The sequence below is a fragment of the Polistes dominula genome, unplaced genomic scaffold (genome assembly GCF_049000335.1).
Source record: "Polistes dominula isolate Pdom_NZ unplaced genomic scaffold, Pdom_raw_medaka contig_20, whole genome shotgun sequence".
NCBI lineage: Eukaryota > Metazoa > Arthropoda > Insecta > Hymenoptera > Vespidae > Polistes > Polistes dominula.
This window is the reverse complement of record NW_028301147.1, coordinates 3488156-4064382: the sequence shown is the minus strand read 5'-3', so window position 1 is coordinate 4064382 and position 576227 is coordinate 3488156. Positions and strand designations below refer to the sequence as shown.

At 29.5% G+C, this 576227-nt stretch overlaps 33 protein-coding genes and 1 non-coding gene across 60 annotated transcripts; 13 read left to right on the top strand and 21 right to left on the bottom strand.

Annotated features, from left to right (window-relative positions):
* Positions 1-32524: 32524 nt before the first annotated feature.
* On the bottom strand, positions 32525-92692 carry LOC107074061 (uncharacterized). The gene is made up of 2 exons (XM_015335082.2): positions 90659-92692; positions 32525-34635 (listed from the first exon to the last, which is right to left on the bottom strand). The coding sequence occupies exons 1-2, from the start codon at positions 91872-91874 to the stop codon at positions 34268-34270; spliced, it is 1584 nt and encodes a 527-aa protein (XP_015190568.1). The 5' UTR covers positions 91875-92692; the 3' UTR covers positions 32525-34267.
* Positions 92693-133158: 40466 nt separating this feature from the next.
* On the bottom strand, positions 133159-161477 carry LOC107074194 (C2 and C2B_Munc13-like domain-containing protein staccato). Of its 11 annotated transcripts, none has more exons than XM_089177074.1 (23): positions 154771-154898; positions 153796-154214; positions 151215-151396; positions 146772-147022; positions 142886-142971; positions 142603-142797; positions 142035-142406; positions 141718-141943; positions 141495-141643; positions 141301-141336; positions 140919-141009; positions 140648-140825; positions 140190-140387; positions 139820-140089; positions 139338-139511; positions 139064-139262; positions 138596-138822; positions 138310-138532; positions 137894-138014; positions 137567-137781; positions 135988-137256; positions 133941-134000; positions 133159-133477 (listed from the first exon to the last, which is right to left on the bottom strand). In XM_089177074.1, the coding sequence occupies exons 2-21, from the start codon at positions 153854-153856 to the stop codon at positions 137105-137107; spliced, it is 3606 nt and encodes a 1201-aa protein (XP_089033200.1). In that variant the 5' UTR covers positions 153857-154214; positions 154771-154898; the 3' UTR covers positions 133159-133477; positions 133941-134000; positions 135988-137104. The 11 variants fall into 11 exon arrangements, with proteins under 11 accessions (XP_089033200.1, XP_089033199.1, XP_089033201.1 ...); XM_089177073.1 differs by having other exon boundaries at positions 153796-154345; positions 154823-154891; XM_089177075.1 differs by having other exon boundaries at positions 154823-154891.
* A 2991-nt stretch (positions 161478-164468) lies between these two features.
* On the top strand, positions 164469-169292 carry Klp64D (kinesin-like protein 64D). The gene is made up of 9 exons (XM_015335388.2): positions 164469-164627; positions 164959-165377; positions 165434-165624; positions 165998-166137; positions 166199-166396; positions 166486-166874; positions 166940-167357; positions 167455-167580; positions 167662-169292. Exons 1-9 carry the CDS (start codon positions 164613-164615, stop codon positions 167797-167799), a joined length of 2034 nt encoding a protein of 677 aa, XP_015190874.1. The 5' UTR covers positions 164469-164612; the 3' UTR covers positions 167800-169292.
* LOC107074187 (lysosomal Pro-X carboxypeptidase) lies at positions 169152-172593 on the bottom strand. The gene is made up of 7 exons (XM_015335389.2): positions 171548-172593; positions 171225-171365; positions 170863-171143; positions 170369-170526; positions 170121-170293; positions 169662-170011; positions 169152-169593 (listed from the first exon to the last, which is right to left on the bottom strand). The coding sequence occupies exons 1-7, from the start codon at positions 171728-171730 to the stop codon at positions 169371-169373; spliced, it is 1509 nt and encodes a 502-aa protein (XP_015190875.1). The 5' UTR covers positions 171731-172593; the 3' UTR covers positions 169152-169370.
* Positions 172594-172745: 152 nt separating this feature from the next.
* Positions 172746-173268, bottom strand: LOC107074189 (histone H4). The gene has a single exon (XM_015335390.2). It carries the CDS (start codon positions 173188-173190, stop codon positions 172879-172881), a length of 312 nt encoding a protein of 103 aa, XP_015190876.1. The 5' UTR covers positions 173191-173268; the 3' UTR covers positions 172746-172878.
* A 1229-nt stretch (positions 173269-174497) lies between these two features.
* Positions 174498-176107, top strand: LOC107074143 (uncharacterized). 3 transcript variants are annotated; one of them, XM_015335282.2, is made up of 4 exons: positions 174498-174576; positions 174717-174968; positions 175141-175622; positions 175700-176107. In XM_015335282.2, the coding sequence occupies exons 3-4, from the start codon at positions 175190-175192 to the stop codon at positions 175945-175947; spliced, it is 681 nt and encodes a 226-aa protein (XP_015190768.2). In that variant the 5' UTR covers positions 174498-174576; positions 174717-174968; positions 175141-175189; the 3' UTR covers positions 175948-176107. The 3 variants fall into 3 exon arrangements, with proteins under 3 accessions (XP_015190768.2, XP_015190770.2, XP_089033312.1); XM_089177186.1 differs by having other exon boundaries at positions 174508-174526; XM_015335284.2 differs by having other exon boundaries at positions 174505-174962.
* On the top strand, positions 175938-177419 carry LOC149030918 (ciliary microtubule associated protein 1A). 2 transcript variants are annotated; one of them, XM_089177185.1, is made up of 5 exons: positions 175938-176017; positions 176303-176362; positions 176436-176648; positions 176760-176964; positions 177041-177419. In XM_089177185.1, the coding sequence occupies exons 2-5, from the start codon at positions 176317-176319 to the stop codon at positions 177297-177299; spliced, it is 723 nt and encodes a 240-aa protein (XP_089033311.1). In that variant the 5' UTR covers positions 175938-176017; positions 176303-176316; the 3' UTR covers positions 177300-177419. The 2 variants fall into 2 exon arrangements, with proteins under 2 accessions (XP_089033311.1, XP_089033310.1); XM_089177184.1 differs by having other exon boundaries at positions 175943-176017; positions 176300-176362.
* A 152-nt stretch (positions 177420-177571) lies between these two features.
* On the top strand, positions 177572-178556 carry LOC107074049 (ciliary microtubule associated protein 1A). The gene is given in 5 exon segments (XM_015335067.2): positions 177572-177720; positions 177799-177993; positions 178085-178238; positions 178308-178465; positions 178468-178556. Coding segments are annotated over 5 exon segments (687 nt in total). The 5' UTR covers positions 177572-177629.
* Positions 178557-178582: 26 nt separating this feature from the next.
* Positions 178583-181373, bottom strand: LOC107074142 (sodium channel protein Nach). The gene is made up of 9 exons (XM_089177183.1): positions 180543-181373; positions 180326-180468; positions 180113-180248; positions 179902-180024; positions 179671-179842; positions 179546-179599; positions 179277-179454; positions 179094-179200; positions 178583-178845 (listed from the first exon to the last, which is right to left on the bottom strand). Exons 1-9 carry the CDS (start codon positions 180549-180551, stop codon positions 178583-178585), a joined length of 1185 nt encoding a protein of 394 aa, XP_089033309.1. The 5' UTR covers positions 180552-181373.
* A 152-nt stretch (positions 181374-181525) lies between these two features.
* Trpm (transient receptor potential cation channel, subfamily M) lies at positions 181526-200505 on the bottom strand. 8 transcript variants are annotated; one of them, XM_015335285.2, is made up of 21 exons: positions 199436-200505; positions 198729-198900; positions 198097-198206; positions 197736-197818; positions 196546-196602; positions 195855-196041; positions 195562-195775; positions 195329-195488; positions 195118-195254; positions 194845-195001; positions 194614-194776; positions 194227-194535; positions 193600-194146; positions 193304-193515; positions 193050-193217; positions 191583-191642; positions 190206-190418; positions 189705-190053; positions 189440-189585; positions 188770-189360; positions 181526-188690 (listed from the first exon to the last, which is right to left on the bottom strand). In XM_015335285.2, exons 3-21 carry the CDS (start codon positions 198157-198159, stop codon positions 187521-187523), a joined length of 4986 nt encoding a protein of 1661 aa, XP_015190771.1. In that variant the 5' UTR covers positions 198160-198206; positions 198729-198900; positions 199436-200505; the 3' UTR covers positions 181526-187520. The 8 variants fall into 8 exon arrangements, with proteins under 8 accessions (XP_015190771.1, XP_089033300.1, XP_015190773.1 ...); XM_089177174.1 differs by having other exon boundaries at positions 199939-200505; XM_015335287.2 differs by having other exon boundaries at positions 200130-200505.
* Positions 200506-200649: 144 nt separating this feature from the next.
* Positions 200650-202345, bottom strand: PQBP1 (poly-glutamine tract binding protein 1). The gene is made up of 6 exons (XM_015335292.2): positions 202006-202345; positions 201761-201870; positions 201514-201689; positions 201240-201420; positions 200999-201162; positions 200650-200911 (listed from the first exon to the last, which is right to left on the bottom strand). Exons 1-6 carry the CDS (start codon positions 202073-202075, stop codon positions 200719-200721), a joined length of 894 nt encoding a protein of 297 aa, XP_015190778.1. The 5' UTR covers positions 202076-202345; the 3' UTR covers positions 200650-200718.
* Positions 202346-202410: 65 nt separating this feature from the next.
* mEFG1 (mitochondrial translation elongation factor G 1) lies at positions 202411-205567 on the top strand. Its single transcript, XM_015335367.2, has 9 exons — positions 202411-202603; positions 202683-202841; positions 202913-203411; positions 203477-203741; positions 203833-204004; positions 204086-204376; positions 204458-204661; positions 204767-205078; positions 205156-205567. The coding sequence occupies exons 1-9, from the start codon at positions 202529-202531 to the stop codon at positions 205417-205419; spliced, it is 2241 nt and encodes a 746-aa protein (XP_015190853.2). The 5' UTR covers positions 202411-202528; the 3' UTR covers positions 205420-205567.
* Positions 205568-205754: 187 nt separating this feature from the next.
* Positions 205755-274350, top strand: Lrch (Leucine-rich-repeats and calponin homology domain protein). Of its 3 annotated transcripts, XM_089177180.1 has the most exons (14): positions 205755-206249; positions 251993-252137; positions 252346-252578; positions 253077-253213; positions 253791-254006; positions 254547-254708; positions 255802-255923; positions 256708-256848; positions 257195-257595; positions 257893-258044; positions 258374-258511; positions 258605-258682; positions 260101-260266; positions 269605-274350. In XM_089177180.1, exons 1-14 carry the CDS (start codon positions 206063-206065, stop codon positions 269649-269651), a joined length of 2325 nt encoding a protein of 774 aa, XP_089033306.1. In that variant the 5' UTR covers positions 205755-206062; the 3' UTR covers positions 269652-274350. The 3 variants fall into 3 exon arrangements, with proteins under 3 accessions (XP_089033306.1, XP_015190855.1, XP_015190854.1); XM_015335369.2 differs by lacking the exon at positions 260101-260266; XM_015335368.2 differs by lacking the exon at positions 269605-274350 and having other exon boundaries at positions 260101-268604.
* Positions 274351-274808: 458 nt separating this feature from the next.
* On the top strand, positions 274809-410433 carry LOC107074051 (uncharacterized). 2 transcript variants are annotated; one of them, XM_089177181.1, is made up of 5 exons: positions 274809-276942; positions 278107-278576; positions 380181-380811; positions 400603-400648; positions 408288-410433. In XM_089177181.1, the coding sequence occupies exons 2-5, from the start codon at positions 278429-278431 to the stop codon at positions 408891-408893; spliced, it is 1431 nt and encodes a 476-aa protein (XP_089033307.1). In that variant the 5' UTR covers positions 274809-276942; positions 278107-278428; the 3' UTR covers positions 408894-410433. The 2 variants fall into 2 exon arrangements, with proteins under 2 accessions (XP_089033307.1, XP_089033308.1); XM_089177182.1 differs by lacking the exon at positions 274809-276942 and having other exon boundaries at positions 277470-278576.
* On the bottom strand, positions 351212-351290 carry TRNAL-UAG (transfer RNA leucine (anticodon UAG)). The gene has a single exon. It is a non-coding gene; the product is annotated as a tRNA-Leu (tRNA).
* A 29467-nt stretch (positions 410434-439900) lies between the features above and the next one.
* LOC107074119 (integrin beta pat-3) lies at positions 439901-445693 on the bottom strand. The gene is made up of 15 exons (XM_015335223.2): positions 445160-445693; positions 444645-444846; positions 444322-444550; positions 444147-444243; positions 443852-444022; positions 443662-443760; positions 443380-443556; positions 442716-442874; positions 442509-442643; positions 442122-442412; positions 441404-441637; positions 440694-440807; positions 440424-440613; positions 440207-440346; positions 439901-440109 (listed from the first exon to the last, which is right to left on the bottom strand). The coding sequence occupies exons 1-15, from the start codon at positions 445322-445324 to the stop codon at positions 440041-440043; spliced, it is 2472 nt and encodes an 823-aa protein (XP_015190709.2). The 5' UTR covers positions 445325-445693; the 3' UTR covers positions 439901-440040.
* A 1572-nt stretch (positions 445694-447265) lies between these two features.
* On the top strand, positions 447266-451500 carry LOC107074120 (uncharacterized). 2 transcript variants are annotated; one of them, XM_089177172.1, is made up of 3 exons: positions 447266-447387; positions 449698-449775; positions 450172-451500. In XM_089177172.1, the coding sequence occupies exons 2-3, from the start codon at positions 449725-449727 to the stop codon at positions 450319-450321; spliced, it is 201 nt and encodes a 66-aa protein (XP_089033298.1). In that variant the 5' UTR covers positions 447266-447387; positions 449698-449724; the 3' UTR covers positions 450322-451500. The 2 variants fall into 2 exon arrangements, with proteins under 2 accessions (XP_089033298.1, XP_089033299.1); XM_089177173.1 differs by lacking the exon at positions 447266-447387 and adding an exon at positions 447412-447571.
* Positions 451501-452513: 1013 nt separating this feature from the next.
* Positions 452514-483184, bottom strand: Smox (Smad on X). Of its 2 annotated transcripts, none has more exons than XM_015335226.2 (6): positions 482420-483184; positions 466941-467149; positions 465403-465719; positions 464261-464484; positions 463478-463791; positions 452514-463071 (listed from the first exon to the last, which is right to left on the bottom strand). In XM_015335226.2, the coding sequence occupies exons 1-6, from the start codon at positions 482620-482622 to the stop codon at positions 462803-462805; spliced, it is 1536 nt and encodes a 511-aa protein (XP_015190712.2). In that variant the 5' UTR covers positions 482623-483184; the 3' UTR covers positions 452514-462802. The 2 variants fall into 2 exon arrangements, with proteins under 2 accessions (XP_015190712.2, XP_015190713.2); XM_015335227.2 differs by having other exon boundaries at positions 465412-465719; positions 482420-483183.
* A 758-nt stretch (positions 483185-483942) lies between these two features.
* LOC107074121 (uncharacterized) lies at positions 483943-488962 on the top strand. Its single transcript, XM_015335225.2, has 7 exons — positions 483943-484247; positions 484345-484471; positions 484581-486467; positions 486592-486952; positions 487041-487330; positions 487411-487522; positions 487610-488962. Exons 1-7 carry the CDS (start codon positions 484235-484237, stop codon positions 487730-487732), a joined length of 2913 nt encoding a protein of 970 aa, XP_015190711.1. The 5' UTR covers positions 483943-484234; the 3' UTR covers positions 487733-488962.
* Positions 488963-489408: 446 nt separating this feature from the next.
* Trm7-32 (tRNA methyltransferase 7-32) lies at positions 489409-491621 on the top strand. Its single transcript, XM_015335077.2, has 5 exons — positions 489409-489680; positions 489765-489834; positions 489916-490118; positions 490203-490597; positions 490680-491621. Exons 1-5 carry the CDS (start codon positions 489560-489562, stop codon positions 491439-491441), a joined length of 1551 nt encoding a protein of 516 aa, XP_015190563.2. The 5' UTR covers positions 489409-489559; the 3' UTR covers positions 491442-491621.
* Positions 491622-491937: 316 nt separating this feature from the next.
* On the top strand, positions 491938-494575 carry LOC107074052 (uncharacterized). The gene is made up of 4 exons (XM_089177387.1): positions 491938-492074; positions 492161-492401; positions 492476-493771; positions 494005-494575. Exons 1-4 carry the CDS (start codon positions 492060-492062, stop codon positions 494424-494426), a joined length of 1974 nt encoding a protein of 657 aa, XP_089033513.1. The 5' UTR covers positions 491938-492059; the 3' UTR covers positions 494427-494575.
* A 171-nt stretch (positions 494576-494746) lies between these two features.
* LOC107074226 (putative U3 small nucleolar RNA-associated protein 11) lies at positions 494747-495909 on the top strand. Its single transcript, XM_015335481.2, has 2 exons — positions 494747-494883; positions 494956-495909. The coding sequence occupies exon 2, from the start codon at positions 494976-494978 to the stop codon at positions 495735-495737; it is 762 nt and encodes a 253-aa protein (XP_015190967.1). The 5' UTR covers positions 494747-494883; positions 494956-494975; the 3' UTR covers positions 495738-495909.
* Positions 495910-495974: 65 nt separating this feature from the next.
* On the bottom strand, positions 495975-496959 carry LOC107074227 (uncharacterized). The gene is made up of 4 exons (XM_015335482.2): positions 496811-496959; positions 496649-496735; positions 496486-496576; positions 495975-496419 (listed from the first exon to the last, which is right to left on the bottom strand). The coding sequence occupies exons 1-4, from the start codon at positions 496956-496958 to the stop codon at positions 495975-495977; spliced, it is 771 nt and encodes a 256-aa protein (XP_015190968.2). The 5' UTR covers position 496959.
* A 648-nt stretch (positions 496960-497607) lies between these two features.
* On the bottom strand, positions 497608-498599 carry LOC107074053 (uncharacterized). Its single transcript, XM_015335072.2, has 3 exons — positions 498224-498599; positions 497992-498140; positions 497608-497842 (listed from the first exon to the last, which is right to left on the bottom strand). The coding sequence occupies exons 1-3, from the start codon at positions 498594-498596 to the stop codon at positions 497627-497629; spliced, it is 738 nt and encodes a 245-aa protein (XP_015190558.2). The 5' UTR covers positions 498597-498599; the 3' UTR covers positions 497608-497626.
* A 605-nt stretch (positions 498600-499204) lies between these two features.
* Positions 499205-500400, bottom strand: LOC107074064 (uncharacterized). Its single transcript, XM_089177390.1, has 3 exons — positions 500130-500400; positions 499684-499971; positions 499205-499616 (listed from the first exon to the last, which is right to left on the bottom strand). The coding sequence occupies exons 1-3, from the start codon at positions 500209-500211 to the stop codon at positions 499255-499257; spliced, it is 732 nt and encodes a 243-aa protein (XP_089033516.1). The 5' UTR covers positions 500212-500400; the 3' UTR covers positions 499205-499254.
* Positions 500401-500578: 178 nt separating this feature from the next.
* LOC107074062 (uncharacterized) lies at positions 500579-507120 on the bottom strand. Of its 2 annotated transcripts, none has more exons than XM_015335086.2 (6): positions 507062-507120; positions 503713-503801; positions 503457-503636; positions 503274-503363; positions 502374-502542; positions 500579-502261 (listed from the first exon to the last, which is right to left on the bottom strand). In XM_015335086.2, exons 2-6 carry the CDS (start codon positions 503786-503788, stop codon positions 501091-501093), a joined length of 1686 nt encoding a protein of 561 aa, XP_015190572.1. In that variant the 5' UTR covers positions 503789-503801; positions 507062-507120; the 3' UTR covers positions 500579-501090. The 2 variants fall into 2 exon arrangements, with proteins under 2 accessions (XP_015190572.1, XP_015190569.1); XM_015335083.2 differs by lacking the exon at positions 507062-507120 and adding an exon at positions 504729-505436.
* A 914-nt stretch (positions 507121-508034) lies between these two features.
* LOC107074058 (uncharacterized) lies at positions 508035-511124 on the top strand. Its single transcript, XM_015335078.2, has 4 exons — positions 508035-508272; positions 508648-508875; positions 508958-509162; positions 509236-511124. Exons 1-4 carry the CDS (start codon positions 508203-508205, stop codon positions 509897-509899), a joined length of 1167 nt encoding a protein of 388 aa, XP_015190564.2. The 5' UTR covers positions 508035-508202; the 3' UTR covers positions 509900-511124.
* A 1770-nt stretch (positions 511125-512894) lies between these two features.
* On the bottom strand, positions 512895-545988 carry LOC107074197 (uncharacterized). Its single transcript, XM_015335420.2, is given in 8 exon segments — positions 512895-514785; positions 515013-515295; positions 515469-516388; positions 516669-516905; positions 538992-539790; positions 539792-540454; positions 543172-543479; positions 545643-545988. Coding segments are annotated over 6 exon segments (2997 nt in total). The 5' UTR covers positions 540359-540454; positions 543172-543479; positions 545643-545988; the 3' UTR covers positions 512895-514594.
* A 5536-nt stretch (positions 545989-551524) lies between these two features.
* On the bottom strand, positions 551525-555210 carry LOC107074054 (glutamate receptor 1). Its single transcript, XM_089177148.1, has 9 exons — positions 554775-555210; positions 554034-554382; positions 553790-553934; positions 553249-553575; positions 552914-553073; positions 552604-552812; positions 552425-552514; positions 552062-552222; positions 551525-551960 (listed from the first exon to the last, which is right to left on the bottom strand). Exons 1-9 carry the CDS (start codon positions 554932-554934, stop codon positions 551618-551620), a joined length of 1944 nt encoding a protein of 647 aa, XP_089033274.1. The 5' UTR covers positions 554935-555210; the 3' UTR covers positions 551525-551617.
* A 366-nt stretch (positions 555211-555576) lies between these two features.
* Positions 555577-560538, bottom strand: LOC149030916 (glutamate receptor U1-like). Its single transcript, XM_089177144.1, has 8 exons — positions 559714-560538; positions 558757-559244; positions 558159-558488; positions 557897-558059; positions 557574-557782; positions 557327-557416; positions 556927-557090; positions 555577-556785 (listed from the first exon to the last, which is right to left on the bottom strand). Exons 1-8 carry the CDS (start codon positions 559877-559879, stop codon positions 556518-556520), a joined length of 1878 nt encoding a protein of 625 aa, XP_089033270.1. The 5' UTR covers positions 559880-560538; the 3' UTR covers positions 555577-556517.
* A 756-nt stretch (positions 560539-561294) lies between these two features.
* LOC107074055 (glutamate receptor ionotropic, delta-1) lies at positions 561295-564475 on the bottom strand. Its single transcript, XM_015335074.2, has 8 exons — positions 564158-564475; positions 563425-563912; positions 562884-563213; positions 562620-562794; positions 562163-562371; positions 562011-562100; positions 561685-561851; positions 561295-561592 (listed from the first exon to the last, which is right to left on the bottom strand). The coding sequence occupies exons 1-8, from the start codon at positions 564471-564473 to the stop codon at positions 561295-561297; spliced, it is 2073 nt and encodes a 690-aa protein (XP_015190560.2). The 5' UTR covers positions 564474-564475.
* A 599-nt stretch (positions 564476-565074) lies between these two features.
* On the bottom strand, positions 565075-569067 carry LOC107074235 (putative glutamate receptor). The gene is made up of 8 exons (XM_089177389.1): positions 567994-569067; positions 567267-567757; positions 566662-566991; positions 566406-566571; positions 566116-566324; positions 565747-565836; positions 565467-565630; positions 565075-565399 (listed from the first exon to the last, which is right to left on the bottom strand). The coding sequence occupies exons 1-8, from the start codon at positions 568163-568165 to the stop codon at positions 565075-565077; spliced, it is 1947 nt and encodes a 648-aa protein (XP_089033515.1). The 5' UTR covers positions 568166-569067.
* A 23-nt stretch (positions 569068-569090) lies between these two features.
* Positions 569091-572645, bottom strand: LOC107074236 (putative glutamate receptor). Its single transcript, XM_015335488.2, has 8 exons — positions 572057-572645; positions 571496-571983; positions 570638-570967; positions 570393-570558; positions 570087-570295; positions 569763-569852; positions 569521-569684; positions 569091-569452 (listed from the first exon to the last, which is right to left on the bottom strand). Exons 1-8 carry the CDS (start codon positions 572226-572228, stop codon positions 569218-569220), a joined length of 1854 nt encoding a protein of 617 aa, XP_015190974.2. The 5' UTR covers positions 572229-572645; the 3' UTR covers positions 569091-569217.
* A 539-nt stretch (positions 572646-573184) lies between these two features.
* LOC149030915 (putative glutamate receptor) lies at positions 573185-575924 on the bottom strand. The gene is made up of 7 exons (XM_089177143.1): positions 575433-575924; positions 574766-575089; positions 574518-574683; positions 574217-574425; positions 574016-574105; positions 573573-573736; positions 573185-573503 (listed from the first exon to the last, which is right to left on the bottom strand). The coding sequence occupies exons 1-7, from the start codon at positions 575907-575909 to the stop codon at positions 573185-573187; spliced, it is 1749 nt and encodes a 582-aa protein (XP_089033269.1). The 5' UTR covers positions 575910-575924.
* Between the last annotated feature and the right edge of the window lie 303 nt (positions 575925-576227).

Sequence of the window (576227 nt, the reverse complement as noted above, 5' to 3'; positions counted from 1 at the left end):
AAAAAACTGGTTTAACGAAATCATGGAGTAGAATGTTCGATCGACGAAATATTTATTTACTATCTTTCCATCTTTCTCGAACTTAAATCAACCATCCTCTTTACCTCGAAGATCGTGTGTTCCTACGTGTAATTAAATATTCTGTAGGATTATTAAATTTCTCGTTGATTGTACCAAAGATGGCGTATGTGCAATATCGTTTAAGAAAAGGAACAAAAAGATACCTGTGCAAAAGTCGATTATATTTTGTTGCCTAAGAATTATTACCAATTATCATTATTATTAATTATTATTATTATTATTATTATTATTATTATTATTATTATTATTATTATTATTATTATTATTATTATTATTATTTTGTATCCGTACACAAGGGATCGATGTTAACCTCGTTTCTCTGTAAATGTCAGGGCAATTCGAGATGTATTAAAAAGAAAATACAAGGCCACGCATTAAAAATGAAGATAATGATAGACAAAAAAAGAACAAAAAGATTTTCTTCTTTTTCTTATAACCCTTCACCTGAAATTCGAACAACAATAACAGAAAAAGAAACTTTGGACCAAAAGAAAACATCTGTATAATGATCTCTGAAGTAGGGTTGCTCGTAAAAACTATGCCGTTTAACGATCCTCTTATTTTTTTTCCCTATATATATATTTTTTTTTCTCGTGTTACCATACTCATTATAATTTTTTCGTTAAATTGACCATAAGGAGAGCAAGTGGAAAAATTCGCTTAAGGATTAGTTTAAATAGTTAAATATTAAGGAGAGAAGGAGCCACCACGAGGGCCTTTTCCCATAAGAGTTTTAATAGTCAGTAGTCGCCCCCCCGTTTTCTCTGGGTGGGCTGAACAGACATCTGATATGTTTATTCAGACGCGGCCGACCGGCAGAGTTAACAGAGTTAACTCTCGTTCCAACGGAAGAAAAAAAGGGACGACTCTAGTTCTGACACTCATCTGTTATAAACAAAAGAGTTACATTACCATCGCCGAAAGGAAGTTCACGTGCGTCTTATTCGTTATTGGCTTTCATGGAGAGAAAGAAGAAACAGAAAGAAAGAAAGAAAGAAAGAAAGCAAGAGTGAGATAGAGATAGAGAAAGTTCCTTTGACATTTCAGTAGCTTCTGATCTTATAGGGACACGTATAAAAACCTTATAACATGTGATTTTCCAAACTATCATTTAATTAGATTTAACAGATAACGAATTAATTATCAGGATAATTTTCTACATGTTTTGAAACTTTGATAAAATATTATTTTTTATTTATTCTTCTATTTCTTTCGTGTAATATACAATTGTTTTTATGTTAAGTTCATAACTTTTCAACTTATCTCCATATAGTTTTTTTTTTTTTTTAACAATTTTATTATAAACGTATTAAAGATCTTTTTTCTCTGTTTTGTATAAATATAAATTCTCTATAAAATAATAATTATTTATTTATTAAAAATATAAACATTTTTTGAGATATTTCTTCAGCTTTGGATCTCGAAGAAAAAAATGATTTTGATGTAAGCAATTAAAATTTGTTTAGTAAGTAACGAATTAATTAGAAACTTCCTTTAGAAATTTTTACTACAAATAAGATCAAATAAGGATCTACATATATGAAAAAGTGTTTTTTTTTTTATTACGAAATACCTTTTTTCCCTTTTTTTCATAACGATATTATAGCACATCATTTAATGACTTTCAAATTTTCTCCTCCACTTTGTGAATTCAACAAAGTACTTCAAACATACGATACTTCATTACGTCTCATTTGTAGTTTCTTATAAAAAAAAAAAAATGATAGGATAATAATCGTTAATATGTGAATGTATTTAGGTACGTAAGTGTAAATAATACATTGATTCGCACACATTCACGCATAAATGCGTAACATAAATGCATACGTAAATGCATATATATATATATATATACATACATACATGAAGAGTACATATGTGAAATCAATTAGGAGCATCCTTCGTTCCGCTCGCTTCTTGAATGGAAAGGATCATCTTGAAAAGCGTTACAGAATAAAGAGAGATAGAAAAAAGGAAAGAGAAAGAGAAAGAGAAAGAGAAAGAGAAAGAGAAAGAGAAAGAGAGAGAGAGAAAGATAGAGGTGGGAGTTTTATAGTTGCTTCTGCAGTCCATTACCGTTTCGTTTAGATCGCTCGTCTAAACATTCCACAGCCGTAATGCCGTTCCGCTCGGGCAGACCTTGTACCAGCTTATAGAGTATCGCCATTAGTATACTAGCTAGTAGCCTTAATGACTTGCGGTTTCGTTGCGAGAAATTTACATTTTATATCTTCGTTTCTAAAGGAACCGTCTTGATACGCTTTTGCGGAAGATCGTTTCTATTAAATCGTTTTCATTATATTCGTTCTTATTATTATTCTGGTATCATTGTATTTGTACACGTAATTTTATTATTATTTGAATAATAATTCTAATTCAATTCTAATTAAGAAAAAAAGAAAAATAAAAAGAAGTTCAAAATCTTCATTGAAAAACAATTAAGCAAAATTTCAAATTATAATTGAAATAATAATAAAATAAATTTAGATATACATATAATTAGGGAAAATAGGATAAAAATTAAATATAAAAAGATGAAAATTAATTTGGTTCGCGGTTTGTTGCAAGCAGAAAAAAAAATAAATTTGCCCGAAAAATCTTTTAACAATACAAAACAAAAAGATGAGACATAAAAAAAAATTTTTTAAATCTCAAATTACAATTGAAATAATAATATAATAAAATAATATAATATATATATACTCTTTGGGAAAATAGGATCAAAATTAAGTAAAACAAGATAAAAATTAATTTGGCTCGCTATCGGTTGCAAGCAAAAAAAAAATAAGTTTATCAAAAATCTTTTAATAATACAAAACAAAACAAAAAAATGAGACATACAAAAAAAAAATATAAAAAAGAAAAATACACTGGAATCAGTTTGAAACTCAAAAGTAATTATTCGCATTGTAATTTTCGAGGAAAAGTGTCATTACACGCGCTCGAAATTTTCTACGAAACGTTCGCAGATCGAAAGAGAAGAGAGAAATAGAAAGAGAGTAGAGGTGAAGCTGGTTTTAACGACACTAAAGTTTCTCTCTCTCTCTTTCTCTTTCTCTTTCTCTTTCTCTATTTCTTTCTCATACCCTCTCTCCCGAAACAAGAAAGGAGCGATTTGTCGCTCAATCAAGCGACAGAAGCTAATTTTCATTAGCTGTTAATAGTGCTGTAGCAAAGTCTCCAACCCCCCCCCCCCTTACCATCCTCCCTTACCCTTCACCCTTCTCTTTTTCTTTCTCTCTCTCATCTCTTTCTGTCCGATCTCCGACCCTTCATCGACGTTCCTGTTATAGTCTTTCCTTTTTCCCCTATCCACTCTCTTTGTCCATCTCCACCTTTTCTATCGTTCTTTTTCAAAAATAAAAAAAGAGAGAACATTTTTTTTTCTGTCAGGTGAGCAAAATTTTTATATTTTTCAAAAATTCGTGCAATTTTTTCCCTGTTCAATTTCATAAACGAACAATTGTTTTCTTCCAACAAATTTCAAAAATAACAACAATCGATATAATTGAAATTTGATCAAAGTGATTGAGATTGAAAGAGAATTAGGCGATCAGATTTTTTTCGAAGGAGAAATTTTGATTTCTTTTGATGAAACAAAAAAAAGGAAGATTCGAATTGTCAGTGGACACAAGCCCGGGACGATTTCTTCGGTTAGTGGTCACGCGGGAGCTATTATCAATTTCACACGAACCATTTCAGGTCCGAATAAAAATTCACATTTCTCTCTCTCTCTCTCTCTCTCTCTCTCTCTCTCTTTCATTCTTTTATTATTTTATCTTTTTTTATTTATTTTTTTTTTTTATTTCAAAGCGTATTCGTTCCGTCTTTTACAATGGCGTTAACCTAGCGATGCGCTCGCGAAAAAAATTTAAAAGTCTAATAGGTGCTGCGCGCCGACTCTTCGTTCATCCAAATTTTTCTTCCTTTTCTCCCTTTATTTTTTTTTTTATATTACAATATATATATTTTTTAGTTTAATAAAAATTGAAAGAAATGAGATGTACAGGTGAAAAATAATGTCTACACAAGATATGAAATAAAACATGAAAAAATATGTATGTTAAAAAAATGAATCAATTATATTATATATTTGCGTATGAAAATTATGATTTATGGCGTTTTACATGTGTTCGTTTATAAATAAAATACTAAAATTAAAAGTAATTTTTTGATACTGTTTCTTTCGATTTAAGAGATTTGTCTAATTGTAATACAAGATTTATTCATACCTAATCGATCCACAGGAAGCTCGTTAACACTTGTTTGAAGAAGGACATTTAAACGGTACACAATTGGGATCTAAGAGAAGTTTAAAGAGAAGTTAGAATGTTTTTGGTGAACACAGAAAGTCCCCTTTAACCTCTTCAATAGTCCGCGTGACACTCGGCTTCTTCCTTGGTTTCCTTGGTAACCGGGCCAATTGAAACGCGTGTCAGAAGTTAAAGGGCGGACACGTAAGAGAGATAGGATAAAAAAGGAAAGAGAAAGAAAAGGAAGGAATAAAAGAGAGAAAGAGAGAGATAGGCACAAGTGTCGGAAGAAAATCTCCAACTTTGCTATCAGTGATTTCCTTTTTATATCTTTTCAAGTAGACCGAAGATGAAAAGGCAAAGACCCTAAAAGATTGATTTTTATTTATGTATGATAATAAGAATTGTAATACTGGGTGGTCCGTAAGTTAAATTATTCATTTAACATAATAGCAATTTACTAATGTAGTAAGTGTTTGAACTAAGGTTGCAGTTAATGATCAATATTGCTAGTTATCAAAAAACTCTTATTAAATTATCTGAAGAAAAAAAGGAAAGAAATTTTGTACATAAATATTATAACAATAATAATAATAATATAATTATAAATTTTTACAGATGAAAATAATAGAAATATATCGAATGACGTAAAGAAAAAATTAGAAAAGATAATGGAAGGAGGAAACATTTTGTTTTGTGAAAAATAAAGAACAGGAGATAGAAAAATAGAATTGCCAAAAATGGCGTCGACGATTTTTCTCTTCTTTTAGTAAAAGAGAATAAAAATAAAAGGAACATAGTCGAGTGAGCGTAGCTCATCAAACGAGTAACGATGCTTATCTTCTCTTTATCGAGAAGACCAACCAGGACGATAGTTGAAGATGGTAAGAAAAGGGAATAGAGGAAGAGTAGAGAAGTTGTGTCAGACGAACACAACTACCAAGGAAATCGTTTTCTCCGCTTTTCCGGCATTTCAAAGAAGCAATTTAGCGATTTTTCGTGGCGGCGAAGCGCCGCTGAGGAAAATTGGCGTACCCAACGGCCAATCAACAGCGTTTCATGCAACCTCGTCGCGGTTCCACAGAGTTGGAAAAATTTTCCGATGAAAGAATTTTCCTTACACCATCCACCCACCCCCCTTTCCTTCTCCAAAGCACACCACATCTATCTGAACGATTTTTTCCACCACGAATATTCATTTATTTATCATAACTTCTTATGTGAGATTGCATCCTTTGCTTTCAACATTTGAAAATAAATATTGTATTATTTGTCAGAATCATAAATTAGATGTTATAACAATTAGATCAAGTATTGAAGACAATTATATTTAGTCAAAAAGATAGTTGAAAGAAGTCCTAATATTTTGCACAGAATTACCAATCCATAAAACAACGCTTAAATTATACTAATACTAGTCATAATTCTATTTAAAATTCATAAATTAAATGAAAGTAGCAAGTAATATTAATTATGGCTATTCGTTGAAAAATATATTGCCAGAAAAAACGTGTAATTGATTTTTTTTGTTTTTTTTTTTTTAAATATCAGAAGATACAACTTAAAGATCGTTGTTACTTTCAATCAACTCTCGTCAGCTACTCGACTAAAACAAAAAAAGAAATTATTTTGGCAATAGAAAGCGGCCGTTTAGGTTGATATCCTATAAATAGGTTTCGAATTACTCTAGGGTAGAGAGCCACCTCGTCATGACTGGGTAGATCAACCCGCGTCGTCGTCAGTGTTTTAGTCGTCCATATTGGAAAAATAAACGAGATCTTTTGGTGTGTAAGAAACAGATGACTCGTATGGTTGTGTGCGGACACAGTGCCAACCCGAGCTCGTTCTAATCGTCCTCGGAGTGACAGCCGCCTATGGCCGATTGTTTTTCAGTTTACCTTAACGTTTCGCTTTCGTTTTCGATATTCTACGGTCGTTGAACGAGCTTCTTTTCTTTTTCTTTTTTTTTCCTCCTCTTCCTCCATTTTCTCCCATCATCCTCCTCTTACCCCCCACTCAACCCCGTTCAAACTCATTCCCATCTTCTACCCTACAAGTTACTGTTGTGTCGTCCTTTATATCGCTGCCTGTGGTTACTGCGAGAGTTATATCGGGCACCAGTACACGAGAGAAGAACTATTTGATTTTATGAGAGATCTCGCGAACGATTTAAAACCTCACCACGACAGATGCTTGCTACTAACGTGCGGCTTCTGGCCCGAGCAAAAAATATCAAGAAGAAGAAGAAGAAGAAGATGAAGAAGATGAAGAGAAGAAGAAAGGGCAGAGACGAAGAAGAAAAAGCATGCCGACTACGAACGAATCTTTTTGTCATCGTTCTGTAGTGACGAACGAAATTAGATGAGACAAGATGCGAGACACTCGCTGACAGCCAACTTCATTATTTTGCGAGCGCGTGCTCTTTCTTACAACGACCATGGTTTTTCTTTTCTTTTTTTTTATTTGCTGAAGTAAATAAAGGACGAGCAATTTTGTTGTTGTTTTTTTTTCTTTTTTTTTTTTAAATGATTACAAAAAACGCGAATATGATCATTTAAAAAAATTTATTCACCCTTATCGGACGTCTGACACGTCTTCAATGACAACGGTATTATAGCATTTTTCTCGTCTGTCACATAAAAATGACAATCGACATATGTATATTGTTTTTAAACCAAAATCAGCTACAGCCTAATGAGAATTGCATTAAAAAAGGTGGCGACCGATAAGGATTCATATAACAGTGAATTTTATTAGGAGTGTTTTTTTATCTTTAAATATTTTAGGGAATGCAATAATTTATTGCTTTATCTGTCGTTTTGTTAAGATAATAAATTTTAATACAGAAAAAATATATCTATGGAACAATAAATTTATACTATTTCTTATAAGATAAGATTATTGAAAGATAATGAAAATAGAGTTATAATTCAATTTAGTTTTATTGTGTCGGTAATATATCGATTGATAGTTATTGGCAGATTCTGAAATGACCAACTGCTGTTAAGTCTAAACAATTCCTACATTACCAGATGCAGGTATGTTACCGACAAAGATAAAAAATTCGCTCAGTCGGTAACAACTATGAAACTGACAATGAAAGAAGAATGAAAACTACGATGAAAATATTGCAGATGGTGATGTAGCCCTAAAATTCTGGCATCTGCGATTTAGAGAGAACGTCCCTTTCGTCTCCGATGGTAGAACGAATCGTAATGGCCCATAAATCCTCATCTTTTTTTTTCCTTTCTTTAGGCACCAACGCTTTTTATTATTTTCGGCCAAGCGAGTGTGAATAATCGAATAATTACCTTTCCAAGTCGTAATTAGGCCACCGCGGGAGAACTTTTTCCCAGAGCCATCGTTTCAAACTCGAAAGTCTCCCATTCGACTGACATGATGTGTTCTCCGCTATAATATAATAAATACACTGTCTTTCTGCTAATACCTCCATTCATGCTACTCAAAACAGACGACTCTATTATAAGAATTTCAAAAGATAGAAAGTGAGAGAGAGAATGGTAGAAAAATAGAAATGTGTTACGTATTTATAACAAATATTCATTCGAAAATGTTTGATCTTGATAGAAGAACTACTGTTAGACACGCGAAAAACCAATTCCATAGAAAAGAATTGTTTAGGAACACGCTCGAGTTTAAAATGGCCCTACGGAATACCAAGATATCCATACTTTTATTATCTATCATCATCAAAACTATTCAACCAATTCAAATACCATTTCACAAATACACGAGTATATCAAACCTATTTTCTTTTTTCTTTAAAAAATGACACGTTTGATGATGACGCGATCCTATTTACAAATTGTAATACCAGGTGTCGAAAGAGAGAGATGATGGAAATAGATGAACGAATTTTTGTTCTAACGAGTTCCTAGCATTCATAGATAATCTTAAGTGATAGATCTAACCAACACCACAATCACTACACTCTCTTTTAGATGTAACAAAGATCTCGATCTTCCTTCATATTCTTTTTCTTCCCATTCCTCAATCCCCTTCTCCCGACTCACCAACCCTACAAGTTTCCATAAGATTTTTTTTTCTTCCTAGACACAAAAATTTATCGAAAAGACTGCGTTGTCGCGCGCGAACTGCTAATTTTCCTAATAGATTAAGTATCGGAGGAGCTTGTCATTTGGATGGCACGCTAAGTGAGCCGCGCGTTCACCATTGTTTCACAAACAAAAGACGGTCGCTTTGCCAGTCATGGCGGCGCTCTTTGAACGCCCCTTGGCCAATCGGCGCTCGCCTTTAGAAGCGCCAAGTACAAAAGAAACCGGCCGGAGATGATTGAGATTTTCTCTCTCTCTCTCTCTTTCTCTCTTTTCATATATACTCGTTCTCTTCACTACCTCTTCAACGATTTATATATATATATATACCTATTACGTGCTGTTATACAAAGAAGCAGCTACAACGTGCTCGAAACTAACATTAGAGAGAAAATGTTAGTGCAAGAGGTGACGAGGTTTGAACAAAGATGGACGCACGTTTCAATCGATTCCAAGAATAAAGTAAAAACTTCGATCGATTTGCAACAAAGTACGAGGACGTTTCGCCTTTAAATTAGTTAGGTGACTATACACATTGTTATACTAATTTTAATATTCTAAGAAGGTTGTTAACCTTTGTTCTTATAATGATTTGGTTGAAGTACAATTTAAAATTATTATTACATTCATTTCATCCTCGTAATTGAATTTTTTATATAAATGAATATGAAACAATAGCGTTACGTTAAATTTATTTTCCTTTGTTGTTGATAAATTAAAAACATGTTACTGAGAGGATAGTTGATCATATTTGAAAGAGGGTTGTCGTAAGTTGAATCACTGATAATTGGGTGATCGTTGGCAATAATCGGTCGTAGTCAATCCCTAGAGGAGCGAATGAAAATCAATCGACGAAGGAATTGATGTTGGACGAGAAAAGAAGCTCGCCACGGTGGTAAAAGGGAACACGTCCTCGAAAAAAGGGGGGAACCACGGCAAAAAGATTCTTCGGATTCGAGCCGCCGCGAAATCGCTGCTTTTGTGACGGTGTAATAGAATTTTTCGGTAGGTAAAAATCTTCCTGAAAGAAAGAAAGAAATCAAAGGAATAATAAAACCAAAAGGGAAAATAATAAAAGAGGAAGAAAAAGGATGTATGGATGGATAGATGGATAGATGGACGGATGGATGGATGGTTCGCTCGCTCGCTTGGTCGGCGGGAAAATTTTTTCAAAAATCAGTTGACAGTCTATGAGAACGTTTCAGCAAAGTCATTGGCGGCTCCTTTGCTGCTCAAACTTTTTTGCCCGGGCTAACATCGATTTTTGAAGAGCTCTTGGGATCGCTAATTGATTAATCATGATCCTCCGGAGTTACCTGAGCCCCGCCACGCTCTTATCCACCCTTCTCCACCTTCTTCTTCTTCTTCTTCTTCTTCATCTCATCCTCTTCTTACTCCCTCATGCTCTCTCTCTCTCTCTCTTTCATCTTCTTTCTTTTACTTCTTTTCTTTTTCTCGTTTATCATCCTTTCTTTTTCATTATTCGTCGTCTTTCTATCACACTGTCCTTTGATGGAAATCGAAGGACGATCTGGAAAAAAAGAAAAACGAACACTACGTGACCATCTTGCTCAAAGGATATAGTTTTCGTGTTGAAGATAAATTTTAGTAAATAATTTATTTCTTTTTTTATAATAATAATAAATCTTTTTGAATGTAGCAAAAAATATGAAACAAATGTAAATTATTAGGTCAATTTAATTGAACATCTCTAATTGCTGATATATATTTAAATATTATTTTGTGTTGACGGATAAGGGTAGACATTTTTATTGTCAAATTTTGTTGAAAACAATTTTAATGTATTCGTATTACACGTAAAAATGTAGGTGTGCAATGTTTGTTTGAAGTAATATAAAAATTGGGGACGTGAACGTAAAAGATAAATCCGGATCCGGATCTTCTTGTTTGCCGATCGTTTCGAAAGATTTCTCTTACTAATATATCCATCGCTTTTAGCTCAGATCCATCGCGTTGGTAATAGGTAAGGTAACAGAGTTTTAAGAGTTAATTAAATCAAAGGCTGCCGACCAGGCATCGCAATAAAAAGTAAGAATGCGTCTGTTACGAGCTATGCATTATAGGACTCTCGCAGAGGTAATAAAAGGAAAACTTTAAAGGTAAAAGATAAGCCGATCCTACTGACCCATCGTTTCATCCATCTTCCAAACCTTCAATAAAAAAAAAAAAAAAAGAAAAGAAAGAAAAAAAAGGAAAAAAGAAAATAGAAGAAAAATACATAAACGGAGATTTCTTTTTATTCTGATTAGAATTGGTAGTATCACAAAATCCACTTTAACGAGTAAATCTATAAAAGTTTACTATATAAGAGAAAATATAACTATTGATCTATAACAAATAAAATTATTGTCTTATTTAATTGACGGTATCACAAATTTATTAAATAACGTGGTGATCAATTTTTTATATTCGATTTTTTACTTGAACAGTAAACGAAATTTATTATTAAATATATAAGAATATTAAACTGACCGGAAAAATATCATAGATCTTTAGTCTATTATGGTATCACGAAACCTACTGCGACAAATAAACCTATACGAATTATTACAAAAGTGACCGTCGAACTACGTGGGTGGGTTGAAAAAAATTGATCCTCTAACACGGAAAGAAATTTTATTCGAATTAAAAAATTTTCAATCCATTCTCATATTAATTATCATATTTATTATCATTAAATATACAGTAGTACAACAAATGTCATGAAATTCATTTTCAAAAGAAATAAGTATAAAAGTGACTATAGAAAAATGACTCTATCATTACAAAAAATGACAAGAAAAAATTAACTTATCATCCAATTAAATTGATATCTCTCCTTATATCAATAAAAAGAAAAATTAATATGCAAAAAAAGAAACAACATCCAATCTTGTTTCAACTCGACTTCCTATAATAATTCGCTGACATTTTTTCGAGAAAATACGAGATACTCATCGAAAATCATGTTTTTTGTTCTCTTAAGTGTAAAACCAACGAGGTTTAATTTTTCAAAAACGTTAATTAAGAAAATAATACGCGTAGATAGGAACTCGTTGCGTAAGTTCAGGATTATATGCACGGGGTTAAATAAACGATGAATTAAATATAACCAGCAGGCTATCGGTCGTGTTCTCTGTGAGATGTTGAGAGGAGTGGAGAAGAAGAAGGAAAAGGAGGAGGAGGAGGAGGAGAAGAGGAGGTTCAGGGGGTGGTTGGTGGAAGGCGGGAGAGACGGCAGCGGAGCAGCTGCGGAATGAGTGTGCACATTTCGAGGAAGCGTACAAGGTAAAGTCAATTTTTCACTACGTCAGACACGAATTCTGATTGATCGATAAATTGATTGTATCACGGTGCATCCCCTCTTACCCCTTTTCGAAAGATCCTCCTGTAATCGGTACTCGCTTTCTCTCTCTTTTTCTCTCTCTTGTTCTCTCTCAACTCCTGTCACATAATCGTGCTTCCGTGTATTTGCCTTTTAACAAAGGAGACACAAAACTATTCGATTACTCGCTTGTCGTTAAAAACATACACCTAAAAGCGATATAACGATCATCACTTATCTTATTTTATATATTTTTTCTTATATGTATATATTTTGTCGTATTATATTTATATATCCAAGAAAAAAAAGATATATATATTTTTTATTATGTATCCTAACGCAAATATCGCATAGTTTACTTAACAAATAAAATAATTCAAAATAGCAAGGACAACATAGATGAATTGAAAAGCTAAAAGTCTTGAAGACTAATAAAAAAAAAAAAAAACACTAAATAAATATAATAAAATTTGGATCGATACAAAAGAAACTGTTAGTGATCAGGTGAGAAACTTTTTCGAACAGCCCATTTCATTTTTTTTTTCGTTTACTAATCAAACAATTTTCGATTGAAACGAGCTTGTATTGTCTGTTTGTTTGTTTGTTAAATAAATATGAATACTTTTTTTTCTAAAATGTTTCTATTTGAATAACGTTTCTAATTCTATTCTATCTATATCGTCGATAATAATTGTTCCCTTTTCGAATAGAAGGATGAAAATAAAGAAAGAAGAATTTATAAAAAAGAAAAAGAAAAAAGCGGCTAATAAAAGTTTTACAGATCGCATTAGAAGCAATAAACTTTATGATTATTCTAATGAAACGCTTTTAAACTCATCGGGGAGTTGTGTTCGAATGGTCAACGAAAGGCTCATGTAGAAATCCGTCCCTGATGCTGCTAATCTTTCGAATCCTAATAGAGATTCTCAACCCTCTTTCAACAAAGATAACATCCTTCGCGAGCATCCTTGTCAGTCTTTCTATGTTTCTTTTCTTCTTCCATTATGCCGACACTCGAGTAAGTAACCAACCAACCAACTAACCACCATTGTATTCTTTTTATACGTTTGATCTACTATTCTTTCAAAGACTTAAAAATTTATTTAAAAAAAACAAAAAACAAATTGGAATAAATTAATATGTTAATGATACGATTGATGTTATATAATTGAAATATATTTATCTACATTTTTTTAATGATTATTATTTGATTTATTTATTTGTAAACATGCAATTTTAACTGATACGAATTAAATATTTATTTGTATTTTTTTTTTTAAATATATTTAGTCAGTATATTATAAAATTAACTTTAAATTATAATTAATTAGTTTCTATAATATAAAAACGTATTATATATTAATGTTATATATATACCTAATATATTAATATTATATAACAATATATATATATATATATAAATGTTAATATTTTAGTATATGAGCACCGATCAAAATTATTTACAAATATTAAAATCATTATATTTAAACAAAACAAAACGAAATAACAAATCCTCAAAATTTGTAGAAAAATTAAAAATATATGAACATATAATCCTAATATTTTTTAAGCTAATATTTTAGAAGATAAGAAAATTCGTCGTAATCGTGTCAAAATATTAAGTTAAACGTAGAGTAATAAGAGCTTTTAGAATAGGGTTTGATTTTAAGGAGGGTGCTGTTGCCTTTTCCCTATGATGCCTTTTGAAGAGCGATGCGTGCTCGCGCGCGCGCGCTAGTAGGCTTACGACTCAGAGTCGTGGACGCGGACTAATGATCGAAGAAAGGAGCCGCCTAAACGACCCGTGTCCTCGGCTGTTAGGACTCTCGTTGGAGCAGAGAGCAGCTCCGATTCGTCGGATTCTCCGACATCCAAACGAGACCAACAAACACCCCCATCTCTTTCTCCAGTCTAGCCCTCCTTCCACCTAGCCTTCACCCCTTTTTCTCTTCTTGCACGTTTTCGTCGTCTTTGAAAGACTCCCGCGTCGCGAACCGTGGGAGACTAAAAATCTGCTTTGCTACGAGTCCAATATGATTATGATTATGATGGATCGTACTACGTCCGATTGTTTTCACCAAAATATTCACTCTTACAACCGTCCACACATACAAAAATTAAATTATTTAAAAAAACAGGAAGAACGAGTTTCAATAAAACAAAAAATACAAATATATATATAAAATAGAATTTATAATTGTGTTGATATACATAATTATTACTATGATATAACATATAAGTCACCAAATAAGAGAACAAACTTAATTATATAATATTATAATTATAAAAATATGTATAATTGTATAATATTAACAAAAATTTATTCGACGCTGTTAACTAGTCACAGTAATCATCACACATATTCTAAATGTATGTTATGTATGTATGTAAATAAGTACAACGTTATGATTCTTCGAATACTTCATTTAAAGTATAGTTATCGATTATCGTTGATATGAATTATTCCTATCAATACTTCGATTACGATCCAGACACACTTGAGGAACATGGCATTCATGTAATAATTTATTCGATTGTTATGAAAGAAAGAAAGAAAAAAAAATAAAGAAAGAAAGAAAGAGAAGACACATATATCGGACGATTAACCAAATGAGACAGGGGTCCGTCGTATCGAACACTATCTATCCCACCACGAGAAACATGGATGAGCAATCTTGCTTGTCTTGTTCGTCTCTCACTCTTTTACTACCCTTCTCACCCTTCCCACCACTCTTACTCTTTCTCTCTCACTTTCATCGTCCTTAAGTCGCAACACGATGCACATATAGCGTGTCCTTGTTCCACGATCCTTCCGTCCCTCTCTTTCACCCCTTTTTCCTACCGCCTCATTCTATTTCTCTCTCTCTTTTTCTCCTCGTCATTAGCACCCCTCTCTTATTCCATTCTTTCGCACCCTCACTCCCCTCTCCAGTATCTCACTCTATCTCATTCTTTCATACACGTACACGTGATCGTCCATCTCTCTCTTACTCGCTCAAGTTCGACTACACGGCGCGTATAATTTTCATATAACTCTGTCTCTCTCTCTCTCTTTCTCTCTTTCGATCTTTCGTGCCGCCTCGGAGAGAACCTGCCACGTTTCTCTCTCTCTCTCTCTCTCTCTCTCTCTTTCGTGCTCGTTCACTCATTCGTTCACTCACTCACTCACTCACTCACTCGTTCTCACTCGCTCACACTAATGGCGGCTTGGATGAAGGAGAGCGGCGCCCTTTGAAGTCCAGTTGGGAGCCAATTACACGAGTCACACAGGGCCGCACGTACCACGGCACGAACACACCGCTTACACTATACCGAAAATATTATTGCTCTCTCTCTCTCTCTCTTTTTCTCTTTCCTTTTCTCTCGTTTCTCTAATTCTTTTTCTCTCTCCTTGCGTTTATAGATCGATTAAAAGACAGAATTATGATCGCGTACTCCACGAAATCAAAAACGCATGTATGTCTTTTACCTATCAATGAGTGCAAATCCGTTGTGGCGTAGTTGCTTTTCTGACGATTCTCCTGCTGCACCTAGCGGTTGAAGGATTAAGCGCTCGAATTAATTAACGATCGCGAAACGACCTACTAGAATAGGGTTTTAGGTGGTGGTTATTGGTGGGTGGCAGGAGGAAGGGTGATTGAGATTGGGGTGGAGTAGTGGTAGGATAGTTTGAAAAGAAAACGACCAGCAACACGGAAGCACTTAATATAATCTGAATGAATCCTTATAGAAAATTTTTGTTTATTTTCTATCAGAATTATTGGATATTTTATGAATATCGTTTTACGCTTTTTTTTTTTAAACATTTTCCTATTTATCTAACACGAATAAATGGATAGGTTTAATGTTGAAATTGGTATCTTGTTTTTCTGTTTTTGATAAAATTCAATTTTTTGTATAGCAAATGTCTATTGTGAGACATTTTATTTAATAATTTTGTATAAAAGTCCTTCTCTAAATTGTGTAATCACAATTTCATTAACTTAAAAGATGTAAACAATTTATTAGAGACTGGCTAGGATGGATTTTATTATACAAATTTCTCTTTTTTTTCTAGTTGATCCATCATCGTCTGTAACTTCGAACATTATTTTATCCGATACAACGAAGATACGAAAAATTTCGAAAACAGAAAACAAATTAAAACGTTAGTAGAATTCTCGTCATAGTAAATCCTTCTTTAAATAATGATAAGCGGGAAAAAAACTCGCGAATGTAACCGATTCGATCTTGTAACAGTTTAATTATACGAATTACAAGTTGTAAATATTTTATTGGACGAAAAATTACCGCTACATCGAAAAGACGAGAGGAAATATCATCGAGACTAATTGGAACACCGTGCACGAATTAGCTCTCGAGTGTAACGAGAGAAAGAAACGAAGAATGAGGACAGGAGGATTGAGAAGAGGTATGATCCAAGGGGAGGAGGGAGAGGGACAGAGAAAAGAGAGAAATTTTCGTCTCTGTTTAAAAATTCTAATTATCTCGTAACAGTTTAATCGAGTTTATTTTAAAAGATACACATAAAACTGTTATATCGTCTTTTATAAAATCGTACATTACGATTACACATATCACACATATTACACATACACGTCGGTAGAATTCGAAAATCGGTTAAAAAAGGAATATCTGTCTCTTCCTCTCTTACCCCCTTCTCTTCGATTTCCCCCACACCCTACCGTTCGTTTCGATCGTAATTTATCTCGTAATATGCCCCGAGAACCTTTTTTTCCTCATTTCGAAGTTATATTTTTATGTTTTCTTCGAGAGAGTCGTATTTTTCAACTATTTATAATTTCGAAGGCGGTACACACTAACCATAAGAGAGAAAAAGAGAGAGAGAGAGAGAGAGAGAGAGAGAGAATATTCTGGTTTTTTTCACCGTTTCGTTTAAGAATGACTTCCGAATTACGCGTTCTCGAATATTATTGCATACGTTTGTGTATTTGCTCACACAAACAAAAAGAGAACTTCACTGTACGTGTATAATAATCGCTTATGGAATGTGCGCACCGTTGATTAAACCACTACATACATACATAAACAGATACATGTATATGTATATACACATGGATGATAAAGTATAAAAAGAAATTCCACGAAGTTAAATAAATTTTTCTAACTTGTTATATAGAAGCGCTTGAATACTTAGAAAGCGAGTCGAATTGCGGTAATAAGCTGATACTTTCCGACGACTATCGTAATTCGTTGACGGATACGTTAGACGTTTTCTTTCCCCACCTCCTTCTCCTCCTCATTCTTTTTCTTCTTCTTACTATTTCTTCAACGAAGATGACGACAAACCATCCGTAGTAGCAATAATATCCTATTAGTCAGTGCTTTTTTTTTAAACAAAAGTTATCTCACTTCTTATCAAGCTTTTTAATCAAAGACAATTTATGTTCAAATATCAATTGAAATGAAATTTAAAGTAGCTTTTTCTGTGTCACAAATTGTTATAAAAAAATAAATTAAACAAAATTTATATTATTATTTTATATTTTTTTTTTTTAGATATAATCAAACTTAAAGTCAAACAAACATAATACAATAATACAAATAATAAAATAATAAAATAGTTGAGACATCACTATGATTGAATTAAAGTTTATTGTGATACTCAAAATTTCTTATTCGTTTTGGAAACATTAAAAATATCGTAAAAAAAGAAAAGTGTCAGAATGTCGTTCCAGTACGTTACACCATAAAAAGAAGCACTCCTGTTAATAATATTTTACGTATACCATAAGGTGTTATCGTTTCTAATGCCTGATCGAAGAGTCGGTGCTTGGTACGGTCTTTCATACGGAAACTCTTCCCTCGTGTTCCCGCTTTTGTACGCATGCGGTAACTGCAAGGAGAAAGGGAAAGAGAGGAAGAATTGGAAAGACAGAAGGAAAGGATTTACATGAGAAAGATAAAGAGAGAAAGCATGTAACAGAATTCAATGTCAGTCATAAAGTTGCTAAAGTTCGCGTGTCTAAAGTTCAGCCTTTTGTTAAGAACAAAATCGAATACAAGATTGGATTAAAAGACAGGACTTTGTTCATCCTTCACGAACAAGAACCCTACTTATACTTCTAACGATTAACTTATGCTTAATCAAGCTATTTAATAATGATACGTTATTTTAATCCTTGATAGGGGATTACAGGTTGAGATCGTTCCTAGACACATTCCGACAAACAAATATTTTATTTTTATTTTTTTTTTGTTTAAATTCCAACACGTTCATGAATATATACGCGTACGTAATATTTGTATTTGTATACTTATTACGTGTATTTATATGTGAAGTTTTTATTTTTTAAGAAGAAGTAATGTTTGATCATAAAACCTTTGCCTTTCTCCAACTCGAACTTAGACCCTTCCCATGATTATTTTGAATTAATTGGATATATTATAATAAATCTACGATAAGTTTTGTGTACGTGTTGCATGTGTTGGAATTGTTTTTTTTTTTTTGAAGTTTCATTTATTTCTAGAATTTTCCCAACGCCATACACTGTAAGGTTGTTGCAAATAAGAGAAGAAATCGTACGAGCTTCCGTAGTTACACGGTAGGCTCTAATTTTGAGTTATGCTTATTCCTAGAAGAAACTTTTACGAGTAGTATGCCATAGAATTCTTTAGTACGAATTATATACCGACTTTAGGAAAATTTTTAGGATTTTATTTTGCTCAGAAATTATAAATGATTAACAAAAATTTTCTTCAATTTCTTCTTATCATTTCGAACATATCAACTTTTTCCTTGCTAATAAAAACAATTTTATTACATAACTAAAATAATATGAAATTTTAATTCCAATAAATGTACTCATCTTTGTGAAACAATATTAAAAAAAAAGAAATCACAAATTAGATACGGTGTTGTTGCAAAAAAAAAAAAAAAAATATATATATATATATATATATATATATATATATATATATATATATGCATTGGAACCTCTCTGATCTGAATTTTCATCTCAACCATATAAAGGTGGCCATATTCTTGCGCATATATCCACCTACACGAATAAAGAAGATGCGATGATACGATAGAAGGACACGATAAAATATATATTCGGCGTGTCCAAGATATACACGTGGACACCTACGGAAGAGACACCAAAGAAAGAATAAGAAGAGGTAGAAGTTTAAAAAAAAACGTCAAGAGAAAGATAAAAAACGAGAAGAAAAAAAAAGAAAAAAGACAGAAAGAGAGTGGGTGTGACCAGTATTTCCTTGAACAGCATCGAGTTCGATATCGAAGCTCCATTGTCTCATACCTTCTAAAAGATATACGAGGTAAATGTTCTCTCTCTCACTCTCTCACTATCTCACACTCTCTTTCTCACTCGTTCACTAACTCTTACTCGTACGCACAAATTTTACTCTACTTCCTTTTTTACTTCATTCTCCATCCCACCCCTTTCGACGTTATTTCACTCTCCATCCCTCCACCCTGATACAACCCTCCCTCTCACCCCTGCCCTGCTCGTTTCTCTCTACTTGCACTTTCCATCTATATTTCTTTCTCTCTTTCTCTACAGCTATCATCCCAGGTCGGGTCTAAGCCCCTCTCCTTGTGGGTCTTATGGTGCCGAGCAAGGACCACCCACCCAACCTATACTTAGCGAGGTGTCGGCAAATTGAGCTATAGATGCCGAGGGTAATGCAACGGATGGCCGCGGGAGGTGCCAGCCGGATAGGAACACTGAACGAGAAAGAAAGAAAGAGAGAGAGAGAGAGAGAGTTGGATAGAATTTTACAATATTCTCAATATGCTTGGTATACTTAAACGTGGTGGTAAAATTAAAAAAATAGTTGTCGGAAGAATGTTGTTATTGTTGTTGTTCGATACCATTAAAACTCAACAAAAGTCAATTAGCCTTTTCTCCGGAGGTCCTTAAGAAACAAACGGCTAAGTTTCCAGTTCGCTGTTACTAATAATTTTCTTCTACTATCCACCACCTGGACCACCCCTTCTTCTTACTCCCACCCTGTTAAATATAATAATATTGTACCTACCTAATAGTTTCGAGATCTTCTTTCCTGTATTTTTTTTTTAAGGATAGTCCTCCTGCCACCTTTCGATATAGTCTTGAAAGAAAATAATAAAAAAGAGAATAAGAATGTTTAGCTTTTTTAAAAGTGTTCCCAAAAAAAGGAATTTGCTCCCGCCTTTTGTTTTTTGTTCAGGACCAGGAAAATAATTAACGTTTCAAAATAAAAAAGATGAAACTCTCGGAAGCTTGGACAATGATCATCATTCGTTGCCCTTTCGGTATACCCTGATTTTTTACGTGAATTCTTTCTTTCCTTTTCTTTTCCTTTTGAAGAAAGAGGAAACGAATGTTTTCTTTTCTTTTCTTCTTCTTCTTCCTTCAAGACTTGTCGTCTTCATCGAAAGGCCGACTCGTAAGAGAAAGAAAGGTGGGGATTCGCCTTACGATTACGGTGAGGATAATGTTGTGGTTGAGAAGACCGCAATACTTTTCCGGCATCGGCTACGACTGGTCGTCATCAATGTTTGTATGATAATGGCGAAGGTGTGGAGAAACGGAGACATTCTGCTCTTCAGAGAAGAAGAAGAACCAGAAGAAGAACAACAACAAGAAAAACAAGAAGAAGAAGAAGAAGAAATGAAAGAAAAGAGAAAGAGAAAAAGAAAGAGAAAGATAGAAAGAGGAACGAAGTAACTTACGAAGGAAGGAATAGAAAAAGAAAGAGAGTAAAAGAGAGAGAGAGAGAAAGAGAGAGAGAGAGAGAGGAAGAAGAGCGGTCCTTTTGATGGGGGAGGGCCTTTGTCGGTTCTCGCGGCGCTTTGCGATTTGCAACTAAAATCATTGCTTCTCTCTCTTTATTTCTCTTCTCTCTCTCTCTCTTTCTTTTTCTCTCTCTCTCTGTACTCTTTATGATTCTCTGCGAATTTATTAGCGTAGTAGAACCGAGGATGATTCGATTGAACCCTAACATTTATTCTTCGTATATTCGACAGAATTTTTTACGAGAATTTTAATATTTACTTTTGACTATTTTTTTGTTTTGTTTTATTTTAAATAACGAGAGTATCAAATAATATATTTATCAATTATTCTTCCGTCGTGTTTATTTTATATTTATTTATATAATATTTTTATTTATGATCAATATTTTGTTATAAGAAAAGAAGAAGATAAATGATTTTTATGAATATGAGTATTTTATTTAATATAAATTAATAATTTTGTTCTCAATATTTTAAATATTATGGTTAGGATCTTTAAAAAGTGTTAGAGTTGCATCACAGTTGAAAGAAGGTTTAATATCAATAAAAATATTTTTTAATTAAAAGTAGTGTTATTTATTTATATGATACCAAATAAAAATTAAGAAAAATATTAGCCTCAATAATGAGAAGACTTTTTTTCTTTTTTAATTGCACATTAATAGAAATCTTTATGAAATTCGATTATCTTCGTCCAAACATTGTATAAAATTTGGAGAATTTAAAATGAAAAGAGTAAAATTAGACAAGATTGATCCTAAGAGAAGAAACACTGTTGAAGGAGTCACCAACAAAAACGATATACGATCGATCGGTAATGGCATGATCACGCTGAATTCGGATTCACGGTGCATTCCTAATTTCGTTGAGATTTATTTCTTGTTTAGTTCGCTGACTCAATGTCCACTTTTCTTAGAGATTTATTTTGTATCCTGATTAATTCAGCGTATCGATTCTCTATCCGTTAAATAACATAACAAATGAATTTTTGTCATTTTCTCTTTGTCATATTAATTCATTCATTAAATCATAATAACTATGAGAAATTATTGTTTTGTCGAATCATTTCATGTTATAATCAAAGATTATACCTGTAACTAATATAATATATTAAATTTTATTTAATTTTTATTTAAAAATAAATATTTAATAGCCAGGATAAACTGTGTCTTCATTTTTCTTGCATTAAATAAATTAAAAAATAATTGTATTGTATTTAAAAAGAAATTGTTTATTAAATATTAAAAGAAATAACTTTTTTTTTAAATAAAATAAAAGAAAGCCAATCGAAAAAAACGCGACGTTTTATTTCAGTATTTACACGTCGAGTCTTGATAATAATTAAATTCAAGGAAAAGGAAAAAAATGTCTATAACAACGTGGGTGTTCCAACTACGAGAATGTAATTACAGTCCTCGTGTTCGTATTATCTGTTCATCGCACGTTAACAGGAAGGGTAATTAGCATCGAATATCGCTCGTTATCATCCAGATCGAAAACGGTCCAGACGTTTCCTGTTTTGGTTATACCAACTACCTATCTAACCTATTATATTATCTGAAAACTGATATTGCAATTAACATTTTAACGCGTATGCTTTTCTAAACGCTACAAAACTGTTCCATCTACTAATCTAATGAGATCTAATAAAATACATAGATAAAAAAGTATAATAATAGTTGAAGCAATTAAAAAAGATAGATCTTACGAGCAAATCTAAAAGACCTTTTTAATCATTTTAACATTATCTCATTGATCTAACCAGCATGTCCATCTCTAATAGCGTAATTATAAATTTAATGATTATGTGCACACAATTATTATTATTATTACCGTAGATCTTTAATAATATTATATTGTACTTCGAAACACGTAAAGTGTTAAACGTTTCTAAAATTGTTTATCGGAAAAGAAACTTGAGAACAGAAATAAAATTCTTCTCTCTCTCTCCCTTTTTCCTATATTCACGAACTATGAATAGAAATGAAAGAAAAGATAATAGAAAAGAGGTATGAAGGGAAAGAGGAAAAAATGAGAAAAACTTTCTAATTAAGATCGATCGATTAAACCAGGTGCTTCCACGTGTTTCTCCCTCTCTCTCCCCACCCTCCTCACCCCTCCCCTCTCCCATTAAAAGGCTGAGTCGTCGTTGATCGATAGAGATACGAATTTTATCTTCAGAATGTTGCCGTCGGCATAAGGTACGTACTACTTGGTCCAATGTAGTAAAAATACAAAATAATAAAATAGAAAAGAAAAAAGAAAAAAGTACAAGAAAAACAAAAATAAGATGAGAAAGAGAGAGAGAGACAGAGAGAAACGTGAACGTAGATAGCCGAACCACATAGTCGGGAAATATAAGCGTGGAAATATGAATAATATAACTTGCGAAGGGAAAGAGGAAGATATGATGAAAAGAGAAAGAGAGATAGAGAGAGAGAAAGAGATAGAAGAATCGAACTGGTAAAGAAGGAGGTAGAGATGAAGAAGGAAAGTGGTAGAACTGTAGTATAAGAGAGAGAAGAATAGAAAGAGTAAGAAAGAGGAAGGTAGAAAGAGAATGAGAGGGAAAGAGAGAGAGGATGGTAGGCAGAGACTAAGAGAAGGAAGATCGGAGAATGAGCGCGGGTAGAGACCACCCCGTGGCTTGTCGGCTCGTTTGATCTTCTCCCACCGCAGCCACCCTTCTTGCTGCTCTCTCGCGCCTTCTCAGCATTTCTCTCTCTTTCTCTCTCTCTCTCTCTCTCTCTCTCACACATACACACTCTTTCTCTCTTTCCTCGTCCAATACGATTTGGACCTACCTGTCCTTCGTTTCTCTTTATCTTTCTTGATATTCTCTACTCTTTCCATCTTTTTCTTTCTTAGAGCCCAAGTACGGGCCCAGAGTCGTCCTATCTTTTTCTTATTTTCGTACTATCTTATATTTTCGTTCTCTCTTTTTCTTAAGTCTCTCACCTGCAGAGAGAAGAGGCGTCCGACACGTCAGAATCACACCTTCTACGACTACCCGCTCACTAATAATCCGAATCCCCATGCTTTGCTCTTTTCCTTGGGATCTATGGAATCCTTCAGCTAGACGGGGGGTACTCTTTTGTCTCTTTCAAAATGGACAATATCGTGAAATTCTACATCCATTTATTCCAATATCATTTTCTAATATATATATAGTTTTTTTCCACTTTTAATCATCTCTATGATTAATGATTTATATTTTTACTAATCATCGATTTAATTTAATACACATACTAGAAACATAAATATATATTGAAATAAAAATATGATTGTTAAAAATAACGTTAATATATTAATATTAAATATACTTATACCTTTATTTTAAAAGATTTATTTTCGGATTATGTTATACGTATATCAATGTTTAATATTGAAGAACGACCCTAGTAGTGCTAAAAGTCACGAAACGTGAAAGGAAAAAGGAGGGGGGACAGAAAATAGGATTTAATCGTCAAAGAATTTAAAGAATACAAAAAGTGAAATATCTTCTCAAAGGGAAATCCTAAACACGAATGAGCTATACACTCATACACAAATATCTATACCTATATCGTACCTTTACACATTCATACATACACATCCATACATACTCACGCCATAATACACGTGCATAGATAAACACGTATGAATACGCACACATGTATACATACATACATACGTGCATAATATACATTTATATGTATAGTCGTGTTCAGTGTGGTGTAGTCAGGCGTTATTCGAAGGCGCTACTTAATTATCCCGCGGTCTCTAATCTACCACAGCCGACACACACGCCACATGCAGCTAACTCTCGGGAACCCATAGTCGAACCTAAATCTCTCTTAAACGGCGCAAGGAGGACTATACCCAACTTTTCTCTCCCTCTTATTCTCTTTTATCTCCTTCCTTTCCTTCTCTATCGAAACGTTCGACTTGACGCATTCATTTCCTTGTTCCGTTAATCTTTCCTCTCTCCATGCTTAAATAAATTTCTTACCTAACGACGACGTTCCTGAGAATCTGCTTCTTGAAATTTTAAGTGAATCCTTTCGATCGTCTATCACGATATACTATGGTATTTTTTCTTTTTATTGGAGATCATAATTAAAGGAAAAATATAAGGTTCGAGATATGTTTGATGAATATTTTTAGATTTCTAATAAATTGTTAGTGACTGATTGAATAATCAGATGATTAACCCCTTTGACGTTAGAAATAAATTGGAATTTGATGTGTGGTTATGAGATATTATTTGATTTTAATAAATTGAACAGTTTTTCGTAAGCTCAAAAACAGACTGTGATATTTAAAGTGCTATTTAATAATTAATTAACATAATTGAATATAATAAATTAATTGATAAATGATGAGAACACATTCAAGTTTTCCAGATGTCATTGTATGCTATAGAATTAATGACTAAAATTTAATACATTTATATAAAATGTAAGCTTTTTTGTTTTTCTGGGTGGACCAACCCAAATTCGACAATAAAAGTCAACTAAAAATAAAACACGAAATAAAAGAAAAATTCTATCTGACCGGTAGCTGTGAAAAACGATCGAGTCAGCTGGTCACTGAATTTATAGGAGGGGGGAGCAATTCATCAAAGGCGCTTGGTCTCAAGGCAAAAAACAAGGGAACATGGATCGCAAGATCTTCCGGTGGTCGAAAATAAACAAGTAAGAACATCTATAAGAATCTGCTTCTTTTAAATCTTTATTTCTTTTTCAAAATATGTGGAATTTGTTTAAAGGTGAGAAAGAGCAGTCGTCGTTGTTGTCGTTAATAAATTTCACGAGAAAGTGGAATGCGAGAACGGGTGAAGCACCTTCTTGGCTTACGAAGAAGGGGAGCAACATCACACACACATACACATGCATATACACACGTGCGTGCGTATGTATACATTTACGAACAAGACTAAGGTATACCTCGATCACTACGAACTCATGGCAGACTAGTGATCTATAGTGATATCTTGGATGCGGCCCGGTACAACAGAACAGAACACAACACAACATAACCCAACCCAACACAACCGAGGTGAGAGCGAGAGTGTAGAGGATTCTGAGGTCTGTAATCAGGAGGCCGCGCCGCTGCTGGGGCCAGCCTCAGTCCTAGGCCTTCCTCGCTCGCCATTAACTTATCCGGTACCCGTTCCGTTCCGTCAACCTGACGTCATCGTGATTCGTGATCGTCTTTCTCGATACGCACGCGCTAGCTAGCCAGCTAGCTAGCCAGCTAGCTAACTCGTATGCTCACTCCATCTATTTCTTTTTTATCTATCTATCTTCATCTCTCTCACTCTTTTATTTTTTATTCTTTTATTTTTCTAATTTTACGCAAAGGATTCAAGTTGATCCGCTAAACGAGCTAGTGCTTAAACCTAACGCAATTTCTGATAGAGTACCTAGTATTAAAGAAAAAGACTTAACTTTCTTAAGGATGAAATTGATCCCTTACAAGATCGTTCGATAGGTCACAGAGCTCGTTGGTAGATATTCTTAGCAGAAAAATTCTTTTAAATTGGTAATGTTGATAGTAGTGGTTGTTGTTGTTGTTGTTATTGTTGTTAACTCGTGTTAGAATACTGACAAGTTGTCTAAGTAAAACTGGTCTAAAAGATGATTGATCGAGCTAACGGACATTAACGCTCTCGTTTCCACGAAAGTATTATATTAAAGAGTCCGTTCCTAGTCCCTCCTGGCCTTCAATCTCACCTCCCACCTAATCTTCTCCTTCTTCTTTATTTTTTTTCTTTTCTCTTATTCTATCCTTCTTTCGGATTCGTAATTTCGATCGTTCGGACCTCGTTAATATATCCGGAACGACCCTCTGTGCCGCATGTCGATCTTTCTCGTTCCAAGTTCGCCTTTTTTGAATTCCTGCGAACTGACGTTTCTTCGAGAACGAGAAAGAGAAAGAGAAAAGAGAGAAAGAGAGAAGTGTGTTCTCTACTACCTGCCGGGGTCTTTGATCTTCTCTCATTCGCCAACGAGCTCCATTTACACGGGAGGAGGATTTCTCTCTCTCTTTCTCTCTCTCTTTCACTCTTTTTTTCTTTCTCTTTCTCTACGTGTAGGAGACGAACAAAACTATCTGGTTCCGACTAACGAGAGTTTGCCAACTTTTGTATTGGCACGGTTGGGATGCGTTATATGGAACGTACTGTGGTGTCGGTGTTGCTACTCCTGCTCGGTGATTAATTTTCTTTTCGAGATTAAGATTGGACTGTCGATTCGCCATCTTTTCTAACTCATACCTGCCGCGCCCCCTTTTTTTCGAATAGTGCTATACCCTTTTGCTGCCTGTTGATGCTGTTAACGTTGCCTGTGATGTTGCTTCGTTCGTTAGTCCTTTGAAATTAGTCTCTAAGAATTTCGCGTTTATACATCTTTTCCATGAATGCTTTCTTTAAAAACATTTTATATCCTAGTACCACATTATAGTACCTAAGTAAGAAAATAAGAAAATATTACTTTAGCAGACTTTGTAATTCAGCATGCAGAAACACACATACATGCATTCATATGTGTATGATGCTGTTTCTCTGCAACACGATAATTTCTGTTCTTCAAGTACTCGTACTCGTTGAACGGGAGGAGAGCTATCCGACTTTCAAACCACACGTTACACGAATACATATTATACTTAACGAAGAAAATAAAATCACTAAAAATAAGACAAAAAATTGTCTTATTTTTTTACATCTTTTTCTTATCTTGTTAGCCGTTATTGTTTATTTCGTATAAAGATTTGTATTCTTATAAAAGAGATGACCTTGAAACGATGACTGATCAAGTACCTCCAAGTCGTCGTAGTCGTCGTTCTCGTTCGAAATGAAGAGACAAGCGAGGAAGAGTTTGAGAAAGAAAGAAAGAGCTGGAAAACGAGGGGAAGATCGTTCTTCGGTGGCGAATCGGTTTCGCTCGTCCACCTCCTCCTTTGAGTCTCGACGTTTTCGTTCTCGTCTCTTCTTCTTCTTCTTCGTCTTCTTCGTCTTCTTCGTTGTCCTCATCGTCTCCGGCGCGAATGGGACAGCTGATGGGCCGGTGTCCCCCAAGGCGATCGGCCGAGACCAATCAGCGTCCGCCCGTCCGTCCGCGCCCTAATGACACCTGGAGGCTAAAAAGCCATGATATTCAACAGCCGGACGCTAACGAACTCTCTTTCGTATTACAAGACTCGTACTCTTAACTCTCGAAAATCTTTCCGAAAAATTTCTTTTTTTTTCTTACCAACCTAGGTATCGAAAACAAAAATTACATTTTTTATTTTTATTTTGGAATTCGGTCGGTAAAGTAGTTACCATCTTCGTTATTTAAAAAAAGGAAATATTAAATATTAGAAGTAATAATTAATCAAATAGATATTTTTAAAATGCGTCTATACAGTTAACGGGAATCAATGGTTAATTTATATAATTAAGACGTAAGAAATAAATTTATGAACGATTTTATATACCTACAATCAAGATTAATTTCAATAATGACGTATCGTAGAAATTAAAGAAAAATAAATAAATTGCGAGTTGGCTTTGTCTCATTTTGACGTATTACGCAATACGTTGAAAATTGGACAACTCTCCTTTCTTCTTTGAAAATTGGACAGTTAACTTTGAAGTTACACCTGTCGAGTGAGAAGGATATAACGAGATGTAAGTAACGAAAACAGGTATCCCTTTTTTATTCTTCTACTTCTCTTTTTTTTTATTTTCTTTGGTTCGTTCGTTCGTAAAGATATCGTATAAAAGAAATGTATAAAATCACGAAAAGCAAGACAGAAAAAAAAACCAAAAAAAAAGAAAAAACGAAAGAAAGAAGAGAGGACTTTGAGAAGAAGTTGAGATACCAACCGTAAGGAACGAAAAATTTTATATTAACGAGGTTCGCGAGCTACCACTACAAACTTACCACTCCGGGGTGTCTAGATTCGCGTCTAATTACCACGGCACGTAGGTGCACGCGGAGAAAACTCGTTTCTCGCGTGCTAAAGCGGCTCACATCGAAATTATGGATCTGCGGGCTGGCAGTCGACCGGCTTGACTGACGCATGACTGGCTGCGGGTTAAGCGAGTCAACGAGTAAATGAGTCCGAATTACGTGGGCGTGTCAATGCCAGGAAAATGATCCCTGTGAGTCGTTATTGAACGTATCGTCCAAAGGAGATTATGCAAAATGTAGAGAACAAGAAAAAGAGAGAGATAGAAATAGAAAATTTCAAGCTCGCACGCGCGACTTCTGTTTTTTCGATTCCATTATAGAGATTTTCGAACACTAATTTCTATTTTGTTATCTAAAACTATCCTAATCGATTCAGGAAAAATGTACAAAAAATTTTCAAATATTTTATTTAAATTTTGTAGACTGATCGAAACTAATATGTTTTGTATGTGAAATAAATGTGAATTTTTAAAATAGACAAAATTGATGGGTACCATATTTTTTGTTCTTTTTTTCTTCTTCCAATTTAATCCGTTTTCATACATTGTAGAATTTTTGTTCAACGTTTGACGTAATGCTTATTTCGTTACATCTCGTTAACTTGTACGGGGGTCGACGAAAAGTTGTAATTTTCTTTGACGCGTATAGCTCGGAGGTATCTCATTTTTTTTAAGGAAGCGAATCTTCTTTCATTTTCTCATATTCTTTTTATCTCGTTTATATTTTTTTCGTTTTCATTTTTTATTCTCTCTCTTTCTCGCTCAGCACCGAGTTAAACCTCGTCAATTTTTCGAGACAAGAGGAACGTATTATTCTCGCGAAAAACTTTATACGTCCCTTACGGGGATTGTCCTCGTTGGTTACAATGTTGCAAATTTTTTTCTTCGTGAGATTCATCGACAGATCGATTCGAATTTTGAAATGCTCTACACACTTCATTTAAGCACTAAGCATCGTCTTTCAAACACGCAAAGAGGATCGTTTTTTTAATGTACAGACGTCCGTTGTTTTGCTCTTGGATCAGGATGCATCATCATCATCATCATCATCAACATCATCAACATCAACATCATTCGGGCTACTCTTTTTTGGCCTACGTTCTTGTCGTCGGTTAAAATGACTTTGTAAAAAATGAATGTTACCTTCGCCAAACGCATTAAAACAAAGCTGACAATGTAATTACGCATTCATTAAAAAAGCGAATCAACTAATAAACAAAATAACTAACTTTCGTTGTTTTATGATTAACACTGATCGTAACAATAATTCCCCCTTCACCCTTTCCAAAAAAAAAGAGAAACAGATGGTTGAGAATAAATAACAATATTTGTGAATATATTTAACGCATATTTATAATAAAATATCTTAATAATTGTATCACCAAAAAATTATTAATTATAATGAAAAAAAAATTTTAATATATTAACGATTTATTTAACAAAATGCAAATCAACAAAATTATGTAATTACACTAAAGAAAATATTCGCACATATGGCAAACAATTAATTTTATTAATTTTATGAATCACCGAGTCAAAAAATAACGTTTAAAGAAATTTTTTAAATTTACAAAAAAAAAAAAAAATAAATACAAAATAAAGAGAAGAAAGATGAAAGAAAGAAAAGGACAGGGTTTTGGTAATTTCCGACTTGACAAATGAATGACTTGGTCCTCGCGTGTCGTTTCTAATTAGCTCGAACAATAAGAAACCGTTTGAACGAAGGTAAGCAAGCAAGCAAGCAAAGGAAGCAAGTATAATATATAAGTAAGTAAGTAAGTAGAAGCTATAGCCAGTATGCCAAGGGGCCCGATCGAGTAAAAATATTAACAGGTCGTTCGATAGATCGTTATTAAACGATCGACCATCAAACTGGAACGAGACTTGAAGTGTGCTCGATAACAACGCAACCAAGCTTGATCGATCAGAAAGAAGCAAGGTAGAAAGAAAGAAAGAAAGTAAGAAAGGAATAAGGAAAGGAAGAAATGAAGGAAGAAAGAAAGCATGGAACGAGATCTTTCAAGTTAACCTTCCTTCCATCGTGGACAATGAATGAGCAAGAAAAAAGAATGTGTAAGAAGGAGACAGATATCAGAAGAGAGAGAAAGAGATAGGTTGGATCGGCAAGGTTCTCGGGAGTTACCAATGTATCTTCGATGTATCGAAGAAAATTACCGGTGCTCATCATCGCCATTATGAATTCTTTATTTGGACGTTGTGCCGCTCGAATTACAGGGCGGTTCGAGCTACCTTGCTTACCGCTTCATACGCTTCATACGACGAGACCCTTCTCGATAACAGCCCAAGCAATAAACTCTTTCTCTCTCTCTCTCTCTCTCTCTCTTTTGTTCCTCTACTTCTCTCTCATGTTCTTCTTTTTTTTCTTTCTTTCTTTCTTTCTTCTTCTGCATTCGATCGATCGATTTACCTTCCAAACTTGATACACATCTAGTCTTTTTAAAATTCTCGAACAAAAGATGAAAATTATCAGACTATATTATGATCGTTTATACTTACACGCAATTTCAAATTATAATATGTAAGTAGTTTTGATTTTGAAATGAATTAAAATCGTTCATTGATCAACTAGGTCGCTATTAAGTAAGAAAATATAGTTACTTATGTATGCTTAGTGTCGAGATAATAGCGAGAACTTAATGACAGACTCAGACTCATTAACGTTTGAAACGTTTTGATATATATATATATATATATATATATATATATATATATATTTATTTATTTATTTATTAAATAGGTTTAGTGTAATACGAGTAAGCTACGTTTTTTTTTATATACGTTTAGATAATATTCTTTGTTTCTTTATGTAAGAGGAAACGTATATGTAAGTTATACTTATATACCTATTACCTATATTTATATTCGTACTTAGTGTTATCTACTAGCGTGTATCTTGCATCATGATCGAGTATTTATGCATAGGCACAGAAAAAAATATTTATTTTAGTTGTAGTAACAAAAAAAAAATGATGATATCTACGTGTTACATTTTTTTTCGTGCAGCAACAAAAAAAATCTTTATTTCTAATCATTAATAATATTATTATTATTATTAATAATAATAATAATAATAATAATAATAATAATAATAATAATAATTCTGAAAATATATTATATTTCGCGTGAATTTGAATACGTTTTTGCGTAGTTTAAAGAGAAGAAATTTTCTCTTCTATCGAAATGGAATGGATGAATGTTCGGTTATGACGGATGCCAGACTTCGGACGAACCGATCCAACGTTGGTAAAGCGAAATGACTTCATCTTAATAAATTACGCCCGCGGGTAAACCTCGCGAACTGCCTTCAAAAAGATTCCGAGAAGGATGTTTAGGAGGTTCACGCTATTTTTGGAGAATAATTCCTTTTCATCTTTTGCCTTCTTTACTGGTACCCACCATGCAAAACCCAACCAACTTCCTTCCTTCCTTCCTTCCTTTTCTTTCTTACTTTACTTTACTTTACTTTACTTACTTACTTACTTACTTACTTCTTACGCTCGTGAAAATTTCTTCGGTCCACTGGAGTTGATTCTTTTTCTAATTAAATAGACATTTTATTTAATCGTACATTTATGTACTTTTTTTTTTTAATGTTAAAGAAAATAGATTTGTAATTTTAAAATTTGAAAAAAATTTACTAACAAAAATTTTGTAACTTTTTTAATCATTTTTGTCCCACCCTTTTATATTTGCATACATGTATTAATAAACATTGCATTTTAATAATTTAATTTAGTCTTAAGTTAATTAACAATATTCCCAGCTTTTTTTGTAACGATGTTTAAAAAATTACATTTAACAAAACATCTATTAAATCGTTTAAAAAATTTTAACCAAATTTGATAACTTTCCAACTTATCAGACATAGATATTTATTTGACGTATAATCGAGAGTCGAAGATAAAAAAATGTTCTATTTTTTTGTTAATATATAAATCCAGGTTTGAAATTATTATTTTTTTCTTTTAATTGATGTCTCCATTTATTTAGATTCTACTATACACTGTAATTAAGAACGTTAACTCGCGCGTATTATTGATTCATTTTATTTTATTTCTCTCTCTCTCTCTCTCTCTCTCTCTCTCTCTCCCTCTATCTTTCATTCTTTTCCTTTCTCTCTCTCTCTCTCTCTCTCTCGTTTTCATTTCCATTTTTATTTATTTTATTTCTCACTCATTCATTCGTCGTGCCATTAAAATTATTATTAAAATCACGAACGCTTTTTTTTTCCCCGATTGCAAACACGAAGTAACGCCTTTAACGATATCGTCAAGATTTGTTTTTTATTTTCCCCTAATTAAAAACAATAATTAGGTATATATTGCAGTGTCCCATCTATCTGTTTAATAGTTTCTTTTTTTCTTTTCTTTTTTATTCTAATCACGTACGATATTAACGAGTTTATTTCGTCTAATACGTAAAATCATTTGAGGAAACAATGTGTTGCTGTTTGAGTGTGTATTTTGTATAAGTATCTGTGTGTATTTGTGTGTAATTTTTCTTTCTCTCTCTCTTTTTTCGTCTCTACGTGTTTATTTATTATATAATATATTTATATGTATATATGTATATACCTATATATATATTTATATATTATATACAAAGTTTATATACAAGTTCGATGCAACTAAAAGTTGATCTAATTTATAATTTAGTTTTTCGATATTTAATAATAATAATAATAATTTATTATCGATGTGTCATTAAACGAATCATTCATTTCGGAGATTCTTTTTATATATTCTCTTTCTCACACACTCTCTCTCTCACTCTCTCTTGTAATAAATACAGTATTATACAATTCATGGTATCGATGCCGAGATATTTTTCATCGGATTGTCGTTTACGAGCACTGATCAGAATGAAAATCAAATTCCATACGGTGTATTTCATTCGTTCCACTTATACATGTGACGTTAACGTAATTACATTCGAGACTTTATTATTAATACTGAATTTCCCAAGTTTGTTTTAATATTTTTTCTAATATCTAATCTTTTTCTTTTTCTTCTTCCCTTTATTAGAACCTGTAGGTATTAAATATATTTACGAATGTATAGAGAATAAGATAATAACATTTCCAAAGTTTAACTAAATAATCACAAATTTGATACAAATAAATATGACAATTGTATACCTAATTAAATATACTTTAGAGTTTATTTTCTTATTTAGAGTCTTCGAATAATTGTAAATATCTATTCACGTGACCATACACTCATAATTCTAAATTAGGGCTTCTCAAAGTATAAATTACGACTTGGTATTATGGTGTTGTAGAAATTTAAACAAAACTCAACAAATCCTAGATAAAGTAAAATATCGAAAATTTATTAGAAACGAGTATAGCAATTCTATGCTTATAATATATCTGTGAATTTATGATATGGAAATAAATGATAGTATTAAGTTTATATTCAGGGTTAAGAAATACTTATGATATGATGATCACCAAGTGGAAAAGTTTGAGAAGCCCTTTTTTAAATAATCCTACTTCGACACATAATGACCATGATAAAAAGAAAAAAAAAAGGAAAAGAAAATATTAAAAAAGATTACTCGGGAAATCGATAATATAGTAATAATATCGAAGAAATTGTCTGTTATATTATATCGAAGTTCATTATAGTTTCTTTCACGTTCTCGAAATAATTTCGTTAAATGAACGATCATCCCACTCGTTGGTTTATATTCCCATACTATTTTTCTTCAGCGAAGAAATTAATGAAAAAATTCATTTTCCTATATTCGCGATGGTTTCTATGAAAAATAACGTATAGAGAAAAATGTTTTTTTATTTTTCTTCTTCTACGATTTTTCTTCCATCGAACTTGGTAGTGGTCGTTTCTTCAAGATTCCAAGATCTTGCACGTTCTCCAGAAAAGTTTTATGGTGTTGAGCAACCAAAAGTGGATTCACCGTTTGCACGTCCTTTTTCAATTCCTCCATGTCCCTTTTAAGCTTCGCCCTTCTGTTTTGGAACCACGTGATCACTTGGGCATTACTCAGACCCAATTTAAGTGCTATGTCGTCCCTATCAGCTGGACTCAAATATTTCTGATAAAGAAAACGTTTTTCTAACTCGTAGATTTGTTGATTCGTAAACGCTGTCCGACTTTTACGTTTTTTCTTCGGTTGCTGACGATTGTTGAACAAGTTTAAGTGATTCGCTTGTTCTGTAACAGAAAAGGAAAATAATAAATAATTAGGATTGAAATTTTGAACAAGATTAACAGTTTTCAAAGTATTTTTTTTTTTTTTAAATATATTTCTTTGAAAAATGTAATATAAAAATGTATGTTGAATTTATTCAAGTTATTTATTTAGTAAATATTTTTTACCGGAACGAATATTCTTTAATATTTTGTTTATCACAGTATTTTGTAAAAGAATTTATTTTGTTTAAAATACTGAACATAAATTTATAATTGATAGTAACTAGATAAATATCAAAAGTTATTTCTATTTTATAAAAATATGTAGGTGAGAGATTAGAGAAAATGATAGAATTACTAATTCTATTTCTATTTCTCTTGATCTGTTCCCTTTTAAAATTATTTTTAACCTACGAGTCACAAATCAGATGCATTTTCAAGACATGTCAAGCTACTTCTCCATAAAAATCGTATTACGCATTCGTTCCGGTGTTCTATCCTCTTGGAATTTGGTGAGTGAGATAGAGATAGGGGTGAACGAAAAGAACTTCGAAGAAGAAGGTGAAATTCTTTTTTTCTCATAGTTGTAGAATAGAAATTTTTTTCAATGTTTAAAAGATAATCTATTTGAAAAAAAAAACATAAACAAAAATACTCTGCGAGTACGTTATCAGCAAAATTGAATACATTATAGTGTACTTTCGTTCATTAGTTTCATTAGAAATTTATATAAATGATTTACGAGATCATTTTAAACAACTTTCATATGTTAAACCACGATATATCAGGAAACATTTCATTAATTAATTACAAAACATAATGTTTTTTATCAGAATACTTTTTATTGATCACAGCTATTAGTCAAAAAAACTCATAGTCAATTATTGTTTAGTTTTTATTATTTAAATAAGAAATAATTAACTTTATGGGTTATTATTCTGTAATGTTACTTTTAAACCTATTAGCACACACATCAAGTTCTGTAATTACTAAACGAAATGTTTCCGGATACGAGTTTCTATATGAAAGTTGTTCTTAAATATAAATGATATATCTTAATTAATTATAACTCAAAAAATTATCTTTTAATAAAGATTATATTATTTATCACAACTGTATTATATTCTGTAATCATAAATAAACGAAATATTTCCATAAAAGGAAATACCAATCTAAAAATTATTCATATAAACGATCTTTCTTTATCACTCGTTAAAATCTCTAATCAAATTAACTCAACCGTTCTCCACACGAATTATCTACAAAATTTCTCTTTATCATTCGTTCAAATTTCTCGGATCATAAATGACTATCAAAATTGTCTAAACAAAACGCAGAATAATTTTTCCTATAAATCACCGTAATAAATTATTTAACAAAGTTCGTATCATTTATCACTTTGATACAATGTTTTGTGCAATTACCATACCTAAATTGTTTCCGTGCATAAATACTTATACAAAAATTATTCATATAAATGTTTTCTCTCTTTCTCTCTCATAAAATTTTCTAACAAAACCATAGAATAATTATTTTCTTCGTTTACAACCATCACAAAAAAGAAATAACGTAACAGATAAAGTATTGTTCAATACAATAATTTGCAAATTATTCGATACTTGTTATAAATCAGATAAATATATAAATGAAACCTTAAGTTATATTAAAAAACTTAAAAAGAAAGTTTACTTTTTCGTTCAAAATGACAATGATATTTTCCTTGTCAAAGGATGATAACTCGAAACAAAAAATGGATGGATGTTAAACAAAAATGAAGAAAGGTGAACGTGCAACACGTCCGTATTCGCGAAAGGCGTTGTCCGTTAGGAGAAGTAATCGAAGCGAATGACGAAAAAGAGAGAAGAAACAGAGAAAGAGAAAGATAGTAAAAGGGCGGACGAACGCGATGAGTCGTGGACAAAGTAGCCGAGGAGTCGCTCCAGGATCAAAGGCCGCCGCCATCGGTCACACCTGCGCAACCAGACTCGTACAGTCCCTCGAAAAAATCATTTTGCTTGAATAAAGAGACTCCATCGATTTTCTCTCTCTCACTCACTCTCTCTCACTCTTTCACTCTGTGTTTTTATTTTTTTTTCTATTTATACGTTTTGTTTCATATTGGTAAAATGTTCACGTTGTTGGACCATGTTCAATGAAAATGACTACCATAATCTAGCTTTCTCGACTAGTGTAGAATGAATGTATCTTCTCTCAAAGGAAATTCTTCTCTCGTGTCAGCTACATTAGCCCGTAGGTTGTTGTTGTAGTAGTGGCTTGCGTATTGGAGATCTTTAACGATCTCTTCTCAATATTACATTCTTAATCCGGATAACTTTCCTCGAAGATTTGCGAAGAGATAAAATCTTTTTTATTTTGTTTTTTATAAGTATACGAGTTGAATAGAATAATTTTATGATAAACGTAATACGAGAGGTCAAGTATATAATTTATTTATTTTTTTCTTTATTTTTTTCTAAATGATATACTGCGTTTTATATATTACCGCTTTTCATTTGATTTTATGATAATTATAAATATAATTTATTTAAATTTTAAAGGAGTATATCAAATTTTTAGAAAAACCAATTATCTTTTAAATTATAGTATAAATAAATTGTTGATACTAAAATTTTTCTATATTTAGTAGTTAAAAAATATATAAGTGGAATAGATAAAATTTGATTATAAACGAATCATGACAAGTCAAATAATTAATTTTACAATTAATAATATTACTGCTTTCTTCTATTGATTTCACAAAAACTAATTAACAATTATTATTTCATTTATTATTTAAGTGTAAAAAATTAAAATTATAATAAAAATCAATTACTGTATAAATTAGTATTATTGTTGATTCATAATAAGGTATTAAAATATTTGAATATAATACTCGAATTCCTGTTATTTGTTTCAAGTACAATAATAAAGTATCTAATATCGACTGCCAATTTCGAACTTCAAATTTCAAAGTGGCCTCACGTGGCCTTTTCGAAAATTGTATTTCGACGAAATGAAAGGAAAAATACGATGAGGGAGGACCCCACTCGAAAGGATACTGTGACGAAGGAAGTCGATGGTGCACGGTGGTTTTCGCGCAGTTATAGCAACAGTCGAACCTTCCTTTCGACCGCAAAGACACGTAAAAAAATTTGAAAGCCGAGCGATCATTTGGTTTTTCTATTTTGTTTTGTTCATATTTTTGTTTTGTTACTTTTTTTTCTCTTTTAACGACACCAGACAGATACTGAAATTCCTCTATGTCTTCTCATTTGCCATATAACACGCGTTAACAAATTTAAAAATAGATTACTATTGCAATCCCTCATTTATACGACAATACAATTATTCATTTTTTATAATAATAATAATAATAATAATAATAATTGTAGAAAAATATATTTTACTTCAGTCACAATTAACGAATTAATTTGCCTTGATCGATAATATCGGAATTTGTAATAATTAATATATAAAATAATAAATAACATGGATATTATTTATTCCAAATTTGAAATATTTCTTATTTAAGTAAATAAAATTTAAACGTTACCTAATTTTTTGTTTCATTTCTTCATGAATTTTTAATATTTTAAATCTAAATACAAAAAAAACCGGTAATATATTTCTATTGCAAAAAAAACTTTCCGAATATTATTTATAGACCAATAATTCAATAAGATTATTAAATAAGATAAATATTATACAATAAATAAATTGAGAAACGATTGGACGGAAAAAGAAAAAAAAATACCGTAAATTAACTTAATTTTAAAGATGGTGCAAGAAAGAAAGAAAGGTGTGTATCACGGTAGCAGAGTGAGAAAAATATCGATAAGGATCGAAAAATATTCTCGTCCTTCGGCACCAGTAAAAATCAGCAGAAGGACGAAGTCGAAAATCGACGACGACGATGAAGAAGAAGAAGAAGAAGAAGAAGAAGAAGAAGAAGAAGAAGAAGAAGGAGTCGGCGAACGAACGGAAGAAGAACGGAGAACGGTTTTCGAGACGAGATATTAGTTTCTGCGGTCGACTCTCGGAGGAGATTTAATTCGTTTGATGTTCACGAATTCGCCGCTGCGGCTGTGTCCTTTCGCAACGCATCCTATCTCACTCTATTCCATCCTTTCAACTATGTCGTTCTAACTTCTAAACGATTCTAAGTTACAACAGTTCTATATTACGAAAATAAGATTCATACTTTTTTGTTTCTATTTATCTCTAGTAGATTGGAATTCATCGAATTTGAAAGTAAAAATAAAAAAAAAACAATAATCCTTTTAAATATGTATTTGTGTGTGTGTGTGTGTGTGTGTGTGTGTGTGTGTGTGTGTGTGTGTGTGTGAAAATTGAATTATAAATTTATAAAATACATACCAATCTTATTAAACACTTTCGTAAATTATATGCGTGTTAATAAAATGAGTATTGAAACGGAACTGAAACATTTCAATTACAAATGAATTTTATGTTGTGTTCGTTTATTCTTTACGACTTTTCAAAATTTATTGATTGTTTTTTCCCTAATTTATTTCATATATGTTAATTTATGTATGTATGTATGTACATTTACAGGATATATTTAGTGATAATATTGAAGGTATGCATGAGTATATGTGTATGATGTATATCTAAATATTATTAAGTGTGTGTGTGTGTGTGTGTGTGTGTGTGTTTAGTACGTGCAGGAGGTTAACGTATTATTAAACGTATGTGTTAATTTGATTTGTTAAAAAAGGTATTTAATTTATTAAATGATCACTTAGCTGTTCGTATTCGAAGACGATAAATTCTTTACGTGTTTATGAAGAAAGTTTATGTTTGTTCCAAACACTGATCGAGACTACGGATACACACACATGCATACAAAACATTAAATCATCGATTTTTTGAACAAATTTATTAATACGTTTCATATAAGTGTGAAAACAAATGGTTTTTGCTATTTTGTTAATGCTCAAAACTTTTCACCTCACCTTCATCATATGCAGTTTGATAATTTACAATTATACTCAACGTATATTTTTATAAAATAAATATATTATTTATATGTTTAACAAATGAATTTTAATTGATGATATATATTGCATTTTAATTTGTACATTTATCAATTTAAAAATACATATGAAATAATATTTATAAATCAACGTTTATTTTTCAAGCAATCAAATATTTTAATAACATTAGTTATACTTTTTCAGTTATTTTATATTTAATTTAATTTGATTATATGTTAACCCGTTAAATAAGTCAGCACGAACTTTTCAAACAACTCAAAACATATGAATGCCATTAATAATGATATAGTATAGATTAAAGTTTAGAAAGAACATATTATTAAATAATCTATTTGAAATAGAATTTAAATTACAACATAAGATAAACACCATAGACTAAATAACGCTCTTCTATTTCTCGATTTATTTTAATATTTTGACATAATTATCGACACATGAATACATTCGGTAGTGAAAACAATATTGTCAGCGACAGCCATCTTGGTTACGCTCGAACGAGACCCACTCGTCTAGAATATTGTCGACGGTTAAAAGCCGTGACACAACGTTTCCTTCTCTTGACGATAGCTCGGCCAGTTAATAGATTATTTGGTAACAATTTCTCGTTAGTCAAATTTAACGCTCCTCGATTTTCATCGTTTTGAACGTTCTTCTCAGCATTAGAATTTAGATAATTATTTTTCTAAGATAAAGTTACATTTATATCTAACTATCACGCTTAAACACTTGTATAATATTTTTTTTCTTTTTTATTGTTGCATTAGATAAACTGTTTATTTCATAGATTCAAGTATTTTTTTTTTTTGTATTAATTTCCTGCATTCCATTTTATTTTACTACACGCGATTTTAATGACCTCTCCCCCTCTTCTTCCAACAATCTCTTTTCTTCTTTAAACAACTAGTAGCTCGTTACTGCTAACAAATAACTATCTGCTTGGGTGTATAACGTGTAGAAAGTAATTGAAACGTTTGAAAGAAGCGTAATAACTACGCGGAATTATCTTTACCTACACGAGATAGTTCAAATGAAAGAAAAATAAAATAAGAGATAGACAGATAGATAGAAAATTATAATTATGTTGGTAATTTGAACAGTGGACTAAATGAAAAAATTGAAAAAATGAACTTAATGATTTATATGATATTAAAAATTATTTATCATTCAATAAATCACATGAAATAAATTTTTCTCATTATTTCACTTGTTAATTAGCCTACTGTTCTAATTTTTTTACCGGTGGAATAATTATAAAATTATATATAAATATAAATTTGTATAATTTTTGTAATATAAATAACTCAAAATTATACGTAACGTTTAGTTTAACAATAAACAACCAACGCGTGATTTTTGGAGCGAAACGAAAAAACTAGTCGACCACGTTGAATCTTCTTGTGACCACCGAACGAGAAAAAAGAAAATTGTACATTGGTTGACAAGCTACGAAAGTCGTTTTCTACAATATAAGAGTTCTTTGCCCGAAGCAAAAATCCTTCCGTTCGATGCTTCAATCGATTCACGATAGTTGTGGTTTTGTAGAAAAACGAAAGATATCGTAGCGTGACAACGTTTTACGAGCTGATCTTATACAAGGAGATACGTTTGTGAACAGTGTGTGAACGATCATTAACGAAACAATAAAAGATACTTTTGTTGAATATTATTCACGTTGAAATAAAACAATTGTTTATATATCAAAAGAAAATATTATTTTTTCATTAATATGTTTCATACGTTATCTTTGATGTAAAAATATCAAAATGTAAGGGGGATGTTTGTTTGAGTCAAATAAATTAATTATTATTAAATTTTCTGTATAAGAAAAAAGAAACAATAAATATAATTTTATCTTGAACAAAACGATCGTTGGAATAAAAGTAATACTGATTTATAAATAAACTAAACTACGCAAATCTTAGAATACTAACAAAAACGTTATAGCTAGGAAGTAAAATAGCGAGTATTATATCTCGTCGCTAATTATAATAACTACAGTAACCATACTACACACACTTAGTCGCTTAAAGTTTACTGTTAAACTACACAACATCTCGACCAAAGTGCAAAGTGTTCATTTGCATATACTCATAAACCCTCGTAAAAAGAACAAAAAAATCATTCTTACACAAGTAGATATTTTTCCTTAAAATATCATAGAGAAACATATGAAAAGAACATTTTCACAAAATTTAATATCTCATTCATAAAATTATTTCTCGATCGAACGAATCATCTCTTATAGAAAATAAAATAAAGTATAAGAAGAATAAGAATAAGAAAAAATAATAATAATAATAATAATAAGAAGAAGAAGAAGAAGAAGAAGAGTCCCGTGAAATCGCTCGTGGCACGCGTCACGTGGACTGAATGTTTCGCTAATAGGTCGTCTGCCTGAAGACGACTGTGAGGATATTCGAAGAAAATAGTAAGAAAGTGGAATACAGAGAAAGAGAAAGAGGGATATATATACATAAAATGGTGCAACGACACCACCACCACCATGGAGCAATTTGGAAGCGTCTTCCGTCGGTAGACGGTCATTTGTCTCCCAGCAGCAAGCAGCAAGCTAAGTTTCTCTCACTCTCTCTCTCTCTCTCTCTCATTCTATCTTTCTTCTCTTTCTAGTCATCCTCTCTTTTTCTCTCTTTCTCTTTCTATCTTTCTCATTCTCACAGTGAAACGTCAGGAAGATCCCTTTCGGCCGGCAAACCCTGAGGGGCTTTGCCCACATGTCAACGATATATTTTCTGCCGGCCCACAAATCGTTTAGCGGGTAATTTTGAAATTGGAACACTTATTTAGTCGTTTAGACGCCAAGGGCAGAACGACGGCAACAACCGCGGTCACGTTCGAGATTTATCGCTCGATTTTTCGCAGATTTCGCCCACGATTCTACCCTCGTCCTCTTCCTCCTCCTTCTCCTCCTTCTCCCTTTCCTTAATTTTTTATTTTTACCTTTTTTTTTCTTCGTATACTTCCTTCAGACTTAACCCCCCTTTCCTTCCACTCTACCTACCTACTTACTTACTTACTTACCCCCCCCCCTGGTCATCCTTTTTCAAGTTGAGACGGGTAAATGTAACTCGAAGACGTTTCTCGTGTCTTTCTAAAATTTCCTCATCTTTTTCCTTCTGTCCCCATCTTTTTTCTTTGCCACGTACGAAAAACACGAATGTTGCTTGAATTAATTTTAGTCGAACATTAAACACCAACAGATAAAAAAAGATGAGAAAGAGAGAGAAAGGGTTGGGTAGGTGGTTGGGGGAAGTTGATTCACAATTTTCACAAGATTAAAAAATGTTTTCTAATTAAAGTAGAGAACGTTGTTGTGCTAGTTCTTTTTCTTCTTCTTAATAACAAAAAGAAAAAAAATGGTTCATAATTGTTATTAAGTTTCTTTTTGTTTTTAAATTTGTAGTTTTTAATTAGTCTTGACCGCGTGGATTCAAGAAAAAATGAGAAATAGAAAGAACGATGGAAGGTGAGGAGGTTCCTTCACGATAATAGGAGGACACTGGAGTGAGAAAAATAAGAAGAAGGTATGGGGAAGGTTGAACTAGAGAAGAAGGTTGTTGTGAGGTGGAGCAGGAAATAAGCTCGGTCGCCATTTTGGGTAAGATTTGTCTTCATTAGGACTTCCTGCGGCGCCACCGACGTTCCACCTGGCGTTACAAGGTGTTGAACCACTCGAAGCAGTGATATTAGCGGCTGATGAAACGATATTGCGCCTGATGGGTGGTCTCTCTCCCTTTCTCGAGACGTCGTTGATGAAGACACGAGTGTTTGCACCATCTCTAAACTCTCTCTCTCTCTCTCTCTCTCTCTCTCCCTTTCCCTTCAACCCTCTCTCTTTCTTTCTTTTATTCATTCATTCTACTTCATTCGGTTTAACCTCGCAAATGTTGGTACATTTAAACGGCTATCTTATGTCAAAGGTAAAATTTTTCTTATCATTAAATAACTTCATCAAAATCAATTTGAAACTTTAATGACCTCAAAATGCTGTACGAGTTTGTAAAAGTCAATAGAAATAAAATGAAAAAACAAAATTATAGATTATATTTTGATTAGATCGATCAATGCGTCAAGATGTTAAATTAAATCGTGTGACTACGACTTAATAAAAAAAAAAGTTACAAATTTGTATGGATCAGATCAGTCGATAATGCATCATCGTGTAAAATGAAATCGTGACAAAAAGGAAAAAAAAGAAGTTGATAAAAATATTGCACAAATTTTTCAGATGTAATCACGAATGTAATGTGTAAAATTAAAGCCATAACTGATAAAAAGAAAAGAAATAAAGTATATTAAATTTGTTTGATCTAAAATATTTATCAGTAAAGAGATTGTTAAGAGTTAGTTGTAGAAAAAAAAAATATAAGGTATTCTTAGAATTTAGCGAGAACAACGTAACAGTGCGACGTAATGTCACGAACACGAAAACGTCTCTCTTTCTAACGTAGTCTCCTTGAAATAACAGCGGCTTCAAGGATCGTTTGAGCGCTACTCTCTGATCCTATTAGCTAAGAAAGAGAGAGAGAGAGAGAGAGAGAGAGAGAGAGAGAAAAGAAAAAAGATCTTTTACAAATTATTCAGTTTTTCTCGTGGTGCGACCCCTTTAGCGTTTCTCGCGTGTCTATTTCCGGCGCCTCTCGTCCTTTTTACGTATTTTTTTTCTCTCCCCCTCTCTCTTTTTCTTTTTTACTCTTTCTCGTTTTCTCTGTCATGGCTTTGAAATCGTCGAAAGACAGCCGCTCGATTCACGTGCCGCTGATTAGCGTAATTATGAGAGAAATTCCGTAGTCTTTCCCTCTTAGCCCTTTTTTCCCTTTCTTTCTTTCTTATTCCTCGTTTTCTTTACCTTACTGTTTCCTGTACGGCTAATTTTACATCGCGTTTTCGCCAAGCGATTATTTTCTCTTAGCAAGCAGATCATTTTAGTCCCCCCTTATGAAATCCGATTCTAACGAACTCTTACCAAGAGGAAAATAATTAACGAGCCAACGTGTGTTGATACCCAAGTTACTTGAAATGAAAACCTCTTTAGAAGCTTTCACGTTACTACATTACCCCTAACATTATGAGTCTAACGTCAAAATTTAGATTAATAATAAATAAAACAAAAAAAAAGACATTATTTTAAATAAATTGAGTGTTACTATTCGTTAAAAGGGTAATGTCAAGTTTATTTAAGTAGCATTATCGGTTCATAAAACACGCTTGTTCTCATTAATAATTCAATGCGAATAAACTAGTTTCTATGTGCAGATTATGTGTTGATTGTATCAAGTATGCAAGTATGTATGTATATGTATGTATAAAGTTGGTATTACAAGTATGAAAATTGAGTTACTTTAAAAAAGTTAAGAGAATTCATTGTTGAAAGTCTGTGTGGGGTATTAAATCGAAGTTAGTCGGTTAGGTGATAAAAAGAATAATGAGAGAAAGATACACACGTACACGTACACGTACACGTATATTCATTTTGTCATATATAAGTCGGGAACACAGAATAATCGAGGTTTCGCGCGGACAGGCTCATTTTCGCGAAGGTTACAACGTATTCTCGAGTGGACTTCCGGTAATTTTCTTTTATCGTTCCTATGAGAGATTCCCGCAGAGAGTTGCTTTTCGAAAATTGCAGCCTAACGCACGTGTCGACTCGAACCAAAAAGAAAAATCAGTCTATGCCTTCTTTGCAAGTTAAAGAACTTAGTATAATAATAATAAGAAGAAGAAGATGAAGAAGAATTTGAAAGATTTGACAAGTTTTGGAGTTCCTGAAACAAAGGACGGACGGTTACATTTTAGGAAAAAATCTACCTAATCTTTTTTCTCAAAGATTATAAATTATACTTTGTCTCATTACTGAGTTGTTGTAATAAAAATTATTGTTTATTATTCAAAAAAATAAAAATTCAACGTTGTTCAAACCATGTTTCCAAAATCATGATTTATCTTAATTATTGTATATATTTATTTAATTTATTGTATCATCGTTATTTTTCTTATTTTTAATTCTAATTTGGATATTCCTTAGGTTCGTGTAAATATAAGATTATACGCTTTTTAAAATTGTAATATCAACGATATAAAAAAGAATGTTCGAAAGAAAATCTAAATGAAGACGAATAAAATAGTTGAATTTTTTCGTGTTGAAATTGTCAAACGTTGAAATGTTTCCCGACGTTAGTTGGCAAAGAAAGAAGAAGATGCTAGAGCGTCTCGACGCAAAACATTACTGACAGGACGTCTTCTCTCAGTCATTAGTTACGGCGTCGTCACTTCTGCAATTAGAAGCCACACTAAGCATTTTTTATCTTCGTTTCTTTCACCACTTTCTTTCTTATTTCTTCCCTATGAATACGCTTTTACAAGAGTAGCTGTTTCTTCTTGGTCTTCGAGTCAAAACTCGTTCGTGTAAGTCAACGTTACTTTATTCCCAAGCGAGAAAACTAATCTTATGATTTTGTTTTACGTCTCTTTCATTCTTTTAAACAAGTTTAACGACTTTGCAATATTTAAGTATATACAATGTATCAAATGTAATATTACAAATAATCACATTTTTCTTATAATTAAATATATTCTTAATTGAAATTAAATAAATTATCAGCCACACATTGTAGTATTATAGTAATGATTTCCTAACGTTTGATATTTTCAGAACTTAGGATTATTATTATTATTGTTATTATACATTTATTTTTAATTGTTTACATTTTAGAATTATTTTATATAATTTCTTTTGTATTATGTTAAAGTTCAATTGAATTTAATTTGTATTTTAATTTAGGGGATAAATATGCAAACACACGTTTCAATACAATGATTTTCTACTAATATGTTACTTTTTTTAAAGAAAATGTATTCGGGTATTTTAATAAGAATTAATAATTAATTATTATTGTATATAAAAAAAATGCTTTCATCAGTTAATTAATCATAAAAGACACGTGGATATAGAATATTAAATCATAATAAGTTAAGAGTCACTCAAATGAACTGAATCTTTCCGCAGGCTCATTTACGTATTAGGAAACAAAGCTTTCTTCGAGAATAGTCTGCCCTTCCGGAAAAAAATCAACCACGAGTTTGTCCCTTGGGTGTAATATTCCTTTCTTACTTTTCTCGCACGTTTGGTTAGGTAACACGATGCTTCGAGGAAAATCATTTCTGTCATCGATTCTAACAGTTTGACCCTAGTCTCTTAAACTAATTCTGCCATTCTTTTAAACATGCTATAAATTATGTGAAATAAAATAACGTATGACGTGACAATAAGATCCCCTAAAAAAAAAAAAAATAAATTATTTCAAAAATAGAATTCTTTCTTCTTCCTTCTTCAAAATACAACGAGGAAAGTTTGACATTTTTTAAATAATCTTCTTTCTCATTTTTTTTTCTTTTTTTTTCGAAGAGGTACAAATTTCAGTAATGCGATACTTTTGAAAAAATCAGGTCAAGTATTTTAAAATTTAAAATATGTTTGTTATTTATTAGAAAAACTTATTATCTGTGACAAAAAAAAATGTGTGTTAAAATATAAAAATACGAACAACCATGAAATATCCACGCAAAACATTTAAGGATATTATTTTTTTTGTAATTTAATAACTTTTTTACTACATCACACAATTTGCAATCCAATAGACACAAACATTCTATTAAAAATATTAATAATTTTGTTGAAATACAAAAGTATGAAAGTATAATATTATTTTTATTTTAATTGAACCACATATATCCACGTGTTAATCATAAAATGTAAAGTTCAATGAGTAAAAATAGCAAAGAATGTATGAGAAAGGAATAAAGAAGGGTCGAAGAAGTCTAACGGAGGTGGGTTGAGGAAAAAAGGGGAAGGGGGAAGGGCGAAAAGTGGCGTCACGTGCATCGAAGGGCGGTGGCTATCGACTAGACAAATGATAGAGCGGCGTTTTGAAAGCGAACGAGAATGAGGAATTAGAAAGAGTGAGAAAGATAGATAGATAGATAGATAAAGATAGATAGATAGATAGATAGATAGAAACGAAGGAGCGTGTACGAGGAGTACCGAACGAAATAATTTCCTCCCTTCGTGATGTATTAATTACACGAAACAGTCGGCCCAGAAAATTGATACTCTCACCGTTTCCACTCTTTCTCTTCACTTTGGATCGAGCACCTGTCGCTCCCGGTTTGCCGCCTCTTGAAAACTCCCTTTTTTCCTCTTTCTCTCTCTCTATATATATCTCTTTCTATCTCTCTTTCTTATTCATACTTTTCGCTCTTTGGCTTCGAAGACATGAACTTCGGCCTTCTTCAATAACTTTCTTAATTTTTCTTTTTAACCTCTCCATCTTTCGTAAATGTCGATACGAAAGGTTGATCGTATAGAAAAGGTCGACAAACTATTGCTAAGAAATTTTATTACAAATATACGTAAATGATTTCAAACCTGTTTAGGGTGTTCATTATTTTACTTTTGATAAATACAAAATCTACTATTATTTGCCTCGATATACATTTTTTTTAATGTTATACATATTTCGAATATTAGGTTGTATCAAAAAGTTATTTATTTTTTATAAATGAGTTTCAAATGCACAATCGTTTATTAGGTATACGATTAATTTTGTTTTAATAACTTTCTCAATAAAAATTCAATAAAATAATATAAAACAACAAATATACTAGATACATATTATAATTAAAAATACATATTATATAATAATAAATAAAATACACCTTAGGGTATATGCTTTTTTATATTAAAATAAAGCAAAGATTTAAAGAAACTTAAAAATGTGTTTTAAGGTACTCATCAGCATTCCTCAAAAAGCAACTCTAATAAATATATTATACGACTATGTTGCAATTAAATATTCATTACAAAAAATTCATTAACAAAATATAATTACGATTTAGTATAATTGTATCATTTATCAAAATAATTCATTTATGAGACATAGATATGATTTACAGTAATTGTACGTTTATCAAAATCAAGATACAAGAAATATATATATATATATTTTCGTAGGAAGACAAATTTCACGCATAACTGAAAACACAGTGATAATCCGGAAAACATGGGAAACGTCATTAAATGGGGACCGTTTGTATCTGGTAGGGACAATTCCAAGCATTCCACGTTACGACGCTTTAATGGTTATCTCCTCGAGAACAGTCAGAAACGAGAAAAAGAAAGAGAACGAGAAAGAGAATGAATGAGACAGAAAGAGAGAGAGAGAGGGGGGTTGCGTATGGGGTAGAGAAGAAGGAAATAGAGAAAACAACGTAACGTTAAAGTAAATTCTATACTCGATCAGCGTGAAATAACCGCTCGAAATGGGAGGATTCGTATGGAACTTAATGCTCGGTAGCTAGTACCCTTTTTACTCACACACACAAACACATATGCTAAAACATACGTACGTATATCTAGTTGTTATGTACGTTAACGATAAGTATCTACATGAAATGTAGACACAGTAAATATATAGAAAACAGTAGAAAATAAGGAAAAAGCCACCCTCTTAGAACGATTTCACTCTTACGTGTCACTAATCGACATCGATGAACGATTCGAAAGCGTTGGGCGCTTCCCTGATATTCTCATTTTTGTCTTCTTTCTGTTCCTTTTTTTCTCTCTTTCTTTCTTTTTTTGTCCATGCAAATCGATTGGTAGTTCTTTATCGAAACGATTGAAAACACGGTTCTTATTATTCCATAGGAATATAGATATATTTAGAATCGAATCGATTACATCGTGAGCACGTTTGATTATTCTTTGAACATAATGCTAAGACCTTCAATAATTCATGTCTTTTTTTGCTCCTTTTACTTTTTTTATTTTTTACTTTTGTTTGCAGACAGACAGACAGACAAGGATTATTAATATAACTTATTCTATTATCGATAGGGAGAAAAAGTATGTTTTCTAAGTTAAAATATTTTATTTGTAAATCAATCGTGGAATTTTGGTTTTGATTATATTTTCTAAGATGAATCATATAAATTACAAATTTTTAATATTTATTTAATATTGATTATTACTTTGTTTTATTAATGATCAGTTCTATTTTTGCAATTGACGATGGTATGAAATATAATTTGGAATGAAAGAAATAATTGCATTAAGTGCTTGTGTTATCAACGTGAATATAATTTTTGTCTATTTTTTTTTTCTATTGTTTTCTTTTTCTTTAGCAAAAAAAAAATGAAAACAGAGAAGACGAAGGAGTGGTTTGGGGTTGGTGAAAGGAATCAGAAGATTTTATAGTAGCATGAAGTATCCGTCGGAGTATTGGTACGATGACGTTGTCGTCATTGTGAACGTGTTAACCTTTGACAGGAGGAGACAAGCGGCAATAAACGGGACGTTTCGCTTTTCATTTCATTCGATTCGATCGATCTTAACTCGATTTAATCCATTTTTCGAGTCGAGTAAACTTTGACGAATCAATGCTTCTTTGTAATATCCATTTAATAAAAAAAAAGAACAAGAAAAAGAAAAGAATTTAAAACAGAATTATATGGGAAGCCATGAAATGGATTTAATGCAATGTCTTTTCCTAAGAGTTGTTAACAAATTGGAAAATATAGAATACGTAAATTGATGTATAAAATGCGGATTTAAAGTTTTTACTTAACCTAGTTTATAGATTTGTATAATCTAGGTTGAAAGAAATTAACTTCAAAAAAAGTATTTAATTTTTAAAAGTAACCTAGAAACTTTTTACCCATTTTTTAAAATTTAAATTTGCTAATTATAAAATATTTCTAATATGTTGCCAATTAATTTATTCTTTTCAACTGTTTAAAAACAAAAAATTAATAAAACATTTATCAATAGAAATTATTTCGAAAATGTCAAATTTCTGATAGCAACCTTAAACGAAACATAAGGTGTATTAAAAGTTTCTTACTTACAGATTAGCCTAGTTTGTAGTTTTAATATAATCTCGATTTAAATAAATTCAAGTGAAAAGTATATTTAAACTTTGAAAAAGTCATCTAGAAACTTTTGCTACCCTCTAAAAACTTTTAACCAATATTTTCGTAAAACTGAAATCTCGCGAACACAATAATCTCATCTTAACTTTTAAATTTTCATATCAATAAAATTATTAAAAAAAAAAAGAAACACGTATCTTAATAAATATTTTCTAATAAAAATAACAAGGAAAAAGTAAAAAATTTGTAATAAAAATTTTGAAATGATATAACGTTAATCGATTTAATAGTAAATCGTCAAACTGTACAAATAAGTAGTAGTGAAACACATCATAGTCAACGATGATCTCGAAGATTGAACAAATTCTTGTCGGATGGTGGAGAAGACTCGTAATCACGTCGTCAAGCTGGTTTTTAAGTTCTTCTCTTTCCTTTTCTCCTTTCCTCTCCACTCCTCTCTTTTTCGTCTCTTCTTTCCTTCCGTTCTTCGGTTGTGTGCTCGCGCGCCAACTGCCCTGGTACTTACTTATAATACTTATCTCACATTTTTATTCTTTCTATCTCTTTCCTTCATTTCTCCATTTTATCGTATTACTGTTTTTATTATTTTTTTTTTTTATTTCAAAGAAGACCCGTTAAGTGGAAAAAGGGAAAACGATGGAAACAGGATGACAGCGCGCGAACCAGAAGCTAATGGGGCTAAGAAAGTATTCGAGCATCACGAAAGATCTTGAATGAAAAAAAAATTTTTCTTTTCTTTCACTTCACTCCTGTTAAAGATAAAAAGAAATAGAGAGAGAAAGAAAGAAACAATGAAAAAGAACGACCACCACCTCGCTACGGATTCTTAATTTCCTTTTCGATTGTTCCCGATCGTTCCCGAGCACACCTTTTGTTCCCTGCCGAACGTTTCGAGCCACCTTCGAATTAATTGCCTTCGCGAAAGGGAAGAAAGAAACAACTGGAAAACGAATAAAAAACATCAGTCAAGTTGAGGATGAAAGAAAAAGAAGAAAGAAAAGGATGTCCGAGACAACCGGAAGTTTTTTTGTCACATTTTTAAAAGACCCTGCTTTTATTCATTTTTATTTTCTGAATTCTAAATCGTTCGACAAATTTTTTTAAACTTGTGGTAACTACATAATTAAAGATTGCAATTTTTGTTCGAACGAGTATTTGCAATAAAAATTTTCACGAGCAAGACATAATACACACAACCCTAGTTAAATTACAAATATTATAACCGTCAATTTAAAATATAATTACAACATTAACTACATTCATTTTATAATTATATACTTTAAGAACATACTTATAAAACACCAATCACATAAATGAAAAAGAAAAAAAAAATATATATATATATATATATATATATAATGCATACACACATAGATATTTATATCTTATATAAAGATAAATAAGATTAAAATTTAATCGTAATGGTAGAAAAATGATTAGTTTCGTTATTAGATCCCCGTTAGAGTCGAGAAGGCTCGATAATGCAAGGCTCCGTTTCAAAGGATCTCAATTTGTCGTAAATCACTTACACGACGAGTCTCGGACACACATGACAAAACTGTCGAGCAAAATACGGATGGTCGTCTTTGCTGTTATGCTGCTACTACTCCTTCTTCTTCTTCTTCTTCTTCTTCTTCTTCTTCTTCTACTACTACTACCACTACTACTACTGCTGCTGCTGCTGTTGCTGTTTTTCTTCTTTTATTTCTTCTTTTTACCTCTTTCTTGCCCGTTTATTTTTGCCGGGTCTCCATCGGACGGTAGCTGCAGTCGGCGATGCACGACAAGCGGTGCAGTCTAATTAGCAACCGTCTAATGCCTTATCCTTCCATCCCTCTCCCTCACGATCCCTCCTACTTCTTCCCTCGCTCCTCTCCTTCTCCACCTCTCTCTCTCTCTTTCTTTCTCTCTCTGAACTCGCGTAAAGTTAAAGGAAGTCTAATCGTCGACGATAATGATACGACCTTCCCGATCTTCCACGTTGAGAACGGACAGGCACGATTAACGGCCGACGAATCACCGTTCTCTTGCTACTACGATCTCATCAACCATCAAATCCATCCTACCGTCATCCGGTTGAACTCGTAAAATCATTTTCACTAACTTATCTTCGAACTTTATTCGAGTTACGGAATAATGAAATTATATAAATGAGAAAAAAAAGACACATGATAAATTGTAATCCACAGTATTAGTTAAAAGTTTGAGTCCTTGTACACCCGTGTACCTGAATAATTGCCACTTGTGTTTCTCGAATGTTAAAAATATTTTTGTTATCTATATATATTTGGAAATATTTGTATAGTAAATTGATCTAATTATTATTTTATAAGGTTCTATAAGTTTCTTCTAGATCTTGAATAAGGAGTTTTACGTAAACGCGTAATTCGAGTAGAGTAAATTGATTATGAAAATTGAATCAATAGCGTATAATATTTTTTTCTATCGATACTAAGAAGCAATTACTTATTGTATTATAATAATTATAAAGAAACATTGATTCTCGTTAAGCCTATCGGTATTTTCCAATTGAAATAAGAAAAACATATAAATAATTGTTAATAGAGGATTCAGGGTGTCCGTTACGGATTATCTTAATTCCTCTGATTCATTATGAAAATAAAGGATTATGTGTTTCGGTTTTGCCGGTATATTCCGCCGGTCGCAGGATCCGTGCACGAGCGCGTTAAAGCGTTAAAGCAGGGCTCGGGATAAAGAAAAAAAAGAACAAGAGGGGGAACCTGGTCTTCGTTACAAAACACGGATACAAATTTCCTCGGCGATTTGGTAATCCGTCCGTGACAAAACGAAATCCAAAAGGCAGCTGTGCTAACAGGCATTAGTCAAAATCGACTGCAACTATAACTTCCTGAGATAAACGTAACACCTATCACATCGAAGACGATGACGATACTATTTTTCCGGAGTCTCTTATAATGCGATTCGATTAATCGTTTCGCTGAATAAAATAACAAAAAAATGGAATTCAAAATAAAAAACAAAAACATGAAAAAACAACAATACGAAATACTTAAATTTAATAAAACATAAGTATAATAAAAAAACGTTTATTAATAAAAGAAAATATTTCAAGGATAGAAAGAAGAAAAAAAAAAGATTATTAAATATCGAAAATGTTAAGAATAAAATTTTTTCTCACTCAATAATAATAAAATATAATCAAATTATCGATCAATATAAAAATTGCTTATTTATCCAAATTACGTAACAAATAAAACATCATTTCCATCATAAGGTTGCATCAAATAATTTAAATGATGATTAATAATTAAAATGTAGATAATTAAAGAAAAAGAAAGAGAGAGAGAGAGAATGGAAGAGTGTGAGAGATGGTAATTTTCGTTTGGTTAAACCTCGAGTAAATGTCGGTGTGGAGGAAGATTGAAGTGTAGAAAATGATTTATCCATCAAACGTCTGGATTGTCTCACGGTTATTCAACAAATGACGTCTCTAACGAGAAAGCGAAAATTTTCCTTAATCTTTATTTCACTTTTTCTTTCTACAAAATTTCTAACGTATTCGATTAGTTGTAAATACTAAAAATTTAAATTACGTTAGAGTTACGTATCGGCAGCATTAGGCGAGTGCGAAAGGTTCAATTTGAAAAGTTTTCTAATTTTTTTTATTTTTCTCTCTCTATCTTTTTCTTTGGAGACGTTTATCGACGTTAAACGTCGAGAATAACGACGACAAAACGATTATGACGAGGTGGAGGAGGAAAATGAAAAGGATGAGGACGAGGACGAGGATGAGGATGAGAAGGAAGATGAACTCACAACGTGGATCCTTTCGCGACGAATAAAGCGAGTCTCATCGAAACGCAATGTCCGCGTAATTGCGCGAAGAGCCGTTTCCGTGTAATTTAATGGGGAGAATGACTGGGATACATCGCACAAATTCCATCCCGCCATGTACGAAGAACGCGAGAGGGATCGACATTCCGCAACGTGTCACGTGGTATATCTACTATATAAATTAAGCGCTCGATAAAGTAGATACGCCACGTTGGACTCGTTCAAATAAATCAACAACCTTTCCTTTACTTCCATCCCCTCCCTTCCTTTCTTTTTGTTTGTTTTTCTTCTTTTTTTTTTTTTGTTTACAAGGATCCATTTTTTGGCATCAATTTTGATTACTTTTTTGACGATCTAAATAGATCACTGAAATTTATTCGACTTTGTATATTGTTTATATGAATAATCTCGTTATTTATTAAAATATATATTTGTAATATTAGTAAGTGATGTATATAGATTTATAAAAATATAATTGATATAGTATATATTTCATAATAAATTTTTAATAAGCAACTTTTTTGTTTCTATCGAATAAAATATAATTTAATTATATTTAAAATACTTGAATAATAATAGTTTCCAATTTACGTGATACATTGCATAGAATTTATCGATAATTTTTTGGCCGAGAGATTTGAATGCTTGGGTTTCAAGGATAAACACACAAAAAATAATGAAGTTTTGGTTGATGATATTTTTCATGTGATGTTATTAAGTTAATACGATTTGGTTGATGAACTTTGATGATAATGATATGTTAATAAATCTAACAATAAGAAATGAGAAACAAGATTACATCGATGTTTGCTTGCTTGCTTGGTTGCCTCGCCTATCTCACGGTTAGCTACTTTCTGTGCCCACGCACAGCAGAACTTGAAAGTAATATTAACAGTAGGATAAACGTACAGTTTAATATTCCGTTGGATGCAATAACGCATGTATATTCGCTTCTTACTTATTACGACAGAAATACGCAAGGATTAATTACCGTTAAGCTCGGCCACATCAATGCGATAAAAATCACGTTAAAATAAGTGTCGAAATACGTGCGTCGTAATTTAACGATCAACTCGATGCGATTTATTTTATATAAAAATGAATTAAGAAAAAAAGAAAAAATTATTAGAGAAGAGAAAATAAAAGATGGGAGATGGGTATTAATTTAGTTTCAGATTTATTACGCGTCTTGCACGCACGTCTATCGATCACGCTATATCTAATCGATTTCATCTCATTAGAAAATGCATTCTATCAAGAATAACATTCTAAGGTCAAAGAATTTTTAATATAATTTGTATCGATATTTTTGAAATTATTTTTATCACATGTATTTACGGTTCCGAATATTCGTCCGATTAAAATGCATTTTATTTGCAATAATTCTTAAATTAAAAAAAAAAATTAAAAATCAAACAAACAACCTTTTCCTTTATAATTTATTCTTGAAAACACATGATACGTTTGAAATGTGCGCATGTATGCGTTTGAGAGATTTATTTATAAAAAATGAAAAAATGAAGAAATAAGATGTTCATTTCATTCGATGATTTCCCGAGTATTCAAAGAAAAAAGGAAAAAAGTAGCTGCTAGTGATGCCATGGTGCGATCGTTATTGCTTCCCCCTTATTCGCCATTTCCCTTTATTGCACTTTAAGCTGTAAGTACGGTTAAGTACCGACGATGTATCACGCGGAAGGATCAAGAGTACGCGTTATGGATAAGCCATAGCATGGGGGTCACCACAGCGACGATTCCTTTGGTTCCTAGTGATCGTCCGAACACGATGCCTAGTGATGATTAGGTTAGTTGGTAGTAGTAGTAGTTATCGAACGGGGATAATCGGTTGGCCGCCATGGCATCGTTGAAAATTATTAACGTTCTGTTCCTACGATACGTCTTTTTACTAACTTTAATGAAAGAGAAAGAGAGAGAGAGAAAAAGGGTTGAACAAGATAGATATAGAAAAATTAATAAATAAAAACCCCTTACAAGTATAAATTTAACATTAAGATTATTCATCCTACTTCATAATTATCGAATATATGCTTTTATTGGTCATAAAATGGTACAAAAAAAAAAATAATAATTATCCCCTTGATAAAAGCTAAGCTTTTTCTTTTTCCTTTCTTTTTTTTTTTTTTTTTTAAATACGTAAACTTTGTGAAAATGAAACATCAATGATGCAAATGTATATGAGAAAAACGCATTAAGATCTAGAACTGATTCGTGTGCGTCAAACGTCACCACCTGTGCGTACCGTGGCTAAATAGATTTCCCTTTTACTTCCCTTTCCACTAGATTAAATCTCAATCCCTGTAATTCGTAGCACGACTAGGGTGTTAGATCATGAGGTAGCTAAGTTAGATGTGTATGAGTGAGGGTTCGAAAATGGGATGACATTATGTGGAACCTATTTTCATCTTGTAATTATAATCAAACATGTCAGTCAATGATTTAACAGAAATAAGACAATTATCTGTATTTTAATAACCAACATTTTCTGTCAAAATTGAATAATTAAAATTTTATTACGTTTATAATATTTTTACATATTTTGTACATTTAGAAACTATCTCTGTTAACTTATACGAGATTCGTGAAAAAATATTCTATCAGAAATACTTGAAAAATTAATTACAAAGTTGCCGAGAATATGTCAGCTTCTTTAAATGATTGAAAAATAATCGAAACAAGTTATCTTGGATAATATTTTATTTCGTGGAAATATTTCAAAAAAAAATTAAATAAAATAGTGAGGGGGTAAGTGTGAGAGGAGGTATGATAATCGTCCCGTTAACGTCAGTCTCTTGAAGATTTTTGAATCGCATGGTTTCTCTTTGATCCAAGTGCTGATCGTAATGTTACGTTTTCGCAAGACCATCAACATCGAACAGCAATACTTTTCAAGGTTGCGGTAACAAAAAGCGGATACTCTTATGAGAACACCTTTATCGCCTTCGGTGCAATATTTTCTTCTTTCTCTTTCTTCCTTTCTTTCTTTCTTTCATTCTTTCCCTCTTTCACGGATAATAACGGAGTAGATCTGGAAACGCAACGAGTTTAAGCTGTTTTATCCCGTGAGATTCTCGTCGAGTACTTAACGCGAGCCCGTTAGTACATAAGTAGCAGGTAATTGTACATGCGACGCGTAAGTAGCCAACGCTTAAATTGTTGTAAGTTCCTTTAAGATATCCTTAATAATGTGTATATGTGTGTGTGTATACGTATATCTATATATATGCGTATGAATTCACATTAAATGTTCAAATGAACGTTTACTTCCTGCGTTTATCGATTCATATTCTTGAAAATTACAATACGCTTTGTGTAATTTAGTATTAAATATCTAAAAATATGATTAATTAATATTATTATTATCATCATTATTATTCAAATAATTGAATTAAAATTGGAGATAATTTATATTATATATATATTTTTTCTGAATGTATTCATCGTTAAGACTTTTTAATGATATAAATTCATACTTGTGTATATATGATATTATCCGTTACTATTATAATAATTTAAGTATAAAAAAAGAGATGGATCATCTGTAACAACTTGTTTTAACTATGTGATAATTACTTGTATAAAATAATTATTAATAATAAACTCACACGTATACGTATCATTATCTGCATCAAATATATCTGATAAAGTGATCATAAAATACTACCCGACTTCATATTTTATTATCATACCTAACAATTATATTATATTCGATCATACAATTATTATAAAACCAAATTATTTGTTAAAAAATGTTTATCCTCATAAATAATATCATAAATATATACAATTACATTATTTTTCCAACCAACAATTTATTGTGAAAACGGATATACATAAATAGATCGATTGAGTTAAATTTATCGATAAATTAAAATGAAAAATATTTATATAAAATAAAAAAAAAAGGAAAAACATAAAAGACATTAAAAAAGAGTTGATCGATTTCATACATAATTCTCGTCACGTTACAAGCCGATATATCGAACATCAGCCGATGCACCACCACTTTACCCAACACTTTCCCAAAGATTCTACATAAACCGAGCCGAACCAAAATGAACTGTGTTGTGTTGTGTTGTGTTGTGTTCGTTCGTTCGTGTCGGTGGTAAGAGATGGCAAAAGATCGCACTTTATCGCTTGAGATCGTAGATCGTACGAAAAGAGAAGAGGCAGGTTGCAAGCGTTCAAGCAAGCAAGCAAGCAAGTGTTCGATCGAAACACGATTCGAATCTTAGCCCGAAGCTATTGCGGGGAGTTACGCGTTTCCGTCCGATTAAACTTCCAAAAGTGGCCGCCCATGTTGAAAAGGTTCGTTGGGAACGAAAGAAAAAAAAAAAGAAAAGGGAATAGCAAAATGAAACAGACAAAAAAAATAAGACAAAAATAGGAAAAAGAAGTTAATGGAAAAGCGCGTCACCCCCACTAATCATTCCCTCCCTCTCTCCCTATTCACCCCCTCCTTTGGCCCTTTTCTCTTTCTATTCTATATTAGCAGGTAGATAAACGCACGCGTACGTTTTCCTCTCGAATGGTCAAATGATATTTCATTTGAGTTCCGTTTGCATTACGAATTGCTTGACTAATCTGTCAATATTCTTCTTTTCTATGAGCATCTATGCTTGACGAATCATCTTTCTGTCCTAGAGTCATTTTTTGAGAGGAAAAAGGACATATATATATATATATATTTTTATTCTTGTGAATTTATATGTGTAAATTAGAAATATTAAATTATAGTAAATATGTGTGTTATTTATGTAAAAGACATATTATTGGTTTCAACATGCGGGTAGATGATATATAACTCTATTGTAATTATAGGTGATTTATTGTAATGATTTTAGATTTATGACATTACGCCGTAATGCTTATTTTTTTCTTTTAAATAACAAATATATGCGAGTACTATTTATGCATACACCATATCATAGATCTAAAATGTCATACAGATAGATGATAAATAAACATATAACAGTTATAGATAATTTATTGTAATTATCTATATGTCATTCGTATGTTATGTAATATAATTATTAAAATAATAATAATAGACAAAAAAAAACCTATACAAGTATTGAACTTAAATTAACAATTATTTTTAATGTTTAAAATTCGTTATATTTTTTTTTTTGTATTCCTTTCTTATTCTCTCTAAAGTTGATTCGTTTACGAGGGGTTTCGAATTCATTTGAAACACCATTGTGAACTACCACCACCAGTTCAGTTCTATGTTTCGTACAAAATCGTGTTAGTCGTGTATACCATCCAGCAGGTGCTTATTTCCGGACGAACGAACGCTTTGTCGAAAATCGTGGTGAACACACGGGGGCTGGACGAGACCGCGACCAATCGCCGTGTCTGGTGTTGTATATATATATATATATTCCCTCTCCCTTTTTTCTTTATCTTTTTCTTTCTCTTTCGTTCACTGATCCAACGATGTAGAAAAATAAAAAAAAAAAAAAATAAAAAAAACCGACAAGAGAAGGAAAAGAAAGTAAAAAAAAAAGTTGCTTTCATTTTCACCTTTTCGCCTGCATTCACGGCGCTTCCATGAAATGAAAATATTATCTCACGTACGGCCTCATCCTCGGCCTACAAATCTTTCTTCTTCTCTCAGCGGACGAATAAAGAGAAAGAGAGAGAGAGAGAGAGAGAGAGAGAGAGAGAGAGAGAGAAAGGGTGTGCAAACGACTTCATTCCTTTGGGCTTGCGAGGAATGTTAGTTGAAACGTTTGTTGGAGAACCTGCGAAACAACACACATACATACACACATACGTGTAACTACTACTTGGATAGAAACCTTACTTTTTTTTTACAAACATTTCTCTTTCAATCTTTTGTCATTGTAATTGAAGATAATAATTAATCAAAAACTTAAGAAATATTTTTCTATAATAAAAAAATATGATTAATAATTTATTTTGAAATTTTTCTCAAGAAATATCAAACCAAATTTGAGAGAATATATAATTGAAAGTAGATAATAAATTTGATATACGATGATTTTATCTATTACAATAATTATCAATTAAAATATTCATCATTGAATATTAATTTTGTAGTATGTATAATAAATTTTGAAAGATATAATAATCTTATTTATCAAATATCTATCAAAATTTTGTAATACGTAATAAATTTGTATAAGATTATCTGATCTTAAAATTATTGGATAAAAAGAAAAAGGAAGAATTCTTAATCGAGAAATTCATCATCATTTAAAAAAAAAAATAAAATGACCTAAATATGTTCAAGGATTTTATGCAAAATTAGTTTTCATTAAAATGTACAGTTTGAAAAATAAAAAAATTCGATTGAATCGAAAGACACGAGTAATTCTTGGATGTACGAATAAAGCACAGAAGCTTTTCTAAGATTCCACGAGAATGATACGAGAATTCTCATTTTGGACAGAACCAGAGACTTTCATTTCTTTTATTTATCCTCACCCACTCGTCCCCTTTTCTACGAGCAGTTGACAGAAACCGACATGTAAGTGTCCATAAAGCAGTACGGGTAATTAGGTAATGGCTTCTTCGTTGCTGGAACTTGGCCAACAACTCTAAGTAAAATACTAACGTTTTCTCCTTAACGATCCAACCGATGGTTGTATCGCATTCACCGATAAATGATTCGTTTATGTCCCCAACGTCCAACCAGAAATTACGATCTTTCTAATGATTTTTCTTACGTTCCAAGAAGACGAGATATTTCGTAGAAACGTGCCAACAAAATCTTACTTGTCTAAATCATCTCATAAACGACGCTCTTTCGAAATCCGAAAATGTTCTTCATACGTTTTATCACGTATCCATCTTGTTATTTTCGAAAGATGAATTACTATGTCTAAATATTTTCTATAATAATTATTAATGATTGATATTAGATTATTTACATCTTAATTATAACTAAATTATATTTAATTATTCAATGTTATATATGTTATTATTGGATTTATAAATGTATCATCAGCAAATAATTTATTTTTAAATATATTTAATTACACATTTCTTCGATTATCTTTTATAGATCGTTCTAACTCGTTAGGAAATATAGTACGAGAATTATAATTCTCACTATGAATAATCAAATCCATTACAAACCATTAGAATATTTAACAACAGACCGAAGAAGAAACCTTCGATATTTCTAATACATTCATTCATTGCATCTACACATTTTACATTCACCCATTTTGAAAAAAGAAATGATTTATTATTCTGAAGATTAATAACTAGATCATTTCTAACTCGTTGCAATAATAAGAAACATAGTTGGAGAGTTACAATTCTCACAAGATGAATAATCAAATCCATTACAAGCCATTAGAATATTTCACAAATGAACGGAGAAAGAAATAGTTCGATATTTCTAAATATATTTTAATTACGTTTCCGACTTGCTTCTAAACAACTTGCGTTGCATTTGAACATTTTGCATCCACCCATTTTGAAAATAGAAATGAGTTACTATTCTGAAGATTAATAACCAGATCTTTCTAACTCGTAGTAAGAGTTAGAAAGCCAAGTAAGAGAAAAACATAGAAAGAAAAAGAAAGAAAGAGAAAGAGAAAGAGAAAGAAGAGAATATAGCAAAAGGCACTCGCGTGGTTATCGTTTAAGAGTCAAGGTGCTTCATTTGCATCATTGACGACTAAATTGGACGCGTGAATGGAGCTCGCTCGCGGCGAACAGATTAACGGCCGACAGAAACGACTGCCTAAGGAAGGAAGAGAAGCCGAAAGAGAGGAATATATGAGATAAGTTCCTCAAACGTGCCGACCATATACGTAACACACAGCCTGTCTACCGGTTGATTCGAAGCAGAAGCCTCCTTCGCGAGATAGGACACTTCTGTTTATCATTTTGTAGTAAAAAAAGAAAAAGAAACAGAAAAAAAAGAACCTTCCTGCCTACACTCATCGTCTCATCTTCGCGATTAAAACTTTTCATAATATTTTCGTTCGAAATAACAACATGGCGTATCGATATACTCATTTTTTAAATAAATCTTTAATAATAGTTATGAGATTATTTTTTTTTTTTTAATTAGAACAATTATTTTCTGTTAATAAATTATAAACTCAATTATATTTGATGTGTCTAATATTTTTTGCAAATATATCGAATACGATTTATTAAAAAATTCTGTATAATTTTAATATAAGTAAAAAATTATTAAATAAAATAAGATATAAATCTGACAAATTAGAAATAAAAATTGTTTATAATATAGTCAAGGGGGAGGATAATAAATTTAGTGATTTTGAAAAGATCATTAGAGAGAAAAAAAAATCAATCTCTGACGAGAGATATTCCATCAACGTGTTTCACATTAGATTAGAGTCAATTTTCCGTGTTATTCGGCACCTACGCTGATTCTCATCCTCTCGTGTCCCCCTCCCCCTCCTCCCACTGTTTCTTCTTTCGGTCAACAACAGATTGCTGAATTAATCGGCCGTGAAGAGAGCAAATCGTTTCGCACGATTATCCTGCATCCACATTGTTTTCTACCCCCTAATGAAAGATCGTGAAAATCGCGATACCTTTATAGGGGGGGTTGTCTTTATATATATATATATATATATATATATATATATATATATATATATATATATATATATATATATTTAAACATGTGTATATATGCGTGTATGCGTTTATGCGTGTAAGTGTATAACGCTAATCGTCTCGCGTAGAAGTAAAGTAATCGATTCGCGACGCTCATAAGATTCACGAGAGCGTACGCGAATACTCGAAAGGGGGGCTGCAAGTTCGAAAAGGAGTCAACCGTTTTACGAACGAACGAACGAACGAAGAGGAAGAGAATAGACGAGAGACCTTGCCAAAGTGTTTTACGAGGGGTGCCGTTTAATTATTCCACGGGAATCCAGCAATTTTCCGTTTTATCGCTTTTCGTGCATTGACTCTTGATGCCGAAAAAGAGAAAGAAAAAAATTGGTTGGTTTTGTTCAAACAAGGGAGTAAATAAAAAGCTTCTTTCAATTCTTTCGTTATATCTTTTACAGATTTTTGATTGAATAATTTTTCTATAATAAATGACAATATTTTTATTTGATATTATTTATAAACGGTGTCATAATTTTTTATTCTTCTATTTATTTTAATTATTCTAAAGAAGAATTTCTTGTTGATGATGTTTAGTATCTTATAATAAAATATTTTGTTTGAATACAATTTCTTTGAATATATTTAATATTAATTATTTATATATATCGTATAAAAAATTCACATAGATTTTATAGAAAAAAATAAAATAAAATAAAACACTTTACATCAGCCATACTTGAAAGGCCGCCATACTCGAAGGTTATGCTTCCTGTCATGATCTATAACTAATCTAATCTTTTTCCCCTCTCTCTTTCCTTTAAACTTCCCCCATAGGAAGCAACGTGGTTTCGAAAAGTCATAGGAGACTTTTCTTAAAGTTTCACGACAATGGCGAGGAAGAAGAAACTCAGTCTGCGTAAAATAAATAGACCGATTTATAGTATCACGACGGTAAAAAGTTTCATGTTCGCCTAATAAAATTTCAGCTATTTTGCGACCGCATATTTCGACACGACATTCACTTTTCACGATCTCTCACACACAATTCGCTTTGAAATCGTTCCTAAAATATAAACAATAATTTCTGTTCATCATTATACATAAATAACAAAATATGTACCATGAATTAGCATAACAGCTAATTTATAAATAACAAAAATCGAATATAATTAATTCTACGATATAATATTAAACATTATGAAAATAAATGATGAAATCAATTTGTATTAATTTTCAAGTAAACGCTCGTCGATCCAATTTAAAGTTGAAAACGCGATTACTTTTAAACGAAACGTAGTTCTCGAGCCGAATCGAGAAAGAGAGAGAGAGAAAAACACTGGCTTGAAAAATACTACTCTCGAAAATTATAATAATCATCTTCTTGCAAGAAATAGGGAGGAAGGAGTAGAGTGGGATGAGGAGGGAAAAAAGGGGGTGGGAGGGGGGAAATCGTCGAAAAAGTGAGTGCTCGCAAGCCGGAGGCAACGATTATCCGTTCTCCTCGATATAATATTTCTTTTCTGGTAACGAGAATTCAACGAAATTACAATTAAGTTGCAAGAGTCTCGGTGCTACTGTTTTCGAGTTTTGAGTCTCGATCTTTAAAACACACTCGATGATCTCCTCCATCTCCCCCTTTTTCCCTACAATATACTCAAACCGATCGGCAAATACCAATGTACAAAGGTTGCACGCTATCCTTCTCACCATGGCGAAATATTACAGAACGAAAGATATTCTCCTCGCGAGACCTCTTTACGACTACTACACTTTTGCTCTTTCTTATTTTTCAGCTTGTAGTACTGTACGAGTGCGTGAAGGGACGATAATCGCGCGTAGTCACGATAACTCTCTACTTTACGATCCAAAAATGCTTTCTTTACTTGGAATTCAAATTGTTTAATTTAAAACTTAAATTAACTGGAGGAGAGGGGGGACAAAGTTATTTTATACAATTGCAAATAAACAAAATTTTTGACACAAATATCTAATATCAAATATATTGGTCTTTTTACTTTAACCATTTTAGGGGTATTTATTATATCTCTATAGACACAACAACAAATGGTTCCCCCTCTACCAAAATGACTTGCTTGACTTTAATGATCTGACGGAAACTAATAATAAAACGTAGCTAGATCGGTGTCACCAATATTTATATATAACAAAAATGTCATACTTTTTAAAAATATTATCTTTATAATTTGAAACCTCGTACATAGTTCAATTTAAAATATTAAACGTGACCCCCATAATGGTAAACGAGTTAGACTTGTCCACCATGAAAAGAAACGAAAAGGAATAAAAAAAAAAAAAACTAGCAAGAAAAGAATAGTCGAAGATAAATTTTTGTCATCAGCAAGTCCCGAGTTTTCCCGTTCGCGCAAGCTTCGCTCTTCCGTCCAATGACCGGACGAGATTCAACCCTCCTCCCTTGAACATAAACGTCCCATCCTCTCCCCTCTCCTATCTTGCAGTAGCTCGCAGCGCCATCGCTACGAAACCAAGTGCCTCTCACGTTGGGTGCGATCAACCATTTGTCAGCAGTCTCCTGGCTTTCCCATTTTCCGGCCGATTTCCCAACAACGACAGCGATATCCACTGTACCCCCTCCAACCCTCTCTTCTCCTAAGTCCTACCATATCTCACCAACATCAACACTACTGGCTTCCCAACGTTTCCTGGGCCTCCATTGGACGAGTAAATGTATGGGTGTATTTGTATAGGGTATCTCAATGTGTTCTCGTGTATTTGTATTGAATGTTTGATTGTGCTAGAGTGTGTATCTGTGGAGAGAGGGACGAATGACACTGCTATTATCTTCACCACGAACATCTTTTCAAAGAGGGGTGTAAAGTTGAAGGGAAAAGCTCATTTTCAGGTTAGCGTGGAGACGCTACTTCGTTTTCCACACCGGTGTAACTCCTCGTTGGGATTACATCGATATACGATATAAGAGATACCAACGATCGATGTTACTTCTAGTTCACGAATTTCTCTCGCTTACGATTTAATGTACCTAAAAATAAATTGAAAAGAAAAAAGACAGAGCAGTACGATGTTTTTTCTTTTCACAAATATTATTAACAATAAGTCAAATTTAAAGATAAAATTAATTATGTATTTATTATATGCAAAATTTAGATTAAATAAAATTAATTATATTATTGGGTGGTCCAAGAAGTTCGTACCTAAATTAGTTTTATTAAAAATTGAATTTTCTGCAGAAACTTAACATTTTAATAGTATTAGGTTTTACTATTCTAGTATAATATAATTTAATTAAATTTATCAAATATAATTACCTATTTATAAATTGACATAAACTTTCCAGATAAGACAATGTTATATTATTCTTAGTTTAATTAGGTATATCTGATTTCCGGTTTGTACAAATAATCATGATAAATGTGAGTACGAAGAGTTTTTTCATTTAATTTTCATTTTTTTTTTCAGTAAAAAAGATTGTTCAGTTTTGGTTTTGCTCATTTGTCTTCCTTATGCTCAAGCAGACGCTACCTACCAACCAACCAACCAGCAAACCAACCAACGAACCAACCAAACGACCGACGGCCTCGGACCACTTCGATAAATCAATAGAAACTTTTCTTCTCTCCTCCTGGAAGCTTCGACGAATTGTTAATGAACGGATCCTTCTTAACTTCACCGTCAACGGATGAACTGTTAAATTGCTCTTTCTTGTTACGCATGATAAACGGGAATTAAATAGATAATCAGTTTTTTTTCTTCTTCTTCTTCTACCATAGGTATTCGTTTTTCTTACGAGAATAAAATGAAAGTACTGTTTGAAAATAATTATAAAACTGAAAAATGATAATCCTCTTTCTTTATAAAAAAAAAAAAAAATTGAAAATAAATTTTGTCTTCATAATTGTAAGCAATTATCCACCTATCCCCCTGTTTCGATGCAAACTTTATTACTTTTTCTTTAAGAATTTAATCTTTCCTATAAATAACTTATAAATAACGATCATGCCGGATAATCAACAAAAAAAATTTGTTATTATATTTTTCTCATAAGAGATCTTACACCATTTATCTTTAATCGAACATCTGTATACCTGTTTTTATTATAACGAAACTCAATTTACTCAGTTATCTTATGAACATACACCTATTTCAAAAATATAAAACAAAAAATTCATAATTCATTATTTTGTTTGGACTTTCTTCTAGATTTATATGTTGCTCATCTTCTTTACATACGTTAAAATCTCTTTCACTGAACTCATTTTTCTTTAAAATACTTCGTATTTGAAAATACACAAAAATATAAGAAATTTTATAATTTTTGTATGCAATCTCTTATCAATCCAAATATTTTTTAACGAATTAATTTTCCTTAAAAAATGTAATATTTCTCAAAAATATATACGTGACATTACAGTATAAGAAATTACATTTCATTCGAAACTTCGTATTGATTGACATCTCATCATTTTTACGTAGAAAACTCTTTCACTTGAACACAATTACCCTTAAAAATACTTTTCACTGGAATGTTGAACCCCATCCAATCCCCCAAAATATATCCAACGCAATAATATAAAAGAAATCATATTATTTTATTCGAAAATTCGTATTGATCGAAACCTCATTATCCTTTTACGCAGAAATCTCTTTCAACGAACTCAATTTTCTTTTAAAAAATACTTTTTACATAAAGATCAAAAATAAAAATATATGTAATAATGATACATACTAAAAAGACCCCCCCCCTTTTATCGTTGATCTGTTTTATTTCCACATAAAATAATCGCAACACGTTATTCTTTTGAAAGAAAAATGATCACTAATGAGGTTCGCGTGTGCGCTTAAAGTCAAAAGTTGGATCCGCGAATCTCGGCTAAACAGAAAGTTGAACGATGATGTTAGCTCGCTTCCTGGAGAAGCGAAAGCAGGAAAGGCAAAATTTCTCTCTCTCTCTCTCTCTCTCTCTCTCTCTCTCTCCTTTTCTCCTTTCAACCCGTATCCGCTCTTTAAGGGGATGAAACGCGATATCCCAAACCCCATTCGATATCTCGTTATTATAATACGCCCGACAAGCTCAGCTCGTTAACCTCTCTTGCTACGTTCTACGCAGAACACTGTGGGGATACTTCGAACGTGTAACAATATACCCTATCGAAATGTTTACCTAACATTTTCTATCATAATCATTTGCAACGACCTAATTCCGTACTATAAACGTTAACTGGTTTGCTTAATACAAAATTTCTATTTGAAACTTCATAATAATTTAATAATACGTAGTAACTTTAAAGTAACACGTTTGATTGTATTCAACTTGTTTTTGTTAATTTTTCGTACATTTTATTACAAAAAAAAAAGTTAACTGTTACTTTAGTTTTTGTAGAAGTTGTAATTACTATGATATATTTTTGTAAATTAGGTCATAGAAGGTTTAATACAATTTTGTGATTTTTCTTTTCTTTTTAGAACTCAATTTTTAGGGACCACAAATTGTATACTTTTTATAATAAAACCTATCATATTAAAATATAGTTTTTTTTTTTCATTCATAAAAAGAACAATAATACAAATTAAAATCCCACGTAAATTCTTCAAATAAAGTATTTATCATTCAACCTTTAACAAGTACAATAAATCTAATATTAATCAAATCAATCATTAGGATAATAATTTAATGAACTATTGATACTTCTATTTTCTGATAATTAATTCACTAGTCGTACGAGTATAAAACGTAAAAAAAGAATGGAAGAAATAGAAAAAGTCAGTAATAGTGATCGATGTTCTATTGTGTATAGTCGATTGAGAAAACTAAAGATAAAAAAAGAAAAGGAGGAAGTAAAAAGATTAAACGACGATAGATAAAAAAGAAAAAGAATTAAGCTTGACTAACTTACTCGTGTGTATCGTTGAAGAAGAGAGAATAGGATACAATAAAAACCATGTGTGACATAGGTGTATAAATCTATGCTTGGCTTTTTTTTTTTTATTTATTTCAAGCATGGATAGCTTTAGACAGCGTTCTAGAGGACGAGGCTTTTACAAGAACAAAGAATATTTAGTGAGATACCAGCTGGTTAATAGCAATGCATATATATACTGCAAAAAGAGTTACATAGTACAACACACATGAATGCACACACGCATACACATTTACCGTCGCTAGAAACACAAACGTCATAACTATGAGAACTTAAGAATGTTAGAAATGCATAACTCGCATTGCTTAAACAACGTCAAACTAAACTAAGCTTTTAACCTCATATTTCTAATCCAAATTATTAATCATGCAAAATACTTTCTATCGAGATTTTGATATCAATGAATAATAAGATGAAATAATCTTATTCATGTTCAACAAATAATTAGATTCATTTTATTATTCTCATTTAAATAATACAATTGTTTTTTTTAATTCGACGTTATTAACAATCGGTGTTGAGAAGAAAAGAATAAAGATATTTATGAACCATAATAATATTAGACTTATCTAACAACAAAAAATCTAATTAATAATTTAATAATTAGATAGTTAGAAGTTTCCAATTATTCACATGTTAAATAATAATATAGCAAACCTCTAACAAGTTGTATAATTTTGTGTATAAATAATGACATATAACTAATTAGAATGTATATGTTTGATATAATGAAGTAAATGATAAATAATACATAAGATTTTCAAAAGTTTCAAGAAGAATATTTGTGAGCAATTTTTGCAAAGGAAGAAACAAAGAAAGAAAGAGAGAAATATTTAAAAGGAAGGAAAAATAAAAAAGAAGTTCAAACGTAGGAGGTAGATAGGTAGATGAAGGAGGTATGGGAAAAAGGTGTAACGAAAGGTGATAAAAAGATCGAGAGATTAAAAGGTAGGTACGCTTGGAAACGTGCGTGCATGTTGAATTAATACTGCTTGGTTCCTGACCAAGTATCTAATTGAAGGATGCGAAATGCGTAGGGCCTCTGTTCTAGACATAGATCTAGCGCAAACATGGCCGTTCCAAGGTCCTTCAAGCGTATCGAGCATCGGTATCATGTCTAATGCGCTAATGACTCTGCGATCGATCAAATACCTCTCTCTCCACCCTTTCAAACCCACACGGTTTCTCTATTTCTTCATTCTTTTCTTTTTTTCTTTTTATTACTTTCTTGCTAACACCCACGCTCGAATATCTTAATATTTTAATCATTTAAATTGTTCGAATTATTATTTTTTTTTTTATTTATATTTTGATTGGGTAAAAGTAAATGATATAAATAATAATTTGTTTATTCGAATAAATGATTTAGAATAATTTTTAATTTCCAATTGGTAGTTTTAATATTTAATATTTAATAATATTTACCAAGCTAAATGGAGGATATTTTTTTTTTAGTGGAATACAATACTAATATTTTATATATTAACACGTTCCGTGCCAAGCTCTTTTTACCTGACTTGTCATTCAGGCCATTTAAATTTGCTTTAACAAAATCAATCATTACATGTAATTATTAATTATTGTAAATATAACAATTAAACAAACTTATGTGCTTTATTTTATATTACTTTTGTAATATTTTAATAGGAATATTTTTTTATTGAATTAAATTTGTTATAAACATATGTTTTCAGTGCATTAAATAAATATGTCTAATGGTAAGTGTACCACCGGTAGTACACGTGGCACGGAAAGTGTTAAAAACCCAATACTAGAACAATTTCTATAGATAAATTGTAATAATAAATGTATTCTTTCATAGAAATAAACTAAGTATTTAAATTATTACTTTTTTTATCGTAAAAACTTTTTGCTCTACTCTGTAATAAAAAGTTTGACATTTTGAATTCATTTTTATTTATAACAAAAAACTAGTCCAATAATTTTTCTTGCTCACCACGTGTATTTAGTTCTTCAATCGATCAATGTATATAATTCGAAGATGATAAAGATTTTTTCTAAACAGATTACCAGGTATACGGTTCGTGACACGATGACAGCTTTTTAAATAGACGCTTAAGTGACTCGTATCTTTCCAAGGAAATCACGAACCTTAGATATAATGAAAGCCTTTTAATTGTGAAGTATTCCTATCTATCGCACGAACTATATTTTCTTCTACTTCTACTTCTTCTTCTACCTTTTTTGTTCTCTCTCTCTCTCTCTATATATATATATATCGTCAACTTCATATATTGGTTATACTTCATCTATAACGTGTTATATTCCTATTTATACACATTTATACACATGTTATATTTCTATTTATAATACAGTCTCTAACCCGCATAAAGTTACTAAAAAATTTGTCGTTTCTATCATAAATGTATTTCTATTGAATATAGGAATGTGTGTGTACGTGTTTGAACGTCAGTATAGTGTATGAATAATGTCACGAGCTATGTACACAGAAAAAGAGAAAGAAAGAAAGATGGAAAGAGCAAGAAAGAAAGAGAGAGAGAAGTTTGCATAGAAAAGTTAAGATAGTGAGATAATGAATAAGTAATGAGAATGACACCGTGTTCGTATTAAATGGCCAAAGAGAGAAAGAGAGAGAGAGAGAGAGAGAGAGAGAGAGAGATAAAGCTAGAAAAAAGTAGAAGGATAAAAAAAAATGAGGAGAAAATGATAGAAAAAGGAATGGAACTTTTTGGAACAGCTGTTTCGTTTACAGGAACGTTGTACACACGGATTATTTAACTTTAACCTCGCGGACGTCACTCAAAAGAGATAATGTGAATGTACCAGGAACATTTATAAACTTTTCAAGGGAAACACTTTTACAATTTATACTATTGCAACCATTTTACCGATTCACGCAATACCTAAGTAAGTATGTAACTACTTATTTGCTACTTTTTTCCTTTTGTTTTTTTTTTTTTTAAACGATCGACAAGCCGATTTCGTCCTAAACTTTTATAATATTTTCTCGCTTGCAAAGTATCGATTTTAAACTCTTAACGATTATGAACACGCAATCACGTTTTGTTGATGATTATTTCCTAAATGGATTTTCTTTTCTTTTTTTTTTTTTTTTTTGGTTAATATATTAAAACCTGATTTGTATAAAGCTTACCGATATTTGTTATTCAAAACTATTCTTAGAAAAATAAATATACGAGAAGGGATTGAAAAGTTTAGAGCTTCGATATAAAACATTATATTTTTTTTTTAAATAAAGGTAAGTATGACTGAAAAAAAATTGTTTCTATAACATGTTATGCTTTAAAAATGTTAAATTTAACAAAGTAAATTGTATTTATAAGCATTTTGATAAATTAAATGAAAACATAAATTCATATTAATTGAAAATTAATATTTGATTTAAATTGTGAAACTTTGATTTTGTGAAATTGATTTGAATATGTGAAACAAAAAAAAAAGAAAAAATAAATCCACGAACGAATATAATATTCAATCTATTCAACGTTCCCTGAATTTTGATTAGCAAAAAAGAAAAAAAAAGAATTCGATCTCCTAGATAAATTTTCTCTGTACACTTTTCCTACAAAGTCACGCAAAGATTAAAAGATTATTTTCATCGAGTATCATAACGAATGGTTTGATGAATGATTTTTTTAACCCCGCATGAGGTTATGTTACCTTCCAAACAACACAATACGATTACAATTAACACTCGTGCAAACTTAAACAACTTGGCTATTGAAAAAAAAAATAGAAAAGAAGAAGAAAAAAAAAGGTGAAGATTTCCGGAAGTCATAAGAAACGGAAGGTTGTTGAAAGTTACGTTTGTGCGCTCATGCGTACACGTAGAAAATCGTTAAGGAAGTTGGCTTTTTAGAAATGCTTGAGTTCCGATAAGCCAAAGCCGATGCGGTAGAGAAAACTATCAGAGCCCTATTTCCCTTCAATCTAAACGAGATAGAAAGAGAAAAAGAGAGAAAGAGAAAGGGAGAGAGAGAGAGAGAGAGAGAGAGAGAGAGAGGAACGAAAAGAAACGAAAGGTAGTTCGTGCTAGTCCTCGGTAGCTTTTATTTCACTTAGCGCCTTCCTCTCATGAAGAGAATAATTAGCATGTCAGTAAATCTTTCTGCAAGCTAAGAATGTATTGTATCTATGTGTATGAGTAAGAAAAGAGAGAGAGAGAGAGGGGAAGGGAGGAACAGAATGAAAGGCAAGGAGAACTTAGATGCCTATCCCTTCCGGAATCGATTTACATATGAAAAATGTAGAAAGTGTAATTTGTCAACGGCTGCTTTGAGTCAGACGAGAGTGAAAGTATAAAGAAAAAAAAAAAATAAACAAAGTAAAAATATCTCGAGCGTGAACAATTAAAATCGATTAGCGCGGAAAAATAATTCTCTTTATTCTTCAATGCTAACAATATAAATGATAATGATAAAAATAATAATAATAATAATTTATCAATCAATACGATACGTTTTTTTAGTCCTGCATCAAATTATCTAACTCTTTGTATAAATTTATAGAACAAAAAATAATTATCTATATTTAATGAGCATATTAAAAATTATATATGAAAATTTGTGTCATTAATTACGATACTAAACAAACTTTAAACAATTTATTTAAAAATGAAAAAAAACATTTCTATAATTTATATTATATATTAGAAATATGTACTATTATAATGTACATTATAAAATTAATTTTTTTACCATACAAACGATGTCTGTCAATACAAAAAAAAAAAAAAAAAAAAAAAAATAAGAAAAATCAGCAAAATATTTGGATAACAAATTTAACGAAAAATATCGGTAAAAGAAAACAAAAAAAATTCTAGACAACTAGAAAAGTATCGTAGATGGATTTATTAGTAAAGAACAAACTAGACACTAACGGAAGTATCGAATTCTAGAAAGACAATGGGGTGTAGGGGAAGGGAGTTTTGCTCAAAAGAATTCAAAGGTTGAGTCGAAAGTTGTTGGAGTTCCAATGCCGGTCCGATGGCCGTTCGATGGTTGTTGTTCGATGCACACGCGTTTAGCCGCGAGCCGTAAAACTCTTTATGGCTCTATTTCCTATCTCCTTTTCTCTTCGCTTTCTTTTCGTATCAACCTTGTCCTTTTCTTCTTCTTCTTCTCCTTCGTATGTTCGTTCTTGTCAATTTTTTTTTTATTTTCCCCTACTCCCCTGTTCTACTATTCTCTTCAAAGGTTTGTGCCTGTCCGACTGCTTTTGAACGTAGCCGCAACGTGCTACCACGTCTATCATCTTTTTGGATTCTTTTTTACCCCTTTTCCTCTTCTTTTTTTCTTTAAACCTATATCTTCTTTTTATTCCTTCTTCTTCTTCTTCTTCTTCTTCTACTTCTCTTGGTAGTAGTAGCTTGGCAGTACCGAAAAATACGTGACACGCGAAAATCAATTTAGTTGGGTGGTTGGTTGGTTGCGTCCTATGTGCTCTTTTGCTACCGACTATCACTCTCTCAAACCTCCTCCTACACTCGTAAAAGTCCATCCATTGGGTCCTTTAAAACTCTCTCGAAGAATCGAAAAGATGCCACAAGAAATTTTAAACTCTAAAGTATCTACTTAAGTATAAAAATAACGTTCCGAAGACACGACAGTATGTATATGCATATTATTTCAACATTTTCTATTTCATCCAAGTTATTTAATATTATTTATGAATCGTATTATTGAACAATTTTCTTTATGATATTCAAATAAAATAACCTGTACCTAACAAGAAAGACTGTCAAAGTATTAAAAACTTAGAACAATGCCATATATTTCATTTAATCATTTTTTTATAATAATTTCAGAACATGAAATAGTTTACTAGCTTACTAGTTACTAATTTACTAACATTTCATACAAGTTATCCCACACAACTACAAATTACAGGTAACCCCCGAAAGAAAACAATTACCTGTAATATCTTATACATTTAAGATTCAAAAAAAAAAACAATCCAACCATCCATTTTATTCCAAATATTTTTCTAAACAAACAGAAATATATTAAATCACATTCCTATTTCTTGTCTCCCCCTTCATTCAAAGTTCCCTAACTAAGAAAACAGGAGACCTTTTTACCAGACACTACACAAGTATCCAACATATGACGACGATGGGTGAAAATAAGAGAAGGGGGCTGGGCTGGTGGTGGTGTCGTCTGGAAGTACGACAATGATTGGACGACACTGTTACGAAGAATCCAGAGAGACAAACTGAGATGGATAGCATGCATAAATCTCGCTGAAGCCATGGTCCAATATAAATCGGATGCTGTGTTGGGGGTTTCGTCGTTGAGATAAGTTGTTCTCTCTTTTATTTCTTCTTGTTATTATTCTTCTTTTACTTGAAGACTCCTCGTCGATCTTGAGAAGGACTGAGCAAGTTGGGGTGAACAGGAAAGAAGAAAGAAGAGAAGAAAAGGAAAAGGAAGGAAAGGGAAGAGTGGGGTGGTCGAGAAGCAACATAAATACGACTTAGGTCTCCCCCAACCCCCACCCCCTGATATCTCCTACCAGCTAATTGAGAATTATTCCTCCTTCGGCCGTCGCTACTTTTTTCGATTCTCTTCGGGATTTCTTAACTCCTCCCCTCCACCCTTTCTTCCTCTTCTTATCCTTTTCCTTTTTCTTCTTTCTTCTTTTTCTTTTCGTTCTCCATCTTTTTCTCGCCTAATTCTCTACCGACTTACGACAAGGAGAAATCCAATCGCGGTGGGCGACGAGATTATTCCCTCGGATTTATTGATTGCAATCGGATATATATATATATATCTAGAAGCGTGAGAAAGCTCATATACTCGATAAAATGAGAGATAGAAAGAGAAAGAGAAAGTGACGATAGATAATTGAGACGAAGTAGTCGATTTATATCGAGATTTATGTTATCTCGTGGTATCGTTTATTGGAATTTAGTGATTTAAATTCATTTAAGAAAATTGAATCGATATTTGTTGTTATCATTATCCACTTTCTTTTCTTGTTCTTTTTCCTCTATCTTTATTTTATTTATCTCTACATTTATTGTATCTGTATAATTTAAAATTAAAAAATTGTTCAACAGATGAACTAATTTCTCTTTTTTCTTTTTACATTTAAATAATGCGTAAGTGTGTATAGAATTTTTATTTATTAAATTCGATTAAAATTATATCAAAATTTTTCCATTTAAAATTATTACATTTATTATTAATAAATCAATTTTATTATGTTAACCCATTAAGTGCAAATTATTTTTCGTTTCAGAAATATTTATATTTTTTTAAAAGTCTTAAATTGGGATTGTGGCTGGTTGCACGAAAAAAAAAAACAATAAGAGACTATTACTTATTTCTTTTATTATTGTCCTACATACAAAATAGCTATTATTATGCCATTTTTCTATGCAGTTCACATAAAACCGAGTGGTGTACGTAAAATTCCAAAATCTCCAAATGGGGATCGTGGCAGCTAATAGGTTAATATTTATAAATTACTTTTCTTTTCTCGATCCTTATTAGAAAATTTGTCAATGCACAATCTGTCAATGCCTCATCTTTTCCTCTCCCTTTCCCCTCAAAAAAAAATTTATTTATATTGAAATAAATAAAATATCTCAATTACGAGTAAAAAATTAATCGTAAAATTTGAAACTTTGCAGCTTTAGAAAAATAGAAAAGAAATGTCTCATTTCTAATACTAATACCGAACAGAAGGAAAATAGATCGAGCTAACGTAAGTCTAAAGAAACCAATGGGCTCGTTTGGAAGGCGAATGGTCACTTAACGCAACAGGGGGTTCTGCTTCTTTGGTAAAAAGTCTCGACATCTATGGGGATAGGAAAAGGGGCGGTTGGTGTTTTGTTTGTTCGGTAAACTGTCACAACAACTCCTAAGAGACATAGACAGACACACAGAGACACACAGACACTCACTCAAACACACATACACACCTACATACCCGTGTTCAACCTCTCGTTCTCTCTTTCTCACTCAATCTCTCACTTTTTCTTTATATCTTTTTTCATTTTACTCTTCACAGAAGCCGGAAACTCAAGTGGTTTCCACGACTCGTGTCACTGTTCCTTAACGTAACTAATGTGATTCCCCCACCAACACTTCCCCTCCTCCAACTTTGAAAAAAAACTACCGCAGAGAAGATTTCTACGTTGAGAAATTAGTCTCGGTTAGGAAGAAACTTTTGGTAGTTGTGTAGATGATATGATGAGACGACCACTTTTCGTTTCTTTCACGATAAATATGCGAGTAAATGAGGGCGGATGCGAAGAAATTAAAGGAAAAATCTTTGACAGATTTAAACGTGTGTTGTTTCGTTCTTGGAAGGACAACCAAGAACGAGAAAGATGTTATTTTTTGTAAAGAGATTCATTCTTCGTTTCTCCCCTCCCTCTCACACTTCTACCTTACCTTACTCTTCTACCTTTTTTATAATGAAAAAAAATTTTTAATTTTTATTTCGATTATATTTAAATAATTATCCAAATTTTTCTTTATAATTTATTCCAATGTAAATATATGTATATATTTTTATGACATCTTTTAAATGACACGCACATATTATACATACGCATATTATACAAAATATAGCAAGCAGTATCACTGTGCAAAATTTTAAAACAACATCTGCCTAAAAAACATATCATCTTACTTGTTACAAACGTTTAAATCTGATAATTCCTATTCGCTGTTGTTAACTATATCTCTCCGTAATTGACTTGTGTCGTATATTTGAGTATTAAATTTAATTGCTATAACGGTTACTTGATTTCTGTCTATTTTAAAATATGACGTCAACCGCACGAGTTTAAAGATACTAAATAAAATAAAATAAGATAAATGAAAATAATAGAATAAAATAATTTTTTTTTTAAATAAAATTAAACAAAAAGAAAAAAAATGCGATCGTAAAAGGAACGTATTAAAGTGTGTATGTTAACGCCTATTAAAAACCGATAGCCAATACAGACTTATGAGTTTCTTAATTAGTAAGCTTATATCGATTTTATCTTTCTCTTTCTCTCTCTCTCTCTCTCTCTCTCTCTCTCTCTCTCTCTCTCTTTCGAAAAGAAAAAAACATCCTTGACGTTTTTTCTTTTCTTCCATTCAAAAGCTCTTATTCTATTTTTTACTTTAATTTTACGATTATCGATGTTTCCCTTCCCCTCCCCCCTCCTTCTTCTCCTCTGGCCACCCTATTTTTCTCTTTCTCTCGTTTATTTTGAATAATTTAGATTTAATTATTAAAATGAGAGAGAGAGAAAGAGAAATGGAAGATACTGAAAAAAAGGGACACAAAAGGGATTAAAGGATCTTTACGAGCTCGCTTCTAATCGATGATTTATATTACTAGCAACTTTAATTAACGAGAAAAAGAAAAGAGAGAGAGAGAGAAAATTTTTGTGATGAGTTGTGTTGTTTTTAGAAAATAAAAAAACATTAGATAAAAGGTTAATGTTTCTAATACTTAAAAGTCTTTGATTGTGTAATAAAATTTTGAAATGATTGATAAATTAAGATACTCGTAAAAATTTGTAAGATTAGAATAATAAAATAAAAAAAAAATGTTGGAATTATTTTTTGTCTATTTATTTATCATTGTTTTTCATCCTATCGAAAGTGTTTACGCTTAGCTTGGTATTACCTGTATGCAACCGCATAAATGCGACGAAGGAATAAACAACCTATTCGTGGTTGTTTTGTATTTTTCTTTCTTTCTCGCCAACCTCTCTCTTTTTTTTATAAAATGATGTAAAAATTTGTACAACGATTCGATAATCTCTTTAAACAACGACGAATATGTAACGAATGATGGATGGATGGATGAATGGATAGAAGGAAAACGAAGCAACCAAGCAAACGATGAAACCACGATCGATAAAAACGGTTCACTCTTCGTATAAACGGCAATCGTCGTACGTCTCGTTTGCAAGTGAAACCATGCGCATCGCATTATCGGTTTTAACGATATTTTCCCTTACGTTTATCTAACATCTTTGCATCGTTCAAAACAAATTTTTTATAGTTGCTTTTTTTTTACCAGTTAAACTCATTCATATAACAAAAATATCTTTCCTATTTTTTATTACCCCATATTGACATTTTTTTGAAGTATATTATACTCGTTTAATCGATTATTTTATTATTGTTATTATTAAGTTAGAAATAATTATTTTCAATATAAATTGAGACATATAATAAAGTATATTATTTTATTGAGAAATCAATTTGTGGAATATTTAGTAGCCATATTAGTATTCCTACGATTAACATACCAATTAAAAATCTACATTTTATTACAAAGTTAAGATAAAATTTTGTTATTACAATAAAACATAATTAACAAAATTATGTATAACATTTTATTCTATTCATTAAATTTATTTAATATTATAATTAATTATGAGTTAATTAACCAAATTATACTGCGACTATTCAGAAGATACTATTTTGTTACTTTGTGAAATTATAAATTTTATTTTATCAAAGTTGAGAGATAAATTTTTTAGTATCGAAAATAAAATACAATAAAAATTGTTTATCATATAATTCCCGTTAGATGTTAAACAATGGCGTAATATGTTTTACCGATAAACATTCTCCATCGATTCATTAAATAAAAATTCTTGGTTTAAATATTCGTGCGAAATATTTAATACAACTATTCCTGTAAATAAAATACAATTCCCTAATAAAATACACACGTATATACCACACATACACGTATAATTTTTCACGGTAGCTAATCGTTGTTCTATCATAAAAGACTCGTTATTTAACGAACTATACGGAGAATGTTTGCGATGTCGACGAGGTAATAGTCATTAGTCGGTAAACTCTAGATAGATGAAAGAAAACCTTTGGTATTTTTAATTAAAACCAAGATGGTTAGATAATTTTGTCGAACAACTCGAAAGTATTTTCTTTATCCTTGTTTTTCTTTATTCTCATCGCGATAAAATTATTTATAAACGAACCCGAACGTAACGAGTAAACAATTAACTTTGACTTATGACTAATTGTACATTTTTCATACAAATGAAAAAAAAGAAAAAACTAAAATTTTGATATTTAAAAAATTCGCATAAATCAAACTTCGTGTTTAATTATCCAAAGAAAATGATTATGAAAGAACCAAAGAATAATAAATATCATCAAAAATATTTCATCTTGCTTGAGAACGAGCAATGAACGATTCAACGTAAATAAATTGTTAGCATGGAAGAAATAAAATAATACATTTTTCTATAAAAATATTTGATCATAACTTAAACGTACGACAAATAAACTTAATTTCAAATTTAATAAAAAAAAAAAAAAACAATCTTCAGAGATAATTTCTTTAAAAAGAAAAAATATTATATTCCAAAAATTCCATCTCTAACAAATTAATTAAAATTTAATATTACATTGAAATAAAACAAAAAAATAAAACAAAGTACTAAAGTAACCTCAAACAAACAATTTCTTTAGAAAAAAAAATAAATAAATTTACCAAAAATTTCGATTAATGAACGAAATACGAGAACATAAAACGATTATCCTGTGAATGAATTGAACTTACTACCACTTCCATTTATACAAATAATTTCTTCCTATAGAAGATATATTCAATAAATAAATAAAAATAAAAAAATGAATAAAAATCCATGAAATAGATGTTCACGTAAGAGGAAACGAATCCTCGGATTGAAAAGGACGATGAAAGAGACCTTTAACGTCTTCACTCGAATAGTAGGTATAGTCTATAGAAAGAGAAAGAAAAAAAGATATAGCCTTTAGTATCATGTAGAAGGTAGAAGGTAGGAAGAGGGAGAGGAAGGGAAAAGGAAAGAAGAAAGGGTAAATCGACGAGACTCTCAAACGATCGGGACTCCAACGTAAATCGATCCCTGACTTGATTTTTCTCCCTCTCTCTCTCTCTCTCTCTCTCTCTCTCTCTCTCTTTCTCTCTTATTCTATATAGTAAGGTTAAGTCTGACGAACGAAAAACGAGAGAAAAGAAGAAACATGAAGAAAGGGATAGAGAAAGAGAAGGAGAGAGGGTTGAGGGTTAGCAAGGGGGAGGAAAAAAAGAAAAGGAAAGAGATAAGAATACCGCGTAAGTATAGAGAGCGTAATAATCAGAAGTAAATTGCGAATACGTGAGGCTACCGTGTTGGTGGAAGGGCCTGAGGCCCCCTTTCGTGGATATACCTGTGTGTCCGTCTGTCTGTCCGTTCATTCGTTCGTCTGTCTGCTTGTCTTTCTGTCTGTCTGTCTGTCTGTCTGTCAGACTACGTAAGAAAAGAACAGAGAAAGATAGAACGAAATAAAGAGATAGTGAGTAAGAGAGAAAGAGAGAGATTTATACTTACATACATAAAGAAAAAGATAAGCGTGTGTAGGAAGGAGAATGCCTAACTTACTGGTAATCTAATTTGAATCCCGAGGCCTCGGCTTGGTAATGGAACACGTATCGAATAATATTACGAGCGATTCGATTCGATATCATTTGTAATTCAGACTCTCTGAGAGACCGCAACCTATGGAAAGGGGTTAGGGAAAGAAAGAGAGAGAATGGGGGAAAGGGAAGAAAAAAGGTTAAAATAAAGAAAGAGAGATAGAGATAGATGGGATAGATAGAAAGGACATGATTCGAGTGATCACACGCGCCGTGTGAAAGGCTCATATTAACGCGCATTTTCGTACCGTTGAAATCAAATATGGAATAGTCAAAAAGGGTTCTCGCAAAAACATTTCTATTCCAAGAGAAGATTCGAGATTTCGGATCGACGTATTAAATTGTTCCTTCGTTTAGTCCGTTTTTATTTATTATTAGATATTATTTTGTTGTGTAATGTAAAATGTGATAAATATTAATTGAATAGGATGATAGAAGGAAATAAATTGATACATTATTGTTCGAAAGTTTAAGTACACCTATCGCATTTGTGTTACATTATAGAACTTTCTAAAATAATTATTGTAACAATTTGAAAACTAGAAAATTGCTGAAATTAGTTACAAGCGTAATATCGAAATTAAATGTGTAAAATAAATATAAAGAAAAATATGTGATCAATATGACAAATAAAATATTTTACAATGTTTAAGAAATGCTTAACTAAATATTTCAACAAATTTCTGTTTGTAAGAAAAAGAAAAAGGAAATAAAATATTTAGGAAACATAATGTGCAATAATTTAAAATTATTTTCATGTACGATGGATACATGTAACCAAACTTTCTGTTAGTTGTATTCTATACGTTTGCGAATGAATTTATGTGAATGTATTGGTAAGATCAGGATTACTGAAAAATCACCGAGTTTCACTGGCAAATGAGTTAGGTAGGAAGTCTCGTGTGTGTCTCGAAGAGAAGGCAGGTGTTTCACTCTGGGCGGTTCACATACGAGCGAAGCTTATGCATTTGAGAAGTCGCTTTATGTGTTACCACCACCGGAGATTCATCGTATAAGAATTCATCGTGATAGTGATTTATTACTTTTATACGCAAATGCGAAATGATTTGGTTAATGTTCTTAATGTCTTCGAGTTTCACCGTTACTTACGTTTTTGTTCTTTAGTATAGTAATGGTACACAATTTTTTTTTTTATATATAGGTTTCTTTATTTTCATCTTAGAATCGTCTGAACTATACTTATCCATTACGAAAATATCTTATCGACGTTTAGATTTAAATATATTGACAGATCTATACGTTTATACTTACGTAATAATACTCAATAATTCATATAATTTAATGCATCAATGTTAAATAAAAAATTTTACGAAACTATGAAATTGATTTACAAGAATTATAAATTAACATATCTAAAAAGTTACATTTCCTTTCTCTTCTGATACAAATAATGTACTGTTTACAGTTACGCAATAATAATCAATAATTCTCACATCATAACTCATGAATATTTAAGACACAAAATAGAACACAAAATTCAAATAGAAAAATTCTAAATTTGAATACTTAAAGAACATCATTATCTTGTTATTTCTATTTCTCTTATTATAAGAAAAAAAATTATTATTTATAATTATAAAATAATATTAAATATTTAGCATACATTAAAATACCTATAAAAGAAATTTATGAAATATTCTATAAACAAGTAAATTAATATCCAAGAATAATAATAAATTTGGATAAGTCGAAAAGTTTCCTTTTCCTTAGTATTAATTCTTCTCTCATTCTTTTCATTTTTCTTACCATAAGAATAAGGTACAATTAAAGACACACAGGCATGGCGATATTTTGTGCATAAATATCAGGGCTATTAAGTTGTATCGACCGTGACAGGTAAGCCCGCTAATAACAATGTACGTTCGCTCATAAAACATCGCGAAGGCCTTATTTCAAGTACAACGTTCTTTCCGACACACACACACATACGTGAAATGAGAGAAAGATAGAAAGAAAGAAATAATGAAATAAAGACAGAACAGAAAAAGAAAGAACGAGAGTGTTAAAACATACGTGTGTGTATGTGAATATGCGTGTGAGTTCTACAGCCACCGTCAGTGGTTATCTTAGTACTGTTTATTCCGGACGATACTATTGAATTCAATCATTTTTATACACTTTCCACGGCCTCTCACGTGCGGTCGAGCAGCTTTACCTGCGGGTTCAAAGCGTCGACGTTGATGATCCTTTAAGAACATTGAAGCAGGTACGAGCATCAATTAGAGCTGTTGCATAACGTGAGAATATATCCTCTCCATCTTTCTCTTTCGATGTTTTCTTTCTATTCTTTTCTTTGTTTTCTTTTTTTATTCTTGTCTTTTTTTTTCATCTTTTCTATCTTTTTCTCGTTTCATCCATTCTTTATATCGTTAATATTAATTATTATCAAATTATTGTACAAACGAACATCTTTCACATCACTGATTAACAACAATGATTAAAATAACTTATCATTCATTCATTCATATTATTTAATTCTATTTATATTATCTCTATTAATAAGTCTTCTCTCTCTTTTTGTATTATTTTTATATTTTAATTAGATTTATTTCTTTTGTATTTTTCGTTTAATGTGTATAAAAATATTTTTCGAGTATAAATTGTAATTAGAGAATTTTTATAATAATTTGTAATGGATATAAGATAAATATAGTAATATTTTATTTTACATTTTAAACTATACTTTAAACTATATAGATTAAAGTCTAATTTAATAAATACCATTAATATTTCTCATAATTTATACTCTTAAAAAAAAAATTCTTACCAAATGTATAATCTTATTCCTCCCACCTCTCTCAATAATATTCATTTATTCGCCATTTTGTATCTCCTACCTTTAACCCCCACTCCTCCCCCTCTGGCCCATACAATTTCCCTTCTTCTTCTCTAAATTTACAAAAAACTCGAGGATCAAAGAAAAGTAGTGGTGGAACGTTTATTTGGTAACGTAAAAGGGTACGAAAATTATCCTTTGTCAACATTATTTTGCGTATTACTTATAATGTAATTTTTGAAAAAGTTTAGCGTCCCGAAAAAACAGCGTTTTCTTTCTGTATCACGCTATATGCAAATGAAACATATGCTCTTTCGCGCCGTATCCACGTAATAAATTATTCTCTTGTATAGGTAGGCCTAAAATTATACGCGTACTGGACCGGCACGCACGCGTGCTCCCTGTGCTCGCTCGCTCGCTTACGCGCGCGCGCGCCAACTACTGATTACGCTTCGATGTGTGTTCGTGTGCCGATACGATTCATTCTCTTCCTCTCTGTCTCTCTCTCTCTTTTTCTCTTTCTGTGTCTCCACCCTTATGTTATATTACACGTTTCTCTTTTTTCTCAACCTTTTTTTCATTTTGTCTGGGACATAATACTCGGCCTTTTTTTAGGGTGATTCTTGAAAATAGTATTTTCGTCAAAGAAGAAGAAGAAGAAGAAGAAGAAATAAGGGGACAATGTTTTTGAAAAGAAGATTTCGCCACTTCTCATCATAAATAAAAGGAATCAAATAAAGTGCACAAAATATGGCAACAACTTAAAAAAGAAACGAAGTTTCACGTTTCTTTTTTTCTTTTTTCCATGTCAAACCCTCTCTCCTATTTTTTTCTTTTTTTTTTTAATAAATATCGATGAGACCATCATGAGATGACATCTTTAAAACGTGAAGAATAACCATTTAGATCATGGAAAATATTTGTAATTTTAGTTCTGATATTTTTTTTGAAAGATGCAACTAAATGATAAAAAGAAATTTCTTAACAGTTCTTCGTTCGATCTTCTTTCTCTCTCTCTCTCTCTCTCTCTCTCTCTTTCTATCTTTTTATTATGAGAACGTGTTACGTAATTCGACACTGATCACTGATGAAAAGATCCGGATAGATCACGACTGTTCCCGACTTTCACCGAAGACGTAAATTAATTTTACGTTAAAAATTACAAGCTTACCTATAGTAATACGATAATTGTATTTAAAATATCCTAACTAAAGATCTAAATTAAATAGATAATAACTGTAGTTGCATAAATATTCTACTTAAATACATATTTGTTAATACAAAAAATATTAATAAGAATTTAAAATTATTTATTAAATTAATTCATCAAAATTTGAATAATTTTCTAAATAATAAATAGAATATATTATTATACGACAAATTTAATGTACTATCGCAACTAATTTAAACATTATTTATATTTTTATGGTACTTTTTTATAAATGTTTCTATTTTTGGGTTCACCAACAATCATTTCCAACAAGATTCGTAAAAAGAAATCGTTTTTTTTCTTTTTTTTTTTTTAAGTTTTACCTAAATCATCATAAATTTTCCTTCAATCTCCTTACTTTCTATTTCTATTTTTTCCTTTCAAATGAAAAAAAAAAGGTAAAGTGGAAAATATAAAAAATAAAAGACAGTCATTGTTACATAATTTAAAGAAACTGTGTAAATATCGGTGAATAAAAAAATTAGAAGAATACGGTTTTCTAAGATCCTTTGAACTTTTTTAGGGTCGTGAAATCAATGTGTATTTTCATTTTTTTTTTTTTTCTTTTCTTTGCCGCGATGCAAACAAATAATACACAGGCAGCTCGGAACACACATACAAATTTTTTCTTTTCTTCTACCGTCCTTTTCTTTTTCTCTCAACAAGTTGCTAGAATTTTGATCTTTTCATAAAAAGAACAGATTAAATTCTAGTGAGCATTTTATTGCTAAAGAAACTTTTTTTTCTTTTTTTTTTTTTTAACGAACACTGCAATGAATCTTGTCGATCAATGATGATCTATTTTAGTTTGTCAAATTCTGAATTTTTTTACTCTTAAGAAAGATTGAATTTTATGAGACCTCACAAAAGACTAGTGTCGGCAAGTGTTAAGGATACAAACCTAACCTCACAAGAAAAAAAAAGGATCATAAGGATTACCTTTACAAGGACTGACCTCTTAATTTTATATTTTTATTACTTCGGGTAATTTCATTATAGAAACTTTAGAGGAAAAAAGAAACCTTTTTTCGGAACAATAAACGAACGAACGAACGAAATATAAAACGTAACCAGATATTTACAGAAGAAGACGATTTTATTAATCTTAACATAACAAATCTTTAGATTTCACCGCTTTTCTCAAAGATCCGACAAAGTTCGCTTCTTCAAAAGAAAAAATTCTTTTACAAACGTTTGCCGAAATATTTCAAATTCTATCTTAAACTGTTGAATGATATTTTGTAAAAAAAAATTGATTGGACAATAAATTCTTGGAATTAGAATGTTTCGTATCTAACACGTTGTGGAAGTGTCTCTTTTAAATTGAAATTATGATCAATATTGTAGTTAATGGAGTATAGAAACTATCATTAAACATCGATAGATGTATACTAAGCAATATCGATATATACTATTCGACCATTAATACTAGTATGTAAACGTAATCGTGTATTTGTCCCTTGTGTGCCATCGATCGTCATGACAATCCTCCTAGCTTGCCAACTATGAGATTAATACTTCCATGATGTTTGGTTTATATGTCCCATGTATATTTACTTATAGATGTACATATATACAACGAAAATGTGAGAACCTACTAGTATCTATAATATTGTATAGACACATATACATGTGTAAATTGTAAGGATAGTTTATTGGGAGTAAAATTGTCCAAATTCTGGGATCTAAAATTCCCCAAAGAGAAAATGTCATCGTAATAAAAACTAATAAATAGAATCAATACAAATAACAAGAAGAAAAATATCTAGATTACTTTATTAAAACCGGTCTGGTAACCTACACTACAAACACATTTATTAAATTGCTGAGTTAATATTACTACCAAGATTTCAAACGTGCTTCTGTAATACGTTAGAAATATTTAACAAAATAAAAAAGAAAATATTCGTATATAACCAATGAAAATGATCCTCAAATGAATTATTTATCCTCCTTGTCAATATTTTATCATTCCTTATATATCTGATAATTACATGTGTTTGATAATATTATTCAACATTTCTTCTATTAGAAAATAATTTTCTTTTTACAACATACGCGTCGAAATAATTATATATATTTATTATTTAGTTTTATTAAACATAATAATAACGTTAAAATGTTTTTTTTTTTTTAATATTGCGTTAAAAAAGAAATCGACAAGAATTTTATCGATTATTCTATAGCACAAAAAATAAATAAAACATGAAATTTTTTATATCTCACACACTTGTTTCAGAAACAAGTTTTATAAAGATAAACATTAGTATGCATTTACGAATAAATACTTTAATACATATATGTGTATGTGTAGACCTATACATGACGTAAAAATAAACGAATACAAATATACTTATTCGAGTTGTCAACGATTTTTACACAAGTGATATACAACAGTAGCATGAGAGAGCGTGTAACTCATAAACCTAAATTCGTCGGTTGGCATCGACTTTCGAACATAATCGGTTCGACTCGAACTACCAATCGATACTCTTAATTCTTTTCTTTCTTTTTTTCCTTTTATGTCTTTTTTTATTTTCTTTTTTTTTTTTTTTTTGTTATTTTTCAAATGACCGTAACACTCAACGACAAGATTAAATACACGTTTTCACCTTGTTTCGATTCCTACGACACGATCACATAATCTGAACTCGTGATATGCGTGTTAAGCTCGTGCGAAACTATCTAGCAGACAGTTTTGACTAGTAGTTTATTACCTTTAAACCCGTTCCTCATTTCTTTTCTTTTTTCTTATCACAGTACATAAATTCAATGATTTAAAAAAAAAAAAAAGAAAAAAAAAAGAATGACACATTCCTAATCGTATTTGAATGTTCAAAACGAAAGAATAATAGTAATTAACATTTCGATACTAAAGGAAACGATTTAAAAAATATCATCTCTCTACCGATCCTTTTTTTTTGTATCTTCTTTTCGAAAAAAAAAATCCTCCACTCGATTCTAATATCCGTCAAATTCTGTGGGTTTCCCCTTTTCACGAGGATCGTGTAAACGGTCGTCGAGACAGATGTTAGCTGAGTGAACTCGGAAAACTGAAGTGGAGAGGAAAAGATACCTCATCGAGATCGATTAAAGCATAATTAGGTCGCTAGTAGGATCGTCACGGTCCAAAAGGCGGGAAAATCTTTTATTTCTAACACACAAAAAAGCGATCGTAAAATTTCTAAACTTTAATTTGACCAACTCGATCACTAGGTATGAAATGAAATATCATCCAATTACGAATCTTCAATTCCGTATTTTTTCGAACTAGGACTGACTACTACTACCCAACGTCTGCCCCCTTCAGAATAATCATAAAACGAAAGAAAAAAATCCTCAAAAAATAAACCATTCAAAAAAGGAAAAAGAAATCTCAAAGAAGTGAATAGAAAAAATAATGTAAACTGGATCGCAATAAAATTAAATCTCACAATCATAAATATATATATATATATATATATATACTTATTCTACTTCGATCTAATATTTTTAGTTTTACATTATTGAAAAAAAAAGTAAAGAAATACGAAGCAACTCTATAAAAGGACCTTTTTTTCTTCTACCACTTTCACAAATTTTCCCTATTAGTCGCCTTTTACGACAAACAGGGATAACTATGGAACTATTCTTACCCCGGTTCCACACAGGGTTCCAAATATTATTATTATTATTATTACTAACAGTAAATCTCATCTGTAAATCATCCATTTTTTCCTGAAACAAAGACGAAACCTATTTCCGTAATCTATTATTTCTATTTACAAAAAAAATCGAACAGACTAATATCATTTCATTATTATTATTATATTATTATTATTATTATTATTATTATTATTATTATTATTATTATTATTATTATTATTATTATTATTATTATTATTATTATTATTATTATTATTATTATTATTATTATTATAATAATGAAAGGTTGATTTCTTATTCCGTAAGAAACATATGAGATTGATGAGGAATGGTATCACAAATAAATTGATCCAAATGAAATGAAAAAAAAAGTAAATTGTAAATGTAAAATGTAAGTGAAGAAAGCGTCAATAATCGTTAACGCCGATTAAACAATAAAATGCAAAATCTTCCTGCGAACGACGTTTTGTTGCGTTTGAGAAAAAGGGGACCGCACGCACGCACGCGCTCTGACACCTACGGCGAGGAGAACATCAATCAAAATTAAGGCCTGTATTCATAGATCGATGCTCGAGATCTTGCTACACACGAACGAACGAACGAAAGTCAGACTTCCTTCTTACATCGTGTTCTTTCTAATTCACTGAGAGATATTTCTTCTAACATAAGTATTATACTAACTTAGTTACTAATACACTTGTACACTAACTCTCGTTTATTCATAAATTCTACTTTCTTCATTTACCGTGCCTTCTAATTAATGTAACTAACGATAATCAAAGTGTTCAACAAATTATTGAAGCGTTAACGTAAATTTGTTTAAATTTATATATACATATATATATATAATGCAATATAATACTTCCTTTGCTTATTGTGACTTATATTTCTTGTATTTTTTTTCTTTTTTATTTTACGAGCATAGAACTGACGTAACTTTTAATATTGTTCAAGTATTACATCACTAGTACGTGACGAATAAATTACGATAACTAATGATGGATGAGAAGATCTCTAGGCGTTTTTTTTTTATAATCGAATCTATGTAAATAATGATACCGTACGTGTGACATTTATTTTCACGCCTATTAGAATAAAATGTATCGATAAAATAAAATGATATCTTCTCTAGTTCTTTCTTACGAGAACGATTAAGTATCATACAAGAAGAAACATATAATAAATATAATAACATATTTAGCTACCTATCTATCTACGAGTTCGACTGTTTCCCCTATTCTAACAAGAGAAAAAGAGAGAAATAAAGAGAGAGAAAGAGAAGTTACATAAAGCAAAAGATATACGCACGTCGTTTCCCTTAGCTCGGTTAATTAAGCGCTCCCGATGCAATTACGAGTTAACATCCTTTCGAGAAAAACTGCCGTGAGCAGAAGCGTTGCCGAAGCGTGGACTAAACTCAATTAGAAGAGTATTCTCTTTCCAAAAGTTAAATAAAAAAAAGCAATAGAAAGAAAGATACAATGAATGAATGAATGAATGAATGAACGAATAAACAGTAGAATACAAAGTTGACGTAGGTGAGATACGAGAGTGAAAATAACCTAACGGAATATAATAGAGGAAACGTATATAAAGAAAATTAGAAATAAAAATATAAAAATAAAAGCAAAATAAATTCTCTTACCTTGACTATGTTCACCAGCGTCGAAAGTTTTGCTCGTCATTTGGAACAGTGCGTCCAAAGGACTACCCTGGCCAGTACTTCTCTTTCCATTCTGTCCAGTTTGCGAGTTCCCGTGTTGCTGTGAACTCTTTTTCTTGAATTGCTGTTGCTGTTGTTGTTGCTGCTGTTGTAAAGCCGCAGCATGCAGTCCCGGATGAACGGCATGATGTCGTGCCGCGTGGTGATGGTGGTGGTGATGGTGGTGGTGATGATGAGCGAGAGGATCGGGACTACCTGAATCGGAAACAGAACTTCTACCGGATGAGGACGAACTACTGAGAGGTGGTTCGCTTATTGTACTTGACATAGACGCCAATGACATGCCCATCAGAGACAATTCTCTGCTACTGGAATTTGTCGAATGATTGTGATGGTGTAAGTGATGATGATGGAGATGATGTTGAAGATGCTGTTGTTGTTGTTGCTGTTGTTGTTGTTGCTGTTGTTGCTGTTGCTGTTGATGATGATGAAGATGTTGACGATGACCAATCGTAGAATCAACCGTGTCCCAGGGTCTAACGATTTTCGCTTTAGGTCTGTGAGATAAAATATCGAGAATACTGAAAGATTTAACACCACGTTCATTGCTGTCCCGATCTCTATCCTCTTCCTCGTCTGAGTGTTGCATTTGAACCATTTGCAATCGTTTTAGTGGCTTAAAGTAATCGTCCGTAGCACCGGCTGTAGCCGAAGTACCGTTGCTACTAGTTCTACTCTCCAATTCCTCTTCGTCCTCTTCTAAATCCTCATCCTCTCTCAATGTCGTTACAGAATCACCACCACTACTCTCGTGAGTCCTTATCGAACTCCTTCCATTAGACGTTCTATAATCGCTATTCCTTGACGAATAATTGTCTTCACTGTCCATAGTCGAATCCGTTCGACTGTATCCTACTCTCCTAGGACTCAATCGTTCGACATAATCCTCCCTTGACGATATCAATCTATCCTCGCTTTCCGTCGAAGATGCAACTACTACCAACGGTAATGGACTTGGACAACCAACCGAAATTACGTCCTCATCATCCTGAACTTCACTACCTCGACACGGTGAACCTCTGCAAGGTGTCCGTCGGTGGCCGGGCGAGCCAACCAAACAGGCGGCCGTCGTCCCGCTGGAAGACACGGTCGTTGACGGTGACATCGTATATGATTCCGTCATCTCCGTCGTGCACATGATTTAACAATCCTTACTTTAATGTCTTTTTTCTTTTTTTTGGCTTTTTTCAAATGCTTATTCGTGTTTTATCTTTTCAAATTTCATCGACACAATACAACACAATTCTTGAAAAAAACACAGCACATCTAATAGTCCTCCTGTTCACGTTAAATCCCCAACTCATGAATTCGCGATCGTTCCTGATCATTCGAGGAACGTTGCGCGATTTTAGTTCAAATTCTAAGTCTCATATCGCGCACATTCTTCATATCATCCAAAAACACTATTAGTTTATCTTCATATCATTGGTCAATTAAAAATACTTTCACTGATCACTTTTCACCGTTTCTCTTGTTGTTATTATCAACAAAACACGAAGATCAATTTTTGTGTTATCTTATTGACCTATCTCCAAACGTTCACACAGTTAATTCGTCTTTAAATCTCAATATCACCAAACTATCCTTACGATCATGAAAAGACGAAAAATAATAACCATAAAATATTATAAAACGTATCTTTAACGTAATATAATTTCTTCGTCGAAGATTCTTCGACTAGAAAGGTGTTAACAGCCGGCTCCTCCATGAATACAAACACGTGTACAGGTATACAATGTCTTCTTGAGAATCGTAACAATATACAACACAATAGACACTATTAGTAAATAATTAAACGATGAATTACACTTGTACGATATCGAATGATTATCGACGAACGACGATACACGAATTAAGATAAAAACAAACGAATGTTGTTAGATAAATGAGAAATAACGCGTTGTTCTATATATATTTCTCGTTGAAAGTGCAGAAAGTAGAAGAAACGGAGCCGCGGGTGTGTGTACTAGCGTGGGGCCGAGGCTCCTCTCAGGCCAGGCCAAAGCAGTGACTTGAAATGGTAAGGGGTCCGGGGATCCAGGGCCGCCGGTGTAGTTCGGTGTTATAGGGGCTGGCTTTTCTCCCCCAACACGCCGCCTCAGCGGGTTTAACAATTCTCATAGGAGGGGAGAGCACGCAAGGAGCGGTAACTTCGGGTGCTGCACACAACACTTCTATCGGTGGGATGTACCTTACTCCTGGCATCAACGTTCATGGGCGGCACCAACCTTGTCCTGCCCACCTTTTGAACCCCTTCTTTCCTTCCTAACTTACTTCGTCAGCCTTAGCAAGCTCACGGCGACATTAACCCAACCGCTCGACCGTTCAAAACCTTTCTCGCTCTATCCTTATCTCTCTCTTACTTTTGCCATTTCTTTCTCTTTTCTTTTCGTTCGTTCGTTCGTATATTCGGTCCCTCTTCTTCTTCTTCTTCTTCTATATCACGCGACAGGCTAAAATGACGACGCTCCTGCCTTGGTGGAATTTTTACGAGACGTACTTAACATCCTCCTTGCAGTTATTCTGACGAAAGAGGACCAACCAACCCTATTTTTCTTTATTTTATTTTATCATTAAATCTATCGATTATAATATATTTCTTTTTGATATATTTTCTCTGATTGAAACTTTGATTAAATATAATTTGTAAATTTTTAACATTTAATCAAAGCTTATCCCTAAAGTTGATACTTAACAAAAGAAATAATAATATACTTTCAACCTAATCTAACGATTATAATAACAATTTCTTTATCATAATTTTTATAAATTATATTATCTTTCCAATATTTTCTGTGATAAAAACTTTAATTAAATATAACAAGAATAATTATAAATTTCCAATAATTATAAATACCAATTATATTATTTTCTCTATAACATTTTCAACAATAACAAATTATGTTAACAAGAAATATAAATATCTTATTTTCAAGATCGTTATAAAGAATCATCCTTAAAATATAAAAAACAAAACAAATTAAAAAACAGGAAATAAAATTACTAACTTTCCCATATAAAATTTCACAATCAACAAAAAATAAAACCAAAATAAATCTTCATCTAAACTTCATTTAATTAAATTCTATTTTCAGTTAAAATTCCTTCTCAATATAAATATAATATTGACCACCATCTTAAATGTTATCTTCATTCAAGTGTTAAATCACTCGGTCTTCTTAGGATTCGTATCCTGTGTTCGATTGCCCGCGACCCATCAATTGCATCGGTCGTTTACGTTCCTACCAACCGATTGGTTCTTTGTAACACGGAAAGGAGCCACTGATCACGATCGAGTACTTCCGAGAAAGCCAATGTCGACGAATCGTGGTCAATAAGAACATGGTGGAAGAACAAGAAAAAGATCTAGAATACCAAGATGACCAAGAAGAAGAAGAAGAAGAGGAAGAAGAAGAAGATAAGGCCAAAAGAGGAAAGGAAAAATGATCATCACACGAAAGGATCACTCGTCCGTGGCAACAACGTTAGGAAGATATCTCAAGATTGTTATATTATACAGACTATTACCTACGATCCTTAGGGGCCTTATCCTATATACATTCACATTCTTCTATCATTTACACATACATACATACACACATGTATACACATATAAGCATTATCTTCAGCGAGAATCGATTTAACCGTGTAATTGTAGCAATCTCGTCGACAACGAGCTATGTTCAGGTCACTCAAAAATATTTTCTATATCTAATCTCTTTATTTTTTGTTCTATTTAACCTATCCTTTAAGTTGCTGTCTTATTTTCTATCCAAGACACTGATCTCTCTCTCTCTCTCTCTCTCTCTCTCTCTCTCTCTCTCTTTTTACAAGATCCAAGCGCAAATGTCTACCTCTTTCTTTCAGTTTCCGCGTATTTCGCAGGATATCCCATAGAAGACAGAATTTTCTGACCCTATGCGGTTAGAATACGTGACGGGAAGAAAAAGAAGAAGAAACGAAAACCCTCCAGCAACTGTTATCTTATTTTTCTCTTCTTATTCTAACCGACTCGAAATATTCTAAAGATTTAAGGGGCTGAAATAGTTTCCTTCGAAGTTTCTATCTTCGATCTTTGAACGTTCCTTTTTTATTCCTTGTTTACTTGAGAGAAAACATACATAAAAAAAAGGTAAAAGAAACAGAGGAAGAAGAAATAATCGGAAATAGTTTCTTCGAGAGGAAAAAACACTCGAAATATGTATTTAGGCAAAGATCTTTTCACAAATTTTATTACTCTTCGTCATTTTTACAATACCAGTAAAGTAAAGCGTCCGTCGGATTCGTTAGGTTATTGTCGTGCATGTGAAAAAGACAAAAACAGATTTATATGTCTTCCAGTGTTCCGAGAACATAGTTTTCTCTTTTTTCTATTGCCTCAAATCGAGAAAAATATCGTCTGGACCATAATAAAAACGGCACCGGACACCACCTGGCAGAAATGTTACATACGAGAATGGGCTAGAAAATAAAAGGAAAAAGAGGAAGAAGAAGAAATAAGAAAAACCAAACGACAAAGATAAAGAAAATGAAAAAAATAAATAAGAATAAGATAAAAGAGAGAGAGAGAGAAAAGAAAAATGTAAAAAAGGGAAGAAGCTATCTTTCCTTGTCCTCACTATGGATTTAGTTTTAAAACCCCTTGGCTCAGTGATTGCGTGCTCACGTCGTTCCAACCGAAATCAGTAAAATCTTTTTAGAGTCCTCTTAGCTTCAATTTAGCGAGAAAGCGAACAACAGAGAATGAAACGTTAAAAAGATAGAAAAAGTAAAGAGAAAGATAGAAGTTCTCAACACTATGAAACAACATAAGAAGAATAAGAGACAAGCAGCAACCCAACCGCTCTCGTAGTAAGGTAAGTTGGAAGAAGATCTGACCGAGTGTAGTCGTCCCAAGATCCTTCTTCTTCTTCTTCTTCTTCTTCTTCTTCTTCTTCTTCTTCTTCTTCTTCTTCTTCTTCTTCTTTTTCTTCTTCTTCTTCTTCTTCTTCTTTTTCTTCTTCTTCTTCCTTTCTACCATCCTTTTCTACATCAACACCACCACCACCACTACCAGAACCAGCACCAAAACCTTTTTCTTCCTTCTTCTCGACCTTCCCGTCGGCTTTTCTATCCCGATACAAAGAGGCGCGAGCGAGCCTAATTATTATGATAGCTCGCCACTGGATTCTGTCGGTCCCTTTGATCTGCCGCCGTTTAGCATGATCCCCCGATATTTAGGTAGGCCCCGTTGTCCCTCTTCCAACGCTGCCACTCGCTCTTCTCTTCTCTTCTCTTCTCTTCTTTTCTCTTCTCTTCTCTTCTTTTCTCTTCTCCTCTCTTCTTTTCTCTTCTCCTCTCTTCTTTTCTCTTTTCCTCTCTTCTTTTATCTTCTTTTCTCTTTTCTTCTCTTCTCTTCTGACCAATATAGTGGAGGGGAGTACAATCTTCTTCACTCTCTTTGCTGTTCACTCAACATGCTGCTGTTACTGCTGCTGCTGCTGCCGCTGCTGTTAGAAGTACTGGTGGGGGAAGAAAGTAAAAGAGTGGGGATGAAGCACGAGGGCGGATCGTACAGAGTAGTGTATACCATCGTTGGTGGGACGAGGTGGGTCCATGATATAAACCATTCATCAATGAGTATTTTTTCGGGAAATTTACACGTTCCTATCCTTTTCCTCTCTCTCTCTCTCTTTCTCTTTCTTTTTATTTTTCTTTCATTCTTTCTCTTTAGGTATATATACAAAGTTCATCTTTCTTTATCCCTTACCTCCCTTCTTTTTCTTCTTCGACAAGTAGGAGGAGAAGAAGATAGAGGACCACACGTGAACACCCAGGTAACGCTCCGCCGAGCTATTAGTCTCGGGATAACCGGAGATCGAATTTTTAATTGATTATTTGATATATCTCACGGCGATCGGTTGATTCACATCCTCGTAACATCGTCCTAATCCTAGTCTCGTAATCTTCTTCGATTAGCTAGCTTTCGGGATTCTGAGAGACAGAAAAAAAAGATTAGACATTTTCTAAAGGTATAACCCACTTTCTTGTCTGTCTAATAGTATTTACTACTCTGCTCGTTGATACTATTACTTATGTCAGAATTTGGACATGACTACTACTACTAATACTAAATTGAGTATCTTTAAAATTCTTTCACGCTAACATCATGATCATATCAATCATCTATCAATAAATAAATATATGTGTATAAGTGTGTGTATGTAAATGACAAGTATTTACTATGCCTAACTATACATATGTAGAAAATATATGCAATATATTTTCATCTCATCAAAATGATCATCGATGGCCGAGATACACGCCATTCTTCTTCCTCTTCTTCCTCTTCTTCTTCTTATCTCGAACCTACCATGCGAATGTTCGATCTCGTCTCAAAACCGAACTCGATAACAGCCGAGGTCTGGCAAGCGTGTAATTTTCCACCGCTTATCCAACCACTCTACGAGCGGGATCCATTCTCTTGTCAGATCGAGCCGAGTCACGGAAGGTGTGAGGGGACAAAAAAAGGTATCGGGTGGGAGAGAGAATACTCGGAAGAGCGAAAGAGAAATGAAGAGGAAAGAAGAGAGATGAAAGAAGAAGAAAGAAGAAAGGGGGAATGAAGGGGGATAAATCTCGTTACAGCTCTCGAGATACATCCTTCGTAATCGAGCACGGCACACGGTGCTTGCGCAGCTTGCTTCCATGATGCACCGTGACGACGGACGCTAATAGCGTTCGCACGACACCTTACGAGAGTAAAGGATACAACGTCATGAGAAAAAGTACATGAGAATGAGAGAGAGAGAGAGAGAGAGAGAGAGAGAGAGAGAGAGGTAGAAGGAGAAAGGGAAACATGGAAAAAGATGACATGTGCCTATGCCATTGTTTTCTAAATTTTTATTATACTTCACATTTTTTACCGAAAAATTCTATATTGAAATCTTATAGGATAATCTATTACGATGGAAATATAATATTTTCTCGTAATAGATTTAATTATTAAATACAAAAAATTAGAAAGGGATATATAGTAGGATATCCATATTTTATTTAGAAATTTGAAGGGTTGCATTAGATTGCACAAAATAAATTTGTGATTATTACTTATAAATAAATATCACCAAATATCTATCAACCCTATCTATATTTTTATTATTTAAAATATTTATTTTGTATAATAATATAAGTTCAATTAAAATGAATTAATTAATTATTTATACTCTACAATATTACATGCACAATACATTGTACAAAATACTTTGACTATATAATAAGAATTTAATTCTAACTAAAATCTCATTGAACAGATAAAACTCGATGAAAGTAATAATAATAATAATTCAATAATCCTAAATAATATCAGATAATGAAATGCTCCATTATGAATTCACTTTGTATAAAATTAATGATAGATGAAAGCCTGACGATTAATTCTAACATTGCAAACTACTACCTATGGTTCGGATCAAAATATCGTATCAAACTTTAAAAATACGTATTCTCATCTTGTAATCTTTTTTTTGTCGACCCATAAACTGCATCCTATCTCTTTAAACATGGACACTTCTTTGTCCAATTATATATCCAGATATACCATATTAGTATAGGTGAAATATAGTTAGTATTGCATATTATTTTCTATATCTATACATAAACATAGAGTCCACGTATTAGATAGGATACATGTAGTACTTAGACGTAATTGACGAGAAGCCAGGACAGGTCACGCAAAGGTGTTATACCAAAGGTCTATGTATGTGTGTGTTTGTATGTGTGTGTGTGTGCCACGGCAGACTCATGAACGCTTCGCTTCCTCTATGAACGAACAAGCAGATCTATCTGTCTATCTGCACACATACACTACCAGCTAAAAGTTTGGAATTGGTTGTTGATTTCCATTATAATCTTAATACACCAATCAGTTTAAAATCGTTCCATCATTATTATATCAAATTATTAACAAGTTGTATTATGTTTTCAAATATCTCCTTATATTTTAAAATACTCTTGCATAGTTTTTACACCCAGTTTAATAAGACAAATACTGAGAATGATCTTTTCTACCGGAACATCTTTCTGCAACTTTTGCAAGAAGCGTGGAAAAATATTTAATTAGAAACGCTTCAAAAAACTAATTTACCAGAATTGCTAGAATATGTCAGACTGTCGTTAAAAATAAACTCAATTTTTAATTCGAAGAAAAAAATAATATAAAACTAGTTAATTTTGTTAACAAATAAATCTGTCTTGGTTAATAAAAATGCATTCATTTTTTCATATACTTAAATATTCTGTTTTTCTAAATTTTCTTAAGAATTACATACTTTGTAACTATAAACACATACACACACATATACATATTCGACCTTTCTCCTCATCTTCGATATCCTGTTAAAACGTTCACCACGCGTACCTGCTTAACTATTTACTTACTTACATCCGACAAAAAAAATCTTGATCATGTCTCTCTATCTCTTTTTGTGTTTTTATTCCTCATTCTTCAATTGGAATGTACGTGGGCATTGAATAATAATCTTCTGCAAATATACAATACCTAATTCCATTAAAAGTCATCCGTCCCAGGAGACTGATCATATTTATAATACATTCATGCGTGACCAAAGCCACATTATTGTTTCACGCCCAGTATATTTCTTTGCAATTCGAATCAATAAAATCTTAATATGCAACATTGTTGCATAAGAATTTTCGATCGTTCTTATTAATATTTTATGAAGACAACGAAAACGATTGATTAAATTTAAGATTATTCTAATCAGACATAATATTATTCTAATCAGATCATGTTATGCAAAAATCTATATTAACCTTAAGAATGAGAAAAAAAATAAGTTTATTACAGATAAAACCAATATTGTAACAAACTGAATTAAATTGAAGATAATATTTAATCATGCTATTCGTTATATTAAAAAATATAATCAAATACCTAACAGAATCAAAGCTACTTTAACAATTTCGATCATTGCAATCATCAAACTCAATTTAATATCAAATCGTTAAGTATTGCTAACTTTCTACATTAGCAAACTCAATTTGCAAATCATTTTCGTATACAAATTCCAATAAAACTACAAATCCAAAAGCAAACACAAATACCAAAAATTCGATGAAAATCAAATAGCAATACAGATATGTATAACTAGTACTTAACATTATCAGTTACAATCAAGCAAAACCTTTGAGCAAGTCTCTCGTGCAAACGATTTTCCTTCGTTGAAACGAGCAAGAATAGAGGGGAAGTATTCTCTCTATTTTCTACCCCCACCACACTTCTACATACTTGTATATATAGTATCCCACATTGAACCCCTCTCGAACCTTCAGAAAGATTATTTTAGCCACGCCTATGGTGGGTTTTTCTTCTCTCTCTTGAACCAACAACTTGAGGTTATCCTCTCATTCATTTCATCTTTCTTCCACTCACAAGAAACTTGTGTTCGTCCCTCGTGACGTCCAGTCAACCAATCCACTACCAACGTCGATATTGGACTCCTCCTCTGCTTGTTTTCTATTGGTCGCTTCATTCTAACCTCCCTTTCAAGTCTCACCTTTGAAGAGACCGATTTATACCGTACGTGATGTTTACCCCCCAACTACTACATTGCTCTTCTATCTCTGTCTTTCTCTCTCTCTCTCTCTTTTTCTTTCTTTCTTTCTTTCTGGAGTACTTACGTGTGCAAGCTTTCTCACTCTTAGTTAGGTTTCTACGGGTCTCAGAAAATTACAGAGGGATTTGCACGATTGGAGGTTGCTTAGAACTCTAATCCCCCCCTTCGCCCCTCTTCCTCCCTTTCTCCCACCACACCACTCTTTGTAATATAAAATATAGTACGTAGGATTTATCTTTTTTTTTTGAAGAGGTCTTATTTGTAATTGTTAAAATTTAACGAGATCTTTTAGATTTTGTATAAATTTTTTAAAGACATTGTAACGTTATTCTGGTAATAAAATTAAATTTTCTTTAAAAAAAAATCATTGAACCTCATTATTAACTTATAAAAATGTCAATTAATTAAAAGATATAATTATCGTGATGATCAGAATTTTATATGCAACGGAAGAACTATAAATGTGATCTTAAAAAGAAAATAAAATTCTTTTTCACACAAAAAACTAAACTTGATTAACTTAAGAAGATATAGCATACTTAAATAACTATCAATCATTTTCTAAGAATAAAATGATGACTAAAGAAAAAGATGAGAAAACTAGATTCCCGTTAACGATAGAACTTAAAAGTAAAAAATGGAGACTAGCTGCTTAAGAAAGTATTATATATAGAGGTATCCCCTTTTGTGGTCTTCTAAAAGTAAATATATATATACATATACAATACATATATTTATATAAATGTGTTGTGTGTGTGTATACCTGCAGGTCAGCCTTGGATTCTTCAAGCAACGAACAATGTTACTCTATAGCCGCGACCAATCGGACAAACGATCTTGGCTTTGTTATTCCCTACGAAGGTGTCAGACCTACGAAGAACTTGCTTATTAGGCACGCGACCCTCTTATAGAAACGAGAAGATTTTTTGGTGCATTCATGCATTCATCTGTGCTAGTCGAATCGAAGACAATGAAACTCAATAATCTTTCTTCGTGAGAAATAAAAAAAAGAGATCTGTTAATTGATCACGGAAAGAAATATTTAAATTGAATTCTATCTTTTAATGAAATTAAAAAAACAAACAAACAAACAAAAAGGTTACTGCATTTATATTCATTACAATTAATATAGGTATTTAAAAGAAATTTTATTAAGACAAATATAAAGAATATATAAAATTCATGTGTGTTACTACAAATAGATACAAAGACAAATACAATATATATATATATATATATAAATACTATTGGAAAAATATAGAAGTTTAACAGTATACTTATCACTAAAAATAATAAAAAAAGAAGGTGTAAATATAAAAATAATCTAAATAATTATAAATAATTGACGCAAAGTACCTCACTAATAATTTAGTAATTAGTATAAATAGTATTAATTTAGTAATTATTATATACATATACAAAATTAATACTATTAGAAAAATATAGAAGTTTAACAATATATTTATAACTAAAAATAATAAAAAAACAAGATCCAAATATAATAATAATCTAAATCATTATAAATAATTGACGTAAACTACCCCACTAATAATTTAGTAATTATTTATAAATTAAAATATAACAATGTATAATAAATTTACTGTTAATATAATCGTTATAAAGATAGGCAATGTTTCTTCTATCGATTGAAACTACTTGCCGACGCCATCTTGCACGAGCAAAAGCGATAATCCCACAGACCCGTTGTCGACGAACGAATGTTCGTCTGTTAGTTCGTAAAGTCGAGTTTACTATTGAGTTTGTCGTCCTACACGCTGTTTACCCTCGCAAGGGAAAAGGAATCCGTGTTTCATCGTTCGGAAATGATTCGATGCGAGAACCTTCAAGGGACGGACTGTCTGACGGAAGAAGAAGCAGCAGCGAGGGAACTGACAAATCGAATCTCGATTCTCTCTAATGGTGGATTAAAGAAATTCTTTACAACGATTTTATCGATACCATCTAACTTTTATCTTGAAAATATTCTCCTCTTCATTTCAATTTATTCTAAAATATTCATTATTTTTCATTTAATTTCATTTTTTTAACAAATTAATTTTATGATGTATTTTGTATTTTTTTTTTTTTTTTTCTATCATTTTGGAACCGACGGATGTCAGAATGATCGAAGAATTGACAAAATCAACACTATTACGTTTACTTTATGTCAGAAAAAAAAAAATATATATATATATATCATAAACGTCAATTATTATGAAAACGAATTGATCATTTTATTGTACGATCAGTGAACAGCCGTCGCATATCGAATCGGTGACATGTAAATGGAAACGAATAGTGTTGAAAACGTATTTCTTTTTCATCGTCCCACAACAATTCCAAATTCTCTCTCATCGAACTTAGGTATATTCTATTCTTCGGTCTTTATGAATGTTCGACACGCTCGTCTACTTGTAGCTAGTATCTATGGGTGGCCTGAAGGACTCTCTCAAATACTACTATTATAGGTGTCCGTGTTCGCAAGGCGTGACTCTCTTGGTCAGATTCGATTTACGATACTCCAAAAGACCTATCCGATTTATATTACTCCTTCAAAAGTATCTACAGAAAAGAAAAATAATACAAAATTTAATACAGAATCTACTCCATATATTTCAGTTGATAAAATACAATTATTATCAACAGATTTAACTTACAAATTTGAAATTATACAATTAACATTTATGACATAAAAACTGTACGTTCAATAATTCAATAATTAAACAAAAAAATTAAATATTATACACACGTTATAATTTTTTTTCAACGCTAAACCAGTTACTCCAATAATACTGTACTTTCGTTAATTAACTTATATGCCACCCTGTATATTTGAATAAAATAAAAAAAAATAATGTAAAACCTGTCAACTTCTATACCAATTTACTATTAATTGGATTTAATACCTTTCATATAGCAACCTATCAAGTGCTAAGTAAAATACTATTACTTTCGAGATATTGGCGATAATTACGATCCTACTCAACAAAATGGAGTACTGGTCATCGGTGACAGGACGATAAATTAATATGTTAAAAACAACATAAACGACCTTTTAATACCGACTGAATAATCGCAAAACTCAATTAGTTTTACAATCGTGTACGCTAATCGTTTGACATCATTCATAACGAAGATTATAATTTACGTTATTCGATTGAAATTTTTACGATAAATAGTAGATAGGAGATATTTGAACGAAATAAAGTGAAAAAAAATAAAAACAAAAAAGTAAATCTAGAAGTTTAGTTACCTAACGTAATTATCTAATACGCAATCGTGCATTTACACGTGCCGTGAACGTTGTTTCTTTGGCTAACAAATAATAATAACGATTAAACGAGTATCTAGTCACGCCCATCGATATTAATAAATCCTTTGAATTGCTACCGGTTAAACGACTAAAGACATTAGAACAGGTCTATGAGAATACTCATGAAGATCCTTAAAATTGAGTTTATTTGATATTCTGAATGATTCATTATTCGATACGCCTAAAATAATCATTTTGTTTAATATTACAATTATTTACTATAAAATATATTCCATACAAGTTGCTATTTATTGAATTTAATATTAAAATTTAAACAATTCTAACACAATTCTGATTTTATTGTAAATAATGAAAATTAATTATTTAAATTGCAAAATATATTTAAAATTACAAATCAAATAAAATGCTTTTCTAAATAATAATTCTAAAAAAATAATAACATTCAACATTAAAATAACAAAGTATTGAAAATTTCCAAACTATCCTAACGGATAAATACATCTTTATTTACGAGCCAACCATGAACGACTATTTTATAGCCAAAAACGAGTGTCGACAAATTCACTGACGTAACTGATCACTAATACAACGTCAACGTTTAAAGACGAGCAAAGTTGTTTCCCTCTACGAATAAGAATCCCCACTACAATTCTCATTCATCCAATCCCACGTTCGGCTCGGATATGGCAGACTACGATAAATAAATTATTGCCTGCGGTTTAGAGTCCTTCCTCCATCATCGAGCTTCGAACTCTCTGTACGAGATATTCCATCACGGTGAGTTACATAAATCTCCTCATTGAATGGCTTTAATTATCGTCTCGAAGGGGGGAAGATAAAGAAAGAAAGAAAAAAAACCCACTCGGTTATTTTCCGGACACGTATACATACATACATATATATATCAAGAGAAAGATAAATGAATATATAAAAATATAGGAAGATAATTTAAGCTATTGGGTCGATCTAGTTTAGGGTAGTCTAAACATAAAGAGAATTTTTCCTTGACTAAAACGTCAAAGAATCAGATTCGGTCCAATGAATGACTAGAAGCTGGTAGCAAGACCGCAACTAATAAACATGAGTCCTCAGTGTTCCTTCACCATTATCATGCTAATATATTGACCCAACGTTTGTTGTCTTCTTATAAGTCATTTGTAAACGTGCGCTCGTCACGTCCTGTCACGAGTTTCCTGCGGCTATACTACAACGACGAGTTGAGTGAGCGAGTAAGCAAGCAAGTGTGTTATATGCATCGGGGAAACTTATACGTATAAAACGTTTTGTTGCTGTTACTACTACCATTATATTGCAACTACTACTACTACTACTACCACTAAAGCTCGTTTCTTACATCTTGCCTTTTTACGACGTTTCACTGTAGTATCGACCAATGTATGCAAGTAAATATGAATATGAATATGAAGTTTGTATAAGTTGTTGTATGAATATGTGTATGTGCAAAAGAAGGCTCATAATTTCGGTAAGAAGGTTCTCTCACTGTCGACGAGCTTTCGTTGCCTTCTTACAATATCTCTTACATCCCCCTCTCTTTTCATCACCACATATCCTTCGAGCAAACGTCAAAAGTCTTCGTGTCGGATGTAAATAGGTACTCGATGAAGTATGCTGATTACAGCCTTCCACCAAACGATATTTCGAACAAACAACCAGCTTTTTCGCTACCATATTCGCATATCATTTTTAAAAGTATAAAATATTATTATCATTAGCATAATCGTCATCGTCGTAGTCGTTGTCGTTGTCGTCGTTGGTTGTCTTCTTTGTTACTTGACTTTTAAAAAGCTTATTAATAAAATAATAATAGTAATGATAATCTTAATGACTATCTTTAACCATTGATTTCTATTACGCATGATAATACGTGAGAACGGGTACTCGATATGAATAGAGTTATTATTCTCAAACCTTTATCAGAAAGTCATTGGTAATCGTCGAGGTCCTGACCTGAAATTTTCTCGATAATATCGAAGATTAACAGAACTAGCAGTTAATATTTATCTAGGAATCTGATGCGTTGTAGATACGTCAATACGTGTGATGATCCTGCATTTTACCAGTAAATAAAACTGAAAATAATAAAAATTATCTATCAGATAAATATAGATTATTAGATTTTTATACTCCTTTTTTAATATTTGAAAGAAAAGAAAAAATAAATGATAGACGGGTTTAGAAATGATATGGAAATTTTTTCAGTAATAATTTTGTCTGTCAATTGGTTAATAAAACAAAAACAAACATCTGTCATATGTAGAATGCGTAGATGAACAATAGGGTCTCACGGGGAACATAGATACGTCAATCATAAGCGTGTAACTTGTCACGCGTAGAATTGAAGGGTGTTTTCTAAAAGGGATAGGGGTGTTTTTGCTATTCGAATAAAATAAGACAAGACAAAATTGGCTATACTTATCGTACAAAAATTTGTTAGATTAAAAAAAATTAATACAAGAACAGACACATTTTTTTTTTCTATGAAAAATCAGAAACTAATTTTTCTCAGAAACAACATGGAAGATGTAAGTAATATAATATATATATATATTTTTTGTACAGAAACAGACTGTGTCTCGCGATCAATATTGCAGTATGAAAGTATACCTACGCGTATACAACAACATAGGATTATTTTAGGGCCGCCAAGAGCATCGCCGTGAACCACGTTTCACTATTAACCGCACTCTGCACTGTGTGCACCGTGTATGCGTTATGTATTATGCGCTTAGCTCGCGCGCTCGCGCGCGCAAACGCGAAAGCGTACTACTCACTGTATGGTCGCCATACGACGGGTCATAAATTCCGTATGTATTTCCTGTTGCGGTTTACTGGCGCATTTTGCGGCGAAGCAGTTGCAGTCTGCACACCAACATGGCGAAGTGTAGAGTGATCTGGCTAATCGATCCCTCGAGATAGATACGATATTCGAAATGACCCTTTCAACAGAGGACGCTCATAAACACAAACAATAAATACTTCTTGGCTTCCGATATGACTTTTTCCCCCTTTTACTTCCACCCCACTTCCATCCAACCCCAACCCGTTTTTCCTCCTATTTAATAGACTTTCTATACTTTTCCGTTCAAAAAATTATTTATTTCTTATTAAATAAACAAATTGTATTCAAAAATATTCTAGTTCTAGTCAGTTAACAATTTTTTTATGTTAGCATAGAAACAATTATTTTGTATTAATTATTCTATATATTTTATATATCTTTTATATTATATTTAATATAATAGTAATAATAGTTTATTTAAAACTGAAAACCAAGAAATATTAGGATTGACTCACAATTTATTTGAGAACTATATTTTATATAATATATTTTAATTATAATTTTATGTAATTATATTTTATTTATATTAATGTATTTTTTTCCTTTACAATGTCAATTTTTTACTATCTGAACTAACTATTATAATATATTATACTATATAAACTAACTATTCATAATTTTATATATATATGTTAAATATATTTAATTAAATATAAATGTTATTTCTAATGTAAGACACTGGCAAAGTTATATTAAATTTATTTACACAAATACACACACGTATATCATTAAATACGTAGATGGATAGAAGCCGTTTTCTTGTATCTATGCAACCGTCTAAATTACATCTAAACTTTAGCGTGACAGGAGTCCTACCACAAACTTATCCCCCATCTAGGTAGTTGGTATATATATATATATATATATATATATATCTATATCCAGTTACATACAACACATATAAACTTCCTTCTGTCGTGCTTGAAATTGTTGAGACCAGAGACTTTCCCTCTCCCTCTTTCTCAATCTCTCTCATTCATTCTCATTCTCTCAGTGTGTAAAGGTTCACGGCAAACTACAAAAGATCCTCGATTCGCTTCTCTTCTCTGTACAGTCAATCGCAGCTCCATTTAGGCTCCATTTAGCTCGAATCAGTTTCACTAACCACTTTTCGAGAGGGGTGGTTCGAGTCTTTCGAAAATGAACGATCATTGGATCATTTCTTTCTTTCTCTCTATCACACACACACGCATACTTTCTGTGGATTTTCGTTTCGTGAGTTTCCGACATCCTCAACTTGGTGCATGCTCACGACAAAAGAAACGGACGTTCCATCAATTTTCCTTTCCGGCTCGCGCCCCGTCCTTGATTTGACACACCTCGAGTACCAGGACAGTCGTTCGTAATGACAGCAAACCTAGTCTCTCTCTCTCTCTCTCTGTCTCTCTCTCTCTCTATGTTAACCCCTCCCCTTCCCACCCTTCTCTCTCCCCGTTCTTCTTTTAATCTCTCCTATTTTTCTTCTCTCTTTATCATGATCCTTTAAATGTGCTGCCAAACGACATTCGAGGTAAATTCGTCATGGCTGCAGGACACACGATCACTTGAATATGTTCCTTGATGACTTCATATTGTACGATCAAAAAGAGAAGACATGTTGGAAGCTAGTTTCTCTCTCACTCACTTCCTCTTTCTTTCGTTCTTATAGTCCTAACTTTTGATATTTTTATTCCCTTTTATTATTATTATTATTATTCCACTACTTTTTATTCACTTTTTATTAATTTATTACTATAGAAAATATCTAACAAATGAATGTCGTGCTACCAATTATCGAGAATACACAATTATAGTATAAAACTTTCTCATTCGATTTAGAAATATATGTAGATCGATACGATCGATTTCATTTACAGTTGTTGTTGTTGTTGCTGATAATAAGTTTACGGACCTGGAGAAAACTTCATAACGGAAATGGATACGGTCTAATATTTCAAAGACAATTACTTACATGATTGATAATTAAAAAAAAAAAAAAATAAAGAAAAATACAATAGGTGAGTTAGACAGGTATATGTCGCAGGTAATTTTTAATAATATTGCTACTCTTAATTATTTTTCTGCGGGTTTTTTTATGATTGAAATGTTACCTATAATTAAATGCAATTACGACCAAGGAAATATGTAAAAACAAAAGAAAAAAGGAAACGTTTGGATGTAAAGTTAAGTTCACATGATGACCCGTATGAGACAGGGCTTAACTTGACCAAGATAAAAGTAGATATAAACTATTCAAATTTTTATGTTAAAGACTCGATAGTGCAGGCATGCGTGTAATTACTAGGAAAAAAAAATATGTGACAGGACTCGATAATATAATAAATTTAACTTATTTAAATGCTTAGAACAAAAGTATACGAAAATTCATTAATTAATTAACATTGATGTACTTATATAAAAATTTCATGAGGTATTAATAAACTGATATATTAATCTTGTATGTATTGAACTGGCCAATAAGTAATGTACAAATTTTAAATACAAAAAATATACTAAAAAATTATTTTAATAAACAAAGTAATACAAACTAACACATAATTAATTAGATATGTGATACCAACAATATTTTTGAAATAAAAAATACAATAATATGTATATAATTTAATTATGTACAAAATATTAAGTATTCTGGCATTACCTGTTTATTAATCAGACCAAAATATATCAAATATTATCAAAACTGTAAATAAGAAAATGCATATACTACATAAGATATTACTTATATTATTTAATTAAATATATAATATAATACTGCAAACAACAATAAAAAACTATCACAATTCTGAATAAAAAAAAGAAAAGAGAAACCTAAATTACAAAAACAAATGTCGAAGAACATTACCAACTTCTTGATCAATCAAGAATACCAGAAAAAAAAAGATAAATAAATCGTTCTCTTTCTAACAAACTAATTCAAATTTCCGGTGATATCTTCGAATGTTATATTCCACGTAGAAAATATGAAAAGGTATTACACTTTAGTGGTACAGAACGTAAAGTAAGTATATAAAAGCAATTCGTGTGTGGCCCGGAGATGGCCGGTTCTTCACCTCGCGAACGAGAAGTCGGTTCCCTTTGATGTTCTGCCTACCCGTGGCTGGTGGGAGTCGGTTCAACCCCCTTCTCCTCTCTTTGCCCTTTACTTGCCCATCACTTCTCCTCCTCCTCCTTTCTCCTTTCTCCTTCTCCTTATTCTTCTTCTTCTTCTCCTACTCTACCAACTGCAACAGCAACAGCAGCAGCAGCACCAGAACCACCACCACCCTTTTCGCTGAAACCCTTTGCTCGACTCACGAACCTTTTTCTTCTTCTTCTATCTCTCTTATATGTATATTCTTCTCTTACCATCAAACCCCCTTCCCACCCCTCCCTCCCTGCCTTCCCGTCTACCCTTCTTTCCTTTCCTTTCTCACTTAACTCGCGAGGCCCTTTTCCTGCGGCCTCTTTGCCTCACGCCACACGACTCTTCTTCTTTTCTTCTTCTTTCTTCTTTGGACCTAAGCTGTACGTAAATTTACAAGAACCTCTACGCCATATGTGTGTGTATATATACGTTAGGAATACTACAAAAGTTTTTTTGTTTATAAATTGAAGTAATAAAAAAAAAGGTCATTGATTACATCACTGACTTAATATACATTTTATTTTAATCTATGTTATTTTTTTATTTTGTCTTATAATGAAAGGATAAGATTAGATTGTACCTGTAATAATTTTACATAAAGTATCTTCTATAAATATTATATTAGAATATTTTGTACGAATTAATTAATTTCGTTAATAATATGATCTTTAAAATGTCAGTAATTTTTTAAAACAATTTGCATATCTCTAATTTTTATAATCTATATTGAATTATACAATCTAAATTTAAATATTTGATATATAATTAATCTATATTTAGATAATTATTATTGAATCAATAAAATAATGATCGATAAATTGATTAAAAAAAAGAAATAGTTGCATGTAAAGAATGTAAGATAAAAATCAACTATATGAAAGTAACTATATTTACGATTATTTTAATCGTTTTCAATGAACTACATTCTGATGTATGATTAAGAAAAAAATGTATCCTCCCTTGAGATCGCTTATTAAAAAACATATGTTTAGAAAGAGTAACTTAGAGCTGGTGTAATGATATCCATCGTACGAATACGAATGGAAGAAACGATTTGCTTTACGATAGCTAAGAAAGATTATAGAATGAACGAGCCGACGGCCTGTCATTCTCTGATGTTTCAATCGATAGTTCGTATTCAGAAAACAGACCACGCTAAATCGCGTGTGATTAACGACGTGTTACTAATAGTTCCTAGCTAGCATGAGAACCGATGTATTTAGAAATCGTATATCCTACTAATTACTCTTTATTGTATTCGTATTCTTTAATATACCATCTTCCATTTTCTTATTCTCTTATTCTTCTTTCTTTATTTTTTAAAAATACTAAAAAAAGATCATATTTTTTTAAGTTTAAAATAGCATATATTTTGTTATTCAATACAAATTACTTTAAGTATTGTATATTATTGTTATATTATTATATATAGATATGAAAAAAATATAGATAATTATTTTTAAAAAAACATACTATTATTATTAATTAAAGTATAAATTTTAAAATTAAGTACAGATATTGCCTACTAATTGATCCAACATAATTTTAAATAATTTTAATGTATAAATGATTAATAAATAATATATTTAATAAATGTTTAATAAATGTAATAATTAAATAATTTAAGATTCAAATAATTTTAAATGTTTAAATGTTCTTTAAAAGGATAAGATTTTATTTTCCTCTTACTTCTTCGTTATTGATTAAAACAATGAAATAATAGTAATAAACATAAAAGATTATATTGATATAAATCAGTCATTGAAATATTTGATTACAACGTATATTCGAGAATCATTTTGATACTTATCAAAAATATTTTCTATATTTATACGTGTATAAATATTACGCATCGATTGCGAATTCCATGAAAAACGTTTGTAAACTTATCGTGCCAAGCATAATTGGAAAATGATACACCGCGTAGAGGTTCAAGCGAGCGAGATAATTGCTCGTGTAATTCTTAATTTCACGTTACGCCGGAATTCCGAAAGTAATCTCTCTTCTCATATCTTATATGTATGTAACTCTCCTCCTATCGCGATTTTAATACCTGATCGAGTTGATTCCAAGAGAATTTCACTAATCAAACCGAGTATTGAAATACAATTTTACGAGTTTCCCTTTGATTCATCCATTAAACGTACACATACACATACGCGTACATAAATAAACTTACTTTTGCATTTTAAGTAGACACTTTCGAAACTTTTCGCGCATTAAAACCTTTTACTCATGCTCGTTCTTGTAATTAGCCTTGTAAATACATCGATTTAATTAATGGAGCTCGTTACAAATCAGAAAATACAAACGATTAAGAAATCTTTAAACTATCTTACCGATGATTAAAGAAAACGTTTGTGTTTTTTTGTTTTTATATCAACGTTGAATATCAAGATTTTCAATGCGTTTCTACCAAATCATATATATGCTGTATGTAATAAATATTTTTAATTATTTTTGTTTTATAAAATTTTTAATTGATTAATCCAAATTGTATTTAAATTAATTATATTAATTAATATAATAGATAGGAACAAAATTTGTTATGAAACGCATCAAAGCGTGTAACCAATTAAGATAATAATTACCTTTCGTGATGCAAATTTAGATAAATCGGAAGTAGTGTCGATAATTTATCCACGTGTAGATTGATATGCGTAATTTGAAGAATTGATTGTTAACGAAAGAATTGAAACTGCATCGAATGTTCTTCAGAAAATATTAACAATATTTGCGTATGAATATATTTTGCATATTTACTTGCATTAGAACATCAATTTTTAATTAGAATATCTTAATTTGTATTAAAATAATTAAGAATAAATAAAATATTTACACAATCTGATTCACTATACGTCAATAACGTGTTGTCACTACGATTGATCATTATAAACTGAGAATGAATATTTTCATTGTCCTCTATATAGATGAATGAGAATGTTAGAAATGTTATGTTTATGTTTCGGATGAAAGAAAAGTTCCTAGAGATACAGTCAAAGTTTATTCATATCTTTAGTCTTGTTTATATTGAATATAGAAATTTATTGAAAAAATATTATCATTACATGTCATATTATATTATCATATATATATATATATATATCATATCATATTATCAGATATATCAATTCAAATTATTCTATTCTATTAAATCTATATTAATGAAATTTTTTAAATATACAAAAATAAAAATCTTATGTATCTTAAGCTTTTCGATTTTCTAGAATTCCGTGCATTAAATAATTACAAAAATAAAAAATAAATTCCGGTTGAAATTTAAATCCGATAATCGCTCGGATGATTCGATAGGGGAAATGAGGAGGACTTTAGATATCTCGTAGGTAATTACGTTTCAAAGCTAATAGATCTAATAAGTCAGCACTATCTTCCAAGCGAAATCTTTTCTTCTATCATGGCAACTCGCGTCACTAATTACTTTCGTATCGCGAAAAGTTTCTATCAAAGGAGGATAATAACGGTCGCTCGTCTCTGGTCACCCTCTCCTTCACCCTTTCCAACATTTCTCTCTCTCTCCCTTTCTCTTATTCTCGGATTTTTTCCCTCATTACAACGGCAACAGAAGCGGTAGAGTTCTAATGACGTTTTCTAATCTCGATTGCCTGGTACTCGCGTCCACGTACAGGTTTGCAAAAAAATTACGAGCAGAGTTGAGTTAAAACGAGAAAGAAAAAGAGAGAAAGAGAGAGAAAGGAAGATGGGAGAAAGGAGAAAATGAGGAAGATGAATCCTTAATCCAAAGCGTGCACGCTCGGACTATTTCCATCTCTTTCTCTTTCTCTCTTTCTCTCTTTCTTGTTTCCCATCTTTATCACTCTGTATGAGATTGAATATTTTTTCGTATTATTAATTGCAACCCACGGCCTTCCCGTCATTACAATGATATTATACTTATTTTTAACAGCACTCACGAATAGAATGAGCCGAGAAACCGGAGGGAAATGGTAATTAAAAAGTTTGAAGAATGTTATCGAGTGATTCAAAGTAAAAAATAAAAAAAAATTAAACAAATTTAATAAAGAAAACAAAGTACAACACAACAAACTTCGAACACCTGTTTCGTTGATTTAATTCGACTTTCTTTTTCTTTCCTTTTTTTTTTTCTTTCCGTTGTATCAGAATCAATTAAGAACAATCTAATACGTCACGAATAAAAATATATGTGTGTTTGTGTATATGTATGTGTACAGAAAACTCAACGTAATTCCATTCTTAAGATGTAAATTATCCCTCCGTCTTGTTTTAATTATACCAAAAGTCCATCGTCGAAAGATACGGAAGCGTTTGCAAGATAGACACGACTTCATTCGCCGAGCTTGTCTCTGATAGGTATAATGGATTACGGTGAATTGCAGTCAGTCAGTCAGTCATACTCTTTCTTTCTCCCACCCATCATTGGAAGAGCAATTTGGTCGTGGCGAGTTCATTCGCCCGTCTTTATTATAATATCTCAATCTCTCGAAGAAAGCGCTTCGTGTCTTGATGTGTCGCGAGCGCGACAAATTTTTCTCGGACTATCAACGTATTTGTACATACTTACGTTTGTACAATTAAATATATACGTATACTGTGCAATATTTATCCTTATTTTTATTTTCAAATTAAAAGTTTAAATTATGTACCCTGATTACTGTACGTAATTGTGTTACAATTTTTGTAAAAATTTATAAAATAATTCATTATTATTTAATATAATGTTTTTAAATTATATAATTTTGTTCCTATCTTATAAAAAAAATATTAAGAAATTTTTAATTAAAATCACACCAATCATATCTAATTTTACACCATTATTCCAAACACTTATTGTACACAATTAGCATATATAATATTGTTTTGTATCAAATAATATGCATAGAAAAATTTATAAAATTAAATAGAATACGTGTTAGACGAAATAAATATCAATGAATAAATGCAAAATGTGGAAGAAGAAAAGGAAAGAGGCGAAGAAAGAGGAACAAAGTGAAGAAGATTGTTTCTTCGGTTCGTGCCGGTAACGAATTTGGGAGATGCAGATGAGAACCCGACAGCAATCATCGGCACCCCAAGACGCGGCTTCGATTCGCATTGAGAGCAGCAATTTTCCCTCAAGCAATTTCAACGATCCACCGAGTTCTATTTGCACTTCGGATTTTATTGGATCTCGTCACGACACGAACGAGCTTGCTCTGTCGGGCCAATCACCTTTTACGTTTTCTCAATTCCAACAACCAAATTCAATGACGATACGAGCCTAACTATACAAATTTTTTCCTTACAATATATTATAATATATTTACTTAATAAAAAATTATTAACTAAAAGAACAAAATTAACTATCATCTATGCTTATTCTTCGCGTGGAATAATTAAAAAAAAAAATTATTCGTCAAATTTGTTGGATAATTTTGAAATTAAAAAAACAATAAATACTTGTTACAACAAATTCGAGAATTTTGATGAATTTATTTTAATTTATCATATATAGTTAATGAAACAAATTATTTAACAAAGATTAATTATATCTATTTCATTTTTTAAAATAATTTGATAAAAATGTATTCGTTATATCATAGAAATGAATAGAACAAGAATTGCTTATGTGTTACATTAGTTCGTTATAAACGTACGGTATATCTATTACGTGCTTCTTAGGTTCAATGGAGGGTGAGAATACGTATACCTATAAAGAAACGACTGAAGCTATAGATAAAGAGGCTAACAACCCTTGTTGTTTAATGCTCCCTGGCACGGCAGGCAAGATGGCTGACGCCGTGGTTGCATAAAATATTGAAGGAATCGAGCCCCACTGCCTATTCGTAAACTATGGACGATGTTCTACATCTCAGAAAGAGAAAGAAAAAAGAAAGTGAAAGAGAAATGGGGAGAGAAAACTTTATTTCACCTTAGGCTTGTTTTTCCTCTTTTTGGTAACAAAATGGCTCCCTGCTAGCGGCCATCGTCGATTCATCGAGAATCCTACTATACTTAACGACAATAAAGTAGTAGACAATTCCTGTTAGAATTAATAACTAATTCTGCATGTTGTTTTATTCATTCTTTTATATATGAATTATATAAAAATTTATTTAATATAATAAAATTGATTTAAAAATAAAATTAGATTTGTTATTCAGTAATTTCGCAAATTGAAAAGTAAAATATTGATAACTTAATTTAGTTAGATAAATAAGAAACTAAGAAATTGTTTTCAATAAACAAATATTATCAAAAAATTTCTGACATTACTTATTCACCAATTCGATAATATAATTTTGTTTTATACATCCCTCATAAATTTAAGTATGACAAAGAATAAGTAATAGGCAATAGAATATTTGTTCTGAGTATCATAGAAACCTATCAAAGAAATCGTAACCCACGCTTTCACAAAGCAAATCGCAAGACACAATCATGAAGACTAAAATGAATCCCAACGTCATCGGATCCTCCTTCGTCCGCAAACGATCTACCTGAGCACTTTGGTTTCGTGATTCGTGCGACTAAGTCATTTACACTGTGCAATTATACGCGAAGTAAGATCTCTCGCAAATAGGACCAACAATTTCCGCCAACCAAGACTTCTGTTCTGTCAGTTCGTTTGTTTGCAGACGCTTCATAACTCTATCTTATGTTTCTTTTTGTTGCTTTTACAATTCACGATGATGTATCTACGATTCTTTATCATAGACCGAGTAATAAGTGGACCATCGTTGACCCAAAAATCCATTTCACCTTTTTTCTTCTTCTCTAATTTAAAAAAATAAAAAAAAAAACAATAAAATAAAATTAAAGAAAGATGAGAATGAAAAAAAAGAATAATCCAACAACCCAGAACGTAACGTGGGTTTCTCATTGGATATCCAAGGTGTGTTTTATAAAAACCGGAAATTAGAAGCCTTTGAATATAATAACTGCGATGGCGTCTGGCCGTGCAATCGTTCGATGAATCGAGGGATGAGACACGGCGGGGGTGCAATATGGCCGACAAACGTTCTTCCCGAGAATAAAACGGGGTCTGTCATTTTCCATAAAACACTTCCGGTTGTTCTCTCTTCGTGTATACGATTACATATCACACGTATTGTATTTACAGACACACACATACACATTTATACGATATACTCGTTAATATATACATGCATGTGGGTGTGTGTATGTGTGCATATGCATACTCAATACATTGTTCTCCATAAAAGAGCTCGTATCATACCGGATTCGACACTTTCCTTTTGACTTTTCGTCATGCAAAAACGGTTAACGGTCGTTTGTTTTGCACGAACAAAGAACTATCAAACGAGAGAGGCAGGTTGTAGGTGAAGTATTTACTTCTTCTTCTTCTTCTTCTTCTTTTTCTTTTACCTCTTTACGCCTACGACATACTCGAAAGGCAGGAAACGAGTTAAAGCCTGCTTGGTCACTTTTCGAGGTGCAACAAAAGTGGGAAAGAAAATATTTCAAAATTACCACGAACCGACTATCTCACGAAAACCATAAAAAAAATTCTCAATCGATCTTCCATTTTTTTTTTCTTTTAACCGTTTACGCATTACACATGAACGTACGAATTTTTGCATTGAAATGAAATTTCATTCTTATTGTTGTAAATTAAAAATTATCGTTAAACGGATAAATTATTTACTTCGGATCTTCCCGATCGAAAATTATCTTTAAATCTCCATGGCAAAACGGAATGCTTATCGATTCGCTCGCAATATTTACGAGACTACGAGTATTTCGCGTGTACAGGTCTAATCTTTCAACTATCATTAACAACCGGCGCCCAGTACTTCGCACACGTTCACTTCGATATCGGCATGTTAAGTACCGTAATCGTGGTGACTAATTCGATAATGACTGCGTATCTCTCTCTCTCCCTCTCCCTCTCCCTCTCCCTCTCTCTCTCTCTCTCATCGTCGATCGCGATAGATCGTGATGGATCTTTTCCTTTTAACAAATGTTTTATTTCTCTTTCTATATTATTAATTATTTTAAATCTGAAATTCAGAGTTTCCCCTAATTATAACAAAATTTATTTCTGATATTACGAAAATAATTAAATTTTTAATTGGATTAATTCGATTATTCATATAAACTAAAAAACAACTGTACAAAATACCAATCATATAAATAAAAATAAAAATTACTGAATGTACTAATTAATATACACTTCAATGTTATTAAAGAGAATATTCAATCTTATTATCGGAGTGTTGTTCGTCAAGCTAAAATTCTCAGCGTCTCGTAGCTGTTGTAAGTTCGCGTGTTCGCAACTGACGAGTCTGTCTGGCTTAAGGTTAATACCCTGGACATAATGAGTAACCGATGTCTATAGGTCGTCGTCGTCGTCGTCGTCGTCGTCGTCAGAGTTGGGAGGGTAGTTGGATTATTATCGATCGGTGCAATGACAAAGTTACCTGTTCGTCCGATAATACGAATCCTCTTCTTGGAGTCATAGGTATCATCTGTTTTATTACACTAAACTTTTATATTGAATCGAGTCGAGTCGAGTAGAATACGATAACACTTTTGCATGTTAAAAAAAGGAAGATAAAAAAAAAAAGAAGAAGAAGAAGACGTGCGTGTGCCACGCTACCCGTTCCTCGTGACATCGTGAAAAGAGTGGCCGATTTATTTTTGGGGACAATCTTTTGCCGAGATCATTCTCACAATCAACATCATCTTCCGGTTCCTTCTTCCACCATTTGGGAAGAAAGAAAAAATATAAGAAGAATACAAATATAAGTAACTCTCAGGCAATTTATATACTTCTTATTTTTCATCTTTTCATCTTCTTTCTTATAAATACGAAAGGAAGAGTGCAAATCAAGCGTCGTATTCTTCTCCCATTAAAAGAGGAAAACAAAAAATATTCCCCCCGAAAAATCAAAATAAAAGAGAAAACATCTGAGAGGATTCAAAGAGGACAAATTTCTTCAATGGGGTCCCAAAGAACTTACTCTCTCACGACTTCTCAGCAAAACGCTTTTGCACTCTCTCTCTCTCTCGCTCTCTCTTTCAAGATTTTGTCTCGGGCTAATGACACACGAGCTGATTCCAGTGCGTGCAACTAACTATATAGGCTGACTCAGGTCAATTATTGCTACTCGAAAAAGAGGAATCATTGTTGTAAAAACTTCGTGATATATTATACTATACAATAGTCAAAAATTATTCAAACTCTTCATGTATTATATTTATATGTAAATGTACGAATAAACGAACACGTAGTAAATACGTTATACATATACACATGTACATGTATTTTTACATGAGTGTATGTTTAATAGAAAATAAGATAAAATACAAACAAATAATTGCAATTAATTCTATGTTTTATTATCGATTAGTATGTTTCAATGAGATGATGGTTTTTTTTTTAATACCATAGAAAGAATAGAAAGATGGTGGAAGTCTTTTGATTTTACAAGTAGAGTTCCACATCATAAAAAACATGTGATAAATTTATATGTTCAATTGAGTGTTCTATTTTCTTTTTTTTAATTTTATTCTCTTACTCTTTATTATTGTGCTAGTAAAACATTGTTTCAATCAATCTTATCAATAAAATCGTTGCACTTTACGTGTCACGTTTTAAATTGCTTTGCTCGTTGCACGACTATGTCGTCTCTCGTAAGTTTTATCCAATCGATATTTTCCTGTTTCTCCCCAACCACTAAAATAACGCGCTACCCTTCAAAATCTTTCACTTTTCGTCTCACTTGAACATTTTCAATATCTAATTCAATTAACTCGTGAAAACTTTAAATCTTACTCGAAATAATTAAACGTTTTTGAGAAAGCATATAAACAGAATTTTCACGTTTACTTTTATTTTTATTTTTTATAATTTTTGAAAGAAATGTAATTTAATCCGTTAAATCAATGTAAAAAATTCTATCTCAAAATTAGATAAGATAAATTTTCGATATTCGTATTTACAACGGCAGATATTGACATACACTCGTGTATACATGTAAAAATGTATTTCTGTCAATGAAACAAGGTCTCTCTCACGACAGGACGTTTCTTACAAACACACACACCCTCTTCTTCTTGTTCTTCTCCTTCGTGCCCCTAATCTTTATATACTTCACCCTCTCCTTCTATTTTTTTCTCTTCTTCCGTACACTCGTTACTACCTTGAGGAAGTCCGGTCCGTTCCTCCTCTGCCCTGCAATTTTAATAACCACATCCTTCGGCCATTGGATAAGATGGCGGTTCAAAACGCATGGCGCGACCACTTTCGTCTCTTCTTCGTTTGTTCTCTTCTTCTTCTTCTTCTTCTTCCTCTTCCTCCTCCTCGTTATCCTCTTCTTCGTTATTCATGTCTTTTTCTTTTTTTTCTTTTTCATTTACCTTCAATTCTTCACGTATGTTACTTCCGTATATTGCATCATTGTACTGTTCAATATTCAATCACATGTATTCACATTTCGATCGGAAACGCTTTTTCTACGAAATTTATTTCTGCAAAATACACATTTTTCTTTACTTTGCTTTCATATTTTTACATTTAAAAATGTATAATTATTTTGATAATACACAAATCGAATGAAATTTTAATTCATCTTTTCTTAAAGAAATATTTCGATTATTTTATTTTAAATTGAGAATTATCGAAAAAAAAAATTAAATTAAATTATCAACGTGCTAAAATTAAAATTGAAATATTACAAATGAACATATAATTTTTAATCGTATTTAAAAACAAAAAAACTAAAAATAAAATTAAAATAATAACATTGCAAGAGGTAAAATAATTTTCTATAGAAATTTAACCGTACTTTCTTCCACATGATTTAGATTAGTTCATAGTTTACGTTGGTGTACGTACCAGGAAGAAGAAAAAGAAGAAGAAGAAGAAGAAAAAGAAAAATAATAATAATAAGAAAACGCCATTCGTCGAGCGTGTCATTGGCAGTTATGTTCATGGAAAGAACCGTTAGCCTTTGAATTGTCGATTCACGGATGCGCGTTATCGGAAATCGACGCAAACGTAACGTGCACGCCTATCTCCTATCTACTTATCGTAGTAACAATGTTCTTGTTCTTGTTGGTAAATGTAATAGTCCTAGTAGTAGTTGCAGTTATAGTAGTAGTAGTAGTAGTAGTAATAGTAATAGTAGTGGTAGTGGTAGTTGCAATGGTGTTGCAGTTGTGCACGCTCGCGATCGCTACGGCGGAACCAATTACGTGCTAAACCATCCATCAAGCTTTATAAGAGAAACCTCCCATTATTTTAAAGCTTATGTTTTCTAAGGACAATCGTTCGAAGCAAACTCGCTTCTCGTCCAAGCGAACGGATTAAAAGAGATCGAGCTAAGTACGGAAGCTGTGTTCGTTCATGGTGGTGATGGTGGTGGTGGTACTGCTGCTGTTGCTGCTTCAGAAGCACTCCAGTCATACATATATGCTTTAGCTTATTACACGTTATCCGCGCAACATCACTTATCTTATTACGTAGTAATCGTTGAATAACTCGCTAAGTAAGTAAGTACGTAAGCCTGTTTTCTACATCGCGGAATAACAAGTACAACTTACTTTATTTTCTTTTCCTTTTTTCTATTTTTTTCATACCTTCCGGTGAGACTTCGAAACGCATCTGTCGTCACACGAAATAAGAATCAAATAGAAATTTATATTAAGATATATATCTTAAGATTGATAAACTGTTTTTAAAATCCTTTCGCAAGAAGAATCTATCGTTAAAAATAAGCATGTGAATTAATATTTGATATCTAATCTTGTATCTGTTTTTCTTATTTGAATGAAATTATTTTAAATAGATATTCTGGTATTAATGATATTATATACATAAATCCGAATTATTATAAATTATTTTAAATCTATAAGCCAAACAAATATCTGTTGGGTTGATATGGTATATGCATTGGTTAGTTTATAGTTGAAAGTTGTATAAAAATATTACAAATAATAATTGAAGGAAACTTTACCAAACAATTCAATATTAAAAATTACAATTTCCAACAATTTGTTTTCCAAAGAAAAATAATTACAAATAAATATCTAATACACGAGTGTCATCCAACCTGGAAGGTTCGTCGATGTTGTCGCGAAGGGTTTAACAATTCGCGTTCGTTCAAAAGGGGTAAAACTAAACTCACTTGAGAGTTTAATGAAACTTTATATTTTCTCTAACAAAAATGATCGATAGTTATCCATGCGTTTACCGGAAATATACGATACGATACTTCGTTGGAAGAAAACTTTATTGAAGTTTACCCCGATCGCAATAAAATCGCGTACGCTTTCATATAATATTAAAATCGTAACGATAGAAATTACTTCGGATAGCAATTGCATTGGAATAAAAAAAGAAGATGGAATACACCGAACGATCAAACGTGATTCATCGATTTCGAAGGAAGATAAAATCTACATAAGCCATTAACCGCACGCAATATGTAACACACGTACATACATATATATACACATGGATATCTATTTACAATAAATAGAAACTTTCTCTCATTGGTCCTGAACGAACAACGCGTATATCCAATTAAATCCTCTTATCTTATTGAACATCGATACAGGGGATAATGAACGTGTCTTTTACTTGAAACATGTACCCTTATTTTTTTTTATCCAATCGATGTATTTAATCGAGCCACCACGTTTTTTTTTCCATTGCTTCGAAACATCATTTTACATCGTCGTTAGTTCTCTTTCACTCTTTCTCTCTTGGGTAGTAGTAAACTAATTACGCGTGTAACTACTGTAGAAGACTATAGTAACTACAGTAACATAGAGATATCAGTATCGTATATACCAATACACCAACATAAATGTACCACCAATCCCTGTAGTATATCTTCAGCAACATTATACAAACTACTACTATTACAACTACCCCTCTCTTCACCCCCTGCTAACCCCAAGTTTCGTGGCCGGCTTAGCTATACGATGCAAATTGCTGGTACCTACGCGCAGTTACGCATAAATAAATAATGTTAGCTGTATGCGAGTCTCGACGAGGCCGAACAACGGCCTGCTACTACCACTGGCCGTCGGTCTTTCGCTACTGGCTGCTGTTCCTGCAATAAATATGATCTCTTTCTCCTACTAACAGCTAACAAACTTTATATCTAAGTATATACTTACTTACTTACACACTGCATCGAAACTTTCTCCTTATAATATTCGTTGTTAATTTTCACCAACGTGTATTTATGTACACATTTTTTGCTCTTTCTGTGACCCTTCTTTGATCCTTGTGTAAGTCATTTTTATATTAAAAAAAAAAAAAAATAAAAAGAAGCAAACATATGGTGGAAGGTTAATCTCGTTAATAATTCATTTCCTAACTCGATTCAGTGTAATTTAAGTGCATTTAAGATAATATTACCTCATGTATATTTTCTTGTCTTTATGTATAAAATTTTTTTGTGTAATTTAAGCGAACTTTAAGATGAATTAACTTGTCTGATGTTTCAGCATCGAAACTTTCTATATTGTTAGTAGTTAATTTTCAATAACATGTATTTAAGAATATATTTTTAATTTTTTGTGACGAATCCTCCTCGGTCAATTATATAAATATAAAAAAAAGAAGAAAAAGGTAACGGCGTGGAAGGTTAATCTCGTTAATAAATAATTCATTTCTCTTAATTCAGTCTGGTGTAATTTAGAATGCGCTTATGATAAAATTAACTCGTGCATGTGTGTTCTTATATTTATGTATAAAATACGTTTTTGTTTTTTTCTGCAACGAATATTACTCACTCTTTTCGATACATATAAAAAAAGAAATAAAACAAAGTTAAAAAAAAAAAAAAGGGAAAAATGAAATGTATATACGTAGAAGCTCGATCTCGTTAATAATTCCGGTGTAATTTGAGTGCGTTTAAGGTGAATTAGCTTATGTGAAATGATCAGACGACACGAAAGGAGAAAACGTCAAGAATGAGTATCGCGAGATGAGCGTCTCAATTTGCATGCTCTCCAGTTGAAAGACTTGCTTTATTCTCCTTCTTCTTCTTAATATTCTTTTTCTTCTCGCGAGAAAAAAGGGGAACCGATAGCCAAAAGGAAACACGTTAGGGGCATTTAAGAATTGACCATTCAGTGTATGTCGTTCTACCCGTCGATTTTACCGTCTTGATTTCTGCGGTCTCGTGCGGATCGTTTCTACCCATCGAAAAAAAATTAAAAAAAAAAAAAAAGAAAATTTTTATGTTTTTATTTTTTTAGCCACACGAATCTCTCACGAATAGAATATTCGAGTGAAAGAAAAATAGACCATATGCTTCTTCTTCTTCTTCGTCTTCTTCCTCGAGTCCTTTATCTCTAAATTCTACTTTGTGTATCGTTGCTAATACATGCCGAATCATTTGTTCACAAACTTTAGAATGGATCAATAACAACAGGCTTTGCCGCTAAACAATTATTTCTATAGACTCTTACGATCTATGCAATAATATAAATGTATAAAAAAAATAAAAGAGAACAACTTTTACATCGACAGTCCACTCACCTTTCCTCACCTACGAGACACCCATTTATGAATCTCTTGTGGTCGTCCTCAGTATCCACCTCGTCGTCCCTTTTTTTTCTCGTATGCGTTGCTGGCACGCTATGTAGTCAAAGTAAGGGACCATTTCTGAAGAACACTCTGCCTGGGGCGGCCAGAAAGAAAGAGAGAAAGAGAGAGAGAGAAAGAGATAGGGAAAGAAAGTGAGAAAGAAAAAAGATGAGTGGGGTGAAGAGTTTGGACCACCATGGTTCGAGAGTTCAAATGTCTTACACAAAATTGTATTACCCTTACGTTGCAGGGGGTATTCTAGTTTAGTTTAAATCGTCAAATAGAAATTTTAATTCGTTTTAAAATAAACCAAGGATAATTTTTCATTTAAACTAATATTCTACAAACACAAAAAATGAAGTAAAGGAATTGGACACTAAGAAAAAACTTGTGGTATTAAAATACAAACGTTAATTAGATTATCATTGTCAAATTTAAAATGTTCATATTAAATGATACTTTAAAAAAGGAATAATAATTTCAGTCATCTTTTCGATCAGATATATAAATGTATATCTGTGTGAAATAAAAAAGAAGAAAAAATGAGTGTATTCTCAAGGAAAATGAAATTTGATCGAAGATCAGTTAGAATCGATCGAAGAAGATCAGGATCGAGTTAAGAGACTCGTGGGGACGCGTATGGTGGAATGGTCGAGCCTGCTGGATGTTCGTAGCGTGCGGTGGGATAGGACTGCGGTTGTGGGCCTCATCTGGTCTCATCTCACCTTTTCTCTCTTTCTCTCTCTCTCTCTCTCTCTCTCTTTCTCTCTCTCTCTTTTACCTTTCATCTCGCTTCTCGTGGATCTTCTATCTTTATTCGTCTATCTATCTATCTTTCTCTTTCTCTCTCTTTCTTATTCTCCGGTACTCGCTGGACCGAGGTTGGTAGAGGTAGGAGAACTTGGCGGCACCCTTTGATCTTTCTGACCACGCCCCCTTTTTTCATTTTTTCACTCCTTAAAAGGCAGATGGACAAAGTGTATTGTAAAGTGGGCAGCGCGCCGTGGAATATAGCGGGAGAGAGGTGTAAGACGTAAGGGGAATTGAGAAAGGCTATGCTGTAGGTGAAGCTGCTGGCTCCGTGTCCAGTTACAATTATTAAGGACTCTTCGTGCCTTCGTGTGCAGGAAAGAGGAAAGAGGAAAGAGGATAGAGGAAGAAGAAGAAGACGGAGGTTAGAATCCGGCGAATGCTCCGCTAATTATCCGATCCCCGCGTCTCCGGACTAATGGGTCGGCAAAGAGAGGAAAAGAGAGGGTTAGAATGAGAGAGAGAGAGAGAGAAAGAAAGAGAATGAGAGAGACCACCGACAATATCCAATTGATCATCCGACAATCCTTTCTGATGAACGAGGAACTTCCTATCTTGTAACCTGAAAGAAAAACCTCTTTTGAAATTTTGTTCGTTATCATCGAACGAGATCGTGCTCCTTTTAATCTTTACTATCTTTTATATTGATTTGTATTACCGATCAATATGTTATTTTAACTAATAGATAATTATCTATATGTGAACATAGTTTAATTTTAACTTAAAAATAATCATGGAGGGGTATAAGTAAGAAAATAATGACATCGAAAAATTAGTGTGACCATCTTGAAAGATATCATTTTTTGAACTTCAACTGCTATGTTGTCACAGTATTCTTGTAAAAAAAAAAAAAAAATTATATTCGATGTGAACTTAAAAAAACACAGTACACCCTAATAATTTTAAAAAAATACTGATTAAAAAATTTCAACTTATACTTTCGATACTTCTACACACATGAGAAGTAATATAAATGATACTTAAAACAGGGTAAACCAATAATAACGATAATAAAAATTACATTAAAATCATCATTGTAATCGTTAAAAATTAGCGATTTGAAAAAAAAAAACAGAAAAATTAGGTGATAGTTTGAATCATCTTGGTGTATAAACGACGAGGATGACGCTAATGGTCGAACGATTCGCTAATGAATTCCCGGCATTGTTTGCCGGCTATTTATTTGGAGCATCATCAAATATACCGCGTACCCTCGGTAATTGGTTAATAAAACCCCGGAAGGGAGCTCTCTTTCCGGCGTGATTAATTGCGGGCCGCGAGCGATTCTCTTCTCGTTTCGAGGCTTGGCCAGCGGCCCGCCATCACCGTCACCGTTTCTTCTCTCTCTCTCTCTCTCTCTCTCTCTCTCTCTCTCTCTCTCTTGTATACAGTTTCTTCTTCTTATCGTTTTGTATCGCCTTCACGCTTTAAGAAAGAGTTCACCGTCGCTTGAAACGACTTCATTAGATCGTTAGATCGTTAGTTCATCGTCAAAAAAAAAGGAATAAAAAAACAAGAAAAAAAAGAAAGAAATCAAATAATAGTAATTGTACCATCGTGTCATCAATTACTAATTTTCTCCAATTGTAAATAAGATTTGAACAATATTTTTCTCTCTTCATAGTTTCTTATTACCCCAACAAATGTAAGGATTATATATATTATATTAATTAATAAGAATCATTGTATGTATATATGTGTAGATATTAAAAAGAAAGACAAAAGAAAGATGAGAAACTTACAATTAGTTTGATCGCGTCTCGTAAATATATTTACTAAGAATTTGTGACAATGACGTTGGAGAAGCAAGATGAAGGATTCTGAAAGAAAGGGGGTGATGGCAGGGGGGAAATGTTTATAAGCGTTAAAATTGCAGAATTGCGTGGCCCATTGTACGATGATCACGCGGTCCGAACTGTCTCGAAGCTTTTCGACGTTTACGGCGTCACGTGATTTACGGTTTATTTATGCCACGGACTCTTTATAATAATAGTAACCAGTAAACGCCTTCGAGAAAGAAGAGAGACAAACTGAAAAACAAGAGAGAGAGAGAGAGAAAAAAATCTAAAAAAAAACCAAGAAGAAGAGTAAAGAAGAAAGGGACGAAAAGAAATAGAAGAAGAAGAAGAAGAAAAGGAAGAGGAGGAGGAGGAGGAAGTAGAAGGGTGAGGAGGATAGGAAGCTAAAGGAATTGCGCTGCCTCTCTTACGAACAAACGACGGCCATTTTAAGAGGCCCTTAACTCTTTAGTGCTCCTGGGAACAACGGCAATCTCCATATAAAATTCGATTCCCGGCGTTGAGTGCTCGGAACCCACCGAGATGAGTGTCGGACTCTCTTCTTCTCTTTCTCTTTCTCTTTTGCGAGATGTGAAACGCAGAGACGCAAAGGGCGTGTCTCTTTCGGATGCATAAAAGTTGCACTAAGTAGCATTGTAACAATGTGTTTAAAGCGCATCTTATTTAACTCCCTTGTACATTACCATCGACGTTCTAATTGTATGAACTTTTCGTATGTTTCATTTTTTTTTTATGTATTAAATATTATTTATCATAAGAAAGTTGATTGATATTTTTCGAATTAGTATTTATTAGGTTGTCATAAAGTTTCTTCTTTTTTTTTTTAGTAATTCTACTGGCACAATATTGTTTAAGTTGAATAATTGAAAGTATAGAAAAAAGTAAAATAGAATAGAATCGATATTATTTAGTAAAATAGGATAAAATACAAAACAAAAGTATATTAAGCGTGCAATATTGTTTAACTTATCACGAAAAAAAGGAAAAAATTTTAAGGACTACCTAATATAATAAAAAAATGATAGAATATAGAATTTGTGAAGGAGTATCTATATATATGCACTCCTTGTACAATTTTTTATATAAAGAATATAATTTTCAATCAAAAAAAAAAAGATTGTTATTTTTATTGGATCAATATTTCTAAAAAATATTTATAATATTTCTATATTCAATATCAATATGCATTGATGCATTAGAATTTTGTAAAAATCTATATTTATCATTAATTTTACAAAACATTAATCTAAAATATTTAAAATATTATTTAAAAAAAAAAAAGAACACACAGAAGAAAAAATATAAAATCATTCTTCTCACTTTTCCATTGCTATCGTTTAACCCGTTTACCTCCCTTCTAATTAAATTAAAAACAAAGATGCGATAAAAAGAGAAGAAGAAGAAGAAGAAGAAGAAGAAGAAGAAGAAGAAGAAGAAGAAGAAGAAGAAGAAGAAGAAAAATAAGAGAAGTTTCCCGCGGCAATTTGTGAATTTTCAAGAGAACTTCGGAAGTAAAGTAAATGTTTCCAGAAGCCTGTAACATATTATGTAGTCTTTTTGTTAAACAAAATTGCCGCTTTAGTTGGAGAACGGTAGAAGGTGCTCGTTAGAGGTACCGTGTCTTAATAACGATATTCGTACGCTTTCCTTACCGCGGAATATTCCACCTGTCACATACTTCCTTCTTAACTGCTTGCCGGTTCGCTTATTAGAGCTGAAGCTCACGCTCGTTGGATCTATAAAGACCGGCGTAAGGAGCGTTTTATGTATGTGCCACTTCCCACGTCGTTCAAGATACGAAGAAAAAGAATAAACTTGAGTCTTTCTTATCTTTAACAACCATTTCTTGAGATCTTTCAATTTTCTTACATTTTTTTATTCGCACTTTTCTTAACTATTGTTCATTTGTACGAAACAACCGATTTTCACACTTCAAGAATACTCGAAAGAAAATGTATTATTAAATAAGATTATTATTAAATATATATTAGATTATATGAGATAGGTAACAGTGTTATTCTCATCTATTTAAAGAAAAGGGAAAAGTAACTCGATCGTCGAAAATCGCAAGCTCCAGAAGGAGCTACGCTTCGCTGAATGAGCTAACAGCACATGCTAAGTATACTTACTTGCGAATGGTCATTTTTCCTTTGCAAATCCACCATTTCCTTATCGCCATTTTCTTTTTTCTATTATATTGTAAAGAAGACAATTCTTTTTTCCTTTCTTTTTTCATTTCGCATATCCCAAAATTTTTGTCACTTACAAAAAGAAAGAATTTAAATTAGTTTTACATACATAATAAATAGACAAATATTTTATATATAAATATATATATAAATATGTGATTTGCAAACTAAAGAAATTATTTTTATAAAATTATGAAAATATTATATTTCAATGTAATTTAAATTAATATAACTGTTTTATGGTTAACTAAATTCTTGACTTAAGATTTTGTACTTGGCTCCAGGTCAAATACTCATTATTAATAAGCGAGACGCCTTGAGAAAGTGTGGAAATGTTAAGTCAAAGGATAGAAAATGAAAGAAAATGAAAGAGAAGAAAGTAAGAAAATGATAGGACGATGCACCTGTCACTCCTAAATCTCGTTGCTTGGGGTGTCCTCGTGAGTGTCACGGTCGCGTTTAGAGGAAAACGCTTCAGCCCCTTCTATCTGTAACTCCTTCTTTCTCTTTCTCGCGTTTTAATAGCTATATGTATATATGCATTTAATTGGCTGACATACGAGAACGAGAAAAAGAAAGAAAGAGAGAGAGAGAGAAAGTAAGTTATTTCTAGAGGAACGGTCATTAGTCCATTACCATGGACGACGACAAAATATCCCTAGTTGCATCCTCTTTTCTCCTAGAAAGATTTCTACGATATTTTCGAGTTTTCGGAAAATCTAAATAAACTTCTCTAACATCTTATTCTTACTAATCACATATATTTATCTACGATTTCCTGACAATCCCAAATTATCTTTACTTTTATCTGATCGAGACAATTGTTCCCGAAAGGGATGAAATTTCTTCGAAACTTTCTTAAAACATTTTCATTCGAATCTTCTTAGAAAATCTATAAAAAAAAATTAATGTGTTGGAATGTATTAAGAATTAATTTTAATATTAAAACAATAATACAAACGATTATTGTTACTCAAGTTAATGTTGTTCTTAATCAACAAAAATTGTGATTTGATGTAAATTGTATAATTTAAATGAAGATAAAATGAATGAAATTAATAGTGATAACGATTAATCATTGAAGACTATTTACAAATGAACACAGGAAGAAACATCGGCGTTATTAGTAGAAATGAAAATCGTGGTAGTTCGAGTGAGAGAAAGAGAGAGGAGAGAAAAAGAGAGAGAGAGAGAGAACTAAGGACGTTGCCAAACGCCGTGTAACAAATTGCACGGCTCTTGCAGCCGGCCGAAAGTACATAATTTAATAAGCGATGTGGTTTACGAGCCAGCGGTGTAGCTGCAGTTAGAGTCGAGATTTAACGATTTGACTTTTGCGGGGTGCATTTCCTCTGCTTTTCTCTTCCTTATTTCTTTTCATTTGCTACCATCTTTCCTTTCTTTTTTCTTTTTTTTTTTTTTTATAAACAGCACTCACGATAAGTTTTTTATTATATAAATAATTTCTTACAATATATTTTTATTAAATTAATCTCATTTGACTTTTGTATAATCCTCAAATGTATAATCCTAGTTAGTATTTTATATATGAAAATGAATGTAATATCTTTCTCTCTCTCTCTCTCTCTCTCTCTCTTTAAACTCTTCTCATAGCTTTGACTTTGCACGGTCCATGGACAAGCGTCATTTCTTGGCATAAGCCAACTCGGCTTAATGTTGTTTTAATTAAGTAGGCGGTTAGCCGAAAAGAATGTCGAGAGTCGGTACTTTCAAACTCGTCGTCGAGGACTTTGTCGTCGTCGTCGTCGTTTCTCTTTCTCTATTTCGAGAGTTGTGCTCGTAAGAGAACGAGTCAGCATGTGTTCCTCGTATGTTCAGACGCGATGGACGATTTCGTTTGACTAATCGCCGTCTTTTCAACCTTTCCTAGATCCCCCTACCCCTCTACTGTTTCTTCTTATTCTTTTTACCCCTTCTTCTTCTTAGTTATCGTCTTCTTCTTTCTCTTTGTCTTCTACTTCTACTTCAACTTATTATTATTATTATTATTATCATTATTATTTTTATTATACTTTTTTCCCTATCCTTTTTCTTAGTTATCATCATTTACTTACTATTTTTTCTTCTATTTCTTCTTTTTCTTTCTACCTTTCTTATTAGTTGTCATCTTCTACTTCAACTTTTATCACTACTTATTATTATTATTATTATTATTATTATTATTATTATTATTATTATTATTATAGTTTTTTCTACCCTTCCTTTTAATTATTATCATCTTTCTACCCTTCTTAATTGTCATCATCATCCTCCACTTTCACTTCTTTTTCTTTCACTTCTTCTTACTTTTCTTCTTAATTGTTATCATCTTCCTCTACTACTTGTACTTTTTCTTCTTCTACAATATAATTGTTCTATTCTTTATTACTTTTTTTTATTATTTTGAATTTTGTTTTCCTCAATTTTTTTTTCCATTCATTTTGGTAAAATTTTTTTAGACATCTATATTTCTTTGTCTTCTACTTCTTCTCACGATGTGGTTAAAGTCAGAGGAAATCGCGATGTCCCATCTGAACTCCCCGTTCCATAGAACACACCGTTTAACGACAAAAGCGTGGACTGGTACCTAGTAATTTGGATCGAGTCTGCAGAGAAAGCGAGAGATGGTTGGTTGGTTGGTTGGTTGGTTGGTTGGTTGGTTGGTTGGTTGGTTGGTTGCCTGGTTGGTTGGTAGCTTTACAAACGTAATGGTGCTTCTACTACTTCTCCTTATTCTTATTTTTCTTTTTCTACTTCTTCAACTTCGTGAGTTCGCATGAATTCGTTAACTATCTACATATTATTACGAGCCTCTCTTGCATAAAAGCCAAGTTCTAATTACGAATGACAATCTTTGTGTTGTACTTGCTCTCTTTACTCTTTCAAATTAAAAAAAACAAAAAACAAAAAAAAAAGAATCAAGAAAAGAAAGAAATACGACGAAATAGAAAGGATTTCATGAAACAAATTTATTCGCATCTCATATTCTTTGATGATGAATCGAGAGTACAAACAAAATGGCGTTGAAAGTTAATCAACAACATTTCTCTAGGAAATTATCCGTGTCGAGCGAAAAACGTAAGACACGTACCTTTATCGAGACAATCTAAACGAAGAAAAAAAAGGAAAGAAAAAATAAACAAAATAAAAATGAGCGATCTTAAGAGTCTCGAGAATTCACTACCGGCGTTTGATATTTCGACAACGGTGGTACCCAATTTTATGCTTCGTCGGAGCGGGTCCATTTGATGTTTACAAGATACCAGGTGTATCCTTCGAACATCGTTTCCGTGAATTTAACAAAAAGAACAAGAAATAGACAAAATTATAACGCAGTTAATAACGCATCTTCTATTTCAGATCAATTGTTGTTCTTACACGAGGAAATGATAATTAGTCGAATTCAAGATACATATCGAATAAGACTCGATGTAAAAACTACCCTTAAAAATATCGAATGGAAAAAAATACATTAATATGAAACTTATATTGTTTTAGATCATTCAAAAAATTCTTAAATATTTTTACATAGGAATTTGAAACTTTGACATGTGTAAAATGTAAAAAATATTAATTAACAATTAAAAAGCTACTCCATCTGAAGTAGAAATATGCGTGACTCTACAACTAGTAGCATATGATAATTTTTTACAATACAGATTTCTACAATATCTACTATTTCTATAATATCTCAAATTGATAAGACTAATTTCATTTCATTTATTTACTGTTAACAGTAAACTTTCTTCTTTACCAACTATTAATCATCGAGAAAACTGCATTATCATTTTTCAAATTAGTCACAAGTTGACTGGTGCTGCTCTCTACAAATCATGGTCATTATATAAAACTCATCGTACGTTTGTAGCGGTTTGTTTAAACTATAACCATAAAACAACTTATCAAAATAAAATAATATTTTCTAAGAATTTACGTGTGGTCGCAGTATTGACTGAATTCTTTAAATTTACCTTTCTCAGAATTATTTGACTGGTCAATTATGCAGAAATAAAATTGTGTAAAAAAGAATTTCTTGACGAGTCGCATCGTAGAAAAGTAAAATGTACTTTCTCCGATCGTAAAACAATAATGGTTCGAAGAAAATAAAACTCGTGAAATAATTTACAATCTATAATTCTTAAACTAAGGAACTTATAATAATTTATAAAAATTCTTAGAAATAATAAGACACTTTGCGTAGAGCAACATTTTAGATATATTTATTTAAATGCTCAAAGAATAATAAAAAATACAGTATAATAATGCATCAGTCGATCGAAATATAATGTTATCATTATAACTGAATTACTATCTCGATATCTAAGTATACATATAAGCTGCAGTTGAAAAATTAATACTAAAGATCATCAATATCGCCATTTTTTTATCTTTCCATGCTCGTTGGTCATTCTTTGAGTCCTCCTGCAGCTTCTACGCATTTCTCATCAGATTGTATTAACATTTACAATTGGTACAATTGCATTTGCCAGTTGTCTTACAACAACAATCACATTTTTCTGTAATAAAAAATTAAAATAATTTTAATTATTTATAATACGCAAATTCAAATTGTTTGAGACTCGTTCAAAATTTTTCATTTTGCAACGTTAAATTACAAGTGAAATTTGTTGAAATATTCAAATAGAAAATCTCGTAATATTGAAAGTATAGATAAAGTGGAATAGAATATAGTAAATCTCATGGAGGATGCAATGAACTCGCATTAGAAACAGTTACGGTTATTTGGCAGTTACTCGAGATGAAAAGGAAGTAAGAGTACAGTCACATTCAAAGTCGTAACATTGCATTCCTATTGTGCGCAGTAGCGTGACGTAACTTTTTGTCGATCGTTCATATCTTCGATCGAACTTAACCGAAAGTTCTTCTCTTGAGAACTCGAGAACGCTAAAGGTTATTCTAGAAATTTCTTACGAAACTTTAAAGCAATGGCAAATGAATACTTCCTGTTTAGATATGTACCTGAGGAACTAGAGTCACAGCATTTGCAATTGTTGCCGCATTTGCAGTCCTGACATTTATCTGAAACAAAAAGATAAAAGATTATTTCTAATTATGCTTTAAATAAATCATTTTTCTATAATAAATATATTTATTCTTAAAGCTTTAGAAAAAAATATATATTAATAAAAATATTTTTAAATACATGTTCAAATAAATATTTAACATTAGATATACCACCATTTTTAGTATACCTATTTCTACCACACTAGTCAAAATGACTGGTGTATAAAAAAAAAATGCTTTTAGAGACTTCCAGTTTTTATTTACTCTTAAAAAATAACAAAAAAATGTTTAACAATAATAATTTTAATAGATAAATGGATTTATAGACACTTTTAAATAACAAAATGCTTAATTATTTACAGAAATTAAATGTTACATGAAGTAGAAATTTTGAATTGAAATGGCTCGACACCAGTCAAAATGACTGGTCTGTTATATCTAGTGTTTAAAAAAATTCTATTTTATCGTTCGCGCGTGTAAATGTAAAAATTATTTTAGATATATATGTGTATGTTTTATTTATCTACAATATTTTTATTAAACAAGTAATTTTTATTAACTATATACTTCAATATTATCAAATCGATAGCAAAATATTGACACTCTCTTCGTTTGATAACTATAAAAATGAAGATAATAAATCTTGTTATCATTGATTATCTGAAATAACGCTATTAAAAGATACTTCGTTCGAGTACACAGTAAGATTACTATAGTCTAAGTATAAACAATATTTTTGTCTACGTTTTATCCGGAAGTGCAAATTCACACGTCTGTTAAGAAAATCTCCAAGCGAAAATTCTCGAAAGTGAAATTGATTGAACCTATCGTTGATCATCAACTCACTTATTTTAAACGAGAAATAAATAGATTGTAATGAAAGAAGTCGGATGATACGATAATGCATTGGCGGACATGTTAATAGCCATCGAAATTCCCCCTTCGTTCGAGTTAAACGACGGTGTCTCGCACACAATCAAATTATTATTAAATTCCACTTGCGAATAATTCTCGAAATTCTTCTTTTTTCATACCGCGCGAAGAAATTCTTTAATCAAATTTTATGACGCGTTAAAATTACTATGATCAAATTAATTTTAATATAAATTCTAATATAAATAATAACATATACATATAACTATTTATAAAAATATAATATAAATATAAATGTTATTTATTTAATATATACGAGGGTGAATTGAATAGTTTTGAGCCTGTTCTCTAAAAAAATAGAAATGAATTTGACTAAAAAAAAAAGATTTTTTCGATGTTTCTTTTTTATGTTTTTTTATATATTCTTAAGAAATCAACATTTATTTCGCATTTGCAGAAAACTAATTGTTTATGTTTGTCAATATTGTTTAAAAAACGATAAAGTGTATTGTTCAAATGACATTGCATCAAGTTATCGTGAAATAACATCATACAGGAGAAGGAGTGTTTAGTCATTCTCAAAGAAAAAAAAAATGAGTAATACATGTATGTACATTCGATTATGTCAAAGATGAAAATAATAAAATTGAAATATATATATATATATATATATATAAAAGCTCCTTCTAACACTACATTTTATTAGTAAACATAAATTAAAAAACAGTCATTAATAAATTGAAATAAAGACACATTAATTTTATTATAATCAAAACTTGCACAAAAAAATGAAATTCTATTTCACTTAAAAAAATTAATTAAATAAAATAAACAATAATAATAAAATAAAAATAAATAACCAAATTATTAAATAAATAAAGTACTATTGTAGTGACATATGATCAAACGTCATTTTAATTTAGTATAAAAATATTCAAAAAAGAAATATATATCAATAAAATAACATATTATAGAATTCGAAACAACATAAACATTGTTTTATAAGTAAAATAAAATAATAATAAAATAAAATAATTTCGTTCTATAGCAATAACATTTCATCAAACCCCATTCTCTGATATATAAAAATATTTAAAAAGAGAAATATAAAAAATATCAAGATTCTTACCTTTGCACTTATCGCAGTTTGGTCCCGGCATCTTGACTTTACTTGCAAATTATTGTATTGAAGCTCCGTATGTGTTTACGTCTGCGTTCGATTTACCGTCGTAGACGTTCGGTCTTTTAAATATATCGATCCTCCCCACTCCTGGTGCATGAGTAATAAGCGCCGACAGCAAGTGCAAGCGGCACTAAACTGACGTGCCATGCGCAACAACTAGATAGGGCCGTGTGTAAATCACGTGACCATAATGGAGACCAATGATAGAATGGTGATAATACGTAAGCCGCGAGACTTCAAATAAATTGCATCATTCTCATCCATGATCTTTCATAAATTACACTTCAATTAAATATTTTGTTCTTTTTTTATTTATTTATTAATCCACTTATTTTTCATTCGCGCTTACCTTCATTTTTTATTTTTTACTTAAATTTTATAAGATTGAAAATTATTTAATTTAATTTCATTAAAATACAATGAAACGTTTAATATTATAAACATTTTATTTATTGCTCATTTTAATTGTCTTTTTAATGATTTTAATTATTTTTTTTTCATTCCAGATAAATTAGTATATTCTTATCATGAATAAAGAATGGATCGACGTTACCTGATAAATATACAATAGGATTTATTTATAAAATATGATTTATATTTAATTTCGGAAGTATGGATGTCATCCATATTAGTATAATATTTAATTACATTCTCTTTAGTATATATATTACGATTAGTTTAAAAATTTTTAAACATAGAGACAGAGACAAGAGTTTGAAACTCCGATATATTTTCTTTTTCTTTATAATTTAACGTATATTAACATTTATACGTATATTCTATAATACAAACGAGAGATATTACAATGAGAAGATATTTGAAATGCCTCCTTGGATAAAATTTTTAATAAGATTCTTCTGATATAATTAAGAATAGAAATATATTATTTAATTAAATGTTGTACTGTCTTTGATTGATTATAGAATATTTGTTTTCCTTTTCCTTCGGAATATTGGTCGATATATCGATAACCAATCGATTTTTATTTGAGATAAACTACAACAAAAAAATTGATCGAATTTCAATGAAAACTCTGTCAGATATTTCTGACTTTGGCTAACCCTCATATTTTCCCTATTCGATGAACGGACCAAGAACGAAATAATTTTTTCGATGATTTATTCTTTAATTCCCTTCCATGTGCGATTTGTATTTCTAACGAAGCTCCGTTGTTCAAGGCCAGCCAGGTATGCACCTCGTTGTTTGCTGCTGATACTTTTACGAAAAAATATAACACAAGAAACATTTCAAACTATTGTAAATTATTTAATTTTACTAACTACAAATATTTTTATTTGATCAGTATTTTAGAATATAAATGATTGATTCATATTTTCTATCTCGTATTTAATCCTTTTGTTATTAATGATCACATTTATGGGAAATCCATGCACAGTCGTAACATGCGATGATGCGTTTGTACGAGATTGCATTAAGATTACATACTAATTATTTTATTATAAATACTGATTGTTTATTTAAAAATACTGACCCAATAAATTGCAATCATATATTAAATACAAACCTAATAATTCATGTAACGTGATACGTCGACTAGCCAATAATTCTTTACTGGCACCCCTAATTTCAAATATGAGCAACGCTTGTCTCGGAACACTGTCGCTTTCAATATGAAAATCTATACTGAATTGTGGATTTGGCATTGCCGGTAATAATCTTGACTTTGCTATTGTTTTACCGGCGTTAGCAGAAGACGACATTTTGTCTGGACTATTGCATCTATAAAAAAGTAAAAAAAAAATAAAAATAAAGATTGTACAGATTTAAAATATCCTTATCAGATTCATATTTACTTTAGAAAGATACGATATAAAAGCAATCTTATATTTACGTTTGAAATTTAACTCGGCAGTATAACTGTGCTATGTGAGCAACGTGAAGTCCCTGAGCTTGTAAAACTTTTCCTTCCACACCTGAATACCTTTCTCTTGTTCCATTAACAATTTTCAATTCTAAAAAGAAACAAAGATCTCATACTGTTATTAAAAATAATAGCAGGTTTTGTTTTTTGTATGAAAAAGAAAAATACTCGTTCGTTGATAAAAAGAATAATACAAAATGTAAAACGTATTATTTTTAACATAAGTTTTCATTGGCAAATAAATAAATCTCAGTTATTTTAAAGGCATTAATTTTTTTGTTTCTTTTAAATATTTTGCTTTCTCTCAATTTACGTAAAGACTTTTAAACTTTGAACAGATAGTGTACAAATACTCGTATATAGAAACAAATTTAGATAAGATTTACCATTTGGTCTTAGTCGTAAACGTGGACTAGGCTGTCTTATTCTACCAAGCATATCAGGTTGCGAAACAGCATGTGCTAAACCTGCACCTTGTAACAATTCTGTAGCATCAGCTTCACCCCCACCTCTTGGTTCTAAACTCAAAGTAATACCCTTGCTTTCGTTTTTATTATCCTCGATGTTAACTTCTGAACGAAATCTGCGGAGTTTCAATCCTCTCTTCACCTACGATTATACGTTACAATATATTCAAATAAAAACGAGTTTGATATTCTCATAATAATATACCTTTTGTTTCATAACACGGAAACTGTTGTATTGCGGTAACTTTTTACCAAAATTTTGTTCGGGACTTGGTGTTAGACTATGATGAGATGATCGTCTTTCTCGAATTTTTGGTGCATCGGCTTCGTCGACAACAACATCGGTGATTGATTCATTAGCAACACGTGGAATCCATGAATTCTGAGTACCATTTATTTCGATCGAATCTTTACTCGTCGTACTGGTCTTGTCTGTTTGAAATAATAATAAAAAGTTAACTTTATGATCCCATTGGGTATGGATTTATAAAACACATCTCGTATGGCCTTGAGCTTAGTACATATGTTTCATGATATATACCATATTCATTGAGTATGCATTACATCATAATATTTACGAAGATGGTAACACGTTGAACGAATGTTAAAGTCAAGGCTACAGGAAGAAACGTAGTCATTTCTTCTCATGTTTATTTCAAAAAGTTCAAATTACCAGATTGATTGGAAGTAGTTGGTTTTATTAGGGTAACGGTACGAGGAGGGGGCGGAGGTGGGATGACTGGATCCAGATGTAACTTCATCTTAGATTTTTCCATAGATGGTCTTCTTATGATATTGGATATCGATTCGGTTTCGATATTATAACGAGAAGAACCTTCACTCACGTTACTGGCTGCGTACGTACTTTGGGTCTATAAAAAATAAAAAAGATGGAAATATATGCAATAAAAAATGTGTATAAAATTTATTGAAATTATTTTCAATACCTCACATTCCTCGGAGAGAACTTTTATTTTCAACTCGACAGATCCCGTTTTGGTTCCCTTTAACGTGAACCAATGAGACTGATCGCTGTTTGAAAGTTTTCTTATGTCTTCAAGAGTCAATGATACTTTACCTAAATAATCTTTCATACCAAAAGTATCATGATCCCATAAGACCTGTAAATAATATAATATCAAATTTATTTCATAAATTTTGTAATAAATTATTCTATTAGATTGCTTGTGGAAAATTAGTGTCGATTAATATTTCTAATCCTTTTGGTTGCAGTATGCTATAACAAAATGCATTGTGTAACCCCCATATGGGTCGGTGAATCGTTCATAAACGACCAGTATATAGATAATTAATAACGAAAGGATTAAAAATATAAATGAAATCTATATAAATATATTTATAAACAAATGCATGAACTTTACGGGCAATACAATATTATATTATAATTAAATAAATAAATAATTATTACAATATCTAAACTTTCTCCTGACCGAGGTAGACCCATGATCGAACTCTCATCCCAACACGGATTTAAAGTTTTCTTTTTAATACTACTTTTGTACTTAGTTTCGTTATTTAATTTGAGCTCACAGAAGGGATCACTAAAGCCATTTAAATCTTTCGCAACCAAATCTTTAGCACGTAACAAAGTAACTTCCATTAAGCCGCTTCCAGTGGACAGAAGACTCGATATATCGGAAGATGCAGGGTCGACGTCTTTGTGAGTTAATAATAATTTCTAAATAGAACATTGATAGAAGGAAGATGGTTATTAATAAAATATTATGTGTTAACACATTAAATCATACGGTTAATTAAACATTGATGTAATAACTAACAGCTTGTTGCATCCAGGGTAAACTGTTTCTCTTTGATTTTGGTTCGTCATCCGAGCCTACGGGAACCATGCTGCTTCTTCGACTGGTAACTACTTGTTGTACACTCTTTACAGGATAAAATAACACAGAAACAGTCATGGTCGACACACTGTTTGTACCGTTTAACGTTAATTCTTTTCTAAGTACCCATGTTGAGTCCTTTAAAAAAGAAGACAAAAAAAAACAAAATTATTAACATTAATATATATACGATCAACGTATGTGAAATGTACTATAATTTTTGTTAACCCTTTCGTTACGTCATGCTCTGATGCAAATATCGTTCCGTATAAATTTTCTAAGATGTACGCATCGTCGAATGACATGACCCCCTCCCTTTATATGGGTCGATAAATCTTTTCATGTATATGAATCGTTAGCAACGAAAGGGTTAAATATCGTATATATTTTATTTTTACCTGTGACAACGACATCATAGCGAGTCCAAGCATATCCGAATCACAGGATTTCGAAATATTCCAAGAATATATAACGAAGCTTAAACAAACTTGAGTGTAATCCTGTACGAGAAATTGTGCTCTACATTCCCAATGTGGAGAGATAGTATTACGGATGTAATGTGTTGTTTTCACCTTTAAAGAAAATTATTTGATATCATCTTTCATGAAACAGACCTCTAACTTTTATTCTAACAAAATTTACTTCTATATATATGCAACTATACCTTTTTTTCGATTATTGAACAACATACAGTAAGGATTACATTGTGAATTATCACAGTTGAGATTCTCTGCTGAATGGATGTAAACCACTAAGACACCTAAAAATTATTTAATATTTATTCTATAATCAATTAATTCATAGTACAATGAAAATTATTCAAATCTTTTGTTTCTTTTCTCATCTATCTTCTTTTTATGTTTTTTTTTCTCTATTTTTTTTTTTTTTTTTTGATTGAATTATTTTTAGTGAGTGATACATTGTTGCGCGGTGCGTCAATAGAAAAAATAAAATAATAATAATAATAATAATAATAATAATAATAATAATGAGACCATGCTCAAAAGCTACACTTATTACGACCGATGTTAACATCGCATTATTTTTTTACCTGATTTCTGTGTTCGAGAGAAATACTTTCGTGGCACTGAAAATATCATCAAATGGTGTAATACGTCTAATTGATCACAATCTACGATATTTTTAAACACGCTTTTGTTTTACATCAATTTTTCTGTATATCGATCAATTTCAACGCTAAATCAATAAATAGTATTTTAAATAAATAATAATTATATAATTTACCTGCATTGTGTAACATGTCATCGGTTAATTCAGGTCGTGGCAAATTCGGATCCAAATTAGGAATGGGTGTATATTCTAATCGAGCATTGATATTTGGAATGTTTGAACTGCTGCGTGATGGTTTCTTTTGTTGTAGTACAGTTTCAACGCTATCATGTTGAAAAAAAATCTTATTAATTATTATTTAACATTTTGTTTGTATTTAATAATGAAATTTACTTACACCTGAGAATTTTCCCAATTGTAGACACCCAATGCCAATTCAAATTGCGCTAACGTGATTGTACTAACGAGCCTTTTAGTTTTCAATTTGATGGTAATCCTTTCGTTTTCCAATGATCCAACGAGAAAAGAAACATCTTCGGTCCAAGTTGGACTCAGATGTGACGTTACACGTCGTTGATCACCTATCGTAACAACCAACCACCTAACTTCATCCCCAATGATAGCTGTAAAATCATGAAAACAACGTTAAACGTTTGAATTTGATTAAAAGAAAAAGAAAAGAAAACACGAAGAAATTTTTAACAGTGTACATACGTGCTGAACAATTTTGACTCAATACAACAGTTAGTACACCTTGTGGTATCGAATTAGACAATGAATCCAATCCAGGGCCAGGTCTTTCTTGTGCTCTTAAATTTAATTCCAAATGACCCGGATCAACTAACCAACTGGCCAAAGCATCGGTAACAACAGCATGAATCCAGGTCTTAATTAAAGGCATCTCCATCATCTGCACGGCTCGTAGGATTCTCACGCTGAACCAAACATCCGGTTTCTCCAAGAAGCTCACGCTAAGGCTGGTCGCGTGTGGAAACGGTGCCAAAGAATTCAGGGTCAGAGTAGCGAGAATTGTACCGGATAGGGACAACTTTTCCACGGCCATATCGACGTCCATCCCGACACTGCAGTTAATAACGCAAATCATGGATAACAAGAAAAGAAAAAAAAGAAAAACATAAATAAATAAATACAAAAAAAAAATAAATGTCCATTTTATTATCGTATCGTAAATTTACTGAACGAAAATTTACACCAATCGCGTGGTAGACCTAACGTTCGGGATATTAATTATATCGGAATTTACGTATATCGTAAATTTACCCCTTCCCGAAGAGACGAGACGCTATGAGCATGCGAAATTGCTCGCAGTCCAATCGTACATCGGCCTCGATTGATAGTTTTCTCTCTCCTGAATGACCATCCAACGTTTCATCCTCGCAACTATAATCCAATGTCCTCACACGTGTTACGTACGGTGTTTGCTCCCCAAGAGTAAGTTCACGTAACTCTAATGGTCCTTAAAGACAATATTCAAATGAGTCTTTATAAAAATTATTATTTTCTCTTTAAAAATTAAATAATTTCATTGACACAATTTAATTTACCTAATATTCCAGGTTTGGCTTCATTCAATAATGGTTCCAACCGTTCTTTCGCTAAAGAAAATATGCTAGCTGCGCTAAATCTCCACCTGTAAAAATTAGAACAACGTGATTACACGAACACATCATTTTTATGCTCAATTAACTAACGTTTAAAATGCCGCGTGAACATTTCAATTATGAGAGTAACAATGTCGATAAGTATTCACGCTTAAAAACACACACACACAAACACTTGTTCATAATTATTTTACAGTGCCCTAGCTCGTTTAATTTACGAAAGATAACCGTTTCATGGTTATTTTTCCTTTTTTTTTTTTTTAAGTGTTTCAACAAAATATATTTTGATGAGAATCTAACATGATAACTTTCACAATAATGTACTTATTATTTATAATTTATCTCAACGACGTTCTATTATTAAATCTTCTAGAACGATGGGGAAACTTCGTTTATTTCGAGTTGGTGGAACGTATGGAAATGAAAAAAGAAAAGAAAAATACGATGGGAAATATGAGTTGCTTTGATAAAACCCGCGTGAACATTTTTCTAAAGGATTATTTTCCAAAGAGCGTATAAACACATGGAAGAAACTTAACTTAACTGTATCAAAACCTCGACGTAAGATACGATGTACAGATATGCGTGATCACGGCTACTTTCCTTTCGCCATGCTATGATAATGAATTCGTGTCATTAGTGTAGCATTCTTGTTAACAGTCTAAACAAACTGCATCTTGCTACTATCGTGTTACCACAATAGTGTGTAACTAAGCACATATAAAGCTCTTCCAAAATGAATTTAAGACTATAAAGGTTAAAATAAAAATATTAAAATATATCTAAAGGATATATTTAAATAAAAATTGTCAACTTGTCAATTCAGGAAAAAATTCATTAGTCCTACAAAAATGTTTAGTTACAATAATTGATTGTAATAGGTTTTTTCTTTTTTTTTTTTTTTTTGAAAAAACTGGTTGTATCATAAAGTTGAATACTTGACTGCAGGGCCAACTAGAAAAGTGCATTCTGTATGATGGCACGTGAGTGAACCTTAGAAACTTGTATACGTCGTAGTTGAACGTGACTCGGGCAGGAACGTAGTTGCATTAGTATATTCTTTCAATTTACTATCTATCTACTTTCTCTCGTATGTGTATGTTTCTCTCAAGATGTCGGAGAGAAACGAGAGAGGGACGGGTGTCCAGGAATGTACGAACAGGCCTATCAACTATCCAAATAAGTAGTACTCTTTCCAGTCCCATTCCCTCGTGGTCTGCTCTAACTCCTTCGACACTCTAAGAAATGAGAAAATCTTTCTTCCTATCACAACTAGTACTAATATATAAGTAACTAATTAAATATAAATGTAAGTACATTATTTAAATATATTATATTTTAACAAAATGATTTATATAATCTTTGAGAATTAAAACCTTAACTCGAAAAATCAATCAAAATCTAATATCATTGATGATATTAATCATCCTGACTACATTTTTAATTGTCTCGTTATAAGTTAATCGTTAATTATTAAATAGTATACTTCGTCGAGCATGACTGGGAAGTATACATTTTCTAACGATTTCTAATTTTTTTTTAATTATTTATTTTTAATTGATATCATTTAACGCCATGCAAAAGAAATTAAATATATGTCGTATATTATTTAGGATTAAATATACAAAATAATTTATAGGATAGTATAAAAACATTTATGTTATTTATTTATAGATGTAAGATAACGAAATGATATATGAGGATGGATGGAAAAAGTTGTAATCCTCTGAGAAAAGAACTCTTATTTTTTTTTTTTTTTAATAGGAATATAAGTTTGACCGAAAAAATAAACAAAATTGTCTTTTGATAAATTCACTTTAAAATTAATCTATTTTTTAATTATATATATATAAAAATAATTTAATTAAATTAGAAATTTATTTTTGGCAACTTTTAATATAGAAAAATAATTAATTGCATATAATTAAAATAAAATATACCTAATATAATATTTTCGCATAAATCAAACGATCATTCTGTTCGTGTATTTTATTCTCGAATGATTTTGTTTTGGAACACGTTGTTAGGTACGATTTTCGATTGAATAAATTCAGTTCACGAGTAAAAACTATTTTCAGCACGTTACTTTGAACGTGTTGTCTTTATCGTGTTCTGTAAAAAAAAAATTACATGTTCTCCGAACAACGGCTCTTAACCGACTGATTGCGAAATCGCTAAGACCACTCATGCTCTTTCTGTTCGCAGCACAGTATTATTCGCACATGTGTATTTATTACATGTAAAATTCTGACGTTCATAGAATAACTTCGAAAATTTTCGAGAAAAAATTATTAAACGAATTATACATATACGAATAAAATGAATATAGAAATTATTACAGTATAATTATTCTCATATGTTAAATTATTTTCATATTATTTAACAATATATTTGTAATTAATTAAAGGATGATATTAAAATATTAATTGATCCTATTAAAATTTCAAATTCTAATTTATATGAAATATAATTATAATATTAACATTAATTTTAATTAAAAATATTAATTAGAAAAAACAAAATAGAAAGAAAAAATTCGATACAATTTTACAATACAAAAAAAAAAGTAATATATTAAATACAAATCCATAAAAAAAGAAAAATTCCATCAAAATTGTTAACTAATGTCATATACTTTTTTTGCATATCACTTCGAATCGATTAGATCAATAATCATTCAGCTATCCCATCGATATCATATTTCTCATTCGTTCTCATAAGTTAGAACGTCGGGGTAACAGTTTCATTTGGTTTTGTCAACTACTCTGCAGCTCTCTCGTGGTCACAGATTCTATCCTCGTGTTGATGTGTGGGAGAAACGTGAAAGGCAATGGGTGTACGCACAAGGAATGTGGAATGTTTACAAATGCCTATACAGTACTCATTCTCGAACGAGGTTCGTTCACCTATTCTCCGACCACTACATGTACTCATTATATAGTAGTAATAGTAATAGTAGTAGTAGTAGTAAAAGTAATAGTAATAGTAATAGTAATAGTAATAGTAATAGTAGTAGTAGTAGTAGTAGTAGTAGTAAAAGTAGTAGTAGTAGTATGCGAGAACACACGAGAAGATATAGCTGTATTATATACTTGATGTTCACGATCGTGCGCAATTATCGCGATATGCAATTATTTTAACCGCGTGGGGTAAGCTCCTATTACGATTTATGGTCGTAGAAAAGCATAATCCTAATCAGAGACTTTACGAACATAACTGAATTTCCTATACACAGCTGAAATACTTTACGTAATGTTCTTATCTACATTCCCTATCTACAGTTGTTGTTTTTCTTTTTTCTAACAATTTAGATCAACGATAAAAATAAGGATGTTTTCTAAAAAAAAATGTATAATATTGATTTTATTATTATTTATTTCTAAGAATTATTTCTATATTCTATTATGTTCTTATTTTCTAGTAACTTCGTTAGATCAACGATAAGAATAGAATGTTAAAAAATTTACAACAACGATTAGAAGTAAAAAATGAAGAATTGATTTCCTTGTTTTTTTTTTTTTATTATTTAATTAGATATTAGTATATTCATTTAAATATTTGAATTGATCATCAAGGATATTCAACTATGACACAAATCACGTGGGACTCCACCCTGTAATACGCATACTCAAGGTATATATTAAATCGATTATGCAGCGTAACTCTCTGTTCCAATTACCGTTAATGGGAACATATCATTTCTACTATATTACACGTAAAATAATACCTATATTTTTTAAATCGGTTCATTGCATTCGAAATAAAAATAGTAAAAGAGAAATATTACATGTAAATATTAAAAATTTCGATTCGTTTAATAGATACTCACCACTTGTTGAGTAATAAACTAAGCCACTCTGCTGTTTCATCTTTGTACAAAGCTCGTCTTCTTCTTAATCTGGCCAATTCGTTATGAAGAGCTGTCTGAAGTAGTCGCGAGATTCTTGCCTTAACAATTGTACCAACTAATGCCAGAACTAGAACTAACCAGGCTAAGGATAAACCAACTGCTCCGATTATCCAGGCGATCGTAAGGGCCAATCCAAGGTACAGGGCACCGCGTATTGCTTCTGCATCCCTCTAAAATATAAAATTAAAAAAGTCATTCATTAAATTGACGTATCTGAGAAACGAACAAGTTTATTAAATGTATCTTCCTTTTTTTAAAATTTGATTTATTTTAAATTAAGAAAACATATTGAACACATTTGTAGCATGACCTAACAAATAATTTTATTTCCAGTGTGACAGGCGTTTGTTCTATCAATGGGTCTTATCACACGTAACAACCGACACTACTATATTATTTTATATATTTTTTAACACTGTGACCTCTACAATGTAAAACGTGTAAAACTCGTATCAAAGTTAACGTGTTAGATGAAATTAAAATAAGATATAAAAAAAAGAATCAAGTATATAAGACATTTCGTGTGACGATTAATCGATCGTAAAAACGCCTATCCAAAATTAAATAAATTCAGTGATAAGATTTAACAAATCGTCAGTTAGAAATGAAAAATACATAGTACCGATAATGGCCATCAACGTGCCTATACGTAAAGAGTTATTTTCTCTTTCTCTTTCGCAGGATATAGGACACGTTTTTGCTCATGTCTCACGCAACGTTGCGTGTTTTCTTGCTGAAGGGTTCTATGACGTCATTGAAGGAATGTCATTAACCTTAGATACTGTATGGTCAGATCGTGTTAGCCTGTCTATCTATCGAAGATCAGAACGAATTAACAATCTTCATCGTGACTTCAAGCAAAAAAAAAAAAAAGAAAAGAAAAAATACAAAAATAACACAAAAATAATCAAAAAAAAAAAGACAAAAACTTGTACTCCCTCGTAGTACTTCGTGGTGGAATCTTTAAAAAAAAAAAAAAAAAACAATTATGATAATGGAATTAATCAAGGAGAACGATATTTTTCGTGTTATAAAATTAAAATCATAAATTCCTCCTTTCCTTTAACTCGAATAAGAATATATACATATATATATATATATGTATATATCCGTGAGTTAAATCGCATAAACGGGATGGCATTAAATTGAATGTTGGTTGGTTAAGAGGAAGGGAAAGATTATGAGGCACAAAAATGAGGACGCGTAACTCGCGTGAGGGCAGAAAGAGGATGGAACCGAGAAGTATAAATCCGAATGACAGGCGCAATGACGAATGTCGCGCTGAAATTTCGTGAAAGTTGCAATTATGCGTGCGTCGTGAATAATGGAGAAGAGGAGGAGGAGGAAAAGGTAAAGGAAAAAAAGGAAAAAAGAAAAAGATAGAGAAAGTGCACTCGACACAACACTCGAACTTGTCTTCTCGACTGGAGATCGGTTTTCTCTCAAATGCTACTCGACCAAGGTGAGATCTCTCGATCATAACGCCTTACCTTGCTCTTTACAATTTACGGATCTGTGCCCTTGACGATATCGAGACGTGTGTTAAATATATATCGCGTTACGTCTCTCTCTCTCTCTCTCTGGAATTCCATTTCAAAAAGTACACAAAAAAATGAAAGAAAAAGAAAATATTAAATAGATTTATTTTAATGTCCCTGCGCAGTGATGATTTCGAGGATCAAATTTTCATTCAATGAAAAATAACATCAAAATTAATTAATACCGGTAATAGGTATGTAATATAAACAATGTATATATATATATATTTTTAAGTAATTATAAGTATTAGTAGAGAGAGAACAATACTGTGTTCGATATACCTAAATTAATTATTAATTAATCGAAAGAAATGTGTATTGTTGTTTAAAAGCACGGAATATGTGTTTGATGCACCGTCTTCCTCGAAATTCATCTTCAGACTGGCACGTTGTCTGAAGATAACAATTTTTCTATTCAATGTTGTTTATATGACTTTCTGAATATTGTAAATGTGTGCAACGGTAATAATATTAGTAATAAAGAGAATTTAAGATTATAACGAATGTCATTCGTAAAACAAATTTTATATTGCAGAAATCCTGATTCATCTTTTTCCTACGATCCAATAACTCGTATTTTCAAGGTTTTTATTTTTTGCTTATTTTTTTCTTACGACCTTGATATCATTTAAGATAAAATATTTATCCTTGAAAAATAAAATAAAATAATTTATGTTTCCTTCTGGGAACAGAAAATTTGTTTAACAAATGTTAACGCATATAAATGAGAAAAATGAATATGTCTGACGAGTTTCTTATTTTTTATTCGAGATATTTAGGTTGTTATTTTTTTTCTTTTCAAAAATAAATTTTAGTAGAAACGATCATCGTTGATAACTCGTCCCGCGTTTCTTCGACTTTTACGCAATAGTAATTTAAGTTGTCCTGACAAGTACGCAACGTGTCATTAATTAGAAAGTCGAGCAATGTTTAAAGGGAACCTATGGGATCGTTAAAATAAACTACGTCTTCTTCGTGTGATACTTTACTTTAATAACCCTAATAACACGCTCTCTGCATGTTACTCTCTCTCTCTCTCTCTCTCTCTCTCTCCCTTTTTATTTCTCTCTAACGTGCGACACGAATTATATGAACGATCAAAAAAAAATCCAGTGAACGAAGTGATTTGATTTTTTTTTTTATCGTCGAGAAAAATTCATAAAAAATTATATCAAACAAAGAAATACCGTGTATCAAGGTACCAGAATTCCACGAAACTTTAATTGTTCTCCAACTATCTTCATCAAAATTCGCACTAAATTAGTTTTTTCTTTTTTTTGTTTTCTAACTGCGAATGTACGTGTTTTTGCCTTTTTTTCTTTTTTCTTTTTTTGTTAACCTAATAAACAATCTCTCTATTGTTGATTATTTTTATCACAAATATTCACAAAGCACACCTACGTTCGCCAATAGTCTTACTTGTACTGGCAAATCTATTTTTGAATGAACCTTAAGCTCTTCTTACGCGGTAGGAACGTCTTGTTTGTGAATCTTTCCGCAATAAATTTCAATAATATTTTCGTAAGAGATCGTTGTTTTTAATACATATTTGTTAAATAATGAAAATTAATCAACAACACAAAACTTGTCTAACAATTTATTCTAATCTTTTTACTTTTATTATTATTATTATAATACGTAATCAATAATAACAAAAAATAAAGTTTAGTATGGAAGAGAAATTGTTTGCCAAGGAAAATGAAAAATGATGTTAGGTAGTAAAAGGAAAAAGGTAAAATACTATCGTCATAGAGGTGGAAAAGTGATTCTTACTAACTCAGCGGATAAGGAAGAAGGTAAGTAAGAAGCTAGTGATAAAAATCAGGTTTAAAGTCTCACGGGTGTCGTACCGGAAAGCATTGTCTCCGGTACTTCCCACACCTGTGGAAGAATCATTTTCTCTCTTTTGACGTTCTTTAAATGCAACTTTCCGACATCCAATCTACTTCGATCTGCATTCATTAATTTTAAGGCCGATGAACGTGCATCTAACGTTTACATATTTTCATTTATGTATTCCACCAATCTATACAACTTTCAATGATCATTTGCATGAACGAAAAAAAAAAAAACTATCCAACATATATAATAGAAAGAAAAAAGAAAGATAAGATAAAAAAAAGTTGGCAAGTTTTACGAACGTTAGAGTAACCAGATAAAATCGACACTGAACGTTTTTTTTTACGGTCGAAAAAATTTAATAGAAGGGAGCCAGAGTAAGAAAATACATTTTATTAATAAATAATCCAATATAACGTATATCGCATTGTTAATCCATTACGGTTCTAATATCGTAACACGATACGTTACTGTACTAAATTCTTAACGACCGTTTCCTTATTACTTGAAATTCCATAAATATCTTAACACATATCTTTAATATCTATACTTTTTTTTTATTCGATAACGATAAATTTCATGTATTTAATATTTTTATAAAATTGTTTGAAAAGTTTTTTATGCCATTTCTTATTAATGTTCTATATTTAGATAATATTTTTTATTTCGTTGTTTTATCAAATTATATTTGATTTATAAAAAAAATGTAATCAAGAAGAGTGGATCGTATATCATACTCACATCGGTAAAATAATAATGAATAAAAATGATTACTCGTGTAAAAGATATTAAGAAAAAGTATCATAAAAAAAAAAAACTTCTCCGATGACCTAATTTATATAATCAAAATAAAATAATTTTATTTGATCGTTAATTATAAATTGTCCTCGTTATTAACGATATCCACATAAGGGGGGTACAATTTTTTGTACAATTATATTTACAAATGAAAATCTTATACAATAATATTTGATTTTTTATTTACCTGAGTTTTTTGTGCGATGGCCAATGCAAATTCATCGTCAGGTGCAGGATCGTTGAGTGTCATATTGGCAGATCCTCCTGCAGTACCACATGCAGATACACCGTTCAGGGATTTGTTCGAAGCTATTCCGGAAGCTGACGAAGTTTTGACAGGACTTCCGCCTCCAACGACTTCGCGCTTCCCTGAAAACAATAATGGATGGATGATGTTAATCGTGTTCAATCAATTATGTTACGAACGTCATGGAATATACAACAAAGTTTCTTTGATTTAAAATAACTTATGATTTACATAATTCTATAATCAGAATAAAATAGCACAAAAATGTCTATAAACATTATTTATAAGTGCATTTATATATTTTACGTATAATATTTTATTTTTTGTAATTTATCGATTAAATGACGTATGCTACGTTTATTAAAATTTGTAGAACAATATAAAACGAATTTAATGATTAAATTAAATAAAAAGCTTATTTCTATTTTGAAAATTAAATAATAACTAATGAACAATTAATTTATTTACTGTAACATAAAATCAAGTTTGATTAATCAAATTTTATGAAATGTCATCATACGCCCTTCTTGTCACTTATAAAATTATATTTTAATTTTAATGATTGCATTTTTAATTAAAACACTTAAATGTGATTAATAAAAGTAATATTTCCGCGGGAAAAATCAAGGAAAAGTAATTTGCTTAGAAAAGTGAATGTTAAATCGATGAAAGCGTTTAGTTAGAAAGATGTGAGAATTCAAGGACGAGTGTAGGGTGTTTGAACAATTAACGATGCAACCACGATCATAATGAATTCACCCTAGTTCCTTGGAATGTCACGAATGGCCTATACGTTTGTTAAGACAACCAACAACTAAATTCCCATGAAAACCATGTACTGTGATTTCTCGAATAAAATCATTTCTAACTAGCGCGGTAACTTTTGATCTTAACTTTTTAACGTAACAATTAAACGAAAACTAAACGTCAACATTTCAATCGATAATCAATGATAGTAATAATCACAATGATAAGAGAAGAAAAAGATTTAGCACTGTTTCCTGATAGACAACGATACTTCAAATGAAATGTCAGAAGATATCCATCGTAATGTGCTAACAAAAGAGGAACAAAGAAAGATAATCGAGGACGTGGCCTTGACATTAAAAAGACACCTTAGATTGAATTTATATCCTAACCCTTTCGCCTTTCATGATTTCTAATGATATTACACTCACAATCTCATTTTTAATTAAAGAATTACTACAACATCAACAACAACAACAACAACAACAACGACAAAAATAAATATAATAAAATAGAAAAAAAAATATGATCAAGATTTTTCAGTCATACTTTAACATCATATACCGTTACGTTGTAGCATTTTATTTGATTATGTATACATTTATGATGAATGTATGTACATAAATGCATACCCATATGCCTCATAACGATTCGAGCGTTATTAGGCGATTTAAAAATCATTGCTTAGTATATTACGGTACTTTTCTCTCTTCGTTTCTTTACCACGTGCATCTATATATATATAGTTCATGATTAACAATAAAATTCTTATTTATACAAAACATACTTCAGACGAAAATAATAACGTTTGCCAAGAATCGTAAGAATATTAAATATACAATATACATATTATTCGAAGTATCCAACTTGGCCCTAACATCGCGTGATGATAATATTTTTTTCAAGCAGACCTATACTCATAGTAAATAGCACTATACTATATTTTATATATCCTGCACATACACGTACATATATTTATATATCTGTGTATATATCGATCAAATGAGATACTAGATCGAGAATCGTCCAAGTTCGTTTCTCCTACACTAACAAGTTACTATACAAATTTACTATTATTATGTTTAAGCATCAATACTAATGTAAAAAGATAAAAATAAGGTCATTTATCTATTTTTCTTTTTCTTTATCTCTAAATTAAATCATACAGATGGAAGATATATTACCTGTTAAATGTTTAGAATTGAATGCCGATTTCCGTAAAAATTGATTTATATTAAATATTAACAAATTGAATAATTTTTTGACAGATTTTAACAGCATCTTCCGATATTTCTATTGTTAAACCCCTCAATGTAAAGTAAATTGTTAGAACGGACTTTCTTACTGTGATATTTCTTGCAAACTACTATAAGAAACATGGAAAAACATTGTGTTAGGTCGTGGTTAAAAATAATAGTTGAGTTTTAAAATAAAAAGCAATTCGAAGAAAACTATTCATTCCTCGATAAAAATAGTCATAGAAAATATTATAAAGCATAATACTACGTAAGTTTTTCTTGATAAATAAATCCTACCTTGGCTACTATAATAAAAAGAGACATTGATTTTTTTTATTCATATAAATATCTAGTTTACTCTGAATTTACGTAACGATTTCAAACTGTGGACCGGTAGTATTTTTATACGCACATATGCATACATATACATAATTTACGTATGGTATACACGGAAGAATGATAATTACGGTAAAATCACTTTTATTCTTTGAAAAATTGTGTTCAGTGAACGGTGCACGTCGTTCGCTGCGTTCTACCTTTTTTCAGGGATGCTCCTCGCTTGAGATGCCTCGCCATGAAGGTTGAAAGTAGTTGCATTATATTTTCTTTTTTTCCTTTTCTTTTTACAGCTAAACTTTTCCCCGTTTCACCTGGTCACTCTCTCCGTATTTCTCGCCATAATTGTTATGAGGTTTATCGATCGGTAAACTTAAGAAACAGGTTACACCTTGAATATCGATCCTTCATTGTCGACACCTTTTTCTTTTTTTTTTCTTTTTTTTCCTTTTTTCTTCTCCTTATTTTCTTATTATTTTCCTTATACGAAAAAGATGTATAAGTATACGCGTGCGTGCATATGTAGAACAGCGGCTTTGTATGCGTCAATTTGAATAGAAAGCGTTCGATTATATTTATATGGTAAAGAAAGTTGAACGACGTTTTATCGTGAAGGATTCTATAATTTTGTAATCGTTTAGAAAGAGATCAATCGATCGATATTAGCTGTTAACTTTATTAAATCGATCATCCTCGAATATTATTTATAGTTATTGTTCTATGCTTGTAAAAATGCCATTGTCCTCGAGACTTTTGTTTTGTTATATTGAAAAAAATATATATATATATATATCGGTATCAATTAGTAACGATTATTCGAACAATTAATGACTAGATGATCAAATTTTAAATGATACGTGTTAATTTTTACTTATATTTGTACTTGTATTCAAAAACATTATTTGCATATTTCCATATGTTATCAATGAATTATTTTATAAGTCGTATAAAACCATATTTATATATATATATATATATATATATATATATATATATATATATATATATATATACAAAATTAATGATGAGTTAAACAATTTTCGTGTTAATTATTTTATAAAAATAAATCAATATATATAATAATCCTTTCTTGTTATTTGTAGAATTGACAAAAAAAAAATATGTGGTTAGAGACTATCGTAAATTCGAGATAATATAAAAAAAATTAGACGAACATTTCGATGCACGAGTTTATTAATTAATGATTTTTTGGAGAACACGTGGTACCGATAAATTTGGCGGGAAATATTGGAAGTTCGCGTTAGGGATGAATAACACGTTCCTTCACGAAGGAGCCAGGATCAACTAACATTAGCTTTTTCTTTCCGTAAGAAGGAAGGATCTGTTACGCGCTTGCGCAACCCTTCCTTTCCTGGAACATCAACCACTTCGATCTTTTGTATATGTATATTGCAAAATAAAACTTGTCGCGTCAAAAACATAAAATTTCAAATCCTTTATTTTAAAAAATAAAAAAAGAAATATATACATATATATATATATATATATATATATATATATATATATATATATATATATATATGAGTAAATTAATCAATACCATAAATTGATATTTTTAATAATTATTTTTTAAATATTAATATTACATATAAATATTGTAATATCCATTTCTTTATTTCCTTCTTTAAAGTAATAATTTTGCATTTCGCATTTTTTTAAATTAAATCGAATGAAATTTATTTTTGATATGCAAGGAATAAAACTCCGATAAAAATTATTTCAAATGAAATACAATATGAGTAAACAACATATACAGTATATGGTATATAAATATAATAATCAATAAATATACATATATATACGATTTTTATCTAATAAAATAAAATGTTCATTTTTATATAAGATTCATTATATGATGAAATTTAATGAAACTTAGGATAAAAAATCGAGATGACAGATTGTTAAAATTATCCACGACCTTCGTAAATCTGCAAGAAAATTTCTTTCAAAGTCATGCGCTTGTTTCACATACCATCGGCGATCGGTTTCATTCATCTCATTATCCTATTCGATCGTATTCGCGGTCGACCTTTCGTAATTTAACAAGTTCCATGGTTATCGAAGCGTGGCTAACGCTCGGCTACGATCGTAGCTGCGAACAGCAAGGTGTTACAACTACGGTGCCATTACTAGCCACGATTACACACTTTAAAATTCCAATGCGCTATACACGTTGTGTGCGCTATTATAGTATACCAAAAAGGAAGAGAAAAAAGAAAATACTCATAGAGTTACGATGTCGGATACCTTTACCCTTGGCCAACCAATAAACCACCAAGCCACGCTTATTTTTCACTTTGATTTTCTTAACTATTACTATATCTTCTAAACTTCCCCAATATACGCTATTATTACATTCCTTATAAGTCATTTTGTAACATTTTTTTTCATTTATAATAACACGAAATTATATTTCTAATAATGCACGAGATTTCATGTTCGATTAATATTTAATTGTAATAATTTTGTTATTTATTAAATTAACATGAATTATTTAATGTTTAACCATGAAAGGATCAACATTTATTTCTAATACTTAAAAAATATTCCATGATCGATCAATATTTAGTTTTAAAATAATTTTTTGTTGCAAAGTAGATAATTAAAAGGTATACAATTGATAGAAAACTGTATAAAATACGCTAAATAAATCTATACATAATATATTGATTAAAAGAAAGTTATAAGTAAAAGAAAAAATAATTCTAGCATTCCTTGATGTTCTTTACCTTGAATAAAATGTAAAAAAAAATATTACCTATATCTTCATCGTGTCGTGCCAACATCATCCCATATGTACAATATGTACGATGCCCGTTCATGCGATTAATCGCAACGGTAAATAATTTGATAAACGACCTGCCGAGAGAGGATGAAAATATGCAGATTTCACACTTGATATTTCTCTTAGACCGTTATCATCGTAACTAACGATTAAACGTATAATACATTTTAGAAGAGTTTGAAATAGATATACATAAATATAATATATAAACAAACAAAAAAAAGAAAAGATAAAGATATTTTAATATTAAATATAAAAATTGAGAGGATATATATATATATATTGTTTATAAACAATTTCTAAACTTTTTTTACTCAGTACAGTGTATCCTATATACCATATAAATGTTAAATAGTCCTTTTTGAATACCCTGTACATAACTCATGTATAAAAACTATTGTAATATAAGTATAGTGCATTATAGTATTAAAATAAATGTTAATTAATCGATAAAAACGTCTAATGTTGTCTAAAAGCTCGAAATATATGATCTATATACCATTCCCTTCGAGATTCACCTTCAGACTGGTACGTTGCCCTTTATGAAAATTCTTTTATTCAGTGTTGTTTATATGACTTTCCGAACGTTGCGCATGTGTGCAACGATAATAATATTCCTAATAAAGAAAATTTAAGATTATAATGTTCTAATTTTAGTATTTTTTACATTCTAATGTGATTATTTTATCGCTCCTGCGCAGTAATGATTTCAAAAGATAAAATATTCCTATAAAATAAGTAGAGTGTATTAGTGTATTAAAATAATTGTTAATTAATCGAAAGAAATGTATATTCTTGTTTAAAAGAACGGAATATGTGTTCGGAGCACCGTTTTCCTAGAAATTCATCTTCAGACTGTGTGCCAGTCTGAAGATGAAAATTCTTTTATTCAATGTTGTTTATATGATTTTCCGAAAGAAGAAATTCTATTTATTACGAATATTACTCCCGTTATACACATGTGAGACATAATATAAACAATATTTAACAAAAGAACTTTAACAGAGGACAATGACCCAGTTTAACGGTGCACTTTAAAGAATACGGTACATAGATCATATATTTCGAGCTTTTAGACTACAATAAACAGTTGCATCGATTAATTAACAATTATTTTAGTGCACTAATACACTCTACTTATATTAGAATAGTTAATATTCACGAGTTATATACAAGGTGTTCAAAAAAACCATTCAACATTTATATGGTGTATAAGATATACTGTACTGAGTAAAAAAGTTTTAGTAAACATATTATATATATATGTATATGTTGAGTACTCACAACTTATCATAGTTATTAACAAACTTGCTTGACACTTCGATCGACTATTAATTATACTAATGGCTTAGAAATAGATGGTAACAATCCTATCGGGACTTTAATATATTATAAATGAAATCTGAAGTATGTGTATCTATGTTCTCTTGAATAACAAGTAGCAACAGCAGTAGAACAGACTTGTGTTCATTGTTAAATCGATATTAAGTACAGGAGTGCGGAAATTCTGACGATAATTTATCAAGACCCGGCTTGTATGCCACACATGCACGCGCTTTAGACGCCATGTACCGTTCGATATACCGCATCCTATCGTACGATGAACCGTTTTTCAATTATTATTACTTAACTATAATTATATAACAACAACAACAACAACAACAAAAATCTAATCAAAAAAATATGTCATACGTTGTAAATATTTATTTTTTAATTCTTCTGACAACGAGAACTTAAATGAAAAAAATTGAAAATATTAATGTTATTATATTAATGGTTATATGATATCACGTTTTTTTATAAATAATAAAATTACTATACGATACACATAAGATGATTTGATTATTTTCACTATAAGAAATAAAACATGACACAAATGATTTTATAGTAAAAATTAATGAGAAACAAAAGATACAAAAACGTTTCAAATGTTTTTTCACGAAACGATATAAAATGAGATATAATTTAAAAAAAAAAAAAATATTTTCCTAGAATGACATGAAATAGAGATGATAGTTTTATAATAAAATTATTCAAGAAAGAGATATATTATTTCGTATATTTCGTATAACAAATACAATGAAAAGGATAATTCAAAAATGTTCCTAACAAAAGGAAGAAAAATAAAAGTTGACAGTTAATTAATACAATTATCCAACGTGAGAAAGATTTTTCGAGATTTCGGTGAAATACAAAATGAAATGAATAAATAAATAAATAATGAAATAAATAAAAAGAGACATATTCGTGAGATGAGCGATGTGGTAATGGACTGGAGCCGTTCGTTCGGTCGGTCACATTGCTTACGAGCTACTACCAGTTTGTCGTTGTCGACCTCTCCCTTTCTCTCTTTCTCTCTCTTTTTCTCTCTTTTTCTACCTTACTCACTAACTCTTTTATTTCTTTCACCAAGCCAACATCTGTCTTACGCGGCATGCCCTACTACGTTCATACTTGCAGCACAAACTGCCACGAACGTTCTCCAGTACGCATAACGACCCGTAGAAGAAGAACGAAGACCAAGACGAAGACGAAGAAAAATAAAATGAAAAAGAAAACTAAGAGAAAAGAAGTGAAGTAAGAGGAAGAAAAGAAGAAGCAGGAGGAGGAAGAGGGAAGGAAGAAGATCGACTTTATGGTGCAAGGTGCACGCTCTTCCCGCCTCGGGAATTTCAGAGAAATTCTTCGAGGAAAAAGTCCCAACCTCTCAGCGTTGCACCGCGAGTTACTTGTGATCGTTCAAGAACAACTGGAAGAAAGCTGAAATTCTGAAATAGAAAGAAAGAGAGAGAAAAGAGAGAGAGAACTTCAACATCAAAACTAACTCGAATTGTTTGACCTAACTAACATGAACACATTTTCTATACCACTTTCACGTATGTAGGTAAACAAATTCGTTAGATGTTTAAATACTCAAATGAAAGTCGCATTTGTACTTATCTAATATAATATTTTATTTTTCTCACAAAGACATGTATTGTAATGTGTGACGTGTTTTAAACACGATTGAAAATCACAAATATATTCATCTTCTTTTATGGTATTTCAATAAAATTCGATTTTATTTCAATATTATCGCAAATAAGAGAAAAATTAAATCTAAATAAAATCTTTAAAAATATCTTAAGATCATTAAATACTTATACATATGAGACAAATGATTAACGTAGATATTTTAATTAAAAAAAAAAAAATATGATTGTTAACGAACAAAAACCTATAGAAAATCGATATAAACATAATGAATATGTAAATATCGCAAAAGAATTTCAGAAGAATGTATCTGAATACTCTCGTATGTTAGGAATATCAGTGAAAGGATATTTGTTAGAAATAAATGATATAAATATGCAAGCGATGTCGTTAAATTCCTTGAACTCCTCCCTCGCACGTGCCTAGGAGTTTGACTAAAACGTTAAAAGTATTTAAATATACTAACGTACTACCATGAGAAAAGATATTCCCATGTATTCTCGTGAATAATACTGTATTTGTCTCTTGTTCTATCTCTCTCTCTCTCTTTTTCTCTGGTGTTTTCCCAAATGCAAGACTAGGGGGATATGTATATGGTAAGAAAAAGAAAGTAAAATGTGGAGTGAAGAGAAAAAGATAGTTTAGAGTCCGGAACGTTAGTAAACCTTTCGAGAACCTGTTTCCGCTTTTGTCGAAAGAATCGACAGCCTTCGGACAGCTTCCTATTCTATTCTCATTTACATATTTACACTGTGAGTTCGTTTTGAAAAAGGGGAGTCGATGAAACTCCTCTTTTTCTTCTTCTTCTTCTGTTTATTTTATTTTTTATTTTTTTATTTTGATTTTTATTCGTACAATGACAAATTAATGGGATTTAAACTTAAATCATTTCAATTTAAAATCTAATTACTTCGAAGTAATATTAGATCATCGTGTAAATCATGAAAAATAAAAAACTTAAAGAGAGAAAGAGAAAAATTATATTGATCGTCAGTATTGACGAGTTCCGTGAGTATTTATTATTAAACCGCACACGTGTGTACATGCGTAACGTAGACCTATTTTTCAGGCATACATCGTAACGTTTCATCGATATCGCATTTCTCATCGTTTTACAATGATAGAATAGATATTTGAAGAGAAACATTGAAAACAAAAAATAAACTCAAAAAAATACTAAAACTTAATAAAAATATTCTTCGTTATTCTAAAAAAAAAAAACTACTTTATCGTCTCATTTAATCATAGGATTTCTGAAATGTACGTTTGATATTGATCGATTGAAATTATTTGAATTCTTCACGAATTTACACGGATCTTTCAATAAATTAAAACAAACCAAAAAAAAATAGGAAAATTAAAATTTATTAAAAAATACAAGAACAAAATAATAAAAATCTTATAGAAGTTTACCGTGAGAAGATGCGATATGGTTGATCGTAAAACTACGGAATTCCTCTCGAGATCCGACTTTCTAACACTCATCTTTGTCGATCTCTCGATCAAAGGGTCTAAAATGTTCGATAAATCGACGATAAATCATCACTTATTTTACACAGGTATTATTCGAATTTCAAATCTTTCCTGATGATCTAGAAAGTCATTTCTATGAAAAGATCGTGAAGAAAAAAATCCCCCAAAAAAGATCCAAACAACACTTAAGCAGGCTGGGCAAACTTACGCACGCAAATATACAGAAAACTTTCGAAATAACATGCATAAATATATATATATATATTAATAAATAATAAAATGATGAATGAATCTCTGCGCTGGCGCAAACCTACCTCGTGTTTTCTTACGTCTTCATGTTCCTCCTGTTATATGTATATGTGTGTTTATTGTGTGTATATGTGCGTGCGTGTCCGACGTTTGCGCTGAGCGCCGATTTTGAATTTTCCACAATGGTCACATCTCTCCACGTTCGTGATTGTCTTCCTGGTCAGTTGAAAATATTTACGTGACACTGTTTATGTATCTTTTCTTTGATTATATTTTTTAAAATTTGTAGATGTATATATATGAAATGCAATAAATAGATAAATTAAATTAATGGATAAGATAACGAGCGAGCTCAGAAAACACAGCCGTTCTTGGCCACGAGCACGGCAACACTGACCTGCCACTACCGAGAGAGAGGAAAGAGAACCGACTAACTGAACTTCTCTCCTCTCCAGACCGTTCCCTTCTTCGTCTTCTTCTTCTTCTTCTTCTTCTTCTTCGTCTTCTTCTTCTTCGTCTTCTTCTTCTTCTTCTTCTTCTTCTACTTCTTCTTCTTCTTCTTCCTCTTCTGCCTCCTATTTTTTTCTTCTCCTTCTATCTCTTTTTTTGGTTCTTCCACCTCTTCCGGTTCTTCCTCTTCTTTTACTTCCTATTCTCTTCTTCGAATTTTTTTTTCTTTTTTCATCTTCTATTTTCTTTCCCTTCTTCTACAACTTTTTTTCTATTTCTTCTTCTATGTTCTTGTTGTTGTTACCATAGTTTTTCAAATAGTTTCTTCTACCTTTCAACGTGTCCCTTTTTTTATACATTTACTTCCTCTTCTTTTTCTATGTTCTTGTTGTTATTACCATAGTTTTTCAAATAGTTTTATCTATCTTTCAACGTGTCCTCTTTTTATACACATTTACTTCTTCTTCTTCTTCTTTTTTTCATCACTGACAAATACACACGTACAAAAACCAATCCTGATTAAGTAGTTTTCATCATATCTATCACCAGTTGCTTCCTCTTTTGTATTATTTTTAACTGTCTCGCTACGATTACCTGTGATATGATAACACTTGTGTCACAAAAATCATTTAACTTACAGTCAATCTAATATTATTTGAAAAATAATAATTTAAACGATTAGATACGACACATTGGCTTTCCCTTCAATTTATATCCGATTGATCTTTATAAAAAACATGTAAATAATTTTTTTTAAATATTCATAATATTTATTTGTTTGATCAATAATTATTTTTCTTCTTTTTTATTTGAAAACGTTTGACATTTTACATCTAAATAAATTACATGTTTAAATAATAACGCATTTTTAATATTTTTCTAATATTTTCTATTCAAATGAACACCGATATTTTTTAAATAAATAATTTCGATATTACTCATTGACCAATCTAATATTTATTCAATTACGATTAAATACAAATGAAAAAGAAGAAAAAAAGAAAAATTTCACAAATCTTAATAAACTTTCCAAACGTTCTAATACAACATTAAAAATGTGTATGTTTTTTTTATATGTAAATACAGATGTGAAAGTATTCGAAGGCTGTTGAGTCTTAGAATTAATTACTTCTAATCACGAGATATTTAAAGGCCTTAACATTTTCTTTGCATTTATCATTAGTTTATACTACTAGCATTAATGAAATGTTCCATGAATACACATGATGCTCTACTAAAGAGGAAGTATACTCTAACTATTTCTTTTTTTCTTAATTCAAAAGGGTTGATGAAGTTACGGAAATACTTTCAGAAGCCATAAGAATTAGGAGAATATGAAACGCGTGAGGGACATAGATATATTTTCCACACACGAGTTTATATTTCCCGTATCAAATAAAAAAAAAAACACATTGAAATCATATCTACGTGCACATAAAAAAAAAATATTTATTCGATCAAACAAATTCGAGCAGTTACTTGACGTATCAAAATCAATTTATTTTCTTATTTAAAAATGATTTTGTATCTTGAATATTATTCACTGATAATCAATAGAACGAGTCGAAATAAAATGAATCATCAACGTGATTTCGTGTTACCCTAAATTCGTAGAAAAAAAAATCAAATAACATTAAAAATGGATGCACGATAATACAGCATTGAACTCACCATTGACGTGTTATTATTTGAAACTAAATTAAAAACTATAGGATAATCCAAGGACACGTTAACGTCACACGTTAGTTGGGTTTTTCAATTCTCTTTGAGTAATCCCATGGAAAAAGGCATAGTGTTCTTGTTCCATGGGGAACGTATTGTTGCCATCGTCAGCTGCACCGCTTTAAACGAGCACGAATGTTCGTTCGTTCGAACGAAGCTAACATGCACGCACTTATAGGGGGAATGGGGGTTGCCTTGTACTGCGTAGAAGAAACAGGAAAGGGGAGGAAAGAAAGAAAGAGAAAAAGAGAGATAAATAATAAGAGCGAGAGAGAAAAAGAAAGAGAGAGGAAGAGAGAGAGAATGAGATAGAATGAAAGAAAAAGAGGGTTTCTACTCCCCATTGTCCCTAGTGTGTCTGCATACTAGTTTCACTCGACGATAATTGCCACCATAAATTGACTATCAACGAACATAAATGTCCTTTCTTAATTATCACCATCTTAATAAGGAACAAACGTTCTTTCTAAATTACGAGATTGCATTGAAGTTAAAAAATGTTATTTATGATTTTAATCGTTCGCGAGTTTGTTGATGGCCAATCTAAATAGCAATCAGTTCTTCTTGCTAAGTTACAGTTATTTAAAGAACAATTACATTAATTTTTTAATTTCTAATCAGCAAAACACTTTATCCAACAATTTTTATGTTTAAAAATAGTTTAGAAATATAATTGAGTAATTAAGGTAAGTATTAATTTGTTAAAAACTGATTTAAATGTTAAATACAGAGATCTGTGATCGAGGGGGTTTGTAATTGCTTTGTCGAAAATTTTAATCTGTCTTACACTGTAAAATATTAAAATGCATTTGTAATAAATGCAAGAATATATTCTTTTGTACATTCAATAATTTATTTGCATTATTATCATTATTTTTATCATTTTTATTTATTAATCATTCAATATAAAAAACGGGAATTTATATTGAATATGAAATTAAATAGAACAAAGATATTTCGTTGAATTCTAACATGTCCTTCGATTAAAAAATATTAAATTATACTTATAATAAGTAACAAATATTTTTCCAATACTCATTGATATATTTTTTTGATTATCTTTGTTTTTTTTTCATTTTTATTTATAAACAATTTAAAATATAAAAAAAGGAACTAAAATCTAGGGGATTCGATATTTTCTCTAGGAATAAAACGATGACGTCACCTGTCATGCGTATACTTGTGACTGAGTAACCACACAGATCGATCCATTTGTTTACTGAGGTTGTCTGCTAGTCCTTTGCTTGATCTGTCAGTGTTTAGAAAATAAAATAACATATAACATGCTTTAAAAAATTGTTCTTTTTTTTATGTAACCGTTACGCGTCGATCAACGGTACTGCAATGCCGGGAACGGGAGTTAGTATACTTTTTTCAACAATACGTTATTTATAACAACGAGTATTATCAAGTAGATAATTGCATTTGTCGTTTGACGTTTGTCCCGTTGACAATTTGACAACTATTGTATAAGCTATTTTGACAGAAGGAGAAAAGAAAGATAAAAGATGATAGATAATTGCAATTAATTTTACACCTATATCATTAAATTTAATTTAATTTTTTTTTTTTTTAATTTTTTTGTCAATATATTTAATTATATTATCTTTTATATTCCTATTTTTGCAATCTATTTTTTAGAATTATATTTTTAATTCTAACATACAATTTTATTTTTTATTTCATTTAGGATAATGTCGCAGAACTAGGAGAGATAGAAAATGTCAGAGTTGTTGTTCGTGTTCGACCATTAAATGGAAAGGAGTTGGACGGACACAGCAAAAACATAATAAAGGTTGATGCATTGAATAGCGAAATAACTATTAACAATCCAAATGCAGCTCACGGTGAACCCCCCAAAGTTTTCTCTTTCGATGCCGTCTTTGATACGGATTCTACTCAAGTCGACATTTACAATGAAACCGCTAGACCTATCGTTGATAAAGTTTTACAAGGATATAATGGAACAATACTTGCATATGGCCAAACTGGTACTGGTAAAACATATACAATGTCGGGTGCTAAAACTCCTCCTCAACTTAGAGGTGTTATACCCAATACCTTTGCTCATATATTTGGGCACATAGCTAAAGCAGATGAGAATCAAAAGTAAGTATAATCATAGTATGTTTAAATGATGAAAATTACAGTATTCAATTGTACAGATTTCTTGTACGTGCAACCTACTTGGAAATTTACAACGAAGAAGTAAGAGATCTTCTTGGCAAAGATCAAACTACTCGATTAGAGGTCAAGGAACGACCTGATATTGGAGTCTTTGTGAAAGATCTTAGTGGCTATGTCGTTAATAATGCTGATGATTTAGATCGCATCATGTCACTTGGCAATAAGAACCGTAAGTTCGATGTCTTTCTTATTTTATTATTATTAACTAGTGTTAGGAACTCAAAAGTTCATTGCCACAAATACCAAATTCCGCCAGTGTTTTGTCCCATCGTATTAGAATTTCAAACATTTTCTCTTGTTTTATCGAATCATACACTTTTTGAAAATTAACATAAAGTTGCTGTACTGGTTGATCAAATTCCCATTTTTTCTCCAAGATTTGGTGTGTAGTCGATTTATTTTAGTTCTATCTAAAACTGCATTTATGATCCCCAATTATCTCATCTGCATATGGTACCATGTTCTTTCTTATTTAAAAAAACAAAATATATTAAAATATGAATAAGACATTAAAACGAAATAAAAATAGTTTACCTTTGTAGGCATTGTGGGAGCAACTGCTATGAATGTTTCCAGCTCTAGATCTCATGCTATATTTACAATAACTGTTGAATCCAGTCAACTTGGCGAAGACGGAGAGCAACATGTTAAAATGGGAAAACTTCATTTAGTGGACTTAGCTGTACGTAATAGATATAAAATTTTGTTATAGAAATATATATAATAAAGTGATTATATTTTAGGGTTCTGAAAGACAAAGTAAAACAAAAACAAGTGGAGTAAGACTTCGAGAAGCTACTAAAATAAATTTATCATTGTCAACATTGGGTAATGTAATATCTGCTCTTGTCGACGGGCAAAGCTCTCATGTGCCTTACAGAAATTCAAAATTGACAAGATTGCTTCAAGATTCTTTGGGTGGTAATTCTAAAACATTGATGGTATGTATTTATTCAAGATTTCATTCAAAGTAAATTAAATATTACGTATAGTATTATACATGTTAAAATATAATTCTATGATTATTTAGTGTGCAAATGTAAGTCCTGCTGATATAAATTACGATGAAACTATAAGTACTCTACGTTATGCTAATCGTGCTAAGAATATAAAGAATAGAGCAAGAATAAATGAAGATCCTAAGGATGCTTTGCTTCGTCAATTCCAAGTAGAGATTGAACAATTAAGAAAGCAACTTGAAGAAAATATTACAGAATTATCAGAAACAGAATCTGAAACGGAAGATTCAGAAGATACAGGAGAACCACGACGCGAGAAGAAAGCAAGACACAGGAGAAGTCAAATGTTAACGATGGAAGAATTAGGTGATAAAGATGTAAATACGGAAAAAGTAGATAAAGCAGAAAGAGATGACAAAAGTCCAGATGATAAAGATGTTATCGAATTGAAAAGAACACAGTAAGTATAAAAACAAAACAAGCATAGAATATTGTACCACCTGACGAAAAATTTCTATTTTATAGAAGTGAAAAGGAAGCCTTAAGACAAAAAATGCAAAATTTACAAAATAAAATATTAGTCGGTGGTGAAAATTTATTAGAAAAAGCTGAAGCTCAGGAACAATTATTGGCTGCCGCAGCTATCGAACTTGATCAACGTAAAAGTCGAGAGGAACAATTAAAAAAAGCTATAGAAGAAAAAGAAGCAGAACGTATAGACATAGAAGAAAAATATTCCTCTTTGCAGGAAGAAGCAGCTGGAAAAACTAAAAAATTAGCAAGAGTTTATACGATGCTTATGTCCGTTAAAGCTGAATTATCCGATTTGCAGGAAGAACATCAAAGAGAAATGGAAGGTCTCTTAGAAGGTGTTAGAGGTATCGGAAGAGAATTACAACTTCAAGAATTAATTGTGAATAACTATATACCATCACAGTATCAAGTATGTATATATTAATTAATATTATGTATTAAATTTATATTTGAAAATTTTTTAAAAGTAATCGTTTTAACAAGTTAATTATTTATACGTATTACAGAGTATGATTGAAAGATATGTTCATTGGAATGATGATATTGGTGAATGGCAATTAAAGTGTGTAGCATATACCGGTAATAATATGCGTAAATCACAAGTAATACCGCCTATTGGAAATAACAGAGATGTAAGTTGTTCAAAACAATATTTGTTATTACAATTATCTTGTATATATTCTATTGAAATTAATTTATTTTTATTTCTATAGCAAATACAACCTGATATGTCAAATATATATCTCACATATAACACAAGAACGGATAGTACGTTTATACAACCGAAAAAGGTAAGAAGTCGTTCCGGTGTACCACGACCAACTACGGCTCATCGACGTACACCACACTAAAGGAATATTAGGTTATGAAATAATAATTATGATATTTCAAATCTTACTTAGCATTTTTTAAATAATTTTTTCTAATAAGTAGTAATAAATTTATTTATTTATTTTTTATTCAATGTGATAATTTCTAACGTCAACTTATGCACATTGTAGCACATATATTAAACGAGGTGACTCTTTAACTTATCCAGTAGTATTGCTAATATATAGAATACATAAAGTCACTTCGATGTGTGCTTCATGCAATAGTACGGTGATATTCTTACGTATAATTAGAGTTATATAACTTCTCTTCAAATTATTTTTGAAGAATTTTTTGTAATCGAATTTATTTGAAATACTTAAATGAACATTTTTTTCTTTTAATATTCTTTTACACGCGTCGAAATATTTATTATAATACGATGATATTAATGATATCATTATATCATTCCTTGTTATTTCTATCAATTTGTCCTATTTTAATTAAATTTTTGAAAATTTTTCTATGTACATCAATTGTAATTATAACAAATTGTTATATATTTATTCTGTAATGCAATAGAAAAAATTGCAAGATGCAGACCAAATAATGAAACTTAAATGAATACTATAATTTCAATATACACAATATCTATCCCTTTTATCATGATATTTGACACAGATCATTTCCAAAGGAAAAAAAAGAATTATAATAGAGAAGAAAAGTATGTTTATCATACAGTACCTGTGTTATTAGAAATAAAAACCTAATAAATATCATGCCTCAAAGGCAAGTAGGATATTATTGATGCATGTCAAAATATTTAATAACAGCTGACAAAATTTATTACATGTTTTTACATTATCATCGTATAAGAGATTTTTGATAAACAACACGTCTCGATAAAGTCTGCGTGTATGTGAGAACAAATACTCTTACAATTAGAGACGTATTGTAATCTAACAATACCAAGATTTCCCTGTTAACTTGGTATAGACTATCATTATAATTTATTTATTTATTGTATAAAACCTATTTCTCGTCTCCGTCTCTAAATCGATCGATCAATGTTCTTATCTCTGTCTTACTATAATATGTCGTTTAAAGAAGCCATTGAATTAAAATAATAGAATTATAGCAAGGTTTTAACGAATGATATATATTTTTGATCGAACCAAAAGAATCTAAGCGAACCGAAATAAATAAAATATAAAAAGAATATAAAAAAAAATGGTTATAGAGCCCTTCAATTATCGAGCCTGAATTGACAATGCGTTTAAAACACCAACAATATTTATTATCTCATATACTTTGTATGCTCTTTAATCTTTTGTAGTTACTTATAATGCATTTATTAAGTACTGTGATAATGAAACGCTTATATTATTTCGAATGTTTTTCTTTTTCTGCACTTTATTTACACGTAATATAAGAATCACGATAATTAGACTTTAATAATTATAATTATCTGCGTATGCTGCCTTTGTATTTATAATTTAAAAAATAAAATTTAATGATAACATATACACATAAAGTTGTTTTATATAGAACCACTTTCGCATAAAACAGCATCTGTTAGAAGAAAAAAAAAGAGAAAAGAAATATTAGAAAATTAGACTACTAATATTCTATTAATCTGTTCTTGATATTCCTTAATCCACTGTTTTATAAAATTACGATGATATACTCTTGCTAATGTAACACTGTAAGGATCTCTAGGATTGCTAGCTCTCAAATCAATATGATGAGCACCGTCGGGAATAATCATAGCAACTGCAGAGGAAGACAAATTCTGTAATATGCCACCACCTAACCATGGATCTATCAATCCATTACTAAAAAAAAAGGAAATTAGTTTCTCATGTATCAGATTAGTTACATTATTTATCTACAAAACTCTTACCTAAAGACAATATTAGTCGCGGTTGAAAGATCCTTACAACCATATTCTTTACAAGCCATGTATGGTTGAGAACGTACACCATATTTCTTATAACATTCGTCGCTTATCTTTTTAATATCCCAAGGCTCATATCTAAACATGTCTTTAATTCCATCGCTGCAAAGACCCATAACAATTTCACTGCATGCTTGATAATCCCAAGCATCGGCGCCTAAGTTTCCTGAGCTATTCATTGTATCTGTACAAGTTGCTTGACCCGTATAATTCGTGAAAATACTTAATGCTTTATACAATGCAGTTAACAATGGTCTTCCTGTTAGAGACGAGTTCGTTAAATGACTGCAGAAAGCCTGTAAAGAATAAATAAACAAAAATAAATATCGTTTTAAAAATTTATTCCACGCATTCATTTAATTAGATTAACTTTTGTAATCATTGCCACAAATAATATCTGCTTACTTTTACAGGTTCGGGAGGCAATGGTACTAAAAAGTTAGTTTCGTACGGATAATTAAGCATCGCGATATTTCCATAAACATCTTCCAAGAAATTTTGTAATTCTTCAACCTGTGTTGAATTTTTAAGCGGCTTACATAATTTCCAATTGTCTGACAACCATTTTTTACCCTCGTCTATTAATAAAAAGACAAAATAAAAATAAAAGTAAAAAGATATCAGAGAAAAGAAATATATCCATCAGTTTATACCGTTCGACGTGAGATTGGTTATTACGTTCCATGATCTTTTAATCAATTTCGGACACGTTTCATCAGCCGCACGATAACTGGACGTCGCTATTCGTGCAAATGTTTCGCAAGGAGTAATATCAGTGAATTGTAAAATCGGAGCTGATGCAGCTATAGCTCTGTAAATATATAAATATAATGAAATATATCATTTAAAAATTATTGCAGAAACTAACAACATATAATATCTGAAGCTAAACGCGTGCACAAAAAGATAATAACAATGTTTTTTTCTTTGTTTATCGTTTCTTTCTTTTCTTTATCGTTTAACGTGTTTTATCGTCGCTATTATTAATGGTTTAATATAAACAACTTTCCCCTTTCAGAAATGACACTATGTTATAGAGATTAATATGTGTGAGATTAATGAAGTAGACGATAAAGCGAAAGAAAAATGATATCTATCAAAAATAAATATGAATTATCGAGAGTTGTTATTTCTTTAAATAACACACCCTTGAACAATGTGAGGATATTTCAGACGCATCCATGCGCTGAGCATACCGCCGTACGAACCACCGAAAACAATAACAGGACTGTGCTCTCTGACCTTATTTGATCTCAAATATTCGATAAGATCAACATAATCAGCAATAGCTTGTTGGGAGGTCAAATATCCAGAATGTGCAGGATTGATAAATGATTTATTTCCAAATGGCATAGATGAACCATAATATCGATGCTCTGCAAAGACCAATATTGCACCAAATTCTGGTGCTATTTCCCACATAAATCCCTGAAATGAAATGCTTGTTAATTTCTTTTCAATCAAATTGAATATGTAAAATAAAATATAAGGTTATATATTTATAATTACCGTATTTTTGGCGAAAACTTCGATGTCACCTTCATTTCCTGTGTAAAAAAAGATAGGTGCATTATTTCCACGTCGCCACGTATCGTTAAAAAGATATCGGATATTAAATTTATCTTTTACTGCAAAACTAAAATGGTCTACCTGCAAATAAATATTATTAACCTTTGTATTAATTCTTAAGCTCTTGAACAAAAATGGCTATTGATAAATAATAATATATATAATATATATGTATACTACATTTGTAAATTACTAATTTGTAATCAACGAATATATAATTATATATATTATAGTATATAAATTAATTATAAATACATACTTACAGGAACTTCAAAAGTTTTGATTTCGTATTTGTATTTCGCGCCAAAATCATTGTTATGGTGTTCTTTTGTGTTTATGGAACCAACCATTTGTGTTAAATGAAATCGATTAAATAAATTAAGTTGTAACGTCAATGGCAACAAGAAAAATATCACAGGGACAATTAACGTCCATTTTTGTTTCATTATAACAAGTATTCTTGGTGAAGTTTAGAATGCAACTGATGCGATTCAGTACGTGCAGTGATCCCATAAACTTTTGCTTGTCTGATCGACACAGTGCCGTAAAATTATCAGGTTCTCAGTACAATTATCGTACGCACAGAAAAAAAAATCAGATCTGATTTTCTGAAAATTCTAGATTTAGGATTTTAGGACCTCAAAAAAAAAAGTAAAAACTTGTCCTTTTTCCTGACCATCTGACTATTGTATGTATTGTATGGTTATCTATGTTCTATGTGGCTAAGAAATGACTGTAGCCAATCAAAAAATTGAAATACCGCTCTTTTAACCGCGTAACAAAAACAAAATCACAACATATCGAAAATTATATTTAAATATGGAATAATCGTAAATTATCGTACAAGTTGGATTTTTGATCGTACAAGGCTTCAAATTATGTGACGTGTACGATAATTATCGTACGAATGTGATCACTGACTGTACGTGCTAACGCTTATAAATTGCGACAATCTTATCCAACATTTTTAGAAAAAATATGATCTCTTTTTATTCGCAGAATGAATAAAATATTATGGTATTTAATATTTATGAAGTATAAGCTTTGAATGTGTTAATGTATGTTCTACGGCAAAAATTAATAATATTAGTGTCTTTTTAAATCTAATTTTTATTTCCCTATAATTAAATCAAGTAAAGAAAATTCTAAGTTGTGCTATATCAGCGCCATCTTTAAAGAAAGCTCTCGAAGGTTATCGAACAATCAACAACATAATATTAAGTCATCGATATATACATATGTAAGCATTTATGCATTTTTCTTTTGTTAGATCTAAATTATATTTTTCATTTTTATCATTTTAATAAACCTAATTATACAATAAATTATATATATTATACATATATAAAAGTATCATAAACTAATTAAATAATATTAAATATAAAACACAAATAAATAAACAATAAAATGAAACTTATTCTTTAATCAGATGGGTTAATAAGAAAAGAATAGACGTTAACGTATTTTTTCAAATGATTGATTTCACATACATAATGATACATATAGAAAGCGATATATTCGTTCCTTTGTAAAATAAATCAATTTGTGGCCCTGAAAAGGGCCGATTTAATAAGCCAATGTCATTTTTACTCCTTTAACCTCCAAAACCATAAAGGGTTCTGCCTTGTCTTTTCAATGCATAGACAACGTCCATGGCGGTAACAGTTTTTCTCTTAGCGTGTTCGGTATAGGTGACAGCATCTCGAATAACGTTTTCAAGAAAAACTTTAAGTACACCGCGTGTTTCTTCGTATATCAAACCAGAAATACGTTTGACACCACCACGTCGAGCTAATCGACGAATAGCTGGTTTGGTAATACCTTGGATGTTATCACGTAGAACCTTTCTATGGCGTTTAGCTCCTCCCTTTCCCAATCCTTTTCCTCCCTTACCACGACCAGTCATTATTAATTGATTTTACTTTTAAACTCTCGAAGATAAATCGCCTAACCACTCAAGACCTTATACAACTCGAATACGTCCGACCACGCCGTGCGTCGCCTTTTATAGATTAATCTAACATCTTCCCCCACTATTCTGTACTATGGACCAATCAAAATGAAGACACGATGGAATTATATATATATATATATATATATATGTTATGTGATTTTAACGTAGTTCTTTTTGAATAATGTTTTGTTTTTTTATAATATTTAAATATACGTGTATAATAAATCCATAAATATATACGAAACTAATTAAAGTAATCTTTGAGTACAATATATTTAAGAGATAAATGAAATATGTTTCGTTACTTAATGAAAATTAAAAGTTTTTTGTTAATAATATACATTTTCTTTATTATGACCACGGAGTCTAGATACCAGGAGGGCGATCGACATAGGAAAATAACTAGCAAACGCGACTAGAAAAAACAAGGAAAGATTATTTTCGGAAATACGCCGCTAGGTTTCGTTATGTTCGCTAATGTCAAGTTTATAACGTCATATTTTTCATTGACAATTGTTGACAATACTGCATCATTAGCAATTGTATTAATGTTTTTTTAATTTATAAAAAGTAATATTTATTTCAAAATGGTAAATAAATGTATTGTTCACGGGTGTACAAGTGGATGAATCAAGAATCGTAATAAGAATGCTAAATTAAATCAGAGAAATACGTCTTTATTCACTTTACCACAGGTAATATAACCTTAATTGATAATTATTAATTACTAATATAAAAAAAATGCAATGATGTAAATGGTTAAAAGTCTAATCCTGTAAAAAGTGCAATTTACAATAATAAATTACAATTTACTTTTAATTGGACTTTTTAAATTTAGTTTTCCATCCTTTACTCAACTACGACTAGGTAAGATGAAATTGAATAGATTTACATAACAAGTTGACGATAATATCTTGGAAATAATTGTAAAATAATAAAAAAATTTTTCTTATTGCTAATTTTAACGTTAATTATAAGATTTGGTTAATTTATTTTGACTAACGCGTGAGTACAATAGTTACATTCCCGCGACAATAAACTAGGTTTTAAAAACCTGATATTAGCCACACTAACGCGCTCTAGTGGCAAAAATCTATCCCCTCATTTTCGTACATTTCTAATACATTGCGATCGCCCTCCTGTTATCTAGGCTCCTTGATTATGACCATTGACCAATGACCTGCAAGAACTTCTCTTACTTACTGCTGATTGGCTCGCTATCTCTTATACACAGTCGTCGTTTATTTCCTTTTGAAAAATTTTTTTGTTACTTATATTTGAATAATGTGTGAGGAATAAATATTCTAAACATAAAAAAATAAACATATAATCTATAAAGTATTTTTTTTAATCAATATCTTTGTATTATATTAACATTGAAGACATGAATATAAATAAACTAATATGTTTAATGTTACTGTAATATTGCACTAAATTGAAATCATTTTAAATATATGTAAATATCTTTTCAATTTTAGATAATGCATATGTAAACAATATTTCTTATAAAAAAAATATTTTGGAAATTTTAATCAAAATAAAGACCAATGAAATCAACCGATAGTGGCGTCATGCTAGGTTAAAAAATCGAATTTTTAAGCTGACATCCGGTTATTCATCTAGCAATGTGGAGTGAAAAAAATATCTAATCATGGAAACGTAGTTTTAATATCAAACATATGATATTGTGTATTTTTTATGTTTATATTTTTTTTACTAAATAGGTAAGAGTATGTATACATGGCGTATGTGTTTATATATAAATTCTAATTTTGTTTATATCTTCATTAAATAATAAATTACTCACAGACAATTAATTTATTTGAAACACTACTTTTTAATAATCTCAAAATATATAGCAAAATGAATTATTTAGTAATTAAAATATTTTATGAATTGCAGGGTAATATTTGGGTATAAATATTTAATAAATAAATAAATAATACAAATAATGAGTTGCCAAAAAGGAAATACGAAACGGTCTAGGCCTCAGAAATATAAAAATCAAACTGTTTTTAAGAATGATCTACATGACAAATCTCACAAAACTAAATTTATCAACAATATTGAAGTAGCAAATGTATGCGAAAGATGTAAAAAAATAATTGAGTGGAAGATCAAATATAAGAAATATAAGCCTCTCAAGGCACCAGCTAAATGTACTAAGTGTGAAGAAAAGACAGTTAAACATGCTTATCATACAATGTGTCTACCTTGCTCAAAGGATCTTAAAGTTTGTCCTAAGTGCTGTGAAAAACGTGAAGTAATAGAAGCTAAACCAAACAAAGAAGAAATGATGAAAATGGATGCGGAGACACAGATGTTCTTGAAACAATTACCTGAAAGGAAACGTAGAACGGTTATAAGATATATGAACCGTAATTGTAAATATAATCAATATTTCCATATTTAAAGATTCTATACGTATAACTATATAATACATATATTTTATTTCATTTAGGTAACTCAAAGAACACTGATTCTAAAACTAGTAATGATGAGAACGAAGATTCAGAAGAAAGCGACGATGGAGAAGAGAGCGAAAAGAATACAGAAAAATCATCTTTAAAAAAAGATTTAAGAATTAAGAAAGATAATTATAATGACGATTTTACTGATAATTCGGAAGATGATTTTAGTGATAATTTAGAAGAAGATTCGGAAAATGAATTGGAAGATGATGGGATAAAAAACTTAAAAATAACTTAAATTATAATCCGACAAAAAATAATCATTTTAAACTAGAAGATCATTTGAATAATTATAATTTGGAATAGTAGTATGTAGTTATTTTATATTAAAAATATATTTGTAAATTATAAATTGTATTATTTTATTATATTAGATTAAATTTCTTCTTTAATCATAATTATAGTATTATATTAAATTATTTTTATACAACACAACAATAATTGCTGTGAATATTGCTATATATAAATCTATACTATATTCACTATAGTCTTTTATAATTTACTATAATTTATCATTATATGTAAATTTTTTATTTTTATTTTTGATAATCTTTTAAGTTTTAGATATTTTTACTTTGCCTTTTTTTTAGTAGAAATTTACTAGCAAATGGAAAACGTAGAAAGTAGACCCAAGGTTGATTGTCTAACCAAAGGTATATAAGTTAAATTCATTTGTACATTATAACAATAATCTCTGAACATTTATTATTAAATGTTTAAATTTAGGCCCTGGACCAGTTTATAAATTACCAACATTAGTTGGATATGTTGGACACGATCCATCTAAGCGTAGAGGTCCAGCATACAGTATAAGATATCGTGTAGGATTAGATCAAGAATCGGTTGGTCCTGGTCCACGCTATAACATCAATAAATTAACAAAATTTGGAATAGATAAACCACCTGCATTCACTATAGCTACTAAATATACTGATCCAAGTAAAAATATGAAATGAATTAATCTGCAAATATATATGCTTGTTAACCATAAAAATTATATGTGTAAGATACATTCAATTTTATGACTAAATTAAATATAATTTTGTATAGTTTTAGATTTAGGGCCAGGACCTGGCGCATATTCACCTGAACAATGTCTACCAATGAATCATAGTCGTAGAGCTCCTGCTTATAGCATCAAATCTAAAGGTCTAGCAATGCAAATTCTTGAAGGGCCTGGACCAAATGCTTACACAATACCAACATGTATAGGTTCTAAAATACCAGATAAGAAAGCACAAGCTGCTTATACTATGTGTGTATATTCTATTATTCAATTAATCATAATTGATTTTTCTTTTTTAATAAATAATATAATATTTATTTTCAAGCGGTGGCTATTACGAACCACCATTAGACAGTTTAAGTCCAGGTCCAGCGGCTTATGCGAATATTAATCCAAATATTGTAATGAAACGCAGTCCAGTATACAGTCTTAAATGGCGTCATGAACTTCCTGAAGATTATCTGAGTCCAGGACCACGTTATAATCCTACTTTTAATACTGGAAGACGTGCTCCTAAATTTTCGTTTGGTGTTAGACACAGTGAATGTGCAGGAAATCCTATTTCGAGTTTAGACGAAGATTGAATGGAAAGAAAAATATGTACGCGGTTTTGTGTTGGTTGGATCGACGAACATTTGTACAAATTGTATAATAATTTTATATATTTTTACACCTTGTATTTAATAAATGTGATGTGTCTTCAATCAGACATGTATATTCCTATATTCCTTATGTGTATCAACGTATATACACATGTATAAATGTGTGTACACGAATTTGGTAGATCCAATTGGACTTTCAATTGTTTTTTTTTCTTCTAATCAAAATGAAGTTGACATAATTTAAAATATTTTCATTTCTAATAGATACAAATTTTTCTGTAAAATATGTAAATTAATTTGAAATTTATAACAATGCCTCCCAAGGCGGCTAAAGCCGCGGGTAAAACTGGTAATATGAAAAAGCCTGCTAAAATAACAGATGCATCATTTTGCGGTTTATCCAGTAAGAATTCTATTTAAAGATATTACATTTTATTTAACATAGTGATCGCTAATTTACTAAACATTAATTAAAACAAAGCTCCAGGACCAAAATACAAATTGAAAACGCTCATTGGTCATAAAGACCATTGTATCTCGAAATATAGAAATCCAGCATTTACATTTGGTATGAGAGAAATATCTGGAGATTTGTGTACAAGTCCTGGACCAAAGTATATGCTGCAAGGATTGAAACCAAATGGTTATACATTTGGACTTGCTTTAAAAATGACTGGTAATTAATTTCACTGCTATTTTAGTATTTTACTTGTACTTATCGAAAGTATATTATAATATTAAAATTGTCTTATTTTGGTGGATTACAGATAAAACTATTGGTCCTGGTCCGAAATATTCTGTACCATCTCCTAGAAGCGGTCCTATGTTTTCTCTAAAGTGGCGTAAAGCTCACAAAAAGGGTTGCGTAACACCTGGGCCTTATAACGTCAAACGCATCTTTTATGGACCAAGTTTTAGCATGTAAGTATATGCTAATATATTTTTTCTTATCTAATGAATTATTAATTCTGTATAATTTTATTTTTACAGAGGATTAAAAATTCCTGATCTTAAATGTGTCGGTGGACCTGGACCTTCTGCGCCATATAATTTGGATATGATTAAACCAGCATCACCAATGTTCAGTATAGGTTTTTTACTTTCTGACAAAGACATTTGTCGGAGTCCAGGACCTAAATATAATCCTAAAAATTAGATCTCTCACCGCAATATTCTTTTGGAATAAAACATAGTGTCTGTGCACCACCGAACATCACTGAATGTGACGATATTTGTTAGAACATCAATTCATCTGTTAAATTCGTTCATTCATCTAGGGGTACAAACGTTAGATTAATTTCTTTAGAAATTTTTCCGCTTATTTCTTTCCAATACAAGACCACCGTTTGTGATTCTTTAGGTTCAACATCAATCGTTTTAATAGTAACATTATCTTCTGAATTAGTTGACTCCACTGATGATGGTTCAAATACAAAATTGATGCAACGCATTATACAAAAGTAAAGCATTTCGATTAAACTGATTATACTAAGACCCAAAAATAAACTACATATACCTCCATAATTACCTATAAACATGTTATGATAAATAATAATAATAATAATAATAATAATAATAATAATAATAATAATAATAATAATAATAATAATAATAATAATACTAATACTACTACTACTACTACTACTACTACTACTAATAATAATAATAATAATAATAATAATAATAGTTATAATAATAATAATAATAATAATAATAATAATAATAATGATAATAATTTGAAACTTAATGACGTATTAAAAAGTATTTAACACTTACTCATTAGTTCATACCAATAGAAAAGCATATCTTGTCTTATTTTTGTTGTTCTAGGAGATCCAAAATAGATATGCACTAAACTGTGATTATTGATATAAGTTCTTTTCCTATTTAAAATAGATTTCAATTAATTTCATTATTTCTATTAAACTCATATTTTTATTTCACATTTTTTCGTATTACCTATTCCAAGTTAAATATGGAATATTTAATGGAATATCGCTGGTGGATACAGTATACGTAATGTCTTCACAGGATGGAAGACAATCGCAAGTTATGCAGCAAGATTCTACTGAAATCTTCGTATTGTGAAATGGTACCATCAGTTTTTCGTTTCTAGGCTTCAGATTTAACCATCTCTCTTTAATATGAATATGTAATTGAAATAAATTTAAAAAATTAACAAACATATATATATATAATATACACACGAAGAAATTTTATTTATAAACCTTTATATTTTTTCATACACATTAGATCTTTGAGATTGCATTTTCTTATATCACCTGAAGAAAAACACCCAAATGAATGAATTTAAATATTTGTTATTTATATTTATTAATAAATATTTTCTTACCCATATCGGAAGTAACCGGATAAAAGAAAGGAACGCATTTGCAAAAGGAAATAATATCTCGTGTACGACAATAAGATAAACAATCCGTATATGAATAATATCCCCCGAACGTGTGTGATTGTTCCGTGCTAAATAAACAATCTCTTTCTTTTATATCATAATTTATAACATCCTGTAAATAAAAATCCATCCATTTATTTAGAATTTCGATCTTATTAATAATCAACTTACTGGTATAGAATAAAAAGAGACAGCGTCTAAATTTAAGAACATTTCTACTTTCGGTGGAACGAAGATTTCTCGTACTCCACCATTTAGTGCATTAGGATAATCAAGAGATGAATACACCAATATCTACAACAAAATTATATATTAAATTTGTATTAAAAAATTCTAAAATGTAATGTACAATTTTTACTGAATTTTATTTTTATTAACATACCTTGAAACCCTGTATTGGTAAAAGTTTGTAAGCATAATCATATAACTGAGGATTTAATAGTACAGATAATCCATATTCTGAACCAGCTTCTTTAGAACGTTTGATCGTTTGAGATGTAAATATAAAAGAATCTTTGCTGTATATAAATTAAATATTTTGTAAATATTAATTTAAATTTTATAAGAAGAATATATTAAAATAAATTAAATTAACTTATGTAAACCAACGCGTCGTGCAGAATTAAAGGTACAACAGTAGCCATTGTTCGTTATTCTTAGAACAAAAATTTCATTGCAATCTTGATCTTTGCCATTCCAAGAACATTGCCATAAAATTGATCTACATTTTGGTAATAGCTACGATAAAAATGAAAAAAATAAGAGTATACATTAAAACTTTACATTTATGTAAATAATATTAATTTTAATACCCTTTTCATTAGTCTGTCAACATTGTAGTCGTTGTATCCTCGTTCAAGTATAGTGTGCAACAAATAAATTTCTTCTAACTCATCCTCATCGATATCAAAGTGATAAAGATTTCCCAAAGTTGTTATCAGATTAGTCAATTTTTCCACAGTTAAATTAACACTGTATTTTATTGTTTTAAATTCTAAACTATAATTTAAATAATGAAGTAATTTTTATATAAATTATTAAATAATTTAACAACAACTAGATCATTTTAATTTAATCATAACATACAGTTCTTCCGCAAGATCGATAGCAGATATTAAACTTATTTTATTAATATTGCAAATAGATATCGCTGGATAATTAATTTCTTGCATAGGATATTTATTGGTTTCCACAGTGGTCACTGTAGGACTATCTTGAAATTCCAAAGTCGTGTTGAGAATTAGAAACGACATGCCGATTATTGTCACTATGCGAACAATTAAATAAACAACCCTAGACATATTTTTGATTAGTAAAAATATTTAATTAATGATCATACAAAATAAAATGTATAGTAATTAAAAAGCCCCATATATACTTTTCTACAGGACGTTGATAAAAACGTAGATTATTCGTGTAATTCAAATTGATGATACTTTCGAATAACAAATCTATAATTGTTTTCTTAATAACAGATAAACTTTTGAACAATTTTAACTTATGAAGAATTTCAATAAGTTTCCATTTCTTTTTAGTTAAATTAAGTACTTTCATGATGCGTTAAAAGCAAAGTGGTTTCTCTTAAACGAATCGTTGAACTTCTTGAATGAGTTGTTTAACTGATTGTGAGCTTCTCTCGTTACTTTTTATTTATATAAAATTAATAGAAATATGAGATACAACATTGTGAGTAAATTTCATATTTGCGTGTATTAAAACAATTAATTATAAACAAAATAAAGCAGAAGAAAAGAAAGATTTGGTCACGCAAATAACTTTCTAAAATTCATTCATATGGGTTGTTACTGTAATCGTTTATTTTATTATTAATGGTTCATATCACTTACAATGTCCCCATTTGAAAATCGAGTTACAAGAGTCTCGATCGATTTTCGAGATAAAAGGACGCAAGAAGGAGTCTCTTTCGTTGATTCAAACTTTTCTTTTGATCATATTTAAATATATGTATCGATAAATTCGCTCTCTCGTGTCCTAAAGACAACTTTTCATAATAACTCGCCTTTTCGATTTGGAATAGAAATCGTGTAGAACCCAAAATGTTAGAGATAAATTAAAATTAAATTACATATTACAGAATCTAATTAAATTATTACACAGCGAATGATCGATAATTTTGTAAATTTCATGATACCTTAGTACGATAAAAAAATACGATTGAAAACTTAATGATTAAACAAAAGAAAAGTGAATAAGAAACGCATAATTAATTTTATAACGACATTTTATCTATTTTGTTCATTTTCTTATTCGTTTTCTTTCTTTTTTTTTTTTTTTTTAAATATATATGTTTACAGCAACAAAACGCGTATCTTTGTGAAATCAGCACGATTAGATGATCTTGAACTAACGAACTTATTTAGTCTTAAACGATTCGTATAAAAAGAAAGGCACGATATTTTGTTATTTTTTAAGGATCACCGATGGTTGTTTGTCACTGTCTGCATGTAAGTATTACATTTGTAAATACATTACATACATAGTATTACATGTATATTTAATTACGAGTTTTAAACGTAATCGTAGTTATATCGGTGCCATTGGACGAATGCATACACATATATATTATTACATGTACAGTAGAACTTCCAGTATTCGAATAAATTGATAGACATAACTATTTTGGATGAAGAAATTTTCTCTTATAGTAAAACATTAATTACATTCTAACAATTATCGCTTTATTTTCACCACTTTTTAATTTATAGAATATTTTTTATATTGTTTTAACACTTGATACCACACAACTCTTTTTCGATGCCATTAGACGTGAGTTGAAAAAAGCATTAAATATCAATTTCATATTGGAACAATAAGATACAATATTATATTAAACAGTCGTTGATTATTTGTTTTCATAATAAATGATACAATCAGAAATATATATACAGTGTTCGGATAATAAAGTATTTTGATAGTGGACCACGCGAATAGTAGAATGTTCGAATACTAGATCATTGAATACTGGAGCTTCCACTGTATTTGTCTGTCAATTGAAATCACCAAAATGAATTCACTGAGAGATATGTACAAGAACAATATTTGTCACATACATATTTATATATATTCATTTGTATTAAAGTCTAATCGTGCTGCCTGAATTCTTTTTTTTTCACAGATTATTTCATTCTTCCAAATATTTATTATTCTTTAACAAATATGAGTGTTAGAAAGATCGTGTATTGTGCTTCTTCTTTTTTTTCTTTTTTTTTTAAATACATATCCTTTTGGAAAAGGCGATGAGATCGTTAATCGTTGAATTATTATCATGATAATCGTTTGAAATCGACAATAGGTGATTAAAACCCTTTGCACTCTTACATATACTGTCATTTTATGGCTAATTGTAAGTTGTTCGAAATTCCTCCTACTTATCTCATTCGTAGATAAACATGTATATGTTTGATATTAATGGTATATACTAGAAAGTTTTACCATTTAGAACACATATGTTTATAGTTCAAAACTTAATATTCCTTTTTCTTTCCTTGTAAATAGATTTGTGTGATCTGGTTATCATGAAAATGATCGTATTTTTTAAATTTCATTTTTACAAATATTGTAAATTGTCATATTTCTCGTTTATTAAAATATTTCAAGATATTTTCGTTTGAATTATTTGAAAATTATTATTTTTTTTTCTTTTTTTATAACAAGAAGTACAAAATAAAGTGAATATATTTTTATTCATAAGAAAAATAGTTTTTATGTCATTTGAAAATTTTGTAAAAAGTGTATAATATGACAAGATATTAAAGAACAATATTTTTAATGAATTTTAAATCATTTTCATAATCACCAGTTCATATACGGATATCGATATAGTTATATATAACTTTTTATACTATATTGATAATTGAAATATTTTGATTTTTCGTTGAGTGAGAGAAGATTAATTGTCGTAAGAAAATAAATGAGTACAAAGGGTCGTGTCTTGGATATTTTTCACGAGAGGTAAAGGTTTTTTTTTCTTCTCCAAATATTTAAAACACGACGAAAATGCGTAGAATCGCGTAATGAATTATTTTGATGTTTTATTCGTCGATCAAAGATATTTGATTGCTGAAAAATTACTTATATGCGTGTCGAATATCTTTATATCTTACGATTTAAATTACATATTCGATTATTTGCGTTTTATTTTTATATGATAATCTCATGTTGAATCAGACGCTCGCAAAAAGTGAGTATAACACGTTCGCACACGTTATATTAATATTTTTCTCCTCTTCATTTTCATACTTTGTTATTTATTAATATATTATTTATTTTAACAATTCAAAAGATACTTTTTTATCTTATTGCGAAATTTAATGAAAATTATATATCAAACATTCATAAAAAGAGAGATAGAGAGAGAGATAAAGAGAGATCTCAGAATGTAAGTAGAAAAATGTCTATATCTCACCAATATTATTACTATTATTATTAATATTATTATTATTATTATTATTATTTAATATTATTATTAATTTTCATATACCGAATAAGTTAACAATTTCGTTGTATAGATCAACGAGTATACGAATTTTCTTATAATTAAAATTGTCTTGTAAGCTAATGAGATATATCATTCATATTAGAAGAAACGTGTAAGTATTTGATTTTATTGCGTGTTACACCCACGTATATCTTCAAAAATTGCTTTTCAATAATGTGCTTTAATCAACATAGCACAATTTTATTATTTATAAAAGCAGGATCGATTTATGAGATTGATATTAATTTATATACCGTTACTCCCAAGTAATTTAATATTTTAATATAACAAATTTGTATTTCTTTTTACACATTTTATGTAAATCAAGAAAAAAGTAGATACATATTTTAATCTCATAAGCCGAACCACTAACAGTCCTTGTTTTTAACAGTTTTTTTTTTTGTTTAATAATTTTAACATTCGAAATTTTTCCTAAGATATATATATATGTATATATAATTTCAATATAATCGAATAGTAAATAGTAAATAACGTATGCGTTTCAAAACACACACACCTATAATGCACATTAATGCTATTATTATAACTTCATCAGTGCTTATATGCTTTAATATTCCACATTTGGGCATATATAATAATAAAATCATGTATCATATATGACTAGTCCTATTCGAATTAATATATATGATACTGAACCAATTTACCTAGTTGATTGTGATATTATTGAAGAAATTATTGTAGCTATTATATGTATATAAGTATATTTACAAATTACCATATTGCCATATTTATATTATTACGTTAAAGAGAAAGAAATTTTATTAGCAATAAATATTGTCTTTTTAAATAAAGTAAGAACATAAATATTGCACTTGTGTGGTAAGAAAGAAAAAATGTTTGTCTAAAACTCAATATTCTAAAAAATATACAATTTGTCCAGCGGCGCATTATCTTATGGACAAAAAGAGCAATTGCCTGTCGGTCCTCCCCATCGACAGAGAGCCCTCCCCAATGTCATACATGTAATTCTGTTTTATTTGTAATCAAATTATATCTACAATTATTATCATTATTTAACTTATTGCATGGGTAAGAGTATACGAGAGATATGATATTTCTCCTCGAAGACAAATTCAACCCTATTTATAGACTCCTAAATTCTAATTTGCTATGAGATTCTATGAAGCTATAATGCGCCACTGATTTTATTGCATTGCAATATTTATAAATGTATTACACGTATAATATAAATGGCATGGCACTTAATTTCTTTAAATATACAAATAGATTAATATTATGTACAAATGAACATTTACAAACTCTTTTGAGAAACTATTATGGATACTAAGAAACCAGTGTCTCAAGTTGAGAGTTTTGTTTTTACGTAATTGTGCTTAAATAATGACATATATTAAATATTAATTATTTCCTCAGAATATTACAATCATGCTTTTCGGAAGCACCAACAGCAAACATTATAAGTCACATCATTTCATAAATATAAATTAATTGGATGATGTAACTCACGTATTGGAGCATTAACTGTATTTTCTTTAACTATTCTTTCTACATTTGTACGTGACATTGATGAAATTTTATAACATTTTGTTATGTGTGATTTTAGAATAAAAAAACATTAGTGTTCCGATAATATATCTCAACTAGAAAATATAGTAAGTATATTAAACAATATATCATAGGATACTTATAAAGGAACGCTATGAAGTACTAAATAAAATAAAATAAAATAGAAGAAAAGAAAGGAAAAGAAAAGAAAATAAATAAAATTAAAATCAGACCACATTATTTAAAATGAGTAAAAATTGAATAGCACTTTAGTGTGTTAGAATATAATTGATATATATTCTAAGCAATGATTCCCAAGCTTTATCTTCTCTCATAAACACTTATAAGCTATACACAATATATTTTCGTCTATATAAACTAGGCAATTTTTTTAGATGCAGGTATCAAAGTTTCTTTAAATAGTTGCAATTGTACTAACGCAGATTGGCCTAGTTCCTTAGAACATATCTGCGTGATATGGTTCGCTTATAATGGTCCGTGAAGTCCGAGTCTGACGCAGTAGAAAGTGCGTGTTTATATAAGGCCCTAAATATATATATTTCAAAATACGTTTAAAAGTATCCGGCAGTAAAGACAATAAAGCTGAGAATGACAGTAGTGAAGTCAACACTAATTCTTATCTCTTTTTGTTATAATGTTATTTAATTTTAAATATTAGAAGAAAAAAAAACGAAATCAAGAAGAAAACAAGGAGAAAACAAATTAAAATCGTCACACCTAATCCTAGCCCTGTTATTTCCTTAAATAAATAAAATTACATAAAAATTGTCTAACGCGTGTAATCTTTGATTTTTTGTCTTCTCTCTTTCTCTCTTTTTTATACATCACTTTAATGTTTAATAAATATTCGCAACGTTTACATGATTCCTGCTTAAAGCTTTCTAAAAGTTATTTAGTTTAAAAAATAATTCTAGTACATATGAAATAAAACATTATAAGTACTAAAAATTAAAATTTCAAATGTACGACAACACTAAAAAGTGTTTACAACCATAAGAAATGTTAATAGTGTTTTATAATATTATACTACCGTTTTATAGCCAGCATAAAATGTATATGTAATAAACATTAATACAATAATTTCCTAAGTACAAATTAAGAAGTACAGATTTTCACTATGATCAAATAAAAAGATCTCATAAATAATGATATCTTCTTTTTTTTCTATTTTTCTATTTTTTTTTTTATATAAAAAGGCTTAACAACCGATACTTGTTATAGATTTACGGTTGACATTGTACCACCAAATAGGCACAAAAAATTGATGCCTACATTTAGTGATCTCATATAGCTTAGTTCACAGAAAAATACCAAAAGTGCTCAAGTAAAAATATGAATTCTCAAAAGTGTGCTTTATCTTAGAAATAAAATGTATAAAGTGCATTTTAATGTGAACGTATTTAAATAGATTAAATAGCATTATTAGTATTATTAGCTGATAAAATATGAAAAAATGATTGTTCACTCACTCGCACGGTAATCAATCTAAAAGCTAAAGGATTTTGCAATATGCAAAATTCTTTTTCAAAGCTTTTCATGTTTATCCTTTGCGCTGTTCATGTTATAAATCCTGAATTCTCTAAAAAATAATGAGAATTCAAAGATTTATTGTACAAATTCGATTTACAACTAAAAATAAGATTTTCTATCTAAGATACTTAAGCTATAGCCTCATTTTATCGAATCGCATGCAGTACATACATCATATAATATATGTAACGTGCAATCGGCGTTTTAGATTATCTTAACACATAGTTTCGGAAGCTGGTGCTGGTACAGTACTCATATTTTTATCGCTCGGATCGGGTGATTCGGGATCTCTGATCGCAGGTGGCCTTGAGAGTGTTTGTTCTATTTCTCTAGTAACGCTGATCGTAGGAGGTGGTCTACGAGAATCTTCATCGATCGCGGAAGCTCTTCGCAATTGACGATGCTCGTGAGATATGGAAAAGAAGTTAGCAGAGACAGCACCTTCTTCAGCTGGATTACTGGATTCGTCGTCTTCCTCTTTGTAACGTCGTTGTATTAAATCTTCCATTTGTTGATAATCGCATTCCTCGGCATCTCGTAAATGTTCGTTCTCTATTTGCCAAGCCATCTCGGGATTATTAATTTCCGCCATATTTCTATTCCTCGATAATGGGGGTGAAACTGGTGGCGTTCTTGGTGGACTAAGAAGACCACAATAACTTTCTAATTCGTCGGTTATACTAGTGTATTCCGCACGCATCGCTAAAAGAATGGATCTTTGAGTACTTCCAGCTGAAGTTACGGAAGATGGAATCACTGCAACGCGTGGTTCCGCCCAAGTAACACCTCTTTGGATATTTGGTGGAGGCATTAGTACTACGTCATCAGATTCTGAACGAGTTCTACTGTTCTGTCTGACTGGACGTTCGATTGAATCTTGTCTGGGTGGTTCTGAAGCTGGAGCTTCACTGCTAGCTTCTCTTTCTAATGATACTTCTTTTTTTATCGTTGATTCTGTACCACCTACTTCCTTACTAACTTCACTTTCTTGGCTCGTAGTAGTCTTGACGTCTTCTGGACCATTCTGAGGATCAATGATGCTTACCGACGAATCATTTCTAGTTAAATTTTCACGAGACGTTATTGTTTCTGAATTCTTCAAAACGTCGTCCTCCAAAGGTTGACCAATGTTTAAGAAAGTGGCGTCAGTTTGAGAACGCAAAAGTCGCTTACGCCGTAACACGAGACTAGGTAATTGAGTATGAGAATCAGCTTCTGAAAAAGCATCCGATCTTTCCGAAACTCTACGCTGACGGATGTCTATATCAAAAGTAGGAAGACCTTCGTTGGGCATATGAGTTGCCATGAAACGATGAATTACGCCAAGATGCGCTAAGGTTTGTTCACTTAATTCTTCCAATTTACGAATACGAAATTCGACGGCCTAGAAATTAAAGATCAAATTTTGAGTACATATATTTCCTACAATTTGTACTAAACATCGATAGATTAATTTCAATTACCTGTAGAGAAGCATTTTGCGTATGCTCTTTCTTATTAATATCTTCTATTTTTTGATGCATATTTTCAACCCTTTCAGTAGTAATTTTAACACGTTCCTCAGTAGACATTTGTAATTTAAGTTCCTGTTCACGAAAATATCCCTCAACGCAATCCTCTTCAAAATCATATAAACGTTCTAAATCGTCAGCCTCAAGAAATAGTTTAAGACCGTTATCGCACGTTTCACCAGTACTTCGTTTACCTCTGGTAAGGTGTCTTAGTAAATATTTTACTAATAAATATACATGGCAAACCGCGATAAGTGGTGGAGGTAAGACTGGCTTTTGTTCATATTCCATCACAACCGTAAATCGTTGAAACATCCATACTTGATGTGCAACAGCATTGACTTCGTTGAATATATTATTGAAAACCGCAATCAGTAAATTGATTAATAATATGTTAGCAACTAAAAGATACACGGACATAACTGCTGGTGTAATCCAACGACCTGGAAGACATTCTGGCATGCCTGGTTCATTTCCACAATCGGGATCTATATTGTCCGCATATACTTCTCCGTAAAGCATGAAATAAGGTTCCATAAAAATCTATAATCATAACAACAGAGGAAAAGTTAATGATCATGAAATAATTTTTTATAAATATTACAAAGATAAATATACATACATCACGGATTATTCGCCATTTAGGTTCTGCATTAGGATTTAATATAGCTTGTCTTGCCACTCCAAAGCTCATGAGAACAACTAGTAAAAGAACTACGAAATATATCATATTTTTTACCATTTTTCCCATCATTGTAACCAATGGACCTAGTCAACAACAATGAACACATTATTAATATTATATAAATAATAGCTTATGTTGTGTAATTAAAAATAGATAACTATAGATTACACATTTAAAATATTATTTTTTAAATAAGACGTACCTAAATATTTGTTAACTCCAAGAATATTAAGTATTCTTAAATACCAATAAATACAATCAACGCAGTATATAACTCGACCTACGTCAAAGGTCGAATGACGAAATCTCAAAGCAAGACCAATTTGAAAAAATATTATAGCAGCTGCATCGCAAGGATTCCACATGTTCCAAGCCCAAACGCTAAATTTGTGAGAGAGTGTTGCTGGCTCTGATGTTGCTATTTCACGTACTTTTTCGCATCCCAATGTGCAGATGTAAGATATCGCGTAAATCTCAGCTGCCGATGGGTTTTCACTCATTTGTACGAGTATACAGTAAGAAAATAAAAGTAAAAAGACAATATAAGCTATCTGAAAATGAAATATAGTCAAAAAATTACTGTTATATACAAATAAGAAATGAATAATTGTTTATACAGATATAAAAAAATATATAATAATTTTTTAAAAGGACTCATATTAACAATGCCATTGAAAACAAATTTTTCTTTCAATTTACTTACAGCATTGGCCCAAAATTTGGTAATTGGTGCAGTATAAAATTCATATAATTTTTTCTTTAATCGTAACGGTCTAGTGGTTTTGTTGTCGTAGTAGTCTGAACGAATGCCATACGCTCGATGAGTTCCTTCATCGTTATCTGTTAATACTTTGCCATTTTCTTGAACAATTGTTTCTTTTACAATCGTCGTCGAATGTTCACTGCTAATTAAAGCCTACACACAAAGCACATTAAATGTGAGAAATTTCAATTATTTTTTTTTTTTTACGAAATAAAACATTACATATTTCATGATAATAATTGTATAGATAATTTTTTTATTCTGTTTTATTTTTTTCGTTGACAAAGTAGCGAGGCTCATATGAAAGTTTGACATATGAATGAACAAAAATTACATAAAATGTTCAATGAACAATACTTAAAAACAAATACAACATATGAAGCTATTAATAATATGCATTCATGATTTTAAAATAGAAGATAAATAAGATGACAAATTACATTCGAAGATTAGAAAGTTATCTAAAATAATAGACAATATACTTAGATGTTGATTTAATATGCAAGGTATGAAGGGTGGTGACAGAAATGTGACACAAAACATATTTTCAGAAATTGAGAATAAGAGACAAATAAATGAAACATTTCACATTTCAATTTCATATAATAAATAGCAATGGATAGATTAGATAGATTATTTAAAATAATATTATTCTATTTATAATGAATTCTTATGTATAAAAAAACATTTTTAAAGGAAACAAGATTTATTCAAAAAAGGCTTCATTAAAATATAAAACTCATTTGTAAAATAGTAAAACGAAGTATTTAGTTACATTAAGCATGCTAAGAGTACTCTCCAATTTTACCTAGCAGTTAGCAGTTTAGTCATTTGATAATTATAAAAGAAATTTTGAACTCATAACAAGGAAGCTTGGAAAAAAAATCTAAACAATTGTAAAATCTTACTCACATTTGAGAATAACAAAAAATGGAACAGAGTGCAAAATCATTTTGATTTCACATAATATCATAAGGCTATACATTTTTAATTAATATTAATTTTAAGATAATTATTTTCTCCTTCTTAATTTCAAGTGTAGTATGCAAGTACCAATCCACATAATTTCCTTTAATTTTTAATCAGATGTTTTCATCGCATGTACATTTTGTTTCTTATTAGAAGAAAAAAATGTATTGGACAAACAATTGATTGGAAGACAGCATAACAGCGGATAAAATTATGCTTGACAATATGAAGGAACATATAAACAGAAGCAGCCAGAAGGTGCATCAGAAGGTGCATAATTGTTTCAGAGAGAGAAAGAGAGAAAGATAGAAAGAGAGAATCACTGCGCTCAGGTTAGTATAAATATACCTTAATGCCTTGATGGCTGCTGCATTTGTTGCGTATGCTGAGGCTCCTGCGCAGATGTTTCTAAAAAATAATTATTATGCATACCCACACGGTCTACGTATTAACACAACTGATGAGAGTACCCTCTTAAGTTTGTTTTAATAACATATTTTTTTTTTTTCAAGCGCTTAGAAAATAGAAATACACTGAAAATAATACAATTACTCATTCAACATAATTTCTATACTCTACTACACATTAATAATACTGCCTATGTATATATAATGATAATAATAATAATAATAATAATAATAATAATAATAATAATAATAATAATAATAATAATAATAATAATAATAATAATAATAATAATATATATGCTATGAGCAATATGAATAACAAGAAATATTACTCTTACTTTAATAAAACTAAATTTGATATATTACCTTCATTTGAGACATTGTTTTCAAGAAAGTTTACAAATTCTTATGGCTCATCAGACAATTTTACAACACAACATTCCAATTAATACATTCCAAATCGCTCATATCAGGCATTAGTGACATTTGGAATAAATATTATTAAAGTTAACAAATTGATTATTAAATTATAAGTGAGAATAAAATTTATTAATTAAGAATATCACTTTTGGAAAGTATTAAAGCCAAAATAATTTACAAAATAAAATTTATAAATAATGTTGTATTTCTTATTTATTTAAATGATGAATTGTGTAAAGCGATATTGGACCATTTATTCTGACTGTGGTGTAAATATCTAGTTATGAATAAAATTAACTTATACCACTTTCATAATAAACGGTTCAATTTAATGATTAAAAAAAGGTATATTCATAAATCTATATTAGTGAGTAACATTTCGATAATACGAGATATTATTTTGCCTTGTGAAGGCAAATACCTTTCCTTACCTTTCCTTATTTGAATAATAAATTAAAGAAATGATTAAAAAAAATAAGTATAACTTAATATTATTATAGTGCTACTTTAGTTATAAGCAATAATGTATTTTTGTAAATGCCAAGCTTACAGAAGCTACGTGTGCATCCTGTATAATATTGTAATTTTAAAAACCAGCCACCAATGTTCTGAGTTCATAATTAGTAAAAAACAACAAATATTTTAAAGAAAAAAGATATTTCTCTCTTGAAAAATACCATTATTTTTATGATCACATTATGGTAGAATATAACTATTTCCTTTATAAATGTTAATAATATATATGTGAAAAAAATATCTACATTTTGATTTCATGTTTAAAAATGATTAAAAAATGAAAGTTAATTTTATTTTATGAATGATATATATCCTTTCATTTTCGAACTATTTATATAATAAGAAATATATATAAATATATGAGATAAATATGTAAAAATGCATAAACATACTTTCGATAAGACACTTAGTCACACAGTCATAAGAAATGACTTGGACACAAGGTACTTCAATAAATTTATTTTATATTTACCTCAACATCCGGACCATTCGATGCACCATGTTCTGAATCACTATCTTCCTTTTCATCTTCAAGAGCAATCAAATGTTCTTCTTGGGTTTGCGGCATTAATTGTAATTCTTCTCGACTTTTAAATTCCAGTCGTGATATATAAACGGGAAACAGTAAGCCAAGAACAACCTTTGTATAAAAATACAAGTTAAACAATTTTTTTTTATGAAAATTTTTATTATATAACTGTTAATTAAATTCATTTTCATAATCACCTTTAAATTTGTATTTTTACGAGTACGAAGACCACCCATCCATAAATCCGCTAAAATGATTTGACTACAAGGATGAGCTAAAAGTGGACGATGATTAGCAGTAACTGCAAGTGATAAACAAGTTTGACCAGACCAATTTTGAAGTTCGGATGTCAATAATTGTTGTGTTTGATCATCGTCTTGACGATAACAATAGTCCAATAATTCCAGAGCTATTTCAATGATAAAATATATATTATTAACAATTTTTCATATTACTTATTTTTTTATTCTAAATAAAATTTAATCAATCGTACCAATATTTTCAAATTCTTTTCCGTAACCACGTAATTCGTCATAAACTTCCGTTTCAAGATCATCCTCAGCAGCTTCGTGAGCCATTGCTTTGTACAATTTTAAAGCAACAAGTGCTTTAGCTAAAGCTTCTTCTCCGTGTTGCCACATCAATAATGCCATTTGTTGTCTTTTAGTCAATACTGCCCAAATAAGTAACTCGTTGAAAGGATAATCAAAAAGTGGTGTATCTCGATTAGCAGGAACAGTTTCGGCGAGCAAACTCATTGTCAAGCTGTCTGATTTATTACCAGATCCTGAATAATAACGAGTAGCAGAACTTAAAGCACAACTATTCCTATGCATATGTTGTTGTTGCCCACCAGATCTTTTCATTACTTTGGTATAAATAACACGAAACCTTCTACGTGTATATTGTGCACGATAAGCTCCACCCATGAGTTTGTTGATTACTAATCCAATATCGTGTAAGGTATACATATATCCACGTGGAATATTAGGCCTTACATCTCGCAAAATATAGCCTAATGTATTCGAAGGACCTTCTTTCTAATTAAGCAAACAATAAATAAATCTTGACATGTATAAATGTTAATTGCAATAATAAAGTAGAATGATAGAAGACTTACTGTGTTATAGAGTTCTTCCAAACGTGGTATAGATAAGAATTTTCTCATGGATACACCATTTTCTAAAAGTAATTTAACGAAATCGATTCTGTCATGTTGTAAAGCTTGCATCATAGCTTGTTCTAAAGCACCCGGTGGCCATTTCTGACCATATACAAAAATTTCACTACGAGCTATGTCAACTCTATTCCATATTAAAGACAACGATAATTGTTCGGCTGGAGATAATTGTTTAGATTTGAATAATGCTGTTAATATTGTTTGATCCAATTCTTGTGGTCGATCTTGCGTTATCCTGAATACAGTTATCTGTAAATAATATTTTATTTTAATTATACTTGTAATCGAGTCTTGTTATAAAAAACTACATTTTATTGAGTGTCTTACCAAATGTTTTTTACGAGTACATTGAAGTAATTCAGAATATAATTGATTAGTTTGTTCAGCAGAAACTTTAAAAGTGCGTTTGATAGTATCCAGGAGATGTTCTCTCATACTTTCCAACGGTCCTTCACCCTCTCCCGCTTCACTATCTCCTTCACTGGCATATCTGTGAAATCAAATGTATTTTTATAGATGAAATCATATTTTTGGATTAGTTTTTTTTAAGCTTCTTACTTGTGCATAAAAGCGATGAGATCAGCTGCACGTCCCGATCCATCGCAAACAACAACAGGAACTGGAGGAACATCAGTAACGTATTCTAATACCGAGCGTATCGTGTTTGTTCCTCCTTCAATTACTAATGCTACTACAGGTATGCTACTGTGTGTATCTATAAAAATAATTTTTTATTATAAAATGATAAGTGTACATAAACATATATATTACTGTATATTATTTTATTACTAAAATATGAAATAAGCATATTTCTATCGTACTAGGACTCACACGGCTGTAGTTTTAAATTAGATATATATTTTTCTAATTTCCTACGCAACACGATCTCTGCTCCATATCGACCTTCGGTACCATTATCCACCAATAGAAAGTAAGCATGTCGGTTATTCAAAACTGTATATTTTGTCCTACAAAAAAATAAAAAGATCTATTAATATACAATTAAAAAATAATTTGTGTAGTAAAGAAAATGATTTTTTACCAAGGAGAAGAAACGCAATCGTATGGTACTTCTTCACCGCGTCCTATTAATTCATGATTTTTATCTAAGACCCCCCATGGAGCTATACCTATGCTTACTACTCGACCTTGTCGTTGCGATCGTTCTAACAATAAAGCATCACCAACTTGACGCGTGACTCCTAAAATATCAATATAAAATATTATTAAAATTATTCATTTCTTTATGAATCACCATTAAAAAGTATAACAAACCTGTGTTTGTTCCTCCAGTAAAAATCCAGGCTCCAGTTGTTTTAGCAGCTTTCAACAAACCTTTGCGTAAAACTTTTTTCAGACTTGGCTGTAATTCGAAGTTCGGTCGACCACCGTGAACCGTAATCAATAATTTAGGTAATCCCAAATTCCATTCTCGACATAATAATTGTACTATGGGTTCTGGTCGAGTATCGTGAGATAATCTTACATACTAAAAATAAATTTGATAAATATATTGTTGTAGTATTATAAAAATATATTCAATATTTGTTTAGAAATTTGCTGTATACCTGTGCTTTAGTTGGATGTGGTCCACCTTGAAATTCGATAGTACCATATGCATCGGTTGGATAAGTATGTGTATTTTTTCCTGGTGACCATTGTTCACGTTCTTTTTCTATGGAACCAGTGTTGGCATAACTTTGAACATCTGCACCAGTTCCGCAATGGTAAGTATAAGAGTAACCACAGCAACATCTGTAATTGTAAATTATAGTTAATTGTCTTTATAAGCAATTGATCACCTATTTCACTGAGAAGTTCTCAAAGAATATATTTAATATTTGGGGCTATTAAGATTTGATATGTCTTATCAAATTCATGTAATTTTCTTACTTGACGATAATTTCAATACACGCTGTTATATTGTATTTAATAATTATCTGCGTATGCTATAAAGTATGACATTCCCATAATACTTTCAGCATTTTCTCAACTAGATAACAAATATAAGATGATCAAAATTTAATTTGATGAAAGAAACAAGCGATGCAAATATTTGTAATCAATGTCACTCACCAAATGTAAAGCAAAGTATAAAGTAAAAAAATAAAAGGAAAATGAATATCATGAATGAATTTATATTTGTAACAAAATTTAATGTACGAATGAAGTATTAATGCGTTTGAAAATGAATTGTATGATCGAAAGAAAGCAGTGTACGAAATGATGATTAAAGCAGAATGCACTATGAAATCTCACCTGGAAGAAGTGATCACATCGTATTCTGCATTCTTATCTCCCTGTACTTCTGTGAACCTATAAACGGAATGAAATCAGGAAAAATAAATCAAATGGAAATGAATATACAAGAACACAATATTGAACATAAATAAATGAAGAAACTATAAGTTAAATATACCACAACATAACGTAATATAAATTAATTTTTTTTTTTAATTAAATAAATATAACAACACAAATGGAACGCACTGTTAATTGTTAGTTAAATAAATTATAAAATAAAATTTATTGATATATATTGAAAAGATAATAAGAAAATATTTTCTAATGCTACTGTGCATTGAAATGAAATATGTTAAAAATAAAAGATGTGTGTGCATGAAAAATCTATGATGTTTTGAAAATTTCTAAAAACACAATTAACCAAGGAAACTACTGAAGCAGTTAGTAACAGCCAAGATGATGTAACACATTCTCTATTTCCCATTTATTATTCTTTCTTAGATAGAACAATTACGCAAATGATAATAAAATCTTTTGTTCGAAGAATAAAATATTTCAATCTATGATTAGTTATAACATCGACTTTAAAAAGGAATTAGATTAAATATAAAAATACACACTGAATAGCACACGCCACACATTTTCATTTAAAATACAATCTATTAAATTCTTAATTAAAATAGTGGTATAGTTTACTCTAAATCATATTAGAGTGTATTATCTTATATGATATATACATACTTACAAAATATCTCAATGTTTTATAAGAAAAATATATTTTATAATAGATTAAAAATACATTACAGCCCACATAATTTTTCTTTTTTTTTTTAATAAATAAATAAATAGATCAATTTTCTTTTTCTTCCTATCTTTTATTAAAGGTGTTCCTTTATCCACTACTTGGAGATGCGCCACGTGGAGGTTATAGTTTCCTTCCGTGGACAGCCCCAAATAGTAATAATAATAATAATAATAATACATTACTATCAAATTAAATAATATTATATACTATTAAAGTGGTTTTCATTTTTGAGAACTCTCAAATTAATATTTATAATTATCAAATTATAACCACAATACCAATGTTTATAGATAGAATTATTATATGTATACAATAAATATTTCACTTGCAATTAATTATAAATATAATATATTTATAATTATTTAATACATATACTAAAATAGTGTGTGTATATTCTTACCTATGTTCATCTTTAGCACTTGGAATGAACTTGGAACATTCTCTTTTTTGAAAAGCTGCTTCTATCCAACTGCGTTCGGTTGCCTGCAAAATGAAATACAAAGATATAATATAAACACGATACGATGATTTAAACCTTAACATATATTTTATTTTTATTATAATATATAAATATAGAATAAAATCAATAATTTTTTTATTCTCTAGTCTTGAATAATTTATAACATGGCAATAGAGTACTCAGAGATAAAATACCTGAAGTAAATCCTTGTTTAACAATATGAATGTAAAAAATAAATAAAAATAAAATAAAATGATGATAAAAATTAAAAAAAGAAAAAAAAGAAAAATCCATATTATACCTTTTCCTTTTTTTTCTTGACTTTAGGAGTATTCGCACCGCAGATTACATTTCCAATTGCCATGATGATACATGGAAACGTAACTCTTGTGATCACTAAATCTAATCAGTCTATAAATTTGACAATACAGATCTAATTTATAAATAAATAATTAAAACATATTTAACATTAAATCAATTGAAACGTAAACAAAACAGGACAATCATACACATAAATTATAAAAACACAAAATAACAATGTAAAAGCAACAATTACAAAAAAAAGAGTATGAATGCGATTAGAAAAAAGAATAAATATCTTTTCTCAAATTATTGTCGAAATGTAATTAAGAATATTTACTAGAGCTAGTAATCATGAATTACTAACACACATGCCATAAAGATAAGATAAATTAAAAGATAAGAATAATAGAGACTTTTGATGAAAGTACAATACTTCAGGAAAGATATTTCTTGCCATTTGAATACGAATAAATTTATATTACTATATTAATCTAATTATACATACATATACAGTTATATATAATATATAATATATATTATATATATATATATTATATATATTATTATTATATTATATATATTATATATTATATATAACTGTATATGTAAGTATCCGTTGATAGTTCTTACCATTCGACTAGATATATTCTTATCTATCAATCCTATGCGAACATAACGCTTTGAACATCCACGATAAATGTGGATATTTTCTCAAAGAAGTCATGAGAATCACATGATTTTATACTATGATATGGTACAATATAATAATCAATCTGCACTTAAATTCCAATTGACATGAAGGCTGGAAAAAAGAAAAAGAAATTAGCATCTTAAGTAATTATAAGTCACAAGTCACATTAATCATTTACTAACAGTAAAAATGTATACAAAATGTCTGAAATTTGTTTGCAAGGCAAAGTAATTGGAGGACTTTATATTATTTGCAGATATGTCGAGATACTATTTAAAGAACATTGTAAGTGTATGAAAGATATCTATACCATGTTACCTAATACAAGAATCATTTACAATTTGTATTATAAATTTTGAATAAAGTTTTAAGTAATCTATTGTTAGTCTTATTCTCCTATATAGAATACATTGTTTTGACACTGTTTGACCGAAATTAAATGTTACACAATCAAATGTAATTTTCCAAAAGATATATTTCATGTTGTAAAATGAATGAATATGTATATTTTTATTCACGTTATTTGTTAAATTGGCAAAGCAATGTTTAAAACGTCAGATTTAAAATACAATAAATACAAACATATATTACGAATGATATCATCCAAATTTGAAATGAAACGGCGGGAAAGTAAAACCTGTCATACCTGTTCGTCATGTGCCTCTAACGAGCTAACCTTTCCATTTCGCATTAATTCACAGGATTTCACATGATTTGACAAACGTTCTTTTATATTTCTTTTTTGACAAAAATCGAACTTATCGATTGAAAAAAATCATTTATTTAAATTAAATTCTTGTAATTGCAAAAAAACGCATCAAATATGTAAAGTATAATAAAAATGAAGATGCAAATGCACACACGTTTTGATCGAGTAGATAAGATTCTTCGCGTGTATTACGCGTACATTTAAGGTATTAAACAAATATTGACCATTATCGGATTTTTTCTTTCTATTTTTTTCCCATTTTCTTACACTCGGAAAATTCCACTTTCGTCTACTCAGTTACTATTTTCGATTCGTTGCCTTGCAAATAAATTCAATTCACTTTGTTCTACCAAACAATTAACACCAATCACCGACGTTTGTAGAAACGCTCACGATGCACCCTGATAATATCCAAGTGCAAACAGCATACACACACTCACCTAACATGCATTTATACACACGCGACACACACACAATACACACATATATATATATAAACTTTCTCTGGGTTCTCGGTTGATTTGTTCGGATTTCTTTTCTGCGCATTATCTCAACCAAGAACTCGATAAATTTATTTCTTTCTTATTATCTTTTAATCTTTAAATCTTATTCATCAGTCAAAATAAATTACCGTATTTTCTCTCTTTCTTTGAATTCTTCTTTTGAACACTATTTCTATAATTTAATTCACACGAAAAAATCTTTAATATATTATATTATCACATTGCAACCCTTTTATTGCGTGCAAAACTGCCCCTCTTTCGAATATCGAGCACGCTCTCCCGCATGTTCTCAATAAACTAGGCCAAGATCACCTTTAACCTCTCCACAGTGTATTAATTCTATTGGCAATACTGCAAAATAATATTAAATTCAGAAAAAATGTTTTTGCTCTTTTACTTCCTTTTTAATCGATTACTTCCGGTTAGGAAGGAATATTTTTATTGATTATTTTCTTTCTTTTTCTTCTTATATTTGCGTTTTTTATTTTCAATTAAAAGTTCTAGTATTTGAATAAGGTTATGTACTAAAATTTTTAATTTTCAAATTTTGTAATTGTAATTAAAACTACAATTTCTAATCATATAATATAATTATTTTCAATATGTTAAATAATATTTTTCTTTAAATTGGAATATGTAATATACATATAATTTAAAAAATAATTTATTTGAATCGAATGAACATTGATGACAGTCCAGTAACATTTTTATATCTTTTTACTCTGGTTTTTCAGGGAACGATACTTTTGGTTTACCATTATTTTCAGATTCTGGTTTAGTTGCTCTATTTGATCTAAGAACAGCGCCAGGACTTGGATATGGTCTCATTTGATAAAGTGGCCCTGATGCTGTAGTATCAGCACCTGTTTTAGCTTCGTTATGTCTAGCTAATCCATCTGACCATTTTCCTCTACAGAATATTTAAACAAAAACCATAATTTATTATAAGAAATAAAAAATACTATGAATGTATAAGAAAATACGTTTTTTTTTATACCTTGGAATGTCGCTGTAAGATGCTGGATCCATAGGATCCAAAGTACGATCTTTTTTGTCTTTATTTTCGGGTTTATCCAATCTTTGATGCCTTTTATTATCTGCACCTTTATATTTGACTTTAGTTTCTACTTTACGTTCTCTTTTTGGTTCAGTTTCATCTATCTGTACATAGAATATATCCAAATATATAATACTGTGTAAAATATTAAGATATAAAAGTAAAAACAACAACTATTTACTTCTGTAGGTTCTTGTTCACTTCCGCTTTCATCACTGGACAGATTATCATCTTGATCAGCTGCTTTGAGATGTAATTCTTCACGCAACTGAGATGCCGGTTGAGATATCTGACATTTAGGATGACCTGGTGGTAACCAAGCTACTAAGTCCGATGACCAATCCCAGTAATAATGCTGGCCTCTATATTTTTATGTTAACAAAATATAGCATAAATAAATTACCTGTAATATACATAGTTGTGATGTATGTCTAGAAAGATAGTAGTTTACTTACGATCCTGAGTCGTATACTGCTTTCCATGTTTCCGGTAAAGGATACCTCTGTATTAATTTCATTTGACGTTTTAGGTATATTTCTGATGGTTGGATTTGACCAAGTCCCCAAAACTCTTTACACTTTTTTGTACATTCATGATAAATATTATATTTATTAGGGCAGCCACTGTAACCCTGTAAGAAAAATATTGTTGATGATTTCGTTTTGAATAAACTTAAATTTTTCATTTTAATATCAAGATTACCATAAATTTCTGTGATATATCGATTTCACTAATTTCATCCTTTGCATTATCGTAATCTTCAGCAATTACTTCCTCGTGCACTCTCTTTTTTGCTTCTTTTTTTGCTGAATCTATAAATATAATAATAAAAAGATAATACAAGTAAAAAATGAAGGAGAACCTAAGAAAATTATATTTTTAATAATGAACTTTATATTTGACTATGAATATCAATTGTAAATAATTATTTTGAGTTAATATCATACCATGTTTTTCTGAACCTGATATAAGTCCACGTTTTGCGAGACGTGCAACCAAGGCAGCGGGTAATGGCATTGCGATTTTAAATAATTCTTCTACACTTTTCTTTACCTTATTACTTACACGTATTTACACTCTTCTGTTAATAAATGTGTAAAATATAATTGTATCTAATTTTTAGGTTATAGCAATATTTGACAGGTAACAAAATTAATTGTCACTGAATTAACAACATACGAAATAATATCTAATAAATAATTATAGTTATAAGTAAATTGTTTAAATCACATTGAAAATGCATTTTTAATTTTAATTAATATGTTGTTAATTACATATTATCGATAAGATGCACGGTTGTTATGATCACAAATTAAAACAAACTAATGGTTACAAATATACTACTAGATGGCGTCCTTTTTAAGGTCGGTCCATGAATCCTTTCATTCTATGTTTGTTTTATAATAGTGCTTAAATATTAATAAATAAAAAACTTAGAGTGTAATTGTGTAAAAAAATAATTAATAAATCATGACGATAATATCAATTTTTAGTCGACCTTTTAATTTAAATCGATTGTCACAATTAAACACGTGTATTTACAAGGTAACAATTCTAACCTTCTATAATTGAAAATATAATCTTAAAATAATTAGATAAAATTTAACCGGTATTAAATTTACAGAAAAATGTTAGATTTTGGGCATCTCATGCAAAATTTGCTGAGCATAAACCTATTGAAAAAATTAGGAATATTGGAATATCTGCTCACATTGATTCTGGTAAAACAACATTAACAGAACGTATATTGTATTATACTGGACGCATAGAAGAAATGCATGAAGTAAGATATATAATTATTAAATTTTGTATAGTTTTTGATTGTATATATTATATTAAATTATTGTTACATAGGTAAGGGGTAGAGATAATGTCGGTGCTACAATGGATAGTATGGAATTAGAAAGACAAAGAGGCATAACAATTCAATCTGCTGCGACATATACATTATGGAAGGATCATAATATCAATATAATTGATACACCTGGGCATGTAGACTTTACCGTAGAAGTGGAAAGAGCTTTACGTGTTTTGGATGGCGCAATATTGGTTTTATGTGCCGTAGGTGGTGTTCAGTCACAAACTCTTACTGTTAATCGTCAAATGCATAGGTATAATGTACCTTGCTTAGCATTTATAAATAAATTAGACAGAATGGGTGCTAATCCGGTAAGAGTATTGGAACAAATGAGAACTAAACTGAGACATAACACAGCTTTTATTCAATTACCTATTGGTTTAGAAAGCAATTGTAAAGGAATAATAGATTTAGTTTCTCAAAAGGCGTTATATTTCGAAGGCAATTTTGGAGAAATTGTGAGGGAAGATGATATTCCAAAGGATATGAAAGTTGGTATGTAACAAATCAATTAATATTATTAATAAATATTAATAGAATTGCTTGTAATGAATTTACAGAGGCAGATGATAGAAGAGCAGAATTAATAGAACATTTGAGCAATGTTGATGATAATCTTGGTGAATTATTCTTAAATGAAATAAAACCAACAGAAAAAGATTTAAAAGATGCGATAAGAAGATCCTGTTTAAAAAGAAAATTTACACCTATTCTTGTTGGAACTGCTTTAAAAAATAAGGGAGTCCAGCCATTGTTAGACGCGGTTCTTGATTATTTACCTAATCCAGGAGAAGTTGAAAATTTGGCTTTTGATGAGAGTTCTGGGTAACATTTATTTATACAGAATAATCAAAACAAAATTAATAAATTATTTATATTTATAATAATTTATAAAATAACTTTTTTATATTTGCAGGGATGAAAGTAAGAAAATTGTATTAAATCCAACGCGCTCCAATAAGTACCCCTTTGTTGGTTTAGCTTTTAAATTAGAAGTTGGAAAATTTGGTCAATTAACATATTTTCGATGTTATCAAGGAATGTTAAAGAAAACAGATATTATTTATAATAGCAGAACAAAGAAAAAGGTTTGCAATATATGAAGTATTTTATGAAAATATATGTATATACTTTGAATTATATATATTAAAATTTAAATAAATTCTTAGGTGCGTGTAGCCAAATTGGTTCGTCTTCATTCGAACCAAATGGAAGACGTCGATACAATTTATGCCGGAGATATTTTTGCATTATTTGGCGTAGATTGTGCATCTGGTGATTCCTTCACTATCAATCCAAAGTTACAATTATCTTTAGAATCAATTCATGTAGCTGACCCTGTTGTGTCTATGTCAATTCAAGTAAAAAATAACAAAGATCGTGATAAATTTTCAAAAGGTATAGCAAGATTTACGAAGGAAGATCCGACATTCCACTTTTATTATGATGCGGATAGTAAGGTAAATTATATAGCAAATATTAAGATTTTTCATTGGTATGCATGTAATATCAAGTGTAATAATATAAGAAAATCTTTATAGGAAAATATAGTTTCTGGAATGGGTGAACTTCATTTAGAAATCTATTCTCAAAGATTAGAACGTGAATATAATTGTCAAGTTTTACTTGGAAAACCTAAAGTTGCGTTCCGTGAAACATTAAAAACGCCATTTAACTTTGATTACCTTCATAAGAAGCAATCAGGTGGACAAGGCCAATATGGGCGCGTTATTGGTATTTTGGAGGTAAATAATATATAATAAATAATGTAATAGTATTTCGCGTTCCTACAGTATGTAGGTATTTTGTATATCATAGGATTATGATTTGAAATAGAAATTATTTTTTAGCCATTGCCTCCTGAACATAATACTGAACTCATATTTTCGGATGAAACCGTTGGAATGAATATTTCCAAGCAGTATATACCTGGTGTTGAAAAAGGTTTTAGAATAATGTGTCAAAAAGGATATCTCAGTGGACATAAATTGGCTGGTTTGAAATTTAGATTGCTTGATGGTATGCAGCATTGCGTCGATTCTTCTGATTATGCTTTCAATCTAGCAGCTCAAGGAGCTATGAGAGATGCGTTTACACAAGGTTTATGGTATATTTTAGAACCTATCATGTTAGTAGAAATAGTAGCACCCGAAGAATTCCAGGTAAAATATATCTAATAATTAGAGATTATAATCAAATTCTATTGATTGTAAATGCTTATATTTTTTTCTGTTTTTAGGGTACAATAATAGGACACGTTAATAAAAAGCGAGGTATTATAATAAATACAGACGTTAATGAAGGATGGTTTACTATTAATGCAGAAATACCACTCAACGATATGTTCGGTTACATAAAAGAATTACGAAGTTCTACTGAAGGCAAAGGTGAATTTAGTATGGAATATTCAAGATACAGTCCATGTTCATCAGATTTACAGCAACAATTAATTACTGAACATCAACAATCATTAGAATTAGAAAGGCATCAAAAACAAAATTAGATGACAAAAAATTACACACACATTAGGATATAATAATAATTGAACGTAACATGTATATTTATATATTATAATAAATATATAATATATACATGTATATGTGATATATAGTTAATTATTACGAAATAAAAAAAATGAACTAACAATATAATTTATAAAACTGACTGACATTATTCGAAATATATCGATCATGATATAAATAGTTCCATCATAGACATTATTGTACAAATATAATAACAAATGTTATGTAATTTGTAAAATAAATTCTACGAAGCAATGTAAAAAAACAATCGAAATATGTAATAGAAGAAGAGAAAAGTATTTCAAAAGAACCGCTGAATTTGTAGTGGCGCCATCTTGAACTTAGTTGGAGTAGAAGGCGCTACAATCGAAAAGCGCGAAGCGATACATTAATCGTATCTCGAATCAGTCGTGCAGTGGCAAGCAAGGGAGAAGGGTGAGTCGTGCGCGTTTCAATCTAACTCCCCTTTTTTCTCTTTCGTCGAGGACGTGTCCGTGTCCTTTGTCGTCTTTGTCGCGTTGTGGGGTGGTTAAATCAGAGAAGTCCTCTTATTCTGTTTCTTTTCTTTTCTTCTTTTTCTCTATTGCAACTCGTGCTTTCGCGTGTGTGTCCAAAAAATGTAACATGGCGATGGTCGCGTCAAACATGAGCGGCCACATACAAAAGCAGCTCACCAGGAGCCTCGAACGGATCCTGGAGGAGGCTCATCTTAGTGGCGAGTTGAAGTTAAGCGGAAGGAAACTCAAGGATTTTCCGAAAGTCGGCAAACCTGGCGCTGTCAAGTATAATCTACAGGATACGGTAATAGCCGGTATGTATTTAATCCTCTTTTTTTTTACCCCTATTTATGTCTCACTCTCACTCTCATTTTCTCGCTCTTTCTTTTATTTTATATTTTATTTTTCTAATGTAAATTGTTAGACAATTCGATCGATCATCTTTCTTTCTAATTCCAAAACTGTAATTTATAAAATAAAAAGAACAAATGCTTCTTACCAGACATTCGAAATTTTCATAATAATTTGTTTTATTTTACGTTCCAAAAATATATATTTATACATGAGTAAATAAAAGATTAGATAAACAACAAAATAAAAAAGATAATCATTGATTTGTTTAGATCGAAAGGTATAATTGATTTTTTATTTGAACATGTGACGACAGATCGTAATATCAGGATCGATGCAGTTTATTTATTCCTTACACACTTACAATTAGTTTACAGATTTTCATATATACACGTAAAATAGAATTAACATTATCTTTTTTTATGATTTGCTGTCTAATCGAAACGAAACACCAATAACGTTTGTTCTTTTAATGATTAATTGTTTCTAAGCTGAATCTTAATTTCATAATTAATTGTTTAATTTTTAATCAAATAGTTGATGATCATAAAATTGTCGTTTGTCTCGCGATTAATCGATTTTATTATTCTCGACAGTATGTTGGAGTAATCGAGTTACGCATTTTTTTAATAAAAAAATTAGAAAATATGTAAGAAAGAGAGAGAGAGAGAGAGAGAGAGAGAAAGAAACAGACAACATTTTTTGCTTCATATATGAACTGTTTATTTGTAACGTTATTAATAAAATTAATAAAAATAAATTAAATAAAGAAAAATATAAATAAATAAAAATAATGATTAGAATTAAATAGAAAAATTGTTTGAAAAAATATTTGTAAAAATATAATAAATAATTATGTTGATTTAATGATTCATATATTTAAATATTCTTATATTTATCCCTGTTTATTCGAATCTATTTAGCGGAATATATTTTACAATGATCGGAATGTAAGATCACCAACAAACAGCATATTAGTATATGATATATGTATACGTTAGAAATAAATACCGGAAAGCGTGAGTAGGTCTCTCTGGAAAGAGTCAAACACACGAGCCTGTTTGTGTTTCGTTGAGAACACGTGCTATTATACGCGAGATGTATTATAGTTTTACAGAAGAACGTAACACGTGTGCGAGTCCTCTTATATGTATTATACAAAACGTTCAGTAATTAATCATAATTATTTTACTTTTTATTTGAACAGATTTCTTAAGAAAAATTCTTATTATTACTTTTTTTAATTTAATGCTTCTTAGAAAATTTGTTTATAATTTCATTGATATTTTTTGTTCCATTTTATTTTATTTTATGTTCATTGTCTTAATAATTATTGTTTATTTCATTATATCGATGTTAGTCTCAACCCTTAAAAATTGGTCGAATATATCGAGAATTCCTTTGGGAACGCAAGAAGAGACTGCAAGTATATTTGTATATGAGTCACGCCCACGCACGCGATCACTTTGGCATGCTAGACTACCGTTTGCGTTCCTATCGAGTTGCTCTTGACTCTACTATCGATGTTATTTTCTAACGATAGATTTAATCAGGGTATTTTTCTTATAACCATACATTATCATATCAAATGCCGCCTTAGATTGTATAGGGGAAAAAAAAAAAAAAAAAAAAATTAAACAAAATTCTTCTTTTGTATTTTTCATTTAATTTAGAGGCCATATTTATCATTTGAAAATTATCAACTTAAAAGCAACACAATTATGAGCCCTTTAATGAATAAATTAAATTAATGATTTTTTTAATTTTATACTATTTTTTTTTAAATTAATAATAATAGTATATATAGACATTTTAATAAATTATAACATTAGATTGAAATACATCTAATGAATTAAATTCATCATGCTTTATTTTATTTTATTATTTTTTTTTTAATTTACAATTTATTTTTACAAGATCTCGTTTTGTGTCTGGTGTTTTTTTTTAATGGTAAATGAGGCCTAATAGATAATATAAAATCGTCTTTTAATTATTATAATGATCAATTTTTTTGATAATAATTCATTGATGTAGATAATATAATAAAGTATGAAAAACTTTCTCGTGATTATCGATACGAGAAAGTTTGATTGTTCGTTGTACTTACAATTTGCTAACAGGTTTGAATGAAACAATCCGACGACGATCGTTTCTGGTCACGCTCGAAAAGGTCGGTACTCGTCTAGAATGGGATGTTTCACACTCGAGTTACCTTAGAATCCTTTAATGTATGTCAATTTCGCGATCTTTCAAAGGAGAATTCGCTTGGTTTATCTTTGAATGAGATGCATTCAAATTACATTTGAATCGTACCTTTTAATCCCATCAATAAACTTTTATCACACTAATCATTAAAAGAATTTCTTTATTTTTATTATTAGTTTGCTAATGTTACAATTTAATTATTTATTATATGTATGTTTTTTTTTCTTGATAATAATCGAAGTTATTTTTTTGACTTGATTTTGAGAAATTTTAGCAACAGTATTTTAATTAGATTAACACTAGATATACCGCCATTTTCAGTATACCTATTTCTACCACACTAGTCACAATGATTGGTGTATACAAAAAATGCTTTTTGTGGTTTCCAGTCTTTATTAACTCTTAAAAAATAACAAAAAGTGTTTAACAATAATAATTTTAATAGATAAATGGATTTATAGACATTTTTAAATAACAAAACGCTTTATTATTTACAGAAATCAAATATTACATGAAGTAGACATTTTGAATTAAAATGGCCCGACACCAGTCAAAATGACTGGTCTGGTATATCTAGTGTTAAAAAAACGTGAAAGATAAAATAAATAGTCGCGTGATTTTAATTGAAGTTATTTCGAGATAAATTTTTGCGGGTTTCAACTCTGTAGGTTTGTTAATCAGCTTAGAAAAAGGTAGAAAATAAATAAGAAAGAAAAAAGAAAGAGAAACGGTATACTGAGCCGTACGATGACCGTTGGGAAGAGTTTATGGCTTTACGTAATGCACGCAACTGTATATTTGTATGTGTATTTATATATACACACACATATATATATATATATATGTAAGTTTTTCACGTCAAGCAAGCATCTGACGATATCGTTCATATGATTGTCACTTAATTGCAAAATTATAGTCGTTTCCGAGATTTACGTAAAATTTGATTATATCGGTACTTTTCAAAGTATGAATTCTTTCATCATTTTTATTCCTTGGGGCTACATACATTCCTTTCTCAGTTTCATACTATAAACTTCGGAGAAAAACGAATGTTTACGAGCTCGAATAAATATAATATCAATACAATTTTTACTACAAATCTGATTTATTAAATAAAAATCTAAAAAAAAAGTAAAAATTAGATTATAGATATTTTTGTGACTCAATTTTCAAATTTCAAGACTCACTTACAATTAAGTATTTTTAAATTATCTAGGAATTTTTTGTTCACATAAAAATTATATAATTAAAATATGAAATATTTGATGTAGATGTTAGTTAAAATCATTAAAATTAGCATAGTTAATATTAAAATAGTAATATTACTTACTGAATTTTTTAATTATAATATTTTATTTTTTTATTTTTGTAATCTTTATTATTATTATTTTTTTTAATTAAATGATAATTACAATTGATTGCAAAGAATACAATACGTATAATTCCATAAATAGAATCGAACAAACATGTCTAAGCTCGTTATCACGTTAACGTAATTTCATAATTCATTCTACGATTGATTATCGTATGTAGAAAGTAAAATTCAAGTGAAAAAACAAAAAAAAAGGATGGAGAAATGAAATAAATGGATAAATAGTGGGAGTTGAAAGAAGGAGGGTGATAATGACCGGTAGAAGAGGTCTGTGCTCCCAGGAACGAGAAATGCCTACACAAAACGAGTATAGTCTCTCTCTTTCTTTCTCTTTTTCTCTATTTCTTTCTTTGCATTTATTTCCACACGCCCACATCCTTAGAAGTTAGCAGTAGTCATAGGTAGGCTCGTTTGAAACGATAGTATCGATCTACGAGCATAGTTAAGCGTAGATAAATCGAATTTTAAACGAGATGCATCTCGTTGGTGCATAATCTAAAATGTGCATATTATAAAATCATCTCTTAAAAATAGAATAATAATATATTTAAAAATTATTTTAATATTGTTTCTTTTTTTTTTATTTAAATATTTATAACATACTGCATACATTTAAATTATAACATACATAGAATAATATTTAAATTAAAAAGAAGCTAATAAAAGTTACATAGAATTATTTTTGATGTTTATACAACTTTAATTAGGATTAATTGGTATTATTTTCTTTTTTTCTTTTATTAGATTATTTTGCTGTACACATTATAGTTTCCCTTTCTCTTGTACTTTTTCTATTTTGATTCAATTACTTTCTCATTTTTTCTTTCTCTTTTTCAATTCTTTTTTATTCTTTCGTTCCGTTTCTCATGTCAGTGTTTCTAATAATATCGGCACAATGACCCGAGTTTGTTGATACAAGGGAGTAGTAATAGACGTGAGAGAAGAAGCATAGTTAATTAGATCGGCAGAGTGTGAATTCTCGGGGTGGATGTTATCGACTCGTAGTATTGAGTGTTATGCGAATCGGAGCATAAACTTTCGATAGGTCAAACTCCTTTTCTATCTCTCTCTCACTCTCTCTCTCTCTCTCCCTCTTTCTTGGATAGTGTCAAGGGTCATATAAAATATTCATTATAAGAAATATCATATATATCAAATTTATACATTTATTTATAATTAAATAAAAATATTATATATATATATATATATATATATATATATATATATATATATATAATATAAATAATATATAATTACTTGTATATGTATATAAAATCTTTAAATAATTCGAGAAGTTAGAAACTGGGAATTGGATAGGAGTGAATAGGGGGAGGGTGGTGATGGGTGGGTGGTGTGTGATAGGTGAGATGGGGACTACTTAAAGACGTAAGAGAGCGTTTCAAGTTTTGTCAGTCAGTCTGTCGATAACACGGAAAGTTCATCTCTTTCTATCTCCATTTATCCGCATCTCTCTTTTTCTATTTTTTTTTTCTATTTTTCTTTTTTTGTAGTGTCGAGTCGACAGACGACGAACTTCAGCAAAGTATCGACCCGTCTTTCTTTCTCTCTCTCTCTCTTTTTCTCTTTCTCTTAGTTTTTCTTTTTTTAAAATTTTTTTTTTTTTACATCTTCGTTCGTTTTCTTCGTCAGAGAACGATAAAAACGACGCGTTTCATTCATATGCAAAATCTTTCGGTCGCTTCACTCAACCAACCATCACCACAACCACCACCATCACTCGTAAAAGGAACACTTGCGTGCATTTTGTCGATCTTCTCTCGATTGTCAGATTCTTTTCTTCAAAATTTATTTTTTATTTTTTTTTTAACTTTATACTTTTTTTTTTATTAAATTCTTTTTCTTATATTAGTTTCTCACGTAGGATAAGAGAATTTATTCGAGACAGCACAGTTTTATTAATTTTTTTTTTTATAAATTTGATTAATATTACATTAGTATTATATTACATTATAGTCATTCCGATATTAATAGTAAAGAAAAATAACAATTTATATAGGTTACACTATTAGTATAATTATTACATTACATTATAACGTTGTTTGATATTACTTCAAGGTAAATCTAATCCATTATAGTTATTTTACATCAAAGTTATAGAAGCAGATTATACGTTCGCCTATATTACCTTCCAAATTTTCATTTAAGTTATGCTCAACCCTTTCTCAGAATAGATTACAAAAGAATATAACAATGTTGTGTCAAAAAAGAAAAGAAAAGAATCGTTAGACGAAGATTAATATTCTTGGTTTTTTTTCTCTTCAAAAATTTACATCTTCCTAAAAGCCAATCCGCCCTTACTTTTTTGTTTATTTATGAGGCCACGAATATTGCTCGTTATTTATTATAGTATATATACATATATACATATTCATACACACGTACACACATAATACCTGTCTCTCTAGGTGTTTAACACGTTGAGCGCCACGCGAATTCTTAGGGATATTCCCGTCAGGCCACAGGTGTTACTTTGTATTGAAAAAATAGTTGAACGTGTCAGTCACCTGTGACGGACGCGGCCTAAACGTAAAGTCTAGTGTCAGCCATCGATGACTGACGTGGCGTTCAACGTGTTAAATGACCAATATTGACTTTTAATAGATGTTCAAAAATATTACGTAATATTATTTCATACACTTATTGTTAGATATTCTTATCGTATTTAATTTTTAAAGGGACAGATAAACAATGTTTTTCTTTCTATCTCTTTCTTTTTATTTTTATCTTTCAACATCTTCACTCAGTATTTTCTTTTCAAGTTAGACGAGTTTATTAGTCGTTAGTCGTTATCATTAAAAGTAGTATTTGTGTAAGAAACTGTGTGTGTACGCGTGTGTGTGTTTGTATACGTGAGATAAAAATAGACTAATTTTCTTTTATTTCCGAGAAAATGAAACGCATTTCTTTATCCGTGCTATTTATCTTTCTCTTTTTTAAATTCTCCGGGTATTTATATACAAAGTCATAATAAATGCACTCTACCATGAGTCGTGCATTAGTATAATGTTTAATGAAATCATACGGGCGATTCAATTACCTCTTATGCATCCACTGTCCCACACACATTTTTTTGTCCACCTTGGATACAGGTTTTTTCAAAATAAACGTAGATATAATTTCAAGAATTATTTCAGTTCGTATAAGTTTTTAGTGTGTTATATACTGGATTATTGTAAAATAAGATTAACCTTTTGAATGCTATGGACGCATATATACGTTTGGTAAAAAATTACTACCTTATCGTTCGAATCATATACTTTGTGTGTTTGTTAATATTTATGTAAAGTAATTTAATATTTATATTAATTAATTAAATTATATTCAAAAATAAAAACTTTAATTATGAAATATAATTTATTATTAAATTAATATAATTATATTATTTAAATATTACAATTATTATAAAATATATTTAAATTGTATTAAATTATAATTAAATTATATTATATTGGATTAATAATAAATTATTCTCTGTTCCTACAAAACATTTTAAGTAAAAGTATTCAGTACTCAAAGGGTTAAATGTAAATACAATTAAATTAAATGTTTTTTTATGTTTTAATATATTTAATACAAATTATTTTGTTCGTCTGTAATTTAAGATTGTTAGTGGAATAAGAAAAAAAAATGATTTTATAATGAAACTTTTGACCTAGTATGTGTGTATTCATGTGTACACGTTTACGTAAATTTTCAATAAGTCGATTCTCACCCTAACTGGCTTTTGGCAAATTAACGAACCGGTAATTGCATAGATAATGAAGAGAATCCTTAATAAGAGACTATTACTAGGTCACGTACATAGCTTGTGTCTACAAGAAATGACCTAATTGATCAGTTTTATCAACATTTATTCAATAAAACTGTAGTATTGACATGGCTCATAAAGAAATTTATTTTTTCAACTTTGTTTCCTTTATCTTAAATTGTCCTATTTTTTTTTCTACAATACGAGGATAAATTGAAATGTTTTAAATCTCGCATAGAAATCATTTTGTTTTTTCAATCAACACTTTGATTTAAAACAAATAAATTAGAAGTTTATTCGTTGGAGATTTAAACATTTCAATTCGTTTTAGGTAAAAACATTGAAATGAGAAAAAAATGGATTTATTATACAATTATTTTGTTTTTTATATATTTATTTTTTTTTTTTTTTTAGTTATCATGAGGAAGAAGTAGATTAGGTGCGGTGATACAAATATCCCGGAAATGTTTGTGTGATGCAAGTTTTTATCGCATAGTGTGGCTCATTACACGGTTAAACATTAAACTCGATTATTTTATCGATATATTGTCGACTAATATATTTTTATAGTATTATACTTGTTTGTAGAAGTGGAATATTTGTAATAGTTACACATTGACTCACTTTCGTTATTATTGGTGTGCGTCTTTTCACAGAGATCGAGAGTTGTACGTTCGTTTTCTATGGGAAATCATGAATGGGACTGTGTAAAACATAATTCCAGGAAACTCTCGATTCAAAGAGTATTACTCGTTGGCAGATGTTTCTATTTACTCTCTTTTTTTTTCTCTCCTTGTTTTTAAATGGCTTTCTCTTTTTCAGTGCATTCATCGATTCGATTCATTTTTATTCATCGTCGAGCCAATGAATCATTGACCTAGATTTTTACTTAATTGGTTGCTTTATTCCTTTCTACATAAAATCAAATATTTCATATTTTACACAATATTTTAGTCTATATTTTTTTATATTTAATATTTATGATCTCTGTTCATTTATAATTATTTATTTAAATATCAAAATTATTATGCAAGGATTGACCAATAAATCTCTATGCAATTTTTACAAATATATCAAAGATATTTATAATTATATATTTCAATATTAATTATAGTCGAATTTGTATTATTTTTTTCGGCACAAAATATATCGATTCAACTTTTATAACAGAAACGAATATTTTCTTGAATGAAAATTTATTCAATCGAGTGAGAGTTTCATTCTCGATTCGCGACTTTAACCCGATCTTTTTCTTCTTTTCTCTTTTTTCTCTTTTTTTTTGGGGGGGGGGGAGGGTGCATCAAATGGAACTCGAGCATTTTTTTTTTTTTTTTTTTTGCAGATATTCATACATTTTGACCGGTTTTATCTGTCTTGTCTATCTCTTTCTCTCTTTCTTTCTGCTTTTAATAGCAGAGCACCTGTTAATACAATGGTCCCTTTCTTTCTTTTTCTTTTTAAATGCTCGAGACCGCACCACGATAAAAAGCATACGTTTGCCGATGAATGGAACGAATAAAACCTTCAGGAACAACCCACCCTTCCCATCTCTCTGTTCCTCAGTCAGATGAAATGAAATTTGTTTTCACGAATCGTATAATAATACAATAGTTTAAAGTTCATTTCCAACAACTATTAAATATTTATTTTTGGAATTTTTCTTCATACTCACATTAATTGATAATTATCATGAGGAAAGATCAAATTCAAATATAATCGAATATTTTTTTATATTTATCTATAAAATATTAAAAAGTTTAGAAACAATTATTTAATATGCAACTAATTACAATACTATTATATGTTATTGTATAATTAATAATATATTAGTAATAGTAAATAATAATAAATTAATAGTATTGTGTGTATTATATATATATTTTATTTATATTATAATATTATTATTAAATATTATATATATATATATATATTATTTAAATATCTAATCCAATAGAATACTATAATATTATTTATTTACATAATAAAATACTGAAAATTGTAAAATATTATTTATTGGTCAATCTATTATACATATATAATTAGATATTAGTATGCGTAACTAGGAACCCCCCCCCCCCCCAAAAGGAATAAGTATGTTAAATAACGTTCAATAATAGTTGACTGGATAAAAATCCAAGCTTAGACGATGCTTGTCTATTCTCTCGGCACGTGATCGAACAAACTGACCTGGGGTTCCTTAATGAAGTTACGTCCCCTTTATTGTCGAACCTTGTAAGATGGGCGGGACGAAGGGCGGTAAGGGGATGGATGCTTGAGAGGGAGAAATGTGACGGTTCGATAATACTCACCCGGAAAGTGGTAAATGAACGTTAGAACTTTCCTATAGGTCGATGTACGGATGATATTCTCTTGTTTTCTCTCTTTTTCTTTCTTCTCTCTTTTTCTTTCTTCTCTCTTTTTTTGTCTGGTACAGAAAGGAATAATGGAAATCTACGAGCAATAAAAAAGGTCTTTTAAAAGGTCCAGCTCAAACGAGTATCACATGCACGAACACGTGCTAAGTTCTCCCAAGTGTGAGTTCAATAAATAAATAATAAAATTTTTAATATATTTTTTTTTTTAAGCATAAATAGAATATTTTATATATTTTTAATATTAAATTATTTTTTAATATTAAAAAATTTTCTTTTGTTTTATATTTATATCATATATTATAATAAACTTTATGATTATTATTATAAATATAATAATTATTATATTAATTATATAAATATAAATTATAAAATATTATAATAAATAATAATAAAATAATATAATAAAATAAAATTTTAATATTATACGATATAAATATAAATTAATTATTATATAAATATAATAATAATATTATAATACATTTACAAATAATTTATGTTATAATAAAATAATTATAGAATATATTTTATAAATGATATAATATTTAATTACAAATATATTTGTTATTTACATCTTTTCTCTCTCTCTCTTTCTCTGTCTTTTTATTTTATTTTATTTTATTTTTTTCATAAAAATTTGATGATATATATGTAAACTCTCCCTCCTCATCCCCCTCAATACCTCCATTCAAAATCTCCCAACCAACCTCTCCCATCATACTCGTTAACAACCGCCCCTCCCTATTCAACACCTTATCCTTGGACCTTCTACCTCTCCCCTCTTCCCCTTCCTCTCCTCCCTCTCTCCCTCCTGTCTCACCTGTCCTTGCATTGAAATCCCCTCCTATAATTACCTTCCCCTCCTGTCCCTGCAACTCCATCCATCCCCTTATCTTCCCCAACTTCCTTTCCATATCTCCATTCACATACACCGCTACCACCGTCCAAACCTCTCCCCCAGCCTTCACCCTCCTCACCATGATTCCCTCCTCCTCTTCCTCCTTGTCATCCTCCCCCTCCCCCGCCATCTCCTTCCTCACCCCCACGACCATTCCCCCTATCCCTCTTCCCCTCTTATGCCTCCTCTTCGCCCCCTGCACCGTCCACACATATCCCCCCGGTAAACGTCTCCTTACCTTCTCCCAGCTTTTTTCCTCCATCCATGTCTCGATTAAAACAATTACTTCCCACTTTTCTATTACCCTCCAAAAATCCTTATCCTTATTCATTAATCCAGCTACATTCCAGAACCCTATCTTCCAATTTCCTCCCCCCGTCCCACTCCCTCCCCCCCTTCTATTAGTTTTTTCCCATCTTTCGTTTCCCCTCTTTCCCTTCCCCCTGATTTTCCTCCCTTTCTCCTTCTATTCCCTCATACCCCCCTCCCTACCATTTTTCAACTCCTCTTTTTCTTCGTCCCATACCCATATCTTTCCATCTATGAATATCTTCCCATACCCCACTCTTACCCTCCTCCCTTTCCTTGCCTCCCTGCTCCCCACCTCCCTAAGCATCCATTGCATCTTCCTCTCCTTCCACGTCCAATCATCCCCTAATAGCTCCCTCCTCCCTTGCAGCTTGCTCTTTTTCCACATCACTTCCCTTTTCTCCTCCACGTTCCTTAGCTTCACCTTCAGGACTGTCTCCTCCCCCTCCCTCCTCCTTCTTCCTATCTCCTCCACCTCCTCTACCTTCACACCTGCCCCTATTCTATCCAACACCCTCTCCGCCGTTTCTTTCGCAGAACCTCTCCTTATCACTCTCCTAATTATCACATTTCTTCTCCTATCCTCCCTTTCTTTCATCTCCATCCTCTTCTCCATTTCTTTCACTTTCCACCTAATCCCTTCCCCCTCATCCTTCCTCGCCCCCATATCCACTGCTCGCCCTGCCACCCTCTTTTCCTCTTCTACCCCTACCTTGCTACCCTCTCCCCCAACCCCCTTCCCCTGCTTCCCCTCCAAATCTTCAATCCTTCTCTCCAGTTTCTCTCTTTCTTCCCTCCATTTCGCTTCTTTCTCTTCCATCTCCTCCCTCCATTTCGCTTCTTTTTCTTCCATCTCCTCCCTCAATTTCGTTACCTTCTCCGCCATCTCCCCTCTCACTCTATCTAGCTCCTTTTTCACCCCACTAATCTCTTTCTCTACTATATTCTTCACCTCCTCCATCCACTCTTGGTCCAGCTCCACTCTAACTTCCCTTCTTTCCATCTCCCTTATCCGCTCCTCTTGCCCCTCTTCCACCTCCCTTTTCTCTTGCACGCCACCTCTTCCTTCCTCACCCCTCCCCGGCGATCTAGATATCTTCTGACTTCTTCTAAACGCTCTCTCTTCCTCTTCATCCTCCATCTCCCTCTTCCTCATCCACATTTCCTTCACTCCTGCCGTTCTCCCCCGGCTCTCACTTCTCGTTCTAACCATCCTTTCTGCGTTTGTTTTCCTCCCTCTCTTCTTCTCACCTCCTATCCCCTTCTCTTCACTCATCCGCTTGCCTGTTTCCTGCCTTACCGACTCTTTCCTCCAAACCTGATTCCACTCTCTTCCACCGATGTCGCTGTCGTCGCCACAAACTCCTAACCTCGCTTTCACCTGCTTCCCTTTCTCACCTTTTTCTTCTTCTCACTCACCAATTCCCCCTATCTCTCTCTGCCTCCTGCTCCCTTTGACTTTCCTTCTACCTGCTCTGACCTTCCCTATCTCCTTCACTGCTCTATTCACTCACTTCCACCCTATTTCACCTCCGCTCACTTTCACGCTCTTTCCCTCTACAAATCCCAACCGGAAGTCTTGATGATATATATATATATATATATATATATATATATATTAATAATAAAATAATTTAATATTCCCTTTTTTCTGGAGGCTTCATCTAACAACTTTTTCTACTGAAATTGGAACATAAATCATCGAAGCGTTTCTTTTATGCTCGTTACGAAAGACCGAGAACCTATATATAAAGGTGTATAATATATACATATGTAAAAGTTATGTATATCTTTCTCTCCTTTTTTATGATTTATTATAACAGGAGTCCAATTCCATTCGACATAATATTCCGAATTATCTACCGTGAATAACTTGGTCAGGGTCTTACAAGGAAAAAAAAAAAAAAAAAAAAAAACCTCTCGGATCATCATTATCTTCTTATATATCACTCTCTCTTTCTCTCTCTTTTCTTCTCCCCTTTTTCTTTCTTTTCAATCAGGTTTCTCGGTGTCCTCGGTTCAATAAAAGAGTTGGAATACGTTCGTTCGAGGAACTTTGTAGAATATACTTATTCACCCTTTTAACGTCATCTTCTTTATCCTTTTCTATTTCTTATCATTAAAAATCTTCAACACCCCCCCCCCACCCCACCCCACTCCTCTTGCCATCTTGTTTTTATTTTCTTTCTATCCTTTCTCGAGTTGCATAACATAACAGCCTATGCACCATCCTTTCTTGTACGTAATGCACAAAGAAAATTAAAGAGAAGGGTGAATTCTGAGAAACGTAAAAACAAAAACAAGAAAAAGAAAAAAAAAAGAAGAAAGGAACACTATCTCACACGAAGCGCATCGAGGAGATTGCAGTTGGCAAAGAAACGTTCGCGGAATGCCAGGGAATAGTAGTGCTACTAGTAGAAGCAGACATCGTGAAAATCTTTCTGAACCGGGGGCTCCTTCACTGCAGACACTAATTTTAAAGACGTTCTTCTCGTATGCTCTGTTGATGTTGATGCTGATGCTGGGATATCTTTCCCTCTTCTTCCTGCTCCTCTTCTTTCTCTTCCTTCTTTAGGTACAACCGTATCTATCTGTGACTATTAATGGATGTATGTGTATATGTATGTATGACTGAGTTACTGGCTTGGAATAATGAAGGACGAGAGAACGCGTTGGTTGTTGTTATACCAGGCAATATAGGGAGAGAAAGAAAAAGAGAGGGAACGAGATGAGGAAGAAGAGTAAGAATATTCTCACTCTATTGAAAATGTGAACCCTCTTTCCTTTTCTTATTTTCAGTTTCTCCAAGGAAACATTAGTTGTTATGATGTGAGATCGATATTTTCGTAAAAGATGTTTTACTTCCGTTTATCTTTCCATTAGATAGAAGTCAATGTTATTAGTTAGTATGATTTTTTGTGAATTCGATTTTATATAGTACGTGGAAAGTGGTATGTATTGGTATTTGTTTGTTATATTTTTATTTAATTTATATATTGATATTAATTTCATTGGTATGTTAGTGGTATTTTGTAATTTCTTTTTTATGTGTTAGATAATTAAGTTGTCATAAGAAATCTAGTGGTGTTGGTACTTGTTCGTTATATTTTATAATTTATAATTTATTTAATTTATATATTCATAGTAATTTAATTGGTATGTTAGTGGTATTTTGTAATTTCCTTTCATCTGAAAAATGAACCAAACATCTGTTTGGTAATTAAGTTGTCATAAGAAATCTAATCACTATGTTAATTTTTATATTTCTTTGTTTATTGAGTTAATTTAGAACACGTTGTAGTTGTTATTTATTTATTTTTATATTTAATTTTTTTTTTTAATTAATACTTTTTTTTGATAAATATTTAAATGACGCTTCTAATCGTTTACTCGTAAACGATTGATAGTCACATTGATTTATAGGAAATCGTTATCTTTTCTTTCTCGTTCATTTATTTACGTATATATGTACATGTATATATATATATATATATATATATATATATATATATATATATATATATATATATATATATATGTATATGTATATAAGTATACACGAAACGGAAACTTTGCAAATGATTAATGTGTTGGAAATAGGAGCGGTTTTCGTGCCCGTTCTCATTCGTTTTTCTTCTTATCGATTCTACGGACGTTTTCCATTTTTAATCACTACGAGAGCTCGTTTCGTTCGTATCGATTGAAAAATAAAATTGCTAAGGCGTGCTGCACATGGCACGAACACGAAAAGGAAATTCTCTTCTCTTGATGATACTAATTCATGTTTGCCATGCCGACCTATGATATTTAAAAACTCATCTTTCGTAATTAGTCGATTTGCAATTAGCGTATTTTAACGATCACGTAAAGGATTCATTTAAAAGTTTCTCATCCCTTTTTTATTTTTCGAGCGAAAATGAATCTTCAAGTGTGGTTTCATTGTTCGCCCTATGAGCCTCTTAGGCTCGTGTTAAAGTTCAAAAGTAGGCAAAGAGGAAATTTGAATTCGACGAGCAAAACTTGCTTGATCAACTCTCTCAGCTATATTTAAAACGAGCTTTTCTGATGTAAATAATTCCTTCAATGAAAAAAAAATAAAAATTAAAATAAAAGCTCAAGAAGTTTAAGATTAATGAAAAATTTTCTTGGTCTATTTCACATCGATCTTTTATATTATTAATGTTTTTTTGGTTTTTAACTTGTATATCTTTTTCGCAAAGCATTGACTTTTAAAAATAAAGTTGCACGGTAAAAAATGTAATCCGATAGAAAATTATTTACTCGTTTAAAAAAAAATTGTTAACCTTTTTTTTCATTATAAATAATATTTTAAAGAATATATATATATAATATGATAATATGATATTATTATAAGTATATATTATTAATATATATTAGTATATTAATTAGTTTATTAATATATATTTCATATCTATATAAAATATATACTAATAATATAAATATAAAAATATTAATAGAATATAATATAAAAAATTATAATATAAAATAATTAATATAATATATATATATATATATATATATATATATATAATATATACAATATATATTTAATATTTTATAATATATATATAATATATACAATAACCACAATATAATATAACTAATTTTAATGTAATATAAAAAATTATAAGAATAATACGAAAGCAACACAACTACACAATTTTAAAATTATTTTAATTGACAAAATTTGATTTAATTCAAATTGACATACAAGGTGGCAATAAAAAACGATAAATTTCTATCATCTAAACATCATTACATAATTTTCTGCTCATTCTATCAACACAAAAATTAATTTTTCATATCGTTTATTTGCGTCTAAAAAAGCAAAAAGAAAAAATTATCCAACAGTGGTATCCTTTCATTGAATCGCAAACAACAACGATCATTTATTTAGCTACATCTCGTAATGCGAGATCATTTTAAGTATACGAATGAAATCGTTAAATGGTTTTTTCTTTTTTACCATTAAGATGATAGAATACGATGATAAATATCAAATAAAAAATAATGTTTCTTATCTCCTACGGTTGTTAATCGTTTCTACATTTTAACAAGGTAAGAAACAAGATCATTACGAGTTCACCCCTCCCCTCCCCTCCCTTTCCTCCTCCACCGCTTTATATTATAATTCAGGAAGGAAATACTTTCGATACGCTTGGCCGATTTTTTCGCATTCGTGCGACAGCTGTTTTGACTTTATTCGTTAAAGGGGAAAGAAAAAAATAATAACAAAAAATAATCCACTGTGCGTCTAAGTTAAAATAAACGTTCGAAGTCCTTTTAGTCGATCCATTAAACAAAACAAAACAAAACAAAAAAAAACTAGAAACACAGGAACTAAGAAAGAATTCGGGAATAATAATTTTTATGTTTTTCGTCTGACAATGTGAGTGAGTAAATTGGAGTTCTTGTTTTAAGATAATAATAAACAAAAAGTCTATGAACAAAATTAGAGTCCTAGTTTTTATTTTTACAAAAAAATAATTTTAATTTTATTTTGTTTTTGGCTATTACATATTAATATACATATTTAAATATATAATAATATAATAATATATTATTGAATATAATTTTTATACAGGGTGATCTGTAACTGGTGGTATACAAGCGAAAAAAGAATGATTCTACATAAAAAAAAAATTCAAAATATAAAAAAAATATTTTTCGTTAAAGGCTTTGTTTTCTAGAAAATCGATTTAGAACTTTCGCAAAGTACGCGTGCACTTGATTATGTCTCGTTATAACGAACATATGACCTTTTCAGAAATACCCTAGGAACTTTTCGGAAATACCCTACAGACTTTTCGGAAATACAATACGGACTTTTCAGAAATACCCTACGGAATTTCCGGAAATACCCTACGGACTTTTCGGAAATACCCTACGGACTTTTCGGAAAAAACCTCACTACTTTTTGGATAAAACCTCACTACTTTTCGGAAAAAACCTCACTACTTTTCGGAAAAAACCTTACTACTTTTCGGAAATACCCTACGAATAGAAATATTCACCCTATGAACTTATCAGATCAAGTAGACGCGTACTGGGCGAAAATTCAGAGTCGATTTTCTCGAAAACAAAGTCCCAAACGTAAAATTTTTATTTTATATTTTCAATTTATTTTTTCATGTAGAATTACGCTCTTTTCGCTTGTACCACCACTTATAGATCACCCCGTATATTACATTATTATATATAATTTATAATGATATAATACTATATAAATTAAATTAAAATTCAATGTATAATGTATATTACATTATATTACATTACATATTATAATATGTATATTTTATTATATTATATTACATATTTCATATTTGCTAGATTATCTACATATTATGATATATATATTAAATTACATAACATTATATATTACATTACATTATTTTACATATTACATTATATTACACATTACGTATTGATTATATATAAATTTAATAAAAAAAATATATAGTATAATTTTTTGGAATTCTTTCTTTTGAATTCTCTTGTGTATATACTTTTGGATTTTCATTTAATGTTTTTATTTTTTTTATTTTTCATTTTCGGTGAACGTAAATTTTTAATCCAACATGGCCAGCAAACAAAGAAACGGTATTTGCAAACATTAATTCAGCCGACCCGAAGGAACCGTAAAAAAAAAAAAATAACCACCCTCGGAATAATTTAATCGCAGGCTTATCGAAATACTCATTTCTCTCTCTTTCTCTGGTACAAGGGTTGCAATGACGTATTTTTTTTCCTCGTCTCCCTCTCCTCCTATATTTTTTTCCTCCTTCCTTTTTTTTTCTACACGAAAGCACGTGCCTCTCGCAGCAGTGTGCAATATGCATACTGCGCGCATATTTAAAGACTCGAGGGGACCAACCAGAGTAATACGAAAGACTCTGCGTATATTTGCATATACACAAGGGATTTTTCGTTCAACTGTATCATCGAACTAAATTATATATAGAAAAAGGATACAATATTAGGAACACATAAGTTGTCTTTCGAAATCCATTATGCTTAAAGTAGATAAAATTGATTATTTAATAACAAAAAGAAAGTATCTTTACATTTTTTTATTTATACATCATTTAAAAATATTTTTGTGATACGATTTATGACGGTGGTTCCTGTAAACTTAATTATATTTCCAACAGATTTATATATGACAATATAAAATGTTATATAAAAATAACAATTACTTTTTATTATATTGTTATATAATATAATAATATATAATTTATATATAAAAATATACAAATGTACAATATGACAAAATAAGATTTTATTAACTAACAAAAATATTTATATAATATTATAAATAATTATTAAATAGTTAATAGTAATAGTAAATTATTTACATAGTATTATAAATAATTAATAAATGAAATAATATTGTAAATATAATTACAAATATATTTTTTTAATTTTTTGTTATATACAAAATAAACGATAATAAGTTTGGATCATTTTTACATTTTCCATGAATTTTTTTTTTTTAATATCATTGAAAGATAGGAGGAAACGTAGGACGATATTTAAGAAAGTCGAGTATACACAGATATTAGGTTCTAAAAATCTAAAGATAGAAATACTGCAGCTGCAGTATAGTCAGGGGTGCCAACAGGTCGATACTCCATAACGCGTTATGTCGTAGAACTTAAAGCCCATGGTGTGGCTTTCTTTTTTATTTTCTTTTTTTGTTTTTCTTGCTGTACTTTTTACATACTCGCTTATCTCTCCCTCGTTTCGGATGATCTTCGCGTTGTAGAAGGACACTTGGATGAAGATGAAGGCGACCGATTGTTTGCTGTCTACCTAAAAGGGCTACAACAAGTCTTATCTCTCACGATTTATCATACTTTTAATTTTTTTATTTTTCACAGAAAATAGAATTTATAGATAAACATTTGTTTGAGAAAAATTTATATTATGTGAATTTATATTTTTGTTTAATTATATTTTTTTATTTATTATTGTTAATTTATATGGTATAAAATAGAAAGGATTATTTTTATGATTTACAGTTTCAAATAACTATAGTATAAATTAAATTAACATTACTTAACAATTATCTTTTATTTTTCTTGATCATTCAAAGTTTTGACATTTACATGATATAAATTGTTATTTTTTAATTTAAATATAAGGAATCGTGAATTTTAGTTTACAAGTATTTCTTTCTTTTTTTTTTTTTAGTATAAAATTATTTATTTTATTACATAGAAGTGTAGATGTTTTTATAAAATGAAAAAGTGTAAATATGAACTTTGTTCATTGTGAAACTGTTAAGTCAATGATGATTCATCAAGTATACACCTGTCTTTTATTACTTTTTCAAGCAATCAATTTGACCATATTAAACGAATTTAATCTAATCTAAGGAATCGTTGAAACGTGACTCTCACATGAATGCATTAACCTATTACCACCCACGTCATTGTATTTGCATCGGACTAATCGGTTTGCCTACGACAGATGCTTATGCCACTTGTATGAATGAAAATTGTTGGCAAACGCAGCTTCTCTCGCTTTGTCACACACACACATATACCCAAACTTACAAATGTGGTTTCATTGTCCAGTATGGAGAGAATGGAAATCGTTTCTAATGATTATTTAATGTGATTAGGAATTATTATGATAATTTAACATATTATTAGAAAACTCATGGTAGGTAAGAATTTAAATAGAATTTTATACAAAGAATTTTTTCATTTGAAATTAGAAATTTTAATAAATGTTCAATTTGGTATTAAACAAAAATTTGTTAAAGAATTAACGAAACGTACCAAAATACACAAATAATTATTTATCTATTTTATTATTTATATATTTTAACCCTTTTCAGACGTATTCAATTTGAACATGGGTGTCGTAGTGGTCCAACTTAATTTATATGTATATATATATATATATATATATATATATATATATATATATATATATATATATATATATATTATATTTATTATATAAAATACATAATTGTTTACATAAATATGTAAAATACATATAAAAAATATATTTTCTATATAAATATATATATAAGATTAGCATGGTTTCTCGTGTGGCGGCTGAGAGTGGACGCAAGTCCGAAAAGGGTTAATATTTTTCTACTTTTTACAATTAAAAAAAAAAAAAATAAATAAATGCAAAGTTGAGTTAAATGAAAGTAAGGGAAGATATAGAAATAAAAAAAAAGGAAAACATGTCAAGTTCATAGTAGAGGTAATATTTTTGTTTGGAGTGAAGATTGAGGAAAGTATGTCAGTAGTTAGTTGAAATCTTTAGCTTGGAAGGGCTCGTATGTGACCCTTATGTAGAAGACCAAACCGTTGACCTCTTCGTGCTTACCCTAATTTATCTGATGTCAGTGTTGTGAAGGGTTATATATATGTATGAATGTGTGTGTGGTGAAGATGCTAAATAGAGTGTGTGTGTGTCTGAGAGAGAGAGAGAGAGAGAGAGAGAGAGAGGAAAGGTCTCGTGCCAAATGCATACCATTTTCATGTGTCCTCTTTTTCTTCGTCACTCATTTTCATTCACAAGTAATGGTGTTCTGGACTCCATCAATGTTTGTACAAAGTATGTGTTATATATACATGCACTTGTGTGGATGTATACATTTGTGTGGTTTGTTTTTGAGATACAGTCAATGAATGTTTCTAATACGTCGTCTCGTAGTTCGCGTGCTTTCGACACTTACATTTTGTTTGTCTTTGTTACTTGTTTACAAATAAAGAAAAGAAATTAGTATCTTTAGTTATAATCCTTTATTGATGTTGCAATTTAACCCTTTACACTCGAGGGCTTCGCTACGGAGACAATAAAAAAAAAAGAAAAAACTGAAACAAATTCAATTCAGTTGACAACATATCAATTATGATTTTTCTTTTAACTACGCATATGTCATTTATTTATAATACGTGAATATTATTTTTTTTTCTATTGAAGTTGCTTTGTAAGTTGTTGGTAATATGTGAAATGAAAAATATAACTTCGAGTGTAAAGGATTAATAGTTTTGGTATCTTCGGCACGTTAGATTAAAATATTTAGGATATTTGGTATTCAATAATTGTACAATACGTTGTCTTGAATCTTATTATTTTTTTTTTTAAGATTAAACGCGTGGATCAAAGAAATTATTCATATAAAAATTTGTTAATAGGTAATAATCAATGTAATATGAAAAAGTTTAAAGACTATTAGTCAAAAAAGGTTTATAGATTACATTAAAAATTAATTACTCAGTTTTTTTTATTTGTACAGATTGTAAAATGACAAGATAATAGATTTGAAAGAAACTTTTGATTCAAACTGTACTATTTCTAAGCGCTCGAAGGCTTAATTAGCGAGTAAAGCTGGTTTGAAAATTCACTCGTATGTGAAAAAGTAGATGCTGATAAAAAGTATGTTTTGATACTTTGGAAATCTTCGATTCTTTACTTTCATCCTTTTCGTAGCTCGTCTTTTCTCGATAGAAGAGTAACTGGGTTTTTTTTTTTTCCAAATGGTTTTTGTTGCCTTTGGTAAAATGTTTCTATACATACCTAATGCCAATGTGAAAAGGAACGAACGCATATAACGTGTGGTATACAACAGTGTCGTCGTCGTCCCTATCATGCGTATAAAGGCTACGTGGTGGTTTCCTTGCCGAGTTATAATTAGCTTCTATACCAGTGTCGGATAGTTCAGATCAAGGAACCCGTATTATTAGTATTATTATTATTATGATTATTTCAATACTATTTTTACACATTTTTCTTCATTAATACTTTTAATTATAAAAACAAAAATAGGAGGGTAAGTTGAAATGTTAGGTTTCAAATTTTTTCAATTAATTCGCGTATTTATTATTACATATAAAAATTTAAATATGATTTTTTTTATAATTAGGTATATATTTATAATTATATTTTGGTTTAATAATATATTATATATTTATATATTAAATAATATATATACTAATATAATATAATATAATATAATAATTAATAAATTAAATATATTATTTATTAATTAATTATTATTTATAATTATATTTTATTATAATTATATAATATTATTTGTACTGAAATTGATTACAATTTTTTTTTTAAATATAATAAATATTTTCTATAATAAAAAAATATCAAATACATGATATTCATCAGAACATGTGTCTATCACAATAAATGTTGACTATTTATATAAAATATTAATGAATTATTATTTATATAAATTGAACATATTTTTTGTATATACATATTGATCATTAATGAATTCATTTTATAAAATATTGATTTAATGAATAGAAAGGATTATTATTTTCTTTTCTTTTGTGGGATAATTTAATTTATTAGGGGTAAAATTTAGTCCTCCTCTTTCTTACTTAACTTCGGTGAAAATATCGGCAAACGTGGAACGATCAATCATCATCTTCTAGTTTTGACGGCATACGATATCTTTCAAGACCCCAAGTGCGTCTCCTAGTTTCTTTTCTTTCCTCACTTTTCACAGTAGGGAACATTTGATATCCGAGGTTAGGCTTCACGGCTATGTTCTTTATAAATGGTCTCAGGTTGCACTACTCAAGACTCTCGTTTTTCTTCGTTTCGTTAAAAAAAAAAAAAAGAAAAAGAAGAAAAAAATAGATAAAACCTTTACGTTCGTCAAATATTTGTTCATTTTTATACGTCAATTAGTTTAATCAAATTTTAATTTTATTTCGTGCAATTAAATACACTAAATCGATTAGACTGATAATAAGCTTTTAATTAATTCACTCGTCAAATTCTCAACAAGCTAATATAATTTATTTATACAATTAATGCAAATATTTGATTCGATATAAGAACAGTTTAAATTTATTCTTTTTTTTTTTGGCAATTCAATCGATAGCAACGTCGATTAATTTAATCGTCAAAGTTATCAGTCAATTTCGTTTCTTTTTTTGTAAATACAATGAATGTATCGTAAATATTTGATTTTGTATAAATACTCAGAGCTTATCTTGTCGTAATTCTCATAGAGACGATGTATGATGGTTGGGGTGGGAGTTAGGGGGGAATATTTATAGTTGAACGAATCGACACATACATCTTGGCATCGATATTCCTCATGTAGTTAAATTTCAGTGCGGTAAAGCAAGCAGAATTTATCCATCCATCCGATCGAACGATGGCCTGCCTGCCTGCCTGCCTGTTCGTGCCAGAAAAAAGTCACGGCACTGCGGCATATCGAATAGAGAGTTTGCTACCGCAGCAACGAGCAACTCGAGTAGTATAAGAGAGAGAAGAAGAGGAAGTTCAGTTTCGCATCGTGGTTGTCTCTTCTCTTATGTGTGTGTGAGAGAGAGAGGGATAGGGAGAGAGCCTCATCTTTCTATCTTTTTTTCTAATGCTAGTATGTATAATACTAACCTAAGAAGCTTATAAGAATATTTTTTTTTTTTTACAGAAAAGAGGGTTGAGAAAAAGAACGAATGTTCTTCATCTTTACTCTTTTCCCTTTTCTTCATTATTATTATTATTATTATTTTTTTTTTATGTCAAACTTCAACTTGTTTTTCCTATACACACAATGCACACATATGTATGCCATTTTGTTCATAAGAAATTAGAAATACTTTGTACGTGGGATGAGTATAAGTTTTAAGATGGTTTTATTTTATTGTATTGTAATTTATTTTATTTGTTTTTTCTTTTTTTTTTTTTTAATTTTAAAACTTTTTAATAGGCACAATGTATCAACAAAAATTTACTTACTTATATCTTAAAGAAATATAATTAATTTTGTAAATTATTTAACATTCTTAGGTCAGGTTTAAAAATAATAATTAGTATGTGTGAAAACTCGTATTATAAATTTTATTAACAAATATTAATTTTTAAATATGTATGTTATAACAAAAAAAAGTGTAAATAATTGAATGAAAAAATACATACTAATAAATAGACAATTTCAAATTAAGCATCACACACATACACATACACGCACTTAGAATAACAATTTTAATAATTATTATTCTTAAATTTATGATTTCCAATAAGAACATATTTCGATAGAAGGAAATATGTTGTTGTTGTTGTTGTTTTTCTAAAGGTTTGCAGTTATAGATCGGGGTCATAAGCCTGTCCTGATGTAGGAAATAGGATCACTGTATTCATATATGACGTAAGCTTTCTATACAATATCTATACACAGATGAGTGTGTCTACCTTTATTCATCGAAGCGTACATTAAATGTCGCAGTCTATATAGTCATTCCTCGACAGGTGACACATCGTCGAAGCCTTTAGATAGGTCAGTAGATCCCTTTTATGTTGACGAGTGTTCCCTTTATGCGTTCGGGTATACATTTTTTTCACGTTACATGTCATATCTTCCAGTTATAATATGTCCGTACCAATAATCACGTTATTTTATTTTTTTTTATTTTTGATAAAACAATCTTATTATAAATTCATTCATTCATTCATTAGACAAATGAATATCAAAGTGTATTTCAACTTTTCGTATTTTTATTTATCACAGAATCAAACATAATAAGTTCGACGTGTACCAATTTGTTTTAGCACCGTTTTATTAAATATTGATATTATTATTATTATTATTATTTTTATGATATGGAGACGGTTCGTTTAATTTCTCGTATATTTTTTTATTTGTGTTGTTTGACGTATAGAGGACACTTTTAATTTCGCTTTTGTTTTTTCTTGAATTAATTTTTTTTTCTTTTAGTTTTATCGTTGAGAATAAAAGAATATTTTTATGATAGTCAAACATGTTTTGTACATACGTAGTAATAACACGTTTCATTGAAAGTATATTCCTATCGTTTTCTATATACCGTACCCTTCTATACATTTTAACTTGAGATAAACATAAAATGAGGTATTGTGTACAGGGTCGACGAGCATACTTCGCGTGTATGCAATATTTGTATTGTACCCCGTTGTTCACGCTTCTGAACATTTCTACAACGCCATTAATGTTACTTCCAAGCGTGTCTCGTACAATAATAAATTTTTACTTCTATATCTTTGTTTTATAGTTCAAGTTTTCATGACATATATGTGTATAATACTTTACGAGTAGAGTTTCGTTGTGATATAAAATTGTGTCAACGTATGTGTTAACGTCGAATCAAATTCATTGGGTGTAAAATTGTGAACGAGAACGAAAAGGAAGAAAACGAATAAAAGAAAGGAAGAAATAAAGAAACATACTAACTAACGAACGTGATGACGTTTACGCAAATTTTAACGCGTAGTTTAAGATCTTGCTAGACACTCGACGTGTCTAAGAAACTTCCTCAATGATACTTGAAACTTGTTTGAACGAGACTCTTTGGCAACACTCGTGCTAAACTTTTGCGAAGATCAATGTTGGAGAATATTTATGTATGCTAGTTCGTAAACGAATATGTTTATGCGTGTCAAACGCAATTTCATTTTTTTTTTTTTTTGTATTATTTGAACATAGTTTTTGACATTTTTGAACATTGTGATCTTAAATATATATTTTAAAAAATTAGGATAAGATTTTTAATATTGTTAATCCAATGAGAGTTATTAATCGAATTAATTTGTGTGTTTTTATAAATAAAACTTTTATTTATTTTATTTATTTTTATATTTTATTTATACAATAAATAAAATATATTATATTTTAATTATTTTAATTATAATTATATTTTATTTATTTTATTTATTTTTTTTTATTTTTATAAATAAAACACTCGACACAAGATTAGTAAATTAATTAAAATTGCTGTTGTATTGGTTTAAAAAAAAAAACTATATATTTTTAATTACTATTATTGAATTTAATTAATTTAAATTATTACTATTTAATTACTATTATTTTTAATTACAATATTATTATTGAACTGTTACTTAGTTAACAGATACTAATGAGATAATATTACTCATTATAAAAAATATTTAATAATTATATTAATTTTTAATGATTGTTTTTTTTTCTAACAACGAGATAATACATATGTATATTACTATGAGGGTATTTAAAGTGTTTAAACGTATATGACGAAATCACTTTTTATGGTTTTGCAGTCTAACGAATATGACACACTTAACTGTTAGCAAAGTACCATTTTCCTTAGAGGCAAGTGAATATAATTTCACGGTTAGGCGGGAAAACTTACGTTCCGTATCCACGCACGGTGTGTTTCGCATGGAAATTTAGTCGAATAAGCAAAGTCTCTCTCTCACAGGTTAGGATGATCTTTTAGCATGGGAATTACGGAACTTCCACGTGAGTTACTTCAATCTCTATTATACACTTTATTTTTTCTCTCTTTCTTTCTCTCTCGTATAATTTCATATATTATTATCATCTTTATTCACGATCGTGAAAAAAAAAAGGAAAAATAAAAAAGAAGAAGAAGAAGAAGATAATAAACGATTTTTAATGTTTACGTTTATACATTACACGTTTACGTTCCCATTTACAAATATAATTTTCTTCGTTCCTATTCGTCGGTTTGCTGCTTTGCGTCTAGCACAAGTTGGTGGTGCTTTTCAAGCGGAAAAAAAATGTGAGAATATTTTTTTCTTTTTTTTTTTTTTTTATAATCCTCACATTGTTCTCCAGCAGACGATTCTTTTCTTTTGCCAAGGACAATAGAAAACCTAGTAGTAGAGTGTCAGAATAGTCATCGTCTGTGTCTACTTGCCCGAGGACACGCTTGGATTATTTTCTAATCCTTTATCTCGTTTCTCTTTACCTTTTTTCTTTATGCAGTATCTATGTAACAACGTATACGTTGCACTAAAACACAATAGAATTTTTCATACGATTTAAATTCACATTATCCTTTTTGAATTAACGAATTAATAACATACCTTTTCATCAATTTCTTTTTTTAAATATTAATGAAATGTTCAATATTGTATTGTTGTTTTTTTTTTTGTTATTTAATTCTTTTATGTGTAGGGTATATACAGTAATATATAGTAGAATTTTTATGAACCATTTATAAATAAAATTTTTTTGGATATTTTTAAATCCAAATTAATTTAATACAAATACGAAGTTTTTATTATTCGAAATACTACTTAATATGATTATACTGTGTGCATTAATTGTATATTATAAATATAATTTAAAATTATATTATTATTTAATTAAAATTATTATATTTAATTTTATTTATTAAATAATATAATATAATTATATATTATAAATACGAAGTTTTTATTATTCGAAATACTACTTAATATGATAATACTGTGTGTGTGCATTAATTGTATATTATAAATATAATATACGTAATAAATATAATTTAATATTATATTATTATTTAATTAAAATTATTATATTTATAATTATATTTATTAAGGCTAAGTTTATTTTGTTTTTTATTCATAAATAAAATATCTACTAAAACTTATCAATAATGTACGAACACGTTTCTTCGAATTAACCACAAATTAACATAAGATTTAAAAATCGAATAAAAAAAGAAAAAAGGGATCTCTTTCGAGCAATCAAATAAAAACACACACATACTCACACACTTTATTACTAAATTTAATTCTTGGAACGTTTAAAATTGTTGCAGTTGTTATTTTTCAATGGTGATATTTAGTGATTCAATTTTTTTGTATCTTTGTGTTAATTCCGATCGTTGCACCTGCCGTTGTCTCTGAAATCCTGTCTGTGAAAAAGTTGGTGAGTTAGGGGGGTGGTTCGAAAGAAGTGCAGAATCGTAAACAGAAAGAGACAGATAAATAAAGCAAGAAAAAAGAAAGAAAGATAGAAAGGGACGAGAACAAGCACTCTGGATAACTGAACGAGTCCAAAGATCAAAGCTTCCTTCGTTTCACTTCTCTTTTTAAAACCGTGTGTATTCGTGGGAACGTGTCCACGCGTGCCTATGATTTTACTCAGCTGCGTCAAAGTTAGAGGAGGCAAGAAAAAAGAAAAAGAAAAAAAAAATTAAAAAGAGAGAGTGAGAGTGAAGAGAGGAAGAGAGGAAGAGAGGATGTGATGGGGGGTAGGAGGAAACTCATGCACAACGTTCGTAAATCCCTCTGTGCTTTCCTGTACCCCCTTTCCCCCTCTAAACTCGCTTTTCCCTTTAATCTCTTCTCCGTTTTACCTTCTAAACGTATTTTCTTCTTTTTTTCTTCTAATTTTTTTTTTTTTTTTACTTTACTTTACTTTATATTCGTTTTATTTCCATTCATCCTTTTTTTCGTTCTGTGGTTTTCGTCAAAAAAAAAAAAAAAATAAAAAAAACGAGATGTTCTCGTTCATAAGTCAGTAGTTGACCCCTTCAATAACAACGGATTTTGCATTGTTTTTTTATTATAAACAAAATAAATAATTTTTTATTTTCCATTGTAAAATAAATTTGCTTATAAATACGTTAAAAATTGGTTGGGTTATTTTTTAATTTATGAGAATTCGAGGAATGGTTTAGTTTTTAGTTTGTGATAATTAGTAGATTAATCCTATACGATTTGAATTCTGAATTTTATGGGTAATGTGAGGAGGGGGTGTTTGAAAGACAGGGGTAAACACTTGAGATATATATTATAACTCGAACGTGATTTTGCGTGAGAATACGAACACACGTTAGATAAGATTCATATTTGCTGTTTTATATTAACATAAGAAATAGTCAACAAAATTGTTTCTTTTTTTTTCCTAAATATTTGCTGTTATTTCGATTTTATCGTTTACAATGATCTAATTGATATACAAGGTGTCTCGATTTCGCAAACATTATTTGATCAGTTTAAAAGTATCCTTAGATTTTTGGGATTTTTCTTTTTTTATTATTTAACCCTGAGAGTGCTATGGACGCATCTATGCGTTTGGTAAAAATTACCATAGTGGTCTATCGATACATATTAGATACATTAATGTAAAATAATGTAATGTTTATATTAATTAATTAAATTATATTCAGAAAGAAAAAACTGTAATTATTAAATATAATTTATTATTAGAATCTAGTTAATAATAAATTATTCTTTTTCTACAAAACATTTTAGGTAAAAATATTCAGCACTCAAAGTGTTAAACAAATCAAAATAGAATCTTTTCAAAGAAATTTTTGTTTCCATTTTTTGTTTTTCATAACAAATTATATCGACTTCTATTTTAGAAGAAAATAAAATTAACGAACGTGGGATTATTTAATTGGAATTAAATGTTAGGGTGATTTCGATTAATTTGACAAGATGCTATTTGATTTATTTTTTTATTAGATGAATTTTATATTTTCATAATTTGTTAATATATATATATATTTCAATTGGATTTTTTTACTTATAAATAATAAAATATAATAAATAAAATATAATAATAATAAAATGAAATCGCGTTTCAAGGATCATTTAGAAATTGTTTCGATCAATTTTTAAGTGATCTATGAACTTTAATATTTTATTCGAATTATTTTGACAAACTTTGCTTTGAGTGGAATGAAAAACTTAATTAAAAAACACAAATGAAGTATCCTTTGAAAGGAAAAGAACAAAAAAAAAGTAGTTGATTAGTAAAGTCGTTTTATCATCCATGCGAAAAGTTGATCCACTTTCTGCTATTGAAGTTGAAACCAAGATTCTGGAAATGCAACTGACAGCAAAACCAGCAGTAGCACTAGCAGTAACACCAACACCAGCATCATCATCAGAGAGATTTATATGGAATTGCTGAGTCGTCTAAACTTTACGACGATTCATTTCGAGAATAATATCAACGTGTGAACTACGTTGCCCTAGTTTAGTTATTATGTGTACTCTTTCGATCTCACCTCTTCCTTTTTTTTTATGCATTTTCTAATCTGCATTTTAATGTATAAAATTTTATAATTTAGAAATCGATTTTAAAAAAGAGTAATAATTTTTTTTTAAAAAAACCATACAAAAATCAAAAAATGTATTGGTATATGTTTAATTTTATATTATTTATTTATTTTTATTAATATAATATATATATATAACATATATTATAGAGTAAATTAGAATATAGCGTGGTATAACTCATGTACAATAATTAATATTCTATAAAATAAATACAAAAAAAAATCGGTAAATATCTACCATAGACGTAATAAATATGTAATATTAAATACTACAGCATCATAATTTAAAACTCATTACTTTTAATTGCTTAAATAAATAAATAAATAATTTTAGATGTATAAGACTCCCTATTATAAGCGAACCACAAATGATCCAATTAATTAGAAAAATAACTCTATAATATGTCTCTCATTACGTTCAAATGAAATATTGCTAATTGGAAGAAGGTGAATTAACTTTGTACGTTATTTACAAAACTATACATACACTGATACATCTTCGTACTTACATATATATATATATATATATTTTTTTTTATTTCCACGTTGAGTATTAGTTTTTTAGGTCAAGGATGGTGTGGCGTTATACCTACTGGCTCGAAAATTCATAGCTCTTACTCGTACTATAACATCGGGGGCAGCGAATGGGCTACGCGTTAAATGAGAGAAATGAGAAGAAGAAAAAAAAAGTTCCGAAAGGGAGAAAAAGAACCTCTTCACGATAAAAAAAGTACGAGCTTTTCCGTTTACTCTTTTGGTTTTCCTGCTATGGCGAGCAAAAAAAAACAAAAAGAAACAGAAAGCAGGATTCGAATGAAAAAGTCGACGTGTACTGAATTCCTCCCCCCTTTTACCCCTCCTTCTCCTCCTACCCCACATCCCACCGTTCCTATGCATTTTTCATTAATGAAAACGGTCGATGTTTGTCTCTGCTACTTTGGCTGAAAAAAAAAAAAAAGAAAAAAAAGCAAACATTGAAAAAAGTGAGGTGGAAGGGGAGAGGACGAAGAAAATCGTTCCAGCTATTTCTACTATTTTTTTTTTTTTTTTTTTTTTCAGATGCATCGAACAGATTTTTTTTTCTCTCTTTTGGAAACATACTTTTGGAATTGTGCACAGATCGTCACGCACGTGTGATTTTTATCTGACATAAACGAGAATTAGAAAAAAAATCTTTTGGAATCTTCTAATCGGTTAAAGTTAGTCTCAGATTTTTGTTGGATATTTTAAGAAGTATAAAATTTGTTTAAATTGTGTTTTCAAATTTGTGTATTTCTTTATTATTATTTTCTTTTTTTTTTGTATTTTTTGATTTGAAAATCGAAGAATGAACGAACGAGCGTTGATGATAGGGGTGCCTAGGGGTGTTTTTGTTTTCCTGTTTGGAAACGATATCGCGAAGTATAGATATAAATTGAATTGGATATCATTCCGGTACACGCTGATTAATCCCTAGTGCTAATTCACTCAACCGGAGTAGATTCAAAGCAACGAAAAATAGGTCTTTCCGGAATTATCGATTGTTTTGATGTTTATTAAAATTTAATGTTTTATTTTTAAAATACATCGCGCGGATCGAATAACATTATTGATAAACGTAAAACGACTTCACTCATTTAATAAAAATTCTGCACACGGTATAATCGGATTAAAATAGTATTTGATATAACAAACGCTTATATTTTTATTGGATAAATAAAATTAATTGAAAAAAAAACAAAGTCAACGTACAACAAATATCTTTGAATATTTCTTTCTTTTCTTTTTATATCAATAAGCTTGTTCGGCAATATTTCAAGTTGAATTTAATTTTTATTTTTCATTTAACATGGGTGTGGTGATTTTAGCGTGCGTACACATAATTGTTTAGTTTACTATTAAAAAAAGTGAAATTAATTTAAACAAAAAATGGAAGTACGACGACGTACGATATTTGATTTTTTTTTGCTTGTTTGTTTATAAAGTCACCTGTTGATAGACGTTTTAATATTTCCATTTTTCATTTTATTTTATTTTATTTTTTCTTAATAGATGTTATGGTGTCGTTCAATAGTTGTTTTTATTTAAACGAATAAAAAATAATGGACAAATAAAAATAAAACAAAAAAATATTTATTCGATTTAGGTGTTAGCATAGTTTTTACTAAAATTTTCAAGGGCTTTGGGGTTCGATAATTCTTGTATAGTCGGTTCTCGTTGTATTTGTTGACTGACCGTGGACGAGAAACGTACGATGCGTGTCAAACACTGCACCGTATGCATTATGCGCTTGCAATACATTAAAAGCCACGCGTACCGTTCATGACCATAACCACTTATCTGCACATGGAATGGGGAAAGTACGATAATATCTTCGATGCATAGATAACATGCTCCATTTCACAGTAAAAAAAAAAAGAACCTCATAAACATGAAAAAGAAATAACATTCATAAATCAAACATTAATTGTTCATTAAACATTATTGAATATAATCTTAAATAACAAATATTACTAATTACTGATCCGAATAATAAATGCAAATGCAATTTAATTTTCAAATCTTATGGTTAAATAGAAAATATTGAAAAAATATCGATAGAAATGTAATAAATAATAAAATAAACATTTAATTTGCATAATTTGGAAAACATCAATAAAAAAAAATAATTTTTAAAAATGCAGACCAAAAATGTATAAAAAAAAAATCATGTGTGCAGATTACATGTGTTAGAAGTGAAACCTTTTTTTCTTAATCTGGGGCGATATGGGGCTGGCCTCTTTTTCATTTTTTCAAACCACCCCCATTCTAAAGAAATTTTTACTTTAAAAAATGTAATTTAATTTAATTCCCATTTCATTTTATTTCTTTATTTTAAATTACACAAGTTGTACACTTTGAAATAGTAAAGAGAGAAAAAGAGAGAGAGAGAAAGAGAGAAAGAAAGGAACCATGCAATTATGCGGTAAAGTGTTGCTGCCCACACACATACACATATATATCACCACACATGCAAATACACACTTATATACACCGTTTCATTCCCACGGTGTGAACGCGTTTATTGAGCGTGCCGTTTAATTCACGGCTTGACGAGACGTGCATCGTCGTGTGGTGTCGTGCACCAGATGGTAGCACCAACTTCCTTACTTCCGGTTACTTCCTTACTTCCTTCTTTCCTTGTTCCGTTCATATTTGTCGAGTTAACTCCAAGTATAAGACCATGATTCATTTTCTTTCCCGATTTTTTTCCAATGGTATATTGAATTTAAAAAAAAAAGAAAAACAAATCAATAAAAGTATTATTTTTTAAAAGCCTTTTGTGTTACACCATTTTGATAAAAATCACTATCGTGCTGTCAAGTAATTGTACTTACGTGCGCATCAGATCGTGCGTGATGATCTTTCAAGGTCACGTAGTGAATACGACGATGAGAGTGATACTCAACTAAGGATTAGTTCTCTTTATAGTTAGAAAGAGAGATGGTGAGATAGAATGATTGAAGCTTTGACATTTAGTAGCAAGTCATTCGCATGTTGTGTTAGGCTTTCGTAATACGTTAACATCGACATTTTCATTATGAAATCTCAAACAACCCGATGAAATTCATTTGCATAAAAAGAGAGAATTACGTTATTCAATTTTTCTTGTTAAAGTTAATTAAAATTCTTTTATTTTATTTTAATTTCTTTTTGATCTATTTTTAGTATTTATGTGAAACAATGAGAGAATGATGATAATAGGGTAATAGGATAATGGTTTGGGAGGGAGGGATAATAGAGTAAGAAAAATATGATTTTATTTTCTACGAGTTAGTATGTTTGATACTTACGAGGTATTGTGAGCAATTTATATACTTGGTAACTTATTTAACAAGTATGTTATTTATATGACACGTATTCAATATTTATTAATAAAAATATCTTTGTACGATCATACTATATTTTCATACTAAATTAAAAAAAAAAACGAAATCAAATGTACAGATAATCATAGAAATATTTTGCAATATATTTTTAAACAGTTTAGAAATAAATCAACTTGATAAATTAACTTAATAAGAATTTAATAATATCTTTGTACATATTAGTATTGTCATTTTATAGACAATAATAAAATTGTTATTAATTATTATTAATAATAATTTTATTATAATTGTTAATATAAATTAATTATAATAATAATAATAATTATTATTATTATATTAATTTTATTAAATGATAATTGAAAAATATTATATTTCTACAAAAAAAGAAACAAAATTCTAACAAATATTTCGCAAATATATAAATAATTTTACAATACGTTGTATATAGAAAACAATATTTTTTTTTTATATATATACAAGTCTCATAGAAATTTATGGTGGATTGTAAAAAGGAAGAGAAAAAGAGTTGGTGGAAATCGTGGTTATTTCGGGGGTGGAGAAGAAAGAGAGGGAAATAAGAGGGAGGAAATAAAAAGAAAGAAAGAAAGAAAAAAAAACAATATGGTGGATTCGATCGAATATGCGAGTCTCGTATGTGCTCGGCGTACGCGTCACCGGAAGTGGCTATGGCGGTCTCTCACAAAAGCAAGTCCAAGTCCTTTCTCTTTTTCTCTTTCACTATATTTATTTGTCTCTTTCTTTCTTGGTACCATGCACAATGTTAAACGAGCAGCAAGTAGTAGCAAAAGCAAAAGCAGAAGCAGAAGGAACAGAAACGGCGTCAGTCAGTCGTACTCCGCCTATGACACGGCAATAGCGATGGTTCAAGGACAGAGGAAGAACGAACAGAAAGAGAGAGAGGGAGAGAATAAAAAAAAGAAACATTTCCACTCGAGGAACGGGTGTGCCGTGAACTACTCTTTTTTCTCCCTTTTTTCCTCCACCTCTTTCTCTTTTTCTTTCTTACTACTCGTCACTCACCTCATCCTCATCCTCATCCTCATTCTCATTCTCTTCCTCCGGTTTTCTTTCTTTTTTTCTTCCTTCCTTCCTTCCTTCCTTTCTTTTTACAACTCTTTATCTCTTTTTCTGTCTCTTTCCATCTTTTATTTCTTTTAGATACAAATACCGTAGACGATGCTTTTTATATTTACGTGTAGGTATACGTATGTGTGTATACATGCGTGTTGTGTATACGTGTATACTACTTTTTCTCCTTATCCCCTTCTCACAGACAATGAGGGGGAGGGAGGAATGGGATAATGCACATTTTTTTAATACTATTTTTATCGTTAATTGTAGATAATTTCTCGGAGAAGAGTTTAAATACTTTGTGTCATTTTCTTCTTTCTTTGTTTTTCATGTATGTGTTAAATAAGGGTGTTACGTGTATTCAGTAATTTTGATTTATTTACTTACGGGTTTTTTTCTTTTTAAACGATCGAAGAATATTATTGCTGAGAGGTTGTCAAGAAGTTGTCAAAGTTATTCGATATGTTGAAACTTATGGAATTAGAAAGTTGTCAGAAGTGCGAGTGTATAAACTCAAGATTGCCTGTTGTATCGATTTGTCGATTAGCTATGCTAATGCATTTTTAAGTAACATTTCATAACCCCCCTCCTTTCTTACTCAAGTATTCGCCATAAAACGGCAAACTTTTAGTGAAACTTATAAAAGTAGTTATAAATTTTCTATATATCTTTTATAGAATGCTAAGAAAGGAAGAAAGTGAAAAGAGATATTTTCTATGTTAGACCATAAAAGGTGTGTATACACTATCGACTAAAAGTTTCATATCATTACATGAATTTAGGAAAATAGGATATTTATTTAAAAAAAAAAACAAAAAAACAAATGAACGATTTTAAACTGTGCGAGGTAGAATTTGATTGAAAAAAAAAAAAACTTGTTACTATACATATTTGTTGGTTATAATAAATATATAAATAAATATTTGTTGGTTTTGTTTCTTTTTATTTATTTGCAAAAGCTTTTTGGTCGTGTTGATGAAATAAAAAATTATTATATTTTATATGAAGTTATATTTATATAAAATATATATATATATATGTTTGTTTTAAAAATTTGTTTTTACTTTTAACAATATTATGACCGTATATTCATGGTATTTAGGTAAATTAATTTACTAATTATTTCAAATCGAATATTTTTCCATGCTTTCTTTTATTAAAATTGTTAAAGATATCCCAGTAAGAAATTTAATTTCGAGAATCTGTCCTACATTGGGTATTTAAATTAAACGAGAGTACGAGTACATAAGAAAATGTTACAATTTTTAAAAACTTAATTAAAAATTTATTAATATTTGTGTGACACAACAACGTTAAATCTTTTTAAAAAGTTATCGATATTTAAGAAAATCTTTTGTAGACTAATGTAAATATTTGAAATTTATGTTATTTTTATATAAGAGGATTTAAAAGTGTGTGTTCATTTGTTCTCATGGTGAACGTTGAGTGCGCATGCCGAGAAAATGGGAGAGAACAGCGCATGATGCACCTTGCGCTGTGCTTTAACACCACACAACGACGAACCAACCCATGGGGTCCAATGTGTGTTTGCCATGGGGACGTTATCGATCGCCCCCGGACCTCCTGTTTCCACGGTTTCGAAGGCACCAACCCTTATGTGTGGCCTCTTATAAACTCCCTATCTTTTTTATCCCTTTATCACTCTTCTTTTTCTCTCTCTCTCTCTTCATATGCTACATGTTTCTTATTTAGTTTTGTTTTTTCCACTCACCTAAGCGAAATAATCTAACGACGTTATACATATAACGTTATTTTCATTTATTGCGAATTTTTCTTTGATGGGGGATAAGAAGGATTAAAATTTAATTATTAAAAACGTTTCATGTGTTATATTTAATAATTTTCGTGGATTGTTCATATTTCAACTGAGTGTAATTAAATATATATATTTATATATTTCAATATATATATATAATATAATACATATATAAATATATATATAATATAATATAATATTAATACAATATTAATATAATAATATAAAATAAATATATAATATAATAGAATTTTAAAAATATAAAAATTTAAAATTAAATAAACTAATAATTAATTATTATTTTTTAATGCATAGATATTTAAATTTTGTGTATACGATTTGAGATTTTATAAGAAATAGCAAATAATTTTATGAATTTCTTTTTTTTTTACTAAATAATTTGAAATACCTTGATTTATTCTTTAATATCAAATTAATAATAATTACACTTAAACTTTGGGAAAATGTTCATTTCTTCGATTTACCATACAAGTCATACAAGGGGGTTCACCTTTCTTTTAAGTTATATTCCTATTATTGTTTCTGTCATTGTTTTTTATTTAAAGAATTGATATGTAATTTATATCGGCACGTTTGTGACACACGATACACATTGGTAATGGCGTTATTGCATTATCGACCGAATGTAATCTGGTAACGGATGAAACCACCGTTTCTCAACTACGGAATAGAGTTACATTGTCATGGTTTATTATAAAATGTGTTGTTTAGGTGAGAGAAATTTGATGTGACAGTCTTTCACTTGGATGGATTGAAATCCTTTGATTGATCGATCGTTCGATCGGATCAATTTTACTTCCATTGTTTAAAACATCGATCAAAATGATCGTTCAATAAAATCAAAATACACACACGCACACACTTGTATATACACTTATGTTGAAATTTTTTCGTTGACTCTTAACCTTCCATCCTTTCTTTTGATCATCAAGGACGATATGAAAAAGAAAAGGGAAGAATGTCGCGTGACGTGTTTCAATTTGACAAGAAGAAGAAAGGAAAAGCTTTTGAATGAAAGGATTTTTGTTCGAACAATATAGATGGATGATGATAGTTTATTATACTCGGAAACATACACACATGCACATAAACACATTTCACGTATGAAAAATCCACACGTAATTCGTCTCGGTCGATGTGTGATTTATCACGAAACGAGAAGAAAATTGGATCACTCGTGGGAAAGAAAAAGAAATTTTTATTCGTAGAAAAGATTTGAGATAATAATCGTGAAACGTCGTGACCCATGAAAACCAACGGTGTCTCTTTTTTTTTTTTTTTTTTTAAGAAAAATTCTTTATTTTATTTTCCTACCTCAATTTGGTTTCTTCCAAACCAAAAAATGACCGACTATTATTGGATCAATAATTTAAATATATAAAAAATTTATTAAATTAATTAATAATAATAAAATACATTTAAATATTTGTGAATATACTAATTTATCAAAATAATATAATGCAACATAAACAAATGTTATTTAAAGCTGAAACATAATTATTTGTATCAAAAAAAAAAAACAAAGTTATATCTAAAATATAAATAATGCAATATATTTGATTACAAAAATATTTATTAGATAAATAACAGTAATAAGAAAACAGTAGTATAAATAATTCCCTAGATAGGTATCTTGTGTCCAGAGAATTAATTCAAGTTCCTTTTATTCCATTTTCTTCTTAACAAAGGACAAAGACAAGGGACAAAGAGAAGAAATGAGAGAAAGATAGAAACAAAGATATAGAAGAAAAAAGGAGTTGTTTAGGTATTAGCATTCAAAGCGACGAAGCAAGACCTTAAAAGCGACCATACCTATTTAGTATTTACTATCGTCAGGTATATATATATATCTTTCTCTCTTTCTTTCTTCTTTCCTTATCGTCACACTCGCAATTAGATGGTAAGCTCAACTTCCAAGAGAGATAAAGAGAAAAAAAAGAAAGCTAAGCTAAGCTAGCAAGTTGCTATCTTGTAGTTCTATAGCAAGTAGCAGAACCTGTAGCACAGTGGACATAAGAAAAGTTAAAGTGGAGACCAGCACCTAGCTGCTGAACATTTATATTTCTGTCTGGGCCGTTGTTTTAGTTTCTTTCAGTGAACAACACGTTGGATTATCGTTGAAATTACGAGCCCACGATTTTTATATTATATCCTAACTCACTGTCCAGAAAAGAAAAAAGAAAATAAATTTTTATAACTTAGGTTCTATCTTGATCCTTTGTTTCATATATTTTTTTTCTTGATCCCCGAGCAAACATTTATGTTCAGATTAAAATAATTCAGTAATAAAATATTGAAACTTGAAACTCTGAACGATCGATGAACAGAAATATTTTTCTTTGATAGGGGCTTAAGGGAAAAGAGATTTTTCCCAGTTGAAATTTTAGATTTACTATGGAATTAATAATTTTGTCATTAATCTTCTTCTGTTAATCTCTTCATCGTCCCTTTTAAAACGAGAGCCAAGCTTTGATCCCTCCCCGTCAATCTCGGTAAATTAATTTTCTAATCCTTTCGAAGGATAGATTAACTAGAGTAAAAAGAACAATCAAGTTCCGTAAAATAAACAGAATGTTTTTAACATTATATCGAAAAACTAAACAAAAATTATATATACTCTATTTTTTTTTTTATTAATTAATCTATATATATATATATAATAGTAATTTAAATAAATACAATTTCTAATAAATATTAATTTAATGATAAATCATAATAATTTATATCAACTTAATTTTAATTAGAAATTTATAATTATATATATGCATATATAATTTATAATTATATATATGCATATATAATTTATAATATTATAAATATAAATTATATAATTTATTTTTATTTTTTTATTGTAATTTATATTTATTATATAATTATAATTAATAATATAAATATTATAAATTATAATTAATTATATATTAATTAATATATTATTATATTAATAATGTATTAATATATTATATATATTAGGGTGAGTCAAAAAAATCAATTATATTTTTTTTTTACAAGTGCCACGGAAAAATGGGTTGCTAGACACCTTAAAAAAATTCTCACCAAATATAAGCTCTTAATTTCGATAGGAAGATCCTCCGCATCGCAGTTTTTTATTTTTTTTTCAGTCCAATAGATTAAAATTCATACCTCATCATTAATTGATTGTACAGAAAAATGTTCTAGAAGAATTTTGTAGAAAATTTAATGCTCTAGAAAAAAGGTATCTTATATTTTTTCCGTAAACCTCACTATTTGAATGATATTGAAGATTTAAGTTTGATTATTTTAAGACAAATTTTATTTTTATTTATGAATTTTATAACTTGACAATAAATAACTATTATAAAATGCGCAATACAAATTTTTGTAGGAAATTAACTGCTCTATAAAAATGGTGTCTTATGTTTTGGCGATTAAATTAAGCGTTCAAAAGATATTCATTATCAAACTTTCATGTGTACTGATTTCTGTCTCTGAATATATATAATATATTAAAATTATTAATCAGCACGAAATTTCTTACCAAACCATACAAATGTGCCGAATAATAATGAATTATGAACATATGGGAGTAAGATCACATAGATAGAAACATCCAAAATGATTCCCCTTTTCCTGTATATGCCCTATAATCCGAAAAAAAGGAAAAATACGTAATATCCCTATAGATAAGAGAGAACAGAGCAGTCAGCAGCCAGCAGTGCAGCCACGCCCATGGGACCCCCTCGAAAACGTAATGTCATAGTTGATTCTCTTGTCACGTACGATTATATATATATATGTACTTGTATTAGTACGTGTGCATGTATAAATGTATTGTATGTATTTAGTATCGATCCTTTGTGCCAGCCTAGGACCTCGACCTTGGTCCTTGAAGCATACGACCATTGGGTGCGACGACCGATGAGGAGACTCCCCCACTCCCCCTGTCCTACCCCCTTCTACCATCTGTCTTTCCCTCTCTGTCTATTTCTTAAAACACCTACTAGTCTAACACACTATAATAAGAGAGAGAGAGAGAGAGAGAGAGAGAGAGAGAGAGAGAGAGAGAGAGAGAGAGAGAGAGAAGAGAGAAAGAGAGAAAGAATATTACAACGAGGAGTCCAACAGCTTGTGAGGGCTCGAACTAACGATTTTTATCAGCCGTCACGGAGAACGGCACTTTCGCTGACCGTTATTACCGGAAGCGTTTCTTCATACGAATTGACGAGTGTTTCGCTGATTTTTATTATAATAATAATCCTCTTTTTCTATTTTCATCTTTAAAAAATTGCGGTAGTATGAATTACACAAAGAAGAGACAACGAGGAATTTTTCTAAAAACAATTTATATAATTTTTCATTTACGAAGTTTTGTTGTTTTTGTTTATTGTTCATTTATCATTTTGAAACTTGCACTATGTTATTTAACGTTAAGGAATGTTATTTCGTATTATCAAAAATATCTTTCAATTTCTATAGAAAAAGAAAGAAATAAGAAAGTTTCGAGTTTATGATAAATGTGATTTTTGGAAATAATTATAAGAGATATTTTTATGCGAATGTCAGATTATTATTATGAAAGATCGATCGAGGAAAATGTAGACAACAAACAACCTTACATTTTTCATCCTTCAAATTTACGTCAAAAGGAAAGTTAGTAAAGTTTTGTTAACTGTTGTGTCGTTATTCACCCCCAACCCCCCTTTATGACAGTTTTTGTCAGACCTAAAATGTGCGTTAGAAAGCAAGTATATAAAGAGAAAGACAGAGAGATGAAAAGAAGAAAGATGGAAGATGAAGGAAGAAGAGTAGACACGAGGAAAGTTCTCGTCCCTTTTTCAAAATGGCGGATCTGCGTGTGACGAGGGACAAGGGAGGAAGAAAATTTTGCAGGACTGCCAAGAACGTGGGCGAAATAATAGTTCGAAAGCTCACAAGTATTTCTATGTATATTCCATGAGAATTGGTTGCGCCACGTATACATATACATACATACACAAAAGTATATATATATATTTATGGGGAGATTCTCTCGTGCGCAAGGGGTTCCACCATCCCTGTCTTGAACGAATGAACGAACGGATAGCCGACGCCCTTTTCCTCCATGATTATTCGATCGACCGTGTACCATTGATTCTATACTTCTCTTCCACCCCTAACAATCTCAAATTATCTTCCCTTCTTCGAAAACTTATTTTCGATCCATTTGAACAAGGAAAAAGACTCCTTAAATCTTCATTTCCCCAATACATTGTCGCATTTACCATAAGGCACAAAACTAAACTTTCAATTCTCAATATGGGGTCACATTTTGACAAATTTATTATTTTGCAAGTAATAATTTATAAAATACAGGTTTAGAATATTTGTTAAGTTAAAAAAAATCAAGAACAAAAAATATAATCTGTTCTGCATATCAAAATTTAAGTTTTAACTAATTTATATTATAAAAAAAATACAACTTTAGTATATTTGCTAAAATATCAATCAAAAAATATAATCTTTTTGGCATATAAAAATTAGGGTTTTAACTAATTTATATTTATAAATATATTTATTATATAATTCAATGTTGCTATAATATTTTTATTTAATTTCAAATTAGTTAGGTTTTTAATTGAATTTTTTTTCTCAATAAATGGTTGAATTTGAATTTTGTTGAAATCCTGATTTATGGTAAAGACCTTGAGACATATAATTACATCCCTGGTATGAAATCTACCCCTATTGCAAGGGATAAAATTAATATCGTCGTCCTTGGTATTAGCCAGAACCGAAGAAACGCATTTTTCTTCTTTTTCTTCTTATCCTATTGAATTGCTTTGGACGACGTCTTTAGAGACTTTAGAGAGAGAGAGAGAGATACTTTCCAGGAGTCTAGCCAGACTCCTGGTACTAGTTTTTTTCACCAGTCTAGACTGTAAAAAGCTGACTGTAGAAAATACCAACCTCTACTACATACATTAACCAAACAAATTGCTTTCCTACTTAGGTTCTGTTTCTTATTTGCATGACTTTCACGTTTGGCTAAAAGGAGTCCGTTTTTATCAGCTTTGCTATACTTTTCATTTGGATAACAGGATACTTCGTTGTTGTAAGAAAGTGACTTCATAATTATTCGCTAAGTAAGAATAGTTTTTCTTTTCTGTTGGGAGTGCTCATGCATCAGTATTTTTTCTACAATTATGGACGCATCTTTTTTAAAACACCAAGTTGCTTACACATTTTGATTTAATATAATTCAAGTATTTTCTCAATTAGAATTTAAAATTCATCACACAATTTTTATGATTGCATCGAACCACCATATCGAATTGAAATTAATTTAGTCCTGAAAAACAATTCAATGCACAAACGCGTTAATGGATAAAAATTGAACACAGTGTACTTATCGATATATAAAAAGCAACCATTACGTTGCACAATTTGAAAATTTATTGACTCAACAACCTTGATATCTTCTTTTTATTATCATCAACTTTTACTCGTGCTGTTTTTTTATTTTTATTATCCACTAAGTAACTTCGTTCGTCTCGTTTTTTATTCATGATCTCATTTTAGCAGGAAGGGATTTTAGCGTTGAGTTTGTTCGGGTAAGGAGTAAACCTTACTTGGGTATACCTTCGTATCTCTGTTGACACGACGATTGCCAATTTCCGTTCGGATCTTTCGAATTGAATGGGTAGGAGTGTCACGGGGATATTTGTCAAACTCATCGGATGAGAAATTCGTAAAATTTCCGTGAATTAACTCTAATCCACTTCGATTGTACGATAAAAAAAGAAGAAAAAGAAAGAGAAGTGGCAAATATTTTCTTTTCCTTATGTTAGTTGGATTCAACTTGAAATGCATCTCTCTCTTTTTTTTTCTATCTTTCTTGTATATATGTGTATCTTGAACGAGATTTAAAAGATTTGTTCTTTTTTGATTTTCTTATATCCTAAGAAACCTAAGAGAGTTTAAAACTCCAGACCGGAAAATCAAGTTTGTTCAAAGTTGGATCGTATCTCGAATGATGATAGGGTTCTACTTTAACTCGTTTAACCTTCTCTGGTTAACATAAAACTTTGACTCTTCGAAGATTCGACAATGACCTTGAATATTTTTAACATTTAAGATCGTGCGATTATAACTAACAATAAAATTGTGAGAAAGATTGGTGTAATTTCGTTGCAATTTAAAATAGTTTCTATATTTTACTTTACAGTTCGAATCGTTGCTCGAATATTACAATGAACTTCAAATATTTTTAATAATAAAGATTAAAAACGCTAGGAAATAATAACCTATCGTAATTATAATAAATCGTTAATTATTTTATTTCGATTGAAATGATTCCAATATTTCAACAGTGACTTTGACAAGTTTTTCAATATTAGTATTTAAATGATTTTAAACGAGTATTAAAAATGATAAAGAAATTCATTTTTTGACTATTATCGGTAGTTGATTAAATCGTTAATTATATTTGGATATAATTCATTTGAGATAAAAATTTTTAAATTATTTGAACAAACGTTATAAATTTTTCATTTGGTAGTTATTCATAGAGTTAGAATAGAAAGAGAAAAAATTTGTTCTCAGTCGTGGCACGTTTCTCTGTAATTAAACGATCCAAAAAGAGCGACAAAGTTCGTGCGAACGTGACAGTGAAAGAATTATATTCTTCGTCTCGTTTGTATAATATAATGCGTGCTTTTAATATACACAAACAAAATGACATGTCCAAAGATGTAGTTTTGCGTATAATGATAACAATATTTATCTACTAGAAATAATTACTCTCTAGAATATTAACTATCTTTTGACATTTTAGCCTTCTAATCTTGAATTAAATTACTTAGAGAAAACTTTATAATATCTTTATTACCATAATTATACTACGTTCAAAATATAATGTCAGTGTGAGTTGTATTTAACTTTCAAAAATATTATAAAATATTTTCGTGATACATTAATGTAAATTAATGTAAGATATCTTTGCAGATAAAATAATCAAATAATATAATAATATTTAAATGATAGAAATATATTATAAGTATGTGACTTTAAAATAACGTATAGGATTGATTTATATTTACAAAGAAAAAATATTATTATAGATTATTTTATTTCTATTATATGTAGAAAATAAAATAATATTTGAATACTATAAATATATGAGACAAGCATTCTAACATTAAAATTACAAAAAAGGGTTGATTGATTTTTAACTAATTAATATTTATTAAAGATAAATTTGTAAATTTCACTTTTAATAAACACAATTTATCATCAGAAATTTCTAATAAACTCGATCGACACATTGATGTAAACTTATAAATGTTCTGAGGAATATCGTATTGCAACGAGTATATCAAGTAATGGCTCTTGTTAAGAAACCGGTAAGGTTGAGATGTATGAGGATGAGGGGGAGGTGGAGGAGGTGGCGGTGGTGTTGGTGCTAGCGGCCTTAATAAGGCACCGATATGTTTCCCGTAGCAACAGCTGTGTAAAAAGAGAGCTTAAGTTGCTTAGGGTTGTGCTGGTGGTGTGATGGTGGTGGTGGTCGTCCTTGCTGCTTGCTAAGAATCCTTGTGAATTGGGGAGGTGTGTGACGACAGGCAGCCACGTGCGGGTTGAGCAACCCCGTAGAGGTAGTTTTGGAAAAGGATAAGGGTGGCTGCTATTACTGCTACTGCAAAGCCTGTTCCCAACTTGGGACTTCCTTTCTGATCAATAACTACCCTGCTTCTTCCATCCTTATCGAACGTGTACACCAACCCATCCCTCCTCCTACCAATGAGTCAATGACTTACCAGGTCATGTTGGATTTCTTACAAGGATTTAACTGTTAGACAAATTTTTGTTAAATATTTTTAAGCAGGTTTGATAAATTGTATCGAAATTTGTCAACTAAATGCTGAATATTTTTTAAGGATTGAATTATTTTATTGGTAAATGTTTGGGAAATATTGTTGAATAATTTTAGTATTTGTCAACAAAATTTGAACATTCATTGTTCATTGATCATCAAATTATTTATATCAATTGAACATCAATAAAAATTTAGAACAAAAATCTGTGAAATATATTGTCAAGTTGATTTAATTCAATGTTATGAAACGTTGAGAGAAATATTTTCAGTACTTCTGCATAATGATTAAGAATGTTGTCTTCTTAGTTTATACACTTGTCATCTTATAAACGCTCGTTAATGTTTTATTCTTGTTATTTTTGTTACAGATCTTTCGAAGAATCGTTTTGTCGAGTTGCCAGAAGAAGTTACGGAATTTCCTTTCCTCGAGAAACTTCACCTTTACCACAATGCCATAAGAATCATACCGGAAACTGTCGTGATGCTTCAGTCATTAAACTACCTCGATCTTAGGTTGCAATTTTTCCTTTTCATTTTTTATTATATTTTATTATTTTTTCATATTAACAAATTCACAAATTAACAAATTAGAAATAATTTGATTCATTTCTTTCATCAATCTAACATCAATTACATTTAATATAATTTATTTGGCATTAAATTCGATTAATAATTTAATTTTATTATTATATATTTATTATTATTTTATTATTCATTACAGTCGAAATCAATTGACTTCTCTACCTCGAGAAATCTGTAGGCTACCTCTTCAAACGTTATTGGTCGCACACAACAGATTAGCATCCTTACCAGATGAATTGGGTAGGATGTCTGCACTGGCTGAATTGGATGCAGGTTGCAACGAAATAGCGACACTTCCACCTCGTATAGGTGACCTTGCACGACTCAGATCTCTCGACCTGAGGAGCAACTTGTTGGTGCACCTGCCTATAGGTAACAAAATATCTTCTCTTATCTCGATTTAAATTCTTATACATGTTGATACGGTGTATAAATTCGTCCCCATAATTGTTCTCAAGTATTTTGTTTTTATTTTGGTTAAATCTTTTCATTTGACATCGGTTAATTCGAAAATAATTGATTGATTATAAATCGTTGAAAATATTTTCTATACAAGATTGTAAATAGCCGCACCTATTTTTGAATTTGTAATTGTCATAAACGAGCATAAGATAAATCTTATCTAAAAAATAATCTCCTGCAACGTGCACATATGCACACACTCGCATATTAGAAAGATAAAGAAGTTGTAATACGTGAGACCTAATAATAATTTAATATTATTCTCTCGTGTAACTAGTAAAAAATGATATTTTACAAGTTAATTACTTTACTTAATTAGTTAGAATCTAAGTATAATCATAGCGTGCAAAATGATCGTTGTCTTAGTTATGATAGTGATCGTTTAATGAGAATCTTTTTAAAACACAGAACTTACGTACCTGAGGCTCGTGAAGCTGGATATTAGCGGTAACCGGATATCTGTGCTTCCAAACGAAATGAGAAAGATGAAAAGCTTGGTAGATTTTAAGCTCTCTGATAATCCTTTGACCTCGCCGCCTGCCTCAGTAAGTATTCATCACACTAGTTTGAATCAATTTTTTTTTTATTTATATCATCTTTGCGAACACATATATATTAATTAGAAAACTTTTTATAATATATTTATTTTATTTAATTATTTTATATAAAAATTATTAAATTAATTTAAACATTTAATTAATAAAAAATATATATATATATATATATATATATATATATATTATTATTTATAATATTTTTTTAAAACAATTATATCAAGAATTGTAACAAATTTGACTTATAGTTTTATCGAAGGTAAAAATGAAACGGAAAATTTTCTTATATGAACAAATAAAAAAATATAGATGTATAAATAATTGTACGAGTTAAAAGTTACATATTACAAGGATAACATTTTCGATAAAACTTTTTTTTTATAATAATTGGTATTATTTTTAAATAAAAGACAAAATAAGAAAGAAGCATTGATTAAAAGGGTGTACACGTAAATATTTGTAAATTTGAGTATTTTTATAGAAAATAATTGATTAACAGAAAGCATGATATATGTTAGATATCATGTATGAAGAAAAAAAGAGCAAGGAAGTTTATGAATTGCTTCAGTTATGCATTCGCGGGCGAACGCACATCTTCAAGTACTTGGAAAGGCAAGCGGCGAAACATGAGAGGGCGAGAGGAGGACGTGCAAGAAGAGGACCACTGGATGCTCGAGGTCATGCAACCTTGGACACTAGATCCCATAGACGCCATAATGTTGACAGTGGTTACAGTACCAGCGATGGCGTTGACAAACGTTGGTCTCAAGAAATTCATAGCGCGGTTAGTTTTCTAACAATTTTGTTAACCATACCACTTTCATTTAGATTATTATATTTATTTTTTCATTGGTATTTCTTCGAAACGATCATCGACGAATAATAATTGTTTTCTTAAACGTGTGTTGATAATTTTGTTAAAATATTTTTGTTGTTTCTTTCGTAGTATTGTAAATAAATAAGGAATGATCACATGATATCGGGAAAATGATTTCATTTATGTATTATAAAAATTATTTTATAATCTATTACGAATTATAATTTTATTTTATTTTTTATTTATAGTTGTAAAATATAATTGTGTATAATTATTTAATTTGTATATTAATTTATATATTTAGTTGGTTAATTAAATAAATATTGTCGTAATTTGTATTATATTATATCACGAAAGAATACTAATTTCGGTTAAATCAAATGATATGTAGAATATGAGTGTACAAAATAAATAATGATCGATTATTGATCAGACGTGTAACATACACGTATGATTAACGTTACACCTTCTTATACCTCTCTTGTTGGGCATCATTTTTGCATGCAGGTGCACGATGGTGAAGTACGAAGTTTATGGCGTCAAGAGTGTTCACCACTTTCCATAACATTGCCACATGAAACCGGAATAAATGGATCTTGCAGTGGCACGTCTACACCGAGCACGATTTCACCGGGTGAACATACGTCCTTGGAGGACGAACTGGGAAAGGTTGGTTACAGAATGTCATATACAATCTGTTAATTTGAAAAAGATATTATAAATTCATTTATTAGTTTGGTCATTGAGAAATGTTCGGATTTTTGATATTATATGTTTAAATATTTAATTAATATTAGTATTTTATATTCGAGTAAATAGTATTTTTACTAACATTTTTAGAAGTATACTTTTCGTAGTATTTTATTTAATATTTCAATTAGTTTGCTGTTATTTTTACATCAATCTTTTTACTAACTATCTCTCTAGTATTTTTAATAATCTAATATTAAATTAAATCTTTCAATTAAACAAATTACACATGCAAAGATCTGATATACTTTTTTTTATATCTTCGCAAAATAATTTCTTCTAAATGTAATATCATTTACTATAGAATTGCAGAAACTCTAGAAAATACATTTCTATAAAATGTATCCTTTCAGAAAATAACTTTTCACATATATCAGGTTATTCCAACATACACTCACAAGATTTCAAATTAAAACTCGTAGACAGAACTTCGTAGTACCTTATCACATTTATCATATCTATCATATCCGTTAGTTGATTTAGTTATCATCTTATCACGAGATTTTCAGAAATCCTATCTAAAAGCATACGATAAAAAGCTATCTCCTCTTCAACTTTTATATATATATATATATATTTAGGGTTTCTATCAAGATAAAAAGAGAAAGAAAAAAATAGAGTCGTATCGTATTATGCAATGAGGAATGGACGTTGGCTTCTTTGAATACTAAAGAAAATGACTCGGTGTTCTATATTTAGCATGATCGAGTAGATTCCCACTTGTAGTCTCTCGACGATAATATCAAACTCGAATTACTCTTCCTATCTCACTCTCTCTTTTTCTCTCACGTTGGACCTTGTTCAAGTTTCGATCCGAGTGACCTTGACCTGGTCTCTGAGACAGCATCATCTTTTAAAATGATGCGCTAGCATTTTACTAACGTGACACGTTCAAATCCCTGACTTATCATTCGTTTATTGTACTTAGTTAGCACTATTGTCAACATATATATCTATATTTATGTATGTGTGTGATTGTATGACGTGTATATTATATTGTTCTCTCGTATAGGCCATGATACTTCACGATCAGTTGGAGAAGAGAAGATTGGAGAGGAGCACTTCCGAGAATGGGGCAGACATCAGAAGACCGATGACCTCTGGCCTCCATCATACTTCAATTACACCTCCAGGGTAAATCGATCTGTTCTCTTTTTTATTTTTTTATTTTTTTAATCCAAAAAATTTTCAATTAGTCGGATAAAATTGTTCGATAGAAGAAATTTTTCTTACTGTGTCTGTTAAATTGTAATGATTTATTAGAGTGTCTAGATTTTTGTTGATATATCATAGAATTGCAGTGAAATTTAACGAATTGTACAATCACAAAAGTCTGATTCTTCAATTCTTTTTCTAATCAATTTTCTAAATTGCATCTATTCTAAGCATAATGTTTTTAGCAGTCACTAAAAAAAGTTTTATTGACTCGTTTCATTTATAACATTTAATAAATTTTATTTTTTTAAATTTAACTCTACAACAAAAATTAAGTTGGACAATAAGTTAATTCAATTTTGTTCTAATAATATAAATAATGAAAAACCACATTGATTCATTGACCAACGAAATTCTAATTCTATTTAGTCAAAATTCTAACTTTTATACTTTTGTTCAATCATTAGAAAAAAAAAAAATAATTTTTATTACATTGAAATTAAAAAGTATTGTACAGGTTATATTTTTATCCGGCTATTCATCAGTGTTCCAAAAATTAAACGTCTTTCACGGATTGTTAATTTCGAATTTCTTTTTCTTTTTTTTTAAACCTTTGTAAAAGTAAACAAAAAGATATTTGTACTCAAATGATTTCGTTTCTTTTTTTCTTTTTTGTTTTTTTTTTTTTTTCATTCTAACGAATAACTTTTTGCATGTATGTGCATGTGCATTATCGTGCGTGGGTCTTGTTTTTTTTTTCCAGTCCTTTAGAGACAACGCATACGAACCAGTCGCAGACAATTTCAATGACACAGTCTATGCAGCCAATTCAAGCAACGAGTAATTCTACGTCGCTTTTGAATGGGGATGATAAGAGGCCATTGAATCAGATTCAAACGTACAGGTAAATCTTGTTTTGTTTCTCTAACTAATTTATAACAAACTCGTAATATTACATTTCTGAATAGAATTTAACGAGTGTAAAGTTGCGTTAACATTATTATAAGATTGTGCGTGTTTACGTTTTGTTTTTCAATTTATATTGGTCTGATCAATAATTACATTTCCAAATTTTTGAATGTTTATTAATTTATTATTATTATTTTTTTTTTTTTTTTGATCGATCAGTCAAATATAAATAATTACGACAAATTTACGTATTGTTTTCTATCGATCCATGGTGTTGAGATTTCCAACGAGAATTGTTTCGGAACAATTGGCATTGTGTTGAACCTTTCTTTCTTCTTTAGGGAATACAAGGAAGCATTGAGGCAACAAAGGGCCAACGAGGGTCCAAGTGTTTACAGACCACGTGAACAGGTGACACCTCCGGGCAACGAATCACAGAACAACGAGACTGACTCGAACGGAGCTAAGGAGGGCATTGCCCTTACAGGCAAGCAAATTTTCAACGAGGAAAATGCAACCAAGAGGCCCGTGCAAAAGGTTACGCCATCGAGGATCAATTATCAAAATACACCGATCATCAATGGTAGCAATAACGAGTACAATAATAAGAATGGAAAGTATCACGAGCAGCCTTACAAAAAACCTAATTCACCGATCAAAACTTCGAGTAGTATTATGTCTAATAATACTAGTCCAGGTCATACTCCCAGATTAGTCAAAACTGCTGTTGGATATGTCGAAGGTAAGCATTTTATAGATTTAATTTATTATGTATTTTTTTTTTTTTTACATTAATTTAATGATTTATGAGATGTGTTAAATATTTGATGAATTATATGTAAATGTATTTATAATGGATATTTTAAAAATATCTACTAATAAAAGTAGAATATTATATTTACTATAATTATTATCATTTATTTATAGCAACTTGTATGAATTATAAGATTATTATGTTTTATTGAATATTTTCTTAATTTATCTTACAAGGATATATTTTGTTTTTTTTTCTCTTCTTTTTTTTTTTTTAAATAATTAGGTAATAAAAGTCCAAGCAGAAATGGTGGGAGTCCAAAATCGTCAAGGTCCGTTACGTGGAATAGCAATTTGCCAGAGAAATATTCGTTCACAATAAGAAGAGAGATTGAACGTGCCAAAGAGGAAGCCGATTTGATCGAACAGCTCAGGAACGTGAGTGTCGAAGCCATTTTGTTAGCTTCGTTTAAGAACAAAAATTACCACTTCCGTTTCTTCCTCTTCTTCATCTTCTAATTATTATTATTTTATTATTATTATTATTGTTATTAATATTATTATTATCATTATTAATATTATTATTAGTCACTTGAATTTTTGCATTTATTTAATCGAATAAAATTGTGCCAAGTTAATTTACTTCGATGCATTTAGGTTGAATAATTAAAATAAGTTTAAAATCGTCGTCGTCGGTTTATTGTGCGTGAGATATTTTTAATGAATCATTCCCATTGTTTTTCTTTTTCGTTTGAACGTTGCAACAGCATATAGAAACGAGACTGAAAATGGCTTTACCGGAAAACCTGGCGCCAGCATTGACCGATGGCGTAGTACTTTGTCACTTGGCCAATCACGTAAGGCCACGATCGGTAGCCAGCATACATGTACCTTCACCAGCTGTAGTAAGTATCGTTTAATTATATTAAATCAAATTATATTTATAAAATCTTATATTAACATGTTTATACGAAATTATTGAATTTTTTTTTACGTAGCCTCAACTTCCGATGGCTAAATGCAGGCGTAACGTTGATAATTTTTTGGAAGCTTGTCGAAAAATTGGTGTAGATGAGGTAAGACATTTCAATAATTATATATTTAAAGCTTTTGTTGTTATTTTTATTAGTATTATTGTTATTATTATTTCTTTTTTTATCGTGATTATCGTTATTATTATTTATTTTTTTTTTTTAATTTTATTAAGAGCTTTATTCGAATATTGTTTCTTTATTATTCGGTAGTTTAATTTTGCATGAATTATTTATTTAGGAATTGTATACACAGGGTATATATAAATTTTAAGCAAATTTTATTTCTTTTTTTTTTTTTTTCAAAAACATACATAAATTTGTATACAATCCGTATTTTTTTATTTTATAGCGAAAACGATTACTCTCGGTATATTTTTAATATTGCAATGAAAATATTTTATGCACGACGCGATTGTGATGATGAACGTGTGTTAGAAAAAAAAAAAATAAAAAGAGATAGAGTTGTAGTTCGTTATCTCGATTGCAACGTATATCTAAACGTTATTATTAACGTGTATATATATATATATATATATATATAGATAGATAAATAGTTATTTAAATAAAATTAAATTTGTACCTTGGCGTTGTATAGAAATATTTATGTAAACAATTATACTTTAATGCTTGAAAATAGCATCATGTTCTATGATTATCGATGGTAATAAACTTCCAACAACTCTACTAGTCAGTCCCCATTGTAGCCGCGGGCAATTTAAAAGAAGAAGAGAGGAAGAAAATGTGAGATGAAGAGAGAGAGAGAGAGAGAGAGTCAGAGAGAAAGAGAGAGACAGAAAAAAATATTCAAAAGTAATAAGAAGAAAAAAGAACGCGTTTCTTGAGGGTGGAACAAGTATATAATACATTAAAAAAAAAAAAAAAAAATTTGGAAAAAAATTCAAAAGAAGCTTTAGATGCATGCGCCTAGATTTTGATAATTGCTTCTGTGTCGCTCGTTGCTTTTGCACACAAATGGGATTTAATATGATTTTGTTCAAAGAGAGAGAGGGGGGAGGGAGGGTGGGAGGGGGTTTAATAATCTCTTCTCTCACGATATTCCGATCTAACTTCTTTTTTCGATGATTAAATTATTAATTATAAATAAATGAACACATTTATAAACTCTATCTCGTTGAATACATTAAATAAAAAAAAAATAATAAAAAAAAGTAGTGGGGGTGGTTATTTAAGATTGTATCCAACCTCGAGAAACGGATTTGATTGAAATACTCGAACAAAAAGCGTGTCACAGTAAAAGAAAATTAAAGAGAAAAATAATTATATAAATATAATTCGCGTAGTTTTTTTTTTATCGAGGATAAAAAATAATTGTCTTGTAAAAATGAAATTGAATTTTTTTGGAAGAAAGAAAAAAATGTAGAAAATGAATAAAAAGAAAAATAACGAATGAAAAGAGAGAAAATATAATTGGGACTGAGTAGTATCGTTGTTGGTTGCAGGAGGTGTTAATGGACGCGGACGCAATCATGGACGTGGGTTACATGGACGCGTACGGGCTCGAGGCTTTGGCACGTCTCGTCTCCGTTCTTCTCCTTCTTCCAGAAGAAGAAGAAGTAGAAGAAGTTGTTGAGAAAGGGAACGAAGAGTCGGCCGCAGGTTCACCCCGTACGATTCAGGACCGCGTCTTGTCCGCGATGCTTTTTGCAACATTCCTAACAACCCTGGTTCTGCTCTATCTCTTCCCGATTCCTGATTAAAAAAAAGCAGCGTGTTTGTATGCGTGTGCGTGTGCGTGTGTGTGTGTGTGTGTGTAGGGTGGTGACGCGTGAAAGAAAATATGAGAGTAAAAGAGAGAAAAAGAAAGAAAGAGAGAGAAAAACAAAAGTAATCAAAAGTTCAATATGAAAAGGAATTGAAAGAAGAAATAAAAAAAATAAAAATAAATAAATAAATAAACGATGAAAAGAAAGGACTGATATTATTATATTTGTTGGGGTTAGTATTTTTGAATATTTTTAACGAGTAATAAATTGTGATAGTGGATTTTTTAACGTCGAATAATTTGTTATAAATTTTATTTTGTAATATCAATTATTCGAATTATAAGATTAATAATGAAATTGATTTTTTTACTTTTTGTTTTTGTTTTTTTTTGTTAAACCTAATCCACTATCACTAATTACTGATATATATATATATATATATAACCAATAAATATAATCAATTTTGGATTGGTTTTGATTTTAAACAAATGATCAGAAATATGTAATTTAATATCAAGGATGTAATTTAAGTGGATCAGTATTACAACGTATCATACAAATACTTGTTATAGTATTTGTAACAACAGTATTTATCTTATAGGAATATACCAACTATAATAATGCACATCTTATATATTATTTTTTATTTATAATTTTATATTTAGAATGTATTTAATAAATTAATCGTTTAATTTAATTTTTTTAAAATATTTAATAAATAATTTAAAATAAAAAAAAATATATATATATATATATACACATATATTAACTGATCATTTATTTAATATAATATTAATTAAAAATATTTAAAAATACTGAACAAATTAGTAGAAACGAATGAGAAGTAACAACAACAATGATATTGCAAGATGAAAAGTAAAAAAACAAAGCTAAAAGAATTTGCGATGTGAATGAAAAGAGAGAAAAAAGTAAAAATAGTGGAAAAAGAAAGAAAAATAAATTCTATTTAATTGAGAGAGGGAAAGAGAGAGAAAGAAAAAGAGTGAGAACAATTTATGTGAACTTAAAATTTCCATTGAAAAAAATTTCGAATGTTTGTTTTTGAATTTTAAAAATTTGCATACTTCTCTCTTTTTCTCTCTTTCTATCTTTCACTTTCTCTAATTTTCTCTCTCTCTCTCTCTCTCTCTCTCTCTCTTGGTCTGTCTCTTTCTCTTTCGTTTGTTTGATTTGTTTCTTTTTCAAAAGTTTGGAATTTTTGTTAAACAAATTCTATCTCGATTTGGGAATTACGATTTGTTCTTTAAGTATCACACGCGACACTTATTTGTACAATATTTGTTCTCAGCCAATTGAATTAACGCGATGATAGATGTATAGAAAATGGACGTTTGGTTTTTTCTTAAACGTCGTCGATTGAGATTTAAATGAACGGAAGGAAACCGAATTATTTTTTGAATACCTTTACACGATAAAACGAAATACATACAACGCAGCTTGATTGAGACGACGGTGCACGTGTTAATAGTCGCAAATATAAACATTTTTTTAATCGTAGTTGCGGTCGCGTAAAAAAAGAAAAAAGAAAAGAAAAGAAAAAAAACACATATGAGATAAGTGAGATAACGAGAAAGAGAGATAAATTATCCTTTTTTTTTATTTTTATTATATTAACACTTTAATGGCCGCACGTCTACGCATAACGTCGCTAGGGGTCGGTAATATTTTTGAAAAATTAATTTAGAAAAACACTTTATTCAATTTACCAAAAAATTAACATAAAATAAAACAACAACAACAATTTAACGACAAATTTAATTTTATATAATTTTAAATATATAAAAAGTTATAAATAAATAACGGCCAATAATGGTTGTTCCGGCTATCACACACATGTTGTGTGAGCGGCCATTAAAGTGTTAATTATTATTATTAATATTATATCAACGTAATATTTTTTTTTTGCTTTAGTTTACGCTTTGTAAAATATCGAACGAGAAAGTGCCGCGTGTTGATTCGAAATAAGAGAAAAAAACAACAAATGATTTTGAAGTTTCCGTACGAAAGATCAAATCTCGACACGGTGTTAAACATCGATTTAGAGTTTGATTCGAAGTCGTATTTTGAAAAAAAAAAAAAAAGGAAAAAGAAACTGCGTCTTCCCTCGATCATGTATCCCTTAATTTTGTTTTTGTTTAAATTAATGTTGTAAATACAATAGGTTAACTTCATGAACAACATGACAATTCGAGATGGAATTGCACGTATGGAAACTTATATGTTTTATTTTTTATTTTTGTGTATGTTTTTTTTTTTGTTCATTCTTTAATTAAATATTTCAATACGATCTCAATATTATTTTGTATATATATTTTTTTCTTTTTATTTCTAATCGTCGTTGAGATCGAAACGAGACAATTGAAACGAATCACTGCCTACTTTTTGAGGGTACGCTTTGAATTATTTAGATTAAAAAAAAATCGTCTTCTCGTAGATTAGGAAAGTGGTCTGATGTTTAATGAGAGAAAAAGATAAAAAAAGAAGAAGATAAGATGTATTTTTTTCTTCCAATTATCTTCCAAAAATTGTTTGTTTCTAATAATTAATAATAGAATCGAAATGAATCGTACTAAGTATAAGATTTGAACGGTTTTTTTATTTTTTTTATTTTGTAATTACTTGCGAATTTTCTATTAGAGGCCACTTTCATAATTACATCGTAATATTAGTAATTAAAATAGAGAGATAAAATTTTTGATATAGCTCGATAACAAAAAAAAATATATATATCTTATTCGTCTAATATTCGCCGTAATAGTTTTTTGCATAAAGAGGCCAAATAATGCTTGCGGCTTTGTGAACGTTGTTGATTCACATTTAAAAAAAAAAAAGCAATGATTTGCAATTATTTTTTTTTCTTGTTTGTATTTAAATATTAAGTAGTAGCTCCTAACAGGGTTGTAAAGTTCTCCCATTTGTGGAAGTTCCTTTTTTTCTTTGTTTTTTTTTTGTTTTTGTTTAATTCTAAAAATTCGTATCATTTACATCCAACGTTTTGTACAATTTTTCCATTAAGCGTAGAAGTGATAAGCTTGATTATCATAATTTATTACGTATTTGATAGTCGCCTATAATTGTAGAGAAAAAAGAAATATTGCCATTTAGTTTAAAACAATTTAGATCGTAGGTTTAAATCAATGACTTTAATTTGACTTAAAAAAAAATTCTTTTCATTTTTTTCCTACGTCGATCAACGAGAATTCTAAAATCAAATAAATTTTGTCCTAACTGTTTATTTAAATTTATACGATTATTAATCGATATAAAATTATTGTTAAAAAAGAAAACTTGTAAGTGGAATTCTCGTTGAAATTATGGCGTAAACGTGTTGCGAGTGTGTACCGTGCGTGAATGTGTGTGTGTGAAAACGCGTAATCAAAGATCGCAAATCAAAGGGATGAAAGAAAAGAAAAAGTAGGGGGTGGGAAATGAAAAGCGTTCGCATATCACCTTTTAAAATTGTCTATGAATGTGTACCTTAAAAAAAGGGATGAATTTTTGGATCATTTAAAATGAAAACCTTTCGGGTGGGCAAGTAGGATTTCTCGATGAAAAAACAAAAACAAAAACAAAAAGAAAAATAAAAATAAAAAGGAAAAAAAATATTTTGTCTATACGTAAGTACGTGACAGGGTTGATCGGGGGTAAGGAGTTGTAATCAAAAAAAGAAAAGAAAAGAAAAGAAAAAAAAATTAAAATAAATCGGTGTCTGTCATACGTTCTAAATAATAAAATTTAAATAATAATAATAATATTAATAATAATAACATAATAATCTTCATCTATATTCTCTAAGTGCATTAGAAGCACGCATTTAAATAAAAATAATTAAAAATAAAGGGAAATAATTTTTTGAAAAAAAAAAAAAGTATTAATGAAAAATCGGAGAACATTCATCTAATAATAATATTTAATAATAATAATAATAATAATATTAATAATAATAATAATAATAATAATACAATCGAATTCAGTGTTCAGTACCATGACATAGCCTTTGAAAAAAAAAAGTACACGCAGAAAAAAAGAAAGGAATGAATAGTATAAATTTGTGTCCGATAATGCCCCCTAACTAATACGAGGGTTGTATTTTTTTAAGATTCGACCAATACACACACCACTTATGGCTCTTTCAGAATTGGTGGATCTGTGATAGGTAGCTTGATGAAAATAGTGCAGGATTATTATTCGTTCAATAAGGTGCTAACAAATCTCCCGTTTTTTTTTTATTTTTTATTTTCCTCTTCTTGTATTTTTTTCTTTTTTTTTTCTCTTTTTAAGTTCGAAGATTTTTTTATTTAGCTACTTGTAAAAAAATAAAAACAAAATAAAAAAACAGAATGCAAGTGAAAGTGAAAGTCGTAGAAAAATGTTTCGGGATTGATTCGTAATTTTTTGGTTTAATCTTAAACTTCAAAAAAACATGAATTTAAGGCAGCACGTGATTCCTTCAGCTTGTTTCATTCGTTTAAAATATAAAATAAAAAAGAAAATAGAAATAGAATTGATTGGTATAAAAATGAGTCAAAAGAAATTTTGTTTTGAAAGAATTTTCCATAAAATCAACTGAAAATTAATAAATATGTATCTTTATGGTGTTGGAAAAAGGATTTTGAAAATATTTGATAAAAATAATCATTTAAAACAAATGTCATATACCTACATAAATATAAATATAACTTATTATATACATTCAATAAATTAATAATATATATATATATATATATATATATATATATATATATAAATGCACAACAAATAATTTTATAAAGAGCAAAAGAAATTAATTTTGCACGTGCCGCCAATGTGATATTATTTTCTATTTTTTTAACTTCTACGATTCGCCATCAAATTGAAATCTTCGTCGTTTATTAGCGTGCTGATAAAGAAAAAATCACGTCATTTAAGTTTCACGTTTATAAAATTAGAAGATGCGCATATGATGAGAAAAAAAAAATGATAAAAATAAAATACGAAAAAAAGAACAAAACAAAAATGAAAGAAAGAAAGAAAACAGAGAGAAAAAGAAAATAAGAAAGAAAAAAAAAATAAATAAAAACGATGATCATTCGAACCGACAAAATTCATTCCGGTCGGTAGCCTAATTAAAAATTTTCTATTACAATGGTAAAGACACGGTGCCTGCTACAACGCCAATTTATTTTCATAAATCCGCGACAAATATAAATGTGTGTGGAGATGAACATATTATTATTATAAATACATATATATATATATTTAAATTATATATGTATATATACATATACATCATTTACATAATATATTACTCATGACTCTCATATAACTACGTATAATTACAAATATTCGTACGATAGGAACGTGTAATAGTACGTGTAATAGTTCTTTTTTTTTTTTTTTAAATACGTTTTATCAATAACATTTCAGGCGAATTTTTTTTCGGTATCTTTTCAATTTAAACACATCGAATTAATTTTTGAATATTAAAATATTACATTATCGTCAATTTTTTGCATGCATTTTATTGCACGCACGTAGATGACAAAAACAAAATTGAAAAATTATTTAATTCTCTAAAGATTTGACCTTTTATTATTTTTTTTATTTTTTATTTTTTTTTTGAACATTCATTAATTTTGAAAATGAAAGAATTCACATATAACTATAGTTACAACATATCCTTGGTATCAAAATTTAGGATTTAAGATTCTTCCACGTTAGAAAAGAAAAGAAAATTTGTAGAAATAGAAATGTTTATATTTAATTTGCAATAAAATACACGTTTCAGTTTCTAGTCCATGTATTCAACGAAATGCATGTGTAATAAGGCTATTTGTTCCTCTAGTCACAAATTTTATTTTATTCTTTTGTTCTTTTTGTCTTTTTTTTTTTTCTTATTTTAAGTGACTACTACTTTCGTCCACAATAAGCACGCTTATCGATCATTATAGTTAGTTAGGTTTCTAATTTAAAAAAAAAAAAAAAAAAAAGACATTTGAAATTTAATTCATTCTGTTAAATAGAACTGATATATATTTTTTGTAAGATATCATAATCATCGAACATTATTAATATTTTATATTTAAAAAAAAGAATATAATTCATCGGTATCATGGTTGTTTTTAATAAATCATAGTTAGTTCATTGCATTCGTAGAAAATTAAATAGCTAGATAAAACAAGTAACATCAGTATTATTTCTTGCTAACAATAATTTACACTGAAGTATTAAACATTTGAAAGATAAAAAAAAACATTTTAACATTTAGACTTGGCTATGAGAAGAAACATATGTTTATTTATTTCTAATTTTTCATCTTGAAAAAGAAAATATCATGATAAAGAACAAAATGAATTTTATTTATTTTTAATTTTATTTTTTATCAGCTTTGTTATTTATCTATTAATTATATTTCGCTTTACACGAGAGGATAGTAGCATGAAAATAAAAGAAAATGAAGAAAAAAGAATTCACAAAAGGAATTTATATTAATATAACTATAATTAATAAACAAAACAAATAATTAACAATAATAATAATGAGGTAATCCTGACTATAATAAAACGCTGATTTAGTGAACTAGCATTAACGATATACATAAAAATAATAATATTAATTATTAATAAATAATAATATCAGTTATTATATTTTATTATTATTTATTAATACAAATATTATATAATATTATTCTAAATAATTAATACTAATACTAATAATAATAATAATAATAATAATATTAATATAATTACACACACAAAAAAAAAATGAAACACAATATCATTCCATTGTATTAGCTTGTATAATTTTTGTAAATGAATATAAGTGCAAAAACAGCGTATATATGCAAGATATATGTGTAAAAATTATATTATATATTAAATTATATTATATTATATTATATATAAATTAGATTATATTATATTAAATTTTCTATCAAAGCAGGTATATAGTTCGTTGAACGCGTTTCCGGTATTTTAATTATTATTATTATTATTTCGGTGATCGATGATTATTATTTTCATTTATTTTTAGCAATTTTAAATATCGTTGTTAGGTTTTTCAATCTGAATATTATTATTTTTTTTTTTTTACAATTTAATAGTAGTATTTAATATTCAGTTCGTTTCTCATATGATTTGAAAATAATAATTTTTTAAAATGATATCTTATAATAATTATAATCATAATAATAGTAATAATAATAATAATAATAATAATAATAATAATAATAATAATAATAATAATAATAATAATAAAACGATAATGATAATGATAATGATAATCGATACGAAATATAAAAAAAATAATATCGGTGCTTGGTTTTTCAATTCGTTGAGAATCATTTGTTTCTTGTAAGGCTTTTTATTAAGGCTTTGTGTATGTGATGTTCGATTAATTATTTATTAAACAAAAAAAAGAACAATTAGAAAGTGAACATTGAGTGAGAAAGAAAGAAAAGAGAGAGCACGTTTGTAAAAAAAAAAAAAAAAAAGAACAATAAAAAGAAAATGTGCATTTGAAGAAATTTTAATTGAAAATATATAACAAAAAGTTTTGATTTTTTAACGTTGAACAAATGAAATTTTTCGTTTAACAAATAACACAAGAATATACAATTAAAAATAATAAGACATAAAATTATATTGGCATAGCATGTTTCTTGTCCAAATGTTTTATATTACAAATGTACAAAAAAAAAAAAAAAAACACTTCGTGCTTGTTTCAAAAATGCAAAAGAATTGAATTATAAAAACCAAAAAAGAAACGATTTTTTTAAACGATACGTGTCCTCTGCTGTGGTATGTATGCATGTAATATATGTGTGTGAGTATGGTGCGTGTATATGTGTACGTCGGAATGATTCACTTTTACGCACAAGTTTTTTTTTTCTAATCATAGTATTAACGTTTCTACAAGTATTATCCTATAAAAAGTTATGTTTTTCTTGTTTCTTTTACATTTCCATTATTATTGCGTAAAAATCTTCTTGTTCTTATTAATATTTTATTTGTTAATAATTATTTGTTTTCTTTTTTTCTTTCTTTTATCGTTACATGAATTTTATTTTCATTATCTAACCCTCTTCCACCTTTCTCGAATGAAAGAGAATCGTCTAACACTTTTGAGATGAGATATTGTTTATATGTTGTTTTTGTTTTTTTGTTTGGTAAATATTCATTTAAATATATTTATATATATGAATGGAGAAATTTTAATAAAAAAAAAAAAAAAAAAAAAAATTTGGGGTTGGCTTGTGATCCTAAAATGCTTCTTCGTTTGTACGCGTACAAATTTATTTCGTGCGTTACGCGTTAAATTTGTTGCTTTTTATCGTCGAACCGTGATGCATTGAAATTAGATTAGAAAAAAAAAAAAAAAAGAAATGAATGCACTTCGTAAGATATAACTGATTTTTATAATTTGATTTTAAATTGAAAAAATGAATAATTTATGAAATCAAATTTCGTTATTATTATATACGAACGAGACAACGGCATCGCTTATTGAATTTTCTAATTTCAGGTGTACACATTGTAACTTTGATTGTATTATTGGTAATGTAATAATTGTAATACCTTATATATCGTCATTTATAATAAACTATTCATTTTCATAAGCTCGTCGGAGCAATGGATATGATACGTTTTTTTCTACATGAAAAATTAAACAACAAAAATGAAAACACAAAACGAACAAAAAAAAAACAATTCTATTTTAAACACATTCCTCGAATTATTATTAATAAAAACAATTTTGGTATCTAATAATTTACATTGCTTGTTTTATTAACATTACTTAATATTTAATCATTATTGTAAATTGAATTTTTGATTTATTTTGTATATTTGTTTAAAAAAAAAAAAAAAAAAAAAAAAATTGATTTTAACTCTGCTAGAAATTTTTATCATGTTTTTGTTTTTGTTTTATCTATAAAATTTAAGCATTGCTGCTAACAATAAGCATATTTTCTTTTTTTTTGTTGTTGAATATTTTGAATTTAAGTATAGTATTAGAAACTAAGATTTATCTATCGTTTAATTTTGTATATTTAGAATCTTAGTCTCTTACTTTGTTTACAAATTTTTAAATTTTTTATACGCAATCTAAGCATTGCTGCTAACAATAAACATATATATAATATTTCGTTTTCTATTTTTTTTTGGATTTTTTTTTTTTTTAATTTGTTAAGAAGACTGAATTAATAAGAACTGATCATTGGTATTGAATTTTGTGTTTCAGAATTTGGTCTGTTGTGCGAGCGATGTTTTGGAGGGTGGCAATCGTAGCGTTGTACGTGTTGCAATAACCGTTTCGGAGCTTCTGAGGTTCCATCAAACTCGTTCACCCTTGCAGACACCGTCTAACGTTTCAAATCATGTGCCGGCTTAGCGCCAGACGATTTAATTCACGAATTGTCTTTTTTCGTTAGATCACAGAAAGACAGACAGCAGAAAGAGAAAGAGAGAAATAGAGAGAGAGAAAAGAGAGAGAGAGATCATCGAAACGATCAAAATAATTCGTTTCAACGTTTCCTGCATGCACACGAAGACAAAAATGGAAGAGGAAAAGAAAATTAGAAATAAGATATTTCGAGTATTAATTGCACGATTTTTGAATATTGATGATAATTGAAATAATATTCTACGCTTCGTAAATCGATAAACAATTTTTATCGATTCTTCTATTTTTTTTTTATTTGATTTTAATTTTGATCAATCACACGCTGTTAGAAATTTGTCATTTTTGAAAAAGAAACTTTGTTTACAGGTAATTATGCTTTTATCTATCATTAAAAGAGAAGTAATTTAGAAAAAGATTTTTCTGTTATTACCGACAGTCGATAATTACCGATTGTCGATAATATAGAAATCTTCAAGGAATTGAATTGTATCTTTCATGAAAAAAAAATACAAAAAACACGTTCATTCTTGTTCGCATTTATCAATGGGATCAAGATTTTTTGTTTCACGAACGAATGTCAATGATAAAAATCGTAATTTTTATTTTCATTCAAGCGTGATCTTTATACGATTAATCGATAGATGTAAAAATAGAAGTTACGATAAGAATTTTTTGATACTTTATTTAAATTAATATTACGAGTATATAAGCATCGATTTAAATCGTGCAATTACTCGTTCACATTTTTGTAAACAATCAAAAACATTTTTTCTGAAATATTAGACGTGAATCGTAATCCGATAGACTGTAATCAGCCATGACACTTAAACTTAGGTATAAACAAATTTTATACGATATAAGAAACTAAGAGAATTGAACAATAGTTGAGAATGATGACTGGGATTATAAGATCGAACGATTTCTTCGAAGATCTTTTTTCAAAGATTTGCAATTAAACATTAGAGAAAGAAAGAGAGAAACAAAGAGGGAGAATGTGTGTTCAGTGTGTTTTTACACGAAACAAGTATGCAAAGTTTCTTAAATACCGTAGAATTAGGACCAATTTATTATAAAATTGAAAAAGCTTCAAACATGTGTCGCTGAATGTGAAAGAAACGATAAACGAACAAAAAATATATATACAATATATATTATATACACATCATACATATGTTATGTATAACGAAACTGAAAAAAAAAGAGAAAAAAGAAGTAAGGATAATAAAAAAGTAGAAAGCATTAAAAAGCTTGTAAGATCAACAAAAAAAAAAAAGAAAAAGAAAAAAGAATAGACGACGATACTTTCGTGTTATTTTAAAAATTGATTTTGTAAACGACGAGCAATGCTTCAAAAAAAAAAAAATATTAATAAATAAATCGGGTACCGTATACGTGAGTACTCGAGTAGTATCTACATGGTGATTACAGTTGATACGAAATATTTGTTCTTTTTTCTTTCTTTTTAAATTAATATAATTAATTAATTTATTTAGTTAGTTAGTTTAGGTTGTTTCTTCTTTTTTTGTTTCTTTTAATTTTTACCGTCACACCAATGTGGCGTAATATTTAATACTCAAAGATATTTAATATATACTTGGTTTTCTTTTTTTGAAATTTTATTTAAAAAAAAAGATAAAAGATAAAAAAAGATTATGCGTGTATGTATAATACTACATACAACTTAAAATTATTCGGTGAGTGTAAAATCTAATTAGGAATTGTAATTAATTCAAATTTATGTACGACCTTGAAAATTGTTCTTTTTTTGTTCGTCATTAGTTTCGAAGATAATTTAAATTTGTTTATATTAATATTTTACCAAAAAAAAAAAAAGAAGAAAAAAAATGTTTATCATGAAAAATTGCAATTATAGATCTCTCTGATTTCTTTAATTTCTCTCTTTCTTTTCAATTATTATTTTTATTCTTTCTCATCACGGAAGGTTCGTTCAATTATTTCCTTCGTGTTTGCTTGTTCCAAATATCAAATCAAAAAAATATTATCTCATATTTGTAGGATATTTAATTATATAAAACATAAAAAAAAGAAAAGCAAAAACAAAAAAAAAAAAAGAAAATATAAACAAAAAGCAAGTGAGTAGATCTTTGCGTGCAAAAAAATACTTTCAATTAGTTAGGAATTCTTTAATTGATCTTATCACTGCCTTTTTAAATGCAAAAATAATCGACGATAGTTTAGATATAAATATAATTGAAAAAAGGAATTGTTTAAACAAATTGTTCCTTTTGATCAATGAAGCAAATTATCGTAGACTTTGTATTATATGTTTGTTCCTTTTTTATTTTTCATTATTATATCATTTTAATTCATTTTACTGCCAATAATTGAGCCTAATAGCAAACGTGCCATTACATTACGTTTCATTACATCAATCAAATAAGATCTATTAGATCAGTAAAATTAAAAAAAAAATACATTTAATTAATAAACAGTTACGTTTATTCCTTTTTTTTTAAATATTTAACGAAAAAATTATTCGTTATTTTTTTTTTGGCATTTCTTTCATATTCATTTTTTTTATTTATATATATATTCTATTTAAATTAGAATTTTTTTATTTTAATAATACTAATCCCACCTCTCTTGTGATAATTTTTTTTACAATTTTAGGTTTGACAAATTCAAATTTAAATGATCGATAAATAATTTGAAAGCTTAGATTGTTTAAAACTAAAATTATGTTTCGTCGTTTTTCTTATTAAAAATTGAACATTAATGTGTGCACGTATTTCTAGTTTCATGTGTGGTAAAAAGGAGAGACAAAAAAAAGAAACGAAAAAATTAAAAATAATAAGATAAAAATAATAATGAAAAATATGCTAATAATTTGTCAATTTTGATTATATGAAAAGAAAAAAAAAACCATACACTCGATTAGGTGCTAAGTCTTGTATCATTATCTCTATTAATTATTATTACTATTATCATTAATTCTTCTTCTTCTTCTTCTTCTTCTTCTTCTTATCTTCATTATTATGAATTATTATCTCGTATCTACTAAACGTCAGTCTTCTAATTTCCTTACGTGTGTATCATAAAAGGATAACGAAGGATCTCAAACGGTGTGTGTGTGTGTGTTATCACAATAAGAATTTCTCAGATGGGAAGAAAAATGAATTGAATCGATTGTTCGAATAATTAATCGAACAATAATCGATATTAGAAAGATGTAACTATAATATTCATATTTATTGTGCCAAAGATGTACCTATGTTTAATTTACATTTTAATTCACTTTGTTCTTTTCTTCATCTTTATCTTATTACTATTATTATTATTATTATTATAACTTTTTTTTTATTATTATGCTCAGTAAAGAAAGAATGAATTTAGTGACTTTGCAATTAAAATTAATTTGGGAATTAAACTCGATAATAATCGAGATTCCTCTTGCAATAAACACAAATTATGAAAATCAATTTTTTAATTAATGTTATGAAATAATCGTTGAATTTTTTTACGATTAATTTCATTACACTTTACTTTTTGCAATAATTATTATGTGAGTATGTGTATAATAGTTGATTTAAGATATCGAAATACGAGATTTTTTTAACATTTGACGATTGTTTAAATGAAATATCTTTACGAAAAAGTTGATCGAATGTATAATTCATTCACTTATGAATTATTATTTGTTTTTTTTCTTCTTTTAGGTTCATTTTTTTTTATTATATTTTTTTTTTATTGTTGTTTAGACAAACGTACGTAGTAGGACACGTAATTTGTAAATCACGTATCTATTTTTCTCGAATATTTGTATTACTATTATTATTATTATTATTATTATTATTATTATTATTATTATTATTATTATTATTATTATTTTTTTATGTATACATAAAATCGGATCGATTTTATTAACACATTCGTTTCCGTCGAATTTATGCGAAACCATATTGTTAAGTATAGAAAATTATGCGAATCTTAATAAGATTTGTTCGAGAAGAGTATTGTTTTTTTTTTTTTGAAAGTATATATTTAGTATTATTTTCTTCGAAAGTTTATTTTTCATTTATTCATTCGTTCATTCATTCATTCTTTATAATTTTTTTTTATATTTTCTGTTAAAGAAATACGAACGTGAAAGTGAATCCTCCGTTCTTTCATGAATGCCTTTGAAACATTTTTCTCACCGTTAATAAAATAACAAAAAATAATAAATAAATAAAACAATCAAAGCACTATTTACATTGATTATTGATATTAGTCAAGCTATTTTTTAAAAATCACACGATTATTTATTTAAAATAAATAATAAAAAGGAATATGTCAATTTTTGAAGGAAGGGGACGAATGGAACCAATTAAGTAAAAATTATAAATGATCTTTATGGAATTCGGACACTTTCCGTACGTTTTTCTGATACAATAAAATAAAATAAAAAACTAATTTCGTACGATCGATTATTATTGATAAAGTCGATCGTCATGAATAATCGCTCGCTATAATATGACGGATTATAACGCGCACTACGTAATATTAAAATAGATATGAAAAAAAAGGAAGTTAATGATACCATGTATAAAATAAATCGATCGAGAAAATATTGCCTAAGCAATACTAACGACGTTTTTTTCTTCTTAATACCCAACTAATTTAATCCCTTAAAAAAATATAAAATTAGAAAAAGAAATCCTTGCACGTAGGATAGAAAATAAATAATTCTAATAAGTTATGATTGTATTCAAATCAATTGATGAAAAAAAAATGTATTCCAATGAATAAAAACAGAAAAACAAAAAACAAGGATAAATTAAAAATATTTTATTGATTTATTAACAACAATATCATTAAACAATAAATTCTAATATAAAACAAATATATAATAATAATAAAGAAAAATCAATATTACTTACCTTGCAAATGAAAAAAAAATCTTCTGATTTTGTAAACGAAAGAAAAAAAGCAAGTTCTTCTCCCGTTCGTGTCTTTGATATAAAATTATCTCCGTAGAAATTCACCTTCACCGTCCACTCGTTCCAAAGGAAATAAAGAAATGAAATAAACGAAAAAGAAAAAACAACAATAAAACAAGAAGAATAAAAAAATGAAAATAAGAAAGATTGGCATAGGGGATCGTTGGTTGAAATGGGAGGAGCATATGGATCGGTGAGACTCCATTTTGTTTGTAGTAGGCGGAGTTTCCTTTGGCGGCATATCAAAGCCACGCCAACTTTAGTTGGGGATAACCAATCAAAGTTGTTTCTTTCTTTCTCTCTTTCTCTCTTTTATCTTAACTAAGTTACCTCCTTCTTTTCCTCCTCCTCCTCCTCATCTTATTCTTCCTCCTCCTGTTCCTCCTCCTTTTGAAGTACCACCACACGATCGAGTAAGCTTATGGTGGTGGTGGGAACACGAAGGAGCACATTGTCGAGCAGGAGTTCGCGATACGCGTGTGCCCGTGCCTTTGCCTTTTCTTCATCGTCAGTGATCTACAACACGAAGCCGTCTCATATTTTCTTTCTCTCTTTTTTCGTATATAACACTTTTTTCTTTTTTTTTCTTTTATCTCAATACGCGTCGTTACATATTTTCATCATACATTTTTAAAATAAATATAATATAATATAAATTTTCATTTGTGCAACGGTTTCGAAGAAAATACACTCCTCCGCTCGATTAAAAAAAAAAAAAAAACATCACAAATCGCGTTATTATTTTTTTCCTATTCCCATTATTTAATTATAATATATAATCAATTTTTCTTCCTTATATTTTTTTTTATTATTTAAAAAAAAAATATTTTCATCGTCACGTTGAAATGTTATTTCACAAATGTGTTCGGAACAGTTTTTAGTGAATATATATTATTCGTTCGAAAAATATATATTTTTGTAAATTGTAAACATTTTAAGAAAGGATTATTTGTTAAGAACTTCAACTCACCCCCACCACTACCACCACTACCACCGTCACCATTGCTACCACCACCACGTGCTTTTGACACAATTGTTTTCATAGTTTTTGAAAACCTTTCAACGTGTGTGTGTTTAGTTGCTGTGTGCTTGTCTCTACTTGTTCTTTTTATGTTTACGTCGACTCATTGGGAAAGAAAGAGATAGAAATAAAGAAGACAGTTTTCTAAAGAGTATCATCGTGTGTTGTTGTTGTTGTTGTTGTTATTGCTGGTGAACGGAAGAGTGAATCGTCACGGATTGTCTTTACGAGTGGGGAAAGGAGTTTGAATTCTTCTTGGAGTATAAGAGAGAAAGAGAGAAAAAGAGAGAGAGATAGTTACATGTTGCTGTAAGAAGCACGCGTGATGTTACGCGGAAGTGAACGTGATCTTCTGACATAATCGACGTAATCCCCATTAAATCTTTTTCTTTATATATATATATATTTTTTTTTTTTCTAAATATCCAATTAAAACTATCTTTCGATAATAATTAATAAATGTAGAACAATTGTTTTAATTAAAAATGAATAAAATAGTGGTCTGACAATAAGTGTGTTAGAACTAGTAGTGAACATTTTGAAATATAATAATTTTTTATTGTTAATCACAATAACGATATAGATTATTATATAAAATAATAAATAAATTATTGAATGCATTGATTGTAATTAATGGTATGAAGGAGGAGGATATGAAGAAATGAAATAATAGGATAGATGTGAAACGTGAAAGTGAAGATCAACGTAAACAAAAGGAAGAAAAAGAAGAAGGGATAAGGAGGGCGAGGTGGGGGAGGAGGAGGAGGATTCGTTTGGGAGGTCACGCTCGAATGAGTTCATTGATCTTTACCTCGTAAACTTATGTGTGTATTTGTGTACAGTATTGTAGTAGCAATATTGCGTGATATTTACGTGATATTTACAAACGATTAAACGACTAGTTTTTATATTTACGAATGTGTATATGTGTGTACCTGTAGGGTACGATTATCGTACACACGATGGATTTCCACGTATTTGATTTTTAGATAAAGATCGCGTGTTTACAATTAAATTATATTAAACGTCAAAGTATCGAGAAGAAGAAGAAGAAGAAGAAGAAGAAGAAGAAGAAGAAGAAGAAGAAAAAAAAAGAAGAAATATAAATGTTATTCGAATGAATTTGTTTATGGGACAAACAATTAGAACGAGAAGAAGAAAAGTGTAATGTTTTTTCTGTGTTTCAAAGAATTATATTTCGTTAGTAAAATTTGGGTAGGATTTTATGAATATCAATTTTTTTCTATTTAGAAAAAATTAATTTTCTAAGGATTCAAATAGTGATTGAATTATTTTACGAGTTGTAAAATTAGTAGAAATTTCTTTATTAGAAAAAAAAAAACATTAAATTTCAATCACATTGATTTAATAGTTTTCATTCGATTTTATAATAATAAAAGTAAATTTTCAAAACGATGAAAATAATCTATACAAATTAGAAAGAAAGAGAAAAGTCAATATCGTTGCTTGTTCTAAACAAAAAATTTAATTTCAAATAATTCTTCATTCCGAGTAATAGAATAAAAAAAATTAATATTACAATTATTCTCGAATTAATAGTAATAATTATAATAATTATTTTGAAATTATATAAATTAATTAATTTTCTTCAATTAATTATAATAAAAATAAGAAGATAAACCTCGGACTTTACCTAGTGTGAAATATTTCAATTGATTAGAACAACACAAATCTCTCTCTCTCTCTCTCTCTCTCTCACTCTGTTGATTTTTTAATTTATTTAATTTTATTTTTGGATTTAGCAATAGACATCTAAAATCGTATATAAAATGTGTGTGAAATATCATTGAAGAAGGAATCCCATTCGTTTTCCGTTCGATAAAATTATACTTTTACTTGGAACTCGAAGATAATAATCGAATGATCATCACCGGTGTTACTATCTTCCTTTTCCCCCTTCCCCACTCACCCCATACCCTTCTTCCGTTTCATTCTTACTCTTTTTTTCTTCGTGTATATGTAATATTTATATTTGTACGGATAAATTTCAATTGAATGACGCACGTAAAGATCGTATCGTTGCAAAACCGATCGATCGATTGATCGTTCGATTAATCGATCGAACGATCAACGACTACCAATATATTTGCACGTATTTTATCAGCTTTGTAGTTCTCACGGATAAGAATTCAACGTTTCTGCTTAAAAACGATATATTTATTTTTTTCTCTCTCATATCATTTACGGATAAAAAAAAGATAAAGAAATAAAAGAGAGGGGGGAGAGAGAGAGAGAGAGAGTTATACCTAGTCTGTTAAAAGAATGAATGAACGTTGTTTGATTAGAGCCTATCAAAAATTGTTTTTCTTATTAAAATTTGATGACAACATTGTTTTCTTTTTTATTATATTTCTTTAGATTTTAATAACACGGAACTTTAAATGACTTTCAACGAATATTGAAGAAATTTCTAGAAATATTTTCCATACAATTTTATATCCATTAATTAATATATATAAATATATTTATAATCTATTAAGATAATAAAAAAAAAAGATTGGAAAATAATTCGTATTTTATAAGAGTTTATTAATACGAATATTGAAATTTTTGTGTCAAAGTGAAGAGAAACACTAACGTTATGTGGAAGTTGAAGTTAATAGTGAAATTAAATTGGAAGTTTTGAGAGCAATATATATATGTATGAACGTAGAATAGTATTTTCTACGTTTTATCGAAAATGGATCTTAGTACTACGCCGCGTAGGGCAACCGACGGACTTGGTGACCTTCAAAAGACAAGGGTTGCTAAAAGTGTGTTTAGTATACGTAGTCTCGTCGATGTCGAAGAAGTTGAACTTCCGGTGAACGAAGAGGAAAGGATACATGGTGAGTACGGGTTGTTGTCTTTTTTGTTTTGTTTATTTTTCCTTTCTCTTTTTGGATTTATCGATAATCACGAGTTAGCTTATCAATTTGTTTACTCGTTGATCATCTTGTCTGGTTAAATCTCCTCGTTTTAGTAGACTTTGTCTTGTAAATATCGAACGTATTTATCCATCGTTTTTTTTTTTTATATTTCTTATTCTTTTAATATGATTTTATAGTTCTATATATACTATAATAATAATAATAATAATAATAATAATAATAATAATTCGTGATGTGATATGCAATGTTGTTGTTTGACAATTTAATTAGCTTGAATTATTAGATCATTTAAAAATTTCGTTATCTTTGACTTTAAATAAATTAATAATTGAGTATAAAAACGTATCAATTATAGACGTGATATGATGTTATTATTATTATTATTATTATTATTATTATTATTATTATTAGATTGTAATATATTGTTCAATGAGAATGATTATTTAACTAGCTCGAAAAAATAAGTTGATTAATAAATAGAGAAAATGATTATAAAAATCTTGATTTTTCAAATAAATTGATTATTGTTTTTGATAAAATATATATTATGATTCATCTCTATTCTACGCGCGTCATTATCATTAGATTAAACTATGGTATTTAATGAGATTGATAAGAATAACAGTTTGTTATTTGACAATTTAATTAGGTTAATAATTAGATGACTCAGAACAAAAAATGATAAAATAGTTTCGTCATCTTTTTTTTTTGAGTAAATAATATATGTTACACGTGTATTTTTGACATTAGATTTACGGAACCCGTTAAAATGACGGGTTTTCGATTTAATACAAATTCTGAACATGCAAGCATTATTCTTGAAATATTACATATTGAATATTTATTTATGGATCTCTTATTATTTTATAAAAAAAAGTAGATCAAAGTGAAAGATTATAAGATAATAGTTTACATGTCAAAAATGTATTGAAGATAACAGTTTATTAAAATCTATAATTTTTTACTAAATAATTTCAAAGAAAATTGCATTTTCATATACCCATCAAAAAGACGGATTTCATTAAAAAAAAGTTTTACATGCAATGCCCATAAATCTAGTAATAAATCAAATTGATTATCATATAGGAAAATTATATTCAAATTTATCTACACGAAGCTATAATGATATTATTTGATAATTTTAATTGGGGAAAATAGAAAATTAAACAGAAGTCATTTTTCAAAATCTTTAACAAATGAAAATATAAATATTTGTAATCTAAATTGATTACACAAGACATATTTATTCTAATATATTTTTTTTATTAACCTTTACATAAAATTAAGTATTCTTTTTAATGAGATTGATAAGAAAGCAATAATAATATCGTTTGATAATATAATTTGAGAAATCGTAAAAAACACAAACATGTAGATAAATATTACAAAATTTTTAATGGAAAAAATATAAATATTTACAAACATTAAATTCAATTATCAAATTGATAATAATTATTACGTAGAAAAAAAAATAATCAAATAAAGTCTATGTATGCACTCATTTATGTATACGTTAAAACATTATTCTTCAAAATATTACATATTAATTTTTAATTATATAATGTTATATATAAATAAAAATATATATAATATTATATATAAAAATAAATTAAAACATTTAAATATAATTTACATTAAAGTATTAATTTATCATACGTAAGAACAAATAAGAATTGTATGTGTATACATAGATAGCCTATATATTAGTAAGTATATAATACTAAAAAAAAAAAAAAATAAGTGAATAAATAACCGTCCTTCTTTTTCTTCACTGAACAAAACATATAAGGAATTGGTTTTCCATTACTAGACACCTAAAGTCACTGTTCAACTATCACAAGAGACAACAATTACCATTAACGGATGAGGAACACCGATTACGGCTGATCCGGATTTTTGGAATGCGATCAGTTACGAGAATGTTTCATACTTATCTACCAACTTACCAAACAACCTATCAACTTAACTATATATACGCACACACCTATAAAACGTGAACGGTGTTTTTTTTATCCAATACTTGGAGTACCTTTGGCGAGATTCGAGAAGAACCCGCGTGACGGTGAAGCTCTCGTTCGAGACCCTTATAAAGAATGGGTAGTCAATTAAGGAACATTTAAAAGTCGTTGGTTGATCGCGATAAGACCACGATTAAATTGGAATTAGTTGCAATTTTCTATCTCTCTTTCTCTTTCTTTCTTTCTTTACAGGTGTGCAACGGTTATTGTCGAAAAAATAAACGTTATCGATATCGTAATATGTTATCGATAAAACTCCTAATTCGTTACGGTTTGTTCAAATTTTTTTTTACATTCGAGAAATTAATCTTATATTTTCTCTAATTTGTTGATCTCTTTCTCTTTCTCTCTCTCTCTCTCTCTCTCTCACACACACACACACATATACACATATACACATGAGCATATAAACCAAAAATTAGATGCATGTTTCTTTCATATTCACTTGGGTGTATATGTCTTTCATTTTCGATTAAATTGTTTAACTTTTTATTTTAGAATCATACAAATATAAATGTGCATGTATGCATTAATTAATAAAAAAAAAAAAAAATAAAAAACAATGATATTGATATAAATTTGGAAAATGTATTTCGATAAAACTCGGTATTCACAAGATTACGATATTTAAATGTAATATTTGAAAAACGGATCGGTCATATGTTTAAATTCAATATTTCTACAGATAGATATTTGTTTTTTTGATGATATACTTAAGATTGTATAAATATAATTTTATGTACAAGTATATTTATAGTTTTATATTTATAATATTCATTCGAATCAAAGTAATAAAGTAACATGTTACTAACCCTCGACAGTAAGTTATTATCAGTTAATAAGATCGGAAGATAATTGTCTCTTAAAACATTAAATTTCAATATTTTCATCTTAAGGTTAATTTAAAAAAAAATATTCGATAATCCATTTAATCTTATTTTCTCAAATCTTATAATAATTAGATATATGTGTGTGTATGTGTCTATACATATATCGGATTTCTATCCAATGGAAGTTTTAATAAGCTTCCATCCGTTCCAGTTTATCGTCACGTTAAAGTTTTTTCTTTACCAATCATCGATTTCATTTGCGAGATGAATCCTCTCTTCCTCATCTCCCCTCTCGTTCAACGATCTCGTTTTAATAACCTCCCGGAAGATAGATAATATATATAATTTATCGTAATAGATAGTTAGAGATTGTGAAAAAAATCACTATCGAGAAGAACAAAATTCATTCAAATAAGAATTAGTTAAAAAAAAAAATGTTACGAGAGAAGAGAATATCATGTAACGTTAGAATTATACTGTTAGTTATACACTCGTATAATAATACTATTTTATAATTATAAATAATTTCAATCGTAAAATCAATTTTTCGTAATATATTTATTAATATGAATTATAGAAATAAGTTACCACAAGAAGAAAATAATCGTGTACCGATAGAAATTAATTTTATGATTTTTTTTTGTCCCCAACGATACAAAATAAATTCTAATATCAAACTAAATCGTAAGATATAATATTAATAATTTTTTCAAAAAAAATGTTGACAGTCTCAACTGTCATAATTACCGACAAATATTAAAAAGTAAGTAAACTAAGTACTATATTAAACAAGTAAGATAAAGACGAGGTGATAGTAAACGTGTTACTTGAGTTTGTCGAATGGAAAAGAAAATAAAAAGATAAAAGTTGTAGTTGAAGAAGAAAAAGAAATAGAAGAAGAAGTAAAGGTAGAAGAAAAAAAAATTATACATAAATAGGAAATTACCATTTGCTGTTTTTGCGATAAAAGCGAAAAACGGGTCCCGCGATAACCGAATCTCATTCTAGCTGACGCTTACGTTATCATCGTCTTATCGGGTAATTAACAAGATAGCTAGTCGATTAACAAATTACGAAGCAACTCGTTGCGATGACGACAACGATGACGACGTGTAACTCGACAATGTCGTTTATAAACGAACTAACATACGAATGAAACGAATAAACTAAATAAAAGGAACAAAGTTAACTAACGAGTTTTCACAACGAGTATTAATTATCGAAAGAGTTAAAGTCGAGTAATAATGCCACTTGACTCAACTAATTTTCAAGTAGAATATTATATATATATATATAATTACTTATTTCTCTTATCGATATTCAACCTTCGAACATAGCTTCTTTTGATATACTTTGGAAAAAGACAAAAAAATGTATTCTTAACGAGTTATAGTATGTTAATATTAGTTAATTGAAATATTATCGCTCTAATCGATCTTATTATCTTTTGAAAAGATAAAATTTCAAAGGAAAAAATTCTTTTTTGTTATTACATTGAAAATTCATAGATAAAAGAACTTGCCTATTAAGTGAACCTACTTTTTCTTGTGTACTTCGTTTTTCTTATGTATTTCTTTTTTTTTATGCAAGTTAACACTTTCAAATTAATCATGTAAGAAATAAATAGCTAATAAGATACTTATCATTATTATTATTATTGTTGTAGTTAGTATTATCGAATGGAGTGTAAGTGGTTGAATTGTGCGTACAACATTTTTATTAATAATTTTATTTTTTTATTATATTGAAAATTGATTGAGAAAATAATTTTGCTTTCTAAAAAACGTATCCTATTTTTATATTTTATTTATTATTTTTTTGCACGTTAATGGTTCTAAATTATTTTTACGACAATTAAATTACTCATAACCTATTCGTTATAACAATAATAATAATAATTATTATTATTGTTACAGTTATTAGCGTGCGTCGTATGTTTGTTCATGTCATAAGTAACAAATTATTGTTATTGCCTAATAAATTGTAACGTTAACGAATTTTTTAATTCAAGGCCAAAAATGACGTTAATCTTTTACCAATTTATTTCAATTCTATTGGAATCTAATTTATTTAGATAAATAGTAATTTCAATATTGGAAGAGGTAAGAAAATAGTTTGACAGTTTTGCCGAAATGCTAATTATAATTTAATTAAATAAAATTTAGTTTGTGTCATTGTTTTTTATGTAATACTTTAATAAATATAAAAATTATCAATTTCCTTGTAAATTACATTTTGTTTTTCGCGTTAAACGATTTAAGATCAAATAATTGTCCACGATAAATATTTATTTCAAGAACAAACCTAATTTGTTGCATTTATTTCTTTTTTATCTTTTTTTTTTTGACAACTAATCATTTTGCTTTTGCAAAAACAAACCTTCAATTTATTTTCTTACGCTTTCTTTTATTACAAAATATAGAAAAAAAAATCTCTAATGAAGGGGGAGAGAAAGAAAAAAAAAGCGAAATAAAAAAAGGGGAAAAAACGCAAGAAGGCTATTGGATCGTGTCGACGCCATGTTACGCGAGGCTTGGTCGATTAAATGCTATAAATGGCCATGACAGAAGGGTGTAATAGAATTGAGGGGGGGTACCTCACTTCAATACTTCTGTTTCACTCTTTCTCATTTTAGTTATTCACCAATAGGGAAGCAGGAAGCATCGAGGGAGAAAACGTTCGTGTTTGATGGCCTTTCGCGAAAGAGAAGGGTTTGAAATTTTTGTTAGAGGGAAAAGGAAAAGTAGAGGGGTAGATAGGTGGGTGGATGGGTTAGGTTTGAAATGTATTTATCCATCATCGATTTCTATTATTTCTTAAAAAAAAAAATGTTTCTTTACTCGATTTATCTACTTTTGTAAAATGTTATGTTATAAGTAACGTGACTGTGCGTTATTTTAACTGATAATCATTTTTAACAATTATGTATATTTTGCCAGTATACTTTTAAATAGTAATTTGTTAAGTAGCCGACTATTAAAGAAACTAATGTATATTCTCTTTTTTTTATAGGTATTTTTGTTATAGAATATTATTGTACGTTACATGGCAAATATTTATTGTATGTTAAATGATAATTTAACTATTTAATTATCTGGTATAGTAAATTTTGTTTTCAAGATATTACAGAAAAAATTATAAGTTTAATTAAAAAACAACAAAAATATTATTTCGGGAAACGTTATTTATAAAAGTAATGATGTTTCTTGAATCATTCAAATTATTTCATTTCGCAACCCAATTAACAGAGTGACGTACGATTATTAATTTACAATTAAATAAATATTTTTTAAAAAATGTTAATTCATCGTTTCACGTTAACTCGGATTAATTTTAAAAGAAAAAAGATTGGACGAATGGGGAAGGCCTTATAAAAAGGAAAAAAAAAATCTAATCTACGAGCGTATCGATAAAATTTCAAGCTCGTTTCGTTCTTCGACGATTCTACGTAAGACACGACGAGAAGTTACTAATTACGAGAGAAAGAAAGAGAGTATGAGAGAAAGAGAGAGATGGGAGAGAAGTTCAACCAACAATACGTGCCGGTAGGGCCGTAAATAATGTTGCACGGTTTGGTTTTACGCTTGCGTATAGCTGATTGGTCGAGCCAAGTAGAGCCGCTAATTGTGTTTTATTAGCTTTAGTCCCTTCTCTCTTTTTCTCTGCTTTTTTTTCTTATTTTTTTATTTTATATATATCTCTCTCTGTCTCACTCTTACTCGTTATCATCGTAGTAAGCATCGAAACTTATTTGAAATCTCTCAGCTAACTAACTTGCGTTTATTGTATAGTAGGAACTATAATCATATTAATGACATTGTTATTAAGAAAACTTACAATGTGTTTTATACGTGAACTATAATAATCGTGGTATATATATATATACATGGATGTACGTACACATTTATAAAGTGAATGCATTTGCGTAGAATCGTAAGAGTACGTTTAACAAGATGATCGCAAAACGACCTTCATGGCAAACTACTTGTTGTCTCGTTTCTTGGATCCTCGTTAAGGGTTTGTTAGAAAGAAATAAGTAAAGAATGAAATAAAGAAAGAGAAGTCTAATTTGGAAAATGTTTGGGTTTTGTGGTTTTATAAATGGCGAGGAGACGACGGTGAGAGTGGCACGAAAGGAAAGCGACACTTCGATTAGTTCTTCGAATCGTTTTAAAACTTGTTTGATTAACGAGAAAACGAATTTTAAACGAATTCTCACGAACAGGCGAGACTTTAACTCGATAAGTATATATATATATATATATATATATATATATATAGATTTTATTTTCGTGACTTATTAAAATACACGATCCCTTACGTAGATAATTTTTATTTAAATTTTTAACAAATAAGAAAATTTCAAATTATTATTTTCAATTATTATAATTATAATTTAAATTATTATTTTCAATTTTATTATAATTCTTTTGAAATGTTTGATAAAATATAAAATATTATTGGATATAAATATTTGAAAAAAAAAAAATAAATTTTATTTCCAATATTTTTCTAGGATATAATTTGATTACAATTATTGATTATAAATAAAATAAAGTTAATATATTTAAAGGAAATAATATTTATTTGTTCCACAAAACATAAAACATTATTACTTCGTTAGATCAAAACATGAACAAAAGAAAAAACTGCATTTCCAATATTTTTCTAGGATATAATTTGATAACAATTATTGATTATAAATAATAAAAATAAAAAAAACTAAAAATTTATATATTTAAAGGAAATAATGTTTATAAATCAAATAGGAATCGTTTATCTGTTAAAGAAGGGGGGTTCGTCCGTTAGCGTCGGTGGATTTTCGAAGAGGCAAAGTCTTATTACATCGTGGAAGGATGAGAATGAGGAGGAGAAGGTTAGAGGAGGAGGAGTAGGGGGAAGAGGGAAAGAGGAGGTGGAGAGTCGGGCTTGCTGGTGCAATCAAATAAATTAGTCGGAATTACGCGGGCCATGGGGCCGCGTGGTTGCAGTGTAGGCGCGTTCACTGTGCCTCGTCCTCGCCACCAATTAGCGAAGCTTTATCCCATACGAACCCTATATATATTTCACTTGGCACTTGCTATATCGTTTTCCAAGAAATTCGTGGTTGTCTCTCTCTCTCTCTCTCTCTCTCTTTTTCTTTTTCATCGACTAACATAAGAGACCAACAAAGAAAAAGATTATTACAAAAATTGAATTGTGAATTAAAAAATAAAAATCAAAAGATAATAAACGAGAAACAATAAAATACACTTTAAAATAAAAATATATATATAAAGAGAGAGAGAGAGAGAGAGAGAGAGAGAGAGAGAGAGAGAGAGAGAGAGATACAGCTTAAAAAACATATTTAAAAAATAGAAAGAAACCCCTATCACCCAATATACAAAAATGTGAATAAAGAAAGTAAAAGAAAATAAATGAGAAACAATAAAATACACTTTAAAACAAAAATATATATAAAAAGAAAGAGCAAGAGAGAGAGAGAGAGAGAGAGAGAGAGAGAGAGAGTTATTGTTAAAAAAAAATATTAAAAAAAATAGAAAGGAACCCTTACCACCCAAATATATAAAAAGAATGAAAGAGAGAGATAGATACATAAACATCCAATGAGATTTTTTAATGTTTCATTTTACCTTTATTATTATTATTATTTTTTTTTGTTATATCCTTGTCATGATGATTGTAATCATTTTTATCAACGTCACCCCTTCCTCCCTTCTTTTTCTAAGGAAACATTTATTATGCTCTTCGTATTGAATGCCGAGAGAAAAGAGTGGCAGTGCGTTTAAGGGCTAGATCTGCCATAAGTGGCATTAGTGTCTCGTTTTAAACGAGTAAGTCGAGTGTTTCTCATTGGATTGATATCGTTAACGTAGTAAATAAGTATCTATCTTGATCAATGAAAAAGGGTTGTTACTTCGAGGGAGTGTAAACGGTTCTACGTTCAATTAGAGTACTCCCATTCGGTGAAAAGAATTCATGGTAAAAGGAATCTCGATTCCTCGTTTCGGTTAATGAAGTCTAACTAACTCTTCTTTTTCTTACCATATTGATACTGATTAATTCTCATAGAATTTGTATTCAATGTGGTATGTGTATTAAGGATTCTTTAATTGTTTAAAAAAGTTTTTGTTATGATGGGAAACGGGTTTGTATTGTATTATGTTATAAAAAGTACAATGAACTGTAAGTTGAATGTTTTGCGAGTAACAATATAATTTTTTTTTTTGTAATTTTCTGTAAATACCAATCGACATATTTCTTGAATTTATTTGATTAAGTATTAAGAATTAAATTCAATTAAATTACATTGATTATTATTAAAAATATATATTTGGATTGTTTGAAAAAAAAATTGCAATCTAACATAAATCATAATTTTATTTTTGTCACAATCCCAACCATGTAAAATCATCCTTGATTTATTTATTATCATTTAATTAATTAATTTACGATATTAACGAATACTTTTTAATATAATTCCAAGAATATTCGAAATAATTATATACCTGTATAATTTAATATAGTGATATTGTATTTTTAGAAAAAAAGAAAAGAATAAAACAAAGTTTTTCTCCCCTGATTGTGAAAGCGTTTACACCGGTCAATAAATGAAAGTGTCGTAATTTTCTAACGAGTTCACGATTCTCGTGGGAGTGATGATGTAGTAACGGTCACGAGAAAGAAAGAGAGAGAGAGAGAAAGATAGAAAGTCTAATGCTTCGGGGTAGCAAAGTACTATAATAGCAAGGAAGAATATTCAAGAATACGTTGACGGGACTTGAAACGGTTACCGCGTATTCTTGCGTGACGCGTTATTAGCCGATTGGCTCATTAATCGCTCCGTCGATCCGAAACAACCCCCTCTCATATATATACCAACCCCCTTACCTCGGTCCCCCGTTCTACTTTCCACCAAACTTTTTCATATCAAACCATTCTCTATCTTTCATTTGAATTATAGGAAGTCATTCGCTAATCTCTAATTGCTAGTTCAAACACTCTATCCAATTAACTCTCCACCCCATATGAGTTTAATTTCATTCTTCACGAAACTAACACGATGGAAAAATAAAACCATTAATGAAAATTTCGTATTTATTATTATTATTATTATTTTTGGTTTCCTCGAGTAGAATTACGAATCGTCTCTCGAATGATTTTTCTTATAATTTCCTCCGTTTAAGTTTTTAATAACTTGGTTGGTTTCGAGATCAAAAAAGAAAAAAAAAGAAAAAAAAATATAAACGGTACGAAAAAAGGGGGGAAAGTCTTCGTTAATCGACAACGTTTAACTACCGATCGTTGTTCTCCTTCAACATTTCACATCCCTCCTCCCAACTCCCCCTCCATCCAAATATTAGTTTTCTTTTCCACCTGTTAATACGCCATATCATCATCGTTATGGGGCGCCAGCGTCATATGGTATCTTATATCTTCTCTTTGCTTTTAAATAAAACGATTAAATGGGAATGAGGAGGTATTAGGAGGAGGAGGTGGTGGAAAGTAGGGAGAGAAGTTCGTTCGTTTTCCCTTCTAATGAAATTTCATGTTTCAAGAAAAAAAAAGTAAATTAACGAAGAAAGAGAATAATTCGAAAAGGATGAAAACTATAATATAAAAAAAAAGGAAAAAAAGAAGGAGGAGAAAAAAAACAGGGAGGGGGGAAATTGGGATGATATACCTAGATGAGGAGCCCTTTTCGATGAATTAGCTTTAATAAATGGCGTCCGCGTTGAAGTCGAGCGATCGAATCGTTTAAAAGGTGGAGGAGAAGAAAAAGAAGGTGGAAGATGTAGGGAAGGGATGAGGGAAGGGGATGTTAGGTGGTTGTAGGAAATATTATTCGAATGGCTTGGCCTGACTGTGGGTTTATGCTATTAAAAATGTAAATATCTGCTGGCGGCTCGTTATCGGATGTAAATATGGCAGCAGCGGTGTCTCAACAGTCTCGAGCCAGATGCTGATGGGAATGAAAGAGAAACAGAGAGAGAGAGAGAGAGAGAGAGAAAGAGAGAGAAAGGTAGCTTTCCTACTCTCTTTTGTTTCGTTATTTATTAGGAATGCATAGCGTACCTAAACGAAAAAAAAAAGAAATAAAAAATAAAATCCTCAGCAGCAACCCTCTTCGAAACGTTTCAATCCGACGACGTTTTAAACGTTGTCAATGTTTTAAAAACATACCTTTAGTATTGTCCTCTGCCTTTTTTTGTTTACGTGAATTTCACTTTTTGTTTTGTTTCTATTTCAATAATATTACTTACGTCAATCGATATGTTATTTTTTAAACGAGTCAAGAATTATAGGATAGATAAAAGAAAAGAAATATATTTAAATTTGACGTTTGTTATCACTATTTTTGTTTCTCGGTAATTTTTTAAGAATAGATGGATCAACGTGTCCCTAATTAACGTTATTTCTATTTAACATTTGTAATTATTAAAGAATTTGATAATCGATCAGGTATAGTTAATAATTAATCATCTTTCTTTCTTTCTATATTTTCCGGGGTTTAGGGATGTGAACGGGGAGTTTCTAAATTGTCGGTTCGTTTCGTAAATATTCTCTTTCCTTCTCTCTTTTTCTTTCTCTCTCTTTCTATCTTTCCATTTCTATTTCTTTCTTTCTCTTCACGAAGCTTTTGATATATGACTCAATAAAACGAGACCCAAGGCGGGCCTCGAGTAAATATCAAACGTAAAATGTTCACCTCGTTAACTTGTTCTCCAATCCTTCGGATCTTCCTCTTAAGCTAAGGGAAAGGGAAAGGTAAAGGTAAAAGAAGAAACGAGATAGAGAGAGGGAGGAGAAAAAAGAAGAGAAATATCCACACTACTACAGAACGTTAAAAAGGGAAGAATAAACGGCGACCACGAGAGAAAGTGCCAATTAGGAATTCTCCTAATTAATATAGAGCAAATCAACGCTCTCGGTGAATTGAGCTTGGAACAGAATGGAGAAAGAAATAGTGGTGGAAATAAAGGAGGGGGGGGAAGGGGACACAGACTCGTTTGTCTACATTGTAGAAAACCCACTCGAACTGCCATAGTTTTCTTCTTAATTCGATTCGGGACAACAGTATACTACCTCGTCTGCATTCTAATTGCACCTATTTCGACTAGATCACCGTTTCTTCTCTTCTTCGATGTAGGATTCCTTTTTTTCTTTACAAAGGGGTTTTGTTTTACTAAATTAACACATTTTATTATCGAACAAACTTCATCCAAATGTATGAGACTTTTAGTATTTACTTTTCTTCTACAAATGTTCGAATAAAAATTTGTTAATCTTTTTTTTGTGTGTGTATATATTCTATTACTTATATATTTCGTATAAATTGTTTCTCTAAAATTATTAATTGTCAACGACTTAGCTGAATTATTATAAACTTCTTTTAGAGAGATCACTAAAATCATGCAACCTCTACACGTTTAGTATTCATATATATATATATATAAAATAAATGATATTAACATTATGAAACGAAATATTAGATTTGATGACACGATTTAATATATATTTTCTTTTTAATAAAATTATTAAATATTTTTGTTTTGAAATATAGTTCAAGAAATAGTTTATGTTAATTTTTTCTTACATTGTTTTTCCGTAATCAATGGAAAATACGATATTATCGAGACTTATTGTTTTGTTCGATAAAAAGATTTTTGTTTCAGATGGATCTTCGTCTTGTTCGCGCGTGCCTTTCACCTTGCTCAATTTCCGGGAGCAAGTTAAAGTTCTTATCCGTGGAAGCGGAAATTTGTAATTAACCGAACGGCCCCGGAAATTAGTCAACGATCCTCGCGACCGATCGTTCAAGGTTCCTACTGCCATTGATCCCCTTTCTCGAGGAAAAAGAAACGTTACAAGTTAATTAACTTACCCACCAAACCATATTTTCTTTCGACATTATATAGACATAAGAAATTATTATAGTTAATAGAAATATTATTAAGAAAAAACTAATGGTGTTTTATGTAAATATTATGAGAAATGTTTTAGCAATTAAAATAAAAACAAAAATCTTTTTCTTTTTTAATTTTACTTATGAGCGTATAAAATACTAAACATTGTTAATTATTTCTTTTTTATTTAAATATAAAATTATTAGATATTATAACCATATTTATCAATCATAATCCAGTGTTTAATATATCGCTAAAAATGTTTTGTTAAGAACTGTAATAAGATTTGAATAGGATTTTGTTGAAGTTCACTTTCATTTTTTGGGGGAGTTCTTGTGTTTTTGAAGCTGTCATTAAAAAAGGAGAAAAAGTCATTACACATAACAGTAATATCGTTATCAGATGTTCACAAGTGCTAAGAGATTATTTAGATTATCGGCAGGTGCGTGTCTTAATGACCGACGAAATTACAGGCCGAAATTACTCGCGTCCTGAGAAATACGAGAAAATATAATTGAACGAACTCGTAGTGTCATACACTTAAGCGTCGTTTCGCGTTGTAATTTTATTCGAGATGAATGTTAAAGATATCTATGTATCTACGTACATATGTATGTATTTAGTAAGTAGGTGAGGTGTCGTTTTCAAAAATACGAATTCTGTTACTCGCAATTAGATCATCGTTTCGACCGTAAGAAATTAATTATTATTTTTCTCTGAGGGTTCAATTTGACTCGAGAAAATTATTACCGTGAGATTTCAATGACCCGTTTAAAAACATTAAATCAAAAATATATACATTTTTATTTTATATCACATATATATGTTAATATTATGTATATATTATTTTATATTATATATTTATTAAATAATTTAACTAAAAAATATATGTTACAAGCCTTTTAAAAAAATTGCAATAATTTATTCAAAGTTCAATGTAATACTAAAAAAAATATTTGTATTATATATATTTACAATTAAATAAAAAATTGCATTATATATTTATAAAATAATTGACCTCAACAAAAATTATATACATTTACAAAATTAACAATTATTATACAAATATGCAAATTATTCAAAAATTTCATCTATAAAAAGAAATAAATTTGAAATAATGAATACTTGAGAAAAACACAATAGAAAAATTTCAACTTTAATTATAATTGGAATTTAAAATAATAATAAAAATATTGAATATAATAAAAGAAATAAGGAACGTGTAACAGCTGTACAGATTATATTTTCTTCGTTGGCTCGTATGATTGTTTAATGATCGATCCAAGCAAGTTAGTTTTTGTAGGATCGACGGGACGCTTCGATGAGAGAGTTAAATAAAGAAAGAAAGAAAAAGAGAGAGAAAGAGAGAGAGAGAGAGACAACCAATAGGAGACGGTATCTCTTTTTATTCACTCGTAAATCGACTGTCCACCTGATCCCATCTGAATTGCACCTGATCGTTTCTTTTGGATACGATGGACTAATTTCGTTGTTGGTTGTGATTCGTTCGAGGTAGAGAAACATTGTGTTTGTTTTCCTGCCACCTCACTACGAAAAAAAAAAAAAAACAAAAAAAAAAAAGAAACACTCGACTCATTTCTTTTACATTTCCTGTACTTTCGATTATTTGTCGTAAATAAAAATTTATTTCCAATTTCTATATTATAATCGAAATCATATTTTACGATATTGTTTATCTTAGATCGTATATGCGATTACACGTTTACGTTTATTTTTCGATTAAAATACAAAATATGATGGAAATTATTTGTACATTTTACCTTTCACTCTCTTTACGATTACACGGTTTATTTTTATCGTTAAAAAAAATATGATGGAAGTTACGTATGCATTGTAAATATTTGTAGTCATATAATTGAGACCAACGAAAAACGTTTGAAAAATTCACGTTCTTTTAAATATTGGAATTGGATGACAAGCAACAGCAGGCCCAATTCCTTTTGTTATTTTATAATAGGCTGCAGGTGTTGGACGATTAGTTAAAGGTACCGCATCGTGGATCATTTCATTTTTTTTTTTTTTCGTTCATATCGAATCTTCATCCTTCGATGATCCCTTTCGGTTCTCCGTAAAAGTGAGAAAGTTTAAGAGAAAGAGAGATTAATAGTTCTTACGTCGTTTTATAAGTTAATTTCTTTTTTGTGAGTATACTTTGGGGTAAAAGTGTGACACAGAAATATCACACAAAGAAAAAGATTAATTTAAGTGAATATAAATAATAGAAAATATTTTTAAAAAATATATATAAAATAATATAAATTATTATTATTAATAACTGAGCATTCTCAAACATTTTTTTTCAAGATAATGAATTATTAAAAAAAAAAAAATATATAAATTATAAAAAATTATTGACGTAAATAAATTTGACAAACAATTAGTTTAGTAAAAATAAACGTAATGCACGTAAGTACTCGTGCACGTTTTCCTTATCAACAAGTAAACGAATTTTACATTATCAGTTAAAGCTCGAATAGTTTGACTCACTCGAGTCAAGTCAGTCATTTAAGTTTCTCGGTGACTTTCTTCGCGGTGGGCCTTACTATCTTAACCAAATTTACGAAAAACACTTTGCTCTGTAAAGGGGGCCACCGTCGAGCAAGAATGCTTGTCCTGTTGCCACCGACGAGTTGTTCGGCATTCCTGGCATCCTACGACATTCTTTAGCATTCTCTTTTCAATCTCATTCTTTCTCTCTCTCTCTCTCTTTCTCTCTGAATAAAGGTCTATTATACAAATCAACTAACCGATCGTGTTAAACTCGTGTTTTCCTAATGGATTCTCTAAAACGTCATACTCTTTACGAATCATCAACCGAAATCCAATCACACGGAAGTTTGTTTTTTCAAAATCTAATGTTTTTATTATAAAAACTATATATGATTTTTAAAGAAGGACAATTTTTCTATTTTTTTTTTTTTTTTACACTTTCTTTACTCGAGGAAATATTTTTGTAACTTTTGGTATAAATTATACTATTTTTTCTTTCATTATTATTAACTCACAAGCGATAATAGTATTGTTAAACTAGTTCAACTATTTCTAAATTTAATTATTATTTTACAAAGGATGAATCAAATTGATAGGTTAACGAATTTTTGATTATCTGCAATATATTTTCTAAAGTACATTAAACGTGAATAATTTACGATGCTAGTAAATCATCATAAATCGTCAAAAACTCTACAAAAAGATTGAATATTTTTCTAACAATTAAGATTTATCATATTGTTGTCGAGCTACCTGTAACAAATCTTGGAAGTCGTAGACCAATGATTTATAGATTGGAAAATTCTTTTAGGACTTAGTAAAAAGGGAAAATTATCTGAGAAGATTTGAAGGAAAAAAAAATATAAAAAAAAAGGTTCGGGGGGTGTAAGGGGTTTAGAAAAGAGTATTATCACGATTTTCTTTCAATCGATTATCGGGTGTCACGTGACAAAAGCAAAATCCATTAGTAGCTACGGCCCTGATGTGATCGGTCAAGAGTGTTCACCCTTTTTCCTTTTCTTTTTTTTTCTGTCTCTCTCTCTTCGTTATCAAAAAGTCCGAGTTATCTTCCGGACGGGTGCACGCACCAGCAATGAAGAGGCACTTACGATTAGGCCTTTTCTCTCTCTATCACTCTTTCCAAGGTTTTCAAAGGTCCACTTACGCGATGGTCCACTAAAAGTTGGCACTCCTCGTAAATCGGCTATGACGCGGAACGAGAATTCCTTCGAGAGAATTTTTCACCATGACAACCGACAGACGTCTAGACGTTTCACTGATAAATCTGTCTACTACTCTCTCTCTCTTACAGCTACTGACAAACATTCCAATTTTCTTTTCCCGTTATTCACACAATCCCGAATATCCTAACAAGAACAACAACAACAAAAATATATATATATATATATATATATATATATATCATTTATTCGTGGCATTATAATTTATTTTTTAAATAAATAAATTTTTTGCTTACGGTCTCGAAAGATCAGACCTCGCAACCGGCTACGCTTAGCGTATATAATTGCCTAAGTTACGTTTCTTGATCGAAAGATCTTCAGGGTAGGGTGATCAATCCTACGCCTATATATATGTATATGTTTTTTATATTAATCAATTTTTCTATCCAATTATTTAAGGAATAATTTTATTCCAATTTATCTATACTTTAAAGATAATTAAGTAGATTTTCTATAAAACAACCAGAAGATTTATTATACTTATTATTTATGTTTTATTCATATAGTATATGGTTGACAAATTTGTCTTTTACATTCAATAACTTTTTATACCATTTTTTTTTCTTCAAACTCGTCCCCACAATATTATTGATCATCCTTAATGTAATTTGTCAGACTAGAAATTTAGATCTTTTCTATAAGATAATTTAAAAAAAAAAAGAAGTACCACATAGAAAAAGAAGATTTGCAATAATTAATCGCTTATAATCCTAATAGAAAACAAACAACGTGTAGGTGTTAGGTATATCGATCGGTCTCGAGTCGATTCTCGTAACACGCGATTTATCTAGAGTGAGAGAGATGGAAACACACACACATACACACATACATGTACATACATAAATAAAGAAAAAAAAGAATTTTTGATTTATCTTCACTTTAGCGAATAATCGTACACCCTTTCTGTTCTTATTTATCCTTTTCCAACCACCCAATCTCTACTGTTTCTATCTCTTTTTCTTCTTAAACCGTATTAAGATTCTTAATGACAATATCAACGATCCTTTTGGTGAATATGGAGTTTATGTGTTCTTCTGAGAGGTCATTGAACTTACGACTTTCTTAATGGATTCTCCGAACTTACCTTTTGCATGATTAATTTTGCATCGGTTGAATGAAACTGATGAAACTTAATCTAGTAAACGAGTAAAGGAAACATCTGACGTAAAATTAATTTACATCTTCATTCTTTTAATCATAATTAATCGATTGATTTAAAGAAAAATCAAGAATGCGATTGATAATCATGAAAAAAAGAACAAAATTATTTTATCGTAAGATTATACCTTTTTTTTGTTTTCTTAATTTTGCTGATTTAACTCGAAACTGGATGAAAGTTAATTCTTGGAATAAAGTTTCATGAGTACATTTATTGAGACTCGAAAGAAAACAGGAGGAAAAATGAAGATGTATACAGGTATTGCATATATATATATATATATATATATATATATATATATATATATATATATATGTATATAACTTACATGTATCGCGTGCAGGATAATCAACAACGCGAGGCAACATTAATTATCGTTATCAGGTTCCTCGGTCTGAAACGTCGAAGAAGGAGAAGCAAAGTTAGCTTGTGTTAAAGCTCGATTCGTAGAGCTGTGAGTTAAAACGCGAAACGTTCCTTACAATTCAAAGGGAACCGAAATGATGCCAGTTTATCATATGTATATGTTACTTTCTACGTATGTATGTACATAAAAATGTATGTTTTTGCGTATGCAAATATATATGTATGTCTGTGTAATCAATGCATGTATATTAGTTAAAGCATGAATATAACTAAATGTATGTGTGTGTGTGTGTGTATATAAATGTATGGTGAATTCATGTAAATATGCATTTAAATATAAGTCTATGTATGTATGTATAATCAATGGATTTATCAAAGTATAAATATATGAGTTTATGAGTGTACTGTGTATATGATTGTGTACATGTAAATGGTCATGTGTGTATGTATGTATTTCCATATGTAGGTTTGTACAAAGAGATCGAAAAGGTAGATAAGTTGGTCCTCTTTACGAGTCTATTTGTTATGTATTATGCGTGAACCATCGCAAAGGTAAATCGCGTGCACCGTGTCTTGAGAATCGCATAGGTATTTTTTTTTCTTCTTCTTCTTCTTTTTCTTCTTTACTTTGCTGTCGCATTAACGACATTTACGAGTATTTTCATATTATCCGAGTACCATAACATAAATACATGGGTAAACATATTTCTCTATTATGTTTCAGTATTTAATATAAAAAATATATTTTATCTTTATTGTTCTTTTTTTTTTAATTTAATTTAGATATTATTTAGAACACACGATGACCAAAAAAAAAGAAATTATATCATTAATGATGTAAAAAAGAAAGAAAAAAGAATTGTAATCATGCATAAACCAAAATTAGATTGGAAAGTATATAAGAAGTAATAAAAATTCGATGAGTAAAGCAAAATCCAATTGATGAACACGTTTCTATATTATATTTCCAACGATTCATACATATATATATATATATAAATACGTAGATATGTATTGTGTACTTTTAGGAGGAACCAATCAGAGGCTCCTCCTTAATTACCCGGCTATGACTCTTCTATATGTCGAGTGCTGACTCTGCTGATAATCTATACACACACCGTATCAAAATCCTATACGCGTGCTACCTGTTCGTTCTACCAAACACATATACACATATACATATATATAGTATCGTGATAGTATATAGAAGGTTTATTGGCGTGTATGGTGAACACGGCTCGACCATAGATCAAAAAGATCTCTCTTCAATGACGGTGGTGGTAGCCGCACGACGTACGTAGCCGAGTTTCAAGATTGTACTACTGAAAAATAACGAAACAAAAAGCTCTGGGCGATGGCCAAGCGGTGATTGGACGTGGATAATTATCACCACGGTCTCGGCAAACCAATTAAAAGTTAATCTGGACTGTCCTTTGTTTGCGCCGACGTTTGGTCTTCTTTCATCTCTCTTTCTCTTTTTTTTACTCGTTACCTTTCTCGCTTAGAATAAGTTTCTGAATATATATTTTTTTTTATGGAATATTTAGTTTCACATTTTTCATTTAAACATTCATTTATGACAATTCATCCGTGTCATTTTTTTTTTTTTTTGAAATCACGTGTGTATTTTATTATAAATTTGATTATACATTTGCATCAGAATAATTGATTGTCTTATTAAATTTCAATTGTTTTAATGTATTAATATAATAGAGACAAAAAATATTTATTCGTAGAAAGGTTAACCCTTAGAGTGCTATGAACGTATATATGCGTTTGGTAAAAATTACCAGAGTGGTCTATCGATACATATATACGTGTTTTAATGTAAAATAATATAATGTTCATAATAATTAATTAAATTATATTCGGAAAGAAAAACTTTAATTATTAAATATAATTTATTATTAGATTCTAGTTAATAATAAATTATTCCGTTCCTACAAAATATTTTAGTTAAAAGCATTCAACACTCAAAGGGTTAATTAATTAAAAAATTTCAATTTTATGAATTTAAATTCAAAAAGAAGAATAGAAATAACGTCAATTTATGATTAACGAATTGTACATATTAAATAATTTTTTTTTTCTTGATAAAGGTAAAAATTTTATGTAAAAATAATGAAAAAAAATTGAACAATTTTTCTAGGATTTGAAAGATCGATTTCGTTGAAAAAGACTACTTGAGAGTAGTGAAGATAAAATATTTCGTATTTTGTAGGATAGTATCGATTACTTTCGAGGCGATTCGAATATGCGATCTCAACTGGCCTTGCTTAATCCTTCTCTCTTTCTTTCTCTCTTTCTCTTTCTCACTCTCTCTTTCTTACGCTTCGTAATTACATAGCAGTGATCGCTCGTAATTATCGCTTAATGGATCTTTCGTCAACGGAGAAAATTGCCTTTAAAGGTAGATCGGATCTTCGATCGAAATATACCTATGTTCGAGGTAAAAACGAAAGGAGATATTATTAAAGCCTGTCTGAAAGTAAGGAGAAGTAGTAGAAGTAGAAAGAGGAAGAGAAGGAGTAGGAGGAGGAGTATGAGGTGGGGGCGAATCAAAAGAAAAGACGAGAAGGGGGTGAGCTTTTATTTTCTTACCGGAGTTAACACGCTACTTTTTTTTTCTTTCTTTTTTTCCCCTTACACGAAAGATTATTTCGTTTCGTACAAAGAGAAATATCGCGTTTATTGTCATTAATCAGTATATTAACTCTGTAATCTTAATTTTTGAAGATTACAGGTATCGTTACGGGACAAAAATTGGTCGAACGTTCTCACAAAATGAAGATATGTTTTTTTTCCTTTTTTTTTTAAGTACATTACAATTAATATAATACGTGTAAAAAAAAGAAGTATTTATGTTTTGTTGAAAATGATTATCGATTATTTTTTAATTATTTCAATTAGTATACGTAATTTTTTATTATTATAATAAGAACGTGATTATTACGAAGAAGGTGGAATCGTATGTAATTGAAAATATTTTTTGTTGCTGTTTTTTAATGGCATCGTTTTTTTCTCATTATATTAATTGTTCAATAATTTTATATCGGTAATTACAATGATTAATATGAAGGTAGATAATTGTACGTGAATGTATTTGTTCTACTTTCGTTTAGAGATTTCTTTTTTTCTTATTAAGTACTATTGTGAAACATGAAATATATCTATATCGATATATTGAATGATCATTAAAAGATTGTATTGAAAAAGAAATGAGAAATCGTGTATCGATTGACGTTTGTTCGTGTTCTTACATTGACATAAGTTAACGAAAAAAAGAATAACAAAAAATGGATCTTTAGATTGATAAAAAAAAGTATAAATTGCTGATGCACAAAACATGATCGATAGTAAAATAAAAGAGTCCGACAAATTCCACCATTTGCAGTTCATACGAAGTGATCAGTTCGCATTTCGAATACCAATTGAGAATGACGACATACTAAAAAGAAAGAATTGACGAGATATCTACGCCATCTTGTTGCATTATTTTTCCTTTTTTTTTTTTCCATGACGATAATTGTACCTTCTTTCCTTCTTTCGCATTTGTAAACGAGTTTCACTGGATGCATGAGTATAATCATGCCAAAGAGGTTAATTAATGATTATTTCATGGAAATATATGAGTTTCATTGTATTCTTGAAAAATAATAATATTTATTAGTAATGATAATTAGTAATGATACTTGTTCCTTTTTTCTGAGATCAACGTTTTATACAAGGACTCATATTGTTTTAATTTTTATATGTATTTAATTATATATTAATTCTATATTAATTATATATTAATTATATATTAATTATATATTTAATTATATATTAATTATATATTAATTTTATATTAATTATATATTAATTAATATTATATATTAATTAATATTATATATGGTATATATAAATTAGTAATCAACATTTGAAAATAAAATAATTTAACTTTAGTTTGTAATCAAATAAATATTCTCTGAATTTATATTCCATATAAATATAATATAAAAAAATATAATTTAATATTAAAATATAAAATTCGTATATATATATATCAAAATAAAAATAGAGAGCAAGATATTATTTTTGTTTTAAGATGAAATTTATAGGAAAGAAATATAGAAAAAGAAAACGTAAATTTTTTCACGGGAACCCTTCTTTCGTTTCTTTTTTATTTTTATTTTATTTTTTTTTTATTTTTGGTTACTCTCTCGTTGACAGCATGGCTACTTTTTTGGGTTGATAATCAGGTAATATATTACCAAGAGTAATTATCATTTCCATGACAACACGGACGAATTTCTTTCTCTCTTTCTTTCTCTTATTTTCTTTCTTTTTTGGTTCGAAAGTTCGAATGGATCAGACCACACGGTAGATAGGGAAGCTTTTTCGAGAAACGGCCAGTAAATCATTATGAAATTATCTCCGCGCATAAAGCCGAGTCCATTTGGGTGTCTAAGTGGTCTCGTCGCCATGTTCGATCTTTTAGAAGGAGAATGGAAGGTGAACTACAGCTCAAAGAGAAAGAAAGAAAGAAAGAAAGAGAAAGAAATCGGATAGGAACTTCTTTTTCACTCATTCACCTATTCTATTCTTTTTTTAATTTTTTTTTCTTGTACTTTAAACGACGAACATACGAGTATTGATTTTTTATAAATTTCAATCTTTAAAGTACACATATATTAGTACTAGTAAACAGTTTGTATGAAATTTCAATGGTCTTATCATGTTTTTAATTGAAAATCTATGAAAAAATATATATCATAGATTTTTAAGTATTGTCAATTAAATTTTTCTTTCTGAACTAAATATTAATTTATTATAAATATTTAAAATTATATTATGTATTTATTTGTGCAAATTATTTTACGTATTTTCATATTAATAATTAATAAGTATTATTATGAACTGTATATATATTTTTTGTGCGACCAAAGCTAGAAAAAAGGTCAGTTTTATATGTTAGTAATTTAGTTTAAATATTGTAATAAAAAATTATATATATATACCAGTTCTTATTAGATTATTTATTATTTTAAATAATTCAATACTTATCAATACTTAATACACCAAATATAAGACCTTCCTAACTTATCAAATGCAACGAATAACATAAAACATGTTTTCATTTCTTCCCTATAATATATTATTGTTGATGATATAAATTAAAAATAACTTACAAATACATCACAATATTTTCAATATTTACAAGTAAAATCATTTATGAAATAGATCAACACAAAGTACTGAAATAAATCAAATACCAGCAATTACTTCAATACTTTTACGTTTCATTCGAACTAATTGTTAAATAAAAGGAAAAAAGTTAGGTGTAGTAGTAGAACTATTTGAAATAAAACGATCAGTGTGATGTGGATCGTGAAATACATAATATATATATATATATGTATATATATGTGTATAATAGAAACTCAGGTTAAATTTTAAAAAAATGAACGGTAACTTACCGTGACGGGACGGAAGTCCCGCGCGGGAAGGTAGCACCCGTTCGAATCGTCGAACTGTGTGAGTCGAGCTACGATAAATCAAAGCACTCTTTTCCTCCCTCTCTCTCTTTCTATTTTTCTCGATTTTTTTTTCTTTTCCTTGAATAATCGCTGTGATAGGAGTCACGTGATCGCAGGAAAGAAATGGCGAGCCATTAAGAAGTATCAGGAATTCTTTTCCGTGAGCTTATACAATTAAGATACCGGCACGCGTTGTCGTGTTCACGTGCGCGTAAACCTACGTAAGAGGAAGAAGAAAGAAAGAAAGAAAGAAAGAAAGAAAGAAAGGAAAAAGAAAATAAATTGAAAGAAAGAAAATAGAAGGAAATAAGATCGATCGATGTTTAATATTTGAGTCTGGTAATAAAGGTGCAATTAAATATTTTGATAACTTGTATACCGATATTAATGCTTAATATACAGTATGATAAATTAATTTATGTGTTTTATTCTATTAAAAAAAGAAGAAATACAAATGTTAAATTACATTTACATCAAAGTATATAATATTTCTTTATATTTTTAATACAAATAAAATTGATTAATTTGATTAGCATTTTGTATTCAAATTTATTTCTAACAATTTTATTCACTTACTCTTTCTGTATCATGTTAACAAGTATTTTAAATGTTTAATGTTTTTTATTTTTATCCTTGTCTGGAATCACGTTTTAAAATGGCTCGAATTTCTTCATTTTCAAGATGCAATAATTTTTGATTGAATAAAAAATTATTACAATTGTTTTATTTTTTATCAGATAGATTAGATGCCATCGTAACTTAAATGTATATGTGTGTTAAAAAAAGAAAATATTTAAATAATAAATGTATCTATAATTTATTCCATATGCAAATCATATATGAAATATACGTTTACGTATTATCATCAAAACTATTGAATTTAATTTGACAATTATTTTGAAAAACTTTTCAACAATTCGTTAATCTTTTAAAGAAGGACTTATGGTAAATTTACAACAATTTCAATGTAAATATAAAAAAAAAAAAATGACTCATTGTAGGTTGTTGCAACTAAAGTAACTACTGGTTACATTTTTTACAACATACATTTTTTTATTTTCAATTTAAAAAAATATTAATATAATAATTTAATTATTATTAAACGTAATACAAATTAACAATCGTCTGTATAGAATTCTATTTGGTTTTGATTAAATATTTATTTATACAAAATGAGATGTGTAAAAATAATTTAATTGTTTTTTATTATCATATATGTTGTATAAATAAATGTTGATTAATGTAATCAACCGATTAAACAAAATAACGGGGAAAAAAATATTTCCGGACACTGAACAGGTGGAATGAGCTGGGAGTAATGACACTAAAGATAACAAGAAAGAGGAAATAAGTAAGCCTAAGAGTGTGTATATTTTGTTAAGAATTACAAGACGATGTAGTTAAATAAATAAAGAAAGAAATAAAGAAAGAAAGGAAGACGAAAGATTGGCGGTGAATGATAAGACCGAGTAAATCGCGATAAATCTATTAGGGTCGCGTGTACTGCGATAGCCTTTCCCACACAACATAATCACTGTCGTATAGGTTAAACTATAATCTAAGAAAAGAATTATTCATAATTTAATAAGAAAATATAAAAAGAGAGATATAACAAAAATTATTTAGAAAAAATATAATATTATAAAATCAAATGTGTGCTATAACTCAAAATTAAACAAAAATATATATGCACAGTATTATTCAAATATTTATTTCCACAGTAATACTTATATTTAAATATTAAACAACAGGATAAAATTAAAGCATCTAGTATGCATTTAAATTAAAAAAACAAAACAAAAAATAAACAAGAGGTCATACTATATTAAAAAATATAAAATAGGATAAAGTCATAAACTTAAAATCAAAAATAGCAAAACACTTCAATAAAAATTTAAATGAATATTATATAAAAGTGATAGATAACAAGATTTAATACAAAATTATAGACATTATAATAACAGTATTTATTAAATATTCACACACTCATACACGGAGATTAATAACAGTTAATACTAACTCACAAAAGATGATGTTTATAACGATCGTTTTTGCTAATCACTCGGAAACATGTTAACTTGAAACGACAAGACGGTGAACAACAAGGTTTCCTTTTTACCGTCTTGTTATATCTTTTACCAAGCATCATTTTCTTATTCTTTAAAGGCTGTCGTCGGCCCCATTATGGGGGAGAACCGCTTTTGCATTAGCATAAGACGCCGATCGTGACGCGACAATGCCATTTTGCTAGACGCGATGATTGATATTCATCCTAAGACCTGTCCTTCTTCTTTTTCTTTTTCTCTCTATCATTTTATATATCTTTTTCTCTATCTATCTCTATCTATTTTTCTAGACTTTTTATCTCTTTCTATTTCTTACGCGTAATTTACCGACCAAACGATGCGATCATTCTTCTTTTACCTTTAAAACATGACGATCGTCAAATCAGCTGTTTGATGATCTTTTCTCCAGCCATGATCATCGACAGAGAGAAAATGATTATCAAGGTAGAAATTCACGAATTACCATTCGTGACGACGGCTATTCGAAGATCCTTTTAGTGGCCATTATCGACTCACCGACTGATTTACCTGCTAATATTTTCTTGTTGTTGTTTTATTTATTGGAAAATGTATTTACCTCGTTGATATTTTTAACGAAAAAGATTTTAACGTCTTCATATCGACGAATCGAAATATTATTTTCTTTTTTTATTATATTTAATTGTGCTTACTTAAATAAACGATCGATGCGTATTTGTTAATAAAATTTATTTAATATATGTTAAACACGACAGAATAAAGCAAAATAAATTTGATTATCGCGGATGTAATTTATACGGTATTTATTTTGTAATGTTTAAAAATCTTTTGATTACTTCGAGATAACGTCTTTGTAACACGTAATTATGGATTTTCCCGGATAAATATAATTACGTTTTTTGTTGAGTGTAATTTAGACGTTGATTAAATGAATTAAAAACGTTGTTGAGAATCGATTAATCAGCTAGAGAAATTGTACGCGTAAGAAAAGTACAAGATATAAGTAATTGTAAAAAGGAAACAGAAAAATAAAGAGAATATTTATCTTCAAATTAAAAATTAAAATATGATAAACAAAAAATTATTGAGAAAAAAGAATTTATAAGTTATTCAATTATATTTAAAAATATTCGTGAGAGTTAAACAAACAATTACGTGAACACTAATTTTTCTAATACATTTTAAAAACATTTTACAATATTAAACAAAATTAAATGAAATATTAACAAAGAAAAACCTATACGAATAGGAAAAAAGACAAACCAACAAAGTAAAAAAAAAAAATAATTGTAAACATTTATCAAACATTTGATAGAGACACAATCAAAAGTATTTAACAAAATATCATTTGACGAATATTTTCGGAATTTGTGAAAAAAGGTAAGACGAAATGGTATGAAATAAAAAATGAAGAAAAGGAAAAGAAAAAAGAAAAGGGAAAGAGGAAAAGAGGAAGGAGGAGGATTGGAAAATAAATAATCAGCTTCGGCATTGTGTCGACGTAATCACCTGGAGGTAGGTAATGACTAGGTGCAGCGACCGATATAGACGCCAGGTAAAACCGTTCGTCCGTTAAATGGGATCGCGTAAAGTGGTAACGAAGAGTCCGGCCTAGCGAGTAATTTCTAATCGGTGCCGCTTTAATTCGACGATAAACTTTTCTTTTTCTATTTCTATTTTTTCTTTTACCCCTTCTTCATCATCTACATTTAATATATTCCAAATATTACTCATATCGATAATTATTTCTTAACAGTTGGTGGTACGTACACCTTGGTAGATATACTTAAATAATTGATATTAAACGCAAAAATGTTTCATATTATGTTATAAATATAATGTATTATATTTAATTATAAAATTTAATTTATAATGTTATTTATTTAAAATATTATTTATAATTTTTAAATTTAATTTATAATTAAATTATACAAAAATATATATAAATAAATATTAATATAATATATGTTATATGCATCAATGTTTTATATTATTTTTATATTATTAATATATATATATATAATATAATAATATTTTCTACACTTGTATCTTCATATTTTTTAATTAATAGCAACAATTCTTCTCAAATTTATTCCCGATTTGATGAATTTTTCCTTTCAGCAGGTGAATATATTCACAATAAAATATATTTAAATAATTTATAACAGTAAATTATAATTTTATATGATACCTCAAGTTTTATTTTCACAAATCTTACATAAATATTTATAAAAAGAATATTTTAATTAATATGAAAGTAAATAAAAATTGAAATATTAAATGTTACATATAATTATATTCGTTCCAAACAGATGATTTTAGAAATTAAAAAAACAGAAGAGGGGGAGGATATAAGGGTGGTAAAAGAACATAAATATAATAGCAATTCTTAAAGTTAACAACGTTATTAGGATAAAGGGAAAGTGATATTGCTCTTGTAGGTAATTAATCCTTCTTTATCCTTTTAACGAGGTTTAATTTAATACGAATAAAAATAGCGTGTCCAACATGAAAGAACCTAAGGCGTTCTTACCTTTCTTTCTTCTTCTTTTTCTTTTTTTTTCTTCTTTTTTTCTTACTTTTTATTTTATCTCAGCAACATAAATATATTTATTATCATTTTCTTCGTATCTCTTAGAGGGTCATCACCGAGATATCTTTCGTAATCGTTGCTATTAATCAAAAAAGGGTGTGTATCGTACCTAGCCTATATGTATATATACTACATACGAGTATTACATACATACTTATATGTTTATTTACACATTTATATACACGTATGTGTATGTATGTAATACGTAAGTATATCAAATGAATAAAATCGAAAGGCGCGAAAATGTTCAAGTATGATTCCGCGAAGCGTGGCAGACTCATTACGTCATAAACATAAGATATAATTAATCATTAGAAGGTAAGATCATTAACGTTTATTTCTTACGATTTATATGCGTATGTGTACGTGTAAAAGAGGAAGATTCGGTCAGTTCTAACGATCGACGCTTTTTAAATTGATCGTAAGAAACGATAACGAGCGAATCCCATTCTTTCTTCGTAATTATTTCGATCGAGACAATGATTTAAGAATTGTATATATAAGTTTATATATTTATTTATATATATGCATATGTATGTATATATGTGAATTTTTTACAAGATGTTATAATTCAATTCCATGTTTAACTAGTTTTTAAATGATTCCTGAATAAGTACTGTTAATATTATATACATATATTATCGGTTAAAAGTTTCAAATTATTACGTAAATTTTACAGAAAAAATGGAATAAATAATAAATAGGTTTTAAACTATTCTAGGTAAATTTATTTATTGACGCAAATTATGAATGAAGTTTAATGTTTTGTAATATCTTTTTTTTTTTTTAATTTTTTTTTTTTTTTATCAAGAAAATTGTTTTGTTTATTGACATGAGTATTCCGAACTAAAAATATATATTTGAAGTTTAGTTTATGTATTTTATTTTAATTTACATGTAGTATGTTTTGTTAATTTAAAGAAATGTATTATAATTTTATTAATTATAATTTTATAAATTAATTATAATAAAAGCAGAAAAAAATTATGACCAACGTTATAATCAACGCGTGTCAGACGTAAAAACTATCTAGCATAGTAATATTATAAATAAACTAAATAAGAATATTTTAATAATTGATTTAATAAACAAAAATCGTTAGAAAATTTATCGGTGTATTCGATTTTTTTTTTATATAAATCAGCAAGTAATTTTAAACTTTTAACCGATAGTGTATAATACATTCATCTATTTAGAATGCATATATGTGCATAGATGTGTATATATGTATATATATATATAAATACGTATATAAATGTTTATGTATACAATGTACATGTACTTGTCGGACTCGAACAAGTGGAGGCAAATGAGATCCAGTTAAATTTGAGTTTAGTAAGTTAGCACAAAGTTGGCGCAACTCCGTGGCCCGACACGCGGCCCATTGCCGATAGCGTACACGCGGTGTAATTGCAATTAGCATATATCACATTGGCGTAGCCACCAGTTAACTCACGCACGCGAATGTACCTTCCTTCATTGGCGTGCTATTATACATTTTATTATATTTAGATTTTCATTATTTTCTATAACTCATTAATAAAAATAAAATAAAATAAAATAAAAAGAACATAAACCATTATTTAAAAAATATTTAACTTATTGTCAGATAATTTTTCATCTATAAAAAATAAATATAAATTTTAATTAAAAATGATTGATGTTTGTAATAAAGTACGAACAAGTGATTTTAATTCAACTTTGATTAAAAAATACTAACAAATACTAATGCATAATACTTTGTTTTATTTTTTTATGTTTCTTTTTCTTTTTATTCTCTATATTATTTAAAATTATTCTTAGTCATATTGTAAGTAATAAAGAAAAGATAAAACAAACAAAAAATGAAATGTAATTTCGAAGGTTTCAGTAAATATAATTAGAAAATTTATTAACGCGAGGATACATACGCGAAGAAAAAGAAAAACAAAAAAAAACGAAAAGAAAAAAAATATGGAAAGAAAGGAAGTGAAACGATCGATGGTGATTAGGCGAGTATATTAATTCTTATCGCTAGTAAAGGCACGAAGTCACGTCGATAAGTAGCGTCTAAAGGAAATTTAGGTCGGCCAAATTACTGTCGCAGTTAATGTGTTTTTATTAACCGAGTGACGAACGCAATACCATATTCTATATAAGCTATGTAACTACATAAGTATTTAGATACTATAAGTATATATATATATAAATTAGTTAGCGTATATAAGCAACGTGAAAACACGTTTAATAAAGCTATTGAACAAAGGAAAAAAGAATCATCATGAGTGTTAACAGTTTTTACAATAGAATTTTAATCATTGCTTTCGTTTTCTGATTAACTTCAGAGAAACAGGATTTTATCGAAATACTACTCTAATCATGAGTTTTAATCATTGCTATAACAAAACTTGTTGTAAATATACGAGATTAACTGTGGTATATAAATAGTGGTAAAAGTAATTAATCCTTATCCTCATTAAAATCAAATCGAATGGGAAATGCGAATACAAGAATTAAATGCACTTACACGTACAAATGTGTTTACGTGTATTTTTTATTTTCTCAACTATTCATTATTTTATTTCGATCATACGATATATATAATATAATCAATAAATGAGAGAAAGTCATTTCTATTAGAAAATAATTATTACAAGTGATATTAAAAATTGATAATATTGATTGAAAATAATCATATCTTGTATGTGTATGAGTATTTGTGTATGTGTGTTTATTCAAGAATCAATAATATTAATAATAATGATAAAATTATTAAATAATTTAAAGCAACCTTATCTTGAAAGTACACGTACACTATGTTTAAAGTATACATGTTAAAAGAAAAAGAAGACGAAAAAGAAATTAAGTTTTATTTTATATTCCGAGTTCATCAAGAATAATCTATCGAAGAGTTATAATATAAAGATAGTCATTAACCACGTCGCACATCTCTAAGGAATTTTACAAGGACGTTGTAAAAGTTCGAACGTCTAATTTACAGCAATGTGACTTGATTAGAGCACAACGTAGTAGTAGTAGTAATAGTTGTGTAGTGTAGATTGGAAGTATTTGCGTGCGACATAAAACGTTAGAAGAGGGACGTTTATTGGTTGGTGTAGTTAGAGAAAAAGAATGAGTAAGAGGAAGGAGGGGAAGGGACAGAAAAGTACAAGGGATAGGACGGGGAAAGGGTGGGGGAGGTGAAATGAACGGTGAAGGCAAAGAGGTTTTAACAACTCGACCCCTTCTCGAGAAACTATTTGAAGATTTTTCTACAAGAAACTTTAGAGGTACGATCCAATGGTAAGGAAGTTTAGAAAGGTACATTTAAAAAATAGAAATACAAAAAAGAACCCGATTTGCCGTAAAGAGAAAGAGATCTCGCGGAAGGGACTTTTTTTGGGTAGGGGGGGGAGTATTTCCTTTTTTGGACTTTTTTTTCTATTTTCTCTTTTGAAAGTCATCGGCACTTTGCGTGACAGAGTTAACGTGGAAGATCTTCTTATCGTAGCAAGTTCGCTTGCATATACCTATGCACCAATACGAACCAACGTCAGCCATGTTTGACGGCAATTACAATTAACAGCAAAACGGGGATGTCGTAAAATGCAATTAAATATTATTACCCTTCCTCTAATGATCACCGCGGCCGTGAACGCGAGCCTGAGTACACACATGGCATACCTCGATTCTTGGTGTTTCTATGGATTAGTATTACGACACACATATGTACATGTTGTGTTTTCTTTCTCTCTTTTCCACTATCTATTTTTTCTTTTCTTTTTTTATAGAATCTTTGCTATTCGTCGAACGACGATTCTATCATTAGTCACTCAAAAGATCAGCAACTTTATTTGTTTCAAGTTTTCACGGAGTTTGTTTCATTGCTCGACAACATACTGACATTTTCTTTTCTGTTTTCTTTTTTTTATGTTTATGTTTGTTTTTTTTTAACGTTGTAGCTTTATTTCACATCTTTTAAAGAGATACTATTAAATAGTTTGTGTATGTATACAAGGTGTTTTCGTAATACTCGAGTGAGCAGGAGATAAAATTACTTCAAGAGTGAACAGGGAACTTAAAATCAATAAAATAATTGTGTTTCGATAATCCAAGATAGTTTATCTTTATAGAAAATGTTTAAAATGATCATTCTAGGTTTCCATTCTTAAACAGTGTTTTGTGTCTTGCAGATATTACTTGTAATATTTAACATCATACGTTTTGTTAATTAAATTTATTCAGTTTATCAGTATCGGTTCAATTTTATACTCAATTTTCTGAATTTTGTTCATATTTTCTGTTTACTTCTGCATTAGATTATTTATCATTTCTAAGACTGATGTAAATAATTTGATAAAAACTTTAGGTAGTTTGATTTGACACTTGTTTAAAATTTTGGTTGATAGTGTACACGATGTTAAGAAAAATATGTTTGAAGTTCTTCCTTCCTGGGGTTTGTTCCTTTTAAAATTTCTTACTTCTCTCAAGTATTGTACCTACGGGTTTTGAAGAAAAAAAAAAAAAAGTTAATCGCTTTAAGGACACGGACTGAAAAGCCGGAGCTCACGTCGTTCGCCATTTTTCTTGATTTCTTTCTCTTTCTCTCTTGGTTTCATGAAACCAGATGAAGAAGAAGAAAAAGAATAAGAAGAAGTGAGACCGATGGGGCAGACAGGATGGAAGCGTGAAGACTCGGTACGTTGTCGCGTTACTTTTACTATAGTGCAACTAATTGTCGCTGACACGAAGGGTATACGCGTACCTAAAGAAAATCCAACCAAGGAATTCTCTCACGGAACTTAACTCAATCTTTTCTAACCTTCAACGTGTTTCCAGTAATTTTAAATATTTAAAAAAAAAGGGAAAAGATCTCATTCCATGTTTTAATAATAATTTTGAAGCACAGTTTTTACAATTTCTTTATTTTAAAATAATATTGACTTGTTGAAACAATGCATATTCAATAAATAATAAAAAAATTGTTAAAAAATAATACTTCCTACGTAATTTACAATAATTATATTTTTCCAATCAATTAGAAATCGTATCTAAACATCTTTAAAAGTTAAAACATAATCCTTCTAAAAAAAAAAGAAAAATAACAAAAATATTACTGTGAGAAAAGATGGATCCCATCATCCATGATGGTTTAAACGTTTGCACGTGTATTCGATGGTATATTAAACAAATCGTTGAACACGCGTAACAACTGACAGGAGAGGGAAGTGGGGATGGTTTGTGTAGAAGGGAGGAATATTATGAAGGGAATATTTTTTTGTGTTTACTTCTCGGTGTAGCAAGCAAGTGAAAAAAAAAGTGAAGAAAAATCTGTGAAGAAGCTTCACGGGGTGTAAGATAGAAGTCGTGCGACGATTCCTTAATAGCGAAACGAATTGCCGTCACCGGCCGTGGTAACGTCTTTACTAACGTTGGACACGGTTCAGAGGAAGAAGAGATCCATGACGTCTTTCTCGACACACACAATAGCTACCTGACTCGATCCAAAGAGACCGGTAAGATTCTCTTCTTACCTCTTATACCGGTGAACGAATTGTGTTTTACTGATGACTCCCGTTATTGTACTTTAGGCATTTTAAAAGCCCCACGACTCGCGAGACGCTTATCAACAACTTCATCTACGTTGACAAGAAATAATGTCATTATTTTATTTTATTTTTTATTAAATGTTATATACTGATTTTGTTAGTATTATATATAGCGTGTATTAAATGATATAAATTTAATTAATTACACACATTATTTAGTGTGACAATTACTTTATAGATTAGTAAAATAGCGAATTTTATTTAAAAAATATTTCTATATATCAAATATAAGTTTATACTAATTTTTAAATTATTAATTTTTGCAATACTCTTTTTTTTTCAAGGCAATTTTATATTTATTTTGAAAAGCTGGGTTATCACAATCCAATAATTATCTTAACAAAATGATAATGTTTAAATTTTAGATATAAAATGTAATAAAAATTTTTTAGTTTAAAAAGCTTTTAATATTTTCTCAAGTTCATTTTAATTTAACTGTTAAAAATCTACAAAGCAATAAACATAATTCAATAAAGAAAAGAAGTGTTACTGTGATTGCGTATTTTCGTGTTAGGAAGTACCGAAATGTACGATGACGAGGGGAGGGGGTTAGACTTTTTGTTAAAACGTCGACTAGTTTTATCATGATCGGGGAACGATCGACCGCAAACGAGGAAATTTGACGAAAACTTGACTCGAGGATGGTAGATGAAAAACACAGACGTACACATATACATTATAGTCAAGAGTATAGAATACAATTCGCGAATATTTCCTCGAGGAACGTTCGAGACTACGTCCGGATTCCGTGACGACCGCCAATTTCCGTTACCGTCGTTGTTTCACGACTACCATCGTGTTCCTTCTTACCTTCATTGGTTTCATCAGGCACGCTCAACGAGGAACAAGTATGAATCGAATCGGAACAAGTTGAATTGTATTACCTACGATAAAAAGTCGATTCTCGAGTACTTATCGATCACACAATGAATTTTTCATTTGCTCGAATAAAGTAAAAAAAAAAACAAACACTATTTAATAAAAATTTTGCATCAACTAAAAAATTGTTAATATGTCCTTGATAAGTAATAGAATCAATGCCAAGTTTTTGTGAGACCTTAATAAAAAAATAATTTAAGTTAACTTTTGTAAATTTAAAATGAATTTTACAACTAATTCATGAATACTGAACATCATCTGAAACTTTTAGGATTTTAAAGGACGAATTAAAGTATAGAAACATGAAGAAAGAAATCTACAAAGAGAGAGAAAGAGAAAGAAAGATATGGAAAGAGTAAAAGATGCTGAACAGTGCTCATTGGACGAACGCATCTCATGCAGCAGGCCGGACTCTCCTGTAATTGGTCGCCACTCAATTGCCGCTCATTAGGTAACTGCTCGTTTTTTGCGCTGACTGTGCCTACGATGGGTTGCACAGGGCAAGGAGGGAAAGAAAGATGGAAAGAAAGAAATAAAGAAAGAAATAAAGAGAAACAGAGAGAGAGAAACACGGAGTCCTTAAAAATAAAACAAAAACTGTACAGTCCCTTTTCGCTCATTCTGTTGCATCTTCTTCTTCTTCTTCTTCTTCTTCATCTTCTTCTTCTCCCAACGCGACAACCACCACCACCATTGGCGTCAGCAACATTTCCTTTTCTCCTCCTCTTCCCTTGTCTTTCTCTCTTTTCATCTCTTCAGACCCAAGCCGGTCTGTAATAAGACACCTTGCGCGTATCATGACCGGTGGTAGCTCGCTGGTGCTGATAATCCTTTCTTTTTTATCACCGTCAGGTTGTTTATCTTTAGAAATCTCTAAAGAATTATCCTCGAATCTCCGAACAAAGTTGCTAGTTATTTAAGGTTGATGATCAATTAAATTAAACATTGAAATATTATTTGATAATCGTTAAAGTTAATTAACGTTTTTGAATAGACATTTTAGTATTATTTTATTTAATCGATTGAAATGATACAAATATTCTTTTATGATTAAAATTATCAATAAAATTGTATTTTATATTAAAATATTAGGTTATCCATATACACAATAAAGTTTGTATCGTTTTAATGATACAAACTTTTTTCAATATGTTCCTAGAAATTGTTTGATCTTTCTGAAGTATATTTACAATGTTTGACGACTTATGATTTACCCAATTAGGTATAGAATTAGGTATATTTGTTGTTTCCATTGATAGAAGAGCTATTCAACGAATTAGGAAGTTAAAAGTTTTGAGAATAGAATGATGTTCCGTCATGTTCAGCAAGGAGGTCCGCACCCACACCGAAGCAGATTAGATTAGCGGTAGATGACAGGTCGGCCGTTCTTTGTCTACCTTGGGACAGCCGCTCCGGCCCTCTTTTTATATCGTGAAATTAGTTGGTCGCGGTTTCCGGTGCCCTCTTACCTCATCCTACTTCTTCAACTTATTCTTTTCTTATTTCTTATCCTACCTTCCGTACCATCATTAACCTGCCGCGAAGCAAAGGACGATTTCCGACGACTTCGTCTTCAGATCCTTCTTCTTCTTCATCTTCTTCATCTTCTTCTACTAACTTCTTTTATTTTTTTTTCTTCTCCTTCTTATTTTCAAGATCTTGGAAATCATCAGTCAGACTCGCGATTTTGTTGTTACGAGCAAGTGTAGTTGGTTACTTCTTTTACCTGTATATGCATTACCTTCCGTTTTAATATCCATTCGTGCGATCGGAAATGTTTTCTTGATGATTATAAGCTTTGACTAGAATAGTTTTTATATTTTTGTTGTTATTGCTGTGTTATTATTATAAATTATAACATTTCGATATCCGTCAGAATTGTTTTCAATGCTATCTGTGAATTTTTAAATGAAATATTTACAGCCAACGATTAGAATCACTATTTTTCTGAAAACTCATATACAAACTTTATATAAATAAGAATTCAATATGTGTAGGAAATATTTAATTATTTATCACGTAGAACAAAAAAATTTGTCATTTCAAAAACAACGATTAATTTTCCCCTTTTACGTTTTTAAACATTTACATTACATTTTATATTTACTTAACTAGTTACTTTAATCTTTTTAATAACTCAATTTTACGAGTAACCAACTCTAGCTAATGATAGATAAAATAATTTAAAATTTCATTCGAAGCTATCGTATAAAAATATTCGTCGTTTGGTATGCAAATTAAACGATTAAATTTATTTGACGAGATAAAGTTACGTTTTATATATACATATAAATATGTCACTTGCTCGATTTCACTCTTTATCTAAAATCTTAAATAATTTCTACGTACGATCAAGAATTTTCTCAATTTTGTCATGTTAATTGTAATACTTGAAAAAGTAAATGAGTAAGTAAATAAATAAACTAATCATAAGAGTAAATATTCACGTACGTATCTCTCTATTTCCGACTTTGCACATTTAACATTCTGATACGTTATTAATCCAGTATGATCGACGATAGGTTTACGAACACATCTTAATTACGTCGAATCGTTTATCTCGCATTTTAATTCGCTTAGAAACAGCCCCATAATTTACTCTTATACTCACTATGAAACATACCACAACGTAATAGGAATACATTTAGAGTAACTTATGAGATATACTGTTTTGTTAGGTAAGTATCTTTTTACCAGGTGTTGACCTATAACTACTTACTCTTATATCAGAAAACAAAAGAAAGGTTCTAAAATAAAAATAAAAATAATCCCAAGATGTAAGAAACAAAACAAAATATAATAAAATACCACGTAAGATGAAAATAAAAATAAAAAAAAATAAAAACTACGAGGAATTGGTTGGCACGTTTACGTTAGAATATAATTGCAGAAGGAAGAAAGAGAGACAGTTGGTCTATCGAACGATATATCGATATACCCTATCTACCGTGAAAGCATCGAACCGTAACGATCGAGTTATTAGCAAAAGTTATTGGACTAGGATAAGAGTGAAAGAGAGATGGAATGAATGATAGAGAAAAAATATTGAATGAGTGTGTGAGTTAAAGAGAGAGAGATAGATAGATAGATAGAATGTAGTTTTAAGAGTGAGTGAGAGAGAATGAGTGACGTCAGGTTCCTGTTAATAACCGTTATGGATGAGACCTATAGCTAGCTACATAATTACAGGTTTTGGATACATTGCTTACTGGCCGGTGCACCCGAGCACGCCCTCTGTTCTCCTTCATTAAGGCCCCCATAGTAGATCGGTAGCCGCCTGTTACTCCTATAGCTTTCATGCTATACATTCATGATATACCCTTTATTCTATCCTTATCCTACAAGTAGTAAGATCCCATGTGTAGTAAGTACTTATATTCTCCCACCCCCCTCATACATCCCACTGTGTGTTTCTTTATTACTTTTTTTTTTCTTTTGCTACTTACTTAATAGAAATATCCCACTAACGTCGATTTACGGAAATTGGATAGCGCGAAAATACTATCGATAGGTTATTTAATTTATTTTTTATTTTTTATTAGTTTGTGTTGTGTGTGTGTATTTTTTTTTTTTTTTTTTTATGTAGAACGCAACAAATCTTTATATATGATTTTCTTAACTGTCACCCAATCATTTTCTTTAGATTAGAACGAGAGAGTTAGTAAGGATTTATTTAAAAGGTTTAAATAGGGATAAATTTGATCGTGAGATTGTTTTATATTATATTTTATAATCTTTGATAAGTGTTTTTAATGTATTTTTTCTTTTTTCTTTTTACTTCTTGTTTTGGAGAAGAAGAATTATCCATGGTGATACTTTCGCTCAATTTTCTTACGGTTAACTATCATTTTCTTTTCATAAGTATGATAAAGTTTGTTATGGGTATTAAATAGATAAAATATGTATGATCGAGCTTGTTTCATGCAAGCCGTTTCATGTAGGCCAGATAAAAGTATTTTGAATAATTTTGTTTTGTTTTGTTGTTACATCGAGGTAAGATATTATATACACCTTTAAGGAAATTGGTTTGCGAGAAAATTATACCTATAAATAAATATTTTTTTATTCGAACGTATCCTTATATTTTAAGATTCCTTTTTTTCCTTACTTTCATTATCATTTTCTTTCAATAAATCAAATCATTCCTTTGTATATCTAATTAAAGATGAATTATTTATTCAAGCATATTTTCTATATTCCGATAACAATAAATTATTATTCAATTATTTCATCTTTCTTTTTTATTTATTTCAAATTTCTAATTCTTAAAGTAGAAAAAACTTAAAATATATTGTGAACTATTTTTTTTTAGTTTTAATTAAATAGTGTAGTATTGTATTATTAATTGAGAATAATTAAATATCGTAGTAATTATTTCATTTATATATTTCTTATTTATGTTAGATTGAAAGTTCATTTTTCAGGTATAACCACACCGTGACTAAAAATTAATAAATGACTAAATAAATGATTAAATACAATTTAATAAATAATTAAATAAAATTAAATAAATGATTAAATAAAGTAAATTAAAATAAAATAAAATTATATTAAATTAAGTAAAATTAAACAAAATAAAATAAAATAATATAAAAATAAAATATAATTAAATTAAATTAAATAAATACAACAAAATTGAATTAAATTAAATTAAATAAAAATAAAATAAAATTCAAAATAAACTAAACAACACACGCTTACGATACGATGATTATATCATTGTTATCTGAGTAGTATCGTTTAGATATTATTCGACTGGTGAGAGAATATCGTAATACAACAAGAGAAGAGAGAGATAAAGAGAAAGAAAGAGAAAAGGGTTGTTACATACAGTTGGAGTTTCGAAAAGGAAGCGCGTCTGCCTATTAATAAGAAATGGCCGCGTATCGTAGCACCGTTTTCCAATCCGGATCGGATCGATTACCAAGATCTTGGCCTAAGGTTTCTCTCTAGTTCCATCCTTCATCTCTCTTCCCCTAGACGAAACGTTCTCGTTTCCCCTCCCCCTTCACCTTCTCTTCATCGAGCATCATCTCTCCGTTCTTCTCTCCCAGGACTATCATTTGTTAAGCTGGACAGCTTAGCCCCATCATTACGAGCAATCACACTTGATTATTTTTGTCTACAGAGTTGTGTACCACTCTTGTATACTTGGATCCACCTTTTTTTTTTTTATTCCTTCTTTTTTTTCATCTTCTTCTTCTTCTTCTTCTTCTTCTTCTCCTCCCCCACCCTTAGTCCCATCCCCTTTTTTCATTTTTTTCTTTCTTGTTCTTTTCTTTACCATGATCGTTCTATTCTATCCATTTGTTGTTGTTGTTGTTGTTGTTGATGTTTTTTTATTTTATTTTATTTTCTTTCCTCTCAATTTTTCATTCTTCTCGTTGCACCGTGTTCTTCCTGTGTTCTTCTTCTCGATACTATGTTCTTGTTGTCGTTTTATTCTTCTTCTTCTTCTTTAGGTGGATGGATAAAATATAAGAGAGAGAGAGAGAGAGAGAGAGAGAGAGAGAAGTTCTGGATAGTGTTGTGTATGTGTGTATGTGTATGAGAAAGAGAAAGAGAGAAGAATTCAGGATCGTACGATCGAAAACGATTTCCACTTGATTGCTGGGGGGATGTGTGTTCCTGAGAGCGGACCATTTCGAACGCGCGGATTCAAATTGGCGAATTAGGCGTCGTGAAGGAGAAACCAGGAGGGGAAACACCGATATATCTCAGGTTTGTTCTTATTCTTCTTCTTTGGGAAAGAATACGTTTCTCGATCTGTAGACTTTCTCTTTTTGTATTTTTATTCATTTTTTTTTCTTTCTACAAATTATCAAAATTGATCAGAGAAACATAAGATTTTAAAAGAAACATTAAAATCAATTTTTCTATCGATCGATATATCGTTGTACTTAAAATTATTTAATTAATTATATTATAAATATACAATTTTAATGTGATATGATATTAATAGAAATTTAAGAAATATTTGGTTGGCAAGAAAGTAATTTCGGTTTTTAGTGTGAAATATTACTTTCTTGTCAACCCAATAATATTATATATGGGGCATTTCACGTGAAGCGGATAATGAAAAAAATGTGAGGTCGTGGATTTTGTTCATAATTAGGTTAATTGTACTTCTATAGGATCTCAATAATTGTACATCATTATTTTGTTTTTTTACCTTAGTTATCAATTTATGCGGCTTCAAAGAATTGATAAAATATGAGAAATAGATTTTTCGAATACTATTAAAAGAGTCAATCTAATGGATTATATAAGAAATAAATCGTGTTTATTAGAAAATATAATGTTCTAGAATAATTCTAAATGTATAATTCATTAGTTACAATAATAAACTGTAAGCAGAGAGTGAGTCAACAGCCCTGAGGAATCGCTCAGTACAGCGCTCCTTACGGCACCTTCGTACTGTTTAGTTCATATCTTCTAAACGAATCGAGATACCATTATAATTTTTTTTTGCATAATATTTCTACACTACAAGCTATTTTTTAAGGTAAAAATTAAAAAAAATAAAAATATGCGAAGTTTAATTTATTCACATTTTTAATGTTAACTTCCGGTTTACTAGACGAAAAAAAGTTCGATTTCAAATTTTTATATACTTCCAAGAAAATTAATTTATATTCTCTGATAAACACGATTTATTTCTATAATTTATTAGATTGACTCTTTTAATAGTATTCGAAAAATCTATTCCTCATATTTTGTCAATTCTTTTGGTAAATGGTAACTAAAGTAAAAAAACAAAATAATGATGTACAATTATTGAGATCCCATAGAAGTACAATTAAGCTAATTATGAACAAAATTCACGACCTCACATTTTTTTCATTGTCCGCTTCACGTGAAATGCCCCATATATATATATTACTTATACTTATATTACTTATATTATATATATATATATATATATATATATTTATTTATATTACTTTCTTGCCAACCCAATATGTTTAATTTTAAACGATAATATTTCATTCGATGTTAGAAAACATTGTACATTTAAGATTATCGAATTAGATATTATTTACTAGTATGATTAAACATTAAACGTGACATTTTTTTATTTCACGACAATATTTAACGTTATAATTAACTATAATTATAATGTACGCGGATGGAATATTGATAATATAAAAAAATAATTTACAACTTAAAGATAAATGTGAATATTACTCGTGCTTATTATGTGTCATTAGTTTTAAACGAACACAAAAAAATTAATGACAAAGAAAAAGAAAAAAAAACACACACACACACACACTCGTCGAAACAGCCATGCGTCATAAAAAACGATAAAGATCATATATAATGTTATCGTTTTGAACAAAAAAAAAAAACAATAAACGCGAGTCAACGAATCAATTTATCATTGTATAAAATCTAATTAACTTTAATGTTATTAATTGTTTATAATCTAAAAAAAATAAAATTATATTTTTCAATATCACTAAATTTTGTGGTTGAAACAAAGTTTCCATATATCTATGAAAATAAAAATATATAAGAAAAGAATTCGTCAGAATGAAAAAGGAAGAAAGGAAGGAAGAAGGCATGTGTTTAAGGACTACGTTATAAAGGACATCGAAAGATCTTACGCGTTAGGGTTTGGACGTGGCGCGATTCGACGAGCACCTTAGTCGTAAAATATAATTAGCCTTATCTTAAGGTTGGATAAGTGTGTACGCGTAATATCGAACGGATAAGACCCGTTTTTATCGTCAGTGAGTGAGAGTGTCTTTTCTCTTCTTTGACTCTTTCCGGCGAAAAATAAGCTCTTCGTCTTATTACCAACAATTTTTCTTCTTTTTCTTTCCAAATAAACGAAAAAAGAAACAAAAAGAGAGAGAAGTAAAGGGAAACACGGTGAGAACGAGAGAGAGAGAGAGAAAGAGAGAGTGAGATAAGGGTAAGTTAATTTACCGTGAACGAACAATTTTGTTCTTAGTGTTTATCAAGCAAACTTTCTTAAAAAAAAAAAAAAAATGAAAAAAGAGAGAATACGAAAATTTTAAAGTCACATCTTTGTGTGTATTGCATCGTTAAATTTTAAAAATACAAACTACTATTACTGCTACTACTACTGTCATCTCATACATATATATATAAGTATAAAAGGGACAGGGAGAAAATTAGAGAGGCATTGGGAAATTTAATCATGCGATATGAAATCGGCCAGTTTATGTGTTCGACGATTCAAAAAAAAAAAAAAAAATAAAAACTTCCAAGAAAATGTATTTTTTGAAGTTGTTAATTGAATGGGACGATTATTATGATTGTGAATTCTAATGTATTTAAATTTTATTTTAATTTAATTTGTTGTACATTTGCAATTTAACCTGACTTAACTCAATCACTTTTTTGTTCGAATGGAAGATAATAAAAAAAATTTTTAATAAATCATTTAGTAATATCAAATTCTAAAAAATTTGTCTTACGATTCGAATAAAATGTTTCTTATTACTTTCACATACAATTTGAACCATTTTAAATATACACGTCTGTAAAAAAGTTGAACAAATATGGATACCAGTTGTTAGATATAACTCAAAACTTTTTAATGATAAAACTACCACTTCGCACCACCACCACCCTCTTCTCTGCTCACAAAAAAAAAAACAAAAGGAAGTAAATACCTCGACGAGAAGAATTCACGTTCGAATTCTTTCGTTGGTTTATTTTTTATTTTGATTATTTCTTGCTCATTAAGAATGTCGATTAACGAGCTTCCCTTTTCCCCCTTGGTGTCCCTATCCGACTCCTCCCTACCACAACCATCTCATCTAGTTCTCTTCTACGGTAAGATCGAAGAAAGATAAATTATCTTCCAATTTTCGCGGGATCTCCGTCACGAAAGCAAAGATAATACAAAAATAAAAAAAAAACATAAAACCGCCCAAAAAAAAAAAATAGAAAGAGAAAGAAAAAAAAATCCAAGAAAGAGATAAAAATAATCGAAGGTAAAAAAAAGAAGAAGAAGAAGAAGAGAGTGAAGTGTGTGAAGGGTAGAAAAGAGATGGGAAGGAATGAACTTATTAAAAGTACAAATAGGCGTGGATGTTAAACGAATGGCAGGGAGAAGCACACACCGTGCTTAACGCGCATTATACAAGGTGGATAAAACATTGTCTCGTAGCGGTGGCGCTTAACTCGCCGTGAAATTGCTACGAGTCGAACTGACGCCGGGTCCTAAAATTCGCATAGTCATTCGCGGTTCTCTCTTTTCTTATATTTTTATTTTTATTTTTATTTTTTTCACCCTTCCCAGCCCCCTATCCTTCCCTCCTCAACTCTCCCAACACCACCACTCGTTTTTACGTCAAAAGTTTTCATATCTTTCATTTTCATTTTATTTTATTTTTTATTTAAAAATATTCTTTTACACTCAATTTTCTAATATTTCTTTCTCTTTTCTTATCTTTCACGCGTCAGGATAACACGTGCGTGTCACTGTGTACACGTTACTGCGTTATTATTCGATGTATGCGTGTGAGTGAGAGATAGAGTTGTGTATGAGTAATCGAGAGTTTGATTTTAGATTAGATTTTATTCGAAAATTTTTCTTACAGTTATATATGGTAGATTAGAAGAGAAAATTTTATTCCTTCGCGTAAATTGTCGGGTATGGAAATAATTAGATAGATTATGTAAGAAAGTGGTAATAAAAGATTTAGTAATATTTTACTAGTTAGTTTTCTTTTCTTTTTTTTTTTGTCTTCGGAGAAATGTGAAGAGAAATTGATTGCATGAGGAAATTAGGGTTGTATTAATCTAAAAAAAAAAATTTTTAAATTAATAGCAAAAGTGTATTGCAATAAAAAATCTAAAAATAAGATTACGTTGTTGTTGTTGCTTATTTCTATGCAATTTGTTTATCGTGCGAGGATAATGATGTAAAAAAAAAAAAAAAAGAAATGAAAAGGATTAAAGAGTATAGTTGTCGAAATCACAGCATGATGTTTATCTCATTCGTGTATTCGTGATGGTTTATTCGTTTGTCCTTAACCGCTTTCGGCACCTGCCGGCTAATTGTTTTTCCTGCCACGAGGATTCTAATTAATAAGAGAAGGATCACCCGCGTGCGAGGATCCCGTCGGCACTCTGATCCTCTCTTCTTACCTGCGTCTAACCAACTGATCGATGAATATTTGATTATTCTCGAAAAGCATCATTTCTCTCTGTTTGAACTTGTAAATCGGCTGAGCACCCGAACCACAGCGGGATGTCGCACCCGCTGAAAAAGATGAAGAAAAAAAAAAACAAAAATAGATATTAGTGTTGAATAGACGTATCGTTGTTTTCATCAAATGCATGAACAAAATTCAAAACTTTAAAAAAGAACTAGAAAAACAAAAAATGAGAAATTTAAAAGATGGTGTATTTGAAAAAACAATTAAATAAATTAATAGAATAATTATAATATTTATAGAGATAACTAAATAATATTTTCTAATAAATTAATAAACTTTTTGTAATAATATAATTTAATAAGATAATATTTTGTAATAAATTCAATAAATTTAATTGAAGGTTTATTTGGGTAATTAATATTTTAATATTATATTTGTGATTAAATATTAATTTAGGTGAATTATATTTTTAATGATAAATAAATATATTATATTATATATATTTATATAATAATTAATATTATATTATTGAAAAAAAAAATTACTTTTTTTTCCACGAATAAAAATTCAACAAAAAAATATGAAAGAAAATGATGGTCATTGTCTTCTTGTGACATAGTTTCTCTCTCTCCCTATTTTTTTCTATTTTTTTTTCTCTATTTAAGAATCGTTTCCGTTTGTCGTTCTTTGTCGCACTATAGCACTCGTTCAATTTGTCAGCAAGGAGAAGTGTACAATACCGCAAACCAAGTTCGAAAGTCTTTGCTTCCTGTCGCGGCGAGAAACCGCAACCGCTTCCCAAGAGCAACGAATATTCTCTAGACGATCGTCTTTTCCATGGAATTCTTGCTACGATTTCCTCGCGTTTCCTTTCGCTCTCCTGTTATTAGGGGACATTATACTTCTTTTAGAGATGATACCCATGGGTGGCCTTTTTACTTCACAGTAAAAATACAAGTAAACAGTCAACTGGAGTATCCATTTTTCTTTTCCATCAAATATATTATATTTCAAAAGTGAGTACCAATCAATGGGGTTTTCTTTTTTTTATTCTTATATTATTTAAAAAAAAATTAATTCTGCCAATGCACAACTCTAAACTAGTTACTCAACTTCAATTTTTTTTTTTTCACATAGAAAATGTCCAATATGTTCATACATAAGAGTTGAAACGAAAAAGATATTTTTATGGTTACTGTAAAATCCATTTTTCAATTTACTATAAACAATTAACTCGATCTTAATTGTTCATCTTTCAACTCAAACTTAAATTATTTTTTCGCATAACCAAAAGAAAAATCAAGATGTGCAACGAATTGTCGAAAAGCAAAAATTCACGTAAAAAGAAATCTCATAAAACCATTTGATGGGTCTCATTGATTCCACGAAAAGATACAAGGTCAAAGGTGAAACGAAGTTAAGAACGAAGGAAGGAAGGAAGGAAGGAAGGAAGAAACGAACGAACGGGTAGGAAGAATCAGATCGTATCACGTTTTCGGTTTGTTTGCCTTTACCATGAGATAATTGATTCTCCGGCAATCTTTTTAAAAGAGAACTTCGAAAACGATCAATCACCTGGACTTCGAGACCTCCAATTTCTTTTTTTCTTCTTTTTTTTACTTGTATTCTTTCTCTCTTTTACTACTGTTCAATTTTTGTTGTTGTATAAACTTGCCTCAAAGGTTCACGTTAATCGATTAACAAAGAACTTTCAAACGATAAATATGCCTCCAAGGTGTATTACAGAAGTTAGTTGTCTTTTAATTTAGTTGATAACTATCCTAAAAGAAAGTATAGAATTTATTTTTACATTGATTATATTTCCTTCTCTAACTCGATAGCAAGTATTTTCAACGTCGTTTGATTATTAGACATTTAGCAATATAAATCATGTCTCGTTAGTAAGTTCCTTTGATGTCGGTTATTACTTTAAACTTCCTTACAACGAAAGCATTTGAAGTGATCGGATCGTGAAAGTATCAGTGTGATCGGTGATTGCAGAAAATTTCTCTCTCTTTCTCTTTCTTTCTCTTTCTAATCGATATAACCAAACGAAAAAGGTAGCTTGAACATAAACTGGTGTCTGTAGATACCTTAGTAGTTTCTAACATATCCTAACACCTATCTAACGTTTATTTCAATGACTAAGTATCTATCCATAAAAGTAAAAAAAACAGATAAAATTACGAAGAGTGATGATGAAGAAGAAGAAGAAGAAGAGTAGTAGGAAAATCTTAGTGTTTCCGTGCTGAAGCAGATGTTAGCGACTCGTTATTACTCTCGTGGCACAGCATCGCAATAAAAGACACCCATCAATTTGCATCTCATCCAAACGTCATCACCAGATCGAACGAACGATCATCGTGATTTTTTTTCTCTCTCGATAGACACGAATCTCGTATACACTATCGGACAAAAGTTTAATAATTTGAACAAGAATTTCTAAGAAATGGACTTATGCGGGATACAAATGAATCATTCCTTTTACAAAATGTCAACGAAAGTTCTATTTTTTGTTTGTTTGTTAAGAAACGAGTATTATTTCTTTTCACAAAAAATTCTGCTTTAATTTTGGCAAATTATAATAGTATTTCGAAGGGGGTTTCTAATGGAATAAATTTCTCATAGATTTTTGTCAAATTTGTTATTGGCAATGATGCTCAAGTTTGAAGATAATTTGTCTTTAATATTTGATGTAAAAATCTATGAACAGTACAAAATTTAATTGAATGGTTTCTAATGGAATATTTGTCCCATATATTTACTTTGGTAAATTTGTTTTTGCCAATAATGTTCAAATTTGAAGATAATTTGTCTTTAATTTTAGAATTGAAAATTATAGAGTTTTACGAACAGTAAAAAGTTGGATTGAACAGTATTTGGGTAACGTTGAAAGTTAAAAAAAATTTTAATCTATGCACATACGAAATATTTGATATTTTAGAAACGTTTTAACCGCAAGAAAACTTATCTTCTATTATGTTTTCGTCTAACTGTTGTTTTTTTTTATAACAAAGTTCTAAAGTAATACACATGTCGTGCGTGTACAACGAAAAACCTACTTGTTATGTTTTTTTTTCTGGTAAAATGAGTATGAGGTAGAACGAGAGACAGTTGTTTTTGTGGTTAAAAGGATATTCCACTATCTCTTTCTTTCTTTATCTCACATATTTTTTTTGTTCATAAATTTATATCAATGAGATAGCATTGACTGTCTCCCGTGTTTACATTGTAAATATGAAAATGTTATGTTTTTATACGATACGTTGAAAAGAGTGAGATAATTTTAAACCGCAAACGAACTACTTCTTCTTCTCTTGTGTTTATTTTTTTTTCTTTTTTATTGTTTTTATAAAATTATGTGTGTTTCTTATATAATATGGAATGACTTTATACGTTATGATTTACGTTAGTCCTAAAAGTTTTATGTGTTTTACTATCATTAGTTAAATTATTATTCTATTACATTTTTTTCTATACAAATCATATATAATTTAATAAAATAAAAGATATGTGTGTTCATATAAAACTTAATTCACATAAATATATTAAAATAAATAATAATTTTAAATTATCAAATTACTATTATGCTTATTATATTCTATTATATATATATTAAATTAAAATTATATTAAATGTTATATTATATTAAAAATCATATTATAAAAAAAATTCAATAAATTTTAGCTATAAACTTATAAAAAAAATATTAACATCGAAGCTAAATATTTTATATTTTTTTTTATTAATATACACGTAAGAGAAAGATAATGTTTTTGATGATAGATAAACTATTTCTTTCTCTTCCTTTTTTTTTTAAATTCACCACCAATACTAAAATCATCATACTTGAAAACAATCGTAAATATATATATTTTCGTATGAATGTGTGAGAGAGTTAGAAAAAGAAAGAAATTATGCAGGTGGTCGGATAGATTTTAAATAAATGTTGCAAGATAAGTGCGAATTGATGGATCCTTCTTTTCACCTTTCTGTTTATGTTTTCTTCTTTTCATCGTTGTCCTTTTTTTTTGTTTTGTTTTCTCTTTGTGTTTAAGTCTTCTATTCCTTTTTTACCTTCTTTATTCAGGTGTAATCTTCACTTGCGGTTTCGGAGAGAGAGCCAGCCGATCAACAACGTATCGTACGTTTCTCGTAGGCGCATGATCTTGTTGGTTTAGCGATATTATCGATAATTCGACAATCGAAGGACGATACGGTGTTTTCTTCGGGCCGACGGCGGCGGTAGAACAGTTCCCCCATTAAACCACGTGTACCCATTACTACGTGTATATCCCTTTTGCTTCGTGGCGAGGTTCTTCTTCTTTGATTCTTTCAAGTTGTAAGATCGTGTCGGAGCTTTTTTTCGTACCTGACGATCAATCTACTCAACTACCATCAATCTCGGATCGTGAAAATAAGATTTTTACTTTATTTTCTTTTGTTTAGTTTTATTATGTTTGTGCAAGTGATTAAATAAATATTTATAAAAACAAGACAAAAAATAACGTCTTAATTTTTATCCAATTTTATTAACACGTGTTTTGTACCATGGTAAAAGAAATTTTTTTTATAATAATTATCTAAGTTTGTATCTTATTTTAATTATTATTATTTATATTTTTAACATGGATTTTAATAATAATAATAATAATAATAATAATAATAATAATAATAATATAAAATTAAGAACTCATATAGTAAAAGAATAGCTATTTTTGTTTAATTTGTACGTAATTAGATTTTTATTTTTAATATTATAGACAAAAAAAATTTCTATCATTTATATTTGAATTAAAATTTGTACAAATTACTTACTTATTCGTTTCAATTTGATTATTTATTTTTCAATTCTGTGAATGAATTTTTTTTTCATTTTTTTTTTTTCATATAGCATTAGAAACGAGATAAGAAAAGGAAGAAGATAAGAGAAAAAAGGGAATAATATTATCAACTCGATTTCGATCGTTTAAAATAAACAGGAATCGTTGGTAGTTGCTCGAATGTGGTGAGTTTATTTTTTGTATTTTTTTTTTTTTTTTTTTTTTTGGTTTAAACCGCAGACAACTTCCTTCGATTCTTTAACGAGATCCCAGTTTTCTCGTTGCTCGGTGAACCGAATTGTGCTCCAATTTGTCGTCGATTTCTTTGTCGAAACTTTTGCTTACACCGCATAAACTGCATTCGAGATACGAAAATGATCAACCCCTTTCGAAGAATGAAGCGTTTCTTTGCTTCAAAGATCACCGTAATGATGCCCCCCCTTCCCCTCAATTGCGTTCAGTGAACAATTAACAAAAAAATCAGAAATAAACAAAAAATAAATAAAAATAAATTAAAGTCTGGTTTTTTCGTAAAAAATAGAAAAAATCATTTTCGATAACACGAATATTCAAAAATAAAATTGTACGAATGAAAACAGTGATTCAACTTTCCATTTTTTAAATAATATAAAATTAAATAGCAAGAGAAAATACAATTTGTTTTTTTTTTTGTTTTAATTCGTACGAATATAAAAATTCTCATAATATTTGTAATAAACCTGATTAAAAATTCTTTAATATAAAAATCAAAATTAATAAGATTAAAATATAAAACACTATGATAAAAAAGAAATAAAAAAGAAAAAAACTTAAACGCGTGTTCTATAATGAAACATGGTCACCAAATACCAATTAAAATATAGTTTGAGATCTTTTCATTTTATTATTGATAAAAGGATGAAGATCGATACGATCGATAGACGTGTATCGATTCACATACAAAGTGAGAGTCCTCCTAAGAAAAAAAAAAAGAAACCAAAAAAATCCAATAATGAGAAAGAATACGATCTGATATAAATAAAAAAAAAATGGTATTGAAAAAAATGAAGGGTTGAGTAGGAGGAGAAGGTGATTTTGTCTTGGCCTTTCTCAAGTTTGTAAGAAGTAAAATGGATATGGTGAGAAGGGGTGAGGGAAGGTTGAGGGGGTTAAGATTAACCAATCAAACGGATGTTGCCACCGTACAATAGCGTTCTTAATGAGTGTTAGCCCGATCCCTTATCGATCAGCGATCTCCACCATACAATTCTGTCTTTCTTTCTTTTCTTTCATGTAGAGTAGGTATCTCGCTGTCTTCTTACAGGATTCACACAACACTTTATCGTTACCACCACAAACAAGCATTTGCTTCTTGGTCATCCCCCTTGGTCGAAGAAATAACAATAGTCTATATATAAGGTAGCCCAGACGATATCTATATTTTCAAGCAAAAGGGTCCCTTATTCTTCTTCTTTTGTATCACGGTGGCAGAATGGTAAAATAAAAAAAGATAACAATAAAAGAAAAAAATGAAGAAGAAGATATTATATAGGTATAGTCAATCGATTGATCGATAATGACGTCGTTCGTTCGTTCAGATCTTTATAATGAGAAGGGTGTGAACGTGTTGGTAAAATCAAAGTGGGTAACTCTAACGAAAATTGGAGAGTTCCACATGCTGGCTTTGATGATATATATATATTTTTTCTTTCATTCAGATAAGGGATTCGTGTATTATTATTATTATTATTATGGTTTTATCTAGAAATTATTAGGTATGATTTTTTGATTACCACGTTGGGGAAATGATGTTTGTTCGAAGAGAGTAATCAGATTTTTATTTTATCATTTTCTTTTCAATTTTGTTTTATATATTTAAATCTATAAGGGTTCATATACGTGATACTATAAATATCGAATTTTTCTATTAAACATATTTAAATAATAAATTAATAAGAAAACTATTATATACAACTATATAGAATATGATTGTTATATACTATATATTATATTACTATTATTATATTACTATTATATATTATATTACTATTACTAGGGGTGCCCCTCCACGCGTTGCTGTGGCTCACAATCAGTCCGGTACACACGTCTTTAAGTCAACGAGTTACCTTATACCGCCATCTATTAGAATCTTATCGAACTAACAGAGATAATCATAGCTCTTTGTTAATAAACAAATAATTCGCAATAAAATAATATTGCGATTATAAATTGAGATATAAACTATTCTATCTTTCAAGTTTGATAAAACTGTACACAGTGTGCAAAATTTTTTTAAAATCGGTTCAGTAGTTTAAGAGTCCATTGCGGACAAACAACGTGACACGTAATTTATATATATATATTAAGATATTATTGTTAGTATATAATATACTACATATATTATATACTACTATGTAGACAATAGTTTTTAGAATGTTATTTATAATAAGTAATTTAATATATTCTATTATATTTAGTAGAATAATTTTTAGAAGATATTAAATTAAAAAATCATATGTTCAAGAAGAATATTAAAATTTTTATTCTTTATCTATCTCTCTCTAATTTTTATGTGTTATATCTTTCAATAAACAAGAACAGGTGTACAATACTTTAACAATCGGACTCGTATCAAATATTTTCCATTCATAAATTATTGAAATTGTCTAATGATTATAATTTTTTGAAGAATATCAAGTTGGGAAACACTGTATATTAAAAAAGTGTATCCAAATTTCTTTCCTCTCTCTCTCTCTCTCTCTCTTTCTCTTTCATATTCTTCCATTCTCATCGCAAAAAGTTTGATTTAATTAACTATTTGTAAGAGTCGGCGTCCGTTGGAGGTCTCAAGTTTAAATTAATCCGAAGTTTTCTTACACCTTTCGAAAGACTCGAGAAAGGGAAAGAAGAAGAAGAAGAAGAAGAAGGAAGAAGAAGAAGAAGTAGAAGAAGAAGAAGAGGAAGAAGGTTGCTTGAAATAAATAAAGAAAGAAAGAAAAATAAAAAAAAAAAGGGAAAAGATAAAGAAGAAAAGATATACATCGAGCTGATCCCATCCCCGATGATTCGGCGTAATGGGGTAGCTCCATAGGGGGCGTGGCTACGGCTAATGACATCATCGTGACGTAATCGTTTCCTTTCAGTCATTGTGTACCAAGACACGGTAAGAACAACGCCGTGAAAACGAGATCACAATGGTCGCCGACCCAACTTGATATTCAACTTATATATTTCTCTCTCTCTCTCTCTCTCTTTTTCACTTTATTTTTATTATTATTTTTTTTCTTTCTTTTACTATCTCAACGCTTACTTCCATGAACGACGATCCGATCGCGATCGATCGATGATCCAGGATAAATCGATACCCGTGAGATAGATATCTTTTTGGGCATAACGAATTCTTAACATGATTCCTATATATCCTTGAAATTTTGTTTCTTTTTTTTCTTCTCCTCGTTAAAATACGATAGCTTCATAATCTTCATTTATTCGTACATTTTGAAATATTACTCATGATATTTAATAATTATTTTATCACATTTACAAAATATTTATTTGTTAGATTGAAATTTTTGTATAATACGTGTATTAAAATCGATTTGACTTATTTTATAATTTATTCTTATATTATAAATAATTTACATATCGTAAATAATTAATTACGATATGTAATTAATAAAATATAATTTACATATTGTGTAAATTATTTATAATATAAGAATAAATTATAAAATAAGTCAAATTGGACATACAATGTTCTCTCCTAAAATTAATATTTTTATGTTTAATATTTTGTATTATCAATCTGTTCACCCTCTCTCGTAATTATTAGTTCATATAAAAATTCTATTTAATAATAATTTTGATTAATTATTTGAAAATTTGTCTAAACACACGTCTTATATATTTTCTAATTCCTGTTAATTAAACTGACAGCAAATAGTCGAATCATCTAAGATTGATGGAATATTCATCAAGATCCAAAGAATCACGATAGAAACTTGATTAAAGCTTCTTTAACAAAAAAAAAAAAAAAACAAAAACAAAACCAAAAACTAAAAAAAGTAACAAAGAAACTTACACACGCTCATAAATTCTTGTTCAAAAGTATAAAGCACTCGTGTACATCTATACAGATATACAAATATACATATATATATATGTGTGTGTGTATGTAAAAGTTGAAAGGTTTTAGTCGAGTCATTAACTGCATGATAATATGTTCCTAGTATGAAACTAATAAAGATGAGAAAACAGAGATCGATATGTTTCTTGAACATTCTATCACTAAACTATCACAAAGTAGCTATTATAAGTGTAACGTTCACTCTATAGTCAAGATATAAAAGGAACACGATAAAGTATATTCGTGTAAAGAGACTAAAAAAGAAACAAGAAAGAAAGATAGAGTGTATACACGTGTGTAAGAAAAAGAAAGAGATATATATATATATTAGAAATAAAGTAAAATAGAGTAGCAAACACAGTTCGTTGATAATTATTCGTAGCTATGGTTAACCGTATGTAATTTCGAGAGTCGGTAGCTGGCAATCGATCATTCTGGATCGGATACGGGCTGATACATACGAGACAGTGGCCCGGAGGATATATACCAAAGTCTTTTTCCTCTCGTAAAAGATAGAAAGAGTAAGAGAGTGTAAAAAAAGAATAAGAAAAAGAAAGAGATAGAGTAAAAGGAGGTGGAGTAGTTACGGTGAAACCGAAGATAACTTCTCCGCATGGGGTAGTCGTAATTATCGAGACACGAACGGTCAATGATCCCAAAGCAAAGAAAACGTTTTCTTCTACTCATCTTGCTGCATCATCCTTGATGTACTACTCTACGCGACTGCTGACTACGAAGAAATTCCGATATATACTTCTACTTCAAAAGCAATCGCTTCCAATTTCAATACCTTAACACTGGACGTTGAGTACCACACCACCATGATCCCCGTCCTACGTTTCTTCATTCAAACGAAAAGGGGGCCTTTTTCTCATTTGGAGATTACTTACTATGTGTTAGTTCTTTTTTTCTTTTATTTGTCAAGAAAGAAGGATTAATAATCTACCCTTCCGTTTGTCATTCATTTCTTATAGGATTTTTAATTATCAATTGATAATTATTTGATTTAATATGTATTTTAAATCGGTAACAAATTGACTATTAAACCTAGTGATTATGTTATATTATATATATATATATATATATATATATATATATATATATATATATATATATAAAAAATCGGTACATGTTTAATGTTTAAAAAGTACCGTTATCATTTTATCAGATATAAGAAAAATAACAATTTAAATGTTAAAAGTACGATCGTGTAAAAATTCAACATTTATGTTATTTATTAAAACTGAAATCATTTACACGCTCGTGTATAAGCATAGTATATACTATTTGTGTATGTAGTGTGAGTAATTTCGCGCATGCACCTCATATATTTTTGATATTAATTATATTCGATCGAATGAAAAGATATTCAACAGCCATTTTTTATCACTTTAGGCTGAAGCAATAATTTGACGTAGAATTACTGAAAAATCGATTAACAGCAACGCCAGAAAATTTTATTTTATTATCTCATCGACATGATCGATATACCTTATATACCTTACTCCTGCTAATACACACACATACACATACACGTATACATATATATTTGAACTTGTTCACATTGAATCGAGTAATAAAAAAAAAAGATTCAAAAATACTTGTCGTCGGTGTACGACAAGTTTTATCATACGTTCGAATCAAATTTTCATATCTTTTTGTAAGATCTTTTCGCAGTAAGAGTGTTTCTTAAGTGTTAACGGATTTTCTACTTTTGTAATTTATAAAAAGATCGATGAAATTGATCCTCCTCGATCGTTCATTCTCTTCTCTGTTTTTTTTTCTCGATCGTATAGTTGCGGTTTCTTACCGCACACGAGAACAAATTCCGTTTAACAGGATTTTCATCGATAAATCAGTTTAAATAAGTGCATAGCAGATCGAGGCGTGGTTAATGAAGCATCGAAAAATACCAACGTGTCAGTCTTGTCGATAATAATCGATAATTTCCAATCGGTCTTTCAACGTTTATAACGTTACGGTTTTACAAAGAAACGAAAATAAATCAAATAAAAATGGAATTAAGTTTGGATAGAAAAAGAAAAGAAAAAAACAAAGAGAAATTTAAAACGTACTGTTGAAATATTTCGAATATTTATATATATATATTTAACTTTTGTCATAATTCATGGAGTTAATAGAGTTATAAATTAATATTGAAATTATTTCTCTTTTATAATGATTGATCAATTCCAATAAATATTTTGATTTTAAATAATTATTTAATCTGGTAAATTTAATTGCTTTTTTATGATAAATAATTTAATTTCTTATAATTTCATCTATGCAAATGTATTTAAGGAATAGAAATATTAATAAGTATTTAAATGAAATTTTTCTATAACGATTGATCATATTTTAATTTATTTTGATTTTTATCTTAATTGTATTGATATATAAAAACACATCGTATGATTAGTAAAACTTATTAATTCAGCAAAGGTTACAATTTGTTCAAAGTAGATAACACATATATAATGATTGATTATCCTTAATATATTTCTGATGTTTTGTTAATTATGTTATGTATAAGTGTATGCGTTTAAAGAATATCTAATTAATACGTTCGATAAATCTCGATGAAAAAAAAGATTATGAAAAAACCTTTTTGAAATTCTTATTATGAAAAAATAAAAAAACCGAACTGACACAGATACATAATATATATATATAATAATATAGTAATAATGATTGTATTTAATATGTTAATTAATATGTCAAACGCGCGATATTTACAGAAATGACATGGGTACAGAGAACAGAGTACAAAAGAATTATAACTGATTTATAATTTAATATCAAAAGAAGATTTCAAACTGAAAATTAAATGTAAAAGAAAAGGAAACTAAGTTTAATAAATAAAAGGAAAGATATCGTTTACAAAGGAAAGAAATTAAAATATGCAACATTATAAGATTTATAGTCTACAATCATTCAAATGAGAAAGGTAGAAGAAAAAAACAAGGAAATTCACGATCTATAAAGATTGAATCTAAACGATTAAAATACTTTTACAGTTTATTAGATAATTTAGGATATAAATAAAAGTTTCATTCTCAAAAAGTTTATCGTTACATATCGCAAAAATTTACTGACGGGCTATTCGCGATCTAACATTTTTAAGATTCATGTTACACAATTATCAATAAACTCCAATCAAAACTATGATCTGGATATATCACAATTCCGTATTATTAGATATAAAGAAAAAGAGTAAAAAATGATCTAATATAAACATAATTATATGGTAAAATATTCAAACTCTTACGAGACATGTTACGAGACATTTAAACAATTTTATCCATCGTGATTAAACGTTGTTAAACGTCAAACGATCTTCTTGTATCATTAAACGAATATTTGTATCTCAGATTAACTCGCTTCTAATCGTTTCATTTTTAATAGAATATTTAATCGATATTACTTTAAGATAGATATCTATTATATATATATATATATAATAATCGTTACAATATAATACGAGACTCAATTAATTCTCATCTAAAAACGTATATAAGTATATTGTGTCAAATGAAAACTAAATTACTTATGTAAATGTGCATGCCTTTTTTTTTGTTGAATAAAAGATAATTGGCAACTGTTAATGTTTATCTGTAACGAATCAATGTAAATTACAGTATACGATATCGGGAAACCAAATGCTTTTAACGAACGAATTTAGTTAAATTTTCTATACAATTTGCAAATTCATACATCAGTTTTAAATACTCTCAAAAATAAAACAATAAAAAAAATATTTTAACAATGAATAGAACAGAAATATAATAATAAAGAACAAATTTATATTCAAAATAAACAGATAAGCCCAGAGAAGAATCATCTTTAAACTGTAAACTGCAAATACTTCTCAACACCCTTCAAAATTAAAAAATTCACAAAAAGAAATAGTCCACAATTTATAAGATACAAAACAAATATTTATTAAAAATAATCAAATAAATTCACAAGAGACCTTTAACCATTAAACTATGAATACTAAAAAAAATCCTAAAAATTTTTTAAACAAAAATAAAAATAAAAAATTAATTAACAAATTCTTAATAATCCAATCCTTATAAGAAAACAAGAATACATAAATACTAATCAAAAAAATTCTAAAACTTGACCGAAGTAAAACGGCAAGAGAAGTATATTATAGTTTGGAAAACAGGTCGATTTGGAAGGCGTAGCCTTTCTTGTTTTCTGATTGGTTGATTTGTAAGTCGTCAGCCATTGGCGGACGAGTGACGTGGCTAGGCGTGTCGAAGGCGGCCGGTTTAAAGTGCTATGAATCGTCAGATGGGGAGAACCCATTCGAAAGCTATAGGAAAGGAAGTATATATGTATACATATATACATATGTGTGTTTAAATGTACATATGAAACATGTATATATGTAAGTGAGTGTATATGTATGTGTGTGCGTGTGTGGTTAGAAGGAAAGGAAGAAAGGGTAAAAGTGAGTGAAGTGAATGAGTCAGAGAAAGATAGAAATAGAAAGAGTGAGAGAAAAAGGAAGGAAAGAGAGAGAGAGATAGATTGTCGAATGTGGTGGGGGGAAGAATCAGCTTGAGTTCTCTTCCATCTCAAGTTGGCTACGAAACTGTTCTCACACACCGGTTCGCGCAGTCGCGTCGTACTCCTCGTGTCTCCACCACACGTTCGTTTTCTCCTCTTCTATCTTCTACTTAGAGACGCGTCATCGAGTGATATCCTCGTGCCTCGTTACCACCACCTCCTCCTCCTCCTCCACATCCACCACCTCCTTCTCTTTCTTCTTCTTCTTCTTGTTTTTCTTCTTCCATCTCCTTATTCTTCCCCCTTCAACTGCTTCTTCTCCACCCCTCTTTCTCTTCTTCTTCTTCCTCCACCTCCTTCTCCTCGCCCTCCTCTCATTCTTCTGCTTTTTTTATTTTTCTATCACATCCACCCTTTTATCACCCTTCCTTCTATATCACACTCCACTCCAATCCACTCACTCACTTTATTTTATTCCTATCATCCTCTTGAATTTGTGAATTACTTTTGTTTCTACTTTATTCCATTGGTTTTCTTTCTATTTTTTGTTTTTTTTTTGTTTTCGTGTTTTTCATCGGTTGATTTGACGCAGGTGGCGCCTATTAGGTGTTGTTTTTGGTTTTGAAAACTTAGTTGTTTGTTTATTTAATTATTTCATTTATATTGACGTTTTTATCTAAGACGAGAGTTAACGTGATCGTGTTGTAATTCGGGTCGTGGACTTTTTATTTTTGTGTTTATTTTGAATTAAAAAAAGAAAGAACAATTTTCACATTCGCCGAAGTGGAAGTCGATCGGCGAATAAACTGCCCAAAGAAGGTGCAGGAGGTGAAAGAAAAAGAACAGAAAGAGGAAGGAATTTCGACAGGAATTCTGTCGGCTAATCAAGGTTTGTGAGGATTAATATTTAAATTGTTTTTTTGGTGTTTATTAAAGTGTTGCGATTGTCTTTTGAACTGGTGTTGCATTTAAACATTGTTATAATATCAAACAATTATATTAATTGTCACTGTAGACAAAGTTTGTTATTCCAGAAATTGATTAATGCATTATTGAGACACTTTAATCAAATTTTTAGTGAATATTTATAATAAAATATCGGAATGCATACGTTTCGTTTCTTTATTTTTTTTCTACAACATTCATGAGCATGTTTGTTATTCAGATGTTTTATTTAGAATGCAAATAATTTTTAAATTGTTCATAAGAATATTTCAATACAAGAAATTGGTTATTGCGTTTTTAGACAAATATTTAAAATAAATTTTTATTTTATACGCATAAAACAAATATAACAAATAATATTTTATATCCATGACACAACTACTGAATATTTATTTTACAAAATATTCATATCAAATATTTCATAATACCTTTATTAACAAATTAGAGTGTCAGAAATTTGTCAGTTTGATACGGATTTTAAATTATATTGTTTAAATACAAATACAAAATTAATCTCTAAATATTTTGTCGATTTTTCTTTTCAAGTAAAGAATGAATTGTTTTTTTTATTTTTTTATTAATACACAAAAGATCGATTCGTCGTTTAGCTTTGAGCGATTTGTCAGCCATAATGGATCGCTATGGTGAGTCCGACAGGTTCCATTACAATCGGATTTTTCCTTCCGGGCCCTAACAACTTACGTCCGACCTTAATTGGATTTTATTTGTTTAAGCTTGAGTTTCTCCGGCGGCCTTCGGCCAATCAGTATCGCGCGACGCTTATAATATACTCTTACTCTCTTTTCAAATTCCCCTTAGGCACATTTCTCTCTACTCGTTCGTTCGTTCGTTCGTTCATTCGTTCGTTCGTTCTTTCTTTCTTATTTTTTTCTTTTTTCAATCCTTGATATAGTTCATTTGCATAAATATAATAACAACGAACGCGATTCGTCTATTTATTTCAACTATAACATTTAATAGAATAACAGACAATTTTTCTTCAATTCCACTTGTACGTCTCATTTCATGAAAAGATTATAATATTTCATTTTTGTTCTTATTTTTTTTAAATTATTACTTTATTACAATAATCTAATATTCTGTCTATTTGTTAATAATTAATATTTTTTACATTACTTCAATGTAAACAAAATTATTGAGCTCTACATAACTTTGAAGTTACATGTCAATTAATTAGTAATATATTTTTATTAATGTGTATGACGTATATTATAATATTTAATAATCTTTATTTTGTAATAAATAAAAAATTATCAACTGTAACTCGAATCATAGGAGTAAATTTAGTATCTTTACAAAATTGTTCTTTTTTGTATTTACAAGTTGATATTTGTTTATTCAAAGTTAAATAAATTCTTTTCTGTAATCACGGATAGTTAAAAATATTTAGAGATAATATTGCGATGATAATTATCATTGTTGTAACATCGTTAACATAAAAAACCTACAAAGTAAATCGCGTGTTTCTTCAAAATATAATATTTAAATAATGACGTTGAGTTATAATTATTTAAAAGAACGTCTTTATCGACTGATACAATTCTTGTAAATATTTATTTCTTTTTTCAGTTTAATCTCTGACAAGTATTTATTTAGGAAGTAAGTAATAACCCGTCACGCAAACATTGTGTGTTTCTACTTTTGTAATTTTACTTTAGAAAGACAAGAATATTTCATATCAAATGAAGTCATAATGCCAAAATTATTTTGATTAATTTAAATGATGAATTAATTCCAAGAAAATATTTGTCTTAAATCATAAACAAAGTAAAAATGAAACAAAAATAAAATAAATCACTCTCATAAACATTATTAAATAATATTTATCTGCAAAATAATGTAATTGTAGATTCATGGCTACATTAGAATCGATTAAGTTAATTAATAAAGGATTTAAGATCTTTGAAGTTTCGAATAGAATAAAATTAAAATTGCAAACAGTATTGTGTACGATAATTTATGGAAACCGATGAGAGAAAATGGAGAAGTGAACACAAAATGAACGAAAACAAAATTCAATATTGTTGACTTTTGATGGAAAGAAAGTAAAAGAGATAGACATAATCAAAAATTATACATTTCTCTTTTTGTTTTTTAAATTTTCTACATTTGTTTATCTTCCTTTCTCTCATGGTTAGTTATTTTGATTAAATTTTTTTGTTTGTTATTCATTTTGGTTTTTGAAGCAAAAGTCAGAGTGGTGCCCTTCGGTGAGATTATGAGTAATGCGTTCTCGGGCACGTTCTTCACGCATTTCTCTTTTCCTTTTTGACTCGTAATCCCTTTTACCTTTTCGTCCACCACATTCGTCCACCATCGTCGTCGTCGTCGTCGTCGTCGTCGTCCTTTCCACAGGACGCTGATAGAGAGCAGCTCTCTTCTCTTGGGCACGGTCGTCCCATTAGCGTAATGGCTCTTGCGGTATAGTCTTTGCATTTAACTCAACAAATTTCTCTTTTCGTCTTCACTTCAGAGTGTTAACAAATTTCGGCTTCTTATTCGCACCCCTTTTCTTCAACTAACATCAATGTCATATATATATTTATATATTATTCACATATTGTACATAAAATATATTTCAAATTATTAATATTTAACCTGTAACTTTTTTTTTGTATCTAATATAATACTGGAATTTTACGAATTACATGTAATTTTAATTTTCATTCTTTTTTAATTACTTTAATTTATTCGATTTATTTGTTTATATTTTAAATAAAATCGTTGATTGATTTTTTATTCGATAAATTAGTATTTATGAGAATATATTTTAATTTTAATCATTTACTAATCGGGGTCGTATTCGTATTAGAAATTTTTATTTGTAGGTGTGTATTGATCTTTAAAAAATTTTTATTATGAAATTTGTGTAAGACAAATTGGCAACACAAAGCATTTACTAGAAATTTATTTAATTAAATATTATTTTTGTACTATAATTTGTACGATTATTTTATTTCTACGGGAATAATTCAGTAAGGTTTATTATATTTTAAATTACTTAATAATACACGCTTATGATTCTATGCAAAATAATAGATGGAAAACATTTGACCAACGTTAAAAATTAAAAAGAAAAGAAAAATTGTTTCCACACAAAGCTCACAAAATTTCAACCCTACAATGTATAATACAAAAATTTTCGTTCTATGTAAAAATTAATATTTAAAAAATATTCATTAAAATAATAATGAATAAAAAAGATAAACAAACATTCTAAAAAAATTAATTAAATTTTGACTAATTTTAAAGTACACACCTAAGATTTATTTTAATGATTTCATTTGAATTGATTAAAAATAAATGGATAAAAAGAATGAATATAGGTTATTAGTAATACCCTAATGTTAGAAAATTAGAGAAAGGATCCAAGAAGGTACTTCCAAGAGTGACTGTACTTGTTCCTCGTAGTACGGTATAAGTTCTGATAGGGAGGGCAGGTTTTAATAAGAGAAGGATTGAGAGCTCCGTTCTCTCGTAGCCTTAGTACCACGAACCGGTGGTGGTGGTGGTGGTGATGATGGTGATGGTGGTGATGGTGGTGGGCTCTTTCCTTCTACCCAGGACGACGAGATAGCAACAATAAATAACTTGTTCCTCTCTTTCTCTTTCTACAAGCTAAAAGCATCCTACCAAGTTTGCGATCCTTGCCACCCGGTTTTCATTCGCTAAAGGTGTACGACAACGCGTTTTATTCTTTATTATTTACTTTTCTAAGAGTCTTGTCTGTTAGAGTTGGCGATTAACTTCAGATTATACGTCTTAACTTTGAGAAAGATTCTAATTCGTAACTATCACACCAATCAGTTTAAAACTACGTTTCAATCAAAACGTTTATCGAATCTAAATTGAAACTTTAAATTATTCTCTTTAATCAAATATTAGTTATGTATAAAAATTTATTAAACGAATAAAAAAATTGGCGATTCGATTAATGAAATATTATTTAAAGTTTTTTTTTTTTTTTTTATATTTAGATTGAAAATAGAAATAAATTCTTAATGGATTTCTTTTGAAGAAAAATTAGGTATCAAAGTTATGTTGGGTTTGGCCATTAAAGTGAAACTACCGAGATCGTATCTGACCCGTTCGTGTGAAAAAAAAAAAAAAAAACAGGAAAGAAAAAAGAAAAAAGGTCTGAGAAAGATGTAGAGATGACTAATTACGTATTTCATGAGTCACGATTAGAAATAGGATTTTGAAATGGTGAAAATTGTTGGGTAATGTAATGTAATTTTAAATAAATCATGTTTGTGTTTGCACCATTTATTCCAATGATATTGTTCCTCAAATTGTCTTTCAATATCACATTTGATTAATTTTACCTAAAAAAGTAAAATAACAACAAAAAATATATTCTTTCGATTTCACAATGTGTTTGTACAAAACCATTTTCGCTAGCAACCGGAAATTGATCCTATTTAAAGATAAATTTGATTTCGTAAGATTAACGGAGAACGGTAAGTGTTGGGGTACTGGACCGAAACCTTTCGAAAAGTGCTGTCGAAGGTTTTTCGTTTTTTTATCTTTCCGATCACTACAAAGTCGTAAAATCGCGTTAAAGGAAAGGAAAAAGAAAAAAAGAAGAAGAAGAAGAAGATGAAGAAAACATTTATTAAAAGAAAATTTGTATCGACATTGGTCTCTAACATAGATTTCGAGTTAAGATATTTGAAATTTATGATCTACGACAATACCCTAACTTTTTAGAAGACTAATAAATAAATAAATAAATAAATAAATAAATAAATAATAAAAAGAATAAAAGATTAATATCATTTTCGTAAGAAAGAAAGATTTCAAATTAATAGTAAACGATCGAAATGAATAATATTGAATTGAAATTACGAAAATTATAGACAAGTATGAATTATTTATGATCTGGAGAAACACACGTAGGTGTAGTTGGTGCCTTATAGAATTAAGGGGGGTATAAAAATTGATGAAGTCAATTACATGAATTTTATCTCATTTATATCGATTAATATTCAATTATTCAAAATCTTATCGTGTTGTTTGTCAAATTCTAACTCAATCATTATTAGTTATCTTGATTTATTTCATTAATATCAATAAATTATATTCGTATTATTTTCATTTAATCCTTTATTTTATTATTTTCGTGTTGTGTAGATAAACATTACGTTCAACAACAAATTTCTTATCAATTTTATCGAACAATCTCATTAATAATAAAAAACAAGGGATACATAATTGCGTGTGTGTGTTTTTTTTGTTTTTCAAAGAAGATAAAATAATCTTGAACAAAATAATCGTTCAACTTTGGCAAACGCAAAACGTAATGACAGCGATGACGATGACGACAACGACGAGATGCATTTAGAAGGTTGTAAAAATTTTACAACTTTTCTGCAGGGCCGCCCTGTTATTAGTGGGGGTGATCATTCTACTATTTCTTCAGTCCAACAACTATCTTTTCAACTTTTTGTTTATTTCCTTTCTCTCTTTCTATCTCTCTTTATCTCTCTTTGTTTCTCTTTACTTCCATTCTGCTTTTCCTTCGTCTTCTGATACCGGTCTAAGTCTAAAGTACACGTTAACTACCGCCTATCGATAACTGCCACTTACCTAACTGCATCACTTCCGGTTTCTAACTACCGTTTAGAAGTTTATGGGTCGTCTCTAACCTTTCTTCTAACCTTTGGATATTCAACCAAAATGGGAGGGCTTACTTAAACAAATTAATGCAATCTTTAGATACAGCGTGTTTATTATACGTATATACATTTTATAAATTTACTATGAAAGTAATTTAACATATTTCCAAGGTACTTTAATAGTTTAATAGTTTAAATAATAGTTGAAAATATTTCCAACGTATAATTTTGTAATCTAATTAATTGAAATGCATTTCTAATTCCATCTAGATATGTATATAGGAAAATTATTCTTATCATTTGGAAAATAAATAATAATCGATCGATAATTTTTAGATTTCATTTTGAGACATCATAATTAATGTCTATGATAAATAGTTATTTATGTTTATATCTATGTATGTGTGTGTGTGTGTGTGTGTGTGTGTGTGTTTGTATGGTTGTTGAAATCATGGAAAGCATGGTAATAAACTTGTTATGTAAATCAATTTTATATTCATAAACACGTTTTACTTATTTAGAATATTTAATAAATCATTTTTCTTATCTATCAAAATATTATTTTACTTGATTTAATTTTTAACACGATTTGTTTAGTATATGATATTAATTGTTTATATTTTTAATATTCTATTATTTATTATTTGTTTCCTGTTCATCAATTAATAAAAAAAAGAAAACAAAAAATTATCCTTTAAAAATTATTCAGAAAAAAAAATGTATTTTTAAATATTCAATTATCCAATCATACAAGTTAGTATCCAGTTATAAAAAATTAGTATAAAAAAATATGCTGTCACGTATACAAGATATTTCAAAACGAGTGTATAATTATTTATTATTTTCTAATTACATAAACTACTTTGAAAATTATGCCCGCATATTTTGAAACACTTTGTATATCGTTAAAATACAGTAATAAAATAACGTCTTACATAAAACTGTAAGATATATATTTCAAATCGTAATTTGAAACATATTATCTTATCTTTCTCTAATTTTTATATATATATATTTTTTTATATCAAGAATGTGACAAATAATTGCCATGATCGTTTGCTCTCAATTTCAATAGTAATAGTTTGTAGTAATCAACTACAGCTGGAACGTAATAAAAGTAAAAAAAAAATACATTATAGTAAACTGATAATAAGTATTACAAAATATTTATATTAAAATAAAAGATATATATATATAAAAAGATTAAGAATGCAACATGTTGGTGACCATTGAACCATGGAAAAGCATGAGCTCGATTTGATCTTGGTTAAAAACGTGAATTATTTACTCTTTCTCTTTCTCTTTTACTATAATAAACTAACCTTGTATATACTTGTCAAACCCATGTACGCATACATACGCACATACAATACCATACGTGTTATCTATTTCAAACGTATAATTATATATTTCTCATTTTTTTTTTTTACATGCGTAAATGTTTATTCATATGTTTTTTTATCCGTGTGCACGTGTGTGCGTGTATGAAAAATTTTTTCAATTTTTTATTTCTTTTTTAAATAATTATTTTGTTGAAAAAAAAAAAAATAAGAAAACATTGAAAAACTCGTTCGATTGATTGATATCATCTAAAAAAAAAAAAAAACATTATTCAATATATTTGTTATTCAACAAATGCAAAAAAAAAAAAAAGTAAAAAGAATGTGAGAGATAAAAATCACACGTGGCATAAAAATTGAAAACAAGAATAGATGTATATTTTTGTTTTGTTTCTTATTTTAGCGTATCGAATCGGTGAATATTGTATGATGAAAAAAAAAGGTGATCCCAATCATGTATTCGAAATACCAATTTAAATAGTTTTACGTGTGTGTTCAAAAAAAGTTTTTATACGTGTGTATTTTTTTATAGAAAAAAAAAAGAAGAAAAAAATTATTATTTGTCTTACGAAATGTTAGATTTCGATTTGATTGCTTTAAATTATGGTTGGTAAGAAATTATAAATTAGAAGGAAAGCGTGTCAAAAGAATGGAGAAAGAAACCAAAAAAAAAAAAAAAAAGAAAAAACAAACAAAACTGTTGTATAGTGATTATTTGTTACAATATTTGGATGATAGCCGGTCCGAAACGAATCAATAATTGATTTAACGATAGGAAAAGAAAAAAAAAGATGTATAGTTTTTTTTTTTAGGGTATCCTATAAAAAAAAAAAATTAATTTTTTTCCGTTTCATTCGAAAAATCTAAAATGACGACGAATGATTTATAATACCATTGAAATTTTTTTTTTTTTCATTTCAATTATTCAATCAATCCGATCATATATCGGAAATGTAAATATGAGATATAACTTATTCAATTTTAAATTGATATATTAATTTTTCTGTAATACAAAAACTGGACATCATTCATTAACCGTTATAAGATTATATAAGAAATAGATAATTACATAAATAATAAATGTAAATTTAAAAAAGTAAACATATACGCGAATTTACAGTTTTTTTTCTATCAAATGTTATTTCTCTTTCTTAACGACTTGATAAATATATTATTTCTCTGAGTAACAATTAATAATGTCCGTCAAGTTCACACGATGAATACTATAATTTATTTATTTAAAAAAATGGGGTTCTCTCTTTTAAAATTTTTTATTAAGTAGTGCCTTATGGAAAATTCATAAATGTAAAGCAAAATTAAAAAGAAAAATTAAGCGGATTAGCGAGATAAATAAATTTAAAAAAAAAAAAAAAAAAGAAAAATAGAAGAAACAAAATAATTGCAAAGTGAGGAGGAGAGTGTCTTTTTCTCGCGCTAATCTCGCGTGTAAATTTATTCCAAATGGCAAGAAGCCGAGCGTGCAGCTCGAGATAGGAAATACTCTCGTTCAATCTCCTCTCAAGCATATTAATTATATATATATATATATATGTATATGTATATGTATATATAGATGTACATTTAGACGTGTATTTATAAATATTTGAAGCATTCCTTTTCTGCAAATGGCCTTTAATGCTTAACGCTTCTCCAAACTGGTAATTCAAAAATTTATAATCTTAACTATGATTCCCAAGCTTTTGCAGGAAAAAACAAAAAAGAAACAAAAATTGTGCTCACCTTGCAAAAAGAAAAAAAAAAAAACCAGGAAAACCCAAACTCATTTTGTACGTAAAACTAATTAACGAACAAATATTTGTTTTTATTTTTAAAAAATATCACGAAATAATACGTAACATCTAAAGGTAAATTATACAATATGTTTTTTGGATTGTAATAAACAAAAACAAAAAAAAAAACAAACAAAAATTCCCATGAAAAAGTAAAAAAATAGAATATATTTCAAACATCGTATTATTTAATAAAGATGTATAAAATAATTGATAAGATAATTAGGAAGTTATTATACTAATAGCAAGCAAGACAAGAATGAACGATAACGAATGTGAAATAAAACGATGAAGAAGTATAGTTCTTTACTTTTATCTCATACTTTGATAGTAACGGTCTCGCGCGCGGGTGTTCGTTGTTGTACACACACATGGATGTTTTAAATATACGCGTAGTTGTAATCATGTAGACGGTCAGGTGCGGAAAAAGCTACGAGAACATGCGGGTTCGTATCTTTTGTCCGTTTGTTAGATACTAAAATGTTAACTATATAAAATGTTACGTTGGTTTTTACTACCATTTGAATACTCAATTATTTTCTACCAATTATTCGCATCTACTACCACCTTACCATCTTCTCACCCACTTGTACCCCTATTTCCAACTAATTAATAGCGTAAATTTGTGCTAATGGTTGTGAACACCTTGAGCCCGCAACACATGATGAAAGAAAGAATGAAAATGCGAATGAATGATGTGTCATTAAAAGAAATTATCATAATTGAAATAAAAGAGGTAGGGGATAATATAAGCGAATGTTAATTATTCGAATATTTCAGTATATTCGATTAATAAACTAATTTTATAGATAATCATTATAACCCTCCCTGTGTGTAACATTTGTAATCAAATTTAAATATTGAAATTGAGTTACCTGTATAGCTAAAAAAAATTGTAATGTATTCAATATACGTTAATACTTAAATAAAACTCGTATTTTATAATTAAATACTTTTTTTAATAGTATAAAAATTAATAAGATAAAAAGGTTTGATTATGAAAGTCAAAAAAAAATGTGATTTCTATTTAATTCGCAGTTAGTTAAAAGAAAGGAAATAGAAAATTCACTTTTAATTTAAATTGAAATTCTACAAATAGTATATTATATTTGTCTATCGTTAAGATATCTAACGGCACGCTTATAATGGGAAAAAAAAAAAAATGAAAAATTCAGCTCGAGAAATCTATAATTTCCTCGTCTCGCTTCTAATTACCTTCTAAGAGATATATACCTTACTTCTATCGTATGCCGCCATTGGAAATGCCACATCCGTAACATCGAGAGTGTATTAAGGATAATTAAATAAATTGAAGCAATCACAGTAATGAGACCGTAACATTGTAACGCAGTAAACATTATCTAACTATCTGTTCACGCAAAACGATTTCCATGTAATATTAAATCGATTCCTTATTTTATTAATTTCTTTTTTTTTGTGCTCAAAACATTCGAAATATCTCATTTTTCTCCCATACACCTGTGTTTAATTGTTAACACCTATGCTAGATCATTACTACTTTTATTACTAATCTTATCTATAAAAAATACAATTTCTTAAACGTTCTTAAATTAATTAATACGATTTATAATTTCCCCTTTTCGATAATAATCGTCGAGGGATGAAAATTAATACGATAGAAAAGAAAAATAGGAAAAGAAATAGATCTATATAATAATAATTATTTATTATTGTCGGTTATAAATTTAGAAAATAGAAACGCTGCTAACTCAATACAGAAGGTGGATATAATTAAATGAGTACTCAGGTTGTGCACGAGATTCAAAGTGGAACGTGTCATGTAATTATGCGCGTCGCGCTTAGTGCCGACTTGTTTCCCGCACCAGCACTCGCGTTAACTATAAAACGCGTCACGACATTGTACAGTTATGGCATTAGCTAAACGCTCGTCGTCAATTAATGATAATGACGATATACCGTACCGTCATATCTTTGTCGACCCGTTTGTCTACACCTCCTCTTTATACAATACATTAACATTGTTCTTCTTTCAAACAGATATCATTTTAAAACAAATTATTTTTCATCAATATTTATTATTCTTCAAAATTAAATAAAAAGAAAAAAAACATATTAAATATTTAATTCGATTGGCAATATAAAAGTTTTATATTTGAATATTATTTATTATGAAATATTCTATAATATTACCTAAAATGTAATTAAAATCTTTAAAAAAAAAAAAAGAATTCCTATAAATGTTCAAATAAAATAAAATAAAATAAAATAATCATTTTAACACAAATTCGTAGTACCCAGTTGATTTAGAACGCAATATAGTCCAGTTTTTTTTCTTCAATCTTGTTCTGTTCAAACTAGGTGAATAATTAATTGGATTTTATAGAGTTCGATGTTTTGCTTACAATCAAAGAACCAATCAGTATCGAGATGCATGGAAATGTGCATTTGGTTTTGTAAAAAGAAAAAAAATGGTACGCGTTAATCGTGTTCGTTAAAGTAACAACAAGTCTTGGCTACTCCGGCTACTATGTTGGTTCATTGCAATGGAAAGAATGAGAGAGAAAGATATATACAGAGGAAAGGATAGAAACAATAAAAAGGATGAAAAGAAAAGGATCGAACAGCTTTGGTAAGCGACAAATTGCTTTATGGCATCGGTCTTAGGCGTCGAGTGGCGTGCCGTAAATTTTCATGTCGTAAACTTGCGTTATTTAGGACTCCAATTAATTTCAACTCTGGTAAAACGAGTCCTGTTTGTACTACGTACACTTGACTTTTCCGAAGCTTCGGCCTTATGGTGTACGTTAACCTATCGTATCGAATAGACCATCATATTCCTCTTTGAATCTTCAAGTAGATCTTTGAGAAATGTAATTCACGCATAAAGTTATTGTCATGGATATTCAGAACAGGATCGTTCAATGTTACGATATCCTGTATGTAGTATCTCAAGTACAATTGCAAAATGTTTGTTCTTTTTTTTTATTTCTAATCACAATGATATAGAAAGGATATTATTTTTAAATGTGATATAATATATTTATATTTATATATAATATATTTTTATTATAAAATATATTTATAAATATTTATTTAAAAATTTGGAACAAAAATAATTTTAAATTAAATTAAACATTTGCATTTACATATAAAACTCTAACATCTACCACAATAATAAAATTTATTACAAAATAATATACTATCAAACCTACAAATAGAAATCTAATATATTTTATTAGATTAACATATTATTCACGATAGATTGAATTATATATATATATATATTTTAAATTATCTTCTTCTTCCTCTCACTAATATACACACACTCTCAAGAATACCAGTTAGCGAATACAAAATTGCATTTATTCGTTAAGAGTGATCGGATTGGTAAGTGGTTCCCCAAAAGTCGAGCCGAGACAGCTGATATGTACGAGAGATGTAGGAGGGTGAGGGAATAGGGTTGGTGTAGGGAAGTAAGTTTGAGAGAGGATAGGGAGGGTCAGGAGTAGCATAAGCCAGGGGTTGTCATTAACTGGGAGCTCTCGAGAGAGATAACCACTACCTGCCACCACGCCGGCTCTCATTCCCTTTTTCCACCTTCTCCCCTCTTCTTTCCCTTTCCCTCTCTCTCACTCACTCAACTTCTTTTTTCCGTTCGCAAGACACACACACACACATACGGCACGGCACGGCCTTTCGACTTGTTACAAAAAGCACGTGAGTTCCTCTCGCTGCTACTTCTGCTGATGCTGATGCTGCTGTTGCTGCTGAGGGCTATTTATTCCCGAATGGTGCATATCACTTTTCGTAATGAGCATCGCGAAATTAAAAGTATAACCTACGGCGCCGAATGCGGCACGCATGCGAACCCTATCTCTTTCTCTTTCTCCTTCCCCCATTCTACTCCTCCCCCACTCCCTTAACCGCCCATACTCTTAACCTCATACTCTCTTCTTATTTTCAGATCAACCCCCACTGCAAAATATTATTACCCACCGGTGAACCCACCCACCCACACGATTATATGATTTTTTTTTTCAATTAAATTACAACCGAACGAATTTAAAACTCATTAGTAAATACAATGTTATTTGGATTAATAATTTTATTTACGTTTATATTTATTTTTTAAATTTTCTCACATTTAGAATTGTTTCGTTTTCAATATTTGAATTTGATTTCGTTATTATTTATATTTAATCAATGAATTTTAAAAAATTAATTTTATTAACCACTTGCGTTGAAAAAACGTGTCAAGCACGTCGTGATGCTTTTGTCACAGGACATGGCACAGAAACAAAAACAACGTGTGTGGCACGCGCGACGGAGAATTCTTCGCCAGTGCAAGTGAAAGATTAACTTATACTACGATACTTTTGATTAGAGATTAATAAATAAATGAATAATGTTAATATGATTGTGAAAATGTATACTTATAAATGCAACGTCACACTGTTGTAAAAATAAATTTTAATCATCTAACACGTGATTGATAAAAATGGATAGGACGCGTCACGTTTATATAATTTTCTTCATAGACATTTTCTTGATTTAAATTTGACGTAATTAAAAAAAGTTAAGCAAGCAAAAACAATTTGTTTATAAATTATATATTATAGGTACAAAATTAAAGCTAATTTAGGGTAAAATTTTGACAGCGGTGGGACTCGAACCCACGCCCTTTCGGACTGGTGCCTAAAACCAGCGCCTTAACCGCTCGGCCACGCTGTCTCGGTTTCCCTGGAAATTAAAATTGTTTGTAATCACACACACACATATAATTACATTAGCTGTATAAAATAATGTTTAAATTAAACTGACAATGTTATGATAAAACTAATGGTCACAGATAAGACGATTTCTAAGGTCGATCAAAGTTCATTAAATCTCGCAGTAATAAATTATTATTTTATCGCGATTAGGCTAAGGTTCAATCATTAATATAAATGTTTTCTCGAGAAGAAGATCTAATTAAACATTACTTTTCCTAATCAACATTATTATCATAATTATTTTCATATTTCCTGTTTACTTTAATCATCGATATTTTTTTCTTTGTATCAATTTTAATTTGAAAATCCATGATGGCGGCTGTGAAAGTGAAAATGAAAATTTTGAGGTTAACGGTATTAAAACACGCGATAATTATTTTCCTTTCACGTACAGGTGTTCTTTTCTTCTGTTTTTTTTTTTTTCATAATTTAAAAGAATATCATTCAACTGGTAAAAACAAATTCGCAAATTGCATTATAACATATTTTCCTTTTATTCAAAATATTTTTTCAATTTCAATCTACACATCGGAATGTGATAATCTACATCGTACAAGATCGTACATTTTGCAAACACGTACACACAGTGAATAGAGACATGTTCATAATAAGCTAGTTGCTAGTTTAATTAACATAATTAATCAGTGATGTAATACACATACACATACACACAAACACATAAATAAGCATGAAGTATGTGACTATGGAAATAAAACCGGATCATAGGCTTTATATTGCTACCAAGAGTTGAGGCAAACTAAAACAGATATTTAATTAAATAAAGAATGAAAATTATCTATCAATTTCTTACAAACACGTGCTGAAACAAAATTTCCTATCGTATAATTAAGAAAAAAAAAATCGTATGAACTATGTTATTGCAATTATACGAGAGAGAAAGAACGAATATAGAACGTGTGTTTACAAAAATGCATCAACGAATAAACACTCGTGAATAAAAATGATCTTTTTTTTTATTTCAATTAAAAATTTATTCGAGAATAAAATAATCAATGTCAAAACAAAATTCTATCCTATTTCTAACAAAATACTGAACTATCATTATTATATCGATCTCGTAAAAGATCTTTTGCAACCGTTTGATTCACTATCACCGTTTCTCGTATCATTAGAAACAAAAAACAAACATTAAAAGAATGTACAACCAATCTGAATGCAAATTCTGAAAGACTATAAAAATGATAACTAACGTAAGTAATACCTGGTCGAGAATATGAGGCAACTACCAATGAGATTGAAGATTCGTAGCAATTCACACGTGCTTTTTACGCTAAGTTAACAGCATCGTTAAAAATATTACTTTATGAAGTCGTTATCGGAAAGAAAAAAAATAGTTAACTATTATCTAATCTTCAATCTAAGATCTTAATGAGAACTAGTAACGTGGGTGAATATAATTCGATTATTATTATGATTTTTTATTTCTTTTTTTTCTACTCACTTCTATTCATATCTCATTCCAAAGATGACGTTAATATCATTCCATTTGTAGTTGCATTTCTTTAATATTACTTGCATTATTGATTTAGTAATTTTTTTCAATAATCAATTAATTTATCAAATAAAAATTAAATGAATTTATTTCTATTTGAAATAAATCGTCTTTACAGTGATCAGAATCAATTACTTATGCGAATGATCGGTAAGTGTGATTTAAATTCTTTAAATAAAACCCCCATAGGAAATTTTGATAGATATAAATCTTCGTATGATTACTAGAAATCGCAGTCACACGATTTTTCCCCTTTTGATTAATACAGAAAGAAAGATAGAATATCGTTAAACAGTTTTTATTTATTATAAAATGGAAGAAATCAGATAGCAAAATTATTTCTTGCGATTTATCCAACGACTATACTTTCAAATGTGTTAGTGTAAGCTCGTACGCATTTTCCATGTTAGAAAATAATAATTTTTTATCGTGTACTTTTTGTTTCAAATTAACTTCGCACTTATAAGAGAAAACGATCGTTCAAAGATTCCTCGAACTCGATCGGTGATATCATCGAATGGATTTAAAATACTATCGAAAGAAGGATAAAATAACAAAAAGAAAAAAAAAAGAATTCAGAATAGATGACCGTTGTGTACAACTATCTAAAGTAACATTTATCGACCAGTTTTATCCATGAAACGCACGGGACGTCTTCATCAAGGGAGTTAACCAATGGTGAGGCGAGTTTATGGGAGGAAAAAAGTAGACGACTCGTTTAGGTGGAGAGACAGGAAGAGAGATCGATCTATATAGAACGTTTAAAGAAAGAGAGAGAGAGAGAGAGAGAGAGAGAGAGTGAGAGAGGGGAAGACATTAAAAGGACGAAGATGAAAGAGAAAGAAAATAAAAGCAAAGAAAAAGAAAAAAAGAACAAAAATGAGTATAGAGAATGTTAGGAAAGAAGGAAGAAGTCAACTAAGAAGAACAGAGGTACGTGGCTGGAAAACACTTAATGCCACCTGTATAAAGTCAAGAGTATCTTCTTCGTCTCCTTCCCCTCCATACCTCCCTTCTAGTTCCCCCATACCGTCCCAACCAACCCTCCTTTCTCTTTCTTCCTTCTCGCCCAGCAGGAGGGAACAATTACCAGGACAAAACGTGGCCGACCTCAAAGTGGAAATCGATGATCTCGAAGAAGTGCCGCAGGTTGCTATACTGGTGTCTCTTTCTCTCTTTCTCACTCACATCAGTTCTCGTGAGGGCCCAAACAACCAGCTAACCAACCAGCCAGCCATCCAGCACGTCGTAGAAATTCTAACGAGAAAACGTTACTGTGACTTAAAGACGATTACAGGGTCCAGTTTGACTTCTTTCTTTTCACTTTTCCATCTTTCTTTGGACATTTTCTATTATTTTTTTGTTTCATTTTGTTTTGCTTTTTTTGTTTCGCTCCCACTCCCTGAACCTCACTTCCTCCCTTCTTTTCCCGTAGTCGTTGTCGTCAGTCACCCTTTTGGCCACAGAGAACAAAACTAAACATCAACGTAACGGCATTGGAAACGTGCAATTATTTTATCGACGCTTCTAGCGACAATCTCGAATAATTAACGATTCATTCATTATGGCTGACCATGCTTGAATTTTTCTACTTAAGGATAATTCAATGTACTCTTTAGTCGCTTAACTACGCGGTGGAGACGTTTTATTTACTTGATTTCTTTGACTTCGTGAGATATTTACTTTAAACGAGGATTTGTTCGTTCGTACGTATTATTTTCTAACGCGCATTTAATATTATTATTAAATTTAGAGAAAAAAAATGAAAAAAACGATAGATTATTATTAGTCGTACGTGCAGTTAATTATCATAGTTAAAAATGGAAGTTAAAAAAAAATCAATTAATTCCAGTGATTTAATTTTGTAATGTAAATAATTTCAATGAAATCAATTTTTTCTAATAAATACTCAGTATCATGATAAATTTATCAAACTCAAGGATAACACGATTTGATTTTTTGTCGTTGTTGTTTCCATTCTTTTTTTTTGTTTTTTTTTTGTTTTTTTTTTGTTTTGACTAATACACTATAATACAGTGCTTGGATATGAGGTATTAATTAATAGAAACTAAAAAAAAAAATCTATAAAATTTTATATAACAAAGGCGTAGAAAAGTAGTATTAAATATGGAAGAATCTTGATAAACGAGAAATGAGTGATCAGAATGGTTAGACGATAAGTTCTTGTTGCATCAATGGAAGTCCAGAGAATCCTCGAACCTTACTCGATCCCTTAACGGCGACCTATAAGGGATCGGCTTCGTTGAGATGAACGTTTACTTGATTCCACGAACTTTCCCATGTTTAGATCGAACACCTGTGCGGACTTTTATGGACGACTCTTTTCAGTCGAAGCGAAAGATAGAAATAGAGAGAAAGAGAGAGAGAGAAAGAGAGAGAGGATATATGAGAAAAAGAAGAAATCGTTTGGCGAGTGTCGCTGGCAATCGTGCATTAAGTGGTCCCCCCTTTTCTAATCGGTCTCGCCATTCTGCCATAGTCGTAACCACATTAAATCTTTTTTTAACAATTTATGGGAAATCTATACTGTGTATTCATACACCTATATGATATTTCAAATATACATATATTTGTGTGTACATATATACTTGTATATGTATATTTATTTTTACTATATTACTATATTTTTATTATATATTTTTAATAAAAAAATATTATTATAATAAAATTATTTATTATATGTATTTAATGTGGATGCAACAGAACTCGAATCTGCGTTGTCATATCCTTTTTTTTTATATTTTATACAAAAATTATTAAATTAGCTATCTCGAAGACCTATTTTTATTTATTTAATTTAATTCTATAAATATATAGTTATATAATATAATGATATATTTAAATAACATATCAATTTAACATATTGTTAAATTGATTATTCGTACGATTATATTATTATTATAAATATTAATAGATATGTTTGTAATAATTCAACAATCATATTTTAATATGTAAATTTGATAATTCTCATATGTTAATAACATATCATAATAATTATAAGATTCATATCTAATCAAGGATTGATTAATGATTTGTTTAAACACCAACACTTTTCTATTAACATACCTACCAATTTTCAAATTATCTAAATAATTAATTACTTTTAAAATTATACTATAGAATATTATTTCCTTCTATTTAAGTATTATTAAAATAATTATTTGTAAATATTTATGAACACGAACGAATCGAACTGATAAAAGTTTGCTTTATTTTTTTTGGTTTTAAATATAGACGATTAAACGTTTGACGTAATAATTGATTTGCGTTAAACGATCGCAATCATACTAAGTATTTTATATTTCACTAATACAAAAAAAAAGAAAAAGAAAGAAAAATCATCTAGTGCTATGATATTAAATGCAAATTTTTTTTACGTAACAGTTTAGAAATAATATCAAATGCAATGATAAAAACTTACCTAACTAACCATTAGATTAATGTTTTATCGCGTTAGAAAAATATTATGCTAATTGATTAACTTTGACGTAACCGTATAAGTGATATTTAAAAAAAAAAAAAACCAATAATACTTGAATAATAATCGAAAAACATTGTTAAATAATCAAACTTACGATTAATTTAATCAACGAATAAATAATTCAAAATTACATTTAGCATAATCGAGAGACAATACGTTGTTGTCAAGTATCTCACAAAAGTATCTTAGGCTCTTCGTCAATTTCGAAGAACGACGATGCATTTCAGAAGCACGACCGGTTTTATTCTCTCTCTTTCTCCTTCTATTCGTTCATTAATGTTCTTTCAGTTTCTTTACGAAGTATACAACCAACTCTGATTCTCTCGCGTGGCTCGTGTCGTTTCTCTCCTTGTGAGTAGGGTAAACACATCGAACCAGAGTTCTGTTTAAGAATTTGCTAATTACCCTTGTGACTCGGCAATTAACGAAAAGCACGTTCAAATTTCTACCAAGCAAACAGAAGAGACAAGCAAACAAGATATCCTTCTTCTCCCCCCACCCCCTATACGTGAAACGTGATTGGTCAGAAAACGAAGATACGCGGGATGGGCAATTCGTCGAGAAGACGCATTCCCCTGTCTAATCCATTTAACATAAAACCCCAAACTCTCTGAACCCTCAGTCTTCTCCACACCCCACCTCACCTCCCCCCCCCATATCCTTTACTTTATATATCTCTGTCTCTATTTATCTCATATCTTGCTCGATCTTCACTCTCTCTGTTCTTGTTGTTCCTGTTTCTGTTCCTTCTGTTGCTATCTCTTTCTCTCTTTTTCTATTCTTTTCTTATTATTTGTATTCCTTTTCATTCCTTTTTAGATTTTTTTCTCATCCTGTTCATCGTCATTCCCCTCGTCATCGTTCCTTTCTTCTTCTGCTATGGAATCTGCTCGCGACGAGTCAATTCTCTGTAAGCAACGTTCCGACCAGGATGAACGACGATCTGAGAGCACTGTTCATTCGCCCTATAGGTGGCCTGCAAATTCTACGACCCGTACCAAAAAATAATAAAAAAGAAAAAAAGAAAAGGAACAGAGTTACTTTATCTTCGTAGAAAGTTTCGTTTAACTTTTTTACAGTAATAAATATTTCCTAGATTTTAGTTTTTTCTACTATATATCAATTTTTTAATTGGTCCAACACCCGATAAGTTTGATCGATCGAAACTTTTGTGAATTTATTTTGTTCTTTATTTGTTCCAATTATGTCAGTGTAGTCACATATATGCGTAGAAAAAAAAATATGTTTCGGTGTTTTAGAAAATAACGATTTGTAACCGTAACTAGCAAGTATTTATAAAAATTTCGTGTAATTTTTTTTTTTTTTTTTTTTTAAAGAATAACGATAACTACGCAAAACTTGAGAAGTGCATTTCCGACAATGTGCCAATTGTCGATAAGATTAAAACGTTTTTATATTTCATTACGGTAAGATACGATACCATAAGTAGCAACTAAGTTTCACGTAAATTGCTTCATTAACTTTTCTTTATTTTGTTTTCCGTAAACTTCCATTATGCGACGTTTAGTTTACCTTATTCTTTCTTTCTTTTATTCATACATTATTTTCAAAATTGTCCATTATGACAAAGATAAACTATAATTAACAAAACTAAAGATATGATAATGAATTACGTTTTAGTTGCTTTCCTAGTTAGTTCGACGTATCATAAGTAAGTTATTATTGCAATGGCAAATATAATTCGCGCGGACTACTTTTAAATTAAATAAAGACAAAAAGATTAATAAGAGTTTCATTTTGTAAAAAAAAAAATATATATATTCAAAGTAATATGTAATTTTATACGACTAGTTATTATAAATAATATACTTAATAATTAACTGTATAAAAATTCTAAAACAAAGTTATACTCGCAAAAATTTAACGATTATTTTGATACATGAACAAAAATTCAATTTATTTATTATCAACAAAAATATTTTAATATTTCTCTATTCACAAGTTTATCAAAAAATATTCATAACACTCTGATAACATTAGAAAAACCATTGATCATTCTTCTATTCAAAAAATTATCTCATTCTTGCTTAAAATTTATGGTAAATGACATAATTAGAGAATGACACGATCAATTGTGTTTATCAAAATACAAAATCAGAAGGTACGAAAAGCAAGGTACGAAAGGAACGTAGTTCCTAGTAAGATAAGATTTAAATAACACTCGAATCTAATTCGAGGTATTGATCATGCTATCTTCCGTTTGTAATTTCGTGTTCACCCCATTATGTTATCCTTTTCTTTTTAAAACTAAAGAAGATTTTGTCGCAAGAGGATTCGATGATCGCGAATGTTCCTCTTTGAACCTACCGCTCCAACCAATTCAGAAAAAGTAAGAGAGAGAGAGAAAATCTTTTTCGATGCGATTAAGAAGAAGCGTCTTCTTGGAAGGACGCGTAACGCGTTGATACGAAAATTCGCCGAAATGCGTGCTCGGGAATGTCGAAGCGACATTTTTCTTCTTTCTCTTCGTTTATCTCCACCATTTTTTCTCTTTTTTTTTTTTTTTATTCTTTTTCTTTTCCTTCTTCTTTTTTCTTTCTTCCTTCTCTCTATTATGTATAAAACATTTGTATCCTTTTTTTTATATTTTCTTTTTTGTTTAACACGTGTACAATCACCGATAAACTCGTATATGAACTTTTCATCATGCAACGTCTACCATAAATAATTTACGTTTAGATAGTATTTTAATTAATAATACAAAATTGATAAACTTAATAAATAACGAACATTAATATTATAGTATATTAACATGTGTGTCTAAATTATTGTTTAAACATAAAATGATTAACGTGTTTTTTATTTTTATCACTTCATTTCCATTATTTCCCATTAATTTATTATTCTATCTAGAAAATTTCTATCTATATTTTTTATGATTTAAATGATTTTCATTAATTTCATTATCGAATCTAACTGAGAGATAAACCATTTTAGGATTCAATTAGAAGTTGAGAAAGAAAAACGAAAATAGGGGACTCAGAGAGAATAACATTTCTACGAAATTTTTCTACGTTTTCATTTAAGTTACGCGATTCTCGAGAATGATCGAAAAGGGGATGTGAAATAGGTATAGTGTAGGCTAACCGGGATCTCTCTCGATCGCAGAAGGCAATAATTTGGCTTAATTGGATCTGGCAGGAGCCGACACGAGCCGCATCCAAGCTTCGACGGTGGCGGTCGCATCGAAAAAAAGGCGTCATTCGTCGAAGAAGGATCGAAAGGGCGTCCGCACGCACTTACCTTTCCTACACTAATGCATTTACTTATATAGCCTGACACTCACTCATCCACACACACACACACAAATCCATTCTCAAAAACATAAATACTCTAAAACATTTACAATGTGTCATCAACGATACACCAACACGTACATACAAACAATACATTTACAAACATCCACAACACAATAAACACACATACACACAATTACTTATATTCTCAACAATACCATACACACATACACAGGCTAATAATACATTTATATATTTGTATACAGGTATACAACTTACACCAACTTATCTTTAACGATATATGTGTAAGTATTTACTTAAATGTATCTGTGTGTATCATCCATCGACCTAGAGTGGTCCCGTAGACTCCTCGGATTAATCGAGGACAAGGCAAGCACATTACCGCGCTCCTCAGATAGCCAAACCGAAACCACCATGAAACTCCAAGAAGAGACCGAGTTCTTCGGACCGTTAAAGGTGCTTTCAGAATGCCAAGAACGCGACCCATTCTGCGATAGATAAATACTTAGGTATGTATATACCTACGAGAACTGAGACATCTTTCTTTCCTTCATCGTTCTTTTTATTACCATCACCACACCATGATGATCTAGGAAAAACAAATTACTATTTTTATTATCTCTAGGGATTTAATATTTTCTTTATTTTCTTTTTTTTTTTTCAATTACAGAATCATACTGTAGTTCAATTTTTATCGTAAGCATAATTCAAATATATATTTTCTATTGATTTATTCGCGAAACTTTAATAATTTAATTTAATGAATTAATTATATCATCTCGAATTGTTTTTAATTGGATTATTTGTTTGTAAAAATACTAGAATTTAAATTTCGTCTGAAGGCACCTTTATAATCGGCCATTTAAGTGTATTTGTGCGCGCGTTTACGCGTGTCCCTTCTTACAATCGAAAGAATGAGAGAGAGAGAGAGAGAGAGAGAGAGAGAGAGAGAGAGAGAGAGAGAACAGAGAATAAATTGGTGGTACCATCGCCAAATCTGTGACGGGTTAATCCTCCCTGCTTCCTGGAAGCAAGAAAGAAGAACTTGCCCGCGGGAGTGGTTGAAAGAAGAAGAAGAAAGGTAACTTCGAATGAACAAGGAGAGTTTAAAAGAAGAGACAAGGAATTGGAATTGGTGTGTTCTTAAGAATCTTCATAATAAAATCAACGAATCAACATTAATCTAATAGAAAATTCAATCAAAATTCAATCAACGTTCAATCAATTAAACACAAATTATCAAATTAGATATTTATTCAAATATATTTACGATAATTAGTGGTTAGTATAAATACATGATGTGTTAATTCATGTTTGATAAGAATTCATAATTAATTAAAATTATTTATATTATCAATCTTCCGTTGAAACAAACATTTATCATATGCATGATAATTAACCCGCATATAAAATAAATACAATAATAATAATAATAATAATAATAATAATAATAATAATAATAATAATAATAATAATAATAATAATAATAATAATAATAATAATAATAATAATAATAATAATAATAATAATAATAATAATAATAATAATAATAATAATAATAATAATAATAATAATAATAATAATAATAAATAAATAATTATTTATCATATCTACTACCTACAAAATTATTAAAAAATATAATCACGAGATATAATAATTTACTTTAACAAAATAAATTTCAAGACTGTTCTCAAATAAGAGACGACCTTGAAGATGACCAAAAAAAAAAAAGAAACATAAAGACTCCCGTTTCCTTTTATTTTTTTGTAATCATCTCTAATTCCTATTATCAAATTAATCTGGCCAGGTGAAAGAAGAAGAGTCATCGTTGAAAGGAGGACCATGTGCATTTTGGTTGCTGTTTTGACCGGTGTGTTTTAGAGTAAAAAAACAGAAAAAAAGGAGAGAAAAAAAATGAAAAAAGAAAGGTGGGCACGATGATCCCAAAGACAAAGGATATCCTGGCTTGGTGCACTTAACCAACAACAACAACGACAACTAAAACACAACACAACTACTATAACTCACAGGGCTAGCCTGACTAATTATTCTCGCTTGATGGTTTGAGAGTGCGGGTACCAACCATAGGTAGCAAGCAAGCAAGTAAGCAAGTAAGCAAGCAAGCAGCAACAAAACAGCAGCACGTGGGGTCACAAACAAGAGGAGGATGTCGCCTCGATGCGCTCCGTGGCTTTTTGAAACGCGATTAAAGAGAATAAGAGAAGTGTTGGTGATGGTCGACCGAGGAAGAAGAGTCACAGAGAGGTGAACGGGGGTTGACATACGAATGGGGGAAACGGGAATGAAAGGGGGGAACGAGGAAAAGGGTACGATATGGAGGGTGAGAGACCCGACGAACAGGACATGTCGCGGTAAACGATGATGACGACAGCGATGATCGTTATCGAGGTCTCTAGCACTTCCCTCACATTTATCCTTCTTCCGGTTTCTTTCTTTTCTTTTTCTTTTTTTTCTTTTTTTCTCTATTCTTTTTCTTTTTTTGTAACCTTTTTTATTCAACTATGTTGTCCAGTCCGATGCGGGTTCATTTGAATTTCGTTAAATGCACTTGATATGAGTAAGTAGATAAATATGTGTATGTATATAACAAAGTAAGGGTATGTAATTAAGTATGTTTAAAGTATAGTGATTAATACGTACGGTTGATAGTTGGCAAATATTTATGAGTAAAGTTAATTTGCAATTTTTATTCTTCAAGGTAGATATGTTAGTTAATATGTAGTTTAAATATCAGAATGTGTATATTTTTGTTGTATAATAATTCTACTATAAATACTACAAAATTTATTTATTTTTATCCCATCGAAATTAATACAAGGATTCATTAATACGTCTATCAAATTTAATTAAGATTTCACATTAGACTATTAACTAAAAATAAAACAACAAAAAACATACAAAATATCAAAAAAGGCAAGGAAAGAAACGAGGACTTAGAATAAAAAAGAAGATAGTACATCGGTTGTATAAAAATAGTTAAAATTAAGAATGTAACGCGTAAAAGAAGAACAGTATAAAAGATATAATAATAAGAAGTTAAAAGTTAAAAGAATGTCAAGGGTATTGTCGAGTTCTCGAAAATTACTCCGCGCCAATGTCTACTCGGGTCACACTAATGGACTTTAATTGGCGCGAGCCACCCCTTCCATTCCGGTTCCCCAACTGCTGCAATTGCTATTGCACTAGGCGAATGCTCGCATACCTACACTTCACTCTACTATACTCTACTCTACCTTTACCTGTATATCTACCATGTACCTGCTGTACATATTTACTTATACATATATGTATGTATGTGTAAAGCACCGGTCTCTAAGAAGAGATCGTTCACACGAGACTCAACACGGTTTCCTTCAGTGTTCACTCGTGACATCGACTTAAGATAAGTACGGTTACGGAAATTGAATAATAATTGCGAGTCTTCGTTCAGTTCAACTCCTCGTCTTGTCTTTTCTTTTCTTTATTTAAATTAACTTCTTTTTTAAAGTCCCACCTACGTAGTTCTGGGGTTGTATGTTGCACTTGTGCATCGTCGGAAAGGGAAAAGTCTAATAACTCTGTGCACGCCTTGCTTGGAATGTGCTCTTCTGGCCTATCAGGCAATCTCCTTAATTAGAATTCCCCGTTGCAAAGGTAAAACAATAGATGCTTGGAATACTATTTAATTCCCAAACTATATGACTTTCGCGTTTCAACAAAGTGACGATTTTGTTCGAGTTTAAGATGCTTATAATAGTTGAAATATTTTTTTTTCTGACATGAGATTAAAAGAACTTATGGGAATTTTAATTTTAATTAGCGACGTTAAGGATTTATCAGTGAACCTTTTAATAAATAGGATGACAATTTTTTTTTAACTTTGAAAAATGTTTTTTTAAATATTTTAGAATAGGAAATTAATACGAATGTAGAGAATTGAACAAATATCTTAAAATCAGCTGATTTGGATAATAAAATTGTGATACGGTTAACGTTAAAAATTTTACATTCGATTAAATAAAATAAATAATTTATTCGAAGAATTCAAAGAATTGAAAAGAAACTTTTTCCTCTTAGATTGAAATCAGTATATCGAATTAATCGGACAATGAAATAATTTGTTCCTATTCAACGTAAATATCAAAGTTATGTTAAAAAAAAAAAAAATAAATAGTGGCGTATGCTAATGTAACTAGACAAAATAAAAAGATAAGAATATAATCATTTAAGATAGAAATAAATTCAATAATATCATAAAACCGGTAGAAACAGCGGACCGCGTTCTGACTTTCTCGATATATCTCGATCGAGTTTCTAAAGCGCGATAGTGCGTAACACGAAGGCGTTTCTTACCTAGGATGTTATTTTCTCAATCGTCGATTCCTGTATTTTCTTAGTGAGTCTCTCTAATAAGAATACAAAGTCTCTTATTAAAGACACGTGCTTAATAAACCATTTGCCATCAAGAAATAGAAAGAGAGAGAGAGAGAGAGAGAGAGAGAACAGAATTAATATTTTCTAAGAAATTCTAAGTTTCCACTAAAAGAACATAATTTTTCCTTTTTTTTTTTTATTCAATAAATAATTACATTTAATGAAAGTTGATTTACTTTTTTTTTAATTGAATCGTGTCAACAAAATAAATATCCTTTCATGTAATACCCTAATTAAACTGCTACTATTGTACAACGTTTATATGATTTAAATGATTGCCTTGAGACACGTAATCTATTTTTTTCAATATTTTTTTTTTATTTATTTCTATAAATGTATCTAAGAAAATTAATTCCTTTTTTTTTTCGTTTTTAATTGAATCGTGTCAACAAAGTAAACATCGTTGCACGTATACCCTAATCAAATGACTATTGTACAACGCGCGTATATGATTAAAAATGATAACCTTGAAACTCGTTTTCCATATGTATATATATTTATGTTTTTCTCTTTCCCCCTCTTCAATAATCACATAATATTTTTCTTTTGTGAAATAAATATAAATGATTCGAATGGAAACTGAATTTTTTTATTTCTATCTATAACTTTTTATCAATTCGCATAAAACGGAATTAGATCGTAGTATTTATTTAAAGTTATACTCAATTGAGTTATGAACCTCTGTCTACAAAAAACTGTGCGTGGTAATTAGAAAACAAAAAAATAAAGAAACAAGAGAGAAAAATAAAATGTAAATTAAAAGAAAGAAAATATATATAGGAAGAGTGATTAAGAAGGAGGGGAAGGGTATGGGATGGGTGGGGGACTGTAAGGAAAAAAAAATAAAAAATTCACTTTACGTAATAAAACTGGATTGAAAGTCGTCTGCAAGTAAAACCAGGTACCAAGAAGTGTACGATAGAACTCGTTATTCGCTTAGCGATTTATGGAACTGTTAATTAATTGTACATCGATGTATATGAGTGCGACTGTGATCTCTCGTCTGAAGCAATTAAAAGGTCGCATATATATATATGTTAAAACCGATCGAGCATGATTTACATGTCGTCGCGAATACGTCATCCCGAGAAATCGATTTCTTTCGATATCGATTCATCCACTCGGAAACTTACTAGTACACTTTATTCCATTTGATAAGGAAAAAAAATTCATTAATTCAAAAAATAGCAAAAATAATATTATTATAATTGTATCTCTTAATAATTCATCGTTGATTAAATAAATTGGCATTTCATTATATAATAGAAAAATTTTAATATATATATTCGTATAATTGTACAAATTTGTTATTATTTAATGACCATTATTTATCGATATTATTTTTATTTTTTTTTTCTTAATTTATTAATTTATAAATAATCCTCTTAATAATTTTTGAAAACATATATGTATATATATATAATTGTGTAAAAATATTTAGTAAACTTTTTGTTATTTCAATATTTTATTCATCTAAAATATATTTAAATTACGTCTAATATCCTACACACACACAAAAAAGAGAAGAAAATTCGTAATCAACGTAATCTAAAAGATGATTCTCTTAGAATGATCGAGAAGGAAGACTTTAATAACATTTACGAGTTCAACGATCGATTCATTTATTCCTGGTTTAAACTCGACCATTAGATTATCTTAAACGGTGCTCGTAAGTCTTGTCGATCGAACGAATACGTGATTAGAGAGAAGGGGAGAAATAAAAGTTGGCTTAAGGTACTTAAATACTTAACCTAGCCAACCCGTCCAACCTAAGTGTACAAGATCTCTACGGTAAAATTAACAGCAGGAGGGTGTATTAATGAATACTTAATCTAAACTATCAGAAATATCGACACGTGATGCAATTCGATTTAGAAAATCGATAAAGAAAAAATATATATATATATATATTTTTTTAAATATTTTTCAAATATGCCTGGGACAATGTAAAACTAAAAAAAAACAATTCTTTCAAATTACAAATCAAAATAAAAAAATGGGGAAAAGAAAAACAGTTGGAGTTTAATGGGACGTGTAAAATCGGAACGTGTAATAGAAAGAGAAAGAGAATACACGAGATCGAAGATCTTTTGGCGGCATCGTGTAAGCTAAAATTTAGCCAAGGTTTTGGTCGAGTACCGATCAAGCAACAAACAAACAAAAAAGAGGAGAAACCCTTGGCTCATTTCTTGATTACACCGCTTGGTATACGGGTGTAATCAATTTCGACAATTATGCAAAACAGCGATCGCCTTTTTCGCGCCCTTCGAAGGTTGCACATCCTGTTCGTTCGGGACCTTATTATTAGTAGTCTCTTTTGGCGAAAGAGACGAAAAACTTGAAGGCCGTGCAATGCACTTCCGTCCTACGTAGATTTTGTTCAATATAAACTGATAGTCTCATTTCATTTCTGTATATATGAATTGAATACACATGTGTGTGTGTGTGTGTATGTGTTGTGTAACAATGTATGTGAAAATGTATATAAAAAAGAAAGAGAGAGAAAAGAGATACGAAACACGCTAATGTTGGCTATAAACAAAATGGTTACAGACCTTTTGCCATAATCGATCGCTCTTTAAGAATTATTAACTTTAAAATCGACACAGCATACGTTAAGAATATGTTTTTAAATGCCATAAGTGTTGAAAATACTCTCATTAAAGAAATTATCCTGGTAAAGAAAATTCGAAGAAGTACATTTTTACGAAAAAGGATACCTATATACTTGTGTGTATATGTTTTGTATGTGTGTGTGTTTGCACGTTCGCGTATGTATAACTCTAACATAAGACGATATTATTAACTACTACTAATGACTACGCGTCATTAGCAATTACGTGGACTCGTTGAATAATTCATTAAAATATTAAGTTTTACTTCTTTTATTGTTAGTATTGTACCTGGATGAGTCATCATCGATGATAAGCAAAATCTTACAGAAAATAAAAAGTATGTACGGATATATATTCTATATATATATATATATATATACATAGAAATTGTTTTATTTCTCGGAAATAGTCACTCGAGCGAATCGAGAACGATCAAACTAACATACAATTATTAATAGTCCTGAAAACCATGATGAAAGTATACTCTCGTATACTAATCGTCTGTATATAATATACACATATACACAAGCAAACATACATACGTTCGTTGACGCGTAAAAATTAATTTCCGATGTTATAAAAAAAAAGTAAATGTAAAAAATTATTTAAACATTGGCATTATTTTCCTGTTGATTTTTTTTTCTTTTTCATTGATTCCGAAATAAATCAAAAATTTCATACGAACGATGATAATTGCATTTATTTTAATAAGAAAAGATGTTTTACTTACGTAATACTCTACTGCTAATCAAATATCAGAAATGCTGTGCCAACTACTTTGTATGTTTTTATCACCCGTTAATATGGTCATTAATAATATCTATAATTATTATAAATTCAAATGGATATGTTGGCAATAAAAGCTACCATTAGCGATGTAACTTGTTATTGTATGCACATTATTTTTATCTAATTGCGCTTCCATATACGTTTATTTTCTCACTTTTATTATGAATATCGTACCGATTAACAACTATCTACTGTCAACTTTTATTTCTCTATTAATAATCTATCATGTGGTATTCGCCAAGTTGTTTGATTCATTTTATATTCGAGATTAATCAATCGTCGTTGGGGAAAAAAAATTTATTTATAAAAAAATAAATGAAGAGAAATTCAAATATTTCATTTAATCTTAAAGTTACACATTTAAAATATGTGAAAGTATATCTGTGATTTAGAAATAGATTTAATTATATTTAATTAATTTGTATATACGAAATTTTTAATATTTTTTTAATCGCGTTCATTATCAAACAATAATATTATATATTTATACTAATTTGTTATAATTGAATCAAATTATTATTATCTGTCCAATAAACAATTTAAAATACAATTCGAACATTTCAAATATATCTTTAAATATAATACAATTATAAAAAAAAAATCTCCCATAACTTTGCACACTAATACAATTTTAAAATCAACTCAGAAAAATAATTACAAAAAATAAAACAAACAAAAAAATACATCGAACAGAAAAAAAAACGAATAAATTGATACACGTAATGGTCATAAATCAAATCAACGAATTAATAATAATTATCCCATAATAAAATAATTAAAAATATAAATTTAAAATTATTTTTACGTTACACGTATTATCCTTTTCTTTACACGATTATCGAATAAAAAAAAAAACTTGATAACCATGAATAAACTTCCGGAGCAAACCACAATACGACATATCTCCTATCTTCTTTCATTCTGCTCATCATCCTTTTCACAGTCATCGTCGTCTTTGTCATCATCGTCATCGTCATCGTCATCGTCATCGTCATCATCGTCGTCGTTGTCGTTTGTGTTGAAGAGCGAGGACGTTCCGCAATTTTTTCTGTTGCGCAACGCAGCGCCCCAACTAATGCGATTAAAAAGGCATAACGATTACGTTCAATTATTAACAATTACAAGGACGGCAAAAAAACGTAATTACCCGCCATTAATCAAGTAGCCGGTGCTCGGTTCCTCAGCAACTACACATCTCAACCATTACAACTACCATTAAAACCAACGATGTATACGTATGTGTATATTTCTACCTCACAACTGTACTCTGTTTTCATATTACTCATACTACATTCGAACGTATCTATATAATAAATATTATACACATACATACATGATTAAATAAATTCATTTACTCTTTCTCTCTCTCTTTTTCCTATACATGCATATTGATGTATACATATGTATTAATGTATAATATATTTATTTTCTTTCTCTTTTTATCCTGTATACATATACGCATATGTATATGCATTTGATACTTATATACATATATGTATAATATGTGCATTTATTTTTTTTTTCTATCCTGTATATGTGCATTTAATTTATTTTCTTTTTCTCTTTCTATTATGTACATGTTGTGCATGTGTGTATGTGAGGATAGTGAGTATTATTTGTGTCCTCTTATTCTTCTCTTTTTCTCTTTCTTACTTTCCGCGAATCGCGAAACAAATTTATGATCGTTCTGAGGTAAGAAAAAAGTAACATCCGAGGTTGCTACACGTTGGAATCCATGAAAAAATCACACGCCGGAGTGCACCGTCTAGAAAATCTTTTTACGTTCCTCGTTATTAAAATGCGATTAATAAACGGACAACGTATCTTATTTCTTTACAGGTAGATATTCGCATACTTACGTGAGTGTCTAAAGTGTATATATGTATATATGTGTATGTGTGTGTATTAATCGGACAACAATATTAATGATATGTGATTACAAATACACACATACATTTTATAATATACCTACTTATACTTATTAGCATTCTTAAGAGAATGATTTTAAATCGTGATATCGGTACTTAATAATAATCTATTGAAATATCCAAGTATTAAAATTATTTCGTAATAACTTTGTAATAAAATAATACTATTTCACTTGAGAAATCGGTGAGGTAAGATAAATAAAGAGGAAAAGGGTTAGATAGAGGTGGTCAGAGATATTGTGGGGGATAGGAGGTGTAATGGAAATTATGATGTTGCGACTGAGCGTGAAATTTATCGAGAGTTATAATATATTTCACGCCTCGAATCTTTAGGCGAATTGAAAATTTTCTTTACGAGGTTTGTTTCAAAAAATTAATCTATAGAATTATTGTAACAATTGTTTCATTATTTTTATTATTATTATTATATTTTTTGTTCTTATCTTTATCGGTTCTCAATCTTTCATTATCATAACGTAAAAAGAGTTATATATAGTACACACGATATTATTATACACATATATATATATACACTAGTGTACCCACATTCTTTTTCTTCTTTTTTTTTTTTAATTCTTTTTTCTTTTCTCGTAATATAGAAAGGCTCGCGCAAGCACGACGTAATTTTGTAATTAATAGTGACATTACCGGTAATTAACTGCCGTGGATAATTGCGACTGTACTTAAGGACCCTAGTGGCTTGGTGGTACAATGTAAGATGCGGGTATAGTCCAGTAAGGTGCGGCACGGTGCGGTGCGGTGCGGTACGGATACGGTACAGTGCAATACGATCGACTACTACACGTAGAAAGGAAAAAGCGTAAGTTCATTGCCGTTTCTTATACTACCACGTGTATTCACATTTTTCACGTCTATCGTTGATTAGTGTAATAATATGTTGGAAGTAGTTTCTCGTAACGAATTGGTATGTGTGTATATATATGTGTGTATATGTGTGTTTAATAACAAATATATAAAAACGATATCATGCTAGTCAGAATGGATTAATTGATTTGATCCTTTTCCTTTTTATTATTCTACGAGATATAAAAAAAAAGTCAATCTCTGTAGGAAATTTACGTTATTAATGGAATTTCTCCAGATTGCTACGAGTAATAATGTTTTATGTGTATGTGTATGTGTATAAAAAGACGTATAAGCGATTTATAAGGAAAAAAGTTGATACATTTGTTTTTAGAAATAAATTTGAATTTTTTCTTTCCTTTAATTTAAATTAATAATCGTTGGATATTAATTTTTTGATCTAATAAAATGCGTCGTGAATTTTATATCTATGTTTTAATATTAATATAATTATCGTGGATAAGATTGATATAAAAAAGTTGTAAAAAAAGATTGCAAATTATTTTTTTATTATCATCAATCAACAATCAATAAAATAATAAAATATTTACAAATAAAATTGTGCGATTCTATTTAATGTTTCATTAAATATATTTTAATGTAATATCACGTTCATGTTTCCTTATAATAATAATAAAAGTTAATAATATAATTTAACATTCGTGTAATAAAAATAAATATATTTATTAAATTATTTAAATTCAATAAAATTGTTATAAAAATTTGTAAAAGGAAAAAAAATAAGAAATTATAAGAATATTAGTGGAGTGATAATTTATGACAATAAAAAGTGTAACATAAACGTGCAATTAGATTGGAATTAAAAAGCTTGCAATAACATTTGAAAGAACGCTAAAACCGCAGAAACGGTGTCCACCATCACGAGAAAGTAAAGAACGTGATTTATCTTTGCCATGACGTGTACCTTTCAAGATCTGTTTAATGATCGTTTGCAGATCACTATCGAGAATCGACTACTTTTAACATCTGCCAACATGCAACTATGAAAGAACGAGTGTGATATTATCGATTATTATACAAGCGTAATGCGGTTATACAATTTTTTTTTCTTTTTTTCTAACTTGCTACAAATTTGTTAACATGTTTTGTTTTTTATTGTAAGAGGTATTTAATTATTGATCATTATTTTGAACGCATTTAAAACTGAATTTCAACACACAGTCATATAAATTTATATTCATACTTCATATATGTATATGTATTTATATTTATTTCAATTCAACTAATAATCGATTAATAGCAATGATATTCATACATAAAATGTGTGTCATTAAATATTAACATAATTATTATACAAAAAATTCCGAGAGATGTGATCAATAATTTTTATTACCATTACAACGAATCGCAAAACAAATTAATATCTATAATAATTTAATTTGTATAAGAAAAATACATTAATAAACGATCATTAATAATCTTTATTATAAAAAATATCTATTAAAGAATACTGACTAATAATATCATATGAAACTAATAATTGTTATTATTAGTAAAAATCAACGAGTCCAATGCACAAATTTTTCTTACCACCCATAATTAGTCACCAAACAGATAACATTTACGATAATTAAATGTTGATAAAAAAAAGCAATAAAAATAATAATTAATAATCGATCAGTAATAATATTGAAGATAAAAAAAAATGTATAAAATCAAACTTAATTATACAAAAATTAGTATTCAAAAATCGATGAATTTTAAGTGTAAATTTTCTTATTATCATCGACCTCATCAAACAAATAAAATCTACACTGATTAAAATTTATTTTCAATCGAAGTAAAATTAATAACCAATCAATAATATAATCTCGAATGATAAAAAAAAAAATCTACCACAGAAATTGAGGTTAATAATATGAAAGTGATTATTATCATAAGATCCATGAGATTAATCTAAGGAGATCATAAGAGATCATTGATAATTTTTCTTACTACGAATATAACTACCACAATCAATAAATAACATCTATGTGTATATATATATACGTACAAGTAAAAGTAATAATATTGAGAATCTACCTGGTGTACATATGATCGAACGCAAATTAACATTAACTAGGAGATAGTCTATAGAAGTCATTAACGATTTCTCTATCGTGGTCAAGTATTAACGCAATGCAACGTAACAACGTATGACCGCCTTCTGCACTATGTGACTGTGATTGAACGAACTGCTATGGGGGAAATTACGGAATCACATTTTTTTATATTGATACTATTCATTTTCTTTTTTCATCAATAATAACGAAAACAAACCAATAAACGAATTCATAACGAATACATAAACGAATAAATGAACTAACACATGAAACAATAAATGAACGTAATATGAATAATTTGTTATTTGTTTTTTTGTACATAACTACCATACTTTTATCTTCTTCATCGAATTAATTTTTTATAAATCCCAATAAATAACTTACGTTTTTTATTATAAAGTGTATATATATATATATATATATATAAACTATTTTTTCTATTCTTATAGAAGTTATATTCTATTCTTATACAAGTTATTCGTACAATCTCTAAGAGAACGATTTACTTTACAATTAAAAATAGAAGAAAAATTCCATTTACCATTCTTACCATTATCCGTCATTCAGTTAGAAAAGAGATTGACAAGGACAAGACTAACGAGATAAGAATTTTCTCTGAACACTCGCTTTCAATTAAGTACCACGATACTTGGTAAAGAAAAATCATTCCCACCTTACTCTACCCCACCTTCCACCTTCTCTTTCTTTCTCTCGCTATCTGTTTTTTTTTTCTCAATTACAAATGTTCATACGAGAAAGTCTCCGCCTTCAACGTTAATATCCACATACGCGTGTGTCTCTTTGCGAATGATCGATGATGAGGCAAAAGTCGTGACACTGTACAAATTACGCCGGCACTTATCTTCCGATCGTTAATTAGTTTCAAGTAAGTACTTATATATATATATATATTTATATGTATATATATATGTGTGTGTATGTGTTTTATATACATTAAGTAGAACTACGTTTGTAAGCAGCACGAACTCTCAGCCACTTTCTCCGTTCATAATGGACCAATTAGCAGCTCGTAAAACGCGTATCGAGACACAACTGTTAAATAAAAGAACCTTAACCTTTTACACACTCTCCTTGTAGTTGTCCATTAAAATGAACAAAACAAAAGTAAATAAGAAGATTGTAATTCGTCGTTGTTAATTATTACACGAACAAATTTCCTTGTCTCATTTGTGCGTTTGATGTTTGATCAGGTTTCTTTTTTTTTTATTACTCATGGTCAGAACAAAAGTTCTCACGATACGTTGATTATAATATCTGTTATTTAAATAACACAATATACGACGAATTTAATATGAAAATATAAAAATTCAATTGATAATAAAAATTGTAATTTATTTTTCTATTTTTTTGTATTAACACATTGTGAAAAAATTTCTAATCGCATTGTTATTATTTTTTTCAAGACGGGAACGATTTAATAAAATTATTATCTTTATTTAAAAAATAACAGATTTACTATGGAACGATTGAAGTACTATAATATGTAAATTTGACAATAATCATTCTTATCTTAAACATCGTAGATTCACGTCTATCGATCTTGTAAGTGGATAAATGAAAAAAAATACAAAATATAAAAAAAAAGGATAATCTGAACGTATAGAAGATTAAAATCTCTTGGTTGGAAAATATTGCAAACGTCCCTGATGGTAGACGCCTATGGGGTAGTAGGTATAGTTTATCGGCTAGATCGTGAGTCGTTCAAGTTGTAAAGCCCCCGTAGGTAGATCGTGTCTCCTTATGGATCCTTTTATCGATGATCGTAAAGCAGATTCCAATCAGGCTTTGCAAGACTACTACTACTTCTCGTTCGATGGATCGTTATGATTTTTCATTGGCGATCTTACGTACGAGACAAGTTCATTGGAAATGTCTTTTCTCTTCTCTTCTTTTCTTCTAGACTAAACCGAAGTTTTAAATATTCTTGGAAAGTGTTATTGGATAATGAAGAAAAATCAAATTAAATATATTGCACAAACTATTCTCAATGGATGTGTTCGTTAAATATTAAATTCGAGTTTATAAATGATACTAAAGATTTTGTTAAATATTATTGTAATAAATATTGTAGGATATATTATAAAACAATTGTTATTTGCAATTGTTTATGATGAAACTATTTTGTCAGTTATTAGTTATAATTATACAGTTTATTAATTATTTTCTCACCAAATGTGTCCCAAACTTATACAAATTCCATGATAAAAATATTGTTATACCCAACTGTAATAATATTTAAAAGCATTATTTTCCTCAGTTATAAATCAAAATTTGTTATTATTTATTATTGTATTTTTCATATAAATAACAATAATAATAATAATATTAAAAAAAAATAAGAAGATTTCTTTTACCAGTAAGAAAAAATATTTCGTTTGAATTGCAAAAGAAGTTTAGGGTTATTATCTCGATAGGATTACGAGGGATAAACGATGAAAGTAACGATCGACAAAGTGTAAATGCTTTTAAACCGAATATGATCGGTGATCGTTCGTGTAATTTGATCCCATCGAATTTGAGTATCCGTGCGTTACGATCCCTTTACGATACGGTACCATACGGATACGGTACGGTACGGTACAGTGCGGAAAAACGTTCAGATCGGCATTCCTTAATTACAATCCCACTGTCAACGCGCGGCAACGTTCAATTAGCGAGCTAATGGATCGGATTTCTCGTGGTGGAAAGAAACGATCTTTTCTACTTGATCACGCCGAGACGATAAATCCAATTACGTAATGGACGTATAATTAATTCGTGAACGAAGAGTATATTATACCGATATCGGGTATTCGGTCTGTGATCGTTTTGTAAAACGATTTCTCGTTTAATATCGTATGATCGTGCTCACCCCTAATAACCGTACCTCTTTATTTCACTCAAAAATATATATTCTTTATTGAATTAAATAATAAAAAATTATGGAATTGAAAATTTGCAATAATTATGGAATTTGTTTTTTTTTTTTTATTACTCAATGGCATAATCTTGTAAATAATATTGGTTTAATGATTACAAGAAAATCAATAAGAAGCATCTTTTTGAAAATTGAATTTAAATAATTTCATAGCAAATTTATGTGCAAATATATATCTAAATTTGGTAAAAATAATATTGACAATTTTTAGTAATATTATTTACAAATTGCAAAACAAATATTAAAATTACCGATAATTGAAATTAAACATTTTCATGGAATATAATATTAAATATTCATGAATCCATTTCATAAATATAATATAATATTAAATCAAAATAGATATAAATAAATAAAAAAATGATGACAACTTTTGTGTTTAAAAATTCTTTTAGTTAAGTTATCGAGAAAGGAACAAATAAACGTGTCCATTTGTTATCAAAGTTGGTATCAAAAAGGTGGTTTAAATAGAAATAACTCGCGTATCGAATGGAATATCTTGACGATAATTCGTAATAGGTGGGTATTATCGTGCTCGTGAGATCGAACACGACCGACCGACGTCCCCTTGGTTCTTGTCACAGGATGCATTGATGCGTCTATTAGCGCGAATTTGCAAGTATGATTCTCAACGTAAAAACACCTCCCCGCGGCACGTTCATTCTCGGGAGCCAGCACGTTCACGTAGTAGAACGCGCGTGAAACTACCGATCCTTCCTTGATGCTAAAAGCTTCAACGATGATCACGTCGAGAACATTTTTCATTTGCACCGAATGCCGTCCAATCTCTTTTCTACAATGGTAAAAAAGAAATAAACTATAAAATACTACGTATACGAGAGATATTTACTACGATTTATCTATCTCTATTTATTGCCATTACCGATAATATCACTTTCTATTTCAATTTTTTTAATCCATTAACAACCATCATATTTTATTTGTCTCACTCTCCTATATTTCATTTTGTTTTTTTAAATAAAAACATAAAATGATTTATACCTACTATTTATACCTAATTTTGTAATCTATTTTTCTATTAAGTGACAAATATAATTATTTACAATTTGTGTTACTATGTTTTCATGTTTATTTCAAGAAATATATTTTATTATATAAGCTTATTTTTTTTTTATTAATATTAATTTTGTTTTTACTAATTTTAATTTTATTCTTTTTTAAATTGAAATGAAATAATTCATTAATAAATCTTCCATCTATTACCTACGTATATTTTAAGTAGAAAAAATATGATTGTACAATAAATTAAGCTATATATATTTATTTATTTATTTATTTTAAAACGAGAAATCAAATATAAATGAATGATTTATTATTAGACCTTTTTTTTTCAATTAAAAAGAAATAAAACGTTAATAGTAGATCTTCGCTTTTTTTAAATTAATGTTAATTTCATAATAATTCTGCTCGTATATTCTCAATTTTATGAATAACACAATTTCGTATGGAATTAAATTTGAATGATAAAAAGTATTTTGTCTCTTTCTTTTTTTATATTTTTTTCTCTTTCTCTCGTTGATTCTTTTCAAAGAAGTCGATTTATCAGAATCGCTGTCGCGTGCTGCTGTTGCCACAGAACCTTGCAAACTCCTGAGAAGCATAAGCGGCCGCAATGAGTCGGCTAATTAGTTTATTACGCCGTGCTGATTTGTACGCTCGTAAATCGCCAGACTATGTATACGAATAACACTATATCTACACGTTTATATATGTGTGTGTATATATGCTCGTGTTAACTAACACATATAATTCGGCCATTATTATTCCTATAATAATCTAATGGCATTCGAAGGGAATGATATACATAAAAACATATTTTTAAACGTGATTCTTTCGTTCTCTTTTGTTTTTTATTATTTTTAATGTTTTTTTTTTCATTTCTTTGTTTAATTTCATTTTTATTGACACAAATCAAGGTGTAATATAAAGTATTTCACTTGTAATTGACTCTTTCATTGTAAATTATGGAGTAAGGGAGATGAGGAGGGGGTGGGAACGGCGACGGCGTTTATAAATAAATTAATAAAAAATTATCGACATCTCAAGGCGTCTCATAATTATTATATCACACGTTCGAGTATAACAAAGTCCATTAAATAGTCTCCAGATAATAATAATAATAATAATAATAATAATAATAATAAAACGATTATTCTTATTCCCATTGAACGAAGTGTGTCACCTTAATTGAACTCGTCGGTGAAAGGATTAAGCATATTTTTTAAAAATATTTTATTATTATTACTATTATTATTATCTTTTTTATTTTTATTATTTTTTTATCTTTTTTCAATACGATTTAGATTTTAATTAAAGATAAGAGTATAATTGCCAGCTCTCTTATATAGTAAATACAATATAAACGTTCTTAGAGTAGAGTTTCTCACAGTCATCAAACGGATTACTATTTCAAGATTGAACCACAATGAACCGGGGGGTACTCAGGTGTGCCAGTCCGCGCCTGGCCCACGTAAACTTGCTCCTTTCCGTCGTTAAATTATAGTGTTTACGCGAATTAGATTTCGGTTTCGGTAATTTTCAGTTAATAACGAAACGAACTGGCCAACGAACAAACGTTAAGTGCGGCTTCGGGGCCCATTAATGCCATTATAATCTAAAGGGCTACCTATATCTTCAACTATCTCTCTCTCTCTCTCTCTCTCTCTCTCTCTTTCTATCTCCCCCTCTTTCCGTTCACTTTTCTTATTCCTGTTGCATATGCAGCAAGCAAGTGCATCTTCTCTTTTACGGCTTATATACGCGAATAATAAACGCGATGGGTGTGCGCGAAAGAAGACGAGTCTTCTATAAGAAGATAGAAAGAGAAATAAAAGGGGAGGAGAGAGGGAAAGGGGTGATAGTGGTAGTGGAGGAAAAGTAGGGTTTAGATCTCGTATACATTATCGTCCGCATTACGTCGGGGGCTACTACCTGGATTATAAGCTCATTTCCGATAAATCGACTCGATTAAAAAGTGCCTCTTAAGAGCGCGTAAACCACTTTGCTTCGACCCCCTTCACCAGTCCCCTCCCCTCTACTTGTACCTGTCTCCCTCCTATCCCTTTCGATCCGCCTTTCGTTCAATACGTGTTCTTACGGGACCTTCCCTTCGATATATCCGCAAACCCAACGTACTCGTTTTTAGAAATTCGTTTGAACGAGCGCCATTTTCCTTAAAGACTGGTGGTGTTACCGCTTACTTCAAGCTCCTGTGATATCAAGTTTTAGAAGAAAACGACTATTATACTTTTTTCTTCTCTTTTTTTTTTACTCTTATGGTTAGATACCAGAACCTCGAGTTTTCTCTTGGACGATCATCATGTCGGCAAACGATACTTTCAATTAAGTTTGTTTTTTTTTCTTTTTTCTTTTTTTATTTCATCTTCTTCCTCTTCCTCTTCTTCTTCTTCTTCTTCTTATTTTTCTTCTATTACTACGTGTTTCTATGCAACCATGATAGTAAACGACATCGAGTGGTGGTGTCATAATCGGAATGCGAGTTGATACACGGCATTTCCTAAGTGGGCGCCATCCTTGGTGTTAGTCAACTGGCGCCAGAAGTTTATAGTAGGTGTAATACTAGATCCCGACAAACTGTTTTGTTTGTGTGTGTGTGTATGTGTTCGTGAAATATTTCATATATTATAATATACGATATAAGATTTATACATTTAAAGTATCGAAGATGTGTGTACTCGATTATCATCGATGATACATTTTATAAACGTGTTATCTCCATTTATTACGCATAACCAAACGATTTGGTTTAAAGCACCACTTTTCATCTTGTTCGGGTAAACGTTGTGTTTGTGGTTTTACAAAAAAAAACATTTTTCATAAGATTCTTCTCCTCTATGGTTATAAGAAGGTACTTGGTATTTTTTTTTTGTGGATAAGATTTAAAACGAGTGTGAAACACACGAATCACGCGTGAAAATCATTCCGAGGGTTATGAGAGAATCGAGAATTCTATATATGTGTATGTGTGTGTATACTGGGAGTCGCATATTTGAGGTAGATACATAAGAGCTCAAGTATTATAGGAATCATTAATGCTGCAAGGTCGGTGAAAGGAATGATACCTTTACCCTCGCATGAATGAATTTACGTTGATGTATTCACGATTTTAACTTATGCAGAGATATTTATTTCGTTTATTTATTTACATCTAAACGATTATTTTTATTTTATGACGAATTTTAAAGAATTTTTTCTTTTTGTTTTTTTTTTTTTCAATAAAGATAAACAAAATCTTGATAAAAATAATATAAAAACTGGTGATTTTTAAATCGTAGAAGAAAAAAAAGGAGAGTATTTGGTAATAAATTTGATATCGTTCGAAATGATATTTAAAACTGGGAAATTCCAAATCCAGAAAAAAAAGAACTACTACTACTACTACAACTAATAATAATAATGATACTAATACAAATATTACTACTAAATGAATTCTTTGAGACCACTACTACCACCAAGCACGGAAATGAGACCGCAGTGATTCCTCTGGGGATTCCGATTTAGCGGTTTAAATATCACGCTAGAAGGAATAATAATTGTTAACCGAGAAAATAACACATCAGTTAGTGTTTTAATGGCTTCTCGAAACGACGTAAAATTTTCTTACAAACGTGTACAATCGTGTTAACAATTCTAGGTAATAATTATCATATAATAATATAAAATATATTTCATATAATATTTACTTGATCATTATATAATAAAAATCGCGAAAAGTATAACAACTTTTTAATAAACAAATGAATTAATAAAACAAGTCTTCTATTTTTTCCAAGTAAATGTAATAATTAAAATATTAATCAGAGGAAGAAAGAATATTGTTCGTAACAAACGACAGCGTGTGAAAATAAATGAAAATTACAAAATAATAAATTCTTGGTTTACAGATCAGTCGAGCGTACGAGGAGGAGGAGGTGGAGGTGGAGGAGGAGGCGGAGGCGGAGGCGGTGGTGGTGGAGGTGGAGGTGTTGGAGGAGGTGGAGGTAGCGAGCTGGCCGTCCCTCAGACGAGTCCTGCTAGTAGCACGAGTAGCTTGAACCAAGTGAATCAGGTGAGCCAGCAGGTGAACCAACAAACTAATAATCAGCAGCACCAGTCTCGTCAACAACAAGGAACACCTACACCAACTTTAACGCAAACACCAACAATACCAGCTGTTACAAGTGTTGTATCATCAACTGCATTATTGGTTGTATCAACCCGATCATCACCGGCACCAACACCAATAACTTCATCAACTGCAACTGCAACTGCAGCAGCAGCTACAGCAACAACAGCAGGAACAATAACAACGACGCCTCAATCCACTCAAATGGGGATTTCAACGGAAGAGGTTAGACCTGAGGAAGAGGGCACCCACCCGAGGGCAGCTCCAACGAGCCCTGAAAGCGAAGCTGAGGTCGACGACTTTGCACCTAAGAGGAAACAACGACGTTACAGGACGACCTTCACTAGCTTTCAGTTGGAAGAACTTGAAAAGGCATTCTCGAGGACTCATTATCCTGACGTTTTCACAAGGTAAGTTATTGTGTGCATTACAAAAGAAAAAAAAAATGAAAATCCATGTATATTGAAAGGACTACCTGTTTATAAACACAAGGATGAAAATTTCCTCTATTCTAAAGTATTTTTCATTCGAAGTATTAAATCTTAACGAACAACCAAACTCTGACCTAACTTTAAAAGGATCCAGAGACACGGTAAGTAGCAGGTATAATATTATCTACGTTTTTTAGCGATAGGTAAAGAGGAAAATATGTTTAGGACCAAAAATAAAATCTTATCGAATCTGTTGAATGTTTGCTTCCTTCTTAAATAACGGGATCTAGATATAGAATAGAAAATAGTTAGGTTTGAAAGAAGACGACCTGCTGAGAGACAACCTATTAGTCTCGACTAATCCCTAAACTTATCCGCGATAAAACGATACACCCTCACTGCATTTTCGAACTCCTCTTAAATACCTTAACTTAACTTAATTTAACTTTACTTAGGTTAGAGATTATTTGCCTAACGTAAACTGATCGTGAATCGTAGAATCAGAAGTCTTGCTCTGCCACTTTCATTACATTCCTACTGGAGGCTTTCATTTGAAACACGTGGAATTATCTATCGACGATTAATACCAGATGTCTAAGCAATTATAAAGAAAATTCCAATAACACAAATTCAATTGATACGAAAAAAAAAGAAAATATATATTCAAATAAATTTAATCATCGATCTTCAGACGCTTCTTCTTTTTAAAGGTTACCTATGAACTATGTCAATTTTGAGTCATCATTTATATTTACGAGAATTCCTCAATTTTGTTTTCCAACTAATCCGATAGGTGAGAATGTAAACGAAGAACGAAACCAAACGCTACGCATCTACATACATACACACACACACACACGTACAGATATTTCTATACGTACAAACAGAGAGATAAGCAGAATATTATCGATCGATGCCATTTTTACGATGAAGGCGTAGTCCTTGAACATGATCATAAAACAGACTTGATTCCTTCATGATTATTCAAGCTTATAGTGATATTCGTATTGCAAAAATAGCGATGAGTTAATTGCGTACGTTACCGTAATTATGGACATACCAATGCCGATCGTTTCGATATAAGAGTTAATAACTTTATCAAAACACATACACACACATAGATATACATGTGTCTAAATACATAGGCACATAAACTTCATGAGCTACAAAAATTCCCCGCATATTAGTTTCTTTTTATATAAATAGATTCGATCGACCAATTAACAAATAATAACTTTAACCAATTATTCTTCTAACGTAAGATATATAGTTATTGATCGTAAATCAATTCAATTGGATTATTAATTCAATCAATCGATTAATTTATAAAATTCCTAACTAATTATTAAATTAAGGTATCATAATTGTTCGTAAAAACAATTAAAACTATATTTGAATAACATCATTACGAATATGATTAGTTTGAAATACACAAAGCTTTGTTTTCTATAATATATTTATTATATTATAATAATTATTTCGTAGATAAATAATTAAATTATATTAATAAATTCAAATAATATCAATTCATAAATTAACCATAGAAAATTAATTAACAATACATTAGATTAAAAATTAAATCAATCGATATATAAATACTATAGACGTATAATTATTGAATATCAAATTACCATACTTGTCTATAAAAATTAAACAAAAAATAACAGAAATTATCAAACAAAGTTCTATATATCATAATTATTTTAAAACATAACTAAATATAAATATATGAAATTATATATAAATCCATAATTGAAAATAATTGAATTACCAAAATGATTCGTAGAAACAACTAAAATTCAAAGATAAAAAATTAAGGAAAGATGATCGTTCAATGTACAAATTAATGTTGTTCATTGGTGTACAAATTCAAATTTTTTTCTTACTCTTTCTTTCTAAAAGGGTTTATTCTTTATCCATGCAAATTTTCTTTTTTTCCATAGCCCCATAGGTCGATGGTTTTGCATTATTAAGTCTCCGAAGGAAGGAGACGACGACCGGTTGTTAGACGTGTAGAGTAACGCGCCGAGAATGGGGTGTAGTGCAATCTATCTGGATGTTTTTTTCTCTTTCTCTTTCTCTATATCTTTCTCTTTCTTTCTTTCTTTCTTTCTTTCTTTCTTTCTTTTTCTCTTTCTCTGTTAAACCTTCCTTCCTCTTCTTAAAGTCGTTCTTTTTTACACGTGGCTTCTTTCGTGCTATGGAACACCCGGTAGGTAACTAATAGCGGTGTAATCGCTCGTAATAGGTCCGGTCCTGGGGCCACGGTATGGGGTTCTCGTAATTAACGAAGGTGGAAGAGGTTGAAAGAGAAAGAGAAAGAAAGAGAGAGAAAGAGTATGCAAGAAAGCTTGAAACAGGTAGTAAGGCTTCAAGATTCTCTGGGACAACCCTAAACCAAACTATGAAAGTAACTTTGTTCCCTAAAACCTTTGCTCATTTATTCCACCCCTTCAATACGATTTAAAAAAAAAAAATTAGACCTGAGAAATGGTCAACCCTGACGCAACCCTGACATTTTCTTTTTTTTTACTTCGTTTTATAATATCCTTCTGTATGGTTTGACAATTTTTAAAATGAGTGTTTCTTGTAGTTTTTTTTTTTTTAATTTTATTTTCATTTCTGTTTTTATGGTTTTTAAATTGCGACTAGATCGTTAAAGTATTTTGGAATTATTAAACACACTGCTTGTGTGTTACTCGGTGAATGGGGTCACCTGATGATCGACGATTTTTATTTCGATTTATATTTAGTATTAAATTCATTGTATGTGTGTGTTTATTATATGTGTGTTGATCTATGCAAGAATTTTATTCGTTTAATTGATAGATTTTTATTTGATTGGATTATATTGACATTTTGTTGTTTTGATGTTTACGATTAAATCTTAGAATACATTTTTAAATCTTACAACACGGAAAATATTATATAATATATTTGACAAAATAAAATATTACCTATAGAAATACAAAAAATAAAAATAAAAATAGTTTCCAACTTTTTTTAAGAGTTTTTTTTTTTTCAAAAGAAATGAGACTAGGTAAACATATTTGAATTTTTGATTTTATTTCAATTGAAATAAGTAGGATATAGTTTTGGAATAAAATTGAAAAATGATTGATCGATCGATCAAACACATCTGATATAATTAGTCCAACTTGATATAATGAGCGATAGTATTGAAATTCTTTACATGCATCGTATAAAAATAAATCTCATAATTGCGTTAGTGACGTAAGTACCTACCGAACGAAGGTCGGATTATAAAGCGCTCCTGTGAAACAACGTTATAAATAACATTTTAATTACGTTCGCCTCTTAAAAGTCGTAGAACCAACGTTGTTCGACGTGAGAGACGTTGGCATAGTTCGTACGTGCACTGAACTACCATTTTGTTTTTATTGTTTTTTATTTTTTTATTTTTTTTTATATTTTATTCGACGATCCTCACGAAGATATTACTTTATGGTTTTTTATCATTTGCAAATGAATATCCTTAGGCCTTGTATGTTTCATTCAACTTATCAACAATTTTCAATTTAGAATTATTCGTTCTATTCTTGATTTCTAATTTTATATTTTAAAACAACTTTTTTATTAAAATTTATTAATATATATTTAATTTTTAGTTTCTATTTCTAAATAAATATCACATTATAAAATATTTGATGTATTAAAAACACTTTCTATTATAGTAATATTTTTATAAATTAGTTATTATCGTATATTTTTATACTATATTATTTATTATATTAATTATTATTATACATTAATTTTTTTAAATTAAATTAAAAGAATTATACAGATTAGATAAAAATTATTATATTAATTATAATATATATAATTATTATATTAAAATGAAATTAGAAGAATTATACAATTTATACAGATTTATATTAAAATTAAATGAAGCTCTAGTATTTTTATACTTTTCTTTAATATTAAACATTCGTAAAAATTAGTATTTAATAAATATCGAAATAAAAATAAATATAAATGTTTTAATTATCGATATAGTTATATCAAAAGCATATTTCAAATTTGATTTCTAAATAATTAACCCACCATTATAGAATATATTATCGATTGAAATACTTGAAAATATTTGCAACATTTAAACAACCATATTACTATTTTAAATATTAATAAAAATGCCAGTAATACTTCTTAACCAAGTCAATAATTAACGATCGATCTATCATTGATTAAGATTCCATATATCCTATCTAAGTTAGTTGATTCTCTTACGAATCTTTCACTATTTCGTAGTAATAAATTGATTCGCTTTCTTCGTTTCCCAGTGCCTTCCAGTGGTATTAATTTCACACTAATTGGATTTTATGGTCGCTTAGGTTTATTGACCATTCGTGAGAGAGAAAGAAAAAGAATAAGAATAAGAAGAAGGATGAAAGAAAGAAAGAAAGAAAGAGAAGAGAATAGAAAACTCGTCGGGAACACATTGCATATTCATTAGAAGCCTTTACCGAAGGGCACGCGCACGATTGGTTCTATCAAAATACATTTAATGGACACACACACCACCGGTACACACAATATTTTATAAGAAGTCATCCGATAGCTAAGCGAATAATACCCACGACCCATTTGTTACAACTAAGAATAAAACGTTTTACAATCGTTACCTACAAATTACTACGTGTCCGATCATAAATGTCCTGAGAACGATGATTTATCTACATTTCCTCTTGATCACGTATCAAACACATATATACACACACATAAAACATACATACTACATATAAATATAATATATAAGACTCATGACAAGAAATTAATATATAAAATGATATATAAGTAATTAGGTGTAAAAAGAATTCAGAAAAAAAAACAGTAAGAAAATAATATATATCTCTCTCTCTCTCTCTCTCTGTAGAAAGTTGAAATGTGGCATAATAAAATAAAAATCATATTACTTTTGCTACAATAATAACCAATTTACACTCAATTCTATATAATAAAATCATGGATATAACTTAAACATTTTGCCATTTCCTTTTTGAATACTCGTTAAATTCTACCAATTAAGATATCCGTCATTTACACGTTACCCATATTATTATATAATAATATTTATTACATTAATGTGTATTTCATATATATATTGACAGTTATACAGACATGCGTTGCATAAGTAGGTCAAATCCAATTTCTAGAATATATTCATCGTATATCTATACATTCGATCTCTAACTAATTTGCAAATTTGCATTTTTAAAAGTATTTTAATGACTTTTAACTTTGTCGACACTTTCAATTTTACATTTATACACACAAACACATATGACATTTATAGATATATATATTAAATACGTACTTTTTATTATAGAAATAAAAATAATGAGGTAACGATGAAAGATGTTTCGGTATTTTTATTTTTTACTACTCTTTTTTTTTAGTTTTGTTCTTTTTTTAAGGTAGGTATAATACTTATGAAGAGGTTCGAAACTTTTTCAAACGTGTTAAACAAGTTGAAAGAGTAAGAGAGAGAAAGGAAGAATATACACCAACGTAAAGGCTTTTCGAACGTAGCCACTTACTTTTACGGGCTCTTAAGATCTAATTTAGATTAGAGTCGTGTGGCTCGAGCTACCGTGCCGCGTTAGATCAACCGAATGAAACAGACTCCTCTTTTCTCTTAAGGGACGACTAACTCTCTCTTTCTCTCCTTGTCTTTCTTATACTTCTTCTTATTCTTGTCTTGTTACTGTTGTTGTTGTGTTGTTGCTTTTGTGTGTGTATTTGTATGCATGTGTGTTAGTTTTTCGACCATTTCTTTTTTCTTCTTTTCTTTTTTTTTTGAAATTTAGTCGAACACGTTATAACGATTATAGTAGACGCGTTTCTTTCTTTTTTTTTTCTTAATTACGAATCGTTCATTTCATCCGCACCTTATTTAGTCGATTGAATCCATGTTTGGACAAATTATAAATCCATTCTGAGAATGTTTATTCTAACCTAATCTTTCCAAATGATCAACGCGTTTAAATCAATCTTAAAAGTTTTGACTAAGTTATTCCTGTGTTTTTTCTTAGTCCTGTATTGTTGTTACTTTTGTGTGTTAGGTCTCTTTTTGATCATTTTTCTTTTTTTTTTTTTTTTGGTAATTTATTTGAACACGTTATAACGATTATAACGAAATTTATTTTTTTTTTCATTACGAAACGTACACTTATTCATCACTTAATTTTTAATTGAATTTAGTGATTTTTATCTCAACGTGTTCTTGAATCAATTAATTTATAATCAACTACAGGAAAATTTTTCTAACCAATCGACGACGATCTAACTATTATTTATTGTCTTAATATTCTGCGTATTTATCTTTCCGTTTATTCGTTTTTATTTATATCTCAATTATAGCAATCAATAATTGTCTTATGTGTATATTGTTTACGTTTATATCCATATATGCATGAATATTACAACATTATATTGATTATATTATAATTTTCCTCTTATTTTTTTTTCCTCTTATTTTTTTTTATTCATATTTTTTTATTCATATTTTTTTATTATTAAATCTAGATACTCAGAGATAATAATTGACTATGTTATACGAATGATCGTACAAAATACGAGATAATTATGTACATTAATTGAAATATGCTGTGTTCATGATTTAAGTTCCACTTGGATATTATTCTTTTTCCTTTTTTTTTTATTGTTGATCAATGAATTTGCATAAATTATATTATTATTATTATTATTATTATTATTATTATTTTTATACTTTCCTCAGAGTTTCTCAATTTGTAAGTTGAATGAAACTTTTCAATTTCGAAATTTTTACTGTTTAACTCCCTAGCAAAAAAAAAGGGATTTATTTGTTAATAATTGTTAATAATTTTTCGTAAAATCTTTTTCAAAATTCGTGTGAATATTGAAATAACAAAATCTTGAAAATAATTTAAAGTAATTTCAATCTTATTAGGTTTGAAAATATTTTATGATACGAATATTTGTAATGACAAGGTTCTATTACAAAAAAAAAATATTGCACATATTTCTATAGTATACTAATTATTTATAAATAATATTAATATTGAAATTAGCTATTATAAATAAAACATATTGGATCACAAAAAAAAAAAGAAAAATTCGAAAAATGCCTAAACTATAATAATTTTACAAGTTAAAATAAACAGAAAAGTTATGTGTTTCCACCAACATTGACAATAAAAAATTTTGTTTAACTTCCTTAATAAACTTGTCAAAAAATTTAATGCAAAATACTCAATAACAATACTATTCAAATGATATTTATCTCACCCAGTATATTGGAATAATTCAACAACGATAGGAGACTTCAATGGCCGCAATCAACCAACTTCAGAGATTTCAATTAAATTTCTTTTGCAAAAGAAAACATAGATACAAATATTAATAATACAAACACATTCGAGAAACGAATAAGATAATCGAAATGTTATTAAAAATAAGGAAAAAAAAGATTTGCAAGATGAAAACAAGAAACCGGAAATATTCAACTTGTAAAAAAATTATTCCAAATACATGCGTATACGCATCAAAACTCTAATTAATTATCTCACAAGTATTAATATTACAATAACAAATATTTATATTTATTAGAATTATAATAAAAAAAAATTAAAAAAATAAATTCGTCAAATACTAAATAACAAAGGTTCATAAAATTGACGAATCACTCGAGAAATGAATTAGGTGATTGTAGTGTTGGCGTGAGCAAAAGGGAGGAGGACTTTTCTCTGTGAAGATGAAAAAAGAGACCGGAGGTGTTCCACCTGTTCAAAGGGCCGCAACGCGTTTCTCGGTAAATCATTCCAAAGTATACCTCTATATCCGTGGGGTGGGTTGGTGGCGAGTTTAATAAGGATGATTGTTTCCAGTGATCCGTGGAACGAAACCAGTTCCACAAGACTCCCCCCTTCCCTTTCCATTCTTTTCTGTCTCTCTCTCTTTCTTTTCTTTCCTCTACCTTGTTTTCTTTTTTTTTTTTTCTTTTATATTCTTTGTCCACTGTCACGACCGAGCAAACTTCTCCTGTCATTAATCGGCCGACGAGTCATGCTCCCGATTAGAAAACACCGACAGAACTGCCCCGTTATTCCTTTCTCAACAAATAAGATTAGAGACCTTCGTGGAAAGTTAATCGGTTTCGTTCTCATATGTATAAACTTGTATATGTTTGCACGTCTGTATATATATATACATGTATGTATGTTAAGAGTATACATTTGTATTTATAAATAATAAACAACGTTAAAAAAGAAAAAAACAGGTACGATTGAATATACGTTATAATTTTCTCTTTTATTTTATTTTATTTGCTTTAGATTATAAATATTCAAAATTTGTTACTTTAGGCGATACGTCAATTTTAACTTATATTCTTGTAAAATATTCATTGGAATTATTTAATGGAACATTCTTTCGTTAATGCGTATTGGCTAATAAATTTAACATAAATATATATGTGTATGTGTAATTTAAGTACTTACATAGTTTCTGTAAGTGCATATATCGATAGCTAGATAAATATATACAATTACATTAACACAGGCTATTTTTTCCTTTTCATTGTAATTGAACTAAGAATTTTTCCTTATATCTTTCTCTCTCTCTCTCTCTCTCTCTCTCTTTCTCTCTCTATTTCTTTCTTTTCTGTATTGGTAAACGAATGTGTAGATACGAGCATATGTATTTATTCGTAAAATTGCATATTTCTTATAAATGCATATTGATAGGAGAATAGATAAATGTTGTATAATTAAAAATTACAGATACATATGTGCTTCTTTGATTCTTAATTGAATGACACGAATATTTTCTGGTATGAGTAGACAAATATTTACACATACGAACATATAGATACATATACGCATATACTTGCATATTTTCAAAATACATGTCGATGACAAGAGTTGATAAATGTAATAGAACTATAAATTATAAATAAATGATTTGTTTACGAGTTCTTTTAAACCACGTATCTTATTGTGATAGATTCTAATATTTACCTGCATATACTTGCATATATAAAAAAAAAAATACATATTGATGAATAAATTCGATCAGTAATATACAAATTCAAATTACGAATATACATGATCTTATCTTTATTTTTAAAACACAAATTCTACCTGATATTAATAAAGACACACACACATATATATATATATATATATATATATATATATATATATATGTGTGTGTGTGTGTGTATGTATATAACAAGGATGAATATTTCAAAAACGTCATATTGATAAAAAAGGAAAAAGATAAATATTTAACAATTACAAATACAAGTACTTATTCTGTTTTCTTAATTCTTTCTTGCATCTCTCTCTCTTTCTTTTTGTGATATTTGTTTTACTCTTTCTCGCATATAAACTTTCTCCCACTTCGAAGGATACCAGTCGAAGGTTAAGTAAGAAGAAGAAGAAGAAGTAGAAAAAGAAGAATAATAAGAATAAGAAGAAGAAGAAGAAAGAGAGGAAAGAAAAGGGAGAATACAGGTGGTACAGGTTTGTCGAGGTCCATCCCTCATCCGATTGGCGGTAGTGTGGCCAATCAGTAATTGGCTCTCCACGGCGTACGCGTATTAAGCGCGCATTACGCACGCATTACGCGCGTTGCTACTAGGCTTCCCTTTCGTTTCGCTCCTCGAGAAACTCTTACCACAAACGCGCACTCTCCTCTTGCTTGTCTCTCTTTCAAGAAAAAGATGATGCCCTTTAAGTACTTACACTTACGCTTACTTATATAGTTATTTATTACTTACTTAGTTATTTGAAAATTACGGAATGTGCGGAACGTTGACCCAAAATTCGTCGTCTACGTCATTTTTCTCAACGTTATTCGTTTTATTTTATATATATATATATATATATATATTTTTTTTTTTTTTAATTTTATTTCTTATCGTGTTTTATGAAAGAAATCAAAAAGGGAAACGTCGAGGAACATTAAAGGTTTTGCTTTCATTCAAAAGATAGCAGCTAACTGTGGAATTGAAGTCTCCAATGTTGGTTGGTTGATTGCAGGCATTGAAGTCTCTTTTCCCGAAGTGACGGATTATTCGATTATATATATGTGTGTGTGTTGGAGATAGTAATAAAGTGTGTCAAATAAAACTATCGTGTATAATACTAAGTCTAATGAGTTATGACAAATGAAGATATGATTTTGCTAGTTAACTTTTAAATGATACTAAAAATATTTATGTTGGTAATTATAACAGTGCATTAATTATTAGTAATGAAAAAAAAAAATACTTGAGTGAAATTGAAATTAATTAAAAATAATTATTAATACACATTTATTAACCTTAAATAAATAAAAAATGTCCAAATCAAAAAACAAATATTTTATCTCAACGATTAATGATGATATCGATCGATAAAATTACTCAATACTGATTGAAAATAGTTTATAAGAAACTAAAAAGATTTACGAAGAATATAATAAGGAAAAAAATGTAAATAACTGAATATAAATATTCTATTTCTTGGATTATTTTTTTTTTTATTGTTTCACAAATAGTGTTTCCATGAATTAGTTGAAAGAAAGAAAACTTTGATAGTAGTTCTAACCGATGATGATTATGATGACGACGACGACGAGTATGACGATGATAATGATGATGATGATGATGATAATAGTTGGCTAGGCGTTAGACAATAATAATTAGGATTGCGCCACAAGGGACAATCACGGTCGAAGTGATCGCTACTCTCGAGAACTGCCAGTGACTGGCTAGTCCGACCCCTGAGGTTAATTAGATAATGTAATTGTCCGGTAATTACTCGAATTACCAGCGTGCCAAGCCTCTCACAAGTTACTCGCGCCATTCTCGCGAGTTACTTGCTTACATACATTACATTTTCCTTCGTTATTTACATACACACATATATACATACAGATACACGCATATACAACTTGTCTATCTTCTTTTCTTTTTCTCTTTCTAAATGTGAAAAAGAAAAAAGAAAGAAGAAGCTAATGCAGACGTTAGATCCGTCATTTGCAAACACGCACTAGCACTAACAACAGCAACCATCAGCAACAGTTGCAGTTCTCCGCCATTACTACTTTACCTATGTACCGTCCGACTTTATAATTCTCACACAAACGTTCCGTGCCGATTTCACGTCGGATCTCATTACCGAGAGGATGTGAGAACCCGTTAGAAAACGATCGAATCCCTCGTTCTCGTTTGTTAAAAGGAAAATATCTATGTAAAGTAATAAAATGAAAATAAGGAGAATAGTTGGTTATATTGAGAAAAACAGGATGGTGAAATTCTCTTTATATCTCTCTCTCTCTTCCCTTCTTTTAGAAATTCGCCCGTGTCGAATCGTAGTTCTCATTTATTACCATGAAAAATAAAAGAATAAATTAAAAAAACTTCCATTCTTACTTCTTAAACTCTACAGAGAGGTTAAATATTTTTACGTTTATATTATTCAGAAAACACAAAATGAATTTCTACAAAAATAATGACATAAGTTAAAAATTAAGTAAAAACCATAAAAAGTTTATATACCTAAGATTATATATTATATTATTATATATATATATATATATATATATATATATATATATATATATATAAATTAAATATATTATAATATATATAAAACCATAAAGATAATCTGAATTATTGTATATATATAATATTCATATTGACTACTACATATATACATACTATAAAAAAATTCCCCACGTGTAAATTTGGGAAGGAGAGAGAGTGAGATGTCCTTATGCGCGTGTTTTCTCTCTTCTAACAGAAAAAAGAAACAGAAGGAACTACAGAAAGGAAAAAGAAGAAGAAGGAGAAGAAAAGAAAGGAAGAAAGGAAGGGAAAAGAAAAAAAAAAGAAAAAAGAAAAGTGCAAAAGCATCGTTGGTAGAAGCGGAAAGATGACGAAGTGGAAGCTCGGACTCTAATCCACTTATGTTAGCGGGACGGCTTTGATGCCAGGCCGCGAAAAGGTTCGCCGCTTACCATTATTCAGCGACTCGTTGCGAAACTCGTTCGGGATATTATTCGCCGGTTATTTTTTTTTCTTTTTTCTTTCTATTTTTTTCTTCTTTTGCAAAAGTCCGATTCAAATACACGATCGCAATCTCTCGCGCTGAGCGTTTTGCTACATTACGAAGGCAACAACGTTGAGTACAAGGAAAACACAAGGATCGTTCTACTTCCTCGCTTCCTCGACACCACCCTACCAACCCTAACCTCTCACCACACTTTCTTCCCTTTCTTCTACCGTCATTCTCTCTCTCACTCTCTCTCTCTCTCTCTCTCTCTCTCTCTCTCTCTCTCTCTCTCTTAAGTTCTTCTTATTTTTTTTTCTTTTTTTTTATCATTCCAACGTCAGAGTTTAATAAGCAAAATTTTCTTTTTTTGTACTTGAGATTTCTTTAATTGAAAATATAAGATTGAACACACATTTATGTGTCATTATTATTTTCATTGTATATTATTCGCGTTATTAGACACGACCACGGCGTGTCCGCAATTATCTGAAAACGAATCTTTTTTTTTCTTTTTTTAAATCGTGCAAATAATTCATATACAGCCGACCTTCGATTCTAGTTACCCCTTTTTTTTCCTTTCTTTTATTTTTTACGTACAATCGAAATATCACTCAAAAGTAATTTATTGATAATATGAGGAGAATGTTTCTTCGATGATATTTGTTTAATTGAAAAACGAGATTGAATATCTTATTTATACGAAAGAAAGTAAATAATTATCTTGAAATAATATTTTTTTATGTTTATTTTTAACTTCGTACAAATTGACGCCTTATAACTTCGATCATATTTTTATTTTTCAATCTAATCGATTTATGTATACACCTCATTATACGAAGTTTAATAACGAGAATGAGTTGTGCTTGGAATAATGAGAAAATGTAATTCTTTTTTTTTCTTTTTTCTTTTTATTTTTTTTAATTTTTTTTTAATTTTTTTTTTTTTTACAAAATCCTATAGCATAAGATGTATCACGCGCTTCGATAATTATAATTACTCTCGAGTTGGGGCGTGCGCTGTTGTTCCGATTAGGGAAATGGTTACATAGCGGTAGAGTAGTTCCAGCATGTTTCGTAAAAGCAATTAAAGAAACGTCCGTTATTAGTACGTCCTAGATCGACAAAACCAAGAGAAAGAGAAAGAAAAAGTGAATGAGATAGAGAAAAAGAAAGAAAGAGCTAGATACATAGATAGAAGGACAAAGGTGTATTTAGGTATACTTCGTGAGATTCATTTTTCAATGTGGAAAGGGAATAGAGTTAGAGTGCGAAAGCTCGTTTGGATGACATTGTTATTACACGTCCAGTGATTCTCTCAATGACGAACGTACAAAACTATGCCGAGATAAATTGCAGGTGCAATTTCTCGTCTACGTAGAAAATTAATGAAAAATACAGGCGGTTAGTGTTAAAAAGAAACAGACATTCAAACATACTGAAAAAGAGGGGGATAGATAAAGGTAAAGAATGATAAAGATAAAAATAAAGAAAAAGATAGAAAGAGAGAGAGAGAGAGAGAGAGAGATAGAAAAGTTGCACAAGGTTTTCATCGGATCAGCACGCTGTAAATTTTCCATTAAGTTGAACGCGCGACTAATCTCTCTCGGTACGTGGCCTCTTAGAGTCGGCTTTGGACACGCATTTCCCATGACAAGGACATTGACGATGAAGAAGACGAAGAAGAGAACAGAAAGTGAGAAAGAGAGAGTGAGAGTGAGTTAGTGTGAGAGAGACATCATAGTAGGTAGTACATAATAATAATGATACGCGAATCGAGGGTAACCGAGTCTCGCAGTGAACGGCGGGTGTAATTAGGGACGCCCGTCTAACCGCGAAATTTCGTGATCTTATTAAATCCAGAAGGACAACGAGCGAGAGAGCAAGCAAGCAAGCAAGCAAGCAAGTACGCCGCACCGTCCAAAGAGAAAAAGGGAAAGGCTAAATTATTATTACTCGCGGGCCAAGGCTCGTCGTCGTCGTCCTTTTTCACTCTCTTCCCCCCCCTCCTCTCCTCCCATACCTCCCACCCCACCCATCACTCTTTCTCGTACTTTAATCTTGCGTGTGTTAAATCTACACACGTATATTTTTCTGATATATTGTAAGAAAGATGATTGTTAAATCCATACGATGAATCATTGGTCGATTAACACACACATTCACCCATATATTTCTTTTTATTTTATATTTATTTCTTTTTTTTTGTTAATTGCAACGTCGATAAAGTAGGAAACTTTACAATTTTGTTATTCATTTATTTTTCTTTTTTTTTATGAATCCTATTCAATTCTATAAATTACAGGTATTAAAATATATTTACATAGCTTTAAGAAGATTGAAATAATATTATTAAAAAAAAAAAGGAAAAAGTTCAAACACACATTCACATTCACATTCACTTGTGAAAGGATTAAAATGATATAACTTTTAAGTATAAAAAAAAAAAAAAAGAAAGAATATGAGAATAATGTGTCGTGTCGGTAAATGAGGTAACGAGGTCCTATTGATCCTTTTACAACAATGGACTCAAATATATATCTATTCTCGAAAGAAATGAAAAATTTTCGTGAGAAACTCGATCTCAATCGAAGAAGAATAAGAAGAAGCAAAAAAATGTAAAGGAAGATAAAGAAAGAAGAAGAAGACTACTATATTTTTAAATACACACGCGCTCTTACACACGTGCACGCAAGCACACGTACATATGGGAATCCGTCATTGAACGGGAACCGAGTCGGTAGCAGGTACAAATTATCTTCGCAACTATGTCCGCCAGACTGACCATTAAACTTACGACAAGGGGTAATCATCAGCATCCTTCACAGGGTATATGAAGTTACGGAGAGATCGGATCAAAAATGCGAGCATGGTTTTATGAAAAAAACAAGTATGTATGTATGTATGTGCTATAAGCAAAGGACTAAACGTTAAAAGAAAACGAATTTTTCGTCGTCATTTTACCTGTTAGGGAACAACAAAAAAAGAAATCACGAATCCTATTGCCAATCACTTTTGATTTACGGTATAATATATGCGTATTCGGTGGGAGGGGTGGTAATATAGGGAATCAGGACAACTTTGTTGAAAGAAGTGAACTGTGTTGCACGGCACCTCAAACTTTCATCCCTCTTTTTTTTTTTTTTTTACATTTTTCTTTTCTCTTGACTGCTATTAAGTTTTATTAAATTCTTCCTGCTTTTTATTTATTCGAGTGGATTGGTGTTGGATACAATAATTAAATTGTGTCAAAAGTTTCTTTTTTTAAGGGGGATTTTACATACACGATATATTTTTTTATTTTTTTTGATTGTTCGTTATTTCAATGAAAATTGTTTCATTTTTATCTGGAAATGGAATTAATTGTACAGAAATAATAATTTGAATATACTAATATTTTATTATACACCTAATGCACGTTGACAAAAAAAGATATTAAAAAATCTTGTTAATACTGGAAATAAATTTTAATAAAGAAACAGTTTCACGCGAACATGAATTTCAATAATATTTATGACTCTCTATTTTTCATCTTTTATTCTATTTTTATCATCAATTCTCACACTCGAGGATAACCGGCGCAAAACTTTTTAATGACGGATTATTTTCACGCAATCGTGGATCAATTTTGATGTCTCTTTCCGTTTCTCGTGTGATCGATCTAACTCTCATTTTCAACGTTCGCGAAACTCCAATATGGTCGATTGACATGCAATGCAATGAAAACGAATTCGCAAAATCGATTGGCGCAAAAAAAAAAAAAAGTATCGATTCAACTTTTGTCTTTCGATCTTACCGCAACACGCAACTCGAATTTCTCTTTTTCTTTCCAATTCTATTTTGAGTTGGTTTTTTTATTATTTTTATTTTTTTTTTGTTTTTTTTTTTTAATTATTTTTTTCCCTCCCCTATATAGGAGTGAGTGTAGAAGGTCAAAGGATAATAATAATCGATATCGTTCTCTCTCGTAACGCAACTTCTTTGAACGCTTAGAGCTCGCGGAATCGCTTCAAGGATATTTCGAATGCGCAGCACTTACATGGAGATAAGGAAAATTAAATCCTATTAAGTTGTTGTTATCGTAATTACGATCGCGCTCGATCTAACGTTCCCCGAGAAAGGAGCCGACAAGCTTACTTTGGATTATCTCTTTCTTTCTCTTTCTCTTTCTCTTACTCTTTCTCTTACTCTTACTCTTACTCTCTCTTTCTTTCTCTTTCTCTCTTTTTTACTCACTCACGATTTTGTATTATTTATCGATTACATACGTATTCGTCTTTATTACAATTTTCTTTAATTCGTTTATCATCCTGTAAAATTGTCCTTACACACCACATTATATACATGTTCATCCATCATCAATTTATTAGATCATCTTTTCAATTATTTTTAATATGAATTTTTTTTCTTTTACAATATGCAAATTTCTATTTTTTCCTAATTTGTTTTTTTATTTTTATTGCTTAATAAATTTTTGCGTCATCATTGATTTATATTGAAATTTGTTTTCTTCAATTATTAATCACCTTCTATGTCTCACTAACGAATTAATTAATATGATCTAACAGGATACAGTGGATCCTTTATTAATTTTTTTTTTTTTTTTTAATTAGCAAGAATTCTATTTCTATCTTTTCTATTTAATAATTTTGTTTTTATCAGTTATTTAATAAAATCGTTAATTTTTTATTCGAACTTTTGATTTATAATCATCCTGTCAATTTGATCACATCAACAGATGATGTCAAAATACGGACACGTTTATTAATTTTTTTTTTTTAAATTAATTTACATATGAGCTATATACCTTACGGTTGTTGTTCTGTTTAGTATATTTCTCTTCCTCTCTTTAAGAATTTTATATTTATAAATCTGAAACTTTCATTCTGTATTTTTAACTTTCGTTAATTATTCGACAAATTTGTTAACACATTCCCAAAATCAATCACGTGTAATTCAGGATATGTTCGTTGTCCTTGATTTTTCTCGAGAAAATATAAAAAAGGAAGAAAAAAAAATGTGGAATAATTTCACGATAGCAGGTTTTATCGATCCTTTTATATGATTTATCCTCTTTCTTCGATCGTCCTTGGCAAATCGAAGGAGATGATCTTCGAGTTGAAGAAAAAAAGGCTTGATATACCTGTAATTTCGACAGCATTTGCCCGAAAATCTTCGGCAAACGGGCGTGTTGTTCCTAAACACGAGAAAAGAAAGGATGAAAGAAAAGAAGGAAGGAAAGAAAGGAAGGAAAGGAAAGGAAAGGAACGGAAAAGAAAAGAAAAAAAAATATGTAGCTTCTGTGTGCGCGGTAATCACTGAGATTTCTTCGCGATTTCGTGGAACATCTGTGCAATTTGCGTGCAAAATGATGAGTGGTAAGAATGCCTTAGGGTGTCTCGCTGTGATCGACTTCTTGCCCTTATATCGATGATGATCTTCCTATCCTTCATCCCAACTATGAACCCTAACTTACTAGAATCTATTTTATTCTTTTATTTTTATTTACTATTATGCGATCATAAAAAACCATCAACCCCGGGAAAATACGAAGAAACTTTTTGCCCCCCAATCCAATGTTTATCAAAATCACAGATCCTACATATGAAGATTTGTTAATTAAATTTTTTTTTAAATCAATAGATTAGAAATTATCCTAATTACTTTTGGAAGAATTTTAAAATCATTAATCTGCCAGGAAAATACGAAGAAACTTTTTCCCCTAATCCAATGTTTATTAAAATCACAGATCCTACATATGAAGATTTGTTAGTTGAATTTTTTTTTTAAATCAATAGATTAGAAATTATCCTAATTACTTTAGGAAGAATTTTAAAATCATCAATCGAGCAAATACGCAAAAATTACTTCCCCCTCCACTCACCTCAATCGAATATTTCCGGAATGAAGTTTTTTTAATTGAATTATTTTTGTCTAAATGTCATCGATGAATGAGAAATCATCCTAATCACTTTTGGAAAACCGCAAATAGATAGATAAATAGATAGATAGATGTAAAGAGAAATAACGTATTCTCGCAAGAAGTGAAAGGTGAATAGATTATATTTAGAAAACTATAGAAACAGATAGATAGATACATATGTATATATATTTACGAACATTTGACTCTATCGCAACGTTGAACTATCAGTCGCCCATTATACGAACGAACGTAGAGAGTTCTTCGGGATTACGTGGAACTCGATAAGAAGAGGGAAAAACTATTCTTGGTGAGAATCGAAATGTTCTCACGAAGGATTAATGTATTTCTATTTTAACTCATATGTCCTTTTGTTATTCTTATAATATGAAAGAATAAGGCAAAAAAAAAGATTAAAAATAATAATAATAAGAAAATAACGATGATAATGATGATGATGATGATAATGATGATGAATATCACAGACTCATAATTACATGAATGATATCATAGTAACATAATATAATAGATAGCTACTTTAATTCCGTCACATTCGATCGTGTTAATGATAATACAAAGAAATTTATAAATATTAAAAAAATTAAATATGAATATAAAAATTATAAATATATATATGAATATACAAGTACATAGATATTAAACAGATATATAATTTAAAGATTTATACGAGAAATAAGATTTTATCTGGCTTTGATAAAGGAGTAAAATAAAATCGGTATGAGGATAAAGATTTGTTTGGTTCTCGAGGGAGCCTAATGGATATTAATAGTCTCGTCTCAACTCGTCTCGTCTCGTCTCGTCTCGTCTTGAAAAAGAGAAGGATCAAGAAAAGAAAAATAAAAAGAAAAAATTTCCGACCAGTCTTACCAAAGGAATTTAAAATTTTGACGCGTAATGATCCAAAGGCGTAATGCAATTAATCGATAGGTTTAATATCGTATCGATCCTGTCATCCAACGCGAATGCAAAGTAAATTAATAATTTAATGGTCATCTCGATGACCATGGTCAAGCACCATTAATTCTATTTTATTTGTATTTTTCTTTTTTTTCTTTCTTTTGTTTTTGTTTTTCTTTCTTTCTCTTTACGAAGCGATTAGCTCTCGTAACGCCGGTCGTTGGCAATTTCCATAATCTTCTCACGGATGTGTTATGAGGTCAGATCAGCAATTCATCGTTTTACCCTCGTTTCTATAACACATGTTTTTCTTTCATTTTTACTATCTTTCTAAATAATCTAAGATTTTTATGCGTGTTAAAAAACATTATAAAGTAATTAATTTCTTCTAGTAATTTTAAATTGCATACAAATTGCTTTGGTATCGTGAATTTGTTCTTATTCATATCTTTTTTTTTTTTTTTTACAGCTAGAAAATAAACAAAATGAAACAAATTTATTTTAAGGGTAAAATAAATTTGATTTTTCATCGTTAACGTATGGCTTTTAAAATATATTTTAATTTATATGATATATCAATATATCATTGATTTTGTCTTGAGTAATTTTTCTTTTTTTATTTCATCAAATTATAAGTAAGATAAATGTTTGTATTTTTATGATTTTATTTTCAAATTGATGTATCATTAGTATTTGTATTTATACTTGATAGTTAATATTAGTCGTCATAGTATAAAGATGAATCGATGATTATCTTGATAATAACTATTATCGAAGATTTCTTATGCGATTTAATAGATTTTAATTCGATCCTATTTTCTCCTTGACAATAATTAATCTTTTTACTATAATGATCACCTATACTTAAATTGTTTTTCTTATTTATTTTCAGAGAGGAATTAGCTATGAAAATCGGTCTGACGGAAGCAAGGATACAGGTTAGTATCAAAACACCTATTTCAAAATCTAATTATCTCAATTACGTTGAATAAGAAAATTTCAACGATAGAAACAAAAAATAACCATCCAAATATTTCTTTTTACAAAAAAAAAAAAAAAGAAAAAAAAACGAGAAAATTAATCGAGCACGAATGCATATATTTGCGTTTTTACGCAAAATTAGATTATTTATTAGATCGTTTGGAAGCTTTTGACATTTGATTGTGTTAATAGCACCTAGTCAATAATCCGTGTGATTGCGTTTGCTTGCCTCAAGCTAAGGATTATGAGAGAAAATAACTTTACTAACACACCATCTTGTTGCACGACTATATATATGCGAATCTACACAAATATGCAGAAAAATATTTAGATATATGAGTTGACTAATAAGTAATGTCGGAATATTTAATATAAAAAAATCAATGTTTTTTATTACGAGATAAAATATTAAAGATTTTCTAATGACAAATATTTTAAACTGTTATTTAAATATGTTAATAATGTTCAATAAAAAAATTTTCAAGATATGAAATATCATAAATAATGTTGTTCATATATGATTTATACAATTTCTTAAATTATTTTTTTATAAACAATATCTTAAATTATTTTTTTTTTATTAGAAAATAAATACTTATTAAATTATTTTTAACGAGTGAAATAACAGCTACAAAAATTACCGACATTATATTTATTGGCTAACTAAATATATAGAAATTGAATGTATAAATGACTACACATGTTAACTAACACGTGCACACGCTAATTTGTAGATATACTCGCGCCTGCCAAGTAACACGCGATCGAACGAAGATAAAAGTTCCTTTTGTGTCGTGTCTTACCGGGAAGACTATTAATTCGCCTAGTGGCAAATAGATTACATAAATTTCCACGAGATTTACATGACGTTGTTCCGTTGAACGATTCAATGGAATTACGTACTTACTTACTAACGTTAATAAATGCTTTAGTATAATTGATATACTATGAAATAAAGAAATAAAAACTCATATTGTAAAATAAATCGAAATTATCAATGCAATTTCACATATCAAATAATGTTAATATTCACACACACACACACATATTACATGAAATTTTCATGTAATTAAAATTCAAATATTTTAATATTTAAAATAATTCAAACGACAACACTCATTAATACGTTCATTAAATAAATCTAATTTTGTTTTGCAATGAAATTTTAAGAATTGTATATTTAAAAGATTCAAATGGCTTTATAAACGAAAAGAACGAATGCCTTTTTATTTGAATGACAGGTAAACCATGAAAAAGAGAAAGAGCGAGAAAGAGAGAGAGAAAGAGAGAGAGAGAGAGGTAAAACGTGTTTGCTCGTTGCGTGAACCACCAGCTAATTTGCTCAATTAGTTTAATTTATTCTCGGTATTTACTCGGCCCTTTTTCCAACTTCTTTCGACGCCACACGTTGACTCTTTCCGTTTCATTTTCTTTTATTTTTATTTTTTTTTTCTTCTATTTTCCTCCTTGTAAATCTACGTTTACATCTCTATCTCACTTTCTCTCTCTTTCCTTTTTATTTTTACTATAATCATATAACACCTGTATTTTCTTATCCTAAGAAAGGAGTGAAAAAAAAAATATTCACCTATGATTTGCACGTAGAGAAAAAAGAAAATAAAAGAATAAAAATCTTAGGTTATCAAAATAATCCCTATGTAATATTTAGTTACATATATATAGAAATGAGAACCACTGTTCACGTAAATGACACGGTACCACGGCTCACAGCTGCGTTAATCATTTTCAGGAATCTCTGAATGGATATAATACAAACACACACCTAAACGTTCTCATATATATATATATGTATTTTACTGTACATTCGACTCACGAAGGAAAAGGTGTTCTCGTCCTCGAGCTACGAAGTATAATGACTTCTTACATGATTATATTCGCGTGGGCTACGTACGAGAAAAACTCCCACGCGAATTACTCGGGCGTGAAATATTTTTCTCGTTGCTTTTCAAATTTCATCAAACTGAATTAACATTTTTCTTACTTTCCATTTTTTTTTCTTTTTTTTTTTTCCTCAAATTTATTCTTATCTATCGAACTAACGAAGTATATCGATTAATTGACGTCCACTATACAATAATAATCATAATAAATAAATTAAATTATGATTTGTAATGGAATAGAATAAATTTAAAATTATAATTTATATAATATTTTAATTTAAATATAAAAGAGAGAGAGTAAACATTTGAGATTATTATTATTAAATTTGGATTTTTAATAATTTGGTAAATATTAATTTATAAATGGATCAAGTATACTAAAAAATCTTTAAATAATTCTTGTTTTAATATACCTATAATGCATCACAAAATAAACCTTTTGTTATTTCAAAGTAGAAGTGAATTTGCAAGAGTGAAAACAAAATTTGATATAAAATATATTAATTTCATTTTTTATTTAAATTAACGTACATATTTTGTAATGAAAATATCTAAATTTTTGTTAACATTCAACAATTTTTAAATTAACACAGGCGTATTTGAGAGAATCAAAAAACCATCCAACTAAATTTAAAACTTCCTTCCTTATCCGATACGATAATAAGACCACCTCTTCCCTCCCCCTCCTGCTCCTCGTCATTTGCTCGCCTTCCGAGTTACGTAAAAGTACAAATCGAATTACGAATCTGACTAAAGCGGATGCTTGTGGATAACCGTCAATCGTGTCGGCGCGTGCGGTTTCCACGAGGAAAGATTACGTCATTCTTTGTTCAACAGGGAAAAGAAAAAAACAAAAGAAATATATATACACAAAATTTTAAATAAATACCACCAAACGTAATAATTAACTAAGCCGTGTAACCGATTAGAACGATATTATTATTCAATGTTAGCGATCTAATTTTTTCTCATTTTTTTTCTTTTTTAATCTTTTTCCTCTTCTTCGTAAAGTATTATTTATTATTTTTTTTTTCATTCGTCCCTGTAATTTCGTAACTTGTCGAAAAATTATTTTCTAAATTGTTCAAACAATTTTCATAATATTTTTTATTAAACAACAACACACAGAAATCTTTTTTCAGTTGTTACGTGTTAATCCATGAATGTAAAAGTGTGTTAATTATCCGTGACGAATATATCATTAAAATGAAATCAGTATTATTTTTATTTAATATTATCACACACACACACACACACACACACACATACATACATACACATTTGTTCTTTTTTTTTACTATAAATTATTTCCTTTACATTTTTTGTCCAGTATTTTTCTGACAATAATTTTCTAAATGATTTATAAACAATTTGAAAAATAGTTTTATCTAAAATAGAAATCTTTATTTCATAATAATCTGAACAATTTTATTACAAAAAAAAAAAAATCAAATCACGTCTAATCAAATTGATACAAAAACAATTTGAACAATAGTTTTATCAATAATAAAATCAAAATCTTGTTTTTATAATAATCTGACTAAATTCATAATAATCTGAATCACGTCAAACCAAATTGATACGAATTGAACACAATTTATCATAATGCTATAATAATATTTTTACTCAATTCTATTATAAAAGAAAATAATTTGAACGAATGAATCACCAATAGTTTGTCATAACGAAAAAAACATCTTATTTCCAACCGTGGTATACTAATTTATGAGTTGGTATAATAGCGGGACGTACGATAGGTGCAGTCAGTCGATATTTTAGTCAATTTAATTTCTTGTCTATCGTAAAATATAATTATTTGAGTTTGGACAAGGAAAAGGGGTGGAAGATGTCGGCGTTGTTACAAAGATAGGGAAAGGGGAAGGGACAGGGGCCAAGGGAGATTCTCTTCGTTCGTATAATTAATGCGGCACGATTAGGTTCCGGCGGGCCCAATGATTGGGTTTTGTTTTAAAAGCCGCGACTCGGATGTTTAGCGCCCTGCTGGGGGCCCAATCCTCTACTCTCTGGGGGGTCCTAGCACCCTTTACCCTTCCCAAACCCCCTTCTTCTTCTTCTTCTTTCAATCTTCACGAGACCATAGTTTCTTTTCTATGATCTTGACCGGCTCAACTAAAACATACGCCCTTTCTCAATTCTCTTTCTTTTTTTTATCTATCGGTTTTTCCTACCATCTTTTGATCCATCGGATCGATAGATCCATGATTATCCGGTAATTTGTTCAAGGTTTCTGGACATTAAATTATTATTGTAATTTATTATTTGCTAAAGAAATGTTTCACTTTATAAATTGTTTATTATATAAATTTGTTAGAAATAACTTATAATAGATTTGTTGATTGTTCTTTTCACAATTTTTCTTTATCATATAATAATAATAATGATAATGTAATATTTAATTGATTTTAATTCATTATTAGTAAAATTAATTATTATTTTTATTACAAATGACTCTTTTTATTGTGATATCTTTTTTCACCACTTTCATGGGTTTTTCCTTTTTAGTCATGTTTTAAAACAAACTAGGATTACTGTGAGAATATTTTTATTCCAATCTCACACAGGCTTTTCATTATCACACACACTATTATTATTTATTATTAATACTAAATTTTGATATTTTAAAATTATCTGTTTTAAATTAGTATTGCATCAACTTCCGATAGGATTTAACGTTAATATTATTATATGTTCGATTTAATGATTAATTTCTTTCACAATCGTACAGAAAAACCAGTTGCTTGAAAAGATTCTTAAGAATTGCAAAGTCATCTTTCTCTCTATCTCTTTCTCTCTCTGTCTGTTTCTTTCGATCTTCCATTTAACCGTCAAACAAATTACTAACACGACCAAACGTTCAAAGAATATACACATCTTCTAAACTCGAATGATTAAAAAAAAAAACGAAAACAAAAAAAAGGGAATAATTAGAAACGCAAATTTTTGAAGAATGGAAAGAACTAATTCTATTTTATTGATAGCAAAAAAGTGAACATAAGTATAGTTGTGTAGATCAACAATAAAAGGGAACGTAAACGTTAACGTATGCAATGATCAAGAATGAACCAAGCAGATTTTCATAGAACGAAGAATAAATCATTAATAATCTTTAAATCATCGGATGATAAGACTACGATACTTGTAATATAATCGTTCAAAGAAATCGATGATGATAATATAAAGACAAAGTTCGAAATGACTCGATTATAGATTATAGATATAAATCATTATGATTACTAATAAAATTCAGTATAAATCAATTTTACATTGTTACGTGTAAACGAATAATAAATAATTTGTTATGCGTTTGCAAATATGTTAAACAAGTTTTTACATAAGGAAGATTGTCTATTCGACATAAAAAGAGATAGAGAGAGAGAGAGAGGAAAAGAGATTTATGCGAGATTTGTTTATTTCTTTTTACGATACTAAATTAATAATTTCTTTTTATACATTTGTAATAACAATAAATCACGATTTTATGAACCTTCGATATTTTTTCCTCCCTCTTTGGAAGATATAAAATAAAATTAATGAGATAGATGTGAATAATTTATTTTATTTGCAATAATAATCAACCACGCATTTTCATATACGAGTTTGTTGAGTTTTTTTGTTTGTTTGAAAAGTAATTCCGATTAGTCGCAGTTTATCGATACCTAACTTTTATTCCAAACTTCAACATTATTTTATATTGCATTTTTATTACTGTACAAGTAAAGATGCGATGCAAGAGAGAACAAAATGATTTACAAAACAAAATTGTTAAATGAATCCCAGAATTAAAATTGATTTTTGAAATTTCGTTCGAATATTTACGATTTGAAAGATGAGTGTCTCTTCCCCTCCCTCACATTTAAATCATCCAATTGAAGAAGGGTAGTATATCAAAGTGAGAAATTGAATTCATCAAATTGGACCATACACGATTATTCAAAAAACCTTTCAGATTCAGAATATGAAAACATCCAGTCTGATTTATCATTGCAAGAATATAAAATTACTTATCGAACAATATAATAGATAAAATTATTAGATATATATTTTTTATTTTTTACAAGATAAAAGGGTAGGAGAGTAAGAAGATCCTTTTACAAACAATTTAATCTCAAACGAAAACTAATCTTAAATAAAATTCGACTGATCGAATAAGTTGGATTGCATCGAATATTATTTAGTATTGTCACGAAAATAGTGAACGACCATGCGAAAAAGGAAGAGAAACAGAGAGAGAGAGAGAGAGAGAGAGATAGATAGAGAAAAATATACGAAATGAGAAGTTTAAAGAAATGTAGAGGGTGGGTGGGAAGGGGTTAAAGTTTTCTAGAAGCTACCGAATCGCGTCTAGTTGGTTATATAGTTTTGTTTTTGTTTTTCATAATTCTAAATCGTGATACGAAAAATAAATTTCTTAGAACGATTGTGTGTCGGGTCGCGAGGAAGACACGAAAGAAAAATCGATCCAACAAGCTTACGAACGATTGGCTCTACCTTTTGCCTCCCTCGTACGAAGAAACGGTGAGAGAAGAGTAGGGGGACTTTAAGAAAAGGGACGAAATGAGTGCTAACAACAAAAGGAAAAGAGAAAGAGAAAGAGAGAGACACTTCCGTTGAACCGATCGGAGCTACTCGACTCTTCGTAGAAACTTCGCAATGGAATGCGTTCAGAACGAACAACAAGTACCGCCAACGAAGATTCTCTCTTCTTCCTCTTATCCTTTCCATTCACGTTAGATTTTTCAATCGAACTTAAATACAATTATCTATTTTTTTTTATCCCCCCTAGAAAAGAAAGTTAATTTTTCTATGTATCCTGGATGCGTGCAATAAATTGTCTGAGAGAAAAAAATTAAATTATCTATTTATTTCTTTTGGTCAATAATTTTTCAATATTTTTAATTAAACAGATTTTGTTAAATAAATTGTTAATATAAATAATATATTTGTCAATAATTTAATTATAAATAATAAATAAATTGTCAATATTTTAAATATATATATATATATATATATATATATATATCTGGTTTTTAAATACTGACCATTTATTTATAAATATTGAAAATAAATTTCATCAAAATATACATTTATAAAATTTAAATTAAACCCCTACGTTTGAACACAAATATTTAAATTTTGCAATAATCATTTCTACTTATATAAAAATTATATTTTATTAATTCGTTGAATATTTAGTTAAGATCTGGTTTGATTTCAAAGAGAAAAGGTAAAAATTGTCGATAGGGGATAAAAGGAAGCTAAAGATGGTTGAAAGGAAGAATAAGAAGGAAAGAAAGAGGATGTGAGAGAGAGAGAAAGAGAAAAATTGTAAAGATCTTTGCCTCGAAGCAGCCTTCCGTTCGGTCGGAAGACCGCCGGTAATGATACGCTGCCGCCTTCCTGAAAAAGGTTGAGATGCGTCACTCTAACCGGAATTCGATCTCTCCGGGGTCGTCAACGACTTCCAAGGAAAGGTATCAATCCGCCATTCTGACCCGGAATCGAAACTACGAGTTCGTTGAAAGATTCTAACCATTTATCATTTAAGCCCACCCTAGTTTCTCAATTATTTAAATAAAATCTAACAACAATCATTTTTATATATGTATATAAAAAAAATACAATTAATCTTCAAACTACGAATAATTATTTTATTTCTCAATTTAATATGTTTCAGGTGTGGTTTCAAAATCGTCGAGCGAAATGGCGAAAGCAAGAAAAAGTTGGGCCCCAAGCCCATCCGTATAATCCTTATCTTGGATCAGGTGCACCCCCACCATCTGCAGTGGTAGCTCCTACGTTACCCAATCCATTCGCTCATTTGAGTAGTTTTGCTCTACGAAAGCCATTCGAAGCTTTTCGTTATCCACCATTGGGACATGGACCAGTTCTTCCTGGAGCATTCACAACTCATCCTTATCATCGAGCACCACCACCGTTGTTACCACCAGGCATGCCATTACCTTATACGTCAGCGGCATCCTTTCAAAGTCTATTGGCAAATATATCAGCTGCTCAAAGACCAAAACTCGTTCGAGGTTCTACACCACCGCCACCACCACCACCAGCACCAACAGCTCCGCAAATTACTTTGTCTCATCCACCGATTCCTCAACCACCACCACCACCTACGGCAAGTTCACCTCAAAGCTCACCAACGGGTAGCGTTGGTTTACCTGACATCGACAGAAGAACCAATAGCATCGCTTCTCTTCGTTTAAAAGCAAGGGAATACGAGCATCATCTTGAATTGCTCAGGAAAAGAGGTGATCTCATTAGCTGAAGATGGAATCTTATGGTTATGCATTTGATGATAATGATGTTAATGATGATGATGATGATGATGATTATTATTATTATTATTATTATTATTATTATTTTTATTATTATTATTATGACAAGAACGATGATGATTACTAGAAAATAATAATAGAACGATGATACTTCTCGGTTGATAAAGTAGTATCATAGTGAAAGTGAAACAAACGTGAGAAATGAACGGTAGAATATCAAAGTCATTCTGTAATTGCTAGAACAATTTAAAATACGAATTTAGTTAATAGTGTTCATGAGAACGTGAGAATATTCTCCCGTTATATTATTTTTTTAATTCATATTTTCGATCGATTAATTTCTTTCTTTGAAAATAACTATGTCAAAGCTGTCGAACGTTGTCATATGAATTTCGTTGATCGAAAAATCGATCGATAGTTTTTAAAAGTTATTTAAATATTTGCTACTTACAAAAAAGGACCTTTTTTTTTGGACATAAAAATTATCCTTGTAAAATACAAAAGGACTTTTTTTCTTAACATTAAAAGAATTTCGGAAACGAGGTGAGATAAAATTTGTTTTGTAATATCGATAAAAATGAGTAAAAAAAGAAAAAATAAACAAAGAATAAAATAAAAGGAAAAGTATTGTAATCCGAATGGAAAGTGTTGAAACAAGAAAGGAAAAAAAAGAAGAGCGACGAAGTATTTTCCGTCCACGAGATTTTTCTCGATTTACGATGAAATGCATTTGCATATTTACATTTTAATTTTGAAATATTTTATTACGAGGAAAAAAATGAAACAACGATAAATATCTACAAGAAATAGTAAAAATATGTATATTATTAATCATCGTTATCGAGAAATATTTTGTATTTTTCATTTACCTAATCGAATGTGTAGCAGCACAAGTACGTTTTGTAAAACGTAAAATTGCGAAATTCGATTGAAACGTTTTTACCAATTAAAATTACATCTTAAAATTAGAGAGAGAGAGAGAGAGACATTCTGTTTTTTAATAAAAAAAAAAAATAAATAAATAAATGGACAACGTAAAAGAAATGAATTAATATTTATATAAAATATAGACACACACGATATTTAGATAATAATTTAAGCAACTTTTTTTTTCTCTCTCTTCCTACGAAAAATTGTTTTTAAGACATAATAGGTTTTTACGCGCGATAACTTAATCATTTATTTTTATTCTAATTTTAATCTAATATAAGTAAACCTTGTAAATAATTAACGAAAGTAAAATATGTATTCTACAATTAATTGCATAAATTACGAAAGAAAATAATTCACCTAATTCTAATGGCTGTTTTTAAATTAGATCAACTTATCTATTCGACTAAATTTCTATAATTTCTATCAAACATTGTTCGTTGTCATTGTAAAACATATGTTTCCTATTATTCTACAATTTTTTCCCATTTATATTGTTTATTATATTAAACATTAGATCAATGTGTATATTGTACTTATTACTATTAACCTGTCTATCTTTTACTTACAGTGAATAAAATGACAACGATCACAAGAGAATGGACAATCACTTATTTACCTCTTTTCCCAATTTACAATAAAACTAAATATTCATTTAAAAAAAAAGACAATTAAAATAAATCTTAATTTACCAAAAAAATAATTCTCAATTTCAATTTACAACAAATGCAATTATTTTAAATAGTTTCAAGAATGAATAAAAATTATTTTGTTAAATATTTCTTAAAATATTGAATTTATTTATTTCTAAAAAAAAAAAAGAATATTCTTAACAGTTTGTTTATGTATTCTAAAATATAATGAAATACAATTTCAAAAATATTAAAAATCTTACATTTTATGAAAGCAACTTGTAAGTAGTCAACCTTCATCAGCTAGTTCACAACATTGAAAAAGGTAAGATAAAAATAATAAAAGAAAAATAATTCAAAGTAATTTGCGTTTAGCCATTCGTAACGAAGTCAGATCGAATATAAAGGATAAATCGATTAAAATGAATTAAAGTAGACGACAAGTTGATAGGTCGATCAAAAGTGACATACAAGTTAAGTGCATTACTATGTTGTTAGATAAAAATGCAATGTATCGAATTACTATGATATGAGGAAAGTAAATGTTAAATAATATCAGAAGAATGATAGTAAGCTGAGCTAAGTTTCTAATGAAATGCGTGTCTAATGACAGACGTTTTAGGTGTTGTGTATGTGAGTCACATGAACACACGTATGTAAAATGTTAAATATATTCTACAAATATAATTCAATTCACTTACTACTATAATATATGTATATATATATATACAAAGTGTTTCAAAATATGTGCTAGAATAAATTAAGGAGTGATTTCAGTAAGATATAATAAGGAAAAAAGAATCATATTAAAATAAATATGAATGTTCTTTTTAAAATATAATTAGAAGGAAAATATTCGGTTGTTGATAAAAAAAAAAAGAAAATAATACAAAACGTAAAGTATAAGTAAATGGGGCCGGAAAGTTTTAAACCTAACATAGAAATAATTATATTGTCTATCAAATTTACTTTTCCTAAACCATTGTAAGAAAAATTAATCCAACATGTAAAACTTACTATGTGCTCGTAAATTTTTCTTTTCTTCTTTTCAATAAATCTACCTCAATTATTCCAAAGGTATTAATTTTATTTTCACACAAGTATAATACAATATTTCTCGAAATTGATATACTTTTAGCCGATAGTGTACATAAATAAATTCATTTATGTATAATACGTAAGTATGTGTGTTTGTGTGTATGTGTATATATAAAAAAAAAAAATAAAAAATAACCACAAATTGGAATTGATTCCCGTAATTTAGTGAGAAAATTATAATAATTATAGGATAGCGTAGTAAAATCGTTTACGAGGAAAATGCTTTCGATATATTATTAAATATCGCTTGTAATAAACGAAGCGTATAGTCGCAGTGAACGTTAATATTTTTTTTTTCTTTCTTATTTTCGATCTTACAAAATAGGAAGTGTTAAAGGGCTAACATTTTTTTGTACGTAATATAACGTAGAAACGGCTGAATGAATTTCTTATGGGGAAAGTTGAAGAAAGATCGAGATAAATGAGCCATTAAACTGGTTTTCGAAGTGAGTTTGGACCGAACGATTTGTGAGAATGATAGAAATTTTGTTAGGTTCAAGATTAATGCTAGCGATATATAATATTTGAAAAATTATTATTGTATAATAGGATTTCGAAATTGCTTATATGTTAATGATCAAGTTTAATATACGTAAATGTTATAATAATAATTAATAAAATATAATAAAATATTGAGATAAATAAAAATTAATAAAAATAATTAATAATAATTACTTACTTATTATACACTTGTTACACCCTTTTATGTAAAGTTAAGAGAGTGAACTTTATAAATGTAATAATAACTGTTATTATTATTATTATACGGGTAATTTATAAACGTTATTATTATCTTTCATTTCATCTTTGCGATTAATCTACTGTTTTTATTATACGGGTCGGTAACATTAAAGACAGGTAAAAAGAAATAGAGATACTTCAAAAATATATGCTCAGCAAAAAAATGGTAATAAATTATTTATAGTACTGAAATAATCCTTAATCGTACGATTCTATATTACGAATAATTTAAAAAACATTAATTAGATCAACAACAAAAAAATTAAAACAAACACTAGCACAATCAAAATTAATTCAATCATAGATAAGAAAAAAAATAGATAAGAAAAAATAAACCTATCATCAGAAATAGATTAAAAAAATATTCACAAAAAATTACATGCAATTCATGTTAACAAAAATGATTTTATTTAACCTACAATAATAAAATAAGATCACGAATAAGAAAAATATGAAATATAGTAGATATATGATGGTAGTATTATAAGAACAGGAAAGAAAATATGTAAAAGAATAAAAGAAAAGATATAGTAAAAAGTTAAAGAGAGAGAGACAAATAGAGAGTAAGAAAAATAAAAAAAACGGGGAAGGGGGAGAGGGAGGGTGGGTATGGATGGCAGTGCCGAGACTCAGAGATGAAGGATGTACGGCGTGACGGTCTAATTGAGGCCTTCTTGATTGCATTTACACCGCTGCACGGCCTCCCGTATCCCCGGTGCATCCAACATCCACCTTCTGCAATGGATCCACGTCGTATCTGGCGAAGGCTGCCGCCACTTCGACTCTCTTTCTCTTTTCTATCTTCCTCTTTCTTATTCTCTTCATCTTTTTCTACCTCTATACGACTTCTCATTACTATACGTCCTTCTCAAAGTAAATCTTTCTCTTTCTCTCTTTTTTTCTTTTATTTTACATCTCTCTCCTTCTCTCTCTCTCTTCATCTTCCCTTATACCCTTCCGGGCTCGTAAACTCTATATATATATACATATTTAAACTGGTAATTATTGGGTCAGTATTTTTCAACAATTTTAATCAAAGTTTGTAATAAATGTTTTGTATTTTGTAAATCAAATATCAATGTAACGTAATATAAGTGATCAGTATTAATTAGATCGAATAATATAAAAAATATTCTATATATAGGTATATATACTACCATTTAAATGATTGCTAATATATAAATATAATTTATATCAATGTTTTATATATATATATATATATATATACACGATAATTAATAATGAGCACAATTATTTACCTGTACTGATCATTCATTTCATTCGATATCTATCATTAAGTTATTGAAAATATATTGAACAAATGATTATATGAATATAAAAAATTTTTTTTAAATTATTTAAATATATATATATATATATATATATATATATATATTATTTCTATATCTTTATACTTCTTCTCGTTATAAATAAATTCTAGCTCAATACCGACAATCTGCATAAAAATTTCTACTACTAATTAAGTAATTAATCTTTCTTAAAAAAAAAAAAGAAATAAATGAAACATTAAATAACTCTAAAGTAATGCTGCAAATGTACCTTTTATTGATAGAATAAGCTATTTAATTATTAGGTAATTAAATTGATAAACTTATCATAGCTTGTGCATTATAAAAGAATCAAATAAAACTAATGTAAAAAGTTTGAATTACGAGAGAAACAAAAAGGATGCATTTATCGGTAAAGGAAGTGCCATTTGGGGGTCTTTTGGGCCTTTCTTCTCTTACGGGGACCCAACGTGACCTCTTCTTTTTTTCTGCCATTTCCTTCTTCTCCTCCTCCTCTCACTTTGGGCATTGCTGTCCAAGACATGGCATAAAATGTGCAAACGCCGCCATTAGTTACGTGGTAAGGACAAGGAATGCTATTCGCTCGAAGCCTTATTAAGCCCATTACATCTTAATTTATTTCCTTATTTAAAAAAAAAGCCTCGTAAGGGGAAAGAACGAAGCCTCCCATCCTCCCCACCCTTTCCAAAACGAAGCTGGACGATTGGAAGTAGGAGTAATGATATAATTTCAGTGTGCCTTCTTCTTTTTCTCGCACCACCACCACCACTACCACCACCACCATCAGCATCATCACTATTTGCATTTGCTTCTCCTTCTTTTCTCCAACAGCTTGAACATTTTCGTTCCTCTTATATACCTAACCAATAAAAAATTCCCGCACGCGAACGTGTGGGAAAAATAATGAACGCCCACGATCACCCCGAGTAACCTTTCTCTTTCTCTTTCATTCTTTTATTTTTTACTGATTCACGAAAGGTGACTTGTTTCAGGATTTGCCAATTGATCGTTCGTTATAATGCGAAATTTGATTATACTTTGGATAATAATGAAAAGAGAGGGGGTTATCTCTCTGTTGGAGCCTTTTTTTTATAAGCTAAATTATTGTCAATAGATATATGGTTGGCTCATAAGTAATATTTGTGATATTAATGATAGTTTGTCTGGTTTTTTTTGGGATGTAAAATATTATTAAGCACGTTAGCATATGGAAAATTATTTAAACAAATATTATTTTAATATTAAAGCTTATTTGTCACAAAGTAAAATATGATAATAATGTGTATTATGTATTTAATATAAAAATATTTATTAATTTTAATAATAAAATATTCTTACATTACTTACTGGCCAACTCGATATTATTCAAAAATAATATTATCAAGAATTGTAATATTAATAATTACTTTGGTATGAAAATTATTCTAATGTTATTTTTTTATACCAAAACGTTTGTCAAGATAAAATACGATAGTGTGCGTTAGTTATTTGAGGTTAAAAAATTTTATATATTTCTACTAAAAAATAAAATCCTATACTTCTTATTAATCCCAACTCAATACTATCCTAAAATAATAACATAAACTACTAAATTCAATTAAAAGAAAGAATTTCTTTCTTTGATACCATGATCATCAAAGAAATTGTTATATATATATTTTTTTATTTATTGTATTGAAAGTTCTGCAATGGTTCTAAAACACTCACCCATTTTGTTGATTGAACTTGAAAAGGGCTGATCCGTAGTAAATTGAATATGAAATGGGTAGACTCCGATGTAGGTTGAAATTATTGTTGTTCAAGCACAAGGATGATGTGAATTTAATTCGCGATTTATAAAAACTTTTAAAGAAATTAAAAAACTTTATATGAAAAAGCACCCCGACATTATACTGCAACTTTGCACGCTGCTTACATAAATGTATTACAAAAAATTAACGCGTTAATTTAAAAAAAAAAAAATAATTTTTTTAAAGAACAAACATTGACTCTATTATCCAATTATTCTTTTTTTTAACTCCAATGATCATAGACAACGATGATCTGAAAAAGATAAGAAGAAGATAATCATTAAAATCGTGTTAAAATCATGTTAATTAATGTAAAATAACTTATTAATAAATTAATATTACACATACAAATTGAGAAAGACGAGATACACTAGATGTTTTCATACGGAAGTATAATATTATACTGAAAGAGATGTTATGAACATTTCCCTAGTCGAGGACGAAGTCAGATATTTATTTATGTTTTTAGGAACGTTTTCTTGAAACACATGAGCAGTTGTTTATTTCACCAAATTCAAAGAATAAAAACAAAGTTGAGAGTTCGTTCATTCGATAATAATATAATAACAATTTATTTTTCGACAGATGTTATTAATACTTTTTGAGAAAAAAAAAACGATCACTATAAGTATTTAATCTGATCGAATAAAACAATTTGTTTCTGTGTTAGGTTTAAAACTTTTCAACCCACTCACTTAGATATATAATAAACAGATACATTATAAATTGGTATAAATTATAAATATTCCTAGCATATATGAATATAGAAATGAATAACGAAAAAAGCGGGAAATTTGAATCCTATTAGAGAATTTTATAAAAAAAAAAAATAAAGAATAATCGTATCTACGGTTAATGTTACCGTACATACTCTGAGAAAATCGTTTAAAGATGAAACGATATATATATATGTCTACTTTCTCACTCTCTCTCACACACACACTCTCTCTCGTTTTTCGTTTTTAATTACGCCGAAGAGAATATTATATTGTAATGATGCTGCTCGAGAGCTCCTAGCATAAGGATCGCATTTGAGTATGCGAGGATTAAACGCCACATTAATTGCAGGGCAGAGAACGTAGGTGCTTCGCACCTCGGAAGATTACTCGAGTCTGAGAGTGGTTGATAATTTTATATGCAAACATCCTTCTCTCTCTCTCTCTCTTTCTTTCTCTATCTTTTTCTTTCTTTTTGCGGTTTACGCCCTCTCTGTGGGAAAGGACTGGGCGAATCTTGCCACGTCCGAAGCACCTCTTCTTCGTCCTCGTTTTCAATTCGCGTAGCACGTTTACTGCTCCTGCTGTTGCTGTTGATGTTACTGTTGTTGGATGTTGGCTCTAGACTTTGCGGATTATTAGCTCTCGCAAACTCTACCAAGAACTGGCCGCAATCGAGCCGGTATAATTTTCGCCCCGCGAATTCCACCCCAATCCACCAACTTCCATAATATACTGCGGTGTGTCGCATTTACGATCTAACGTTGAAAACATTTGCCTTCGTCCTTTTAACTTACCCGCTACATTTTGTGCGTATAACGTGTTCTCGCAAACATCAAAGATCTCATTTGAAACGCGATCAAGATCAAAAACGTGTGATACACATATAAGAATATTTTCTATTTACGAATAATATTATTCGTAATCCATCTTATTTTCTATATTTTTATCAAATTTGAAATATCCTCCCCCTACCCCTAACCCCACTTGTGTGTTCACACGTTATATAATATTGTTGTTCGTGTTAGGATTTAAAGTTAAGCTTTTTAATTTGCAAAATTATAGAACAAGTTACAATACTTTGAAATAAGTGTTTTTTAAAATTACACCTGTATTTTGTACTGTAGTATCTGCCATAGACGTCAGAAACCTTGGACAAAGAAATATGCTATACGAAGAATATAAAAAAATAAAATAATACGCGTATTTCGGGTATATCGTTATTCCGAAGAAAAAGAGGGTGTTCGGTGGCTTAAACGAAATTAAGCGTCATTGTTTAAGAGTGAATTCATCTTGATTGTCGATGACTAATGTCCAACGGCAGCTAACATAAGTCGGATAGTTGGATCGCGGTCATCCAGAAGTCAGACACTCAAATGAGTGGAAAGAGTAGAAGGTGGAAGGAAGAAAGAATAATATAAAATAAAAAAATAAAATTCAAGAAAAGAAAAAAGTAAGTAAGAAAGAAAGAAAGAAAGAAAGAAGAAGAAGAAGAAGAAGAAGAAGAAGAAGAAGTGGCCACCGCCACGTGAGAGCTCTTTAACGACCATCATCAATAACACGAACCGACGTTGAAGAGGAAAGGAAACAAGAAAAAAAAATCCGAAACAAAAAAGAATTGAAAAAGAAATAAACCCCCTAACCTTCCCTCCCACCCAAAAAAATGATAAAAGGGTGCCTTAGCTGAGTCGTGGGTGCTCCAATGGTTCGCCGATTTTTCTGCATCTTTCTCTCTCTTTCTCTTTCTCTCACACACACATACACGAACTCTCACAGTGGATGCTGGTAAATGGTGTTAATTAGTAAATTTGATTTAAACCCAAACGGAGTGACCGGATAGGCGGACGCTCACGTGCGAGCCTTCCACGGTACGATGATGTACGATCCTTGCGAAATATTTGACTGTCTTCCGTCGAGCTCGTTCTCTTTGACGCTTCTTAAAAAGAAAGAAAGAGAGAAATGGGATTAAGAAGATCGAGAATCCTGTCAGGACTATAAATGACGATATAGTAGCGATTCATAGCTTTTGAACTTTGACCTGAGTCTAAATTTTTCTTTCTTACTTTTTTATTTCATTTAAATATCAGGAAAAAGAAAGAGATATAAGGAGAGAGAGAGAGAGAGAGAGAGAGAGAAAGAAAGGGGAAAAATTGTTACAATAAAAATACTAGGATTGGTATTTTTCAATATTTCTAATCAAAATTTTAAATAAAACAATTTATTGCCATTTATAATTAAATATTGGGTTGGCAAGAAAGTAATTTCGGTTTTCTTTCTTGCCAACCCAATAATATTATATATATATTTATATATATATATATATTACTTACTACCGAAATTACTTTCTTGCCAACCAGATATAAGTGACTAATAAAATAATCTGTCAGCAAGGGGTGCTAAGAAATATTTTATTGACAAAATATATGCATGTAACTGTAAATATTTCAAACAAAAATATATAAACTATATGTCTATCTATCCTAATATAATTTTGAAATGTTCATCGTTAAAGATAACAATTTCTTATACTAAACATAGTTTAGATTCATTAAAAATTAAAATAATAATACCACAATCCCAAGTTTAGATATTATTATATTACAGTAAGCAGAGAGAAATAAGGTAAGGTTCGTGTTCATCGCATTTGGGGACGATGGAAGCTATCGCACCTCGATTTCAAAAAAATCTTCTTTCTCCGTCTATCTTAAAGTAAATTTACTTTAATGACAGTCGAGAAGGTGGAACGCACCTGCGAGAAAGAAGATTGAACTTGGATCTGAGAACAGGCGCGGATTTCGCTTTTTAATCGGGAAGATCTTTCCTTCCCCACTTCTCGATCTTGAATTTCGGGTAATGACGCGTTTGCTACCGTAAAGAGAGAAGAAGAAGAATAAAGAAACTTGGCGAGGGTGGATAAAGATGAAAAGAGAAAGAAAGCAACAAAAATAAACGAAAGAAAGAGAGATAGAAGAAGAGGAGAAGGAGGAGGGTAGGCCGTTAATCGGTAGGCATTATCTCAATCACGTAAAACGGCAAAATTGCATTTACCTTTTTAAATGAATATTTGGAGGAGGGAGACGTTGCTGTTGCTGTTGCCGTTGCTGTTGCCGTTGTTCTTGCCGCCGCAGCCGCCCGCTAAGTTAATTTACAAAGGAATGCCGGGTAACGCCCTGTTCAACCTACCAGCCGCCGAACAAGTATTGTCCCGCCCCTGTTCAACCCTAAACGTGAGATACGCGCGTCAGGAGCGACCGTATTCGAAAAAGGAAGAGATCAGACGAGGATAAAAAGAGGGTGAAGGGAAATAGGGGGTATGAGAATTTCGAGGGTGAGGTGGTGTGGATCAAGAAGCATATGCCAATTACATATACCCTAAGAGTACGGTAAAACTAAACTTCAACCATCCAATCATTTTCGTTAACTTATTAAAGATATTAAAAGTTTACTGTAATCCAATGTTCAACGATAATCTAGTTTTTTTTTTTTTTTTAATATTTAATACTATAATTTTAATTTTATATTATAGGAATAATATTATTATTATTAATTGGCATTAGAAATTTGAAAGTTCATTGTAATATGAACCAAATATCGAATCCCGTCAGTGTTTCCGTCCCTGAATAGGAATAATATATATAATTATTTAATTTTATTTTTATATAAATTAATTTATAATATAAATATTATAGAAAATATTTTCACATTTACAATTAAAATCCTAATACAAATTTTTAATTATTAAATTATTATATAATTCATTCGTAAATAATTAAATTTATAATATGATTTACAATAGTTAACTAACTACATTTATTTAAATTCTCGATGCAATTTATATTAAAAAAAATATATATTAATTATAAAAAAAGAAATAAAAGAAAAAAGAAAAGGATTAAACGTTGATACGTTAACGAGAAACGATTATTCTTATACATATATATATAATAATTAAAAATTCGACATAATAAATGTCCTGATAAATGATAAGAATAAATCTGATGTATAAAATTCTTGAAAATTGTTGCAATTCCTCGTAATCTAAGCTATCCAATCAATGATAAAAGAAAAGGATGACGAGAAAGTTTCGAACGTAAAGAGAGGAAGATCCCTCACTTAACAGATTCTTTTTATTGTTCTCTTTCTCTCTCTCTCTCTCTCTCTCTCTCTCTCTCTCTATCTCTCTTGTTGTTGTTGTTCCATGATCCAGCACGCTCGTATCTCACTATCTGATAATTGGAGCGGTAATTATGCGATGATTAACAGAGATGGCTCCCGCGCATCATGCCTCCTACGGTTTCTCTCTCTTTCTCTCTCCTGATCCTTGCCGATCCGTCGATCTTTCTGCTTACCAAGATCAAAGATCGAAGATAGGTTCGTGCGCAAGCACGTTGATTCTCTACTACATTCTCTCTCTCTCTCTCTCTCTCTCTCTCTCTCTCTCTCCTTGTTTCTTTTTATTATATTTTTTTAATTTACTTTCCTTTTTTTCTCTGCCCCCCTTCTCCTTTCGTTGTATTTTTTCCCCCCGTTTACATCCTCAGTTCTCTCTCCTCCTCCTCCTCCTCCTCACCCTTCCCTTATTTCTTCACCGTACCACCCGTCTTCTTAAAACCTCTCGTACCTTTCGTCCTTTCTTCTACTTCATCATGCATCGTACGTAACTCGTGATCGGTTATAAAAGTTCGGTTATGCCGATACGATCAGTATCGACGTGAACGATCCTCTTTAGGTTATGCGCGAACCCGTAATGCGAGAAGTGAAAAACGAGCGTAAATTTGTGGGTGGGGCTTACATGGTTAAAAAAAGAAAGAAGTAAATATATTATATATAAGGGAGAGAGAATGAGAGAGAAATAAAATTTATTTTTATACTTATATCGTCGCAGTCATCGTCATCATCGTCATCGTCATCGTCATCGTCGTACTTGTTATATCGATGTTTTAAAAAATATTTAAATCTCACACACGGTATCGATGATTTACGAGTGATCGATAATAAATTACTTTATCTTGTTTAAAATAAAATCTGTCATATCCAGTTTTCTACTTCTTCTTCTTCTTCTTATTCTTCTTCTTGAGTTGTAATTTAATTTTTATTCATTAAAAGATAAACATTTATCGTACTATCTAATAGATCAAATATCAAATATCAAATTTAAATAAATATTAAATTTTATTATTTAATTTTATTATTTATAGTTATTATGTTATTTATTAAAACAAAAATTTATCTAAAAACGTTTATCTATTAAATAAAAAATAAAAATAAAAATCTTTTTAAATTGCAAAAAAAAAATAATACAAATTTACCTATAACTAAAAAATAATAATCTCACAAAACGTTATTCCATTATTTATTAAAACATAAAAATAACACGCATATCTTATCTCCCCATAACTAAAATATAACAAAATATATCTAAACACACATAAAATAAAATAATAAGACTTCTCAAGACAGTATTATTATAATACTTAACCGTAACATTAGAAAATAAAAAAACAAAATGAAAAATGATCATTTTCCCTTTAGTACGGTGTTAAACCCTTTTATTAGATAAAAATCTAAACATATATTTGCATTTATCTATAAGAAACAAGAGTAGTAGTCATAGTCGTCGTCGTCGTCGTTCTTTGAGTACTACTACTTAACTCCACTTACAAAGTACATATCTCAAAAGGGCCCAATGCAGCAGGTAAAGGAAGAAGAGAATGGGTTAACAGCACGGGCGTGGCCGCGAGCTGAGCGCTCGAGTAACCCCTAAACGTCCAGTTAATTAGAGCTCGCATCCTCCGCCAAGTTTCCTTTTCCTTTTCTTTCTCCTCCCACTATCCTTTAGCCACCGCCCTTTCCCTCCTTCCCCCCTTCCCCCCATACAACCCCCTCTTCTTCTTCTTTCTCAGTCTTTCTTCCTTTCTTTATCTTTTACCTTTTTGTTGTTCTCTCTTTTTATTATTTCTTTCATCTTCTTCTATCCAACTTATTTTTCTGAAGGCACAAGAATCGCGAAGGAGATTCCTAATAACGCGGGCCAACCGTAATGAGGAGTAAACTAATTATTGGATGCTAGTTGGGCAAGACGATATTTCACGTTCTCGCTGACAGCCCTGGCAGGAGCAACACGAGAGAGAAAGAGAGAGAAGGAAGCTTGAATCTTCTCTCTCTCTCTCTCTCTCTTTCTTTCTTTCCTTCTTCGTGTTCATCGTTGGTTTTTTTATTTTTCATCTTCTTCTATTGCTTCTTCTTCTTCTTCTTCTTCTTCTTCTTCTTCTTATTTTTATTCTCTTTCCTTGTTCTTCTCATTCAGTTCCATGGCTGCTCGAGAAGACGTTGGTTTGCTGAGGTTGCGTATCTCTTGAAGAAAAGCCAGCTGCTCGTAAACACGCTCAAACGATGCCTAGGCAATTCGCAATTTTACATGGAGAAGATAAAATGAACTTTAAGAGCAGCAGCGACTTCGATATCATTGGGGATATTTCCCTTTTACGCTTATGTATTATATGTAAATTGTATTTAGGAGGATGGGATAATTGTTGAGAGTGGGAGAGATGGTTGGATACTTGAACTATTTATAAAATATTTTTTTTTTTTGTATATATTTAACTGTGTTGTTATTATTTCTTTCTTATTTTTATAGATCTAATATAGTTTAGTATTGCAACAACGTATAAATAATTATAAATGCAGTAATTGTTGAAGTAGGGGGTGGTTGAATACTTGTTAAGAATTTTCTTATATATTTCATTTACGTTTTATTTTAAATGTCTAATATATGCTTTTTTATTATAAAACAATCTATAAATAATAATAATTAAATAATTAATATAAATAAAATAAAAATTATTATAATAATTATTATAATTATAAAATAAATACATTAATGGTTACTAATAGGGAATATATATATATATATAAATATTTGTATATTAGTTAAATAAAGTAAACTATTATAATCTAAATAATAATATTATAAAATTATATAAGTTCAATTCTTGTTAAAAAAAAAAAAAAAAATCATCACATATTGTCGCGTAAAAAATGTTTTAAACGTATAATGTAACGGAATCCAAATTTATGTAGAAAAATTAAAGGAAATCTCATCGTTGTAATTTATTGTACTTTACATTAATTTATTACTACTTTTCGTCCCGTACTCTTCTCTTTTTCTTGTTTTTCGATAGATCTCCTTTTTTCTCTCTTTCTTTCTCTCTCTCTCTCTCTCTCTCTCTCTCTCTCTCTCTCTTCTCGGCTTTCTCGGATTACGTAAACATCTCCCGTCGTTTTCACGCCTCGTAAAAAGTCCTGCTAATTATAGCTCGCGCTGTTAATGCTTCGCGTGTTATGGTATGCATACCGGACAAAAGGGCGTTTCGAAATTTATTGAACTTTCTCTCCTTTTATCCGAATAAATTTATTCCGTTGAGAGCTTGAATGTGCATAAACTTTCTTACATTTCTTCCCGCCGCGTAAGTATCACTCGAATAACCGAGAATTGGCTAATTAAGCCTGCAAATATTATCAACCATGTACTTGTGTGTATATATATTATATATCAACGTTAAACTGTATAATTCAGTTATATCGTAGAAAATCATCCTAGGTTTTATTCAAAATAACTAGGTATTTTTGAAAAACAAAAAAAAAACAACACATGAGAAGAATTTTATTATATATTTTATATATTTTTTTAATTTTATATTTATATATTATTTTTATTATATTATATTTTATTTTATTATATAATATTAATTTATATTAAAATATATTAGATAATATATATTTTATTATTAATTATGTTACACGAATTTACAATAGGGTGTGAATAGTCAAAGTATAAAATTAAAATTTCATTCCTCTTTGAAATCTACGAAAGATTTCTCTTTTTTACAAACACTTTGTTCAACGTAAAAAACATGAACTTTACTACGATATCCATTCATTGAAAATAAACGAAAAATAGGGGAGTATGATTGGCTAATTAGAAAGATAATGAGAAACAAAATGAGAAATTCATTTGATTGTTCGAAAAGAAAATGTTTAAAAAATCAACTTTAAATCTTTGCTTTTCTTCCCCCTCCCCCTTTGTGAAGATGGAAGAAGCGTAATCTCGTATAATCAGCAATTCCGATCGCGTTATTTCATCATAAAAACAACATCCCCTTTTCTACCCACGTATTCTATTCGATTTACCAAAGGTATCTTCTTTTAATACGAGTTTCGAACGTGTATCCAAGACCATTGACATTTTTTATCCGATTATATTACATTTTCCGTAGTACGCCATTGTTTAAAACTCGCGTATCGTATTTTCTTTATTATTGCATAGCCATGCTGGCAAATAATGTTCTTCGTCGTTCGAAGTAAAAAAAAAAGAAAAAGAAAAAAAAAGAAGAGGAGGAGGAGGAGGAGGAGGAGAAAAAGAAAGTCGTCGATAAAAAAAATGAAAAAAAAGTTATGGGGATGAGAATGAGGTTTGAGAGGGTTGGGGGGAAGAGGGATGATGGTTTGGGGTAAGTTGGTGGAGGAAAAAACTATTTCGAATGAAATATCGCGCTGAACGGTTCCAATAGGTCGGTCTAATAGGAATAAACAATGTTATGAATTTAAACGACCCAGCTTGGCGCCACCATAACCTTATATTATCAAATTACGGGGGCTTATGTTCGAGGTCTACGGGTCCTAGGTGCACGCCTCACGTGTCCACGAAGCGTCGTAAAATCGGATGTTAACGGTAGGAACCCACGTTTTGTCTTCTCTTTCTATCTATTTCTCTTTCTCTCTTTCTCTGTTTAAAAACCTATTCGCGAGACTCCACAGGGGGTTGCGTGGCTTTCACTTGGAGATACAATAAAGACCTAAGAAATAAGCTTTTTCGGAAACACATGGTGAACATTCGACGACGCGAATTTCAACAGAATTATTTCTCTATTCTAAAAATTTGTGATATTTCATTTAATCGTTATCAAATAACATTGTTTTTATCAACGTCGTAGATATTACAGATTTATTAAATAATTCATTTTAATTTAATATAATATTTCTAAAATATATTGTGATCGTTCACAATTTTTTTTTCTATAAAAATGCTTACATTCTTTAAATTTGCATAAACTGTATAATAAAATACAAAACATTTCTTAAAAAAATAAAATAAAAACTATAAATATAATTTATTCTACCAATTATTATAATATACCTTGAAAAAATCGAGAATGAAATTACAAAATAACAAAAAAAGAATTTATGATTTTCAATATTTTTCACCTGTCGAGTATTTATAGATAAATTATATCTATACATATACAGAAATTTTAGAAAAAATATCTTCTTCTATAATAGGTAGATATAATAATATTCTTATGGCATACGTCATAATAATTAACTTGAAAGAAAGATCCTCATGGATCAGAGAAATGAAAGAAGGAATGAAGGAAAAATGGCGCCTCGTATACGTTCTTGAGAATATTAAGAGGCCCTTCAAGTACTCCCCTTCTCTTTCTCTTTCTCTTATGAATACCGAATGAGGATGTATTTAGAGGATGCTATAGCCCTTCTTTCTATCTTTATTTTTTAATTTTTTTTTTTCTTTACAGAGGAAAAAGCTTACGGTTTCGTAATAAATTGGGACGAAATCGTAAAGGACCCATTTGTGAAAGAAAAAGAAAGAGATGGTAAAAGAGAATGAGAAAGGACGAAGTGAAACACACAGGGCTCTGCCAGGCCTCCTTCTACCGATCGTTAAAGAATAAAGAATGGTAATATTATGCCAAAACAGAGAGAGAGATGGCTTCTCTCTTTCTCTCTCTTTCTTTTTCTCTCTGTGTTTCTTCTTTACCTTGTACGAAAAAGCGAATAAAGAGGAGACTTCTCGAAAGAATAACGCGTCATGGTCACCTGCTCGTATCGTTCAAAAGTGAACTTTGAGCTGCCAGGGAAGGAGGAACGGGGGAGGGGGTAGAGTAGGGCGTGGATGCTCACAAATCAAACCTAAGAAACTTTAGACCCTTTCGATGTGGATTAATTATTTGACGACGTTAGACGCGTTCATTCCTTGTTGATATTCCATCTTCGACAGATTTCTTAACTCTGTTATTTTTCCTTTTTTTTTTCTACTCTATGAGGAAGATAAATATATAATGATGGATGGATAGACAGATATCTAAATATCTTCTATGTTTTTTATGGTAATACATAATGATAGAATGCATTTTTGATATTTATTTGATTAATAATTAGTAGTAAAATAAATCATCGGTATATATAGTTTTTGTATTAATATTAATTTGTTAATTTTATTTAAACCGGGTTACATCGAAATCATTATACGTAGTTTATTTTCTAGATTTTTATGCTCATTAAGAATACTATCTGTTTGACCAATATATTCTTAAATAAATCATCAAATATTAATTAGTAAATGTTTCATATAGAATTCAATAAGTTTTCAACATGATTGCATAAATGTTACATATCGATACTTGATACGTATTTATATTTTAATGTTATAAATGTTTTATAGAAAAAAAAAACCATAAAAGTAAAGTAATAAACTTAATAATTTTAATATCAATTCACATAAAACTACTCACTCTTATATAACATACCAATAATTTATTACAAATATCAATCATTTATTTAAAAATTACTATTAACCCAATAAAAAAAAATTAAGCAAAATAGTATCATATAAACTATATCTATACGTCTATAAAAGAAATGATTAGGGTCGTAATATTTTGTCTGACCAAACGAGAAGAGAACGCATATCATGAAATATCTTTTGGAATTCATACCTCCATGATTCTTTCTAAACGATTGGTAATCAAGGAGCCAAGAGATATTCCTCGGTCACGCCCCCACTTCTCTCTGAAAAAAAGAAATAGAAATAGAAAAATAAAAAAGAAAAGAAATTCTAAATAAGATAGAAGAAGAGAACAATTCGTGGTCCCATCGTCTTCACTCTGTATGGGAATCTTAATTTAATTAAGACGAACCCATTATTAAGAGCCACGTCCCGAAACGGTGATTAGAATTCTTCCCTCTTCGTAAAAGGGTCCAGCCACGGGCACACACGCGGGATCGTAAGTCATAGCCTAGATTGAGAACAGACAGCTGGCCAGAATTCAAAATTGACCTTTGCATCGTCGTATAATAAATTTCATTTAGATTATGTTATAGTTGTTTCGTTCTTGAATATTAAAATCTAACTTCCATCTACCTTGCGCCATGTTTTTTCTTTTTCTTCATCTTCATTTTGATTTTTTTTTTTTTTTTGCTTTTTTCCCATTGCTCGTTCTTATTTATTTTTGTTTTTTTATTTTTTTTTTAAGTCCCTGAAAGAATATAATTTACGCGAAAGAAATTATAAAAATTCACATGCTCCTCATTTTTATTCTTTTTTTATTTTATTTTATCTTCTTTCCCTTTCTCTCTTGTTATTTATAGTTATCATAAAATTTCGAACCAACTCGGCCCCTGTCCAAATACTCTGATTGTTTTTCCTTTTGTATTCAAATTTATCGTTAAACTATTATATTTCAATGAATATCTAAAAGATAGGTTTATCTTTTTATTAATTTTTATACAATATAAAAAATTATTATATATCAAAGATAATAATTTTTATATCCAATTTTCTGTATTAATAATAATGTTGCATATTTTAATATCCATTTGTTCTATGTCTAACAATTAGACATCCCTTATTTTTACTGGAATTAAAATATTTTTGAAGTAAAAACTTCCTTAGAATAGGTGTGATTTAAAAAAAAAAATATCATGTGGGCAGATCACACGTGTTAGAAGTGAAACCTTCGAAAATCTAAGTTTCGAGAGAATGAGACGACTGCAGAATATCAGGAGTAGGATAATTGTAGGGTTTGTTTGTTATAATATTATTATTATATTATTGTTATCACATTCAAAAATTATTATACGTTTTATTGAAAACATATATAAATAGATAACATATTACACAGTAAGTAAGTTTTCAATTCAAAAAAATGAGACGAGTTGCATCTGGTAACTAAAAAATGCATGGTAACTAAAAACCTCTGTTAGTGTAGTAAACACCTCTATAGTAAGGTTTTTTCCGAAAAGTAGTGAGGTTTTTTTAATAAAGTTATGAGGTATTTTCCGAAAAGTAGTGAGGTTTTTTTAATAAAGTAGTGAGGTTTTTTCCGATAAGTCCGTAGGGTCTTTCTTAATTGATTGATAATTAATCAATAGAAGTGTCTATTGTTGTCAAAAAGCTCGTAGTATATGATCTATGTACCGTTCTCTTCAAGATTCACCTGCAAACTGGAACGTTATCCTCTATGACAATACTTTTATTAAATGATGTTTATATGACTTTCCGAAGCTGAAGCTAGCCGAAGTTACCCAAAGTTACTCGAAATTACCTGAAGTTAGCAAAAGTTACCCTTACTGTCATAATGAACCAGCCTGAAGATGAATTTTAAAGAAGACGGTACATAAATCATATACTCGGTGTTTTCAAGTAATAATATACATTCCTTTTTTACTAATAAGTGTAACGAACTCTTTGTAAAGTTTTTAATGATCAAAGTAAAAGTAAAAAAGTAAAAAGAAAAAATAAAACGGTAGAAAGAGAAAGGAAAGAACAACCCTCGGAAACAATTTCATATTCTTACGAGCCCTACTCACGAACCTAATTCGATAACAATCATGAGTCCTGGTATATTGTCGTCGGAGTTGTTATACCGAGAGGACCGGAAAGTCTTGGAAAGAATTACCAACGATTATAATTACGTTCGAACTAAATGACACCAACCGGTTCGACGGATGGTCACGAGTCAAGCGTGAAATTACAAACCAACCAACCAACCAACCACCATCCGTCTATGTTAATCTTTCATTTCTATTTGATCTTTTAGCTACTACTTGCTTTTATAATATCTTCACCAATTCATTCCAACTGATAGAAACTATTATTCTACTCAATTGCTTACTATTATTATTTGCATCTCATTCTTTCAACTTCTTATTCTTTTACTACTTATTATTCTTGATAAAGTCTCGTTAAATCACTCGTGAAATTTTCTAAACGAATTGCTTTTATTTAATATGAACAATATAAATATAAATTTAAAAATATCTACGAATGAGTAATTGAATTATTTAACATTTCTTTTCCTGGCATTAAAGTCTCCAACCTTGCCACGAACGAATTACATTTACATTTTATATCAATGCATTTTTATACTGTAATACATTAAATATTCAATCATAAATAAAAAATTAATCAGATAATTTTCGTTAATTGTTAAATATGCATTTAAATTAATAAATAATTTAAAACAAAATTTGTAAATTCCATTAAGTTTTATGCAAAAATAATAGTAACAAATAAACCTGTTAAAATCTAAATGAAAATAAATGACATAAATCTCATGATACTTGTGTTTTCAAAGTATTTATTATAAATATTTATAGCTGATATTTCTAGTGATATTTCTTAGTAATATCGTGTAATATACCACATAACAGAGAGATAGCAAATAGAATCGATAGGTCTATCGATTTACTCTGAAGTAGTAGAAAGGTGTCCAAGAGATATTCACGAGGAAAGGTCGCATGAGAGTCTCATTCTGTCTTTCTCTCTGTTTCTCTTTGTTGAGGCACGCGGCATGGCACGCTACCCAAGGAGCTCCTGTGGTGCTCACCGGGCTTCGACACCCACACGCCGTGTCGCCTCACCAAACACATAAATTACATTGGCCCGCCAACTTCGTTCGTGTTATTGTTCCGCGAAACGTAGGAAAAAAGAAAGAAACAGATAAAAAGTTTACACTAAAACGTTATTTTATTCTTTCAAAAATATACCAAAAGACTTTACAATTTTTGAAAACAAAAATGATCCTATTTCATTCAGATTATTTCAAATTACATAAAAAACAAAAATAATCATTGAAACATTGACAAATGGACCGTTTATTTTGAAAGTGATTTCGATCCATTTGCAGCTCGTAAATATACATTATTTTAATTAAATTAATCTAAAAAATTAAATTAAATTAATTTAAAAATTAGTAAAAGACTGGACATAATTGATCTATATGTTTTTAATTGACAAATATGCAAAACTTTTTCTCGAAACAACAGAAAATCGACTTGTACCATTATCTAAATAAACCATCCGTATGATCATCAAATATATTCTGAAATTATTGTTAAATATTCATTAAATGTGAATATTGAATTAAACTCCAATATACTTCGTAAATTGATTACTATTCGTAACGATGGTCGAAATAACTTGTTTTTTTATACCTAAATTCAAATTTTATATTGGAAAATTATACGAAAAAGGAATATATAATTAAAATTGTCGCTATATCATTCGTTGATGCTTATGATTTCTCGAAGAAAAATATTTATCCGTTTAAATAAGAAAATGGAAAAAGAAATAATACGACACACGTTAGTGTGAGGGGATAACTCGTGGAAAAAAAATGAAAAAATAAAAGTTTCGGCCGTGAATCATATCGTAGGATTTGTTCGAAGAGGCATCATACTTGCTTTGCAGGGGCGTGCATTTGAATAGGAACGACAGTCGTGCATCAGTGAGACGACTTTTCGAGTGCGAGAGAGGAGTTAAAGTAGAAAAAATAAATAAATAAAGTGTGAGAGAGAGGGAGAGAGAGAGAAATAACGTAGATGGTTGAGAGAGAGAGAAAGAGAGTGGCATCGTAACACGAAGTACCACTGTCCCCTTTATATCCAGGAACATAAGCTCACAAAGTTATTGGCCCATTCGGACCTCCTGCCTTCACGAAGCACCGGCCCGTTTCTCATTCACGTGTCCGACGGTGTTACTTTGCCTTCTCAAACCTTCCCTCTCTCTCTCTCTCTCTCTCTCAAACATCTTCAAACAGCTCCTTTTCCTTCTCCTATCTCATCCCTCTGTAAACATTTTTCAGTTTTCTTTCTTAAAAAATAGAGAGAGATAGAGAGAGAGTAATCGAACTACGATATGTAAAGAAAATTTGTTTGAAATAACCAGTTGAACCCTGAACCTACTCTTTTCTCATCATTTTTCTTCATTTTATTTCATCCCTCTGTAAAACATTTTTTCACACTTTTCCTTCATAAAAAATACAAAGAAAATATAATCGAAGAACGATATGTAAAGAAAATTTGTTAGAAATAACCGGTTGAAACCTAAACCCTATTTTCTCTCATCCCTTTGTAATGTAAACATTTTGTTCACTTTTCTTTAACAAAAAATTGTAAAGAGAATTACGAAACGATCTGTCGAACCCTGAACCCTTTTCTTCATTCCTCACTCAGCATCTTACAGTTCCCATGTAAGCATTTTTTACAAATAAGTAAGGACTAATCGAATTACCAAAATAAAAAAAAAGAAACAAAAAAGAGAAAATAGTTATATTCTTTTATTTTCGAAACGACCTAACGAAATTCTTCCCATTGCCCATTCTTTGAAAGCCTTGGGCTTAACTTCGGTCTCTACCTCTCCCCTTCCTCTCCTTCCTTTTCATTTGAAATTCATCTTTTGCTGAAAGAGGAGGACTGATCGCGAACAGGGGCCCCGAAGTAGATTTTCGTCGGCTACCGGACAGGGAACGTATAAAACAGAGAAGAAAAGAAGAGAAAAATAAAGGGAAACAAGAGAATAAGAAAGAACGAGATAGAATGAGATAGGTGAAGTTAAGAGGGTGGGAAGTGAGGAGGAGGAGAGTAAATGACAGGCTTCGTCTACCGCCCCAGGATACCGGCCATGATTATTTTGATTAATTTCTCCCGTCATTCGGTAGCTCGACGCCGCTAGGATATTCGGATTTTTTTTTAATTTTTTTTTTTTTGGAAAGAAAATAACGCGATTCTTGCAAAAGTGTTCTATCTGTTGATTTGCCAAAAAAAAAAAAGAACGACAACAACAACATGACAACATATTTTCATTTTTTGAAAATTATTGAAAAAAAAAAAGTATAATAAAGAAACAAATTATGAACAGAAATAGAAAGTTTCATTCGATCGAAGAAGATATAATAATAGTAAAAAAAAGAGGGTATAAATCGATTTAATTCGATTATCGTTCCTTCTTCCCTTTAGGTTCTAGAGATATGCCTGTGTATCTACTTTGTAAGTATAGGTAATGGTCCATCTATCTGCTTTTTTTATTTTCTTTTATTTTATCTCGAAAGAAAGAAAGAGAGAGAAAGGTATAGAAGAACTGGCATAACGTACACGGCAGCCATTTTCATCATTCCTCGAGAAATTGCGAGCGTCGATGATCGTCCCCCATAGTGGTCTGACTCGGCTTGGTAATTCGGTCTAATTCCGCCAGTCCACCAGTGATTTCGGCTATCTACCATAATCGGTGGGTCCCGCCTCGCGCCAAGAAACCGAAAGCACCCGGGGAACGTAATGGGATGGAATTAAGAGGAGACGTGCCCTTCGCTAATCTATTAATTCCTACACGCGAGAGAGGATCACCGGTGCTACCCGGGCGTCGAACGAAACGAGTTTTCGAACTACTACCTAAGTAAGTAGCCATCTATGTATATGAAATTATATTCTGATGTACTCTCTCACATCACAATACATACACCTGTGATCACATTCTTATCCATTATCATTCTTCTTACATATATACTTCTTGTAAATGCACTTTATACAATCGAACATTTTCAAATAAAAAATTTTACCAGGTATCTTACTTATCTTTCGATATAATTTGTAATTATGATAATGTAGAATTATTTATTAATGTTAGTTTATAACTATAGATATTATTTATTAGTGTTAATTTTAACTAATAGTTTAATATTATTTATTAATGTTAGTTTATAACTATTGGTAGAGTTCAATTATAAAATGAAATAAGAAAAAAAAAGATAGGATGCATATCGCGAGTAAATCATCCGTTATATATAGTTTGATAATATATGGGTTATGTGTAATCGTTTAAAAATGGTTACCATAAAATAACCTTATATATTTTTATACTTTTGGTTACAATAAAAAATTAATTATTATTTTATATAAATAAAATATATTATTGTTTAAAGTATAATATAAATATATTAAGTATATATCTTATTAATTTTAAAGTATTACTCTCTCTCTCTCTCTCTCTCTCTCTCTCTCTCTCTCTCTCTCTCTCTCTCTCTTATTATAAGTGTATATATTATTATTAGCGATGTTATTGTGTGTAATTTCTATCACATTGAATAATTTTTATTATGTACATTTTGATTTTAATTTGTTGTTCTTAACGTTTAGCTTTAATAAGAAGAGTTTTATTACGATATTTATAATATTTGAAATATTTTGTTTAGATTTTCTTTTTTTTTCAATTCTATTAGTGATGAATCATTGAAAAAATATGTGAAGGGATTTTATAAGAGGCTGTGGACAGACAGGTAGGCACACAAGTCTTTCTTATCGAACGAAAAGAAAGACGAAACGTTTGTCTGGCGTCAGCTTATCGTTGCTACTTATACGACATTAGGGTTTTACATCAGTGTATAATGAACAAACTCATACATACACACTCACACACATTCGTCTACTGTGCTACCATTTTTACTATCGAAGTTTAGATAGAAAATACCGTTCGATTCATATTTCTTCTTCTTCTTCTTCTTTCTTGTCTTATTTTGTATCATTCCTTTTTTCGTTTTCTTTTTTACTCTAAACAATTTTTAGACTATCGGTAATATTAAAATTAATAGAAGAAAAAAAAATAATAAATGTGATAACATTAAAATAAGTGATTTACCCAAAATAATAATAATAATATTTCGTCCGATAAATTACAAGGATAATGAGTATTAAATATACATGAACTGACGTCAAATTAATATTTATACATTCTACTTTGTTAAAATGATAATGTTAATGGGAGATAACAATTTAAATTATCGTATGTCTACTTCCTTATTTTATTTTAACTTCTCTAGATATAAGTCAGTGTTACGCATTTTTTTACTTCAATACTCTTATCTAATTACAGATAAAAAATTGAAAACAAGTTATTTTGCATTTATTATCGAATATCAATATGCAACCTTGTTACGAAGTAATAACAAGTCATTGAAATACGCATATTTCTAAATTTTACATTTACATTGTTATCAAATATTATGTACAGGTTGTTATATACCCAAATTCAATTATTTTACCAAATAGTAACCAAAAAATTTCAAAATTAACACGTTATCGGTCGTTAGGTTTTTATTTTGATGATTTTCACTAATTGTAAGTTATAAAAGGTTTAGCGGTAAAAATATTCAACAAAATTGTACATTAATAATTTATTATTTATTAGAAATGATTTATATTTTCTTAAAGGAATACTATAAATATATAAAATTATTAATTATTGAATTATTAATGAAATATTTTTATTTCCAAGTTACTTCCCACGTGACTTACAACCGATAAGGGTTAATAATATAACAAACTTCATATAAAAGAAAAAAAAGAATCTAAATATCTAAAAAAAAATTTAAATATTATTTGAAATAAAACAATAATTAAATAAATTCCAATATAATTTAAACATTAATAATATAACAATATAATTAAAACTTAGATCAATAAATATAACATTTCAATAAGAATAATTCTCTTACTTAAAGTAAAGGGTTAACACTTACGAGAAAATTGTTCGCATTTCTCGAAGATGAAAAATAATAAGAAGATAATGTAGAAGAAAAAGAAGAAGAAGAAGAAGAAGAGGAAGGATGAAAAGGGATGGAAGAAGAGCAAGGGTGGTCGGTTATAGAAGACGATGCGTATATTCTTTTTCGTTACTGACGAGCATCAACTTGTTCATATCTCTCTCTCTCTCTCTCTCTCTTTCTCTACTCTTTCTTTCAATGTTTCTCTGAGCTCACAAATACAAGCAGAAGAGTATAAGGAAAGTAGCGGACAGGGGGATCCGGAGCTGACGCTCATTACGATGATTGGCAGATTCAATTAACGAGCAGCCGAGCTCCACCGTAGCGCAGGGGTCGCGCCGGCTTAACCTCGGCTAAATATTATTAATAATAATCAGCTCATTACCGGCTCCATTAATTATCCGACTGCATACGCGCGGTACCCGATATCTGCCTCCAGGAGCGCACTAAATTCGATTCTCTGTTCTCCAACGAGAACGATATTAACGTTACCTTCGTCTAGATCATCCACTCTTAACTTATGTTTCCTCCCAACTAAAATGATCAACTATTTCTAACATATTATAAACATATATTATATAAACGCGTTTCATTTTTATTTTTATTTTTATTTTTATTTTATTAATTGTTAACGTGTTTGTAATACGAGTAATGATTGAAATAGAAAAATTGTAATAGATATAAATCATTTATTTTTATATAATATATTCCTTGAGCAAAATTTTCAAATTAATTAGTTATTTAAAAACGTTTGTTTCAAAAGAATATAATTATAATATTAAATATCATCGATTTATAATTATAATTTTTCTAAATCAACTTACACGTAAGAAAGAAAGAAAATGATAGTAAAAAAAAAAGGTTTAAAGATTTACCACTGATAAAAATTTGTTAAACTAATCACTAATAATCTTGTTGTCTATGGTTACAGATAACCGAGTAGCGAGTATGTAATATCAAGAGTAAAGAATTTTCAATGGGAGCAAAGCTTACCCTTTTTGGTATGACATGGACGCGACGTATCTGTGTATTAGTGTTAATACATGGTTACAAGGAATATTAATCCATTTAACAAACTCATTATCATCGGTGAGATACGCTGAACGTTTACTGTGCCGCGCGTAACTGGACGCAGTTACGGCGCGAACTCACACAGTCTTATCTTTTTCTTATTCCTTTTTATTCTTCTTCTTCTTCTTCATCATATTCTTCTTGTTCTTCTCGTTCTTCGGGGAACCCCGGGCGTATTAGCGAGTTGGCACCCCTGCGGCTTGATTTACGGGCTCCAACTAACGAGCCTCGAGCCTGCGTCAGAGTGTTTCTCGAACGAGATATCCAAGTTGGTACACAGTTACCAACATCAAGAGAACAACCACGACTCGGCAGCTACTCGCCGAACAAACCTTAAACACTTTTACACTTACAATCATTGCAATCTTTTTCTAAGGATTGATGCGGATAAACTTAAAGGAAATAAGAGAGAGAGAGAGAGGGTAGAAATGCAAGACACCACCACCACTACCCTTTTGACCTTTTACTTTTGTAAGCACGACCTATTCAAGGTTTGACGTGTTACAAGAATACAACTATGTACATGTGCACGAGATAAGTTAGTTTATTTTTATTTAAGTTCTATTTCTATTGTTAGTTTGAAAAGTTGATCTTTCTTTTTGGAATTCTCATTATTTTATTGTAGATGTGTTTGTTATTTATAAAGGTAAATTAAAGATCTTTAAATGTTAAATGTGTTTTTGTTGATTTTAGTATTTTAAAATGTTTGATAAATTGTTTTTTTATAATTCGCATGTTGATTTTAGAAATAAAATATTTAATTATGGATATCTAGGTACATTTTTAAATTTCAACTATTACTGATTCTTGCAATTTTCAAATAAGAACTTTATTTATTTTACAACGTTTTGTCTTTAATTAATCCTAACTTGAAAAAAATATTTTCTCCTTCTTTTAAACGTCGACTTGAAGATATTAATCCTGTAAATATTAGTCTCCTATATAATGTAAAAAAAAAAAAGTTAATATCACGATCGTTATTAATTCGTACGGTTTGCAAAAATGAAATGCATAAAATACAAAAAAATGGAGTCGTTTCGAAATCGCATATCCATTTTCTACCTTATATCGTTTTTTTTTTTATTGTTATATTTCTCTTTTATTTTCTTATTGATCGTTAAAATAATATACACGTATATACAGCAAGTTTACGTGGAAGGAGTTTTTAAGAAGCCGAGCTGAACCGACCAAGAACAAGTTGGCTCGCTTTCAACTCTCGAAAGCTCGAAACGAAGGCGACGAGCAGACACCAGGTTGGTTCAGCAGCCCGGGGGCTGATTGGCCCGTATTTGGTTCTAATTAAGGCACCGGCGTCGGTCATTAGCGGCCGCGAAAACGAACAACATTGTTCTGCGAACGAGACGAAAGGTAAAACGTACCGACCAAAGGCAAGTGGCATAAATCAACTTTCAAAGATACCTGTCGCCTTCGCTCGTTTCACGACCGTGTAAACTCGTATCCGCGTGGATGCTGCATTTTATCACCCTAACGAGAAGATTTTTACTCTTTTTTCTTTTTTTTCTTTTTATTATTTATTACCCATTCTCACGAGCATCCCGTAAACTAACATTCGATAAAAGGACATCTTGTTTTTCGGAATTATTATTTTCAATAATTATATTCGAATAAGGTTTCAAAGATAAAATAGAAAACTTAACATAATTTTTGTACATCAACACTGTCAGAGTTGTGTGTCACGATTTTATTAATATTATTTATTCAATATTATTCGAAGTAAATTAATTACTGATTTTTATTCCAAAACATTATCTTTTTTTACCTTTTTTCAAACACTTTAAAAAACTTCTATATTCGCAATTATATTTTATCATAAAATGCAACAAAACAATCACAGATTATTCTTTTATAAACATCTTAAACAAATGTAAGAATACCTTTCTCAAATTAATAAAAATTTCAAATATAAAATTGTAATGAAAATCTAAAAATACATTCAATTTCAAACGAACGAAAATTCTTCGCAACAACCATAACTACTTGCAATCGAAATTATTTTGCGATATCTGCCATATTCAAGCAATCCTTTCTTTACTTCCTTCTTTCTTTCCTGTTGAAGAAGAAGAATAATAAAAGAAAGAAGAGAAGAGAAGCGAGCAATGCTCGCGGACTCGCATAATTGGCGCTATGGGCGCCCGATGAGGGCAGCTTAGCATGGCTAGCCGTAAGGGCAACCGATGCTGGATGAAGAGATTTACAATGTTCCCGACCGTAAAATAATCAATAAAATCTGTACAATGTAAAGAAACGGACGTGCGGCGGTGATTTAGTATACGTGTTATCTCTTTCTCTTTCTATTTGTGTGTATGTAGTATATGTATGTGTACATTGTTTGCTTTTATCCCTTTCTTCGATTCTACCACGGCCAACTTCAATTCTAACATTTTTATTGCCACCGACTTGTCTTCGACTTTGTGCATTTTATTTCATGAAAATCATGGGGAACGACAAATCATTGACACGCATTACTATTTTGTTTTTTTTTGTTTAAATTATTACTTAAAACGTACAGCAAATAAAAATTAGTTATTTTTATATTTTTGATTAATATTTGGAAATTTTTTGTTGGCAAATATTCACGTAATTTATAAGGGTAGAATTGTTATAGAAAATCACTTATCAATTTTTTTATTATTTATTATCATTTAAAAGGAAAATCTAGAATTTTTCTTTGCTGATAAAATTTTGGCGTTCTCGTGAAAGATAAAAATGAAAAATTTGAGGAAAAAAAAAGTGTGCGAAGAAAATAAAAAAAAAAAAGGAAATAATAGAAAATATTACAAGATGGAAGTAAGTTAATCACTCTCCGACTCATCAACTCGATCCATTTGCGAACGTAAGTCAACGAAATGACGTTAGCCCGTTGCTCTCCATGGCACACAGTTAAAAGGCGTGGCTGTGGCCATTTCAAACGGCACGTTTCTACTCTTTACGAGGCGTTAAAGGCGCGGTGATTGATGGCCAGGGAGCAACAAATAAAGTTATGCCAATGAGCGAAAGAAAAATTAAAATAAAACAACAACAACAAAATCCCCCTCTCCCCCCAAGAGAAAGAAAATTAGAAAGAAAAGAAAAAAAGTGAAGCAACACATGAAAAATGTTTAATTTTCTAAAAGTGTGCCGGAGCTATAACGGAATAAATAAATTTAATCCACAATCACCATATTACATACTTTTAATTAAATTCGTTAATTAAAATCATTTCATTTTGATTGGAAAATAAGAAACAAACGAGGTTGGTTCAAAAAAAGAAATAAAATAACCAAAATAGCCTTTGGTAATCATCGAAGTGTTGAGATTAATCAAGTCGTAGGTATATCTCAATGTGGGTTGAGTTTAAACATTCTGACTACTCAAAAGGGAAATACTTAGATAGTAGGTAATATAGGGTGGTTCGAGAATCCCTCGAGGGCTTTTGCAGCGGGAGCCAAGTCTGGTGACGAATTTACGAGCTCCTTACGTGCTGTTGCCCTCCCCGAGTCAGGCTCGGCAATAAAGTACGAGGCCAGAGGATATTCGAAACAATCGGAACTCTCTCAGAGGAACCCCAAGTAACTTCTATCTCTTTCTCATCCTCCTTATATTTTGTTTTTTTCGAAAGAAGAAGGCTCGATCAAATTTAAAATTGATTTACGAGCGATCGCTTTCGTTTTACGTGTTTCTCTTTCTTTTTTCCCCTTTTTTCTTTCTTCCTTACTCGATAAAATTTTATTTCACGTCTGCAAATTTGTTAGGAATTTAATCTTTAAGTGTAACGAACGTACACGAACAAAATGGAGATTATCGATGAAATAAAAAGAAAGAGAGAATATCCTTCCTCGGTAATAAGGAAAAAGAAAATAAATAAAATCAAATCAAAAATAAGCAGAGAGAAAGAATCCTGCACGTTTAAATGCGAAGAACGAAAGACGCCCGATTGGCGCACTCATTAAGAACCAATTAAACATCATGGCGCCTTTTACTTTCAAGTTCTTCGCACACGGTGGCGCTAGTTGTCGGATGCATCTAACTTCACGCATATAATATGCATAGGAGTAATATTTTTATTTGCATATACAATTATTTTAAATGTTGTTAATTCTTTGTTTTTTAGTAACGTAACGTTCGTTAAAATTCCTTTTGAATTATTTTTCAAATATGAATATGTGTGTTGTTGTATTTTAACGGTTTCCTTTGAACGTAGGATTATTAAAAGTTGACACTGCGTGTTTATAAAGAGGATTGTCACTCTAAAATTAAAATTCTTCATATCAATTTTATTGTAAATAATAAAACAAAATACTAATACTTCTAATAACAATAATTAAGAAATATGAAATTACTTACGCGGTTCCATCTTGCAAGTACACGCTCTCTTTCAAATTTTTCGTATTCTCTTTTATCATGAACCATTGTTACCATCTTCCATATTAAAATAATCAATAGTCCTGCCAATATTACACTAATTGCAACACCCAAAGCAACACCTACATGAACAATAATTACATTTATTTAATAATTTTTTTGTATACTATTTGCTTTCATTTAAAAATCTCTTTATTACCAAAAACATCGATTGGTACTGGACACTCTGCTTTTTTTTGCACTAAAATCTTGATCATTTTATCTTTATTTTCACCCTTTCCAACATACTCGTATTTAAATGCAAAAAAACAACCCCCGTCTCCATCAGTACGACAATAATGAGTATCCAATTTATAATCGTTTTCGGGATCTTCTTCTACAACGTCTACCTAATAAATAAATTTGTTCACAATTTTTACAAATAATTGAATTCAAGTTCTCATCAATTTATATAAATAATAAAACTTACAATATTGATTTGATAATAACAGTTGCAAGTTCCATTTTGAGCAAGTGGACCAGTCCCATAAGCCATGCATTCAACGCAATCCTTTAATTCCTCGCATCTCTGACCTGGACAGTTCTATAAACAAAATCTTCTTGATTATTATTAACTCATACGAGAATTCTATAAAAGTCAAAATAGAAAGTAGGCTAATTTCGATATAGTTCGATAAAATTCGAAAGTCAGATAAATAATTGCCAAATAACCGAAAATAATAAGCCTATAGCAACGTTATTACCCGTAAAAAGAATGAGACAATTAGTTCGTCGATTTTACGATAATTGAAAAGTTGAACGAACGCACATTGGTATGTCGCAAGAATAAAATTTTAAAAACTTCAGTGAGAGATAAGAAAAAAAAATATGAAGGATGCAAATTTGGTTTAAACTCAAGGAAGCAAGTCGATTAAATATAAATTGAAGTTAAAAAATGTCGAAAATATTTAGCGAAATACTTTGTACGAAAAAAAAAAGAAAGAAAAAATTCATTTAAACGAACCAATCAGAAAAATTATTTGTTCCTAATTCTTGTAAAAATACGTAATTGACAATTATATTTTGTCAAATTTGCAAACAAAAAAAGAGCAAAAAATCAAAAGAGGATTCGTTTTTAAAAACGTTGATAAATATTTATCTCTCAGTTTTGTTCCTTGATTATTTTTTTTTTTTCCGTACCGGACACTCCTCGCAAAATTCACCGGAATATCGGATCTTGTCTTTTTCGTGACAGTGGCATTTGCCACAAATGCAGTCACCTCGGCCGCTGCAAATCGTTGAGCTTTTCCCGACTTTATTCGTCGAGGGTAAAATACACGTGCTGTTGGTCTCCTTGCAATCACAGGTTTCGCCGCTAAAACCTGGCCGGCAATTGCACCTACCGCATTCGCACTTACCGTGTTTGCCGCAGACCTTAAAAGCACCGAAGTTACATGAAACAAATATTAGAAGATATGGTATCAAGATGATGCACTATGTAGAAAAATAAAACAAAAAACAAATATAGAGAAATATGTTTTCTTCTTTTCAGGTAGAAGAAATTGTCTTCAAAAGTAGTTTGTTACAAATAAAACGAATCTTACGTTTCGTCTGTTTAATTTCTATACAAAAAAGAAAATAAATTTCTTTTAGAAAGTAAAATCATAAAACTTTGATTAATACGTTTGAGAGAATCAAATATTTCGGTGAGTTTATTCGACAAATATAATTTTAGTCCACTATATTTAATTCTTTTTCTATTTTGAATCATTTGTCGGAGAATCTCATTTGAATTTGAACGTAGGCGTATATATATATATGATAAAATTTCGTAAAAGTCATATCTATATCGGTAAAGATAACGATACCCCATCGTATAAATAATTTCGAAAATAAAACGACAATTAGAGAAACTCACCTCATCTCCGCTTCGTTTGCAAGAAAAGTTATCGCATTCGCAGTACTTCCCATAAAAGATTTCCTGCGGGTTCTCGCGTTTCATGCAATTGCAGACACCACATTTGCAAGCACCGTGACCACTGCAAATCTCATTGCTTGTGTTACTTGCTTTGCAATCTTCCGTTACATTCTGACTACTCGAATCAAACTCTTGTCCCTTACATTCGCATTGTTTACCGTAAAAACCATCGTTGCAAAAACAAATACCGCAAGTCAACGTGCCTTTTTCTCTACATTTAACTGAATTCAACTGATATAAACATAAAAATGTATTTATTTTGTATCGTTCATATTTGTTAAACATATGTATATATATATTTACTTATTAATTAATAAAAAAATATACCTCAAAATTTTCTTTTTCTTCGCAAGGACAATCACAAAGAATTTCAATATCGACAGTCAAACTTTCGTTAATTCCAAGTGGTCTTATCTCCAACACTTGATGCCTTTCGCTTAAATTTTTTGGACATTCAAATGCCTGAAAAATAAATCATATTTACATTTATTTGCAAAAGTATTGTAAATAAATTTTGTTCCAGTTTTGTTTTACCTTCAAAACGATTTCAAATTCTATGACATTGCCAACACGCAATCCTCCGCATTCTTGCCATTCCATTAATTTTTCTGTCGCATTCAAACATCTTGAATAATATTTAACGTTGATAAAGTTTGGTTTGTTATCCATCATCGACACTGAACTCACTAATTGCTAAATTATACGATGATGTCATTACGATACTATTATATCAATATCTTTCAATTTTATAGAAATTGTTTTTCTTCTCATAAGTCTCTCGAGATATTATTCGAATGTAAAATAAAAAAGATAAAAAAAATGAATTGTAACCTTTCCTCGTTGAACTTTCTGATAATGACTGATCGAACGTTACTTTGTCATTATCATTATCGTTATCAATATTATTCAAATTACACGTTATTGATATTACAAAGTTTCACTTCAAGCAAACAAAATTATTTTTAAACATATAAAAATTATTTTTTTTTAGACAATAATACCAAATAATATCTAATTCGTAGTTGAAATTAATGAAAAACTAATTAAATATTATTACATATATGGTACGTACGTAATTTAATGTTTATGCTAAGGGTCGTGAAAATATTTGCAAAAATAAAAGGGATGGCCATACACAAATATAAAAGTTTAAAAAAAGACTAATATTAATATAAAATTAATATAATAAACAAAATACCTCGTATTGTCTGCTGATGAGTGCAACAATATTTTGACCATTGCCTTCCATCGTATCGATAGACGATCCTCTGATAATTTCACTTAAATTTTGATAAAGCCTATAAGAATCGCTATTTTTTTTCGTCGGCAAAGCAAATATAATATTTATGTTATGTTTTTGAGATTGCTTAACGATCTATGTTGAAAACAAAATTCAATTGCATTATAAACAGAAATAATATGATTGAATTCATGAATTCATTAACCAGGAATTGTCATTGAAATCAATGAATTGACATACCTGAGCAATCGTTGGATAATCTTGAAGCAACGAATGACTATAATATCCCTGTTTATCTAAATGACATTGGCAATCATTTGGTTCGACGATACCAGCCAACTGAAAATCCCTGAGTTTCAATTAATATTGAAAATGATTTATGTTATTTGTTTATATAGCAATGAAATATTAGACAAAATATTTGCCATACTTTTCCATCACCTGCCAAATGAAAAGTGTCGTCTGTAGAAAGTACCAGAAGATGACGAGCTTTATCTCGCCAACCAATTTCATTTGAACAAACTATGGCTTGCATCAAAGCATCAAAACTACCCTCGGGTAAATCGATGTTGCCGGAAGTTTCAGTTTTCCTCACTTCTTCCTATAAAATTAATGAATACTCAATTATTACTTCATCCTTTTTTAATATATTAGAAATATTATTTTAAATAAACATAAACTAACTATCCATATTTTATTATTGTTATAAAGAATATGAAAATTACCTGGAAAAGTTTGGCATTTTCAGTGAGTGACAGCTGATGCTTAAATCCATACGCTGGAGCACATGTGGTATAACCACCATAACAAGGATTTTGTAACCTAAAAATAATTTGTATTTTGTTACACAAAATATATCAATTTTAGAGTATATTTAATATCATGAAAAATCGAAGCTACCATTCTTTTTCTATATGATTCATCGGTAGGACAGCCTTATCAATGAAACTTCCAAAACCAAGACGAAAATTGGACGTTAATTTTTTCATTGCTGATTGTAATTTTACAGCAAGTTCGGATAATTTATTTTTGTAAGCTTTCATAGTATATGATAAATCCATCAGATAATACAAATCAACGGGATAATCTTCCGCTTGACTGTACTTCAAAATAATCCGATATTCCTCGTCTTTGGAGTTTATTTTATACAAAATAATAACAATTTTTTTATAATTTATTAAAGTAATATTATGTTGAAAAATATTTTTTTTTTAATATCTTACCTTTTCTTAAACGTAATTTAATTCGTTGAGGTTGTATCTGAACTGGATTTTTTCCTTTGATAGAAGACAACGTAAGATTTTCAATAATCGTCATTGAATTTTGTATATCAACAACGTCATCTTTTTTACACCATAAATCACCTTCCTTTAATAATTTTTCTCTCGTAACGCAACGTACAATTTGTCCGTTCTGTCCAAATGTCTTGGAAAAATAAATCAAATAAAAAAGAAAATATTATATCTATATTTACTATATAACCAAAAACAATAATACAAATCAAAGTAATTAATTAACAAAAAAGTTCTTCCTACATTTTTCAAATATATCTTTCTATTATAAATTATTAATAAAAACAAGCAAGAATTATTTCAGTGAATTATTTATAAAATACAATGAAAAATATTAAAATGGTGTATTCAATTTTTGAATACATGAGAATTGATTAAATATTAACATAATTATATGTTTTCTATAAATCAGAATTTCTTTTTACACTCATTTAATTTATTCTTACATTTGCCGAACACCAAACACATTTTGGGGTTTGCAAACATTTTCCACATGTTTCTTGAGACGCACAAATACTTTCGGAATCTTTGTATTCACCTGACACTAAAATAATAATACTAAAAAGAAATAAATACGCGTGCAATGAGAAAAGTACACATGATCGATGCATTGTATGACTGTTTTATTTCTACGATTCGCTCATGCGAACTATTCCGAGACTGTTATAAAAAGTTTTAAAAAGTATAGTAAGTGAGTAATGATTTAAAAGGACATTGCGGTATTTCGCGGAAGTTATACTGTGATAAAAACGATCGGTCTATGTATCACTAAGTAAATATTCCAACAAATTAATTGTCTCTCTCTCTTTCTCATCTTTAATTCTTAGAAATAAAATGAATCGAGTCTTGTAATTGCTAATAAAAAAAAAAATAACTAAATTAAAAACTTATGATTTTTTTTTTTTAAATTATGTAAAATGTAATGTTTGTTTATTATTATTATTAATCAATAGATATGTGCAATTAAGTTAAATACGTATTATTACACACACACAATTTTGAAAAAATTATATTTAAATAAATAATAGTATTATATATATATATATATATATATATATATATTTTTATAATAGTATTAAACATTGTTAATGGTTTGTTATACTATTAAATGTAAGGCATAGTATTTTATTTTAAATAGTAATTATTTTCGATATTTTATATAATATTTTAATAAATGACACCATAGTATTTTTTATATTAGAAATACTAACATATTACTGATTAGTTTTAACACTGTATTATAATAATTATTATTTATATTATATCTTTGACAATATTTGTCAACATATTTCTTATCTTGATCTTCCCAAAAACTACATTTCCAGCAAACGCAATCTTCATGACCATTACAAAGTATTTCGCTATTATCTGGATCTATGCAACCAAAAGTGAACGTGCTGCAATTGCAAGCTGCCTCAACCTATCCCGAATAGCAACGACAGGTTCCACATGGACAAGCTCCCTTGACCAATGTACAACTACGAAAATTTACATTGAAAAATATCAAATAAAATTACAACAACCTTGCATACAATTCAAATTGTTAAATTGTTTGAATCAAAGTTATCAATCAAAATGAATAACTTACGTAGGAAAATTGTATATAAAATATTAAAGGTTTTTAATGTTTTATTGAAATTGTCCATTCGTTGGAAGAAAATATAATTTTTGAATGAATAATTACTCCAGAGACTAAGCACAATCTCAAGAAAAAATTGTCTGATAAAAACATTTGTAAAAACCTCAAATACACTGGCCACGGCCGTTGCACACTTTTGCGGTTTCATTGTCGGCTATACAATCGTCTATGGTGTTCGACAATTTCTTTGGTGAGCGTATCCCACAAGGATAATCCTGTGCCAGACAATAAAAAATAATCAATAAAAATATCACGAACGATAACAACTTCCGCAACATTTTCGCACGAAATCACGAATCCTAGGACTCGAATAATTTTCAAAACAAAAAAAGAGTAAAAATAGAAAGAGAAAGAGAACAGATCTTTAAATCACAACGACCAGCTCGTGAAAACTGCGAACGACAGTGCTCTCGTTTTAAAATAATATTTATAATCATTGTACATATTCTGAACTCTTTGATAAGCACGTCGGTTGATAAACTTGTAACAGCGTGAATCATTTTAATTGCACGAATTGAAATTAATCAGAAACATAATTATTTTTTTCTGTTTATTTCCGTCTTTCCTCCCCCCCCCCCCGATAAGAGCTTTAACAAAAAAAATTTCTTCAAAAAATAATTTATATCCTGCTAATATTAAATATATCGGTAAAAAATAATAAAATAATAATTTCCACACATTCGCAGGATGAATGATTAATCTTTTTATTTTTTTATTACATTTAACAAATTGATTATAATTTTGTTATCTTTTCTTTTTTTAATAATTTTAAAAAAAATTGAATTTAAAAATTAATTCAAATCTATGAGATGCATGGAACACCATCTAGCGTAAATTTCTATGCAACTAATAATGGAATCGTTGTTACCATCCGACGGTGCATATTTATCGTAAGATGGCGGTCAAAGATACTTTCCATATAATTTCAAAAAATCAAATAATAGTATATAATATATCAACTAGACGGTGTCGCTGTGAGTTTAACACGGAACCACAAAACGAGTTTCTTTTGGCCAGAAAATCTCGTGCCACCAGGTGAGTCCAAAAACATCCTATTGCTTCAAAAAATAATGTGTGTTAAAATTAAAAAGATATAAACCATCTCCATAATGGAAACTTGTGATTCATTAATAGTCTTGATACAAATTTTAAATAATAGAAAGAATTCTGTGTTATACGTGGTTATATAATCTAATTTTACTCCCTCGAAATATAAAAGGTTTGAACAAAGATTTTTAATAAATTATTAGAACTGTTTATTTGTGAAATTTAAGACCTCTGATATATTCAATTTTACCGAATAATTTGTTTATTTAAATGTCGAAATTTTTTTGTAATAAATGTCTTTCCAAAATTAGGTATATATAAGTTTGATGTGGTTAAGAATGTGTATAAGCTTGATCATTTGACATTAATTATCTACCGTAGTCATGTAATAGTAATGTTAAGTAACACAATTGTCTTTTGTAGAAGAAACTCATAAATTTAACAACTCATTAATTTTTATGTACGTTTAACAACGTGTCACATGCATTATCTCGCCTTTTTTTTTAGGTTAAGTTCCCCGGCAAGAAGTTTTTATATCTTTTTCAATCTTTACTTTGACAATATAACTTTAGTTCTATTTTTATATTAATCTTGTGGATGTAAACTATTTTTTTAAAGTTTTGTTCTTCGAATTTTTATTGGTTTAAATTAGTTATTACAAAAATACATCGGTAAATATATTATATTAATAATTCAACGTGTTCACGATATGTATTAGTCAATGAAAAGTTTAGAAAAAAAAAAATTTAGGAGAGAACTCGTTCGATGTTTTATATTTTTCTTTTATATAATTTATAAAATAATCGTTATTTTCAAAAAGAAATTTTTTCATTTTATAATAGTGCAAATAAACAAGTTATTCTATTTTAATTTTTACACCATTAATGAAAGACAATTGATACCGCAAGCGCGCGAAATTCAAATCATTAAAACGTTACCTGGTACATTTTTTCTCGTCTTTAAATAACCAAAAGCTTTTGAAATTATGTAATTTGGAAGGTTGCCTTCAAATTACACATCGCAAAATATATGATACGATTTTTTTCATTAAAAAATATAAATAAACTTAAACAAAAATTAAATAAATCAAAATAATTCAATTTCATAATTACTGATTAAAAAACAAACGCTTTATTAAAATTTGATTTTAAAATTATTTTTGATCAATGTAAAATTATTTAACATTAAATGAATTACAATTTGTATTTGTACAAATTATAATTCACAAATGTAGTCTCATTTTTTGTATTAATTTAATTATTTATTAATAAAATTGGTTATATATATATATATATATATCAAAATTGGCTGTCATTTTAATTTTTGGCATCTCATGATTGTTCATAGACATATATAACAACATTGTATTATTTTAAAACTTAGACGGCGCCAAGAAGACGTTTTTGTCTTCTAGTTATTATTAAAACAAATGTCTCGAGATGTTAAGTAGAGAACTTTGTAGTTAAAACGAACATGTAGAAATAAACTATTGTTGATTGATCATTTAATCATTCATTGCTCCAATAATTATACGTTATAAATTTCATAAGAAAAATTGGTGTGCGTCAATGAAATTTTTTCTCATTTGTAATTAAATTAATCTTAATATTTAATGACGTAGAATATTATTTTTTTTGACCTGAATAAATCTATGTATATGCTTGTTTGAACTTTGATTTCTTACTATAATATCTCAATATTATAAAACATTTTTTTTAAAGTATATACTATTTGCAGGATATATCTTAAATAAACACTATTAGAACAGATAAAAATAGAACATATTGAAAAAGATAAATTAAAAATTTAAAGATTAATCATTCAACGTATTACGTACAATCTTATCACTGCATTATCAGGTTTTAGTATACACTATAGTATACTCTACATATACATGTAGAACTACAATGTAATTATAAATATAATCTCTAATTTTATGTCAATATTAGAATTTTAAATAATAAGTCATACCCATTTAGAAATATATAATATGGCTTTTTATGTTGCGTCATTATTAATTAAGTTCAAGAAATAATAAAAAGTAAATTTAATTAACAATACTGTTTACCTACAATGATTGATTCTAAAGTCCTTAGGTGATATTAAAAATTAATTACACTTACTTGAGACGTTTTAGGTTTTTAAACAAATATAAAGTTTTATAATCAAGAAAAGAAATTAATTTAGAAAGTCTCAAGGAAGAATAATTCATTTCTAAATCACATAGAAACTTTTGGCCCCCTCTGTAACTTTTAAAGAAATTGTTAATTTATTTTTCTTTCTTTTTCTTTTTTTTAGAAACGGACCCAATATCGCAAACTCGAAATGCATCTGTCCCAAACTTACCGATACGGTTTTAAATTGACATTTTATCAGGTTGGTATAATGTTCTCATATATTTCATAATCACACATTATGTAATCTTTGAACCTTCTCATCTTTCTTGCGTTAGCAAGAAAAGACAGTGGTTCCCAAACTATTTTGTTCTGTCGTCCCCTTGCAAATTTTTTTCTTTTTTTTTTTAGGTACTGAGAAATGAAAAAAAATTATTGTGCACTCATGTGTGTACTCATGACCTTTTTTTAATTGCACACCCACTTTGGGAACCACTGCATTAATATACTTATTAAATTGTATTTATCTCAATAATTATTTTTGTTTCTAGCATAAAGCTTTTTATTATGAAACAACAAATTATTTTTTTGGCTATAAATCTTACAATAAAAAATTAAAAAATGTAAAGAATAATTTTGTTTGTAATTTTCTTTTCAGACTGGTTCGTCAATTATTCGTAAAACTAACGAAGAACGTGGAGTAGCAGCATGTGCTTTATTATTAGCAACAACTGGATTATCATTGAGCATGTTTTCACTTAAACAAATGCTATCATGCTCCCAAACACGTCGAAGAAGATTAATGTAATAATTAATTAATTGATCAACGATCGTAACCAACACACAAAAACGAGAGAAGTGACGAAGAATAAAAGTAGTAGAAGAAAATTTAAGTGAGAGCAGTTATTGGACATTGATGATAGAAACAAAAAGAAAAAAAGAGCAAATAATTCGAGTTATTCGAATATGTGTTCGTGTGAATTCGATTTAGAAAATACAAATAAATAATACGAAGTTGCAATTGAAATAGAAGAGATCAAGAATTGAACAAAATTGTAGATTTCATTTTATTTAGGATATAATTATTATAATGTGTATATTATAAAAAATGATATATAGGATATTTTAATTATATCGAATTAAGTATTTGATATATTCAAGAATGGGGAACCTTTTCTTTTAAATGGATAACCGAATTTAATTTTCCAATATAGTGGAAAGTAAAGCTGCATCGATTTCACAAACCATCACTTACTGATTTAAACATATTAATTCATACTATTCTCATAATTATATACGTCATCAATTTGCATTTTATATCAACAATAAATCGCATAGAAAATTCGAAGAAACGTCATGCGGCTTTAAGGCAACAAGTTCCCCATTTCTAGGTTTTAGATGAAGTGAGAAATTTAAAAATTGTTATTGTAAAAATTATATTAAAAAACAATTTTCTCGATCATTTCGTGTAAATTGCTAAAACTAGAACTGCTCTAAGAACTGATACAATTAATTAACAAAACAATTTTCTTGTAAACGCAAACGGTGATATATATAAACACATATGACCATTATTTTCAAAATTATTCGTCTCATTTACATTAACAATATTCACAAGTCAATGAATACGGTGTCAAAAATAATTCTATAATATCTCATTCATTAATTCTTTGAATGAACTCTAAAATAGAAATATATCACCATATGCGTATTTAAAAACCTCGCGAGTTTTTCTGTGCCATTTCATTAATAATTCTTTTTTCTTAAGAGTCCACATTTTAAATCAACTATCGTACAATCAGACTGATTGATTGAAAAAAGGAAGAACCTATCCTTTCTTTTGCTTTTTTTTCTATCTTCTTATAATTTAGTATTGTACACGATACTATTTAATGTAATTATATTTCGGCCCAACAACAACATAATCTCAAATGTATTAAACGCAACACGTTGTATACTCGCCATATTATATGATCTATTACTATCATAGTGACTATATATTTATAGTAGTACCTTTGTGATATAGTTACGTATAATTGTTGAACAAAATCTTTTTATTTTCATTTTTTATTTGTTTTGTTTTAAGCTAATCCTTGCATCCCACCTATACGTGTCTCCGCGATATTTTTAATTCTTTTCATTTCGTCGGCATATATAATATATATAAATATATATTTATACATATATATATATTATAATGTTTCTTATCTATTCTTATTGAAAAAGTATATCCTTAATGTCGGCGATACCTATTATGATTTTTAATAAAATTCATAAAACTAAATCAATGACTAACTGTCTTTTTTTTATAACTTGTATTTGATTATAGAATATAAGTGTCGCCAATTTTTTCTTTTATTTTTTTCAATTAGATATATCTTATAGGTCTAAAGTTTAAGTGTGTTGTAAGTCTTGTGAAGATTAAGTAGATTTACTATGAAAAAGAAAATAGTGATAAACGTGATTCTATTAAAAGTTATTTAGCTTTTTTGTTCATAGATTTATTTAATTTTTATTGATTAGAAAAATAACTCGAATGATATAATCAACCAAAAAGAATTACACATTTTCTGTTATCATTTTTTTTACTGATTTATAAAAGAACATTTAATTACTGTAAATAAATTTTGTTTAACCTTTGCTTACCACACTTGGTCCAAAGGACCCAGACCTTTTTTGCAACTTAAGACATTTTTCTCAATTGTTTAACTTTAGTAATTTTTTAAACATATTTAAATTTAATTTAAAGCTATAAAATCTATATAATCTTTTTAAGTAAGTATTAAAGAAGTCTCAGAAAAATGTTAAAGTAAATCTATGCAATAGTTTCTTTTTTATAACGATTGTTCTCGCTCGGGTCTAAAGAACCCGGGTGTGGTAAGCGTGTTACTCCAGGAAGGGTGGTAAGCCAAAGTTAATATATGAAAAAAACAAATTCTATTGGATAGGATTAGTTTGGATTATAAAGAGTCTTAGATAATTTCATTTAAAAACGTACAATTTTTTGGGACTTAACGTATACATTTATTTATAATTATTATACAGTCTCTCACACTCGATATTTCTCGTCATATAAATCTTTCGCAATAATTTTTTCCTTTCCCTTATGTTTCTTTCTATTCGTTCCCCACACAGACGAAAATCAAACAAAAGAAAATATCTATTTTAAATAGAAGAAAATTATAATAAAAAAAAAAAACCACCTAATTATTTAATTTCATTTCAACACAAAACGATTATTTTCGAGTATATTTTAATAATTCGATTCGTATACTTATTTTGTATAAACAACTTTTATTCGCGTTTAACACACGTTCGTTATTTATATTTTTTATTTAATTCTTTTTTTTTTGCAGCAGCAGCAACAATAGCTGCAATTAATTCATTATCAAATTTAAATCGTAATAAAATAGAAAAAAGATAATTACAATCGACGGGCCGTTCGATTCAACAAAATCATGCGAAAATCCAGTTAATTTTTGATATTTAATTTAATTTCATTTCATTTTTGCATATAAAAATCACAAAACAAACGAACGAGATAAGAAACTTTGGCAAAAAGCTGTTTGAACCTTTGGCAAACGACGATCGTACAGTTATTGATCACTTTTTATTGAAAGATTTACTTTTTCTTTTTCATTTATTTATATTAGTTTATAACTATATAATAATAATACCGATTATAGATATATACATATATTCTTTTTACTTTTTTTTTGGTTTTTTTGTTTTCTATCAAATCACGCCAAATTCAAATTCATTTGAATTAAAACACTTTAACATATAAATTAAAGTGTGTGTAAATTATTTATATTTATATAAATATATTATATTTCTAATTTTTGTTTATAATTAAAATAATAATGTAGAAACAAAATATTCAGATAAAAATTCAAACCTTATCTCAATATAAAAAGAATGCAAACAATTTTTTTTTTGTTTTTTTTTTTGCTTTTTTTAAATTACTTTAAGTAGCTTACATATTTCTTACTACTTTTAAGATATACAAAAAGATCATGTGATTATTTTAATTATTATATTTCATATCATTGATTTAATCAATAATTGTACTACGATTCACCCTATGTTAAAAAATTCATGTGCCATTAATTAAAAGAACAAAAATTAATAATAATTAATCTATGAAATAAGATATCGTATTTACGAGAAAAAAAAACACATTAATTAAATAGAAAAGAAAAAGGGAAGTGGGGAAAAATAAAACAAGAAAGAGTAAAGGGCATAACATTTAGTTAGAAACGTAACTTTACCAACTATCACAGACGATTCGTTTCAAAGGAAAATAAAAAATCAAACCAACAAAAAATAAAAGAAAAATAATAGTTGCAAAGAAAGAACACTTAGAGAGTGATTATTACTATGGGGAAATAAATTAATTAATTAATTAACCCTTTTTTTTATATTCGTATGTCGCGTTTTAAAATGTAAACAAAAATATTATTTGCTGTTGCAGTTATTATTTCAATTATTTATATTCATTTCATTTGTTTCATATTATCAAGAATGATAAGAAAAAATATATGAAACAAAAATCATGAATTTACAAAAAAAAAAAAAAATAATAATTTCACCTAACAATTCATTTTAAATTAAATTACAAATACATCCCAAAAACGATCCTTAGAAGATAACAATCTATTTAAAAGGATTAATTATTTTTACAATTCATTGATTCTTAAAGTAACTCTTGTCAGAATTTTCACGGGGGGTGGGGGTGGGAGGGGGATCAAATAACAATAGTATACTAAATACACTAATGGCAGTTTTTTTTTCTTTTTTATCAAAGGATTAAAAACGAGTGTCTATCGTGTGATTACTATTCATAATACATACAAAAATATCATTCGATCTTAAGCACCCCAACCCTAACCAATTTCGACCTTCAACTTTCAACCCTCACGTTAATTTCCTTCGCGATATTAATAGCAAAGATAATATAACAGTGAAAATAACAAATTTAAATAAAAATACAAAGTTTAATTATAATCAAAATCGAATTGATTAATTCGAACAGCCCAACGATCAAACATTTTCGAATATTTTTGTAATCAAGACGTCATCATTGATGATTATTAACACAAATACACAAATAAAATGTATATTATGTATATTGGAAAAAAAAAAAACAGAAAAAAAAAATAAAAATAATTCAATACGAATTAGAAAGGTGATAGATACATATTTTTCAAAATATTCACCATTCATTTAAAGCATGATTTTATCTCCGTCTTTTTTTTCTCTCTCTTTCTCTTTCTCTTTCTCTTTCTCTTTTTATCTTTGTTTCTTTTTTTAATTTTTTTTTTTTGGTACGTACATATTTATGTATTTATGTATTTATGTATTTATATGTATATGCGTGTATTGTGTTAAGTGTGCCATGTAATTTATGTACATTTCGTGTATAAATCCGTCTCTCCATCTCAATTTGTTTTTTTAAATCTATTATAAAAGAATTTTAAATCTACGGGGAGAATTGGTACAATGTTGATACAATGTTGTTTTGCATGTGTTTTTTTTTTCTTCTTTTTTTCTTCCTTATATAATTAATTCATTCGTTTCATTCATATTTTGTGTGTGTGTGTGTTTTTTTTTATACTTATATAATTCTTTCTTTCTCACATTCTTTTACTCTCATTCTCTCACTCTCTCACTCTCTCTCTCTCTCTCTCTCTCTCTGAAATTTATTTTAATCGATCACTAATTTTCACCCCTTTCTTCGGGTGACACACCCTCATTTAATCCGACATTATTAATAATCTACATTTTTTTTTGTTCGCACTAGCGCCATAGGTAACATAACATAATTAATTAAAACATCTATCATTCTCCGTTTATTTCGAATCCCATGATTGATTTTCGATCATACAAATTCTGGCAAGTTTACGCATCTCGTCCTTCGTGTTTTTAGTCCGATATTACGAAAATTTATTTATTTATTTATTTGTTTTCTGTCTTTTTAGAACGAGGGGGAGGGGGGGGGTATATGCGACAATCAAGAACAAATTCGAAATAAATGAAATTGAAATAATATGATATGAAATTTTTAAACAGCGATGTTGCGAGGCGTTTAATTAACTTTTACTTTTCTTTCTTTGTTATTAAACTCGCAATAAACGTTAATAAAGATAAATATTAAACATAATAATTGTTGCAATCAGTAACGAATAAAATACTGTATTACAGTGTTCGATAACATAATCATCATTCGAATAATAATCTTGAAATACTTGGATGGCTGATATTTGTATCGTCGTTTTATATTTATTCTTTTATTTACTTATTATATTTTCTTTTTTTTATTTATTACTTTTAAGAGAAGAAGATGATATAACAAATATATATACTATATATATATTATATATATGTATATATTATATAACATTATTACAATAAGAGGAGAAAAAAGAGAAAAGTATTTATCAAACTAATTAATTACGATAGAAGGGATAGTGAAAGTTGAAAAAAAAAAGCAATAATTAATAGCGACACTATACAATGGTAAAAATGTTCAATGTACAATATGCTTCCTTATGGTTTTTTCTCTTTCTCTCTTTTTTTCATTTTATGTATATGTATGTGTATCCTTACACGTGTATGTGTTGTGTGTATGTGTGTGCGTGAATTAGTTTTAAGTGTTAAAATGTTATGTAATATAATAATAATAATAGTTATCGTAGTGATAGGATCACGTTCTTGCTATTTATCCATAAACGTTGGTAGTAATAGTAGTAATAGTAATAGTAATAGTAATAGTAATAGTAATAGTAATAGTAATAGTAGTAGTAGTAGTTCGGTAGCAAAATATTTCTTCGCGTTCTTTTCTTTTTGTTCTTTTTTTCTTATTTCTTTTTTTTTCCTTCATAATCTCTTTCTTCTACGTGTCATCATCTTCTTTTATCATTTTCTCTTCATCTTCATCATTTTTATTTTTTTTTTCCTACAGAAATTACATCCCTTCATTCATCAAGTTGAGTTTTATTCTTATTTATTTTTTTTTTTTTTAATATATTAAATATATGTATAATAATTGCGTGTAACTAATTTTTTATTGATAACAATAAATCAATAAACAATAAATGGCTACATAAAAAAAAAGAAAAAAAAGAACAACGATTAAAATGTATCACTAAAATTCCTTTTGTTTTTTTTTCTTCTATTTTCTCCACATTTTGTTTGTTATTTTAATGAAAAAAGTTAAAAAAAGATTTTCCAAAGTTCAAAGTTTCTTTTTAAAACTATCTATTTTAATTTGTATTCGTTTCTTCAATTTGTTCTAAGAAAAAAAAAATATTAATCATTTATTAACAAACGGCAGCCAAGGGTTTTACGTACAAAAGGAACCTGTAAGTTGTCTCAAAAACGTTTCACGTCTTTTTATATTTTTTTTTTTTGCTTTTTGTTGTATCTTTTTTTGTCGTTTTGGTATTTCTCCTTTTTTTTGTTTACTTCTTTTAAATTATGTGCGTGCAAAATTGGACCCTCGATACTTCTCTCATTGATCATCGTACTAATAATATTCATTTTCTTTCTCTCTTTCTTTCCTTCATTTTCATTCTCATTCTTTTGCATTCTTTCTCTCTTTGTCTAGCACATTATAAAAAAATAAAACGAAAAGCGACCACACGAGCAACGTGGGTTCAACTTATTCTCTCGTCGTAATCGAAATTTACATCAAATTTTCAAATTCAAACATAACTATTATAAAATATTGTCCCCCTTTCGGTAAACTTTGAATCATCTTTTTTTTTTTCGTTTCTCTCCTTTTATTTAATAATAATTTTCAAAATATATTACGATAATTTTTTTTTGTTTCTTTTTTTTGCAATAAAATATAAATCTTTCTTTCTCTCTCTTTCTCACTTTCTTTCACTAATTTGTTTCTCATTCAAGACACTTTTCATCGGTCTTCTTTTGTTTTTCTTTTTGATCTCTCATTGAACTCGCATACAAATAAATCTAAAAAAAGAATTTGATTTTATTAAATTTTTAATGAAAATAATAAATTTGTTTGAAATTCTTATTTTAAAAATCCTAACACGACAACGATCTTCGTCGTGTGCATTTTTATTTCGCAAATAATGAAAATTCTCTTTGTTTTTTTTTTTTTTTTTATTATATCTCGTGATCGTGTGTTAAACACATAATATTATTGATATATAATATTAATTTATATTATAATTTTTTGTTTGTTTTTGTATTTTTCTGTTACTAGATTTTTTTTTTTTTTAAATTCTATCATAAATATATTTATATATTTATATATATATATCGAAATATACAGTGTTTAATTTTAGCTTGATATCGCATGTGTATTTTTTTTCTTCTTTTTTTTATATATTAAAAATTCACACTTCGTCAATATATTCGTACATTTCTTACAATTCTTCTTAATCATGAATACATTTCATGTATTTATGTATGTACATATAAACAGGTTGAGATCAAAATGAACTTTTTCATCAAAATTAAATTTTAAATAAACTATTCTTTTTTTTATATTAATTTTTTCCCATAAATTGTTCTTAAATAAGCATCCATTAAGTTCAATGCACAACTCAATGACGTTCAATTATTAATTTACAACTGTAATCGCATATAATTGTATGAACAACAAATAACTTATTGTAAACGAATTTTCGTACAAATCAAATTATTTTATCTCATCCTGTATGTACATGCATGTAAATGTTTTTTTTTCGTTCATATTTTCTTTTAAAAAGTATACAGTATTCTCGATACAGTCATACACCGACGATAACAACAAAATAAAAAAACATCCAGATCGTTTGTCGATTAGGAGAACAAGAAAAGAAAAAAAAAAAAACTCGAAATAAAATTTAGAAAATAAAAACAATAAAATATCCATATAATATACTCGTGCAATTTTGACAATTACGTAACAGTATACAATTTATTTTCTATCTCTTTCTCACTATTTTTTTTTCTTTTTATTACTTCACACATACATTCTCACTTTTTTCTTTATCCTGCATACTATTCGTATAAAGCCCAATTTTTTTTTTATTTCCATTCCATAATCTAAATGATTTTCATGATTTTTTTTTTTACAATATCGTATAATTTTCTTGACGCACTTCTCACTAATTTACATTACAATAATTTGTTTCTTTTTTATGCTTTTTTCTCCCTTTTTTTTTTTTTAATATCATAATTTCATAAAAACAATTACTATAAGAAAGCGTTTCATTTTTTTTTTTTAACAAGAATAATGATTAAAATAAGACACTATATTATGTAATAGTGATATATCTAATTGTTCATTTTCTTGTTTTTATTTTTTACTTAAAAAATCAACGCTAAGTTCTCTTGTAAAATACAAAATGGTTTTTCTTTTTAACTTTTTTATTTTCACCAGATAAAAACTTTTGATAATTCGTTTTTTCTCTCTTTCTTTCTTTTTTTCTTCTAAAATTGACTGCACATTCGAAAAATCGTCTACGATTTCTATAAATCTGCGTGTGCATGCAGAAACCTGATATGTGATATTTTTTTATTTTATATATAATATATATATAGATATATAGACATATTGGAAAAATATATTATTTTTTAACGCTATATCCATTACTTCGATCTCATTCATTTTAGAATATATTTCTATGAAAACTTTATAACAAGTTTCAATTAAATTTCATTAAATCAAATCAAATAAATAATCATACGAGCATATAATTAGATTCTAATAAAATATACAAATTGATTGTATAAATCAAATTATTTGTTGATGTTTCAACAAATTAGTTAAATTACTTATCAAGTTCTTGCATGCACCCGACAGAGAGATATTACTTTAAAAACGAGTTAAAAACACAAAATAAATCTCACCATGATGAAAAAAATCATTTTCTTCTAGATTCTGTAAACACGAGAGTATAATTTTTTATTTTTTTTGTTAAATAAAACAAATAAATTCTATAATTCATTTCTATTAATATTTTATCACATTTTCATTATTAAAATGAACGTATTATCATTATCATGATTATAAAATAATTTTTATAACAAAACAAAAACGAAACAAAACTAAAATCAAAATCTAATAAAAATTGGTAAATTTACCAATTAATTAAATTTGTGTGTATGTCTGCCTAGCACGAAAAATATTCATCCAATTCAACAAAATATTAAAATAATTTTATTAAAAAAAAAAAAAAAATGAATATAAATAAAAATATTTGTTAAAAATTTCCAAAATTCTCATTGAGGTTATTTATAAAAATTCTTTCATGCGCTCGACACAGAGAGAAATTACTTTACACGCGTTCAAATCACCTAAAAAATATCACCGACATTCAAATCATTTCTTCTAATTTTCACAGTCACAATTGTGGTAGTTTCAAAAGAAAATCAAAAATTCTCTATTTCTTCCTAACTCATCACTTATTTCGTTTTAAGTATTGAAACGAGATCATCATCATCATTATCATCATCATTATCATCATTATCATTATCATTATCATCATCGTTATCATAATGATGATTATAAAAACATGTTTATAATAAAAAAAAAAAATCAATCAAAAAATCGTACGAATCTCGTATAATTATATATAATACAAATCTCCATTATATGAAAAACTTCAGAATAAAAAGTGCTCAATATGAAATAATTTTTCACATAATAAAACAACAAAAAAGTATGTTAAACAACATTCGATCTTTTAATAAATCGAGACAAAAAGAAATAAAACAAATAAAAAGAATCAACCTAATCAAAAGTAGTATTCAATAATTAATTACGTTTGTGTGTATAAGGCGTATTCATATAATGGAAGCTGTATACTGTATATATAAAAACTTATATGCGAGAAAACGCATATCATAAACATCCAATTCTCATTAAAGGTGAATTTAATATGCATACAAAAAATCTAACGAAGGATCGATGACTTATTTTCTTCTTTTTCTTCTTCTTCTTCTTTTTTCATTCGTCTCACTTGATTTCATTTCTTTTTATTTAATCAATTTTGTTTTTTTAAACGAGAGACCATAATAAATACGATATTATACTGATTTACAAAAGTCTCTGATTACTATACGTGCACTCTCTCTCTCTCTCTCTCTCTTTCTTATTTCAATCATCGAATCGAAATTAAATATTTTTATTACCCCTTCCTCAGACAAATTAGCAACACAAGTTTATTGTGCCGATTAAACACGTGTTACGTGATCCATTTTTTTTAAAACTAGCTCAAAAGTTTACAATCGTGAATCGTATTATTTTTTTTTCTTCGATATTCTCGATCATTTACACTGATCAATCACAAATCTTACAGTGTATTTGATGAACGAATCACTCTTTCTCTTCTAATTAATATTATTATTATTATTTTCTTTAAAAATCACAGCTTTAGCTGATTTTCTTGGACCATTGGAAAATCAATTCAGTTGTTCCCAATGGAGTAAATAATTTTATGACAATATGTGTAGACTACAGTATGGTTGTTTTCGATATTAATGAAATTAAATCTGCAGACAATCCAATTTTCTGGAGATATCTTATAAGGTTTTTAGATATTAAACTTTCATCTGAGATAACTATAGGGACAACTTCAATTTTTTCAACTCGCCAAATGTGTATTATTTCTCAAGGCTTGGTTTTCGTACTTGATTTTCTTTTCACCCTATGTCTTTACAACATTTTGTGATATACAGACTATTATATCTATTATCATTGCTTTCTTCTTAGATTTCATTATTATTATTCGATTCAGATTTCTCAACATGGAGCCTGTGATACTGAGAATCGTACGGACATGCATCAAATACGGCCCTTTTATGAAACGTTTAGTTTTACGATCAGATTTTTTTTATTTGTTATTGGTATCTACAGACGTATCGTCTGTATTCAAAAACTTTCTCATAAAATGACATGTTTCTAGGACCACCCCTTTTTTTGAGTTGTTCGTATGTAAATATCAAGATGTTTATGATTTTCAAGACGGTCAATAATTGTTTCGGTATAACGACCGTTACAAAAATGACAAGGGGAATAATTTTTACTTCATCTAACTTTCTATAGTCGTCTTTTGATCCCTGCTGCCAGTTCTGTATATTTCCTGAAAATTTCTTTAATTGTTTTCTCCACATTGTTAATATTTGGGATCGCGACGTCTACATAATATACCACCTTTATTAACCGTTTATTAATCATCGTCATGACCGGTCTGTTATTATTATTATTATTATTATTATTATTATTATTAATATTAATATTATTATTATTCTTAATATTATTATTATATTATTATTATGAATATTATTATTATTCTTGTTATTGTTTTATAGTTGTTATGCTCAGATCTTCAAATCGAGCTTTCTCTATTTTCTTATTCTTCTTCCTCACCACAAAAACAGACTATGTACTCTTGATGTGCACATATTTTGGAGCAAGTAGATTTTTTTCTCGTTAATTCCATTTTTCGGTATCACGTATTTAACATATTAACTATTTATGTTTATAGATTTTAACTTCCTGGACAAAATAATAATCTCACGTATATGTTCTGCTATCTTTCATTTCTTTAGAACAACATAGAATATATTTCTAGATATATAGTAAATATTGTATAAATGTCACGACGTAAAAAAAGAAGGAATCAAAAGGAAACGGAAGAAAGATACAAATGTTAAAAACGACATAATAGTATACTTGAACTTTTTGTTAATACTTCCAACGATCTAAATGTTACGTTTACTCAAATAAGTTTTGATATAGGTCGTAAAAGGAAATTGATTGAAGAAACCAAGATTAAAAGAATATTTTCTTCTTTTTACGTCGTAACATTTATCCTCTATTAACTATATTATTAAACATTCAAAATTTGTCTTCAATAAATTAAATACAATACACATTCGTTATCATTTTGTCCGTGATTTTTATACGTTTTTCATTTCTTCTTCTTTTTCTTGTCTCACACTAACTGTTGTAACGTTGTTTCTTCACTGTGTTGTTTTGTAAATCCCGGTAATGTGAGGTGATATATATATATATTTAATTACAATCGACGACGTAAAAGGAAATGAAAAACTGACCCGATTAACAACAACAACGACGACGACGACGACGAAGACGACGACGATGATGATAACGACGATACGATAAGAAAAAGAACTTCGTAATCATCCTTATTATTTTTTTTTTGTCTTCATTTCTTTCTTTCTTTCTTTTCTTCTTGATTTTTGTTTCTTCCTTGTTTTTATTTCTTTCAGTAACTCGATAATTTTATATTTTTTTTTATTTTTTTTTAGGACATCGATGAACATGGCAAACGTGGCGAACCCATTTGCGTGAGTACCCTATCCAACCATTGCAAAGGACCGTTCAAATGTAACTCGATCCAACAAGGTGTAGAAGTTACTGTCTGTCTTCGATATTCCGCGCCCCAACCCTTAACAAAACTCATTCTGATCGTACACATACGCGTTAATTGATATACCGCTTCGAAACCTTGCGACACAGATTGCGACAATAGTGCCGCAAATTCTTGATTGTTGAAGATCTTCAAATTACAGCCTGTAATTAAAAAAACAAACATATTTTTACAATTTTTGTTTTTATTCTAAAACGTTCACATACCACATGAGAAACTAACAGTCTACTTTATAATTTGATTTATTTCATTTGCCGTACATGTGAATTTGCATTCATTTGCAACCCACGTGGTTTAAAATGTGATAAAATCAACGAAAATTAATTCGACATTGAATAACTTTGTTAATGAATTTAATTTTTCATTAAAATTTGTGTCAAATGATCCACGTACTGTTATTTTCCATTCAAATAATTAAAAATATTTTTATACTTGAGTCATATAAAAAATTCATGCGACCTAAACGAACAATGATCAAAACTCAATTGATCATTGAAATATTTTTCTTTTCTTTAGTTGAATAGATTGTTTTATTTGGAATGAACTTACCAGGTGGTATTTTGCATACGGTTGCAGGATGCCAACCATAACGTTGATTGCAATTTGGACTTTGAACGAAGATGCTAGAATCTGATAGACACTCCGCAAAGACTTCGCCACCGATATAGTAAAGTCTAACACCTTTACCGATGTGTCGTCTTGTCTGTTCCACCACGGTATTACGATTAACGTTCGAAAGCAAACCGAGACAAAAGCGTTCGGAATTACTTGGATCCGTGAAACCATCCACTGTGATACTTGGTTGTGAGGCATGAAACGTCTCGCCTACTCTTGTATTTAGCTCGTAATAACTTATTGAACACCTACATTAATCAAATTCAAATATTAATATATTTTTTTTTGTCAAATTATTCAATTGTTAATTGTTCAATTTATAAATAATGTTGGAATTTTATAATATGTTTTTCAGATATTCTACTCGAATTTTTTCTAACTGCAAGTACGTGTTGTGTGTCAACACTTTTTATTGTGCAATATTTTTTTCTAACAAAATTACTGTATTTTATCAATTCAATCATTGTTAATTTAAATAAATTATTAATACTTTTAACACAGATATTTTCGAAATGAAAAGAAATAATATTAAACTAAGTGAAAACAAATTCCAACATTATATGATAATAATAATAATAATTGAATGAATTTTCTACGAAATTGGATGACGTAATTTTGACGAATAGATAGATCCATGTGATCTATTAAATGTAATTGATCATGCCAATATCAAAGAAAGATAGAAACAGAGAGGATAAATATGCTAATGAAATTTACCAGAAAGCTGGCTCGCAGTACATAACGGGCTGGGCATCTACAGGACTTGGTGATAAGCGGGACAAAGACATATTATCGTTGTGATCCATATTATCGCCGTCTTCACTGATATAACCAGGTGGTGGTGTATCAGCTGGAGGATCCAGAGACCCCGACGTTGGATGAGGTGAACCCTGTACACTTCCTAGACTCCCAACACTCGCCGGACTCGTTGCCTGCATACTCTAATAAAACAATAAACAATTAATCATTTATTAACAGATTAATCATAACAATGATATATAATCTATAAACAAAAAATAATTAATTTTTTAAAAATACGTACACCTTATAATGTAATATAATAATATAATTGTTTCAATATACAATTTTGGATTAGCACAGAGCAAACGTTTCAATCTTTAATTTATTTCATAGCACAATTTGATTTAATGATCTAATCATCTTCAACATCCTTCGTATCTTTACATTTATATAGACTAAACCGATCCGTTACCTTCTAAATTTGAATCATACGGTTATTGCCTAATCTCAACTAGACTGTAACTGTAGATTGAATACAATCATCTATCAATATTTATATAATAAGATTCGAAACTCAGACGTGAAATGAGAATATTTTTCTTGCTCTTATTTCTTTTTACAATAATTAGAATTATATAATCAAAATTATTCTACAGATATTAAACTCTTAAGTTCGATTAGTTTAATAAACTTTGACTAATTATCATAGTGATCTATAATATCTAGAAACAATATTTGTACAATAAATTTAGTACAGAACAAAATTATGAATATATACAAAAATTATTTAGATGAATAATTTAATTCTTATAATACCTGGAAGAACCAGTTACTGTGATATAATCAACGTGTTTGCTCAATTGAGTATTTTTTTTTATATGATATAAATTGCTAAATTCAAAGACCAAAGTTCATATTACACCAATTCCTCTTGACCATATTCTCATTTGCACATTTTACAATATAATACAAAAACAAAAAAACCAACAGATATATGAGTACATAAAGTTTCTCGCATGATGTAAAACATTATTCTATTATAACAACATATAATCAAGAGTAGTTCGTTTCTTGCACATGCAACTTCATTAAATTAAAAAAACATCCTTGTTACATACAAAAATTACCTGCATTCCTTGGTACGGATTATTCGGTTGCTGTTGTTGTTGTTGTTGCTGCTGTTGTTGTTGCTGTTGTTGTTGCTGCTGCTGCTGTTGTTGTTGTTGTTGTTGTTGCTGTTGTTGTTGTTGTTGCTGTTGCTGCTGCTGTTGAGGCGATTGCGGTATATTTTGTTGATTGTGATGCTGATGATTCAACGTCGCGTGGAAATTCGTGTTTTCCGGTACGCTGACGCTCAGCTCCTCGAGGGAGGTGTTGTACAGAACGCTCTCGTCCCCGGCTAGGTTGTGCCGCGGCACGAGAATGGCCGGCAAAACTGCAAAGTTTCGTGCAATCGATATAGTCACGCGATCACAACTGGTTATCGCTCGTGACGCTCGATTTAACCGGCTGCTGGGAGCAACAAGGAGGAGGGAACAATTTCTAAATAAAAAAAAAATTAAATAAAAAAAAATAAAAGAAATATATGATAAATCCTATCAAATATAAAATTTTGTTAGGCTCAATTTTGTCCTCCTTTATTTTCTCTTTTCTTTTTCTTCTTCTATATAAATTTATTTATCATATTTATTTTTAAAGGGTCGCTCTGATTATTTGGCTCAATATTTTTGTCAACATTTAACATCATTTATAATTATTTCTTTTTTTTTTATTAAAATAATTTATGAACGAGTTTTTTTTTTTCTTAATCATATTTTCTGTGTATCGTCGAATATTTTTTTTCTAATTAATATTATATATCTTCTTTTCCTTTTGATGTTACGAAATCAACGTTATCGTTATTACAAATCCATAATCGATATAATAATACGTGTGAACTATCGATTAGAGATAAATAGAATTACGGATATCGTACTTGGATTATTTGAAATATTCGATGCACGTCGAGGACCTTTCAATGATCTCTCTCTCTCTCTCCTCTCTCTCTCTCTCTCTCTTCCTCTCAAATTATTAGTATGTATATGTTATTGATATGTTTGTTGAATTTATTAAATTAGTCGGATATTAACACAATTCAATAATTATTATTATTCGGTATATTTAATTTATAAATAAATCATGTTATATACAGAACTTGAGAGAAATTATATTAATTAATCAATTTAAAACAAATATATATATATATATATATAATGATTATTATAAATTTAAATATTCCTAACACGTTGAATGTTCATTTTAATATGTTGAATTTTTGATTGAAGTTTGACTAAAAAAATAATCAATAAAAATAAATAATTCACATGTTTGAACACGTTGAACATTTAATATCTTTAATAATTGTTTGAAGATAAAAAAAAACATACACACACACACAAGAAAAAATTATTATCATGTTCATTATTTTAATTAATTTTTCTACTCTTATAAGAAAACTATAAAAGATTAAATTTTTGAAAGATAAAATGAACAACCATTGGATATTTGACTTTTGTTGAAACATTCTAATTGAAAACAAATGAGAAATCAAATGAAATATTAGATATCAAAGTTATCAAAAAATAATGTTTGAATGATGTAATCTTATATAACCAACCTGGAGTTTGTATTCGTTGATAATGATAAGGATTGACGCAAACCTCGTCCCTCTTTTGCGTGAAAGCGTATTCACAATGCTCGATCGCCCTTAACTCGTGGTGTGATTGTAAATCTGGCCAACGCCAGAGACGACAATAGATCACGTGGGGGAGACCCTTACCTCGGACACCTTGGACCCCGTTGTCGCCCACGCCACCCGGGCTAGGCCTAAAAACATAACATTTATTTCAAAATTAACATTTATATATAAATTGTTAATAAAATTATAAATCAAATTTAAAATTTTTAATGATACTGTGTCGAACAAAAAAAAAAACAAAAAATGTAATTTAAAAAATTTGGACAATTTTTAGAAACATTGTAAAAATGGAGAAGAATTATTTTATATAGGATGGAAATAAATTTTGTACAAAAAACTAAATTTAAAAATTTAAATACTAAAATTAAAATTAAGAAATAAAATTAAAAAAAATAAAATAAAATAAAAAACTAAAATTAAAATTAAAAAATATGATCGTGATAATATAGAAAAATTACGATGCAAGATCAAAGATCCAAGTTTGACAATTTTAAATAACCACGTGGGCTCAATTTTGGAAGATTACATTCAATGTTGTAAACATTTTGTTTCTACGATAAAAATATAAATTAAAAAATTTCAAGAAATTTCTTAGAAAATGATTTAAAGATTTTATAAATCGATGAGGATCGGACATCGTATCGAAGATTCATCGACGAACAGCATCGATTCTTTCAATGATGTTTCCGTCAAGGTACACGCGTTGTGTCATAGCCTTGGCTTTTTCACTCATACGTGTCCATTCTTTCTCTCTTCTTCTCTCTCTTGAAATATCTATTTCTCTATTTCTTTCAAACAAGGACCTACTTTTGCGTACAAACACACACACACACACACACACACACAAAGAGACCAACATAAATCACATTGGTGCACTCTCAATCATGGTTTCACTACTGCGTTCAGTTACATAATAATTCAGAAACATTCTAACAGAATTTATACGCCAATTTCGTGCGCATCGATCGACTCTCTTTCTCTTTTTCTTTTGCTTACTTTCTCTCTTTCTCTTTTATCTGCCCCCCCCCCCAATAAGCAACGTGATTCCGTTCGATATATCCTATTAATTCTCGATTCGTTTAAAACTTGGATAGAAAATCATTGTATTTCATTTTTTGTGTGTGTGTTTAATAATTGCCATAAATATTAATCAATACAAATGTAACCAATTATTGAAATTTCTATTATTTGATTTTATTTAAAAATTAAAGTAATAATTATCAAATACTTTTTTCCCTCAGTATTTCAAATTAATTAACTTAAAATTAATGCCGAACATTATTGGGAATTTTTTATTAATTGCCTATTACTTCATTGTGATATATCATTTTGTTTTTTTTAATATTTGTAATCGATATTTTAATTAATTGAAATCCATTTGTTTAACGAAATACTAATAAAAGAAGTATAAAAAATATTTTTTTAAATTGACCACGTATATAATGTATTATTGTAAAATAATTAAATTCATTGTCATTGTTTGATATTACAACCTCGATTAATTTTACACCAACTTAATGTAACTGTGAATAAAAATAAAAACAAAATGAAACATCATGAAATAGCAATAAATATTTACATAAAGAAAGAAAAGAGAAATAAATATAAAAAAGAATCTATTCAAGATCTTTGTACGTCGAAAGGATTTCAAAAGCGTATCCTGTGAGTACCGAGAAATAAAAAATGATTTCTAACTGTGTCGAGCATTACGTAAGGACTCAAGTATTACTCGTGACACTTATGTACTATATATATATATATGTATTTACTTACATACGTATATACACGATTCGTCGTTTTATATCTTAATAAAATAGATTCGATTTTTCAAACTTCTCTTAAAAATTTTTCATCACAAAATTCATTCCGAACTATATCCCGTTCGTTGGGTTTTAAACAAAATTTATTTAACTGATTATTTCATAGATTACTTTAATCTTTATAGAAAAAGGTAAAAATAAAATTTACATTAAATTTACATAAACACGGATAATTTTATAATATTAATAAATTCAAATAAAGATAACCGAAGGAAAGGAGGCCCTTGAAATTAAAACAAATTCAAAAAATGAATTTAATATTTAATTTTTTGAAAACTTTTATATAAAATAATTTTTACGATCAATAATAAAATTGACTGTTTCGAGTATGAATCATAATATGATAGCGAAAAAAATTTCACGTTTATTTAATAACAAGTTTCGCAAATAATTGCATTAAAATTACGTGTTAATCATTCACCTTTTTTTTCTTTTTTTCTTTCTCTCTCTCTCTCTATTACATTATTTTATCCGTGTGTAATAAGAAATCTATAATGTAATGGACTATCTATTACAACATACAATCTTTTCTATTTCTAATCGTATGCTATTTCGCATTTCTATTTTTAAAACATATATTACATGAGATAACTTATTGTTAGTGATAATGCTTCAATATTTACGTGCACGTATTATACCAAGTGGCAAATACAAATTCGATAATAAAATATATTTAAAAATACATTTGCAAAAATTTATGTTCTTTTTTTTTATTATTTAAAAAATTCCATAAAAAAATAATGTAAAATAAAAAAAAATAACAAAATCTATACAACGATATTTCAACATAACACGTTGAGGAGTTGTAATAAATACAAATGTGACAATAATATTAATATTTTATTAATTATCAACGAGAGAGAGAGAGAGAGAAAAGAGAGAAAGAAATTATTTAGACAAAATATTAAATAACAATTACAAAATTTAAGAGAAATTGATTGAAATTTTTTTGTTGTACTATTTTATATTCACGGAATTGTAACGTCAAAATAAAAAAAAATAAAAGGAATAGAAAAAAAAAAAAGGTGAAAACTAGTTTGTAGATATTCCTTCCACAATTTTATTATTCATCCTGCTGACGCATCGTAGTCGGACGATTCTCCGTGTCGAGGACAACGGACAACGACGACGGGTTAGAATTCACCCGTTGAGAATTCCGTCCACGCGTGTATTAAACGAGAAACGCGAGTTAAATCATCTTTAATCGACGATGCGCGTTGTCGTATTATAAAATATACACACGTGTATGTGTAATATGAATATAAAATGAGCCGATGTACTGTGTATCTCACTTTAAATAAAATTATTTATTTATTTATTTTTTTGTTTTTCATTTTTTTTTTTTTTTTTTTTTTTTTTTTAAATCAAACTTTTCCCATAAAATTTGTTTTCACACGTATACACAAAATTGAAATAAAAATCGTAGTTAAAGAAAAAAAACTTGTTTCTTTAAAAATCTTGAATATAAATTTAATTAATCACGTGAGTTCATACGTTATAAAAAAAAAAAGAAAAAAAAAGAAAAAGTTAGATCAACGAAATCAAATTAGTCGTTGCTAACGAACTGCAACATTTTTAAAGGAAACCATTTTTTTTTTAATCTGAAATTTGTTTTGAACACTATTTCCTTTTATTCATATCCAATAAAAATAAAAATCATCTATCTATCAACACAAATTTACATATATATATATATAAAATGTTATCACATTGGCGTGAGTTTTGATAAAAACAAAACATAAAATTAAAAATGTTAATCGTAAAAAAAGATCAACAAAAGAATCGATTTAGGTGTTCGAATTCGTTAGTAGTAAAGAGGAACGATATCCTGTGAATAACCGAAGGAAGTAAGATTGTTATCAGTAGATAGGTGGTGTTGGTCGTCAGCTGGTGTTGGTAGCTGGACGAATGATAAGAGTCCGAGTAGTAGTCATGTTGTGTAAAAGGAAGAAAGAGAACTCGAGAAAAAGGCCGGGTCGATAAGAGCACGACGCCTCGAGAAACGTATATAATACTTGCACACATAACTTGCTACGATAATTCTCTGTCTATTTCTCTCTCTCTCTCTCTTTCTCTTTATCTATCTTTCTTTTTCACTTTTTAAAAGGTAATGTAAAATTACACGATTCACGTTCGCGTCTGCATAAATTACAAATCGTCGTCCTTGCAACGACGACACAACGAAAAACGATGACGATGACGATGACGATAACTATGATTCTACGATTTGTATTTTATTATTTTTATCTTATTAACAGCTAGTATTATTTCTTGTATAAACGGGGATAATCGTTCAGAATAGAGTTAACTTTAATTATTCGTAGAATAATGACGAACGTGGACGATAAAGTAAATTGAATGATATGAGAATTGTTTTTTTTTTCTATTTTTAAATCTATGAACATTTTTCGAAATCTTTCCTCTTCTCTGTTTTACTGCTGGTTTTCTCTCTCTCTCGAGATAAAATTGCATAATCAAAGTTTCTCGTCGACTGCATAAATTGTATTCGACGAGTTGGCAAGGATGCGGATTCTCCGATTTTTCTTTTTATTTATTTCTTTATTTTTATTTTTTTTTTTTTGGTTGTATTCGCAGCTATTACTATCTAAAGTATTTACTGTATAAATGAGAGTAATCAATTATAACGGTACATATTTCTATTATTCGTAAGAGGAAAACGTAGACGATAAATAAATTCAATGTGATCCTATGAACTGTTTATGTTTATTCAATTTGCCACATCTTTTATTTTTCTACACGATAAAACACCTTTATACAGAATAATATTCTAAAAAGATATCGGTGTAAAGTCAACTTATGATAATTCTTTTTATCTTTTCAAAATATTCGTAAAATGTTATTCAGTATTTTCAATATTGCATTAAAATATTATACATATATTATAGTTAAAAAATAATAGTTTAAAGTACATTCAAAATATAATTGTTATTATTATTATTATTATTATTATATATATTATTATCTCAAACTTTCTTAATTCAAGATCCTAAATATAGATGAAGGTGTATAAACGAAGAATACGAGTTAAAACATTCGTTGATAATAAACCGCATAAAGAAAATTTATTCATAAAACAATACTTTAGTATACAAATGAAAATATAATTTTATCATTTATTAAAAAACAAAGCTATATATATTTTATATATAATTATTTTTTAAATATATTTTATATATATTATATATAATATAATTAAATGTAATGTTTATATACTTGAATAAATATTCTTTTCTATGATATAATTAATATAATATATATATATATATATATATATATATATATATATTATATATTTTACTTATATTTTATATAATTATTTATAATTATTTTTTTTTAAATTTTATATATTTTATTCTAATATATATAAAATCACGACCCATATTTTCAAAAGTTCTGTCATTTAAATTATTAATAAACAAAAGAAAAGAAAATCAAACAAACCTAAAAAAATAAATAAATAAAAATAGAAGAGGACGAGATAAATGGTGCATAAGAGTAATATGGAGATGACATAGCTAATTTAATATCAAGCTAGTAGTAATGTCACGCTTTTCGCATAAATATACATAAATCAGGAAATGTAACGGGCCGAAAGTCTACAACCGTTATTCTCTCTTTCTCTCTTTCTCTCTCTCTCTTTTTCTCTCTTTCTCTTTCTAGCGTTCAACAAATTGAACCACTTCACCATCATCGTGATACGAAATATACGTTGGTTGATACCAACCATAACAGAGAGAAAGATATATGTAATGAAAGAGAAAGACGTACAAACAGACAGACAGAAAGAGAAAGAAAATGAGAGAAACAGAGAGAGATAATATAGTTGGTAAAATGAACGTATATAAGTAGTATTATGCAGAACGTATGGAAGGATATGAGAGGATACACACGCATCTCCTCTTCCGTATGCAAACTCTCATTATTAGATAATATCTCACTCGGGAAATGGAACAAAGTTTAATTTCCTCGATAAAGGACGCGAGCCAAAGGGAGCATCGACGTCGATTGACGTCCACGAATTCACTTTATTCATCTCACATATGCACACATACACACTCACATAAGCCCTTATTATACACGCATAAACGAATACTTTGTAGGATTAATCGCGTATTTCGTTAATATTCTTATTATATTATAGTTTATTGTGTAAAATTAAACCACATTATATTATATTATATTATATTGCATGTACGGTTGTTTGTAAATACCTGAGAGAGCTAAATAAATTAAACTATCTATCTATTTTACAAATAAACCACATATTTAGTTTTTTATATTTAAATAATTTACATTTTTATATATTTATATTTTCAATATTTTTTAATTTTATATTAAAAAATAAACCACATAGATTTAGTTTTTTTATAAGTTATAACACACTATGTGTGTTATACTTGAAAGATTATTTTTCTTTTCTTTTTACGATCGTTGTTTAATAGCAAATATGATTTGAATAATAAAGAGAAACTTTTTTAGTTGTTATCTAATTCGATTGATTATTATGAAAGGACGAAAAATGTTATTTTTTAACGTCGTTATGGCAGATACGTGTATTTCGTGAATTGAAAAGACTATGATGGAAAAATATATATATATACGAAGAGAGAAAAGAAAAACAAAGAGAAAGAATAAATGTACGAGGTAAAGGATCTCTATCTGTTTGTTTATATCTATCTTTCTTTCTCTTCTATTAAATATCCTTGCGATATAAAACGATGATAACGACGATAACGAAAATATAGTTGGCACACGGTAAGCTCGTTAACACGTTAACGATGTAACTAGGATTACTATTAATAAAGTCGTCATCAGGCGAACACTGGGCTTTGATCGATTCTCATACACGTTTTCATCTACCCACACACGTACAAGAAAAAGTGAAAAAGAGAGAGAGAGAAAATACGTGGAACACGCCATGTGATATACAACACCTTATCGTTAGTAGCAACTTTCTAAAAAACTTCTTACACTTATCACTAAAGAAACATTTAACATTTTTATTTTAATCGAAACTTCATTACCATGATCTCTCATCTTCGTATTCTAATACACTATATATATATATATGTGTGTGTATATTTTTAGATATTTATAATTTTTTTTTTAGGAAATTTTAAAATGTATTATATTTTAATTTTTATCTACATATTATTTCAATCAAATAGAATATAATGTAATTATTAAATGTAAATTATTTAATTATTCATTAATTATACATATATAGATTATGTTTATTTTAAAATTATAAATATCGTACAATATTTTATATGTTATTACCATTTTATGATTAATTTCTTGTCGTTTGAATTGTCTGTCATAGCAAATTAATATTTCAATGTTATATATACATTTTGTTTTATATTATTTATATTATTTGATATTTTTAATTATACCACACAAGATCTATGTACAAGTAATTTTCAAGTAACATAAAAATGAATATCACGTTGCATCGAAATCATGATATATATATATAACAAACGTAAAATATTATTAATTTTATATATGAAGTAAGTATAATACATAATAATTTGTCAGATAATTATCTTACAAAAAATGAAAGTTAAAGTACAATAAAATGGAGAATAACATATTTTATAAAATAATACTAATTTTCCAAAGTACTACCTTGAAGAATTTTTTTTTTTTTTTTTTTACATTTGCAGTAACACAAGCATCATTCTTCTTCTTTTTCTTTTTCTTCTTCTTCTTATTATTTTTTAAAAGAGAGAGAAAGATCGAACGAGAAAGAAACTCACGTAGCAATTTCCGAGACATGGTGTTTCGCGTGTCATCGATAATCGCACGACTTGCTTACGCAACAAAAACGAATACGCAATTACATCTTTCTCTGTTTAACTCTTGCATCGATGTTGATGTTACTGTTGCTGTTACTGTCATGTAAAGTCTCTACCATTTCTATGTATGTTTACGTATATTTACGTATATATATGTATATAATCGTATAAGCCGTTATCGGAAACGAGAAACAGCATCATCATGTTTCCAAACGACCGTATTTAAGAATATCGAACGATGAATCTTTACAAATATCTTTTCAATATTTAAACACAATTTTATATTCCTAATCTTCTATAAGTAATTAATTTTCTTTTTTTTTATATAAATAATAAATTAATAATAAAACTATTTTCAATTGAATCCAATTTTTTATCGAGTTAAAAAAACGAATATTTTTTAACATTTTATTTTATTATTAATTGTTCAATTAATCGATCGTAATACAAAGGTGTTTAAAACCCTTATAAATAATTCGTAACGCCATTTATTATAATATTCATTAGATATTAAAAAAAAATAAAGAAAAATAACTAATAATATTTAATAAAGATTAGAGAAAAAAGATTAGTTAAAGAACATTATTCTCACAAATAACAATTGTTTAAAATATATAATTTTCTTTTTTTCCTTTAAAATTAGAACACATTCTTAATCATTTATATAGTCAAGAGACAATAAGATTAGTTAAAAACCGCCTTTTTTGTGTTAAAGAAGTGGTAAAGAAAAAGATTGACGTAACGTTTCGCAAATTTATCGATGATCTAACGGATAAGTGTCATAAATGAGAGGGTTTCACATCTTCGAACATAGATATATATATATACGTACATAGTTCCCTGTTACCGAGTTGAAACACGATACGATACGATACGGTCTACCTACTGTTCGAGAATAGTTTCACGTATTGTATAGTCACTCGCTAATATCGCGTGATCGGTAACATGCTATCCCTTTTTTATTTTTATTATTGAAAAACTCAACGTTGATTAAAAAAAAACGAGTAACATATACTTTTAATCAAGTTCAAAAATAAATTGCAAAAATAATTTATTGATTTCTTTTTTTCTTTTCATATGACTAATTATATCAAAAATTGTTCGATAAGCAATTACATAATAAATGTGTGTATTTTAAAAATTGAAACAATTATTATTTGCAAATAATTCAGTTATTAATTCTATTATTATTATTATTATCATCATCTATTTTTATAATTAGAAACCTAGAAATATATTATCGTTCGAAATATACGTAATAATCTTATAGATAAACAATAATACTATTTTAATCATTAAATTAATTTATTAAACAATGTGCTATTGTATTTCTAACATTTCTAATTGAAATCTAAATGAAAATAAACTGACGATACAGATAATAGAGTATTTATATAGTATAATTAGAATTGTAATGACGAATAAAAGGAAACGTACATTTAAATTGTTTAATTTAGGTAGAGTTAAAACGAGTCATTAATTTGAAAAGCTTTTCTCTCTGGAATACGTAAGCAAGCAATCAGAATATGTAATTGTAAGTGTCTCTTTCAGTTGGATAGTAACGTTGATTTATCGAAGCGTGTTACGATCAAAGGAGTTTATCATGGTCTCTCTAATTTGATCGGCGATTTGCCAAAATAGAGAAACCACCAACATCGACGTGTGTTCGTTCTATTGAACTTCCGTTAAAACCTATGGATTGTAACCGTAGGCCATTACGACGGCGCATTTCGTAGTTACGCCATTGCATATTGGATTTCAATTTAACCAACGTAATAAACGTTCTTTGTATATATTACCGAAACATAGTCAATTTCTATCTATTAACTATTTCTAAATACATTTAAATTAATTAACAAACAATAATATTCAAATTATTATCTAATGTATTTTTTATTTATAAAAAAAAAAATTTGTAATATCGAAACACGAATAGAATTAAATATGTATAGAGGGTTGGGTTGAAAAGTTTTGAATAGTTTGTAGTAAGTCCGAAGTTCAACAGTATATGTACAAATATTTTCATGAATTATTACATAATAATAATAATAATAATAATAATAATGAAAATATACTTTTCTTTGAATTATTGTTGAATAAAATAAAAATAAATATACTCGTATCCTAGTAATGTATCTATTGATTCATGTGAAGAGGAATGGACACTGTCAACGTGTTAAGAGTTAAATCGAGTTAGAGATCAAGCCGAGGGATGATGAATTGCGTAGGTGGAGAGGAGAATCCGAGTACCAATGGCACGTGCTACCGTACGTGAACACAGTTGTTATTTGTTAGATTTAACGTTGCATATGACAGCAGACATAGGAAATAAATAAAATATATTACATATCAAAATAGATATTTACGTACACGTGTTATCATCTCATACTACTATATTGACTTTTTGATACAATGAAAATACATTTGTATAACACAAAATAATAAATTTGAAGTAAAACAAAAAATATTTATAAATGATCGATTTGTATTTTATCGACGTAGATTTAAATAAATGTAATGTATAATAATTATTTATTTATTATCTCTTTTATGAACATCGTAATCGACAAATCGAAAGAGTAGTATTTTCAAATGAGACGCGTATGTACGAAACGATATTAAACAAAGTTGAAAAGTTCCGGAAATTTTCCTCAATGTGATTAAATCGGTTTAACGATATCAGTTTACTCAAAGAAAGTAAAAAATAACGATAATTAGTAACGCAAACTCATCTGACTCACCACACTCCCCTGCTCACCCTTCATCTAGCTTATGTCATAACAAGATAAATCCGTTTTTAACGAATACACGAATAATACGTAAAATATATTACGAATAATCCTTTGCACAAATGTTAAATGTTAAATATAAAATGATTAAATAACAAATATTCAATAGGATATCGTTATTATTAAAATATCGAATTATAAAAGATTCATAATAAATTATTTCCACAATCAAAGGAAAAATTCATCGAAATCTTTCATTGCGTTGATAATATTTCATTAAATTCTGTATACATTTTTTATTGCAATTATTAATATTGAAATTATTTAATATTTAACATTTTATCTTATATTTTAAATATGATTTATTTTGTAAACATAGAATTTTCGTTATATTCTGATATCAAGAATATCTCAATATAGAAATAATGAATAACAAATACATAAATAATAATTTACACATATATATTTTACATTTAAAAAAAAATAAATGTTGTTTTTTTTTTTTATATTTTTACATGTAAAAAAATATTTATATTTAACTGTTTACTTCACACATACACAAAGTTATTATAAACTAACAGCCACCCACGCAACAAAAGCACCTCCTCACCCTCCCCCTTCCTCAACCTTCTTGTTCTTACGCACGTAACGAACGAGAAAACGTGATGACGTGCATGCAAAAGAGAGAGAGAGAGAGAGAGAGAGAGACTTGCATTGAAGATTCGCCGTGGGAGAGATAACGACCAGCGGAGCGAATGATTTTAACACCATCTTATCTACGTTATTCGCTCTCTTTCTCTCTCTCTCTCTCTCTCCCCCCTTCATCCCTTCCTATCTGATTTAACAATAGATCAGTGACATCTAAACAAAAATTATTATTAGAAATCGTAATTATTAATAAATTTATCTAAAAAGTAAATATTTATTATAATATTGCATGCATAATTTCATATGGAAATTACGATGTTAGAAATGTGTTAATTGTATATTCAATAACTGTATGTAGATATGTAAATGATTTTATTATTATTATTATTTTTTTTTAAATCGATTGATATTACAAAAACTGTTCCATAATACGATTATCTTTAGATTTTAATCGGTTAATATTAAAAAGATATTAAAAATCTTAACTACTACGATTATCTCTCGTATATTGATGATAATTAAAATACGTTCGAATATATTTATTTAGATTTTGTTCTCCTGTACTTTACCAACGTCGATCTGTTTTTCAAAAGATTAAGATAAAGAATTAAAAATAGATCGTTGAAATAATTTTAGATGGAAATTATTTTTTTTTTTTTTTTGAAATATCTACAAACATATAAAATTAAAAGAAAAAGTATATAAGTATATCTGATCATTATACAAAAGCAACTTTCAAACTACTTTCATGTACTAATAGGTAATAAATTACGTAATATTTATTTCGACGTTTTAAATAAAAAGAATATATATATATATATATATATATATATATATATATATATATATATATATATATATACATAATGAAAGAGATGTTAAAAGATCGAATTGAGAGACCTTGAAGAAAACGGGACGAAAGGCGTCTCTCGTTAGATCGACGCTCCCAAGTAGCTTAAAGAGATCTCCACCTACGCACGATCGTGCACAAAATATGTCTCTCGTATGATACGGCCGACCGTGAACTCTCCTAAACATTCGATCGCTTTTATATGTATATTCGTACACATACATACATTACGTACGTAAGCATACATACTTCTACATTGATAGACACGATATATTTTAAGTATATCGAGTAATGTTGTTACTGATGTTCCGACATATCTGCAGTTTCTCACGCTTTAATAAATAAAAAGAAAAATATCAAAATAAAATACAAATGTGAAAAAATATTGTTATAAAATAATATTGAAATAATAATAATAATAATAATAATAATAATTTGAATAAATTAACATAAATTAATTCATGCTCTTTCCCCTTTATTGTAATTTTTTGTTTCTTTTTTATTTCTTTCATTTTATTTTTCCTCTTTTTTCCTCCTCTCCTCACTCTCTCTCTCTCTCTCTCTCTCTCTCTCTCTCTCTCTCTCGTTCTCTCTCTCCCGGCTTTTCTATTTTATCGACAAAACGCGTATAACTTTTCTTGGAAAGAGTGGGCGGCCGAGATAGACCAACTAGGCAGTATGTTATATCCCTCGACACGAGGGTTGAATATGATTTATTGATTAAAGTTTTTATATATACACCGAGCTTATTCTTTCTACGTGGAACGAGCTTCGATGACGCTTTCTCTCTCACTCTCTCTCACTCTCTATTTTTTTTCTTTATTTTTTTCTTTCCTCTCTTTTAAAAATCGAACATTTATATCGATCAACATCTTCATCGTTTACGTTAATTCTCTTTCAATATTATACATAGAAAAAAAAAACACATGCACGTAATTAAATTAAATATTGAATTAAGTGAAATTAAATATATCGAGCAAAAGAATGAAAATTAATTATAAATGAGATACGAGTGAAAAAAAAATAATAATAAGAAAAATAACACGAGAGAGATAACCCAATGAATTTTTCATTCTTTATTCTATCGTTCTAGCTTACGTCACGATCTACAAAATATTCTTGGTATACATAGATCAGAACTAATGAATGAATAGTCAGAAAAAATTCTAGATGACGGATAAAAGGTGGGGAAAAAAAAGAAGAAGAAGAAAACAAAAACGATGATAATAGATGCGCGCCACACAATTTTAAAATTTTGACGAATTGAATGCGTGCGCAAGCAACATTACATATCGCTGTTAGCAAATTCGTAATTCCTAATATTACATGTATTTCATAACTTTACGAAATTACACAACTTTCCACGTTTATAATTTTATATACGTGTGTGCAAAGATAAAAAAAACTTAACCGATAAAAAACGTTATACTCTAATTGTACGTACACACTTACAGGGTGACTATTAAAAAATTGTTATTTAATATGCAGTATGACTATTCAAATAAATCGTTGAAAAATATATAAAATTATAACAATATGAGATATTAATAATATCTTAATAAATTTTGTACATCATTTAAATAACTATAAAAATAAAGTAATAATAGATACTCAATTAATATACAATTTAATATCAAAAATGGATCCAAAGTTAGTAGATGATTTTAAAATGTAATTATTCATTACTCTCTTTTTTTAAATTGTAAAACTACAAAAAAGAAAAAAAACCTTTAACTCATCCCGTTTATATTAATAATCCATAAATGAGTTTTTCAACGAGGTACCCAATATACACGTACATGTTCCTCTATGTATTTTAAACAAAATAAATAATAAAATATATGTTACATTATGATCACATGATTGGAACAGCAGACAAACAAACAAACAAAATAAAGAGAAGAAAAAGAAGTGTATGCGGTAAACACGTAAGTGATCACGATTCTGTACGAAATAAAATAAGCACGTTCTTTTTGTCTAGACGATTCGCGAGACACATTGAGAGAGGTAATAAGAGAAAGAAAAAGAAAGAGAAAAAGAAAGAGAAATAGAAAGAGAAAAAGAAAGGGAAAAAGAGATAAACTTAGGCATCCTTCGTTCGTTCGTTCATTCGTTCGTTCGTTCGTTCGTTCGTTCCTTCGTTCGTTCGTTCGTTCGTTCGTACATTTCCTCGATGTTCACCGATCGGTTAGCGAATGGAGTTCTATTCTCGTCATGCTCCGCAAAGCAAGAAAGTCGGTAAGCAAGTTGAATTGCTTGCCGTCGGAAGAACGTCAATTATCGTTTGATCGTACAAACATACGTACATACATATATATATACACACTTTCATTCATTTAAAAGAACGACTATATAAATAATATATTTTAAATCAGGGTTTTCAAACTTTTCCACATGACAACCCTCTTTAACCGAGCAAATATTTGTCACGACCTTTGATACAAAATCCTACACTATCTTCTCTTTTACTATCATAAACTCACCGACATAGTACACATGCAGAATTACTACATTGAATTTAGAATTAATTTTCAGTCGTTACCCGCGTCTAGAAATATTTTACTTTCATTTGAATACCTGTGTAACTCTTATATTTAGTTACGTGAAGCTCTATATATTTGATAGCCAATAAGTCTATGTGATTTTTTTTCAATTAAATAACTAAGATACAAACTGCACAGAGTTACTGACCAACCTTATTGACCATTTTTATGAATGAACAATTCAAAGTCTTATATTATGACATTCGTTAGTCTCTCGTTTTTATCTCGTATCTTCGATCGTCAAATGTTTGTACTATATCTACTGTATTGGACATTTAAAATCTACAAAGAAAGATAAAAAAAAGAGAGAGAAAGTTATTTAAATCTAACGTTACTCGATGTAAGAAACATACCCTCTCGCAATACTCTTTTTACTACTACTACACTACTACTACTACTACTATTACTACTCTTACTAAGATCGCGCGAGTACCTTCATTTATTGTACTTTTTCTCTCTTTTCTCTCTCTCTCTTGGCACAACGCGCAACACATACGCGCACTACAAGAAAAAGAAAGAGAAAGAGATAGCAAATATGTGAAATCTCTCGAGCTTTTACGTATGCATGAGAGAGTTACATGATACATAGAAAAATAAAAAAAAATACATACATATATATATATATATACACAGAGAGAGAGAGAGAGAGAGAGAGAGAGAGAAAAGGGGAGAAGAATAAATAAAAACGTGTTATAGCGTGTAGTATGTATATAAAACAGTATCGCGCACACGCAGTGAAAAGAGGGATAATATACGGACAGCAGCATCCCGTATAACGCATACTGGCAATGATAAAAGAAGACAGAGACAGTCAGACACACAGTAAAAGAGAGAGAGGAAGATAAAAGAAAACTAGACAGACAGAGACACGCGTTGAGATAAAGAGATAAATACAGATAGGAAGATAATCAGACAGATATTTAGATAAATAAATAGAGATGATTAAAAATGTATAGATTAATAATATTAACATTTGATATGCTTACCTCGGTATAGTGATGCACTTGGTATTGCAGCTTTGCGTGGTAATGGCCTTCTCGAGTTCGTCAAGACCCGCCGACTTCTTCAACTTCTTAACGAGACTCTTGACGGCCTTCTCGCTCCATTTGTCCTCGCCCTCGGCCTTCTTCCAGCCTAGCAGCCGCTTCACAATAGGCGGGTTGAAGCTGAGCAACATCGAAGTCGTCATTTGCGCTCGTTACGTGCGCGAGACACCCCGCCGCATCGGGGATTCCGTTCTCTAGCTCTTTAGCTCTCGCTCTCTCTCTCTCTCTCACACACACTCTCCCTAGGTCTCTCTTTTCTTCTTTCTTTCTTTCTCTCTCTCTCTCTCTCTCTGTCTTTCCCTTCCTTCTTCCTATCTATCTAACTCTTTCTATCCCTTTCCCTATTCACTATTTTTCTCTTCTTTTTCTTCTTCTTTTTCTATGTATCTATTTCTCTCTCTTTCTTTTTTTTTTTGATCGTTTTTAAATTTCGTTATGCAAAAATAAAAATAAAAAAAAGCAAACTTTTCTTCTCTCGCACGATCAGTCGATTGTTCAAAACACGCGAACTATTATCCCGCACTTACAATAATACATGCGTACGTTCGCGAACTAAATAGGTCACCCGCGAGGTTAGGGCGAAACAATGACGACACGCGAAAACTCTTTAACGCGGATGAAATAAAATACGAACGACGCGACAGCCTCGCGCGAGCGGCGAAACTTTCTCACAGCCGCCATGTCATTCCACGGGAACACTCTCGGATCAACTCGGTTGCTTTCGGATCATTCCGTCAACTCACATGGAGATTCACATTAAACGACATCTAGAGTATTATTAACTAACTAAGTTAGGTATTTTTGTCGTCTCATTTACGATCGTACTTGACATCAGTGATTCCCGAGGGAATATTACTTTTGTGAACTTTGCCACGTAGAACCAGTGGTTCTCGAACTATACTTAATAATAGTATTTATAAAATATTACAAAATTTTAATTAATTGTATTATTTTTATTTTTTCAAATTGGAATATATATATATATATATATGTATAATCCACTCGTAAGACGTATTTTTGAACAACGCTTACTACTATCATATTATCTTCAAAAGCTCGTTTATTTTTTTATATCATTTGATAATTAATTCATATTAAGTTCTTTGTTGAAAATAACATTTTATTTGCAATACAGTTTCATTAGCTGAAGAAATTTTCAGCTGTTTTCTTATTTTTTCGATTTTTATTTTAGATTCTACATATTTTTTATTTCTACAGAAAAAATCGATTAAATGTGTAAAACAAATATTTTTGGAAAGTTTTTTTAAAAAGTTTTTTCTTTCAAGGGCGCTATTTCAAGGTTGCTTAAGATTTCTCTAAAAAGGTTAAAGGAGAAATATTACAAGCTTGCTCATTGGCTAGCGCTTGAGAACTCGCCGTTAGGAAGTCTTTTCAAGCTCGCTCATTGGCTAATACTCGGTATAACCTAAAGTGAAAGCGAATAAAGCTTGGGCACCCTTAATTATTAGTGGAGAAACAGCTACGAAAGTGTTCGGATCTATTTAAGTGTTCTGATATAAAATTTCTTTTCTGATTTTATTTTGTCTTATATATATGTGAAATATCTTTTTCACGATATTAATCTATTACAAAAATTAAGTTAACGTTTTATTATTGTTTTATTAATAGTTTAAACAACTAACTTACATCTTATTAATCGATTCAAAAGTTGACTAGTTGTCAAGAGTTATTTATAAATATTTGCATATTAATATAATATAATAAAATAAATTAATATAATAAAAAGAAGATACAATGGGTCGAGATGGTAAGTAAAATGATCAAAATAATTCACAAAATAATAAAATATAATCAACTTTATGAAAATGTTCATTGACTTATTGAAATTGATTTTTTGGTTATAGACGAAAATAGTAATTCAGAAGATGAAAGGGAACGATCTAGAAGTCCTTCACAGGACTCATCTGCTAGAGTTGAAAATGTGAATAGGAGTAGATCGAATACTCGAAGTCCAACTTCATCTCCAGCAAGGTAAATATTAATTATTATACTTTATTGTATACTACTCTTATTTATCTATACTGTTATACTCTTTATTTAACATAACCTTATATTCAATCTATTGCTTTATGTTTTACAGATCTAAGCCCTCTTCGCCGATGCAAGTAGCATCACCAGCATCGTCGACTTCTGCACGTTCCAATGCCAGTTCTAGAAAGTCATATTCTAGATCTCGTTCGGCTTCTAAAAGTCGTTCGCCTTCTCCAGCATCCAGTACTCGAAATCTGAGAGCTTCCAGATCTCGTTCAAAATCTTTTTCTGAAGAACGTGCGGATAGTGGTGAAAGGAAACAAATCCAGTCACCCAGTCCTGCACGCTCTGGAAAATCTTCTTCGAGATCCAGGAGTCCATCACCGAGTAAATCCAAAGAGGGTTCACGTTCACGTTCACCTTCACGTTCAAGGTCACGTTCTAGATCTAGATCTAGATCTAATTCAGCAAAACCAAGTAAAAGTGCTTCCTCAATGAATTCTCGGTCTCCATCAAGATCACCTTCACCCAGGGTAGCTTCTAGATCGCGTTCTCGTTCTGGATCAAGAAGATCACGTTCTGTGTCTCCTAATGCTAATCGTGCATCAAGATCAAGATCAAGATCAAAATCTCGTTCACAATCAGGCTCAAGAAAGGGTTCTTGCTCTCCTAAAGCTTCGTTGGAAAATTCTTTTTCTAGTGTTAGAAAATCACGGTCAAAGTCACGTTCCACTGAAAGTTTAAAGAAACATTCTCCTTCGTCAAGAAAAAGTTCACACTCAAGATCACCATCGCATTCAGGAGATGAAAAAGCTAAATCAAAGTCACGGTCTAGATCTAGATCTGGTTCTGGATCTCGAAAACAATCTCCTATGGCTTCGCATAAAGGATCATTATCAAGATCTCCTAGTCCAGAAAGAAAAGAATTGTCAAAGTCCAAATCTAGATCAAGATCAAGATCAAATTCAGGATCGAGGAAATCATCTCGATCAAGATCAAGGTCTGGGTCAAGGAAGGCATCTCGATCAAGATCAAGGTCCGGGTCAAGGAAGGCATCCCGATCAAGATCAAGATCCGGATCAAGGAAAGCATCTCGATCAAGATCAAGGTCCGGATCAAGGAAAGCATCTCGATCAAGATCAAGGTCCGGGTCAAGGAAAGTATCTCGATCAAGATCAAGGTCTGGATCAAGAAAAGCATCCCGATCAAGATCAGGTTCAGGATCAAGAAAAGCATCTCGATCAAGATCAGGATCAGGATCAAGAAAAGCATCCCGATCAAGGTCTAGGTCTGGTTCAAGAAAAGCATCTCGATCAAGATCAAGATCAGGATCAAGAAAAGCATCCCGATCAAGGTCGAGGTCTGGTTCAAGAAAATCTGTATCTAGATCCAAATCAAGATCAAGATCATTATCAGGATCAAGAAAAGGTTCCCCATCTGGAGCAGCATCAAGAAAAAATTCACGCTCTAAATCAAGATCTGTTTCTAGATCTAGCAGATCTAGATCACGTTCTGGATCAAGAAAATCTGGTTCACGATCACGATCAGGCTCAAGATCAAAATCACCATCAAGATCCCGTTCAAGATCGCATTCAGGTTCTCGATCAAAATCAAGGTCTAAGTCCAGATCACGGTCTGCTTCTGTTGCAAAATCTGGAGGCAGATCTCGTTCAAGGTCTGGATCGAGATCAAGATCGGCTTCAAAGTCTGGTAGATCAAGGAGTCCAAGCAAAGAGTCAGATAGTGGAGTAAAAAAGCGTAAAAGAATACTCTCTGATTCAGAAGATGAAAATGATGCTGCTCAAAGTTCGAAAAAAGTAACTCGTGAATTATCCGATAGTGAAGATGAAGAAAATGCGGATAAATCAGCTAAGAAAAAAGATGATGAGGAACCAAAAGAAGATGAAGATGAAAAGAAAGATGAAGAAGAAGTTAATGTCACAGAACAAGATAATGAAGAATCCGATGATGAAATAATTCCTGGAGAGAGAGGAATGTAAGTAGAGTTTCTTATTATTTTCCTTTTTCATTAAATTATATTAGAATTAACATTTTTTTTTTTTTTAATATATTAAATAAAATATTTAACTTTAATCGTTTTTGTTATTTCTATTTTTCAGAGATGATTCCATGTCTGATTTTGATAGAATGTTGGCACGCAAAAAAGAGGAACAATCACGTAGACGCAAACGTAAGGACATTGACATAATTAATGACAATGATGATATTATTGCTCAATTGTTAGCCGACATGAAAGGTGCTTGCGAAGAAGATAGAAAGTTAAATCAATCGAATAGACCAGCTACGAATAAAATTGCAATGTTACCTAAAGTATTATCCCAATTGAAAAAGCATGATTTGCAATTGGCATTTTTGGAGCATAATGTATTAGCAGTTTTAACAGATTGGCTCGCTCCAATGCCTGATCGATCATTACCCTCTTTAAGAATAAGAGACAGTCTTTTAAAACTTTTGTGGGAGGTAAGTTTAATACAATTGATAAAAATATTTAACATTTACAATGTTATAGTTTATGTATAAATATTAAGTTTTATTTTCTTTATTCTAGTTTCCAAGAATCGATCAGTCATCTTTGAAACAATCGGGCATTGGCAAAGCTGTAATGTATTTGTATAAACATCCTAAGGAAACTAAGGAAAATAAAGAACGTGCTGGAAAATTAATCAATGAATGGGCAAGACCTATATTTAATTTGTCTGCCGATTTTAAGGCCTTATCAAAGGAAGAAAGATTACAGCGTGATTTAGAGCAAAAACCTCATAAAAGAAGGAAAGTAGAAGAAGATGGATCCTCTCTTAAATCACAGGATATTAATAAAGCCTTGAAAGGAGACTCGAAGTATGATGGTTTCTTATCATGTACTAAAAAACACATTTACATGATATTAGTAATATTCCTTTCTGCAACTTTTCTCTTAGACCTTTGAGACCTGGAGATCCTGGATGGGTGGCACGAGCACGAGTTCCTAGACCATCTAACAAAGACTACGTTGTTCGTCCTGATTGGAAGTCAGATGTCGATATAAGTAGAGTAAGTATCTCTTATTAGTATAAGTTTATACAAAAATTAACTTTCATTGTCTTATTATTATGTATAAATTAATAAATATTTTTATAGAGTACCAAAAAGCAGATGAATCGATTTGAGAGGCATATGAAAAATTACATGGATAACAAAAAAATGAAATCGGCGAGAAGAGCTGTAGATATATCGATAGAGGGACGTAAAATGTCCTTGTAATAATGTACATATTAGGGAAATCATAAAAAAATTTGATTACATCGAAAATATATTGTAATACGTTAAATCTAGTTAGTCAGTTTTTGTTGAATTAACAAATTACGTACCGTACACACATATTATTGAATTTTGTTGTACTTCACGTAAAACCTATCTGCACATGTTTTACATGTTTTTATGCATTTCGTTAGAACTTTATGTTAACCCCATGTGTATATATTTGTGTGTTACTTTAAATAACGAAATGTCATTTATATGATGTCAGAAGGTTCTTGTTTCAAATTTCTAAACATTGAATTTTTCAGTTTTTGCAATTGTAGCGGTACGTAATAAATTAAGTGAATTTCTTTATGAAATGTGATCCTTATAATAAGACAAAATAACGTTATAATAATAATAACGTAATTAGAGTAAACATGTTCATTATTATTAATTAATATTAATTTGGCAGAAATTATAGAAATTTTATAATAAGACTAAGTAACAATGACAATGAACATTATTATTGTTATTATTATAGTAATAATGCAATTTACATTACAAAGAGAATATTAATATTAATTGATATTTTGAAAAAATAATAGGGTTTTCATTATGATAATAATAAGGAAAGATATTAATTTTTTTATATTATTATTATTACTATAGTAATTATAGTAATAATAATAATAATAACAATGCAATGTACATTGCACAATAAATATTAATACTAACACTAGTTAATATTTTGACAAGAATGATGATTAAGGTATCTGCAATTATTCGCATTTCCTTAATAATAGTTCGCAATTTAATTAATTTTGATTATGTAAATTAAATTTGTAAGCCGCTCAGTAACCAAATCAATTAATTCCATAAAAAAGAAAAGTATATAACATTTATGTGATAATATACATTTTGAAATGTTTTATTGATATCTTTTATATGGTTACATTTATTCAATAGCCGTAAAAATTTTTTTATTATTTAATTGTGCATAAATTTTTTATGACTGAAATTTATAAGAATTCTAAAAGTGGAGGCAATATTTTTCGTTAGTGAACGGCTCAAACATACAAATAATATTGTTTATTTTTGTTTTTGTAATACTATTATATATTTTACATAATGAATGAATAATAATTGCTTTTTAACACTTTGTTGACTCTTGTTAACTCGTGATGCGCTTTTTTCGCATCACGCTATTTAAAAGGAAAACTCAACGAAAATAAATATTACAATTGTAATAGATTTTTTTGTACTATTGTTATACTGTTTATCATACAAAGAAGAAATATTTAAAGTTTAGTAATAAGTAAAATTTATTAAAAATTACTTATATATTGTTTTACTTTTCAATTCAATTATGAAGTAATAACCGGTGACATGAGATAAATTCTTTAAAAAATAGCCAGTCAATAAAGTGTTAATTAAAAAATTGCAAAACAATATAGTTTTGGTAATTTTTAATAATTTATCAAGGAATGTTTTTTTTAATTGCAATTTATTTTTCATTCTATGTATATATATATGTAATAGTTCAAATATATACAAATTTTTTAATTACACATGTTTCCTTTTTTCTTTCTATATACCTAATTATACATTTACATTGCGTAATGAGATAATAAAAATAATGATGTAATTAATTAAAATTTCAAATGTCAGAATAGTTTCTATTTTCAACTGTAGGTGCGCTAGTAATTCTTTTAACATGGCTTCCCGCTTCTTTACTTTTGACGGTTTCTATTAACTAAACATAGTATCATATTTATTATATATAGATTTATTATTTAATTAATTAATTATAACTTAGGAAAAAAAATAGTTAACATATTTTTAATAAAAATGGGAAAAACATCGAAAGACAAACGTGATATTTATTATAGACGAGCAAAAGAAGAAGGTTGGAGAGCTCGCAGTGCATTCAAATTATTACAAATCGATACTGAATGTAATATTTTTGAAGGTAATGTATTTCAACATAACAAAACTATAAATTTATCTTCCAATCATTTTCTATTTTCTTATTTTTTTACATTTCTTATCACAGGTGTAAATAAGGCTGTTGATTTATGTGCAGCACCTGGCAGTTGGAGTCAAGTTTTGTATAAAAAATTAAAGTATATAAATATAAATATAATAAATAATACACACACATATATTTTTAAATTCTATATAATACAATACATATGAAATTTTAGTGAAAATTACGAAAAGGCATTGGAAAATGGTGAAGATATTACGCCTCCCAAAATTCTTGCTGTTGATTTACAAGCGATGGCACCGTTGAACGGTGTTATTCAAATTCAAGGAGACATTACAAATGTTAATACTGCCAAATGTATAATTGAACATTTTGATAACATGCAAGCTGATTTAGTTGTGTGCGATGGAGCACCTGATGGTACTTTCTCAGATTTCATTTTTATTAATGTTTTAAAATTATATAAATATTAATAATAAATAATTTTGTTTCTATATATTTTAGTTACTGGATTACATGATATGGATATTTACATTCAATCTCAACTTCTACTAGCAGCTTTAAATATAACTACTTATATATTAAGACCCGGAGGAACATTTGTAGCAAAGATTTTTAGAGCTAAAGATGTCTCCTTATTATATTCGCAATTAAAAATCTTTTTTCCTTACGTCTATTGTGCCAAACCAAGTAGCTCTAGAAATTCCAGTATAGAAGCTTTCGTAGTATGCAAAGATTATTCACCGCCTGAAGGATATAAACCTCACATGTTAAATCCTCTTCTTACGCATGAGAAATGTAACTTTGATTTATTGTTGGGAATTAACAGACTAATTGTACCATTTGTTGTATGTGGAGACTTAAATCAACCTGATTCTGATACCTCCTATTCGTTTACTGTAAGGAGTATAATAGTTAATAATTACAAAAATTATTTAATTGTATAATCGTTTAAATTAATGGATTTTGACATATTTACAGATCGGTGAAGAAAAAATTACACATTATGAAGCGGTGCAAAAACCAATTGGACCTCCATATTTAGAAGCACTTTCTTTAACTCGAAATAACAGCACTGATTTTAGAAAAGCAAACGTTAGTGTTGTTATCGATAGCAATCGCTTACTGTCTTTATCTGAATTCAAGGAACAAGCAAAGCAAAAACAAAAATGTATAAATGAAAAATTAAAAGAAGAAGAAAATATGGATAAAAATCGGGAAGAAGAAAAAGAGGTGGAAGAGAAGGAGGAAGTAGAAAAGAATGAAGAGGTTGAAGAGAAGGAGGAAGTAGAAGAGAATGAAGAGGTTGAAGAGAAGGAGGAAGTAGAAGAAAATGAGGAAGTTGAAGAAAATGAGGAAGTTGAAGAGAAGGAGGAAGTTGAAGAAAATGAGGAAGTTGAAGAGAAGGAGGAAGTAGAAGAGAATCAGGAGATGGAAAAGAATCAGAAGGTTGAAGAGAAGGAGGAAGTAGAAGAGAATCAGGAGGTGGAAAAGAATCAGGAAGTAGAAGAGAATCAAGAGGTGGAAAAGAAAGAGGAGGTGGAAAAGAAAGAGGAGGTGGAAAAGAAAGAGGAGGTGGAAAAGAAAGAGGAGGTGGAAAAGAAAGAGGAGGTGGAAAGGAAAGAGGAGGTGGGAAAGAAAGAGGAGGTGGAAAAGAAAGAGGAGGTGGAAAAGAAAGAGGAGGTGGAAAAGAAAAAGGAGGTGGAAAAGGAAGAGGAGGTGAAAGAAGATGATGAGGTGTAAGAGGAAGTGAATAATACACTTTCTCTAAAGACATATCAATTAAATATATTCGGCGAAGATAATAACAGTTAAGAAAATAAATAAATTCTTTTAATCTACTAAACTAAATAAAAAATATTGTAATTAAATTAATTTATATATTAAACAAATAAACGTTCCTATTTATTCTATCTTACATAAGTTTATTTCTGTAACAAATATTATTTTAAATTTACCGCATTATAAATTACATTGGCTTATCTTCCTGTGTGTTGTATGAGCTAAAGAAAAAAGAATATTAGTAAACATTGAGAAACTCGGAAAACAAATGTACTATTAACCTTGCGCATATAAATATCAAACCCGAGTAGAACTTGTCTATCTTTAGAAGAAATTGATCAGTATTAATATTTCAAGTTGTGTGACAATTATATTCAGATCAGATATTAAATAATTCTACTTTAAAATTATTTAAAATATAAAATTAAGGAATTAAAGGATGAATTATTTAATTATCAACAAATATAATATTCCAAATTGTCTGTTACGCTATTGGACTATCCTTCGTATATCAAAATGCTTGCAAGTTAAGAAATAAGTAAAAATTTACTCTAGCAAACATTTAACGATTTTGTCTTCATGTCTTCTACTTTGGTAATTATCTTTAAAATTATAATGGAATAAGAAAAAAGAAAAATGTGTTATATTAATTTTCTCGCGCGTGTGTTGAAATTTTCCAGGTGAATAGAACTTGCAACATATGTAATAAATTATTTTGTTGTACGGAGTGTTGTAATAGGCATAAAAAAAATAAACATCCAAATCAAGAATTTTATTGTCCGTTGTGTCACGACGAAAAGTTTCCGTTGCATCAAAAATTAGATGAGAAATTACTAAATCATGTAATCATCAATCATCTTCCCTTGTATTGTTACTTGTGCGGTGATTGTTTCGAACAAAACAAGGATTTCGAATTATATGGTAATTTTTATTTTTTATTAGTAATAATTATTAAACGAATTAATAATCTACAACGTAATTTCGAATTTTCCAAGATTCCTGTAAATTTTGGTTTACAAAACGAGCTCAATTATCGATATCCGAAAGAAGATCTCTCTTGGCTACACCGGTCTCATGTTGTTTGGGAACAAAAAAGAAAGAACATTCAACAATCGATGGTGATTACAACAGTAATTTCGTTGAATCGTTAACATCACCACCACAACTTTATAGAACAACTAGTACACCGATGCACGTTGCTGTTACGAGTCAACAAACGAGCTTCGAATACAAAACACCACACTTACCGAATTTTTTATTAAAGACACCTAACATAAGTTCGGCGACATCAATTAAAAGTTACACATACTCCTCGGATTCTAAAATAAATGATTATTGTGAGGGTAAGTCTAGTAGATATTTGACTTGTTATACTAATTTGGATAAAACACCATTTCGATCTTTACCAAGTAATTTTGGTGTGGAAGAACAACAATTTATCACGAAAAACACACCAAAAGAATTGACTTTACCGGTTATGAAAGAAGGAGAAGAAAGTGAATATGTAACTGCTAAGAAAACCGAAATTTTGAACTATGAAATTGAAAAATCTAATGATAATATGGAATTAACAGAAGTTCAAGGTGGTCTATTATCAGAAATGAAAAATGTTGAAGTACGAATACACGAGGAAAGAAGATCAAATTCATTTAAAAAAGTACGATTTTCTGATCAATATGACATGAGCAGAGGTAGTACCGGTAGTACGAATATGACGGGAAATGATGAATATTATGAAGCACGACAGTCTTTATCACGATCGACTGTTAGGATGGAAGAAATACCCATGGAATCAGATAAAGAGAAACTGAATTTTTCTGTTACGAATAAAATGTCTGATAAAAATAAAAATGAATTAAACTCAGATGAGAAGAACAATAATATTGAACAAGAGAATCGATCGTACAACAGAACACGTAGCAACATATGCGTTACTCAAAAGACTTCTGGCTCTTCTCGTGTGGTGATGATGGTGATTGTCGAGGACAATTTGTCCGGTGAAACGTCAAACAATATCGGACCTCTTATCGAATCTGGCTTAAAGGAATTATCATCGATTTCCGATCTGGCTGAAAGTAAACTTTCTCAAACGACAAGTAGAAAATCGACCACCACGTTGATGGACAATAATAAAGAGAACAGTGACAACTATGAATACTATCCTGCATCAAATTCCGTATCGTCGTCGCACAATAGTAGCGTAGAAAGTTCCTTAAATAGAAAGAACGATTGTGCAGGTCTGTTTTCCAGTATGACGCATGCTGTTAAACAAGTTTTCAGAAGTTTTTCTGGTATGTTAATGAATTTTTTGAAAGCCCTATCCTATGGTATTTGTTTAATATTATTTTGAAATAAACGTTCGTTATATTTGGAGATCAAAATTGTTTTTTAAAAACCAATTGCATTATATAACATATATTATGAAATATATAATACATTTTGATATGATATAATATATTTAAAATATGTATATATATATATATTTATGTATATATATTTTCTATCCAATTATGTGTTGGTATAGGTGGAAATTTTTTAATGTCAACTTCGAACGCTCAAATGTTTCAAAATGACGAAATATCTTCATCATCGTCAACCGACAATTATCTACCAAGTTGTACTTCTTGTTCGTCAAATATTAATTCTCGTAAACGATCAAGAGATTTAAGGGAAAAATCCCCATCCTCGGATGTGATGACGAGAACCGATTCTACCATTTCACATGTGGATGATAGAAGTCCAATGCCGAAAAGACACCGTGGTTGGTATAAAATCAAAGGTCGAGAGCCCATTGCAAGGATGAAAAATCAATTGTCTTCTCCAAGAGGAATATCATCGGAGACACAAGTTTTTAGTCAAGGTTCATTGTCTGTTGGAAATACAGTTATACCGATTCCATCACGAGCACATCAATCTGTGCGATTCGATATTATATCTAACGATTAAAGAAAAATTGATCAAATGTTTCAAATAATATTAGTTCAAAGCAATACAATATTAGCTTATGTACGACAATTTTTATTTGTTGATTCATTATTATTAGATTTTAGTAAATTATATTTATTTTTCATTAATAACGTTATCTTTTGTTTATGTAGTTTTTTTTTCTTTTCTCTTCCATTTTTTGCTTGTTTGTTAATTTCATTTTTGTGGTAATATAATATTTAAAAATATAAATATATGACAAGTTTGTTGTTTGATTAGTTTTCTTGTTTTTAAATAGATTTATTTATATAAAAATTTCATATTTCGCGGCAAAAGTTATGTTTTGTTTTGCGCATGCGCAATACAACGCTGTTATACGCAGACGCGTGCATGCATGCGTTTATTTAGTTCAGAATTGTAAGGTTATATTTCATAGTGTTTCGCATTGAAAAACATTGGAATTAATATTACGAAAAAGGTATTCACTTTTATTTTAATTTTATTTTTCTAGTATTTTCAGCAACAGTTTAAATTGAGGCTATTTTTTTAGAGTTGGAAAATAATATAAGGATGTCTTCCTGGAAAAAAGCAGCTAAATCAACCCAAAAAACGCATAGAGAACGACATCAACCCGAATCTCGTAAACATTTGGGTCTTCTCGAAAAAAAGAAAGATTATGTTGCCCGAGCTAAAGATCATCATAAGAAGGAGCGTACTTTAAAGTTATTGCAACAACGTGCACTCAATAGAAATCCAGATGAATTTTATTTCCACATGATCAATTCTAAGGTAGAGAAAGGTATTCACAGAGAAAAAGATAAGGATGATGAGCATACGCCTGAGCAAATTAAATTAATGGAGACTCAAGATATCAAATACATTGCATATAAGAGAAACATAGAAGCTAAAAAAGTTGAGAAGTTGCAGAGTCGATTACACTTATTAGATGCTGTTAATGAAACAAAAAACAGTCATACATTCTTTGTGGATAGTGATGAAGAAGAAAAAAATTTTGACATTGTTAAAAAGCTAAATACACACCCTGCATTATTGTCCAGACGTTCAAATAGACCTAATTTGGATAAATTAAAAGAGACCAGTTTTCCACAAGTCGATGAAAATACTCTTGCTAGTATCGAACAGCAGAAACGCATGGCTTATAAGGAATTAGATAAGAGAATTGAAAGAGAACGAGAGTTAACAGTAGTACAACAAAAATTAGAAATTCAGAGAGCTTTAGCTAGAGAGAAGGAAAGAAAACCGAAACAAGTTAAACCTGGGTCCAGATATTCTGCTCCAATCTATAAATGGAAGTTTGAAAGGAAGCGATAATGTGCCATTATACGTATAAGGTATGAACTTCTCTGCGAAAGACTAAAATTTAAGATATTAAATTATTTTAGTTTTTTCATTGTTCACATTATGCAATGTTTCATTTATGTTATTAGATTATTAAGATCATTGTAAGTTAATATTAATTAAATGAATATTTGTAATACAGTCATTCCTTTATTCAATGATTGTAACCCTGACCATTGACCTAATGTTATTAGTCTTGTTTCTTGATATTTATCCAGGAGCCATTCCCATCATTTGTCCTGAAGTCGTTCCCGGCATTGCTGGCATTTGTCCTGAAGTCATTGCTGGCATTTGTCCTGAAGTCATTGCTGGCATTGCTGGCATTTGTCCTGGAGTCATTGCTGGCATTTGTCCTGGAGTCATTCCTGACATCGCTGGCATTGCTGGCATTGCTGGCATTGCTGGCATTTGTCCTGAAGTCGTTCCTGACATCCCTGGCATTCCCATCATTTGTCCTGAAGTTGTTCCTGACATACCTGGCACTTGTCCTGTGGTCATTGCTGGCATTGCTGGCATTGCTGGCATTGCTGGCATTTCTGATGATTGTGTAGTAGTCATCATTGGCAACTCCGTTGATATGCTGACACAATTGTAAGTCAATTCCCATGATTTATATTTAGTAGTTATTTCAGTCCGAAGACAAGCAGTGATTGATCTAAAAGAAAATAGTTATTTATAAAGTAAAAATTATTGAATTATGATTTAAAAGAATATTATTTACCTGGGAAATCGATTCAATTCTAAAATGTTAGCGCAAACACTTGAAAATAAACTACCAGGTACTCGGCTGCATATTTTAAAAGGTTTATACTCTATTGATAAGATTAATTAAATATAGTAATTAAATTACACGTGGTTAAAAGGATACTTTATGAAAATCTTACCTGTAACAGTTCGATTAGTTAGGACTATTGTATTCAATGTGATATTTACATTCAATCCATTTGTTTCATAATTAAAATTTACACAAACTAAACAAAAATCAAATAAAATGAATCATTACAAAAATCATAGACGCATAGAGTATTTTTTTTTCTTGAACTTACGTTGTTTTCTCATTTTAGTGTAGATGATGATAACATTTTCACAGCAAGAACAGGAATAAGATGTTGGACATGTACATGATCTTCCACTTACTGAATTCGTTTTGAAAATCAAAAATGCTCTTGATGTAGGAAATCCTATATGATGCATTTGATTATTTAAATATACGTTCAACTTTTATTCTTTTTCTTCTTATAAATATAAATAATGAAAAAATGAAAATATACAAGTAAATTTTCCAATGAACTAACTTTGCTTTTTATTTATATTAAATTCAGAAAAAATGCACAACAATATGATAATTATTTTACAAAGTCGTAAATGCATTTTTTTCACACAGGATTATAACCAATATTAAAAATATTCTACAAATAAAACAAACAGTTCGGAGAGTTAAACACGCGACTATGTTTCTATACTTTGAAAGATCTACCATAAAATAAACTGAATTCTCTGATTTTACATCTATTCGATACCTTTTCTACCGGATATAATAATTACTATGATGACCGATATAAAATGTTCATTGAATTTTAGAGGAAATCAACGTGTCTTTTTGTCACAATTATATTTCATCTAACAATATTTTTATATAATTACAGTTCAACTGATTGTGAGCTTTATATTTCGTTTTCGTTACTTCAAAATAAAAAGTCCATGATTTTTGATCCAATTTTAAAATTGAAGAAAGGTAATTAAAGTACATATTAAAAATATTAAGAAGAAGAATACGATAAATATTTTTTTTCTTTTTTTTAAAATGATACAATAAATTATTATTGTTAATCTATAAAGTATATAAATAACAAAATTTATTATTATAAATCTAATATATCATCATCATCATCATCATCATCATCATCATCATCGCTGTCATTATCGTCGTCATCATCATCGTTATCTTGGTCACTGTAATCATTATAATCACTGTCGTCGTCACCTGGAAGAATTTCGACTTGACCTAATCCACCCCCATCTTCCGGTTTTAGGTAAGCCAAACCATTTGAACCAAATCGGATGCAATCTAATCCAACCTGAATACGTGAACATAATTTTCATTTGTTATCATTTATGCATTTAAAGAATTATAATGAAACATTTTAATAAAAAGAATAATATTTTTTCTTATGTATATATAAAAATATAAGTAAAATTAAAAAGTAGGATCATAAAAATGTCATACTTTGAACAATGTCGTATCTCTAAATTTGCCTTCCATGTTGACACAGAGATGAATGTTTCTACCTTGGAAAAAAATATTATAAAATCTCACGCAAGCTCTAATATACGGAATCCTTGGCACTGGTACACAAATTGGTCTAGGATTTTTTCCTAAAAAAAAAAACAAAATGAAAATAATCAGAAAAATAACAAATTCACTGTTAAATTTAATATAAATTAAAAAATAAATTTACCAGAAATCGTTCTAGTGTAAAGAACCCTATCATTCATCATCACCTTTGCAGTAAAACTGAACTCATCTGGATCATAAGTTACGTTAACACATGCTTTTTGTTTCCACGCTGAGAAAAGTATTCTTGAACAACAACTACAAACACCTAAAGCACATTGACATGGTCCCTGTCTGGTTGCTGTTACTTCTGTAGAGTTTGCACTTGCGTTCACTGCTTGTCTTAACAAAGTTTCCAATTGTTTCAATGATTCCTCATTTTTTAGAATGATTTTTATATTTTTGTCAATATCAACAACGTTCACATTACATTCTGATAATGAAAATATCAGAAATAATAATATCGTTTGTACGATCAATATTCTTCGAATTTTCATTTTGATATCAAATCGAATTCACATTTTCTTCATTTGGAAATAGTAATACTTGTCTGTTAAACGATCGAAACACGACTGGTTAAGTTAACGGACTCGACATGTGTATTATGACCTCGTTTAATGGAGAAATTTAGGTTTACTTCGAGTGTTCACCCATATTTTGCATTTTCATGGTTCCTTGTGATGATTGTAAAATATCTAAACGTATGCATGCGTGTATATGTAAAAACGTGACACGAAGATTCGATTATAATACTAATAATTTATAGTACTGTCATTTAAAATGATTAAGTATTGAATTAAGGAAAAATAGATTTACACATAAATCTGACATTTTCAAAGCGTTGATCGTGATCTTGTATGAGGTCGTGTAATTAAAAAATTCTTGAATGTGCAAGGACATAAAATTAATTTGAAACCAGTTTATAGCAACACTATAAGTATATTACTTCGATGCTATTATAATAGCGAAAGAGAAGAAAATATTTTCTCGGGTGAAAGGGGGTCGCCAAGTACAAAAATTTTGGAAAGACCTTAATCGTTAATCATAAATTAAAAAATTATATATATTATATTTTAAAATAATAAATACTCATAATTTTACTTATACTATTGTACAAAATATTGTAATTAAATAATAATAATTTATAAAATTAGATCAATATTTTAATTGTCCAATCGCAGCTTCGTCTTCAGGACTAAGAGTTGTACCAACGTTGTTCGTAACTTCGAGATCGGATTGTTCGAAATTAACTTCATCGTAAATTTCTGGTTCATTCGAATTAATCATTTGAAAATAATTAACTATACTTTCGTTTGGTTTTAACAAGGATATACCATCCGCACCGATTTTCATGCAATTGAAATGTAGAATTAAAATCGGTGCGTTGACGACGCGTGTTTCAAGATCCATACAAGCGTGAAGATTCTTGCCAGGTGTGTGAATGTCGTATAATCGAGCACAAAACGTTATCACAGGCACAAAAACCATTGGAATGCAAATTGGTGGAGGATTTTTTGCTGCGAAAAAGAAATCAGGATGAAATAACTTAGATTCATTTTGTCGTTGATCGTTCATTAAACTCACCAGTCAAGGAACTAGAAAAAATTTCTTTTTCGTTCATACTAAAAACCATTCTGATAGCAAATTCTAGAGGGTCGTAAACGAATTTGGTACATACACGTCGATCAAAATTAATTGCGGTTAAATTAACACCTGTACAACAATCACATGACAAATTGTTACATGAACAAGGCATTCCGCGAGAAACAAATTTCGGCATTTGATTTGGACTTCTTTCGGCTTCTTCCAGTTCACCTTTTAATTCTAATCCCGTTGTTGGATCGTAATAGGCTGACATGTACTCTGACAAATCTAAAAATACACTTTTTTTTTTTAAATTATCATCCTATTTTAAAAATATATTTTACATGTTTAATATAATAAATTGATATTTTTCAATTGAAATCATGTTTGATTAATTTTTACTTCTGATGATTACTTAAAATAATTTTTAAATGTTATCTATTTACCTATATTTACGGGTTTTTTACTGTAGCTAATATTCACGATCGTTGAAATTAAAATTAATAAGGTAAATAATTGTCGAGTCATTTTTCTGTTGCTCGATTCACTCGCGAGCTAAGATGTTTCGTGTTTCGGTTTCAATTCAAGACTGAAATTAATTTTACCTTGGACCATACCACGAAGACATTGAATTCATTATTTATGCATAAACTTTCGATAGAAAGTTAAGCTTAAGGCGAGCTGTAAATTTGCTTTACCGTATTTATGATCTCGATACTTTCATCTCGATTCATTTTTTTTTGTGGGCATGTATTTCTAAATATACGTGCTTCTCTGTGTCTTACATTTAATGCAGTTCTTTTTAATTATATTTTTTTAGTTACAAAAATAATTATAATAATTAATATGTTATTCATAAATTATTAATAATTAAATATCTCGTACAAAACAATTCGTGAAAAATATTAGGTTGTTTCAACATCTGTAAAACAATTTTTCATTTATATTTTGTGTACATGTGTAAGTCTTTTATTCGATATGTATGTCTAAGTACAAGTTTCAATAAGTTAATTAAATAAGAATTTGTATAAATAAATATACGATAATAAATAAAGATTTGTCTTAAATAATATCAAACTATGCGAGAGCATCGCATTATGGCAGAGGTCGTGAATGATATGATATCTCTCAATGAATTTTATCTTTGCTTAACCTACGAGAACGTAATTTTACCATAAATATCAAAATGAACAATTAAACTTTAGTCAAAAAAATAAAAATTATGAGTATAAATTTGATTAACCGAAATTGATTCTTTTTTTTCGAAAATTTCATATTAATTTTATGCCTAGGTTATTAAACATTTTATACGTCCCTGTCAAAAAGAATTATTCCAATTTTCGAAACATTTGTCATTATCGATAATTAGAGCTTAAAGTCGATCGAAATGATTTTTCTTTTTTTATTTTACAGCCTCATGATTCTACTTTGACGGCCATTTTGTTTTTTCCTTGCAAGAAAATCAGTGATACCAATTGAATAATCATCATCCTCTTCGGGATGACTCGATTGTTGTTGATTCGTCACAACTTTATTTTTCTTTCCTTTAGGTTTATGATCATCCTGAACGAGTGCACTTAAAACTGCATCTTCTTCCTCGTCATCGTCGTCATCCAAATCATCAAGATCCTCAGTTTTTTCATCCTCGTTTTCATCTTCATCTTCTTCATCTTCTTGTTCTTCGTGTTTGTCAGTATCAGCATCATCCTCTTCATCTTCGTCATCTTCTAAATCATCATCGTCGTCATCGTCCAATTCATCAAGGTCATCATCATCATCGTCATCCAAAAGATCATCCTCGTCGTTTTCATCCTTGATCGGTTTTTTCAACGGCTTTTTTTTAATATCGTCATTGATGGCGTTTATACTTGTCGCAGTTATACTAGGTTTTTTATTTTGATTGCTACCAACTTTTTTAATTTTATGATTAATCAAAGGCTTTTCAAATTTGACCAATTTGTTTGTAATCTTCGTTTCTTCGTTTTGATTATTAACAGTTGGAGATTCGTTAGTCGCTAGATCTGTTAACGAATCAGAATTCTGCGTAAAACCTTCGATATTTTCAGTATTACTTTCGGTATTACTTTCTTCCTCAATGCTATTCAAATTTTGCGGATCATCAGCGTTTTGATTTTCATTCAAACTTTCTAAAATCAAAGCATCGTTTGGATTATTGGAAGATTCTTGGTTTAACAAAGTTGCAGGAGCTGCTGTTGTTGGTCTCGTTAAGATTGGTATAGTGAATTGTAGGAGTGGAGGTGCGGTAGAGACTTTGGGTTTTTTCGTAGAAGTTTCATCGTCACCCGTGATGATATCCAACAATGCTCCAAATCCAAGAACATCGTCATCGTCATCGTCCTCTTCTTCATCCTCAGCTGATCCAACGTTGGATGATGCACTGTCCGTTACAGCGTTCAAACTTGGTCTAACCGAGTCATCGTCATCATCATCGTCATCATCGTCATCATCCGAACCTAAACCAAACAGATCGTCGTCGTCGTCTTCTTCAGAAGTTGGCTCAGATACAACGACTGGTAATGGCTCCGCTGGACGTAATTTTAATCCATCCGGACCGAATCTATAAGAAAAAAAAAACAAACAAACAAAAAAACACGGAAGATAAAATTCAGAAAAGTTGATTAAATAATAATATTAATAAAATATGTTATTTGTGTATTTTAATAAATCACCTAAAACAACTGACGCGTAAGCTGGCTTCCAATTCGGTTGCTGATTGAAGTTCCAATCCTAGGCAAGCTTTGAAATGATTGTTGACGTCTCTTTTGATGGAATAAATTCTTCCGCAAAATTTGCTGAAACCACCTGGTAGTGGTACGCAAACAGGTTTTGGATTTTTACCTATAAACAAGAAACAAAAAAGAAAATTATGTTAAAAAGGAAAACAATGATATGTGAATCGATCGATATTCTTCATACAAACTTATATACGACACATGAAAATATTTTATTTTATTTAGTCATAGGAATGCATCTGAACGAACGTATTACTTCCGATAATTATCCACCGTTTATGGTCACCCGGTGAAAGTCATGGTCACCTTAATATCTACGAGAATAATCAAAATATCGTATCCGTGTAATTAACACACTTCCTACGTTAACAACATCTACACCTGTCTCTGAAGATCATGGGCACACACGGCGTGTCTCTAATATGTTTATTAATTATAAAAGAAATTAGTTTTTCTTTCTTTCTTCTGGTTTTTTTTTATTTTTCTTGTCACGGAACGTTGCGTCAAGGATTAAGTTAACTCGTTACATGATAGACAGAACGTAAAGATTACCGATGCGTCCAGAGACAATGACTTTCTTCCTTATAGAAAATAAACGGCAATGGGTGATACGTGTTACCGTTAGTTCATAAATTTCATGTATTATAGTTTATATATGTAGGATTGTGAACACCTCTATTTGAAATAAAATAATCGATTGGGAGGAATTTAATCGAAGGATCTTGGATAGTTTATAGGTTAGAAAAATTGTTCATAAAACAGATGACCAAGATTCGAATTTGGTTCAGTCCATTAAATTTTTTCACGAATCTTGTTTTATATTTATCAAATATTTACCGTTTACTATTGTTGAAGTAAGAATGTTGTCACCGAAACTCAATTGCACCGCTAAATTGTCATCTTGAAGATACTGTAAAGAAGCACATCCTAAAAACAGAATTACAATTGGTAAGTGAAAAATAATCAAGAGTTGAAAACACATAGACTGATTGGTAAATCTAATCGGATTTATTGTTTCACCTGGTCCTTTCAATTGCACCAACGGAATGTGAAAATCTCGACAACAGTTGCAAATGAGATTACTGCATGTACAATATCTGTTAACATTTTCAGTAGTTTCGGCTATCGTTGGTAATTGAACGGATTGTTTCGGAACATTATTGGCACGTATACTTCGATTCACTGCTACCAGGCCTGAATCTGTACACATAATCAAATTATATTGAAACTTTTTTATACGTTGATCTCAACAATAAATTTATTATTATTTACTTACCGATTACTCTTCCATAAGCAGCAAATGCGATCACTAAAAGTATTAACAGCAGTTCCACCACTGATGACAGACGCATTTTTACGATTTATCTGCAAATCATATAAATTCAATTAATTTAATGAATTTATTTATGTCATAAAAAGGTGATTAATATTTGCATAGAGATTCTTAATAATTTTTAATTAATGAAAGTAGCTACCATTTATTGGATCAGTATTTTAAAACCCTGTTAAACAATTTGTTTTAATTATGAACGAATAGTTATTTAAAAAATGATCGTATTCTACGTTTCATAATATTCCAAAAAATAAAATAAAAAAATAGAGTCAAAAGGAAGAATTCTGTTGGAATAAACTGGTCTTTAAGAAATATTATTTACGACACACGCACAACGATAGTTTGAAGTTTCTTGTCCGCGACCGCTTGACCTAAATCTCGGTCACGGTCAAAGCAAAGTATCTTTCGTGTACATAAACTAAAAGAAGATGACGAATAACTCAATGATGAAGAGATAAAAGTTAACTCATCATACAACTACTGTGTCGAGTGCAAGGTAATCGTTCATTTCTATAACTTTATATGGTTGGTTTACTCATCTACCAAGAGCTAACATTTTAATATGCTTGCTGAGTACTTTAAAGAACCGTTTTGATTGATCGATCACGAACTGAAACTATTTGACGACTCAGAATATTTTCAAATATTTCTAAATAGGAAATGGCGAGTTAAAAGACGATCATTTTGCAACAGATACACGATCAGGAAACCAGAAACAAACTTAACATACAAGTATTTGAATCATTTTAATTTAAACAACAACGTTAATGACATAATCGAGTTTAATGATAGAAAAAAATAATCAAAGATTTTTATTGGAATTTATTTGAATGGATAAAAAAACAGATTGTTTTTAAGATATAACAATAAACTTACAATTAGAGAATGAACACGAAATAATAGATGACGTAATATTGTATTGAATAAGAAAATAACGAAATAATTATGTTAAGACTTACCTTTAATCCTTATTAAAAAAAAAAAAAATAAACGAAGCAAATCGTTGGCTAAAAAGATCGACGTACGATTCGATCGTATTGAAACGGCGAATTCCTCTTATAAAAAAAAAAAAAAGAAATGCTTCTATCCTCTTTGCACCCTTTCGACTCGTTTTTCTTCGACTCTTAATCTTACGGAGGCCAATGTCCAACTGAAGATGCCGCCCAACTCCCCCCAAGGTTTCTTTAAAAGTCGGTCACAGACCACCACCACCATCACCACCACCTGCCTCGGCTGTGTTGCTGCTAGGATTATTAAACATTCTAATGTGTTCTAGGTAAATAAGACTCTTGGTAGATTCTAACCGTCTATAGAAATCCCCCCCTCCCACTATTAAAAACACTGATAGTTCTCCAACTCGCCAGACTGTTTCAACGTCAACGACCATAAGAATATCGCATGAGGAAATCATTCTCTTTTTATGTTTCTTTTTCTTTCTTTCTTTCTTTTCTTCTCTTCTCTTCTCGTGTTGCCTTCGTACGAGTCACGGTCAAGAACGTGTTTGGATGAACTATGCTCGTTCAGTTTTCTCAATGAAGGTCTCTTACTTTCGAGTAATATGATTCAACGTTATATTTTTTTTTTAAATTACTATCAGGAAGTTAAGATCATGATCTTTTATTTTATATTTTTATTCTGAATTTTGATTAGAAATATTAGTGTATTATTGTTGCAAGTATGAATAAGATTATTTGAGGACTTGTTTGAATGTATTAAAAAATAAATCAAATTATTAAATAAATATAGCAAATAAATGTTACCAAGTTTCCAAAAAGAATCTTGAATTACTTTTGTATCCAATTCAAGTTGTTTATGACATTTAATGCTTCAAGTTTAATTTAATTTAATTTAACTATCAATTAATAGTTGTTAATATTGTACAATTATCTGTTGCATTTATTTAACATTGATTAATACAATTTGTTTATTTCTTTTTCTTTTTTGGTTTAAGATATTCCTAAGTTTGATAAAATATTTATTGATGTATTTATTTTGAAATCGTTTTTAAGTTATTCATATTCGAGATAATGAAAAACAGCAACTTATTTTCTATTTCTATTGACGACACAAATACCAATGTAGAGAGAGTCCCACTTTTCGATATCTCCTATCGCTATAAAATAATATCAATTGAAAAAAAGGCTAAGGAATAGCACAGCGAGTATGATGATCGTTGAACAGGTGTTCGTTTTTATATTCATCGAATGTGCTTAGGTACCTTTTATCCTGACGCAATTACGATAATGATATTTTTCTTTTGCCATGCAATAAAAGCTAACTAATTGTAAATGTATAATTTGTACACCTATTTACCTCGAAACCTGTTAAAAGATAATATTCAAACGTAAAGTGTATTCAAAAATTATTATATTATGATTTATTTTAAACATTTATTTTATAATTATCCTATAATTATATGTTTATAAAGGATACAATTTCTAGGTTTTTAGTTCTGCAATTTGAATAAAAAAGAGAAAAATTCTCCGAAAAAATATCAAAGAAGAGACTCTAATTGATATTTACGATCTGATAAAAAGTTAGTTTAAAAAAAAAAATATCAAAGAAGAGTAATCGATAATTAATATCGTGTAATTCTTGAACTAACCCATAGATTAATAACTTGGAACAAAAAAAATATTAATATGGTCTAGAAAATTTGAATTTAAATAACAGTGATTTAGTGAATTATTTTTAATGCGACTTGAAAATGATAAATAGATTGCAATTTGAAGTATACGATGGCAAGATGGCAAAACACGTTGGACGTCCTGCGGAAGGAACGTGTTGTACATATCGATGCAGTTAAATCGTAAAGAAAAGAGAGAGATGTTCGTATACTGAATAAATAATAACTTACACAGAGAAAAAAAATAAAAAAAGAAAGAGAGAGAGAGAGAGAGAGAGAGAGAGTAGGAAGGTAATCATAAACGTCGATCAAGATCACGGTTATCTTTTAATATCTTTGGTGTCATTGACCTCATCTTCAACAATTTCTCGTGTGTCCTAGGTAAAACATTAAAACGTAATCGAACGATCTTTTCAGCGAAGGATGATAATCGCGAAATTAATCAACAAAAAAAGACTCCCCCCTAAAAAAAGAACAAAAATAAATGTCAGTTAAAACGAGCAGAAGAAGAAGAAGAAGAAGAAGGAAGAATATGAAGAAGACAAAGATGATGGGTGAGGATTGAGAAGTTCGAGAAGGAATTTACAAACGAATCCATATGGAATGGTGTTTTAGGCCTTTCTCCGGTTAGTAGGTCGAAGAAAGTAGTGGTCGGTAGTGGTTTACCTTGGCTAATAATTGTTCGGCCATGGTTCGTACGATTCTTGCCTGTTAACCACTCGAAAACTGAGTGTCGTGTTGTCCCGAACGGTGTGTATTTTTAAAACAAGTCCTACCATCTCTCGAGGATTCTTTAATTAAACCATTCTACCAACTGTAAACCAACTGACAGTAATATCTGGGTCATTGTACCGAGAGAAACGAGTTTCGTGACGCAAGTTATTTCGAAGAAAATAATCGAAAGAAAAGAAAAGAAAAAAGAAAAGAAAAATAGAAAATACAGAAAAAAATACAAATTGTACATAAATTTTGCATCATATTTATTATCGCGGTTAGACGAGTTTTCTTTTGGTTACGATAACGAAAAAAAAAGAAAAGATAAAACAGTTTAAAGAGATTTAGAGATAGCAATACGTTTTTTTTTTAATGATGGAATTAACATGGCGAAAGTAAAATAATTCCGTTATAATTTCCGTTGGAATTGACGCCAACATAGTTCGTTCTTTCTTTCTTTATTTATTTCTTTCTCTCTATTTCTGGTCAAAGTAAAAGTAAATACTTTTAGTTCGATATTGAAATAAGATACCAAGAGGTACGAAGTAAAGAGTCCAGACCTCCTCCCTGTTGTTAATGTTCGAAGAACGGAAGGAGGTCACCCGGTCACCCAGATGAGATTCCTTGCCATCACGACCAATGGCGGGCCACTTCTACATCCTCCGAGTCCTCTCAACCAATCCTGTTAGTTTATTTTAACAGGAACCACTGTACGGTTGACTTGATCGTCAACCGGCATTGACCGTGTGTTTGCTTCCAGATTTAAACTACTTCCTTGCCGGGCAGGATCTCTTTCGGTCTCTGCCATCTTTTATTTCTTTCTTCTTTCTTCTCTCTCTCTCTCTCTCTCTCTCCCTTTTTTTTTATCTCTATCTCTCTTTCTCTACTCTCCAACAGAACGAAGCTTTATCCTTCGACGCTCGCTCACCAGCCAGTAGAGTCTCGCGTATCGCGCAAGCGTGCCGTTTCTTCTTCTTCTTCGTCGTCGTCGTTGTCATTGTTGTCATTGTTCACGTTTAAAATCAAAATTGGATTTCAAACGTCATTTTTAAATATTCCTATTATTCATTTATTTTTACCGGTTTTCAACAACATGGCCGTCAGGTTTACGATCTTCCTAATTTTCGTCAGCATCGCTGTTGTCTCATCAGCTGGATTGTTCGGTGAGAATCACGGCTCGGTTATTTGTTTTCTTCATTCTTCTTTTTTTATTGGCACGTATCGTGATGCCGTATAAGTGTTAAGAATATAAATAACTTTCCTAATTATAGTGTAACGTCACGTAATTCTTTGACGTGTTTTATTCAAACCTTTTTTGTTTATATTCTTAAAGTAATTCATGAAAGTATTTGATGATAGAAATTTTATGCTAATTGTATTATTATACTTATATTATTTATTTGATAGATTTTCTTTTTTCTTTTTTTTTAATTATTATTAAAAAAGTTCGAGAAAATTGTAAAAGTAAAGATTAGAATTTGTTTAAAATTCGATTTTTATACGTAAACATACACACACACTTATCTTTTCTTCCGTAGAGACATTGCTTTCTTGGGACCTGCCAGATTCTGAAGCTAGATCAACTCAAACTCAATCAAAGTGTCTCTGTCAGACTTCCGGTTGTCTCTGTTGCGTCGACCTGAATTTAACCGTGACAATGGACCTCGGTGGTCCGTCTTGCGTAAATATTAGGCAAAAGGAACAAAATGTAACCCTGAATTTAAGTTACGGTGACAATCCAGTGCATAATGCGACCATCAAGATAGGCAAGTATATTTGTAATAAATAATTCGGATTGTTTTTAATATAAAACGAAGGAATAATATAATTAATTTATACTTTAAATAGCTGAGGCAGCTAACAAACCAACATGCATGAACCTTCTATCGGATTTGGCTCAAATTTGTGCAAGATTTACTTCCGTTAAATCGGCTGAACATGGTCACGACGGTTGTTTGGTGATCGAGCCAGCGTTATTGGGTACTCCTCAGGCTACTTATCAGATGGGTTGTTTTAATTTTGATCAGACAGTACGACAAATAGAAATGTCCGCGTAAGTAATAATATGAGAGACTTGGATTAATTTAAACATAATTACTTCGAATATCATTCTAACATTTAATCAGCGTTGCCGAAACAACTGAGAGTACGGACAACACGGATGAAGAGGAAGACGACGGCATCAATACGGACGAGTTGATAGCAGCTGTATCGGCTAGTGCTGAACACGGACTTGCTTTGTTTTCTCAATGGTTAGGATTAAATTTGAACCCAAGATTAAATTTCACTAACAGGAATCCATTCCATGAACAATCTCAACAACAGCAGCAGCAGCAACAACAACAACAACAACAACAACAACAGCAGCAGCAGCAACAACAACAACAACAATACCAACAATACCAACAATACCAACAATATCAACAACAGCAACAACAACGTCAAGTAGAAAGTGATAATCAGCAGACAAGATCTGCTCGGAATATGGTGGACATTCAAACCGAAAGAAGTGACGAACGATTCAAACAACTGCTGAGCGCGCAGGATAACGTATTAAAAGAATCCGCAAAAATTGGTCAAGCAAATGGTGCCCAAACGACATTTGTTTATTCCAGTCCAGTTGGTCTACCAGTTGGTTTACCAGTTGGTTTACCAGCAGAAAAAGTAATAGCAGATAAAAAAGGTGAAATCGAATCGATCGATGATTCCTTTCAACGTTTGACCGTACCAAAGGAATCCAGACGAGGTGGTAGAGCTTATAGCATTCATCAGCACGTCAACGAGATTTGAAGAAGTTTTCTCATTCAACCAAACAGGAGTCGTCAAAAGAGGGATAACCATGAGTAGAATTTGTTTTTCAAAAATCTAGCGCACTCTTCTCTTGTTATCGTTCGTTTATCCGTTGTGCTATTTGGTCTTTGTTGGGCTGATCGATGGGAAACGAGTGGGTGATTCAATTATGTTAGTTCATTGTTTCTTTTTTCTATTCACGAGAAAAAAAAGGAGAAATTCGATAAAAGAAAAAAAAAATCACATGCCGATCTGAATCGAGCCAGGTCATTAGGAATAGATGTTAGATTATTGTTAGAAAGTAGGTGCACGAAATAATCAGTTTACACACTGTCTCTATCTTTTTCTTTCTCTGTGATCGTAAGCTGTTTTAATCTACAATCTCCCGGCAAAGTTACCGTCCGTGAAAGAATTTCTCTTAAACTCGATTAAAAGCCCCTCCCTCCCTCCCTCCCTCCCTTCCTCCCTTCCTCTCTCCTCACCTCGACGATCTCAAGAGATCATTATATTGTTAACCCTTTTTTTTTTCTTTTCTTTTTGTTTTGTTTCGCTTTTTCTACAAGTGTCACGCGTTTAATACGCTGTGCCGGCCAGCTCAGTCGGTATGATCTCTCTTTTTCAATTGTGATCCCGCTATTTCTCTTTTTGCTTTCGCATTTGAAATCGTTACTACTAACGGTTTCATCGATCTTACATATATGCATATATATATATATAAACACATATACACGTACATGCACTCAAATATACACACGTATGACAACTAAACGCGTGAAAAGTGTCCCTCAAGTGAAACGTGACGATAAAACTACTTTCTTTTTCGACTTTATGCATACAAATATAATACATGCAAACGTACCATTCGCAGCAGATATGCACGTGTACATGCATCATACACATACGTGCATACATTTATACATACAAAAGGAACACGTGATATGACTTGGGGAATACTCGAATAGGTTCATCGTTCTTTCTTACTCTCTTTCTCTCAACCACTCACACACACATACACATACACACTCATAGTGCATTTCTATTTTTCTTTTTTTTTTTTATTATGAATAATTTATTTTCTGATTTTTTTTCATTTTTTATTTTTTGACACCGTTCGTTAAGTAGAAAATACAGTATAACATTTTGTCGTACTCGCTTTGAGTTCCTTACTATTCGTTTTCTTTTTGTCTTCTGTTCTTTTTCTTTTTTTTTTTTTTTTTTTAAACATTCATACATAATAGATCAGATAGAATAATTATGTTAATGTATATTTTTATTTCTGTCACACACAAAAGTAATATTTTCTTCCGTTTTTGTCGCACTGTAAAAATAAGTCAAACGTGGGATATGTGAAAGTAAATAAAAAAATTTATGAAATATATATATATATATATATACACATATATGTATATATATATAAAGGCTTTCTTGTTTGATTAATTATTATTATTATTATTATTATTATTATTATTATTATTATTATTATTATTATTATTATTATTATTCATATTATTATTATTATTATTATTATTATTATTATTATTATTATTATTATTATTATTATTATTATTATTATTATTATTATTATCATCTGTATAGATGAAAGAACGATCGAACGACAATTTGTATTCTAGGAGGATCGTCTTGTTTTCATCTTTGTTTTTCTTTTTCTATGTGTGTTTTTTACGTTTTCGGAAGACAATGACATCGACCATCATTTTCTAGCCTTTTGTGTTAATCGTCATCTATAAATAGGGAAGAAATAAAAGGTAGGATGAATCATTATTGTACATATTGCTAAAGAAAAAAAAAACGAAACAACCTTATTATAGTTATTACATACTAATTATTAAATTCCCCATAATCCGAATAACAAAGCTTACGAGATGATTTTCACGAAGAAAATTTTTTGTGTAGCTTCATTTTTGTTGATCGTAAAAAAAAAAAATGAAGTCTTTCAATCGGTGACACCTTAAATTCTATGAACGATATTCGATCGATTATGCGATTACATCATCTAAGAGAATGTATATGTATGTGTATAAGAAATATATAATTATTATTATTATATTTATTTATAAATGTCACCATTTAGAGATATATATTTGGTAATTGGATCGTTTATTATGAAAATGGTATAAGTTCATTTTTTAAAACCAAAAAAAAAAAAAAAAGAAAAACAAAATTGAGAATACATAATTTTGATGTTTTATTTAAATGAAAATTATTTTTTCTCAATTCTTGTTTTAACGTTGAAAAGGATTTTTATACAATTTTTATAATAAACGTTCACAATTATATAAATGTATGTTTTGTTTTTCTTTTCATTTTTTGTTCTTCTTAAATCGTAATTTTTGCATATTTATATTTATTTATATAATATATGAATATAAAAAAGAAGAGATTTCGAAAAAGATATAATTACAAGTCGACTAGATACTAACAATATTTCGTTTTAAAATAAACGTGTCTCGCGTTCGTTTCCTTTAAAATATATTTCATATATATTATATATATATATATATTCATATACAAAGGTGTTTCAAAATATGTGAACATAATTTTAGAAATGGTTTCAGTATTATAAAATAGGGAACAACTCATTACAGTAACTCATATAACTTTTCTGATTATTTGTTTCAAATATTTACAAGTAAGATTTTTATTTTATTTTATTTAATAAAAAGATTTACGATAAGATGATTAGAATAAAATGATTAGATAATTTGAAATGAAAAATTGTTATTACAAATTCTATAAAAATTATGCAACAACGTGTGTAATACAATTTTAAAAACAAAATCGTATTGAATTCGTATGATTTTATGAACTTTTTCAATTTTATTTCAGTTTACTGAAATAAAACCATCTTTGAAGTTTTCATATATGTCACGTTCATATATTTTGAAACACCCTGTATAAAGATATTTATTTTTTGTTTTTTCTTTACGTTCTTTTTCCATTCTTTTCCTTCTTCTATATACGCTATTTTCTTCTCTTTGTTTTTTTCTTTTTTTTTTTTTTCATTTATTTTTCATTAGTAATAAAAATATTTTTTGGGTTTAATCTTTGGGCGATCTTTGCATAATCTACCGTTAGAAAATAAATTCCATAGAATTATTATTGCATATATATTTTTAAATACGTCTATGAACGCGTATGAGTTTACTTTGAAGCGTTTTTTTTTTTTTACTTTTACTTTTTCTTTTTTTTTTCATTGATGATATTTTTTTTTCTCAAATTTTTCCAACGTGCATGTGCAAGAATTTGACATATATCAATTTCTTATTTTTTTTTTGGATTTTTAATGTTTAAAATATTTTTATAACATGTTCATAATTTTTCATTTGTACAAAATATAAAAAAAAAAATATAAAAGAAATCCAACTAAAATAAAATACAAATTTTTAATTTGATAACAGAAAAATTATTTTATCGCGTTAGGTTCTTGCACGCACTCCCAGTTTATTAAAAAAATTTTTTTTTTCTCATTTTTTTTCTCTCTTCCTTGCCACTTTTATAGCTTCGCAAAAGCGTCATCGAAAAATAATAATTTATTTCGCTAATCTTTCTAATATAAGTTATTACAAAAGAAAATCATCTTCGTCTCTTCGATGTTCTTTCCTTATCAAAAAATAAACTACCCCGTTATTTAATTTAATAACGATTCTCGACAACCAAATGTATTTCATTCAGTTCATTTGTTCATTACTCGTATGAAAAAATCTCTTTTCGTTTAGAAATTTTTTTTCTTTCTAAATTCTTACGATAGTTTAATTTTTGAAGATATGTGTGTGTCTGTGTATGTGTGTACGTGTATGTGTAGTTACATATACTCGATGAAAAAATGATTAGAGAGACAAAGAGATAAAAAGAGTTTGAAAGAAAAAAATTTCTTTGTTTTTTTTTTTTTTTTTTTTCATTAATTTTGATCTTTGATTCTTAAACACTAAATTTTAATTCATTAATAGTTCCGAATATAAATAGATGATATAAATGATCATTAAAGATTAGTATGTCTCTCTCAAGATTACACGTCATTATCATAATTTGATGTTAATTTTATTTTTATTTTTATTTTTATTCGTTTGGTTTGCATCACTCGTATTCGTCGTTATAATTAATTTCGGTCACGTGGTAAATAACATATTGAATCATTCACGAACTATTCAGTATAATAATGATCGAGTTAAATGATTCACATATAAGGAAAGTAAAAACAAAGAGAACTACGAAATTTTCGTCGAACGCGAAGCTCTTTAAATATTTGTTTTTTTTTTTTTTTACTTTCCAATAAGATATTAATAATAATAATTAAAAAAAAAAAAAATAAAGAAAGCACTCGTACAGTCTTCCAGCCTGCAAAAATCGCAGTCGTTGTTGTATCAACGGTAATTTGTTATTTTTGTTGTTGTTCTACATAAATCTGTCGCAAAACAAGGGGGTTGAGGGAAAGGGTGGTGGCCACAGTTTTCTATTATTGCCAGCAATAATAAACGCTATTGCTTTGTACGATTATAAAAAAAAAAAGTACAACAATTAATATTCTTGGCCATCGATGATAAAAAAAAAAATAATGTCCCTAGAGAAAAATTCCTCTTACCAATAGATTAGGGTAAGTCAACAAAACATATCACTTAACATCTCGACGTTTTTTTAGATTAACTTAAAAAACCGAAATTATCGTAATTTTGTCTTTCACTTGATTGGTTGCCGAGGTGCCGGTGGACCAACCGGAGGTAACGTCAATGATTCACGTTTTTTTTTATTAACTCGACGACCAACGTGAAGAACCACATCTCCAGCCTTCACGGATTTGAACTCTGCAATTGCTTCGGCGTGTGTCATCCCGTGAAGGGGTTTCGAATTTATTGACAAAATTTCGTCCCCTGAAACAATATTACAATTAATGCTTTTTTTTATTGTTTTCAATTAAACGAATTTAATTAACATTTTTCAATATTTTTAGTATTGCAACTTAACGCATTTAATTTTAATGATACTTTTGGCTAAAATTTTTGTGATAATTAATTTTGTTAATTTTTTTAAATATTAATAAGATGGTTGAGTCCATTAAAATTTAATACACTCTTTAATAAGTTAAATGAAATCCTACCTTCCTTGACAGTTCCAAGATCAGCAGCTTGACCATTAGGGAAAACAGTTTTAACATAAATTCCCATATTTCCACGTGGACTATCTGTCCCACCAACGATGCTAAAACCGAGTCCCTTATGACCAGGTCCTTTAAAGAATCTGGCTGTCAATATTGTAAAGGATGCACCACTTTTACCAGGCCTTGGTAAAGTACAAAATCTTGATTCTTCACCTTCACCAGCCTCGTCTATATCTTCCAATTCGGAATCTGTGTTCAGACCTTCATCCGTGTCCTGAGCGCCCTGTAACATCAAACAAATAATTAGAAAGGATTCAATCATTTTTAATGTGAACGTAAATTGTACGATAAAAATGAGTCAAGTTAGATTTCAATTTGAACTTCATTTCATTAAAGATTTAAATTTCATTTTTGACTTTCTCTCTCTCGTTTATAATTAGAAAATTGTCTACTCACTTGCCAAGTCTTTAAATTAGCACCAGACGAGCTAGGAATATTAGCCACACTTCGACTATTCAACCTCCTCGTAGGCTTTTTCCCGGGACTCCTCTCAGTCCCAAGACTGGAGGGTCCATCTTCTTTGCCAACGATAGAGGTGGCGCTTGAATCGGTCGAATAATTGCTCACTTGTCCTCCAACCTTAAAATCCGTGATTCTTTTTCTCGGCGTTACTCTTGGTATATGAATAGTTTCGAAAGACGAATCGGATTGATTCCTAATTTTACCATTTTTCTGAAAATGTACGTTTTCATAACAATGATGATCCCGAGTCTCGGAATTACTTCTTGCTAATGTTTGCCTATCGCAATAAGGACTTCCGGGTGAACCAACTTCCGATCTGTGTCCTCTGTGAAAACGCACGTTCTCGTAGGAATGATCCTGGTGTCTGATATTGTCACGACTTTCTGAATTACTTCGATAAAGTGAAACCTTTGACCTTGACGAGGAACTTGACATTGAATTGTTAAATATCACGTTTTCGTAAACGTCTTTTTTATCATGATTATCATGAATTTGTTGATGATCGTAAGAACTAGGCGTGTTCTCCGAATAACCGAAACTTGAACAACCATCCGCCAAAGGACTCTTACAGTTAGGTGAATTCGGTACACTAGTCTCTGCTAAGGTTTCTAAAGTATCGTGAAAAGGGTATGGTGGTAAGGACGTTGGTTCGCTAGAATCGAAACGTTCAGACGAGTCGAAACTTTGACTAGTCGATGATGTCAATGGACTCGGAACATAAAAATTCGAAGCATTGTCTTTCTGCGAAAATACCTCCGTCACGCTCAGTGCTTTTCTTTTTCTAATTCCGGCATTTATTTTACTGAATTTGCTTCGCAACACGTTTTGAATATCTGCTATGCCTTTTGTAGTGCCTAGAAAAAATACAAAATTCAAATATAAGTAAACATAAATGTTCGTGAATTTTTTTTTAATTTAGAAAAATTGAACAAAACAAAATAATAATTTTTTTCTAAATGTTTCGCGATGCTATATTGAAAAAATAAAAATGATTTTGACGGAAAATAAATTGTTTCAACAAAAGTCAAATTCATAATTTAGAAAGATTAGACAATGACAAATATTAACGGTAAAAGTAATTTATCTAATAGTAGGATTTAAACAAACAAATAAAATTATAAATAATAATTGAACCTGGCAGTCTGAGGGAACTAGTTTGAAGCAATTTTTTCGGCGAGCTACCATCCTGAAGACTTTTAGCAGCCGGTGAAGCTTCCCTGCTAGCCGGGGTTGATCTTACGGTATGGATGACACCTTGAGCACCACCACCAGGTATCAACGATTCCTGTGGTTCGGATGTTTCCTGTACGGAACATCGTCTTCTGAGTTTTCTCCAACGTTGACTTATACTCTTGTTCCACAAATTAAGATCTAAAATAAATAAAACAAAAATATATAATAATAAAAACGAGAAAGAAATCCAGTAAACATAAATGAGCTTATATCAAAAGGACTATCGCAAGAATGCAAGACTGTCGTTCGTAATATCGAATCGAATGACTCACTCATCAGATAGAAATAAAACGAAAAAGAGAGTGGTGTACGAATGTCGAAAAAGTGAGTCCTCGTCAAAACCGGAAATACCCTTATCTTATTTGACAGACAAGAAAACAGAGTAACATCTCTTTATTTAGAAACGATAAGCTTTACGATTAGAAAAAAAAAACACACACATTCAAATACACGTTTATCGATCAGACCAGTATTATCGCAATATGAAAAGTAAAAATGATATATATATATATATATATATATACACAGGATCGTTCGACGAAATTATAAGTTGAAGAATTTCGTGTAACTATTGTAATAAATTTTTTTGTTGTTAAAAAACCCGTTATAATTTACCGCACACGTCGACGTACACGGCTAACCAAGCGTAATTACTCAACACATACATACACACGAAACGAAAAAAAAAATAATAAAATTAATTTTATAGTAATTTTTTTTTCCCAACGCAAATAATGAAATAATTTAACGTGATAACGAATAAGACGTTTCTATTATAACTTCGATAGAAAGAAAAATGAAAAAAAAGAAGAATCGAAAGAAAATCGTAAAACACACACACACACACATACAATGATCCAATAGTAATTACAATTTAAAATAGTCTCCATATTCTCCCACGTTTATGAATATGATAATGATAGTAATAGAGGATTTTTGTAGAAAGGAGGGAGGGGTCGTGACCCTTCCTCTCCTCTTTCCTCTTCCTCTTCTTTTTCTTCCAGTTCTTCGTTACGGAAGACTGTCGGTGCTCTTAAGAAGTGTAGAACCATCAGGTACACAAACGAAAACACAACGATGCACAAATGAATAAAAATTTAAAAATGAATTATTCACTATGAAAAAATACAAACAAAACGAAAGAAAAAATTATCAAACTCAGGGTATACTACAATCATCATTATTGTCGTAATCGTTTGTATCATTCGTACGATGGCGGCACTAACACACACCATCACCACCACCACCACCAATATCACTTACAAAGTTTAATTAGAATCACCTAATTAACACTGGCTATTAGACGTTAGCTTCCTTTTTTTTCTTTTTTTTTTTTAAATTGTACGTGTTGCGTAGAATCCAAGTTATTTTATTGACATTTTGAATGACATGAAGTGAAAGATGAAAAAGAAGAAGAAGAAGATGAAGAGGAGGAGGAAAAAGAAGAAAGAGGTGATGATGATGGTGATGGTGATGGTGATGATGATGATGATGATGATGATGATGATGATGTAGAGACGAATAGGATACTAGCATAAGCGTTGAACGATGGGAGTCCACTGTCGAGTCCTCGCTGACGCCGGACACGAATCGCATCGTTATCCGGCGTTACGGTCATCTTGCAAAATGCACTTTCACTTCTCGTCCCCGACGTGTTGTTTGATATATCTCACAGTTTTGTCGAGGTCTTCTTCGTTGTTAGATCCAACAGCCGGACGTTGCTCATTCTCTCATTATTTTTCAATTTAAATTATTTCACATCATTGCTTATTTTTTTTTTTATATTATGATTTGTTTACTTTATGCTTTTTGGTTTTTTTTTATGCTTTTAATCTATCACTTACTTTAATTTACATTTATTTTCATTTGTAAATTATATCAACACTTTTGTATCGTTATTCATTGTTCATTTTTTCTTTTTTTTTTAATTGATTACTCGTGTTTATTTTGTTAATTGTATTGTTGTTTGTTCTTCTTTTTATATAATATTTTTATATTTTTAAATTTATTAATCCTATTAATTTTTATTTGGTATATATTGTACCGTTGTTTATCATCGTACTTTGTTTAAATATTTTTTTAAATCGATTAGTTTATTTAGTTGTATAGACACATTTCATTATACAAGTGTATACTTAATATCTGTTATACATATGCATTCTCCAAATTGCATCACTTTGTATAATGTTTGTTTACTTCTGTCAACGTTCTTTCAAACATGAGTAGGCATTTTTACGATTAGCGTAAGTCGAATTTTTAATTACCAATGAACAAAAATATCCAATCACTTTACAATAGTTATTTATTTTCACTGTAAATGTTATAATCCATTTTTCATTGGAATTATTGTATCAGTATAGATGATTATAGGAAATCATTCGTTGGTTTACTAAAAGACGACACACTTGTTTATATACAAAATCTCGATAAGAGTAATCTCTTATCTTTGATCCTTCAGAACTGTACGATCAACGATAAGATGATTGATTTTAGCAAAAGCATCTTTGGAATGTACTTTTAGTAAGAAAGGAAAGAATCTTTCACTCAAACGTTTTAACATAAATGTTTTTTATATCTTCTTTTCAAATCTTAGGATTTTTCTTCTTCATTTTCAAACAAACCATTGAAGTGATCAACAAACACTGTCATCATCACTGTTACTGTGTGTGTGTAAGTTAACAATTATTTATTAACCAAGTAAAAATTTGGATAGTTTATAATCTTCACTATGTAGCATCATTTGAATTTCTAGTCTTAACATTTCCGCATAAAAATAAAAGTATCCAACGATGTATGCGATCATTCTTGGCTACGAAGTGTATTGTACTCGATGAATGATTGGTTGCTTGGTTTCTTACTTGCTTGCTTGCTTGCTTGCTACTCACACGAATATGTGTGTAAGTGAGCGTGTGTAATACAGAAAAGAGGACGAATAAGGATTCTCACGATTGTATGGTACCGTAGAAACGTAAAACTTCTTTTATGGTTCACACGATCATCGATCGACCGATCGATAGATCGTTTTGTTCTTCCATCTATATATTATCAAGTATATAAAGTATACATATATACGTTATATTGTATATAGGAAGAGTCAAACGATAGGAACTTGTATCCAAGCACTTTAAAGTATTCCTTCTTCCTTTCTATGGTTTTGTTGTTCTTTTTGTTTTAATCAACAAATATTTTTATATATTAAAATAAAAAAGAAAATAAAAAATAATTAGAGATAAATAAATATATAATGGAATATATAATACGATAGAAAAAAATATATCGTTTATATATTATATTCAGGTAAAAAGTTTGAGTAGAAAATATTTGGAAAAGCACTTAAAAAAAAAATACCCGTGTTGTGTACGCCGTACGCGGTCTCGACGTGGACTGAAAGAGAACTCCGTCGTCGTCGTCCGTGGTTTGTAATGTTCTTCTCTTACCGTGTGCGTTCGACTGTTATAACACGTGTGTGCGTGGTCGTCTCTCTATGCGTACACATACACACATACACGATTCCAAACACTTCTTTGTATATACCTGTGCATACAGGGTGACTTAAAATAAAATCTATTCGATCGTTTTTACACCTTTTTTTTCGGTGATACAATTTTTTTATATATTATATTGTTCATGTAAGTTACGTAATTGGAATTTATAAAATATAAATCTTAATTGATTCTTAAACAAATTAAAAAGTCAAGTTTTTGGTATAATATTATAGTATATAAGTATTATTTTTATTAATTTTTTGGTATATTATTAAATATATTTTTATTTATGATCTACAATTAAAATATTATTTGGTTACCAAATTACTTTAACTATTTACTTTATCTGTTATAAAAATAACAAAATGTATAACATATTTTTTAAATATATTTTTATTATTGAAATAATTAAAAATAATATTATATTATAATATTATTTATATGCGTTTGAATTAAATTGCAAAGTAAAATATTTGAAAAATTTGTACTATATATATATATTAGAATCCTAATGAATTAATGGTTTTGATTTTTTTATAGACACCATATAGAAAGGTCTAAGGTACGTTCAGATTGTACGCTGATTGTGAGAACCTTTCTCCGAGTATTGGTAAACGCTCTCCATGGATATACCAAAGAAAGACCAAAGCCGAGTGTACACCTACTTAACGTGCATCACGGCTGCGTGCACACCCCATGCACAATTCTACTCGTAAGACTCACGGTCAGGGCGGGACGCATTATTTCCTGTAATAATGTGTTAGTGTCCTTTGTGCGAATTTTGCACGAAAGGTGGACACGAGCATTCTGTTTTTCTTTTTTTTTTTTTTTTTTTTTTTTAAAGACACACCCATTTACACCTTCTAATATTTATTTTCCTTTATCAACTATTACATTATTCTTAATATATTTTAATAAAATCTTTCTATCATTGATTATAATATTTTTATCTTTCATATTAAAGTTTTATGAAATTTTTATTTTATTTAAATTAATGAGAATTTTATATGAAAAATAAATTGAATTAGTAGGAATATAATTATGTTTGATATATTTATAAACCTCATTTGGAAAGATAAATATAATAAAATGGAATTATTAGTTCAAGATCGTTTAATACTAATGGTAAGAGTGAATGAAACTTTTTTTTATATAAAAATAATTGTTAAGAAATTATTACATTAGATTAAAAAAATAACTTTAATTGAGATTAGAAAGAATAATTTTAATTTCTATTAAATTGAACAAGATTAGTTCAAGATAGTTTAATCCTAACAACACTTTAGAAAACAATCATTAAATTAAAGAAATAATTTCATTAAAATACTGATAGTTGTTTGATCAAATTTGATTCTAATCACAGATATGACATTAATCGTCATATTAAAAAAAATTAATTATTACAGATATTTCATCAACCATTTTTAAAAAAATATTAATTAAAAAAATTCATTAATATTTAATATTTAACTCAGCTTTTAACTGATATTTTATTAACCATTTATAAAAAAATATCAATTAAAAAAATCCACCCTTAACCCTTTAATATTTAATATTTAACTGAACTATATTTTTAAATTAACTACTTTTGATATTGATTGAAAATTAACAAATGTATAATAATTGCGCGAGATACAGTAGACACATTTATGTAACATTTTCCCATGTACCTCGTTGATGATCTCGATAAGCATACGCATAATTAGCACAGTGCATTTAATATTACAGCATTAAAGACGTGTGTGTGTTTACACATAGAAATTAATGAAGAGACTTATTCACACACATATACTTCTTTACACAATACACGCATGTATTGCAGATTTCGTCATTACGATGATGTCGTCGTTGTTATTGTTGTCTTCCGATGCATTTAAAGACACGTTCATGTGTATTACGACAGAAACTTTGTTACTCTAATCGGTTTTTCCTGTTAGACTCTATGATAATTTGAAATACAAGTTGATCCTTGAAAATGATTACTGTAACAATTGTCCTTAACATACTTCTCACATTACTTCCTTTTTTTTTTTTAGATATTTGAAAAATCTATTTTTCAAATTTTATGTTCTACATTTGTTCTCTTTCAAATGCAAATGATTGGATTTATTTTAGAACATTTTGCAAGGATTATTGAATTTTTATTGATGTAGCTGTATTTTTTTCAAGTATCGAATATAAATAAATCAAATAAAGTCATTGTTAAAATGATAAAATTTAATCGAATATTTGAAAGAATTAAAATATTAAATTAGTGAATAACAAATTTCGTGTAAATTGAAGTTAAAATTTAACGTTAATTTAATTTAGTTGTACGAATGGGAATGATCGAACGTAATCAAAATCGTTTTGTCTGATTCGATTTCATTTAATCGAATAGGGAAAAGTTACCCTCGAGCGTTGTTACATTTCCCCTTTTTGGATACAATCAATGAAAAATGTTAGGGTGGTAGGTGTATTTAATGGATTGACACTTGAGAAGTATCAGATTGTGTATTATTATTAAAACATATATTGAACGTGTGATTCATGCTTTAGGAATTATTCATAATTTTTATTTAAAATCAACATAAAAGAACATAGAAAAAGATTTAAGCAAAAATATGAAATGACGAATATATTAGATTTGAATTACATTGTGAAACAAAATTTATTTTTATAAAATATAACATTATTCATAATTAATCAAAGTAGCTAATGAATAAAATATTTTATTTTATTAGGGGGACCGAAAAGTAATGTTGTTTTTACGTATGTCCAATTTTTGATATTTCCATCAATAATCGATTGATTTTGTACAATTTGATATTAACAATTTTGCATACTAGATGAAAAAAGGGGTGGTGATTATATTGTTGATAAAAAAGAAAAACTTGTTAGAACAAAATTTATTCGTTTAAATTTAAGGTTAGAAAGCGACATTACTTTTCGGTCAAGCTAATATTTTGTAAGAATTTCAAATTTCAACAAATTTTGCAAGATACAATTAATTTCATTTATAAATATCTTGAAATATAAAAAAAGAGATTAATTGAGTAGAAAACGTGATGGAACACAGTAGGGATTTTTACGTGAATACACGCAACTTTTAACAAAATTAGTTTGGCCCATAACCCATGAACAAAGCCAAATCGTATTTCGTAACATCAGAAACATAAAACGTAAGTATGTGGGGTAGAAAGGGCATGCAGAAAAAAAGGTCTAACACACATGCGTGAGCGTTCTCATAGGTTCGTAGAATGTTTCGATGTGTACGTGACTAAAAGTGACATTACGTGTGCGTGAGGTCAAGCTAAGAGAATGCTTCTTCCGTTCCTCGGTCATTGTCTATATCTTTATATTGTTTTCTCAGTTGTCTTTCATTATCTGTTCTTTTCTTTTTCTGACTCTTAACTAAGTTTATCTTTTATTTCCTCTTTTACCCCCTTTTTTTATCTTTTTTTTTTATCCTTTAAACAGCTTGAGTATTTTTAACAAATAAACATAAACTTGTTTTTACATGGTTTGTATAATTATTTAAATATATTTTATTTATTAGCAGTTTTATTAATAATATTTTTTCCAAAAGAAAGTTAATCAAATAAAAAATATTAATATATAAATAAATTAATAAATATAATATAATAATAAATATAAATAAATTTAATTAGATATTAATTAAAGAATAATTATTTAAATAAAATAAATTATAAAAAAAATATTTATATATATATATATATATATATATATATATATATATATATATATATATATAACAATGTTTATTAGGGACTTATTAAAATAATAGTAAGGATAATAATTTATTGCAAAAATAGTTTGAAACAATCCTGACAGAATTTCAGTTTTCAACATTCATTTAATTAATTTCACTTAGTCCATTGTTAAATAAATAATTTTCTAAATAATTTCTCATGTGTGTTAGTTTTAATAAATAAATAAATAAATAAATAAATAAATATCGTTTACTAATTTTATTTATACGTAGGGGATATTTTCAATGCATGTATTAAAGTTCAATGAGAATAAGCAAACTTTATGACAACGACAAAATCTGTCCTTGTCGTGTCTTTTGTACTTTTTTTTTAACTAGGATTCTCTCTCGTAGAACCCCTTTGAACCCTCCCAGGGGTTGTTGCTTTGAAATAAAAACCGCAACGACTAGCAACGTGGACCTTTTCAATCGATTCTTATGTAGATAAAGAGTAAGGGCATATGTTAACCATCAGAAAAGTAACATATGTTTAACGAATCTTCTTATTAGTATAAAGTGAATAAATGTATTTATGTGTATGTGTGTGTGTGTGTGGTCGAGTGGAGGTATTTAACGATTCATTGATGATTAGTCCACATTAAATATACTTACAAATAATTACGACAATGAACTAATAATTCATATATAAATGATCAAATTTATTATAACGAAACATTTATATTTAACCCTCTGAGTGCTATAGACGCATATATGCGTTTGATAAAAATAACTAGCGTGGTCGTTCGATGCATATACGTGTTTATTAATATTAATTTAAAATAATGTAATGTTTATATTAATTTATTAAATTATATTCAGAAACCTAAAACTTTAATAATTAAATATAACTTAGTATTAAAATTTGGTTAATAATAAACTATTCTGTTCCTATGAAATATTTTAGGTTAAAGTATTCAGTACTCAAAGAGTTAAAGTATAAAATAAATGATGAATTTAATAAATTTTTAATATTTTTAAATATCCAATCATAGAATTTATTTTGATAATATTTATAATACTAATCATCAAGATCAATAGTTGTTTTGAAAAAATATTATTAAAATATTTGTAAACGAATAAATTTTGTTCGTTATATAATATTTTGTTGTTGTTGACAAAGATTACTCTGTGGTAATTATTAATACAAATATATTAGAATCTATTAAGAAGAAATACTTGATGTAAGACAAACTATACTTAAGAACAGGGAATGAGTTTAGTATGAGCATCGAGAGAATGCAAACATTCTTTTCGTATACGTCAGCAAGGAACTACCCGACGACGTAAGTTTGTAACGTTAAAGAAGTCTAAGGATCTGGGTAGGGAGTAAAAGGGAAAACGAGATAGAGAGAGAGAGAGAGAGAGAGAGAGAGAGAGAGAAAGAGAGAGGAAGAAAGAGAGAAAAAGAGAATGACAAAAAAAAGAGACGAAAAGGGGAGGAGTAGAAGGTTGCTCCTAGATACAAAGTTGCAGCTGAAAATACAAATGTGTGAGTTTGAATATACATACGTAATAAATTCTCATACACAAATACATACGTATTTGTATAGCTAGTGACTACGAGGAATGCGTAAGCTCTGTTAGAACTCGATGGGATCGAATAAAATTCATATTTTTTTGTATTTTTTTTCATTTCTATTTCCATTTATTTTTTTCTCTATTATTTTTTCTTTCTCATTTCCATCCTTTTATTTTTTTTTAAACGATTGCAAACGAATGGGAAAGAGTTAAAAAAAAAATAATAATAATAAGAATAATAATAAAAAAGAAAAAAAAACAAGCGTATAGCATGAAAAAGAAAAATGGAAATAAAGTTTAATTAAAACGAAACTGAGGACATATGTGTGTGTGTGTGTGTGTGTGTGGGTACACCTTTTTGCATGGTTTCTATAGTTCTCTTTCCCTTTTATTTGATTTCATTTCTTTATCGTTTTCCCACGAACATAGGAGCCCCATTAAAATCGTAACGGTCATGTACCAATCGATATCTCTCCCACGAATGAGAGACAAAGCATGGAAAGGGCATGTATGTGTATTTGTTTGTATTTCTTTATTTTTTTTCCCCAATTTATATCACCACTCTGCAACGAGAGGTGGTCCAGACCGTTTATGGGACGCCACGCGCTTCATGGACCACCCTCAAACTTTATTGCGAACTTTACAACTATGATAAATCATGGACTTCGGGTAAGAGTAGTTTGTATATATATATGTATGTGTGTATGTACACGTAACAAAAATTCGAGTTAAACTGCTTGCATGGAAAACAAATAAATTTAACCCTCTGTTATTTAATTTAATTTATTTTATCATTGCTAAATTATTTTTTTTTTTATACGAACAATATGGTAATATTGTAGAAATATTATTTTTCAGGTTACAATTGTTTTTGAGTTTAAGAGATAAATTTTTATATTGTTATATTTTTACAAATATTTAATATTGTTTTTTATTTAGTGTGGATGACTTTTCATATTAATTTTAATATTACATTTGTAAATAAAATTTTAGATTTTTTTACGATAGTAAAATATTCCGAAAAAGATACCAACTTTTGGTTTGAAATATTTCCTTCAGTTGGGATTTAATAAAATTTGGATTAAAAATTAAAAAAAAAAAAAAAAAAATGGAGTGTAAATCAAAGGGAAGTGTAAAGGTCTTATCGACACTTTCCCTTATTTTATTTATATTTTTTTTTTGCAATACGAAAAGGTCAATGACATTAGGTCTGATAATAGTATCATGTTTAAGTCGAGCATAAGGATTAGTGTTCGAAAAAAAGAGAAGAAAGTCATACACACACATACACATAGATATACACGTACATACATTTTTCGTTCGCAGCTGCATTTATAAGAGGTCTAAAGGTCCTCTCTCATTCTTTCTTTTTCTTTCTTTCTTTAACGACCCTTTTCTTCTTTTCTTTCTCTTTTTTACAAACGGAACGGAAGAGAGTAACTCAACTGGCTCGAACTAAACTAAAGCTTCGAGATGCCGACGAAAGAGTAATTTACGAGAGCGTCGAAAACGTCTCTGCGATTTTAAAGTAGAAGCCAAGAAAGTTTTAATTTTGTGCGAATAAAACTGATCGAAAACAATCTAAACCTAATTTATTTACTTCTTATTCTTCTTATTTTTATCTGTCTGTATTAAACCTCAGTGAATGATTTATATACTCGATGAAAAAATTCTATTATTTTTCTTATTTATTCAATAAACTTTCTCATAGGTAGACAAAATAAAAATAAAAATAAAAATAAATGTTAAAAACGTGTGATACAATTTTTATAAAACATGAAATTAAATTATATCTTTCTATAAAAAAAAAAAAAATATATATATAATATATAATTAAATATTAAATATTATAATATATATTAATTAATAATAATTTAATATTACACTAATTTAATAATAACATACTATTATATATATATATAATATTCGAATATTATAAAATATTCGTTAATTATTTTTACGTATTCATACGAACCAAATTACCCCAATAATATTTGAATAAACTAACTTTGAATACTAATAATAAAAATCAAACATTCCTAAAACGTTCTACAAAATAATTTTTAATCGACATCATAAAAATTCCTAGATTCATATTAAGTTATGAAAAAACTTGATAAAATGTTCAGAATATTTTTGAAAGTCATTTAAAGTTTTTGAATAAATTTAAGAAGTTACGCGGTGTGAGGCCCCACCCTTAAAGTTTCAACATGACTTTATTGGTTAATTGCAAGCCAATGTATCCGAGTAATTTAATTCCTGTTTCTTTTTGGTAAGAAAAAGAACCCCACATCACGTTTTCGATTCGATGACATTCGAGTCGACACCATGCCAACGGCGTGAATAGTTCGTAACGTGTGCGCAGAATAATCGGGTAACTGTATGCAGACACAATGGCTGAGGCCACTCGGTACGCATCGTTGACTCCAATTATGCAAGGAGTTCTCAACTTGGCGCCTTTAACTTTTCTTTTTGAAAATTTCTATAATTTGTTTTATCGTTTCAACCCTCCCTCCGACAACTCCGTAAATTTTGCATATCTTTCAATTTCCGCTCAATTTGATAAATTAAATTAGTCACGCTGAAAAGTTTGTAAAAAGAATTATTGACAATTAGAAACAAAAAATATAATAAGTAGAGAAACACTGTTTCTTTTTTTTCTTCTTTGAGATGATCATAATACACTTAATCGTCGTCTCAGTATATTTGCAACATGGCTGAACGTATTGGAATCATGCGGTTACATCGATCATACTTTCCATCGATTTGTTAAAGCCCCAATCGATATATACATACATACATACATATATATATATATATATATATATATATATATATATATATATATATATATATATTATGCAAGAAACTTTATGATTTAGGGTTCATAAATAATGAGAAAATTATATGTTAGTGGATGTAACGCAAGAAAAGTTACGACTCCGATGGTAACAAACGAGAGAAAGATACGAGAAGATAAAATGAATGCTTTCGAATCTTCTGAAAGTGATGAGAAAGGGGAGGGGGTGGAGGAGGTCTGTGAAGGAATTGAAAGAAAAAAAAAATATTAGGATATTCGATGAAAGGTGGTCACAAAAAATAAAAAACTTGAGTATTTTTTCTATTATGTTAGAAAATATTCAATAAAATTCTACGATCGTCACTGTACACGAGTTATAGAACGAGTTAAGTGCACGCGAGATTAGCTAGTGGTAACAGTGCATATGCTAGTGAGTATGTGTATGTGTGTGTGTGTGTGTTTAGATATATATACACACATGTTAGTTGAGTAAGCGGGCTGGTGTCAATGTTCGCCAAGAAAGAAGAAGCGTTTCTAGCTTGTCGGGCAGGAAACAGTATCTTTACATCGAATTTCAATCAGCCTTGGTGAATTACCGTTCGAAGAGCTTCCGCTTGAAAAATTAACTAAATAATCAGTTCGATCGAACGAGTATTATAATATTATACTTTACGGGAATTACGAGCCTTTGTTTTTTCTTTTTTTTCCGAGCCCGCATCAATGATTATGTAGTACGATGACTTTTAAACTGGCTATTAGAATGTATGTATATTTTTGTACATTCATACATTTAGAAACACCATAGATTATTTAATGTTTGTATATGTATATATGCATGTATGTATGTGTGTATATGTGTGTGTGTGTGTGAATTATGGAGATAATAATTTATATCCATCTTTATAGTATAGAACAGTGATTATGGTTGTGATAATAGTAATAGATGGTTCGAGACAAAGTAAAATGAATTTATTATTAATTACAAATGTCGACACTTGAGAGGATAAGCATCGATAATTTTAAAAGTCTTAAATGCAGTATTTAATAACAGTAATTATATTTTTAATTTGTTTATGATAAAATGTGTTTATGTTTATTGAGTTGCTTGGGTAGTTCGTATCGATTTATGATGACTAGGTAAATATTTTATATTATATGTGCATATTATTTCGATATATTTGTTAATTTAATAATTGTATTTTAGTTTTCGTTTTGTTAATTGTTTTGTTAATTGCATTTTTGTTGTTTTTTGTTGTTGTGTAACGAAACAAAAAAAAATGGTATTCGTTTCGTTTTGTTTATTGTATTTTTTATTTTCTATATTATTTTCATTTAATATTATTTCTAATATTTTTCTATTATATTTTTATATAATTTTTATTATATAAATCAATAAACATATATATATATATATAATTTATATAATTTATAATTTTTTAATTAGTACAAACATTGCGTAAGTAACCCTAATATTTTATTCCGTGATATTTGTTAATACGATAAACGAATAATTTTATATTTATTGTTGAAAAAAAGGTTTTTGAGACTACCAGTTTCAGTAAAGAAAAGAAAAAAGAAAACCTCACTGCTCAGCCCGGAAGGATGATGGTAAACCAAAAGAAAAGAACTTTATCTCGATTCAAACAATCATTGGCTTATAGAATACAAAAGAAGAAAATTATTGACTGTGCCGTTGTGAAATTTCATCTTCTTTCGCTTCCCGGAATTTCATCATTATATTTCTCCTAGATGTGGGAAAAACTTATAAGTAATAATTTGTGAAATTTCTTGACGATATATTACATGTTCACTATATGTAATACCAATCAAATTACATCATTTTTATGCCAATTTATTTAACGATGACTATCGCAACGGCAAATTTATTTAAATATATAAATTAGTAGATAAAATGTTAAAAAAAAAAAAAAATATTCTCTAACGTAGTGAGTCAAATGTTTTTCAGGCAATAAAAAAAAACTTTTTTTTTTATTAAAATCATACTAAAATAAATATATGACACGTATTTACAAATCGATGAATGTCCTATCGTGCGTCATTGGCATTTTTCTATCTCTATCTCTCTCACTCTTCTTCATGTAACCCTTAAACTCATCGTTTTAACACTTGCAATACGATCGATGGTGTGTTGACACTTCCTATGCTGATAAATTTCTTATCAGCTGTCATATACATATTCCAACACCATGAATCAGTTTAAAACGAAATTTATCAATAACTTCGATCAATATTATTTTTAAATAATTTTAATAACAATCGTATCAATAAAAATATGTTCTCAAAAAATTTCATTCGATTCGAATAAATTAAATTTATTATTATTCAATATTTGTGAATTAGTTAATTAACATAATCACGAAAATTTAATCTTAAGTAACATAAATTTCATTTTCAAATAAAAATGTTTCATTGAAATTTTAATTAAATTCATCAATTAAATCGAATTCATTATCTTTCAAATATTATTATTTTTTTTTTTTTATATAAAGTTTTAATCTTTTCTTTACGTAATTAACATAATCACACACATAACTGATCGTGACCTCGATGAAAGAAGATTCACACAGCGTGTAACAATTTTCAGTACCGTAAGAGTGAACGAACGTGATACCCCGGAATAGTTGGATAATAATACATCGGATACTTTTGATAAGATCTTTTTTTCTCTTCCTCTCTTTTTCTCTGTTTCTCTCTTTTGTTCGATAAGAAAAGGCGCCTCCGGACCAATGTAAAGTCCAATGAGTTACAGAGACCTTCTATGTTCCTCCATCCGTTGTAATGTCTACAATATCGTAAACGTGAGAGCATTTAAATTATATAAACTATTATGAACATTCTTACACAATCATTTTTAAACAATTCTCACGTTGTATTCCTAATATAAGTTTAATGTTTCCAATCTCATTTATTAGGTTTGTCCAAAACTAAGCAACTTGATATTTGTATCAACCTCTCTAAACGGGCTTAAATAATTTAATATTAATTAAATATTATAAAAGTATTTTATATTATTTAATTTAATATTGGTTATATTGACAATTAATTTTGATTAATTTTAAACTTAAATACTTTGGTATAATAAAATATATTGATATAATATAATTATTATAGATAATAATTAAATTTAATATAATAATAATATTATAAATATAAATTAAATTAATATAATAAAATAAATAAATATATATATATATATATATATATAATTTTAGTGGAAAAAGTATTCGTCAATTATTCAGAACAATTGTTTTAAACATTAAAAATAATAATCAGTACGAACATTTCGAGTAAACTAATTTAGTATACTTGCATTTATATGTGTGAATGAATTATTTAGCGAACAACAAAGGATTTGATTTATCTGTTAATACGATTTTATTATTATTACTTTTTTTTTCTATTAAAACAATAATATTCTGTATAAGGCAAAACATATATCATACCAATTGACTTGGAATTATCAGCAACCCATTGAACCGGCAATTCAGGGTAATTGAACGCTCGGAGAGTGACGATCGTATGAACCAACCGACAGCGACTATCGATAAAGCTTCAAAGTCCTTTTGCAAACTTTTCTCTCACGTTGAGTAGTAATATATTGCGTTAGTCGTTTCAACTACATCAGTGTTGTTGCTAACTGAATTTTATTATATTCATAAACACAATTGAAATAATATTTTATGACAACGAGAAAGGGAAACAGCGAATAATTTTAAATGAATATTCATTTTCGTTGACAAATCCTATTAGAAGAAGACAAAAAATATATAAGATAATATTAACTAAATTAATAAAAATAAAAAAAATCATATATATATTAAATTCTACGATTTAATAAAAATAAAATAATTGGTTTTTTTAAATTTATATTAATAATAATAAAATAATATAAATTTTAATTACGTTATTATAATTTAATTAAAATATAATATTATAATAATATATAAATAAAAAAAATTACCTTTATTTATAAAATTATATTTTCTGCCTACAAATATGCATTCCATAATTCAGCAAAAAAAAGAAAAAAGAAAACAAAATTAAATGAGACGAAAAAATATTATGATATTCTTGATGAATCTGTGCACCCAATTAAATATTATTACAAGAATATAAATGTAACTACTTTCAAAATAAATAGATGAAAACTTTCATTTTTACACTTTTTATCGAATTGTCCAATCAATAAAAAAAATTAGAAAGAAAGGTAAAAAAAAAAAAAAAAGAGAGATAGATGAACGTAGAGAAAAACGTGAACAACCACTAGAAATGAAAGGACAGAACAGAACAGAACAGAATAGAACAGAACAGAACAGGAGCACGTGCACTTTCGACTGCTCGTAATTAAGCTTATAACGAGACTTGTTTACGCCGAGCTCCAGAACGTATTATAGTTGTCGGTTCTCGTCTGTGTTTGTCGTTGTAATCTATAGAGCCGCTTAGTCTGCCATTTTAATCTGACTCTTCTCAGAAGAGAATTTACGGTACACGATCGCATTATATGCATTACTATGACGTTTTCTCTCCCTTGTTTGCTTTACATCATCATTCCATTACTCTCTTTCTTTCTTTATTTATTTTACCTTCATTTCTATTCCATTGCAATTTATATAATAATAATAATAATAATGACGTATGTTTATGTGTAATATTATTATTATTATTATTATTTGTGTGTATGTGTGATTTTTAAATTACAAGAAAAATATATATGGTTTCAGAATTTTATATTGCATAATAAAAATGATTTTATATTTGTCATAATAAAATAGACAAAAGATATGGAAAATAATTTAAAAAAAGGTCTTATTAGTCGTAAGTAGAACAAGAAATCAGTTATCAATCTTTATTGATAACATCGTGTGATAGATGAATGTTTAGAAGAAAACAGATGTCTGTTGCGATGATAAGAATTAAAGCTAATTTAATATAGTATCTATATTTTTGTATCTTAGTGTGCATAAAATTAAAAATTGATTAGATATAAGATTCAATTTCTTTTCCTTTTTTTTTTTTTTATAATAGATATGTCAAGTGAAAAGATATATAAGTTTTTTTTTATTTTTATTCCATACATAATTTTTTAATACGAGGGTGGATTTAAAAAGGGTTGAAACATCGATGAAAGAAAAACTTTTATTTTAAAAATAAAACCACACAAGTTTATGACACAAAAAAAAAAGAAAAGCTGTTTTTAAAATATATAAGGATGCAAGATAAATGTAAAAGATTTTTTATACCTCAAATCTCTAAAAAAAAAAAAAAAAAAAAACATGAAATTAAAAATAAAAGAAAATTTCTCAAAGAATAAATATACCATATATAAAATATATTATGAAAAAAGTTCGATAAAACTGTCAAAACGTAATCGATAATTTTTTTAACTCGATTGAACTTTTCCACCCCCTCATTGAACGTTGTACTTTCTTTGTTGATCGTTCATGATCAAAGTAAAAAAACTGTATCAACCCTTTAGCCTACAACAACGATGACATCGACAACGATGACGACGACGACGATGACGACGAGAAGAATAATGAGATAATTATGTAAAAGGGTGTCGTGTCCGTAAATAAGTCGATTTATTGTTAGAAGTTTAGTTTAACAGAACACGAGTAATCCTTTAACGATAATACGCGAGCACCATAAGAAGATATAAAGGAAATTCAATTCGTTTGCGCTTACGGAAGCACGTCTAAATGATTTTCACCCTTATGTGTGTGTTATGTAACCTTAAATATCTATCCATGTATATAAATGTGTGTGCGTGTTTGCTTATGTATATAAAAGTATTAGTTTCATAAATGTGTTTCTACGTTGTGGTAGTAAGCAAGATTACAGCGGGGTGAAAAATGTCAGGCGTTGTTCACCATGAATCCTCTCTCTTTTATTTCTTTTCTTTCTTTCTTTTATTTATTTTCTTCCCTCTCTTTCTCTCTCTCTCTCTCTCTCTTTTTTATTTCTTTCTTTTTTCACTCACACGTTTCCCATCGAACGTGTAGCAGCTGCTGCACGAAGTCTCCTCTCTTTTGCTTTCGGGAGATTCGGATATTTGGCGGAAAAAGACGACGAAGTTGCACGAATAGCAAAACGGAGGAGAATCCTCCTCTATCGATTTTAGAAGCTCCTCGTCGACTCCTCTTTCAACCTTTCAAGGTCAAGATAATTCGCTTTCCCTTTCATTTGGAATGTCGGTTAATTCTATTTAAACGTGTCCATTTAAATAGTTTCAATGATACGAGACACACGATATAGAAAAGTACTTGCTAAATGCTGAATAAATTGCATTAATTGTAAGTTAATTGTTATTAATAATTAAATTATTCATTTTCTGGTTTTTTAAACAAATCAATTTCTTTTTTAGAACCTAGTTTCGATGTAGATAATATTGTTAAATTTTTTTTATTCAAAAATGATGAATAATTTCATAAGAAGTTAAATTAAATTTGAAAACGAAAAAGAAATAAGTTAAATTTTGTAAAAAGAAAAAAATCTAATCTTACATTAGATGATTCAATGTATTAGATTTAAATGTTAAAAAAAAAAAAAAATACAATCACTAAAGAAAACAATATAGTTGTGCACAAAACACAAAAGAAAAAATAATCTATGAATCAAAGATACAAAAGTTTAAAGTTTTCACAGAAAGAAGTTAGTAAAAAAGATGTCAACATTTGACAGATTCATACAAAATGACATATTCTACAAGGATGGATATACATAAATCAAAGATAAAGAATTGTAAGAAACAAAAAAAACTAAGAAATTGTTTCGATTGGAATCCGTTAACCTTTAACGGGGTAACTAGTAGTATCTAGCGGCACATAGTTCGAGATCAAACCAGTTCCTCAGTTGCACGTGCACCTTTCTCAGGTAAACTCACACGCACACGTTGTTCACCTCGTGCAAGTTGCACGAGAGAGATCTCTAATGCACGCGAGAGATCTTACAATTGAAGAAAAAGACCCGATTACACATACATAATAATAAATAAATAAATATATATATATATATATACACACATATATATACTTAGAAGAAAAGAAAAATGATTGTCACACAAGAACGTATTGCTTTCTAGTTGAACAGTGACACAAGTTTACTGTATTTCACTTATAGTCAAGTGTGACAGAGACAATCGAGTGATTTACGGAAAACGATTAATCTTCGGTATTACATGTTACCCCATGTTGACACACTCAACAGAAAGACAATCGGACCTAATCTTTCTTCTATACATTTGTTTTTATTTTATATTTCCCCCATGAACAAAATATCCCACTTTCTATACAGCATTATATACGTAGGTTGATCATAAATATACGTGGGCGTATTACACAAATTTTCCGTCTATTTTGGTTTCTTTTTTCTACTATACGAGTTTTCACGGACCATGTTGAAAAATACGAATAAATTTGATCTGACAAAACATTTTTGTCTATGTTAAGTCAGCAATTTTTCATATCACTCACATTTATCATAATTGCTTGGAAAATTCTCATACCACGATTAATAAAAATTAAATCTAATTAATATTTGTAAACATATCTATAATTTATTGTTATTTAAAACTGTCAAAAATCAGACCAACTTCTACTTAAGATTATCCGATGTTATTTAAATGATATGAAAAATTTCTGGGCAACCTAATAGACACATACACACACACACATACATATTTATACACACAGCACGTGTACATAAGAATAGAAATAAGAGATAAGGATAACAGAAAAAAAACGATACAAGTAGCCACCCACGTAAATTCACATACAAACACACAGACACCTATATTTAAGAATAGAAGGTAAATAAATATAAATAAGCATGATCTTTACCTTTTTGATCGCAAACGTCGCAAAGAACCATCATCTCGAAAAGGGTCTCGGAACGCGTGTATCCCAGTCGCGTGGTCACATCTGTACTGACATCTTTTTCGAGCTGGAGGGATTGAGCGCGAGCTATCGTGCGCGGTAATGGACGATAGCAGTCAGAAAGAGAGAGAAAGAGAGAGAGAGAGAGAGAGAGAGAGAAAGAAAGAAAGAGAAAATAGAAGATAAAGACGATTCAACGTTTCACAACTGGATAGATTCGGTCGTCTGGAAAGTGTTGACCGTTTGACAGCTAGGTTTGCACTGAGAGTCGAGTAAAACACATCGGTGGCATATGGGGACGATGGTACCAACGATTGGTTATGTACTGATGTGAGACAGGAGGAGGAAGAGAAAGAAGAGTAGAGGGGTAAAGGAAGAGAGGGGTTACGACGATGCGTTTCATACGTATGTATGTATGATTTCTATATATATATGTGTGTGTGTGTGTGTTTGCAAAGATACGCAGAGTATAGACGAGTACTATAAGTCACCACCATCACCACCATGGTGATGGTGATGGTGATCGTGATAGTGATGGTGGTGAGAATATGGTGGTGGGGGGAAGGGGGCTGGAAAGGAACTCAGATCGATATTAGGGCGTAGACTCAAGGGCAAGGGCCGACACCGCCTATATACGTGTATATATATATGTTTGTATGTATGGTTGTGTATATAGATATAGGGAAGTATCCTACCACTCCAACCCATATCCTACTGAGAAAGGGAATCCGGATATTTCGGATGTGTGCCGAGAGGAAACGCATTTATAGATAAAAATGACTTAAACGTAACGATCGATTGTAACCGGAAACCTTTATCGGTTGGTACCTATTAACACTTAACTGTGCTTTTCCGATAATCTAGTATTTTCTTTTTAGTCGTTTATTTTTCTTTGTCAAAGGTTTTTAAGGATTTGTAGTATCATTAGAGATATAAGGTTTAGATATTTGTACGCAATGCACAAAGATTTGCGTTGTGAATGATAAATATTTTTCTAACATAATATAATTTGTTAAATTTAATATGTATATATATTATGTATTAATATATAATATAAAGTATATATTAATTATATAATATATATTATATTTGCTAAAGTTAATATATATCTATAATTTAGAAGAAAAGTCGAGTTATTTGCGATATTATATGAGCTTACGATTTACAGAACAAAGTTTAATGCAATGTATAAAAATAATGTAATAACTTTCATAATTAATTACAACTACGAAGAAAAAAAGAAAAATCGTATAAAATTCATAAAGCACGATTTATTTAGGTAATTATTGATGCGACACGAGTGCAATTTAACGCTCGAGCAACAAACAAAAATGATAGCGTGTCGTCGAGCTATTAATGAACGTACGTTGCTCATCCTTCGACAGATACATACACGCATATAAACACACATATACAATATATATATATTCTTGTATATAATCCATGTTAGTATACTAAAGTCCTTCTCATTTATCGAATAAACTTTCCCTCAGTTCAGTTCGTGAGAATCCGCATGCGGAGCGATTCGCACTGAGAGACCTTCTGTTCCTAAAGAAAACGTGACATTAAAACCGCGAACCCAACCGATCCACGAACGATCTGTACAACGTTGCGTTCATCTATGAACTTCGAAAGTAACATAAACCAAGATGAGAGAGTAACATTTTCTTTTGATATTTTTCTGACCCACAAATTGAGCCGAGTCACTCGCGAACAATTATTTATCGAGCAAAACGAAACATTGAAAACTTTTTAATCTGATATTTTTATCTGCCATCTAAAAGATACTAGGAATCTTATCTTTAAGATTTTGTATAGAAGATATATGTATATACCCTCTTTTCGTTTTTACTATTTTTTACTATTCAAAAATGTTCTTTTAACTTCTTCACGATGTTGTTCCAAAGGACACTGAAAAACATCCTTTCTGATAGGATTTGTAGTTAAACATTGAACGTCTATCAAGTTATCCTGTTATCTGAACTCGTTGCGTGCAACGAACTAGAGATAGAGTATATTCGTGTGTATTTAGATAATGTCGTAGATAAGGACACTTAAAAGCTAAAAAAAGGACATGAAGGAGAAGGCTCGGTTTAACTTGGCTTGGAACACGGCACTTTCATCGCTAAGGTATCAAAACGAAGATAAAATTAACAGACGTATCCCTCTCGTATCTCTCCATGTCCTTATTCTATTTCTTTCTTTTCCCCTTTTTATTCTTTTTAAGAATATAAACGGATACGGACGTTTATACGACAAGATACAAAATTAATCATAGTTCTCATTTTCCTAAAATGAATTCGTAAAACCGAAAGAGAGAGAGAAAGAGAGAGGGACAGGAATGAAATAGGATAACTTAGACTCGGTTGACTTGTCATTACATGCCTTTTCCTGCGACAAGAGAAAAGGAAAACGGTACTTGGTTGTTTCTCCCGCCAAATCCATATGTAGTGACATATGTTAGTCACACACCACCCTGACCTACACTAGTAAATGAGACCGAGTGAGCGAGTACGGGTATCTAAAAATAGGGGTTGCCACAGGCCAACCAAGGGATTAATGGCCACGCCAGTTGTACCGTCATTTTAAACAACTCCGTTAACTTTGCTAATCCAATCAAACATCGAGTAAAATTCATTCTACTTAGATAAGTTTAGAAACATATGATGTATCTTAGAATATGTGTTTAAATGTCTAACAAAATCATCAAAGATCACAACAACTATTAACTATTTCAAATGTTCAAAATGTGTTTGTTTAACAAAGATTACTTACCTTTTCGTTGATCCTCGCTATCCGAATGTAATTCCACGTCATGTAATCTCATCGATTGTATAAATCCCCTCCAATGACTTCTCGATCTTCCCCTCTCCCCTAAATCCATTTTCAAATCTTCCAGCTGTTGATCGGATTCCTTTAAAAGTCCATCCAATATATCCGGTCTATCCAATAATCCTTGTACAAATTTCGAATTGTTTTGACAATTGTTTTCCAATTCTTTGGATAAATTCAACGAATGTTTCGAAATATCATCGAGATCCTCTTCCAAAGGATTAACTTGAGTATCATCGTTAACTCGATTCCTCGAGTCTCTTCTTTTACGAATTGGTGGTCGTGGTTGCGGTTCGTTCAAACTCGTTTCGATTTTCTCAGTCGTCGTCGTCGTCGTCGTCGTCGTCGTGATAGTTGTTGCTGCAGTAGGCTTGGTCTTGGTCTTGGATTGCCTCGAGTCAAGATTTTTCACTTGAATGGTTGTACTCTTACAGGGAGCTTTACCATTAACTTCCTTCGTCTGTAGTTGTTTGTTAGATGACGCGTTCTTGGTATTACCATAACGATCCTTCAACGCGTCTCGGTTATTTCGAGACGCCTCCAAGAGCTTTTGGGCAAGCAAACGTGTCCTGTTGATCTCCCCAGCTAACTTTTTATCATCCTTCTCGTGCTCGACCCTCGACTTCCTCTCTTGAGAAATCCTAACTGTCGGTTTGCTATTATTATCAGGAATCTGGAACATCTGTTGTATTTTCATAATATCCGATCGAATTTTAGTCGAATTTCCTGTTGAATTTTTTTTTCAAATTTGTCGTCGTCGTCGTCGTCGTCGAATTTTTAGTCTCAGTTTTATCCAATTTATTCGTTGTTTTCGCGTTCCTTTGAGACGGCGGTGTATTACGAAGTCGTTCCAGGTCTTTCAGATCAGCCAACATTGAACTTTGAACTCTGGAAACTCTACCGTTAGATTCTTCCAATCCAATCGCTATAGTTCGTGGACGACCTCGAACATCTGATCTACCGATTTGACTCATCGGCATCAGTGAGGGATCAACGAACACGCTTTCTCGTATTTGACTAATATTACGAAGCTTAGGTGCACCAATTTTTAATCCAGTTGTTCTCATAATCACTTTCTCCATTGATTCGATGTCTCTTTCACGACCCAATCGTCTCTCATCGATATGTTTAGCATGGTTTGAATCGATAGGACCAATGTAAGATCCCTGACAAACATTTTTAATTGGTGTTGAAGTTCTAAAAGTGTTGTAAACTGGTCCGTTGGGTCTACTCGTTCTAAGTGGCGACATTCTGACCAATTTCGGTGCATCTCTTGGATCATCTGTTTGCAAGCTACCTCTATAGACCATTTTCTTCTTATTGAAGCTTCAATCGAAGTTGTTGTTGTTGTTGGTGGTTCAACGAAGTTGAAGATTGGCCATACTTGCATAACGTCCAGGTTGTACCTGTAAAAAAGAAAATAATATTAGTAAGAAGCCCACAATTGGAACCCTCCCTTACTTTGAAGGGCTCCGAACAAACACTGTTTTGGGAAATACCCAATTAACTTAAGTTTAAGTTAATTGTGGCAATTCATTCGCTTTTTTGCAAAATCCATTTGTTTTATTTTTGAACTCGAACGGAAACCCGAGTTGTAGCCCATAAAGACCATGCATTAATTCACCCTTACTCTAATCCAAAAATATCTTTTAGTTTTGTTATTATTATCTACATAAAAAAATTCTTGCCTTTTTTAGGTTCGTTCCTATCGAATAAAACGTCACGAATTTTTTTGCAGCCTACCTAAAATTAAACCTTCGAATAAACAATTAACACAGGTTAACCGAAATATAATTAAAAAAATTTATACCACCCATTATTCACAACTGATAGCGATAAACATGGGAAGATCGTAATTTCAATCTTAAAATGTTATAAAAAGAAGTAGAAAAGATATGAAAATTGGAAAACGTGATATGGAAAGTAGTCTCGATGATGAACATGTTTAAAACGTTTGTCTTTTAAAAGCGGTCATATACCTCTTTATTATCACTTAAGAAGCCGTTCGTCGAATAAAAGACGTGGGTTAGACTTTGACTTTTATTCGCATGACCGTTAATCGGCGTGAATTAAGCTCGAACCACGTCAACGTCCGTACATTTCTACATACATACATACATATATATATGAATAAGCAAATATATACACACATGTACTCACATGAACCATACATTTGTACATTAATATACACATATGCATTTAGATACGCATATACGCAAATTAATATACATATGAATACATATACATATTAATACATAAATATACATTAATATGTATGTATATAGTTGTGAAGGTTTTATGGAAGGTAGGTGTCAGTATGTAGGCAGCGACCTGGCCATCTTACGACACGTAAAATATCGAATATGCATATATGTATATATACTTATATACAAATGTATATATATATATATATATGTGTAGGTGTGCGTATTATACTAGTGTAAAATGTTAAACGTTCTCGTCTCGAAACTCTCGTCAAATAGTCGTGTCAAGTACGTACCACCCGTATTCTAATTACTCTAATTCCTGCAAGAGTATTGCACGTTCTAATTATATGTTCAGAGACTGACTAAGATAGATAGAAAAACGAAGAGAGAGAGAGAAAAGTATTGGAATGATCTAAGTTGCCATAAATGGACACTGAGGTCGATCGTCCGTAACGATTGTTGTAAGAGAACGCATGATAGATAGATAAATCGATCTGATGATTATTGATTTATGTTGATAAAGAATCCGTTATGCCAAGACTTATACTTATTATACTTATACTTATGGTAGGTACATCCTTTTATATATTACATTAAGTGTATTTGAATTATGGTTTGTGTTGGTGAGATAATTAGATTATATCGACAAGTGTCTGTGTTTTATATATCAAATAACGGACGTATGTGATGCAGTTAATTTTATGTATTATAGTTTGAGAACACGTATATGAAGTGCAACAAGCATCATTATAAGAATTAATAGATCATTTTTTATGATCTTGTTTAAAAAAATTGTGTACACGTTTAAAGTGCACTATTAACGTTTATAAAATGATTGGAACATTTTGGATGATTTTTTAATTTTTTTAAATTGATTTGATTCGATATTTAATTTATTGTCGAAGAAAAAAAAACTATAACAAATTTGAGTTTTGTATTTTTCATACATTTCTTAATTGTTCATACGAATGATATTTTAAATGATGATCAGATTTTGTTGTTTTTATTTTTTTTTTGTCACGACTTTATTGAACGATTTATCGCATGAACAATTTATTTGCATGCGAAATGTTACTTTATATTTCTTCGGGCAATACAATAAGGAGATATATTTCCTGTTGGCCTCGCTCAAGCAACGATTGTGCCGAAGTAAACTGTGAGAAAGGATAAGGCCATACATACTAAAGTAAAACAACGAAGATATTGAATAACGTGAAAAAGAAAATTGTTGTATGTGTATTAGGTCAAAGTTCTGTCAGTTTTTTATTCTATAACTTTCATCTAGATATAATATGATGAGAATATTTTAATAAGTTATATATTAATTTATATAAAAAAAATAACATTTTCTTTTCTGTCCCCATAAGATAAATCATTCGTTTAAAGTAATCTTCTTTTTTCTTTCTTTACAATATATGATACTATGAATTAAATTATTTAGTAAATATATATATAATTTTTTATTAAAAAATATTTTATATATCTACTATATACATATAAATGACTTGACTGATTACAAATCTCAGATTGTACTTCCTAAATCTCACTCTTATGGTTAGATGTAATAATTATTATTTATTATTTATTATCCATTTATGTATAGTGTACTGTAAGTAAGTTTATGGTATACGTATTCTACAAAATACGACTAAACACCAATCCTAATCTCAAAATGTTTTTTTTTCCTATTTTGTGTGTACCAACTAGAATATACATTTTGATTTCAATCAAATTCATGTTTCATGTTATAATATTGAATTTTACAATTAAAATAACAAAACCTTAAGTGTTAATCTATCTAATGTATAAAGAATAGTTAGATACTGATTTATCGATCATAATTAATAAGCTTAGTAATAATAATAATAATGAAAGCAGGCTAACTCGTGATGCGAAATAACTTAACAATTACGTACCTCTAATGTTACGGACGATGCGTTTCGATAGGAGGCGTAGTGTAACGCACGCGATTTGAAAAATAACAGCGTTGCACTCGATTGTCTACGATATATGTATCCCGACCTCGATGTGTACGTTCAGTTTGTTATCCTTTTTTTATCCTCTTTGAAAGATCTAGAGAGATCTCTAGATCTCTCGATCTAAATCTTGTTTTCTCGTTTTATCTATAGTTTTCTCACTCCGACGTTTGTTCTGTTCTTCGTTTCGCTCGAGGAATCCTAATAACGGAAATCGCTATGCCCCGACAACGATTCTCTCGTTAATTCTGCAACAAAAACAAAGTTCATGAATTTTCCATTAGCGGAATTATTACGACCGATATTCCATCTTGGTAAAATTACCATTAAAATACTTCAGTTTTTTTTAGTGTTTTTTTTTTTTTATTTTTATTCATATACGGCAATTGAATTTTCCTTAACGTGATTTTCACTTAAATTCGTTAAATTATCCGTTTTCTCATAATCTTAATTGTAGATAAATTAAATCTACCTTTCGAATTATATTCCAGGTCGTTGATCTATTTTTTAATTACAATATGATGTATAACAATTCCTACAAGGAGAGAAACATTGAAATTTAAACATCTATTTTGTGTTCATTCCGATCAATCATATTTTTTCTTTCAAATAATTGGATTACAATTATTTCGTTTTTTATTTCCTAATCAAATTGTCTCAATTTTATATATGAGACTTGGTAAATATTAATATTTTAATAATAATGATATTATAAATAATTAATTTTATATATTCCAATACACATAAAAAGTACTTTACATTTAATTAAAAAACAAAAAACAGGAACATAAATGATCGTTGTAAAAATTGCAATTGAAAGTCGATATTACTGATTGTAAAATGAATTAATAAAAAGAATAATAAATAGAAAAGTAAGAACGAAGTTGAAACAGAATGCATTTGTCGTACTTGATTAACGCCGATTCTGGTTATGCAAATCTTTTCCCCTCCCCCGCCTACCCTTCCCCTACTCCTTCTCTTTCTCAAATGACTTTTAATACGTGTTTTGTATTTTTCTTTATACGACAACGTAGAAAAGCGCATCCTCTATTTTTATTTTTATTTTTTTTATCTTTCGTTAACGCGCGATCAAGCGGATCATTTAGGTCTCGAGATTATGGTTCCGACCAATAAGAGAATAATGCAAAATGACGATAAATTCATGGTGGTCTCTTTCGTTGTGCGGTGTCTCGTATGTCTTTCTTCTTCTTCTTGTTTTTTTTTCTTTTTTAATTTATGTGTTCGGATATAATAGATCTTGTTTCATAAATAGAAAGATTTCAAATTACTCGATCTGAAATGCATTTGATAATATATTCTTTGCCGATTATATTACGAAGGATATAGTAATCAACATTTTAAAACGATTAATAAAACTCGAGCGATCGGGTGTAAAAAGGAAAAAAGAAAAAAGAAAAAAAGAAAAAAAAAGAAGTGTCCTTGGATAATGTGTTTTTCCTCTTTTTTTTTTTATTTATTTTATATGCTACGATATCGTAGTTACATTTAAAATGGAATTTGATATTTTTCGTTCGCGAATCATCAAGAAGGAAAAGTTACGAAACGTGTGAACAATCAAATAAATGTTTTTTTTTTATTTTATAATCTAATAGAGATAAAAAATTAAATCGTCATTTGTTTTATGATATATTTAAAAAGAAGAATAAAAAAAATATACCGATGTACATAACTTATGTAAATTATGAGCACTAATTTATGCATTTAGGGTTAAGAAACTTGTATTTCTTAGAAAATGAATGAAAAAATGGTTACTCTCCACAGAAGGAGATGCAACCAAGTTGTCAGTGATGATTCAAGTTGCACAATTCATGTATACGAGTGTATTCGTGCGTGGGTAATTATTACACTACTAACCAAGATAAAATCGATAAATTTTCACTACTTTACTAAATCTAAGATAAAAAAACTTTAACGTAAACAAAAAAATAAAAGTATTTATTCAATAGACTCAGCATTTAAAAAGAAATAAGACAAAATGCACATAAATATCAGATCTATGATAAAGATGTTAATATTAGACTTGTCTATCGTATTTCATTGCTCGTAACGAAGAACAACAAAAAAAAAAAAGGAAAACCTCTTACGAGATACGTTCATCACATTTCTCGTGTGTGGACAAGATAAAAGATAGGATACGACATCTTGCAACTCTCGTAAGATATCTCACATCATCAAGTTGAAGATATCAACGACAGAGCTATCACTTTAATTTCTTAACGCTCAAATAAACACCAACTCACCTAATCGTAGTATCTCCTACGTATAAAATAACTTGACCAACAAAAAACCTTGTCCAAGAAGAAAGAAACCAAAAGGGGGAAAAAAAAACAAGAAAAAGGAAAAATGAAAATCCCTAAAATGTCACGTTGCACCTTTTTATTTGTTCTTACCTCAATCAAATCAAATACGTCAAAGTACCAAATCCTGACCGAACAAAAAGAAAAATAATCAAAAGTCACTGATGTTGCACTTATTTTGTTTGATCGTTTTATCAGTCCTTTTTCTTTCAAAACTTATAAACACTTTTAAACCAAAATTTAAACAAACGTACGTTCTATTTGAAAATTAGTAATTAATAATAAAAAAAAAACGTTTAATAAATGTTTAATAAAATGAATAATATAAAAGATATAGAAAAGAAAAAAGAAAAATTGATATAAACACAATTTTTGAAACCGAGTTTTTGTTCTGTCACTCTCGTGCGAGTGTTCACGACGCGTCGTGTCGTGAGGAGGACTGAATGGGTCTGCCAGACTCGAAACATAATCGCGTTTACGTGGACGCTGTTGTGGTAGATAGGCATATACACCTCTCTTCGTTTCCTTTCCTTTCCTTTCCTTTCCTTTCCTTTCCTTTGAACAAGAAGTCGGTATAAGACGAGTGGGGTAAGGAAAGAAAGATAGAACCTTCTTAAAAACCCTCTCCTCTCTTTTAACCCTCTCTTCTCTTCCCCACTGCACCTCCCCGATACCACGTGCCATAAGCACGAGCCTAGGGGGAATCAGAAGCACCCACGCGACACCCGGTATATGTTGGACGTGGGTTGTAGAAGCCTTTGCATGGCATTGAGATAGACGAGCACCGATTCTTTCTTCTATTCTAAACGCATATCTCGTTTAGTTATTATTATTATGATGATGATTATTATTATAATAACTAAAAATTCGTCTTCGTTTTCTTTTTCTTCATTTCGAATATGTGGGCTTTACCCCTATTTGGATTTATTTTGATTAAGAGGATTTTTTTGTACAATAATTTAATTTCTTTTTTCTTTTTTAATATTAATGCAAGCAGTTGCAGTAATGCAATTTCTGTATGGGTGGATTATAATTTTCTTTTTATATATTGAGGATTGAAATTTGAATTAAATTATTTATTACTTGAATGAATGTTTAGAAGTAGGATCTGTGTTGTTTATTACAAACTTGTTACAGAGTTAATAATTAAATTTAATTTATACCACTTTTTGGATACAATCATTCATTTATTATTATAAGAAAATAGAAATATTTTATTGTTACTTTTTTTTAGATAATTTAAAGATAATCTTTGAACAAGTTAATTATTTTAAAAAATACTTACTTTTACTTATTTTTTTTTTTTTTTTAAACTAACTCCCGATTTCCTAATCAGTAAACTTCTATTCTTCTTCAATTCTTTGTGGGATCTAACACTTAACAAGAATACTACGTATTTTGAGACTCGAGAAGGAGATAAATATTTGGAGAAAGAGTGAATTCAAAGGAAGATGAAGAAGAAGAAGAAGATGAAGAAGAAAAAAGAGGGTATAATAGAAACGGAGAAGGGACGAGAATACGCCCACGGTCATCGTCAAATCTCAACGAACACGTACACTTACAGATAAGATGAAGAGACTTATCCTAACGCAGAATGGACATTACCTCGACCAGAACCTTTTTTCTTTTTCCATTACGAAATAACTTTTCTTCAAACAATCAAAAACTTGCATTATTGTACAAGATACACCTATATTTGGTTGGCCAATAACATTCAAACATTTAAAGTATTTTTTTAATCATTTTTATATATAACAATTGATCGTTCGATCAATTATTCACCAATATTAGGAATTTGTTTATAAGAATATTATAATCTCATGGTGTGTTACGTTTGTAAATATAAATTATTGCAAAATTCGAGCCTACTGGCCTATTGGTTTGAAATGTGAACCTATTGGTCAACATTTGTTTCTTCTAATTATCCTTATTTTTCGTAATCCTCATCATCGTCAAAAATTTAATGTTCAATTGTTAAAAAACTTAATGAACCGTATACTCATAATTTTTGTTTCTTCATATACAATTTCTTTGTATGTTATTATCACCTCTCATTGTTTCTTAACATGGTAAGATAATTGGAACGTTTATGGGCAAAATTTATTCTAATTACTAACACACCAATCCTATACAATAGTACTTCGAATGTGTATAAATAGAACATGTATATTCTATGTGAGTTAACGTTTAAAAATATAAATTATTCTAAGAAGATTATGAGGAAGTTAATAATAAAATAATAACAACAAAATAGACGATTAAGAAAAAAAAAGAAAGGAAGAAACTATAATTTCTAATAATAATAATAATAATAAAAAAAAAAAAAATCGAAGAAATAATAAACGTTGGTCTTTTGCACGAGATCATTAAACAGCGGCAGCTCGTTTATTTGATGATGCCATATTACACTACAGTTTGAAAGTGAAAATCACTAATACACATGTAGACAAATATATACATGTTTACTCCCACGTCTAACTTCTACACATAGTTAGAGTTCTTTGAAAGTTCGAACGTGATATGTTTGAAACGTGGAAAAAGTCGAGAGAGAGAATGTTCGAAGATGATGTTCAAACGTTTAGTATACTTACAAGTATTTTACTTATCTAAAATAAATTTTTTTATTTCTTATCTTATTTAATCATTTTCAAAAGAATCTCTATAAATTACCTAATACCAAATTACCGTTTTTACAAATATTTATAATAATATTACAATAATATACATGATAACAGCTTATCGCAGTATTATAAAATATTATATATATATATATACATATAAATTAATTCCGACCACTACGACACCCATGTCCAAATTGAATACGTCCAAAAAAGGTTAATATTAATTCAGATAATAAATAAAATGAAATTATTCATATATTTATACTAATAAAATCAAAAGTATTATATTTATTTGAAAAAGATATTGGAAAAATATTTTGTTTTCTTAAGAATGTGTATGGCATTCAATTAGTCAGCTTATTGTTATCATATTTTTTCTATTTCCTTTTTTTTATCTTCTTCGTCATTAGCATGACTGGTAAGTTATATCTATAGATATACATACATATATATAAATTATCGTTTCCTGGTTCGCAATTATTCTTAAGACAAGAAGGTATATATCGAATCGTTTTTTTTCTCTCTCTCTCATTCACTCTCTATTTATGTCTCTTACTTGGTAACATGCTTGCACCAAAGATAATGGCATTCTGGGCTCGCCCAGAGATGACACAACGTGCCAGCAATGGCTCTCTTAAAACCACGTGCATTGAAAACTGTATACTCTTATGTTAGATGTAGTCTTTCGACCGAGGAAAATGATTATTATTTTTCATGTGTTCATTATAGATATACAGTTAATCGTGTTTATCTATATGGTAAACATGTTTCATAAGAGAAATATCTGTTTTAATTAATTAAATTGAAAAAACAAAAAAAAAGATGTACAATTTTGAGGGTAGATCAATCAATTCGATGAAGATCCATGCAAAAAATGTACCTTTGTGCCAAAATTTACTTTTCAGATAGACATGTACAATCTTTATCGAATGTTGTTTATATTCTTTTTTGCAAAAATTAATTATAAAAATTTATTCTAAAATTGTTAATACTTTATGACTAAAAATAACCATTTTTACAATTATCAACGTAAAACCTTTATTAAAATAATCACAAATTAAATCAAATATCAAATTCATAGATGAGAACAACGAAAATAAACATTTATTTTGTAATCGCCAATTTAAAAAAAAAAAAAAGATGGTTTTTCGTTATTTGTTTTTTCTTTTATTTTTTGGTAAAACATAATATAATATGTCAGAACATTTTGAAAGAGATATAGAAAGTATTGAGAGTATAATAGAACGTACAGTTATATTCAATGTCGATGGATGGCTGAAGGGAGTGACGTGGATCTTTTTCTAATGAGCGAAAGGTCACTTCCGGTCATGCAGAAAACGGAAACACAGCGCGTGCTCCTCCATATCCGGTGGTAGCTCGAGCGATAGAGCTCCTCGTAACACCTGAGTGCGTAACGCACTAATGTAAGTACTGCGTACTGCGCAGGTACTCACCGATGCGTTTCTAACAATAAGTGTGCGCAGATACACTTTGAGATATTTTTTATTTTTTTACAGAAAATTTTTTTACTTAATCGTAAACATTAAATATCGATCTAATCAATCAATCATCGATCAATTCATTATTATGTGTAAAACATTTTTTTTAATCATCCTAATAAACAATAATTAATTAGTATAAAAATTTATTTAGCGTGTGTTTTAATGCGAAAATATTTTTAAAAATTTCTTTAACGAAATTTTTTTTATTGCATCGTAATTATTAAGCATCGAAAATCGATAGATCATTTAATCAGATATTATTAATTATCATGATTAACACAAATGGTTTTCGAGATAAATTTTAATTAATTGCTACATTTATTTGTTTATTTATTTATTATGTGTGTGCTTGTTCGTGTATCTTAATTGAAATTATTTTATTCGTGATTATTTTATATCGATGATCGATTGATCATTAAATCAGCAATTATTGATTATTATGTTAACCATAAATTGAAATAAATGAATGTTTATCAGTATTAAATATATATATGTATATTTTGCTTTTGGTTAGACATAATCATGACATCTATAAAGTAAAATAAGTATATATTCATTTTCTTCTAAATCAGTAGACGGTAGAATATGGCTCATTGCATTTCGCGTGGGAAGAAGTTACGTGGGCGAATTTCTCCAAAGGTTACAGTTCAAAGACGTTTTTTTTATGAATTCACGTATACACGTAAATCTAACTTCGAAATATTTCTTGGTATTGAATATACCACTAGAAGTGTATGCTTAATAATCTTATATAATTATCTTTTCAAGTATGTTATATTTTATGTATCTTTTAAATACCATCTAAAGTAAATGAAAGTGTTCTAAAAACACTAGAAAAAAGAAAAAATAATAATTCTAATATACGATAAATATTGTATAACAATAAAGATGAAAGATAATAAATTAATAAAAGTAGAAAGAAAGAAAAACAGATTACAATCTCATAAACGTCAACGTAAATAACGAAGTGTTTAATAGAAAGAAAAAAAAGCAAATCTATGAAATCGGTAGATCTCAATTAAATAAAACGAAAGGGGTAGGTCTTTCTTCTTCATATTCCCTGGTGAGAAAGTATAAAGCATTTTCATAATAATTATCTATCCCCTTTTGCGATAAAAATCAAAACAAAAAAAAAACTGTCGACAATTTTCTACGTGCGTTTCTCCCTCTTTTTCTCTCTAACGAGCCACCCTCTTTTTCTCCCACTCCACAACTATCCCACTCTTTGAAAATGAATTGTATTACGTGTTATTCGATGCTTGATCAATTCTCGAATTGATTCTGTCGAAAGTTGACAAGGCTTGTCGTGTTAAAACTGAAACGTGCATGACGAATTATTTGCTTTCGTGACTGGCGGACCAAACAAACATTTAAACAGAAACGAGACAAACTGTATTTACAAAACTACGCGGGAAACATTGGATAAATATTTACAGTTGAGTGAAACGATATGCGGAAATCTATTTGTAATTAATTATATTGTACTCTCGGTGGTATAAGACGAATAGATGGTTATAGATAGGTATTTTCTTGCTAGTAATGCATAAAGTGAAAGCGATTTCACGCGCGGTATGAGAAAATTCAATTTCATGGATTATTATATACATTTATAATACCAAGTTTCCTGACTACTCTTTCGCTTTTTTATTTTCTTTTTTTATTTTATTTACAAAACATAACACAAACATTTTACATACTTCAATAGCATTTTATTAATTTTCCAAGATAAGATAAGTATGAAATATAAATAGATAAAACTAAAACGATTGTGTTTTGTGAGTGTGAAAATATATATTAATATGATTTTGAATTATTATCATTATGTTTTGATTTATATATTTTTTAATTTTTTTTTTTTTTTACAAAAGCAAAATTAAATAACAAAAATTATGATTCAATGGATATACTTGTTTTTCTCGAAACCAATGATCGGTTCAAAATTGAATCATGGAAAATAACCACCAGATGATTTAAGTTCGTTCACTTTACGTGCTTTGTTTAAATTGTCGGAATAAAAATTTTTATCCATTCTTATGATCTTCTTCAATTTTATTTTGTTAAGTTCGTCTTGTAATTTGTTAAATTCATTTTTAATTTTACAAATATGATAAGACCTTTCTATGATTAATATGATGATACCTAATATGGTACCACCAATCAGTATTGTTAAAATTGGTGCGATGTCCCATAAAGTAACTGCAGTGTGTATAGTTTTCGATAAATTAACTTGTACAACGAACATTCCTCTCAAACGATTCATTATACCGTTGTCTATGAATTTTTGCAAACTATAATTAAAAAGACAACAACGAAAAGAATACATATTTTCTATTAAAACTAATATAAGGATCGTCATTAATCATAAAAAAGAAAAAAGTAATGAACTTACTGATAATTGATGATACCCTTAAAAGGGCTACCCTTTGGCACAGTCATTGCCAGACTATCAGATCTACCGGTTTCTATAAAATTAACTTTACATGGTAGATAAAGATTTATCGCTTTTTTTACTTCTTCGGTTGCGTAGAACGCCACTTTCTCTGTACATACCTTTGGAAAAAATGAAAACGTTTGTATTAATACGAACAACTAGGTATAAATACATTTTTCTAAATAAAATAGTTGTTACTTAAAGAAAGGTTTCTCAAAGTGTCCATTACGACCCTATATAGGGTTAAGTTAAGTGAAAAAGTTTGATAATCTCTTAGTATAATTGTTTACTGTTGGATAATATTTTTTAATGTTAAAATACCTTATCGAATCCTTCAGATAATCCGGTTGGTAATTCTTTTTTCGGTTTCATTAAACTCATCATTTTGATGATGATTTCATCTTTGGAATTCTGAATAAAATAATGAGAATTTTGTTTGTTATTTAAAAGAAATAAATAAACGTGTTGAGAGAATTGTATCTTATTTATGATAAATTTACCGCGAAAAGGTCGTAATCAGCACTGTTGCCGAAAACAATCAAGCTGTAGGAACCATCGTTGGCGAAATCGTTGAGAGTGGAAAAAGGTAAACTGTCTGTGGTCACGGTCAAGAAACTAATTAAAGAAGCCGAGTAAGCAGCCGAGACTATTATAGCCGAGACGAAGATGGAGATGAAAGCAAGACGTAAAGAAGAATCGGTGGGAAATTCTGAAAGCGTATAATAATCCATTAAAACCATAATATAATATAAGAAATCTCATATATAATTTGTTTGGGTTTTTGTTTCATCAACGCACATACGTGCATACCTGATAATCCTTGTTGACAATAAATACCCCATACGTGTATATAATTTACTGACAAAACAGATCCGGAAATGTATAAACTTTTCATCTTAATTATGGTCAATAAAATGGGCGTCGTCATTATCATTAAAATTATTATTCCCCAAATTCCTGGACTAAATGTCTAGAAAAGTAACAAAATTTATATGTAATAATGCTAAAAATTAGAAAATTAAATTACAAATATTAATATAAATGTTTTTTATATTTTTCAATGTAAATTAATTTTTTTAATTCCGTGATATTAATGATAAATTAGTAATTAATATTATTAGAATAATTTTGGAATGAAATAAAACCTTGAAATAAGCGGACCAATTAATAACAGAACCAGGATTTTCTTTCATATACAATCGATTACGAGAAAGTAAAAATGGTAAGGTGAAATCAACAGCTTCCAGTCTAGTAGTAGTCACTGTAAATTCAGCTACACCCAAATCAATTTCACCGGCAACCAATTGTCCGATCACTCCGTTCCAAGTTTCATTTTCTTTGTCCCAACTGCCATAAGCATTAACAGGCTCTAATATTTCGATAGTAAAGTTTATCGTCTTGCTTAATTCCGTGACTATTACTCCTAGTAGCTTGGTCAGCTTATTATTCTTTGTCCCGATAAAAGAAGAATCCTATAATCAAAATGATTATTATGTTTATATGTGAAGCACTCATTTGACAAATCGATTAACTTCCCTCAAACAAAAAGTAAAGAATTTTTGATTTATTATTGAACATACAAATTCAATAAACATTTATATAATGTAAGAATTGGAATTTTACAATTAAAGTTAATCGTTTTGATTAGAAATGTAAATTATTATAATATTTATAAATGAATTATACTTTGACCGTGCCAATGCGTAAAACCGTTCCAAAAAGGTTGCTTCTTCGACCGTAAAGGCTTTCATTGCTAATTGCGGAAAAATAATTTCCAGGTTTCCATGTAGCGAAATTAGAAGTTATCGTGGTATTATCATGTATGGAATACCTAACGTTTGATAAAAAAAATAATTACATCTGCGTATAAAGTAAATTGGAAAAAAACATTAAAATACTATGACATATTAAAACATTTGATATATCCTACCATTCCTTTAATATCGTTTCGTTGTAGCAAAGAATTAACATCTCTGTATCAAAGTTAAGATTGAAAAAATTGCCAATAGGTTTTCGACAAAATTCTTCCATCGGGTTACCTGGTGTCTCCATAAATAATACAAACCAAACGAACAAGGATACTTCGACTTCCTTGCTGACCTTGGAGAATTCTTCGAAATTCTCCCACGTAGAAAGAAGTATAACGAACAATGGTTTTGATGTCGGATTATATTTTTTATTGTCCATGGCTAAATCCGTGAAATTGATACTGATCGATAGGATTCCTCGACGAGAGAGTTCACGTGACCATGTGTGGATCATAGTTGACATTTGCATGTCTATCGAACCATTACAAAATTCATTTATGGTTCCCTTTTCGTTAAATCGATTTTTTTGTGTGCAAATATTTATTTATCACAAAAATATTAAAAAAAAAAATATAATTTTGTTTAAAATATGACAAAAACAATAAATTTATTAACAACAAAATTTATTTATTTAACATGTTAACTGTTAAAGTTGCATATGAGTCATTTTTCAAAGAAATTTGTATTTTTTACACCATGACTCATATACGTGACATTGTACCACGTAATTATCATTTTAAAACTAACTAACGTAGATATGAGAAGACATGTTAACATTGAAAAAAAAGTATAACAAAATACTGTGTCCAAATAAAACAATAAATCGTTAATTATTTAATCAAATATACTGCATTCTCACTTACTATCGGAATGACCACTCTTCACAAAAAACACACACGAGGTTTCGTAATGATTATATACTTGGGTGATAAGAAAAATATAATCATGAGTGGTCAAACTTAAACCAATGACAATGATACCGGTGAATGTGATATAAAAAACGCTATAAATTATAGGAGACATGTTGGTCTCATGACTATTACAATTAAAAATCTAATTTCTAATTTTTTTGAAATTGTAACAATGTGATGTAAGTAACAATAAGGTTGAAAATAAAATGATACAATTTTTTCAGTAAAGATAAGAGGGAATTCGAAAGGTGTCCGGTGTACTACGAACACGTGATTGAATTGAACGACTGAAAGGCGATTGTAGTTCTTCCACGCTCGTTTTTATCTCCTTCCAATGATCTATATAAACATATATATACATACAAATTCACATATATAACGGGTGAGACATTTAATACAAGCCATATGAGTAACTACATTACTATTGGTTGTATTTGATTTATTTCTTTTTGTAATAATAACAATTTCAGGATTTCATAGTGAATATTTTATTTAAAAAGATTGAATTTGCTTTACGTATTTCCTTTATCCATTCATCAACAAACAAAAAATATTAACTAATGATTTATAGTTACTTATTAGATAGTGACAGCGTTAAAAAAGAAATAATGTTAGTTTTGATTTAATTTCCTTTACATGAATTCTCAGGTATTTTCAAAGAATTCAAATTGAAATAAATTTTGTGAAGAATTGAGCAACACATTTTGTTCTATCAATGAATAAAAAGTGTGATTTAAGTGATCTGTTTTAAATACCCCACCCTGTATACATTCTCACATATATATTTATATGCGTATGCGTGTTTTTACCTAGCCGAGGGTATTATACGGTGTTCTTCCTTGATCACCTACTTTCTATATTATGTGCTTTATATATTACTATTGTGCACGTATTTATGTTATATATGTGCATGCATGCATGTGTGTCTGAATGTGTCAATATAATTTTTGCGTTGGTCGTTGCATTTCTATACGAATAACGTGGAGATGAATCAAAGATAAAAAAAAAAAAAAAGAAAAAAGAAGATAAAAAAATAAAGGTTGCGCTCTATCAGGAAAATTACGAACAAGCTGTGAATTATATTTCCATCATTTTCCACCGGCAAACACTATCATCACGAACGCCATTCACATCATTCCCACTATATTACATATAAAACATCGTTAATGTGTTGGCCTGACCGTCGTATGACCGCATGATATCAGACACATATGGGAAATGGGAAAAACATTTTGAGAGAAAATGTTGAGAAAATTGGACAAGGTTTCTCTTCCTTCTATTTAACTTATACACACGTGTCAAGTGTCGGATTCCTTACTCTTTTATGTTTTTATTTTTTTTTTCTACAACATATGGGTTCTCGTTGGGCTCTTTGATTTTCGAAGAATTTTATGTTTCCTATTTTTTCTTTTTTTTTTTTTTTATACGAGGGTGAATGAGAAAGGTGATGGAAGAGGTTTGAAAATTATTTCTATTTATTTCGGTCAGTATTTTGTAACATTTTGTTCAATAAAAATAATCATTTATCAATATTTTAATTAAATTCAGAATTGTATTTACAGTTATTGATTGGTGCATACCAATATTTTATTATAAATAATAATTATAAAAGTTTAAACATATTGATCCAAAAAATTTCAATCCTTTTTTAAATATTAATGTTAATTTTAATTAGAAACTTCTTATGAGTTAATATTAAATAAAATATTTTCGTAATTTAAATTTTTTACCTCCTCTTACATTTTTGACTATAACATTTTTCCTTTTACTATGGGTAAAATAACATTTTTCTATGATCAACATGCAAATACTTAGAACAAATCCTATTTCGAGAAATGATAAAATTGGTATAATACTCCAAAATTCTAAAGCACGTAAATCTAATTTCTTTTTAAAGGTTTTTTTACTTTGATAACCGTTTCTTATTCTTGTTATCATACCGTTTTTCATTATTTTAAATATACTGAAATAATGTAACATTGATTAATAATTTTATTTTATGATACAATCATTTCTAGAATTGTCATGCGTAATAAATATGTTTAATGTTAATTACTACATGGAAAATTCAGCTTTTTTCTTTAGATTTTCATTTATTACTTACTGATGATTAATCAGACTGAGAAATGGATTCTTTTTTGACCACATTAATGATACACTATCTATATGACCAAGATTAATGCGTGCGATATTGCAAGGTATTTCAGGATCTAGAACATTTCTTACTTCGGTTGACACATACATCGCTACATTATGTTCATTACAAACCTGTAAACTCATTAGTTTTCTTTTCAAATGATTTAACATTAGGTCATTCGGAAAGTAATTTCATTTTTTTCAATGTTAAACAAAAAAGAAAAAAACGATATTTTCATATTCAAAATCCAAGCCAAGTTTTAAGTGATCTGGAAAAATTGATGATATGTTTTTGCGTAAAATGATATTACTTAACGAACAACCCCATAATTAATAATACAATATATATTTTTTTTAAATAGAATTACCTGAAAAAATCCTTCAAGATGTGTTAAGGGTAATTTTTCTTCGGCTTTCATGAATGTCATGATTTTCTTTGCTAATGGTCGTTTCGAATTCTATAAATTTTTTATTAACAAATTAAAATACATCGAAATCATTTACAATTCATATTTACTATATTCATTTATATATTTATAAACATTTGGAAACAATAATACACAAAATGATTTTAGTAAATTAAAAAGTAGAAAAATTATTTATTAAATAACTTACAGCAAATACATCGTATTCCAAGCTGTCCTTAGGTGAAATTAATGTATAAGTTCCATCTTTTACAAATTCTTCCATCGATTGAAATGGCAAACGATTGATAACGTTTGTCAGAAAAGATATCAACGAAGCTGAGTAAGCTGCCGACACAATAAAAGCCGAAAGAAATAATGAAAAATATGCCAATCTTAGAGAGAACCTTTGAGGAAATTCTAAAAATAGATAAAAAAGACATTTATTTGTACATTTTAAATTTATTCAACAAAATAATCTATTATAAACTAGGCGATATTTGAAGATATACACTTTATTTTATATAAATTTACCATCGAGTCCTTGTTGACAAAAAATACCCCAAATTTGAAGATAAGAATCTAAAAGCAATGACACGAAATTACGTTGATCGGCAATAATTTTCATGAATGCCAATAAAATTGGTGTAGTCAAGATTAAAATGACCACAGATATCCAAATTTTGTAATTGAATGTCTGCAAGACAAAATAAAAAATAATACGAACGAAGAATAAGTTAAATGAAAGTGAATTTTATTGAACAAAAATAAATGTAAAGAAATGTTTAATACATACACGAAAATAATTGGACCATTCTACACTGGAAACATCAGGTTCCTTGATATACAACGAAGTAGATGAAAGAATGAACGGTAAAGTAAAATCAACAACTTCTGATCTTGATTTACTCATTGATACAAAAGATATTGTAAATTGTGCACGATTGGCAATCAATTCACCTACTGCACCGTTCCAGGAATTATGCTTAGAGTTCCATCTACCATTCGACGAAGATTCATTGACAATAACGAAAGAAAAGTTAACTAATCTTGTAAGCTCTAATAATATTTTACCACAGGAACCAGTCAGTTTACCATTTTCGTCAATACCGATGAAAGGATTGCTCTGAAATATTTAAACGAAATTTTATTTAAATATAAATTATATTAATTTAATTCTTTTATATACGAAAAAAAAATAATTATTTTAAATTATTTAACAAATTTATTTCTATAAGAGAAATTGTTCCACAAATTATATACAATGTTGATTGAAATTATTTAACTAAAAATTAATTTATTTATTTAATAGAAAATCAAATGAAAACAAGAATTTTCTTTTAATTAACATAATAAAAATTTGCTTTTGAAAAATATTCAAAATATTTTCTTACCAGCACAATAACAGCTGGGATGACTAAACCTTCCAAACTGTTTCTCCTTTCGTATAAACTAAGTTCAGTTAATAGCATTAATGTTCCATCAGATTCCCACTCAGCCAATTCGAATACTTTAGTTTGATTAGTTCTCAGAGAATACCACTCCCGCATGATCTTGTCTTTTGGACAAGAGACCAGCATCTCAGTGTTGAAGAGAAGATTGAAGGGATTACCTTTTGGTATAGGACAATAATCCTTTTGATTGTATCCTGGTAAAAATATGACGTACCAGTAGGCTAATGACATGTCGAAGTTTTGAGTATTCTTGGAAAATGTTATAATCGATTCATTGTCCGATAAGAATACTACAAAAAGAGGTCGTACAATACGACTCTCGTAATAGGATATTTCTCGCATGTTCGATATTTCAGTACCGAGTGCCATAAATCCTTCGCGAGATAACTCGCGAATCCAACGATGAATTAATCGGCTAAATTCTAAATCTAAGAAAATTATTATTATTATTTTAATTAATGTATTACAAATGTAACATTCAAAATTTATTTTCAAAAAAATAATTAAATTTTAATACACAAGGTGTTTAGTAAATTAAATAATAAATAATAAATAAATATATCGAAGTTATATTAAATATTTAAATATTGTATCAAATTGTTATTGTGTTGTAAATAAAAATTTTTCTTTTTTTAATCAAACGGTGCCAATTTTTGTAGGAGTGCACTATCGTTGCAATTTTGCAACGATATAAATATAATATAATATAAATCTAATTTTTTTTTACACAATTCGTTAATAAATCCAATCCCAAAATAGATTCAAGGTATTTATAAAAATTATAATTTTGTTATACCCATCACACACATTTGCCGTTTATATAAAATAGATGAAACATTTCAAACTAATTTACATTTCGTGATTATGTTGATTAAAATAATTAGATTTAATACGTACCTTCTGACGTAGTACGAAAATAGAATAAAAATACGCTGGAAGTTTTATAAAATTTGCAGACGTTTATTATAAGCGAAATATAGTTCGTATGTTGATCATTGGTGATTCCTGTTTTAACAAATTCAAGTACAAGCACAACTATAATAACATTTTTCCACTGTGACATTTTTTGTTTCCTTTTTTCTTTTCAAAAATTTACAACATTAAACAACACCAAATTTTTCCCAAATAAAGTTTTGATGAATTAAAATGAACGAGATGAGACAGATATGATTAAATTGGTACTTAATCATTTAAGAGAGAGAAAGAGAAAAAAAAATTATCCGACCTAATAGAAGACAACGAAGTGTAGGTTGAGAGTTTGATTGAAAAGTTTAATCGATCATCAAATGAAAAAACGTGTTGTTGAGCAAGAAATAAGGGCGCGAACAATGACGAACACTACGAACGACTAAGTTCCCAACTACGAGTAGAAGTAATTTTACCTGCACTGCAGGTATAACCCAACAAACAGACTCGGATGCACTCAAACATAATTCGATTAGATCTTTTAACATTTTTTACATCCACTGTCGTTTGATTATTTCATTTATCACATAAATACAAAAATGTTTTTTCATGATTATTGTAAGTTGATCGTATGAAATGGTACGTATCAAAATGTAAAATGTGATAATTTCAAATTATAAATGTATAATATTGAAGTAAAATAATGTGGTTTCTTTTTTTTTTAATCACATCCATCCCTATTATAACGTCAATCATAAAAGGATATGCGGAACAATTTACAAATTGCATGCGCATGCGTTCTAATGGAACATTAGATGATTGCGATAGATAAAAAATAATTGTCTCTCACTTTCTTTCTATCTTTCTCTCTTACTTTTTATTTCTGTCTAATATCTCTCTTTCTATTTCTATGCGAAATAATTTTGAATTTGATATATTTCAATCTTTATTATACTGAATGAACTAAAAAGTGTCCTTGTTTTAAATAAAAAAAAAAGACAATTGTATTAAAACAAAAACAAGTTACATTTTAAAATAAACATTTTTTGCTTTACATTACAATTTTAGATTGTAAGATTATTACATTGCGAAGAAATAAAAAGATGAATAAAAATGAACAGTTTAACTGATAAGTGATAATAATTATTGACTCACTCGGTATATGGACAATTTTATCTTCGATTTTCTAACGACGTATGTACTTTCATGTCACTTTAGATTCTCTCTCATTTGTAAAGATCGCAAATATTTAGATTAAAAATCGTTCTGAAGTAACGATGTATTTCTGCCATTTTCCTGTCGACTTTAATCATAAGCATTACATGTCAACCTTGATTGTAACTACGAATACAAATCGAAGAGGAACAACACTCGACTTGATTATTACGAGTAATACAATTTTCTTTTAATATAATTTGTTTTTAACATTTCTTTACGTATTTATTTAAAAATATTTTTTATCAATTTTATAATACAATGTCGAAATGTTGTAATAGGTTAATTATTTATTAAGACATTATTTATCCTTTTTTTCATCTAATTAATTTTAATATATTTCATTTAAATACATAATTATCCAATTGAGCAAAAAGTAATCTTCATGATTTTCAATTGATTAGATTTTTTTACAATTACATCGATCTTTTTCGTCTTGCGTAAGTTTCTTCTTTTGTAAACAATTATTTTTCTTAACAATAATTCTATTAATAATATACTAATGCTTATAACAAAACCAATTTTTAAAAGATCAAAAATAGGATTCACCGAGTGCAAGGAAACACTTTTATATGTTAAACCATGAGAGTTAAAATTTTTCCTATTTTTTTTGATGAGACGATCAATGACACCATTGAACAAAAACTGCCTCAAACTGTCAAAGTAAAAATATACTAATTAAATCTTTACATGCTTTAATAGTTTTGGTTTTAAAAAACAAAAAAAAAAAAAAATTCGTTTACTTACTGATGATTAATCAAATCGACAAATGGATTATTTTTAGTCAGTATCATCGACAATGTATTTATATGTCCACCATTTATTGTAATCAAGTTACATAATGAATGATTTCGTATCGACAATTTTATATCCACACTTGTAAAAAATGTAACTCTTCGTTTGCTTTTACAAACCTACAATTATTTTCACATTTAAAAAAAACTAAGTCGTTTGTAAAGTTATCATTCATTTTTCCAATATGGAAAATAAAACAGTATTTCTTTTTTTATAAATCTAACGCGCATTAAATGATCGTGACCTTCATACAATTTTGCATATATATATATATTTACCAATAGAAGAGCTTCCAAAGCTGTTGTTGGTAATTCATTTTCCTTTCTCATGATTTTCATAATCTTTTTCGATGTTGAATCATTGCCGTACTATGAATAAAAGTATATCGATGTATTATTGAGGGGTTTATATTTTATTTTATAATACTTACAGCAAACATATCGTACTCTGATCCACCCCTATAAACTGCAAGCTGATAAGTCCCATCCTTAACGAGTTCTTCAAGTGTTCGAAAAGGTAAAGAATGAATGCTGTTTGTTATAAATGATACTAATGTTCCTGAATATGCAGTGAAAACTACAAATGCTGATAAGAAGGTTGAAAAATATGCCAATCTTAAAGACAGTCGATAAGAAAATCCTAAAAAAAAAAGAAAAAAGAATTCGATTTTGATTACTTTTTATAAGTTTGAATTATTTTTAATAAATCAGATTTTTGTGAAATAAATTATTTTAATTAATAAAATAAAGGACACAAAATGGTTGTGTTTTAAGGAAAATAAAATTTAGATGATTTATGATAACCGTAGTTATAGTACAACTATATTCTTCTTTAACTTATTTTTATAAATAATTTTAATATTTCTTATATATCAAAAATATACAAACCATTGAGACCCTGTTGACAAAATATACCCCAACATTGAAGATAATTTTCTAATATCATAGAAATAATTTGATAAATATTACATTCTTGAATATCATTCATTTTCAAGACACTAACAAGTGATGGTGCTGTTGATATGATTACTATAATAAAAATCCAAATTTTTGAATCGAATACCTTAAAAGAAAATCAGTAAGAAAAATCAAACGTATAATTTGATATTTTTGATTGAAAATTAATATGAAATAAATATTAATGATACTAACTTTAAAATAACCGGTCCATTTGACATTATCATAAAGTGGATCCTTTATATAAAAATTCATATGACTAACTAAAACGGGTAAAACATAATCAACAACATTGAGCCTGCTTGTTGTTAATGAAAATTCACCAATTGCAATGTCGGCTCGACCAGCTACTATTTCACCAACTGCACCAGTCCAAATTTGATTGTCATCATCCCATCTTCCGTATTCTTTTACAAATTCTACGATGTTGAATGTAAAATTAGCTGCTTGACTTATCTCGGTTATTATATCTCCGAATAATCCATTCAATTTTCCATTTTTTTCTACCTCAACATATGGACTATCCTGTATTTAATATTTAAAAAATTACAAAAATTCAAAATACACAAATTAATTGTTAAAAACATGTAGAAATTCAAAATGTATGCATCTCAAGATTAATACAAATAAAATCAATTATTTTTGTAATAAATTTCAATGCCCCTTCAAAACTGCAACCCTTTCTACACGTAAGTTTGAATAAAAATCATATACACTTTATCTTTTTTTTCCTTACCTTGACAATAACAGTTCTAAGTTTCAATCCATTCAGATTTCTCCTTCTATGGTACTTTGTCAAATTGGTTAAAAATTGAAATGAACCATCAGGTTTCAATATAGCCAAATCAGAAGTCTTAGTTTCATTATCTTTCAAGGAATACCATTCTCGCATGACATTGTCCGGGGGACAGGTGACTAACATGTCGGTGTTAAAATGAATGTTGAACAAATTTTTCGATCTTTCTTGACAATAATTTTGACGATAATTTCCAGGTAAGAAGATGACGTACCAAACAGGAAATGACATGTTGAAGATACGAGATTCTTTCGAAAATTCTACTACCGATTGTTCATCGATCAAGATTACAACGAACAATGGTTTTCTTATTCTGTATAAGTAGCATGATGTTTTTGTCATATTCGAGAGATGTATATTGATAAAAGAAATTTTTTCTCGAGACAACAAACGTGCCCAAGTTTGTACCATAGTGTTAACTTTTAAATCTAAAAATATTGCAATAATTGTGTGAGAATAAAATATTTTACATTGCAAAAATTTGGTAGCTAAAGTTAATGCAATTATTAGAAGACAATATGCTTTTATATTTACATATATATTTTTAAATATTTTATTAGTTTGACCAAAAAGTTTGTACCTATCTTTTTAATTATTTTAATTATATATTTATAATTTAATTAATTTTCTGGACAATAAAATGCGTGTCAACTAATAATGAAATTGTACGTACCTCTGATATAAGCAGCAGTGTAAAAAAGAAATACGGAAGATGCTTTATAAAAATGACATATCTCGATAACGTTTGAAACATAATTTTCCGCGAGAAATCTATCCGATGAAAATGTCCGGGAGTTGAAGAAACACACGACGTAGGATAAGAAAAATAAATATGTGAATAAGAATACCAACAAACTTGACATGATAAACTTTGACCTGGTTCTAAGCACACCGTGTACGATGTTGTAAATGAAATGTATTTTCAAAGTATGGGAATGAATGGTAAGAAATTTCTCTGGTAAAATGGTTTGAACGAAAAGGAGGATCATAAATTAAACGTGGAAAAATGTCTAACGATAATAAATGATATTTTATCAAGATTATTTCTAATCTTTGTCAATATGTTTAACCTTTCTGATGGCATGATGCGAATTTTCTCATAAATTTATATACACGTTGATACACATATAGCGATTACTATCATGGGAAATTTGACACGTTGTTGCTGCGATAGAAATTTTACTCGTTCCAAATAGAAAAATTATGTTTATTAAAAAACTTGACGATACAAGATTAAATTTATAAATAAATAAATATACTAAATGTAATTTCTTTTTTCTTTCTCTTTTTTGTTCTGACTATAATAAAATAATGTATATAACATACTTCGTAGAAGAATAAAAAAACTTCAAATATGTGTGGGTGTGTTCGACGAATTAAGAAAAAAAAAAGAAGAAACTATATCATAAGTACACACGATAAAAAGTATAATGATAACAAAATTATATTATACATTCTTCTTTTCAATGTAAAATTGTGCTTAAAATATGCAAAAGTTTAGATTTACCTGAGCGTGTTTAAATTCAATTAAAAAGTTACAATCAAAATATTATAATTAAAATAACAAAAAATTGAACATTAGTATATTCGTTAATATCGAACTGGTGCAATTTTACGATTAAAATAGTATCGAGAAAATTGAACATTATTTTTTTTTTGTAAGTAAAATCCTGACGATTTGATTAATGAAATATGATGATCCACCATCAATGATTTCTTACTGTTATACGCAAAAATACATTTTTCTAGGATTAGAATAAGAACACCCAAAACGACACCGATTATGATGAACATAATGAGTAATAAAATGCTGTTTATGCGAACCGGTTGTGGTTGAGACACAAAATTGAAATTCTTATTAAATATCTTATCTTTCAAACGATACATCATTCCATTGTTGATAAATTTCTGCAAGCTGCAATAAGATTGTCCATTAATGAAATAAAATCAATGAAAATTAATATTTTTTATTAAGTACCTACTTAAAATTAATAATATCGGTGAATGGATTATGTTTGGATAAAACAATAGCTAAATTTTCTATACGTCCAGTTGGAATGGCAACAACGCTGCACGGTATTTGAGAATTTACTGCTTCCTTTCTTACTATTGACGTGTACATTGCTAGTTTTTTATTAGTACAGACCTGTAAGTTAATAATAAATATTAATAATATCATTGTTTTTGAGATGTATTATTAATTTACAAATTAAAATTACTTCTTTTTATATTTGTGATGTTTGTAATAACAATTCATCGTACCATTCGAAATGCTTCTATCGTTGTTTCAGGCAATTTATTTTCATCTATCATCAACTTCTTTAATTCCTGTATCATCGGATCTTTTGAGGTCTGTGCAAATAAAAATATTCTATTAGAAATAAAAAATAGAATACATGACGAGTTAAAGGTTGTTTTGGTCAGAGATTTGTTCATGCGAGTAATTTGTTAAATTGTTGAATCACAAATTAACCAAAGAAGAACGAAATTTTATGTAGCAAACAGTATTTGTGGTTGAAACATTTATAAAAGCACAGAATTTTGGGGGGATATAACGAATTTGATATTTAGTCCTTTCATTAAATGAAATATTAGAATAAAATTGATTGAAAGTATAATTAGTATACTCACTGCGAATAGTTCATAATCGGAAGAAGCATAATAAACAGCTAATTGATAAGTACCATCGTCAATAAAGTCTTCTAACGTACGAAAAGGTACAGTTTGCATATTAGAAGTTAGAAAACTGATCAAAGCTGCAGAATAAGCAGCCAATAAGACAACAGCCAAAATAAATAATGAAAAGTATACTATTCTTAATGATGAATTATCAGGAAAATCTATATAAAATAAATATATTATAATATATTATTTAAAAAAGACAAGTTATTTTAAAAAATGAAAACAATATTGTATATAACCGGCTAGTCCTTGTTGACAAATTATTCCCCAAATTTCGAGAAAATTATCCGATAATAAATTTACGAAGCAACGATCTGTTCCATTTTGTTTTTTTATAAAAACCAATAAGATCGTTGTAACAATTATTATTCCAAACACAGCAATCCAAAGTGTAAGAGAAAATGTCTGAAAAAAAAAAAGAAAAAATATGTCATATTAAATTCACGAGGTTTAAAAAACATCAAACAAAATAATGTTGATTATAAATTATCGTACTAAAAAATAAGATGACCATTTAATAAAGAATCTTTTTGGTTTTTTTATGAAAAGACAATTTTTGGATACTAATAGTGGAATAGTAAAATCAATGACGTTCAATCTCAAACTGGTCATGGTAAAATCGGAGAATGCAATATCAGCACGTTTACTACATAATTCATCGATAGCACCAGAACAATTGTTAAATTTTGGATTCCATATTCCATTATTGGGTACTTCCGAGACGATGTCAAAAGTAAAATTCAAAGAGGAACAAAGTTCTCTCATTATTTTACCGACTACACCATCCAATTGGCCATCTTTATTAATAGTTACAAATTTATTATCCTAAAATAGAGAAGAAAACATATATGTGTGCAATGTTTCAGAGATATATATTTTAAAAGAAAAGTTTTATTTTTTTATTTTGTAAATTCGAATGAATCGTATGGAAAGAAAATGATAGAAGATTTTATTTAACTTAAATTACACTTAACCATCCCCCCAAATTTACACGGAAGATTAGTTCTTCAAAATAACGTGTAAATTGGGAGATAGTTGTTAAAACATGTCAATGAGATAAATCATCAGTAAGTTTATTTATAATAAAGACAAACATTTACCTTAACAACGACAGCTTTAATGGTCAAACCTTGTAAATTACTTTTAATTTCTCCGTAATGAGAATTAGAAATTTTATCGGTAATTCCATCCTTCAAGTTCCATTTTGCTATATCAATGATCTCCGTACGATTACTATTAATCGAGTACCATTCTCTTAAAATATTTTCTTTACCACAACGTACCAACATTTCCGTATTGTATTTCAAATGAAATATATTACCGGGTGGATTGTGACAATAATCTGAACCATAACCATTGTAAATAAAAATAACTAACCAAGCCCCATATGACATGTCAAATGTACTAGTTGCCAATGAAAATTCATTAATATCACTGTAATTAGAAATAATTGCGATGTAATGTGGTCTTGCTATTCGTTTAACGTAATACGTTGATTTGTGCATATCCGAAAAGTAAAAATTTGTTGTAGTAAAACCTTCTTGAGAAAGTGCACGAGTCCATTTGAAAATCATCGTTGTCATTTCTATTTCTAAAGAAAAAATTTTAAAATAATCAAATTTAAAAAAAAATTATGAAAAAAATTCAATGTACCGGTAATTGTGCCACTGGCCTAAATCCAAAAATTAGAAATACGAATTTTATGTGATAAACTTTTCACATTAAAATTATTTATTATATTATAAAATAAATTTGTATAATGCTTTGTCATAATTACCAGTACGAATGAAAACTAAAATGAAAAATATCTTTTTTTCTATTTCCTACCTTTGACTGCTTGGGCATATAAAAAAATAACAGAATTTGTTCTGTAATATTTGCAAACTGTTATGATTAAAGGAACGTATTCGTCATCGGTAGAAAGAAGTTCGTACGATTTAGCAATTTTTGGTAATAAAACAATAATTAAAAATATCGTTAATCTAATAATAAATTTCATTTTGTTTTGAGAAGAGATTAGTATAATGAAATTTATTACACGACGAGGAATGAAGATCGAACGAGACTAAAGTTTTTAAACTCTTCAAAGTATTATAGTTATTTCCAATAATGTAATCATCGTTTAGATCTGATTGCACGCAACATGTTTGTTTATGTATGCGTGTAAATGTATGTATGTGTTTGAATATCCTTTTAAAGAAAATAATTGAATATCTGCTGACATACATTTATAATCGTTCGATTAATAAACTTTGCTTTTTTTTCTTTTTCTTTTACGAATTTACATACACACGTTGATATTTTTCTAACACGCATGGTTTTGAAATATGAAAATGAAACGCAACAAATACAAAATGATAAACAAATTCTCTAATGGAAATAATATAATGAATTTTTTTGTTTGTTCCTATAGTTATTATTATTTTAATATAATAAAATTCAATGTGTAACTTGAATAATTTCGTAGTATAAAATATATATATATATTAATTTATTAATGTACAAGCGTGTGATCATTTATTGTGATTGTCATCTTCATGGGAAATTTGACACGCTGTGCTATTAAATTGACTCTGCATAGAAAAATATGTTTATCAAAAAACTCGAGAAAAAGCGATTTAATTTAACCACTTGACCATCTGACTTATAAATACAAAATGATTATTGTAAATTTGTAATTATTTTTTCCTAACTATAAAATTTATGAACAATAAAGGAAAATTTATATTATATATATTATACGATATTATAAACGCGAAAAAAATTCAAATACTTGTAGGCGAACTTTATGAATAAATAAAAACATATCTTTCATCTATAAGTAAATACGCTCATATGTATAATAAAATGAAAGAGAAAGAAAGAAAAAAAAAAAGAAAAAAAATGAATTCTATGTCAATTTATAGTCGTACTAAATTATTCAAAAGCTCAGAATATTACTGTGCGAGTTTCATTAGAAAAAAATTACAATCGAAATTAAAAAGTTACAACCTTTTAGTTAATAATATATTTTACAATTTGTTTCTTTTTATCACAAACTTTTCCGATGATTTAATTAACGAGATACGATTTGGTATTAATTTTTTTCCTTTTGTGAGCGAAAAAACAAATTTCAATAATTAAAATAAGAATACTTAATACGATACCAATTAGTATGAAAAATATAATCGATATTACACTGGTTATGGGTACTGGATTATGATGTTTTGTTTCATCATTAAATTTCTTTTCAAATGTTATCTCTTTTAAACGATACATTACTCCAGTGTTGATAAATTTTTGCAAACTGTAATAAATTTGTATTTCGATGATAAACCTTTAAATGAAAATTTGCATTATTCGTTTAATACTTACTGAAAATTAATGATACCGGTGAAAGGATTGTTTTTGGATAAAATAATTGATAAAGTGTTAACAGCACCAGATTCAATTGACATAATGTTACACGGTATTTTCAAAAGTATATCCTTTTCTATTTCATTGTACGTGTAAATTGCTAATTTCCTATCTTTACATACCTGTAATAAGAATAAAATTATTTATCAATGTAAAAGCTTAAATACTTTTTTTTATTTATAAATAATTCATTATCTTACTTGCAAAAATCCTTCGAGCATAGATACTGGCAATTTATCTTCAGGTAGCATCAATTTCATGACTTGACGTGAAAGTGAATCAGTCGAATGCTACGAACAAATATTTATTTATATAAAATAAATTTAACGAAAATTAATCTCGTTCGAAAACACCTTGGATTTTGAATATAAAAATTCATCTGTATTATTTACATATTAATTTATAATTCAATAATTTTATTTTTTTTTTAAATTACCATGGTTTATATTTAACATTAAAAATAACAAAATAATTTTTTGAACAACCTGATATAATAAATTAAAATAATTATTTAACATACTTACTGCAAACACGTCATAATCAGAAGTACCACGAAAAACTGCAATTCGATAAGTACCATCTTCGATAAAACTTTCTAATGAACGAAATGGTACAACTTTCATAGAAGATGTTAAAAAACTTATCAAAGCTGCTGAATAGGCGGCCAATAAAACATAACAAAAAATAAACATTGAAAAGTATGTTATTCTTAATGATGATCTATCAGGAAAATCTAAAACAACAACGACAAATATTTATTGTAAAATTAATTACTTATCTAAAAAGAGTTTTAAATAAAAATATAAATAAAAACACATCGAATAACCAACCAGTCAATCCTTGTTGACACAAAATACCCCAAATCTCTAAAAAATTATCTGACCACAAATGTCCAATTTTTAGTGCCGATCCATTTTGTTTTTTAAGAATAATCAACAATATCGATGCAACGGTTAATACCCCATACGTACAAAGCCAAACTGAACGAGAAAAAGCCTAAAAATAAAACCAAAATTTTAAATTGGCTAAGATTGATTTACGATAAAAAAGTAAGATCGTAAAAAATTCGTCATACGAGAAAATAAGTCGACCATTCGATTGCGAATATATGTGGTTCTTGAATGTGAAGAAAATTTTTGGTAATTAAAAGAGGAAAAGTGAAATCAACTACGTTCAATCTTGCACTGGTCATAGAAAAATCCGAAAGAGAAATGTCAGCACGTTTTGAAGATATTTCTGCTATTGCACCGGTCCAAGTCTCTTCTTTTGGATCCCATCTTCCATATTCATCTATTTTGGTGGTTACGTTAAAACTAAAATTTAAACTAACGCATAGCTCTTGTAATATTCTACCAAATACACCGTCTAATTGGCCATCTTCGTTAACATTAACGAATGATCCCTCCTACAAAATATAAAAATATAAAAAATATTACATTATTTTTTTAATCTCAAATATTAACATAGATTATAATAATAGAAATTTAAATTATTGAATGAATTAAAAAATATTAAATTAAAAAATACTTGTATTATAATTTGCATTAATATATAATAATTAATATAAATGCATTATTTATATTTTAATTGTGCATTAATTTGTATTTTATTTAGGATTATAAAATTAAGTAATTTTTTAATTTAAATTTATATTAGAAATATTCCGAACGTGTTATCAGGGATGACACACAAAGTGAGAACAATAATAATTGAATGAATGTCAGGAAAAAGGATCTATGTTAAATTTTCTTGTTGCAATTGTTACAAGTTGACAGTATGTAACATAGGCCATTTTTTATTATATCAATTTAATTTAAATCTCCGAATTTCTTGCATATTTTGTTTACAAAGCGTCCTTAAATTATTTCAAACTGAAATTACAATAAATCAGCGAAAAAAAAGATAGATTTAAAACAAAAAAAAAATATTTTACCTTAACAATAACAGCTTTCATGACCAAACCTTGTAAATTCCATCTCCTATCGTAAAGAGAATCAGGGGCCATTTTAATGATTCCTTTTTCCAAGCTCCACTTTGCCACAACGTCAATCTCGGTATGATTTTGACCGATCGAATACCACTCTCGTAAAAAATTGTCCGGACCACAACGTACCAACATTTCCGAATCGAATCTCAAATTAAATATATTACCAGGTGGATTATGACAATAATCTGAGCCTTGTCCCTTGTAAATGAACAAAACAAGCCATACGGCAAAAGACATGTCGAAATTACTAGTAGCCAATGAGAATTCACCGATAGCGTTGTAATTAGAAATTACTGCTATGTAATGGGGTCTAACTATTCGTCCCACGTAATAGGAGGATTCATGTAACTCAGAAAAATACAAATTGGAAGTAGTAAAACCTTGGCGTGAAAGTGCACGTGTCCATTTGAAAACCATCGTTGTCATTTCCATTTCTAAGTAATAAAAATTAAAATGAAACCTTAAAGAAGAAGAAGAAGAAAAAAAAAGAAAAAGAAAAAACAGCACCTTTTATCGATTCGCCATATAAAAAGATAGTTGATTTCGTGTTATACAATTTGCACACTTGAACGATGAAAGAAATGTCATCGTCATTGATGGAATAAAGTTCGTACGATCTTGTTAACTTTGAAAACAAAATAATAAATAGAATCATCTTTAATTGAACTAAGATTATCATTTTTCTCGTTTTTTTTTCATTCGTCGAATCACCGAAAATTATTTTTAACAATTATTTTTGTTTATTTTTTAAGATGATAATTTTACGTAGAAATAAGTATAAAAATTTTGCACACGCCAACGAGAAAAGATAGCACGAGACTAAATTTCTAAACTATCGAGAGAATTAATGTCACTTCGATTATTGCGGCTCTTGTCGAGTAGATCGAAAAACATACGACCTGTGTGTGTATGTGTTTGATATGTCCACAATATTAGTTGGAAGGAAATAATTTTACCTGTTGGCTGGCATTGATTAATAATATTTATCGATCGATTAATGAACGTTCTTTTTATTTTGCCACGACTTTTTGTCACACTTTTCTTCTTCGATACGCGGAATTATATCCGTATTTACATACTAAATAAACACACACACACACACACGTTAGCGTTTCTATAATTGTACGTTTGATATGTAAATGGTTGTACTATTCTAAAAAAAATAATAAAAAAGATAAAGTTGAATTTTTATTGAAATAATTTATTAGATTTTTCTGATTGAGATAAACGAATAAAGTGCTTGATGATGATCACGACCATCATAGATTTGAATAGTAATACTCTGCTCAATTATTGAAGTCGTATAGAAAAAAAACAAAAAAAAAACTGAAAATGTATGTACCGATGATCATCTAACTTTATTCATATGTTGACATTAATAAGCACTTTTCAAACTTTATCAGTTTGTGAAAGTAAATAATTTATAAATTTTGTTGTATTTCTTGTAATTTAAATTTTTTACACTTTTTTAAAAAATGTTATAAATTAAGATACATTTTCATATATACAAATGATTAATTTTTAATTGGATTAAATTGAAATGAAAAATTGTTATGCATTTTTTTGAAATCTTTATTGAATCATGTTATACCTTAATTTTACTCAAATTTTCATTAAAACGAATTATAGTGATTTTTAATACATCAATTGTGCGTAATTTCGTTTAAATTTGGAAATATTTCTTATACTTTTCTTCTTTTTTTTAGAAATTTTCGACACTTTTTTCGATGAGACTCGATCAATCATCGATTTGTTTTTAATTTTGCGAGAAAAAAAAGACTTTTCTATGATCAAAATACATATACTCAAAATGATTCCAAGTGGTATAAGAAAAAGAACGGATAATACGTTTGTTATTTGAACCGGTATATGTTCGATATTTTCAATGAACTTTCGTTTAACTTTCGAATCTTTTATTCGATTCATCATTCCATTGTTGATAAATTTTTGCAAACTGAAATTAATTAATTGTGCTTTAATTAAAGGGTACAAGGATTATTTTTTTAAAAATAATTTAACTTACTGATAATTAATGACCTTGGTGAAGGGATTATGCTTAGATAAGATTATAGCTAAATTATCTACATGTCCTACTTTGATAGAAACAACATTACATGGTATTTTAAGAGTTACCGCATTTTTTATTTCATTCGAGGAGTAGATCGCTAATTTTTTATCTTTACAAATCTAAAATTAAATTCAAAATTATTACTATTCAAATTATTACAGATACAGGATGTTCCCAGAGTCACAAAATCACCAAACGTATTGAATAAATATAATAAATTAAAAATCATTTTAAAGAAGTATTTCCATTGTTTAGGAAAATAATTCAATGTATATTTTACATAAAATAGATTATTATATTTATAAATAAAACAGTGATTTAAGGATCATACTGTACATTTAAAAATTATTTTTTTATATATGATTTTTTATTTTTTTATAAACAATACTTCATCGTACTTTTTCAAATCCCTCGAGTACAGTGATCGGCAAATTTTTTTCTTCTATCATCATATTCATCAATTTTTTCGCAAGCGGATCTTTCGAATTCTAGAAATAAATTTTTGTTCGTTGTTTTAGAATGATTAATATTTCTGAATATAAATATTTGACGATGATATTATGATAAGCATAAAAAACGTTAACATTTGAAATACTTACTGCAAAACTATCATAATCAGCAGTACCGCGAAATACGGAAAATTTGTATGTACCATCTTCAACAAAGCCTTCTAATGAACGGAAAGGTAAAACACGAATGACTGACGTTAAAAAACTTATCAAGGCCGCGGAATATGCCGTTGATAAGACAAAAGCCATTAAACACATTGAAAAGTATATTATTCTTAACGAAGATCTATAAGGAAAATCTAAAGTACACGAATATTTAATGATAAAGTAAACAATAAAAATAAATGAATGAAAAACAATTGAAAAAGATAAAAGAAACCTTCATTCGAACCTGCTATTCCTTGTTGACAAAAAATACCAGAAATTTCAATAAAATTATCAGATATTAAAGGTCCAAGGTAACGATTGGTCCCATTTCTGATTTTAATAAAAATCAATAAAATCGATGCAAAGATCAATACTCCAAAAATGGAAATCCAAACAGAATAAGCGAAAGTCTGTAATAAAAATTAACATTTTTTTTATTAGTTGATAATTAACGAGAAAAAAAAATTATTTTAAATTGATATTATTTCGTACTAGAAAATATGATGACCATTTAACAGCAATTATTTGCGGTTCTTGAATGTAAATACAACTTTCTGCTAATAGAAGAGGAAGAGTAAAATCAACTACGTTCAATCTTTCACTAGTCATAGAAAAATCTGAAATAGAAATATCTACACGTCCAGAATAAATTTCTCCCATAGCACCTGTCCAAGTATTTATTTTTGGGTCCCATCTTCCGTACTCTTCTACTTTGGATACAATGTTGAAACTAAAATTAAGGGTAGTACAAAGTTCTCTTAATATTTTACCAAATAAACCGTCAAACTCGCCACCTTCGTTTATGGATGGTCCACCCTAGAAAATTGATGAAAAAAATAATGAAAGACGAGTTTATGAAAACCATTTTTTGAGTCGTAATTTTAAATGCACAATTAATTACACGAATGAAAAATATTTAAACTAAAAGTGAGTTAATACGATTTCAAACACATTTTTTTTTTAAATTAACAAATAAAATTATTCGATAATTAAATAGATATCTGAAGGTAAAGATGTAATGTTATAAGTTTGTATAAAAATATAGTTCTCTCTTTCACTCACCTATTCAATTAATGTTTTGAATTTTTACTTAAAAGGTACGCGCGCATATTATTTTAAATTATTCTAATAATAAGTTAAATAAGTAAAATATCTTTACCTTAACGAATACAGCTTTCATAACCAAACCGCCTAAATTAACTCTTCTATCGTAAATAGAACCTGAGCCAAGTTTGGTGATCCCTTTATCCAAGTTCCATGTTGCTACATCATTTATTTCCGTTTGATTTTCATCGATCGAGTACCATTCTCGTAATATATTGTCCCTATTGCAACGTACCAAAGTTTCCGAGTCGTATCTCAGATGAAATATATTACCAGGTGGATTTTGACAATAATTTGTATCGTAAATGAATACAATTAACCACGCGGCAAAAGACATGTCAAATGTCCTAGTTGCTAATGAAAATTCATTGATCGCATCATCGTCAGAAATCACTGCTATGTAATGCGGTCTCACTATTCGGTTCACGTAATATGACGATTCGTGTAATTCGAAAAAGTACAAGTTCGAAGTGGTATATCCTTTACGTGAAAATGCACGTGTCCATTTAAAAATCATCGTGGTCATTTCCATTTCTAAAGAAAACAAAACAAAGCAAAACAAAACAAAAAGAACAAATTGAAATAAAAAAACAGTATACGATTATATTATTTAAACAGAAACTTTGTATATCAGTATTGTCAATATTTTTCTACCTTTGGTCGAATTGGCGTATAAAAAGATGGTCGAATTTGTTTCGTAAAATTTGCAAACGTCAATGATAAATGAAACGTATTCGTTTTCGGTAGGAAGAAATTGGTAAGATTTTTTGATCTTCGTAAAAATAAAAAGAAATAGAAGGAAAATATTGAATCCAACGAAAAATTTCATTTTGTTTGTTCTTTTTTTCTG

What these genes read in the sequence shown, in the direction of transcription:
- LOC107074061 (XM_015335082.2), bottom strand. Translation starts at nt 91,874, where the DNA reads ATGTGCACGACGGAGATGACGGAATCATATACGATGTCACCGTCAACG. An exon ending in CGCTGGTGAACATAGTCAAG is followed by an intron (nt 34,636 to 90,658) that starts GTAAGAGAATTT and finishes TTTCTGTTACAG; the next exon opens with AACAAGCGAATCACTTAAAC.
- LOC107074194 (XM_089177069.1), bottom strand. Translation starts at nt 153,302, where the DNA reads ATGCTGTTAAAATCTGTCAAAAAATTATTCAATTTGTTAATATTTAAT. An exon ending in CAATTCTAAACATTTAACAG is followed by an intron (nt 151,397 to 153,205) that starts GTAATATATCTT and finishes TATTGTTTTCAG; the next exon opens with GGAAGCGCGAAGTCGTTGGA. An exon ending in CTATGATGTCGTTGTCACAG is followed by an intron (nt 140,388 to 140,647) that starts GTAAAAATAAAA and finishes TCTTTTTTAAAG; the next exon opens with GACTCAACATGGGTACTTAG.
- Klp64D (XM_015335388.2), top strand. An exon ending in AAAGCAGATGAGAATCAAAA is followed by an intron (nt 165,378 to 165,433) that starts GTAAGTATAATC and finishes TCAATTGTACAG; the next exon opens with ATTTCTTGTACGTGCAACCT. An exon ending in GTCACTTGGCAATAAGAACC is followed by an intron (nt 165,625 to 165,997) that starts GTAAGTTCGATG and finishes TTACCTTTGTAG; the next exon opens with GCATTGTGGGAGCAACTGCT.
- LOC107074187 (XM_015335389.2), bottom strand. Translation starts at nt 171,730, where the DNA reads ATGAAACAAAAATGGACGTTAATTGTCCCTGTGATATTTTTCTTGTTG. An exon ending in AACCAATCTCACGTCGAACG is followed by an intron (nt 170,294 to 170,368) that starts GTATAAACTGAT and finishes TTTTATTAATAG; the next exon opens with ACGAGGGTAAAAAATGGTTG. An exon ending in GCGACTAATATTGTCTTTAG is followed by an intron (nt 169,594 to 169,661) that starts GTAAGAGTTTTG and finishes CTTTTTTTTTAG; the next exon opens with TAATGGATTGATAGATCCAT.
- LOC107074189 (XM_015335390.2), bottom strand. Translation starts at nt 173,190, where the DNA reads ATGACTGGTCGTGGTAAGGGAGGAAAAGGATTGGGAAAGGGAGGAGCT.
- LOC107074143 (XM_015335282.2), top strand. Translation starts at nt 175,190, where the DNA reads ATGAGTTGCCAAAAAGGAAATACGAAACGGTCTAGGCCTCAGAAATAT. An exon ending in AAGATATATGAACCGTAATT is followed by an intron (nt 175,623 to 175,699) that starts GTAAATATAATC and finishes TATTTCATTTAG; the next exon opens with GTAACTCAAAGAACACTGAT.
- LOC149030918 (XM_089177185.1), top strand. Translation starts at nt 176,317, where the DNA reads ATGGAAAACGTAGAAAGTAGACCCAAGGTTGATTGTCTAACCAAAG. An exon ending in GGTTGATTGTCTAACCAAAG is followed by an intron (nt 176,363 to 176,435) that starts GTATATAAGTTA and finishes GTTTAAATTTAG; the next exon opens with GCCCTGGACCAGTTTATAAA. An exon ending in TACTAAATATACTGATCCAA is followed by an intron (nt 176,649 to 176,759) that starts GTAAAAATATGA and finishes AATTTTGTATAG; the next exon opens with TTTTAGATTTAGGGCCAGGA.
- LOC107074142 (XM_089177183.1), bottom strand. An exon ending in TACCAATACAGGGTTTCAAG is followed by an intron (nt 180,025 to 180,112) that starts GTATGTTAATAA and finishes ATTTTGTTGTAG; the next exon opens with ATATTGGTGTATTCATCTCT. An exon ending in CCATATTTAACTTGGAATAG is followed by an intron (nt 179,201 to 179,276) that starts GTAATACGAAAA and finishes TATTTTAAATAG; the next exon opens with GAAAAGAACTTATATCAATA.
- Trpm (XM_015335285.2), bottom strand. Translation starts at nt 198,159, where the DNA reads ATGGCAATTGGAAATGTAATCTGCGGTGCGAATACTCCTAAAGTCAAG. An exon ending in AGTGCTAAAGATGAACATAG is followed by an intron (nt 196,603 to 197,735) that starts GTAAGAATATAC and finishes TTCCGTTTATAG; the next exon opens with GTTCACAGAAGTACAGGGAG. An exon ending in AATGGCGAATAATCCGTGAT is followed by an intron (nt 189,361 to 189,439) that starts GTATGTATATTT and finishes TTATGATTATAG; the next exon opens with ATTTTTATGGAACCTTATTT.
- PQBP1 (XM_015335292.2), bottom strand. Translation starts at nt 202,075, where the DNA reads ATGCCATTACCCGCTGCCTTGGTTGCACGTCTCGCAAAACGTGGACTT. An exon ending in GTGAACAAGAACCTACAGAA is followed by an intron (nt 201,163 to 201,239) that starts GTAAATAGTTGT and finishes TTCTATGTACAG; the next exon opens with ATAGATGAAACTGAACCAAA. An exon ending in TCTTACAGCGACATTCCAAG is followed by an intron (nt 200,912 to 200,998) that starts GTATAAAAAAAA and finishes AATATTCTGTAG; the next exon opens with AGGAAAATGGTCAGATGGAT.
- mEFG1 (XM_015335367.2), top strand. Translation starts at nt 202,529, where the DNA reads ATGACGATAATATCAATTTTTAGTCGACCTTTTAATTTAAATCGATTG. An exon ending in GCATAGAAGAAATGCATGAA is followed by an intron (nt 202,842 to 202,912) that starts GTAAGATATATA and finishes ATTGTTACATAG; the next exon opens with GTAAGGGGTAGAGATAATGT. An exon ending in TAGCACCCGAAGAATTCCAG is followed by an intron (nt 205,079 to 205,155) that starts GTAAAATATATC and finishes TTCTGTTTTTAG; the next exon opens with GGTACAATAATAGGACACGT.
- Lrch (XM_015335368.2), top strand. Translation starts at nt 206,063, where the DNA reads ATGGCGATGGTCGCGTCAAACATGAGCGGCCACATACAAAAGCAGCTC. An exon ending in ACTTCAATTACACCTCCAGG is followed by an intron (nt 255,924 to 256,707) that starts GTAAATCGATCT and finishes TTTTTTTTCCAG; the next exon opens with TCCTTTAGAGACAACGCATA. An exon ending in TGCTGTTGGATATGTCGAAG is followed by an intron (nt 257,596 to 257,892) that starts GTAAGCATTTTA and finishes TTAAATAATTAG; the next exon opens with GTAATAAAAGTCCAAGCAGA.
- LOC107074051 (XM_089177181.1), top strand. Translation starts at nt 278,429, where the DNA reads ATGGATCTTAGTACTACGCCGCGTAGGGCAACCGACGGACTTGGTGAC. An exon ending in CGAAGAGGAAAGGATACATG is followed by an intron (nt 278,577 to 380,180) that starts GTGAGTACGGGT and finishes CTTGGTTTACAG; the next exon opens with ATCAGTCGAGCGTACGAGGA. An exon ending in TATCCTGACGTTTTCACAAG is followed by an intron (nt 380,812 to 400,602) that starts GTAAGTTATTGT and finishes ATTTATTTTCAG; the next exon opens with AGAGGAATTAGCTATGAAAA.
- LOC107074119 (XM_015335223.2), bottom strand. Translation starts at nt 445,324, where the DNA reads ATGCATCGATCATGTGTACTTTTCTCATTGCACGCGTATTTATTTCTT. An exon ending in AATCATATAGAAAAAGAATG is followed by an intron (nt 444,244 to 444,321) that starts GTAGCTTCGATT and finishes AATTATTTTTAG; the next exon opens with GTTACAAAATCCTTGTTATG. An exon ending in AAAATGCCAAACTTTTCCAG is followed by an intron (nt 444,023 to 444,146) that starts GTAATTTTCATA and finishes TTAATTTTATAG; the next exon opens with GAAGAAGTGAGGAAAACTGA.
- LOC107074120 (XM_089177172.1), top strand. Translation starts at nt 449,725, where the DNA reads ATGCATCTGTCCCAAACTTACCGATACGGTTTTAAATTGACATTTTAT. An exon ending in TTAAATTGACATTTTATCAG is followed by an intron (nt 449,776 to 450,171) that starts GTTGGTATAATG and finishes TTTTCTTTTCAG; the next exon opens with ACTGGTTCGTCAATTATTCG.
- Smox (XM_015335226.2), bottom strand. Translation starts at nt 482,622, where the DNA reads ATGACGACTTCGATGTTGCTCAGCTTCAACCCGCCTATTGTGAAGCGG. An exon ending in AAGTGCATCACTATACCGAG is followed by an intron (nt 467,150 to 482,419) that starts GTAAGCATATCA and finishes TTATGTTTTTAG; the next exon opens with GCCTAGCCCGGGTGGCGTGG. An exon ending in CGTATGCAAAATACCACCTG is followed by an intron (nt 463,072 to 463,477) that starts GTAAGTTCATTC and finishes TTTTAATTACAG; the next exon opens with GCTGTAATTTGAAGATCTTC.
- LOC107074121 (XM_015335225.2), top strand. An exon ending in CCAACTTCATCTCCAGCAAG is followed by an intron (nt 484,472 to 484,580) that starts GTAAATATTAAT and finishes TATGTTTTACAG; the next exon opens with ATCTAAGCCCTCTTCGCCGA. An exon ending in CAGATGTCGATATAAGTAGA is followed by an intron (nt 487,523 to 487,609) that starts GTAAGTATCTCT and finishes ATATTTTTATAG; the next exon opens with AGTACCAAAAAGCAGATGAA.
- Trm7-32 (XM_015335077.2), top strand. Translation starts at nt 489,560, where the DNA reads ATGGGAAAAACATCGAAAGACAAACGTGATATTTATTATAGACGAGCA. An exon ending in TGAATGTAATATTTTTGAAG is followed by an intron (nt 489,681 to 489,764) that starts GTAATGTATTTC and finishes TTCTTATCACAG; the next exon opens with GTGTAAATAAGGCTGTTGAT. An exon ending in ATACCTCCTATTCGTTTACT is followed by an intron (nt 490,598 to 490,679) that starts GTAAGGAGTATA and finishes ACATATTTACAG; the next exon opens with ATCGGTGAAGAAAAAATTAC.
- LOC107074052 (XM_089177387.1), top strand. An exon ending in CAAGGATTTCGAATTATATG is followed by an intron (nt 492,402 to 492,475) that starts GTAATTTTTATT and finishes GAATTTTCCAAG; the next exon opens with ATTCCTGTAAATTTTGGTTT. An exon ending in AGTTTTCAGAAGTTTTTCTG is followed by an intron (nt 493,772 to 494,004) that starts GTATGTTAATGA and finishes GTGTTGGTATAG; the next exon opens with GTGGAAATTTTTTAATGTCA.
- LOC107074226 (XM_015335481.2), top strand. Translation starts at nt 494,976, where the DNA reads ATGTCTTCCTGGAAAAAAGCAGCTAAATCAACCCAAAAAACGCATAGA.
- LOC107074227 (XM_015335482.2), bottom strand. Translation starts at nt 496,958, where the DNA reads ATGCATCATATAGGATTTCCTACATCAAGAGCATTTTTGATTTTCAAA. An exon ending in CACTAAAATGAGAAAACAAC is followed by an intron (nt 496,736 to 496,810) that starts GTAAGTTCAAGA and finishes ATTTTTGTTTAG; the next exon opens with TTTGTGTAAATTTTAATTAT. An exon ending in AACTAATCGAACTGTTACAG is followed by an intron (nt 496,577 to 496,648) that starts GTAAGATTTTCA and finishes TCTTATCAATAG; the next exon opens with AGTATAAACCTTTTAAAATA.
- LOC107074053 (XM_015335072.2), bottom strand. Translation starts at nt 498,596, where the DNA reads ATGAAAATTCGAAGAATATTGATCGTACAAACGATATTATTATTTCTG. An exon ending in TTACACTAGAACGATTTCTG is followed by an intron (nt 498,141 to 498,223) that starts GTAAATTTATTT and finishes TTTTTTTTTTAG; the next exon opens with GAAAAAATCCTAGACCAATT. An exon ending in GAGATACGACATTGTTCAAA is followed by an intron (nt 497,843 to 497,991) that starts GTATGACATTTT and finishes TCACGTATTCAG; the next exon opens with GTTGGATTAGATTGCATCCG.
- LOC107074064 (XM_089177390.1), bottom strand. Translation starts at nt 500,211, where the DNA reads ATGACTCGACAATTATTTACCTTATTAATTTTAATTTCAACGATCGTG. An exon ending in TAAAAAACCCGTAAATATAG is followed by an intron (nt 499,972 to 500,129) that starts GTAAATAGATAA and finishes GTGTATTTTTAG; the next exon opens with ATTTGTCAGAGTACATGTCA. An exon ending in TTTTTCTAGTTCCTTGACTG is followed by an intron (nt 499,617 to 499,683) that starts GTGAGTTTAATG and finishes TCTTTTTCGCAG; the next exon opens with CAAAAAATCCTCCACCAATT.
- LOC107074062 (XM_015335086.2), bottom strand. Translation starts at nt 503,788, where the DNA reads ATGCGTCTGTCATCAGTGGTGGAACTGCTGTTAATACTTTTAGTGATC. An exon ending in TGCTTATGGAAGAGTAATCG is followed by an intron (nt 503,637 to 503,712) that starts GTAAGTAAATAA and finishes TTATGTGTACAG; the next exon opens with ATTCAGGCCTGGTAGCAGTG. An exon ending in GGTGCAATTGAAAGGACCAG is followed by an intron (nt 503,364 to 503,456) that starts GTGAAACAATAA and finishes TTCTGTTTTTAG; the next exon opens with GATGTGCTTCTTTACAGTAT.
- LOC107074058 (XM_015335078.2), top strand. Translation starts at nt 508,203, where the DNA reads ATGGCCGTCAGGTTTACGATCTTCCTAATTTTCGTCAGCATCGCTGTT. An exon ending in TAATGCGACCATCAAGATAG is followed by an intron (nt 508,876 to 508,957) that starts GCAAGTATATTT and finishes TACTTTAAATAG; the next exon opens with CTGAGGCAGCTAACAAACCA. An exon ending in CGACAAATAGAAATGTCCGC is followed by an intron (nt 509,163 to 509,235) that starts GTAAGTAATAAT and finishes ACATTTAATCAG; the next exon opens with CGTTGCCGAAACAACTGAGA.
- LOC107074054 (XM_089177148.1), bottom strand. Translation starts at nt 554,934, where the DNA reads ATGTCTCCTATAATTTATAGCGTTTTTTATATCACATTCACCGGTATC. An exon ending in CTGATTACGACCTTTTCGCG is followed by an intron (nt 552,515 to 552,603) that starts GTAAATTTATCA and finishes TATTTTATTCAG; the next exon opens with AATTCCAAAGATGAAATCAT. An exon ending in TATCTGAAGGATTCGATAAG is followed by an intron (nt 552,223 to 552,424) that starts GTATTTTAACAT and finishes TTTTTTCCAAAG; the next exon opens with GTATGTACAGAGAAAGTGGC.
- LOC149030916 (XM_089177144.1), bottom strand. Translation starts at nt 559,879, where the DNA reads ATGTCACAGTGGAAAAATGTTATTATAGTTGTGCTTGTACTTGAATTT. An exon ending in AATGGTCCAATTATTTTCGT is followed by an intron (nt 558,060 to 558,158) that starts GTATGTATTAAA and finishes TTTGTCTTGCAG; the next exon opens with ACATTCAATTACAAAATTTG. An exon ending in ATCTTGAAGGATTTTTTCAG is followed by an intron (nt 557,091 to 557,326) that starts GTAATTCTATTT and finishes ATGAGTTTACAG; the next exon opens with GTTTGTAATGAACATAATGT.
- LOC107074055 (XM_015335074.2), bottom strand. Translation starts at nt 564,473, where the DNA reads ATGATCCTCCTTTTCGTTCAAACCATTTTACCAGAGAAATTTCTTACC. An exon ending in AATGGACCGGTTATTTTAAA is followed by an intron (nt 562,795 to 562,883) that starts GTTAGTATCATT and finishes TTTTCTTTTAAG; the next exon opens with GTATTCGATTCAAAAATTTG. An exon ending in GTCGATTTGATTAATCATCA is followed by an intron (nt 561,593 to 561,684) that starts GTAAGTAAACGA and finishes TTACTTTGACAG; the next exon opens with TTTGAGGCAGTTTTTGTTCA.
- LOC107074235 (XM_089177389.1), bottom strand. Translation starts at nt 568,165, where the DNA reads ATGAAATTTATTATTAGATTAACGATATTTTTAATTATTGTTTTATTA. An exon ending in AATGGTCATCTTATTTTTTA is followed by an intron (nt 566,572 to 566,661) that starts GTACGATAATTT and finishes TTTTTTTTTCAG; the next exon opens with ACATTTTCTCTTACACTTTG. An exon ending in ACCGATATTATTAATTTTAA is followed by an intron (nt 565,400 to 565,466) that starts GTAGGTACTTAA and finishes ATCTTATTGCAG; the next exon opens with CTTGCAGAAATTTATCAACA.
- LOC107074236 (XM_015335488.2), bottom strand. Translation starts at nt 572,228, where the DNA reads ATGATAATCTTAGTTCAATTAAAGATGATTCTATTTATTATTTTGTTT. An exon ending in GTGTCAACAAGGATTGACTG is followed by an intron (nt 570,296 to 570,392) that starts GTTGGTTATTCG and finishes TTGTTGTTTTAG; the next exon opens with ATTTTCCTGATAGATCATCA. An exon ending in ACCGGTATCATTAATTTTCA is followed by an intron (nt 569,453 to 569,520) that starts GTAAGTATTAAA and finishes AATTTATTACAG; the next exon opens with TTTGCAAAAATTTATCAACA.
- LOC149030915 (XM_089177143.1), bottom strand. Translation starts at nt 575,909, where the DNA reads ATGGAAATGACCACGATGATTTTTAAATGGACACGTGCATTTTCACGT. An exon ending in TGAAAGCTGTATTCGTTAAG is followed by an intron (nt 575,090 to 575,432) that starts GTAAAGATATTT and finishes TCAATTTTCTAG; the next exon opens with GGTGGACCATCCATAAACGA. An exon ending in ACCAAGGTCATTAATTATCA is followed by an intron (nt 573,504 to 573,572) that starts GTAAGTTAAATT and finishes AATTAATTTCAG; the next exon opens with TTTGCAAAAATTTATCAACA.